Here is a 536,442-nt window from a genome sequence, read left to right on the forward strand (position 1 = left end):
AAATTTGAGCTACCTGCAGAATTTCTCTCTGAGCAAAAGGATCTCTTCATTAAATATTTTGTTTCTGATCGAATCCTCGATTGAAATCGAGGATTACCTACTGGCGGAAACTTCTGAGCTGCTTGAAATATCTAGCACAGTTTCTTTCAGCTGCGCCACTAGAAGATTGAAAGTGATCAATAAAACGAAATCTATCAATATTTGAGCTATAAACATAATCATCAAATATCAATTTGAAGATGGCTGATTTGAGTGAAACTATAAAGATATATCCACAGGAAATGCGATTCAATATTTTATGCGATGCTTTATGGTAGGGTGGTGAAATAAAAATAATAGAACAGCATCTTGAGGCGAAAAACTAGGAAGCCAGCCTCATTTCAGTCTCAAAAAAATAGCATAAAATATGAATAGTTGCAATAAAAGTTAAGGGGTGGTTTCTGATAAATTTTTTTTGAGTCTTTTCTGCTTAGATACTACTCCCCAAAGGTGTTATCTGAAAAACAGTTTTCAATATTTTCCTTAGAAAATTGACAGGAACGTAACTGAGTAGACTCTATGGAAGCCGAAAGCAATAAAATGAAATTTTGTCGCGTTCCTCTATGATGTCTGCATCATATCCATCAAAATGGAAGGAGATTAATTTTTTTGCTCTAGATTATTTAAAAAAAAAGCATTGCCACAAACAGAGGCAACCAGTGGATATGGAAACCCATACTATTGTCTGGCCAGCAAGATTACCAGATCTCAATCGTTTGGATTTTTGCGTATGGGGATATGTTAAAAAGAATACGAGCATCTTCTTTGGTTCTAAAAGCCACCAACCGAACCGATCCCTCCATTTTTGCATGATGAAACACAAAACCTATAATAATTATTTAGTTGGAAAAGCCGCGTAACCTAAATGCTTCTAACGGAAAATTCTCCGATCGAATATAGGTAAACGAGGAGCAGGTTAAAAATTCAATCAGGATAATGTGATAGGTGCGGCTTCACTGTATCGAAATTCACAGTAAAGACTGAACCTGTTGCACCGTGTATCGATTACGTAAATCGAATGTGGATGCCCGCTTCCATATACCTACAAGATTCGATACTGGCTAAGGGGAATCACAACCAAGATCGTCCTCCCATGAATCATGGAATTTATGGTTGTATGCAGCGTTTGGGAAGTGATGAAGAGGATTAGATGTTATGCAGGATTACCAGAATTTGAATTAATTATGGTACCCATTTCTACCATGAAGCATAAAGTTCATTTGAATATTATTACAAATATTTTGGATGTCTATCAATCTCAGCACTATTCAGAAGTAGTAGTGGACAATTTTGGTCCACCTTAATGAAATTATACTTTTGAAACACGAATATATCCTTCTTCAAACTTGAGCTTCTCGAAAACGGTTGTTTTTTGGATGATATACAGGGTGGGTCATTGAATCGTACGAATATTTTAACAGTAGATTCCTGAGGTCCAAAGAAACACTTTTTTTCCATACCATTTTTTCCGATTCAGCCCTGATAAAAAGATATAGCCACTTTAAGTGAGCTATGCCACTCCTGGGGAAACAAAATTCTCTTCAGAATAAGTACCTAAATCTATGATACTACAATCTGTGGATCTTTCAAACAGAGTAGCATTCAGCCAAAGTACCCAATTTTTGAATAGTTGGGTTCTTTGGTATTTTTATGGTACGTACCTAATGGTCATAATGAGAAAACTGGAAGACGGGGATGATATCTTGTGTTCTTAAAAGATTTATCAAATAAATGAAGAATTGTATTTCGAAATTCATTTCATTCGATAAGACAGTTTGTGAGAAAGAACTGAAAATAACATTTTTTATGCTTTTTCGGAAAAAAATCGGAAAAAATGGTATAGGAAGAAAGTGTTTCTTTTGGCCTCAAGATTCTACTGCTAAAATTTTCTTTCGAGTCAAAGACTCATTCTGTAGATCAAATTTCACTACACCAAGCACCAATTGAAGTGGGACAGCGAAAATAATCACTAAGTTTGACTACATAACTTCATCACTACTAGTTTGGTTATTCTGTCTGAACTGTTCTGACTGTTGGTGTTTATTGTCCCACTTTATTGGCAACTTAGTTTATTTCCAGTAGCTGAGATTCCTTGTGGATAAATTTCACCGAAATATTCTGAACCAATGTGAAATGAACCTATGCAAAGTGAATTATTTTCTTTCGTTATTGGGTTATATTCTTCTGTTCGAATCCTCCCAGTCAAAAGCAAGATATGGCTAATATTCATTTAAGTACTGGAGGCATTTCTTACGACAAGGGTGATCCTCCACCAAGATCAGCAGAAGATTTTTGACGCAGAGATGATATTCCTCCCAGTGCAGTTGAAGGACAAGTTATGTACCTATGATTATTTATTTTTTTCTTCAGTCATCATCAAGTCGTCGAATAAGTTTTGATGAAAGCTTTATTATTCACTTTGTTTCCTCGTTTTCTGCTCTGTTTCTTTGTTTCAGATATTATTTCGAAATGAAAAGAGGATAAAGAAATTTTTATATCAATGGAAAAGAAGCCCTTCAGTATTAAAAGCTTATTCTGTGAAAAAATTTGTCATCACTACACTACTCACGGGGAGACAGGGTTTTTTTACTGAGGTTTTTCCCTAAGCTCTTGTATCATACTCCAAATTGTATATTACCCCGTTACACAAACCTTTGCTAAAACTCATACATATGCTATATTGTTTGATAACTAAAAATGTATTGCTGACATTCGAAAGAATATTGACTAATTGCTTCAAGGAATGGAATAATACAAAACAATTTTAACATCCCTACTGTCGCTTCCTGTCTTTCAGTTGCCTTGAATGAATCCACAAAAAATTCTGTAATTTCGAAGAAAAACTCCAAATATTAATCTACGTATTAAAAAGCGATTATACTAATCCTCCTGTATTCAGTTATTAACATCGCTTAAAATCTCATTTATGATGTCAACGATATAATCTTTGGATAAAGGAGGATCCACATTTTTGCGGATTAAATTCTTATATTTGTTCCACGTAAAGTTGTAATTGGTTTAAACTGGAAAATTTAGTATATAAGAGGAAAAATTATTCAGTATAATCGGAAAACATGAAGGTGCATTGAAAAGAGAATCATCCACAGAGAGTTGAATCCATGAATCATTGCCACAGAATTTTGCATGGGATTTTAACTATTAAAATGCTCCTGAATTGATCATCAATCAATCAGAGGCTCTCCGAAAGTTTGTCGCACGAATTCTTCGCAGAAAAACGATCGAAAATTAGAACAATTTTACAGCGGGAATGAGTAATAGATTTTCATGCTAATAAACCGCGCAATGTATTCACATGATAACTCATGGGAATATTAATTGGACTGCATCCAATAATTATTATGAATGAGATACGAACCGCTATGTTTTGGTTCTGAGTCGGAATCAATTGGCCAACTCCGAAAGCGGTTTCACGAGCAGTTTTGTTTTATTCTTGCCGGGATGAAGTCAGCGTCTTGATGGATTCCAGTAAGTGATGGAAATTGATGAATTCGAGAAACAAAACAAAACCGGAATTCGAAATATTCGAACCTTCGCATCGCAAAAGAAACAATATGTCGAAACATTAAAACTCCTTCAGCCTATTTACATACAACGTAATTTTCAATTTCAGAAAATAGAACAACCAATTTTCTGGTTGCTAAGAAAAAAATTAAACATTGCTTTTCACGTGCCGTCTATCTGCCCTACCTGTTCCAAGACAAAACTACTTGAAATAGTAGAGGGCAGTGGCTAGGGGTAGGCAGGGTAAACGATTGCCTAGGTTGCCAGGTTTTGAGGGGAAATTTTTGTCAGCTTTTTCAGCCAAAACATTCGCAGGTGTAGCAATTCGATGCACATACCGAATAAGTATGCAATTCAGTAAGGAACTGGAAGATTACAGGCAGATATCAAGGGTGCAGCATTCTACTTATGACTATTCCAGTAATCCCCTGAATTCTGCCCTTTCCTCAGGTAGAAAATCTGTTGAATACTTGTAAATTTAATATTATTTCCACTCTGAATCTTTGGCGCTAGTGTCCTGAACTCTATGCTGAATATATCCTCTTGTTGTTTTCATTTCAATTTTGGAAAATATCCGTTGAATTACTAATTCATGCTTCCAAAAATTCAAATCTGACAGTTTCAGCACGCCAAAACGATAAAAATTGGCCATAAAAGTCATAAAAATCATTTTTTTCGAATTATCTCCTCCCCTGGGCTCCAAATTGTTTTCGTATTCATCATGAAAGTTGTAGAGCATAAAATGTCCTACAAATTTCGTCCGAAGCAATTCTTTCTACGTTCAAACGTTCTTGAGATATATGGCAATGAATGTACATTAGACTGGGTTTCTACATTGACCTTGGCCTTTCGAATGTGTTGCTGAACTCTTCGCCCTTATCGCCCTCTAACTCGAAAACGGTTGAGAGTAGGCAAAATTGCTTCAGACAAAAGTTGTATAGAATTTTATTGTCTACGACTTTCATAATTAATACAGAAACGATTAGAGGTACAGGAAGGGAGATATTTTTTAAAAATGCCTTTTTATCATCTTCAAACTGTCAGATTAAGAAAACCCCCCCTGATTAGTGTCAGATTGATGGGTCAACACATCTGCAACACCGAGATTAACCATCTGTATGAAAATCTGACTCGCTCGAGTATATAAAAGTAACAATTTTTTCTTGCATTTTCAAAGGATCGCTCTGACCTTCCGTCACATCCGAATTGTCAGTCCTTTGGGTCCAATTAACATATCCTTCAAAAATCTAACACGCTCGAAAAAATTTTTTTTTACCATTTCCAACTCTTCCGTACGGCCAGCCCCACAAAGCAAACTGTCAGATTAACATGAATTTATTATCAGAGACACATAAGGGCATATACAGTATCTTAATCTGACACGCTGGAGTGTGTACACCTAACGATTTTTTTTTACATCTTCGAGAAGCTACAGACGCTTTCCCCACCACTACAAGTGCATAGTTCATAGAACCTTTTTTGCTTTCTACCATCTAATCTTCAAAATCCACTAGGTCTCCACGACGCTCGAGTAAATCCCGATTTAGCATCATCGGCTCCCCAACTATAACTTTATCGGCTTGGCGTTGGGACCACAGAAAGAGTGGAAGTGTTTTGGAGGTCTGGGCTTTTTTTAAATGTCCCTATGTACTTCATTTTCTCTGCCTGAAGAAAGCTGTCATGCTGTCGCATCCACTCAAGGCGTGAAGAATTAATATTTGCCTTTTTGTGCTTTTGACAACTTGTTTTGCTTCCTTGTTTATTTTTTCTTGCTTTTTTTTTCGTTTTTCATCCATTTTGAACTAGAATCAACCATAGAATTGCCAAAGGTGAAAAAATGTTTATTCTTCGATGAAAACAGATGAAGGAAAGCCAATTTTCCTTCTTACTGAGTGGGAAAATTACCAAATTTTGGCGACCGAATGTGGCTGAATCGCTTGTATGATTCGAACGATTTTGTTGTCTTCTGAAAGGCTGTTTCCTCTTCTACAAAAAAAGTAAGAACAAATTTTTTGTCCGATGCACTCTTCACAGTGGAAATTGCAGAAAAACAAAAAAAGTGCGAAAATTCCGAGGATTTTTCCTCCTCAAAAGTTAAGCCCTTGCAGAAAATTGTCGCAAACTTCACTTTTAAAATATTTTAGATGCCCTTGAAACCGTTTGCACCTTTATAGTTATTTGTAGGAAGCACGGGTCTTTTTCGACCTAGTTTATGATAAATAAGTGACAAAAACAGCAAGATCTCAAAAACAATTCACAACCATTTAGGTTAGGTTACTAAAAATACGAGAATTCAATATGTTATTGAAAATTTCGAGAATCGCAACTCATTCCCTCAGTTATCTCCCATAGGAATCCTAATCGGAGCACATCTGATTATCTCGACAACCGAAACAATGCGCCGCAGATAAAATCTTCGAAATCAGATCAGCCAGATCTTTCTGGCCGAGCCGCAAGACGCCGGACAATTAACGCGAAAACTGAAAAACCAGTTACCACCCGCGATTTTCAGCGCGCCCACGATCTCCCCCAACGTAAACAAACCTCACCATTTTCCCCACATCTCCGTCTTATCAACCCGTCCTACTTAAGGAAAGCGACCCGCTGGACGCGCCTCAGTTACTCTGGCTAACCGGAAGGGATCCCTACCATCGGCGAGATTGTAACTCGTGCTGATCGTTCCTGCGACATGACCGAACCGGGTTCGAGGCCCAACGGCGGCGTGGACAACGCGGCTTTCGAGCTACGCGAAAAGTGCGTGGTGATAAACGAGACGGGTGATAGGGTGCCGGAACTCGCGAAAAATGCGAATTTTAACGGGTTTATCGTTGACCAGTACGTGCCCCGCAGGAAGAAGTCGCTGGTGCAGTTGACTAGGGAGGCTCTGCCGCGGTTGGAGAACTACAGGAATTCGAGGAGGGCCATCAAGAGGCCCTCGCTTGGAGAACTTCATGGTGGCGATGACTGGATTAAGACTGGGAGTGAAAAGGTATGTTGGAGGGTTGATTTTTTTCTAATTTTCAGATCCTGAACCGTTTTAATTTTTTTTTCAACTAGAAAAATAAAAATTTGTGGTAAAAACGATAACTAAAAGTGAGAAAAATTAATTCGAAAATAGTATTTTTTGAGTAACCTGGAAATTAATTAATCCATAAAGTATTATTCAATTAGGTCATGCATTTTTGAGAAGGGAATAAATCTCGATTTCAACACAAAAATCGAATTTTCAAGAGCCCAAAAATTTTTCAATGGAAGAAAAAGAAGAAACTCAAAAGAAGCGGCGAAGTCAAACTCATTGCAAAGAACAAAAAAATTAAATTTCTTTTCGTTTGTTTCAATTTTTGTGTCTTTTTTTTGTATTTTTAATAAAATTGGCTAGGATGTAATTCTTAAAAATCTACTAGTCAACCCCATATAATATTATTTGTGATATCTTTGTAAAAAAATATTTTTTTGCAATTATGTTATTTTATTTATGAATTTCTTGAGTTTATAGGCTCTGCCTCAACAGCGTATCCTAGTATAATAATAATAATAATGTTCAATTACAAATTTTAATACTGATATGATCTTAGTCCAGAGTTTATCCAAAATCCTTTTCCAAAATAGGCATTAATTAACTGATAGTTATTTGATCCCCTTAGGTGGTAAGCAAAAATTGGAGATATTTCAAATTTGAAGAAGATTGATAACATTATTTCACAAATTATTGTAAAATTGTACATATTTATCAAATACCTAATTCTCATTGAATTTTCTTTAATATAGATTAAATTTGTTGATTATATCACCTGAATTAATGAATAATACGAACAAATAAGCAAATCGCAGATAGGCAATTTTCGAAAAACTAATAATTTGAAACAGCTTTTGTAATTGAATCAATTTCATTATTAAAAATTAAAAGACTGTTGTGGTGAATAAGTATAGTTAAATTCGAACAAATTGAAGTGTTTCTCAATTATACTTCAAAAATAGTTTCATTCATCCATATAACTTTCCTTTTTCGTGAACCCAACCCAAAAAAGGGCATCAATGTCCTAAAGTTTCCTATACTTCAACAGCTTTTCACTGAATCAGATTAACTCTTTTTTACTTCTCGCTAGTCAATAAAAGCATCCAGAATTATCTTAATAAAATTTTATGGAATATATTGTAATAGTATGATCACAGCAACTAGAAATAAACGTCTAGAAGAAAATTTTAAAGAATAGATTAATTATCTGATGTTATTCGCGAAATCCACGTATTTCGAATTTTCTAATAATTAAAATTATAAACCAATATAAACAGTTACTCAAAATTTGAGAAAAACTAGAGAAATGAAAACAACCGTCTCGTGCAACATATGAATAATTGAACGATAACAGTAGAATATCCGTTGTGTGTAATACTTTTGAATCGATAATGTTGGGTTTGAAATGAACATTTTGTAGTTCTTAAAATTTTAAATAATTGAAAAACTACCCTTAAATTAACTGATGCGTTTTTCCGAATTTGCATTCCAATTATCATTATAATGGTAAGCTTTCCGTTTAACTTTGTTTAATAATATAAAATACTCATCTGTTTCACCATTTGGGTAGTGAAATTAATTAAATTAAATGATTATAAATGACCAGAGATTTCGACCGATGAACAGAAGAAAAATGTTCATTTATGCAATGATTTCATTAGAATAGTAAAGACATTCACCCTGAAAAAATTCTAAATCTGAAAACAATCATCCCCTCCAGTTGTTGAATAAAGAAAATTCTCTCATAGGATAGTAAATTATGTAAAAAGACATATACAAAAACGAAGAAATAAAAAAAGATGTCAATACTTATAGTGGAACCGAAGAAAAAATATTGAGTTTCAAACTTTCTGGTATGTTTTAAAATAAAAATTCTGACTCTCGTTTAATTTAACTATTACCTACTCATTTTGCGTTGTTTTCAGTATCTAGACTAATAGTAGACTATAGCAAAATCCATAGCTATACGTAGATATAGATGATGAATATTCATCAAAATAAATTCAGAAAAAATCGTAAATACCCAATTACTTCTATTTAATTATAGTTGGATACAACAGGAAGTTCGCTCCTCTGAAAATGACGGACCTACATGTAACAATTGCAGTTTTTATTCTCAAAGAATCAATTTACACCATCCATTATTTCAAAACTGACGCTTTGAAATTATCGATACCTACTCTTGGCCCATAATTTTTTAATATCTATATAATATAATATCTTTTACCCACTCACACGTGGGATTGACACCAGAAAGCTAATTTTATTCACCTGCCTCACAACAGATGCACTATAGTGATCAATTAGAGAATAGGTTGGTAAAATCCGGAAAAATCTGGCATATTCGCGGAAGTCAGCATCGCATTTCCATAAAATATAGATGAATAATATATCGGATCACCTTTGTGGGTCAGTGCCACCAATTTGTGTGCTAGCAGTTTTCTGTATTTTCAGTATTAGTGATAATTATGTCAATGAGCTCTCGCTCTAACCACTTTGAGTATGCGATAATCGATTATTAAATGTAATTGGTTCTTGAATGATTTCGAGATGTATTGTTCAGCCTATACATATATTTTCGTGCTGTCCCTGAAAGTGAGAATGGGGTTATTGTCTGATGATATAAAAATTATCTGCTCCTAAAATCTGTCATGTTTTCCAAATTGGCCATGTTTCATGTGAAAATTGAGAGCCCTAAATGTGCTTCTGCTGATAATCATCTAGATTATTAATTACATTTCAACGAAGCTTTAGAATCACGGAAAATTTTAAACTGGACCATCGTCATATTATAAATTACATTGAAAAAATTTCTAATCCTTTTTTCTCAAATTAGTTATTTTTTGCTCTAAGAGCTTTGTCAAGACCTATACAATTCAAAACACAATTGGAAGAAACATGGCTCAATTATCTTCTTCGAGATTTTCGTAATTTTTTCACGGAAATATATTTTCAAGAATTTTTTACCACCCCTAAGAATTTCTGGCCTATTCTCTGATTAACATATTCGTATCGTACAAACCAAATCAGTTTTTTTTTCTCTTCCGCAGGACTCCAACAGAAATTCAGAAACAATAGAAAAACAAAACCAACCCTCTCACGAAGGTATCAAGCTAGGATGGATACAGGGAGTACTTATACCATGTCTTCTCAACATTTGGGGTGTAATGTTGTTTTTGAGGGTGTCATGGGTAGTTGCCGAAGCAGGAATAGGTAAGAATACAAATCCCAGTTTAGTGGGGATTGTGAAAGAATGTTTCCCACGAGAATAAATGTTTTTGTAAAAATTACAGAAACACATAAGTTTCGATTTTATATGTTCAAAAGAAGATTCGAAAATATGATTAGTTTTAAAGAGGTTGAATTGAAAGAATAACAATTTTTTTGCGATAATTTACAGTATTCTCTAACAACATTAATACATACAACTAACATAAAAGTCAGTATTTATTTTTTACCGAATCACGTTCAAATATTTTTTTTTATAGCGAAGGATGAATTTCATCTCACAAAGGTTGAACTTGGGATATATTTCCTCATTTTTTTTAAATACCTGACAACAGGTGTTGCTCAAGTTGAAAGTTCTACTACATTTTTAAAGCCCCTCTTTTGAATAGCATTTCGAATTCTTGTCTGAAATAACAATGAATTCGAAATGGACGAGCTTACCTGCTTTTGTAATCCCTTAATCTTTCTGGATCGATGCAGTTTATCATTGTGGTATTTTCTCACGTTGTATACATAGAATAAGGTTGAATTCTGAGGAGATTTCATCCTAAGACTTCGATAACATAAGGAAGATGAAAGCATTGAAACGTCGAATTTTTTCAACAAGGACATGGATGATTTATTTCCTTAATGCCTTCATATTCAACCCAGGTTAAATTTTTTTTGAGATTTTTAGTACTCAGACATTTTATTATGTGTTTGTTGTTACATCTTCTGAAATCTTTATCCCCTATGAAATTTACAGAAGTTTAATGCATGGCTTCAAAAAGTTTTTTGTCCAACAATAAATGTATTTTTTTATTTTCTATGCATACATATTCTTGATGATACTTAATTGGGTATATAATTCCCTGAGAATATGATTTCGTATCACTTCAAGTGGTTTCGATTAAATACCTCGAGAGGTTAGACCTAGATATGATTTTTGTCAAATGAACACGACGCAACCTATTACATGAAAGAAGACCGCTGGCTATCCTTCAAAATAACTGTTTCTTAACGGTGCAGGTCTTATCTTAGATTTCTGTGATTTCGTCACCGTATATTGTAATAACTAGAATTCATTTTTGAATGAACCATAAAGCTACTGACGATTAATTATGACCCAAATTCCTAAAACGTTTCAAAAATCTTTTTATTTTATTTTCAGGTGGATCACTTATAATAATTGGCATTTCAGCGTTAGTATGCGTTGTGACAACGTTGTCATTATCAGCGATAAGCACAAACGGCGAGGTCAAAGGAGGTAAGTATCTACCATTGACCTCCTAGGATAGAAAACTGGATATAAGTGGAACTGTTGAATATATTTCAGCATATCGATTCGTAAGATTCGAATAACCTTAAAATATTCAACTTTTAGAGAATATCTTTCGTATATAAGATTCATTGAACAGCGGTCCGGGTCAATCCGCAAGTACCGCGGTTGCGGTCAACCGCAAGCAACCGCACCTTGCGATCAACTAATCATGTAATATATGGTGGTTGATTTGTTTTGCTCCTACAGTAATACTGAATAATAAACACATACACGTGTATTATACGTTCAAATGTGATATGGGACGTTGAAAAGAGGTTTTTCATTTAATATGGGAACGTGTTTTTTTGAAATCTAAATTCAACCGCACGTTGATTTTACCTATAATCAACGTACACTCAATAAGGAGTAAGAAACATTAGATCAATGTTGAATAAAAAACTATTCAAACACCCTTCACTTTAGCCACTATTTAAGAAAGCGTCAATCTAATCACAATAAGAAATGTGCCCTTATACTGCTTTTACAACTTATATTCAATAAGGAGTAAAAAACGTTAAATCTAGGTTGAACTCAAAACTATTCAACAACCAGTGACTTTGCCTTCCAATATTAAACATGTCCTTATCGTTCTCCTCAGCGTTTGAACAATAGGATGTAAGAAACGTTAGATTTCGTGTTTACCCACCACTAATGTTAATATTATTGAATTCCCAATAGATAGAGTTGTAGCGTTTATAATTCGCCTATCAAATATGTAATTTCGGGGCAAATTTGCTTGGTTATTTCCCCGTTGAATTTTCGTTACAATAAAGAGGGTAGTAGCTGCGTGTAACAAACCTAGAATCAACGTGAGGTGGAAACACTACTATGAAACTAGAATGTAACGTATTTTCAGCCTTCGTGCTTTTATAACGTATATTTAATAAGGAATAAAAAACGTTAAATCAACGTTAAATGAACGTTTAATGCAAAACTATCCAACAACCAGTGACTTTGGCCACCAATATTAAACGTGTCCTTATCGTTCTCCTCAACGTTTAACAATAGGATTTAGGAAACGTTATATACACGTTGAATGTCGTATTTATCCACCACTAATCATAACATTATTGAATTTCCAATAGATAGAGTTGAAGCGTGTATAATTCGCCTATCAAAAATGTAATTTTGGTACAAAATTGCTTGGTTATTTTTTTGTAGAATTTTCGTTACAAAGAGGGTAGAAGCTACGTATAACAAACCTAGAATCAACGTGTAGTGGTAACGTTGCTATGAAACTAGAATAGAACTTATTTTCTAACAAGGTTTAACCGTTTATTCAACAATAAATGTTTATTAGCACTGCTTAAAAAATACGTTTCTCTCACGTATCTATTTTTATTGGGTAGTTAGTGTGTTCGAGTACATTTTTTCATATTTTTCAGGTGGAATATACTACATCATATCAAGATCCCTAGGACCCGAGTTCGGAGCGTCCGTAGGCATCGTCTTCGCCTTCGCTAACGCCGTTTCGGCCTCCATAAACACCATCGGTTTCTGCAATTCGCTGAGCGAGCTGCTGAAACTCTACGACTTCACCCTTATAGATGGAGGCGTGAACGACACGAGGGTGGTGGGCATAGTCGCCATCGTGGTCATGATTTTGATCTGCGCTATCGGAATGGAATGGGAATCGAAGGCCCAGAATTTTCTTATTGCCATCATATTAGCGGCCATGGCGGACTTCATGGTAGGAACTGTGATCGGACCTACCACCGATGAGAAGAGGGCGCAAGGATTCGTTGGTTTCAATTGTGAGTTTATGGATTATTTCGTGTTTTTCAAGATTCGGTCCTTACGATTTTTTAACTAAACTCATCGGAAACTTTTCGAAGGTCAATTTTCGACAACCGTATATCTCAGAAAAACCACCAAAATCAGTTGCCAGTGCAAGACATTAATAACTGCCAAAGCCATTTAAAAGAACTGTTCCATTTTCTGCATCACTAAAATTCTTTTAATTAATTGAAATCATTAAACCATAAATTGAAATTGGGACAGCTGACTTATCCGCTCATATTATTCTAGAAATATATTGATTTTCTTATACCGGCGGTTTTCATCAGATGCTTGACTGTTTCCAATTAAGGGTTGCGACAAATTGATTTAATTAAAAAAATTCCCTTCCGGCGACTGAGGAGGTGTACGTATTGATTTTTTTTCAGCAGGGTTACGTAAACATTATGTGCAAGATTCCATCGTATGAAGAGCAGAGGAAAATTGATTCAAGTGGGTAGAAAATTGAGGAACCAAATGATAAAGTTGCTGATAAATCTCAGAACAAAATAAAGAATCAGATATCTATTTGATAATTAAACATTAGAAAAAATTAATGAAAACGTAATGGAAAATATGGCCTACAAAATTTTCAAGTGTAATTCAGCAAATGATCAACTGATATTTAGAAAACATCACTTGCAATTCAGATTCGTCAATTCGATTCCAAAAATAGTTATTTGAAATTCACATTCATTTCAAAAAGCGACAATTTCATTTTCAGAAATTACCAATACAGAAAAAAATCAATTGTAATTCAAAAACTGTTATTTTCTTGGAAAAATCTCAACTAGAACGGAAAATTTCAAGTGCAACAAGTATGTTGTAATGGCTGCCTATGTGATAAGCATGCGAATAATATTTTTATGTTCTGAATGACAAATGGCGATTTCTGAAGTAGGAAGATTATGATGAATCTGTTTTAGGAATGACGGTTTTTGAAAAAAAGTTACTAAACTGAATTTCAAATAACCTTTTTTGAATTTAAATTGACTAAATTTCAGTTGATCATTTTAGAATTAGACCAGGAAAAAGTGTAGTTGTATGATTTTTAATCAAATTATAGATTAATGGATAGAAAAATCATGATGATTATCCCTTATTTTTTCGGTAAAAAAAATTGTCTGTATAGTTTATTTCCTTTTATAATATTCTAAACTGAAATTCACGTTTCCTGCAGTTGATTTTTCATACTCCAATTTTTTTCTTTCAGTAACTGTATTTCAAGAGAATTGGGATGCAAAATACAGACCGCACGAAGGCATACCTTATGACTTTTTTCAAGTTTTTGCGGTATTTTTTCCATCAGTAACTGGAATACAAGCAGGAGCCAATATTTCTGGAGATCTGAAAGTAAGTTCAAGTTGATATTTATTCAAGAGTGAAAATAATTTTATTATATCGATAATATTTCTGCCTTATAGACTCTGGTATACTTGTATTTTCAGTTTTTTTCTTATTTCTGGAATGAAAAACTGCATAGCGTATATACGTATTTTTCCAATTAATTTTTCGGAATCTATATATGGCTCAAAAAATAAACTGTAAAATAGACAATCAATTATCTGGTCTATTTTGTAGATAACATTTTATTTAGGTAATAGGTACTGAAAACTGAATTTCCGGAAATTTTCAAGTATGTCTATTATTATTTTTGATATTGACACAATGAATCTGCTCAATTATTACTAAATGATATTATTTTAGTAATATTTTTTTAAATTTGAATTTTAAATATATCAACAGATCATATGATCCTCGGAAAATACAAAACAATGTCTAGAAAATAAGAGATCATAAATAAACCCTATTGGAGTGTGCTTTAGTTTGTCCATGCTCAATTAAAAGGTTTCATTACAGGAAATCACAACCTCCTATTTATTTATGTAATCGGTATGCAATTTCGCCATCTTCGTGTTCTATAGAAACTTATTATTTAAATATAGAAAAATCACATCTGGGTTATTCCCGAACGACAGGTTGTTCCCAGAAAATCTCCATTCAATTCTTCAAACAAGAAAATTTTCCACCTTGGGTCCATTGAAAATCACACCAGAACCAAAAGTCACGCTAGTTTCTATGCGCACACGAAGGTACTGCTACAAAAGATTACCAAACCATTGGTATATTTACGACCACATACGAACGTAAAGTAGAATCAACGGCTTACTTGACCATAAACCGGCCCTGACTATCCGGAATGATCCGGATGAAAGTGGTGAAAAGCGAGAGATACCAGAGGCTACTTGATTAATATGACCGGAGTTCAGGGAAAAATTTAGCCGCGAAAATTGATCCAGCTTCATATTTTTTTCCAAACGACCGGTTTAGGTATAGGGGTAAATCAGAATTCTTCACTTCTCTTAGATCGATGAATTTCTTATGATAGCTTCGAGGAAGGCGGAGGTTCTTCCTGTCTTTTCCCAACAATCCCAACATTTAACAGACGAAATCGAATATGAAAATGAGAATGAACATTTCAAACAAATAATAATGGGTTTCAGCAGGAAATCCTCGGACTCAAATTCGAAGATTAGTTCAAGACCCATACCATAATTCAAATGCTAATTCAATTATTCATCAAGTTCCGAATAACTTTTGTTATTATGATTCGTTCATGCGTACAGAGAGTGATGAGTTTGTAAGTCGTAACTTCCATTTGGGAATTTTCCAAACAAAACGCCAAACCTGAAATGAAATAATAGGGAAAACAACTGCGGAATCATGAACTCTCAGACAACTTTTCTTCGAGGAATTCTCAGAATTAAATATGAACAGATTTTCATTCAGGAGTAGTCCATTTTTTTCGAGTATTCATGTTTCGAACTAATTAATGAGGTTTATCCCCAACAAATAAAAATATAACGAAATTGTTGAACGAAAATCTGATTAATTTTAATCAGTTTGTTCCAATTTAAGATAACTCTCCAATTGATCTCCAATACATTTGAGTCAAGTTTTAATTACTTTATAATCGATTTAAAATTATTTTAAAATATATTTTCAGCTCATTTCTAAATTTTGAGTTCATAATGATTTCTTAATTACTTATAAATTGATTCAATATTAATTTATAATAGATTTAAATTAATGGATACTTGATTTTCAATCAATTTTTAATGATTTTAAAATATTAATTTTCATTCCATATTTTAATTCAATTTTTAATGATTTTAAATTATTAATTTTCATTTGATATTTTTATTCAATTTTTAATTGATTGAATATAATTTTAGTAGCCTCAATTTGCAGCGACATTTCGTATGATGGTCATTTTTATTAAAGGATTTTTCTTCTCCAGGATCCCGCCTCAGCGATCCCTAAAGGAACATTTCTTGCACTTGTGATATCGATGATATCATACGCTGCTTTTGTTCTTTTTGCTGGGGGAGCAGCTCTAAGGGACGCGAGTGGTAATGTGACCGACTTGGTGAGTGGAAACCTCACTGGTTGCGTGGCTGACGATTCCTGTAAATATGGACTATTCAACAGTTATCAGGTGAGTAGAACGATTCTTAAAAAAATGGCTAGCGAAAATCTTATCAACTCACATCTATGTAGGGTAGTGATAGACAGGTTTCATTCTTATTTGAGGTCGTCACTCGTCAGTACCACATAACTCAACCAAGGATGCTGACCGAATAAAACAGAAGATCTGAAAAAACCAAGTTTTTCGTTTTTTTTTAACTGTTCTCCGAAGTTTCCATCAACTCCCCGTATATCCCATATATGTAACTCTGAAGCAATAAGAAAATGAATATAGAATTTGATGGAAAAGTTTTCACTTTCATATGCAAGATGGCGATCTACTTTATCAGTTTAATCCTGTCATTTATTCACACGTTCTGGATTGCTTGATGTTAAAAGACTGTATTTTTCCCTTTCAAAAGAATATATTACCAGTGGTTTTGATTTTCAGGCCCAAATCTTGACCATAACACCCGAGAATAGCACACATAGAATAAACAATATTCTATTTACCGCGAAGTATCGTATCATTTCATTTCGGCACATAAATATTTTACCATGGATGATTTGGAGAGAAATCGAATTTGAATATTATGATGCGTGACTTTATGAAAATAAACGGATAGCAAATGCATCGCGATCGAGGCACTTATAGCTCAAAAGTTGCGGATATGTGGATGCGAAGGTATCTTTTGTGTCAATATGTTTTTACCTTGTCACTGAGGTCATCTGTTGTTGACGTTTTGGATCTTTGTGGGTCAGGAGTATGGATTTATCAGGTGTTAATACTCTCATAAAGGAGCAGAGCCGTACTGAGTATATAATTCGTGATCGAATAAATTTTTCAATTCCAAGGATGATTTTCCTTTCAATAATTTACATCTCACTCAGGTTCTAAGATATTTGAAATTTAATAACATTTTTCGTTCAGCTACAGTTTGGAAATGAATTTTAGTATTGATACTTCTCGTAGTAGTAAAGTCCCTATGTACTCAGTTCCTATGTAATGAGTTAGTAGTGAAGTAGTATTCAGGAAATTGCACCGAGCATATCTTTCATATGGACGTCTGTATACAAGGGAACGTCGATCACAATGGTAGAGGCATAATCTAGACTCATCAGTGAAGAGAACTCTTTCCCAATCGGCCTCTTCCCAATGGATATGCTCTCTCGCAAAATCCAAACGCGCCCTTCGATGGGCTGGGGTAAGAGCTGGGCCTCTTGCCGCGACACGAGGCCTTAAATCTTATTCTCTGAGGCGATTTCTTATTGTCTGAGTGCTAATTTGCACCTCATGAGTTTGCTCAAGCTGAATTTGAAGGAGGCGAGCGGTTGCAAACCGTTGTCTCAACGAAGAAACTCTCAAGTAACGTTCTTGAATCGCAGTTGTTACCCATGGTCTACCTTGTCCTGGTCTTCGGACATTCATACCTGTCTCCCTGAATCGCTGCAACATTCTGGACACACTTGTATGGGGAACTCTAAACCTTTCTGCAATTCTTGTGTATGTCCACCCTTCTTCTCGCAAAACTACCGCTGGGGCACATTCCTCTTGGGTAAAATTGCGTGTTTCGCGTTGCATAGCGATCGAGTGTAGAAAATCAAACGAAAGAAAAACTATTGATCACTAGAATTGATCGAGAACAACTGATTTTAGAATGGAGCCAATACATTCAAAATCTGATAATATCATCTTTTTTTATTCCTGCTGGGAAAAAACATCTGTATTGAAGAAAACCGTTGAAAGTGGATAACATATGCATGCATAATTCTGATAAAAATAATTATCATTGAGAACACCTTCAGTTGTAGAATAAATTTGAGATTTCCATAATGTGCGTTCAATTTTTTTGCGCAGTGTAGTTATATCGTACAAGATTTGTCGCCCCGCATTCGCCATTTTGCAACTAGTTTTGTTTGCTTTACATAACTTCTTTCTTAATACTTGATTAACTCGATTTTCATCATGCTTTATTAGTAATAAATCTCATCTATGAATGAAGCTACCTGGAACTTAATATCAATGGATGGAGACCACTTTTCAGAGTTCTTCCCTGTTTACGTTCTGTTTACGTGTCGTAGAAGTTTACAGAGCAGAAGTGACACACCCCGTCTATGTTGCCAATTATTTTTGATGGAGGAAAATACATCGCAGGTTTTGCATAGAGTTTATCGATTCAATATTTTGCGTAGTAGCACGTGGCGCTTGGGAAAAGATGCTTGAATAGAATATTCATCAGAAAAAATCATCTATATAAATATCGTAATTTGGGAAAGAGGAAGGGAAATGAATTTTTCAGAAATTACCTTTCAGGGTGCAGCTAAAGATTGCTTCATTACTTCATATCGTTTTGAAACGGCTTATTAGCATACGACCTGTGAAATTTAACCAGGATTGGCTATTTGTTTTTTAATGTTTGATTTTCCAAAGTATTTTTCGTCCGAAGACACTTTTTGTCCTCACACTCTTTTCGTCCGCTGTCGTCACTATGATACTGTGCTTCTTTTCAGATGATGACCATCATGTCTTCTTGGGACCTCCTGATTTACGCTGGTTGTTTTGCCGCAACACTAAGTACAGCCCTTACCAATCTCCTCTCTGTACCTCGTCTTATACAAGCCTTGGGCATCGACAGAATATATCCAGGGCTTATTTTCTTTTCCAAAGGCTACGGAAAATCTGGAGAGCCTTATCGAGGCTACATACTCACCTTCATAGTATCTGGTGCTTTTCTTTTGATAGGTAAGTACCGTATTATATTTAATCTATTTTGAGGTACCTTTTGAGTCCTAGTTGGAAGGTGAATATTGATGAGTAGTTTCAAAATTAGTCTTAATAACTCTAGATCAACTCACCATAAGTTCTTTCGTTGAATGGAAGCCTTGCAAGCATCGTTCTTGTCTAGAGCATCGACTAGCCGCTGTATTTGACACCACATTACCCTCTGGCAACTGCCCCGGCAGTTTATTTTTCCTGTTGAATATTTGCCATGTTATGTATTTTATATTTTATGCGAATTTCCAGCTGAAATCAACGCTATTGCTCCTCTTATATCCAACTTCTACTTGGCCTCTTACGCCTTGATCAACTTCTGCACCTTCCATGCTGCCTTCGTCAAACCTCTAGGTTGGCGACCAACATTCAAGGTAAATACTTAGCTGAAACACCCATCTTAAGATACTTCATGAATCGCTAGAACTTTTTTTTGTATTTAACTGTAGGCTTCTAATTTCAGTACTACAACATGTGGTTGAGTCTGGCTGGATTCTTCACATGCGTTGTCATCATGTTCATGATCAACTGGCAGTCGTCACTTGTGACCTTCATAGTAATCTTGAGCCTTTATCTTGTTGTGGTCTATAGGAAACCAGGTAAAAAATATCATTATATCTTTTCGGATGAATATGTCTGATCATGATTCATGTAAAGGTAGACTAGATGAACTGATTTTTTTCAGATGTAAACTGGGGATCTTCCACACAGGCTCAAACTTACAAGACAGCTCTAGGTATGGCCCTTAGGCTCAACAGCGTCGGAGAGCATGTCAAGAACTACAAACCCCAAATACTAGTTCTGTCAGGATCTCCTAAAGCAAGACCACCGTTGGTTGATTTCGCTAATTTGATAACCAGAAGTAACTCTCTTCTCATTCTTGGGGATATACAAGAGGTAAATTTGGTATATACTCAATGCTTCTCTCGACTAATAATGTTCTTCCAGAAACGTCTTCCTCATAGGAAGAGAGCTTCGCGAATGAATTCGGTGTATGCGTGGTTGAGGACTAACAAGATCAAGGGTTTCTATACCATTGTTGACAACATGAAATTCGAGGATGGTTCGAAAGCTTTGCTGCAATCTACAGGTATTGGGAAGTTGAGCCCGAATGTTTTGATGTTGGGATACAAGAATAACTGGATGACATGCAACCGGGACGAGTTACTAGCATACTTCAATGTTTTGCAGTGAGTATTACTGTTTTAATTTCAGTGTATTGAAACTGGGAAGCTAGATAAACTGGCACATTTACGCCGCCAGTAGATTAGTCTTCTATCGACCCAGTTTTTATGTTTGTATTGTATTTCTAATTCTGTATTTTAATATTTTGTTATTATGTTTTAATCAAGGCGATACAATTTTTTCCAGTGCCGCCTTTGACTATCGTCTCTCGGTGACCATCCTGAGGGTGAAAGATGGCCTGGACTATTCCAGCCTGACAGAAGATGATGAACCAGCAGGTAACGCAAATGGATCGACGGACCAAACCATTCCTCATCCTCCATCTAGCACGGATCTTAGAATTTTCACCTCCAGTAACATGATGCATGCTGATTCTAACCTATGTTTAGCCGACTTAGGTGGATCTGGCCCTAAAAAAAATTCACCGTCGTCTGCAACTGTCACCTTGTGTAAGGAATGAACCATATAGTTTTTGGTGTGTTCTGATTTCACTCAAGTTAGGTGCAGAAGTGGTCGGCATTGATCAGTATTCTCTAATATTTAAATATTTCATTATTTTTTTTTTATTTCAAACTCTTATTTGTTATAACACCCATCTGAACGTCATAATGATTTTATACTTTCCTACACCTGAATAAGAAGCCATTTTGATAGCAAAACATGTGCAATGGTAAAAACTCAGAATAATATAATTCAGTTCCTTAATTCATCATTGCATCATAAGATTTTACCGTTAATCTTATATCTCCCGTCATTAGTAAACAAAAGAATTGAGGAGATTTCACTATTTGGTGCTTTTTAAACAGTGAGAAAAATATTTTATTCCAACTAGTAGGTACATTATATTTCATCATCATGAATAACTTGAAATTTCTATAATATTGCATGGATTTCAGAGTAGTTAGCAATTCATCCACAATAAGTTATTTGGAAGCTTTACAAAAATTTTCGTTTCTCTGCACTATCTATTTTTTCCGAGTAGGTATGAAGTTATAATGCATTTTCTATGTAGTTACCTCATTTATCGAACAGTTTTTCGCTCGACAAATCTTCAATATAGATAGTCAAGCGAATCATTTCAGTCGAAAATTTTGCTATGCATCTACACTACTTCTGCATGTAACTTTCGAGTTCTGTTCCACCTGTTCAGCGATAATAGTTAATAGTGTATCATTTTCGCGTTAGATGGCTGCGATGGTGACAAACCCAACGTAGATGCGATCGAGATAAAGAAGAAGCTGAAGAAAGAAGCCCTCTCGAAATATCTCAGAAGAAACTCCGACCTGAATAAAAGCATGGGCATTGAAAAAATGATGCTGTTCAGGACGAAGCAGAACAAGGGAAATATAGACGTTTGGTGGTTGTATGACGATGGAGGACTGACAATGTTGTTGCCATATATTATTTCAAGCAGACAAGACTGGGAAAGCTGCAAGCTTAGAATATTCGCATTAGCAACGAACATGCACATTTTGGAAGAAGAAAAAGCTAAGTAAGGGTTACTTAGTATTATACTAGCAATATAATTCAACTGATATATTATATTCAACGCCACTATTCAGTGAATAATTGCCCATCACACGTGAGTAATGAATGTTTGATAAAAAATCAGTGAATAATCGAAACTTCTGAAAATCATCAGAATTTTAGCGATGCAACTTGTTCGAACGTAGCCATCTAGCATCTCAACGATTATGAATTGACTTATTTTAATTATCGTTTAATTAAAAGCTTCAACCTCCCAAACACATGTATTCGTGGTATATGAAGACTAAAGACAATACATATTCGTGAAGCAGTAGAACCATGATATATTATAATAAACGTATATAGCATATTTGCAACATAGATGTAACAAAGCTGAAAAACATCATAAACCAACCTGAGATGTAGTTTCAACATTAAGCACAGACTGGCCATCAATTAAGTCTCAGATATGTAACTCTTGCCGACGATAATATGTAAACATCATGTTTTATACCCATTTAGGTGTGCCTCAATGCCATATTATACCAATAATTTCTTCCCAATTGTTAAATGATTTAATCTCATAGTCTATCAACAATCAATTCTTTTTTCAGCATGGCGAATCTTCTTACGAAATTCAGGTTAGAATACTCAAGTTTGGAGATGGTTTCCCTGTCAGAAAAACCCCAACAGGACACGATAGAATTCTTCAACGGACTATTAAAAGACTTCAAAACAGAGGACACAGAAGGAGACGGTAGGTTCAGTTTTTACATCGTGACGAATATTGAATGATAGCAGTTATTTTCAGAGGCTAGAGTTTCGGAGCAAGAAATCATTTCATTGCAAGAGAAGACTTATAGGCAGTTGAGATTAAGAGAATTACTGCTAGAAAAATCTAAAGATACGAATTTGGTGGTGATGTGAGTGTTTCTTTTTCTACAGCTATGCTAGAGAACTGTTTCAAATAGAATTAGGTACATTCTGTTTTCAATCGTTTTGGTAAAACTGTCGCATTTGGAGCTCAAAAAATACAAGAATGATTCACTGATATTCCATTAAGACTGTTTATTTTCAGGTCATTGCCAATGCCCCGAAAAGGCAACGTATCAGCTCCATTATACATGGCTTGGTTAGAGGCTCTAACAAGGGATCTGCCGCCTTACTTGTTAGTGAGGGGCAACCAGCAGTCTGTTTTGACATTTTATTCGTAGGAAATCTGTAAATATGAGTACAAGCAACATAAATTGTTTAAGGGTAATTCAGGACGAACAGAGACTTTAAATCGCACATGTCTGAATCAATATTTTATTGTTGTGTGATGAGGATTTTTTATTTTCGAAGCTGCAACGTGTGATTCTCGAGATTTCGTATTATCCTATGAACCCAGACCAAATATAGAGTAGTACCTACAGAAAAACATATTTTTGTATTTTGTAATTTTATTTATTTATAATGTATTTAACAAACTAATAGTTTTTTAATGTTTATACAATATTATAAAGCAAAACTCAAAGAGTATTTTGTATTGTGATGTATTTTAGTATCTTAGTTTCCAAATAATGATAATAAAAATAATAATATAGAATTAGTTTCAATCTTTCAATTAAAAGCACCATTAGGAATGTCTTACATTAACTTAGTGTGAGTCGTCATTTTCAGATCTCACAATTATGAATATATACGATTTGAGTATTTTGATCAAGATTTTGAGCAAATGAAAATAAATATATGGGGAAAGGTCTCAGATATACTCAACTGCCAATGGACCTATATGAATTATGGAATTTGATGAATCAGTAAAAATAAAATCACCAAGAAATATTGATTGAAATTTGAGAAGATTTGTAAAACTCTTCTCACAATTTGATACAAATTTCCTTTTAATTCTGATAAGACTGTACAAAAAATATTTCAATAAATTGGTACTCTGAATCACTTATTTCGTTTGATCTTTCTCGAGTTTGATTGCTCGAAAATTTTCACAATGAGCTTAACAAGTTATACTTATGTACATAGAACAATGAACGTTGTCGATAAATATAAAATTTAATACGAATCCGGGCATATCTAACAAACATGATCATTAAAAATACTACACTTTCGCACAAAAGTTCAAATTCGTTTACCTCACAGGATTTTGTATAAAAAGATTCAAGATACACTCCCGAGCAAGATTTTTTTTGCACTTCACCCAGAGTTTGATGTAGTTATTGCTTATTGCACAAAACAACATTCAGATTGTGGATATTCATGTATTTTTTTAACCAGAAATATATCTTGAATTGTAAACGACTCGTATATAAACTACTTTCTATTATATGTTGGTTGGAAAACACTAGCTTGAATTTCAACAGTATTAATTGCAGAAATATCAAAAGCCTTAGGTAAATTTCAAGTTCATGACTTAGAATTCAAAGAACATTTGAAAATGTTCTAATTTTACGTTTTTATATCGTAGAACACAATATTCAAAGCCACTTAAGAGTTCTTTCCTATATCTTGGATATTTTTGAACCCCACAATATATAGTCAAATTCACAAAAGACTGCGAACCATACGAGTTAATATTCTGTAATTGTCGACATTACAATTTTACAAAAATAAAATCACCAGTGAATGGTGTTCAATTAGCCCTAAAAATGTCAATTCACTCAATTATAACCTCTGTACAAACACGATTTATTCAATTGAAAAAATCATTGGCTCATCACCGAGATTTAAAAATTAGTCTTCTTAAAATCTTTCAGAGTAAGGGATAATACCATGTGATAAAAGATTCACAAAAAGCTCAACAGAAATCCTGTCAAAATTCCAACATGACAACTTAACCCGAAATTTATTTTACTGGATGTGTGTAATTTTAAATTCAAATTTGGATCAAGAAGGAACAGTTTTTTCTTTATGATTTCAGTTCAAAATTCAAGTAACAAATCGGCATTATAACCCAAAAATCAACTCAATTCTTCTTCAATTCTGCGCAAAACAACTCTGAAGGTTAAGTTATGAGGTATAACATCTCTGAAATTTATCGTCTTTTCAAAACGCCCTACAGGTACTATATAGAAAAAAGAAAATATTCGAACAAAATATAAATACTCCCACGCAGGTCATTACACTGCAGTGGGAGTTCTTGATTGTCAGTGACGCCATTTGGATATCTGTGCGAAAATATCAGCTCGAAGATTTTGAGCGAAACAGATGCCCAATATCTGTGAAATAAGAATAAAAATTTATAAAGCAATTGGGAGCATTATCAGCATAAATGTGAAGAATTCTGCGATATTTTAAGTCAACAAAACAGTAACAGCAACAAATTGGTGATGTTAGAATAAGCAAAGCAGACATTTTCGTTAGGTTGCTAGGGATAAAAGTGCTTGAAACACAAATTTCCGAAAGCTTCTTAGCTAATTCATGCACATTCAAAGATCCCTAATCACCTATAAGAAACTTTCGAAATAAAAAAATCATATGGAACGTTAGGCGTGAGAGGAATTCATTCACTTGCCTTTCGTAAACCTCAAAAAATTTTGATTTTCTCACGCTTTTTTTTGGCACCTCCGATCTGGCGCCAGGGTCGGTAGTGTTAGCTGAATAGAGCAATTTACGACATGGTTGAAAGACTAACCAACAAAATTAAACTGAATTGTCCACGAAATAAGCCACACCAGAACTTTGAAGCCCGTACAGTCTCACCAAGTATAAAAAATTGTTATAAATACGGTAGCAATTTTGCAATTATATCACTCTGACAACAATCAATTTCGTAGTGACTCGATTCTGCTACACCATTATCACCTTAACTCAATTTTACGATGTACTATCCCCCGATTTCACAAAGCTTGATCGGGGAATCAACGTTTGATTTACGGATAAACGTCAGTTTGTTTTCGGTCGATAGTTCAGTCATGATCATTCAGAATATCATTCTAGCATCAAATTATGACCCATATGCATCCAATCAATGATTCTCTATTGCTACTTCTTCAATATATTCAGAAATGAAAACGTTTCACTGATTTCTTTTAGGAAATCGAGTTACTGAAAGTTTTGTCAAACCGGGGTTAAGTTTAAAAAAAGATTGCAGGCAGTAAGAGGAACTGCTTGAAATCAGAATAAATTACATTCAATTCCAATGACAAAACGAATTTGATTAATGATTGAAATATAACTATTTATATCACCAATCTTCCGAATCAACTTCAAAAATCACGCAAACAGGACTCAATTATAAGCAATGGTTGAGAATTGCATGTTTAACCATAACTTACAGCCCTATGTAAAAGAGAAGAAGAGAAATATAGACAGAGAATAATACCCAATCTTGGTCAGTCCACCAGCACGTGATAGATAAAAAAGAAAAACGCGAGGTATATGTCCAACTATTTAGCTAGACAACTGTGAAGTTATTCCCCTCTTGTTAAAAATAGTGAAATAGATACGAAAGTCGCTTAATACTTCTAATGATTTGTTTGCAACGAGGCCTGCTGGTCGAGGGTTAGTCAGTCGGCGTCTACAGGCCTCTGGTGGCCGATGTAGAATATTCGTCTCATTGAATATTATAATTAATATATTCGCGTCGACATAATCAAGAATTTACTGTGGCTGTATTCATTGTTGTGTTGTGATCGTATTACATCAGTTTCACATTTCATTCTAATCCCACAACCCTTAAGAGTCTCATCCCTAACCATTGCACTACTTATAGTACCTAGTCCATATGAAAAGTCATCGCGCATTTTGTATGTTATGTTGGTCGACTGCCTAAGGGTACCTCTCACACCAACTCATTGCCTCTAATGCGAATTGTAAGAAGATAACTCCCAGAGTAGATAATTAGTAAGAAAAAACTGATGATTAGTTTGATTGAATGTCTCATATCACATCACTTACATGGAAAAAGAAGTAAACAAAAATATATGTAGCTATTGGTATCATATTCCTCTCCATCCACTCTTCAATTGCTTCCAAACAACCCCTCTCATTTATAATGAGAGAAGCATTGAGATTCTGGAATGCAATTGCAAAAATAAAAAAGTGAGTTGTCAGCAATGTAGGTATGCCTTGTGAAATAAACACACACAAAAATCAACAAACTGAAAAATAAAATTCTCATCAAGATGCTCAGAACCTGTTTGCAATCTGATTCACTAAACATGCTCTAAATTTTGTTGTGATACCTGGAGTACCATTACTGCAACATTAACAGCAGCTACAGGCACTAAATTGGTCTCTATCCATTCTTCACCTGCCCTAAGGCAGCCTCTTTCGAATATATTCCTATCTCCTGTCTGCATTGAAATGAGAGAAAGCTTGAAATTTCAGAAAATCTTTATTCTAAACATCCGATTTTTGGCTCTATTCTAAAGATAAATATTTTTTCAAAGGAATAATGGTAGCAGAAAATGATCAAAAACTGGGTAATTTTTTCAAAGTTGTAATACAAAAATCCCGAGAATGATACGCAACAATCTCTATATATGCTGCAAAAATGGATAACCTGCAAAAACTGATCAATCCACTACATACTTTGATCTTTTGAATACATGTGAAAGAGCCAAGACACATGCAGAAAGAAATTAATGAAAACTGATTCTATGAGCCCATCTAGGAACCTATTTGTTTTCTGATTTGTCTCATTTACTAATTCTTTTTATATGAATTAAATTTGACCACTTACAAATCCTGGTTTCCTCACGTCATATCCGCACTGTTTGTTTTTGATTGCTTCCTGGAATGAAGAATTATTATATGGCCTGTTGTATCTTATTCAAACAGTACGAGACATTTTATCCATTTCAATTACTTACATTGGGTTTACGTTTACAACATGAAAAGGGCACTCCACAAGCTTCCCTACTCCCAACTTCACTTGAGGAACAGTTGAAATATTGGTTATAGTCCCAATCTTTAGGACCTTCTACTCCACAACAGTGAAGCTAGGTAATGAATAAATAAATAGAAAGAGATCTTCGTGTAATCAGGTACTATTTAAACTTACCCATTCTTCCTGTATCCAATCTATTAAATTTTGTTGGTCAGGATCATCTCTGTAGTGCACAATGAAGGTCTGGAAGCCCGTTGATGCTTGTGATTTTATCTGAAATATCATAAAGCACAAAAGGGTTCATTTCAGGATTAAGGATATCACTAATTGGCGACCTCTAGAGGACGATTGTCAAACTAAACTAAATTAGAGTCTGTAAGAGGTTAGGTTGGTGATAATGACTTAGGCATTAATCTCTAAGGCTCTTCGTTATATACAGGGTGTTTCAAAAGGTGAGTATTTTCTTCAATAGAAGGTCGAACTGGTCTACATAAAGAAATCACCCATCCAAAGCTCTCAAAATGACGAAGTTGGAAAAATCATTGATAAAATAGACCTCGAATCGTTAATGATCTGATTTAAAACACCATTCATGCGTAAAGTGATCATGATCTCTTGTGATTAATGATCCATTATTCACTCATTTTTTATTAAACTTTCATTAATCACTGGTCTACCAAACTTCATATTCAGAATCATAGACAGGAGCCTCTGGACATAGAGATATTGGTATACAATATGGAAATTACCATATAGTGAGTATGATGAATGAGATGAATACAGATATTGAAAAATAGGTGAGATATTTTAGAAATAAACTTTTCAGAATGGTGGAAAATTAGAATATTCTACTCTTATATTCTGTATTTTTTATTCACGTGAATGATTTACCAAATTCCACTTGTCTCATCAACCGCGTAAATAATAGCCATTCTAAAATGCTCATTGCAACTTGTACGATCTTTTATGGACTGGTTCATTTCGATACGCCCTACTCACTGATAAAAAAGGAACCAAGGCAGCAGTGTGAAAATTCAAGAACTAACCAGTGAAATCAGTCTAAAGTAATTTACAATTTTTTTAAGTTTGGCACCTCCGTTTTCCTCTTGTTCAAAGTTATACGCGCAATTCTACCCGACGTGAAAATTGTGAAAAAATACGGTGCCATGAATAATATCACTTTGTCAATGAACATTGTCACAAGCACAATCAATACAATGTCTTAATTTTTCTACACTGTTTTCACCTTACCTTGCAAGTTACACCAATTTTTTTGAATGACACTAAGTAATTAATAAGATAGTCAATAATGTACCAAAAAATTGTAAACAATGGCGGTTCAGTCATCTGTTTTAGTTTTTCGCGGCCAGCGCCCGCTTACACAGTCCCGTACTCGAAATTAAACTGAATCGCATTGAACTTGAGGGGATCATAACTCCGCCATCTTGAATATCTCATATAGGTGAAAAACAGACTCACTCTGTATTGATCTATACAAGTGTCAATAGTGCAGTATTCTATGATAAGGAAACATTACTCACCCAATCTTTGAAAATGAATCCTAGAATGCCAGCACTCATTTCAAATAGAAGGAGTATGGATAGAATGAGGGCGTACTGAAATGATGAATAAAAGAATTTTTCATCACATAAATGGGTGGTTCTTACCATTCCTAACAGACATGTGTTCTCTCTTAGAGCCCCAACACAGCCAGTGAAACCTATTAGAAAAGTCAGTGCACCAATACATATCAGTACAAAAGCAGGGTCTAGATATATATTGGCTACTTTTCCTAAATTATTGAAAGTGTCTTTTTCAGTCCAAGCCCATAACCCAACAGCAAGAACCAGTAGGCCAAAGAACTGCAAATGAATGTCATTCACAACATAGGTGACATTGAAAAATAATGAGTTCAATAAATAAATAATAATAATAATATTTAATGACATTGATCATGTCATGCCAATGAAAATAAGAAATTTACCACACTCCATATGAAATTTTTTATTTCAGAGTGAAAATAGGAAAACAAAACTCTAACCAATAAAGAGCCAAAACTGAGTAGGTGTATAGAGAGGTGAACCATTCACTCACCCACAAAATAACATTGAATGTGAAAATCATATATTTCAAACAACTGCTGACTTCACTCGTATGCCTTCTGCGTTTTCTCTTATGGTGATGAGACTGGGTTGTTCTAAAAGTTTGAGTTTTATTTTGGTGTTGAACAGTTGTGGTGGTCGTAGTTGCGACAGCCATGGTCCAATAAGAACTCTAACTCAATAACTAAATGCAAATTATCACAGACTTCTTCATATTTTCATCAGTTGTTTCCCCTAGGTTTCCTCTGTACTTTTATATAGACTCTTCCATTTCCCAGTATTGAGCGATTTCGTGGAAAAGCCTAGTCTGCTTCACTTTCGGGAAACCACCACAAAGGAAATGCACATGTCAATAATAACAACCAATGACGTTTGGGAAAATGAAATTAACCTACGTTTCATATGGTTGTCAAAATTGAGAAGTGGACATTGCATTGGCACTAAAAAGGAGCTTTCGTTTAAACTACAATACTTTACATCTACGGAACAGTCGAGCTATTGGCGGTTAACTACAAAGCGGAAGAGGAAGAACAGGGAAATGAAGTAAGGAAACCAACCATACGAGGTTGAAGAATTATGTGTTTCATTAGTTGCCTACCGATACTTATTGTCGACAATCTGCATCTTTGCTGGTAATGATTCGCATCAGATAGGCAACTCACAATGAGGAAGAGGTGTATACAAAGTTGCCTGCAGTTACTGGCGACAGTTCAAGCAATGCATCAGAGTTTTTTTTCAATCAGGACAGCGATTATCGACATCTAATTAAAGGTGCATCAATTCATTCAATTTTCATCGAGGTGTTAGTGGGGTTGCTCTGACGAGGTCAAATAAGACCGAAACCATGGTCAGCATATCAACTGTTCCTCAATGAAATGGACTTACTTCCGTTATTACTCCGTGTGATGGTGGGTAGTTAATACGATTTAGATCGAAACATTTGTTGATATGTATATTGTATGTTATATATCACCTGAATTAACTTCGATAGAAATTAATTTTCTTTGATCCCCGAGTATTGTCGGCGCATTTGGAAAACAACAAATTTTGAGAATGAAGTACGTAGTATTTATAAAACGATAAATGAATAACTGAAATATAGCTAGTTGGCGATAAATATTGAATATTCTTCTGTTGATTCTCTTGATTTGTATTTAATTTTCGATAATTATAACGAATTCAGTTTGCAACCACCCATATTAGCACTGCCTTGATTTCCAATCTTTAATCATTTATTATCGTTATTTATTTCATTTTATAGTAAAGTTACCAGATTCAAACATTAAACATTCAATTTCATATCATCTCTGACCGTTCTTCTTCTTTGCCAGGTTAACTATCATAGAACACTATAGTTCATTGGCGCACCCAGGGGGGGGGGAAGGCACGGGGGAAAGTGCCCCCCCCAAGCGTCGAAAAGCTAACTGATTTTGCTATGGTAAAACCGTAAAAAACTACTTTCATCAAGCTTGCAGCTAGGCGTGCCCCCCCAGAACCTTTGTGTGCCCCCCCCCATAATATCATTCTGGGTGCGCCACTGCTAAAATTACCACAAAATTCCTTTCAAACTTAATCTATGATAGAACACATCTGCAGTAAGCACAGTTGCATTAGGCCAAAGTACCCAATTTTTCGAATTTCGCTGATATTTTTCAATTTTCTAAATCGAATTACACGAAAACGGCCTATTATCTATACGAGAAAATATAAAGAATACTGTTATTTTCCAAAATACTTGAATATTCATTAGTGGCCGTTGACGTGCTTTTAGGAAATGAATTCTTTAAATTTGTGGTATTTATATGGTATGTAATGGTCATAATGAAGACACTGAAAGATGTGGGTGAATTTCATAGGTTTGCGGAGAAGATTAATCACATCAATGAAAAACTTTCATCCGAAAACCATTTAATTAGGGTGAGATATAACTGAAAACGTTATTTTTTCATGGATTTTCAACAGCATGTATCTTTTCAAACGAGCTGTATTGGGAAAAATGTTGAAGGCAAAAAGTGTTTCTTTAGAACTCAGGAATCTTCTGAGTCGAAGACTCACCCTGTATTTGGTTCTCAAAACTCTGAAATATCTCGTTTTCAGGCAAAAAAGTCGTAAATAAAGGGATATCCTTCCTGCTGAGGGCACTAGACCTGCTGGAGGCAAGCTAGAGCAACAGCGCTTGCGTTTTCCGAGGCGCAAAGTTGGCGTTGAAAGTTTTGGCGCCATGCGGCTGGCTTCAGTGTCCTATACCGAAATCATAGCCTGCTGCGTCCCTCTGCAGAGAAATAAGACGCGCTTCTACCGTGCGATAAAATATTAAAAAAAAATAGGTTTATTTGGATGAGTGAGATGACATTCTTCGGATTCACGAAATGTCGGCCATGTCGTTCGACCAAAATCGAAGAGAATTTCTGTCGTTTCCTTAAGAAGTGTTGAGTGACCATTTTTCTAGTTTGTGCCTTTGTGCCCTCTGCGGTTTCCGTCTTACAAATATGTTTGTAAGTGGCGATTTCTCCTCCAATTATTGATAAACGTTATATTGGGTCACTTCATCGAGAGCTTGTCTTTTATATCGATAATTTTTTATGAAGATTTTCTCACATTGAGACGCGACATGATGATCAGGTGGTTGCGGTCACCTTTGCATATATCCTTTGTAAAAATGTAAGACGTTCTTGTCTTTCATTTATGACAAGCTCGGCGTAACTTTGTCAAAAGTTCTGTTTAACTCATATATTCGCCCAATTAGACTACGTTCATTAGAGAATATTAGAAGAGAAAACAGAAATAAAATTTTCATTCATTCGAGAAAAATCACCTTTAGTGATTAAGGTGGGCTTTTCACTACTATTTTAGATTTTATGTTCTCACAAAAGCAGTCTTATCTACGTATATGCAGAAGATTCAATTGAGCGCTTCAGGAACTCAACTGAATCTGCTGTACCTGAAACGAAATAACCATTTGTCAGGAATCCGAAAAAATTGTTTTTAAATTCTTTTTCAATACTGTTATATTATGCTTTTTCACTATTTCTCTGTATCATTCAATATCCATGTTCAATAAAACGATGTGCATATTAATAATGATAGATGTGATGGTGTATTATTTTCGGAATTTTCTGCGTTTTATCCATTTCAATACGAATCAATATCAACTTGCGTAATAGCTTTTCAATATCCATTAATGAATAATGGTACAAATTGCACGAAACGCCTGTTGCTGAAACGATATAAAATAATGTTCATAGAATCCACCAGAAAATGGCCGAATAATGGTAATTGAAAAATGATTTAGATAGATTTCCTATACCTTTATCATTTTGGGCATTAAATAGTCATCATCATGTATAAGAGGAAAAAAAGACAAATTTAATTCACCAAACAGTTTCACAAGGTTACAAGCCCAAAAAAAATATTTGAAGACTTCTGAGCAGTTTCAGTATGAACGTAATGCTCAGTTTGTATAACTAAATATAGAGTGGAACAATTAGTGCTTATTCAAATCCATAATTCTATGAAAAAACCACACAATTTTTGGGCAAGAAATCCCCCTTAAATTTTTTCGCAACTATTCATTTACACTCTGTACTTATAATTCATGTTCCTATATATATTATTTATATATACATCAGGGTTTATTTGAAGGTGAGGCTTTTTTGTCAACAGAAGGTAGAACTTGTCAAAATGAAGCGTTTCACCAAAAATCACCTATACAAAACTTTCAAAATGACATAGGTATTATTAATTATTATTATTAATAATTATCGCAAAGGGGATCATAGCACTTTTCAACATAACATAGGCACTTGCTAGAAACTGCCTTGATTTTCCACATTTTTTTTTCACCCTAAATTGCAATTATGATTCTCTCAAAAGTGACCTGATGCATCTAATCCAATGAACTTGGTACTGAATCATTCATTGTCCACCCGTATGTTCATTTTTTGTTTCGTTTTTGCGATACCGGAGTCACCTTCCACAGTCCCGTACTTGAAATTCAATGAAATTTTGTTGAACTTCTAGGGGTTGTATCTGAGGCATCTTGGATATTTTATATAGACAATTTTTGGTGAAACGACACATTTTGATGAGTTCTACCTTCTGTCAAAAAAAAGCCTCACCTTGAAAACACCCTGTATATTTCATGATATAGGAACATAAATTATAAGTACAGTGCGTAAATGAATAGTTTTTTTTCAATAACCGCTATTTTCTGCGAAAAATTACAGGAGACCTAGAGAGACCTTATTTGATCAGAATGAATCCAACTATCAAATATTGATTTTTCAATGGTGTAATATGAATAAGGAAAAAAAATTCTTGCGAAACAAATTTTAGGGGTGACTTTTCCCAAAAAATATTTTTTTGATTGCCTTCTCGCTCTCATGTAAAGTCTGCTCAATTTTATTTCTGGTTATTCCTGGTTTCTAAAAAAATTTTTTTATGTGGTATATTTAGGGGATGTATCTGAACAGGGGGTGGTAACAAAGAATACATGACATACTATTCATTTACACCCTGTATAATTACTACAGAAACTTTCACTTCCAGCTTCCACATACTTCATATCATAAAATACGAAGTATAATATACTGATATACCTAAAAGCTGATTTAACTTCCCTTAATTATTCCCGATTTTAATTAAATATCCCAACAGCTTCTCTCCAGCATCTTAATTCGATAGAATGATATATATGCCTTCACCTTAGCCCATGGCAGACTTGTTATGCTCATGTTTTAACACCTTCGGTGCTAGAAGGGTGCAGATGAACTTTCGTCGCATAGTTTGGCAAACTTAAAGGCCTTTGATGGTTGGAATTATAAACCAGTAGTGTGTAAGGGGTTCAATGCTAGAAGTTCGTGATTTCTAGTATGTACGGCCTTATGAAATGCCAACTCTATGAATTGAGATATAACTTTGATAGAAAATACAATAAGAAGAAGATTTGCTATTTGATTTGAAACTGGAGTCTTCCATTTCGGAAACAGGAAACACAATAGTGCAAAGATTTCCAATTTTAATGGTCTTCACTTGATAGAAATTCAAAATTGAGTCCACGAATGTTTTCCAGAAAATGGATGGGTAGCCACTGCCGATTCAAAGTATTTAACAATACCAAAGTGGCCACGGAATATGTTTCTGAAAAATTATAGCAAGAATTGTTTATATTATCATCTACTATTACTTTCTCGAATATGTAGGAGACAAAATGATGACAATTTGATTAATATATGTGTGACTTTTTATATTTTATTGTAAACATTAATCTATTGTTATTATTTTTTTCTGCTCCATTATATGATAATTCAATGTCAATCATTTTATTTTTGCGGTGTTACCAAAATCTTCTGACCAATTACGAGAAATACTTCAGTTACGATTTCGTTCTTTGCCTAACTTGCAATATCTATCTATATATCCCTCCATATGGATTTATTTTCTCCGGGAGTAACACCCCAGTTATAAGAATTCGGGATATCAAGAAGGAGGCACTGCAGAATATAACATGATCAAAATTTCTGTCAGACCCACTCTCATCCAAAGAATATGTTTTGAGGAGGAGAGGCGGGAAGGAGGGGTATCTGAAGACGTGAAATATTCCGAAGATGAAAGAAGATTCCTAGTTTTTTGGCAAACGAAATGTGTTAACTGAAGCGGCAATAATGGGAATTTATTCAAAGCCAAACTTCCGAACTTATTGAATTCAATTGGGGTGGATGGTAACATTATATATACAGGGTTTTTGATCTTCGACGATAGCCGATGTAAACATTCCAATTGAGAATATACAGCGTGTATTTAAAGGTGAGGCTTTTTTCAAGTGAAGGTCAAAATGAAGCGTTTCACCAAAAATCACCTATACAAAACTTTCTAAATGACAAAGTTGGAACAAAAATTGAAAATGATCACTGAATTCGATCCTTATACGACCCTAGATCATTTGTTATCTGAATAATTATCACAAAGTAATGGAAAAAATTTGTCCCGTGATGACTGAGTTAACCATAAATGGTTTCTTTTAGGATATTGTCTCGTTAAATTTTTACTTGGGAATGAGAGTGAAAACTTAGGATAGCCGAATTTCCTCATTATTTTTTAGTAACTCACACGATTTTATGAAATGGCTCATTTCAATACCAACTGACAGAAGAGACTTAGGAAAAAAAGTTTGAAAAAAAACAAAATTACTTCAAAATCTCACCAATAAATTCTAAATCTAAATCGTTTAAATTAATCACGAATCTTTTCACAATGGGCATCACAATATTCTTGTTCGAACATTCCAACAATCGTCGTTGAAATGGAATGAAATGGGGATCATAGCACTTTTTAAACATAACTAACATAAGCACACCAAGAAACTACCTTGATTTTCTACCTAAATTGCAAGATACGACAATTATGAGTCTCTCAAAAGTGACCTGATGCATCTAATTCGATGAACATGGTACTGAACGATTCATTGTCCACTGTCTAGGCACATGTTCATGTTTTGTTTAGTTTTTGCGATGCCGGAGTCACCTTCCACAGTCACGTACTTGAAATTCAATGACATTTTGTGAATTTTAATGAAGAATGATCACGCCTCAACAGGGAAACAACGAATACAACGATAAGAATTAATTCAGATGCATACCACCCTCCGATATGAATATCAACAAATGTTACGTAAATTGAACTAGCCAATTTGCCATCGTCAGGACAATTAAATAGAGAACGTTCCAGCGAACAAGAGCAGAAGCTGACCTTGGTTTCGGTCTTATTCGACCTCATCAGAGCCACACAGAAACGGAGAAGGAGTTGTGTTGCTCCGACGCGGCCAAATGAGACCGAAACCATAGTCAGCATCTGCTCTTCTTTGGTGGAATGTTCTCCATTTGGTTGTCCTGACGATGGCAAATTGGCTAGTTCAATTCAGATCGTAAAACTTCTTGATATTCATATCTGCGGGTGGTATTCATCTCCCTCATAATTTTTGTTACATTTGAGTCCAGGTATGATTTGAATCTTCCTTCCTACTGAATTAGGAGAAATATGGGTCTTGGAGGAAATTAGTACAGGCGTTATCTCTTTCTTATTATAAGGTTTTGAAAAAACTAATTATGCAACAAAACTTTCACTAACAGCGGGTTTCATAAAACTTCGATTGTCCGATCAACCATTTGACATTCCCTCGATTTCTCAAACGAAATCACTGAAACCTTTTCATTTCTGAAAATATTGAAGAAAGAGCAATTCAGGATAATTGAATGGACATATGAACATCATAATTTGATGCGAGAATGTCTAGAGTCTAGAGTTAAGATTCGCCGATCAAGCTTTATGAAACCCTGGGTAAGTTTTCCACATGACCACAAACAATTCGTGATTGCCACAGACATCATTCCACAAATTCATGAAAGTCATGTCAACAACCCACAAGTCCTGTTCACTATTCTACTTGATTTGCAATGGGTTTTATAAAACTTTGATTGTGCGATCAACGATTTGACTGTAACACGATTTTCAAATCGAAATCGCTGAAACTTTTTCATCTCTGAATGTAATGAAGAAGTAGCAATTCAGGATAATTGAATGGGCGTATAAATATCATAATTTGATGCAAAAATTATTGAAAACAAATTGAGGTCTATTCGTCAATCAAGCGTTGATTCCCTGATCAAGCTTTATGAAATTCGGGGTTCGTGTACTAAACTGATGATTTTCTAAAAAGTCTTTTATTGAAAATTATGGTTTATTTTTGTTGCCTAATTTGAAATTAAGGTTTGATTTTTGACTGTTTCTATACAATTGTAATATTGTCAGTGAGGAAATGAAGTATTATTATTTATGTATTTTTAGGCGGAATTGGAATAAAGGGACTAATATATCAGCCATATTGAACATTTTGATTGGTAGATTTTTGGTGAAATGGTTCACTTTGATGAGTTCCACATTGTGTAAGCAAGAGAACTACATTTTTTGTAACCTCGCACAAAATCATCCCCTTTTAATTTTCGAGGAACTCCACCAATTCGAAAATTACCGTGATAATTTCGCACACCTACGCAGCGTTAACGTAACTTGTTACGATAGCTTCCAACTGACAAATTAGCCGGGCAAAAAACCCTTCCCTTTCGGAGCGGCAACTCCTCCGACAGGATCTTTATTAATTAGTTTCGGCTCCGATTTCCGCTTCGCCAAGTGGGTGTCGAAAATTCCTCGTAATTATCCGTCCTAATTTCCAAAGAACAAACGACACAACGCGTCGCGACGGCGAGGGCGCAGCGACGATGGTCGCCGCACACTTGGATTCCCATGCGGACCGAAGATCGGTGTATAGGTGAGCGTCGAATTTCATCAGCGACGATTCTTCATAATTACCGAATACACGATTAAATCGGAAAAGTACAATGGATCGAATTATGCGAAATGTAGGAGTGGGAGGGGAGTGAGGAGTGCATGCGATGTATGGGGAGTTCGGGAGAGTTGAACCCCTTTTTCCTCTGAAGCCACTTGAGTTGTATCTGTAAATGGTAGCAACTCATTTTTTTGCGTGAAGATATCATGCCCAAATGGATAACGATATATTATAGTGGAGTGATGGTGATATGAACATTTTGAGTACAGCAATTCTTTTTTTAGCAACCAAAAATTGGCTCATGCCTCTCTAACCCATGAGAAATTTGAACAGGGGGCGAGAGAGACTTGACCATAAGTTTGTTTATTAGGAAAAACATTGAAAGAAAACAATTTCCAATGACCAACGATTGTCTATGTCAAAGGTTTCATCATCTGATGTATCAGCGTATGAAATACATATTTTCTATTTCAGAGTCACTCTACCTTATTTCCGAGATAATTTTTACTTTTTTGAACCTTTGTGTGTGCTTTTAAATTTATTTCTATTATTCAATTTTTTGTTTTGAAGCAAATTATTATCAAAGCTCAGTGCGGGAAGCTCGGACCACTGATTATGTCTCTTGACCAAAGCAAGTCAAGCCACCAGGACTCCCTTTCAGCCTATTCAACAGATGTTTTCCTGAAAATTGTACAACTAGTATTAAAAAGGCTCATCGTTTGTAGAACAATGTTAATCAATGAAAGCAATAAAACAAAATAACACCACACACCTATTAAACTTTTCAGCCGGCACTAATTGTGCTTTGTTACGAATATGTCGCAAGCTATTTACGATACCGGTAACGCGGAATTTGAATTGAAATATTTGAGGTGGTTCAAGTCTTCTACCTGAGAAAGTCTCCCGGACTCCTCCTATCGTTCAGATAAGTTCAGGATTTACAGGAGTTTGTTTTTCTCTAGTTGTTTCCCCGCAGGAATAATCATGACTGAATTAATTATACTGTGTTGGACGAAAGTAACCTCCCCATAACTATTGTTGTATTGTCAGGAGGTCCACTTTGTAGGTAGATCCACCTTTATGGTGCAATTTCGCCAAAAAAAAAAAAAAATTAAATTAAATTTTCAAAAACCGAGGCCAAAAGCAGTATTCTATGATTTCGATCCAGGTAAACACCTCGAACTGTGATCGGTGCCAACCTGAATTTCGTCATTCCTACGTTAACCTATATAAATCTATCTGGCATCTACTCCATTCACTTTTATAAAAGCAGTCGCCTAACCTAACCTAACCTAAACTAATCTTATCTAACTTATGTAACTCAATCTGTGATATACTTCATCCACTCTTATAAAAGCAGTAGCCAAATCTAACCTAACCTAACCTAAACCAACCTTACCTAACCTCTATATCCCAATCTGTCATCTACTCCATTCACTTTTATAAGAGCAGTCGCCTGGCCATGGAAATTCGACACATTCCACTCTGTATCTGTCGAAAATATGGGGGTTATGACGCTTGTCGAAACATTTTTGTGTGTTATATCAGCGCTTTGTTGTCCGATCTACATGAAAGTCTTAGTAATTGTAATTACTTATTTCTCATAACGTGAATTTACTCCAGAAAGTAAATGAAAATATGGAATCAATAAAATCAACGTTTTTGCAAACTGATTGAAGGGATTCCTTGTATAATTATTTGCATAGAACGTACAAGAGATCAATGTTTAAATATACAGGGTGAGTCTTTCACTCGTACTTACTTACTTAAGAGTAAATTCTTGAGGTCTGAAGAAACAACACTTTTTTGCCTTACCATTTTATCCGCATCGGCTCGATTTGAAAGATACAGGCTGTTGAGAAGCCATAAAAAAATGTTATTTTCAGTTCTATCTCACAAACGGTTTTATCGAATAGAATGAATTTCGGAATAAAGTTTTTCATTTATTTGTTGAATCTTTTTCGAACATAAGATGTCACTCATTCTTCCAGTGTTCTCATTATGTCTACTACGTACATAAAAATACCAAATATTCAAAGAACCCAACTCTTGAAACTAAGTTGGGCTGATGAATATTTGAACGTTTTGTAAAATAAAAGTATTCTTTATATTTTCGGGTATAATGCGCCGTTTTAGAGAAATTAAAAAGTGCATAAAGTGAATACACATCAATATATAAAACATGAAGATCTGCAATATACATATAATAATTCAGATAAACTCACAACAAACCAGACATCCAATTTTAATCTTGCAATCAAATTATTTCAATTACAAATTATCATATTCCCTACTGGTCTTGTAAATTCATTTGTATGCATTCTGTGGTGAGGAAATGGAAATTCAGCCTACGAGAAACGAACAAAGGAGATCACGAACTCGGAGATATTTCCCATTTCTTATTCTCATTAGTAGTCATGAGAACTCTCACTTAGAGGGCAACAATTCAATTACATAATGACAAAGTGTCAAGACTTGTATGGGTATATCCTCAATATATTTCAATAAAGAACAGAGTACACCAACGAGAGAAGACGTAAAATTGTCACAGAATTAGTCTACTTCCTCATCACGACACCGTAATTTCTAGCACAGAAAGGAACGATGGAACTTAGGGATATAATGAAATAAAATTGATTTTACAGATAGACAAACGGTCTTTCAAAGGTCACAACTAGATATCAGTGGTGAAAAATATCTGCAAATTACAATATGCATTTTGAAATGTAATTTCACTTAGAAATTTTGTCATTATTTGGATTGTTTATTTTCAATAATATACCTCCGTATTTCTACCAATATTGGTAGCATAAGTTAGAATGAAAAGTAACGCACAACATGGTAGAAAATGTCTGAACAAGTCAATTTAAATTTTAAATTTCGCCACAGTTCATAAATAAATGGGGAGTTCATCCTACACCCTTCACGAGAGATGAGCTTTTTTAAAAGCAACCCTAATATTTTACGCCAGAATTAGATAGAGCTCTCTTGTTCTTGAGTATGATTTGGTCATTGATGAGGTTATTGTAATAGGCTCTTTTTCATTATAGAAATGGAATAGTTGACCTTATTGAATTACTTTTATATATTTTGAGGTCAATGACATAAACTTTGGAAGTGATTGATGGTTCTGAAATTCTATCAAGAACACCTATTTTTCTATGAAAGTTCCCTTTTTTATTTCAATACATATCTTTTTATCATTCTTAGGAATAATTTATAAAAATATAGAATAAAAAAATTTAATTTTTTTTAGGTTTTTCGAAACATACCATACATAAAAAAAGGTTTTTTTAAAAATTGATATTGAATCATTGGATTTTGTTACGAAACATTTTCCTACAGAGCGACGCAGTCAACCTGATGCCGTAATTTTTTGTTATCTTCCCAAGATTTTGAAAAATGCCTTTATTTATGAGGACAATTTTCGTTCAGAATTTTCCTTCAGTTTTTCATCGGTATCGAAAATCCGAACTCAACCGAATGTGTTGAAAATAATACTGACTGAATTCATTATACTGGCTGGTCGAAAGTGTCCTTCCCACCTCGTATTCTGATGACTATTCTATTAGTTCATTAGTCAATAAAATAGTAAAGAATAATTGACATCCAAGTAGGCCTTGAAAGTCCAGACGCAGCTTAATATCTGGTCACAAAGGATCTTCAATAATTTCTGTAGTTTCAATTACAGAACTGCTATATACAGGGTGTCTGTAAACAAATGCTAAGGACTTGGGGGAATGATTCCTCGATGAAAATGAGCAATGGTAGTTCCTATAAATTTTTTTCGAAATCAAGCTCCCTTCCAAGATATATCTTTTGGAAGTCAATGACGAGTTGACAGTTTTGAATTTTTTTTACGGGTTCTAAAAAACACTGAGTCATAAAATTATACACAATATGAAGCACTAAGTAGATGTCACTCACACAATTTTTTAGATTTTGTAACTTTATATTAGGGGTTAAAAATTACAACCCCTTATGATTTTTCTTCAAAAATTGTTTTCGTGGGGTAGATTTTCGAAGAATGAAATACTTTTATGGTTTTCCATTCAATTCTGGAGAAAAAAAGTCTCTTGCATGTTTTCCTGAAAAAATTACGATACAGTCGATATTTTTCTCGGAATGAATGAAATCTTACCATAAGTTCTGATCACTGATCATTTGATCGTATAAGTTTTCCCGCTAAAATACATGCATCAACTCTCTGCCTCATAGACCTTCGTATACTGCTTGTAGGTTTTTATTTATTCCGAGAAAAGTATCGACTGTATCAAAATTTTACAAGAGACTTTTTTTCTCCAGAATTGAAAAGGAAACCATAAGAGAATTTTATTTTTCGAAAATCTAACCCACGAAAACAATTTTTGAAGGAAAATCATAAGGGGTTGTTATTTTCAACCCCTAATAATGAAGTTATGAGATAAAAAAAAATTGTATGAGTAATATCTACTTAGTGCTTCATATTGTGTATAGTTTCATGACTCAGTGCTTTTTAGAACCCGTAAAAAAAATTTAAAACTGTCAACTCCTAATCGCCTTCCAAAGCCTGTACCTTGGAATGGAGGTCGATTTCGAAAAAAAATTATAGGAACTACCCCTGCATATTTTTATCGAGGAATCATCTCCCCAAGTCTTTCGCATTTGTTTACCCTGTATAAATGAAACCTAATAAAGATGCCTCTATTCATAAAGAAAACGGTCAGAATTTCCCTTCAATTTTCCATAAAAAATACCAAAATCTCTACTTTCTTCAAACCAAATGTGTTGATTCACAGATATACCCAGCTAATATTCGATTAAAAAAAAAACATAAACATGCCTCTCTAACCTCCACGATTTTCAACCCCCTTGGCCGTAATGAAATCCTCCACGAACAGCCCTAAACTCCTTCCGCGCCGAAAAAAAACAAGAAATTGGACAGTCAATGAGTGCTATTGCCCTTTGTACGTACCGTTTTCACCGATGTTAATTCCGGAATCTCCGAACGACGCCCTTCTCGAGTATAAACAAGGATTTTCCGCAGTTTTCTCCCTCAAGAGACAGAGGTCCTCGGGTTTTATTGCAACAAGAAAGTGTTTGGTGAACAAACTTGTTATGCCGAAGGGATTTGCGGGAAACCCCCTCGCAGAGCATTTATTCTGGACGCTGAGGAGAGAATGGCTTCGGTGAAAATATAAACATAAATAAGCAGCCGTGTCGGAGCAAAGGCTGGAAATGAGTTGTAGGATTACGATTCGTGAAATATGAGACAACTTTTTGAGAGCGGCGAATCGATTGATGGAAAAATATTCGATGTCGGAAATTTTTCTCGATATGCAGACTTGAATATTGTATAGTATTGAACAAACAGGGTTTCCCAGAATAAATTGAAATTTGAAACACCCCATAGTAAAGACATCAGGATCTCTAAATGAAATTATTTCACTTGGAAATTTTTTTTTCAAGATAATACCACACACCACACTGCGTTGTGTTTCTGTTTACCACGATTACATTAAGCTGTTTTTGATCGTAAAATATTCTTCAAGGAATATAGAAATAGTCATATCCTTCATGGAATATAGAAATAGTCATATTCTCCATGGAATATCCGTCAAATTTTTTTAAAAAATATTCCACCTTTTTCATTTGTGGCAGTTTAAACGTGTACGGGATGTTAATAAAATATATGACTATACAGGGTGAGTCGTTGACTCGTACAAGTATTTTAACAGTAGATTCTTGGGGTCAAAAGAATAACTTTTTTCCTTAAAAATTTTTTTCCTATTCGGCCCAGATAAAAAGATATAGCCATTTTAAGTAATGAGCTGTGCCACCACTGGAAAAACGAAATTACCTTCAGAATAACCAGTTAAATCTGTGACATTACACATCTGTGGATCTTTTAAACAGAGTTTCATTCGGCCAAAGAATCCAATTTTTCAAATTTCACAGATACTTTTCAATTTTTGAACATAAAATTACTCAAAAACGGCACATTATACGAGATACTCATATGAGAGGAAAACTTTTCATTTTACAAAACGTTCAAATATTTATTAGATAGCGTCCAACTTAATCTCAAGAGTTGGGTTTTTTGAATTTTTGGTATTTTTATGGTACCTAATGGTCATAAAGGGAAAACGTAGGTTATATCTTGTATTCGAAGAAAACTCATCAAATAAATGAAAAACTATATTCCGAAATGGGAAATTCACCTCAATTTGGGTTATCACTGTATATGCAAGTTTAAACTGAATAAATATGAGTTTAATTCATGATTTTTTCAAATTCACTGCGGAAACTATTCAAAATCATCCTTCAAATATGGGGTTTTAAAATTTAAATCGCTTCGTGCGGAGTTTAAGATTTGGCAAAAGCGCATACAAGACAATGGAAAGAACAATGTGCGATCAGCTTGTTTATAAAATAATAGCTGTTGATCTACAGGCGCGTACTTACTGGCGAGCTTCAACTGCAACCGGCCATAAAAATCCCATAAAATTTTACGACCTTCCTCGTTCGTCGCAGACTTCATAGACAGCCATCTTTGTCTATCTCATGAAGATAATGCATTTGTTGTTCTTTATTATCAGGAATATTTCAGTCGATGTTGCCAGCTTGTGCAATTCTCACAAAACGCTTTAAACTTTAAATACCCATTTTTATTTTTCATTTTTGAGTGCTTAAGATAATTTTTTTTGGGAAACGGTTGCAATAGTTATTTCAAAATGTGATGTTTCAAAGATATTTCATAAAAAATACATCATTTTCGTCAGAAGGAGTATTCCCTATTCATTTCATTCGTTAAAACTGTTTGTCAGATAGAATTAAAAATAAAAATGTTTACGGATTCTCGACAACCTGTATATTTTAACCGAGCCGATTCGGAAAAAATGGTAAAGGAAGAAGGTGTTTCTTTTGACCTCAAGAATCTACTGTTAAAATATTTGTACGAGTCAAAGACTCACCCTGTATAACAAAATATTGTTTGGCCTAATGATGTGGCCTTCATAAAAATAAAGACTGATAAAATTTATTCCCCATTTTCTTTACCACTGAAATTTTCACAGAATGAAATTATAACCACAAATATTAGGAAAATTTATTCTATATTTTTTATACTATAGGTATACAATATATTTTTTCCCAAGAAATTGAAGCAGATATTAAAATTTTTTGGATATATATCAGTATATTCAAGTTATTTTTCAGTATTTCAGTTAATCAATTGAAATTTGTTCAGAAACCCTGCTCTTTAAGATTGACCTGTCTCGGCATGATTCAGAAAAACATGTCGATACTTGTTTTGTTGGGCGATAGGTGGGACTCCCGGTATATCGCAACTGCACCCTTTCATGTCAAATGAAATTCGTACGTTCATTCATTAATTAACTTGTTTGCAACGAATGTTCTGTACAGTCATAACGAAAAAAGGCCCAATCAAAATTTCCACAGATTGGGTACAACTTTTAATGAGAGTCTTTTGGGGTATTGAACGTTTGACTAAAATTTTCATCGTAAATCCGTACCTAGCTGCAATATTCACAACACCGACCGCTTCAAAATTAGAAATATAGGTGTGGCGCATCGCCATTTAGAAATATGAAATGGCATGTTATGTGGATGGAATGGGAATGTCAACGAAGTGCGGAGGCTGTACGAATTGATTCGGAGTTTCAGTACGAAATCAGGGAAATTGGGGGCAATTTATTTAGAAGCTCTTAGGGGAATTTCGTAGTTGCGCGTAGTAAATGTTTGGATTTTCAGATGTGCCTTCATATTATTGAGGTACATGTTAGGTAAACAATCAGATTGATCATGATAAAACACCCGATGGAAGAATGATTTATAAGTTTTTTCTCCGTTGTTTCGCTAGGTGAAGTGGAATAAAACCCTCGCTTTGTATTCATATCTGTAATTTCAATCTTGTCGATCTGTGTTTCCAGGACTTTTTTTGGGATTAATTTTTATGGTTCTCTTGGTGGACAGATGTAAAAATTGGCTAACATTGGATAAACAATCTATACCATAAATAATATTTTCTAGCAGTTTGTTGCTCAGAAAATGCACGGAAAAACTGCTTTTTGCATACCTTATGAACGTTGCCTGACACAATGAGAAAAAAGGGTAGTCAAACATGGATCTACGATGCACGGACCATTCTGAACTTTTGGTTTTGAAATTCCCATTTGGGGGTGCTAGCTTCACAGAGCTCCTTGAGCTTCTTTCTAGTTTAGCAATTGGAAATCAAAAATAACACAGCATTTTACGAGGGATGAAGAAATTCGAAAAAGATGTTGTCGTAATTTCTTACTCGAAGTTATTGGTGTTGTTTTTTAAAATATAAAAACCATGAATAAGAATTGTATTGGGGCGAAGGAAGATATTTTAATTTCTTTCTGTTAATATATACTTGTACATGGGCGCCCGCAGAAATTTTTCTCAGGGGGGGCAAAATATCATCTACGATTAGTTTTACTGAAAGAAAAATTTCTCTAACGGTGTCTATCAGAATCTCAGGGGGGGCCATGGCACCCCCTGCCCCCCCCCTGCGGGCGTCCATGTACTTGTAGCATAAACTCTTTAAATTTCAGGGAAGTTATTTGTCTTTTCTAGGTCAAAGCGATTGATACGTACATAATTATTATTCACGATTCCAAGAGGATAAAGAGGCTATCTAATTATTCATTTTTGGAGAAACTCTCTCATGACATTGATGCCCGTTTCCAGGAATGATCTACTCCTGGAAGATTACTCCCTTTTGGTTTCTTCCTACTCCAGAAACTCTGGTGCATTTTCCTATACCACAGAAAGGCTCTGGCCCAGTGAGTGGCGTTTGTGTTCCCTTTCTGGAGAGTGTATTTCTGTTTGAAAAAAGCTCGAGCACGAGCCTAAAGGTGCCTACAGATTACTTTGACGTGACGTGGGTCCACGTCATGATGCGCATGATTCAAAAGGCAAACACAAATTGTTCTGACGTGCCAAATCAACACAGAACAATTTGAACGCTTCCGCGCAAAACCCTGTGTTAGATTTTTGAATCATGCGTATTATGATGTCGTCTCACGTCACGTCAGAGTAATCTGTAGACACCTTCAAGCACTTGGTGCTTGCCATTATATTGCAGCACCAGCCCCTGTCGTGGTTTTTGAACCATCTGTACATTTAATGGTATAGTATTAACTTTGAAATGTTGGATTGTGTATTCTTTTTCCCATTCATTGTACACAGTGTAAATTTTTCTCATGCAGCACTTACTCTCTTACATTTTTTGCCACTATATCTCACAAATATTCAATGGGATGAAGGTCAAATCAACAAATAGGTTTCATCTGCAAGGGGATTGCTTGAGTTTCTTCAATTTCGGTGCTCCATATACAAAGCTCATAGAGAGATATTTCGTGTTCGATTAGCTAGCTACACTTGACTGTTTCTATGAACCTCAAAGGGGCACATATCAGCCAGGCCACGCTGAGGTCCCTGGAATCACACTGCCACAGATCTCTGCTGACATGGGATTGCCGCAATACCATGAAGCAACTGGCCAGAGACAACAAAGTGACTCTACTATGGGTACCAGGGGATTGCGGTGTTGAAGCTAATGAAAAAGCCGATGAAATTGCAAAAAGGGCATCAAGGTTAACACCTGCTGGATCTGAACCTTTCTGTGGGCTTGGAAAATACCACCCCCGTGAGCGATGCGGTCATCCATGCATCGCTAAGAGAGGGTGGCCTGGGAGTATTTTGCATGCGGGACAAGATCCCCATTATAATCTCCCGTAGGATGCAGCGACTAAGAGGAATCACGCCAATTCTGGACTGCTTCGTAGAGAATTCCTCAATCTGGATGAACAGGGTGACCAAGATGATAAGACCGCCAAACGCCACCACTGCCATGAAGGACAATAATAGGGCCAGTGAACTCCACCAATCTTTCTATGGCAAGGGACTGAATGCACTTAAAAACCATAAGATGTGCAACACGTACATTGATAACCCTCCCAGATACTGGTCAGGTGAGGACTATGTACGGGCAATACAGCTGCGGTCAAACTGCTTACCAACAGCAGGCCTGCCGTACAACCAAGGACCAGAAGCCGTTTGCCGTGCGGGATGTATGCAGCGTGAGTCACTCTCGCATGTCCTGCAAAGGTGTAGTCTTATGCACTGGGAGAGGATAACCAGGCACAACTACGTTGCTTATCGCCTCGAAAACATAGCGATAAGGAACGGCTGGCAGGTGACGAGGGAGCCCAGAATTAGGGACAGGGAAGGAAAACTTTTAAAACCCGACCTTCTTCTAACTAAAGATCAGCACGTCATAATATCTGACGTTTCAGTTAGCTGGGAGTGCCCAGAGCCTTTGAGCATGGCTTACGCAGTGAAAAAAGCCATATACTCCACTCCCACCTTCCTAGAGAAGGTTGAAGAACAATACCCCGATAAAATTATCGAAGTACTTCCGCTCATTGTGGGTGCTAGGGGAGGATGGTGCCCTGAGAACCTGAACATAATCAAGATGGTTGGCGCTACGGATGCGGATATTGGAGACATAATCCATACCGCTCTGAGGGGTGGCTGCATCATACACAAGCAGTTCAACCGCGTGGTGTGGAGCAGTTCTCGTAGGGTTCGTGTAGTTCGTCCCACTGCAAGATCTCAGTGGTAAAGCTTCAGCTGGTCTCGCGAGTGCGGGAACCGGTTGTGTGTTCGGGCTACTGGTGCGGCTATGGATGCTGTTCGAGAGAGTTTGTTCGTGCGATAGTGTTCGTGAACTTCGTTCTATAAGTGATGTACTGACCTGTTCTCTCTCTGTTGTTTGTCAAAGATGTGATGTACTGGTCTATTGTTTTTGTTTTTTTAACTTTTGAACCTGACATTGAGTCATCTCTGAGGTCATATGACCCATTAGCTTAAGATTTTGATCTGCTTGTACTGCCTGTAGTCTGAATACCGAATAAAGCCTTATAACAGCGGTCCAACAATGGGAGTTGAACAACCCTCTGGAGAAACACTCCTGGACTTACTCAGTCAAAGAAATACGTGATGATTTCACCGACCTACACCAGAAAACCGCTAAAGCTGCCACCAGCTGAGCTTCTGGTGATGGAGGGACTGCTGACAGGGCACTGTCGGTACAGCAGATGAAATTTGTAGGCTCTGTGGATCAGAAACAGAAACAGCTGAACACATGGTATGCAAGTGTCCAGAGGTGGAGGATTTGAATTGAACCACTCATATGGGGAAACCAGTCCTGGATACTCACGAGGTAACGGCTAAGGCTCTTAAAGATTTGTTGGTTTTATCAACACCATTGACAACCTCCTTGAGTTCCAATGAATGAGTAGGTTAGAGAACAGTTCCTGAAAGTCTAATAGAGCCACACCGACCCCGGTTCAAATAATAATATGCTTCAGACGGATTTTTCGAACGAATCTTCTAATCCCCCCAATTTCCGCTAACCTGATTCGAAGTCTAACCCGATCCAGCAGGATCCACTGGGCCAGATCCGACCCGTCCCATCCCTCGCTCATCCATGGCGCGTTCTATTCTGGTTCTGGATCTCTCACGCCGCTGGCGGAAAAGTTCAAACGTAAGTCTGCCGGAATAGATTCAAAATCGATTATACTGTCCTATAGGAGGATAATAATAGGGGCAATTGACACGCGCCCGGCTTAATATTATATGGTCCTATTCACACATTCATCAGGTCTGAAGGGTCCATTTGTATATTAACGTCCCACGTGTTACACCTGCTGCTCATCTCATTCAATCCGCGATTTCACTCTTTGCTGCGACCTTATATTGAATTGTCTTTACAATATCCAGATTACGATAGTATAGACATTCGAACTTCTAGGATCTACGAGGATGTATTGATATCTAGTTAGCCTAGACCAGTTCCACGCATAAAAAAAATATTGCGTTACCATAGCAATGGACAATAACTCATTAGAAGTGTCAGAGTGAAGTAAGAGGTCAAAAAAGTAAACCAGAGATACGCAATAAATTAAAAGAAAGAAGATGTACACCGAAAGTGTGAAAATCGAAAAATTGGAGTAACGAGCCATCATCAAGTACCTGTATTTAACAGGGTTAAGAGGTAAGCAGTTTTACGAAGATATGCTTAATATCCTTGATGATCAATGTACTTCGTATGCGACCGTGAAAATTGGGATTGCAGCTTCAAAAGAGGTAAATTTTCCATTGGAGATGATGACTGATCGGGAAGGCCAGTTTCTGTGTCAGTCCCCGAAAATATCGATGCAGTTCATGACATGATTTTATCAGACCGTCGAACTGGGCTAACACGGATATCTGAAGCACTGAATTTTTTATCATATGGTTCACGTCACTTTGGACATGAGAAAAATTGCTGCAAAATGGATCCCCAAATTTTTGAATGTTGACCAAAAGCGTGCAAGGTTAGAAGCATCGCGTTTGATCTGTGCTCAGATCAGACTTCTTAAACCGAATTGTTACTATGGATGAGAAAATCTGCTCTAAAAGTTCCTGCCTCAGTTTTTTGGGATTGCCATGGAGTAATCATGATTGATTTTTTGGATAAAAATAGAACAATAACCGGAGATTACTATTCGACATTACTGATCACTCTCCGGGAGAAAATTAAAGAGAAAAGACCCGGAAAGCTATCCAAAGGTGTTTTGTTTTTGCAGGACAACGCCCTTGCACACAAATCTCATGTTGCCATGCAAAAAATTCGTGATTTAGTATTTGAATTACTAAAACAGCTCCCTTGTTCACCAGCTTTTGCTCCATCCGACTATCATCTTTTTCCTCAACTAAGAAAAAGTGGTGGTATTTTTTTTCCAACGAGGAGTTAATAAAAGCTGTGGAGGTCTGGTTTGCAGAGCAAGAGGAAACATTTTTTTGAAAGGTCTAGAGGCGTCGCAGGTTCGCTGTCATAAATGTATCCAATTAAGAGGAGGATACGTTGAGTAATAAAATTTTGACATTGAAATTTTGTTTGGTTCTATAGTGGGCTAAAAATTTTTCGAAGTATCCTCGTATTTCTGAGGAAAAATGTTCCTCACAAGGACGATTCCAACGGATATTTTGAGAAATATGACAGGTTAGAAAAGTACGAATTTAGACAAGAAACGTGACAGCTACTTCTAGGCGAGGTTATAAAAGGGACTAGATAATTTTGATTTGCTGATTATTAATAATAATTTCTTTTCAATTTCATTTTTCATAGTGAGGTTTGTTGATTTGTGATTGTGATTTTCTGCTCGATTCCTTTCTCGAATTATTCTATTTTATCTTGACAAGCTTTTTCTAAAGCCGCAGGTTTATGGTGGTATTCTGCTTTCATCTATAAGTCAATCTGTAACTTTTCATAAACTCCTGGACGTTTTTAGTGATCTGTAGCTTACAGGAATCCGTAAGTTTTTACGAAAAGTAGTTCAAAAGTAACACTGTGATGAAGACAGTTACAGGAACATTTATTTCCAGAATTGCATTATTTACGAATCTGTCAGGCCGATCGTTCGTACGCTACAGATTTGTAACTTACAGATGAAAAGCAGAATACAACCATTAATCTAGTTGATTATATGAGAGTTGCTTATATGAGAGTTGCTTATATAATACTTTGCCTCCTTCAATAGCTCAAATAGGAAGATCGACGCTCAGAAATATTCCTGCACTAATAAATTCGAACAAATGCGCGAAAAGTGTTTAATGGCGCCACCTAATCGGCAAACCGCGTATGGCGTGGTCCTTCTATCAGTATTTCGAACGTAATTTTCCACATCCACCGAAATATTTTCGGTAACTGACAGACGTGAATTTTGGTCTTCGCCGACACGACCCAGTAACAGTATTCCATCGTTCCATATTCAGACGTGACAATGCGGTGAAATAGAACTAATTTCCCGATGAAACCGTCATATCTTCGTAGCGAATTCATAATTTCCTCGTCATCATAATCGAATGTTCATTCTGAGAGCGATGAAGTTATGGTTTCGTTGATAAATTGGCTTATTACGAACTGACAATCGGGGGATGTAGTTCAGAGTTTAGAGCTTCACGTTGAAAGTTGGAGAATGAATTGGAAATGGCATTGACAAATGCCACATGTTGAGTTCAGGAGGATATTGAATTGAACGACAGTAAATAATGTACCTACTACAGCCTTCCAAGGTAAAATCCTCAACAGTGGTCTTTTCATAACTGGTATCAGCATTAAAAATAAGCATTCTTACAGATTAGTAAGCTGCATGCATGCCAGCAGACATGAGGAATTACTACAGCACTGCTGAAGAACCCAGCCACCATTAGTTTCGAAGAGCTGATACCACAAACAACTCTTATGGACTTGACTGATTTCAAAAGAGTAAAGGATTCCCCACTTATTGGTCCCAATCAGTCGTGTCATTCCGAATAGAAGGTCTATTAAGGCTAACAAGCAAGCTCTAAGAGTTTAATTATATAGTCTCTAGTATCCGAGAAGGAAGATTATGCCGAGGGATGAATATATCTTTTGAGCTCCTCTAAGTCAGCTTGAGAGCACAAAAATATCAACCCCCCTTCCAAAGCTAGAGCTTTTGGTATTTAGTGACTGAGCCAGGTATCCAAATGAGTTACAGTATATGGCCCTGTCAGATCATTTGTCACCTTATTAGAATATTAGACCTGATATATGGGCAGTCCATGAATGAAACAATGTTCCAGATATAAATACTTAGGAGATTTTAATTAATACTTAACATGTTTCGAGCTCACCATCAGAAGTTAATCACATAAGTGGAGCTGAAAACGAGAAAATCATGGAGAAAATACAAAAACACTCAACTCACCTGTTACCTGTTATATCTGATAGCACCTTGGCTGTCCTTAATGATTTCTGTTGACTCCAGTACCTTTCGGAAATGAAATGTTTCTGATTCATCGGAGGATGGTGAAAATGTCATTTTACAACTCATTCTGGAAGAACCATACCGTTGACTTTTGTATGATTTCGGGGCCATAACAATGAATCGACGATTTGAGCGAAAATCATAAAAAACTTCTCACTAGGCTGCCAGGATATTGCTATATCAAACGACGTGAAATAGCTGGAAGCATTGAGGTTAACATGAGTAAGATTAAAACCATTCTGTGGACATGGGCGCCCGCAGAAACCCGCAGAAATTTTTCTCAGGGGAGGCAAAATATCATCTACGATTAGTTTTACTGAAAGAAAAATTTCTCTAACGGTGTCTATCAGAATCTCAGGGGGGGCCGTGGCCCCCCCTGGCCCCCCCCTGCGGGCGCCCATGTCTGTGGACAAAGAAAGAACACTAAGGAAAAACCAAAAACAATAGAAGATGCAAGTGTCCAGTACAGGCTACCATAAGACATGCACAATCTAAAGAAGCCAGTTATCAATCCACAAGATAAGACACGCAGAGTTTCTGCAGACGTTGTCAGATTTGACGACCAATAAAACAGAGGAAATCATATTGAAAGCCAACATTGGCTTTGAAGTGCTAAATACAAGGACTGTAACGAGACGGTGGCGACAATTGTGGTCTCATTTGTCATCGTTTGTGCAAGAATATGGCGGATTTGGTCACGTGACGTTACGTGAGCCAATCCGCATTCCGAATTAGAGGTCATAGCATTGAAATCTGTGCTTCTAAGCCGCCATATTCTTGCAAAATTTCCAATTGTCGCCACTGTCTCGTTAGAGTCACTGTAGTGCTAAACAAATGGATGGGACATCTTGCGTCCAACCATCCAACCTTTCTCCTCATGGTAACTCAAAAATTAGACCCCTGCATACCATATACACTTTTCTGGAAATTAATTGAGCACGATATCCGAACGAAAGATCTGTATGCATCCAAGCCAAGCTCAATAAATTTGTATGACCAAGATAACATTTTCAATTTACTGTAACGCAACTTACGATTTCATGACCATATATTTACAGTTCAATTAGTCTATGAATATGACAACTATTGAACTGTCAGATAAATGTCAAAATGACAAATGACACACTTGAATATCGCACATATAATCAACGGTGTTGCCAATTCTCCGTAGCAATCTCAGTATATCGAAATTTAACGTTGCCTAGAAGTTCTTTGTGAGGCGGAACGACCACATCTCATTCAAAATCTACTCGTATATACATACAATCTACCTTATTGAAGGATTTCAGTGAATAAGCTTGTTCATTCCGGTAAAGAAATATCAGCCAGTCTGCTCTGAGCCGGTATCCGCTTCCTCCTTGGGTTACCCTATAACGAACCAAATATGAGCCGTATTTCCAGATCCCCAACCGGCTTTCAATTTACATACTTCTCGCATAAATTAACAGCCTTACATCCAATCAACGACCTCATTCAGGGGATCATATTCGATATATTTTCGAGCTCGAAAGCAGCATGAGTATTTGCCCCGCGAGGAATTCAAACGAATATCAGCCTACTGATGTTTTTCCATGATTGGCGAATTCGGCCTTATATTCAGTGTCAAAAATCAATTTCGACGTCTCCAATTATCATTTCACGGCAGGTGAAGAAGGGATGAATAAAGGGGAACTTGTTCACGGTTGATTTGGAGGGGAATTGTTAAGGGAATTTATCGCGCGTTGTAGACGATTGATTCGGCTGTGGAAGACAAAGGGTTTGTGTGCTGAACGAAAAGAGACGATATGAAAAAAGGGGGAGCATTTCATATTGCACTTTTTGATGTTTGAGCCGATACGCTTCAAGCGACAAATGAGAGGGTTCAATGATTCCATTGGAATTTCGAGCTTTTGTCCGAAGTTTTATATCATTTTCAAAAAGATATGCAAATACTGTCGGGTAGATGACGTTTCCGGTGTTTTGAAACATAAAAATCGTTAAAACTGAAATCTGAATTACATGATTTTCACTAACATGAGTTGTTTCATCATTACACGTTTTTCGCTAGCTCGGTAGCATCTTCAGGTGGATTAGGGCAAACTCAATTACTTGGTAGAGCAGTTAAAAGTTACAAATTCGAGGCTCGGTTGTTAAATAGAGAAAAGAAGACTTTACATTTATACTTCGATAGCATCGGAAACTTTCATCTTCCCTTAGACTTTAAAGAAGTGTTCTAAGTTCATAAACAGGAAATACTAGCTCTCCACGACGCTAGAGTAAATCCCTACTCCACCTGATAATTCTTGTTTAACCCTTATCTATAGTTGGGAGCCCAATTCGGGATTTACTCGAGCGTGTCAGATTAATATAAGGGAAGGTACCTGTAGAGTACCTCAACCAAATTAGGCCTGTATATAAAGGGAATTGTCTAGGACATCCTGCTAATGATTCAAGAATAACGAAAAAAAATATAATCTGACAGTTTCAACAAGCCCAAACAATAAAATTGGCCATAAAGGTCATAAAAATCAGTTTTTTTTTATTATCTCCTCTCCTGGACTTCAAATTATTTTCGCATTCGTTATAAAAGTTGTAGAGCATAACATTTTCTACAAATTTTGTCCGAAGCAATTTTTTCTACATTCGAAGGTTTTTGAGATATATGGCTATGAATGTACATTAGACTGGTTTCTACATTGACCTTGGCCTTTCGCATGTGTGGCTAAGCTCCTCACACTTATCACCCTCTAGCTCGAAAACGGTTAAGGGTATAAAAAACTGCTTCAGACAAAAGTTGTTTAAAATTTTATTACCTTCAACTTTCAAAATGTTTACAGAAACGATTAGAGATACAGGAAGAGGGATATTTAAAAAAAAAGCCTTGTTATTATCTTCCAACTGTCAGATTGAGAAAACCCACCCTGATTAGTGTCAGATTAATGTGCCAACACTTCTGGAACACCGAGATTAACCATCTGTTTGAAAATCTGACACACTCGACCTCGAGTTACGATTTTTTTCCTATTTTCAAAAGACCGCTGTGACCTTGAGAAGTAGCTTCCTTTCGGTCCAATTAACATATCATTAAAAAATGTTGTTGTTACCATTTTCAACTCTTCCGTACGACCAGCCCCACCACGCAGACTGTCAGATCAACATGAATTTATTATCAGAGACACGTAGGGCATATACAGTATCTTGATCTGACACGCACGAGTATGTACACCTGATGATTTTTATCATCTGCAGACGCTTTCCCCACCGCTGAAAGTGCATACATCATAGATCCTTTTTTCTTTTTATCATCTAATCTTTGAAATCCACTAGGTCTCCATGACGCTCGAGTAAATCCAGATTTAGCATCGTCAGCTCCCAACTATTATACTTACAACATAATTGGTCAGTAGATAGGACTCGTGACTCATGAAAAATAAATGAATTAATGATATATTTCAAAACTTAAAATATCCGAAGGCTACATTGATAACTATTACTAGTTGTTTGGTGCGTAATGAACCAAAATTTCATTTCAAATATACTTACCCCTATATTATATTCATAGAAAACGGTCTGAAGGACTGAACGTCAACCCTTTGATTCATAAATTTTCCGGTTTTCGCACCAAGAAATGTAAATGGAAAGCCGTATCCCAACAGTATACAACCAACCGAAATATTTATTACTTCTGCCACGCGGGCTTGCAAATTATTAATGACGTGAGCCACATGAAACGAAAACGTCTAGTTGATTGAAGTATTCAGATTCGGTGAATGAAAATAGCCACGCTTTTGATATGAATTTCCATACGATGATCTCACACGAGAGCTAAATAGATGGCGTTGTTTGACACGCTTTGCCTGTTAGAATCAAGCCGTTGAAAGTGACAAGGTAAATTGCTGCTACTCTTGATGAATGGGTGATTTTCGAATCCACGGCTATGTTGAATTTTCATCGGTTTAATATTCCAATAGGGGAATAGTTATTCGTATGAAAATCTTCTTTTAGTTTCACTCAATGTGGAAGAAGCTCGCGACACATTCACTCTCACAATTTCAATGTATTATCCTTGAAATAAGAGCTGTTTCCTCACCGTGAATCTTTATTAGAATATCACTTATTCGGTAAATCTTCAAGGGTTCTTAATTTATTTTGCCATGATATGACATCAACCATTCTCTCATTCCTCGACATCGTTATTTGTTCGAAAACTCTATTCCAAAAACCTTCATTGATATAACACAATATGTAGATATGTAGAATAGGTTTGTTTGTATGTTTATTGCCATTCATTCCATAACAACTAAACGAAGCACAGAATTTACGTAATTTTCTGCACGGCTAATGAGGGAAGCAGGACAAAGAGTTAAGCGGCTTTTCAACTTCATGGAACATCAAGGGAGCGATGCAAAGTGCATTATTTGAACCTCTGGAATCCTCTGAAATAAGAGAAGGTATATTTGATAAATGCAGATCAGAGTGTTTATCACAACTAACGATCCTGTTTGGCGCGCATCATCATCGCTGCGATCACTCTGGAAAGGTCACTTTAATTATCGAGTTGATTCTGAAGCGGTGTTCAATGAGTTATTCATGAAGAAAACACGAGTTACTCTGGATTGGCAACCTGTTGATCTACGTTCATATATCCTATTTTGATGCCGATATTTTATGTATTATTAGTTCTGTCCGTAGTGTAGTTCAGAACAGTTTCCAAGGGTATCGAGCAAGCGCAGATACATGTTACCGACCCATGTAGTGAATTATTGCGCTTGCTCTGTATTGGAAGGAACAGTTCCCAACTATACCATGAACAGAGCTATTAGAAGTAGGCTGCCAGATAGGGCTTGTGTACCAGTACAGAATCCCTCTTTCAATGCTTGATGAATATGTTACACCAAACATACCAGAGCACAATGAGTTATTGCTAGCAACTCACGACTTACGTTCGTTGGTTTACGCTTTTCATAACTACCGGTAGATTCGGTTGACTTGGGACAATCCTGTTACTTGGGACAATTACCCCCCTTGCAGAATTCTTTGTTTCTTACCATTTATGAGTGAAGGGACAAACTTATAAGATTGTGTAGTGTCTTTTCGGTTAGTTTAACCATTAATTCCTGTTGAGTTTGCCCTGACTAGGGCGTTTGAATTGACAGGAAAACTTAACGAATTCAGGAGAGTAAAAGCGCGTTTTTTATGGCCCTTATACTTTCTAGTGACCTGTACATGTGTTTCACTTTGTGCATGTGTAATTTTTTTCTGGATACGTGGGATATTGGGATATTAGATATGTCATGAAACAAGGTTGTTTACAAATCAAACGGCAACACGGATCTCTTTAATTTATTTTGTTGTTTCAAAGGGACAATGCCGAATAGATACAAGCTGCGCATTGCCAGCAGGAAATATGCCGATTTTACGCAGGATATTATTATTTATGTTATTTCCACAAAAAAATCACCAAAGAATGAAGGAAATCAAAGTTTTTTTGTTTTGTTTAGTCCTTTTACATTTGAGTAGCAATATATTTACTTTCGCTGTAATAGAAGTTCATCATTTAATTTCCTTACCGAATTTCAACTATTTAATCACAAATTCTAATTCTTCAAAATTATACACCGTCCCAAGTCACCTATTTCATTTGAGAGTTGAGAAATAAATGGATTTTAACTTGTGTCCCAAGCCTCCCAACTCGGTGGGTGACTTGGGACAAGTATATTATTTTTTTTTTAATTTATATCCGAATTCTGAAGCAAGGTATACAACCTAATTACCTACTAGTCTGTGTCATTTAGCATATTCAAACCTCTTCCTCACAAGAAAAAAGGTCACCGTTTTTGAAATATGACAAGTTGAATTTCAAAATCGTCCCAAGTCAGCCGAATCTAAGGCACTCCATTTGTTCTGGAAGCTGCAGGAAAGTTATGCAGGATTTTCCCTGAAAAATGTGGCGCCCTTAAGGAAAAATGAGAAATATACCTCAAGGTTAGAATGAATACCATTTCGCAGCACTGAGAGGGGCTTTTGGATACGCTTCCAAGGTCATAAGATTTTCGGTGTTCAGTTTGTGTTTTTAATTAATCTCGATCCATTCCTACTTACGACCTACACAAAGCTCCAGAGAAAAAAATTCATTCAATCATGACTCATGATAATGATGTCGCCTCCATTGTCAGAGCGGACGAAAATCAATCTGTAAGCCGCTGAATCGCTGGCAGTTTTTCCGTTCCAAAGAATCGAACACCACAGGTGGAGCTCATTTCCTATCCCGACAGCAGCCGATGACGAATGCCTGCTAGATGTGAGAGCATTCTGTGGTTGCTCAGTACATAAAAGCCCGGGCTCAACGGAGTGGAAAGTGTCATCATGCTTGAACCACAAAGCCCGTTTGTGATCAACTGTATGTCTAATTTCATGCATACTACGTCCAACCCCCAGCTATGGGGGAGGAGATCGATGATCGCCTCAGAAATGAAATACGTGTCCACAAACCGCAAGTGGATCGAGTGTATAAATGTGTGTTGTTTCCCTATACAGGGTGTCTCTTTGAAAATTCAATTTGTTTAAGAAAAGTTGAAAAATAAGAAAGGAAATAGTCATGACGATGGTTAATAGTGAAAATAAATGAGACAACTAAGCTTTATTTGAGAAATAGATGCTCGAGAAATGTCCTATTGCCTAAAACTGTCTTATTTCTTTGAGAATACGGATGAAAACGTTATAGAAAAAGTCACACTCGAATTAAACTATCCAAACCAGAAGTACAGAAAAATGATTCACTAAAACTACAGAACATCTAGAAATATTGAAAAACTATAACTAACTATCTCAAGTTACCATATTACAGGGTAGCTATAAAGCAGAAATGTCAAATTCTTGTTTTGTCACATTAATATCACATTAAAAGCACAAATAAAGAGCTGCCGCTCCATGTCCATCTAAAAGATGGAAAACATAATTTTTGGAGGAAATATTACTAATTCAAAGATGAATCATGCAAATATTTGTTTCTTTTGAGCTATAACACTGACGTAAAACAGATTTGTTTCATGGGATAGACAAAAACATGAGAAATGTCAAATACATCTGTTCTTACTGTACCCTGTATCTTTGATTACATCCATTTCTTTGTCAGAATTACTCAAAATGCTCTCATTTCTGTACGGACATCGATCTTCTGCAAACCTTTCATTTCACGAAAGCCACAACAATGGGATTCGATGCTGTAAGCCGATCTGTATGACGAGCATCTGAAAATACATTTCCTTGCTTTTTCTTCTCCAAATCGTAATGAAAAAAAAGGTAATCTCCTTTCATCAACGGAGCTAAATGTAATTCGAACAATGCGGTGCGCTAATTGCGTTACCATCTAGTTGATATATTGTTATAATTTCTGTTTCCAGACTGGTATAATTATGTGCCATTGTTGTAGGATAGGCTTTTGATTTAGGACTGGGTATATGAGAGAGGGAGCAGTTTTTTCTAATGGCATAATATGTATTTTATGCAGATATTCATATTATATTATCACTTAGGAGTTTTATTGCAATTTTTTTGGAAGGGAAGCCCTTGTTTTGACGGAAAAGTTAGGTTAAGTTCCACTTAGAAGTTAGCTCATATATATTCATATTATCCTGATTCTCCATACGTACCGAAGTACCCCTTAGAAACTGCGTAAAGCTTGTACGAGTTCGGAGAATCAGTTGTGTTCTGTGGAGGCTTTGTTACTGTGTCCTTACGCCACAGCACTGTTTATTTGAAACCAACACTGAATGGTTGCACGCACCCGTATGTACTGAGCCGACGCTTCTAACCACCAAGCTACGGACGCTGGTTAGTTAGTGAATACTTGAAAGTAATTCTGGAGGATAGTTGTTACCTATCTGGTCAAAACAGTAATCTGTTTTTTACAAAATCTGAAAAATCATTTGAAATTTGAACCTTCACTTTTCAGCAAAAGCTTCTAATATTGGCCTGTTTTCGTGTAAAATTAAAACAAATAATAAGCATGGAGTTTGAAGCTCGTATTGTTATTGTACAATCGAGGTAACGAGTACAAATTACTGCGATTAAAAGGAAATAAAAGGTCAAGATACTATATGATTGGAAAAAGGTTTTATCAGATAGCTTTATGGCTTTTATTAACAAGGTAATGAAAAAGGCTCATATAGCTTGGTCCTGATGAAATGCTACAATTGCTTAAGTCATTGAGTTAGTAGACTCTGACTGGAGTTTGCTTTTTCTGTTGTGAGATGATATTTTTCTTGATATTCAGCTTTATTACCATATATTAACCTCCATATGTTTCAGACATGAATATCAACTCTGGATACTCACAGAGCTATGAATATCTCTGAACAGTCCGTCCAATACATCTGGGAGTTCCCTAACCTCACATTCTTGGATTTCAACTACACCAACACCACAGATCCCGCCAGAGATGCTTGGGAGCACTGGAGCTCCCTCATGCAAGACAGGGCCATTGTTGTCTCCCTACTACTCCTCTTCTCCTTGACCACCGTTTTCGGCAACATGCTGGTGATTCTTGCTGTAGTGAGGGAGAGATACCTGCACACCCCTACAAATTACTTCATAACCTCACTGGCGGTAGCGGACTGCTTGGTGGGCCTGGTGGTGATGCCTTTCAGCGCTCTGTATGAAGTGCTAGAGCACACGTGGTTTTTCGGTACGGATTGGTGCGACATCTGGCGTTCGTTGGACGTACTTTTTAGCACAGCTTCCATTTTGAACCTATGCGTTATCTCCTTGGACCGATACTGGGCGATAACGGATCCGATAACGTATCCTATGCGTATGACCAGGGTACGTTCGGTGCTCCTGATCGCAGGGGTGTGGGTGTGTTCCAGTGCTATATCTTTTCCGGCGATAGTATGGTGGCGAGCCGTGAGAACTGAACCCGTTCCCCCGTTCAAGTGTCCGTTCACGGAACATTTAGGTTATTTAATATTTTCCTCGACAATTTCGTTCTACCTCCCCTTGTTCGTGATGGTGTTCACTTACTACCGTATATACAGGGCGGCCGCCGCGCAAACGAGATCTCTGCGACTCGGAACCAAACAAATACTGTTGGGCTCGGGCGAACTGGAACTGACACTTAGAATACACCGTGGCGGAACTTGTAAGATACCGGAGACCAGACAGTTCTCCGGACAGGAAGACGAACCCTTGACTGCTCTGGCGAATAACGGACTGACGCGACTCGCATCTAGCCGCGGAGTGAATAGCAAGAACTTCTCGTTGTCCAGGAAGTTGGCGAAGTTTGCCAAGGAGAAGAAAGCTGCTAAGACGTTGGGTATTGTTATGGGCGTGTTCATAGTGTGCTGGTTGCCGTTTTTCGTTGTGAACTTGTTGTCCGGATTTTGTTCGGATTGTATCTGGCAAGAGGAGACTGTGCTGGCGGTGGTGACATGGCTGGGATGGGTGAACTCCAGCATGAATCCAGTGATATACGCGTGTTGGAGCAGAGACTTCAGAAGGTGAGTTTCTTGATATGTTTGTCAATAATGTTACATATATTGCATCTGAGGTTGTATTCATGACGGATGGTGTAAAAGTGTGGTCATCAACTTAAGGTAGTAGTAGTAATAAACTTAATCAAAATTATGTTTCAAAGGTCTAACTACCTAGGTCTTCCTGCCAATCAACTTAAGATGTTAAAACGTAGAGTAATGTCAGCAAAGGCTGCATTCGCATTTAAGTGGCCACGGAAGTTGAAGTTGGCTGGGAGTCGAATGATACAATACTCTAGAATACACTTTTTGTCTTTCTCGGTCTAATCACCACGTGTCTAACGCTACCACAAAAGAGGTTATCAAAGGCAACAAATAACTAATGAATTGAAGGAAAAATGAGATGGTCTTATCAAATATCCATTCAAGCAAACTCTTGAAAACAAAGAAGCTAGATGAGTATAAGTTACGCGAATAAAAGCAAAAAAGGAAGCCTGACTAGTAGACATCTACTTACCCATGCACGAGAAGGTTAGTTAGAAATTCAATTGAAGTGGCAAAGTCATAAAAGTAAATATCTACTGATGAGTAATTCACCAGATTACAAACTCCGAACAATGACAGCAATTTTTATTTGTGCAACTATAATATAGAGATAATAGTACTAGCAATGAGATGTTTAGGAATCAGAGAACTTGGTCATCTCTGATCGAATATATCCCATCAGCTTCTAGTGACAAGATAATTGAGAAAACTAGCATCGGAAAACCTTCACTACCGTGTTAAGTAGAAAAGAAGACTGGGAGAGGGAGCCCACAATCTCAGCTCTCAGAAAGAATACTATCAAATGGTACACAGATGTTTTTGAAACCCCCAAGGGGTCTGGCACAAAGTACTTACTACCGTTTGGCCTCTTTTCAAGGGTCTTTCAGGTAGAAATGCTCGCAATCTAAAGATGTGTGTAAATAAATCTAGAAAGAAACTATCAAAAATGAGATATAACAATATATTCTGACAGTCATGCTGTGACTGCTGCACTGAGCTCTCATACCATCGATTCTAAGATGATATGCGAGTGCCGAAGAAAACTCAATGAATTAGGCAATAATAACAAGCTCTGCTTGGTCTGGGCTCCTGATCACTCGAGAAGCAAAGAAATGAAGAGGCCAATACACTTGCCAGGAAACTCCTTTTATCGAACCATTACCTTTCTGTGACATAGATAGATCTACCAGCAGAAAAGGGTTTCAGGAGAAGGGAAATACCAGAAGATAAACACTCTGGCAGAACCATTCCAAAAACTTTCTTCGGAAGATGGAAAAACGTCTGAAATTGATGAATTCTTATTGCATACTGGCAGACGCTAATCGGTTTTATCGAGTAGTACTCAAGTGCCACCCAGTATGAAACGAGATCCGATTCAATCCCCTCCAATCGAAATCCAGACGAAGACAATGGCATATGTCCCATATTTCCTCAGTACTACAGCTTGCTTATTACAAGCAACATGCGTGTAATGAATGAAGAAGTTGGACACGTTCAGTTCACGTCAGATATGATGCCAGCGGTAAAATAATGAAGAAGGATCACGCCTAAACGGGGAGGCAATTAATACATAATGAGAATTAGTTCGGATGCATACCACTCGCTGATATGAATATCAACAAGTGTTACGATCTAAATTGAACTAGCCAATTTGCCATCGTCAAGGCCACTGAATGAAGAACGTTCCACCGAAGAAGAGCAGATGCTGACCATGGTTTCGGTCTTATTTGAACTCGTCAGAGCAACACAGCTTCTTCTTCGATGGAAAAACGTTTGGAATTGATGGACCCTTATTGCATACTGGCAGATGCTACTGGGTGTTATCGAGTACCGTTACAATCCCCTCCAAATCGAAACCAAGACGAAAAAAATGGCTTATGTCTCTTATTTTCTCCAATTATCTGAATAAATTCTTATTATTGTATTCACGGCCTCGCTGCTAAGTTCACAGATTAAATTCGCCTTGCACAAACTGGCAGATTGGTCAGGTCAGCAGTATCGCAGGAATCACAGTTTCGGAGTTCTCATTGAGACAAATGAACCAAAGACAAGCTTTGAATGATACGATGATGGTTAAGATCGATAAATGGTCGGTTATTTTGTCAAAATTGACGATTTAGAGTTCGGAACCTTGTCATGTCAATGCTTCAATTCTCACACATGGTCGTTATATACAGGGTGGTCCAGATCGTAACCAAGAAATTTTAACCATGTATTGTACATCAAAAATAAGCCCTAGTTTGTCATATAAACATATGTCGAGAACTGTTTCCTCTCCGAGATACGGGGTGTTAAAGAAAAAAAAATGTTTTTTATTAATAACTTTCACCCTGCTTGAAATATTTTTATGAAATTTGAGACATAGGTTTTGAGTGTCAAGTAGCACTTTTTGCATAATTTCATTTCTTTTCTATTCTACCAGTGGCGTCCGTACTGCAGCGAGACTGAATATTTTCAGATAAAAAAATTATACGCCATTGGTTTTTCCGACAATGAAAATTACTATTTGAATCCTTATTTAATTTGATATATCAAATTTTGGCGATTTCTTCATGCATGAGAATGTGTTTTATTTTTTTGACCGGAAACGGTACCTCGTACATCAAAAAGTCATGAGACCGAATTTGCTCCAAATTAAATAAAGATTCAAATAGTAATTTTGTTTAACGGAAAAACCAGTTTCGTATCATTTTTTCATCTGAAAATATTCAGTCTCGCTGCAGTACGGACGCCACTGGTAGAATAGAAAAAAAATTATATTATGCAAAAAGTGCTCCTTGACGCTAAAAAACCTATGTCTCAAATTTCATAAAAATATTTCAAGCAGTGCGAAAGTTATTAATAAAAACCATTTGTTTTTCTATAATTTTAACACCCCGTATCTCGGAGAGGAAACATTTCTCGACAAATGTTTATAAGACAAACTAGGGCTTATTTTTGATGTAGAATACGTGGTTAAAATTTCTTGGTTACGATCTGGACCACCCATAAGGACATATTTTTTCTATATTTTTCAGTGACTTTTTCTTTCGAATTAACCGGCTTATCCCAAATTCCCCATAAATTATTCATGATGCTCTTCCGCCAATCACTTCCCCGGGCATCGCATTGAAAAGCCGGCATAATGGAAAGTATATGAAGAGATATCCCCCAATATCACCCCCCATCAAATCCAGCTCAAATCTGCAGAAATATAGGTCAGACCCCCATTCAGCGCCGTCCGCCCCTTCATACACCCGGAAAAGTATCTCTTCCGCGATCGCAACTAGACCGGAGCCTCCGGTCTCTCGATTTTCCGGAGATCCCATTCCTTTGCTAATGGCTCTTGAACACATAGCCCACGGCGGGTCTTAAGTAATGATTGTTCGGCAACTTTTTCAGCCTCCGACGACCGCCAAATTGGACCGTTCGCAGGTCCGGCGATGCCCCGGAGCGGCTCCGGTAAAGTTCATTACTTATCGGCCCGTTGTAGTGACGGCTCCCGTCAGATCCTGAGGGGATTTGTCAACTTTTTACTGGTGGCGTTTCGACACGAATGGATGTTGCAGCCCTAGGAGACGGAACGGTGATCGAACATAAATAACTGGGGGATTTCGCGGACAGTTGGTCCCCCTCGCCCCCCCATCAACCCGCGCCTTCGCATACGACGAATAATGCTATCAATCTTTTCTGTAGCGGCGCGTTCAACTCCTAGTAATTGGAGCCTTATAGTTCCCGCTATCAATCATGTGCATTCTAGGGAGACTTCAGTATGAATCATATTTCCATCTGATATAGCAATAAAACCTTCCTGACACTTATATCATCTATTTTGTACCGAGTATTCAGAGGTATTATACCCTTTTTGCCATTTATGGCATCTATTTCATTGCCATCATTCACGAGTGTTATAAAGTACAAGAAATAGGTGGCAAAAAAGCAATATTCTGGCATTGTGTGACTCGATATAACACTCCTTCGCTTACATGTAAGAAAATTCAGTCTGCTTGAAGCAATTACATTAGCTTTGTTTTGGTTCACACTCAGAAGTCTTCGGAAAGTATAGTTGAACAGCAGTGGTATGGGAAGTTACCATAAAAACATAAAATATTCTAATGGATCAAAATCAGACAAAGTTATAAACATTAAGGTATGTGCACCAAAATTAGGGATCTCTATGTCTCTGTAAAATAATAGGAGCTGTAATCTCATAAGCAGGAATGCTGCAACATCATCAAGTAACTGGCTGGAGGTGATAAGGTGACTCTACAGTCTACAGTGTCACCCATTGTGGTGTAGAAGGAGATAAAAAAGCAGATGGACCTTGAGTTTAACACCTCTTGGAACTGAACTCTTTTGCGAGCTTGGAAATTGCCAAAATAAGTCAGAAGTCGAAAAATGGTTGGTAAGAAATGTAACAAAACTATAGGGAACACCAGAAAACTGCTGAAGGTACCACTTCGTGTATCAGAAGATGACACGTGAAGGTTGTAAGTATGATGGAAGAAACATCTCAACACATAGTATGCAAGTGTAAAGAGCTGGCTTGCCAAGGAACCAAATATATCTAATATATGAGGTGACAATACTGATGAATCCTCATTAGGTACCATCGAAACTCTTTTGCTATCTATGACATTTACCATTCTTGTGACTATTGATTGAACTGAGGGAGCCCGGAAACCAGGAGGTCAGTATAAGCGGTTTAAGGATATACTACATCAATTCCTATAATCAGTTAATGCCAATCATAACTGGGAACAAATAGTGTTAGACAGGTCACAGTGGAGGTCTTTAGTCCATAGCTATAATGGAGACTCGAGAAGAATACAGCGGCGGCCAGATCTGGTTGGTGACTATCCATGCCTGGAGTGTGGAAGGATCTGTAGGTCACGGTTGGGTTTCTTCAGTCACAGGAGAGCACACAGTCGCAATTAGCCCTAAGAAAAAGTCTGTTCGCACTTTTTTTTAATCTTTTTGTGGATTTATTCCCGGTAACGGATTACAGCAATGAATGAACGAATGAGTGATATCATTTTGTCAAAAATGGTGTCCTTATTACTTATTACTCATAGTTATGGCCGTATGCATCGTTTTATAAATCAACTAAATCATATTTAGATATGCACAGAATGTCCATGAAATTAAGACGGTTTCAGAATTGAATCTTTGTTCAATGAAGCGGTACATAGTGCTATAAGTATTCGTCAAGAGTATTATAATGTGCGATCTTTTTGCAATGCCTAGCACCTTGGGAACTGACTATTTATTCACGAATAAGTTGAGTTGGTGTTGTTTATTGGCATCCATAATTTCACTGAAGGAGATGAGGAGGCTTATGTAGATTATCAAACAAATATTTCATTGAAAATCTATTTATTGAGCATAGAAGGAAATTAAATTATACCTAATATGAAGGAGACCGTAGATACACTTGGTATGAAGTTATTTACTGAACTGATCAAATTTTCTCTTTGCAAATCATAAACGGAGGCATATTACATTCACAAATCAAAGGAACTTCTGTTCCATACGGTTTAATCTTGGTTTCGAAGCCATAACCTACAGGCACTTTCCTCTTCCCGAAGTTACATGAGTATCCTACGAAAGAAGGGATGTAAAATATGGATTAGCAGGGTTATGAAGTAAAAACTCACCATCTTCAGAAACAGTGTCTTTGCTCATTTTCGATATAGATTGGCCTTCGTCTGGAAAAAATGAATGTCATTTTCAGGAAATAATTATATAGGTATACAAGAAGATTAATGTCAGAAGATACTAATATGCAGAGTTAAATACCCTAATAAGGTAAAAAATTCCATTTGTGATAAATAAAGTAAACCCTTTCTGGTCGTTATTAGTTTCATCACATTCTCTTTAATTAATGAACAAAGTCAATTGATAACTTCGACCCCCTTTATGATATAATGGTAATATCCGGAGACTGAATGTCAAAGAAAGAAGAGTACTGAACCTATGCTCAGTGCACTCTATGCTCCAATGCACTCTTCCCTTTCTCTATGGCTCTAATGTAACGTATTTGTACTTTGTCGTCGCATAGGTCTGGGACACCATTCCTTGTGATTCCTTGCCTAAGCCTAACCGACGAGCGTGGTACACATTTTACCCGATCCTCTGTTAGAGCATCGCCACGTGCTAGAAAACCTTAAGCCATCTTATTTTTGTGAATAAAGAGTTTCATCCAAGAACGAAGCTGCGTTTTTATTTCTTACATACATGAATTACGAGTAGATTATCCCCAACCTTTTTTCAAAAGCCAAACATGGTTGAAAATAAATTAAAACGATAAAGCATCCGACCAAATTGTCAGTAAAAATCCTGCATTCTGTTTTTCATGAATGTCCTATGCGTAGACTGAACTCACCTGACACCCAAGTATTTGGACAACAGTTCTCGTCTTTGAAGAAGGCTGGTGCGCCATTATTCTCGAACATTTCCGGGAATGTAGCTTGATCGTAACATTTCCTCGGCTGACAGAAAGGGGCCTTCATTTCGAAACCTACATCGCATACGCAAACTTCACATTTGTTTTTCAAAAACACGGTGTTGCCCTCCTGGTACGAAGCCCCCTCTATTTCGCATTTCGCAATCGGTCCTGCAAAGCGGGAAATGCGGAAATTTGCATGAATGAATTACTTTCACGCTTACCACACACGGAGTCAACTGGACAGCAACTGTCCAGGCTGTACTTGAAATGCGAACATCCTGATTTCAATCTTTCGAAACAGTCGTATTGTGCGCAGATAATACTCCCGCTGGAAAAATAATGGATTAAAAACGTTTGTTTCATATCACGATACCACAAGATAGAGTTGTGTCCTATGAAATATGTGAAAATAAGTTTGATTACAAATAAAGGTCTTGCTAATATAAGGAACTGAGGGGAAATTGAGGATATAAACCGAGATTAGACTGGCATTAAGGAAACTAAACTAAACTCGCCAATTTATGTCGGTCTTATCTTAACTGTAGTTAAAATGGAGTATCTCTATGTTTTGTGGATTCTTTACCCTCCTCATTTCTCTTCACAGACAAAGCAGATGTCAATTTTAGGAACAGTTTGTTTGAATTTTAATCTGAGTTTGAGTTAAGCGGAGTTGATCACAGTTTGGTAAAATTGGTCCTAAGTTTCATAGAGAAAGTGCGGACGTTTGGTTTTTTTTCCATAAGCTAGTTTATTATTTTATTAGAGCTTAAATCGAATTTCCACTACTACCTATACTGCATTCACATTTATTTCAGTATTCGGTTGGCCATGAAATAATTTTCTCAAGTTTTTGTAACTAGAACGGAGTAAGGTTGGCACTCATGAAATGTCGTTAATGTCATAACGCCGTTGACACAACTCATATCTATTGATATTACGGAAATGCCGAAAGTTATTGAAAAAAGAGACAGGGTTACAGGAAGTGCTATTTAGAATTCAGGTCCTCTCATTCAAATTGTTATACCCTGATATTCTAAAATCCACAATACGTCAGACGGTAGCGAACATTATCAATGTGAAAGAATTTATATAATGTTTCATCTGAATCTAAACGACTTGTATTTCAGCTGAATATTCCCATAATCAGAAAGATTGTGGCTGAAGAGGATGACAAAGAATTTCCTTCTATTGGGAGACCCAAAAAAGTGGTGGCGTTTGAGAATTTTATGTTTGACTGAATTAATGCGATAAGTTTACTACAGACGAATGTCATCGTAGAATATGTTCCCGGAAATTGATTTTTCTATTTTTCATTTGACTTGTCCTATACATTGTAAATGTCTTAAGGTACCAATAAGTACCGGTTATTCATTATATCAATATTATCTGCATTAAGATGAACAGCCACAAATACGCGACAGTTATCCTGCTAATTGTTTATTCATGTGAAATTTTTGTTCGAAGGTGAAGTTCATCTTGATTGAAACTTCCTTTAATTCCTTTTACTTATATTGATGCAAGATAATTTTTGTTGAAGAATTTAACATTCTTGTAATTATCTGTTAATTCCTTCGGAAGATACCCATTCCCAACCACTGCAACATATGCATTTCATCTTCGGGTTAATATTTTTGAAATCTACAACTGATGTAACGTATTCAAACGTTAAGAGAAAAGAAGAGAGAAAGAAGATGACGAACATCAACTCTCCTCAAGCTAGTGCATATTATGATATTATACTGATCGCTTGTATTTTCCATGCAAATAAGTGGATTTGGTATGCATTCAATCAGTTTGTATAAACTTCAATCATGTTCGTCACATATTTTCCGAAGAAATTCGACATTGTGATAAAATACGTAATAACAGAAACTTTTACGTAGAACGGGCAACATAGCGTTGATTCAAAACCCAAAAATGTTTTGACAAGCGTCATAATCCCACATTTTCGTACTATACAGAGTGAAATGTGTCAAATTTTCATGGCCATCCGACTGCTAAAATAAAAGTGAATGGGGTATAGTTGAACAGACTGAATGAAAAGTAGAGCACAAAATAAGTAAATTCGGTATTTACTAGATTGTCATGTTCATTTCAAATTATTCAACCTATTATGCACCTCTAGGTACATATTAGGGAAAGGATAGCTTTTCTTAATAGCAACCTTACTTTTTGTGAACAGAGCAACTCTAACGATACCTACAGTGGACTTACACATAAGAAGGTAAATGATTTCCTGTATCACCAGTTATTTCATCGAATCTTGTTTCAATAAAATGGTGATTTCTTTTTATACAGGGTGTATTGGAAGGTGAGGCTTTTTATTCAACAGAAGGTAGAACTGGTCAAAAGTGTTTTACCAAAAATCACCTATACAAAACTTTCAAAATGACAAAGTTGAAAAAAAAAATTGAAAATGATTACTGAAATTGATCCTAATATGACCCTAGACCGTTTGTTAGCTGAAATATCGCAAATCAATGGAAAAAACTTATCGATTAGACTGTGTTATTTCGTTCAGGATATTGCCTCGTTCGATATTTACGTGGTAATGAAAATGGAAACTTAGGATTGCCGAATTGTTCTCATTATTTTTTAATAATTTACACGGTTTTATGAAATGGCTCATTTCGATACCAACTGACAGTAGAGACTTAGGACACAAGTGTAAAAAATAGAATAATAGGTAAGTACTTCAAAATCTAACCAATAAAATTCGTCTGAAATATTCACGAATTTTTTCACAATAGGCATCAGAATCTTCTTGTTCGAACATTCTAATAATCGTCGTAAAATTGGATGAAATGGCGAAACATCATAGCACTTTTTCAACATTACTAACATTAGCACTTTCCAGAAACTACCTCGATTTCCTAAATTTTTTTTCACCCTAAATTGCTCGATACAACAATTATGATTCTCTCAAAAGTGACCTGATGCATCTAATCCGATGAACTTGGTACTGAACCATTCATTGTCCAGCAATAAGTTTATGTTTTTTTTCGTTTTTGCGATGCCGGAGTCACCTTCCACAGTCCCGTACTTGAAATTCTATGAAATTTTGTCGAATTTCTAGGGGTTGTATCTCAGCCATCTTTGATATTTTATATAGACAATTTTTGGTTGAACGACTTATTTTGATGAGTTCTTCCTTCTGTCAAAAGAAAGCCTCACCCTTGAAAACACCACGTATATTATGAAGCTGAGTTCGGTATGTACCTTTTTGAAGAGAGGTCATGATGAATTTATTCCAATAGAGCTCAGTGTCTGGAAATTAGGCTGGGAGTATTAGAAATTAGAAATATCTCAGATACCGGAACAAACTCAAGTTTTACCTCTAATTACGACTGTAATTTCATCACAAACAAATATAGTTTCTGACACAAATGGACTTGCTCAAATTTCAGAGTCAAGATACCTACTTGAACTCAGAACATGAATCAGATATGGCCTCCTAAAAACCCCAATGAACTAACTTCTCAACATTCATTTCTGCCCCCAATCTAAACCTCGAAAACTTCCAACGAATTCAACAAATTGGCTCAATTCTAAGGCGGCAAAACCTCCACATCTAAGAAACATTTATGAATAATTTAAGCATGTTAGTTTGCTCCCGCTTCAAATTGAAATACAAAATTACATTTGATGGGTATTTGGGGGATTATCTCTGGCCCTAATTACGAGTGCACGACTGCATGAAAGCGTATTCCAGAGACGAGAGTCACGTTTTATGGTTTTATTCTATCGAATGGAGAGGAAGGGACAAGATCGTGGATTGAAGTTGCAGTATCGTTTACGACTACTAATGATTCAGTTTCTGAGGAAGGCAGTAGAATTTTGTGGACAAATTTGATAGGAAGTTTAAATTATTCCACGACCTACTGGAGGAAGACATAATTTGCCAGTTCGTTAGAGGAATGATTTGTGAAAAATAGTAGTTTTCGGATTTATCAGCTGATAGATGCAATCATTTTTAGGAATTCTGGCTGTAGCTAAATTATCTGACAAAAGTTGCCCCTAACTTAGTACCTATTAATGTGAATGTATCGATACAATGTACTGATATTGAAGGAAGCCCTCTACCGTAGATTCGGGTGACTTGGGACTTAGAGGTCACCCACCGATTTGGGAGGCTTGGGACACAAGTTAAAATCTACCTATTTATTTCTCAACTCTCAAATGATATAGGTGAATTGGGACGATGTATAGTTTTGAATAATTAGAATTTGTGATTATATACACTGCGCAAAAAAATTAACGCACATTATGGAAATCTCAAATTTATTCTACAACTGAAGGTGTTCTCAATGATAATTATTTTTATCAGAATTATGCATGCATATGTTATCCACTTTCACGGTTTTCTTCAATACAGATGTTTTTTTACCAGCAGGAATAAAAAAAGATGATATTATCAGATTTTGAATGTATTGGCTCCATTCTGAAATCATTTGTTCTCGATCAATTCTAGTGATCAATAGTTTTTCTTCCGTTTGATTTTTCTATACTCGATCGCTATGCAACGCGAAACACGCAATTTGACCCAAGAGGAATGTGCCCAAGCGGTAGTTTTGCGAGAAGAACGGTGGACATACACAAGAATTGCAGAAAGGTTTGGAGTTTCCCATACAAGTGTGTCCAGAATGTTGCAGGTAACAACTGCCATTCAAGAACGTTAATTGAGAGTTTCTTCGTTGAGACAACGGTTTGCAACCTCTCGTCTCCTTCAAATTCAGCTTGAGCAAACTCATGAGGTGCAAATTAGCACTCAGACAATAAGAAATCGCCTCAGAGAATATGATTTAAGGCCTCGTGTCGCGGCAAGAGGCCCAGCTCTTACCCCAGTCCATCGAAGGGCGCGTTTGGATTTTGCGAGATAGCATATCCATTGGGAAGAGGCCGATTGGGAAAGAGTTCTCTTCACTGATGAGTCTAGATTATGCCTCTACCATTGTAGACGTTCCCTTGTATACACGTCCATATGAAAGATATGCTCAGTGCAATTACCTGAATACTACTGGTTTCGGGGGAGGATCGATTATGGTATGGGGTGGAATATCTTTGACTGCTCGCACAGACCTAGTGGTCGTTGATGATGGAGCTATGAATGCTGATAAGTATATAAGGAACATTCTTGAAGAGCATGTAGTGCCATTTGCCCCATACATTGGTGAAAATTTCATTTTTATGGACGATAATGCCAGACCCCATCGTGCGCGCATCGTTCAGGAGTACCTTGAAGAGGTTGAAGTCTCTCGAATGGAATGGCCAGCAAGAAGTCCAGATGTCAATCCGATTGAGCAGGTTTGGGACAACCTCAATAGAAGGCTGAGAATTCAGAAAATCATCCAGCTACTCTTAATGACTTAGGAATCCAACTCGGAGAAATCTGGGAAGGATTAGATCAGAACATTTTAAGATCACTCATTTTGAGTATGAACCGTCGTTGCCGAGCTGTAATTAACGCAAGGGGTGGAAATACCAAGTATTAAATCACCTATCAGCATTTCAGTATTTTGAAAATTGTTCATTTCTCTTCTTTCACATACGATTCCGTGTAATCCTGAATTTTTCTTCCATTTAATGTGTCTTGTTTCGTTCAAAACCTTTCCGAGAGAACATAAAAAATAAGTTATAAAGTCAATGTAGAGTTTACTTTCATTAAAATTGAGATTTTCAGAATGTGCTTTAATTTTTTTGCGCAGTGTAGTTGAAATTCGGTAAGGAAATTAAATGATAAACCGCTATTACAGCGAAAGTAAATATATTGCAACTCAAATGTAAAAAAACTAAACAAAACAAGGGAACTTTGATTTCTTTCATTCTTTGGTGGTTTCTTTGTGGAAATAACGTGAATAATAATATCCTGCGAAAAATTGGCATATCTCCTGCTGCCAATGCGCCGCTTGTATCTATTCTGCATTGTCCCAATTCACCCTATGAATGAAAATAAATGAATGAGATCCGTGTTGGCGTTTGATTTGTGAACAACCTTGTTTCATGACATATCTTATATCCCAATGTCCCACGTATAATTACACATGCACAAAATGAAACTCATGTACAGGACACTAGGAAGTATAAGGGTCATAAAAAAACGCGCTTTTAGTCTCCCAAATTTCTTAATTTTGCCTGTAAATTCAAACGCTCCGGTCACGGCAAACTCAACAGGAATTAATTGTTAAACTAACCAAAAAAAACACTACACAATCTTATAAGTTTGTCCCTTCACTGATGAATGGTAAGAAATAAAGAAATCTGCAAGGAGGGTAATTGTCCCAAGTTAAAGGACTGTCCCAAATCATCCGAATCTACCGGTACTAGTCTACACTCACCTGTTCTTTTCTTTGTGTGATCTCTTATGAGGGTTAAGAATATCCTGAGTTTTTATCAAGCAACAAAAAACTTACTCAGAAACACATCGGCAATCAGCGTGGCAACTGCCCTTCAATAGTTCGCGGTCTATATTATCGCCAACATTAATCAAACTCTTCTTGAAGATGCAACTTCCATTTTTGGGAAGGAAATCTGGACAATCATAGCGGACTATGTTGGAGTCGCTATTTTCCGTACATCCCAGTTCCTTATATAAGTACGATCCTAAAGGTTCAACAGCACTACCACCTAAAAAAATTCAGAAAATATAGAAGGGTAGAATTTCAAAATTATGATTCATTAATTCATCATCCTGTCTTTTTTGAATAGATTAATCAGTAAGATAATTGGAAGGGTCCAAGGAACGTTTCAGTGAAATTTATAGTTGGAAACAAGCAGAGTGTCCAGAAAGGAAAACGAATTGATAAGAATTGTATGAAAATTGCATGTGATATAAGAAACAAAATTTTAATCAGGTGGAGGAGACTTCCTAACGCACAGTATATCATTACTCATATTTTATTTCTTATATTTCTTTGATGTCATGCCCTAAGTTTAACTTCTAACTTCGACTTCAAAACATTCTCACTTTCTCGAGCAGAAAAATAAAAAAGTCTCAGACAAGTTGGCTTCTCAGTTTATTCACTTTGATGAATAGATCCTGACTGAATGAGACAAATATTCCGCTTTGACATATTCCCGAGAAAAAATTGTCTGGTGAACGGCGGCAAGAAATGAAGAGGTCATATCAGATAAGAAACTCAACGTCACGGGACTAAGGCATATTTTTTTATGTTCCTATTGATTACTTTTACGAACAACTAGAAATATACTAAACGGTTCTCAGCGTGCACAGATTCGGAAATTTAATGGACCATTTTATTTCAGTTTTATTATTTCCAATGAAGATAACATTGCTTTTTCGGAATATGTACCATTTTCAGCTCTAGGTTAAAAATTGACCTTCGAAAAATACCGGAAAAGATGGGGTCACCTGAAAATTCGTCAAGACCAAACGGTTGAGCTGAGGTCCATGAAATTTCGGAATTTATTACTAGAAGAGTGGCTCTTTCAGAATATCGCTTATAGCTTCAAGATGCCGTTTCTGTATAAGTTACACAATAACATAAAAAAAAACATAAAAACTCCCTTCTGATGATATAAATTTCTACTTTCGTGGTAGTGAAATTTGGAATATTTAGGAAACTTTTACAACGTTTTTCAAAACGAAATGTAATTCGTAATTCAGTGAGACTATTAGGAAGGTGTGACGAGTAACGTACCTCTGATGATAGTGTAGATCAAACACAACCCCAACAAAACACTCTTCATGGTTCAATATCGAATAGTCAACAACGAATATGGAATCTTCTTACTTGTCGTAGTTGCTTATTTACCAACCTGACGAGAATCTTGATCAGGTATTTCAAGTACAAGTGACACCCACACTATATTATTCTTGACATTGAATCTGAGCTACCTCAGATTGAGTAACTTAAAGACGAGAAGTGAAAAATCTGTATTCACCTACATCGGGCAACCGAAATTTAATGTGCGCATGAGGAAATTTGTTATAGGAATGCATAAAATAATTATCCCAACGTACTGAGTGAGCAGAAAGCAATGCACATAATAATAAATGAATCGCGCCTTCAGTTAGATGAATAAAGTGAAGCATTAAATTTATCTCTTCGGTATCAACTATTTTGTTTAAGAATACTCGACTCGGTCAATTTATTTTTTGAATAACGCAAGTCTTATGTAAATTGCCATTACAATTTCTGGCACAGAAGTTAAGGTCACCGTTAAAAAAACTAACATGACACACTCCTCTATTTTACACGAGAAAATGTGTAATTCAAAATAAATATCGATCTGTTCGAGCAGAAGATATGAATTTTGTTTTACTCACTCTATATATTATGTTATTATACGAAAGATATAAAGTGACAGAGATAAAGCACCCTAATTGATTCATTTTCATTTATATCAGTAATTAAAAATGGCATCGGCAGTCATTCTGCAGTAAGTAATCTCTTCATACGCATACGTTTATACACTGCGCAAAAAAATTAACGCACATTCTGAAAATCTCAATTTTAATGAAAGTTAACTCTACATTGACTTTATAACTTAATTTTTATGTTCTCTCGGAAAGGTTTTGAACGAAACAAGACACATTAAATGGAAGAAAAATTCAGGATTCCACCGAATCTTATGTGAAAGAAGAGAAATGAACAATTTTCAAAATACTGAAATGCTGATAAGTGATTTAATACTTGGTATTTCCACCCCTTGCGTTAATTTCAGCTCGGCAACGACGGTTCATACTCAAAATGAGTGATCTTAAAATGTTCTGATCTAATCCTTCCCAGATTTCTCCGAGTTGGATTCCTAAGTCATTAAGAGTAGCTGGATGATTTTCTGAACTTCTCAGCCTTCTATTGAGGTTGTCCCAAACCTGCTCAATCGGATTGAGATCTGGACTTCTTGCTGGTCATTCCATTCGAGAGACTTCAACCTCTTCAAGGTAATCCTGAACGATGCGCGCACGATGGGGTCTGGCATTATCGTCCATGAAAATGAAATTTTCACCAATGTATGGGGCAAATGGCACTACATGCTCTTCAAGAATGTTCCCTATATACTTATCAACATTCATAGCTCCATTATCAACGACCACAAGGTCTGTGCGAGCAGTCAAAGATATTCCACCCCATACCATAATCAATCCTCCCCCGAAACCAGTAGTATTCAGGAAATTGCACTGAACATATCTTTCATGTGGACGTCTGTATACAAGGGAACGTCGATCACAATGGTAGAGGCAGAATCTAGACTCATCTGTGAAGAGAACTCTTTCCCAATCGGCCTCTTCCCAAGGGATATGCTCTCTTGCAAAATCCAAACGCGCCCTTTGATGGGGTGGGGTAAGAGCTGGGCCTCTTTCCGCGATACGAGGCCTTAAATCATATTCTCTGAGGCGATTTCTTATTGTCTGAGTGCTAATTTGCACCTCATGAGTTTGCTCAAGCTGAATTTGAAGGAGTCGAGCGGTTGCAAACCGTTGTCTCAACGAAGAAACTCTTAAGTAACGTTCTTGAATGGCAGTTGTTACCCGTGGTGTACCCACTGTACCCTGTCCTGCTCTTCGGACATTGATCGAGAACAACTGACATTCAAAATCTGATAATATCTTTTTTTTTATTCCTGCTGGGAAAAAAAATCTGTATTGAAGAAAACCGTTGAAAGTGGATAACATATGCATGCATAATTCTGATGAAAATAATTATCATTGAGAACACCTTCAGTTGTAGAATAAATTTGCGTTAATTTTTTACCGCAGTGTATATATTTGAGGGTTTTTTCTACCAAATCTGGTGCAGAAGGAATAAAAATTGTTGTTTGCAGAAATTGATCATTGTTCAACATAGCTTGCCAGCTGCAATTTTGGGGCATGGAAAAATTTCAAGGTAATGTCTATGACAGACTTCTACATCGGACAATATCTCGGAAATATGAATATAAATTGTCTGGCTTCTCATTGAGATTATTCTTATGGTCATAATTGACATTTTTAAAAATCTCAGAGAGACAGTTTCACGTCACATAAACTTCTTGAGTTGTATTTTTTTGTAGCAAATTTCATTGAATGAAATACTTATTTTAGTCGAGCCTGCAAATGGCTTTTTGTTGTGACCACAACGGACTAAAAGTGTTTACGGACGAAAAGTGTCTTCGGACAAGAAATATTTGTCTTCAAGAAAAGTCGAATTTTCATTCGGGAATCAATACGTAAAATGCCTTTTTTTGTGGAAGTAGACCAAGAAATAACGCTGTTCAGTAGGAATATACGATATACTATAAGATTTCCATTACCTATGTAGGTGGGATGCTAAAACTTGGAAAGCCATTGAGGTCATTAAAATAACCAAAATTTATTCGATATATATATGATTCTACTTTAAAAAACAGTCCTCGTATTCTTACCAGGTTTTGTTCTAAATGAAACAAAAAGGTTACCTTCAACAACTAAGATTCAATAGTAAGGGAGTAAAACCTCTAGGTCAAAACCCATTAAATCAACTAATGGTGCTAATCGATGTCATACCCACCTCAACAATTGAGCACGATACTGTCAGTCCAAAAGACCATCCAACAGTCGTAGGTAGTTGTAGATACATGAAATAAAACTTCGCTTCAGCAGTCCAAAAGTTAATTCCCAAAATACGAAGGGAAAAACCTTGACCTAGAAAGAATATGTGGGCGAGCTGGACGTCCCATACTTCTATTTATCATTCTTTATGTATCGGAAAAGCAATCAATAGTTAGGAAAACTTTGGGGATACCGATCGGGAAAGATGTATCTGCACCAAAGTACACAGCGGTGTAGAAAAGTCGTAATGATATTTATGAAATTGAGAATTAATGTGTTTTTTGTTTGGGCACCCAGATTTATGCATTTCATTTGTTGTACACATTCCGATTTCGTGATAGTGAACATAAATCTTGTTCAAACATCCTATTTCTTGCTTCATAAAAATGGTGCGCCTTTTGATGTGAAATTTCTTAATAACGTGAAGAAATAATCAAGGTTGTCACAGCCAATCTGATACACTGTGTATATCAGCGAATCTGAGACTTTTTTGGGTGCCTATACCGTAAGAATTTCACAACTGAAACTGTGCAATAAAAGAATGAGTTTTTTTCGAAATTTCGTCATTGGATATTATGATTTTTAATCTCCTAGCTCTCAAGAGACTAATCTCTTGGTATTTTTCGTATAATAACGTGTTTCGTTTGAGATTCTAGCGATACTTTTCGATAAAGATATTTTCAATCTGATCTTAGTATACAAAATTAATCATCAGGGAACATCATGAAAGAATTTCATTTAAGTTTTCCATGCCTGTGTATGTACAACAAAACATGGTGCTTCTCACACTATGGATAATTTCGAAGTGAAGGCTTTCCCCTTTTGCCATCTTGAAATCTCCATCAGAACCAGAAAACGAAGTTGATTAATTTCTTGAACTTTCCCATGAACTTTGGTGTTTGATTAGGCGACAAACGACAAAATCTATTTTTATATCGGCATTGTTTCATATCTTTCGGCAACCTAAATCTTGTCATATATGAGGGCTTCGATAGACCTTCAGTATCGATCGTGATATTTTACAACCTTCTATAAAACACGATATGACCTTCATTTTGGGAATCTGTCGCATCAATAAAATATGAAATTTTTTCATTGTTCATAATTCTCTGAACGCGTCATGGTTTAAAAAACTCATTTTGTGAAAAACGTGTAATCTGTTTCAACTTCAATTATGGATTTTCATCAAGTATCGGCCATATCAATTTAATACTTATTCCCAAGCATGAAATGGTATATTTATGGCCGTATACACAGTTTGATTAAACTTCGTTTAAGCTCTAAAGCGACGTTGAAGCATAGAATCTCCATGGAAAAAAATGCGTTTAAGGAATTTATCTCGTTTAATGAAACGGTTCATATGACGATTAATGCTTGGAAAAACTTGTCAGGTGTCAGGTTTCCAGCTCATTATGAAAATTTAAAATGACCATACTCCATTCACATTTATTTTAGCAGTCGGTTGGCCATGAAATAATTTTCTCAAGTTTTTGTAACTAGAACGGAGTAAGGTTGGCACTCATGAAATGTCGTTAATGTCATAACGCCGTTGCCACAACTAATATCAGTTTTTATTACGAAAATGCCGAAAGTGATTGAAAAAAGAGACAGGGTTTCAGGAAGTACTATTTAGAATTCAGGTCCGCTCATTCAAGTAGTTATACCCTGATATTCTAAAATCCACAATACGTCAGAAGGTAGCGAAAATATTCAATGTAAAAGAATTTATATAATGTTTCATCTGAATCCAAACGACTTATATTTAAGCTGAATATTTCCACAATCAGAAAGATTGTGAATGAAGGGGATGACAAAGAATCTCCTTCTATTGGGGGACACAAAAAAGTGGTGCCATTTGAGAATTTTCTGTTTGAGTGAATAAATGCGAAAAGTTTACTACAGGATTTTTGATGAATGTCATCGTAGAATAAGTTCCCGAAAATTGATTTTTCTATTTTTTATTTGACTTGTCCTATACATTGTAATTGTCTTAAGGTACCAATAAATAACTAATTATTTTTATTATATCAATGTATTGAGATGAACAGCCAGAAATACGCGCCAGTTGTCTTGTTAATTGTTATTCATGTAAAATTTTCGTTCAAAGATAAAGTTCATCTTGACTTGAAACTTCCGTCAATTCCTTTTACTTGTATTGATGCAAGATGATTTTTGTTGAAGAATTTAACATTCCTGAATTTATCTGTTAATTCCTTCAGGCGATACTCATTTCCAACCACTGCATCATATGCATTTCATCTTCAGGTTAATATTTTTGAAATCTACAACTGATGTAACGTATTCAAACTTTAGCCAAAGAAGATAACGAACTTTGACTCTCCTCAAGCTAGTGCATATTATGATACTATACTGATCTCTTGTATTTTCCATGCAAATAACTGGATTTGGCATGCCTTCAATCAGTTTGTATAATCCTCAAATATGTTCGTCACATATTTTCTGAAGAGATTCGATATTGTGATAAAATACGTAATAACAGAAACTTTTACGTAGAACGGGCAATATAGCGTTGATTTAAAACCCAAAAATGTTTTGACAAGCTTTATAACCCCACATTTTCGTACTATACAGAGTGGAATGTGTCAAATTTCCATGGCCAACCGAGTGCTAAAATAAAAGTGAATGGAGAATATATCCTTTTATCTAAGTAAAATAGGAAAAAAGTCATGATAAAAGTGTTCCTTCTGACCTCGAGAATCTTCTGTTAAACTTCATTTCCCTCAATGAAAGAGAAAAAACAATGATATTTTTCAGGTTTGTGAATAAGGGATAACTGGTATCTGAAAGAGAAAGTACGAATCGTTTAACAGCCAGAAGTAACTCGAAGAAAATTCCTAGCCTTGGGATATCAGGCACATCATCTTTTTATTAAATTTCTTCCTCGACTAGGGAGAAGACGAAAACTTTCTAATATCTTCCAGTGTAGACCCGATCTTGTTAATAAAGTAATTAAAACTCCTGTTAGCGGTTGAATCATATTGAATGAACTTCTTCTTCGAGATAATTCATTGATCAACTTCCTGCTAGAACGTTCGATATTTTGCGAAATTAAATATGAAAGAGGCTTCAAATCCAGGGCGATTTTCACTACAAAGTTCATGTTTCTTGAGTTCGTTGCAAATATCGGGGCATTATTGTTTCATGACGGTTCGAAAACTGAAACTTTTCTACATTAATTTTCTATATATGTTTGTAGAGATGGATATAGGTAGTATATTTCACGTATTTTCAACTGGAGCTTGAAAGATTGAAAAGTTCACTATCAGAATATATACAAATTGAATATTGGAACAACTATCGACAGATCTGGGGGGGTTAATTAGATTGTTCACCAGATGGCGCTAATTAATAATACCTACCCAGAAGCTCCTAGTGATATATAACTAGGGCCCGTCAATTCAAAGCGTTTTCTATCCAAGTGGGAGTTTTGTTGCTCTGAAGAGGTCAAATGAAATCATGTTCCATTTCAGCATCTACTCTTCTTCGATGGGATTTTTTTCCTTTGTGGTCCAAATGATAGTAAGTTGACTAGTTCCATCCACACACTTATTGATTTTTCATAGCAGAGGGTGCAAGGCAACTGAATTATTTCTTACTATGGTATTGATAGCGCTGATGACAGTCACAGAGCACTATCATGAATATACCAATTTACCCTCGAGAAAGAAAATAGGATCCCTTGCAACTCCAGTAGCGAACACGCTTTTCGGTGTATCGTCGATGATTAATTTTTTGATAAAAATAGGGTGCCATAAAACAAAAATGATCAACCTGGCATCCGACACACTGTCATAAATCCTTCAGGAAAATCAACACATAAACTTCTATTAAACGCTAAATCCAGACTAATCTTCGCATGGAAACGCCAACTTTCTTCAAAATTTATGTTTCAATTTGCACGGCGGAAACTTTATCGACATCTGCCCAACTTTTCGATTTTATATTCTCCTGTAAAATCGGAAGATAAAACTTCGAATTTAGCATGACTCGCTAGGGGATGGAGGCAATCAATGCAAACAGACGCGATTTCATGGCGGATAAAATTGCTCACAACCCAGCATAAACATAACGTAAATGAAAATATTAGCGGTTTCGACACTGGACATTTCATAACTTAATGATGATTTAAAACGTATTGAAAGCACTCATGAATTAGCGAATTCACATTATCAAGGTTTGCTATGCAACTATTGATGTGACTACTTCAATGCTGATGGAACTCATTTTTCTGGAAACAAATACATCAACTTTTCGGAAATACTGAAAATCCTGAGTTGGCTACCATCCCCATGGTAACCCTTCATAAATTGTGATAACTAAAGATTATAGAGAAGAAAGAATGGAAAAAGAAGCGACGATGTGTGCGCCATCTCGTGTTTCGAATGTGTTACTAATACTGGTTGGAATATTGATTTGAGGACCATTGAAAAGATTTCATTGTTTTCGTTTTGGGAAACGATTGACAGTCAAATCGTTCATCGGGCAATCTAAGTTTCGTGAGACTTGGTGTGAGTCTTCATCAATCAATTTGTGTATTGTGTTATAAATGAATGTTAAAAAAGGCATAACAAAACTACCTCGATTCCGTCTTGTATATCTCTGTAAGGATTTTTTTATTGTGGTTCTGAATATTCTGTAACTAATACGTAAAGAACTCAAATGTGTATGGTATGACGGTATATTGGTCTCAACAAAGTCTATATTGGAATCCAACAAGAAACTGTATTGACAGTGCTTTCTCAGCGCCATCTCATTGTCGAATGTGGAAAACACAGACCAAAATATATTCTGTTTTGAATGCTAGAGATATGAGGTTAGTTTAGTTTCTTCGTTGAAAATCTATGATCATTCGAGACAGATTTCATATTATCCTTGTGAAGAATGTTTCAGTCTTTACTTTTTTTAAGGTTCAAAATCAATGTTCAATTCAGAAACAGATTACTGTTTTTTTTTGTAATTATAATTTAGAAACAGGTTTTCCGTTGTCAATCATCCGAGGTAATCAAAACAAAGAAAAAGCGTCATCGAACTTACGGCATGCCAAAAAACAGCAGTTTTCACCCGTTATGGAGTGGAATCTTTTCAGAGACCATTACTTCTTATCGAGTAAAGAGCTTTAGTTTACTTGGAAGGCTATCTTTGATTTTCTCCAAGGAATCACCATCTGCAAAATTCTGCAATTATTGGTTAACACTCCTACATCGATCAACCTGTTGAAAGCTCGAATTCAGACTTCTGTTACAATTAGTTTAAGTTCTTTCATACCTCTTATCATTACGGAGACGAAAACATTTCGAAACCCACAAATAGCAAAAATCGAAGTATGAGAAACGTTTTCATTTGACCAACTGCATAAGATTCTCTGTTCGCAATACACCATACGGACATGAAACGACAACCTTGACAGAAGCTGTCGTAAGATCATAAAAGCGTCAAAATTCAACCAAAATTCTCCAAATACCGAATAATGGGCGATGAAACCAGCCAAGAAAAAGACGAATCAGAGGAAGAATCCAAGACCATAAACGTAACTGTCAAGACGCAAAAAGACACCCAGAGCCTTGAAGTCGCCGAAGATACCCTTATCTCCACTTTTAAAGAAATGATCGCGCCTAAATTCGACGCCATTCCTGAGCACCTTCTTCTGATCTTCGCTGGAAAGGTGATGAAAGATCAGATGACCTTGAAACAGCACAACGTTCAGAACGGTTTCACTATACATCTGGTGATCAAGGCAGTTCCCCCGCCAAATGCGACGAACGAATCTCAAGGCTTGCCAAGGGCTTCTAGTAGCTTCGCCAACATTGACCAGAGTCCCCTCATTGGTCTGGCCGGTATCGGCGGGTCGAACAGCCCATTTCTAGGTCCAATCCTGTTGGATGAGAATACTGTAAGAGCAATTTTGAGTAAGTTCATTTGTGTGATTCAATTTATCGATTTTCGACATCCTGTTGCAGAACTGAATGATTCCGACACAGTTTTTATTCCGAACTTCGGTCGAATTCAACAAAATTTGTTACCGTTTCTCTATAATCCTCCCTCATGAAATTTAATTATTTCGGCAAACTGCAGTTTCATACTCAGCATGTTATATTCTCAACACAACTTTGTGATTATTTCTAACGAAGCCACTCGGCGATATTTTCACGGTATCCGGATTTGGCATCCACGGTGCCGGAAAGATTAAATACGAATCTACCCTGCTAACTTCTGATGACAGCGAAGCGAAAAATAATATTCAGATCACAGGTTTCAGGCCGTCAGAACCGTTGGAGATAAATCTATGTTGAAATGGTTTCAGACACGTTAGAACGCCTAGTTTGATTAGAGCTCGTCTGCTCTTTTCGGTATTAGGTCATGCTGAATGTCGGGAAGTGAAACCTGTTATTATACTGCTCAACAATTGATAGGAATAACGCAGCTTTGGTTAACTCATCTGAAACATCTGTTATACATTGCGTTCTATCAGGCAAATCAACGATATTTAAAATTGTTTTTATTATATTTTGTTCTACTTTATTGAGTTTAAATACCTTGTCGCATTTGTTGCTTAACCAGTTTTTTCTCGTATGAATCTGAATTTAGATTTGGGTTGGTCAACACCTATGGACACACCCTTGTATGGCGCTTCTGAGCAGTACTTCAGGACTTAGGGAGAATCAGGACAATACAATAAAATACAATACAATACAATACAATATAATACAAAACAATTCAATACAATGGACACTAGGTCTGCCTATAGGAACAGCGGCTTTGAAAGAAAGATGACAAAATTAGAAAAATTTTTGATGAGAATAAGAGAATTGAATAGGTATTCATCGGCAATCAAATTCACCGGAAATTAAATTTTTTACCATCCCGTACTTTATATACTGATTCAACGCATATTTCGAAATACATCATTACAGCACAAATACCCCAGATCCAAGCTCTGGTCGAAGCCAATCCAGAATTCAGCCAGATCATCAACAACCCAGAACTGATCCGTCAGACTATAAACATGGCCACAAACCCATCGCTGATGCAAGAAGTAATGCGACAGCAGGACAGAGCTCTGAGTAACATCGAAAGCCTGCCTGGAGGTAAAACAAGCTGACAGTGTACATATACTGAGTTTTATAGCCACAAGGAATAATTTCTTCAACTTGATTTTTTGGCAATATGACACTTCAAAATTAGGTATCATTGAAATCAAATTAACATAAAGGTCCATTACCAAAGATTATAGAGTTAGGAAGATAGGAAACCAAGCGTATACACTTGCTGTAGCGCCACCTGGTGGTTCAATTGTTGTACTAAGATGCCAAGAATGGTTAAAATATTTATTCGACGGCCATTTGGAGAAACATAATTTGACTTTTGTAAGATTTGAAGAAACATGGCCGTTTTGTTTTGGTTCTCTTTCCGCTCGTCGTTTATTTAGTTCATTTTAGTCGTTTATTATTAGAGTTTTTTGTGTATTTACTTAGTGAAAACTTCAAAATCAAAGAAAAATATCTTTGCTCAAAATGTCTTATGGAAACTATTGTATGGTGAGGAACTGTGGAAACTGTAGTACGAAAGATTCTCCGAATATAAGTTTTTTGAATTTACCATAAATATCTGAACGTAAGTATTGAAACTCGTACAATGTGACTCTGATATTGATTGATTTTTATTTTCAGTACTCTGAAGTGAATAGGATTTTCAGTATGTCCAGACATTAACTTGGTGAACTGCAGTAAAAAAGTTTCTCCTGGAATACGTAGAGTCATTATAAATTCTTTGAGGTTGCATCTCCTAAATACTGAGCAGAAAAAAGAAATTTGTTCTCTGATGTACGATGAAATTAGTCTATGTGAAGAGTTGCACTTTGGCAATCACCACGTTGTCTATGAGTAAGTGGTGAGACAAGCTGAGGATGGTATAAAAGAGTAAGTCCAAAACTTCAAGTGAAAAAAACAGAGCAATACAAAGTACTAGAGAAACCAACAGGTCGAATTTGGGAATAATTTTTAAGTTTAAATCTGATTTTCTCAAAACCAAATAAAATGCACTTGTACTCCTAGGCTCTTACACTACAATTTTATACATTAGAATAGATACACGTATTTCAATTTATCACTGATTTTTATCATTTATAGCTGGATATATGTATTATTAGGTTGATATGCAATTCATGTTATTAGTGAAGTTATTTGCATTTTGGAGTTGACTTGTTATTCTTACATATCTTTACCGATATACAGGTTACACCTATGTAAATTTGTTTTTAATTGTGGCTCTGAAAATTCTGTAACTAATATGTAAAAGAATTCTTGAGATGTGTTGTATCGAATATTTGTTCATATTAATTTCTGATAAAAATTTTACAAATTCAACTGATTCTATTAATTGGAAAAAAAATGTATTGTGTAGAAATTACACCTTTGATATATAACATTTCACCATGTTCTGTTGTGTCCTATATTCAGAGCTCAATTATTTGTGTACAAGATGTTTTCAAAGGTGAATGATTTTCACCAATTGTACCTTCCGTTAAAAAAAAGCCTGACCTTTGAATACACCATGTACAATCTTCAATTTTGTCAAATTTTTCTATATATTTCAAATAAAAAGTATAGCAAATCTAACACAGTATTTCATTAATATTAATTGATTCACAACAATGTTTAGATGAAAAAAACATCTTGATCATAAAACAAAGGCCTATTTTTGTTTTGTCGCTCAGGATGTTTTTTCTGGTTTCGACCAAGTCTACTCGAATTCAATAAAAGGAATAGAATTCGAATTTCGCGCCCTTTTATCGAGGAACAGAATTCGAATTTCGCGCCCTTCAATTATGAAATAGAAAACTGTCATTCAACAGTTTGAGAGCACGATTCCAGCGCCACCTGATTGTCAATTGTGTGCAACACAGGCCAAAACGTATACGCTTTTTAGTACTAGCGATATGAGGCGGTTTCCTATCTTCCTAACTCTATAATCTTTGGTCCATTACTGGATGGAGAAAACGAACAGTTTGGTAAACAGCAACTCTACCCTTATTATTTGACTACCCCCAACATGAGTAGACGTAGGCATATATATGCGATATCTGTACCAGTCAACCAGTCATACATCGATTTATTCACACAAAAAACCTGAAAAATATAGTTTTCGCGGAAATTCCTGTTGCCAAGGAAACAAGTTTTTTATTCCTTATTGGTGCAACACTTCTATCATCACTGAGCATTTTTCTTATGCAGCACTTACTCTCTTATACTTCTTGCCACTTTATCTCACAAATATTCAATATGATGAAGGTCACATCAACAAACAGGCTTCATCTGCAAGGGGATTTCTTGAGTTTCATCAGTTTCGGTGCTCCATACACCAAGCTCACATAGAGACATATATCGGGTCCGATTAGTTATCTACACTTAACTGATTCTATGAATCTCAAAGAGGCACATATCTATATCACCACGGACAGCCAGGCCCTGCTAAAGTCCCTGGAATCACACTGCCAGTGATGTCTACTGACATGGGAGTGCCGTAATACCATAAAGCAACTGGCCAGAGGCAATAAAGTGACTCTACTATGGGTACCAGGGCATTGTGGTGTTGAAGGAAATGAGAAAGCCGAGGAATTTGCACAAAGGGCATCAAAGTTAACACCTGCTGGACCTGAGCCTTTCTGTGGGCAAGGAAAACTACAATATAAGGCAGCGGTCTATCAGTATGAGTTGAACATCAGAATAACCTTCTGGAGAAACACTCCTGGACTTACCCAGTCAAAGAAATTCGTGATGATTTCACCTACCTACACCAGAAAACTGCTGAAGCTGTCACGAGTTAAGCTTCTGGTGATGGCGAATCTGCTGACAGGGTAGTTGGGAGAGTGAGCAGATGAGGTTTGTAGGCTCTATGGATCAGAAAAAGAAACAGCTGAACTCATGGTATGCAAGTGTCCAGAGCTAGAGGACTCAAGAACCACTCATATGGGAAAACTGGTAATGGATACTCACGAGTATGAAAGTCCAGGTTTTTGTTCTCTTACTCACAAACACCTTTCATACATTTCTTGGTGTAGCTATACCGATACACTCACCCTTACAGTATTCCTAGAAAAAATATCCACAAGCTGCTCTTGAATTTCATGGGTCATCATGACTCAGAGTAACCCGAGCAAGACTGCTTTCTGCATTCGTCTTCTAAAAGCAAAGGATCATTTTTCCAAGTCCTGGCAATACAACCCCGTGGAGTATACATATGATTTTCCTAAATTCCTAATCAATTGATATGAAGACATTTTGTGCCACTCCAAGGCTTTCCTTGCAGGCCTTAATGGGAAAGCTTCTTGACTGCTGATTTCCTCCGGATGTTCACTTCTCTATATCCTTAGTGCCATTCCTAACGTTTGTTGATGGGGTTGGTATTTCAAAGATTACTCAGAACCACAATCAATTGAATTTTTCAGAGAATGCCTCTCTAATTATCGTGTAATTCCATGTGGTTGTGGTTTTGTGTGAACCCGTTGTCCACATATTTCCCGTCATTTCCGCAAATGTGACCCAGTCATCCCCTAACCTATCCATAACTCCCTGTGACAGGTACACAGATACTGGAACAGATGTTCAGAAACGTGCAGGAGCCGATGATGGATGCAGTCGACGAGAGTCTCCGTCCCAACCCTTACGCGTCCAACGACGGCAACGCGACGGGGGTCCAGCAGCAGGGCGCAGAGAACAGGGATGCGCTTCCCAACCCCTGGACGTCAGAAAGAAACGCCGAAAACGCCCCCGTTTCGAATACGACCGCGGCGAGGCCGTCGGCGCCCACCAACTTGACTAATTTGATTCAGCAAATTATGCTCAATACCGAATACGATCAAAGTAGGTAAATAGTTTCTGATGGCGGAGGTAACTTGATTCTAGGTTTTAAACGTATGACGCAGGCGTGTCTGCGGAGTGTTCACCTTCCATCGGGTATGGTAACTATCGGGGACTGGTCCGGTTTCTCGTGGCATTAAATTACCTTGCAACTTCGACAATTAATGTCCGGTGAATGTGGTGGGAAACCATTCCGATTTTTTTGGCCATTTGTATGGTACGTAGGTGGGACGAAAAGCCGCAACGTTGGGAAGCCACAATGTTAGGAAGGGATGTCGGAATGAGGGGCAACGCGGCAGCGAATGGGCTTTGCACGAATGAAGTACTCTATAAAGAAAAAGACGCCTTCTTGAGTTGGGGGAATTGAAGGAAAAATCATCGAGCTTATCTTATATTATTCCTACCCTCTATAGTTGGGGAGCCCAAGAGGTAAATTCGGATTTAATCGAGCGTGTCAGATTAATATAAAGGGAGATACCTTAGACCCTGTAGAGTACAGTTGTTAGAACTGTATATAGGGGGAATTGTCTAGGACACCCTGTCTGAATAGTAAAAAAACGATCATTTTACATACTCGAGCGTGTCAGATTCAGTCACATGTGGTTAATTACATATGTTGAAAAGTATACATTCTCTTAATCTGACAATTTCAGCGTGACGAAAATGTCTGGGAGGGCGTTAAACTTACAACAAAAAACGTCACGTGTACATTCTCTAGCGCAGTGGTTTCTTTTCTTATGTTGAAGCTAATGACTCAAGAATAACGGAAAAATCTGACAGTTCCAGCAAGCCGAAACAATAAAAATTGTCCATAAAGGTCACAAAAATCAGTTTTTCTTCTCTCCTGGGCTTCGAATTGTTTTGGCATTTATTATAGAAGTTGAAGAGCATAATAATTTCTACAAATTTTGTTCGAAGCAATTTTTTTTAGTTTGAACGTTTTTGAGATAAATGACTATTAATGTACATCAGACTGGGTTTCTACATTGACCTTGGTCTTTCGCATGTGTGGCTAAGCTCTTCGCCCTTATCACTCTCTAGCTCGAAAACGGTTAAGGGTTTGAAAACTTGCTGCACTCAAAAGTTAAGAGTCAGACTGTCAGATTAAGAAAAGCCCCCTTGATTAGTGTCAGATTAATGACGTTCAACACGTCTGCAGCACCGAGATTAACCATCTGACTATCTCACACGCTCGGGTATGTACAAGTAACGATTTTTTTTTGCATTTTCAAAGGACCGCTGTGGCCTTGCGTCTCTTTGCCAGTCTCTTGAAAAGTAGCTTCCTTTGGGTCCAATTAACATATCCTCTAAAAATCTGACTCGAACCATTTTCAACTCTTCCGTATGGCCAGCCCCACCACGCAAACTGTCAGATTAACATGAATATATTATCAGAGACACGTAGAGCATAAACAGTATCGTAATCTGACACGCTCGGGTATGCATATATGACGATTTTTTTTACATCTTTGAAAACCAGCAGGCGCTTTCCCCACCACTGAAAGTGCAAACATCATAAAACCTTTTTTCTTTCTACCATCTAATCTTCAAAATCCACGACGCTCGAGTAAAACCCTATTTAGCATCGTCGGCTCCCCAACTACTACACACATCTGTCGAATAAATGTCACTATGGTAATGTTGGATTCGGTATGGACGGTGTTGGAAATCCATCCGAACGCCTTTCAATGGTTCGATGGAGTTGGCCTGCGTTCGGTCTAGACGTAGTGCATCAAAGAATGTTTCAACAATAGGGAATACTCCTTCTCAAGAAAATTATGTATTTTTAATGAAATATCTTTGAAACGTCACATTTGAAATAACCATTTCAACCGTTTCCAAAAAAAAATTATTTTAAACACTTAAAAATGAAAAATAAAAATGGATATTTAAAGTTTAACACTCCAGTACTCGCGTGGGGTACTACAATACCCCAGGCTTCACGTATTGTTTATGTATCTATCGGACGCGCGAGTACTGGAGTGTTAAAGCACTTTATGAGAATTGCACAAGCTGGCAACATCGACTGAAATATGCCTTGATAATAAAGGACAGCAAATGCATTATCTTGATGAGATAGACAAAGATGGCTGTCTATGAAGTCTGCAACGAACGAGGAAGGTCGTAAAATTTTATGGGATTCTTATGGCCGGTTGCAGTTGAAGCTCTCCAGTGAGTTTGCGCCTGTAGATCAACAGCTGTTATTTTATAAACAAGCTGATTGTACATTGTCTTGTATGCACTGTTGCCAAATCGTAAACTCCCCACAAAGCGATTTAAATTTCAAAACCCCATATTTGAAGGACGATTTTGAATAGTTTCCGTGAATTTGAAAAAATCATGAATGAAACTCATAATTATTCAGTTTATACTTGCATATGCAGTGATAACCCAAATTGAGGAGAATTCCCCACTATTTCATTGTCTGGTAGCCATTTCCTACTGTCAAAAGTGTTACCAAACCTCATCCCCCGGTTTCCAATTCGAAACTGAACCCTTATCGCTTCATATCCTAACGAAAACCAACACTTATTGGAGTTCAAGCTAAACACGGCATAAGACTCGCAGAGGAACTTTTACATAAGACTCTGGAGCATCGTTAGATATTCTTATCCTAGTGAAGAATAAAGGTACACGTGATATACGATGAGGTGAAGGAACAAGCAGGTGTGTTGAAAAGAAGCCTTATTCAGCCTTATTCAATGAATACGTGGTGTGGAACGTGTCACATTTCTACAGCCAACCGACTGCTTTTATAATAGTGAACGCATTATACATCGCGAAGGATGCGCTAATAAGCTACAAGACGCCGTGAATCTTGAAGGTTGTCGTGAATTGTATGTCAATACCAGCACCAAGCACTCCTTGAGCTTGTGTGTGTCGGTTTCTTTCTCAACCGCCTCAATCACCAACTTCTACCGCCTTTGAAAGGCGAGAGCTCATGAATCTGCACGTTCTCCATTTCCACCAGCTGTTCGTCGAATCCACGCCGCATCGAAAGATGTAAATGCGGTTTCGGCAGATGAAAATATACGCGAACAGATACGGAACTATTAAAATAAAACGAAGCTCTACGGGTATCGCGAAATTCCGAAGGCGGACACGTGAAATCTCGTGCGACGTTTGCTTGCTGTATGGCGGCGCTATTCTTCAATAAAAACCGTATAAACCGTTCGTGCGGTAGCTAGCACGATTATTGCCTCCCAGAAGAGCGGGGTGAACGTGGAACCGATCGACGATCGCGTGGCGATAAGTGGGAAACACTCGGCGTGGAAAAACGGGCTCGAGTTAGCGGGAAAGTTCACAGTTTCAATCACGGCGGCTAAAATGTGTTCGTTATGGTCCGATGGAGGGTCGCGATAAACCGGCGGCACTTTATGGTAATTCGGGGAAAAACAGTTTTGAGAGATTTCCGCTGAAAAAGGTCGGCTGGAATGTTGGATTCATCTCGTTTTATCTCATCTAATTTGGACATTCGTTTCCGTTGGATTACTGAAAGGAAGTGGCTCTGGTAATTCATCTTGTAGGCACTCGAATTAAATACTCGACGTTTAAGTGCTTCTAGTTCATTATTTAGAGTAATGATCTGGGAAGAAAAAAATCGCAATCACCATGAAGGGAAATTATTGATGAAGTTATTGTAGGATTCATTCGGCTGTTTCCATCAACAGCACTGGGCTTAATGCTTACTTCGCTTAAATTAAAATTTGTGTCACGAAATACTCGCATGTATTAAAAAATACGATATACAAAATATTTTAGAATGAAAAATCTAAAACAAATAGGTTTTAGGTTTTCCCACAATCAATTGTCAACCTAAAAAGATCATTATAATTGATCATGAATGGATTTGCCCCTCTGAAAAGTGAATACTGAACAAAATTTATTGAAACAGAGGTGGAACAGGGACATAATGGGGAAAAGGCCTAGCAGTTCACCCCCCTGAGTGCTTCCCCTCCCCCCGGGTTTGCACACCAGCAGAAAATCATATAGTAGCTGTGGAACACGAACAGGATGGGAAAAGACACAGTAGTTAACCACTGATGGCTTTCTGATCTTCCCGGGTTTTCACACCAGTAAAAAGTCGTACTAACAGCCGAGGTGGAACACGAACAGGATGAATGGCACATCGGTTTACCCCTGAGTAGAGGTGGGCGTCGATGCGTCGACTTTTATTGTTGACCTCGATGCGTCGACTTTTATTGTTGACCTCGATGCGTCGACAATACGTCGACTATGAAGCAAGTGTCGGCAATGTCAACAATGTCGTACGTCTCAAGTTTGAGGTTAGATCTATGAATTGTTTCTTCTTTCAATATGTTTGTATCCGTTTTTGTCTATCCTGTTGAAATCGTAAGCAGTATATATTCACATAAGGGAGAAATCAGTTTGAGTACCAGTCAAATTATTGTTAGGGCAAAGATCCATAATCTATCGTCAACCATCAGCGGTTCTTCTTCAGGATGATCCCACAGGATTAATGTTCAAATAAACAAGGGAAGTATCGAAAAAGCCTCTAACTCATGAAGACATCCATACTTAACCCTTAATAACCTGAGTTTCTACGAGTATTCTAATTGAATAAAAACCCTTTATTGGAGTCTACAAGACAAAAATAACTCAATTTTTGTTTGAAAAATGTATGGTTTTTGAGAAAAATGATGTTACATATATGTAACGCTAATAGCTACAGTTACTGAGAAATACAATAGAGTTGCCAGTGAAATTTGCGTTACATATGTGTAACACTAGGTTATTATGGGTTAATAATAATAATATCGTTCAATTTCAAATGCAGCTTTTGTTTTTGTGCTGTCTACTTTGTTGACATTGTCGACGTCACTTAGAAAGTCGACCTCGTCACCGTCAACAATTAATTGTTGACATCACATTCTCGACGTCGCCCATCCCTGCCCCTGAGTGCTTTGTGCTCCCCCTGGGTTTTCACACCATCAAAGAATTGTCCTAACAGAAGAGGTGGAACACGAAGAGGATGGGGAAAGGTCGAAGCTGAGTGTTGTCTTAAGGGTTATGTCAGATCGAGATGACAGTACAAACTTCCACCTGCTGTCAAAAAATGGTTTCCCTGTTTATACATTTGCCCAAGAATCGCAGGAATCGCTAGGGTGTATTCCTGCACCATACGAGATACTGACATCTAATTCGTCTGGATTTGAGTTGTGTTTCTCTGACGAGGTTAAATGAGATCGAATTCATGGTCACCATCTAATCGTTTATTATAGCTAATTATAAACATGGCAACAATATTTCCTCATCACTTTGAACCTAAAACTTTTCTCAGACGGCATTCGATCTATGATTTTGCAGACATCTTGCCAGGGATGAACAATAACGTCACCCCCGAAACGAACTACGCAGCACAGACAGACAGACTGATGGATTTGCTCTCTAGGATGCGCGAGAGCAGCCAGCCGAACAGTGCCGCCTACGAGGAACGGTACAGGAGCGAACTGGACCAGCTCGCCTCGATGGGTTTCGACAATCGCGAGGCTAACCTGAGAGCCCTAATTTTGAGTTTTGGCGACGTCACAGCTGCCGTCGACAAGCTGTTGAGCCAGAATCTTGGCGGCTTGCAGTGATGATGAATTATGTCGGTTTTATGATTACGTTCAGATGTTTTTATGGTGATTGTATCGAAAATAGATTTTATTCAGTTTTGAGATCTATGTTCAATGTTTATGTTCGATTGCTTTTTTAAGTTAGGTTAGGTTAGGTTAGTTAGGTTAGCCAATAAGTGTTGAGCGATACCGTGAATTTTAAAGTTTTTGTGAATTACTATTTCACTCATCCCATTTTCAGTGAGCAAGTTTCCATAGCGACTCCCGTTTCACATTGATAAACATTGCAAGACACTGCAGGTAGTAGTTAAATTCGGGAGCTATGAATTGGTGGAGTCTGCAGAGAAAGTGAGAATTTCTCAAAACCCCGATTTCTTTTAAGACTCCCATCTTCTGTTGGAAACATTCAACGCTGCACTGTACTGACGAGGGACGTTGAGTCCGAAACCAGTCTATAGTTGCGTAATTTTGATATTTCTCGACTTGCCCAGTTTGCACTTGGAATGCTGTAACAGTGCTCCTTATTTTCATTGATATTTGAAATTAGATGGTTGTTTTTCACATCGAGAGTATAAATAGTCGATGTAATTCAATTTGAATCCGGAAAAGCTGCTAGTATCACCCCATTTAACTGTAAATGAAATAATTCAGGCTGTATTTCTTACCAAACAAAAAAATTAAATAGAAATAGGTAAGGAGAGTGAAGGAAACGCTGACGCGACTACCTAGTCAACAGCAGACTGTTAAAAGGGCTCCTAATATATAATAAACAATAAACCACTTTTATTTCTATTGACTATCTGTATACAAAGGATAGATACTGTTAAATATTAATAATTATGTTGATACTTTATGCTATCTGGCCAAATCAGCATAATAACAATGTGCCAAAATGACACACATTCGTTCTGTGTCATTTTGACACACATTCGTTCTGTGTCATTTTGACACACATTCGTTCTGTGTCATTTTGACACACATTCGTTCTGTGTCATTTTGACACACATTCGTTCTGTGTCATTTTGATTATAATGAACAGAAGAATATTCAGTTTCGTAATTTTTTATCAAGATCATTTCAAGATTATCTCATGCAAGCAGCAGCAAATTAATTGATTAAAGCATCAATAACTAACTGAGTTATGGATTTTTAATGTCAGTCAGGCATCGAAAACTATAATTCCTATTCGATGTCCAGCAATATAATATCAATCTTGCTGACGGACGGAATGAAAATGGAGCTAGTTGAATTATTGACATTTATAGTGATTGCCGAGTGACGAAATAAATAATGAATGATTATTTGCGCCCTCGTTTTGGGCCTCTTATCGAGCGAATGGTAAAACAACATTTTTCGTTGCAACTATTAGTGAACACAGACAATGGCTTCATTAAATATTGATAGAAGTAATTCGAGCAGTTATGGTAGCTAATAGAATATAAGCGGCTTTGGTTTGGATTGGCAGAAAAGTTCTACAACTTCCCACTCTCAAGTTTACGTTTTGGGATACATATGTAAAAACAAAAACGAGTGTTAGAATGATTCGCTTCCACTTTTATTCATCTCCATTTAAGGAAATAATTTCCCCTGAAATTTTTTTGTAAAAACTCACCTTTTCTTCGAAAAATATTGTGATAGTTTTAAAAATGCCTCGCCATAAAAATTTCATATGCCCCCGAAAGTAACGAAAGGCGGTTTTGAAACAATGTAGCGTCCGCTATGTCTACAAGTCCTCTTTGTGACAAAGACAAACGGAAAAATAAATTTCCATTCTCCCGGAAACGGATGAGTATAATTCACTCCTCTCAAGGGTTTTCCTAGATCCTTGGAGATTTGCCGCTTACACGAGAAGTATGTATATTCCTATTTCGAGAACGGAATTTAATTTGATTGAAACGGAAGCTATACTTAATCATCAAATGTGTATGAATAAATCTATAATCTCCAGGATAGTTTTTCTTTAATTTTCATGTTGTGGATTTACTTTGACTGACAGGATTCTGTCAATACTGAATTCGGGAATGGAATAATGGAAGATTTAAAAGTCTGTTCGTTCAAAAGCAATTTTCAGTCTAATAATGAAATTCATTCATCTGGTGAATGATTGATGTTGGGCAGTCTGATCCCATTGAACTATTTACAGATAGATTATATAGAGGAAAAAAGCATTGATCAAAAATTTCATTTATTGGCACTGATATGCAGATATTATTATGGTATGCTTTTGTTCAACTGCCATTTGAATGAATGAACAATTTCATAAAGCATAAAATATTTTACTCTGGAGTACACACTGGCAATATTCAACTTCCTGGCTTTGATAACCAAAAAATTCAACAATGAATATTATTTATCATTTTTCATGAAATTTTTCATGCAGATATTGCTTAGAAATTAGAATTTTCAGATGAAACGAGCGGCTCATAAAAGTGGAATCTGTACATTCGCGAACATTTAAGTTATATCGAAGAAAAGCAGATGCAGACCATGGTTTCGGTCTTATTTGACCTAGTCAGAGCAACACAGCTTTTTCTCCGACGGAAAAGTGTTAGATTAACCTCTGAATTGAACTAGCCAATTTGTCATTGTCAGTACAACTGAATGGAGAATGTTATACCGAAGAAAAGCAGATGTTGACCATGGTTTCGGTCTAACTGACCACGTCAGAGCAACACAGCTTCTTCCCCGATGGAAAAATGTTTTTTTTTCTTGGTGTAGCAGGGGGCAAATCTGCAAATCAGACGAACCACCCTCTCCTGAGGGGAAACAAGTGTGGGGATTCTCACTCTCCTGAGCTCGAGACCCACTAAAAACCCTTAACTGCTTCTTGAATATTGGTTCCAGGAATTTGCCTATAAACCGTTCATCTCTTAGTCGGTTTTCTTCTCGCACACTATCGTGCTGGGATTTATGTGTTTATCCTCTAATGGATAGCACTTTATTAGATTTTTCAATAATTTTATGTTCTTATTTTAATCCCTTCTTAATTGATCTCTTGGTCTCCTTCGGTAATTTCGCATCCTCCTTTTGTCTTCCTCTGGGTCGTAGTCCACTAGTCTCCTGAGTTCTTGATTCGGATCGTTTTTCGCTGTTTCAAATAATTTTTCTGCTTTTCTGTTCATGAATTCCGTTATGGTTTCCCATTTTAGGTCCCTATAAAACTGTCTATTCCTGACAAACCAAGGTGCATCTATTGCACATCGTAGCAGCTTGTTTTCAGTGGCCTGAATTCTTTTGATGTGGCTCTTTGCCGCGAAACCCCAGGCAACTGATCCACAAGGCAGTTGAGGCCTAGCAACGGCTTTGATTATCTTCAATTTTGTCTCTTTCGACACTTGGCTTCTTCTTCCTATTAGAGGGTAGAGACTATTCATCGCAGCTTTTGGAAAAATGTTTGGAATTGATGGACCCTCATTAAATACTGGCAGGAGTTACTGAGTATTATCGAGAAGTACTTGAGAGCCACCCAGTATAAAACGAAATACGATTCAATCCCCTCGAGCATCTGCTTCTCTTCGGTGGTACATTTTCCATTTAGTTGTCCTGACGATGGCAAATTGGCTAATTCAATTCAGATCGTAACTCTTGTTGATATTCATGTCAGAGGGTGGTATGCATCTGAATTTAAATCTTATGGTTGGTAATCTTTCAGAATGTTAGTATGGCCAACCAAAACTATCACGTTATGACCATTAAACCAATTATCGTTCCGTTTTCGGGAGCTATTGATGAAAATTTCATTTTAATTGACAATAATGCCCGTCTCCACCGTTGTCGCCTGGTGAATGAAGCGTTGGAAGCTCTTGATATTAAAAGGATGCACTGGCAAGCTGGCTTTCCAGACATAAATTGCATCGAGCACATATGGGTAGAGATTTCTAGGCAACTGTCCTACCTACAACAACCGATTCAACAATCTTTGCTCTTTGCTCAAAACAAAAAGCAAAATTATACGATTTTCACTAACATGAATTGTTTGACCACGACACTTGTTTCGCTTTCATAGTAGCATCTTCAGGTGGGTGAAGATGAACTGGGGACCGCTCTGTTTTTAAATTCAAAACGGCAGAAATAATCTGTGGACTCACGTCAATGTTTTTCTCATTTCATATGCTCTAATCTCTGTAACCATTTCTCGTAATAACGTTCATGCATTCTATGTATAATTATTATCATTTCCTATTGTTCTATTGCACTCGTGAAATTAACGAGAGTACAGCACTCGCTTTTCATATTCAAATGTCATACACAGCATTCGCAAATGAATCCAATTAAATAAATCACAATGCCTGCTGTTCAGTTTCTTGCTTCTTGTAGGTGTACTCTACGGATACATTGCTGCATATTAGAATTTCCATTTCCCATCAAGGATGAAACGTCTGAGTACAACGAATCCCGTGAGGTGATCAAATAACGGGATAATTAGTGGGACATTCTGAATTAATTTGTACTTTGGAATGCATTACCAGAATTTGGCCTAATTCAACGGTTGCAGGACATTTTGGACGTAATACCGCATGCATTTAGAGTTGTGGCAATGTTGGCGGCGGTTTCTAACGATATGGGGATCTCGTGAACTGGAATAAGAGTAAATAGTCTCAAAAAGGACACTAAAATTTTTGCAGCCACCTAGATGTAGAATGTGGAAGCTTTTCAATCAGTTTTGTTTTCCTGTTTTGTCGATTATCATTGAAGTCAAAATTCTCCTACTGAATATCGATTCTGGACTTGACGGAGTCCAACAATTATATCTTGATATCTAGGATATGTACGTAGATACGCCAAAGTTTTGGCCATCCGCCATGAATTCGAGATCGATGCCAAAGGTCGCGAAATGTGGGGTAGACAGGAAACGGGGGGAAAATTTTGTTTATGTCAGAAGCGTATTCGATAAAACTGACCTCCTTTCATGGATTTATATTTCAGAGCGGACAAAAGAGATTTTGCCGTTGAAATATCCGCCATAGTGCCAGTTTTTTCGATTCTGTAATGTTCATACTACTTCCCAGAGGAAATTTCTACCACCGTGTGTTACCACGCAAGGTCAAAGCGGTCCTTTGATTTTTATACGGATGGTTGATCTCGGTGTTACAGATACATCGATTCATTAATCTGATCCTAATCAGTTTTCTTAATCTTACAGTTTGAAGATGATAACAAGGTATTTTTTTTTAATATTTCCTTTTCTGTACCCCTAATAGTTTTTGTATTCATTATGAGAATTGTCGATAATAAAATTGTAAACAGCTTTTGTCTGAAGTAATTTTAAATACTCTCAACCGTTCTCGAGCTAGAGGGTGATGAGGTTGTGGAGCTTAGCCATACATGCGAAAGGTCAAGGTCAATGTACATTCATCGCCATATATGTACATATCTCAAAAACGGTTGAACGTAGAATAAATTGCTTCGGACGAAATTTGCAGAAAATGTAGGGCTCTACAACTTTTATAATGAATGCGAAAACGATTTGAAACTCAGAAGAGGGGATAATAAAAAAAATATATTTTTCTGATTTTTTTGGGCAATATTTATGGTTTCCGCCTGACTGTCAGATTATATTTTTTCCGTTATTCCTGCATCATCAGCATAAAAAAAAACCACAGCATTTGAGAATGTACACGTGACTTTTTTTTGCAAGTTTGGTGCCTTATCACACAGTTAGAGAGAATGTATACTTTTCGAAAGGTAATTAACCACATATATCTCAATCTGAGCCCCTCGAGTACCTACAATGACCCTTCTTTTACTATTCTGACAGGCTGTCCTAGGCAAGTTCCCATATAAGAATGTTTTCAGAGGTGAAACTTTCTTTCGTCAGAAGGTAGAACTCATCAAAACAAGTCATTTAACCAGAAATTGTCTATATAAAATATCCAAAATGGCTGAGATACAACCCCTAGAGGTTGGACAAAATTTCATTGAATTTCAAGTACGGTACAGTGGAAGGTGACTCCGGCATCGCAAAAACGAAACAAAACATAAACATATGGCTGGAAAATTAATGGTTCAGTACCAAGTTCATCGTATTAGATGCATCAGGTCACTTTTGAGATAATCATAATTGTTGTAAAGCGCAATTTAGGGTGAAAAAAATGTAGAAAATCGAGGCAGTTTCTTGAAAGTGCTTATGTCAGTTATGTTGAAAAAGTGCTATGATGTTTCCATAAGGTCACTTTTGAGAGAATCATAATTGTTGTATAGTGCAATTTAGGGTGAAAAAAAATGTAGAAAATCGAGGCAGTTTCTTGGAAGTGCTTATGTCAGTTATGTTGAAAAAGTGCTATGATGTTTCCACATTTCATCCCATTTTTACGACGATTGTTTGAATGTTCGAATAAGAAGATTGTGATGCCCATTGTGAAAATATTCGTTAATAATTTAGATAAATTTTATTGGATAGGTTTTGAAGTATCATGACAGAAGTCTCTTCTGTTAGTTGGTATCGAAATGAGCCATTTCATAAAATCGTATAAGTTACTATAAAATAATGAGAGTTTCCATTTTCATTACCATGTAAATATCGAACGATCCAATATCCTGAACGAAACCACATGGTCGAATTAGGAGATAAGTTTTTTCCCACTGCTTTGCGACAGTTCAGCTAACAAATGGTCTAGGGCTCGGTCTAGGGTCGTATTAGGATCTATTTCAGTAATATTTTTAAATTTTTTTTCAACTTTGTCATTTTGAAAGTTTTTTATAGATGATTTTTGGTGAAACGCTTCATTTTCACCAGTTCTACCTTCAGTTGAAAAAAAAAAAGCCTCACCTTCAAGTACACTATAGGTGCGTTCGGCCATTAGACTCTATCAGCACTTTTTGTTCCGAGTCGTTCGGGCACGCAGTTTCAGAACAAAAAGTGTCAATAGTTGTCGTTCGTTCTAGACGGAGTAGAGTTTTCGGAATCAACTCTATGAGCCCCAGCTCCCAAGGTGGGGTGCGAAAGGAGTTTGTGTAGAAGTAGGGTTATGAAACGAGACAAACCATAAAAAAACAATTTATAAACAAAGTATTCATAAAACTGTAGAATTTCCGTTTAATCCACACTAAGAATTATCTATTCATATATACATTTTCGAATAAATTTCATTCAAATTCAAATTTTCACCATGATTTTTGTGGTTGACATTTGTCATTCGTTCATTCAAAAATTGCCAATTTGTACAGGCTCCATTAGCCCTAGCTGATCTGTGATAAAACTCTAGTTCTACTCGCTCTGTACCCGTGTTCACTGGCCGAACGTAGTCCTTGTATACAGGTCAAATTTTTGGTAGCAGTACTTTACAGGCTCCAGGGTATCTACCCTTATATCAATCTGACACGCCCGAGTAAATCTCCCTTCTTGGGCTCCCCAACAACTACAACATTTTGACAGTTTTCACTTAAAATGATTTCAAATAACTTCTGTAGTAGTTGAGGTAGTTGAGATGAAGATTTTTGACCGAAATAAATAAAAAACAGGTTCATCTGGAAGTAAGACGTCACTATATGCAAGTTTCTGCTAGCATTCTAGTCTCAGTTAAGTCAGAAGGGGGCAGAACCCATTTCATCGAACAAATCTCCGGTCTCCGAACAGTCCACAAACTGATTTAAGAGAAAACACTCCGCTAATAAGAGCATTCAGAAGCCGGGGCCATAACTCAGGCAAATGGTCTTTCCTGGATTCTTCCGGGTGCATAACTCCAACCTCCGTTCCTCTCTTTTGCGAAAGTTCACGGCTGCATGAGCAGAATGGAAAATTATTACTAGACCGAAAAGAATCTCCTCTGATCCTGATACGGACGTGGCAGTATATGGGGTTCATGGTAAATTCTGACGTAAATGGTTTTCCGTTCATTTCTTGTCGGAATACTGAATGAAACGGGACCGGCTTAAGAAAGTACCAATTATGGCTTACGTCCGTAATCCCTAGCTGTCACCGAAACATTTTTGGGTGGAATATTTGTTGTGGAAAAATTGTGGGAGTTTTATGTAGCTTCCCTCTCGGCCAGTTATCAGAAAATAATTATAATTATAACCATAAATAATTTAAATTTTTGTATACTTTTATTTGATCTTGAAGGGTTTACAAAAAACATGTGGGACAAACACAACAGAAGTTAAAGGACAGACTGAAGGGATATAAGTACTCAAAGGCGCCGACAGCCCTATACAAACACACCATCGAAAACCAGCATTCTTTTGACTTCGGGAAAACAGAAATATTGGACACAGAAAAGAATCTAAAACCAAGGGAATTCCTCGAAATGATTCATATTAAACAAGATGTCAATTCCATCAATGACAGAACGGACTTGAGAAACCTGAGTTCTATATACTCTATCATTGACAACGCCAAAAAGAAGAGAAGAACTTGAGTCCAACATAAGAAGAAGAAAAGATTGGAACATAACCTCAGCTACTCGTTCAATGAATCATAAATCTATTATTTGTTCTTGTTTTTGTCATGTAATTTTATAATTTGAAAAAGGGCACAGCCCGAACCGTAATTATGTGAACGATTTGATTGTTTTTTGTAAACCCTTCAAGATCAAATAAAAGTATACAAAGTAAACAAAAAAGGGTAAATACATCCAATTGATGAAAATAATTTAAATTTTACCGATGATGCGTATTGAAAATAATATTCATTATAATGATGATACGAGGATATATTAAAAAATTCCGAGACTACTATAGAACCAAACAACCTTCAATGTCAAAATATTTCATTACTCAACATATTCTCCTCTTAATTGGATACATTTATTACAGCGAACCTGCAACGTCCCTAGACCTTTCAAAAAAAATGTTTCTTCCTGCTCTGCAAACCAGACCTTCACAGCTTTTATTACCTCCTCGTTGGAAAAAAATTCACGACCTTTTAACCTTTTTTGCAGTTGAGGAAAGAGATGATATTCGGATGGAACCAAATCTGGTGAATAAGGGGGGTGTTCTAGTAATTCAAACCCTAAATCACGAATTTTTTGCATGCCAACATGGGACTTGTGTGTAGGGGCGTTGTCCTGCAAAAACAAAACACCTTTGGATAGCTTTCCGCGTCTTTTCTCTTTAATTTTTTCCCGTAGAGTGGTCAAAAATGTCGAATAGTAATCTCCGGTTATTATTCTACCCTTATCCAAAAAATCAATCACGATTACTCCATGGCAATCCCAAAAAACTGAAGGAAGAACTTTTCCAGCAGATTTTTGGACACGAAACTTCTTAGGTTTTTGAGAACCAGAGTGTCGCCAGTCCATCGATTGTTGCTTGGTTTCTGGAACGTATAAATGTACCCAAGTCTCATCCATAGTATCAATCCAGTTTAAGCCTACATCGTTTTCAAATCGAGCACAGATCGAACGCGATGCTTCTACCCTTGCACGCTTTTGGTCAACATTCAAACATTTGGGAATCCATTTTGCAGAAATTTTTCTCATGTCCAAATTGACGTGAACTATATGATGAACGCGTTCATATGAAATATTCAGTGCTTCAGATATACGTTTTAGCCCAATTCGACGGTCTGATAACTTCTTAGAACATAATTACATGGAATGGACATTGACGTGCTATGAATGTATTTGTTATGGTACAAACATTCGATGCTTCTCTGTCTAGTGCGACACTGAGGCAGTGGCGTAAAATAAATAAATTTATATAGCTCCTACCTTTTTGTACGGAAAATTGACGTGACAATGATGTCAGATTCAACTATCTCAATTGTGATTGGAGACACTGCGCAACTATCTCACTCCAGCCTTTGGACGACAACAAATGTCTATTTTCCATTCCTTGTATCTATGTTCCAAGGATAAAATGTCGCATACGAAGGACATTGATCATCAAGGGTATTAACCCTTAATAACCTGAGTTTCTATGATTATTCTAATTGAGTAAAAACCCTTTATTGGAGTTTACAAGACAAAAACAACTCAATTTTTGTTTGAAAAATGTACGGTTTTTGAGAAAATTTGTGTTACATATATGTAACGCTAATAATATGGAGCTAATAGCTACAGTTACTGAGAAATAGAATAGAGTTGCGTTACAGATGTGTAACACTAGGTTATTATGGGTTAAGCATATCTTCGTAAATCTGCTTACCTCTTAACCCTTTTAAATACAGGTACTTGATGATGGCTCCAATTTTTCTATTTTCACAATTTCGGTGGACATCTTCTTTCTTTTAATTTATTACGTAACTATGGTTTACTCAAACTCCACATTGACACTTTTAATGAGTTATTGTTCGTTGCTATGGTAACGCAATATTTTTATGCATGGAACTGGTCTAGGCTAACTAGATATCAATACATCCTTGTATTACATCTATTCGTGACATGGTAAGAAATTGTTTGCTGCCTCAAATCTACGTGGGATATCCTTTCGAAACTAATCTCGTCCTCATCTGGAGATTGAGAGACTCTTTCCCCAGAGAAAGATGCAATTTTCTGTGGGTAAATAGGGCGACAACTTAATTGATGAAATGCGGTGCTGCTGTCACAACAAAATGTCCTAATTAATTATGTTGTCCTTCAGGAACTGAATGAACTTCATTGAAGCGGCTAATTGATGCACTCAGTATGGTTTTGAAGTATGAGAGTACGGAGAGATTCTTTTTAGACGTTTTTGTCGGATTTGTTTTCTTTATACTCCTTTGATCTCGGTGATTGCCTCGTTCGCCTCGACTATCTCTTAATGTTGTGCATCTTCAGAAGATTGCTGCGGAATTTCGCAGAATTGATTGAGTGCTTCTATGGTGTAAATAGCGGATCTCAGCACTTGAAAAATAACTCTGGTCTATTTTGAGAAGCTGGTTTCCAAGAAGTGTTCATTTCCTGCGCTCAAAACTCAGTTACTGCTAACACATTTACATTAGATTGGGTAGGGCAAATCGTAGGCTATATCAATTATAAACAACAACAACTTTCTTATCATCAAACCCAAAATTTACATACCCCTAAGAAAGAGAAGTTTATAGGAAGGTGCATTCTGAGGATCTACTTTTACTTCATCATGAAACCTAGCCCCAAGGTACTATACTATACATATAGAGTGTTTTCAAACGTGGAACTATCTTGTAAGAAGATATAAGGATAAATTACCTCTATAGAACAAACAAGATGGCGGAGGGAATTCACAACTACAGCGACGTAGCTGAGGCCAGCAAACTCGTGAATACCTATTTACTCTCATAAATTATGAAGAAGTTGAAATAAAAATGTTATGTGCACCTGACCAAAAGCTGTCTGTTGTAACGCCAGCAATGGGCATCATAACTATTTGACGTGTCTTCACGCATGATAAAATCTTTTTTAATTGAATAAAATGTGAAGTTTAAGGCGTAAATATGCTGAATATAAGGCTGAGAAATATGTGAAGGGACGTTCAAGGTTTCTTAGTTCATTGCCTGGAAAGGAGGTCGATTTAGAAAAAAAATTATACGAACTACCCCTGCTTATTTTCCTCGAGGAATCATCTCCCTAAGTCCTTCGCATTCGTTTACAGACACCCTGTATATGGTCCCAATTTAATTATGTGTCCTTTTTCTCAGCGAAGAAACAACTGCTTCTGGATTTCAAGAGCACTTATAAAATTCAATCTATTTTATCGGGATATAATCTGAAAATAGAATCTTGAAGCCTCCTGTCCACTCGATGAAATCTATCAATTTTCCAAGACCGTTAACTTTTTCATAGCCTCTGACCACTACTTATCCTGGAAATACCGATACAGCAACAGGGAAGCTTCGAACGCTCATAATACAGAAGCGTAATCTCCTTTAAGTTGTTGAAGAATACAATGTTGTTGGAAGTTCCTCGCTAAATGTTTGCCCAACGGATTACAGAGCCCACTGTTGGAAAGTTTCATGTGACTTTTTGAAGTCTGTTATTCCGGATTAAGGTACTCGCGAAGTCGGTGAAATATAGGGACTGGTTGACAGAAAACTCGCCCATTGAGTTAGTCCGCGATGCTTGAAAGAATAGAATATGAATTGTGGGGAAGCAGAAATTTGATTTTGCGATGGTTACGCAGAAGAGAAAACAAGTCGGTATTGTTTTCTCTTGAGTTTCGTTTCCTCTGGATTTCGAACTTCTGGTTCTCCCATTGAAAATAATAAAGAACGAGCGTTGCCAGACGGAGATGCAGACACCGATCTATATTTTCAATTCCTGGGATTCTTTATTATGAAGAGACAACTGCGGGATATTTTAGATTGGAAGGAAAATGTTTACTTGTTATGACAAAATATGATATTCAAAGCAAAGCAACAAATACCGACCTCAGAATTCTGAATAATTCATGTTGTTATGGTAAAGGATTACCATTTTTTTCTTAAAAACCTACTCGCAACCATAGTTAAATCAAAAAAGTTAAAATTAAATTTCTGAAATTTTAACTTTTCATTACGAATGAGGGTTCTGACGATCCTAAGGAACCGGATCCAGAGCTGTTGAATGCCGTTTCATATTTTATCAATCCAATTTTGCTTCATTGAATAATGGAACATTCTTCAATGAATTAATCTGATGATGAATGTAACCCTTATCTTCATTCATTCATTGCTGTATCCCGCTACCGAGAATAAACCTACAAACAGAATTAAAAAAAAATCGGTGCTATCAAACACTAACTTCCTAGGTCTACTTATGACTGTGTGCCCTCCTGTGACTGAAGAGACCCAGCCGCGATCTACAGATCCTTCCACACTCCGGGCATGGATAGTCACCAACCAGATCTGGCCGCCGCTGTTTCTATTCGAGTCTCCGTTATAACTGTGGACCAAAGACCTCCACTGTGATCTATCTAACGCTAGTTGTTCCTAGTTATGATTGGCATCAACTGATTTTAGTTATACTGGCCTCCTGGTTTCCGAGCTCCCTCTGTGAATTCGCCATACAGAGCTATTTTGGGGAGTCTTGTGTCTTACATCCTCAGAATGTGGCCGCTCCATCTGTGGGGCCCGCGTTACTTAAGTCTCAATTGTTATACAACTCGCGCGCTGCGAGACTTCTGCATTTGAAACTTTGTGAAACCATCTGATGTGCATTATTTGTCTTAGATGACGTTGTTGCGTTTGTTCAAGCTGTTTAATATGTCTCCTGTAGGGTGTCCAGTTTTCGCTTCCGTAAAGAAGCGTTAGGAGGACCACTGCTTTGTTAACAGATGTCTTGGTCTTCAGATTGAGGTCGTGATTTTTAAATACTCTGTCCTTTAACCCTTATCTTCGGCATTTATTTCAAAAATTGATTTTTACAACTTACAGTTCTAAAGGATATTTCGCAAGATTTGACTGATTAAAGAAATACGAATTCAGGCAAGAAACGTGACAGCTACTTCGACGTGAGTCTTTGACTCGTGCAAATATTTGAAGAGTATAGGTCAAAACAAACACTTTTTCCTTCACCATTATTTCCGAATCGGCTCAGTTAAAGATATACAGTTGGAGAACCATAAAAAAAAATTATTTTCAGTTCTATCTCACAAACAGTTTTATCGAATGAAATGAATTTCGAAATATAGTTTTTCATTATTTGATGAATCTTTTTCTAACACAAGATATTTCCCACGTCTTTCAGTTTTCTCATTATGACCATTACGTACCATTAAAATACAAAAAATTCAAAGAACCAAACTCTTGAAACTGAGTTGGACGCTATTTGATGATTATATGAACTTTTTGTAAAATGAAAGTATTCTTCATATTTTCTCATATAATGCGCCATTTTAGAACAATTTGATGTTCAAAAATTAAAAAGTATGTGTGAAATTTGAAAAATTTGGTACTTTGGCTGAACACAACTCTGAAAAAATGGTATAGGAAAAAAGTGTTTCTTTTAACCTCAAGAATCTACTGTTCAAATATTTGTAAGAGTCAAAGACTCACCCTGTATATAGAAGGGGAACTGTCATTTCGATTTTGAAGAGGATCATAATAGGAGATAACGTCGTAGGCCTTATAGGGAATTGTAGACCTTTTTTTTTCAGAAAGGTTGAGGGAATATTTTGGTCATCGGAGTGTGTTTTTAGTTTTTTTCATCGCAAGGGTTTTCGTTACATGCTCATTAATTTTCTCTGTAGATAACTTATTATTATATCTTTACGATTTAGTTTTTTATAGTGAGATTTGTTGATTCTTGTCTTATTTTCTTTCTTTAATGTTTCTAATTAAGTATATCTCAACCAACAACCAACATTTTACAATGAAATTGTATTGCTCAAGCGAAACCGCGGGTTTAAGCTAGAAATACAATAAATGAGTTACCGCAATTCCGTTGGCGATAAGTCAAAAATATTTCTCACTCTGTATAGCAAAAATACGATGCAAAATGAAGATATGGATAAAAATATTGAAAACCTCAGTGGGCAGATCTAGTAGGGTTAGTTCAAATTTTTTTTCAGACCATCCTGGGATACAGAAATGAAGAGCACAGATTTCAGAGAGCTCGATCTGCTAAACTCTTAACAGTTCATTTTTATGGACAGATAGATTGATGTCTGAAATCTGCGGCACCCTTAAAAGCGAAAAACGGCCATACCGTTTTATCGGCCATTCGATATCAATCAAATCCGACAAAATGAACACATATGTAACGAACTTCAACAGGGCATCATTAATCTTCCACATCATACTACCGTTACAGCCCGAATCCGCGAATTTCGTGCTCGGAATCTAATAAGATCTCTTATTTCCGGTCCAGCGCGATAAATCCGAAAAAAATTAATTTACCAGATCATTGGTCAGCATTTTCATCCAACGACCCCGTTGATTCATGGCGTTACAGTTTCGCCAGATACTTATTGTCTTCGTTTATGGCCGAGCCATTATGAAAGCGCGAACAATCGGAACTAATGGAAGCCGAATAGTCGATAATTTGCACCGAAAAAGTTCGTGATTTATTGGTCTGTATATTTCAGTGGGAGGTAGTTGGAAACTGCCAGCAGGACATTAAATTTTGCGATTATATCTCCTATATTTGTTTTAAGGAAAACGAAATATTTTTATACCCGAAATCCATCATACTTAGGATCCCACGTACGACTTTTAAAGCATTTAGACGCCCCCTGGTGAATAAATCGTAAAGCTAGTTTGTGAGTAGAGATAAGTCGTATTGTGTTATCTTCCAATGACTTCAACGGGATTTGAAATTGGAATTTGACCACAATAAGAGCAAAACAATGGCTATTTTTCTTTAATGATAGTATATTTTCCACCTTGATCTTGATGGTCCAATTCACATTGAGGTCAAAAGACACCTTTTTTCCCATACCATTTTTTCCGATTCGGCCTTGATAAAAAGATATAGCCTTTTTAAGTTTTTATAATGAGCTGTGCCATCCCTGTAGAAACAAAATTACCTTCAGAATAACTAGCTAAATCTGTGACACTACATATCTGTGGATCTTTTAAACAGAGCTGTAATCAGCCAAATTATCTCGAGAACAGCGCATTTTATGAGAAAATATACTTTAATTTTAAAAAACGATCAAATATTCTTATATACTGAGTCCAACTTTCTTTCAAGAGTTGGTTTCTTTGAATTTTTGGTATTTTTCTGAAACGTAATAGAAAAACTGGAAAACGTGGGTGATATCTTGTGTTCGAATGATATACATCAAAGAAAGGGAAAACTATATACCGAAATCCATTCCTTTCGCTATAATCGTTTGTGAGATAGAACTAAAAATAACATTTTTTTATGTTTTTTCAACAGCCCGTATCTTTTGAAACGAGCCGATTCGGAAAAAAAGGTAAGAAGGTTTCTTCGGGCCTCAAGAATCTAATCTGTCTCGATAATTGCCGACATGAGTATGCCTGTAAGAGGTGTTGGATTAAGGTTCAGATTAAATGAAGACCTGTTTAGCTTGCAGAGTTTCAGAGAAAGAATCCTTACAGTTTATCACGGAACTACAATATGCAGACGATTGTGCACTTATCGCTAACAGCTCAGAGGATCTACAGATAATGTTGTACACCTATAAGAAAATATACGAAGCTTTAGGCCTTAGACTCAATATTGACAAAACCCAATCCTGGTAAATCCGCCAGAAAGCTTTCAAACAGATATCAGCCTGGAGGATGAAACTCTAGAACAGGTCTATCTGTTCAAATACTTGGGAAGCCTCATAAATACTAGGGCTAACCTGGACACGGGAATACACAACCGTATCAATTCAGCATCACGGGCATTCTGGAAGCTAAAGGACAGAGTGTTTCAAAATCGCGACCTCAATCTGAAGACCAAGACAACTGTTTACGCAGCAGTGGTCCTCCCAACGCTTCTTTACGGAAGCGAAAGCTTGACGCCCTACAAGCGACATATTAATCAGCTTGAACAAACGCAACGTCATCTAAGACAAATAATGCACTTCAGATGGATCCACAATGTTTCAAATGCGGAAGTCTTGCAGCGCGCGAGTTGAGACTCAAGTAACGAGGTCCTGACTCAGTTGGAGCGGCCATATTCTGAGGATGCAAGACACAAGACTCCCCTAAATAGCTCTGTTTGGCGAATTCATAGAGGGAACACGGAAACCAGGAGGCCAGTATAAGCGGTTTAAGGATACTGCATCAATCCCTAAAACCAGTTAATGCCAATCATAACTGGGAACAACTAGCGTTAGACAGACCACAGTGGAGGTCTTTGGTCTACAGTTATAATGGAGACTCGAGATGAATACAGCGGCGGCCAGATCTGGTTGGTGACTATCCATGCTCGGAGTGTGGAAGGATCTGTAGGTCACGGTTGGGTCTCTTCAGTAACAGGAGGGCACTAAGTTTCAAATAGCCCTAAGAAATTATAAGTTTGATTGCACCGATAGTTTTATTTTTGAGTCTTCTTGTAGATTTATTCTCGGTAACGGAAACAGCATTGAATGAATAAATGAATGAATTACGAGTCAAAGACTCACCCTGTATAAACCCTGGCCATTCTTACAAGAAGTCACATGCTCAAACTTTCTGAATCAAACCTCCACTACCCCAACTCATACAGCGAAGCCATAATGTCGCCCCAACAAAAAAACTGTTGATGTACAAAGCGCCCTTTCTTCCCAAATCACGTTCCGAATGATCGAAAGTTTTTCGGAAGGTCTGAAACGAAAAGGGAGCGGACAATATCGATGGCGCAACGGCTTTATCTGAATTTGATTGGCCCCTTTTTCCGGCCCGAGAAAAAGTTCTCAATATTGTTGTTAGGTCAAGAGAATGAATGTCATGCAGATGAAGCTAGGATGAAAGGTTGCCGCCATCTGTCCTGGACGTCGCCGTATGGCGGGAAACGACGGATTCTGTTTTGAATTCAACGTCGGGTATCTGACACGATAAACGGAGATGGTCCCTTCGCAGATTGCGGTCGATGGAAAACAGGATCTGACGTTGTAAACTTGTGTCGAGTTATGGGATCGGGAAAATTGAGATGTTGCAGGGTGACGTTTTTCATTTGAATATTAAGGAGTTGAGGATAAATTCGTTTTACTCAAGATAAAATACGAATTTGATCGTTCCCAATTCTTTCTCTTCCTTCAGATTATCAATTCAATGCCTGTTAACATGAGTCAACTTATACTGCTTCAACAGAGAACGTATGAAAGCGCCCCCAATTGTTTTTCATGATTCAGCTTTTATAAACTCAACTAATCATTATCATCATCAAACAGCCCTTTGCGTCCAATGCTCAACATAGACCTCAGACCTGTCTTCGATCTTCTGCCCCTGCAATCCAGTTTGGTGGTATCTTCTTTGATTCGTATGTCTTGTCCATCATGTTGGTGATCTTGCTCTAATTCTCCTCTCAACTTCAGGTCTCTAATATCTTTTCTGTCCATCCTCCATCCCGTATTGAGAGACTTGACTTTCCATATCAGATTATTGAAGCACTCAGTAACATCATATAACCGTGTTTTTCTTCTCAGATCTTCCTTTCTCACTCGAGTTTAGGAGTTAAACCAAGCATAGATCTTCCCATTTCTCTTTAGGCCACTTCCAGTTTGTCTACTCGTACTTTGGTCATGGTCAGGGTCTCTGCATCGTAGGTCATGACCAGGAGGATGCACTGATTGAAATATCTTCTTTCAGGGCTAGTGGAATACTTTATTTTGCCAAATGCTGCCAGCCTAGGGTAATTTTCTCTATAATTCGAAAGTCTGATCATCTCTGCCGATGGAAATGTCATAGCATAGATATACAGTAATGTCCTTTACTCGGAAAAGAAATCTCTCAGCTATGAAATCCATCACCTTGAATGGAGACATCGTGAAATTGGAGTCTGAAGTCAAATATCTAAGAATAACCTCAGACAGCAAGCTTCTGTGGAAAAATCACGTTAAAGCTTCAATGTCGTCCAGAAATAATCGGTAAGACTTGGGTCTGTAACTCTAAAATTCTGCAATTGATGTACGTTATTATCGTGAGACCAATAGAAACATATTGGACAATAGTCTGGTTTGCCAGGTTTGCTGAAGCAGAACAGACGAGTACGAGGAAAATACTCTACAGGGTACAAAGCCTTATCTATGAGTGATTCACTCGAGCTATGAGAACGTACAAAACTAGAGGAGTTGAGGTCATCAAAGATCAAACTACTCTACATCTAGTGGTAGATAGAGAGTTATACTTGCTAAAGCTGTCTCGAGCTGAGCCTCGGGTGATAGTGGGACTACTGATAGGGCACTTTCGGTACAAATATCGCTTGTACCGTATGAAAAAGTCAGCAGATGAGATTTGTAGGCTCTGTGGATCAGAAGCAGAAACAGCTGAGCACATGGTATGCAAGTGTCCAGAGCTGGCAGACCTAAGAACCAATCATATGGGGAAACCGGTCATGGATACTCACTAGATAACGGCCAAGGCCCCTAAGGATTTTGTCAGTTTCATCAACACCATTGACGACCTCCTCTGGTTCCTAGGAATGAGTAGGATAGAGAAGGAAAGAATGGTAACATAATACACTCCCAAACTTCCAAAGTTGATAACATAAAAGGGTATACAGATTGTTCAACAACCACGGCAGAAGATGGCGCTGGAATTATACGGTGCAAGCAACGAGTGTTGACTATCCTAAGGCTCCTGCTAGACTGTTTTTCAAGCAGAAATACTCACAATCGCAAAATCTGTAGACATAAACCTGGAAAGAAACTATCAAGAATATCACATAGTGATCCATTCTGGTATTGAAGTATTGAATTCCTATGTCATCGAATCAAAGCTGTTATAAAAGTGACTAAGAAAACACAACGAAATAAGCAGGAAAACCAAGGTTCCTTTAGTCTGGGTTCCTGCTCAGGCTGGAATGGAATTAAAGAAAATGAAAAGTCCAACACACTCTCCAGAAAGGAAGCACAAACTGACCAAGAACCTTTCTGTGGTATCTGAAAATGCACCTTCAAGAAAAAGTTAAGGAATAAGTATGAAACCAAAATAGAAACACAGATGAATCTTCCAGGAATGGATTCTTCGGAGTTTTGAATCTGTAGAAAAAAAATCATAGTACGCCACTGGATTGCTATCAAAAAAGTGTCCGTATTGTGTCTTCATTTCAACATCCTAGCATAAACAGAAACGGAGATAATGACCAAAGTTGAAATCGCCCCAATTTAAATTTTGGCCTATAACTCAAAAACAAAAGAAGATAAAGGAATGCAGTTGATAGCATTATTAGTTGATCGAAAAAAGGCGACATGAATGGTACATTCATTCTTCTCTATCTCGTTAAAAAGTTGTAGTTCAGGTATCACCAATTTTGCCCACCCTGTACAGGTATATTGAGGTACATGAATTTTCGTGGGAAGGGGTGCTCATCTCACAAGCATAACCTTACCTCAATCAACGTCTAGTGTTGAAAACTTATTTTCATAATTAACGACCTCTCCTTCATTGCCTTGAACTTGCAAGTCCACTTCAAAACTAATATAGACGTCGAAACAAAGAACACACACTCCCTACAGAACTTGATATGAACTCAAGCAACTAAACAATAACAATAAACACAGCTAGCGTGGGAGTCTACTCAGTCTAGCCTTCGATATACCCTTCAAGTGAAATGCCCACGCCAAAGATCCCCATAATGGCAAATGCAGTACAACGCCGACAATTTCGACATCAGTGTCAACAATTTATACTTTCAATTACGACCTAGGTTCACCCAGAGCCTCGTCACGTCAAGTTCAGACTTGATTATTCAGGTCACATGGGAACTTTAGAACGGGGATGTAGGAGGCGATTTCGGAAACGGTTTGGGATAACCGGCATAATCAGGGATTTCTTGATCGCTATGACGACGGTCGGTATGATCTCCTCCAATTAAATTAGCAATATAAGTAGCCCTTTGCAACTGCAAACAGCCAGGCAAGCGGTTTTCGAGAGATCAACATCATCGTCAAGAACGTAGCTGCTATCTCAAATTCAATGGGTTCTAACTGACTCGAGTTTTCTTCGGAATAGATATCAGGAGGTCGATGAAAAACTACGATATTGAAGACAGGCCAAAATCATTAATTTCATGAATTCATTGACTGGAAAATTGTTCAAGCCATGAAATTAGGCAAAGGGTTGAAATAGGAAAAAATACACTTATATCGGGTCATTATTTGACTCGTACAAATATCTTAATAGTAGATTGGCGAGGTCAAACGGAACACCTTTTTCCTATACCATTCTTGCCAATACGGCCCTGATAAAAAGATATAGCCATGTCGAATAGTAATATCCTGTTATTGTTCTACCCTTATCCAAAAAATCAATCATGATTACTGCATGGCAATCCCAAAAAACTGAAGCAAGAACTTTTCCAGCAGATTTTTGGACACGCAACTTCTTAGGCCTTGGAGAACCACAGTGTCGCCATTCCATCGATTGTTGCTTTGTTTCTGGATCATAGAAATATACCCAAGTCTCATCCATAGTAAAAATTCGGTTTAAGAAGTCTACATCGTCTAGATCGAACGCGATGCTTCTACCCCTGCACGCTTTTGGTCAACATTCAACATTTATGGATCCATTTTGCAGCAATTTTTCTCATGTCCAAATTGACGTGAACTATATGATGAATGCGTTCGTATGAAATATTCAGTTCTTCAGATATCCATTCTAGCCCAATTCGACGGTCTGATAAAATCATGCCATGAACTGCATCATCTTCAATGGAAAATTTACCTCTTTTGAAGCTGCAGTCCAATTTTTCACGGTCGCATACGAAGGACATTGATCACCAAGGGTATTAAGCATATCTTCGTAAATCTGCTTAACTCTTAACCCTTTTAAATACAGGTACTTGATGATGGCTCGATACTCCAATTTTTCGATTTTCACAATTTCGGTGGACATCTTCTTTCTTTTAATTTATTGCGTAACTCTGGTTTACTTTTTAACCTCAAACTTCACACTGTCTATTATAATGCTATGGTAATGCAAAATTTTTTGTTCGTATGAAACTAGTCTAGGCTTACAAGATATCAATACATCCTCGTAAATGAAAAACTATATTCCGAAAATTATTTCATTCTCTAAAATTGTTTGTGAGATAGAAATAAAATTATATTATAATTTTTTAATGGTTTTTCAACAGCCACGTTCATTCCGAACAAATGATAAAGGAAAAAAGTGTTTTCTTCTACCTCAAGTACCTACTGTTGAAATATTCGTTCGAGTTAGAGACTCATATATAGACGTTTTCGCATATTAACATCCACATCCCCTTTGATTTTCTTTAATTTCGGGAAGAAAAAATGGGAACTGCGAGATGCTATACCAGAAAGTAACGATTAATTTCAAAAAATCTTATCAGAACATTTGATGATATACATAATGATCCGTAAATATTCGAAAAAAGTTTGGCAACAAATGTTTCTGTTGCATTTCAGTTTGATAAAGAACTATCAAGTAATTCTCAGCTACATTTGCGATTCATGAGCATATAAAAGAAATGCTCGACCGAATATGCAGAAAGGCCTGTTGAACAGAATGGCAACTAACCGCCAGCGCTTCACGTTTTAGTTTTCAGAATTGTTTTTCCCTCATAAAACCGTCGGTTCGTTTCGGGAAAGGTATGCCCAGACCCGAGGCAGCTATAACCGAAAATATAAATCGACGAAACTGCCGTTAAAACTATCCCGCACGGCGTTTTGTATTGTTACCAAGCTGTGTAGTCATTTCATTCGGTACACATTCCTTTTAATGGTGTTCGCCCCAAAGAATTAGGAGGAAAGGCGGAGTAGACCGGTAATAGACGTAAACATTTCGATTTCGGGATATGAAATTGGGGATACCGGTGAAATCCCGAATTTTCGTAATACAAGAAGCAATTAGGGATTCATAAGTATCAGGTATACCGCAATATCTATTTCATCGAGGTTGATGAAGGAAGTGCCGGGGAATAAAATGAGATACACGGAAAATTGTTTCGAAGTTATCATCAGTTTGATGTCCGCTGAATCTTCTCCAGCGTAGAAACGGAGCTCAATTTCACAAGCACTTTTCATACCACCTCGTACTCCTTCACTGCTCAACACCCTTACATCCATTCTCCCCTTAGACAAAGTATATCCAATGACCTCTAACATGTTATTGAGATATTTTCGAACATCTATAAGCAGCTCCATCCAGTATCGAGAAAATGGTTTACTCCATTCGCTGTTTAAGACCGTTTGCAACGAGAATTCTCTAGAAAATTTACTCGAGATTTCATGCGCCGTGAATTATGTACCCTTACATACGCACTTTCAGTAGAATTCTCTGTTCAGTTGCATACAAAATAATATCTGCCGTTTTCTTACCAAAATTTGGTAGAGAATTCTCCAGATAATTCTCGGCTGTTACAAACGGGCTTAAAATTTGACTTCGAGAATAGGATGCACATTGAATAAGTAAGAGCGTTAAATAGCCAGTCGATCACAGCAAGATAAAACGAATATGTTATAAATATACAGGGTGTATTTGAAGGTGAGGCTTATTTTTCATTAGAAGGTAAAACTGGTCTAAAGAAGCGTTTCACCAAAAATCACCTATACAAAACTTTCAAAATGAAAAAGTTGAAACAAAAATTGAAAATGATTATTGATCCTAATACGACCCTAGACAGTATGATAGCTGAATTATCGCAAAGCAGTGGCAAAAAACTTATCTCCTGATTCGACCATGTGGTTTCGTTTAGGATGTTGGCTCGTTCGATATTTACGTGGTAATGAAAATGGAAACTTAGGATTGCCGAATTGTTCTCATCATTTTTCAGTATCTTACAGGATTTTATGAAATGACTCATTTCGATACCAACTGACAGAAGAGACTTAGGACACAAGTGTGAGAAAAAAGAATATTACTTCAAAATTTCACCAATAAAATTGGTCCAAATTATTCACGAATATTTTCACAATCTTCTTGTTCGAACATTCCAACAATCGTCGTGAAAATGGGTGAAATAGGGAAACATCACAACACTTTTTCAACATAACTAACATAAGCACTTTCAAGAAACTACCTCGCTTTTCTACATTTTTTTCACCCTAAAACAATTTTGATTCTCTCAAAAGTGATCTGATGCATCTTATCCGATGAACTTGGTAATGAACCATTAATTGTCTAGCCAAAAACTACTCGAACGGTGACTATCGAAAAATTTCCAAAAAGATGGAACCACTTAAATACAGTGACAGATATTCGGAATTTTGCTATGGAAATATAGGTTTTCGAACACGCTGAATCTATTGCGAGCAGTAATTGTTAGGTACTTGTATCTGATTCCGCGGAAAAACCTTGTAAAATAGACTGTTTCTCTTCAACCTATTATATCGAACTTTTCAGTATATCTACGGATTTTGTAGAGTGCCTTTTGTGTTTCCTTTTACGAGTCGACAAATAAAATTTGTATACGCTGATTTTGGCTTTCACTTGTTGTCGCTAAGATCCCAGACACCACGGTACCTTGTCTTCGGCTCGTAGCTACCAGGGTAGGTTTGCTAATTTCCCTTTAAAAATAGCTGGCGCTCGAGAATCCCGAGCAAAAAGACGTTACAATATGTAAATGTTTTGTTTCGTTTTTCAGAAGCGAAGGAGTGACCTTTCACAGTTCAGTACTTGAAATTCAATGAAATTTCATTGAATTTCGAAATTATAAGGGTTGTAGCTCAGCCATCTTGAATATTTTGATGACCTCACCTTTGAAAACACCCTGTATACACGCAAAAACGCTTTCTACCTTAACGACGCGACGTCTTAGATTTTTTCGTAAAAGCCAATTCATTTTCAAGACAATAACATGTTGGACATAAAAAATCTGCATTTGAACAACACAAGATAAGCAGTCCGTCTGGATGCTGGGGGTCCATCACCCCAACACTTTGACCGTCTAGCCGCATTACAGATCCAGAAAAAGACGAAACAGGCGAACAAACATCCGGGCAAGACCCGGAGCTTAGTCTCCGGCGAACGTCTCACTCCGTCCCCCGAAATCTATTTAAGGCCCATTTGTTCCTGCCTAATCAGCTCAAATTAATCAGGCCCGTTTATGTGTTCCGGTTCGGCGAGCCGTAGCACCGAGCCCCGACGTTGGCGTCTTTTCAGTGGTGGCGAAGAACCCCCGATTCGTATTCTTTTCGGGGAATGAGGACGCTTCATGTGATAACGCGGCTTGCGGACCTGAAGGGGATATTTCTGGATCGGTGTATTGAAAATGACCGGCTTGCAGAATTTCGTTCTCCGGCTATTCGCGCTTCGTGGAATTGGGAGATGAATTATGTTCTGGAGAAATTTTTGCTCCGGAGAGATCCTGGATAATCCGAGCAGATGCGTGGAAATCGATTTCGTCCTCTGAGGATGCGGATAGTTGTCGATATTTCTCGACAACAACATCGAACTCCGCAAATCTATGAGATTTTAACTATAATTTCATATGTGATGTCCCCTGAAGAAGAACAAGTCTTCATGGATATCCTATGGTTTTTAAAATTCACAAAGGATTCACAAAATTCATTTAAGGATTGAAAGGTGTCCATAAAAATGAAGGATATCCAACAGTGGAAAAAGATTTGGAAATGACATTTTGAAGGACATTTTAGGAATATTCCAGTATCTTTCGGGCCAACTGAAGAGTGATTCTAAAAACTTCAGGAGGCCTGAAAAATCTTCAATAAAAAAATCATACACTTATCTCAAATGGTTTTCCAGATATGACAGATAAGATCTATTGTGCAACCCACACAACTTTGCCATCTACAGCTTGACGTTCAGCTCCAGAATTCCAACGAACTCCAGTATCTGAGAGGGCTTCAAACAGGCTGAGGCATTCTTTCACCAGTTGAACAGGAGTTTTCTTCTCTTCCCCACAGAATCTACATTCGTCAGTTTCTGATAAGCCCTTTCACATCATATCCTTCCTAAGGCGTCAGTTTCCTGTGAAAAAGCCAGTGAGGAGGTGTAACTCAATCTTATACTTATTTTATCCTGCATTTGCTGAGCTATAACATAAAGATGTTTTTTTATGGAAACTGTAGTTTAAAATGACCTCAGTCTTTCTAAGTCATTTTAAACTTCTGTTTTCATAAGTAAAAACACATCTTCATGTTATAACTCAGTAAATATACCTGTTGGACAAAAATCATAGTACTCCACTGGATTGTTATCAAAAAAGTGTGTGTATAAACATCACCAATTTTGCCCATCCTGTACAACCTAAATTTTAACATAATTAATGACCAAATTTTTTTTACTACTACAAATTTCTCTCAACTCTCAAAACTTTTTATTATACACGGTGAGTCTTTGACTCGTACAAATACTATATCAGTAGATTTCTTGAGGTCAAAAGAAACACTTTTTTCCCATATCATGTTCTGTGATTCGGCTCTAATAAAAAGATATAGCCATTTTAAGTTTTCATAATGTGCTGTGCCACCCCTGGAAAAACAAAATGACCTTCAGAATAACTAGCTAAATCTGTGACACTACATATCTGTGGATCTTTTAAAGAGAGTTGCAGTCAGACAAAGTACCCAATTGTTCGAATTCCACAAATATTTTTCATTGAACATCAAATGCGCATTATACTAGAAAATATGAAGAATACTTTTATTTTACAAAACATTCAGATATTCATCAGATAGCGTTCAACTTAGTTTCAAGAGTTCTTTGATATTTTGATATTTTTATGGTACGTTATGGTCATAATGAGAGAACTGGAAGACGTGGGTAATATCTTGTGTTCGAAAAAGATTGATCAAATTAATGAAGAACTATATTCCGAAATTCATTTCATTTGATAAAACCGTTTGTGAGAATTAAAAATATTTTTTTATGATTTTCAACAGCCTGTATATTTTGAACCGAGATGATTCGGAAAAAATGGTAAGGAAAAAATTTTGTTTTAACCTCAAGAATCAACTGTTAAAATATTTGTACCAGTCAAAGACCCACCTTGTATATCATTATCCAATGAATTCAAAAACTCAGTGTCACTAGGATTAGGATGATTTGTAGAATCTTTCTCATTTGTTGCCTCATCGAGTCAACTTTCTTGGTAGCTTCTTAGTATGAAATTAAATAAGATTATTCAAAAATTGTGATTCTAATTTCTAATACAGACTCACTATTTTTTAGTGGATTTATCATCTTGATATTGAAGTGATATCTATTATCTTGTTTTCACTACAATGAAAATCATTAAATGAACGGTATGTTGTATTTAAATTCAAGGTCAAGCTGACCTTCAGTCATAAGTGGTGCTAATAACAAAAAGGGAACTATTATATATTGAGAAGAAAGAGGATAACAGAAGAAATTTCCTTCAGAACTTTTTTTCCAAACTTTTCTGCATGCTGTATTCTGAGATTTTAATTTTACCTGGATTCAGATGGTACCTACTAGAATGAAAATATTGGGAATTGTGTAACCAACCTAAGAATGTCAAATACAGTACCATTACTGCAAAACCATAGTTCCACCTAGTGACATTACTGAAGAGTGGTAAAGTTATTTTCTTGATCAAACGTTCATGAAGCTTTTCATAATGAGCAGGCCGCAGACAAATATAAGAAATCAAATTTTATATAAAACAATCCAACCTACCTTGAGGTATGAAAGGTACCTATAACTAAGAAAGTGGCGACTTCCTTCTATATCATATCAGGATTATATTCCATACAGCTACAAGAATTTCAATTTTTAGGTTGCTTCAAATCATGATGAGGATAATCCATCCAACTACCTAATGAAAAACTTCACCTTCCATGTTAAGAGTTGATATATTTTTCCCCAAACACCAAATCAAGTTCTCCTTACTTTGTGTTGCACTGGATCATTAACCTAATTCGATGATTTTCCAATTCCTAGTACCAAATATCGAACAAATTTTGCATAACCACAGAGTTTATACATTTTCTTCTAGCATATTTCATGCTCTCTCAAATTTCACAATAATACTCACGGATGATTTCCTCCGATGAATGCGCAATATATGCGTGCCATATTTGCTAACAGAATTAACTTTTATTAGCTTTCCAACGATCGCCGCCACTCCAGAAAATTCGACGCAAATAATCTGTCAACTGGGATACGGACAGAATAAAATTCAAACCGCTGAGAGGCGGCTTTGCCAGCCTCTCCAATGGGACGACAGAAATCCACCCGAAGTTGGTCATTCCTCAAATATCTCAGGAAAGTTCCGTCTCCAAGTCTCCACCCGGGCAGAGATATCTGACCAGATTTGAATTTAGATAACGCTCGCAATGAAATTAAGTTATTTTTCGAGCTGAAAGGAAACACAGAACGACAGCGGGGGCTGAAATGGTTTTTGGGAGGTAGCTGAGATCCGTGTTTTTGTTATCGCTTTTGCGTTTCCAACCACCCCCGTCTGAGTTCGAAAATTTATCGAATTATCTCAGGGGATTGCTTCTTTATTGTGGTTGGAATATATACATACAATTATCAGATTGCAACTCAGCCCTTTAGTTTTATCACATTTTCAAGGTTACTTTATATGGATGACTGTAGAACCATATAAATTATTACTAAAATTCTTGGGCAGAGTTTCATGAAACGATATACATATACTGTGAAAGATATTCAATGGAAACTTCAGTACAAGTTCTTGATAAATGATTGCTACATCCCACTGGGCGTCAAACGTTGGGCGCCCAACGCGGGGCAAAAATTGACACATTGGGTGCCATTACCTAGAGTCATTCTTTTATATTCTGAAATCAATACTGTACCTATTATAAATGTTTTCGTGATTCTGTGTTTTATTGATTTTGACTCTTCACAAATAGTGGATTTTAACTAAATTGAAAAACACCAACTGATACGAAACGAACTCTAACAAACAAGTCTGTAAATCAATGATCATACAAATTATCTTACCATATTACAATCAAGCAATTCAATAAGCTATAAGTGAAGAAAAATGATGACAAATTTTAGTTAAAACTGTCTTCATCAATAAAATGAAAATAGAGAATTTTGGAACTTCGACTACGATATACATACATGTCACAGAGTATAAAATTGGAAATTTTTGTCCCACGTTGGGCGCCAATTGTCAGGTTTTGATCTCGACGATATCCATTATAACGGTGGACCAAAGACCTACACTTTGATCTGTTTAACGCTAGTTGTTCCCAGTTATGATTGGCATTAACTGATTTTAGGGATTGATGCAGTAGGTATATCCCTTAACCGCTTATACTGGCCTCCTGGTTTCCAAGCTCCCTCTGTGAGTTAGCCATACAGAGCTATTTTGGGGAGTCTTGTTGCATCCTCAGAATGGCCGCTCCATCTGAGTCGGGACCTCGTTACTTGAGTCTCAATTGTTATACAACTCGCGCGTGGCAAGACTTCTGCATTTGAAACTTTGTAGAACCATCTGATGTGCATTATTCGCCTTAGATTACGTTGTTGCATTTGTTAAAGCTGTTCAAAATGCGTTGGGAGGACCACTGCTTTGTAAACAGCTGTCTTGGTCTTCAGATTGAGGTCGTGATTTTGAAACACTCTGTCCTTTAGCTTCCAGAATGCAGTTGATGATGAATTGATACGGTTGTGTATTTCCGTGTCTAGGTTAGCCCTAGTATTTATGAATCTTCCCAAGTATTTGAACTTCTAGATCTGTTCTAGAGTTTCATCCTCTAGGCTGATATCTGTTTGAAGGCTTTCTGGCGGACTTACCTGGATTTTGGTTTTGTCAATATTGAATCGAAGGCCTAAAGCTTCGTATTTTGTTTATAGGTATCCAACATTATCTGAAGATCCTCTGAGCTGCTAGCGATAAGTGAGCAGTCGTCTGCATATTGAAGTACCGTGATGAACTTTGTAAAGTTTGCTGTTAAACAGGCCTCCATTGAATCTGAATCTCAATCCAACACCTCTTACAGGCATACTCATGTCAGCAATTATCGAGATAGCTATGGCGAAAATATTGAACAGTAAAGATGCTAACACGCAGCCTTGTTTTTTTCTAGAGTTGGTTAAGAAATGGTCGGTTGTAGAGCCATTATAATGCATTCTAGCGGTGTTGTTGGTATGAAGGCTTTTATATATCTACTGCTAAGAATTTATAGGGTACTCCAAGTTGTCCCATGATTTTCCATAGCGCTCTCAGATTCACCGATTCGAAAGCCTTACTCAAATCGATATAGGCTGTATAGATCTTTGAGTGTTGTTCACGGGCCTTATCTTGCAGCTGTCGCAGTGTAAAATTTAGGTCCACCGTACCTGGATTGGGTCGAAAGCCGCACTGGGATTCAGATAATAGCTTTTCTAAGAGTGGAATCAGATGATTAGCCATAATCTTCGAGAAAATTTTACCGGCCACACTAAGCAACGATAAAGAAATTATCCTCATAGATTACAATCAGCTCGACAAAATGGTCTAGACCTTAAGGATCTCCTCAATTTATGATACGGTATTCACTGAGTTTTTAAATGATAATTCAACTAATAATACTCATAGAGTATGTATATTCCGTTGAGCTCTACCTTCTAGGAATAATGAAGAATTAAGATTTCTCTCAATTCTGATATATTTTCCCTTATTGCATTACATTGTTCCTGCATCAAGAAAGGTTTCTATGTTCATTCTCAGAATAATTATTACCTCACTTCAACCCTCGATCCATTTCAGAATTTTTCATTCAGTTTCACGAAAAATACTGGCTCTAATCGGGGCTCCATCACTCTCGGTCATTACTGGGGGGAGAATTACAAAATTTCCATTATTTCAACGAGATTTTTCTACGCACAGCATCCCCCTTCGCGGCATATAAGACGGCGGCTCTACTGTTCGAAAGCCTAGGGTGCCGTTACGTTAAACAAATTTTCCCCACGAAGAACCTTTAGATTTAACACTAATGCCCCGACGAATTGAACAACGACCCCAAGGGCGGCAGTGATACCAGGCTAAATCCCGGGGTGAAGAAAAATCAGATATTCTTTTCAGAAAAAAACATCAATTTTAATTGAGTTGGGGACTGCTCGGAGGGAATATGAGTGTTATATCCCTGGTGAATTACATTTCCTCTGCAGGACGGGCTTACGGTGGGAAATTCACGATACAGATGTACTATTAAATCAGTCTTTCGTTTTTCCGATTTTCTCCAATTTTTTGACAAGCTGATTTATTCATTGGTTCGGAATTGAAATTCCTTCCGTAATCAAGGAGTTTCTTTCACAAATCGAAGTTTTTCAGGGGCATTTCCCAGAGGATTCGGTCGACTGACCTTTATAAGAAAAATACTTCTCCACATTCTCAACTCTTTATTTTATCTCTCTACGGGCTATGCGCTCCTATTTTGAATTAAAAACTGAATAACATCACTTTCTATATACTCACCTTCTTATTTATACTTAATTTTTATCTCTCTTTTAACTTCCAATTACTGAGATTGAGTTCATATAGCAATACTAAGAACTAATACCTAAGAAAGGGACCGTGATAATGAATCTAATTATATTGGTCAATGTCCTGCTCACTCTGGCAGAATAACGTTTGTCGGGTCAGCTTGTCCCCAATAAACACATACACATGTATGATACGTTTGTATTGCATTTGTTAAGGGACGCTGATTTTGATTGGAGGTTATTGGTTGAATATTCTTACGTCAATTACAATATACATATGTTGATTTCACCTAATGAGGTTACTTGAGGTTATGTATGTCTTTTTTTCTTATTTCGAGGTTATCTTACTTATTTCAGCAGTCAGAATAATAACTGGAAATCAGTTTTGAGTTGAGAAAAGAGTAATTGATTAATAATAATAATAATAATATTTATTCACCATAAATTATTTACAATTTAAATGAAAATAGAGCAAAATGCATGAACAAATAGATGATATCACAGAAGCTCCGGCTCAGGAAGTCTCCGCTTGTACGTGATGTTGTAGAAAATTCGCCCCTGATGATGAGTGAATAAATGGTTCACGCAATTTATCCAAAAAACACTCATACTACTATTATATTTGAACTGAATATCGTATTTTTTTTTCGTTTATTGATGTAATCGTTTTGTATATATTTTTTTTAATGTTTTTCCGTATATATAACTTTTTTGTTCTTTTTAATCCACACCCCCACCTGTGGTTGTGATTCCAAACCACTTACACCTCTTACAACAGATACCTCTGATTTCAGTTACATTCTTCAAAGAAAGATCATAACTTACTATTTTCCTTTGTTGAGAAACGTCAAAAATCTTTCTTAAACTTTTTTCTCTTACTCTTGACCTGGTGCCAGGGACGAGATTGATTCTTAGCGCCACATGTTTGTTTTTTCCCTTCTTTTCAACATTCTATGGTCCCATTCTCTCTATGTAAGTACTGAAAACGCCAAAAATATACAATTGTATTTCAATTGCATAATATTTTAATGACAAGTTATTCAAATACGATACAACCCTGCCTCAAGTAGACTAAGGTCAAGATTCAGGAACTTCCATTAAGATTTAATGCCCCATTAAAATTGAGAAAGGATTAAAATGTAAATGGAGCATTAAATTTAAACGGTTTTTTGCAACTGGGTAATGATGTTGTCGTGTAAAAGTCGTGCATCAATAAAAATATTATTTGCAGACTGAAGAAGTCGACCTAAGTTCGCTGAAACCTTGCGGAAGAAAGTGAAACAAAGAACGAATGCAAATTCGAAAAAACTGATCTTTGGTTTGCCACCTACTTGGTGTTTCTCAACATGGTAAACGTTCGCTTAACACTGATCTGAACCAACGCGATCATCCGAATAAAAAAACGCAATACCCCAAACCATCCCACTTTACGATCTTCCTACACGCATATACTCCGGAAATCTTACTCCATCAGCTTTCCGAAACACGAAGCGCCATTTTTCATGTGGGCCATAAAAGACGCCCGGAATTAAAACACCACATCCCTGCCGGTGCCTTATAAATCAGGGAAGCCTCGCATTTGGCCCTCGGACATTTTTCTAGGCCGCACTGGGCGACGGGTCGCGCGTCTCGTGTTTAATTTGTCTCCGGGCCATGAGGGGGATGATCGCAAAAAAGACCGACGTGAAGCTCTTCAAGATGAATGTTTTGAATATCGCACCCTGCGAGATTGAAACAAAGGACAAGCGGGCGCAATCTGCGTTAAAGCCTTGCCGTCGGGCGCGTTAGCGATCCTTCGGAAGCAGTGGCGTTCGTCGTATTACTTTTCGGAAATCATGGTGTTCGGTAGATGCTCTAAATGTTTCAATGAGTAACTCTTATAGATGTCCTCAACACTGCTGATAGATGACTGAATAAAAAGTAACTCACAAAATTCATATTTTGGGTATTTTATATTTTGTAGAGAAATGTAGTATTGATTGATGGAAACCCCGTCAAAGATCAAATACTCCACACATTTCTGACACAAAAAGTTGTGGTTGCCATTTGAAAACCTAAATCATTTTCCACCCCTCATAGAGGGTATAAGAGAAACTTCTCTGAGGGGTTGCGTAACTTGAAATTGAAATCAATCTGTGCAAGCATTTTTCTACAGATTAGTAAATCGCAAGGACAATAAGTAAGTCGCCCTAGAATGGGTGAAGCACTCGGTGATGCATTAATCTCAAATTCCTTGCTTTTCCCGCGGCCAATTGTATGTAGCCTGTCCCTGTGTTCAGTGTGTTGACATAACCATAAACTTTATTTGTTTATGCAACAGACAATAGATCTATCTGTTGATAAATTCTTTTTTTTTTGAAGATTAATTAATTAACCACCTCATAAATTCAAATTGCAATTTTTTCGAAGGAGGGGGATGTAACGATACTTTGTTTTTGTTTTTGCAATAAAATTCAAGTCTCGTTTTAGATATCCGTTTCCTCGAATTTTTCAGATGGAACAATGCAACCACGTCTCATGGAGATTCAGTTTTAATTTAGATATTCCGTAGAATATCAGTTCATTTTAGATATTTTTTCCAGAATTCTTGAAAAATTGAAATTTCCATCAGTAATTGGCCGTTATACTTCAAAACAAAGAAAAAGTGTCTTTCTACATTCGGCGTTGTTTTTCCGTCCACAATAACACCCTTAGATTGATGAATTCAGCATAAAACAACCTGGATCGCAGATAACGACCGTTTCTTTGTATCGATAAGAGATAACACACCTGAAATTAAACTCTTGGAACTAAACTAGTTTCAAGAGGCTCAGCAATGTCACTTTTCATACTATTCTAATTGAATTTAATTTCTCATTTCACTTCCAATTACTAAATATACCCTCGCTGTAGCAGGACAACTTTTCCTGGGTCAGCTAGTACATAACAGATATGAATTTTCCGTGTTAGTCTGACAGAACACCCACACCGCAGTCATTATCATAACTTCAGAAGTGCCACAGTTGAAACTTCAGTGAAAGCGAAACTTTCTTACGATTCCTTCCCTCATTGTATTCCACCCCTAAGCCACGCCATTGCCTCTAGCCAACGGAACCAATGACTTTTATCGGATCTCTTGGCGCTTCACCCGACCAAGCTATAACTGGATAATCTAGGATTACTAGATTACGCTTCATGTTCTTCGGTTGAACCCCAGTTCGAGTTGCTTTAGATAGTCAGTCTAAAGAAAGTGACCCCGTTAGTCGATTCGCGAGCAATTGGGATTCCCACGCATATTCGTCCAATTCTAAGGAATTGGCCCCTTCTTTCTAATGGAACTCCTTTACACTTTTTGTGTTATAATTAGGTATTTGATATTTAGCACTTTCAGCAACTCTTCTTATTATAGCATATTTTAGATTGGTAGGAATTCAATTTAATTGAAAGTTTCTATATTTCTAAGTTGTTTTGTTGCAAGTTCAGCTTATTTATTTCTAATTGAATTTGTTGTATGGCATATAGATATTCGACTCTTTTAGTACTCATATGTTGTAATTGTGATTGTTTATATATTCGAGAAATCAATGCTGACTGCACAAAATCCAAAAACTGTAAATTATTCTTTATTATGTGAAATGTTAGACTGTCAGATTTCAGATTGTGATTGTACTATCTTCTGTTTTATTGTTGTCACTCTAAAGTTGTTTTACTGATTGTTAGGTTGACCATAAGCTGAAGCGGCTTTCTGTCTTTTTACCATTTCCCATACAAACCATTCCAACGGAATCAAATAACGTCATTATGACCTATGCTTACTAGTGTTCCTGTGAAAATCAACAAGTCCATCGAAAAAATCTCAAATCTTTGGCATAATTTTACAGAATAAAAAAAAAACTGACCATCTCCCTTCTTTCTTTTCTCTCGATAAAATCTGATATCCGTAAAAGGTCAAATATTATTTTCTTTGACTGACGCATTTCAAGAGTTGTTTGTTTCGAAATGAATTAAAAACCTCGAAAATTGTTTCACCATACTCTTCATATCCTTAAAACTATTAGTAATTATTATTATTATTAAAAATACAAATCTCATACAAAATGAAAAGAAATGATACTTCAGAAGATAACATAGAAAAAGAGAAAAAAAATCAAACATTTCAAAAATAGTAATGTGAAAGTCCATATGTTTGTTTGTTTGTCTTCACATAACTCCCGATTTTGATGCATATTTTACATCATTGTAGAGCATATATTCGAGGAAGTTTTTATGTGAATTTCATATTCACATAATGAGGATCTAAAAAAAAAATATTCATTTTTCTGAACAAGTATTAGATGAACCTATTTCTCTCAGTCTTCCTGCAGTTGCTGAGTATATTATAAGATGCATAGAAAAAGAATTAACCACAATTTTGTAGAGCTGTATCTTCAAATTGAAAAAATAAAATAAACGTAACTGAGACTGTTTCTTCGAGTTTCTCATTATCGAAATATGCATTGTTCTAAACCTTCCCCACTTCCGTGATCACCCTAAATGCACCGCCACAAATCGTATCGTGCCGAACGAATCGCTGAACTTTAATTAGAAACTAATTTGAAAGTAAAAACGAGAAGGATAATCTGAGCCGTGAAAGACATTCAAACCGCTGCGGATCGGCTTCCTTCATTAAAATGACACAAAAATCGTTGGGGATAAAGGAGGTGGGAGTTTTAATCAAAACTGTCTGTTTTTTTTCCAGTTGCGGAGTGCAGCCACGTTCATTGAAAGGAAGCTCACTTGAGTTTCTAGATTAGAACTTTTCCTCATTGTCTGGAATATTTCGTGGATTTTTTTCGTTTCGTTATTTCGAATAATGAACTCTTGTGATCGTTCAGGGAAAAGTATTGAGAATATGAGCAATAAATCATTTGGAATTAACAGCATTCCATTAGGGATTGGGAATGTTGGCTTTTGCATTTGTCAGAATTGATTTTAATATTGTTAGGACTGTAATCTATGTATATTCACAACCTCACATCTTCAGAAAGACGAGCCTCACTCTCGTGAGTTCGTGCTTGCTGTTACAGAGTGAGGTAAACCTAACTTGCTTGTTCTTGGTCTCCAGGCATGTGGTCCCTCCTCAATGGATCTATCGGTATTCTTCTGTAACTAATCATTCTTTCTCTGTCTTCTCTCGGGTAGGAGTTCGCTAGTCTTCTTAGATTTTGATTCGGATGCTCCTTCGCTGTTTCGAATGGCTTCTTTGTTGTCCTTAATGCAAATCTCGATAAATCTATCTGTTTCTGATAAACCAAGGTCGTATCGTAGGTGAGTTGTGGCCTAGCAAAGGCTCTTATTATGTACAATATTTTCCATCACTGCCATGGGGTTGTCAATGGCTTGCTTGATATGGCTTTTTCCAGTCAGTGCCTTGTCTAGGGTAATACCTAAATATTTAGCTCCATTTCTCCCCCTAAACCTGTAGATTAATAATTGTGGTTCGCGTAGTTTACGGAATTTCAGACTCTTCCACTTTCGAACATCATAAGTTTGTCCAGGGCAAATTGAACGCGCTATAAACAATAGGGCCCTGCTACCAGTTATACTTACCGGCTTCTACTAATAAACCAGTGATCGAATGTTCACTTTATTCGTGGGGATGAAATTGTCCCAAACAACATCTGGGGGATATCACGGGGTAGGTAAACATATTCCGAGGCTCATTGAGGACAAGAGAATCTGGAAGGTTCGGTTCGTTAGGCACTGCACGGTCGAATGATTCCTTCAAATAATTAATCAATTTGCCGATAATGAATACCCTTCAGTCAGACTCAGGTTGTTTGAACGCAAAATATGTTGCAAGCGGGTCAGGAAATGAACGCCACCTCGGATCGGGTTCAATACAGTGTGTTTTCAAAGGTAAGGTTCGTTTTTGACAGAAAATTCATCAGAATAACTAATTCTACCAAAAATTGTAAACATGAAGTATACAAGATGGCTGCAACCCCTAGGAATTCGACAAAATTTCATCAAATTCCAAGTACGAGGCTGTGGACAATTAATGGTTCAGTACATCCGAGTCTATCTGATTAGTTGCATCGCGTCACTTGAGAAAATTGTGCGATTTGGGGTGAAAATAGTTTATTGAAAATGCTTATGTTGACAAAGTGCTGTTATTGTTACCTTAATTCATCCAATTTTCATGACGATTGTTGGAGGGTTCGAAAAAGAACAAGAAGATTGTGATGAGCATTGTTATGAAAAAATTTGTGAATAGGTAATATGGAAGAATTTTATTGGTGAGATTTTGAACTTTTATTTTTAACACTTGTGTCCTGAGTCTTTTTCTATCAGTTGGTGTCGAAATAAACCATTTCATAAATCGATAGGTAGTAATAAAACAATCTTTTTTAAGTTTACTCTTCGGCTATCGATTTCGGTTTCTATTCTAAACCATCATCAGGCCAGCTGAAAAGTACTATTTTTAAGTTCAGGTTAAAAAGTTGAAAATGTTAAAACGTGTGAATTGAGGTTAGGTAACAGAGATAGTTGTCGACATTATCATCTTTATTGAAGAGGATCACTACTTCGGAGTAGTGCCACTTATTGGGTAGGTATTTTTCCTCCGTATAAACACCTGTTGAAAAGCACCTGCAAGGCTTTTTCCAAAATGTTACTTACCTACATGCTATGAAATATCCGATGTAACGCAGCCTTCACTAGCGACATTATACCAATTTTGCTGGTTTTCATAATAAATAATCATAAACTGTTTCGGACTTCCTAAACCTCATCAGCGTGAGACGGTCATCGAATGATGACACTCACGGACTGTTTATGAAAATTGCCGAACATTTCATCAGCAATTAACGAATTGATAATAAAAAACTGCAATGTTGATTATTTTCAACAGAAGTTGAGTAATATAATTCAATCTGATACATGTTCTGCCTCATGAACTTAATAGAATGCTGTACGACAACCTCTTCATGCTGTTGTAACGCTAAAGCTTACGTCTTATCCTTAACCTTTTCTCTCAAATACATTTTCTATAATTTTTTGATGAAAATTGTGATGTGATGTGAATCTATTGTGACTTTGTGCAGTAGTTTTATCGCTACTATACTTCTAAGCGTTGTCACTGATTTTATTTAACTCATCACATGAAGTACATAGATGAAGTATTTAAATCTATCTCGACATTATCAGATATTCCTGATGTCTTATGGTTGTGAAAATGAAAAGATAGTGGACACATCACTGGATTTCCTCCTACACTATATAACAGGGACTACTTCTTTTTAGTCCGCTAGTAACAAAAAATCTGAATGATTATAAAGTCGTAGTCACTCCATAAAAGCCTCGACCTACTGCTACGCTTGTTTAAAAGTAACATAAATACGATAAGATTTCCTAACAAACTTATTGTCCTAAGTGAGAAAATAATTATTAGTGCGAAAAGCTTTAAACCTTTTTCTGATATAGTTGTACGATTATTGGGTGTCTCTACATCTCGTTGGGTTAAACGTTTCGGTCTTCAAGTGTCGTGTCGTCTTCAGGGAGGTGACGGAGACCACTTTCAATACAATACAATAATCACCCAGTATATGCGAACAAATCGAGGTAAGATTGATCTTGGAATAAGGCCCGGTACTTTCACTTTCGAATAAATTTTATTCAACCAATAATGACGTACCGACATTCGATCTATGACAAATAAACTCTTTTAATTAAGTTTCAATGATTTATTTGCATTTTTACTAATCTTACGAATAAGACTTAATAAATGCGAATAAATTTATTTATTCGCACGTGAAAGTACCGGGCCTAAATAGAACAGAATAAGAATGAAGTAGTGCTAGTTAGCGTAAAAGAAAACTACAAATTCAACAATAATATTATACGAGTCAGCCAATAAAGAACGTTAGGTGTTAGATATTCTGTTCAAAGGCCAAAAATTCCCTTCACTACTTCAACTAGTTGAGTAAATTCCCATTATTATAAGATCAATAGATATTCGGAGGTTTGTGAGTCCACCAGCTGAAATATTTCGACGCCATTTCAAATTTCCAAAAAAAAAAACTGGTGTACTATATTATTTCAAACAGTTAATCATTGAGAAAGCGAGTTCGACATAGGAAATCCATTGATCAAATACCGGATTAAGCTCACAGCTTATGAATCGATACCATAAATAGAGTTAAATCTCTTGTTCAAACGGCGATAGGATGGTCTCATTACGCCACTTATGTTTGCCTTCGACCTATTGCTGTGATTCCGCAGTTTGCCTAACTGCCTGGAATCAGCAAGCGGTACTTCATAGCATACAAAGGAAGATGTGATATAGCAATTACTTGGGATATATAACAGCGTCCGTAAATTATGCATAATTGAGCAATTCGGTATGCGGGACCATTGTCGGTGATAGCGGTGGTGAACTGATATCAACATCCCGAATAAATAACTGTTTCTCCACAGATAAAATCACTGTTTGCGAACACAGAAGAACGAAGAAGAATCCAAAGATATGAATTTAGCAATTCTATGCACATAAATGTCCCTTCGAATTTTATATTAGGTCAACTCGGTCAAATAAAAACGAATGAAAATATAATAAATGGTGTCCCTGAAATAGTTGAACCGTGATCGCATTTCAGAGGAACAATAAGATGAGTCCATTCCATATTTTTTTTATCAAATTTATGTAGAAATTGGAGAAAGTGGATTGTGTCGAGTTTGTTATCCTTAACAAAATCCAAATATTCTTTCTATGAGGTATTGAGAAGATTTCTAGGTTGAAACTGAATAAATAGGCTTGTTCGAAGAGTGTGTGTGGAAACTTTTTTGGAAAAGGTCAAAATATGCGGTTCAACCCACTGCACACCAGTAAAACATTGACCTAACGTTGTTATTTCATGTACCCAATGTTGCTGTTTTCAGTGTTCACGTAAATATGACTGAAAACAACAGAATATTCCACTGAATATTCAATTAATTCCTGTATTATCTGTCTGGAAATCCCATACAATACTCAGAATGTCTATATGGCTAAATCTTTCTATTTAATCCGATAGGGAAAAAATGGTAAAGAAGAAAAATTTATCATTTCATCTCAATAGTCTTTTTTTGATATATGTACAAGAGTTAGACTCTTGTCTTGTATTTCAGCATGTATTCAACAACAAAAATAGCTTGACAAAACTTTCAATATCTCTGATACCTTCTTTCAATGTTCAAACCAGATTAATATTGAGACCTATACAGGCTTTTTTTCGACAGAACGTAGAACTCATCAAAATAAGTCGTTTAACCAAAAATCGTCTATATAAAATATCCAAGATGGCTGAGATAAAACCCCTAGAAGTTTGACAAAATTTCATTGAATTTCAAGTACGGGACTGTGGAAGGTGACTCCGGCATCGCAATAACGAAACAAAACATAAATATATGGCTGGACAATGAATAGTTCGGTATCAAGTTTATCGGATTAGATGCATCAGGTCTCTTTTGAGAGAATTATAATTGTTGTATCGTGCAATTTAGGGTGAAAAAAATATAGAAAATCGAGGCAGTTTCTTGAAAGTGCTTATGTTAGTTATGTTGAAAAAGTGCTATGATATTTCCTCATTTCATCCCATTTTTACGACGATTGTTGGAATGTTCGTGAATAATTCAGATGAATTTTTTGGTGAGATTTTGAAGTATTATTCTATTTTTTACACTCGTGTCCTAAGTCTCTTCTGTAAGTTGGTATCGAAATGAGCCATTTCATAAAATCGTCTAAGATACTATTATAAAAAATAATGAGAACAATGCGACAATCCTAAGTTACCATTTTCATCACCACGTAAATATCGAACGAGCCAATATCCTAAACGGAACCACATGGTCGAATCAGGAGATAAGTTTTTTCCCACTGCTTTGTGATAATTCAGCTAACAAACAGTCTAGGGTCGTATTAGGATCTATTTCAGTAATCATTTTCAATTTTTTTTTCAACTTTGTCATTTTGAAAGTTTTGTTTAGGTGATTTTTGTTGAAACGCTTCATTTTGATCAGTTCTACCTTCTGTTGAATTAAAAGCCTCATCTTCAAATACACCCTGTATACTCATACTCCTACCCCCCGAGAACTCTGCCAAGGATTGCCATCATTCAGTGACAAGTTTTCCTCAAATTATCAGGAGACCGACCACACTGCCCCTTGGCTAATCCAGATTCAATTTCAGAGCTCGCCTAATGTCCCCAAAGCTAGAACAAATTAACGTAGATTTGAAGGCCACAGCGGTCTGATCCTCCCTCACTTCGACTATTTCAATAATTAGCATATAAAGATACCCGGGGTTAGTCTGCTTACTTCGCTAAATTCGAGGAAATCTTTGCGGAACTCGGAAGGAAACTGCTCGACCCTGCGAAGTTCAAATTATTTGTAGAATAGTCGGAAGTGAACTCATGGTTTGTCTGCCAGTTCAAGGAGCAGCGTTGCTTGAGGGATTCAACCTGGAGTAGGGTCCAAAGAAACATGTAGTGGACTTACTGAGGGTTTCACAGGGGAACAATATACAGGGTGACAATTTGAAAACTTGCCAGTCCAATTATGTCACGACAAGGATGATTTCAGAGAAAATGCAGGAACAGGTCTATTTCTATTCGTAGGGGGACATATTTTGAGCAGAATTTCAAGCCAAAATCTCCTCAACCCTAGGTTTAGGAGCTTTCATCCCTAAATTCTCAATAGGAAATAGGGAGTGAGCTATACCTCAATTGAAGGATCACTTGACCCTCTACATGGATACTATGGTTAGCAAATTTTCATTGAGTCCTTGAAGTAGTTACAGGGGCTGACAATTTGAGAACTTGCCAGGCAGAGAGAAAATGTCGGAACAGGTCAATTTTTATTCGGAGGGGGACATGTTTCTAGCAGAATTGTAAGCAAAAATCTCCTCAATCTTAGGTAGGGAATAGAGGGTGAGCTATATCTCAATTCGAAGACAATAGTATTATGTAGAGGGACATATTGTCTTCCAATTGAGGTTTAGCTCACCCTCTATTCCCTATGAAGAATTGATAGAAGTGATATCTCGTACACCTAGGTTTGAGGAGATTTCCGCTTAGAATTTCGCAGTGAATATGTCCCGGCATCACGGGCATTCTGGAAGCTAAAGGAAAGAGTGTTTCGAAATCACGACCTCAATCTGAAGACCAAGACAGCTGTTTACAAAGCAGTGGTCCTCCCAACGCTTCTTTACGGAAGCGAAAGCTGGACGCCCTACAGGCGACATATTAAACAGCTTGAACAAACGCAGCAACGTCATCTAAGACAGATAATGCACATCAGATGGTTCCACAAAGTTTCGAATGCAGAAGTCTTGCAACGGGCGAGTTGTACAACGATTGAGACTCAAGTAACGAGGGCCCGACTCAGATGGAGCGGCCACATTCTGAGGATGCAAGACACAAGACTCCCCAAAATAGCTCTATATGGCGAATTCACTGAGGGAGCCCGGAAACCAGGAGGCCAGTATAAGCGGTTTAAGGATACACTACATCAATCCCTAAAATTAGTTAATGCCAATCATAACTGGGAACAACTAGCGTCAGACATCCATGCCCTAATTGTGGAAGGATCTGCAGGTCACGGTTGGGTCTCTTCAGTCACAGGAGGGCACACAGTCGTAACTAGCCCTAAGAAATTACAAGTCTGTTTGCAATTTTTTTTTCTTCTTTTTGTAGATTTATTTTCGGTAACGGGATACAGCAATGAATGAATGAATGAATGAATGAATGAATGAATGAATGAATGAATATGTCCCCTACCCTTTAAAAATTGATCTGTTCCTACTTTTTCTTTGAAAACATCCTTGTCAAGACATAATTGGCCTGGCAAGTTTTCAAATTGTCACCTCCTGTAACTACTTCAACGTTCATTCAGTATTCATGTAGAGGGACAAGTGATCTTTCAATTGAGGCAAATCTCACCCCCTATTCCCTATTAAGAATTTAGTGACTCCTACACCTAGGGTTGAGGAGATTTCGGCTTACAATTCTGCTCAAAATATGTCCCCCTCCGAATAAAAATTGACCTATTCCGGCATTTCCTCTGAAAACATCCTTGTCGCGATCAAATGGCGTGACAAGTGTTTAAATTGTCACCGTGGATCTTAAGGTCGCAGTGCAAAGCCACATCCTTTAGGATCTAGAATCTAGAGGGTGCTACAAACCTCAGAAACAGTCCTTGGTAGTCGGTTCTTACTGGATAACTCAAAAACAGTCGATTTATGGATTTATCTTTTCTGGAGCAAAATCGTATTTTCTAAAAAAAAAATAATAACAAAAAATTTGTTCACAAAAGATATGCCAACTTGTGAAAGCCTCTCTAGTGAATCAAAGTAGCAAATGCAGACTATAAATCTTGTAACCCTCAAACCATACACAGAATTCGAATTTATAAGGGTAAGTTGAGGAGGAACTAAAAATAAATTGAAAAAAATAAATCCTTTTATTTTTCCAATCGAAATTGAAGGAAAAACTTTACCAATGAAGACTCCAAGATCAATCGAAGCCTAAGAAGTTTCTTGTACTAAAATCTGCCTTAACCTGAAGGATTTTTGAGGCAAATGGTTTGGAAGTTTGTGTACACCTCCAATGATAGCTCCATTTTACCCAAAGGAATTGGTGAATTCCCTCGAAATATCATTAACTTACATTGTTCCTTCGCTCCGAACAATTCTCCAGGGAAAAGAATTCACATTTCAAATACGATACGTATCAACAAACGGAAAAGCTCCTCATCCATCATCCCCTACGTTCTATATACTTTGCCATCTGCTATTCAAGGATAAAGCAAGGAATATGGAAGACACTCAATAATGTTTTCTTATCAGATATGTCTGAAAAATAAATCAACTTTCTTTTCGGAATGGCATGAAGAATAATCAGTGAAGGCAACGCCGAACTTATTGCCAGATGTACTTGCCCCCTAAGGAAGCTAAAAATACAATACCTACTCAAAAATTGAAGCGGAAACTTTTCATCTCAATGCTTCATCAATCCAACTAACAATCAAATTCAAAGCGTTTCACCCTAATGGAAAAACTTCCTCAATAGTAGCTGCGACTGAAAGCATTTCATCCAATTCTCATCTTGCATTTCTTTTTATGCTGTAATGCCCAAATGACCCCTATAAATTGTCCGCAAACCCACAGAGCTCCGATTTATGGTCCAATAAGTGCACTGGCTGTGACGTCATGAGTTCAATTCCACCAGTTCAGTTCCATTTGGCGAGTCCCTCGTGATAGTTCATGTTTTTGTTAAGTACCCCTAGATTGCAGCATCCGTGTAGTAATCAAACTGTGGTAATTAGATTATATGCATACCAGGCGTTTTCGAATGGGAAGGGTAATGATAAGTTTGATTCAACTGGAACTTCTTCTTAGTCACAGAAGAGATGATACCGAACTTTACTTTTATAATATTTGATGGTGCTTGTCTTTGTAGGGTTTTTTGACATTGCCGATCCTAACAATTACAACGTTATGGAATATAACACAAAAAATTACTAAAAAAGATCAAAAAACCAGAAAATTTGTTTTGCGGGTACATTTGCTTCCGAGGTTCATTTTGATTTTATGCCTGAAGCTACATTGACATTTAAGGTTGATCCGCCTATTCAGTAGATAGACCTTCTTTGGTAGACTCTCCAATGAGGTAGATTCCTAGAATTATATTCGTTCATTAGGTAATTTTTTCTCTAGGTAGATTCACCCTAAGATAGAAACACATTAAAGGAAGTTCGAATGAAGATAGATTTGTCTCATAGTGGATTCATGTTCAGAAGGATTGGCCTTAAGCTAGCTGCAGTTTTCTGGTAGACGTACCTTTAAGTAGATTTGAATTTCAATTGTATTTTTGCCTGTAAATTAAGTAGATCTGCCTAAGAGCCTATGGGTCAAACTAGAATGTTAAGTAGACTCGCTTATAAGGTATAACCGTTCATCAGATAGATGTACCTATTATTTACATCCATTTTGCAGCAATTTTTTTCATGTCCAAATTGACGTGAACTATATGATGAACGCGTTCGTATGAAATATTCAGTGCTTCAGATATCCGTTTTAGCTCAATTCGATAGTCTGATCAAATCATGTCACGAACTACATCGATATTTTCGGGGACTGACACAGAAACTGGCCTTCCCGATCGGTCATCATCGTCAATGGAAAATTTACCTCTTTTGAAGCTTGCAGTACAATTTTTCATCGTCTTATGCGAAGGACATTGATCACCAAGGGTATTAAGCATATCTTCGTAAATCTGCTTACCTCTCAACCCTTTTAAATACAGGTACTTGATGATGGCTAGATACTCCAATTTTTCGATAGACATCTTTTTTTAATTCATTGCATAACTCTGGTTTACTTTTTTGATATGAAACTTCACACTGACAATTCTAATGAGTAATTGTTCGTTGCTATGGTAACGCAATTTTTTTTTATGCATGGAACTGGTCTAGGCTAACTATATATCAATACATTCTCGTAGTTGGATTCGCTCTTAGACAGAAACTCCTTTTAGATGAATCGTATCAAGACACTATATTCATCTCTAGATGAGTTAGCCTTGAATTTGATTCAGCTTTAATGGTTGTATTCTGCTTTTCATCTGTTAGTTACAAATCTGTAGCGTGCGATCGATCTGACAGTGTCCGATTGAAAGATTCGTAAATAATGCAATTCTGGAAATGTTCCTGTAACTATCTTCTTTACAGTGTTACTTTTGAACTACTCATCGTAAATAGTTACGGATTCCTGTGAGCTAGAGATCACTAAAAACGTCCATGAGTTTATGAAAAGTTACAGATTGGTTACAGATGAAAGCGAAGCTGCCTTCAAGGCAGATCTGCCTGTCAAGTAGATTTGACTTTCAGGTAGATTCTTTCCAGGGGTTTTTGCCTAGATCGAAGTCTAAATACCAATAGTCTTTATTCAACAACGATTGGGTAGAAGTATCATCGGATAAATGTGAAATAAGAATGGATAATCATTTGATTCGTAGGTTTCCTACTGCATTCCATTAGATTAATAAAAAAATTCGTAGAAGAAATGCCTTCTAAGTAGAAAATTCCCTTCTTGTTAGCTTTGGCAGGGGTTGGATTACTCCCTGTTGTCGAGATGTTTGTTTGTCCTTGCTCGAAATTGGCGTGTTAATTGTACTACAATGACTGTAATTCGTGTGGGGCGTGTGTAGACATAAGAAGATGGAGATACAAGAGGAAGGCCAGTTGGTCAAACGAGGTGTCAAGATCGACGCTTCAGACTGATGTCTTGTCTATCCACACAAGACAAACGCACTGTCATTATTGCAGCAAAGTAGGGGGAAGTAGAGAAAAAAGTGAACCATTGAGTCGTATGCATAAATAAGAGTATTTGCTTTTACTATAATACTATCTTTGTCAGTTGCTTATAAAATGTATGATTTCCTTTCAATAAACTGAAGTGAAAGCATTTACTACTTCTTTATGCATATGGCCCATTATCTCAATATGCAAAAGTTCTACCTCTGTCAAATACTTACCAGTAGCATAACCATACCTAATTGATAAGTCATGAATAAATCACTCATAACCCCTGATTTTCCTTATATTTCAAAGGCGATGTGAAATAATTGGAGGAAAAGGTTCTTCCTGCTGCGATCATATTTTTCGAACTAATTTATCTAAGATAAATTATTCATGTACCTAGATCGGGTAGGTCGGAAGGTCAGGTACTTTTTCCCCGGTGGAGAATCAACAAACTGATTAAATATTCATCAGCCAATAAACCATTCCTGATTTTCGAGTGGAAAGTGAAGGATTTCCCCATCTCAAAGGGGTTTTCTTCAACCGGATTTGATTCCACATCGGGCAATTCCAAATATCACTTCTCTCTGGAGGATATTTCTCATTTAAATTGGGCGTCTCACAGGAAACAGTGAATTTTATAGCTAGGTTAGTATTCACTGCTATCTGGTCTAATCGAGACAAAAATTTTTCACTGAAATTGAAGCAGTGTAGGTGTTTTTTCTGGCTACCCATGAGGAATTTTCGCAAATCGAGTACAAATAAATTACAAGGTCAATCAAGAGACGCCTGGCATCAGTTTCAGAAATTGTCAAAAATTCCACAGCATTGAGACACCTCTATAGTCGAGAAAAATACCTGATGATGGATTTTAACTTCAAGAAAATAAAAACTGAATAGACTAATTTCCATACAGATGATTTAACACCACACTTGTTTCGCTATAAGATAGCTTCAGGAATGTGAAGGTAAGCCATAAGTTCACGCTATTTTATAGTTAAATCACGTGTAGTAGTTAAATAACTCATTCTTGTGCAAATCAGGTAATTAAATTCTTAATGTAATGTGAAGTTAAAGGACATCATTGGATCTTGTTTTGTTTTTTCCATCAAGTAAAATATATTCGGTAATGGAAAAGAAGAAATTTTCGTGTCTGCTCCAAATTTTTTATTTAAAATTGCGACATATGTTTCGACCCTTACAAAATTAGGGCCATCTTCAGGCATCTGCAGACAAATACAAAGATGGAACCCAGTCATTTCTGTGTTTTTCTGTGGTTTTTGCGCTTCTTTCTGCTCGATCTGTTTACCTTTGTTGATTCCTGATAATGTGACATATTTGCTTTCATCTTTTCTTGACAGATAGTTTCGGTTATAATTCTAAACATGTAAGTTATTTTTCCTTAAGTTCTTTTCACAGTTCGACTCTCAATATATTATGTTGATTTACTGTTTTGTCTTTGTACTGTTGTTTTCTCTTTCCATGTATTTTTCTCTTGCTATCTTTTATTTTATTACTGTTTTCTACATCTTTGTATTTGTCTGCAGATGCCTGAAGATGGCCCTAATTTTGTAAGGGTCGAAACATATGTCGCAATTTTAGATAAAGAATTTGGAGCAGACACGAAAATTTCTTCTCTTCCATTATCAATCAAACTCCAATGAACAGGATGGATAACAGAATTGATAAAATATTTTCCACTCAAGTGCTTTGACTTCATGATTGTTTTTCGAAATCTTACCATAATATTTCAGTAAAATTTTTAACGCAGAGTCATCGGCGATTCAATACTCATTTCGTAATTGAAGCTGTTGGTAGAACGAAGGTAGGTATTACTTCCCCTTTATAATAAAATGTTGCTGATGAGAAGAAGAGCTGATTCACTGGATTCCCTCTTCATTTCCATTCTCTGTTAACGTAGGTAATGGTTGTATGTCGCATTCCGAGAGATAATTCATTCGTTGTAATGCATTACAACGTAATTGTTCACGTGATTCAACACAATGAACGAAACTGGAATTTCCGTATATTCAACCAGCGCTATTCATTTGAGAACAAAGGAAGTTAATGTGCTGGACATCTAGCTCAGAGGAATCGTTGCAGAGTCGTCTAATATGTAGGCCAGGACACGAATTGTTCTGTCGCTGGGAATTTGAAGAAGAAATTATTTGATGATGTGCCAATTCATGGGATCAGTAAGATCAATATTTCTTCAATAAAAATTTATTCAGATGCATACCACGCGCTGATATGAATATCTACAACTGTTACGATCTGAATTGAACTAGCCAATTTGCCATCGTCAGGACAACTAAATAGAAGGCGTTCCATCGAAGAAGAGCAGATGCTGACCATGATTGCGATCGAGTACCTACTACTCGAGAATACTCAGAAACTACTACCCGTATTTAATCCGTCAATTCCAAGCATTTTACATCAGATCCAGAACAGTTCGGATTCAGAAGAGAGCATTCAACAGAGCAACAATTACAGCTTACAGAATACAGTACAGAGGGATTTCAAAATAAACAAGCTACAGGTATTGTTTCACTAGACGTCGCCAGAGCATTCGACAGAGTATGGCATGAAGGATTAATATATAAGATGAGGATATTCGATCAAAATATGCAAGTTGATCCGGAATTATCTCAAAAATAGAATATTTTACGTGAAAGTGGAGGGAGAATGCTCCACAACAAGAGATATAGAGGCTGGAGTACCCCAAGGGTCAGTACTTGGGCCACTTCTATACAACATATACATTCACGATATTCTGAAGAATCCAAGAACCATGCTAACGACACAGGCATAGCAACTCGACACCGCCAGTAGTAATAGAACGAGTTCTACAAGAAACAGAAGACTGGTGCATAAAGTGGAAAATCAAGCTCAATGGACAAAAGAGCCAAGCAATATTACTACAGAAGAGAAGACTGCGACCCACAACGAATCTAGAAGTTGACCGCGAAGAAATCGACTGGAAAAATGAAACCAAATATTTAGGAATAACGCTTGACAAAGGACTTACTTGAAGAAGTCATATCAAACAAGCAATCGACAAAACGAAAGCAGCGATGAATAGACTCTACCCTCTAATAGGAAGAAGAAGCCACATGTCGAAAGAGACAAAATTGAAGATAATCAAAGCCGTTGCTAGGCCTCAACTGACTTATGGTTCAGTTGCCTGGGGTTTCGCGGCAAAGAGCCACATCAAAAGAATTCAGGCCACTGAAAACAAGCTGCTACGATGTGCAATAGATGCACCTTGGTTTGTCAGGAATAGACAGTTTTATAGGGACCTTAAATGGGAAACCATAACGGAATTCATGAACAGAAAAGCAGAGAAATTATTCGAAACAGCGAAAAACCTTTCGAATCAAGAACTCAGGAGACTAGTGGACTACGACCCAGAGGAAGACAAAAGGAGAATGCGAATTTACCGAAGGAGACCAAGAGATCAATTAAAAAGAGATTAAAATAAGACCAGAAACTTCTTGAAAAATCCAATAGGGTGTTATCCAATAGAGGATGAACACATAAATCCCAGCACGATAGTGTGCTAGAAGAAAACCGACTAAGAGATTAACAGTTTATAGGCAAATGCCCGGAACCAATATTAAAGAAGCAGTTAAGGGTTTTTAGTGGGTCTCGAGCTCAGGAGAGTGAGAATCCCCACACTTGTTCTCCCTCAGGAGAGGGTGGTTCGTCTGACTTGCAGATTTTCCCCCTGCTACACACAAAAAAAAAAAACGTTTTACATCGGAAAAGGAGTTGTGTTGCCCGGAAGAGATCAAATGAGTCCGAGAGTCCGAAGCCATGGTCAGCATCTGATCTTCTTCGGTGGAACGTTTTCCCTTTAGTTGTCCTGACGATGGCAAATTGGCTAGTTCAATTCAGATCGTAACACTTGTTAATATTCATATCAGCGGGTGGTATACATTTGAATTAACATTTATTAATATATTCACTGCTTCCCTGTTAAGGTTTTATCATTAATTCATTTCTTTATATATTTTTTTTATCTCAAATTATTGTAACTTCTTACTGTACAATACTGGACGTTTTCATGCGAACAGAGTTATTTTAAACATTGTCATATTGCATGAAGAACACCAAGCGCTCAAGAGGACGTCGTTATTGCTGAAATGAAAAAATCATCCTCTCTCGCCGAGGAATGTTTAATGCTAATACGAATTTAAAGAGTGAGCAATCTCACCTAATTTATGACCTTCATAAATAAACCTCCGAGATGGCAAAGGCAATGGGAGCAACGGGGATGACTTTGAAAAGTTGTATTACTGTTTCAAGGTTAATGGAATGTAACAGTGAACAAGCTGAATTATTTCGCTTTATTTTGGATGGGGTGATTCTGCGGTTACAGTTTGTGGAAAGTTTAGTCTTCATCTATCTGTGGATGACCATGATTAACATGTATCATGGTCTCATGGTTTATGAGAGACATCCGAATTTTCCTCATTGAGCTGATACTTAAAGCTAAGTTTCATTGTAGTCATGTATAAGTTTTTCACTCAGTGAGAGTTAATCGAATTCATTTCTCGATTCAGTTGGTAGTTCACATCTTTTTAAATATTGAGGACAAGGTAAACAGACATGTTCAACAAAATAACATATTTTCAAATCCTCAACTTTCTGGAAGGCATTCGAATGAGGTGGAAGATGGTAACATACCTTTAGTCACCAAGGAGATGTTTTGCTCGTTATATAACTTTCAACTTTCGTGGGATCTCAGCAAATCAAGTCTGCAAAAGTTTTTTTTATAATAACGGATATCCTGATTTCCATAATGGTTTTACAAGTCGAATCAGTTTTCCAATGTGGATGTGAATTCTTTCGATAACTAGGAGTCAACCTTGGAATATAAAACATAAATGAAAAACCGGCAAAAATCATTGAAACTTCATTTGCTGGAATCCCTGAAAATATGCAAGTTATACAACAATGAGAAAGAATATGACATACATGACAGATTGATGACAGGCATAATCAATAACCTTCGCCTTTTCTATAAGAAAAATTTAACAATGCTCTAGACCTAATCATGATTGATGAAGATTGATTAACCTATAGAATCCGACCAGATAATAACTATAATATTTAGTAAATTAAAGATTTTGATAACTCAAACTTTTATTTATTCAAATCTCTCAACAATCAACAACATTACGTCTTATATTTCATGACAAATGACGAAAGGAGGTTTATTGCATTCGCATTTGAGTTTGGACTCAACACCAAATCGGCTAATATTTCTGTAGAAACCTTGTCCATAGCCAACATCTCTTTTTCCAAATTTACAAGCTGCGAACAAAATCAGAGTTAAAATACATTCACAATATTAGAACGCCTTCAGTGGGACTCATAAAAAAATCGTCTTTTTTTAATTTAAAAATCAAGAGCATAGACTCAACATTACGATCAACCTACCTAGATTCTCCACATCTGAGATGAAAGTTACGATTTCGTCTTCGCCCTCATCTGAAAAGATATTCTTGATTACTCATCTAAACAGAAATTGAAAGAGAGTAAAACTTTGTAGGATTCGACAAATTTTTCCGAACGAAAACATTTTTCGGTGAAATGTATGAGAATGGTTGATGAATCTGACCGAAACATTGGTTGAAATAATACAAAATTTACTTTCATTAGGTATACACCGCAAGCCTTTTTGCAACAAGAAGCTTTCATCTGCCTACCTTTGATCCAAGTGGAAGGACAACAGTTTTCCCCTTTTAGATAAACAGGAGCATCATGATCAGCTAACTCATGCGAACGAAGTATTTCTAGGTTACATCTCACAGGTCTACAGAAAGGAGCCTCTTTTTTGAAACCTTTATCGCACAAGCAAACATCGCAGCTTTCTTTCAGATGAAACTTCTCACCTTCTTTGTACGTTTTTCCTTCTATCTCACATTTAGCTACATCATCTGTGAAGAGAAATATCATAATAAAGAATTTTTCAATCCTCAGAATTCAGCTCAAGGAACTTTGATGATCATTATCGGAACCTTCTCTTTCTAATTAAAGATATTCATAAATATCTATGTATACCTACATATCACCTATTTTTATTACATTTTTAATAATAATTCTTCTCTGAAAAAACGTCATTTATGATCTACAACCACCACAAAGTATTTTGTTGGACTAAGTGGAGGCAAACATTTCTGAAAATTTCATGAAAAAACCATGCGAAATTTCAGTTTCATTGGACATACCTCCACATACGAGCTCATTTGTAGGACAACAGGAATCAAGAGAGTTCCTTGAATAGCATCCTTCCTTATACAATAACCCACAATCTGTCCCTGGAAATATGAAGGAACCGCTGAAAATAAATCATAATTCAATTTTTAGGTCTCTTGAAGGGTTAAAAATGAAAAACAATTCATCAGCATTCCAATTAAGAAAGATCATTTTGAGACCTAAATCTGATATCACCAAAACTTTCCAAAGTAACTCTTGAAACATTGGACGTATGTGTAGAATTGCAAACGAAGTTGCTAGCAGTTGGAGATGACATGGGGTATCAGAAAATACCTATTTTATAAAGGGTGCATGATAGCCAATTGATGAGTTTCAAATGGCTATAAAAATGATAAAACTTGAAGTGATTCAATAAAGGGGGCAAAATATGAAAATGTCCTTATGACAGCCAAGACAACACTTCTACTTTTATTGAAACACACTTTATATTCAATTATTTGAAATTTCTGGGCTTTCAATATTTTTTTCAAGAATGGAAAAACATTCAAGAATGGGTTTATTGATATAAGGGGAAACCTCCTTCTCCTATGGTCAATCTACTATATGGGCATTTGCATTTCATATAGTCAACTTGGAAGCGCAATATTTTTAAGATACCTACTAGTCGTTGATAATGCTCTTCCTGAAGGATAGACTATTCTTCACCATAAACGCCTATTCTGAGTCATACAAATGATTTTTAATTGAACTAATCAAATTTTCTTACTCATCATTGCACTGTGCTTCAGGTATGCAACTTCCTTTCAGAAGTTCTTGGTCGACCTTCACTCCTGATGGAAAATACTGGTTCATAAAACGACAAGAACCATTTTTAGATGGAAAATCTGGACAGTTGAAAGCATTAGCAGCTGTTTTCTCATTCTTCACACATCCCAATTCTTTGTAAAAATAGTTGTATGTGTCGTAGTGTTCATCATCGCTTTTGACACCTGTGAAAATATCGGTTGAGTTTATTTGTTCGTAAATATTGAAGCAATCAAAACAAAAATTTAAATAGATGGATTTTAAACTATTAATAATATTTTTCATGAAAATATAAGCCCTTTTCCTTGCGTTAAGTTATCTGCAATAATTTTGCGAGAATATCCAAGTACAACTTTACTATTCACTTTTTTTTGACATCTTCAACTCTTGGCACAATGTACAATGCTCATAAAAACAACTGCCTCTGGTAGCTCAGGTCCACGAAAATGAAGAGAGATTTAAATACCAACGGTGTTCACACTAACGAAAATTTATTAGAGCGACAAGTTTTTTTTACAACTAGGAAAAGATTTTATAGTTACATCATCAAAAGCAATTTTCACTTTACCTGAATAGACCACACATAACAAGGAAAACTTCAAGAACCACACACCACCCATGTTTGAAACTGAGTACACTCGGAAAAACGAATCAAATCTGAATATCAATAATGTATTTATACGCGTAATTACTTCACCTGCAGCGTGGCAGGTTCTCCATAGTTAAGACTTAATAATATACACAACAACATCGGTCGCTAGCATGGCATTGAAAAGAGAATATAATTAGGCATTCGGAAATTTCGTAATCCAGACTCTTCTCAGAATCAATTTATGGATGGGAAACCCCAGAAGAGAATTGTTATCACTTCATCCTCAATTCTTGTCATTTTGAAAATTTTGTATTTGTGATTTTGTCCAGTTCTGTCCACTGCTGAAGGAAAAACCCACCTTTAAATACACCCTGCATATTTATGGATATTCCCTTGAGAAACTAGAATGACTAGTTTTGTCATTGATAAGATCCACATCCTGTCACATTTTTTGTGGGCTTACAGAACGCTTAATTCCTTTCGAAGAACATATTTATCCAAAATAGAACTGCCAATACTAGGAAAGGTTGGAGATCTAATATCCTAACAGAGGCTTCAGCAAAGCTTTGTATTAATGAATATAAAACCATATGAAAGAGGCAGCCTGCTGGTATATTACATCATGATATGTTCATAACCAATTCTTGTTTTTTTATGTTCTATTTGCTCCTTTTCGAATGTCACTAAGTATATGAAGAATAATTAATTAAATTACACCGTTTTTTCACTTGCCTAGAAATGGGGAGAAAAGAAACAGAGTCTGTTCATTAAGATCAGTTCGTGAAATTCAAAAATACCCCAATTTGGAACTTTCGAGAAAATGGAAGCAGTCACATTTATAACTTTTAATCAATTCGGAAAATATGGCAAACAATAACGAACCCAGAAACTTCCAGACAATCATCCGCTTAGAAGAACGAATCTCTTTTTGCAGGATATCAAGTTTGTCAATTCAATCAAACGAAAGATAAGACCCTGAGCTTAAGTTTCATCGAACCAACATATATGTCGAGGACCCAAGTCATTACTGGAATTTAAAATATGAGATTCGAATAGTGGGATAGATTATTCCGAGAGACGCTTGCAACAGGGATAACAGTCTATTTCCGTTTTCAGTTTCAGGTCCTGTATCCATTTCAGCGTGTAAGAAAACTTCTATATGGCGTTTCCGTTGAATAAATCAATTTCTAAAGGAAGTCGTCTCATTTTCTCGGAAACTTCTAGAACTACTTTAAAAATTCTTCAACTAATGAAAGTCTAGATGCACTCAAAGCAGGCAGCTGAGAACCCCATCGATTTTTAAATGGAGCATAATCTTCAAACGCCTACGGTATTACAATGAGCTGAAATGAACACCCATGATGCAGCGAGGAGAATGAATGACTCTTAATGATCTTTCTATCTGGATGTCAAGTTTACAAACAGCTCTGTACATCAGCAAATTGTGCCAATCGTCAAATAATAGTTTTAATATGCAGCATATTTATGGACTGCAATATTTCTAATTACAAACTTAAAAAGCTCAGTTCCATTATCAAGGTGTCATAATTTATATTGAAACAAATAGCGATTTTACTATTATTAACAAGTGCGCGAACTTGTACTAATTTGCCATCCTCAGGACAACTAAATGGAGAACGTTCCACCGAATAAGAGCAGATACTGGTCTCGGTTCGTTCTCATTTGACCTCGTCGGAGCAGCACGTTTGGAATTGATAGACCCTTACTGAATACTGGCAGACGCTTCTGAGTATTATCGTGTAGTACTCGAGCGCCACCCAGTATGAAACGAGATCCGATTAAATCCCCTCCAGATCGAAACCCAGACGAAGACAATGGCATATGTCCCATATTTACTCTAATTCATTACGCTGTTCTGCCTGATACCACAGACAACACCAGTGATTTACTTTATGATGATGCAGACAACGTGCGTGTAAGAATTGAGAAGGTGGGAACACGTTCAGTTCACGGCAGAATTGACGCCTATAATGAAGTGATAACGCCTTAAGGCAATGAATAAAATAATAAGAATCATATTCAGGTGCATATGCATAGTCGTATGCATCTGAATTTACTTATTGTTATTGTATACTTTGTATGTAGGTCTTGGAGAACCAGAGTGTCGCCATTCCACGATTGTTGCTTTGTTTCTGGATCGTAGAAATGTACCCAAGTCTCATCCATAGTAACAATTCGGTTTAAGAAGTCTACATCGTTTTCATATCGAGCACAGATCAAACACGACGCTTCTACCCTTGCACGCTTTTGGTCAACATTCAAACATTTGGGGATCCATTTTGCAGCAATTTTTCTCATGTCCAAATTGACGTGAACTATATGATGAACGCGTTCGTATGAAATATTCAGTGCTTCAGATATCCGTTTTAGCCCAATACGACGGTTTGATAAAATGATGTCATGAACTGCATCGATATTTTCGGGGACTGACACAGAAACTGGCCTTCCCGATCGGTCATCATCTTCAATGGAAAATTTATCTCTTATGAAGCTTGCAGTCCAATTTTTCACGGTCGCATACCAAGGACCTTGATCACCAAGGGTATTAAGCATATCTTCGTAAATCTGCTTACCTCTTAACCCTTTCAAATACAGGTACTTGATGATGACTCGATACTCCAATTTTTCGATTTTCACAATTTCGGTGGACATCTTTTTTCTTTTAATTTATTGCGTAACTCTGGTTTACCTTTTTGACCTGAAACTTCACACTGACACTTCTCATGAGTTATTGTTCGTTGCTATGGTAACGCAATATTCTTTTATGCATGGAACTGGCCTAGGCTAACTAGATATCAATACATTCTCGTACTAGTTGACGCGGAAAGTTAAGTTCTTGAATTCAAGTGAATTATTTTGGTTGATTCAGAACTTGTACCTTCCAGAGCTCTAGGTTTAACCCCTGTTTATTCATGTTGAACCATCTTTTGTTCAATTTCATCCTCTTCCGCGGTGGATGTGTCGGTGGGTGTATTTGATAATCCCACCATTTTCATGTTCATAGTGGAGTTCCCCATAGTGTTTGTTAGAGGGAAACTTAATATGACTTCTGCGGTTGGAGGATGGCGATATTATACCGAATAAACTGGATTATTCCGCTCTTGTTTATATGAAAGGGATGATTCGATTCATGTTAATTAATTGAATGAACGGCTTTCGGAATACCGTTCCTCTGTTGCGGCTGTCAACGTTGAGTTCTATTCATCCACTATGATGACAATATTAAGACATTTTCTTCGTCGATTTGAAAGGGTATGAAGACGCATTCACGTTTGGCAAACAACGGTGTATTCTAAAACATGTCGCCTTGATAATGCAATGATTAAATCAAACAAATACGGAGGAATGCGAATGTTATTTAATCTAAAGATCAGCTCACTTAGATGGTTCTGGACACAAGCCTGGAATTTTGGAGGATTTCTTAGGTTCTTCTTCTCTGAGAAGGGAGAGAGTATTGTTCTCTGCTCATATGCATCGAAAAAATCTGTTTTTGAATCATAAAACTGGTACAGACCAAACAACAGTTGCTCTAATTTCCAGAAATGGTTGAAAGCCAACTTTTTTCATTTCAGATGGTTCAGGTAGTTGCAAGAAGGAAAACCTCCTCCTTGCCTTCTGAGGCAAAAATCAGGCTCAAAACAATTTTGCTATAATCCTTCATTGCCTAAAAAAATTTTTTCAATATGAGAAATGAATATAGTAGCTAAAGATGTGATTAAAAAAATTGAGTATCTAGAATGGGTTCCTGGTGTTTTTCTCGCAAGGATTGAACAAAGGCTCATAACAGTCAAGGTGAAAATTCAATTAATCCTGATTACAGTTCTCCATTAACAATTTACACCGTGATGATATCACATTTATTGGTCCAGTGCCAGACGCGTTAAATCGATATAGAAATATGCATATTATGCATGCAGATATGCAATAATTGAATAGCGACGCTATGAATTCATAATATCTTCCATGAACACGAATTCAATTACTTTCGGAATATTTCAGAACGACCATAAGGCAGCTACAGTGACCGTTCTCAGATTATCTGATGGGTTATAGCCATTATTTTTCGCTGAATGGTTTAAAAAGAGCCCGAGAAATTGGTTGATATTTGATTCCATTACAATAATTAATTGGCGTTCGCTTACTTAGGACTGATATTTACATAGCTCATTGGGCTCTGAACCAGCAACATCCAATTGCAATTTAATCTAACAGGATATGTTGGTGCACGATTTTGGGAACACTATAAAACAGAAAATTTTCATTAGATTTGAACACATATTTTCAATTTCACAATTTTTTTATATATGTGTCATTTTTTATCGACCCTTCAACTTGTCATTCATATCTATTTGACAAAGATTTACAGCAACACCCAATAAACCCAGATACGTGGAATAAACGTTGAATTTTAACGTTTCAGTTACTAAAATGCTGTTTCATAGTAACGTTACCTCGTTTTCGTGGCAAAAGTATTAGGGAAATATAACGTTGTGATTTCGTTAACAAATAACGTTGCTGAGATACGAATTCTAAACGTTGAAATTGAATCTAAAATAATACCGTAATTACATAATATTTTGGGTTTGAGCAATATAAACTTATAGTTCATAAGTGGTATGAAAATACGTGTATTCAACGGTCACACAAAGTTTTTTACATCATATCGGATAAACGTTGAGGTAATCCTTTTATATTGGTTGGACAAAAGTCATCCACGTGGTTTACTGATGGATCAAAATCAGAAAGGGGCACCGGCATTGGCGTATATGGACCTAAACTGAGGATCTCTAAAGCCCCTGGAAGTGAACAGACCGAGACACTGGCGTTTTACGTATGCGCTTAAAACGAACCTCAAAGGTGCGCATATCTATATCACCACGTACATCCAGGCCACGCTGAGGTCCCTGGAATCAAACTGCCAGAGATCTCTGCTGACATGGGAGAGCCGTAATATCAAAAAGCAACTGGCCAGAGACAACCAAGTAACTCTACTATGGGTACCAGGGCATCCTGGTGTTGGAGGAAACGAGAAAGCCGATGAACTTGCAAAAAGAGCATCAAGGTCCAACAATGGGAGTTGAACAACAGAATAACCCTCTGGAGAAACACTGGACTTACTCAGTCAAAGAAATTCGTGATGATTTTACCGACCTACACCAGAAAACTGCTAAAGCTGTCACGAGCTGAGCTTTGGGTGATGATGAGACTGCTGACAGGGCACTGTCGGTACAAATATCATTTGCACCATATGGGTAAGTCAACAGATGAGATTTAAAGGCTCTGTGGATCAGAAGCAGAAACAGCTGAACACATGATATGCAAGTGTCCAGAACTGGCGGACCTAAGAACCACTTATTTGGGGAAACCGGTCCTGGATACTCACAAGGTAACGGCTAAGACCCCTAAGGATGTTGTCAGTTTTATCAACACCATTGACGACTTCCTTGGGTTCCTTTGAATGAGTAGGGTAGAGAACAAAAGATCTGCATGGTCGCAGTTCCTGAAATGCTAATAGAGCCACAACGACTCCGGTTCAAATAATAATATATATTGGTAGTGGGAATAACGCGTTGTTGAATAGTTTCGTATTGAATATTGATCCAATGTTTCTTGAGCCTTATTGAGTACACGATATGGAAACGTTTTATATTGGTTGAAGAGTAACATTGAATATACGTTTAGCAATAATGATATAGCAACGTTTCGTATTGTTGGCTATTGTGACGAGTTGAACAGTATTGTGTTGATTACATGTGGAATCAACATGTGGCACATGGTTGATTTTAGGTTTCCAAACACATACACGTCACAATAAGAGTTTTGTAACGGGTTTGGTTCGGAAAAGGGTTTAATCTGGAGCGCCAGCTATTCTTTCAATAGGGAGAAATAGCAAACCCACCCAGGTACCTACTAGTCGGAGACAGAGTTCGGGTTTATCTAAGGTGGTAGCGATAACAAGTACTTTAAAACCGAATTTATTACAACAATCTAAATTACAGTGAACCGTACAGTTATTTCCAAGTCAAGAAATATATACCTACAGCTGATGACCAAGTTCAAAAATGAGGAAAACAGAAATGCAATAACTTGTCACGGTGATCAGAAAGTGAAATCAATGAATCAAAGAATATTCAAATCAATTATATTCAGTCAAACTATCAGGTATTAAAGAAAGCAAACAATTAATAGCAGTTACTTTGATTCTTTCTGAGGCAATGACGGATGTACGGGGTTTATACAAAATTTACAGCAACCGGGTGTCTCAGAAAGATCCAAGTCTCTGTAATCGGTTAATTTAGCAATGGGTTTGATCCCGAGCACTTTCAGTGATTTTCAGTGTACAGGCCAATCAGAATTGAAACCATTTAATAAACGGGACGGGGTTGATGCAGATGAAACACAATGCAACAATTCACAGGATAACGGGGTAGTTTATCGTGGTCTCTCCGTGGCAACCTTGGGTGTACACGCCAAGCATTACCAGCAGAAAAACTTCGAGACTTCTGCCGATTGGTTTCTGTCACCAGATAGCCAGGCGAGAGAAGTCTGCGGTAAACGGGAAATCTACACGGAACACAACAGGGGTAGTACGGTAAAAGTTACTGTGGTCTTTCTGTGGCAACCTTGGGTGTCACACGCCAAGCATTACCAGTAGATAAACTTCGAGACCTCTGCCGATTGGTTTCCGTCACCAGATAGCCAGGCGACAGAAGTCTGCGTTAAACGGGAAGTCTAAACGGAACACAAATGGGGTAGGACGGGGTAGGTTACTGTGGTCTTTCTGTGGCAACCTTGGGTGTCACACGCCAAGCATTACCAGTAGAAAAACTTCGAGATTTCCGTCGACTGGTCTTGGTTCACCAGAGAACCAGACAGACGTCTGCGTTAAACAGGGGGATTAACAACAAGGATTAACACAATTAAACAAATAAAAGAATGCAACTTTGAATCACGAAGTATGCGGTATCAAGAAAAGACTTACAGTTTGTTCCGGTACGGTCACACCACCACTTAGCAAAAAAAAAAAAAAAATGAAGAAAAGCAAAAGAAAACTCTAATACGAAGAAAGACTTAATTAAAGCGGAAATGAATTAAAGAACAACGAAGGAATCAAGAAAAGAATCAATTACAGAATCACTACCGAATCAAGACTGAAAAATGGATCTAGAATACAGAATCGCAGAATGACTACCGAATGAATAATAATGAATTCTCTTCGTCTGGTGGTGCGGCCCTATTTATCAACTCTCCAACATGTGGACGGTCACGTGATTAAAATTGCACTCAAAATTCGGAATTCTCGAATATTCTCGAATATTCTCCCCAGAAGAAATATTCTCGGTGGCGGTTATCTCTTTATCGGTAAAAGAAACTGTCGTTATCTGCAATCCACGATGTTTTATACTGAATTCGGTGTGTTTTTGTGGACGGAAAAACAACGCCGAATGCAGAAAGACACTTTTTCTTTATTTTGGATTCTTACGGCGGATTAATGATGGAAATTTCAATTATACGGAGTTTGAATCTATTAATCAGGATTCTGAAAAATATTTCCAAAATGAAACGGAATAACTATATTGAAACTGAAATCTCCATCAGACGGTGTTGCATTGTTTCAACTGGAAAATTCAGGGAAACGGATATTTAAAACGAGGCTTGATTTTTTATTAAAAACAATCAAGTATCGTTACAGTTTATTGGATCAATATCAAAATCGTAATGTTTCGGAGCTCATATCAAACTTATTCATCGAACAAAAATTTCAAATCCTCAGAAGTAGCCTATTGAACTCATCTATATTTTATTTTTAGGTGAAGTCGGGATTCAAGATTTTGATTGGACCTTTCCTAATGATGCATAGTAAAAATGCCAATTTTTCAAGTGGATTTCCCTCGGATACCTTTGAAAAAATCTGTTTTCTTCAAAAATTATTTTTGCAAAGCTATGGAGAGTCAGTGAATGGGATGAATTTATATATTGAAAGGCAACCAAGTGTTATCTGTATTTCACTTTGTTTTCATTTCCGTTGCCACGCTTCGCCGGTGAATATCCAATCCCTATTTATGGTTTCCTTCGATCGGAAACTGTCCCCATACTTCCCACTTCATCCAGTGCTTCGTTTCCTGTGCACATTTTATACGTTGTCCTGTTAGCGCTAGCAGTCGAAATCAATCCCGTCGGCGGCAGGGTTCGTATCGTTTCTTCTTGCTCTCGTTTCGGCGTTTCTTCGTCCATTTTCGAACGCTTTTCGACCGTTCTCACCCCAAACGTCGCGTGACTGACGATCTGGAAATGAACGAGAGAATTACAATGAAAAATAGCCCACCCTCAACTGGGAGTTTTTCGCGTTTGGTGCCATTAGGTTTAACCAATTTAAGTCGGTGAATGTTGGCGGGAAAACATTCCTCTCGCGCCAAATTAGGGACCCAAACGAACGGATTTTCCCCGAGTTTGGTAGTTAGTTTCAATCAGAAGTTGAAAACTGTCTCGAAGATTCTAATTGGACGAAAATTAAAATCAACAGACTTTACTATCAGAATCTGAAATACCATTCTGAGAGACTAGATGCTGACCATGCTAAAGGAATACACCCTAGCGCCATCTGACAGGAAACGAAATCCAACTTAATTCAGCTTCCACACTTTCAGAGTGAAGATGGCAGCATATATCAATTTGCTCATATAGAGAGGGCGTAGAAACGCTTCAAAATTGATGATGTTGGTTAATTGTTTTCTCATATGAAAGCTCTTTTATCTGACATACGAATTTCTTTAATGTAAACAACAGAATATTTAAGATAATAAGGATATAACGCTTTTTGAAAATCATCATAAAAAATCATCATTATCAACAAAGTGACCCAACTAGAGCAGTGGTTCCCAATTAGTGGTCTGCAGAAGCCAAAATATGGTCCTCGAACTTAGAACAAGGAATTTAATTCGAATTGCGCGAATGATTTACAGTGTTTTATTTAAGATTTAACCGCTGCTCTCCAACCAAATAATAGATGGCTTTAGTGAATAGAATCAGTAGTACAGTCAATACAGACTTGCTGAAAAATTTGAGAACTTCGCAAATATTTTTGAAGATAACCTTCGAGCTTATATTTGTAAACATCAATTGTGATTATAGGTAAAAATTTCCAAAAAGATGGAATCAATTGAATAATCGTCAAGACCGAACGGTTGCATCAAGCTCCATAAAATTTTCAGATTCATTACTAGAAGAGTTGACCATTCAGAATTTGTATCACATTTCCATCTACGGTTATATTGTTATTGAGATATAATCCATTCGAAATGTGACTATCCAAAAATTTCCAAAAAGATGGAATCAATTAAATAATCATCAAGACCGAACAGTTGCATCGAGCTCCATCAAACATCCAAACGCAACCGTAGACCGGTTTCGGAATCAATGTCCCTCGTCAGCACAGTGTAGCGCTGATTATTCCAAACGAAGGATGGACTCTTAAACGAAATCTCATCACGATTCACCCCCTGCCCCTCAAAAAGTGAACCAAAACCTCACTTTTTCTGCAGACTCCTACACCAATTTATGACTCCTGAATTCAACTACTACTTGTAAAACAATTCGTCAAGCGACTGCAGGCGAGTCAAGAGGGTTCGATCGCCAGACAGTATTCGGTCGGGAAATACCATTTTCACTGCATTTCCCGACCCAATGTTGTATGGCGATCGAACCCTCTTGACTCGCATGCAGTCGCTTGAGGGATTGTTGTACATTCGATGACTGCAGGTAGTAGTTAAATTTGGGAGACATGATTTGGTGTAGGAGTCTGCAGACAAAGTGAAGTTTTGGTTCAGTCTTTGCGAGACAGGTGGCGTATCGTGATGAGTATTTCTCAAAACTTCGCCATGATTTCCATCCTCCGTTTGGAATATTCACACTACACTGTACGGACGAGGGACAATGATCCCGAAACCTGTCTACAGTTGAGTTTGAATGTTGAGACTTCTCTAGGATTTCCTACGCCGGTCATGACTAACTCGCATATACTGAATGAAAATTCTCACACAGCCTGCAATATTTTCGATTTTTTTTCCATGGATAATACATTTAAACCCCACAGGATTTGTCCCTTACGTTATTAGTCACCCTGTATATCTAACTGAAAACTCTGGTGATTTGGCTAGCTGGATTTCCGCTAGTTGAGATAGATGTCTCGATCATCCAACGAAATTTCTCACCCGTCACGGGGATGGCCTCGTCTTACCAAAGTCAAAGGTTCAACACTGACATCCCTGATAATCGAAACAACCCCGATCCATCTCCGGAGCTCCAGCGTCTCGCATCCGAGTAGATTTCAATCAAGACGCAGTTTCGGAGTAAGGGTTTGAAAAAAAGGTTCGGAAGCCCAGATGTGTGCCTTCCAAATCCGCGAATTATTACCCACTGATTTACGTTGAAGGTTATTGCAGCTGGAAAACGGTCCTTTCCTGATATATAAGGATTTTTTTACGTCTCGCAGAGTGTTATTTTCGAATTTGTGAGCACTCAGAGCCTTACTTCCTATTTGAATTGGTCGTGGGTGAAAGAAGTGGGTATTCTGCATAGGAATCAGAAGGTACTGACGCAGTATAATGTATAGTGTGTTCGTAGTAACTACATGGGACCATTTCAACTCTTTTGAAGTAGTAGATGTCAGTTTATCTGTTTTTTTTTTAATAATCTTCATGACTTAGAACGTGAGTTTTAAAGAATTGCTGCTAATGAAAGGTTATTACCTATTTTATGTGACATTTCTTTGTAGTCCTGAATATTGAGCGAATATGTATAATTTATATGTTTCGTTCTGCAATATTGGATTTCCTTATAATGTCAATTGGTAAATGGGCGAAAGCTAAGGATAGATAGAGTATAAGGAGGTGAGTAAGAAAAACTCAGACTGTCCTCTCTGTATACCCTTAGCTTTCGCCAATTTACCATTGAATCACCTTGTATTTTCCGATTCAACTGTATTTCATGAAGTTTTCCCGGACTAGCAAATGGATACACACTGCCATCTTCACTCTGCGAGTCGAGAAAGTGAATTGAGTTGGTCCTCATTTCTTGTTAGATGGCGCTAATGTTTATTTCTTCATCATACTCCTACGACTACTGACATCCAATGAAGAGGCCATCAATTCCTTCATTTTCGTCGGTGAACGAGTTGTGTTCAAATGAGCTCAAATGAGACCGAAACCATCTACCCTTCCGTTAATACGTTCAGTGATGGTGGTCAGTTTATTCGATTCAGATCGCAATGTTTGTTGTTTTTTACCACAGGATGTTATAGGTCCGATTTCGTTCAATAATAACAATATTGTTCTTTTTATTCTCCAAACAAATACTACCTCAATCTGAATAGAATTCAATTGAGTCATGGTGGGTTATTCTTTACTAGGAAAATCCCATTTTTATATGATATACAACCCACTTCTTTGTATTTTTCAGTAGAATGTTCAGAATAACACTGAAGTGACTCTCATATAAAATTGCCAAATGGTCTCTTACCCTTAATATACCGAAAGTAGATCGGACCTTAGACTGCATCAAACAAAAGATGTATCGCCCCCAAAACCAAAACATATAAATCTGTCAAGATGTAATAGATTGTAACGAACATAAAAATTGGCGTACTCGTAAAAGACATGGCTCGCAGTGGAACTTCCATTTGTCGAGATCTATCTATAAATTTCCCGGATTTATGGCCAAAGGAATGAACCTCTCTCATGATTTCCAACGGAGTTCATTTCCTCGGTAATTTTGTGACGCGCAACCCGACCTGCATCAGACCGAGGGGAATGTAGTGAAATACCTGGAAATCTGGATCACTGGGTTTACGAATCCCTTTGAGGTTGATTCGGACAGATTACTGGGGAATAACTATCAATAAATAATTCGACCTCGATTCTGATTTGGGTTACCTGTGGATTCGTTACTCATTTTGATGTGTAAATCAGAAGGAGGCAAGCGTCTTTTTGGTGGATTTTCATATACAGGCAGATTCAGTTGTAGCAACAGATCTACCTTACCGTGAATTCATCGCTGAAAATCTAATAATTTCTTCCTATTGGAAAAACGAGTTCTGCACTATACAGACACACAGACAGCGTTTTCTATAGGTGAATTTATTGCAGTGCTATTATATTCCGTTGTCACTATAATTGGTTGGGGAGCTGACAATGCTAAATCGGGATTTATTCGAGCGTCGTGGAGACCTAGTGGATTTTAAAGATTATATGGTAGAAAAAAAGGTTCTTTAAAGTATTCACTTTCAGCAGTGGGGAAAGCGTCTCCAAGTTCTCAAAGATGTAAAAAAAAATCGTCAGGTGTACATACTCGAGCGTGTCAGATTAAGATACTGTGTATATGCCCCATGTGTCTTTGATAATAAATTCATGTGTTAATCTGACAGTTTGCATGGTAGGGCTGGCCATACGGAAGAGTTGGGCATGATGAAAAAAAAAACATTTTTTTCGGGCGTGTCAGATATTTAGAGGAAATGTTAATTGGGCCCAAAGGAAGCTACTTTTCAAGGGGATGACATGACGCAAGATCACAGCGTTACTTGTACATACTAGAGTGTGTCAGATTTTTATACAGATGGTTAATGTCGATGTTGCAGACGTGTGTCCCATTAATCTAACAATAATTTGGGGGGAGGGGTTCTTAATCTGACAGTTTGAAAATGATAACAAGGCCTTTTTTGAAAAAATCTCCCTTTCTATACCTCTAATACTTTCTGTATTCATTATGAGGGTTGTAGATAATAAAATTCTGTACAACTTTTGTCTGAAGCAATTTTACATACTCTCAAGCGTTTTCGAGTTAGACGGCGATAAGGACGAGGACCTTAGCCACACATACGAAAGGCCAAGGTCAATGTAGAAACCCAGATTGATGTACATTTATCGCCATATATCTCGGAAATGTTCGATCGTAGAAAAAATTGCTTCGAACAAAATTTGTAGAAAATGTTATGCCCTACAACTTTTATTATGAATGCGGAAACAATTTGAAGCCCAGGAGAGGAGATAATTAAAAAAAAGATTTTTGTGACCTTTATGGCCAATTTTTATTTTTAGGGCTTGCTGAAACTGTCAGACTATATCTTTTCCGTTAATCTTGAATCATTCGCGTTCACGTGACAATTTTTTTTTAAGTTTGGCGCCCTCCCACATATTTTCGTCACGCTTAAATTGTCAGATTTAGAGAATATATACTTTCCAACATGTAATTAACCACATATTATATCTTAATCTGACTCTTTCGAGTATATACAATTATCGATACTATTCTGAAAGGCTATCTCCATATATACAGGTCTAATTTTTGGTAGAGGTACCAGATAGGGTCCAAGGTATCTCCCCTTATATTAATCTGACACGCTTGAGTGAATCCGGAATTTCCCTCTTGGGCTCCCCAACTATATGATTCCAGAAGATCTGAAGCTAGTTCTACTGAAATAGAATTCGGTGTGATAGAATATTTCCATCATGCAGCTGTCCTTCCTTTGTGAAATCATCCGGTTGCATTACATTTTGTCATCAATCTATTACATTCATCATACTGTTTCCTGCAGTAACAAATCAACCGAATAATTGTGTTGTATCATTTTCGTAGAAGTTTGATCAACCGACCGTGCCATTTTGATTAAGTTATAATAATTGTTATATGCTCGGTACTTTCTCTGCAAGTTGAATCATTGTTCATCACCTTATTGTTCTCATTGTATTATTGGTTTCGAGAGTCAATTTTATTCGTTTTCTTGAATCCATATCGTAAGCAAAACTTGACTAACCATTGTGAATATATTTCTGTGAACTGGATAAATCAGTCAGTTTCTTATTGTGTGGTTCAACTGTAATTAAATAAATGGAAACTTGGTTTCAATAAATCCATCATCATGATGATGATGATGACTTGAATGGGTCCTTTGACTGAGCCCTTTGTGGAAAACAGATCTTGTTGATTTCAATACTCTAAAACTATTGATTTCAATGCAGTGTTGTCAACTTTTTAAAATGCATAGTTTGTCATTTTTCTTCCAAATGTAACACCCTATACATAGAATCATCAGAAAGATTTTTGAATGTCGAATTCGCTAGGCCTTTATCATCAAAAGATGGATGAAATAAGCTGATATGGATTTGGCTGCGAAGACCCATCAAAGACAAACTAGTAAACAAAATGAATTACCTTGCCACTGCATAAACCTGACTCGGTCAGGGGTCTTAATTAAGAGTTCGATCCCGAAAATCCCATAAATTTCACCTATCTCTCCTAATAATCCCTTAACGACCAGGTGACCAATTGAAATCCACACCACATCTCCCAAATTCCGCCACTAAATTACCGTATAAGAAAAACGGTCGTGACTCTACCTAAAGTCGGCCTAAAATGAATAACAGCTGTCGGGATAGAAGGAAATAATTGAACGTTTTTCCTCTGGATTTTACGGGGTATACGTAGAATGATTCAGTAGGTAGTTAATTAAAGTTGAGTGAAAAATGCATGAACAAGGACCGTGGTGGATAGAGGTAATGAGGAGGAAAGCAATTCACTGTCCAATCTCGATGTGAAAAATGGAATTTGAATATTTCATTCGTTCAGTAATTTCAGTCAGACATGGGCGAATAATTCGCAGTTTTCCGTCAACTTGAAAATTACTAATGGAAATCATTTTTCATTAGTTATACACCACGTGACAAATTCAACATAAAATTCAATCAGAAAGAAATAGATCTTTTGAAACTTAGTAAACAAAACTTTGATTGCGCGATCTAAGAATTAATAGTAATCAGATTTCCAAAATGAAACCTCTGAAACATTTCTGAATATATTGAAGAAGTCGCATTTTAGAATCATTGAATGGATGTACAGGATGGTCTTTCTACGAAGAGGTGGGTAGTTTATTTTGTTCAAATGCAACCATAACTTTTTTTCCAGAAGAAGATAAGATTTTGTTACTGCAACGGGATGTCGGCAGACATTGTGTGATTTCCTCTTGTTAGAACTCTTAAACCGATGAAGAGCTACTTGCGTCACTTGTCACCTGCGGCTTTCCTTTGTCTTCTGATCTGTGCACATAGATTGCCACTTTTTGATTGCTCATGACAATACGAGAATATATTAACAAATTCTTAGCCTACTATAGAACCAAACAAAATTTCAATGTCGAAATATTTTATTACCCAAAATATTCTCCTCTCCATTAGATGCATTTATCAGAGCGAAGCAACGTCTCTAGAACTGTCAAAAATATGTTTCTTCTTGCTCTGCAAACCAGACATCCACAGCTCTTATAGCCTCCTCGTTGGAAGAAAATTTATGACCTTTTAAACATTTTTTCAAAACATCTTTGGATAGCTTTCCGCGTCTTTTCTCTTTAATTTTTTCCCGTAGAGTGATTAGTAATGTCGAATAGTAATTTCCGGTTGTTGTTCTACCCTTATCCAAAAAATCAATGATTATTACTCCATGACAATCCCAAAAAACTGAAGCAAGAACTTTTCCAGCAGATCTTTGCACACGAAACTTCTTAGGTCTTGGAGAACCAGAGTGTCGCCATTCCATCATCGATTGTTGCTTTGTTTCTGGATTCGTAGATCCATAGTAACAATTCGGTTTAAGAAGTCTACATCGTTTTCAAACCGAGCACAGATCGAACGCGATGCTTCTAGCCTTGCACGGTTTTGGCCTACATTCAAACATTTGGGGATCCATTTTGCAGCAATTTTTCTCATGTCCAAATTGACGTGAACTATATGATGAACGCATTCGTATGAAATATTCAGTGCTTCAGATATCCGTTTTAGCCCAATTCGACGGTCTGATAAAATCATGTCATGAACTGCATCGATATTTTCGGGGACTGACACAGAAACTGGCCTTCCCCATCGGTCATCATCTTCAATGGAAAATTTACCCCTTTTGAAGCTTTCAGTCCAATTTTTCACGGTCGCATACGAAGGACATTGATCACCAAAGGTATTAAGCCTATCTTCGTAAATCTGCTCACCTCTTAACCCTTTTTAATATAGGTACTTGATGATGGCTACATACTCCAATTTTTCGATTTCCACAATTTCGGTGGACATCTTTTTTCTTTCAATTTATTGCGTAACTCTGGTTTACTTTTTTGGCCACAAACTTCACACTGACACTTCTAATGAGTTATTGTTCGTTGCTATGGTAACGCAATTTTTTTTTATACATGGAACTGGTCTAGGCTAACTAGATATCAATACATCCTCGTATCTTTTGAAAGTCCTGATACTGATACCTATCAAACAAATGGAAAACGTAGAATAAAATGTTACACGCGCAAAATCCGGACGGCTCTATTGAAGCACGTTCCTCATGCAGAAGTTAATTTTCCTCCAAACTGCCACAATAAAGCCAGTTACATTCAACGTCATTACCCCCACATATCCGCGTGAGTATTTCTCTAACGATCCTTACCGGAATCTTCATCCTGTCGACAGCGTTTTCCTCAAATATTTGACTACACTTCCTTTGTTTCCCGCGTGCGTTACACCATATCTCGAAGGAGGCGAAGAATGAATTGGTCGCTTCTCGGAAACTCCAAAGTCTAGATTTTCTCAGGGCGGACCTCTTGAAGATGGAAAGGGCACGGAAATACCGACATAACATTTGTATTCTGTTAGACTTCAGAACATCAGAGGGGGCGAGATTGGATTTTGTTTAGTGTCTGAGGATCGTTTCATGTGAGTCGGGGATGATTCCTCCCCGAAGGGAGATGTCAAGCAAAAAACGGTACGCGCGCTGTACAATCTGAATTATAATTATGCTGGATTCTGTTACGAGCACACCCCGCTTCTGCTCCACGCAAGGAAAGGTAATTATCGTATGTTTGTTTTGTTCGAGCTCATCATTTGCGATCGGTTGTTTATTTTGGTTTATTATTTTCTTCGGAAATAAATAATCTTGCATGAAAGGGTTGAGGGCAATCAATGATTATAATGACTGCTGAAAATTTGAATTGGAATAAAATCAACAAAATTAGCCGGAACAGTAAAAATTTAATCTAAACACATTTACTTTGGCTTTGGTTATTAAAGATAGCTAACAAGCTGGAAATGGTTCCAAACAAAAAATTTGCTTCAGTTTTTTAGGATTGCCATAAAGTAATCATGATTGATTTTTTTTATTTTTTGAGTAAGGGTAGAACAATAACGGGAGATTACTATTCTTCCTTATTGACCACTCTACGGGAAAAAATTAAAGAGAAAAGACGCGGAAAGCTATCCAGAGGTGTTTTGTTTTTGCAGAACAACGCCCCTGCACACAAATCTCATGTTGCCATGCAATTAATTCGTGATTTGGGGTTTGAATTACTATAACACCCCCCTTATTCACCAGATTTGGCTCCATCCGACCATCATCTCTTGGCTCAACTGAAAAAAAGGTTAAAGGGTCGTAAATTTTCTTCCAACGAGGTGGTAATAAAAGCTGTGGAGGTCTGGTTTGCAGAGCAAGAAGAAACATTTATTTTGAAAGGTCTAGAGACGTTGCAGCTTCGCTGTAATAAATGTAACTAATTGAGAGGAGAACATGTTGAGTAATAAAATATGGCACCTGAGTACACAGCAACAGCATTATGCGCCTTAGTATCTTTCTCAACTTTGGTGTTGGGGCCCATGAAAACAGAAAGAGTGTTCTCGAGGTCTAGGGCCTAGGCTTTTTTCGAATGTCTTTATGTACCTCAGTTTTCCCTGCCTGAAAAGTGATAAAAGCTGACATGCTGTTGCACCCACTGAAGGCCTGAACAAACAATATTCATTTTCTCAGGCTCTTGACGACTCAAAGTCCCTCAGAGATGTATTCTGCTCTTCTTTTCTTGTCCTATTTTTCTTCAATTTTTGCTATACATTTTGTACTAGAATCGGCTTATGAATTATTGTTGATCAAGACTCACAAACATCACCTAAAAGGTGATAGGGAGAAAACAACTTTCGCAATACCAAAAGACAGAGACATTTTTAACCGTAGGTGTCAGCTAATAGAGAGACTTCAAGATCATTTCCTCGACAAGACTATTTCATTGTTCATCAGACATGGCATGCGTCTTACATGAAGGACTCTAACAATATAAACTTTACAACGCAATTTTCAAATATAACGTCATTCCAATACTGTTTATTTCGGTAATTTTACGAGATATTCAATAATTTCAAAAGCAGTTCATCCGAAGGTGCGACATTTTCATGCACAAATCAACAAATGGAAAATCAATAAAATATGGCATAGTATGCTGGCATCTCTCTTATAGGGATGGAGGCCAGAAAAATCTACCTAATCACTTCATCGAATCAATGTCGGTTTTCAAAATTACGATAACGAATGAGGAACGGTAATTGCATATTCGTCAGAGTGATTGATCGTGCTAATTTGTCAATTACTTGAAAACTCGTGGTTCTAGGCGTGCCCAAGAGATTATTTATCTGACGGAAATTGGTTATAGGCCATCCTTCTTTTCTCACTGATTTGTTTCTTTACAGCGGTCGACATAAGATAGTTACCAATTTAAATTAGATGTAGTATCATGGAAGTACAAGCCACAACTAATCAATTTTTAAACCAACAAAAAGAAAATCGATAATTTTCCTTTCAAATATCGCTTGGGTAGTGAAAACTTATATTCACATATTGTGGACTAATTGAATCAAGCCTTATGACAATTGAGGATTGGTGAAACATTTTTGCCTCGATGCAAATTGACGCAACTGAAGAATTCAAATCGGCAAAATTTGCTGGAGCTGAAACATCTCGCCTGAGATACGAGAAGGTTATTCTCGTAGAAACACAGACTCGCTTTCCTCTTGCGGGGAATTTACAGCATCTCAAATCCTGTTACGAGGTGGAAATTGAGTTCGGCCCGAGCTATTATCGGAAAAAATTGTTTTCGAGCGATTCGGTCATTTGTGGTGAATATTCGGTGGTGTTTTTCTTGCGAGTCGTCACGAAACGGTTGTTTTATATGGAAATCTAGTAATAATTTTTTGTACAGTTTTATAACTCAACTCTATTCGAATGGGAAATATAAATTTTTCTCAGCTCGAATAGAATATATACTGAAGCTATATTTTCTTCAAGTGAGGAAATATTATTTCTTTTTAAAAGTTTAGGTATAAGTAAATTCGAGTGCTTTGGATGAAACTTAGATATTCTTGGTGGTCTTCTTTCTACTTTCTTCTAGAATGGCGTTATGCTGTAAAGCGGAGAACGCACTGAAAGAAGCGATGAGTTGAGTGAAAATATTTATAAAGTAAAAATTTTCCTGCGAGATCCAAAAATTTCCATATCTAACTAACGATGACGATAACTTGATGATGTTCTCTGGCAATTGTGTTGGTCAATCTTTTAGCTTGTGTGTGGCTTTCTTTGTTCAAATTGAATATTTTTGACCCATATGAAATCTCAGAGAACTTTTGCTATCTATGTAAAGGAGAACAATTCTTGAGTTATGTTTTCTTTTCTCTGGCTATTATTATCGAGGTATTATTAGTATTATTATTATGTAATACTTAGAGGTAGATTTATTATATCGGAGAATAATTTCTTTTTAATCTGTTCTATTGGGTGTTCGAATCAATGCATTGCAATATTTATTCACTCAGTAGATATATACTTCAAAATAGTGGCTAGAGTGGTCTTTAGCTTGTGACTCCCATTCAGTTCAATCTGCCACTCAAGTGTGATATACAACTTAATATAGGACTTCTGAATTCTACATTCGTTTATCTTGAAACATCCTGAACAAGGTGGGTAAAATTTGTTGTTTACTGAGGGGATCTCGAGAACTATAAAAGCTAGAAAAAAATGACATATTTCCTAGTTAAGAAGAAGAATGGTGAAAACCGTAGCCTCCTATGATTCTTCGTTTTTGATTTATTAGCAAAAATTGAGATTTTGACGATTTCGAAAAGTTCTCATAACTTTTTGTATTTGAAGTTACAGATCTGAAACTTGAAACTCCTCAGGCTCTTTTATTCGTAGAATATACTGACAAAAGATTTTTTCCAATTCAAAATAACAAATTCAATAAAAAAAACAGAGTTCGCCTGATGATTCGAATGAAAAAATATTCTGAACTCGTCAGTGGATTCTACCTTTGAGTATATCAAGGGTTATTGAATTTTGAGACTCAATGATTCTACATTGAAAAGTGCCTGCAGATGGTTCAAGTTTTCGATCTGTAAATTCAAAGACAAAAAAGTTATGGGAACTTTTCGAAATCGTCAAAATCTCATTTTTTGCTAATAAATCAAAAACGAAGAATCTTAGAAGGCTACGGTTTTCACCATTCTTTGTTTCTCTGAAAAAGAGTTCGAAAATGTGTCATTCGTTTTCTTCTAGCATTCATAGTTCTCGAGATCCCCTCAGTAGACAACGAATTTTGCCCACCCTGTACATATAATTTAAAATATGAAATATCTCTGCATTACGAACTCATACTGGGAGAATTTGTCGATAATATTCCATTTGTAACTGACTCATACCCACTATGAATGAATATCATTAATTTAAACATTCATGTTCATGTTTTGTGCTGATAAAAAGGAAGCAGAACGAAACGAAAAATATTCAGATGAAGTTATACGGTCGATTTGGACTACATCCATCGTTTCAATAATTTAATTTCTCACGACACGGAAACTTCAATATCCCTCCATCGAACAGTGACCAATTTTCCAATTTGTTATCCGCATAATTCCAATAGCGTATTTTGCATGTTCGATATTTCTTTTGAAAGCTGTTTCACCGTCTCTCTGACCTTTGTCAGAGTTATGAAGGAAATCGAGGATTCACCAGAACAGCTCGTGAGATTAGACAAAGGAGGCTAACCTCCGTCATGAATTTTGATTGCTTTGAAGAATTTGTCAATGAATCTTCATGTAACATTCTATTTCATTTAGAATAAACTGCTCTCTTAGTTAGACATAGTAGGCTTATCTTTTCGAAGCTCCTTAGTGAGCTCTAGTAACGATTGAGATTGAACTGCCTCAACCCTTCGCTTACTAAAATGGAAATGAATATATATCTACATATAGTCATCGATTTTATATGGACAAGTCTTTATGTGTCTTATAATATACAGCTTTAAATCTAACTGTGGAACTTTCTTCCTTTCAGGGCATTCCTAAGGATTTTATGTGTCTGTTGTCCAAGGAGAGTTAGACGTAAATACCATCCGGCCTTCAGAAGCAAGCCAAGTCAGGTAGGCAAAAAATGTTTATTTTGAAATTCGAACAAAAACCAATCCAGTGAGAAATATCAGTATTGTTTTCATTATGTACATTCAACCAGTTTCGATATACCATCTTTTAATATTTCTTCAACTAATTCGGCAAAATTGGGAGATTTTATCCCAATAGAAGAAAAAAAAATATTATTTTGATATACCTAATGCTAATAGTTATAAAATTAAGTTGGAGTTTTCTTGAACTCCTCATATGACTTTAAAGAGTATAAACTAATATTTAAATATGTATTTTCGGAATTGTTGTTTCCATTAATTTATAATGTGTAAATCTTCTAACGCTTTGTAAATGTAGAGCTTCATCGCTCGTCCTACCGTCATCACCAGCTCTAAACGAAATTAAAATTAATCTTCATTACAGAAACACGAACAAGGACATCGTCCGGAGTATAATTTCAGCTGAATCCTAATCATGCGAGGATTTGGTGGTCCATATACCTAATCATTGTTGCGGCCTGGTATAATTTCATAAATTCTCCAGAGACCGTGAATCCAGCTTGTTGAAAAATAGCCACTAGGAGGATGATAACTATAGCAAAAGTTTCGGCCTAGTTTTTATAATGTATATAATATATAACTACAACATTAACCCCATTCAGGAGATTTCCCCCCCTCAATTGAAAAGGCGAGAGATATTATGTTGAAATTTCAGATGTCTTAATAGCTTCTCATTAGTCTGAACAAAATAATGTCTCCCAAATATTACAAAAATGTTCACAAACGTTTCAGTTCTTCTTACTTGTTCAGATCGTTTATCTTTTCTTCTTAACACTCCATATTCAATACTTTCTTATGACTGTTTCTGTTTTCATTCATTTGACCGGATACTCAAAATATTGGAATAGAGAGTTAATTTATGGTCAAAAATTCCATTGACAAGAAAATCAAACAGAACCAAATTTTCACCCTATTTCTCGAATTTCGTCAGAACCAAAAGCAAGGGACAAAAAACATATACCCTTGGCGAATGTTCTGATAACGAAACTTCTCAAGTAGTATTCCTCCTCTTCACCAATAAAAATTTTAATTCAAAAATTTACGGCTTGGAGACGCCACAGTAGGCGATAGACAAGGAATTGCAAATTTATAGTAAGACTACAGTTTACTCGCGGTAATAAAACGGTACCTAAACTGTCTAATTGACTAACCTGAATAATTTCCGTTTTTACTGTTAATAAAGATCCGTCTTATTTACTGTCCGCTCCCATCCATTTAGAAATTGTGATTTTTATCGCGGTTATATACAGACATTTATATGTATATGGAGTTTATCGTTCCGTTCATTTTGAGATTATGATAATGGTATTGGGACGCGAGATCTTTATGGGAAATGTGCAAATAGCAGGAATAAGTGGTTATATTGTTTTTGTGATTATTATTTAGCCAGACTCGCCCAGATTACAGTGAGAACTCATATTCCGAAAATTATTTCTTCTCTATTTGAGAAAATGGAGTACACAGTACTTACTGTAGACCGGCTTTGGGATCTTTGTCTCTCGTCTGTACAGTGTAGAGCTGAATATTCCATAAGGAGGATGGAGTTTTAAACGAAATCATATACCTATCCCGCAAAATCTCACTTTCTCTGCAGACTCTTGCACCAATTCATGGCTCCCAAATTCAACTACTACCTGCATTATTCAGCGCTACACTTTACTAACGAGGGGCAATAATCTCGGAACCAGTGTACAGTTGCGTTTGGATGTTTCGAATTCTCTGGGATTTCCTACTCCTGTTCATGAATAGTTCGCATTATTGGATTTACAATTCTTTAAAAATGTTGCTTACAGATTGATATTTTCTATAATTGACTGAAAATTCAACATTTGAATGCAAGTATATCTCGTCTCAAACCAGAAACATTCTGGGAATGCCAGAAATTGTTTTTTCATTGACACTCTTCTGGTCTTTTGAAATGTGATTTGAGCCAGCTGTAGGTCCTGCATCCGGCCAGCTGTAGGTATACTAGAGAGAGAGAGAGAGAGAGAGAGAGAGAGAAAGATTTATTGGTGATTGTCACAAACATTACATTGTTTTCACACGTCAAAGAAACTGCAACACCCAGAAGGAGCTGTTTAAATTTCTAATTTTTTTTGGTAAAACTACTATACAGATAGTATAGCAGGGAGTAAATGAATAAAATTTGGAGAAAAAAAAAGAAGGAATTACAATTTTTTTATCAAGTTTGTTAATATGTTTGTCCTCCGCGGTTATCTATACACTCCCCAACACGTCTTGGCATTGATGCAAAAAGATGGTCTATTTCTTCTTAAGGGATACTATCCCAAGCTACCTGTACTTCATGTCTCAGAGCCGCCAAAGTACGTGGGGGCTGGGGTAAATTTCCAAGCCGTCTACCCATGATGTCCCAAACATGCTCTATGGGCGAAAGATCGGGGGATCTGGGCGGCCATGGCAAAAGATTCAAATGGGTAGCTTCAAAAAAGTTCAAACTAACTCTAGCAACATGAGGTCGAGCATTATGTTGCTGAAATATTGGATTCTCGAGCCGGTTTAGGTAAGGGAGAACATATGGCTCCACTATTTCTTGAAAGTAACGCAGCGCTGTCATGTTACCTCAAATGGAGACAAAGGTGACCTACTTGCATTTGCAATAGCACCCCATACCATAACGCCTTCTGTCCGGTACATGACGCTCAACATCAAAATGAGGTTCACGTCTTTCTCCATGACGAATGTTGTCGTTCTCTGCATCACTGTGATCGTTGCCGGCGATGCTCAACCATAAGAGGTAACACAAGAACCTGCTGCAGTCCAAAAGACCTTATACGGCGGTAAAAGTTTCGAACAGTTACAGGATGGCCTTGTTTTCCTAAACACTCATCAGCCAAAGATCGAGTTGTCGTAAATCGGTCTCTAATGGCCATAAGTCTTAGACGCCGATCTTGAAGTTCATTTGTGCCCCTTCGCCGGTGCCTACTCTTCTTCGATTTTGAGCATTATGAAACCAAGCTTGACAACATCTCATAACAGTAATTGGATTTCTGTTCGTACTGTTAGCGATTTCTCGAAATGATAACCCCGTCTCCGGCAGCTAAACATCGATTTGGATCTCCTCGAACAGCTGGTTTGTTGTGACATTTAAAAAATTTGCAATATTCAAGTAACAAAAAATGTTCACATGAAAAAACCTTCACGATTTTTCCTCCAAATTTTAATCATTTACTCCTTGCTATACTTTCTACAGGGTGCGGCACGGAGGATGGATGGTTTTAAAAACATAATAAAAGCGTTAATTTTTACTCAAAAACACATTTATTGACGAAATCAGATTCTCAAGGAAATAGCATTTGAGACAGTCAAGTGTGAAAAATCACATCAGGCATGTGGTGGCCGAAATCGGTGATGCAGTGCTGGAGGCGCTCTTGGAAGTTCGCGTACTCTCTCCAACATCGCTCTCTCAACTTGGACAACTTCCACGCGAATAGCCCTTTTCAATTCGTCCAGAGTTCGGGGCTTGGTCTCGTATACTCTAGCCTTGAGGTGTCCCGATAAGAAAAAATCGCATATGGATAAATCTGGGGACCGGGGAGGCCAATGAACATCGCCAAACCTGGAAATAAGGCGACCAGGGAAGAGAGGGCGAATAACGTCCATTGATGCTCTGGCTGTGTGGGCGGTCGCCCCATCCTGTTGGAACCACACACGTCGGATTGGAACACGTTGCCGTCGTAATTCGGGGATAAAGAAGTTATTGATCATTTCGACGTACCGCTCTGAGTTCACGGTAACAGCACGACCATTAACGTCTTCGAAGAAGTAAGGGCCAATGATGCGAGTTTGCGATACAGCGCACCAAACCGTAACTTTTGGGCTGTGCAGCGGTCTTTCGTGTAAGTGTTGTGGATTTTCATTAGCCCAATAACGGCAATTCTGCCGGTTAACCATGCCGTTGAGGTGAAAGTGGGCTTCGTCACTCATGAACAAAATGAGGTTCTCATTTTGATCGATCAGTATAAATTATAATATAATAATAAATGCTAGGAACACACGAGTCTAACGGCACCTTCCCCACTTCTCTCGTCCTCAGTGGGGGAAAGTTATGCCCATCTGAAAAACGTCCGCCCTCCGTGCCGCACCTTGTATGTTTTAAGAAAAAAATTTAAAATTTAAACAGCTCCTTCTGGGTGTTGCAGTTTCTTTGTCAGTTAGTATATAAATAATGATGAGATGCCACTGGTTTTGGAAGGTATCCTACACTTTAAGTGAACATCTTCGACAATAAAATATGGGGATGGTACATTCAGTTTTTACTTTATAGTACGTAATGAAAACTGTACTGATATCACTGTGGTTTTCATCTATGAATATGATTAACTGTACTGATATTTCTCCACACTTATTGCAACATTCTGAAGCCTTATTCTCAAGAAAACATGGATATGTAAATTTTGTGGTTGACAAAAATTTAACTTGTCATTTCTTAAATTTTACAGAGATTCTCATCGCAACGCTACTACAGTTCATACAGCCTGAGACACAACTCCTGCGAGCAGACATACATTTAGCACGCAGCCCCGCCTCGGCCTGTTCAGATTGCCTCCAGTCTACCCTTCACCAGATCCACATCCCTCTTTTATTTTTGAAATCCCCATTTCCCAAAACGTGCTTCGAGAAATCAGAACGGCGACAAACGCAAATGTTACACGAAATTTGTGGGAAATGTTGAGAGCGCAATTTTTGTCGCGTACCAATAGACGTAATTTTTGAAGCCTTATGGACATAACATTTTTTTTTTTTTTGGGGAAATCTTTTCCACAAATCTTTGTATCACTACTCACTGATTAACTGATTTTTAAAACCCGATACTTTTTTGAATATTGAAAAGATACTTTTAGATGTCGATAACGTCAAGACCATCGGTTGGATTTTGACGGACTCAACGCACCGAACCCAAGTTCGAATCTGACCAAGAATTCCTCAAAAATGAATTGTCAAAAGAGGTTGAGGGAATTTTTTGTTTCAAAAATATTTTCTCTTCTCAGAACTCTGGATATCAACTAATCACCGATTCAAATGGATTCAGATTGAATTTGAGAACTTGTTCATCATTTACATAGGGTGTCCCAGATGAGAAGGGAAACATTTCAATGTGAGATAGAGAACACCTAAAGAAGAGCGCCCACCAAAGTAGCGTAGTACGGGCATTATTTATTATTATTTATTCAGCAATAGTAACAGTACTACAAGTTAAATTCCAACTTTCCTTTCAAATACCTTTTGACCTTTTGCGACATCTGAAAATTATGAATCGCCTTTGTCATGTATGTGCCATGTCAGTGCTACGCTACTTTGGTGGGCGCTCCCACTAAAGTAAAAAAAACCCATATGTAGTATCTAGCCGTTCTTCAAAATTTGAATGGAAATCAAAACTACTCTATCTCCACAACGGAATCACTGATTTATCCGAAATTTGGAATGAAGATATAGCCTTCATGTTTCCCTTCTTATCTGAGACATCCTGCATATACTGGAATGAACATCAGATAGCGAGTGCTTTGCTTAAATAGTCTAAAGAAAAACTGCCAGTGATTTTTTGCTGGAAAATACGGAAAACAGTAGAAAATTGAAATGATACTCACATAGAGTACAAATAAATTCAATTATAATGTTGAGAGTGGTAAAAGATGCCATATTTCTTATGGTTTTCATTTAGTTGAAGTAGTTCAAAATTTATCTAATAGTTGTTGTGTTCAACTCACTGCGCTCTCAATATGATCTCAATAAATCAGGGTACGTTTTACGAAATCAATTTTTATTTTTATTTACCCTCCATGACCAATTGATCCATATCCCTTACTTTTAATAGATTGGGCTGTCGTGCTTGAGGTATGTTGAGAAAGAAACTTTTACACATCAGTGTTCCCTCTATATACCTTTTTGTGTACCCTTCACCTCTACTTTTTCTCTTCATCTATTTCCCTACCTTTGAACATACAGTATATTGGACACTGACAACTCAAATCGATCTAGTCAAAATATCTCACGAGGAGAATAGTTATCAACGATAACTAACAACTCAACGGAGAAAAAAATTGTCACGAGTACGAGGAATTAGAAGATCAAGGAAACCTGCAGCAGGGATGGCAAATGTCAAGTTTTTTTATAGAATACAATTTATCGGACACAAGTAGTAAAATTAGAGAAAATATATGATAGAAATCGTTGTGGAAATTAAGACAATACTGAATTCAGAAATATACGGCCTCTTCAAATCGATCAGCAGCAAAGGCTCTTTTTGTCCCCACCTGGGACGTCTATGCTCAATTTTATGTGCCTACATTCTTTCCCCTTCTTCTTCAATATTGATCCTTCTGTTCATTACTTTTCAGTCGAGTTTACGGATAAAAAAAGGCGACATTCATCTTTGAGCAACGTCAATTAAGTATCATGAAGGGATAAGTATGGAAGTGGCAGATTGGGAAACATAATTCTTCCTCTTGATCCTACTCCATTCATCTGGGTTCCAAGGAGTCTTGTCGATAAGAAAAGAACCACAAATCATTGTCCTTCCGCCAGAATTCTGAAATTTATTGTGTGACCGGATAAGAATCGTGCGGTTTAAGAGATTCGGTTTATCATCGAATATTAACATAACTTTAGATTGATTACTAGTCGTTCTGAAAATACACAAGTTTATGTCAGTTCCAATATATCTACTATTAAGATATGAATTTGACGTTTAAAAACCTAATATGCACAAGTTCTTCTTACACATAACGCTTCCAATTCCACACTACCACTTTTGTGTTATACTCTACCAACTTTATTCATGTATATTTTGCACTCTGCACTTCGACTTATATCCGTTTATACGGATAGTTTTCAGATTTTGATTGCAGCAAGTTTGACTTTCACAAAATCCCATGTGTACCTATGTAGGTACATACATATAAGGTGTTGAATTGATGTGTGTACTGAGTACAATCATGATAAAAATCTATAATTGAATCAATACTATTTCAAGCATGATCGGTCAATGTAAAATCTCAGTCTAATGTACATTTATCGCCATATATCTCAAAAACCTTTGAAAGTATAAGAAATGTTGCTGGAAAATGGATCCCCAAATGTTTGAATGTTGACCAAAAGCCAAAAGCGTGTAAGGGTAGGAGCATCGCGTTCGATCTGTGCTTGATTTGAAAACGATGTAGACTTCTTAAACCGAATTGTTACTATGGATGAGACTTGGGTACATTTCTACGATCCAGAAACAAAGCAACAATCGATGGAATGGCGACACTCTGGTTCTCTAAGACCTAAGTAGTTTCGTGTCCAAAAATCTGCTGGAAAAGTTCTTGCTTCAGTTTTATGGGATTGCCATGGAGTAATCATGATTGATTTTTTGGATAAGGGTAGAACAATAACCGGAGATTACTATTCGACATTACTGACCACTCTACGGAAAAATTGAAGAGAAAAGACGCGGAAAGCTATCCAAAGGTGTTTTGTTTTTGCAGGACAACGCCCCTGCACACAAATCTAATGTTGCCATGCAAAAATTTCGTGATTTAGGGTTTGAATTACTAGAACACCCCCCTTGTTCACCAGATTTGGCTCTATCCGACTATCATCTCTTTCCTCAACTGAAAAAAAGGTTAAAGGGTCGTAAATTTTCTTCCAACGAGGAGATAATAAAAGCTGTGGAGGTCTGGTTTGCAGAACAAGAAGAAACATTTTTTTGAAAGGTCGTTGCAGGTTCGCTGTAATGAATGTGTCCAATTAAGAGGACGACATGTTGAGTAATCAAATATTTTGACATTGAAATTTTGTTTTGTTTTACAGTAGACTAAGAATTTTTTTGTAAATCCTCGTCTAATTCAGCATTATAACTTATAGATAGGTACATATATGTGAAAATTTGTGTTTGTTCGTTTCAACACAATTCTAACGATTAAGTCTAGCACTATATATAGCCTCTGTTTCGTCCTCAGCAGAAATAGAAAAATTACCGAGCAGGATTGGATTTCGTCCGGCCATTTGGGAAAGGTCATCAAGTAGGATATCTTAATTAAGCAGTGGGATCTTCCAGCAAATCAGATTTGAAGATCATCCCGTTCCTCTGATGAACTTACACGATCCCAATTCCAGGATAATGTCTCCCTAATGTGGACGTAACGGTTTCCTCAACTATATCGATTAAATGATCGGACTAGAGAGTGTGCAATTTAGAAATCCATCTCTGATCCCCCGCAACCTGAGGTGACGCTGGCGACGTTGCGGTGGGTGATTAGGCGGGGAGCAACATCTTCGAATGCGTATATTCACCCCGTCTAGATGAGGTCGCGATTATATTTCTAATCGAATCCGGACTGAGACGTCGGGGCCGAAGAATATGATTGGTAAATTGGCGAACTGTCAAACGCATCCCGACAAAACGGTCCGAAATATTCGTTCTTTCCTGAGAAGAACATGTTTACCCGTTTGAATCGACTGAATGGAGTCGACTTTTTGCCCCAGCGCTGGGGTCTTGGGAAATTATTTTTTTCCACATCTGGTATGATTTATAGGCGCTCATTCAAGATGATTCTTGCAATTCAATATACCTACTTGCTCGGCGATAGCCAACATCAAATGCAACGTTGGGATAAAGTATGCAGCTATGGGAGACTAGCTTTGCCCTGTAGCCTCTCAGGATAAATAACTCTCTTCATTCATCTTTTCTTTTCTTATTTAACTTTTCACTTTACTTTATTCCACTTCTTTCTCTAGTCTTCTCTACCTTCCTTATTTATTCCACTCCACCCACAACTTCCAACTCCACTTCACTGGGATAAGGTATGGAGAAGTCTCCACTCTTTATTTATTTTTGAACATGAGCATTGCTCAGTACATTAAACGGTACAACCCTTTTGAAAATAAAAATTGAACAATAATAAAATAAGCATATATCTGTAAATCACAAACAAAACAATGAACTTTACAAAAATGGCAACAATATTCTAGCTTAGCGAGTAACACCTCACATCTAAACAGTCAAGTGAGGTCCCAAACAAGTTCAAAACAGAAGACATAATATTTAAACGCTTTCATCTATTTTATACCTCTTTTTGTCACAAAAATTGGTTGCCTTTCATCCCAGTTCAGAGCTAGCAATGTAATTTGGCAAAATTTTCGTTTATTCTGAAATACATTCTTCATTGAAGATGATCGACTCATTCCGTGATAACACTCACTATATCCAGAGGAGAAATCTTCATTTCAAAAGAAACCATGATTGTTATGACAGAATGCTTTCCATCAAAATAAGTTATAAATCAATCATTTGCGCCAATGAAGAAAACTAAACAGAAAATCAAATTATTCGATGTCGTCTTGAAATAATGAGATATTTTGTCTTGATAACACATGTACTTAACCCTATATGTCTCTGCAACATTACGAACAACATGGCAACAGGCCCAACAGAGTGTGATTTTCAACTTTAGTTGGGGCAAAAACCGTGGTGTTTTTCCAAGAAAACGCTTCTGATTTTATTGGCTGCAAGGTTGACATGCTGTGTGGTTTATCACAGCATGAAATTGGTACCAAGACAATACCAAGCGTTAGTTGGAAATCCAATCAGCGACTGAGTGGATAGCATTATCAGCAATGTGTAAAAATTACTGGTTTGCGCCTGCTGACTCATTACTTCTTTTACCTCCATTTCTTTTATATCGCTTCATATCTTCCTGAGCAAAGTTCAGCACAAGTAGTTTAGTTGATTTATCCAATAATATTTATTGTGATATCTTCTACCCAGTTTTGTATACCTACCTACTCTATATGTGTGTCTCTGTAAATCATCGATCTTTTATAACATTATTATCTCAATCTATTCACCAGATGAATTTTTTTCAGTACTACCATAATTCTCACAACGTTCTCAGTGAGAGTACTCCCAGCGTTACTTACTCAACCGTTGGACAACATGAACTGCACCTCTTGTGACGTCACGCCAGAAACCAACTTCCATCTCCTGTTTCAACTCAGGCTATGGTTCTTCCTGGTTCTCCAACACATCGTGTTTTACACTCTTGTTCACCCTCACCAAGCTCGCTCAGAATTTCTTAAAATATTGTATATATTTTATTGTACATACTAGGTAATGTCAGTCGTGGAAATTTTGTTAGGCAATCATGAGCTCTCTGTAGTATATAGTTTTTCCAATCCGAATATGATGTTGAGTAATTGTTGAATCATCCGTAATGTAATCATTGTTTTAGTATTTATATACACGGAGTGAATGAGTCCTATTAACTTCTCTGTGTTTTCAAACAATCAAATTGATATTAAAATTCCGTGTTTGAGTGGAGGGACACATAAAATTAAATACCTAATAATAATAAATATCCATTATGTTCAGCACTCTATACTGATTTTCGCCAAGTTCTCATCAGGAACTGTTGATTGTTGAACAAACATGTCTAGATATAGTAGGTAATTTTTTGTTCATATTTGACTGTGATATCGTTATTTAGTTAATTTAAGATATGAGTCTAGAAAATGGCGCATGTATATGAGAATCCTCCTATATTATTGACTAAAAAGAATTAGTTTGTTTCAAACAATTCATGTAAATAAATATAATATTAAATCAAGACAAACCTGATTTCCTCCGTAAAGAAAATAAGGAGTTGTTTCAATCAAAAATTCTTCTAACTGAGTTATCAAGAATTATGGCAGCCCGCAGAAAAATTTTGGGGGAGTTAACAGAAAAATACATTTTAGAGGTCCTATAATTGTTCAATTAAATCTTGGTCCATTATCAATAGGATATTTTAATTACATATCGAAATGTATCCATATGTAAGTATATGGCGATTATTTTAGGTTATCTGTGTATTTTTACTTCTGTTTATTTGTGTTCGTAATTTCTCTACTGAGTCGATTATATTCTACTTCATACTTCAATGGTCGAATGGTTTAAATATGTTCATTTGTCCCTTAGTTTGTGTGTTCTTGAAGAACTATTTCTCAAGCGACTTATGATCACAAAAGACGATAAAATGTTTATTTTCTTGTTTATCGTCCCTCAGGGGAATACAAACGGTCATTTGTTGTTGTAAGCGGTTGCGACCGACAATTCTGATAATAGGTCCTCTAAAACGATACTGATTTCTGCAGGCGACCATGAAATGAATAAGGAATTATTCATTATTATTTCTAACACACAAAACCATATTTCAACTGAAGAAGTGAACGTTTTTATGGTCAATCATCTTTCGCTATAAGTAAAATTCCTGTATTTTTATAATTACCCAGTCGTTTTGTACATAATCCAAACAATACATATTTAATGTTCAGTCATCAACTACCTGCTATGAAGCTATCTGAACGTGCAAAACATCATTACTCTAGAAATGATAAGTAGAGGTTTCTTTCCAATTGAAATTGGCGAGTTGTACAGTCGAAAAAATTAAACGTTATATAAAATTTAGATTCCTATTTTTCTCAGTAGTAGATGAATACTGTTCGAATTGATGTAAAATTGAGTTTTATCATCATAATATGCAAGTTTTTTGTAAACATTTTTTTTCTCATGAACATCTTGTTGTTTCGAATAAAATGATCGAAAAAGATTGATTTTTTATTCGCGTGTTTCGTATCCTCGTTTGTTGTCGTTTGTTTTTGTGAATAAAGGTGTTCCAATTACTATTTATATTATAAAATAAGTTTCAGACTAAGTAATTTCTTCTTTCTTTGCTGGAAATTATTCCGACCCTACTAGTTTTTTCCAAAACAAATATTTCAAGTGGACGAAAGAATCAATATGTAAATTCATAATTTCAGTTGATACTTACTTGATTTAGATTTAATCACTTATCAGCATAAGATAAATATAAGGGAATGCCTAAAGCAGTTCTATCTTCTTCATGCGTCAAATCCCTCTGTTTAAGGGCAGTTTTATCTTATGAATGGAGAGAACTTGAGATTTCAGGCGCTGTTGCCAATTTGTGAACACGAAACAAATCTTCATAAAAAAATACAAAACACTATATGTATTTGAGAAAGCAACCTGTGTAGTTTTTGTCGAATCTGAAAAAATAAGAGATGATACACAAAATCATTGACATTCAACTCACATTTTCAGTAATAACCCAAGTTGAGAAAAATTCCACATTGTCATTAGGTTTCTTCATCCAACTGTTAATTTTATTCATACGAACAGAAAATAGATCAAATTGATAAGTGTTCTTGAAGATTTATAAAAAGGACCAATTTTTTATAGATGAGATATTGAAATTCGGTTCGTGAAGGAAACACTACAGATTTACTAATCCAGTATTTATTAGGCTGGAAATGTTCAACCACAACATAGCAGGCCAAACAGTAAATAATTAATAAGTAATATTTACAGAAATAGACAATTTCAGCTGACGCACTCGCTTCTATCAAGTGACCAACAGCTTTAACACTGGATTATAATGAGATATTGTATTGGTAGAGCCATAATTTTCCACAAAAAAGCTCTAATAATACAATATACAAAGTTATACTAATACTACTATCCATATCTGTAACACAGAACAGGTACCTATCAAAATATATACAATAAAAAAGTAATTCATCAGTGTATATATATCATAATATGAAAGACGATTTATTCCATGTATGTAAGATTCCTTGGAAACTAAGAAGGAAATATTCATCAGAAAATGGATACACTCTGGCAGCGGCTATGCTTTCTGCTGCTGCCATTTGGATTTACCAAAATTATAACTTTGATGTGGTATTCACAAATATTTTTGGTTAAAAACTGGAGTTTTTGAAGTAAGTATTGGAAAATTAAAAAAGCTCCTGTTCAAAGTGAAATTTCTTTAATTTTCCAATCAGAACACTTGTTTCCTTTCGAGATAGGTATGCTTTATTCTTCTGAGTGAGATGAACATTTCCTACTGAAAATAATAGATTGATAGAGATCCTGTGATGTTTCACTGAATATTGTGACAAAAATCATCTCGAAATTCCAGAAGCTATGAAACATTGTATTTGAAGTTTCATGAAACTGACATGAATTCTGGATGAACTGAATTACTTAGTGCTTTGTCAAGTTCCACAGAAATCTGATAATAAATAAGCAATATATCTATCGAAACTGAAGAATTTATAAACAATAAATACATATACAAAAATATAATATACATTCTTCATTGGAAATACTAACTATTATAAGCATAATTTGATTATTAATATACTTAAAATTCTAGAACAGAGTCTATGCGAATAAAACTATACAACTCAATATTCCTTATCTAAAACACTCAAAATATATCCATACCTATATTACAAAACTAGATTAATTTGAAACTGATTATTCGAGTTACCATAAAATAAATGGCAAGTAGATAAACGATAATAAGAATAAAATTGCTGTACAAGATATAAAAACAATATACAATAAATATAAAACTTTTTATTTTTGACTTGATTATCTTGAACTAACCATCGTCCTTTGTACAATTGCAAAATGCAGGGTGAAACTCAACTTTGTTGACATACATCTTCGATAAAAACTGAAAACTAATCTATCAGATATACTTATTGAACCTATATATTTCGTATAACACGATGAATGAAGTCCTCCAAAGTGAAAAAAGAAATATCACGACTGTTTTATCGAAATGCTTTGGGTACTGAAAGGGATTCGATTTGCCATCATGAAGATGGTACAGTATGCTTATCACAGTACCTAACATAATGTGTTGGTGAAAAACCGTGAGTTTATTGTCGTTCAATCTGTCTTTCCAAATCATTGACTAGAACATAAAGAATCACAATCTATTTATGAAGACATGCGTAGTTCAGAAAGGGGTAATTGTTAGCGATTAAAAACTTGATTTTTTCATCAATTAATTTTCTTCATTACTAATTACGTAAGTATGATATAAGTTATCCGGTCTCTGTTTGAATTGCAAGTAATTGCGATATGCAGAACTGGAACCTTAGTTTTATGTCATTTCATAAAAAGAATTTCGTAAAACTACCTTGCTGAAGGTAGATGACAAAAATACATTTTTTTAACGAACCAGCTGAAAATATTTAGATAATCTTCATTAAGGTAAAATATAATAGGAATACTGACTACTTTTATGTACAATGCGTTTGTACATAAATAGATTGGATAAACGAATATTGGCGTTTATTTTTAATAAAGCCTTAAGACCTACACTTGAAAAAGGCATTTGAAAAATATCTCCAATATAAATGTGACGATTATATATTTCTTTAGGAATCAATACCTTGTAGATACAGGTCTACCCATTACATATAATTCTATGTAAGAAGCATCATTAAAAAAATGTTGTCCATCTAGACCAATATTTGATTCTGAATCATCACCTTTTACCATTTCGATTGGTCCATGATTCTGACACCGCATAAAACCATCGGAGACTCACTTTTGGCTACTCCTTAACCTACCAATGAAGTTTTTCCTTGATGTTTCCTTTTTTGGATAAGTTGGTTTCAATGAGCCGGTGGAGGAATTCTTTTCTTTCGCCAATTCTTTATCCAGCTCTGACATGGCTTCTTGGATCGCATTCTCAAGTTGAGAATTCAGTTTGCGGCTTCTAGGGGGAGAAAACATTCATTTAAATATATAAATATTTCAACACAATTTTTTCGATTCTTGTGGAATGGCGGTTATTGCTGATAATAGTATTGGTAAAATGTATTATTGCAATATTCATTTCGTTATTCCTTCGATCAATCCATCTTGTACCTAATATGTTTAGAATATCAAGCAACTTGTTAATTTTCATACAGTTCAACTGAATTGATGAAATAAAACGAAACTCTACTACATAGAATTTTTTCGGATATAGAGTTACCTTTGCTGAAATGATGATCTAAGATTGCATGAAAAATCATTTTCGAATGTTACAATAGGAGACGAAAACTTTTTTTAAGGTGGCAAAACAGAAGAGGAGTTGTTTCAGTTAGGCCAAAATTTCTCCGTGAAAATTTTGTGTATGATAAAGAGATAAAGTTCATATGAATCTACGCAAAAGTGATATATGATTGCATATATAGACTTGTGCAGTTTTCATACAAATATATCATTGTTAGGATCTGCATTAATGATGGCCTTTTAGGGTTTTCATCAGCATTGTTTTCTTGCATTATTGTATATTTATTGCATATTGTCTTAAATCATACCATTTCACCTGTTCAAAATCTATCGAAAGTATTGAAGAAAATAAACTATATTTTTTATTGGAAGTAACACAAGTAAAAAAGTAAAAAATTCAATATAGACAATTACCATTTTAATTTCAAGAAGCAATTTGCAGAAGTCAATGCATATCAAAACCACGCAAATATTTTTTATTGAAATAAGTTTATTTTTACGGCATTAAATAAAAGTTGAGAAACATCTATGTAAATATAAAACTACTTCAAGACACAAAATACAGGTATTTATGCTATTTAGCACCTAGAATACCATCTAAATTAATCCATAAAAGGGCACAGTACAAAAAACATCTAATCTATCTAGCAGAAAATAATAGAATGAATAACATTAGTAATTAAAATTTGGGCAGTGTTATGATGTGGCTGAAATTTTTGGTTTTTATAAACTCACGTTCTCAAATTTTTTCGAGCTCGGTGATGCGCCTCTAATCCTTCAGAAAGCGACTGGAGAGAAGATTTTTGTACAATGGTAGTTGATTTTTCATTACCAAACCATTTAACTGTAGCTCGGTCATCTTCAAAGCTGATAATTTTCCCGGGCCAAGAGGGGTTATTCTTAGATGGGCCCCACACTAAATCTCCTATCATAAAATTGGTTTCCCTTTCTTTTTCAACTTTCTGATCAGACTCTGAGAATGAAAACAATTTCGCTTTACAATTGTGACGACAGTTAGGACAAAAGGTAGCGCCTGTTCAGAAGGAAATGAGATGATGGAGATGTTGGAAAAAGCCTCTAACGGAAAAAAGTTCACCCTCCTCTGTCCGTGTTTTTTATGTACAAGTATCGTTGTTTTAGTAAGCCACACCGTTCTTTTTTCGTCGATAATTTCATATGGTTCAGCCGAAAGTTATGCCCTTGATAGACATCTACATAGTTCAATAACTACAGAAAATACTAACACCAAAATTGTTACAAAAATAAGCTACAAAAAACAACACTTCACAATAAGTACCAAAACCCAAACTAATTGTATACTGTTATAAGCAAACTATGAAAGAAACACGTAAATTTCAATATAGGAGAAAGTTATGTAAGCAAGATTTACTTATTAACATTTCCACATACATTCTCGATTATTGAAGCACAACAAAGCATGCAGGATGATCGGGTTATCTAACGTATTACAGAAGAAAATGATGCGTGAAACAGAAAATGAATAGATGAGTCAAGTAGCGATAAATATGAAGTCAACCTGACTCACCTTCTTCTTCAAAATGCAGCTGCCTTGTCTCCATGACTAGTAAGGTATCACTGCTCTTGCGCTTCTCAGAATGCCTCGAACTAACAACTGATTCGTCTGCTTTCATCTGGTCTGCCACAAAATGTACCCCTGCCACCATTGTTGAGGATTCAGCGTATGCAAAATGGGTCGGGTTATTCTTCTTCGTCAGGTAATGAATCTGGTCATTGGTTACTTCCGCGTAGTCATGCTTTTGACCTGTCATCACCTGGGTTCTGAAGCATTCGTTGTCTGAGCTTTGTGGGTTGAAATCTGCTGAATCTGGTTCGCTGCTGGATATACAGTGAACCATTGCCTGTGGAAAATAGCTTTGCATTAGCGGATAGTCTTTTTTTCGACTCCATTTCTTTTTGATGTTAAGGAGGAGGAAATTGATTATAAATTGAGTTGAAAGAGGAAACTACTGTGAGAATCAACGGTACTTACCATAGATTGGTGTCTTCCTTGGATGGTAACATCGTTGAAACTAGCAGAGCAATTGGAAGGTGCAGGGGAAAGGCCGTCATCAGTACTGCCAGAATGAGTGGTGGTATCTACAGTAGGTGGACTCTGTCCCCCTAAAGCTAGAGGGCTATGAGTCGTCGTATCTGGCGGGCTTCCAGCAGAAACTGTTGAGGTTTGACAGAATGTGTTGGTAGTTACAGCTTGAGACTGATTTGTAGCAGTTTGGGTAGACACAGAATTCCTTAGACCACTCTGAGGGCATTCTTTAATCAAAACGGGATGCATCTGTTGCTTATTATCGTTTGAGCTTATCAGAAAGTTATGATCTACGTTCAAAGTTGTGGTTCTCTGCATATTCTGCTGGTTTTGTTGGGGCTGATTATTAGAAACCATGGTTGTTTGTTGCTGTACTATCGTGGTATTTTGCTGAACATACGTGGTGTTCTGATTGGAATTCGAACCGGATATGTTACCTCCAGGGTTACACGGTACCATAAGAGTCTGACCCATCTGATTACACTGGATGTATTCTTGTTGAGGAGCTTGTTGAGAACGCATCTGTTGTGCTGGACTGCTGAATGTGACCTGCTGCGAAGGACTAACACTAGCAACAAGGGGACTCAACTGGCCACTGAACTGTGCACCGTTCACCACGAATTGTCCACCATTCGGCGACAAAAATTGCGCACCAGGACTATGCTGCTGCTGAATGATCTTTCCTTGCGTTGGATTCGGAGTCCGGATCACCATACCCGCAGGACCAGCTGCTATGATATTTTGCGATCCATTGAACACACCGCTGTTCTGCACAGGTGTAAGGATATTCTGCCCGTTGACGTTCTGTAGCTGCAGCTGCATACCGATGTTGGAAGTATCTTGCAATAAAGTAGCTGTACCATCTGGATTCATCACCATACCACCAAGATTCGGAACAATGAATTGCTGTATTGTTGGGAAATTCTGCATAACCCCGGTACCACCGTTTATTAGATTGACTGGCTGCAAAAGATTGATTTGTTGCGTAGGTTGTGAATTGGTTATGAGCTGCTGCGTGCCTATATTAGCTTGCCCATTCATAACAATCTGCGCAGGACCTCCGTTCTTGCTGGGAACGATAGTTAAGGCTTGCATAACAGGGCCTGTTATGCTTTGAGGACTATGGGCCATCTGAATCTGCTGCGGAAAACTCTGTTGCTGCATCACCATACCTGAATTTTGCTGAGCGGCAATTTGCAGCATTCCAGCCACAGTTTGAGGTGGTAGTTTCCTCTTTTTGCCCTTCTTCTTACTTTCAGGAGACAACATACCTTGTCCGCGCCTAGCATCGTTCGTCTCTATTTGAACCTGTTGTTGTAAAACATTTCCGGTAACAATTTGTGGTATCTGCATATTTTGACCGACAGTCACTCCATCCATCGTCATGGTAACTCCAGGCTGAAGAACAAAGGGTGTTGGAAGCGCGTTCACGAGTACAGTTTGTTGTCCTAACATCTGTTGCGCAACTGCTGGTATCATTTGAGTTACCGCCGCAGTCACATTGGTAATCATTGGTGAGGCCGATATTGGAGGCATTGGTGAATGATTCGCTACTAGTTTCGGAGGTGGTGGAGGCATAACATTCGTCTGACAATTTCCTGTATTAGCCATGATGAGTTGTCCACCGGAAGAAACCAAAATGTGACCAGGAGGAAGCGTTGGTTTGACTATTGTAGGCGAAACCTGCGCATTTGAATGACTCATGGATGATGTATGCTGAGTTTGGGGAACCTGAATGCTACTAACTACACTTTGTACCATTTCTAAAGGTGATTTGGATACGTTCACTGTAACTGGTTGGTTCTGAATCACGTTTTGGCCTTGGATGGAAGAAGGTGGTGATGGATTATTGACACTTTGGGGACTATTGATGGATACTGTAGCTGTGTTAGCCCGGCCTGCCAGCACCGACGTGATTGTATTGCTTCCTACAGTCCTTCCACTAGCCATGGTGGTCACTATCCCTGATATGAATGGTCCTCTAGACGTCTGCATATCTTGCTGGTGAACACTGGTATTCACATAATATTCGGGTCTTGGTGGGGGGCCTGTGCTATACCCTTGTCCGTCCTTGATAGGATTCATCTGTATTTGTTGCATATTTGTATTGCCACTTGAAGAATACACAATGTAGTTCTGACCAGTTTGGGAATCCGAGATCCTTTGGACCATATAGGGCTGAGAATTTGGATTCTGTTGAGGGTGGTTCTGAGGATGATTCGGCTGTTGATGATGTTGATTTTGCATTTGTTGCTGATGGATATTGGGAACTTGAAACTGATTTTGAATCTGCTGGGTGGGAGTCGGGGGAGTTGGTGTGACAGGATGCTGATTTGGTGTGTAAGGACTGGGAGTATGAGGATTTGGAGTGTTAGGCGTGTTCGGATTAGGAGTCATGGAAGATGGTGTATGTGAATTAGGAGTAGGAGGCCCAGAATGAAGACCATCAATTGGAGAAACATTGCTGGTACTGACGGTTCCACCCTGAATAGGTCTACTATCCGGCGAGTTCTGGACGCTTTGTTTGTCCGAGAAGGTTGATGATGTTACATCTTCTATTCCTCCTGAAGAACTCGGGGTTCCAGGTTGGCTATTTGGTCTGGAATACTGTAGTATTTTCTGACCCTGATTATTAATTTGTTCCCTTATGATATACTGTTGACTGGCATTCATGCTATCTGCTATACATCCTTGGCACTGTACATATTGCTGTTGCTGCTGCTTCTGTTCATTCACATTCGCAACAGCACTACTGTCAGGTACACCCTGAGTAACGGTCTGGCCGAATTGTTGTTGCATAATATTCTGCATTTGTTGCGACTGTTGTTGACTTTTGATCGCATCTACATTCTGGTGAGGGGTTGGTTTTTGAGACATACTTTGATTTTGCTTCATCTGCATCATCACATTACTTGGTAAAGGCACCTCATTGTTTTGACTACTTGTAATTGATATTATGTTAGTGTTATGTGTTGGATGTACAGAAGAAGTTGGACTGTTGCAAGCATATCCTGCACAAGGATTGGCACCTGAAAATAAAATGAATGAATATCTATTTCTAAGTTTCAAGAAAAGTTTATCATTACCTGTCTGCCTGTTGATGGTGTTGTTCAGTAAAGCAGTTTGTTGCGCCAAGTACCCGCTGGGATCTTCCATGAAAGAAGGAACAGGATTACTCTGACTGGCTGGAGGTAGTTGATTCAAAATGACGCCTCTATCATTTTCACCAGGAATTTGCCTGATATCCACATTGGGACAAGGGGATTGTGTTGTTTGGCATTCCATGACGAAAGCACGATTTTTCGAAATCTTGCTGAGTTTCATTTTTTTCTTCTTCACTTCTTCCTGCCACATCATTGAGGATCCAGGGTGTTGGTGCAGAGGAGGCACTCTCTCGTAAACATTCGATAGCGGCATCTGTTGTTGCTGTTGTTGGTTCGACTGGCTGACTGGAGTAGGAATTCTATTTTGCCACTGCATTTTTTGATGGTTAGGATTCATCATCATTTGTTGTTGCATCATTTGACCTTGGTGGTTGAGAACCTGGGGTCTGAATCCATTCATCGCTGGATTATTTGGAGGTATGATAGGCCGCACAGATTTAGATGGATCGTACTGAGGCATTTGTGGATACATGGAGGGCTGGTTGTTGTAGAACTGTTGATGTCCGATTCTCTGCTGAACGTCCATTGGCCTTTGCTGGCTGTCCATTCCTACTGGCATAACCTGCATTGGTCGCCCAGGACCGCTCGGTTCATTCGGTTGACTATTTACATAAACCCTCTGCTGAGTTTGCGGATGGTTGTGTGCCATGAACTGGGCGGGTTTTTGACCTTGAAACACGCCCATATTGTTCTGACTGTGAATGACAGCATGTTGCTGGGGTGGAATTGATTTCTGCATGTTTATAATCTGACCATTCGGAGTCATCACATGCTGGTGATGCACATGAATATTGGGATTATCACTGGAAGGCTGCCGATGCTGGTTAGGAACTTGATCAGTTTGTTGTGATATGTTTGGAGGCATGGGTTGATGGGTTGAAGCGCTACTCTCTCCGTTATGTGGTCCATCGTTTGAATCTTGACCCGGATATCTGGGCAGATGCATGTTGTTTGGATATGCTTGAAGCCTGTTGTTCAGCTGCATCTGTTGTTGCTGATGCTGTTGTTGTTGATGTGATGCCCAAACCTGGAGAATAATATTTTTTAGAATTAGAGGTTGCAAAAAGTGAGTCTTGAATTTTCAACTTATGAAAGACAACATATGCTCACCTGTTGATTGACTTGTTGGTTCGTTGCGCCATCTTTGACGAAATTCTGTTGACCCATGCCGAGTTTCTCCCGCTGGGCCAATATTTGGGACACTGAAATTCCTCCACAATATGGCATGTCGATTCTTCTCTTTTTTCTCTTGACATTGTAATCTGAAATTGATAAAAATAATTAAAGACACAAATAATGTTATGTTAGCTCTCACACACTTTTTATGATGGAAATTTGATGTTTTCAGTGAGCAATAATAACGGTATAATCTGAAGAATAATCTTTTAAGACACTGTCATAAGAAGATGTAACCATGAAATATGTTGCTTTGTGAAAATTGTTGATGTGATACAACAAAGTTTCAATAATGAAAAATTGAAATAATACATGATTTAGCAAATACATCATCCCGTTTGATCAAAGGATATCATTGCAGGACTGAATGTCAGAGCTCCACCAGTTCTATTATTTTTTTCTTTGCCTAATATTGCAGGATTCAGCTGAATTGTTCGTCGCTGAAGAGTATAACGAACAGAGGAATAATATAGGATGCAGAATCTGGATAACATTCACAGACGTAAAATGCAGACAATCCAATTTTAAAACAAATTGAATTACCTCGTTCTCGACGTTATATGGTCGGTACGCTGAAAATGTTCCCGCTGCATATATGGATTAATAAATTTCATTCCATTCTACATAGTTACACGTGAGGGCTCTTTCATTCGCGACGTTAGAGGGATTTTTATTTTATCCAGCTCTGTTATTACGAATGGCTTCTTCGGAATGACGATGGAAATAAAATTCAGCTCTGATGCAATTTGAGTATTACGTAGTTGGCTTCAGTTCACGTAATTGATGAGACAACCATGATATTTGGGTAAAGCAAGGCATATATTAATGTTCTTTTATCTTTTGAACGTCGTGTTCGAATTATATAAAATGTTCTCTTTTCTGTCTTTGAAGCGAATGAAATTTACAGAATACCTATACCAGAAGAAGTAGATTCAACACAGGTCGATTCACTAAGCCTTCTTCAACCTTTTCACCAAGATATACCTAATTAGTTTTTTACAGTAATAGTTCACTAATCGGTAGTTCCAATCATTCGTTGTTCCAGAGACAGTTAGCTCAAATGACCCATGGTTCCAATAACTATAGCAGTTTTCAAGAGAGTGATTTAAAAAATTAATTAACCGTAAGATATATCGAGAAAAAATGTTCAATAGACATTATTTATAAATTGTTATTCACCAGGAATACTACGAAACTGCATTGACATGCGAGAACTACCCGACAGACGTATTGAGATGCATCAGATATTACCGTATAGGATAATCAAGAACTGAGGGAAACCATAAAAAGCTGTTTCCATCGCCGTCTATATTGAGTATGATTATTATTATGGAGCATCTGCTACCTAAGGTAATGACGTTCAATTTGCACCATTAACCGAATGGTATATCCAAGGGACAGATCTGCCATTCGTCATCAAGTTCGATAATGATGCAAATTGCTCCATCAGCGAGTTTTTTGCTGTCTGTTGGGTGTCTGATGATCCAGTCGAAGAACTGATGATTGTGGAGATAGAAAGTTTTGACACAAAGCTAGGCATGATTTGAAGAAATCTTGTAACAACTCAAGATGGAATTGATCCTTTGGCAAGATGCACCAATATTAATACTAACTGCAAGAGTTAAAGCACCAGGTTCTGGCTCTCATGGGTGGTCACTGTTGGATAACGGCAATAAAATTGGTGATACGGTACAGTACGGCCCATATCTTGGGGAGTATGAAAAATTTGCTGCTTGTGATTGAGTTCCGGGGTCTTACGAAGAAAAAACCCTGTGCATGCCTATTCGTGGCTCGTAAAGTTTCATTGGATACTGCGTTTATGAATAATACATCGAATGTTCAAGGAGAAGTATACCGTCTACTTCTTCTGGTGATGAAGTTATTATTTATCACTTATTGGATGTCGAATGAGAGGTGTTGGGTGATTGAAAACTACAGAAATCATCTTGTGAAAGATATTTTCTCAAACCTCTTCTAGGGTACAAAAAATATCACGATGAGCAACACCATGAGTAGCAGATCGCTTCACATATTCGACCCATAATATCCGCTGACCGTCCACATAAACGTTTTCACTTTAAGGCTCATAAACAATACCAGAAATGAAATGTAGCCGCACGAAGTTATTATACCACGACCATCTAAGGGAACGTAGCCATCGTATCGATATATCGATTTTATTGGGCATTTATTGTGGAAAATACGGTTTGCTCCGTGTCTGCGAACATGTGAAGCAGCCAGAGAATAACGGTAGGAGTTTCAGCAGTACTTCGAGAAAATCGAAGTCGCTCTAGCGTTTCGAATTAAACGACCTTTTGTGTGAGCACGTGGGATGTGTTAAACATGACAGTAACCTCAGGAATGTGACGGTTCTCTGCCACTATAAATAATAATGATAGATAACTACATAGATATTCCGATGGGTTTTCCATATAGTTAGATAGGCGGATGTTATGACCATTCAGAATTGTGTAATATTGAATTAATTGTATTTCCAGGAAAGTTTATTCGAATTTTTCGAAGTGACATTGTCTGTCGCCACACGGGCAGATATAAGTGTCACCAAGAAATAACAAAGAAATGCGCAGAACACAACAAACCGATGATTCATAACTGAAAGGATGTCGCAAATACCCTAGAAGAAGATTTCGACTATTAGGATTAAATTCCGCAGTTTTGCAACGTTGTGTGAGAGCCTAGAAACGTTCCAGTTGATCATTCACAATCCTTCATACGACGAGTGAACAATTCGAAGAAATTGCGTTCATCTCCAAGAACAAGGCAAGAACCCTATCTAAACCGATTCCCAACTATTACATTACATAATTTGACCCGTAAAAAAGAAACCATAATAACACAGCTCGAGGCGAACGAGGCAACTCTAAAAATAAACATCCATCCACGTCAAATTTGAGTTGTATATATACCAGTCGTCTCTGTCTATTCTCATCGTTTTCTTGTTTGATTTATGGTAAACTTAGCCGGTCGTTGTTGCGAAAGTTTAATTTATGATAGAGAAGTGGAACACGCATTTTTTTCTCTTTTCTCATTGTGAAATTATTTTCGTCGGTTCTTTGTAATCGGAACCTATTGGGTTTTTTATGGAAGGGAAGGGAAATTGAGACGTTTTTCACGATGATTTAGAGGCTCCCAGTTGACATTTGTGGCGCGCAATGAGCTACGAACGTATCATAACTTCCCACGAATTGAGACAATGTATGCATGGCGGGCTATCGATTTTAGGGACTTAAAATAAGAACGCGGAGAAACTCTCACACTCATCGATTTTTAATTCGATGGTGTAACAACTTTATCACTGACCCCTGATTCGAATGTGGTTGGTGAGCTGCGGTAATCAAATGACAGCTGAAATAGTGAAGGAGTCAATGTGGAATTTACCACACAATTTTAATGAGACTTGGTGAAAACGTGAAGCTTGTGGAAGAAACGTAAAACAAAAGACCATGTGGTGGCAGGTCATTGTAACCCGTACCTACTGAATTTGAACCTCATGATGCGTCAGTAGGTTGATAGGGTTCTAGTAGATAGTAGATTTTAAAAGGTGTTGCGTTTGTACTGCGACCTCAAGATCTACTTTGCCCCAATAGAGCTGTTTTCGCTTTAGCTTGGCATCCATCAAGGAGGTTATTTCCTTGCTCATAAATGTTTTTCGCCCAAAGCACTTACTGTGTTAGCGAGCAGTGGCAGGGAATCCTGTCACCAGGTGATCTAGGGTTTCATCGTGCTCCCCACAGAATCTGCACTCGTCAGTTTTTGTTAGACCCATTCTGATGAAGTGCCCCCTAAGATGACAATGCCCTGTGAAGAATCATGTAAGAAGGTGAGGCATATTATTGTTAAGATCCAGATACTTCATAGATCTCGCAGTTCTCAAGGAACTTTCTGGAATGTTCCAGTTCTGGTCAGCTTTTCGGGAACTGCGACCATGTAGATCTTTCGTTCTCTACCTACTACTTCATAGGAAACAAGGAGTTCGTCAATGGTGTTGATAAAACCGACAACATCCTTAGGGGCTTTGGACGTTACCTCGTGAGTATCCAGGACTGGTTTCCCCAGATGAATGATTCTTAGGCCAGCTAGCTCTGGACAGTTGCATACCATGTGTTCAGCTGTTTCTGCTTCTGATCCACAGAGCCTGCAAATCTCATCTGCTGACTCACCCATACAGTGTGCACTGTTAGTACAAATATCATTTGTACCGACGGTGCCCTGTCAGCAGTCCCACCATCACCCAAAGCTCAGCTCGCGACAGGCAAGCTGTTTTATGGTGTAGGTCGGTGAAATCATGACGAATTTCTTTGACTGAGTAAGTCCAGGAGTGTTTCTCCAGAGGGTTAGTCTGTTGTTCAACTCCCATTGTTGGACCGCTGTTATAAGGCTTTATTCGGTATTCAGACTACAGGCAGTACAAGCAGATCAAAATCGTAAGCTAATGGGTCACATGACCTTAGAGATGACTCAATGTCAGGTTCAAAAGTTAAAAAAATAAAAACAATAGACCAGTACATCACATCCTTGACAAACAACAGAGAGAGAACAAGTCAGTACACCACTTATAGAACGAAGTTCACGAACACTATCGCACGAACAAACTCTCTCGAACAGCATCCATAGCCGCACCAGTAGCCCGAACACACAACCGGTACCCGCATTCGCGAGACCAGCTGAAGCTTTACCACTGAGATCTTGCAGTGGGACGAACTACACGAACCCTACGAGAACTGCGCCACACCACGCGGTTGAACTGCTTGTGTATGATGCAGCCACCCCTCAGAGCGGTATGGATTATGTCTCCAATATCCGCATTCGTAGCGCCAACCATCTTGATGATGTTCAGGTTTTCAGGGCACCATCCTCCCCTAGCACCCACAATGAGCGGAAGTACTTCGATAATTTTATCGGGGTATTGTTCTTCAACCTTCTCTAGGAAGGTGGGAGTGGAGTATATGGCTTTTTTAACTGCGTAAGCCATGCTCAAAGGCTCTGGGCACTCCCAGCTAACTGAAACGTCAGATATTATGACGTGCTGATCTTTAGTTAGAAGAAGGTCGGGTTTCAAAAGTTTTCCTTCCCTGTCCCTAATCATGGGCTCCCTCGTCACCTGCCAGCCGTTCCTCATCGCTATGTTTTCGAGGCGATAAGCAACGTAGTTGTGCCTGGTTATCCTCTCCCAGTGCATAAGACTACATATTGTTACTTTCCAAGCCCACAGAAATGCTCAGGTCCAGCAGGTATTAACCTTGATGCTCTTTTCACAAGTTCATCGGCTTTCTCGTTTCCTTCAACACCACAGTGCCCTGGTACCCATAGTAGAGTCACTTTGTTGTCTCTGGCCAGTTGCTTTATGGTATTACGGCACTTCCATGTCAGCAGAGATCTCTGGCAGTGTGATACCAGGGACCTCAGCGTGGTCTGGCCTTGTGTCTCTTTACAAAACTCATCTGCCGACTTTCCCATACGGTACAAATGAATTTGTACCGACAGTGCCCTGTCAGCAGTCTCACCATCAACCAAAGCTCAGCTTTAGCAGTTTTCTGGTGTAGGTCGATGAAATCATCACGAATTTCTTTGACTGAGTAAGTCCAGCAGTGTTTCTCCACAGGGTTAATCTGTTGTTCAACTCCCATTCTTGGACCGGTGCCTTATATTGGTATTTTTCAAGCTTACAGAAAGGCTCAGGTCCAGCAGATAATCACCTTGATGCTCTTTTTGCAAGTTCATCGGCTTTCTCATTTCCTTCAACACCACAAATCCCTGGTACTCATAGTAGAGTTACTTTATTTCTTCTGGTCAGTAGGTTTATGGTTAAACGGCACTGCCATGTCAGCAGAGATCTCTGGCAGTGTGATTCCAGGGACCTAAACGTGGCCTGGCTATCCGTAGTGATATAGATGAGCGTCCCTTTGACGTTCATTTTGAAAAACTCCTGAGCGCATACGTTAAACAGTCAGTGTCTCGGTCTGCAATAGAAAGTTCACTTCCCAGGACTTTAGAGATTCTCAGTTTAGGTGCATATACGCCAATGCCGGTACCCCTTTCTGATTTTGATCCATCAGTAAACCACATGAATGACCCTTCGTGCAAACGAAGCTATGACCGTTTCAAACGGCATTTAGAAATCGAAGATGCTTGGCATAACATCCAATGGTTTTGCCAAGAAGTTTGAGTTCAGTTAAGGCTCTCAACTCAACTCAACGTTAACTAAGGGATATTCTTATTATGTAGCAGGTAGTCTACTTGTCGATAGGTGGCGCACATATTTGAATATATCTCGATGGGGCCCCTCCATTGTAGATAGGAACTGCTAGAGTCAGTCTCACTGATGATCCTCTCAGCAATTTTCAAAATGGGTCGACCTCACCCAGGGACAAAGATCAGAAGAACGATTGTAATAGAAGAGGCTTCTCGCCACTTTCCCAAATTGATTTGAAACTCCAGAATTTCATCGTCATCCACAATACACGCCTCTCGGAGAACTTCGTACAAATATAACAAGCCACCATATAAGCGCAACAAGCCTATTGCCCCATCCAGCCAGTTCGATGCGTATCTTTATGGATTTAGGTTGATTTTTTGCGTTGTTCCCATCACTCCCCCCTCCGCGACATAGCGCGGCTCGGTCGAGATAACGCCCGGAATGAAATGCTTTATATTCCATTGCCAGACATAAAGCTGTCATAATAAAGATCTGCGACTATCCTAATGGTTCTTACGCCTTCGTGGTCGCGATTCGATTCCTCATCTCTTCCCCGTTTTTGCCCCGTAAATATATCACATTTTAATGGCCCCCGGCTCTGGTCGGTATCTCGATGAAAATATCGAATGAAATTTCAAGTCACGAAATCTGAGAGGCGATACGCGACGGCGGAATACTACGTCGTAAAATCTTCCAGATCAATTGAAGACTTATTATTACATGTTCATCTCGCGGAAAAAAGCCGGGGACTGGCGAAAATGTCCGTAATAAGAATTTCTGCCGATCCTGTCATGATAATCGGCCGGTCGTAAAAAGATAATGGGACCTATAGAAGGCTGGTTTCGCGGACGAAACAGTCGCGAACACTTTGTATGTATTCGACGGGACTGATTTAAGAGGCGATGTCATCCATAATTCAGGAAATTGCCGCACGGATTTCTATGGGGTGGAGTCGACAGGCAGACGAAGATTCATAAGTGAAATTCGGCGTTTTTTCTCCAGTTCTTGCGGAGATCCATGGACCAGCCTTCCATACGGACTGAATGGAATTATTCCGGAATATGAATCGCTCGCTGCACCAGAGGCAGCATAAGTGTGATTGGAAGAGATAAACTATGAGGCTGTGAGGTATTGTTTCATCTCACCCAACCTAACCTACTAAAAATCCAAGATAGAACCGCAAGGATTTGTCATCGAAGCCGCAAAATAGCAGAAAAAAATTGCAGACTCTCTGTTCTGGTGTTTATAGCTGTTGAACAGGGTTATTCAGGAGGTGTGCCTTGGAAGCACATCCTCCTGCCTTGCGACAGGTGGCGCACCGATCTGTATATCTCTGGGGGGAAATTAATCGCTTGATTTCTAGAGATGCTACCCAAACTACACAAATACGCCTCTTTTAGCTTGAATTAAGAACCAAAGTCAGTTGAAATGTAGAAATCATAACGCTGGAGATTTGAATCTGAGCTGGAATCAAATTTAATTTCAAGATTTTGTGCAGGGTATCCCATTTAGAGAACTTTGGAGGTACTGTTATCTTAAGAGATGGAATTTGCGATTTTCGTATGCTACTTTTTTATTAAAGTAAAATGACGCTTCTCCTGTGGCGTTTCCAGGAATTATTATGGAGGGGAGCATAATTTTATATTTGAAGTATTTGTGGATATAAAATAGGTTTATCTTTATCATTGTAGTATAAGCTATATGTTTAATAGAAAACTACTTTGAAACTTATTCTAATTTGAAGGGAGAAATAAAATCATTTCTCTTCATTTGAGAATTTCATCCATCTCGGCGCAACCGTTCGGTCTTGACGAACTTTTGACTGAACCAATCTTTTTCAGTATTTTTCGATGGTCAGCTTTCGAGTCATTTATATCTCAATAAAAGTTACCGCAGATGGAAATGTGATACATATTCTGAAAGAGTTGCTCTTCTAGTAATAAATCTGAGAATTTCATCCATCTCGGCGCAACCGTTCGGTCTTGACGAACTTTTGACTGAACCAATCTTTTTCAGTATTTTTCGATGGTCAGCTTTCGAGTCATTTATCTCTCAATAAAAGTTACCGCAGATGGAAATGTGATACATATTCTGAAAGAGTTGCTCTTCTAGTAATAAATCTGAGAATTTCATCCATCTCGGCGCAACCGTTCGGTCTTGACGAATTTTTAACTGAACCCATATTTTTTAGGATTTTTCGATGGTCAGCTTTCGAGTCGTTTATCTCTCAATAAAAGTACCCGTAGATGGAAATGTGATACATATTCTGAAAGAGCAACTCTTCTTGTAATAAATCTGAGAATTTCATCCATCTCGGCGCAACCGTTCGATCTTGACGAATTTTTAACTGAACCCATGTTTTTCAGGATTTTTCTAAGTTCAACTTTCGAGCCGTTTATCTCTCAATAAAAGTAACCGTGAATGGAACTGTGATACATATTCTGAAAGAGCAACTCTTCTAGTGATAAATCTGAGAGTTTCATCCATCTCGGCGCAACCGTTCGATCTTGACGAATTTTTAACTGAACCCATGTTTTTCAGGATTTTTCTAAGTTCAACTTTCGAGCCGTTTATCTCTCAATAAAAGTAACCGTGAATGGAACTGTGATACATATTCTGAAAGAGCAACTCTTCTAGTGATAAATCTGAGAGTTTCATCCATCTCGGCGCAACCGTTCGATCTTGACGAATTTTTAACTGAACCCATCTTTTTCAGGATTTTTCTAAGTTCAACTTTCGAGCCGTTTATCTCTCAATAAAAGTAACCGTGAATGGAAATGTGATACATATTCTGAAGGAGCAACTCTTCTAGTAATAAATCTGAGAATTTCATCCATCTCGGCGCTGCCGTTCGATCTTGACGACTTATGAGTGATCAAAAGGTAGATTGTAAATATTTCTGTTCCCTAGACAGGAACAAAAGTTCTTGTTCGTTTAGGAGTGAAATTAACTTTTTTGGAACTAAGGAATGCAGGTTTTATTGATGACAATTTTGTATGGAATACCTCCAGTTTGACCAATGCCTTCACCATTATCGAAAGGCATAGTATCTTTCCGTTATCGAGCGACTCTTTCATACCACTTTTAGTTAAGTTCACATTATACAGTGAGCTCTCTTTATCGTCATAGAATTGAAAAGAAAAACGTCTCAGTTGTGTCTCCTCATTCAATTGCTCCACCATCGTCTGGTAACTGTAGCCGTTGCAATTCTCCCACCTCGCCCAGTCCTCAGCACAATACAAGCAATTTAGGGTCTCTCAACATCTACAACAAGACCAAACCGTCTAGTGCGCCGCGATACAAAGTACACACTATATCTGGAGCAATTTCCGCAACATCGCTATCTTCTTCCGGGTTTGTCTCGTTCCGAAATAGGACGGGACTCCATTTCGGACGAATTTAATTTCGCTTTGTTGGCGTGCACGGCTGAAGCGTTTCCCCAATTTAAGTGTATATCGTATTGTGTCGCTATAATTGGGGACTGGTGAGAATTAAACTTTTCGTCGGGACAACGACGCCGAGTTGGGGATTGAAGGGAGTTATTTCGCATTAGTCAGGGGTAGTATCAATTTAAAGTTGATTGTCGCAGAGAAAAAAAATCATTATAAACTTCTAAGTGGATAACTGAAGACCACAACTCTCAAAAGGAACAATAAATAATAAATATCAATATACTGGCTGAATAGAATCACTCCGGAACCTGGAGAGAGTGTAATATCGAGTACACTGGCTTCTCTATGTATTTGAAGAGATTTAAGTAGGGTCCACTTTTCATATCTTAGAATATACAGGGTGAGTCTTTGACTCATAAGAATATTCTAACAGTAGATTCTTGAGGTCGAAAGAAACATTTTTTTCCTATACCAATTTTTTCGAATCGGCTCGGTTTAATTTAAGATACAGGCTGTTGAAAAACCATAAAAATGTTATTTTTAGTTCTAACTCACAAACGGTTTTATCGAATGAAATAAATTTCGGAATATAGTTGTTCATTCATTTGATGAATCTTTTTCGAACACAAGATATCACCCATGTCTTCCAGTTTTTTCATTATGACCATTACGTACCATAAAAATACCAAAAATCCGAAGAACCCAATTCTTGAAACTAAGTTCAACGCCATCTAATGAATATTTGAACGTTTTGCAAAATAAAAGTATTCCTCATATTTTCTCGTATAATGCGCCGTTTTCGAATAATTTGTTCAAAAATTAAAAACATCTGTGAAATTCAGAAAATTGGGTACTTTGACCGAATGCAACTCTTTTCAAAAGATCCACAGATACGTATTGTCACAGATTTAGATACTTAAAATGGCTATATCTTTTATCAGGGCCGAATCGGAAAAAATGGTACAAGAAAAAAGTGTTTTTTTTGACCTCATGAATTAACTGTTGTTACCTAGGTGGTTAGCCCTTTGAAACATTGTTTCAATAAAGATTACTACTACTACTACTACTACTAATTTGTGTACTTGTAATTGTAATATATAAAGGAGAATAGAAAAACGATTTTGTATGTGTACTGATTTATTAAGAGGCAAGATGGCAAGAGTAAGCAGGACTGCTTTAAAGCGACAACATAGTAGGGAAATTAACAAAATCAAGATTCTTATTGTTGGAATAGACGGATTTAAAAAAGGTTTCCTGCTACAAACTCCTCGGAAACAAGATCTAGCTTTTCACAGTACTCTTACTATAATTGACATTGGCATTGCGTCAATGAGGTTATCAATGAAAGTTTCGAGGAATAATAAGAATTAAACATGCATACCACCCGCCGATATGAATATCAACAACTGTTACGATCTGAATTGAACTAACCAATGTGTCATCGTCAGAACAACTAAATGGAGAGGGTTCCACAGAAGAAGAGCAGATGCTGACCATGGTTTCGGTCCCATTTGACCTCGTCAGAGCAACACAGCTCCTTCTATGATGGAAAAACGATTGGAACTGCTTCCTAGTATTATCGAGGAATACTCGAGCGCCACCAGTATGAAACGAGATCCGGTTCAATCCCCCTCAGATCGAACCCAGACGAAGACAATGACATATGTCCCACATTTCTTCTAATTCATTGTTTTGAGGAATGTTATGCCAAATGTCCGTCAAAAGATTGGCGACTTGTTGTTATATCTGCGGTGGGTTAGACAAATGGCGTAACTGCTGTGACATTGCAGCCCAGACATTTTCAATACAGTTTTGGTCTGAAGAAGCAACCTATTTCGGATTGCGAAGGTAGTAGCTTTGCTCTTCTACTTTCGTTCAACCAACACAGTAATTGTTCAAGTTGAAAGGCTTCTTAACGCATGTTCAACTAGATGAACACCTACAAAAATGTTTCTTGTAATTCTTTCAAATTGGCCATTAAGTTTCATGAGGACCATATTTTGTGTTTGTGTAATACGACAACAAATGCCTGTCCACATGGTTCCCGATAAAGCCGAGCCTCTGACAGATGTCAGAAGTTGTTCACCCAGCTCCATAACTCCAACAAATGTCACCATCACGCATGTGATTGGTGCCAAATTTCCTTCCATCGTAGTGACTTTACACAGACATAATGGATTCCTTAACCTCTCCTGACAGCCACTGTCAGTGGATCATATGGCGGTAGCCATGTTGGTCATGCGCATTCTGTGTTCTGAGGTGTTGCCAAAGTTATCGGAAGTCGTCTTTGTAGCGCCCTTTTCGTAAATGCCTTTTGGTTTCGAAGAAAGTTTCATGAACCACAAAACGTTGAAACTGAACATGTTAAAGACCATCGAAAATTCCTCGAATGCGACCCTGTTAACTGTTCGATCAAATCGAGGACGTCCTCCTGAAACGAAAGTCGTTTCTAAATAAAGTGGGTCAAACCGAGGAGCCACTTCCAAACAAGCTATAGAGACTCCGTGCCGAAGACCTACCAACAAACCGATCCCAGATCCAACAGCCCAAAGCCCTCCGCTAAGACATCATAAATAATTATTATGAAACCTGTTCAATTCACGCAAGGACCAAAGTTTAATAAGTTCAAAATTGGATTTAGTCGGGCGGTCTCTTGTCCCCATCAAACTTGAAATCCCAAATTGAAACGGGGAAAAGTAATTATTTTGGTATGGTGTACGGTAAAAGTCTTTCTCGCTGCTCTAAATCTCATTTTGTTCCCGTTTTTCCCAGAGTTGTCGCGTCGAAAACTCGCAATTACCGTGCTGCCTTTCGGGTTTATTATCCATTGTCTCCCACGTCCTCTTTCGTAGTTCGAACTTCAGCGTTCTTCAATTTAATAACCCTAATTTCATGGCTTTTTGAACCATCAAATTTAATGCATCTCCATGGGGGCTGAGAGGATTACCTCGAGAATATGGAAAAGAGTGATATTTTGATCATTCCAGTTAAAATTTAATATTTGTCGAATCGAAGTACAGGGTGGGCCAAATTCGATGGGATTGAATGGCAGCTCTGTAACCGTAAGAGCTAAGAAAAAATGGATGGCACGTTTCCAACCTCGATCTTCAAAAGATTGTTAATGGCCAAAACAGCTCTATCTTCTTTTGTTTTCAAGTTATAAGTGAAAAGTGATTTTGAGGCTCTTCGTACTGGTGCCTCTATTCCGTTAAGTATTAGTGATATCGAAAAACAAATGTTACATTCTATGTAAGTGTACGTCAATGGGAATTAGGAAGGTGAAAAAAAAATCAGCAAATCTTAGCTAATTCCAACGTTTCGCAACATATATTGTCGCTTCTTCAGGGCTGAAAAATACAGAATATCGTGAATAAAAACGAAAAACGACAACACACACAGAAGAACACAAATCAACATGAGTATAATAAAATAGACAATTGCAGAGTCACGATCCGCACTAAGACACCCTACCAAAGCCAAATTATGCTTTCAAAAAATAGATGGTACAAGAAGAGACTTCTATTTTTTGAAAGCATAATTTAGCTTTGGTAGGTGTTCCTCAGTGCGGATCCTTACTCTGCAATTGTCTATTTTATTATATTCATGTTGATTTGTGTTCTTCTGTGTGTGTTGTTGTATTCGTTTTTATTCACGATATTCTGTATTTTTTGGCCCTGAAGAAGCGACAATATATGTTGCGAAACGTTGGCATTAGCTAGGAATTGCTGATTTTTTTTCACCTTCTTAATTCCCATTAATGTACACTTACATGATGTTAAGAGGAAGTGAGCTTTTAGGTTTTGGTTACATTCTATAGACACTTTTTCATGTAGAATTCAGTGGCGTAGTCAAAGATTTTTTTCAATCCGCACTTAAGTGATAACTTTTATTTTTTTAAATATAAACCCCGTGTTAATTATTTTTACATATTTCAGTCCCATATTTATTTCTGATCAGAATATATAACATACGTCGTGTCTCTGATTGTTCTTCCAATAAAAAAACTAAAAATCTAGTTCGGTCTAGTTGGCAGTTCATTTTCATTGATAATATGATATTGAACTTTATGCTCCTAAATTCTGTCAGGTTATTAAATGACACATGCTTTGCTCTTTAGTGAATTTCCTTAGGTTTAACACACAACCTTGTAGACTTCAAAGAATAAACCTCATTATTATTACTAATATAGAGAGACTTTTAAGATCACTTTCATTCCGGATATTTGAAAGGATGAAAAATTCTCCAATATGGAATTAATTACTTTCAGGAAATTTTAAAAACCTGGATTCAACTGAATAATATGTTCCGAAACCTCTACAACTAGTAGATAATCTAAATACCAGTACCACAGCCTTTTCAAACACCTTCACAAATAAGGCTGTGCCACTCCTAGTAGAGGTTAATTGGTAAATATGAAGTTATTTCCAAAATCTCTCATAAGTTGACACAACATAAGAGCATAAAGTTCATTATCATATTATCAATGAAATGACCTGTCAACTTGACCGAACTAGTTTTTGAGTTTTTTTATTGGAAGAAGAATTAGAGATACCACTCATAATATATATTCTATTCGTATTAAAAAAAATATAGGACTGAAATATATAAAAATAACATAGAGTGTATATTAAAAAAAAAGAATGTTACCACTGTAAAAAATCTTCGACTACGCCACTGCATTCTACATGAAAAAATGTCTATAGAATGTAACATATATTTTTCGATATCTGCATGATACTTCACGAAATAGAAGCACCTGTACGAAGAGCGAAAAAAAGCAGTTTTAACAATTTATGAAAATCGATGTCGAAAAACTTGCCATCAATTTTCCCTATCTCTTACGGTTACAGAGCTGCCACTCAATCCCATTGAATTTTGCCCACCCTGTACATTGTTTAGAATTTGAATAACAAACCTCTAGAGGTCTAGAAGCTCACTTGATCCATCTCCCCATTAAATTGCTACATAAAAAAGACTCGAGCAAACAATGACATCATTAATGAACACATACATGATGATACAGCAGCACAAAGTTCACAAGCAAAACTCGAAAAAATAGGGAAATTGCCATTGAAGAACTGACGCTTTCGGGTATGGAATACCCACTCGAAGAAGACTGGGTATCGCTTTTGAAAAATAAACGAACTGAAAACAAGTCTGAGAAGGCACCTAACATTTAAACAAACAAATTTTGACGCGATTGCTATATGCTTCTTCATCCATTAACACGCCACTCGAATCTTCGGTAGGCAAGAATCCTGTCCCGGTGTTAAATGAGTAAATATGAGTTTAAAATAAACATTAAACGTTTATTTACATAGCCGTATGAAGAGGACGACTCTGTTGGTTGTAAACAAGGAGTATGTTAGCTGTTAACGGCCTTAAACGAAACATAACTGAGATTATATAAGTGTAAGTTGGAGAGACAAGATTGCTGCAATCATAATGAGATGAAAAAAAAATAAGAGATCAGATTCTTGGTAGTGTCAACAAAAAAAATACGCTTTGTTCATAGAACTTCAATTGCTCAGTAACAAATTATTAGACAATTTTAAATTTTTATGTTACTTTACTTTGTCTATGCGAATGACAATGAATTGTGGACTGACCTACATATCTTTGTCTAAAATCAGAACATTAAATGAGGAATGACGCTACTTCCGTAATATCTCAATTTTGTCCAGGCAAACATATTAGTGTGTCGTTAAAAGGAATTATCTTCTAGGTGAGATGTTATCCAGAAAAATTGACGACGGTGTTCTAATTAGTTGGCCTGCGTGTAAAATGACAAAAACCTTTACGGCTTCTGTTCAGCGTAAAACATGGCAGGTGTAAAATTTTTATTGCTTTCGAATATCCGAAGAGAAATTAACTAACTGTTTCCTATTTACGGGTGGTTCAGGATCGTATCAGTATTTTTGTTGTGTAATGTACCTTTCGAAATTCCTACGTGTGAAATATGTAGGTATCTACTACGAATCAACAAGGATATTTCATCAAAATCAAAAGGCTTCTTCTATGATGTATTCGAATAATTGTACCAAATTTTAACCTTCAGCTTGTCCATAAAAGTTTTACATGAAGATATATGTTCACTCTTTTTTTAATGGTTCTATAAATCCTCCCCATTTCTCGTAGATTTGGTAACATTTACATTCTTAGAAAAAATTCAAAAGAATTCCCTCATATGATATTTCAATTTATTTTCTGTTCCAAATATCTCTTCTTATATAATAATTTCTCTGGCATCTTTATCGAATCAATAAAGGTAGGTAAAATATGGAAGTATTCTTTATACCAATTATGAGACTATAACCTCAAGTTCAGTTCAGATCCTTGGACAATTTAATACGGATGATATAACACGAAGAATTCCACTTGTTTTATTCTCTCACTTAAACATCGATACTTGACTCTTTTATGGCGTTTAAACTTGAAACCAATACACGTTTAAAAAGTTTGAGCGCGGGATCACCGACCAGCCTAGAATTTCCATGGATGTTCTTGCGGTTTTGCGTTTTGCTCATTCGGTTCTATAAGAAAGGAGAGAATTCTTGAGCAGGCAGCACGAGAGCCAGAAGTTTTTTGCTTGAAGGATTCAATTTAAGTAGGAAGCAAAAAAAAATTTCAGATAAAAGATATGGAAAGAAGAAATTTTTGATAATGCTGATAAACAGAAATATCTTTGAGTAGTGAAACGCCAATAAATTCCTTAGTATTTCTGATGCAGGTTATGCGTCTCTAGCTTGAAAGTATCACATTGTCCTAATCGAGAAAGAACAAGCTAGTGTACGTTGCTATCTTCAAATTTTCTGAGATCGTGACTCGACTTATTCGTTGTCTATTCTTGAGACACCGACATAAATGAGGTTCATTTATGAAACAGCTATAAATAAGTAACGAATACATCGTAAAACTGATGTTGAATTAAATAATAATGAGGGACTGACTAATGAAGTTAAAGCGCCTATAATTTGCGATAAAACAAATTAGTTTTGCTCGTAAACTTGCTGCGAAAGTTACGACGACGTAGTGAAAGAAATGAGAAGGATAAGGTAACGAAGTTTATTCAATCATTAAATCTTATTGAAGTGATAAACTTTTCCAATTGAGAAATCGTTATTGAATTATTGAAGACCGGATGAATTATTCCATACCGATTGTACGACTTCATGAAGATTCAACCGCCTATTGATGGCTGGGCATACAATATAATGGTTAATATGATATCTATTCATCATGATTTCTCCTGCAAGAATTTATAGAACAGATAACGAAAGAACTCACCACTGAAAACTGAAAACCTTGGGTTTTTCTCACCTGAAACAAAGATTATTATTATTAGTCGTATTGTTAGTCTCCTTTTATTGAATGAGAACCAATAGGGAATACTCCTTCTGACGAAAATGATGCATTTTTTATGAAATGTCTTCGAAACGTCACATTTTGAAATAACCATTCCAACTGTTTCCCAAAAAAATTATTTTAAGTACTTAAAAATGAAAAATAAAATGGGTATTTAAAATTTAAAGCGTTTCGTTTCTATTGCACAAGTTGGCAACATCGACTGAAATATTCGTTGATAATAAAGGACAACAAATGCACTATCTTGATGAGATAGACAAAGATAGCTGTTTATGAAGTCTGCGACGAACGAGGAAGGTCATAAAATTTTATGGGATTTTTATGGCCGGTTGCTGTTGAGGCTCGCCAGTGAGTACGCGCCTTATGATGGCTGTGAATCAACAGCTCTTATTTTATAAAAAAGCCATTGTTCTTTTCATTTTCTAGTAGGCGCTGTTGCCAAATCGTGAACTAGAAACGAAGCGATTTAATTTTGAAACCTCATATTTGAAGAATGATTTGAACTTGCATAAGCTGTGATAACCCAAATTGAGGAGAATTCCCCATTGTTTACATTCAGTTCTTTACTGAAGAGAATGTCAACTGGTATTTTCTGGAACTATATGCAATTAGGTGACATACTTTTTTTATATGATAAGACATCCACAGAATTGAATTTACATTTTTTGCCAACTTTCAGAGAGTCATTTTCAGTAGTTTCCAAAATGAAAATATAGATAAGGACCGGAAGTTTGTATAAGGTTTAAAAAGTATTAAAAATTAAATAAGGGATATTAATAGCTACCCTGCTGATCAATCACCAACTTCGTAACATTTGGAAGATAATGAAAACCAAAACAAACCGTCGTGGAGAAAAAAATTGAAACAATACAAAATGATTGACGTCAATCATGAAGTCATATACATAAACTCTACAAATCACTTCATCAAAGATAAATATCATCCCACCAGACACGACCAAATTGAACCTCTTCCTGGCAGGTAAAACAATAAGCATTCCGCAGTCGTCTATTTTTTTTTGTAACAGTGAATTATTATTTCATTACGGGGCCTCTTTATTCAGAATTGATTGCTTCTATCTCGGTCATTAATCAGAACTCCGCATATAAGCAAGAACACGTCTGTTAAAAAGGATCTATTGTGAGCCGATGGTACTCGGTACAAATAGCTTTGCTCGACATTGACATTGAGAAATCTCGAGAAAGAGGAAATGTTATCTATTCACAGAGTGGGCGTGGGGATTATTAGAATGAAGCACTCAGGGCCGGCCTGATTGATACGCGAATTGAAGTCAGATACGGAATAGGTACTTGATGTAGTCGCAAAAAATTTCTTAATTATTCTACAAATATAAATGTTGCATTTTACTCAAATGATTTTTTCACTTCACTTCTCCACTGCTCGTAGAAGTACATATGAACCTGGAGGGCTTTCGCATAGCCAGCCATCCTGTACAATTCAGACAGATTTCAAAAAGGAAATGGTTGTATACTGATAGAGAGAAACATTTATTTTCGGTGGCTATTTTAGATTTAGCAACGTGACTTGAAGCACGGATGATCTATCGACGTTCATAAGTTAAATCTTGCATCAAAATACATACACTGCTCATACATCGATTATGTTGACTATTACGTAGGTCCAATATAAATACATTGAAGATTTCAGGGAAAGACTATTATAACTTATTTTTCTCTACGGTTTCGAATATGTACCAATTTTATCCTTTGCTCACGAATGTGGCTGCCTGTACTTCTCAAAAGTTGTGAAACAAAAATAAATGAATATCAGATAAAAACAGCTACAGGAGCAGGTGCAGGAAGTCCGGAAGTCTAAATATAATAAATACCAAAAATGGAAAAATGTTTTGAGTAGGTGAAGTTATGAATCGCATCTGCAAAATATAGATCAAAAATGGCCATATGAGTATGCCTGTCCTGTGTCCAGTAGATGATCTCGAAATAATTTCCCAATTTTATTTACCAAATGACTTATACAGGGTGTTTCCTAATTGAATGTCAATATTTATGAGGATGATTTTTGGACCAATTTTAAGAAAAAAACTTCATATGAACATATGTCCTAAACGTCTTACATTTTGAGATACAGGGTGGTATTATTTAGACAGTCATTGGCACGCCACTGACTGTATTCAACTATGAGCAGATCTCTTAATTTTTTTTAGTCCGACACACGGGTTTCATTTGAAAAAATTAAACCTACGTATGTCTCTACATGGTGATATTGTCATATGTATGTATTAAGGATATAACGTTATGATCATGCAGAGAAACGGTTTTTATTTTTTTAAGCGGAAACCGTGAATCGGATTGAAAAAGTCAAGTGATCAATTTTTGTAAGAAATGATTGGAAATTTCAAAAATAATTTTTATTTCAGGAAAAGTCTGTAGCGTACCATCAATGTCGGCCAAAATAGGTAGGTCAAATTACGTACGAACGCCACTGGTGGAAATTAAGAAAAAAGTGATACATAAAAAAATGCCTCTAGATTCATAGTGTACATGTATGACAAGTTTCATTAAAATATTCGAGGTGCTATTGTAGATATTGATAATAAATAATTTATTTTGGAAAACTTTACTACCCTGTATCTCAAAAGGTAAGACGTTTAGGACATATTTTCATATAAAGTTTTTTTCTTAAAATGGGCCCAAAACTCACCCCCATAAGTAATATAAGACAATCTGAAACATTGTGGCGCTCAGACCAAAGATTCACGTGGTGCTGCACGTTGCCCTGCATGGTCCATCGCAGTCCCTTTGGAGCGTTTGTGGAAGAGAAACTCAATCTAGAAACCGCGTTGAAAATCGTCCGGAACCCATCCTGAAGTGCACGACTGGCTGCGTGACCTTCCAACTTGGCGAAAAAACTAGAAACACTCCATCCAGTTCGGACTTATTGCTCGCCATACGTTTCAAGCTCTTCACAGACGCTTTATTATATTGGCCGCTGTACAAACAGCGATCCCGACCGTCGATTTATGGGCGATTTGAATAGGAAATGTTTGGTTTTGCCGGAGATACCACGATGGTGATTGAGCACACTTCGTCCGTGAATGCGGTGAATCGAGAATTGATGCGTATAATCTACGTCGTTTTATGGGCGATATGTTTTTTTTTCGTTGCCGAGGTTTTGCTGATCCTATTCGAAGCGATTGGATGGAGGAGATTTGCATATCCTGGAGGGAAGTAAGATGTTTTGTTAGGAACAGAATCAATCCCATTTGATGAGATTCCATTCAAGCCATGTTTAAGTTGGATATGAAGTTGAAAAGACAGATAGATACCTTGTAGAACGCCTAAAAATTAATCTATTATTACTATTATAAAAATAACAAGAGTTGAGGTACAAAACCCATAAATTCAAAATGGAAAATACAATGAAAGTACGCATTCACTATCGATGAAGAAATGAGATAAATCAAAGAGTGTGTATGGAAAGAGGAGAAAAAAACACACAAGAACAGTAACAGTGTAGAAGAATTGATACATGGCATTGTGAAATCGTTCGTGATAAATGTGCTACGAGGATATATTCAAAAATTCTTATTCTATAGAACCAAACAAAATTTCCATGTCAAAATATTTTATTACTCAACATCTTCTTCTCTTAATTGGATACATTCAGTACAGCAAACCTGCAATGTCTCTAGACCTTTCAAAAAAGATGTTTCTTCTTGTTCTGCAAACCAGACCTCCACAGCTTTCATTACCTTCTCGATGGAAGAAAATTTACGACCTTTCAAACTTTTTTTCAAATGGGGAAAAGATGAGTCGAATGGGGCCAAATCTGGTGAATAAGGGGGGTGTTCTAGTAATTCAAACACTAAATCACGAATTTTTTTCATGGCAACATAGGATTTGTGTGCAGGAGCGTTGTCCTACAAAAACAAAACACCTTCGGAGAGCTTTCCGCGTCTTTTCTCTTTAATTTTTTCCCGTAAAGTGGTCAGTAATGTCGAATAATAATCTCCGGTTATTTTTCTACCATAATCCAAAAAATCAATCATGATTACTCCATGGCAATCCTAAATAACTGAAGCAAGAACTTTTCCAGCAGATTTTTGGACACGAAACTTCTTAGGTCTTGGAGAACCAGAGTGTCGCCATTCCATAGATTGTTGCTTTGTTTCTGGATCGTAGAAATGTACCTAAGTCTTATCCATAGCAATAATTCGGTTTATGAAGTCTACATCGTTTTCAAATCTAGCACAGATCCAACGCGATGCTTCTACCCTTGCACGCTTTTGGTCAACATTCAAACATTTGGGGATCCATTTTGCAGCAATTTTTCTCATGTCCAAATTGACGTGAACTATACGATGAACGCGTTCGTATGAAATATTCAGTGCTTCAGATATCCGTCTTAGCCCAATTCGACGGTCTGATAAAATCATGTCATGAACTGCATCGATATTTTCGGGGACTGACACAGAAACTGGCCTTCCCGATCGGTCATCATCTTCAATGGAAAATTTACCTCTTTTGAAACTTGCAGTGCATCCATACATATAAATACATCCTCGTATTATCGCTACCTCAATTTTTACTCCATTTTCACGCCGAGTAAGACTGTACGGACATAAAACGGATAGTTACAACTTCAAAATAATCTTTGCGAATAATTCAGACCAACTCTAATAGCGAGTTTTTGAATTTTCCTCAGTTTCTCTCAAACAAGTGTCTTTTTCCGTTTTCTCGTCAAAAACGGGTTATTTATATGATATCTGGCTTCTCTAGATTTCAAGTTTTCCCTCTGGCACCACACAGGATTTAGGATAATATGAGGATCTATTTTGCGACCATTATTTTCAACTGCTTCATTCTGGAAGGTGGAAAATTTTAATAGGGAATTCTTGGAGATACAGGTCATTTTGAGCAGTTCTACGTTCTGCTAAAAAATATTAACCTTGTGAAACGCCCTCTAGATAAATTTTTATGATTCTGTATTGCTTAATGAAATACAACGAATAACACTGAACAAAAAGATCCTTATTTCCCCAATTACTGCCTGCTACTATCTATTCTTACTCAGATCCAAATACTTCTTGGATCTTGCAGTTTTAAAATTCCAGAGGAACGATTGATCCATTCCTGGAAGATTCATCCACAGTATTTTTTTCTCTTCTGGTTTCTTATTTCCCATAAATTCCTTCTTAAAGTTGGATTTGCCATACCACAGAAAGGCTCTGGATCAGTAAGTGGCCTCTGATTCCAGAGTGACCAGGAACACAGTATAAAGAGACCTTGTTGTTCTTGGCTTTTTCATTGAATTTCCTTTGACACTTCCGTATCAGCTTTGAGTCGATGACATAGGAGTTCAGTGCTTTGATGGTGACTTGGCTATCAGAATGTCACATCCCTGGTAGTTTCTTTCGATGTTTGTCTACGCATCTTTCGATTGCAAATATTTCTGTGTACACTTGGTGCTTGCCTTCCATTGCAAGCCCCTATCGTGGTTTTTGAACCATCTGTAAACCATTCAATGGTATTAACCTTGAAATTTCGGGTAGTGTATTCATTTTCCCATTCTTCCCTTCCACATAGCATCGTGTTAAAGTTCCTCTCAATGCTTACATACTTACTCAATTACTTACAACTTACAATGCTAGCTGAGTCCAAGATGTATCAAGAGAGGACAGCTTCATTATCACCAAACAACAGCAACTCCCTCCATATATCGCATAATAAAACTCATAGATGGATATTTCTTCGGCGAAGACGTGCAGATAACACCTTGGATGCGACCAATAAAACTGCAACGCCACGTCTTTTATTCCCAACAAGCAGCCATTGTCTTCCCACGATATCAGACCATAGTGCAGGCACTCCGTCGTCTATAATATGCGGTGAAACTGGTATTGCTCCCATATAAATTCTAAAATGCCGATTTACTCTCGCACGGCTGCACTAGGTGCTGTACGCGCGTAAACGTAAATAACGTAAAAGGCCAAGTTCAAAATACGTAAGGATATATGAAAAACGCGTAATAATTGTCTGGAGGCCAGGCACGACGACGATGAGGCCTCCCCGTATAAGGAGGAGACCATGTAGAAATTGAATTAACCGAGTGCCGGTGGGTGTTGAGACGGTCACGACTCATTTCACGAAGCGAAGATCTGGTTGACTGGTGGCGGATGGAGGTACTTGGTCGATTCGGATCGTTGTCTGCCTAATCAGGCTCATCGGCTTTGATATAATAGGGACATTTTAACATGCCCTCTTCAGGGCATGCAGATAGGAAGCGGAAAGTAGTATTCTTCAGTCCACAAACGTGTAAAGATGAAGAGTCTTTGATGGGAGTCTTTTCCACAATTTGCCAGACGAAGGATTCACGTGTGAGGAGTTCTTGGCATTTTTTTTAACATGATTCAAATTCTTCACAAATTATTTGGATATCCCCAATGTCTTGCCAAGCGTTGAAATAAGGAAATATCGAGGAAAATATGAAAATCTTTCAAGCCATTATGTGAGCTGGTAGTGAACAAAATACGCAGGATGAGTCTTTGACTGTAGATTCTTGAGGTCAAAAGAACCATACTATAAGAAAAGACTAAACTTTCATCTATGTATGTCCTTAAAGTGAGTAATTCCTTTTTTATAGCAGAACATCTTTCAAGCTGACTCATCAGTCGCAATTGTATTCAGAGAGCTCAAATGTTCTCATCTGAAAGAACCTCGTTATGCCATCCTTCGTAACATTAGCGATCTTTTAACTAACCTAATCTTTAACCGAGTTTCTTCTGAACATAAGTAATACCTACCACACTTCCTTCCAATCAAAGTGTGATGAGTACACCTCTTTCAACCAGCCAGCTAGCCAGTTGACTCCTCTACTTCGTTCCATAATTAACAAGCACTATTTCTTCATTATCCACCGTGTACCAAAGTGACTTTCATATTTAGTACTCCGTCCTGCCATCTATATTGTGTTATAATTACCGAGACAGCCTTTTTCTCGCATTCGTACGCAAGACCGTAAAGATTGAAATGTCAGATGTTCCCGAGGAATCTACCCGTATGGTATCACGCAATCTGTACACCTCCAGCGTCGGTTCTGTATGAGTAACGATACCTTAAACAAAGCGCTGCAGGCGCTGCGTCTCCAGGGATGTCAATGATTCATCGGTAGATAGGAAACACCGATACTTGAAGTAAGAGGTTCACACATCCCCTGACAGACGTCCGGTGGGGTTAAAACACAGACATGACGTGGTTGGTTGTCCGCTACTTTTCGTCTCCCCAGGGGCTTGCACACCACCACTATTTCCGGAGTCGTGATAACTCGGATAGGACGGGGTTGGTACTTCTTCCGGGGCTTTTGCGCCGCCAGTCAAACTACATCCGATAGGATGAGTACTCGGAAAGGACGGTTTTGGCTTAATGTGAGGTTCAAATCTGTATTGTCTCCCATAAGTTGAAAATGGTAGAAAAAGTGGTTATCTCCCAATTCGTGACGTTTTCACACGGTGCTACATCGTAATTAGAAATAAAGAAAAGGTTCCTACAATTTCGGAATCTTGCATGGGAATCGAAATAATCCCGGAAATGAAATGAAGATGGATTTAACACAAAAACCAAACTTCATCATATAGAATCGACAGATCTGTTATTATAGAAAATAAATTTCACTCATTACAATTACGATACAATATAAAAAAATGAGAATATCTAACTACAAACTGAAGATATCGACAAAGCAGAATGAACCAGCCTGTATATCGTAACCGAGCGCTGTCAATTAGACTTATTTATGCGATAGGTTTCAGAAACGAGCATAGTAATAACCTCCTGCTTTCACGTCAAATTTTATTCCCCGTTGTCTTGGGTTGGGAAAGCTTTATTTCGTAAAACGCGGTACCTGGTGACATTTCCTCTATCTCTCGCTAATCTTGTCTGCGCTGTCGGATTGCGATATTCAGATTGGCTTGGATGTCACGACTTTCCGATGTGGGTGATTAACTTCGACGAGGAGGCACAAATCTAACTTTATAGCATATTTTGTGCAATGCAAATGTCGAATATAATAATTTAAATGAGTCGGGGAACAAGATGATTGAATAAAGCGGCTGTAAAATAAGACTTTCAACTCATAAGAGAAAAATAAACTTCGAAATAGAGGTGAAGCAAAGATTGGGATCCTATTTGGGTAAAGTTTTCAGTTCAGTAGTTTGTAGAAGCATGACCCAGAAGCCATGATGCTTCTTATGCAGACGGGCGCGCCACCTATCGTCGGATAGGCGATCGTACTACCTAGAACACCCTTGCTGTCTCTAGATTCCTGTCAAATACTAGTACATTGAGGATCACGATGGAAATGAAAATCAACAGAAAATAAAGGCAGAAAATGATTTCATCAATGATACCTTTCGAAGATAAGGCTTCATTACACAAATACAACTCAACATCTATAATTCAAACTATTATCAAGTCGAAAAGCATCTCAATTGAGTCGAACAATAACAAACCTATTCGACGCTCAAATTAAGGCTGCAGATTAAACTTCCAATTATTACATGTTAATCACATGACTGTGGAATCCTAATGGCAGGTAGTACGTCAGAGCCACCTTGGATATCTTCGCCGAGGCGCACGCACACTCTGAATATACGACGACGTAAATTATTCATCGGCTTTATTATGGTCGTCAAATACGCCCTAAGCTCGCCCATTTTGCAGGCTGGTTATGAGGCTCGATAGGTAGGCCATAATGTGATCTAGAGCCTGTGCATAGATTAATTTGTCTAATATAATTAATTCGGCGGTTTACTTGGAGTTTCAGCCGTAACGACAAAGTTCCGTGGGGTTCTGTATGATGATTTGAACGTCGTGGGAGGATGGTAATTTGATTAATTGCTGTTTGTTACATTGTGAGGGAAGATTACTGTGCTATCATGTTGAAAGATGGGGAGTTCTGTTGTTTTTTGAGGAAAAGGTTGATAGCGAGTTTGGTTCACTCTGTGAACTCTCTGACTTGACCCATGCTATGGTCAGGAGACATAATCAGTGGTCCAAGTTTCCAGCACTAAGTTTAGATAATAGTTCGCTTCAAAAAAAGAAAATTGAATAATAGGAATAAATATAAAAAAATCTACAAAGGTTCAAAAAAATTAAAAACATCAAGGAAATGAGGGAGAGTAACTCCCCATACATACAACGATTAACGAAATGTATGACAAATAAGGTTATTATTTATAATATAAAAACAATATCCTTTATGTTGAATGGAATGTTTTTAGTGGAAAATATTTCCATTGAATGACAGTTGATAACAGTTTTAGTTGTTCGCAAATCACAAGTTGCTTCAAACTATGGACTCGTGAAATATTTACATCACCATCCAAAACGTTGATTGAAAATATGGGGGATCATTAAGCCCGGTTTTCAATTGTCATTTTTCATCGCCAAAATAAAATCCTAAAATCCCATTCGCACGGCTCCAATCAAACATGAAAGCGCGAAAATATTACGCTGAATTTTTAATATAAACCGATTCAGTCCGCCATCGTTTCCATTTCGAGGAAAAATCCATCGATAAAATGATATATGGACAACAATCGGCACGGGGAACAATGAAAACGGGAAAATGCAACAAATTACTTCCGTTTCCATGGGAGCTTTTGTTGGATCCATTCATGGATACGGCCGTTTTCAATCATGAAATTGTTTCCGAGGCATTGAAAACTGAAACCGACATGAAAATAACATTTTTTATGTTATCGTTTCCTATATTTGAATAAAACAAATAACGTGTGTTTCGACTGATATCCCCCTGCGGCTTCAAATATCCGAATGGGTTCGGAAAATTAATCCGGGAAATTATTTTCACGGAGAAAATACGCGGTTGAATTGGCTTATGGATAAAATGAACTCATAGTTGTTCATACGATTGTGAATTTATCAGCGGTATACAAATGAAATTCTGTATTTTTCTATAGAAATTGAGAAAGAATTCATTATTATTTTATTATTATTATTTCAGAATGATGAGAGTAAGTGGGAGCGCCCACCAAAGTAGCGTAGCACAGACCTGGCACATACATGACAAAGGCGATTCATAAATTTCAGATATCGTATATCTGAGTGAAATTTCAATTATTATTTTGCATCGCCTCTGTCATGTATGTGCCATGTCAGTGTTACGCTACGTGGAGGATGCAAATGCATCTCCGTGGAAAAGGGTTATAGTTCCTGATGTCTATAATCTTCAGTTTACACCAAACAAGTTTCTTATCTGAAGGCCCCACTTGGTTCACCACTGGCTCTCTGCTGTCCACATGGAATAATCAATCAATGTTGTTGGCTAGACCAAGACCAAGGAGTTCTTGAAAGAATTTAACGATTGTGATGACACCAAACAGGGCCAGCATACTCGAATAGGACGCACGTAGGTCTTATAAGGTCCTGCTTGTGGCTGTATCTCAACCAGATAAATTTTGAAACAGTCGACAGGTAAATTGTCTAGCCCTAGATAAAGCAATCAAGATCTGGGTGGACCATCTCAAGTTATCAGTGACGGTAATACCAAGGTAGGAAATCTTAAAGTTCCATCTGCCGAAACGAAGAACACAACACTTCCAAATATTGAGGGATAATAACCCCTCCTCACAGTACTTAAAGAGCTCATTGAGGTTCTCTTGAAGTTACCCTTTATTGACTGATTTCATCCACGAAAAAGAAAAATACGAAGGAGGTTAAAAGTAAACAGTAAAGATAAAAAAGAATCCAATACCGAACCTCCAAGTGGAAAAGAAGAGATGATTGTATCCAAGAGAGCAGTGGACCTCTCACCCCAAAGAACATAAAGTTGCCAAATCATATCCAAAGAAGGCCTCGGCAGAGTAAAGGTATGGTTTCGTTAGTGCGTTGGATGCATGCAGTTGCTGTAGAATTTGACTACTCATAAGCATAAGCAACTATCAAGCTGCAATCACATTCTGCAGCACTGCAACACTGCAGCAGTGCTGCATTGCTACATAATGTGACTGCTTCTTGGTAGTTGCTTATGAGTAGTCAAATTCTACAGCAACTGCATGCACCCAACGCACTAGAGAAACCATACCTTTACTCAAGCATTCGATTATTCGAGTAATCAACGAGTCAAGCCAATCTATAATTACAGGCATTTGGGTAAAATGACGACACTTTCGTTCTTATGTGCAAGTGCGTTTGTTTCAATTCATTTCCAGAACTATCACTCATCCATATGTTGAACGTGTCCAACACTTGACTCTCATATAAACAATCATCATAACGTGAAATATGTTTGTTGCGGAATTATCGAGTGAGCAACATCGGAATTTTAACGGTTTTAACATTTTCAATCACCTATTTCAACCTCCTGTTTCTCCGGCGAATTGAAATTGTCTTACATTCACTTCGACAGCGAGCGAAATATCAGAAATTTCGAAATCAACAACCGTTTTATAAAAATGGTAAATCACCATCATTTCGTGATACTGTGTATAATTCCAACGATCTGTAGAGAAATATTTCATTCCTCCAGCAGTCGTATGACATTGAATTTAATTGCACGCCATTGTTAATTGCTGATATTAACACCAACACTTCTGTAACCATCGCACTGGGAAACCGACATTTTTCAACTAGAGTCGGAGATAATTACGTTGTGTACACGTGATATTATTCAATTTAAATGTCAACAATGGCATAGGAATGCCTAGCGGAGACATTTGGAGGCGAAAAACAATGAGATGTAATTATATATCCTCACACACCTTGTTGGTCTGCAGAGAAGTTGTACTACCTTAATCGTTGTTTTTGTTTACGATGCGGATATGAGCATAATGAAGTTTAACGGTGTTTGTCGCTTTTTCGTCACTTAGTTTCCATTCATTTGTCATTACGTTGGAAAAATATCGTGAACACAAAGGTCATTTAGATCTTCAGATGTACTGTAGTGATAATTACACACCTAATGGACACATCTGACAACTCAAGAAAGATCCGAGGAAAGATTTGAGCGTCCACATTCAGTAAACCATTATAGTCGCAGAGTCAGGAACGCATGCGTTGGCTTCTTGTATACACGAACAATTTAGCGAATGTACGCATGCCTGATTCGCTACTTTAAGTCTACTCTATATATTGGGAAATGCAGCTATAAGAAAGGGTTTCAAATGGAGGAAAAATCAGTACAAAAGCAATAGGTTTAACAGAAATGTCCTGCGAAATACTGACTCCAACAAAACGTAAGGAGTTCCTATGCTCTAGTGCCTTTTCATGCTATTGGCAACAAACTAGTGTTAAATTTCATGAATAAACAGCACATCTTCGATTGATTGAATCAGAAAGACTGTTGGTGTTAGGGTCGAACACTGGGACACATAAGTATTCGTTCTGTTTGTATCAGAATAGTGTCCATCGACAGCTGTGAGTTTCGTCGAGAAATGAAGTTTGAGAACAGTTTATCGAGGAGAACACCATGTTAAATCTGGTCGAAGGCATTGGCGTCATGTAGGGGCAGAAAATAAGCATGTATTGCGCTATTCACTGATATATAACATATGTGGGTACAGTGTTGAACGGTGGCCCTAAAACAATCGGAATTTAATGTAGGTACTATGTACCATCTTGCTTTGGGACACAAATGGTAAGGATGCTCAGTTCCTGAGTCATTTTCAATGTTGGAAAGAACGAAAGAAGACCATCCTCCACCCTCCTATCAGATTGAACAAGAGTTGAGTGACTTCTTTACCGAGGAAAAACGTCTGCAAACTGAACCTCATTGTAATTCCGAATCGTCTTCGTGCTTTTCAATTTTCCAGACGAGTCAGAAAGGATTATCTTGTTATTAAGTAAAGAACAAACTCTTAAGGCGGGGGTTCATCCCCGGGCGATGCTGGCATTGCAACTCCTCAAACCCGGATGCGATTTAGTTAATGGGTCTTAAGAACGGTGCCGTGGAAGATGAGACTTGGAGATATTGCAGCTCTTCGTTCCTTATTTATCTTTCGTAACGTCGTTACCAGTTCGGAGTGGATTATTGAAAATGGGGCGATGCTGGAATTGGGTAAATAAGTGCAGGTATTCTTTCCGAGGCTAATGGATTTTTCCATGTTGGCGTGGAGGGAAATATTTCATCTGGTAGTAAAGAGCGAGGGGTTGCGAATAATGATTATACAAGGATATTGAGAAATTCTGAGCTTACTATAGAACCAAGCCAAACTTGGTTCCAATGTCAAAAAATTTTATTACTCAACATCTTCTTCTCTTAATTGGATACATTCAGCAAACCTGCAATGTCTCTAGACCTTTCAAAAAAAAATGTTTCTTCTTGTTCTGCAAACCAGACCTCCACAGCTTTCATTACCTCCTTGTTGGTAGAAAATTTACGACCTTTTAAACTTTTTTCAAATGGGGAAAAGATGAGTCGAATGGGGCCAAATCTGGTGAATAAGGGGGGTGTTCTAGTAATTCAAACACTAAATCACGAATTTTTTTCATGGCAACATAGGGTTTGTGTGCAGGAGCGTTGTCCTACAAAAACAAAACACCTTCGGAGAGCTTTCCGCGTCTTTTCTCTTTAATTTTTTCTGGTAAAGTGGTCATTAATGTCGAACAGCAATCTCCGGTTATTGTTCTACCGTTATCCAAAAAATCAATCATGATTACTCCTTGGCTTGCCCAAAAAACTGAAGCATGAACTTTTCTAGCAGATTTTTGGACACGAAACGTCTTAGGTCTTGGAGAACCAGAGTGTCGCCATTCCATCGATTGATGCTTTGTTTCTGGATCGTAGGAATGTACCCAAGTCTCATCCATAGTAACAATTCGGTTTAAGAAGTCTACATGGTTTTCAAATGGAGCACAGATGGAACGCGATGCTTTTACCCTTGCACGCTCTTGGTCAACTTTCAAACATTTGGAGATCCATTTCGCAGCAATTTTTCCAAATTGACATGAACTATATGATGAACGCGTTCGTATGAAATATTCAGTGCTTCAGATATCCGTTTTAGACCAATTTGACGGTCTAATAAAATCATGTCATGAACGGCATCGATATTTTCGGGGACTGACACAGAAACTAGCCTTTCCGATTGATCATCATCTTCAATGGAAAATTTACCTCTTTTGAAGCTTGCAGTCCAATTTTTCACAGTCGCATACGAAGGACATTGATCACCAAGGGTATTGAGCATATCTTCGTAAATCTGCTTACCTCTTAACCCTTTCAAATACGGGTACTTCGATAGCTCGAAACTCCAATTTTTCGATTTTCACAATTTCGGTGGATCTTCTTTCTTTCAATTTATCGTGTAACTCTGGTTTACTTTTTTGACCTTGAACTACACACTGACACTTCTAATGAGTTATTGTTCGTTGCTATGTTAACGCAATATTTTTTTATGCATGGAGCTGGTCTAAGCTAACTAGATATCAATATATCTCGCACTTCGAAAAGGAAATACGTAAAAATCTGGACTTGGTGGAAAATTACGAAAAAAAAGGACCCACAATCAATCGAAAACGAGTTTGAGGAACCAAAAGACAACATCCCATAACCTAAGATATGGAGTTCTTCTACAATATTGAAACATATCATCTTGACCCAGAAATGAGTCGAAATCGAAGGTCTTAGCAATATAGATTTTTTATGCAAATTAACCGATTTCCTGATCTACTGAAAATCCAAATCTCCTCTCTTGATAATATTGGGAACATGATGTCTCTGATGCCGCACAACAACAAGAATAACAAAAAAGAAAAATTGAGATCAAAGCTCGGAATGCCCAATAAACAAGGTTTACATCTAGTCGTCCGTATTCGAACGAAACAGCCAATCTTTTGTTTTTTCAACGACCCACCGAACCCTATAGTTCTTTTTTCCCCCTTTTTCAATATCACATGTGACCGTGCATATTTGTTGTTTTCAGATCACGAATCCCTCTACCCTATCGGCGACAATCCATTTTCCTTCTACGCTTGTTTTGTTTGGACGTGCCTCGAGTGGCGTTCGATCATTGGACAAACAGCTCTCGAAACACCGAATTTCATGAATAATTGATGGTCGGATTATCGACACGTGATATCGGCCTGGAGTGAATTCCAGAATTTTCAACCCTTCGACAGAATATATCAAAACAAACCTCCATTCTCTTGAATACCCTCATCTAAGCCGCTTCAACTACCGTTTTACGAGGATGTATTGATATCTTGTTAGTCTAGACCAGTTCCACGCATAAAAAAAAATATTGCGTTACCATAGCAGCGAACAATAACTCATTAGAAGTGTCAGTGTGAAGTTAGAGGTCAAAAAAGTAAACCAGAGTTACGCAATAAATTGAAAGAAAGAAGATGTCCATCGAAATTGTGAAAATCAAAATATTGGAGTATCGAGCCATCATCAAGCACCTGTATTTAAAAGGGTTAAGCAGACTTACGAAGATATGTTTAATACCCTTGGTGATCAATGTCCTTCGTATGCGACCGTGAAAAATTGGACTGCAAGCTTTCAAGCGGGAAGGCCAGTTTCTGTGTCAGTCTCCGAAAATATCGATGCAGTTCATGTCATGATTTTATCAGACCGTCGAATTGGGCTAAAACGGATATCTGAAGCACTGAATATTTCATAAGAACGCGTTCATCATATAGTTCACGTCAATTTGGACATGAGAAAAATTGCTGCAAAATGGATCCCCAAATGTTTGAATGTTGACCAAAAGCGTGCAAGTGTAGAAGCATCGCGTTCGATCTGTGCTCGATTTGAAAGCGATGTAGACTTCTTAAACCGAATTGTTAGTATGGATGAGACTTGGGTTCATTTCTACGATCCAGAAACAAAGCAACAATCGATGGAACGGCGACACTCTGGTTCTCCAAGACCTAAGAAGTTTCGTGTCTAAAAATCTGCTGGAAAAATTCTCGCTTCAGTTTTTTGGGGATTGCCATGGAATAATCATGATTGATTTTTCGGAAAAGGGTACAACAATACCCGGAGATTACTATTCGACATTACTGACCACTCCACGGGAAAAAATTAAAGAGAAAAGACGCGGAAAGCTATTCAAAGGTGTTTTGTTTTTGCAGGACAACGCCCCTGCAGACAAATCTTATGTTGTCATGCAAAAAATTTGTGATTTAGGGTATGAATTACTAGAACACCCCCCTTATTCACCAGATTTGGCTCCATTCGACCATCATCTTTTTCCTCAAGTTTAAAAGGTCGTAAATTTTCTTCCAACGAGGAGGTGAAAAAAGTTTTGGAGGTCTGGTTTGTAGAGCATGAAGAAACATTTTTTTTGAAAGGTCTAGAGGCGTTGCAGGTTCGCTGTAATAAATGTATTCAATTAAGAGGAGAATATGTTGACTAATGAAATATTTCGACATTGAAATTTTGTTTGGTTCTATAGTAGGCTAACAATTTTTCAATATATCCTCGTATTACACCGACTTCCAATCGTGGAAAGGGGAATACAATCGAGAATTTTTCACTTTCACCTTGGGATGTTGGATGCCTCTTCCTATGCTCTCTCGAGATGCTGGGTCGTTAACCCATTCGGGAGAAGTGCATAAGAGGCGAGATGGCGATCTCAATGGTCGGATTGGACTTGGACGCTGCTCTCGTAATACGTCCCGAAAAGTTACATAACAAAACCAGTTTTCTGGTCATCCGAAAGAGATAATATATGAGCTGTTCCGAAGATCGTCGGGCCAGGTTATTGAATATTCGAAATTAATTGATTTCATCGGGTCATTCGAATGTTAGCCCTTCAACAATTCAGTTTTCGATGAAATTCGGTGGAAATCGAGAATGTTTGAAAATTTTAGCGAGTGTTCCCTGATCTTTTCTTGAATCTTTTCTAGCAGAAATCGTTTCGTATGAATTACAACAAAAATTTCACTGAACAATAAGAAGAAGTACAGTGAATTTTATTTGTTTTTGGAACCTCTTCCACAAGAAATTCAGTTTTCAATTAATCATAACCAAACTATACAGTAAAATGGAAATTAAAGACAATATTACATTCCTGCATGAGTTCTTGATTATTTACACTGAAGAGTGTCTACTCTAATGAGTGTATCGCTCGATTACACTGAAGAAAATTTAAAATTTCCTTAGGGATTTTTTCCACGAGAACTGTTTCATTTAAAATTCCAATTCAATATAAATCCAATAATTGAAACTCAACAGGGCCCTTTCAACTCATATAAGCCATGCCAAATCTTGAAGACGTTCCAATAACGTCCACATCTGCCATAAAAAATAATTAAATCTCTCCCCATTTACTTGAATCACACTCTGAACCGTGACTGAACGCTGAGTATGAATCGCAAATTTTCCTCCCTCGTGGGGGAACTTTTTCCCTTTGAAATCGCCCATAACAGCATTCAGAGTATTGGGGGGAACACAGAAATTAGAAGTGGATAACAGCGTACAATTGAAACTCAGCGTTCTTGTTAATGGGTAAAGCTGGGGCATTAACGGGAATTCCGTATAAAATGCCGTCATTTGTATTTGCAGGGTGATTCAGAGGAGTACTTTTTCGAGCATTACTTTTCACAGATAAGGGACAAACTGTGTCTGGCAGTTGATGCTTTATAATAAATGGGAATGGTGTGAATAGTGCTGAAGAATTAAGGCACTATTTTGAAAGTGCTTGTGAAATTGTTGGTGGTCAGAGTGCTATTATTACTACCTTATTTTTTTACCCCATTTTATGCAGACATAAAACTATTTTGGTGAATAATTTGAAACAATTTGTACTCTGATCTCCAGCGTACGTTGAACTTATAGAAATGTACCATTTCATGAAGAACCATTGTATAGCAATTATACATACTCTGGTTAATAGCTTGGCTTCTGATATCACTTAAGAATAGTTGCGTTAGATTTATCTTCTGCAATTTTACTGATTTCAAATTCGAGTGTAGGAATCAACAGGTTTTTGAGTAGAGTCATTCGGGGTAACTGAGCGCAGTGGGTAAGTGTGCGCAGTGCGTATATCTCGACTATGCAATGTATGAAAGAGGGGTTCATTTGGGCGAAGCAAGGGCGCAGAATCGCCATATTAGTTTTTCATAGGAGTGCGCCGTGCCACGTTTCTTTAACTTTTTATTTGCAATCAATCAAATTCACTAGTTTTCTTTTTAATTTTCAGCATCTCTGCACATTCTGCCAGGTCCAAGTTCCGAGTCCCTCAGTGTTAAACAATATTTTATTCGATCATGGGCATATTAATCTAAATATATAATAAAAATTTTTAGGTTCTCTTAGCTGCTCAACTCTATAAGAACGTCAATTCAAATTTTGGCTTACTGGGGAAAGTGTGCGCGGGTAAGTGTGCGCATAGATTCATTATATGGGCATTAGTTCAGTGAGGAATAAATAATGACATTGTTGATTTTCTTGGTTAAGACTAGTTCAATATTGTCCTATTTGTTCAGAAAAATATGAAGAGCCACCAACAGGGGAATGTATCAAGTGTTGTGTTCACCAAGAATTGTGGCACGAACAATAATGCACTGCTTGCAAAAAGGCGCTTCTGTATTGACAATAAACAGCATTTCTCTAATATTGTAACATTTTGATGACATTATTTTGTAATTTGTTTTGATTGTGTGGTTCGCTAAGCACTGCGTTCACTTACCCCGTGAGGGTGCGCACACTTACCCGCAATACGGGGCATGTGAACGCACTCCGACTTTCTCTATTAAATTCTTTTTTGCGGAAAGAAAACGTTTTTGTTTGTTTGCTTTTTGATGTTTTCTATAGATTAGAAAATTCTCTATCTTATGAATATGTTTTAATTTTCCTAGCATCAAGATTTGAAACAGGGTATGGTTTGAAAGGCAAAAGTGCGCACAGTTGCCCCGAATGACTCTAGGGACCAAAGATTGTAAAACTCTTCTTCGAGGGAATTTCGACACAGCCTTCTGAAGTTCGGCTTTAGACGTATGGCTTTAGACGTACGGCTTTAGACGTATGGCTTCAGACGTACGGCTCTGGACGTATGGCTTTAAACGAACGGCTATATACGTCTATAGACGGCTGTGATTTCGACTACAGTAATTGCCAATATCTCGAGCGAAACTCCCGAGAATCAAGCGAGTAAAACGAAGAGAACACGCGCGACCTCTACAAGCTCGATCCGTCAATTTACCCCAACGCCAAACTCCATGTTTTCATCACATTCCATTTGGAGGATTCGATGCGAGAGTAGAAGGTGGAATGCAGCGAAGAAAGGGGGCAATCTCCAGAACGGAACGAATGAAAATGGATATAAATTTCGAACTCGTTTGAGGCTTTTTATTCCAGCCGATCGCGTCGCATGATATCGCACAGCGCTGGCGGGAGGGGCGAGGGGGGACGGGGGGAGCGTCAATTTGGCGTTCGAATTACGAGCGAAAGAGAACAAATAAAAACCTGACAGAAAGAAGACCATTTCTATTCGGCGGAATGGTGCGTTGAATTTCTTTCTGAAATCGTGAATTTATGAACGTTCTCGACGTGTATTTCTTCCCGTCTAACGCCGACCAGTGGCGTAGATCATTTTCTGTACGAATCAATAAGGAACGTCAGTCGTGAAATGATTTCAAATCCTTTACAGCTGCAACTTTCATGAGGATTAGAATTTCAAGATCTTCTATACTTATTTAGAATCGTAAAATTATTGTAGCACCTTTCTATAGTGGCACCCCTGTCCCATTTAATAGTCCGTCTACCCGGCGATAGGGGGCGCACCCGTCTGTATATCACTCAATGAAGCCTCTCCATTCGCTTCAGTAGATATGTATGAGTAGAGAGGGACAGGAACTGGCTGAGCCAATCTCATTGTTGATTTCTTTGAAATTTTGGAAGAATACCCAAAACGACGTCATTTTAAAAATGTCGCGAACTCACCAAGCCTAGATAAAGCAATAGTCATTTGGAGTTTTTGTAATGAGCCAAGCCCCCCCCTGTAAACCTGACATTGAAATTTTTTAAGCGTCAGGGATCGTTTAAACAAAGTTGTATTCAGTCAAATTACCCAATTTCTCGAATTCCACACGTTCTTTTCATTTTTGAATAACAAATTACTCGAAAACTACGAAATGGTCCTAAATTCATTCGTCAGCGTTGGGTTCTTTGAATTTCTGGTATTTTTATGGTATATAGTGAATAAAGAAACTGAGAGATGTGAGTAGAACCTTGTTTTCTGTATTCCAAATGTCATTCCACTCAATGAAATCGATTGTGAGACATAACTGCAAATTTCTTTTTTTTTATTTTCAACCTTTATCTTTTCAACTGACCGAATCGAAGAAATGGTTGAGGGAAAATTTATTTATTTTGACCTCAATCACTATAAAAACATGAATTACCTTCTTCAAGCGGCGCCACTGCATCACAGCCTTGTAATGGCCCTTTTTACCAGAGTCTAAATATTATTCGACACGATGTGATTGCATTCTTCCTTGCCCCATTCTGATTCGCGTCACGTCGAAATAATGGGATTCCCCCCTGAATACCGACTGTCCAGGAATTGGGATATCGCTTAATCCCTGAGGAATTTTTCCCCAGTCCCTTTAGCGCTTTCCGCGGATAGATTTCACAAGTAACAGACATAGTCGGAAGCCCATAACTCTCATATTGCATCCAGGAAACGTCCAAAGAAATGAACCATCCGGCTCAAAGTACCAAATTTGCGTCCCTTCGAAAGATTAGACCATCCTGGTGGTTCGAGGTGGTTCGAGGAAATAACAAACTCATCCGGCTCGCAGGACCATTTTTACTCAACCATAACAGACGACTATTACGGACGCTTGAAGGACTAATATTCACTTATCCATATAATATATTCGACTATTGTGAATGTAAAGAAAACCTTACCAATCTATTATAAACTCATCATCATATACGAACCGTGGAATCGGCCCTGTTTGAACCTAATAAATTTGAATACACATCAAAACATTTGCCGCGTGGTGTGACCGACAGACGACCATCGGGACATACAAATATTGGGCCGGAAAGAGGGTGGTTGGACAAGGTGGGTAAGCGGTGGCCGACCTTCTGGGACTTGGGGGAAAGGGCACCAAAGCGTGACATGCGAGCCATTGTTTCAGGCATTATTTCCATTATGCCATGCTTTCAATTTGTACGTTGCGCCCCTAGTTGAACAGTACGTCGGGTATCGTGGCCAGATGGTGATAGGACCAGGCGAAAATGAATGAATTAGCGTGTTATATCTGGGTGCAAGAAGGCGATACCTGCAGGCAAGGTCGTTTTGCATAGCCGTCGACCTGAAACTTCCACAACTGCCATGCAACGTAAAAATATTTTCTACCTATCTTGTCAGGTGCTAAAATATCAGATGAAAAATGATTTCCTGTAAAAGGCACTTGAAACTTTCCCTGAAAAATTGTTGTCCTAGCAAAAAAGATACCTTCTATTGACATTTCAACCATAAAATCTCGAGAAGTTTGTTGAATTAGGTCAAATACACTGCGCAAAAAAATTAACGCACATTCTGAAAATCTTAATTTTAATGAAAGTTAACTCTACTTTGACTGTATAACTTATTTTTTATGTTCTCTCCGGAAGGTTTAGAACGAAACAAGACACATTAAATGGAAGAAAAATTAAGGATTTCACCGAATCTTATGTGAAAGAAGAGAAATGAACAATTTTCAAAATACTGAAATGCTGATAAGTGATTAAATACTTGGTACTTCCACCCCTTGCGTTAATTACAGCTCGGCAACGACGGTTCCTACTCAAAATGAGTGATCTTAAAATATTCTGATCTAATCCTTCCCAGATTTCTCCGAGTTGGATTCCTAAGTCATTAAGAGTAGCTGGATGATTTTCTGAACTTCTCAGCCTTCTATTGAGGTTGTCCCAAACCTGCTCAATCGGATTGAGATCTGGACTTCTTGCTGGTCATTCCATTCGAGAGACTTCAACCTCTTCAAGGTACTCCTGAACTATGCGCGCACGATGGGGTCTGGCTTTATCGTTCATAAAAATGAAATTTTCACCAATGTATGGGGCAAATGGCACTACATGCTCTTCAAGAATGTTCCTTATATCCTAATCAGCATTCATAGCTCCATTATCAACGACCACTATGTCTGTGCGAGCAGTCAAAGATATTCCACCCCATACCATAATCGATCCTCCCTCGAAACTAGTAGTATTCAGGAAATTGCACTGAGCATATCTTTCATGTGGACGTCTGTATACAAGGGAACGTCGATCACAATGGTAGAGGCAGAATCTAGACTCATCTGCGAAGAGAACTCTTTCCCAATCTGTCTCTTCCCAATGGATATGCTCTCTCGCAAAATCCAAACGCGCCCTACGATGGGCTGGGGTAAGAGCTGGACTTCTTGCCGCGACACGAGGCCTTAAATCATATTCTCTGAGGCGATTTCTTATTGTCTGAGTGCTAATTTGCACCTCATGAGTTTGCTCAAGCTGAATTTGAAGGAGGCGAGCGGTTGCAAACCGTTGTCTCAACGAAGAAACTCTCAAGTAACGTTCTTGAATGGCAGTTGTTACCCGTGGTCTACCCTGTCCTGGTCTCCGGACATTCATACCTGTCTCCCTGAATCTCTGCAACATTCTGGACACACTTGTATGGGAAACTCCAAACCTTTCTGCAATTCTTGTGTATGTCCACCCTTCTTCTCGCAACACTACCGCTTGGCACATTCCTCTTGGGTCAAATTGCGTGTTTCGCGTTGCATAGCGATCGAGTGTAGAAAATCAAACGAAAGAAAAACTATTGATCACTAGAATTGATCGAGAACAGCTGATTTTAGAATGGAGCCAATACATTCAAAATCTGATAATATCATCTTTTTTTATTCCTGCTGGGGAAAAAACATCTGTGAAGAAAACCGTTGAAAGTGGATAACATATGCATGCATAATTCTGATAAAAATAATTAACATTGGGAACACCTTCAGTTGTAGAATAAATTTGAGATTTACATAATGTGCGTTAATTTTTTTGCGCAGTGTATATGAAGTTTTATTCAGTATAATATGATACAGTCGATAAAGATGACGAATGACTGCTTGACATTCAATTCGACATACGTCGCTGGATGAAATGGCTGTGTAGATAATCGACATGCAGTTTCCTGCGCCAAAAATGAAACTTCAAGAACAGGCCATAGGGGGTGTAATCGCATTTCACGATCCGCCGACTTCGATCTTTGTTCGACGCGTGTTATTCGCCTAATACATCTATCGCTTACTGGAGTCCGGAATCAGACGATTCCCCACTATTATCCCGAGCATCCTGCAGGAGCTGAAGCGTTCCAGGAAAGCGAGATCAATAATTCGTCTCTCGGGGTAGAAACGACATCGCTATACTCGTCACATAATATGAGGTTGATAAGGGTTAAAATCGCGACAGGGGTGATCAGAACTCGTCGACGGTTTTCGTACATTTTTGAAGCGCTAGCAGTAATTTTCCCTGATGTGATTCCATAAGAAAGTCGTTTATTCTACGCCTCAAAGTTTTTTTCACCCATTCGTTGATAATTATTTATTTTATATCTCAGGTCATCGATATTTTTTTTTGTATCCATTCAACTAGTGAGTCGACTTGAGTGTTATCTTGAGCAAGCGATAGGATGTCATAGCTGTCTCGATAATTCCTGACATAAGTATGCCTATAAGAGGCGTTGGAATAAGATTCAGATTTGATGGACGCCTGTTTAACGTGAAGCGCCTCAGAGCAAAAACCCGTACAGAGTTTATCAAGTAACTTCAATATGCAGACTACTGCGCACTTAACGCTAGCAGCTCAGAAGATCTACAGATAATGTACCTATAAACATATACACAAAGCTTTAGGCCTTAAACTCAATATTGACAAAACCAAAACCCTGGTAAGTCCGCCAGAAAGCCTTCAAACAAATATCAGCCTGGAGGATGAAACTCTAGAACAGGAGTAGTTCAAATACTTGGTAATCTTCATAAATACTAGGGCTAACCTGGACACGGAAATAAACAACCGTATCAATTCGGCATCACGGGCATTCTGGAAGATAAAGGACAGAGTGTTTAAAAATCACGACCTCAATCCAAAGACCAGGACAGCTGTTTACAAAGCAATGGTCCTCCCAACGCTTTTTTACAAAAGCGAAAGCTGGACGCCCTACAGGCGACATATTAAACAGCTTGAACAAACGCAACAACGTCATCTAAGACAGATAATGCACATCAGATGGTTCCACAAAGTTTCAAATGCAGAAGTCTTGCAGCGCGCTAGTTGTATAACAATTGAGACTCAAGTAACGAGGGCCCGACTCAGATGGAGCGGCCACATTCTGAGGATGCAAGACACAAGACTCCCCAAAATAGCTCTGCATGGCAAATTTACAGAGCGAGCTCGGAAACCAGGAGGCCAGTATAAGCGGTAAGGATATACTGCATCAATCCTTAAAACCAGTTAATGCCAATCATAACTGGGAACAACTAGCGTTAGACAGATCACAGTAGAGCTCTTTGGACCACAGTTATAATGGAGACTCGAGAAGAATACAGCGGCGACCTGATCTCGTTGGTGACTATACATGCCCGGAGTGTGGAAGGATCTGTAGGTCACGGTTGGGTCCCTTCAGTCAGAGGAAGGCACACAGTTGCAAGTAGCCCTAAGCAATTATAAGTTTAATAGCACCGGTAGTTTTGTATTTCTAGTTTTATGTAGATTTATTCTCGGTAAAGGGATACAGCAATGATTATGACGATTATAAAGAAGTTTTGAAAACTATATCGCTAAGATGGCGGTGGTCAGCAGCGATACACTGATGAAGTCGATTTCGTTTTACGTTTTACGGCATAAAGGATAACTGAATACTATCATTGAAAGCAGAGATCGAAAAAAAAAACGACAAAAAAATGTTTTCTCCATTCTCCATTTCGATAATATGCTGAACTCCCAGACATCTTGAACGACTTTTTCCTTGCAGCTATCCTCCAACGACAGTCGTCGCTTTTGAACATCCCTACAGCAGCCGTTTATCGCCGCACGATGTCTTTTTCATCTTGGCGTGCCTTCAGCTCGCAGCTGATGTGCCACGATCATCGCCTGGCTCGGATCCTGATGATACTTCAAGTAAAAAAGGGCGTATTATGTTGGAGGTTCAATGAATCGCAAAATATATCGAGATTTCAGCCGTTCCGGAGTTACCTGGGGAGGCTTTGTTCAACGCTCTCGAGGATATAATGGATAGGGAGGTTCTGAAGTTGATTCTTCGTTATCCGAGGAGATTTCGTGCATTGGATCGGAGTAATGGGATGGATTGAGCCTCTCTTTATTCGGGAGATTTAAGAAATGAGATATGAATTGAGTATCGGTCTGGTATAAGTTGGGGAGTTTGCTGCACAAAGGGTTGTATGGTTCTCTTTCTTCGGTAATCTGGAATTCTACGTCTAAGTGAAAGCATGATTCTCTCAGATTAGATTGAACCCTTTACTTCAATGGAAATTTCGGATTGTGAATATCTACTAAGGGACTCATTGCGTATCGAAAAAACCTAGCCAATGCTGAAGTTTTTTAGACAGGAAGAGTTAAAATATCAACAGCTGATCGTTGACTTCACTCTTCCTTCAAAGAGGAATGTACTCAAATTGTTACCCTGTGAGCTGGGTAGTTGAATTTATAGTAGAGTAAGAAGGTTACATTTTACTGGAACGTTAAGGTCTATTGTGGCTCCTATTTTCCAGAGGCTCCAATGAACTCCAGCCTCTAAGAGGACTTCAGGAAGTCTGAGTCCTCATTCCTCGTATAATTTTTTCGTCCAAGACAGGGTGAGTCTTTCTGTACCCAGGTGAACAGGAGTTTTCTCATTTTCCACACAGAATCTACACTCCTCATTGTCTGATAAGCCCATTCTCATAATATGCCCCTAAGGCAACAAATGTCTAGTTAGGAAGCCAGTGAGGAGGCGTATTCAACTTATTTCGAGTTATATCCATATACCAACCGACTGAAGGAGGACAGAGGACCTTTTGTTGGGAGCCAGTGGCAGCATTTAAGTAATTGATAAATCGATGCGACATCTAGCGTTCAACGACCTAAGCTTCCTCAAACATGGCTACTCAAAAGTGGATATCTGCGTACATTTCTTTTTTCTTTATTGTTCTGGTAGCGCCAAAGCTACTTCACTTCGTTCTCCAACCCTATATGTACTCTTATACGAATGAAGTAAGTTTTCAGGACATTAATACTTGTGTAATGATTAAATCCAACGACATGAATCAGCACAATTCCTCTTTCCCAATATCGTCCTAATTAATTTCCCAACGCCCGAGTTAAATTGGACGAAATCGGGTATCCATCCGCCCGGGCGTCACGCACTCGCGCTCGGGCGCCCTCTCGGAAATTAATTACAGTAATTCACATGTTAGAAATTAATTGACCCACCCGTACTCACGCGTGGCGTGTCCGGAGCGCCATCTATCCAATTTGCGCCAGCAACGACAATGACTGATGGAAGTGTATAAGGCCGAAAATCGTCCACTGAAAACTGCATCGATTTCAGCGCGTCCCCGTTCATCATCGACGTCGTACCGGGGGAATGTAACACCCGCAAATAAATCTGGCCGTGTGGCAGGCGACAGGAAAACAATTTGGCGAAAATTCGCTGAATTTGCTCGGCGTTATCGATGTCGGACTGGAAATGGAGTCTCTCGATGACCGTTCTTTTCACCGGAACGAGTTTCCCGATCGCGTCGCATAAATCTGGCCGTTCGATTGCTTTGCGGCGTTTGGCAACGTCGGAAACAGCGGATGAATGGTCGGAGTGGAAAATGAATCGATCACTCTTGAGTGAAAAGAGTCTTGGAAACGTTCTATTCACCCTCGCCGAACATATCAGGAGAACTTTCCGCAGATATGTGGCATGATGTCCACGAACATGGTTGTCACATCTACTGTAAATTCCCTAAGTATAAGGATAAGCACTCACCTTTTCTTAATTTTATATTTGGATCCATTTGTTTGCACTCTAAAGCAGCCATGCTCATTATTTTTCTTTTGTGGTTGCACAATTTCAGGTCCCCTATGTTTGTATCTGGCGGAAAGCTCCAAGGTTTACTTGACACCTGAAATGAAATACTCGGTTAAAAAGAAGAAAAAGATATTAGGTCAAAATGTTATAAACAAGTAGAGCCGACGATGCTAAATCTGGATTTACTCGAGCGTCGTGAAGACCTAGTGGATTTTGAAGATTATATGGTAGAAAGAAAAAAGGTTCTATGATGTATGCACTTTCAGCGGTGGAGAAAGCGTCTGCAGGTTTTCAAAGATGTGAAAAAAAATCGTCAGGTGTACATACTCGTGTCAGATTAAGATACTGTAGGTGCCCTATATGTCTCTGATAATAAATTCATGTTAATCTGAAAGTTTGCGTAGTGGGGCTGGCCATAAGGAAAAGTTGAAAATCTAGAGTGCCAGATTTTTAGAGGCTATGTCCAGAAGCGAGGAAATAACCCCTTTGAAGCCATTCCAGATACTTGAGTTCATCAGAACTCTGGAACTGGGTTGGCAGCTGTAGACAATAAAGCGGCGAAAACAGCTATGATCGGGGTCACAATAGATCTTAAGGTCGCAACACACAACCCTCCTTAAAATCTCGTTAACAACGCACGTATAAGCTACGATTCGCTGCGCCAATTACTTCTTTCAGCGACCTCAATTTTTCCATTCTCCTCCATCGCTGCGGAATTTCCTGCAGCGCAAGATAAGAATTGCTGAAAATTCCCCAGAAGTTCATAATTCACAAACCGTAGAACGTAATATCCTGAATTTATCGCAGCTCCGTGTCGAAAATTATTCTCCTCAGAATTTGAATAGGTAAATTATGTTTACATTTGTTGAGAAATATCATCTTCCTTAAGTTCCGGCTATCCGCGAAAATTTCCATTGTTTTACGTGCATTCCGGAGCGGAACGAAAAAGGAAAACCTTTGAGCAATTTCCCAGCGTAGCCGTGGAATGAATATATTATAAACTTCGCTTTAGGTGTGACTTTTTGATTAATGAGGTTACCCGAAATTCTTGCAAAGTACGAAGAACAAAAAGGGCGCCATTAAGGTTTTGTTTCGCCCCTTAGACGTAATCAATTTAAGCGCCGAGTTTATAATGGGTGTGCAGACTCGGGACTTTATTTATTTTTGATCGCAGCGACTTTGTACGTTTTCTTCAGAAAGAAGGAACTTCATAAAGGTTAATTTACGAAGTTATTCGCTTTGCTTCTCGCTCAGAACCGGATGGAATCGAGATACTAAATATGTTCTCGAGGAAAAGTAATGTAATAGTCTACCTTCACCCAATCTGTTTTTAGTTTGAAAAGTAGAAAATGATGAGTTCAAAACTTATCTGAATGTGAAATTAATCTCCTTCAGTCATTCATAATTATAGATAGGTGGACCTACTCGAGCACTCAACACCCAACGTGTTTGCACGCCAGCCAGAAAATCTTACTCCCAGCAGTGGTAGGAAGGATAGGGGCGTTTATGTTTTTCACGTTTCTACATCGTTTTCAGAAATGTTCACGGTTTCGATCGATGTCGAAATCCTAAATTGAATTGAATAAATTATCGAATCACTCTAAAAAGAAGGCGAATTTTTCTTAAAAACAGAAAACATTAAACTTCATTACAAAGTATTTGTGACATTCGAAAAATCGGGTACTTAATAGAGCATAGGAGAAACAAAAAGGACATGGGACTGAAAGAGATGTTGAAGAGAGATTCAGTATTTATCAGCATCCTTTATTGAAACTGAAACATTTTATTTCTCCGCCAGTATATCCAACATTCGAACAAAAAGACACAAAAGGAAGGCGATGACTGCGATTTATGCGACGAACCGAACTGTTCCCGCCAAGAATCGAGAAAAACCATAAAAATAGCGTTATTATCTCCAATTCTGCGGGCATAAATCAAAAATTCATTTCTCTCGTATCTCGTAATGGCGATAATCCATCACCGAGGCGGGGGAATCGGGCATATCGTTCGAGTTCTTCGCAAAAATAACATTTCATAAATTTGAGAGATTGCCAAGACCAAGACGAAAATAATAATCCACCGCGAACAAGATGTAAATGCCCCACAGCTTTTGCGGTCGCTCTGTTTTCAATCTAGCGCTCGGATAGTGCGCCATTGTTTGGTTCTCTGACGAGAATTGGCTTTCCACATTTTCACGGTTTTCCATCCTGACTGGCGTAGTATGCCAGAATATGACGATAATCATAGCAGAATACATATTATACAATACAGCTCTGTTTATATAGTTAATTTCTAGTAAGCCTATAGATTTGCCTCTTCGGGCTGATATGCCTCGGCAGTGGCTCGGGCCTGAGGCCCTCGCGGTTTACCTCGGACGTGGCTCGGGCCTGCGGCCCCCTTACACAGCAGCTTTATTTACGTAGTAAATTATTACCAGCTAGAAATAAATTTGTATATAAAGCATAGCACTATACGTGAGCTACTGCTAGGTACTGAAATATGTACAGGCTTAGTCAGTGCCGAATGACCAGTTTCAAGCAGCTTTAAAAAATGTGGCGGATTTTGGAAAAAACACGCATTTGCGTGCGTTGCGTGCTTTGAAACCTGACGCAGATTTGCTTACATTTGCGTTTGGTAAACATCTCAATTTTTTCAAGCTTTTCTAGTCGTTCTACATGTGTTTCCAGGCAAGACGCAACGGTTTGTATAAACATTTTTCCGAACCCTCTAGATCCGCTCGTCTGTCGCTTTTGCCTCTTCCACTAGGTTCCTACGAAATTAGAATAAGTTTACCGGCATAGAAACAAGAAGTAACGATGAAGAACCACCTCAAATCGCAGTATCATTCTAGAAAAAGCAAAAGAGCAAACAGGATTTCCACGCTGCCGGTTGGAATTTTCTCCAGGCACTTGAGTCATTTAGATTCGAAGTCTACGGAATATAAAACTTCCATAATTTATTCTTCTCTCCGTCGAAGTATGCGGCAACTTCGGATGCCTCAAACGAAGCGAAATTCACTCGGTTAATGTGTTTTTTGATCGTGCACGGAAAAGGCATGAGAGAGATTAGAAGTAGGTATAGTAAATGGCAGTCTGTATGGAATACGAGGAAAAGAATATTGAGCTTGAAGACCCTGAAATTTGGGATGAGCTAAAAACTATTGATTCTGCTTTGAACGCTGGAGAGGTCAGAGGGTTATTCAAGTCCACATTTGATTGTCCCAAAAAACATATTCCAGGAAATTTTTTGATACTGCAGGAAGGGCACCTGAACCTGAACTCACAATCCGCTGTTTTGTTTTCAAGCTGAGCTTAAACTCAAGGCATCATGGTGAATATTATGATGGATTAGAGGTAGTAGATTCAGAGGAACCATTCAATTATTCCCTAGGCCAAACAAGGACTGATGCCACAAAGAATCCACCCATCCAGAGAAGCAAATGATGTTCTTGTTGGTTCACTATGTTCTCTCTACCAAGTAGATAACAAAGGAGGTGTCATTCTGTTCAAAGGGTGATGACCTAGATGTACTAAAACGCTATATCTGCTTGCTCTCTACTCATTTTCGAAGGCGTTTACTTGGCAAAGCTTGTGATAAGTTCAATTTCTTCTATTACACATGTAATGAGCTGTCCAAGATGAAAAATTGACAACTTATATCATACAATACGAGACCAACCATTGAAACTGAAGTCTCCTGGAATTCCTGTCTATTGTTCAATAAACTTCCATATAACATTAAATTATCTCGAGAATGGTGAAATTACATTATCTTGTGATTCGAATCGATAATTACATAATATATGGTCAAACAATAATCTACGTACGCCTTTGCGGTCTCGAAATAAATTGACTGTCGGAACAAAGCTTGAAATACTCAGCCATTATTTATTGGATATTAATGGACTCCAAAACCAATAGCTGCAGGTTTCAGAATATCGCTGACCAGTCCATGGAATAATTGAAATAATGATCATATACGCAGTTCACTTCATTGTTATAATATGGCGTAGTATTCAATACGCGGCGCACAAATATTCTTAGAAATTGAAATCTACCGAATAAATATTTGATTTGTATTTGCCTTTGTATTGTTTATTCATTGTAGTTTTATAGTGGATAGTCGAATAACGTTCTTTTGGTCAATATTTTGCTCCTTTGCGCACTGTAACGTTTTAAAGTTGCCAAAGATACTATGAAATATGGTCCTTTCTGCTGTTTTGCGCTATTTTTCTGAGGAGTGGAACTTGGTGAATTTTGAGTCAAAAATATTCAGATCGATATTGGCAATAAACCTAGTAATAAACACAAGCATTTTAGTTCTGTTATCGAAACTATAAAAAGTATTGTGACCAGATAGATGGGTCTGGACGTCTATAATACAGATAGTTGAATAACTGAAATGCTACGAACATATATTAGTCCAAACTGTCTGACATCCACCGTAAACGAGTTAAGAACTTTCCAATCGATTAATCTTCCTCCGCAGAACAACCCGAGTGAGACGTTATCCCGAAAAACAAAAATTAGTCTGAGGAATTAATCACAACGAGCCCAAACAGCCCACTCTAGACCGCCATCAATCAACCTTCGCTATACGCGGATAAAAGCTATTTGATTTTCTCGTCATCAACACTTCTTCGGGATCATTTGTTAAAACCGTTCGACGGTAGCCGTCCGAGGAAACGGATGCATTTTATCCGCTTCCCCCTCCCCGATTCGCGATTCTTTTGTTCGAAATCGTCGGAGGGTGAACAGAACGAGTCGTAGGGAAGACGCCTGTCTTCGTTATTATCGGTTTCGTTTTAATATCCAGCAAAGGGAGGTTGCTTTCTGCCCACGCGATCTACTCACATCAGATCGTCGTCTGGGAGGCTGACCCACATTTTATTCTTGATAGATAGGAGCGAGGGTTATGGGAGTTATTATTCAGCATCATCGCAATATCCATACTCAATAAACGCTTAGGAAATGGAAAGAATCCTTCGAAACCCTAGCTGGCACACGTTAGGATCGATAACTGGTTCACCAACTTGTACGTTTCTGAAGTTGGTAATTTCTTGACACAGTTGTACTGTCCTCTTCTTCACATAGTCTTCAGATTTCATCTGCTGGCAGGCCTATGCAATACAGATGGTATTTCCATCAACAATGTCTGGTCAGCAGTCTTGAATGATCCGAAGCTCGTTGGTGTAATATGTAAACCCACAGAGGGGTTTGGTTCTAGCAGTTGTTCTCCCTGATGTTTTGTCCATGTAACATTTTGTGCCCATATACGAGGATATATTGAAAAATTCTTAGCCTACTATAGAACCGAACAAAATTTCAATATCAAAATATTTTATTATTCAACATTTTCTCCTCTTGATTGGATACATTTATTACAGTGAACCTGCAACGTCTCTAGACCTTTCAAAAAAAAAATGTTTCTTCTTGCTCTGCAAACCAGACCTCCACAGCTTTTATTACCTCCTACGACCTAAACTTTTTTTCAGTTGAGGAATGAGATGATAGTCGGATGGAGCCAAATCTGGTGAATAAGGAAATAAGGTGATATTTGTGTGCAGGGGCGTTGTCCTGCAAAAAAAAAAACATATTCGGTTAGCTTTCCGCGTCTTTTCTCTTCAATTTTTTCCTGTAGAGTGGTCAGTAATGTCGAATAGTAATCTCCCGTTATTGTTCTACCCTTATCCAAAAAATCAATCATGATTTCTCCATGGCAATCCCAAAAAACTGAAGGAAGAACTTTTCCAGCAGCTTTTTGAACACGAAACTTCTTAGGTCTTGGAGAACCAGAGTGTCGCCATTCCATCGATTGTTGCTTTGTTTCTGGATCGTAGAAATGTACCCAAGTCTCATCCATAGTAACAATTCGGTTTAAGAAGTCTACATCGTTTTCAAATCGAGCACAGATCGCACGCGATGCTTCTACCCTTTTGCACGCTTTTGGTCAACATTCAAACATTTGGGAATCCATTTTGGAGCAATTTTTCTCATGTCCAAATTGACGAAAACGATATGATGAACTGCATCGATATTTTCGGAGACTGACACAGAAAGTGGCCTTCCCGGTCATCATCTTCAATGGAAAATTTACCTCTTTTGAAGCTTGCAGTCCAATTTTTCACGGTCGCATACGAAGGACATTGATCCCCAAGGGTATTAAGCATATCTCAACCCTTTCGAATACAGGTAATTGATGATGGCTAGATACTCCAATTTTTCGATTTCCACAATTTCGGTGGACATCTTTGATTTATTGCGTAACTCCGGTTTATTTTCTGACCTCAAACTTCACTCTGACACTTCTTATGAGTTATTGTTCGTTGCTATGGTAACGCAATATTTTTTTAAGGCATGGAGCTGGTCTAGGCTAACTAGATATCAATACATTCTCGTACCTCTTCTTTTTTTCTGCTTTCTATCCATATCAGAGTAAGAAACATTAGTATGAGTGATGCCAAAGGAATGAAACTCAATAGGAAAATATACCTCAAAAGCAAAAGATGCTTTTAATTCCTGCACTAAGAACTTTAAATGAGCTATCTAGGTATTAATAAGAATTTAATTTGCGTAAGAGTTTGAGATCTTTCTCTATCCCCATTTACAACCTTAATGGCATAAACATACATTCAGTGTCATCAATAATTCCCTTTGCATTTCCGAATCGTCTAAAATCCCACAAGGTTTTTCTCGGCAAGTCTTTACTAATTCTATCTTTGAGGATTAGAGTATTTAAGGACTGCCAAATATTTCCCCTGCATTATTAGGGGGTTATAATGACTAACAGCATATTTCATGACACACAGACTTCTCATGTTACCAGCGAAACAGGCACTCTCTCCTATACATTAATTCCAATCAAGATATGCTAATTCCGTAATTATCCCATACGGTTTTCTTATGATTCATAGATATGGGGCAGGAAATATGGGTTAATCTAGATGCACATGCATGAGGAGGAAATGCGTGTCAGTTTTTCCCCGGACTTTCTCCCCAAGACTGCGATCTTGGTAGTGATAATGCGCTAGAATGAAAGGGCTGCGAGTTGGATTTGAAAGCACGACGGCGTTTCTGTATAATTTTTCCAATGGAAGGTACTCTTTGACTCTAATTCAACCAATAAACTATAACTACACTAACTGGTAGAAAGGGCTTGAAATCATTGATAGATCGAAGCCGATATGACTTTCGGAACACATCAGATGTCGAAGAAGTCAAACAGCTCGACGCACCTTGCAAAAACGCCGCAAATTTTACTTATTTTAAAATATCCAGCTCCACAACAGTTCACACAGTTCAGATATTTTGAGACTATTCCAAAGGTTCTATTTTTTTCACCAGTTTTTTAAATATGTGAGATCTGAATGTTTACTCTCTTACTAACTCTTTCTTTTGCTCATAAGTTTCACAGTTTCAGTTGAAAATTCACTCTTGTTATTGTAGTAAAAAATCAGTCCACTTAAAATATTCCAAAAATGAAGGTCAGTAAAGAGTATGGCATCCTCAAACATCAACCACAGCCTGACAACGTCTCTGTATACTTTCGATCAGATTGTTCAAGTAGCCTTAAGCAATTTCTCATCACAGTTGCAGTAAAAGCCGTCTGAGTTTTTAAAGTGGACATGGTTGATGAGAAACCAAAGCTCTTTGTAGCTGCGCATTCATAGTAGCATCAAGCACCAACAATTCTGTAAGTCCAAAAACAGTAACTGTATCACCTCTGAACTTCCTGAACCGTTCTGAGATTTCTGAGCTCCAGAGAATTCATTCATATTATACGAAAACCGTTCTATCTGTGAACAGACCTCAATTCTAGTCAAAGGCTCACTCTTTGGGAGTGAGGACGAACTGTTTCAATCGAAACCAAAACACCACAAGCTTTCAAAAGGTTCTGTTACATGATTCGACAAGTACTGAAAGGCTCTCTACGGGTAGACACAATCAGAAACCGATCTTGTGCAGTAGTGGTAGATCTTTGGCGTCCACTTCTCTGTCTTTCGTTCATGCTTACAGTTTCTCGGTATGGATGGACTGTGAAACTAAGCTTTCACTAACTCTAAGGAAATTCGCAACATCTCTCTGATCAATCCAGCAGCCCTATTGGCTTCACATGCACTCAGTTAACGTCTAGCCTTCATTGCAAAACAAATTTTCAGTTTCGAATCAAAGTTGATTGTAAGAACGTTAAATATTCACTAAACCAAAATTCTTCGACACGCAAACGACAATAAGAACTGAAAAAGCAATCAAATGAGCAAAAATTCAGATATAAAAGAGTGAACATTTCATATCCATAAATGAACATTTGTTGGACAAGAGTTTCTGAACTTCCTCCACTTTTGTGGAGCAGTATATTTTATTTGTTTTCGTATCAAACCTGTCAAATCCGATTTTCAACGGGAATTTTAATCTCGTTTGACTAGTCTCGCTTCATTTTCACTCCATCATTGTGTCATTTCGTACCGTTTGATTTTCTATCAGATGACAGTTGGGTTGATTCCCTGGAATCAGAACGCTTCGACAGTTTATAATTAGTTTATTAGCGAATTAGAATTATTCGATCATCGCCAATCCTTTTAATCGCTCCTGTTAAATTCTATCCGTTATTCGAATTAAATTTGATGGAACTGCAGACATGTAAAATGAGTTGGTTGACATCCAAAAATTGAAGGATGGATTTGACGTAATCAGATTCACTTCTGGTGCGGATTTAACCTGAGTTGAATCAAAAACGATTTGAAATAAGAGGAAAAAATTATTTTTCCATTGCTAATCGGCTTATGAATCTATGGCTTTGTTCCACCGTTGCCCAAATAACACCGGACCAGCTAATATCTTGGAGGGGCGATCCAAAAATGGATTAAAACGTTCATTACTCATAATCCCGTCAAGGAAATGATGGATTAGACGTAATCTTTCCCCGCTTTCGATGGAAAACCAGAGGCCGTTGTAGTAACAAGCTGGGGTTGCCTGAGCCAGTTTGATTGTATTGTCGTAGCAAAGAAGAAAGTTTTCTTCGATCAGCGTCGGGACTGGGAGCTTTCGTAAATGTAATTTGTCATTTCCGTCGCTTTCATTGTATTGATTCGATTGTTCGAGTGATTTATGAAAATTTAGGAAGTGGAGGGAGAGAACGAAATTCTGAAACTGATTAATAACTTCCGATTTAACGAGTTGGTCCCAGCTGTCAACTGTCAGATTCGAATCTCTTCGGATAGGAATATAATGAAGTGCATTATTGTGATTTTGTTGTTATTATCAGTCGAAATATTAATACAGATTTTTCTGTATTAGGCGCCAGAAAATGTTTTACCTATTCTATAGCAATACGATGATGTATTGATATCTAGTTAGCCTAGACCTGTTCCATACATTAAAAAAAATTGCGTTACCATAGCAACGAACAATAACTCATTAGAAGTGTCAGTGTGAAGTTTGAGGTCAAAAAAGTAAACCAGAGTTACGCAATAAATTAAAAGAAAGAAGATGTCCACCGAAATTGTGAAAATCGAAAAATTGGAGTATCGAGCCATCATCAAGTACCTGTATTTAAATGGATAAGAGGTGAGCAGATTTACGAAGATTTGCTCAATATCCTTGGTAATCAATGTCCTTCGTATACGACCGTGAAAAATTGGACTGCAAGCTTCAAAAGAAATTTTCCATTGAAGATGATGACCGATAGGGAAGGCCAGTTTCTGTATCAGTCTCCAAAAATATCGATGCAGTTCATGACATGATTTTATCAGACCGTCGAATTGGGCTGAAACGGATATCTGAAGCACTGAATATTTCATACGAACGCGTTCATCATATAGTTCACGTCAATTTGGGCATGAGAAAAATTGCTGCAAAATGGATCCCCAAATGTTTGAATGTTGACCAAAAGCGTGCAAGGGTAGAAGCATCGCCTTGGATCTGTTCTCGATTTGAAAATGATGTAGACTTCTTAAACCGAATTGTTACTACGGATGAGACATTTCTACGATCCAGAATCAAAGCAACAATCGATGGAATGGCGACACTCTGGTTCTCCAAGACCTAAGAAGTTCCGTGTCCAAAAATCTGCTGGAAAAGTTCTTGCTACAGTTTTTTGGGATTGCCATAGAGTAATCATGATTGTTTTTTTGGATAAGGGTAGAACAATAACCGGAGATTACTATTCGACATAACTGACCACTCTACGGAAAAAAATTAAACAGAAAAGACGCGGAAAGCTATCCAAAGGTGTTTTGTTTTTGCAGGACAACGCCCCTGCACCCAAATCTCATGTTGCCATAATAAAAAATTCGTGACTCAGAGTTTGAATTACTAGAACAGCCCCCTTATTCACCAGATTTGGCTCCATTCGACTATCATCTCTTTCCTCAACTGAAAAAAAGTTTAAAAGTTCGTAAATTTTCTTTCAACGAGGAGGTAATGAAAGCTGTGGAGGTCTGGTTTGCAGAGCAAGAGGAAACATTCTTTTTGAAAGGTCTAGAGACGTTGCAGGTTCGCTGTGATAAATGTATCCAATTAAGAGGAGAATATGTTGAGTTATAAAATATTGTGACATTGAAATTTTTTTTGGTTCTATAGTAGACTAAGAAATAACGAGGCATTCTGTCACTAGATGATCTGGAGTTGCATCCTGCTCCACACAGAATTTGCACTGGTTAGTTTCTACGAGGCCTATTCTCATCAGGTGCTTCCTAAGACAATGCTTCGTAAGGAATCCAGTATCTGAAGAGGGTGTACCAAAATCTTGCTGAAATCCAGATACTTTTCAGTAGTGTTTAAGTTCCCGGGGAACTTTTTGAAGTCACAGATGCTTCCTCCAACTTACTTCTCTTACGGTTTTTCTCTCCTTTTGATATTCTTGCTCGTTGGTACATTTTTCTATACCACAGAAAGATCCGAGTCAATTGGAAGGAGTATTGGTCTCTCCATTTCCTACGGAACCTTGTCTAATTCACTGAGTTTCTTTCGACACTCCTGGAGAATTCACCGTGCTTGCCAACTTGGGAAATTATCGTTTGCACTAGATTGTTCTAGTCTTAAAACCAATCTATACAAAAACAAATGCTACTCAACATGTTGGAGCACAACACCAAAGATTACCATCGAGACCACTCCACCAACAATGAGGTTCTCGAATCCATTATCGTCCATTCATTGAACCGCAAAGATGCGGAAGAAAAACAGTCAGATACCGATCAAGATAAATAACATTCATTTGTGACCTTTAAGTCTCTCCCCTCCTTCAAAGTTGAAGAACGTGACGCTGGCAGTGACAACCAGTTTGGAGCAATCAGCAGTTCACGCCATCCAGGCTCGATTTTATATGGTACCATATTACGGATGAGTTTGTCTAACCTTTCGACCGTGGAAAAGCATCTTCGACTCAAATCGAATTAACCGTTTTGCGGGATCACGATCTTCCCAACATACCCCAGGCGGCGAATGCGATGATGGTTAGAGATAAGATTCGTTCTAGATTCGAATTGTTATAAATGAAAGGAAGGATCGTTCAAGAGGGAATCATCTGCGTTATCCGATTATGTTCCTACTGTTCCCTTAGACGAAAGTAGCTTTCTAATTGCCAGAATTCAATATAATCTCAGATGACGTCCTTACTTACCAGACTATGTTGAATAATCTTCCCGATTCTTATGGTGCAGGTACCCCAACGATCATTCTCTTCGAAATATCTCCTTAACAGTGTAATTAACTCAAGCCTAGCATAATCTAAGGTTCCGGTGTGGAATTTGTCATTGGATACTTGATGGAAGATCCATCGAATAATAATCTGTAGCGTCTCTACGTATAAACAAGTCCATCTGGCACCCATACGATAACATTGTGCACGTTAAACTCAACCCGGCTAAGTTACATTCGAACATTCAGGAAGCCAAGGTCGTCATCATCACCGTCTTCATCGCAGCATTTTTTACGTTCAGTTACGTAAGAAGTGGTTGATTTATTATTGGATACCGTTCACAATTCGTATGTTAGAATAGAGGCCGGATTGGAATGAATAGTGTGCCTTCAACCAGCCATAAATCACCAAATATAACAGATTATATCATAGCTTATTTACGAAAAATATTTTAATATATTATTATCAAGCCTATTGGCACCATAGCTACAAGGGCGGGCAGTTTTTTAGACCAAGCCTAGTCCAAGCATCTGGACCAATTACATGCCAAACGTTGCTTTCCAAATTATTCATCAGGACACACACGATATTTTGGGCGATATCCTCCAGAAACAAGTATGATATAATTCAGCAACTTGATCACAGGAGTGGGAAAAAATCAGGAGTGTTAATGAATCTGCGGAAAGTAATAATATGGTTCAATCAAAATTCAAAGAAGGCACATGAGCACTCGCTGTTATATAGATCCTATTCATTATGGAATATACAATATGTGCCACTCGATCTAAACGTCATTACCACTAAAATGCATTTCAGCTACCAGACTATCGTCAATTAGAATATAATCGAAACTAAATGATCTACTAGATGTTAAAATTTGTTTATCGATAGGTGGATTTGAACCTCTGCCTTAACTTAGAGCGAGTCTATGCAAAAAGCGATTTCTCCCAAAGGATAGATCAAATTCACATAAATAGTGGTGTATCTGAAAGACTAAATCTATCTAATACAAGGAAATTTATCTGATTGAAATTGACAATTTTATCATGCATTCATTTCATTGCTGTATTCCGTTACCGAGAATAAATCTACAAAAAGACAAAACTATCCGTGTGATCAAACCTATAATTTCTTAGGGCTACTTGCGACTGTATGCCCTCCTATGACTGAAGAGACCCAACCATGACCTACAGATCAGGGCATGGATAGTCAACAACCAGATCTGACCTCCACTGTGATCTGTCTAACGCTAGTTGTTCCCAGTTATGATTGGCCATTAATTTCTTCTAGGAATTGATGCAGTATATCCTTAAACCACTTATACTGGCCTCCTGGTCTTGCATCCTCAGAATGTGTCCGCTCCATCTCAGTCGGGCCCTCGCTTCTTGAGTCTCAGTTGTTATACAACTCGCGCGCTGCAAGACTTCTGCATTTGAAACTTTATGGAACCATTTGATGTGCATTATTTGTCTTAGATGACGTAGTTGCGTTTGTTTAAGCTGTTTGATATGACGCCTGTAGGGCGTCCAGCTTTCGCTTCCGTAAAGAAACGCTGCTTTGTAAACAGCTGTCTTGGTCTTCAGATTGAGGCAGTGATTTTAAAACACTCTAACCTTCAGCTTCCAGAATGTCCGTGATGTCGAATTGATACGGTTGTGTATTTACACGTCCAGGTTAGCCCTAGTATTTATGGCGGACTTACCAGGATTTTGGTTTTGTCAATATTAAGTCTAAGGCCTAAAGTTTCGTATATATGACAATTTTATCAAAAACAATATCGCTGCAGCAAGTACGCTTCGCTTCAGTAGCAGCTAAGAAGCTCCGTTGCACAAGGATAATGGGAATTTTGTATGGTAGTAATGGTCAAGCCGTTCTAACTGACCACCGTTTCATCGTTCTTGATAAAGACATTTAAAAACCATCAGAGCTGATACGCCGTGCCAAACACGTCTTATAAATAAATTACATCGATTCTGTAACGTTAAAGGAAGTAAATTTAACAAAGATAAGCCTTAACTCTACACAGACATTAATCCACTTATAATAACCCGATTACCGATAGCAACTTGGTAGTCAGGTCAACACCTGTCAGCATTTATACGATTAAATTTTCAACGTGCTAACACTACCGTCAAACTCATAATGAATTCGAATAGCATTCGCCCTTCGATAACACGCGACGTAAATATCGAAAACGCACGTGTATAGGGACTCTTGTGGGATTCACTTCCATTTAATATTTCAGAACGGTAACCAGCAAGGATGTCTAGAGTTTGAACGAGGGAAAATGGAGCTCTTAAATGAGTCATGTACTCAAGCCGCATCGATAGGTCATAAATATCGATGGTGTAGATGTTGAACTATAATAAATGGAGCTCCACAAAGCCACTCTTCAGTTGACTCGAATCCAATTTTGGTAATGCCACGACATCAATGGGATGAGGCTTTCATAACCTAATCTGACGTTTCGAATGATACATACTTGGAATCGAAAAGGAAAGATAGATACCATCTCTCAAATCGAGTTAATACCATCATTTATTTGGGTCGCATCTGTTTCCTCTTTACTCATCTACCTATTCAGATTTTTATAGAGCGAAGACGAGACTGCGACCATGTAGATCTTTTGTTCTTTACTTTACTCATTCATAGGAACCCAAGGAGGTCGTCAATGGTGTTGATTAAACTGACAACATCCTTAGGGGCCTTAGCCGTTACCTCGTGAGTATCCAGGATCGGTTTTCCCATATGAGTGGTTCTTAGGTCCGATAGCTCTAGGCACTTGCATACCATGAGTTCAGCTGTTTCTGCTTCTGATCCACAGAGCCTACAAATCTCATCTGCTGACTTACCCATACGGTGTAAATGATATTTGTACCGACAGTGCCCTGTCAGCAGTCACACCATCACCCGAACTTCAGCTCGTGATAGCTTTAGCAGTTTTCTGGTGTAGGTCGGTGAAATCATCACGAATTTCTTCGACTGAGTAAGTCCAGGAGTGTTTCTCCAGAGGCTTTCTCGTTTCCTTCAACACCACAGTGCCCTGGTACCCATAGTAGAGTCACTTTGTTGTCTCTGGCCCGTTGCTTTATGGTATTACGGCACTCCCATGTCAGCAGAGATCTCTGGCCTCTGGCAGTGTGATACCAGGGACCTCAGCGTGGCTGTCCGTGGTGATATAGATATGCTTACCTTTGAGGTTCCCTTTAAGACACTGCTGAGCGCATACGTAAACAGCCAGTGTCTAGGTCTGTAAAATAGAGGGTTCACCTCCAAGGGCTTTGGAGATCCTCAATTTAGGTCCATATACGCCAATGCCAGTGCCCCTTTCTGATTTTGATCCATCAGTAAACGACGTGGATGACTTTTTGTCCAAACGATTTACGAAACTTATTGCACTAGGACGGTCAGCCATGACCATTTCAAAGGGCGTTCCGAAATCGAAAAAGACTGGCATAACATCCGATGGTTTTGCCTAGAGGTTTGAGTCCAGTTGATTCAACCAATAATCTAAAACGCGTTTCTGTTTTCTTCGAAGCAATAACACTTTTTCCCAAAGCCCCTCGACCGATAAATAAATATAACAACAACTGCATCCTGAGCACCTGAAACGCAGGAATCCATCGTATTAATTATAATCAACAGCCACGTGATGGGAAAAAGCGCAAAAAACGAATCCAATTACTCTCTACCCAGATACCCGATTGCTTCGAGTCGAACAGGCGATCTATGGAGTTATTTCCACACAGATCGTGAACAATTTGAGTTATTAATGGGTTAATATGCTATGGATGTCGCGAATTGATTAAGATTATTGCGCAATTATGGCTATTTCTAGCGAATAACCGATTCCTTGAGCCGATTAAGCTGTAAGTGGTCACTCGTCCGTTGAAGGAAGAGTCTCTTTAGCAATCATTATCGACATGATACTTCAATGAGCTAGGCTAGATACTTGGTATAAATTGGTGCCGGATTGAAATTATCAACAAACTGTATTGAGCTAGAGAGTTGTAGATGCATTTCTAGAACTTTGATTCTTTCCTCTATTGAGTAAAACAATAAATTGGAGATTACAAATGTGAAAAGTGGGGCTACACCAAGACTTTTTGAGGCACTTTGACTTGAGCTTCTTCCTAGGAACGAGAGCTCCATAACGTTTCCCGAATATCTGTAGTTTTACGATTAAAAACTGAGGAGAGGATTGAATGAAATTGAAAATAACTATGAGTGAAAACTACGTAGGCGATACTGCATCCATTTTACATACACATAGCGAGAGAATGTAGTCGAAATTTACGAGAAATATACGATCATTTTTTCTACGAATCGTGTAGTCTTTATTTTTAGATGTCAGATATTAATAGAGACCTTTCGAATCGTGAAGTTTCCCAGAAAAACTCAGAAGTTATATCGGAATGAAGGAATACGTTGTGTGCTCTGGCATATTCTGAATCTTCGACAGAAGACGAAATACAGAGCGAGTGAAAGTAACGCACAAAAATCTTGACTTGGTTTTCCTATTTTGTAACGACGTTTCCTCGGTTATCTTTAGAGCCAGCTATTCTTTAAAGGGAAAAATAGCAAACCTATCCTGTTGTCACTCGCAAGTTAGGAAAAATGGAAAGGCGTTCGGCTCCCCCTGGGTTTTCACACCAGCAAATCGTACTAATAGTAGAGGTAGAATACAAATTGTGGTGAAGGTAGAGGCTGGGGCTTGGGAGTTTTTTCTCACCTCTGGAGATTATCTTAACATGAAGAACTACCTATTCTGACCCTATATTTGCACTAAAACCTACTCCTTTCATCGAGTTCTTCGACCTATTCCGTTCTGAGGAACACTCAAGAGGCGTCTGCGACGAATTGCAACAAATTGATGTTTAACATGGAGCTGAACACAATACCCATAGAACGTCTCTCAAAAAAAGGTAAACTATCGCATTTCCGCAGATATTTTCCCCTTGGAGAGCGACACAAGCAGGCTTCAGCGAGAGAAGAGGCTCCAAACGGTCTCTTATCATGAAACACTCGAAAACCGCCAATTCAATTCCGTTTCACCTTTCCAACGCCAAATGGAATTGTTCGTATCTGATCGACGAGAGCTTTTTATGCGGGTTATTCAATTATAGACATGCGAAGTTATAGAAATTAATACGAATGGCGGATAAGCCGAGCGTCGACAGGTCATTAACGTGAACGAAATCGAGGTAAAATGTCGCGATAACGAGTCGGGCTTCCCGACGTCCACAGGGGCGTCGAAATGTGATTAAATTCGGCGTCATTCGATAATGGAGGATTTTTGCATATTTCATTCGATAACGTGTCGCCAGAGGGCGCTCCCTCTTTCTATCCGAATAAATTAATCATTCTGTACATTGGGCATGAATATTTGAATGTTCAATTGATCATGCGTAATCTGTACTGTCGGAAATACACGTGGAATATATTAAATCCAGAAAAACTCTTTATCCCATGATGATGTGATCATGGTGAGTCTTCTCGTACAAATATTTCATCAGTAGACTCTTGAGGTCGAAAGAAAACAAAAATTACCTTCAGAATAACTAATTTCATTTGATAAAACCGTTTGTAACAACAAAAAATTTTTTTTATGATTTTTCAACAGTCTGTATCTTTTGAAACGAGCCGATTAGGAAAAAATTATAAAGGAAAAAAGTGTTTCTTTTGAATTCAAGAATCTACTGTTGAAATATTTGTACAAGACAAAGACTCATCCTGTATATTGCTGAAACGTAGTCTCTCGATCGATTAGTAGCTTATAAACGAATAATCCAGAAAGTAACTCGTTTCTGTCGTTCAATCATAAACATTACTCAGAATTAATTACTGTACGTCCATCATCAAGGTCGGCTAGCCTCGAAACGAGCCCGACCTTGTCGCCACCTACAAACAACCCAAATAATAATGAGAGAACAATGGAAAGCGAGATTGTATCGGTCGAAGAATGAAAAAACCAGCCATGAAGAATTGCTTGTACAACCATAAAATTTACATTAGGCAAATAATAAATAACAATGAGTTGAGGCATTAGAGAAGATACGATCTGAGGGAACGGGACGGCAAAAAAAACCGCGCTCATTAATTGAAATTCAAGTTGGACAGTCGTCCTGAATATTGAATTGAATACGAAACGACTGCTAGGGTCTAAATTCCCACTCTCGAGTCCTGAAATTATGCGAAATGACACCATAAATTCGGTTTGGAAGGTTGTTTTATGAATTATTTGTTTGGATCTATTTGCCAGGTGAATTAATTAATTTTTCGAATTGAGAGACTGCTGAACGTGACTGCTGTGTTCGAAGCGTTCTGAATTTGACTGTATTTAACGGGAAAGTACTCAATAAGTATGTTGTGAATGTCCATTCACTTACTCATTATTAACACTTGTAATTTTCAAGTAGAGATTTGTTTTTTTTTTCAAAATGAAAATGGGGGATGTCTCGATGCCAGTACGACTTGTTTTTCTCAATCAAATTGTTTTTTCAACTAAGAATAATATGTTGAAGACGGTTTTTCATCATGTTTCGACAAAACATTAAGTTGTTTCCCCTTATTTTGAAAGTCTTTTTATCAAAATGGACACTACAGTTTCTATTCATAAACATTTTCTTTTCACCAACCACTTCGAAAGTCGAAATCACACCTTAGAGGTTCAAAGGTGACTAGGATTGCTCAGTCGCTGAAGAATCTTCGATCAGATCAAAGGCAGAAGTGAAAACTGACATGCGATGCCTTCAACAACCGGAAGTTCGAGCATCTATAGTGGCGTGACTAATGAAGACGAACAAGAACTAATTTAATTTCAGTCTTGACTCCATCGTCAAAGTTCCAGCTGACTGTTCGGATTGCGAGTTGGGTTACTGGAAGATTATTAGAGGATTCACAAGGAATTACAGTATTGATCCTTCAGCAGTAGAGGTGAAGAGTTATTCATTGGATAGTAAGGAAGGTGAGGATGAAGTGTGCTTCCCAATTGTGTTCAATCTCCAGCTTCGAAAATTTAAAAAAAAGGAAATTTTAAAGACTTTCAACTGTTACCTACCACCCCTCTTGACTGAACACAGTTATTCACTTGTATTTCTTTACAAAACTCATCTGCCGACATTCCCATACGTTACAAATGATATTTGTACCGACAATGCCTTGTCAGCAGTCTCACCATCAACCAAAGCTCAGCTTTAGGAGTTTCCTGGTATGAGTGGATGAAATCATCACGATTTCTTTGACTGAGTAAGTTCAGGAGTGTTTCTCCAGAAGGTGATTCTGTTGTTCAACTCCCATTGTTGCCATTGTTGGACCGCTGCCTTAAATTGGTATTTTCCAAGCACACAGAAAGGCTGAGGTCCAGCAGGTGTTAACCTTGATGCTCTTTTTGCAAGTTCATCGGCTTTTACATTTCCTTCAACACCACAACGCCCTGGTACCCACACTAGAGTCACTTTATTGCCTATGGCTAGTTAGTCTACAGTATTACGGACCCCCCATGTCAGCAGAGATTCCATGCAGTGTGATTCCAGGGACCACAACGTGGCCTGTCTGTTCGTGGTGATATAGATATGCGTCCCTTTGAGGTTCATTTTAAGACACTCCTGAGCGCATACGCAAACAGCCAGTGTGTCGGTCTGTAAAATAGAGGCTTCCGTTCCCAATGCTTGAGAGTTCCTCAGTTTAGGTCCCTATGCGCCAATGCCGGTACCCCTTTCTGATTTTGATCCATCAGTAAACCACGTCGATGACTGTCACATCCTAAATTTCCAGCTGTTGTTTTTTTGGTTTCTCGATGAAAACAAATGAGGTTTTTGTATTCTCTATTTCACTATATTTATTTGTTGTTTACTCATTCAATTGATTTGTTTTGTATTTATTGTTTATTTTTGATTTTGTCATCTTCAGATCAGATAAATTTTTACAGCCTTGATATAGACACGTGACCTTGATAGTCTACTTGTCTGCCAATTGTTCTTATTTTTTTCAATGTGAATGTTGTTGTGCTTATACGATGTGGGTGAATGTGTGGTGAACCTTGAACCCACAAATCCTCCGCAAGCCGACAGGATGTTTTCCCCGATAATGCAAGATAATGGAGAACTTAATACGGTTACTAAAAATCGCAGACAGGTCAAAAACGCACAAAACAACAATCCGGAATTCTCCAGACATTGTAATTCGCGCAAATTCCTCTCTTTATCGTCCCTAATTACGGCCTTCATTAAAGAAGAATCTTCTTACTTGGGCGACTAGCACCGTCATAAAATTCACTCCAACTCCAATAACTCCGGGACGTAATTTAAAAATATTTTCTCTCAATAATTTTTCGGCTTTTTAATTCGGGCCGTAGTCCTCATCTTCATTTTCTTTTCATTAAGGTATCATCTCGTCCCTTTATTAAAGCGACGACTACGACTGAGTGGGATATAATTCGAGGATGGAAAATTGAAATTTATTCTCCGATTAGATGTCTCGTTTTGGCGTTTTAATGTAATAATGGAAGCGAGCAGGGGAGAGAGCTCAGAACGAAACTTCTCGCTTAGAGAGTGAATAGAACACACAGAGTCGGTATAATGTTGGTTTTACAAAGGGGGAAATTGGTGGTTACTTCTCTTTTAGGGATGAACGTAATAACTCCAGTAATGGCTTAGTTTGTTCTCTTGGCCTAGACTGTTTCCGAATGTCGTCCTGTAGTGGGAAATTAACTTGTGGAACGATATCATCTAATGCTTGAGAACATGCATGCGGTAGACAAAATAAAATGTAACTTAGGAGTTGGAAACAAGAAAAATAAGGAAATAGGGGTGGTTTATTCTTTAATTTGGCAAGCCCGCCTCCTGATAACCCTCTGAATTGTTCACCCAGGCAAAGACAAACCATCGTCATCAACACTCGTCAAAAAGTGTGGTTGTGTATATTGTGTAACAATATACAGGGTGAGACTTTGACTCGTATAAATTTTTAGCAGTAGATTGTTGTAGTTAAAAGAAACACGTTTATCCTTTACCATTTTTTCCGAATCGGTTCGGTTTAAAAGATACAGGCTGTTAAAAAAACCATGAAAAATATTATTTTAATTTTATCTCTCAAACGGTTTTATCGAATGAAATGTATTTTGGCTGAATACAACAGCTCTGTTTAAAACATCCACGGACGTGTAGTGTCACTGATTTAGCTAGTTATTCTGAAGGTAATTTTCTTTTTCCAGAGGTGGCACAGCTCATTAAGAATACTTAAAAATGGATATATCTTTTCATCAGGGCCAAATCAGAAGAAAAGGTTTAGAAAAGAAGTGTTTCTTTTGACCAGAAGAATCTACTGTTGAAATATTTGTACAAGTCAAAGACTCGCCCTTTATATATAGAAAGAAATCTTCTATTGGAAGCACCTTGAATTCGGGTAGGGCCTCCTGAAGGTTTTCGTAGTACTCTCACTCTCTTCAGTCTATTCGGTATCAATTGAAGTTCGAAGAATATTTTGCTAAATGTCCCTCAGAGCATTGGCGAGCTGTTGTAATTGTTGCGGTGGGTCAGATAAGCGGAAATGGCAAGACCAAGAAGTCATCAGAATATCGGCAACTTATAACTCTTGGTGTTTAGACTCCAGCATCTAAGACATAGACGAAAAGCCCCTAGATTTCTCGTAGAAATTGACAGCATCATGTTGGTTGATACAAATCAATCCACTGTTGACCCTGGCTGAAAGTTTGGATCTTCAAGTAGCAATAAGAAATGCCACGTTGAACACCATCCCGAAACCCTACCACGCCGCTGCCTCCTACCGACCATTATTTATCATTCCTGGCGTGAAAGAAGCAACTCGTTAAGGAAGATTTCTGGAAGGGTCTTCGTGAATAGACCCAGTCTGGCGGATGTCACCTAGCGACCCCAAGTTTCTTTTGTTCTTGTTTCGCGCAGTGTAATTTGCCTCCTTTGTGTAATTCGTTTTCATCTCGAGGAATCCTGGAATGGAGGCTGTGTCGCGATATGATCCTATTCATAGCCCAAGCCTCGAGACAGTTGTTTTCTGGTATTTTTTTTCTGTCGGATTAAACATGATCTCCTACAGATTTCATCATTCAAGTTACAAAACAGACGCAGATTCGCTCCAGAAGAAATATGGAGCATCTCATTTTCGTCACTTGAGTAATAAATTCGATGGATGAGGAGATACAGCACATGACAAGTTTATTATTCATGTGATTTCATTCATATCCACAGATTTTTCTTCTGGTTTTTCCTTCTGATAGGGCTTTGTTTCGATGAACCAATATGAACAATTTAAACATCACATTGAATATGCGATATTCTGCATTATAGAGTAGAAAGATGTGAAACGAAGCGACTTGAGTGACGTGAGCGCCATCTGTGTTTCAAATGTGTTACTAAGACCCTAAGACTGGTTAAAATATCAATTCAAGGGGCTATTTGCAGAAATATATGAAATTTTGTAAGATTTCAGATGGTCACTTCTATCAGAGTACCCACCGCCTTTTGTATATCTAGTTTCTTCTAGTTTCTGATAATTAGCACGTAAATTGTTGTATGCAGGAAGCATCCCTTGCATGAAGGGCCCATTTAGGGGAAATTATGACCTTTATAAGTCCATTCAATGATTCTCAATTGCTACTCCTTCAATATATTCAGAAATGCAAAGGTTTTATAGATTTCGTTTTGGGAATCGTGTTGATTATCACAAAATAAAACCATACGGGTCTCAACAAAGTCGATTATGAAATTCGATACAAGTAAAGAATTCAAATTTCGCGCCCTTCAATTATAAAACAGAAAACTGTTATTATACAGTTTTCTGTATAGACAGTACGTTTTCAGTGCCATCTCTTTGTCGAATGTGGCAAACAGGCCAAAATGTAGTCGGGTTTAAGTACTAGAGATAGATATACCACTTGGCGAATCAATCAGGCGAGTTTCCACGATGCCCGGAGCAAAAGACCGGAAATCCTATCTAGCAAGACATTCTCAACGCGAACCGAATTGGATTCCGTTCTTCCCAGCAGGACTTCTGGGAAAAAGAGGGGGGATTAACTCGTCATAAACCGGCACCAATTTCCAGATGTCCTTCCGGAAAAGGCCCCGAGGCTCGGATCCATCCGGGGGGAAAATTCCGGATTCACGGACGGCGAAACCGGAAAAGAAATGTCTTTGCGGAAAATTCGGAGGTGGAAAATCGCCGGTGAGCTGAGGCGGAAGCGAGAGTTTATTTTCGAAATACCGGGAAAGGAGAGGATTCTTCCGCGTCCATTTTCCGGGGAAATTCGTGGAAATCTGAAGGTTTTCCTCCGGGTTGGATCAGAAGATCGGTAGATTTAATGCACTTGCTTCGACTCGACGGATTTATAAGAGCCAGAAGTACGGCGCTTCATAAGTTCGTGAAAATTCTTATTGAAACATTTTCGTCTCTCGATGTAAACAAACAACTGAGTACTGAGTTACCAAAAGTGAAAACAGATGGCGCAATGTAGAGTTATAATCTACAGTGACTTTAACGAGACAGTGGCGACAATTGTGGTCTCGTTTTCCATCGTTTTAGCAAGAATATGGCGGATTTGGTCACGTGACGTGACGTGAGCCAATTCGCATTCCGAATTAGAGATCATAGCATTGAAATGTGTGCTTCTAAGCCGCCATATTCTTGCTAAATTTCCAATTGTCGCCACTGTGTTTGAAAGAGTCACTGTATTATAATCTGAATAAAAGAATTGAGGGCTGTAGTATGCCCACAATAATTTATTCCAAAAATTCGAATAACTGAGCTGCCATGTCATCGACTCAAAGTCGATGTAGGAATGCTGAACAAAACCCAATTAAAAAGACAAGTAACTATAACAAAGTCCTGTTGGTTCTGGTTCCTGATCTTTCGGGAATTCAGGAAAAGATTCAACGGGTATCTGGATCTCACTATCGGCTAAGGAAGCATGAAGCAAGAAGAATGAGTTTATCAAAAACTGACTAGTGTAGATTCTGTGGGGAGGAAGATAAATCCACAAAGATCCTTCGAAACTAGTGCGGGATCTGAAAATTATCCGTATCTTTGTGAAAAAAATGCTGCACTGTCTTACTGACTACCTATGTAAGAAGAACAAGGTATATTTAGTCTGGGTTCCAGGTCACTCTGGACTCGAAGCAAAAAGAAACCAACACACTTGCCAGAAAAAAAGCACAAACGCCACTTGGCCACTGGTCCAGAGCCTTTCTGTATATGAAAGAGGTAAGTGGAGAAGGAAGAAACCAGAAGAGAAACATTTTGGAGGAATCTTCGAGGAAGAAGGAGAAACTCCTGTTTACCTGGTTACAGAATGCCTCTTCATTGCAAGCCTGCGTGAGGAATGTCTTGTGGGAGAAAATTATAGGAGGAGTGAGGACTTGAAGCCCTCTCAGTCACTGAAGTTTATTGGAACTCTGAAACTTTAGGGCGAGCTGCAGAGGGCGCAGTTGTGAGAACAGCTCTGATGGGGGGTCACAATAGACCTTAAGGTTGCAGTGATAGTAACCCCCTTATCAAACTATGAACTGAACCACTGACTACCTTAAAGGGTACTGCTTCCTCAAGAAACACCTAAAATAGGTTTGGCAGAAATGGACGAGTGTAGCTTCTGTGGGTATGATGAGGAAACTCCTATTACCTTGCATGCCAATGGAAGAATGCTTTGGACTTGAAACTTGTAGGATTGAGGAAGTAAACTACTTGACATCTCCCCAGATACTACAAGCAGTAGAACCAAAGAGTATCAACTCTTGATACTTGATACTCTTTGGTTCTACTGCTTGTAGTATCTGGGGAGATGTCAAGTAGTTTACTTCCTCAATCCTACAAGTTTCAAGTCCAAAGCATTCTTCCATTGGCATGCAAGGTAATAGGAGTTTCCTCATCATACCCACAGAAGCTACACTCGTCCATTTCTGCCACTCTGGAACTGGAAAGCCAGATGTAGATGGTACAGAGGTGGAAAAAGCTCTTATAAGAAAGGGAACAATAGATCTGAAGTTCCCGGTGCACTCTCTACCCTTCTGTAAATATCTTCTATCAATTACAAACTCCAACACCTTCAGTTCAACAAAGATCCTTGTTTCATCGAATTTATTTCTTGAAGCTTTGTGTTGGAAGAGTTGGGTAGGTACCTTAATGGGATGCTTTAAAGCAGTAGTCCTGGAGAATAATGAAGACACTAAGTATCTCTGTTCACCTTCTACAAATTAACCACCACTCATTGGATCTGAATAATTTCAAATTCTTCTGAGATGAACGAAACATGGCGAGCCACCAATGTAAGAATAAGAAAACCCCGAGCAATTTCAGCAAGAAAAGGAGGAAACCAGAGTTTTATTCATGAATCTACGCTATTTCCGGGTCAACATTCCCCACACAAAGAAGGAAATCGAGGGAGAAACGGTGATAAATAGGTCGTAGCCGCCGTCTAATTCCGGAAAAAACCGAACAATGCAGCCGGATCGGATGAATTTCCAGCAGGAGTCTTTCTCTAAGGGGTGGATTATAGTGATTTATTGACCCGGAGAGCTCCCTTCGGATTAGGACCAGTGTTTGCGGCTTTAATACGAAATCAATTGGCTGACGTCAATCTCCAGCGTTCGAGAGGATTCCAGGTAGACGGGAGTATCAATTATGGCCCCGGATTCGCCATCATAATCCCCCGATATGGGCGTAATGAATGACGCAGTTCGTAATGAAGAGGACCTTTAATTCGTATCTATTTCGTAGACGAGAAGCATTGATCGTCTATATTCCGCAAGGACCTCCATCGTCTGAAATGTAGTTTTGGTGCAGACGGAAATAGGGAAATGATGTATTTTTTATGAAATATCTTAGAAACATCACATTTTGAAATAACCATTTCAACCGTTTCCCAAAAAAGATTATTTTAAGCAATTAAAAATGAACAATAAAAATGGGTATTCAAAGTTTAAAGCGTTTTATGAGAATTGCACAAGCTGGCAACATCGACTGAAATTTGCCTTGATAATAAAGGACAATAAATGCATTATCTTGATGAGATAGACAAAGATGGCCGTCTATGAAGTCTGCGACGGACGAGGAAGGTCGTAAAATTTTATGGGATTTTTATGGCCGGTTGCAGTTGAAGCTCGCCAGTAAGTACGCGCCTCTAGATCAACAGCTGTTATTTTATAAACAAGCTGATCGGACATTGTTCTTTTCATTGTCTTGTAGACGCTGTTGCCAAATCGTAAACTCCGCACAATGCGATTTAAATTTTAAAACCCCATATTTGAAGGATGATTTTGAATAGTTTCCGCGGTGAATTTGAAAAAATCATGAATGAAACTCATGATTATTCAGTTTAAACTTGCATATGCAGTGATAACCCAAATTGAGGAGAATTCCCCATTGAAGTATATCGATCGCTGCTCTGATTGTCCAAGGGGACTACGCAGCTTCACATCATCTGGAAACATCTTCAGTGGAAGTGCACTGCTTAATAATTGATAGGGATCACAGAAATATTCGCCTCAAGATGCTCATTTCGAACAAATACTCCATTCAGTTTTATAAAACTCGGTTGGCCATGGAATAATTTTGTAACGGTGTGAGGTACTTGGATTGTCATAAATGTCAAACGATGTTGCCACAACCAATTATCCACTCCTATTTTTTCATGCTTGTCAAAAGCAAAGAAAAAAGTATCAGGAAGTGCAGTTTTGAATTGAAGTCTGCTCATTCGACAGGTTGAGTCTTTGACTCATACAATATTTCAACAGTAGATGGTTGAAAAACCATCAAAAAAATGATATTTTTACTTCTATCTGCGAACAGTTTTATCGAATGATGTTTTATCAAGATATCACCCATGTCTTCCAGTTTTCTCATTATGACCATCACGTACCATAAAAATACCAAAAATTTGAAGAACCCAACTGTTGTAACTGAGTTGGACGCTATGCAATGCAATATTTGAAAAATAAAAGTATTCCTCATGTTTTCTCGTATAATGCGACGTTTTCGAGTCATTTGATGTTAAAAAATTGAAAGATATCTGTGAGATTTGAAAAATTGGCTACTTTAGCTGAATGCAACTTTGTGTAATGTCACAGATTCAGCTAGAATTCTGAAAGTAATTTTGTTTTTTCAGGTGTGGCACAGCACATTATGAAAACTTAAAATGACTATATCTTTTTATCAGAGCCGAATCGGAAAAAATATTATGAAAAAAAGTGTTTTTTTTTACTTCAATAATCCACTGTTAAAATATTTGTACGAGACAAAGACCCTGTATAATCTGTCTAAAAGTGGGAATGATATGATGAAATCGACAGTATATCATGCTGTATCGAACATATTCGATGTAAGTAGATTAATATAATGTTTCATATGAATCTGAACGATTTATATTTTAGCTGCATATTTCTACAATCAGGAAGATAGTGAGTAGAGGGGGTGACAAAAAATTTCCTTCTATTGGGAAACCCAAAAATATGGTAGCAGTTGAGGAAAATTTGAAACTTTGAAAATGAAGACAACCATCAAAAATGGACAATTTGGAATATAAAGTGGGACAGACATCACTTTCCGAAATTCTAAAATCAATGGATTATACGAATGCAAAAGAAACGTATGTACTATCGCAAGAGTAAAAACACGAGTTTTTTCTCGGAAAATGTTGTGATGGCATACTTCCTAGACCTTTGTTCAAAGATGAAATCTTCAACATTGTGGGCCAAGTATTCAATATTGAAGTCAACCCTAGCACAATGCAGATATATCTACATATTCAAAACTTCGTTCTTTATCGAAACAAGCTCAAGGTTATAGGGCACAGAAATCAAGATTTTAAAGGGTATTCTGCAAAGCATCGAGATTCTCAAAACATAAATTAATTCCTTATAGACACTTGTTTCAATCATTTATGTAGAACACTAACTGTAAGGAAATATCATCTCCTTACAATAAGGAAATGAATATTTCCCAACAGTTAGGAAATGTTGACTTTTTCTTTGAGAAATTTTGTCTGGAATGTCGAAATTCAGCAGCGATTCGCGAAAAAACTCATTGTTGAGTGAGCTTCACTCCAGTTGACACACAAATATCATCACAGTCCCCATTAATGAATATGGGATTGAATTTCAAGAGTCAGAAGCGGCGAAAATTAATGTAAAACATTTCAACACCATCCCATTCCGTTTCAACGATCCTACGTACTCTTTCCTCGAATTCCACGTCGCATGTACCACACAAAAAAGACAATTAACAGAATAGCTAATGATTAATTGGACGTAAAAAGCGGTTGGCGGCAAGTAAAAAAGTCCCAAGTCCCTGGAAAGGCGTGTGATTGTCTGCGGTCTAGTCGTTTAAGCGAGATATGGCTAGAGCGAAAAAACGGGGATAAAAATAGAGTACAAAACGACGTATTTATAACGAAGGAAGTAACTATTAGTATCTCATTATCTTAATAGAGTCGCAGACGGATTCACTTGGCGGAAGCAGTCTGAAATTTGTTTAGACGATGATGGACACCTGACTGTGTCCGTTTGGCAGTAGTAGAAATTACTTCGTGATGTTCATGAGGCAATTCTGTGAAGATTTGATCAGTATACTACTTATGACCGAAACTGAATTGAAGATTTTTGTATTCTTTATGGAGTGATTTGATTTCCACAATTGAATTCTTCACTGAGTGGTTCAGTTGCACGTTATTTTTTGTTTTTGTTTATTTCTTTCTAAATTGTGTTTTTTTTTTCAAATTCACATTGTACTCCTAATTATTATAGGCGAATAATAAAAAGAAAGTATGTGAATAGGAATATGCTACCATAAACTTCAAAGTTAATGCCTTATTGAAGAAATAAATAAATAAAAAATACAATAAAAACACGATAAACTATAACTTTTATAGGCGAGATGAAAACATCGCTCAATTAGGATCAGCACCCATAAAACGAAATAGGTATGTACATCAAATTTCATTTCATTTCATTTGACTCCAACTTTATGAGATATTCAATGGCGATCAACAGGATGTAAAGTCTTCGCCAACCCAAAATGATTAGTCTACTTCTCATAAGCATAAATTCACCATAAGTTGTCTAAAATCAAGTCACACAAGTTCCCCACAGACAGACTACGTCCACATCATCCATCATATTTTTTCAGGAGGCGAAATATCGGAATTCAGTTCCTCGTGGAATTCTTATCGATCGTCATTTGTCAACCGCAATAAATATTATGGAAAAACTCCGATAATTTATACAATTTGTAACAGCCGCTACGAGGGCAAATTACTCCCGTTCGCAGGTTGTTTCTTTTGCCAACACGCTAAGCTTGCATAGTTTTATTCCGCGGTTTCCGAGACCTTTTTTTTAGGGTAGTCAGTTATCAAGATGTTATCGGGAGCGTGCAGATCCGTACTCAACTCGAAGTGAAGTTTCTGGGAGAATTTTGTATGGGAAACTAATAATAAGTACCTACACGATACACGGCTGGAATTTATTCTTCCTACTCAAATATATATTGAAAGGAGTAATTTATACTCCATTCACTTTTATTGTAGCCTTCAGTTGGCCATGAAATAATTTTCTCAAGTTTTTGAAACTAGAACGAAGTAAGGTTGGCACTCATGAAATATCATCAATGTCATAACACTGTTGCCACAACTAATATCAATAATTAATGTTCAAAAAAACTGAAAGTGATTGAAAAAACAAAGGTACAGACAAAAAGAGAAGTCAGGGTATCGGGAAGTGCTATTTAGAATCCAGGTCTGCTCATTCAAATAGTAGGTAACCCTAATATTAGAATATATATATATCATAGCTCCAAAATATCGGATCAAATGGGGAATTCTCCTCAATTTGGGTTATCACTGCATATGCAAGTTTAAACTGAATAATCATGAGTTTCATTCATGATTTTTTCAAATTCACCGCGGAAACTATTCAAAAGCATCCTTCGAATATGGGGTTTTAAAATTTAAATTGCTTTGTGCGGAGTTTACGATTTGGCAACAGCGCATACAAGACAATGAAAAGAACAATGTCCGATCAGCTTGTTTATAAAATAACAACTGTTGATCTACAGGCGCGTACTTACTGGCGAGCTTCAACTGCAACCGGCCATAAAAATCCCATAAAATTTTACGACCTTCCTCGTTCGTCGCAGACTTCATAGATAGCCATCTTTGTCTATCTCATCAAGATAATGCATTTGTTGTCCTTTATTATCAAGGCATATTTCAGTCGAAGTTGCCAGCTTGTACAATTCTCACAAAACGCTTTAAGCTTTAAATACCCATTTTTTTTTACATTTTTAAGTGCTTAAAATAATTTTTTTTGGGAAACGGTTGAAATGGTTATTTCAAAATGTGACGTTTCAAAGATATTACATAAAAAATACATTATTTTCGTCAGAAGGAGTAATCCCTATTGCCGCCGAATGAGTGTGACTCTGTACACCAGGACGGGCTGACCCAGGACACATTTCTACCGCAATCAGCTATTTCGCTAGTATTTCTATCGAAACGGTCGCAAACGCGAGTACGAACGAACCAGATAAGGAATACATTTTATGCCCACTATTAAAATACCGCGCGAACCTCCAGCGTATCGTAAATAATGCATCCAATGTGAACCGATAACGATAAATACTGGAACGCTGATGAATTAATATGTTTATTAACACGTTCTGGCGGACATTAACGTCGTCTGAATAAGATCCGCGGCATCTAGTTATGCAAAATAGCGTCAGGTCAGTTTTGCTAATCGGTCCGCATCAAAGATCGGCCTTCTTAATTCAGACGGTAATAAGGATGGTGGCGTGTTATTAGCTTGTGTGTGCATGATCTTGCGTGTAATAATTTGCCGCTTTGACGCTTCGGAGATCGTTCTCATTTGTTTTTGCCGTAATCCGCTTTCACTCTTCAATTCAGTTCTCATTGCGAACTTCCTTAGTTTTACTACATTGTTTTTCATACAGCTGTGAGACTTTCATCTATGGTAAATTATCAACTATGGGTTAACGAATTTCAAAAATTTTTCTCGGCGCATTTTGTCTCTATTGGTTCTTTATTATCAGTGTTACTACTTCCTTTACTTCATTTTCGGAAATTTCAGACAATCCATATATATTTTTCGATATAATGAAATTTTTGAGAGTTTGTAAAATTTTCTATCAACTTGTTGTGCAGAAGTTGAAAATTTCGGAATTTCCAGAATGAACCTACGATAGTTTAGATTGTGGTAGGAGTGAGGGTGGAAGAAATCTCGTAGTCATCGTAGTTACTGGTTGAAGACTTTAGACCCTACTTACTTCTTGCAATGGACACGGGGCTTACCTGAAATAAAAAAAATTGAATATATTATCAATTCCAAAGTATGCAAAAATATTAAATCCAACAAAGTAGCAAAAATCGTAGATTCCTGTCTGCATGCCGCTAAAATCTTCATTTCATAATATTTCAGACACTAAACTATCATCACATATAAATAATAATGTCTGTTGACGATGTAAGTTAGTGAATTTTCATTTGCAGAATTTCCGTTATTTACTATTTTCTAGAAAAATTATCAAACACGTCAATCCTTATTTCAAAATACGCAGCTTCTCTTGTATCTTCATCCCTATAATAGGGAAAGATTGATGAAAAACCCATCAATGTTGACACTTCAGCTCGGAAGAGGATTGAAATAACGCTGATGAAATATCAATCTAAAAGGTATTTATAGAGTACAATGGCAATATCTCTTAAGTTCATCTCTTGGTTTTCATTTATACATCTGCGACAGTACGTATGGAAAGTAGATTAAACCCAAGCTAGTATTGAAAACTGCTTTAGAAAAGTTGGTTTTGTGACACATAACTTTTGCGACTACGAAGGTGAGCTACCTCTATCAGACATATGGGAATAATCATCAATTAATATCAGCTGGTAGCTTGAAATTTACAAGAATCCATTCGTAGCTGCATGGAAGTTGAATGCATTCATGTTAAAGTTTCTTTGAAAATTTTTAGAAGACAGATCTGAATATAAAGGCGATAGATAAGGTTGTGACGCTGATGTTTCAACAGGAATTTAAACAGCCGTTTTGCGTGTTCAATTAATGAGACTACGGATTTATCCTCAAATATTAAAAAATCAAAAAATAAACTTAATCCAATGAAAAAAATTCAGTAAACTTCAATATCTGGTTATTTTTGCAAGTTTTTACTTTCATATTTTAAGTATACAGGTTGAGACTTTTCCTCGTATAAATATGAATAGTAGATTCTTGAGGTTTCAAGAGTTGGGTTCTTTGAACTTTTTGTGTTTTTATGGTGCGTAATGGTCATAATGGGAAAACTGAAAGACGTGGGTGATAACTTGTGTTCAAAAAAGATTCAACATATGAAAGAAAAACTATATTCCGAAATTCATTTCATTCGATAAAACCGTTTGTGAGATAGAACTAAAAATAACATTTTTTATGGTTTTCCAACAGCCTGTATCTTTCAAACCTAGCCGATTCGCAGAAAATGGTAAATGAAAAAAGTGTTTCTTTTGACCTCAAGAATCTACTGATGAAATATTTATACGAATCAAAGACTCACGCTGTATAGATTGAACGATTAAGTAAGTTACCAAGTATTTGAGTTTCTTTGAGTTGTTCTTGTTATGTATGTTGTACTCAAGTTGTGATAAAATGTTTTTCTCAAGAATGTAGTAGATATTTTTTCAATTCGAACTTTTTTAGCCGCCTTTTCAAGTTCGAGTTTGATATAACTAAGATATATTGTTAGAAACGGGCTTATAATTGAGAAAACTCTATTATTCTTGTTATCATGCTATGACAAGTACACAGGCGTGAACACAGAAGCTATTATTCCATATAATCCAATTCGGAACAAACAAAAAAACAATGGGAGCTTCAACAACCCCCATCCCCTCGCTGGAGGACTATCCGCGCCACCTCGGACCCCCGTTCCACTCCATCATTAGGGAGAGACATATTTTCAGTCGCTAATTAAAGTCCCAGGTTATCCCCGACAAAGCGATTTAATTGCTTCACAGGACGAGGGATTTACGGGCCGGCAAAAAACGAGATACGGAGAGAGAGCTGGAATCGGCTTGTACAAACACGCCGGGGAGGGGTAATAACGCGGCGTCCCTGCGAAAATGAAACGTTTTTAGGCGCGGAAAAACGTACAGTAGCAGCGGGCGTAATCACGGAACCATTCGCTGAAAGTTTAAGGGTCGCTTGGTCGCCACTGGTTCGTAGGAATTAATTCGGACCGCGTAGGAAGCAGGTTGATTTACGATGTTCTGCATTCGTTTCTATGAGGTTTTTTTTTTGTTTATGGGGGTTTCGCCGGAATTGGAGTTGATGAAGCGGTTGCAGTTCATATTGTGGTTTTCCATTCACGTATGCTGCACGAGATGGCGTCCCTCTTCTTCCTTTTGGACGTGGCATCGAATAAGCCTAATTCCAAGGACGTTGACCTCCGGCTTCAACATAAACCTTCTCTCCGGAGGTCCATCTGGTTATCTGGAGATTTTCACCATTCGATAGTTAGACACACTGCCTAACACACCACGCAGCCGGTTGCAAAAATTGCAACAGCTTGCCTGAATTGGTGTTACGAGAGCTACCACAGTAGAGCTTGGGGTCCTATTTGATTTGCCTCCTTCACACTTACACGTGAATGATGAACCATGAAATATACCTTAGCGTGAAGCTCCTGAGTGGGACATACAAGGATACTGAATCAACTAGATTCAAACCTCCTGGCAAAACATTCAGATGTAATGCAAACATTGCCTGTGTGATGAACTTCGTGACAAAACGCCCATATGATATACATATGAATCAAAATCAGCAAGAGGTACAGTTATTGGAAAATGTGCACAAAAGAGAAGGATCTCTGGGTCTCTGGGATATGAGGCATCTATCCTACAGGAAAAGACTCTAGCTTGTGCTCAAGAGGAACCAAAAGAAAAGCTCCAAGGCGCACAACGAACATGTACGCCAAGCTGTGGGTCCTTATTTAGCATATTCACGATCCTTTGCTGACATAGGAATGCCCTGATACCATCAAAAAGCCTATAAAACTCCGAAAAAAGCATCAAGATTTACTCCTTTTGGACAAATATAGTTCAGCGGTTCAACAATCGTCTGCAGGAATGCTCCTGGGCTTGCACAAGCCAAAAGATGTTGAAACCAGTCCTGAAGAATCACGTGGTGATAAACAAGACTGCTAAAAAGTCATCGGATTTGTCAATACCATTGAAGGTCCCTAAGGATTTAATAAGAAGGGTAGCAGAGCAACATATCCAAGTGGTCGTAGTGAAATAATCATAATTCTACCTACTTCTATAGGCTCTAACCCACCTTTCTAAATCTTTCACCATGCACTCTTATCTTATATTGTCATTTTTCTTGGCCATGTAGATAAAAACTTCTTTTATCGTGGAAGTAAGCTGTTAAGTTCTTCAGGTACACTTTGAGAATCAGGCAGAACTTCAAGCTCCCAACTACAAACCTACGCCTGCTTACAAAAATGAGATTGACAAACTCATTTTCTACAGGTGTTCATTGAACAAATGACTATAGAAAGGTACGGATATCAGTCAACTGAGACGTCATGCCCACAAATTTAGACGAAGAGCTCTTTTGTGTCGTTGCTTACAGTTTTTTTTTCACAAAGCAGAATGCTGCGAAATCCTTGAAGTGTTTTATCTGTGTTAAACATGTCAGTTCTCCATTTAGCTACACCAATACACCCCTGTACTGTACAATTTATCTTCACACATAGTTTTTTCACTGTCAACTTTCTTAAAAATTTGGTCTTAGCGGTCCATCATTCTGTAATCTTTCAAACCTTCTGGTGTAAGCAATGACTAACAATTACCTGCCTTACACTCCTTCATAGATACATTCGTTTTCACTTCGTGCTGTTTGTCGAAGAAACGATCCATACAACAAACGTTTCACCTTCTGAATTTCAACCTGTCACCAACAAACGAGCAATGTGTTGTGAAGAGGGTAGGAAGCAGACATGCGAGACAGTTGAACAACATTTTATACTGTAACGGATCATATTCAGTTTGGGTGGTCACAATGTTTATGTGTAACTTTCCAAGCTCTTTACAAATATGTGTATGTTTCGTGCTCAAACTCTGTATCTGTATGTCGATATTAAAACAGTATTTCATCCTTGAAAACTAAGACTCATTGATTTTTTGAATTTTGTCGGGAAATCAACGAAGAAACTCTGCTGATAGGATTTGGTGTGTTTATAAACAACGGCTATTGAAAAGGCATATGGTCTAATTATGCACATCAGACTTTTCTAATGCTTCTTCCTGAACACAATGAAGCACCATATGATGGTTGTTTGTTATATGATACTACAGTAGCTGCTTCAGGAGTAATACCTTGTGAATCTGTATTCAAATACTGAACATGCTTATTCATGATTTCCCTCTTAATTTCATCATATTGCTAAAGAATTCCTGAAGCAGCAACATCTGCTTTCCCCTGTAGTTTAGTCAAGAAAAAATGCAGGATCATTCGAGCTTCCTTCAACGCATTCAATAATAATAAATCGTACAGCACTTTTACGTTTTGACTTCTGAGCCATGAGTAATGAAAATTTCAATAAAACTTAATAAAAAATTCCTGCGATCTCCCCTACTGGAAATTTTCAATTTCCCCGTAGAATACGACCCTGCCCAAAGAATCAAGGCGCTATAAAGATTTCATGCGGTTATGATACGAACTTCAACAATCCCCATCTTTCGAATTGATTGTTCCTCTTGAACAATAGAACATTATTCAACTGATAGGGCACTTATGCAATATCTCATTTATCAGATGTGGTGTTACGGCCTTAAGGTCGTTACTCATTTATTACGCGGTTAGTTGAGATTCAGGAACACGATGAAGGATAGAGCGCAAACCACCTGCTGTTAGACAGGGTGTTTCAGGAGACGTGCATTCGTTGAAGGTCAAACGTGGGTTCGCTGAGGCGTCAGCATGCTGTTGCGATCATCGGGAAGACGATTCGTTGAATGTTGTCGAAGAGCCCTTGAAACCAACAATGTTCTACTCGATAGCATAAGGAAATACTCGAACATATCTCAGCCCATATAAACACGATTTCCACAACTTTCTCTCCTCACGTTCATAAGAACAAATATCATTGTACCAACATTAATGTCACACATGACATACAGACCTGCCTTATTTGTCTCACACATTACCCGAGAAACTGAAATTCTCACGACATGTCTTGCTTTGATTTCTATTTGTCCCCAGAGCGTACTGCGAAAATATCGATGGCGAAACAAAAAGATTGAACATTTATAAACCAGGTTGAGCTGGCTGTCTTTCGCTGTGGGAAGTAATCCGTCAATGGGTTTGTGGAGTCGGGGAACCCATGAAACGCGGTGCGGCCGTAGGGGAAATTGTCCGGGAGGTGACTGTCGTTCTCACATGGCCATATTCGAACCAGCTTCTTTCCATTTCTTTATTATGACCATAACATACCATAAAAATACCTACCAGAATATCAAAGAACTGCACTCTTAAAAGTAAGTTGAAAGTTCACTAATGAATAATACAATACAGATCTGTAGTATCATAGATGGAGCTCGTTATGAACTGTGTTTATGAAGCGGTCAAAGAAGCAGAGCGTTTAAACTGTCAGAGATGATACGAAATGAAGGTTTGAATCCGGTAAATTTTGTACGAAATTAAAAACAAACAATAATAATAAATGATTACATAGTGAAGATGAATGAGCTTATTCCAGAGAAAAAAGTATTTCATTCGGGATCGAACTCAGTACCTTGCAGTATACTAAGCCGACACTTTAACCACCAAGTCACAGACGCTATAAGAATCAAGTGGTAATTTAAGTGTCAGTAGCACGAAATGGTTTCTCGAAAGGCCTTCGGATCACTTAAGTGGCAGGAAGGTTTTATGACCATTCTGGTGGGAATCAGATTGAAGCGTCACTAAGTAGAACACTGATTACACAGTCACTTCAGTGGCAATCCGCTTACGTACATTCGAGTGGCACTAGTGTTAGATGGCTATTTTCGTGAGTAATCAGAGTACCACTCAAAATATGGTCTCTCGAATGGCACTCGGATTACAGGGTCACTCGATGGGCACTAAGATTATAAAATCACTCGCGTGGAGCTAAGTTTATGTGGTCACTTGTGTTGGAATAAGATTGGAGTCGCTAGATTTATACTCAAAAAGAAGAATGATTATAAGACCATTCAAACGATACAAAAATAACACAAAGCCCTAGAACCCCTAGAATAGGATTATGAAGTAACTAGAGTAGTACTCGGATTAAGCAATCACTTAAATAGCACTAAGACTTCAGTATGGATAGTTGAATCAAGAGAACCCGTAGTGTGGTGATTGGGTTCAAGCATCACTTAAGTGGCACTCTGATTTTAGAGTAACTCGAATAAAGTCACTCAAGTGACACCAACAGCAGATAACACTCGAGTTAATCGAGAATCCTAGTGAAAATTCACTTGACGTTATATGTATATGTGATATTTTAGCAATTTGACGGGCCTGGAATACGCGGAAGCACCAATAGTCTCGGAGACGAAGAGTTCAACGTTGCAATCTCTTCAATTTTCAGAAAATTTCAGATCTTTTTCAGATGTGTTTGAACCAAATAAATTCTGCATTGTTCGATTTATCTCGAAATGTTTTATTCCATTGAAAGTCCAATGAAATGGTCATCTCCTCCCGAACAAACGTCGTTGAACTGCGAGAACTCTTAAAAGATAGCTGATACAAGGCGTGGTCAGGAATTCACGATACTGTCAATGATTTTATACAGACGGCGACGTTCCCGCAGTAACGTTTGGACATTGATGGATATTTATTGCAGCCGATTCTGAAAACATATTCGCCCGAGCCTCTGAATTATTACGCGTGTATAACTGATTCGCCATTATTAAGTTCTGCGAGTAATTAATTATATGGGCGACGTTAAAATGGTGAACATTCGCGGATAGAACGTTCATATGGACGATGATCGATTGCAGCGTGGATGCGAAATTCGAATACCCAATATAATACTCAACATCCACCACTGCAATATTCAGTCAGAGCAAAAGTACTAATTCAGAATGAAGATCATTATGAAAGCGAAAATTTTTTTTTATTTCGAAAATAGAAAATAAATCGAAAATATTGATAATATTTCAAAAATCTCAAAAATATCTCAGAAATCTCGAAAATATCTCATGAATCTCGAAAATATCTCGAGAATCTCGAAAATATCTCAAGAATCTCGAAAATATTTCAAGAATCTCGAAAATATCTCAAGAATCTCGAAAATATCTTGGAGATCTCGAAAATGTCTCAGAAATTTCGAAGATATTCAAAAAACAGCAGAAATATCCCAAATATATCGAAGATATATGGGAATTATAGAAAATATTTCAGAAATATCAAAAATACCTGAGAAATATACAAAATCTTTGAGAAACATCAGAAAATGGGAAAATATATTCATTTTCGAGAAATATCAAAAATCCATTGGAAATATAAGAAATATTGAAAAATTGTTAGTGAAAGTTCGTAAATATTTCAAAAATATCAGACATACTAGAAACTTTCAGAAATATCTCGGAAAACGGTGTACAAAATTTCACTGAAAAGCCCCTACACTGAGAAAATTTGAAAGATATCCCTAGAATCTCGAAAATATCTCAAGAATCTCAAAAATATCGTAATAATCTCGAAAATATTTCAAAAATCTCTAAAATATCTCGCAGATCTTGAAAACGTCTCTGAAATATTGATGATATTCAAGAAATAGCAACTATCCTGAAAATATCAAAAACATTTGAGAATTTTCGAAATTATTTCAGAAATATCAGATATACTAAATACTTCCAGAAATATCTCGAAAAACGTTGCAAAAAATGTAACTACTAAAAAGCCCCTAGCCTAGAACAATTTGAAAGATTTTCGAGATTAAGTTCTCAGGAAAGTGGGAGCCGAGGGTTTAATGTTTTTTTCACCAAAAACACAAATAATAAGTTGAACAAATAATATGTCACAGTTCTGTAGCAGCCTTCAAAGATGGTTTTTCCCATTTTATGGTCTCTATCGCGAGCAATATTTGGAATCCGGTTGAAGAGCATATTAGTGTTGAGAAGTTTATCCCGAAAGTATTTCAACTCCATCCTCATTTTCCCGAAACCAGTACAGAAACTAATTAATACACTCTTCCAGAAACATCCACAAATCATCCAACTTTTCGCTAACTAATGCCAGAAGAAGACGTCATACCCTGACATCAAATATAACATAACATGTAGCTAATTGCCTCTAGTTGGGTGTCCATAGCACAGCAGTAAATAGGTTCTGAACATCTTCGCAACTCCGCACAAATTAGAATTTCAGTCTTGCTCTTGACGAGACAACTATGTGTACAAGTCGAGCGGCGGAGGAATATGTGCCACAAGGCGAGCGGCATCGTTGGAAGTCTTGCAGTGCTAATTAGAATGTCGTTGAGGGTGAGCGTATTGAAAAGGTTGACTCGAGTACGAGAGGGGGACCGTAGGGTGATTGTTTTGCATAGTTAGGGAGTAATGGAGGAACGTGTGAGGGTTCGAATAACTTTACAGTAATTTGAGATGATGATCTTCGTGTTCTCCGATATTGATCGTTCGTTGAAAGCTTGACTTGCACAAGATTGTTTTACTCATCGTCGGAGTTCGAACGTACATACAAGCGTAGTCGGATACGTTGGATTCGGCGTGGACGGCATTGTCAAACACATCCGAAAACTTCCCAACGGTTCCTTTGGTCCAAGAGCAATGCATCGAAAGTATGTTTGAGATTGGGATGATTATAGATATGATATAGATAATAATTTCTTTGTGCAAATGTATTCATTCAACTTGAAACTGGATTCATAGTGAAGGATAACTTTGATTTGCTTCAAAACTTATACATGATGTTCTCAAAGGTGAGGCTTTTTTTTGGACAGAAAGTAGAACTCATCAAAATAAGTCGTTTAACCAAAAATTTTCTATATAAAATATCCAAGATGGCTGAGATACAACCCCTAGAAGTTCGACAAAATTTCATTGAATTCCAAGTACGGTACTGTGGAAGGTGACTTCGGCATCGCAAAAACGAAACAAAACAAACATATGGCTCGACAATGAATGGTTCAGTACCAAGTTCATCGGATTAGATGCATCAGATCACATTTGAGAGAATTATAATTGTTGTATCGTGAAATTCAGGGTGAAAAAAAAATCGAGGCAGGTTCTTGAAAGTGCTTATGTTAGTTATGTTGGAAAAGTGCTATGATGTTTCCCCATTTCGTCCCATTTTCAGGACGATTGTTGGAATGTTCGAACAAGAAGATTGTGATGCCCATTGTAAAAAAATTCGTGAATAATTTAGACGAATTTTATTGGTGAGATTTTGAAGTATTATTCTATTTTTTACAGTTGTGTCCTAAGTCTCTTCTGTCAGTTGGTATCGAAATGAGCCATTGCATAAAATCGTGTAGTTACTAAAAAATAATGAGAACAATTCGGCCATCCTAAGTTCCCATTTTCATTACCACGTAAATATCGAACGAGCCAATATCCTAAACGAAACTACATGGTCGAAACAGGAGATAAGTTTTTTCCCACTGCTTTGCGATAATTTAGCTAAAAAACGGTCTAGGGTCGTATTAGGATCTATTTGAGTAATCATTTTCAATTTTTTTTTGATGAAACGCTTCATTTTGACCAATTCTACCTTCTGTTGAAAAAAAAAGCCTCACCTTCAAATACACCCTGTGGAATCCCAAAGCTAACTGACACATTGGATAGAGTTTGAGTTCGTTGACGTTTGATGCTTGGTCTGGCAGCGGTTTTAATTCAATCAAATGCACGATAAAAATCATTATTGGATTCATTCTATTCTTAACATTGGAACCATTTGGAAATGGTTCGCGAAGATACTGAGGAATGAAAATTAGTCTTCCAGAAATGTACCAACAAATAATGAAGATACGTCAACAGGACAATCGCACTTCAAATGGTTTTAAATTGTTGACCAAATTGAATTTAATCGAAAACGCGAAAGAGTTGTCTATACAATGGAGTTACCGAGCTCATTGAAACCAACAAGCATTATCAGAATGTGGAGTGATGGACATAATTCAATTATCGACAGTTGGCTACCATGGCATCGTGCGAAATCACCTGTTTCGTCCGACAGGGGGCCAAATAGATGAGTTTGGCGTTTCGGGCTAATTAATGGTTATTAGTATTCCGATATCGCGGAGATCAATCAAACGCGAAGCCACGTCGACAAGCACCGACGTCGGTAAAAACGATAGCAGGGATGTACAGTCGGCGCATGGGTATATTATCGTCAAATATTTCGATGGTTGATTGTAGATTGTTTCCAAGATGTAGCAGTACACTGTTGTTACCCCATTAGAACTGTTCTCACCGCTACACCATCTACGCCAGCCCTCAAGTCCCGGAGTTTTTATGAACTGCAGTAGTAAATGATGCGACTTAAAAAGGTTTCTCGCCCAGAGCATTTTTGCGTTGGATGTTTCTTCCCCCTCTACATAGAATTTGAACTCTTCAGTTTCTGCAAAACCTATTGTCTTGTCGGTTGAAAAGTCGTCAAGACCGAATGGTTGCATCAAGCTTGATGAAATTTCGGGATTAGGTTTTTTCTAGAGAGCAGGTGTGACATACTCATATTGCTTCAGAGTTTGTCTGCTTCTTTTTCCTATTGCACAAAAAAAGTTCGCGGCTAATAAGGGGGATAATGGGGAATTCTCCTCAATTTGGGTTATCACAGCATATGCAAGTTTAAACTGAACAATTATGAGTTTCATTCATGAATTTTTCAAATGCACAGCGAAACCTATTCAAAATTATTCTTTGAATATGAGGTTTTAAAATTTGAATCGCTGGTTTACGATTTGGCAACAGCGCCTACTGGAAAATGAAAAGAATAATGGCCTGTGTGTGCAAGCAACCATAAAAATCTCATAAAATTTTACGACCTTCGCAGACTTCCTAGACAGTCATCTTTGTCTATCTCAACAAGATAGTGTATTTGTTGTCCTTTATTATCAACGCATATTTCAGTCGATGTTGTCAACTTTTGCAATAGAAACAAAACGCTTTAAATTTCAAATACCCGTTTTTATTTTTCATTTTTAAGTACTTGAAATGATTTTTTTGGGAAACGGTTGAAATGGTTATTTCAAAATGTGACTTTTCAAGATAATTCATAAAAAAATACATCATTTTCTTCAGAAGGAGTATTCCCTATTGCTTCTTTTCTGGAATGCGTATGATATTGTCAACTTTGGTTTCCTTTGAATTTCGAGTGATCGAAGATCCAGGCTGAAATGTCCATGGTATTTTTGCTTAGAGTTAATAGTAATGGATTTATTGTCTGTCTCTTAGCTCCTGATCAAAGAGTATCAATAAATATATTTACTACAATTTCCAAATAACCAATATCAGCAGATGAAGGAGCCATTTTCTGCTCGTCTTCTCCAGAGACTGCTGTCGCGATCTAATACTTCTAATCAAGAAATCTGAATATCGACTAGTAGCAGGGTAGAATCGCAGGTGTGCACTAGAATTTGGGGTTCATGATACCGGTGACCCTAGTTGGAGGGACCATCGCATGCATTGGTTGGGGCACCTGTTTAATGAGTCCCCTTGGGCGCATACCAGCAGGACCGGTGGACGTCCGAAATTAATATATTTTGGCCGGGGTATTCAATTAATCCGTCATTTCTTGCCGATGTGCAGGAAGCACTACTCAACATGTCTGAGGAGCCGAACGAGAAACTGGTAATTTCAACAAGATAAATTCGATCAAAATTGTCCGGGCGGCACTTGTATGATGCAGATTATTTTTTGTACGGATATTTGAGGATTTCTTCGAGTTCGGTTTCATCGGCTCGCGTTAATATCGAAAATAGCCAATATACTTTCATGGGAAAACGAATGCAGTTCTATTCACTTTAGAAAAAACTTTCCTCTGGAATCTAACCTAACTTTGACGCAGTTTTTTTTTATAAACTAGCTGATTTCTACTAGTACGAGGATATAGTGAACAATTCTTAGCTTACTATAGAACCAAACAAAATTTCAATGTCAAAATATTTTATTACTCAACATATTCTCCACTTAATTGGATACATTTATTACAGCGAACCTGCAACGTCTCTAGATCTCCCAAAAAAAATGTTTCTTCTTGCTCTGCAAACCAGACATCCAAAGCTTTTATTACCCTTTCGTTGGAAGAAAATTTACGACCTTTTAAACTTTTTTTCGGTTGAGGAGAGAGATGATAGTCAGATGGAGCCTAATCTGGTGAATAAGGGGGTGTTCTAGTAATTCAAACCCTAAATCACGATTTTTTTGCATGGCAACATTAGATTTGTGTGCAGGGGCGTTGTCCTGCAAAAACAAAACACCTTTGGATAGCTTTCCGCGTCTTTTCTCTTCAATTTTTTCCCGTATAGTGGTCAGTAATGTCGAATAGTAATCTCCGGTTATTGTTCTACCCTTATCCAAAAAATCAATAATAGTACTTCATGGCAATCCCAAAAAGCTGAATCAAGAACTTTTCCAGCAGATTTTTGGACACGAAACTTCTTAGGTCTTGGTGAACCAGAGTGTCGCCATTCCATCGATTGTTGCTTTGTTTCTGGATCGTAGAAATGTACCCAAGTGTCATCCATAGTAACAATTCAGTTTTAGAAGTCTACATCGTTTTCAAATCCAGCACAAATCGAACGTGATGCATCTACCCTTGCACTTTTTTGGTCAACATTCAAACATTTGGGGATCCATTTTGCAGCAATTTTTCTCATGTCCAAATTGACGTGAACGTTATAAGGAACGCGTTCGTATGAAATATTCAGTGCTTCAGATATCCGTTGTAGCCCAATCAGACGGTCTGATAAAATCATGTCATGAACTGCATCGATATTTTCGGGGACTGACACAGAAACTGGCCTACACGATCGGTCATTATCTTCAATTGAAAATTCACCTCTTTTAAAGCTTGCAGTCCAATTTTTCACGGTCGCATACGAAGGACATTGATCACCAAGGGTATTAAGCATATCTTCGTAAATCTGCTTACCTCTTAACCATTTTAAATACAGGTACTTGATGATGGCTCGGTACTCCAATTTTTCGATTTTCACAATTTCGGTGGACATCTTCTTTCTTTTAATTCATTGCGTAACTGTGGTTTACTTTTTTGACCTCAAACTTCACACTGACACTTTTAATGAGTTATTGTTCGTTGCTATGGTAACGCAATATTTTTTTACGCATGGAACTGGTCTAAGCTAACTAGATATCAATACATCCTCGTATGCAAGTAACTCATCGAAATACCGCAGATCGTCAGTTAAAGTAACATTGACAGCGGGTTTCATAAAACTCTTACTGCCCGATCAACGATTTGACAGTCACTGGATTTCAAAAACGAACTCTCTAAAACTTTTTCATTCCTACATATATTGAACAAGAAGCAATTTAGAATCATTGAATAGATGTATATAGATCATAATTTGATTCGAGAATTGAATTCCGAATTCTTATGGCTGAATTATTGATTGAAAACAAATTGACGTTTATCTGTCAATCAAGCGTTGATTCCCCGATCGAGCTTTATGAAACCGGGGGTTATTGTTATATGTACGTTGTTATATCTCAACATAAAACATACTCGAAGAAAAAACATAAAACATACTCGAAGAAAATCAGATAACCTCAGCAACCTCCAAACAACCGTTCCCTAGATTCTATAGAACAATGAAGAGGTCACTGTACCACCATTTCACCCCCGTCGCTTCCAAACTCGCGTCCCCTAACCCCATCGAAAAGCCATTTTGAGCGTTTCCTTCCTGCCTTACCCCCGCGAAGAGGTTTTGGCTCGTTCCCCCCAATGATGTCTTATAGTGGCACAAGCCCAGATTTCATTTGCCTTTATAGTTTTTGCAGACGAGTTTCCTCCGTTTTATACCCGGGGATATTTACATTTAATTATCATTTATGTCGGGGATTACCGGGGGGTGGATGGAGAAGCAAAGTTTGCGTTTTACGTTTTTGTTTACGGTCGAAGGAAAAAGTTGGCTCGCCTTGAGGGCGGATGTAGGAAGCCAGCTGCATTACGGAACCTAAGTTTATTTACCTATCATATACAGGGTGAGACTTTGACATCTTCTCCTTCAAGAAAATATTTTCATAAGTAGCTTTGCCACCCCTGACCACCTCACACTGAATTTTATCCAAGCAGTAATTATATTGTTTTAACCTTGAAAATAAGCTTCTATATAAGATGAACAAGCAGAAACTCACTTGCGTCAGTTCTTAGCTGAAAATTTTCTTCACGCCTGGTTTGGATGTGGCCACCCAGATCACCCGATCTGGCTCCACTGGACTTTTTTCAATAGGGTCATCTGAGATCGAAGATTTGCGCTACCCAGCCTGAGTCACTGGATGATTTGCGAACTCGGATCATTGATGAATGCCGTCAAAGTACACCAGAAATCTACATCTTTCAGCAAAACTTATTTTACTGCATGGTGAAAGTGAAGGCTGCCCATTTCTAGCATTTAATAAGCTAATCTCAAAAGTCAGTGCTCTTTCATTATTTCACCTGTCATTTCGTTATCGATGGAAATTTTGAAGCGAAATTTCAGGACCAGAGAGTACTCGAAAAGATCTTCAACATGAGGTATCGCAACACCCCTCATCCCTATTCAAAATCAAGGGGTTGTTGCCACCCCTGTTAGGGGGTTGCAGTTACGGAGATGAAAAGAGCGGAAAAGTTGTTCCCCCTCAAATCAGAAATTGAAGGGTCCAAGCGATTTTCCATATTTTTCAATCAAAGCCGGAAAATTGAGGTGTTAAGTTTTCATTGGACCACACTGTATATTGAAAAGTGAAGATTCAATTCAATAAGTTAAAATTGATGAAAAAATAGCAAAATTCTATCGGTTTCGGGCACAAACCCTCCATTATTTATCTTCGTGTTGGTATAGGTTAGAACATTATAGGTTTCCACAAAGATCTATTTGTGTCCATTCGCTGTCCACATGAAGCATGGAATTCTGAAGAAAACTAATATATCACACAGAAGAATGAAAGCCGCAAATTACGAAGTGATTCACTCTTCCATCTACACAATACGAGGGATGATCTTATAAGACGAATTTTCCATGAGTCAGCCGCATGATTCAGGCTTCGGCCAACGACAATAATTCAGAGACAAACAATCCCATTAATTTCCCGGAAATTTCGGGGCCTCATGGACGGTTCTGTGGAATCAATAACAACATTCGGATGAACATAGCCGCGCCTAGAGATTTATGTACATATTTAACCGAAATATCTCCTGATGAGATGTGTAACAGAAACTGATAAGTGCAGATTCAATGGGTAAGAGGAAAAAAAAAGGATCCCCTGCTGAAGGAAGACCATTGCAAGCCAACGCAAAAATGCTTTGTAGGAGGAAGTAACCGTCTTGAAATCAAAAACATTTCACCTAGCGATGTTATGCTTAAAACGTAAGCATTGAGAAGTAACACGATGCTTTGTGAAAGCGAAGAATGGGAAAAGGAATTGACTACCTAAAAAGTCAAATGTGATACCATTAAATGGTACACAGATTATTCAAAAACCGCTATAGGGGCTGACGCTAGAATGTACAGAACAAGCACCAAGTGTACACTATCGTTAGGCTGCTTGAGTGTTTTACATGCAGAAACACTTGCAATCTAAAGATGCGTGAAGACATAAACCTGGAAAGAAACTATCAAGGATGTGGTATGGTGATCCATTCTGATAGTCAAGCTGCTATCAAAGCACTGAACTTATATGTCATAGATTCAAAGCTGATATGGGAGTGCTGAAGGAATCTTGATGAAATAGGCAAGAACAACAAGGTTCCTTTATTCTGGGTTCCTGGTCATTTTGGACCAGCCAACACAATTACCAGAACCAACGCCTTTTACTGGCCCAGAGCCTTTCTGTCTCTAAGAAAGATATTCTCGAGAAAGAAGAAACCAAAACAGAACACTGGAGGAATTTTTCAGGAATGGTTGCGATCAAAGTATGCATAGATATAAACCTGAAAAGAAACTATAAAGGATGTGACAGTGATCCATTCTGATAATCAAGCAGCTATCAAAGCACTGAACTCATTTCGTATGTCATCGACTCAAAGCTGATGAATGAAATAGGTCAAAAACAACAAGATTCCTTAATTCTTTGTTCCTGGTCACGCTTGATTCGAAGGAAGGGAAGAGGCCAACACACTCACCAGAACCAATGCCACTTACTGGCCCAGAGCCTTTCTGTGTTATGGGAAAACGTACCTATAAGAAACAGTTTGTGGAGTAAGAAGAAACCAAAAGAGAACACTGGAGGAATCTTTCAGTAATGGATCATTCCAAACAGTTTCTGCGGGATTTCGATGACACACTACTAAGATCCAAGAAGTATAAGTAAGTAAGAATAAATTACGCCTCTTCACTGGCTTCCTTACAGCTGCACTGGAAGCACATGAGTAGAATGGGTTCATTAGAAACTGACAGGTGTAGATTCTGTGCGTTTACCTGGTCACAGAATGCCTCGCCATTGCAAGCCTGCGCAAGGAATATCTTGGATGAGAAAATTATAGAAGAAATGAGGACTTAACTACTGAAGCCCCCTCAGATACTGGAGTTCATTGGACTCTGGAGCTGGAGGGCACAATAGACCTTAACGTCGCAGTTACTATGCTTTAACCTTCTTAATGTCTTTAATGCCACATTTCAATGCAACTCCTTCAAAATCTTCATCTACTGAAATACCTTTGTCGTGCCATCCCTGTACATCAGCTATGGAGCTGGAGCTTCACAGAGGCTTAGGAAATAGCAACATTCTACGATATGATTTTCGAAATTTGATATCATTAAACCATATAGTCGTCTGCTTCTCATAATTGAACAAATGCAAAACTGGCGACATAGCAGGGACATTGCACCTGCCGGATCTATGGAAGATTTCTAAACTTCTACTTGGACAAGTTCCAATTGTTTGAGAGGCATTCAGTCCAGATCGAAAAATCGATTTTCCTTTGGATGTTCGGAAGAAAATAACATTGGAATCACTCGGGATCGGTGAATAACTTGGTAGGCAAAAAACAGGCTGGGAGCGACGGACTCCCCAGTCCAAGGATCGCATAAGACCAGTCGATAGGATCATATCTATCTACTCCTATCGTCCCCAATGATGTGTACAAACATCCGGAAGGCCAATGGGATTGCGGAAAGCTCTCCGGCGAAATTGAATATTCTTGCGCTGACTGTTTTCGTCGTAATTTCGGGTTATTATACCGATATGGAGTTCCAATCGCCCTCCATCGCCCAATCGGCCCCTAACCCCCATCCTCCCGGCAGGATTGTTCCGATATTTTATCGACCGATATCGTGTTCCAACAGCAATTCAATTTGGGTTCAGCCAGAAGGACGGCGCTTCGGCCACTCGATGTAAGAAACTGTTTTCCAAGTCGGATAATTTCATTAAATTGAAAAGTTGGCTGAGGGAATCGGATTGAAACGCCCGCGTATAAACTGGAGCTGTTCGGCTCCGAGATGGGGGTGGCGGAAAGCAACCAATATTGGTAATGAAATTCGGAAGTTCGGAGTCAGGAATTGAGATGTTTCGGACGGGATACACACAACTTCAAATTGCCGAGTTTCACCAAGTGCACCACGGGATTTATCAGCCGTATGTTTCCTTTATCCAATTGCGAAAAGGATGCTCGAATTGATACGAATGGATGAGGTGATGGAGGTCGGTGGCCCTCAGGGGCGCACGGACTCTTACAATCCTAATTTTCACAGAATTTTTCTCGAGTTGAAACCCTTTTTCACAGAATATAGGACTAGACAAAAGAAACTCATCCACCTTAAAAAAATTGAATGTTAAACAAGTGATTCACTCACGCCACAAAGCGACTGTCACTCGTTGAGCGACTGAAGCGTTCATTCACACATGATATATTTTTTTACAGGTCAGTTTAGGGTCAATTTTACAGGATTAGTCTTTGGCTTGTAGATATATTTTAACAGAAGATTCTTGAGATAAAAAAAAACACTCTGTTCCCTCATCATTCTCTCAGATTAGGCATGGATGACATGATACAGCCATTTAGAGTTTTCATGAGGTATGCCACGCTTGTAACAATGTAATTTCCTCCAGAGTGACAAGCTATGAAACTATACAACTGTAGATTCCTAACAGGGTTGCATTCAGTCCAATTTTTTTAAATTTAAGTTATTTTTTTATTTTTGAATATCAAATTACGCGAAAACGGCGCATTATACGAAAAAATAAAGAGTCGGTTTCTTTGAATTCCTAGTATTTTTATGGAATGTAATGGTCATAATGAAGAAACTGGAAGATGTGTGTAGGATCCTGTATTCGGAGTCAAAGTCAAAGACTCACACTGTGCAATATATGAAATCCTAAGATTTGTGCTGCTCTGACGAGGTCGAATAAGACCGAAACCATGATCACCATCTATTCTTCCTCGACGCAATGGACGCTTTTTGTTTATTTCAGTACCAATTCATCTAAATTGTCCTGAATCTACCTGCCTAATGGTAGTTTGCACCGTTTTTCTAAACAATTATTGAATCTTCAAACCAAGTTCATTTATAGAATTTCTATGGACTAAACAACAGATAACGGACGTTGCAATAGTGTGCGTTTCAGATTGAATTCAGTTAAAAGAATTCTGTGGTGATTCTTCGAGTCGTGGAAATATTTTAACAGTAGATTCTTGATGTCAAAAGAAACACTTTTTTTACCATTTTTTCCAAATCAGCTCGGTTTGAAAGATACAGGCTCTTGAAAAACCATAAAGAAACGTTGTTTTCAGTCCCATTTCACAAAAGGTTTTATCGAATGAAATGAATTTCGAAATATAGTTTTTCATACATTTGATAAATCTTTTTCGGTATCACCAAAGTCCCCATAATAACCATTACGTTACAAAAATCACCAAAGTCTTGAAACCAAGTTGGACGCTATCTTATGAATATTTCAACGTTCCGTAAAATAGAAGCATTCTTCATATTTTCGAGTGATTTGATGTCAGAAATAAAAAAGTATCTGTGAAATTTGGAAAATTGGATACTTTGGACGAATACAACTCTGTTTAAAGAATACACAGATGTGTAGTGTCAGAGATTTAGCTAGTTATTCTGATGGTAATTTTGTTTTTCACAGCACAATATGAAAACTTAAAATGACTATATCTTTTTATCAGGGCCGAATTGGAAAAATGGTATAGGAAACCTCAAGAATATACTGTTAAAATATTTGTACGAGTCAAAGACTCATTCTGTATATAATCTGTTTCCGAATCATTTTTTGTTCTCGACAGAAGAATCAATTTTTACAGGGCGAGATGCCCTGAATATCTTATATTTCAGCTCATTTTGTGAACAGTTTCATTTCTTACAATCCACTACATTCACGGGGATTATTTCTCCCATGCATTCCAACAACTTCACGTAGATTTTTTCTACGTGAGATCCAGCTGGATTTAAAATTATTTTAAGATAATTAATTTTCCATATCTTCATCAAATGTTATCCACCTGTGACTATCTCCACATCTACCATCTTCAATTCAGGCTGCACCAGCAGCTGTCACAACAAATAACCATTACTTAAAGGCAGAATCAACTTTATTCACAGCAGCTTAATTAAAACATTAAAAACCATGTCATCTGTCGCACGGTAACATATTCAACAATTCGACAGTGGACTCACGTTCGACACAAATTGGAATTGAACATCAGATGCAAAGAGGCAATAAAGGAAGCGGAAAATGGGTATTTAATGGGGATAATATTAAACCATCAAGTTGGCGACACTGCACGTTCGGATTCGACTGATTGTCGGTTAGGCCAAGAAAAAATATCGTATTGCGTGGTTTGGATTATCGCTCATTATTCAAATTAACCACTTCCAATCGTCCACTTCGTGATGATACTCCAGTTGAATTGTCCTCACTCAATTCGTTCTGTCATTGCAATGATAGAAGCAGTTTCAGTGTAATTTTTCGTGATTATGGTGGAGTATGTTTCTGTTTGGCATGAAGGTTACTTGTGTGGATAATATTTTCATTACTTAATCGGTAAACTGGTAGTTTTACACAATCATATAGTTGGGGAGCCGAAAATGCTAAATCTTTGACTCGATTTACTCGAGCGTCGTGGAGACCTAGTGGATTTTGAAGATTAGATGGTAGAAAGAAAAAAAGGTTTTATGATGTATGCACTTTCAGCGGTGGGGAAAGCGTCTGAAGGTTTTCAAAGATGTAAAAAAAAGTCAGGTGTACATACGTGTCTCTGATAATAAATTCATGTTAATCTGACAGTTTGCGTGGTGGGGCTGGCCGTACAGAAGAGTTTAAAATGGTAAAAAATAACAAAAAATTTCGTGTGAGTAAGATTTTTAGAGGATATGTTAATTGAACACAAAGGAAGCTACTTTTCAAGAAACTCACAATTCGGATGTGATGCAAGGTTAAGGCGGTCATTTGAAATTTCACACAAAAACGTTACTTGTACATACTCGAGCGTGTCAGATTTTTATACTGATGGTTAATCTCGGTGTTGCAGACGTGTTGACTCATTAATTTGTCACTAATCAGGAGGGGTTTCCTTAATCAGTTTGAAGATGTTAACATGGCTTTTTTTTAATATCTCCCTTCCTGTACCTCTGATAGTTTTTGTACTCATTATGAAAGTTATAGATAATAATATCCAAGACAACTTTTGTCTGAAACAATTTTGCATACTCTTAACCGTTTTCGAGTTAGAGGGCGATAAAGGCGCAGAGCCACACATGCGAAAGGCCAAGGTCAATGTGAAAACCCAGTCTAATGTACATTCATCGCGATATATCTCAAAAACGTCCAAACTTAGAAAAAATTGCTTCGGCCAAAATTTGTAAAAAATGTTATGCTCTACAACTTGTATAATGAATGCGAAGACAATTTGAAACTCAGGAGAGAAGATAATTCAAAAAACCTGATTTTTGTGATCTTTATGGCCAAATTTTATTGTTTCGGCTTGCTGAAACTGTCAGATTACATTTTTTCCGTTATTCTTTAATCATTATAGCTTCAAAATAAGGAAAAAAAAGTCATGTGTACATTGACTTTTTTTGCATGTTTCGTCACGCTCAAATTGTTATATTAAGAGAATATACAATACAAAATAGAAAAGAAGAAAGCTGGAGATTTCTCCATAATGAAAAATATATTCTTCCATGACATGAAAAACTATCATCTTCCTTCAGATTTTAACGATAGGTCCCGAAACACTGTATATGTTCCATATAATGTTGCTGTTCAGTTTGACCTGTTAGTGTAAACTTTATATTGTTTCTACTTGTGTTTTTTTATACGTATTTTTGTTCGTTGCTAAGTGAATAATAATATATATCATTATTGTCTTCCTAGACCTCAATATTTGAATTCCTCTCATAAGGCATATTCAACGTTTGGACTATATTTTTTATCTACCATTCATTGACACATGACCAACTGAATATTGAACTTGTGTTGTTTCCAAGTCCCCCAATCATACGAACGTTCTTTTGAACAATTTCATTTCCGAATTATACAAACTGCATCAGCTCTACATTCACTGCACACTCGATTTTCCAGCAAAATAACCAGGGTTTGTTTTTTCGTGTTTTTTTTTTGCCGAATGCACCCGGTGATCGTTCGGCGTGGAATCGAACAAAGAACGCCCGTAAATCCAAAACTACGGGCGAATTAATTAAAACGAGAAGTTGGCTGTGGTAAATCTCCGCTTCTGAAGCCCCATATGGACGCGTTTCATCGGTTATGACTCGCTTTACAATGCAGATTCGCCGGTAGAGTCGATAGATCGGCATTTTAAATTCGGCAGGAACGCATCGAACGTTGTTTGTCGTTCCGTGTTTGATTACACGGTTTTAACCCGACCCCCCAAACCCCCCGCCGTAGTACACGGTCTGGTAATGTTTGCAGGGGATAGGACTCTTCGTGAGGGGTCTCAGGCTTGGATTAATGCATGGAAAAAACGATATACAAGGGGATTTATTAGCGTGTGAGTGCAGCTATGATTTCTGTCTACTCAATCGGGGATTATTGAGAAAGTGCATTCAATTTTGCGTGTACAGGGTCTCTATAAATGATTGTAACATCGTAGTGGGCAAGAATTTTTAAATTCTATGATATCTAGTTCAAAACGCCCCAGCAATGAGCAGTACAAAGTAATTGAAAACCAACAGCTGTAACAATAATTTTTAATTACCCCGTGGAGTCATACGAATAATAATTGTTAACTACTGAAAAAATTTCGCATACTTCTAGCTCACTGTAGAGCCATAACTTCAAACCAATGAACCCAAGTGGCCAATCACCTTGAAATTAACGCATAAATTATTTCCATTCCTAATTAACGTCATGATAAAAATAATCTGTAAATTTCCAAACCGCGAATCCGAAATATGTTTAGGCACAATATTCAGTGAATCGATAAACTTAATTGCATTTCTCGGGTTTTGTCACGCATTGACAACACATTCTGCTGTTAACACAGTTGATAATTTGAAGACCATCGAAATAATGTACACAATTTAATTTTTTAAGTGATTAATTCCAAGTTTTAAGTGGGCGAAGCTAATTAATTAATGATGATATGAATAGAGATATAGAAAGTTACAACTGGAAAAATTTTTAGGGGCTCGATAACATTTAGAATCTGACGTCAGCGAGCCAGAAGATCTAAATAATGAATATTTGTGTAATATTCGCTCACGGATCCTTGTAGCTCATAGCGATCAGTTCGCATTTCAGACATCCATTTATAGTCAGTATCACAAGTGCAGTTTTCCATCCCCTTTGTGACACAGACAGCAAAGTAGCGTTTAGCGCTCGTCTTGCCATGTTTTCTCCTTCTGGATGCCGACGACCGGTAAACAACCCCTTCATTGTCACCAGTTCTGTCGTGGAGGAGATTCGTAATCTTCAAACATTTCTCGTTTCTCATCTAGACGAAGGATAGGGCCATTCATCTTGACCAAAATCGATTTGTCTGTCGCAGGTCAACGATCGAGGATAGACAAGCTGTCTCCACGATTGAGGTTAGGTCGTCGCTTCAATTGTTCAGAGTGATGGATGTCGAGCTCCACATTTTAAGGTTATCAGAAGAAAAATGTACCAAATGGTTTTTTGATTTTCACGTTTTGAGTATCAACTCGTTATAGGTAGCTTAGAAAAGAAGAGTAGGAACGAAAATGAAACGCCTTATTTATTAGGAATATTGACCTCATGGTCTCTGGGGAAAAACATCATTACGTTGGTGATGACTTAGAGAAATACTTCACATTAAATCTATCATTAGATGTCCACCTTAAATGATAATAACAAAAGAGAATTGACGGAGGAGTTCACTCAAAGATTAAGAAGTATAATGAAAACTAGTCTAAATAGCAAGAATCTGATCAAAGCGATTAATACCTACGATTGTTAAGCACTGAGCTATTTCTTCGGTATCATCTCTTGGACAACCATAGACTTAGCAGCCCTACAGAGAAAAATGCTGTCGAAACATCATAAACATCAACCCAAAAGCACAATAGAACGAACAAATCTGCCACGACATCTAGGCGTTTGAGGAATAGTTGATTTATCCAAGCGTATGTCTCAGGATACTGAAGAAACTGGAGAATCGTTTCTTAAAGAGGCTGTATCATCAAAACATCATCAAGTAGTTTGTGTACAAGATGGGCACACATATTGAGATCTCGAGGAACAAACCAGGAGACAAGGAAAATTTAAAGATATCAAGACCAGCCATATCGTCATTTCATCTACAGGACTGATACCGAAGAAACTACCAAAAAAATTGAAGAAACTTCAAACGCTCCTGCAGAAAGCAAACAACACCAGAAAAAAAAAACACTACTTCGACAAGAAGTGTGAGAAGCAGCCCGAACCCAACCAACATCTTTCAAATATCTGAGATATCTGGGATAAGTGAATACTCCAAAAAACCACCTCGAAATTGAATGGAAGAAAGTAAAAATGTGGACCACAAAAATTCGCGTTTTCTCTACAACTCCGACAAGAAAATAAATGGGTTTACACCGTTAAGAAGCAACATCTGAATCGGAAGGAAACAAAGGACCCCATTTCACCGTCGTAATCGAATAAAAAGAAATCCCATGGCAGAGCGTAGTTCGACAAATGTTTCGCACCCCAAACCAACGGGGTTTCCACTCTGGGGGCAAAGGTGATCACTTCATCGATTTTCCGGTTTTCAGAATACGTGCAGTGCATTCAAAAATTATCCACTAGGTTTCGGTGGAAGGCAACAAGGGACTACTCGATCTGTCATCGACGTTTACGACAATTTTATATCCCTCTTCAAGCTACAAATGAAAATTATTACAAAAAGTATGTTCTAGACGTAAGAACACTACAAATTGAGCCCTGAATTGGTGCTGAAATAATCGGAAATGACACTGTTTTATGACTAAATATATACAGGGTGAATCTTTGACTACTACATATATCTTAAAAGTAGATTCTTGACCTCAAATTAAACACTTAATTAAAAAATTTTTTTCGATACGGCCCTGATAAAAAGATATAGCCACTTCAAGTTTTCATAGTGAGCTATGCGTGGAAAAACAAAATTTCCTTCAGAATAACAAGCTAAATCACACTACACATCTGTGGATCTTTTAAACAGAGTTGCATTCAGCCAAATTACCCAATTTTCCGAATATCACAGATATTTTTGAACATCAAATTACTCGAAAACGGTGCATTATACGAGAAAATATGAGGAATACTTTTATTTTACCAAACGTTCAAATATTCATTAGATAGCGTCCAACTTGGATTCAAAAGTTGGGTTCTTTGAATTTTTGGTATATTTATGATACCTACGTATTGGTCATAATGAGAAAACTGGTAGACGTGGGTGATATCTTGTGTTCGAAAAAGATTCATCGAATAAATGAAAAACAATATTCCGAAATTCATTTCAATCGATAAAACCGTTTACGAGATGTATACTTCATTCAAATTTATTTTAGCAGTCGGTTGGCCATGAAATAATTTTCTCAAGTTTTTGTAACTAGAACGAAGTTAGGTTGGCACTCATGAAATGTCGTTAATGTCATAACGCCGTTGCCACAACTAATATCAATTTTTATTACGAAAATTCGAAAATGCCGAAAGTGATTGAAAAAAGAGACAGGGTTTCAGGAAGTGCTATTTAGAATTCAGGTCCGCTCATTCAAATAGTTATACCCTGATATTCTAAAATCCACAATACGTCAGACGATAGCGAACATATTCAATGTAAGAGAATTTATATAATGTTTCATTTGAATCTAAAAGACTTATATTTCAGCTGAATATTTCCACAATCAGAAAGATTGTGAATGAAGAGTATGACAAAGAATTTCCTTCTATTGGGAGACCCAAAAAAGTGGTGGCATTTGGGAATTTTATGTTTGAGTGAATTAATGCGAAAAGTTTACTACAGGATTTTCGATAAATGCCATCGGAGAATAAGTTCCCTAAAATGGATTTTTCTATTTTTCATTTGACTTGTCCTATACAATGTAAATGTCTTAAGGTACTAATAAATACCTAATTATTATAATTACATCAATGTATTAAGATGAATAGCCACAAATACGCGCAAGTTGCCCTGTTACTTGTTTATTCATGTGAAATTTTTGTTCAACGGTGAAGTTGCATCTTAACTTGAAACTTCCTTCAACTCCTTTCACTTATATTGATGCAAGATGATTTTTGTTGAAGAATTTAACATTCTTGTAATTATCTGTTAATTCCTTCGGGAGATACCCATTCCCAACCACTGCATCATATGCATTTCATCTTCGGGTTAATATTTTTGAAATCTACAAATGATGTAAGCCAAAGAAGATAACGAACATTAACTCTCCTCAAGCTAGTGCATATTATGATATTATACTGATCTCTTGTATTTTCCATGCAAATAACTGGATTTGGTATGCCTTCAATCAGTTTGTATAAACTTCAATTATGTTCGTCACATATTTTCCGAAGAGATTCGACATTGTGATAAAATACGTAATAACAGAAACTTTTACGTAAAACGGGCAACATAGCGTTGATTTAAAACCCAAAAATGTTTTGACAAGCTTCATAACCCCACATTTTCGTACTATACAGAGTGAAATGTGTCAAATTTCCATGGCCAACCGACTGCTAAAATAAAGTTGAATGAAGTATAGGTAACTTAAAAATAAGTTTTTTTTTTGGTTTTTCAAGAGCCTGTATCTTTTAAACCGGGCCGATTCAGAAAAAATGGTAAAGGCAAAAAGCGTTTCTTTTGATCCCAAGAGTCTACTCTAAAAAAATTTGTACGAGACTCATCCTGTATAGTATTCTACAATACTTTTGATATGAATCCTCGTATCCTATATCGATTTATCGAACCAATTTTCAAATTTCACTGAACCAGTAACAGTGGCTACCCTTTCCTAAGAAGTTTCCCTTGAAAAAAACCTCATTCGAACGTCATTCAACTGAATCGCTGATATGGGTTACTGTGGGAAACCTCGGAACGAAAAAACCTTACAACACTAAACTAGATCGGATGCTCATCCCCAGTAGCCCCAAATCACACCACCAAATATGCCCCCGAAGTATCAATAACAGCCCCCGTAAACCTGACACCCTCACCGACTCCCGTCGTTCATCCCTAAACCAATTTCATCGCGCGACGATACAATAATGAGCGTAAACATTGAACAAGAGAAGCCCCGACAATCAATCTTTCACTGGACCATGACGATAAGCCGATTAGTCGGTAATTCGAAACCTCCAGCAGCAGAAGCAGCAGGCACCCGACATCGACGACAATAACAGGTAGACGGTTCAAGAGTCTCGGATGTGGGACCACAAATATCAGGGAAATCGATAATGAGGCTAGGGCGTTGATGCTGCTTTTCTAGCTTGTTCAATTGCCTGCGGTACTGTAGCCTTCGATGTGGGACTAGGGCCTGAGGTGTTTACACCAGAGAGGGTTATGGGGACTATCTTTGATCTGGAGTGGCTGCTTAGATGAAAGGTAACCGGCACGTGCCAAGTTGAGTCATAGAGGGGTTCACGATCTTCAAGAAACATGGTCTACCTGCTAGGGGAGACTAGTCACTAATGGTGTTTCGAGCGGCAAGAACAAAGGGAACGAATGTAGGGAAAAGATCTAACATTTGAGATTAAGTCACTTGCATGTCATTTACAGACATTAGGCTTGTCGTTAATCTCATAAAGTGGAGATTTTTCGAGAAAAAATATGCGTACACTTCTGTAGTTTCAACAGCTTACACTTCTGTAGTAGATTGCCTAATGCCATTGAAGTAAGAACAACATTTGATACCGACTGAATTCTAACAAAAATAGCCACCACAACTAGACAAGTATTGATTCGTCAAAATCATTTTAGGGTTACAGAAAAGAGATAAAGTATATGCGTGGTTGAGAGCAGGAGAATTTGGTTTTTATCATGAGAAGATGTGCTTCTGAACAATGGCGGTTCCAGAAAAGATTTGAGGGGAGCATAATTTTATATTTGAAATTCTTTAGGGTGTTTGTTGAAAAAAAATAAATAGGTATATCTATAATATAAGCTGCATACGAGGATATATTGAAAAATTTTAAGCCTACTATAGAACCAAACAAAGTTTCATTGTCCAAATATTTTATTACTCAACATATTCTCCTCTTAATTGGATACATTTATTACAGCGAAGCTGCAACGTCTCTAGAGCTTTCAAAAAAAAATGTTTCTTCTAGCTCTGCAAACCAGACCTCCACAGCTTTTATAACCTTCTCGTGGATAGAAAATTCGCGAACTTTCAGTTGAGGAAAGAGATGATAGTCGGATGGAGCCAAATCTGGTGAATGAGGGGGATGTTCTAGTAATTCGAACCCTAATTTTTTGCATGACAACAAGAGATTTGTGTGCAGGGGCGTTGTCCTGCTGAAACAAAATATCGTTGAATAGCTTTCCGCGTCTTTTCTCTTCAATTTTTTCCCGTAGAGTGGCCAGTAATGTCGAATAGTAATTCTCCGGTTATTATTCTACCCTTATCCACAAAATCAATCATGATTACTCCATGGCAATCCCAGAAACCTGAAGCAACAACTTTTCCAGCAGATTTTTGGACACGAAACTTCTCAGGTCTTGGAGTACCAGTGTGTCGCCATTCCATCGATCGTTGCTTTGTTTTTGGATCGTAGAAGTGTCATCCATGGTAACAATTCGGTTTGAGAAGTCTACATCGTTTTCAAATCGAGCACAGATCGAACGCGATGATTCTACCCTTGCACGCTTTCGGTCAACATTCAAACATTTGGGGATGCATTTTGCAGCAATTTTTCTCATGTCCAAATTGGCGTGAAGTATATGATGAAAGCGTTCTTATGAAACATTCAGTGCTTCAGATATCCGTTTTAGCCCAATTCGACGGTCTGATAAATAATGTCATGAACAGCAGCGATATTTTCGGGGAATGACACAGAAACTGGCCTTCCCGATCGGTCATCATCTTCAATGGAAAAATTTACCTCTTTTGAAGCTTGCAGTTCAATTTTTAACGGTCGCATAGGAAGGACATTGATCACCAAGGGTATTGAGCATCTTCGTTAATCTGTTTACCTCTTAACCCTTTTAAATACAAATACAGGTACTTGATGATGGCTCGATACTTCAATTTTTCGATTTTCCACAATTTCGGTGGACATCTTCTTTCTTTTGATTCATTGCGTTACTCTAGTTTACTCTTTTGACCTCAAACTTCAAACTGACACTTCTAATGAGTTATTGTTCGTTGCTATGGTAACGCAATATTTTTTTTGGCATGGAACTGGTCCAGGCTAACTAGATATCAATACATCCTCGTATTTCCTATTATATATCTTGACCAGTTGTAGACCTAAAGGGACTATATCACTTGCAACAAATCTAGTCATCATATCAAAAAGACAAATGAGTGTGGAATAAAAAGACGAAAGAAGGTCAAACTCCCTGTGGTTTGTGGGTCGAACCCTAAGTTAGAAATTGAGGATAATCCGAAAAAATCATTTAAAAAGATTGAATAGGGTCCTCTTCTGGTTGAGAATTCGTTATTATCTCAGTATTTTTTCCAGGGGATGAATGGCCCCCGGGTAGAAAGAATCGATCGCCATCTCCCTATTTTTTCATCCCAGCGAATTTATATTCAACCGGAAACGGAGAAGTCGAAGACGCCGTAACACAAACAAATGATAGCAATCAATTTCCCTCCATGAATATCGCATAAATCTGAGATGGAGGATCCGAAAGGTATTCCTATCTCCAGGGAGCACCCCTCATCAAAGAATTTGTCGGTAAATCATGCCATTGCCCTCTGGAGTGCCCCGTGAAATTGCCGATATCAAGGGTTCATCCATGCTTATTGATAGCTGAAACGGAAGAAAAGGTTCAATAGGGGAGAGGCTATTTGGGATGAAAAAAGTTTCAGTGATGTATGGCCAAGCGGTAAAATAAATCGAACATCTATTTGTTCGGGAATTCTTCGACTGACTCGAGTCAATGGAGATCAAGGAATGTCTGAAAATAAATCCAAAATGCCCTTTTCCGTTGAAATCTTATTCAATATTATACGATATTTTTTTATCGAATCTGCATCATATCTTCATGTAATGATTATCAGATCAGGTCGAGCAGTTCGAATACTTGGGAAGCTTCATAAATACTAGGGCTAACCTGGTTTCAAAATCACGACCTCAATCTGAAGACCAAGACAGCTGTTCACAAAGCAGTGGTCCTCCCAACGCTTCTTCACGAAAGTGAAAGTTGGATGCCCTACAGGCGACACATTAAACAACTTGAACAAACGCAACAACGTCATCTTAGACAAATAATGCACATCAGATGGTTCCACAAAGTTTCAAATGCAGAAGTCTTGCAGCGCGAGTTGTATAACAATTGAGACTCAAGTAACGAGGGCCGGACTCAGATGGAGCGGCCACATTCTGAGGATGCAAGACACAAGACTCCCAAAAATAGCTCTGTATGGCGAATTCACCAACCAGGCAACCAGGAGGCCAATATAAGAGGATATACTGCATCAATCCCTAAAATCAATTAATGCCAATCATAACTGGAAACAACTAGCGTTAGAGAGATCACAGTGGAGGTCTTTGGTCCACAGTTATAATGGAGACTCGAGAAGAATACAGCGGCGGCCAGATCTGGTTGGTGACTATCCATGCCCGGAGAGTGGAAGGATCTGTAGGTCACGGTTGAGTCTCTTCAGTCAAGGAGGGCACACAGTCGCAAATAGCCCTAAGAAATTAAAAGTTTGATCGCACCGATAGTCTGGTTTTTGAGTCTTTTTGTAGATCTATTCACGATAACGGGATACACCTATGATTGAATGAATGAATCAGATCAGGATGTTCCTTCCATTTAAATACAGCTAATCAGGTATACAATGGACCCCTGATGTCACGTCTTTGACAGTGTATACTGAAAATATTCACTTCAATTCTTTCGTCGGGGCCGAAAATAACTCATCTACAGCCTCTATCTTTCAGAACAAGCCGAATTGGAAGAAATGGTGAAAGAAAAAAGTATTCTTTAGAGTCACCCTGTATAGGTTTCTTTTGACTACATATATTCGAGCATGAAAATAGCCTCTAATTTAACTCTATCGAACCTGTGGTTCAATAATAAAATGAGCAATGGAATTAAGTTTCAGATTGAGCCAGTCAAAAACGATCTCTATTATAAAAGAAATAAAGAAATAAAAAGTGCAATAAAAACTGCACAATGACAATTTTTCACCCGGTGTCCCCGGCGTCATTTTAGGCCGTGGAAGCGTAACATATTCCCGGCGATGTTGCAATTCTTAGACGGAATTTATTGCCCATACGTTATTATTCGGTCGTAAAAATGTTTTACGTTTCATATCTGAAATAGAAATCTAGATCATAAAACGGAATAAATCGTGCACGGGGATGAAGATGAATGAATATGTGGCTCGTGTATACCTCCGGTGTCCTTTGGAGAGGAAGAATGTGTCTGGGATTTTTATGTCGTCCATCACGCCATAAAATGAGAACGGCAAAAATTCACTCCCTTTTTGTTGCCCAAAGAAGGGCGAGGTTGAGGTTGTTGAAAATTCAGAGTAATATTCGTATTCTCTTACCTTTGGATCGAAATTGAAGACGTTGTCGTACTTAAAATGACACTCCAGTCCACACTTGCAAGTTCCAGAACTCAATAAATATTCCTTTATTTGCTCTGGACTGCTCAACGCCGTATTACTTGGACTGAAAAGAAAAAAATATTAGAGATGGAAGGCAGCACACTACTGGTGTTCATTCTAAATTGTTATCTGCGTTGTATATCTGAGGTGGTGTGGGCAGTTTGTGATGAAATATTTTTTCAAGTAATAGAGCCTCCTGATTGTATACTGCATTCACATTTATTTTAGCAGTCGGTTGGCCATGAAATAATTTTCTCAAGTTTTTGTAACTAGAACGGAGTAAGGTTGGCACTCATGAAATGTCGTTAATGTCATAACGCCGTTGCCAGAACTAATATCAATTTTTATTACGAAAATGCCGAAACTGATTGAAAAAAGAGACAAGGTTTCAGAAAGTTCTATTTAGAATTCAGGTCCGCTCATTCAAATAGTTATACCCTGATATTCTAAAATCCACAATACGTCAGACGGTAGCAAACATATTCAATGTTATATAATGTTTCATCCGAATCTAAACGACTTATATTTCAGCTGAATATTTCCACAATCAAAAAGATTGTGAATGAAGAGGACGACAAAGAATTTCCTTCTATTGGGAGGCCCAAAAAAGTGGTGGCATTTGAGAATTTTATGTTTGAGTGAATTAATGCGAAAAGTTTACTACAGGATTTTCGATGCATGTCATCGTAGAATAAGTTCCCGAAAATTGATTTTTCTATTTTTCATTTGACTTGTCCTATACGTTGTAAATGTCTTAAGGTACCAATAAACACCTAATTATTATTATAATATCAATGCATTAAGATGAACAGCCACAAATACGCGTCAGTTGTCCTGCTAATTGTTTATACAAATGTGAAATTTTTGTTCAAAGGTGAAGTTAATCTTGATTGAAACTTCCTTTAATTCTTTTTAATTATATTGATGCAAGATATGATTGTTGTTGAAGAATTCAACATTCTTGTAATTATCTGTTAATTCCTTCGGGAGATACCCATTCCCAACCACTGCAAAATATGCATTTCATCTTCGGGTTAATATTTTTGAAATCTACTACTGATGTAACATGTTCAAACTTTAGCCAAAGAAGATAACGAACATTAACTCTTCCCAAGCTAGTGCATATTATGATATTGTACTGATCTCTTGTATTTTCCATGCAAATAACTGAATTTGGTATGCCTTCAATCAGTTTGTATAAACTTCAATTATGCTCGTCACATATTTTTCGAAGAGATTCGACATTGTAATAAAATACGTAATAACAGAAACTGTTACGTAGAACGGGCAACATGGCGTTGATTTAAAACCCGAAAATGTTTTGACAATCGTCATAACCCTACATTTTCGTACTATACAGAGTGAAATGTGTCAAATTTCCATGGCCAACCGACTGCTGAAAAAAAAAGTGAATGGAGTATACTCACAAAATGACTTGCCTTCGAATTTTATTGTCGATTATAAAATTGATAAGAAAAGTCAGGCCAGATAGTTCAGACATTAAACTAATGTTGACAAATCCTAGCCAAAATAGTTTATAATAATTAGAGTTTGGGGTGAGATGAGAGGTAAAAATGAACATTTGTAGTGGTAGTTTGAAACAGCCTGTATCTTTTAAACCGAGTCGATTCGGAAAAAATGGTAGAGGAAAAAAGTGTTTCTTGCGACATCAAGAATCTACTGTTGAAATATTCGTACGAGTCAAAGTCCCACCCTGTATATCCAGTTGAAATATTCATCTACAATGTGACTGTACAGTTGTCGTCTCCTTGTTTCGAAACGATCACATCACCTTTACATAAGCAGAAAGCGTAGCGCGCTACATCTCAACACACGGGGTACAAAATCGAATTTCCTACTCCAATCCCCGAGATCGGAACAACCCCTGTGGCCCTGGTGGCTGATCCATCATTCCGTTCCCGCAAGATACGCATACGTACATGAATAAATGATAATTCAGGGAAGATTGTCGTTTCCCCGTATTTCTGTACGCCGACGAAGTGCCGTTTTGCATAATTTCCTTGTAGAACCTCCCAGTCGCCCTTCCTCTGTTTCCCCGTTTGAATTTAGTGTTCCGTTTTCGCTGACATCGCTTTTGACAGCCGGAGGTTCATTGAATTAAGTCCGGTTAAGGGACTATGCTGAAAGTTCCGGATACAACGGGAGCACGTCACTTCACGTAGACTGTACAGTGTACAGGGTATCCCAAATTGCTTGCTCCTCTACGAGGATATATTCAAAAATTCTTAGCCTACGTAGAACCAAACACATTTTCACCTTTGGATAGTTTTCCGCGTCTTTTCTCTAATTTTTTTTTCGTAGAGTGGTCAGTAATGTCGTATAGTAATCCCCGGTTATTGTTCTACCCTTATCGAGAAAATCAATCATGATTACTCTATGACAATCCCAAAAAACTGAAGCAAGAACTTTCCCAATGGATTTTTGGACACGAAACTTTTTAGATCTTGGAGAAACAGAGTGTCGCCATTCCATCGATTGTTGCTTTGTATCTGGATCGTAGAAATGTACCCAAGTCTCATCCATAGTAACAATTCGGTTTAAGAAGTCTACATCATTTTCAAATCGAGCACAGATCGAACGCGATGCGTGAACTATGATGAACGCGTTCGTATGAAATATTCATTGCTTCAGATATCCGTTTTAGCCCAATTCGACGGTCTGACAAAATTATGTCATGAACTGCATCGATATTTTCAAGGTCTGACACAGAAACTGGCCTTCCCGATCAGTCATCATCTTCAATGGAAAATTTACCTCTTTTGAAGCTTGCACTCCAATTTTTCACGGTCGTATACGAAGGGCATTGATCACCAAGGGTATTAAGCATATCTTCGTGAATCTGCTTACTTCTTAACCCTTTTAAATACAGGTACTTGATGATGGCTCGATACTGCAATTTTTCGATTTTCACAATGTCGGTGAACATCTTCTTTCTTTTAATTTATTGCGTAACTCTGCTTCACTTTTTTGACTTCAAACTTCACACTGACACTTCTAATGATTTAATGTTCGTTGCTATGGTAACGCATGGCATGGAACTGGTCTAGGCTGACTAGAGCAGTTCCAGAATTGCATCTCGGAGGAAAGTGAGCGAGCAGATTTTCAGGTTACTTTGCTCTAATCGTAATAAAGGAACGGTATTGACGTATAACAGATTGAAAAGATGCGATTCTGGAACGAACCATAGATATCAATACATCCTCGTATATTTCTTAGAATTTCTTACCTATTTCCGGAGTAAAATGCCCACGGCATTTACGTAGAATTAGTCATATTGTTACCACTACTTTCGAGATTTTTCTCAGATTTTCCCATATTTCTAAGATAACTTCTGATTTCCCAAATATAAACAGTATTTTTGAGATATTTCCTAGAATATGTACACCTATTTGGAAATTTAAAAACATCCATCTCGAAATACGTCCTCTTCTCACTGCTCATAACAATGTCATAATTTATCTGCAAAATTATATCTTATCCGCATCTCCGACATTTTCTATGTATGTATAGCAATTCTTCGGTATTCCCAGGTCTGAATACCTCTACATCCTAATAGAGATCGTTCAAACTAAGTGTGCCTCGACGTCTATTGATCCGATCCTTCTCGAAATTCCCTCTTCAGAAACAATGGCAAAGGATTAGTTTTACCACGAATATCGTTCTCGATGTCTAATAGGATAGAACGCGATCCGCTAGATGGCGCCTCGGAATTACTCCACCAATTATTCCGTATGTAATTAGGGGAAATTCTTCGGGTTGTTCTTCATTATTGAGCCATCAATTAAGACGAAGTAGTTGAGAGAGCTTCAGAATTTTCGTATTATCATCTTGCTTTCGGAATCTCGAGGGGGATAGTCTTTGAGAGTTGAGAATTCTAGATATTTCTAACTAGTGGGAACATTTGGGTGTATTATCGGGTTAATTGAATTTCGGATGCATATCCCATCCGAAGGAGTTTATATAATAGTCGGAAGATGTTCTCTAAGGGTGGTTTGAAGGCACCGAGACGAGATTCCAGCTTCCAAACGTCTGCGGCAGGGGTAGTCGAGTGAGTAATAGTTTGCAGGTCCCTAGCTATAAAAGTTTCCTTGCCCAGTCAGAGCTAGGAAGGAAGAAGGACTGGCAAGTTGGAATTCTGAGATACGAGTCAGAATTCTGAGATGCAAGACAGTAGTAGGGCTAGAATTGGTCAAATGCTTTGTTGCATTCGATTTTTGCCGAATCATGTGAGCAAAATGCTCTCTGTAGAGCAGATTTGTCTCATTTAAGGCATGTATAAGCACATTTGGACCCTTAACCTACGCCTACCCTATCTCTTTTCTTTCAAAAGTTTTAACGGACTTTATTGCTTCTGACAAGCTCACAGAGCTTCTGAGGGGTTCGTCGTTACCTACGGGTAATCAGGATAATATGATAATATATATCTGTAGTATCCATATATGCTAGTAGGGTGACAATAAGTCGATCGCTTCTTCGTGTTTTGACACGATTTCTCGCGAGCACTATACAGGGATTACTAAGGACTAACGGCCAGTTTCATAATCAAACTGAAAGCCCTTTCAATTTTAAAGCTTTTCTTTGCCCCTACCGAAACTGACGCTAAACGAAACTTCAAGTGACTTTGAACTCGATTATGAAACTGGATGTAGGAATTTCGATAAAGTGCTCGAATCACTTAGCACTCAGAAAGGTTTTGAAAAGTTCCCAGGAGCATAATTCTCGGGAGTACAAAAATACTCTTTCACAAGCACTGAGCACGAAGCTTTGGGACAGCTCAGGTGCAACCGAAGAGTAAAATAGAATATCATTCCATTCATCCAAAATTCCTCCAAGAAGCCAAAAACACATTCACGGACCAAATGCAAAAAAACAAAAGTCATGAGACCTATTTTAGCCCTCCTCCTGCCTTGCATCTCAGAATTCGGACTTGTACTTCAGATTTCCGACTTGTATCTCAGAATTCCGACTTGGATCTCAGAATTCCGACTTGTACCTCAGAATTCCGACTTGTATCTCAGAATTCCGACTTGTATCTCAGAATTCCGACTTGTACCTCAGAATTCCGACTTGTATCTCAGAATTCCGACTTGTACCTCAGAATTCCGACTTGTATCTCAGAATTCCGACTTGTATCTCAGAATTCTGACTTGTACTTCAGATTTCCGACTTGTATCTCAGAATTCCGACTTGTATCTCAGAATTTCGACTTGTACCTCAGAATTCCGACTTGTACCTCAGAATTCCGACTTGTATCTCAGAATTCCGACTTGTACCTCAGAATTCCGACTTGTATCTCAGAATTACGACTTGTATCTCAGAATTACGACTTGTATCTCAGAATTCCGACTTGTATCTCAGAATTCCGACTTGTATCTCAGAATTCCGACTTGTACCTCAAATTTCCGACTTGTATCTCAGAATTCCGACTTGTACCTCAGAATTCCGACTTGTATCTTAGAATTCCGACTTGTATCTCAGAATTCCGACTTGTATCTCAGAATTCCGACTTGTATCTCAGAATTCCGACTTGCAAGTCGGCATTATAAATTTAGAATTTATTTTTTTTTTTGGTGGTCTGATCATTAGAGAAACCTGCAAATAAGAAAAATAACTCATCGCTTCAACTATAAACACTGAGCACATCTTCAGTTACGATGGATTGGACTCAAAGTTAGTGACTGTTCTCGGCGTCTATTCATTTCTCGAATCAGAATCTTCCGAATGAAGTTTGACGTCGGCAGAATCGAAATAATTTGTTGCCTGGCAATTCCCCGCGATCGACCCTTCGACCCTAATAGAAAATTAATAATTCAACCTTCGATTATTAAACGCTGAATAGCCCCAGCTCCAATTCATCAAAAGACATTTCGATCGCAACGCAAATAACGCAGAGGATGAAGAAAACGCGTAATGGAAGAATCGAATTTCAAGGCGAACCCTTTTAGGGGCGTAGCGAGCGGGAATTACGTAAAGTTTTCCACGTATTAAGTGAATCAATAACTCCGGTCGTCGCGAAGTTATCTCCCTACCTTATTTTCCACAGCTCGGATTTTACGTCGTATTACCGACGCTCGCGGAAAATGATATTTGACTTTTATCATACGGAATAGGAGGAATAAAAATGCTTTGCATAATCCCCGAGGAAGCCCTTTTATCTGGGGGTTGACTCGCTTCCAAAGCCCGGTATTTGTTCGTCGATGAATTGATTGAATTCTTGTTGTATTCTGCCGGTAGCATGAGCAAGTAAGGGCGCGTGTTCGGTTCTCTCCTGGTCCCTAAGTTTATTCGATATTATAAGGTGCTAGAGGAATATTACGATCGAAGATTCTGACGATGAATTCTAGAGTTCAAAATATGAAGAAAACTTCATATCAACTTAGGTTCTTAGCCTCTCCAACATGACCTACAAAATACAATTAATTTGCGATACTTTTGTCAAAATTGAGCAAAAAAACTTCGATCCATTTCTGGTACAAAAGTTGAGGTTACCATTCAAAAAAATTGAGTGACTTCCACTCCTCAATGAGAGTGCATGACTAACTCCTCAATAGAAAATACTTCTTCTGACGAAAATGATGTATTTTTTATGGAATATCTTTGAAACGTCACACTTTGAAATAACCATTTCAACCGTTTCCCTAAAAAAATATTCTAAGTACTCAAAAATGAATAAATTTAAAATTTAAATCGTTTCGTTTCAATTGCACAAGTTGGCAACATCGACTGAAATATGCGTTGATAATAAAGGACAACAAATATACTATCTTGATGAGATAGACGAAGATGGCTGTCTATGAAGTCTGCGACGAACGAGGAAGGTCGTAAAATTTTATGGGATTTTTATGGCCGGTTGCTGTTGAGGCTCGCCAGTGAGTACTTGCCTAATGATGGCTGTGAATCAACAGCTGTTATTTTATAAACGAACCATTGTTCTTTTCTTTTTCTAGTAGGCGCTGTTGCCAAATCGTAAACTAGAAACGAAGCGATTTAAATTTTAAGACCTCATATTTGAAGAATGATTTCGAACAGTTTCCGCGTTGCATTTGAAAAATTCATGAATGAAACTCATAATTATTCAGTCTAAACTTGCATATGCGGTGATAACCCAAATTGAGGAGAATTCCTCATTCGAAATTTCTGGTACAAAACTTAAGTAACTTCCACTCCTCAATGACGGTGCATGACTAACTCCTCAATTGCAGATGAAAAGTATTTTTCTACAAAGTAGCAATAATCGAAGACATTAATTTTGTGCGTTAAGTTTTACTCAGTCTGGCCAAACCTAGGTGTGAATCCCCCAGTGCTTAATAAGCTAATCAGTCCTATTTAAGAACGAACAAACTGCCTCAACCTTAATGAGAACTTGCATCGTTATCAATCTATTAAGGATTATGCCCTCTTATTTCCCCACTGTCCGCTAATGTATTTGTCCCATTAAACTCCTGATATACACATTAATACCAAGAAAGCCCTAGGATGACTGGGACAAAACGAAATACGAGAACTGAAGACGATACCATTATCTGGTAATGGCAACGACGTTCATTTCTCCTGAACGACGTCGACAAATTAACCGACGCCGTGTCTAGATTCTTGATGACTACTCGGTCTGATTCTTGGTACGGAGCAAATCGACGTCTTTGGTTTGGACGTACAATTTAACGTGAGTTTCCTTCTCCCATGTCTCGAACGTAGTGGACTTTCGGGCCATTTGAGTGCGTCTGGAGAATATGGCCGAGGATTGCCATGCCATAAAGGCGAATGGATGCTTTGAAGCTTTGATCGGTATTCAAACCGAGACACAAACAGATTTCTAACAGAATTAACCGATTAGTTTGGTACACCAAAACGAGGATGGCGATGAAATATTCTATACTTGCACTGTTTGTTTGTCTGTGTATAACTCTCAAATCAGATGTCAGATTTCGATGGGGATTTCACTATAGGGTAGAGAATCCATTCGAGAAAGTTTTAGTGGGACATTTATCTCCACGTAATGTAGAAATCGACAAATCGATATTTGGTGAGCAACTAGTTTTATACAAATAAATACATGAAAACGATTCCACCAGCTTAGGTTAGCAAAAGAATGAATAATCCATTTCCAAAATGAATTCGACAGTTTGTTCAGTAGATCGACCAAAAAAATGGATGGTCAGATTATGCCGGATAGTACGACATCGCAATATGCAGATAGCACTCTAAACCCACGTAGCACTCTAAACCCAGATAGCACTCTGAACCCAGGTAGCACTCTAAACCCAAGTGGCACTCTAAACCCAGGTAGCACTCTGAACCCAGGTAGCACTCTGAACCCAGGTAGCACTCTGAACCCAGGTAGCACTCTAAACCCAGGTAGCACTCTAAACCCATGTAGCACTCTAAACCCAGGTAGCACTCTGAACCCGGGTAGCACACTAAACCCAGGGGCCAGACCTCAAGAGATAAAATAGCACGAGAAAATTGAGATTTTTGACGTTTAGTGAACGCAAATGTAAAACAATCCCCATCAGTTTTACAATGATGACACTCTTAGTGAATGAATGAAATCAATTTCATTGCGCTTTTTAAGGAACATCGACCCGAAAAAATGGATCTCCTGGCCTACTAGTATGTGAATAATTACATAGTATAAATAATATGAAAAATACACAGACACTTCGTGGAAATAATCATTGAGGAACGACCATGACACTCGAAAAACTAATTAAAATATGAAATACAGTACATGTGCAGTGTTGAAAAGTTTTAAAATTGATCTATTCGGGAAAAAGCGGTTGCCATTTCGCTAACGGAAGCTCTTTTCTGGAGAATTTACCCACCGAGGGGATAACTAAATATATTTTGAATCCATAATTATTTGGAATACTAACAACAAAATACCCCAGCGTCAGGAATTAGAAATTCCAATTCCAAACTACATTTTTGAGCAGTAACTGAATCACAACTACTAAACATGTATTTATGGGTGGGTAATGAAAATATTCATTACAATATTCGTGAAAATCGTCTACGAACAATTAAAAATTCTCTGAAAAATAAACCGAATTGAAAATATTGAAACCTACTTTCCAGGTTCAAAATAAAGTAATCGCAAACAAATACAAAAGATACAACAATAGTTACATCAATAAATGAAGGAGGAAACACAAAAGTGAAAGCAGTTAACTGAACAAAAATACCTGAAAATTTACCGCAGTAAATTAGAACGAGAACTACCGTGATAATTTTAAACTACAACTGAATCGATGACATTCAAAAGGAGGATCTATTCGAGAACAAGTTTCAATTCCCAACCCCTTTCGACACAATGCAACCACTCAAAAGAAGCAATATCGAAAAGACTCTACCCTTACCGCCAACCAGTTTTGCACAGATGATCTTTCGCACGTAGGTATACCGACCACGATCGTCTCAGGTCACGGGCATTTAACGATGGGAATAAAAGCGAGCAAGGGCAACACGATGCCCCCAAAACAAACACATGCAGACGTAGTGTGCCATTCATTTATTCAAATCTGGAGCAGATGGGCACCCAAGGAGTCTTTCTTGGCATTAACAATAGAATACGACACAGATCGCGCAGGATTGGTGGATGGTCTCGTGGAACTTCTTCGGCTCCACTGACCTTCAAGCTGTAAGAAGACATTGCATGTTTTAAAACCATCCTTTTCCTGGAGAAAATGGAGGAAGAAGTTAGCCCCCAAAAAATGTGCCATACATGTGTGCCGCAGTAAGTTTCACGAAACACCTGATAACTTCACGAAAACTAACGATTTCGGAAAAGGTTGCAGCACTTTCGTTTTTCTTTGTGCTGACCTGACAAATTTCATTCCAGATCCCAGAGAATCTGAAGAAGTGGATGATATTAAAGCGTTTTATTCGCATAAAATCTTATTCAGACATCTAAATGAGAGTAAAGAGGCACTCTTTATATTACACAGATGATAATTCGCTTCGGGTTAGCGTCCATTGTGTTTTCATAATACGACAACCGGTATGTTCGAGCTTGTAACCCACCGAGTCCTGTTGGATTTCCTCCTGGCGAACCAATAAAGTTTCATTCCGTCCCGGACCCGTTGTTCTTTGTTCCGTTTCTTTTAATAAAACTTCATCAGATATAAATGAGCGAGGAACTATACGTTTCGTTTGTTCTTTTTTTTCCGGTTGCTATCCAGGACGTGAAAATAATGGAACGGAGTTTTTCCTACGTCGAAAACAAGAAATATTTCCTCGTTCAAATTCCCTTCTTTGTTGGTTTTGGATTATTTTCCCTTGTTTGTCGGATAGATTGAAAAAATCCTTTGTGTATGTAGCGGAGATGGCTTTGCCGGTTTTTATTACCTGCAGAGACGCCGAAGAATGCCGGGATACTTTGGTGATATTACTTTTTCCGGCTTAGGTACATCGTTCAGAAAAAAAAAATAAAATATCCACAAAGGACAAACTTTTATCTTCCCAATATTAAATTATTCATTTCTACATTTCCAAGTTGCCAAAACAAGGTAGAAGCTTCAGATGAAGGTCCTTCGGAATTATGTTCACTCACCTCGGGTTTCATAATGCCTTGATCAGAGAATCAACGCTTGATTGACCAATAGACGTCAATTTGTTTTCAATCGATAATTCAGTCATGATCATCAGAATATCATTCTCGAATCAAATTATGACATTTAGGCCCGGTACTTTCACGTGCGAATAACTAAATTTATTCGATAGATGAGTCTTATTCTTAGGATAAGTAAAAATGCTGTCTTTTCACTTTCAGATAGTGTGATTCATAGAATAAATCTGTCACTGAAACTTAATAATAAGAGTTTATTTGTCATAGATCGAAGGTCGGTACGTCATTATTGGTTGAATTTTTAAGATTCTTGATCTATGGTTAGTCTTTGTGTGATTTTCACGAGATATTTGCTTTCCAATTTCTACAATGCGGTGTCTTATTTTACATTAGTCAGTGAAAAGTAGTATACCGTGTTTTCATAGAATTGTTATTCGTCAAATAATTTCATCTGAAAGCACCGAAATAAGGTATCCTTCAGATAGGAAATTATTTGACAGATACTTATTCACATTTAATAAAATTTATTCGAAAGTGAAAGTCCATTAAATTATTTTCAACTGCTACTTCTTCAATATATTCAGCAACGAAAATGGGTCAGTGATTTCGTTTTAGAAATCAAGTGACTGTCAAATCGTTGATCGCACAATCAAAGTTTTATGAAACCCGCTCTGAATCCACTAAAAATTTCGAGCGATAGAGGGATGAAGTTGTGGTAATGGAATTATTACTCAAAAAAATCTGGATGGCGTGCTTCACTTGGGACAACTGGTACATATGCAAACGGTGAAAAAACTGATTATCATTAATAATTGCCGCCGAGCACTACGAGATGACTGTGTGTTTCAGAAAATAAAAAACGATGTAAACCTGAATCCACGTCCATCTTTGAACGGACATGGATTCATTCTGCGAGTTTTTCGATGTCCATCCTCACGTATAAATAATTATAATTATATGTTCAGATGCATATCGGATGCTTCTACCTATAATATAGTTGAGCTACATTAACGTCCACTTTTCAGTGCTTAGGACAGGTAGGAAAAAAAAAGCGAAAAAAGCAGCCTATAATTTAACAGTAGTATTTCATCCATCTCTCTCTATCCCGGAGAGAGCGGTGGACTTGTTAAAATACTAATTACGTTTTGCATGGAAATCAAACAAAACGGGCCGGGCCTTAAAAGGAAGAGACCTTTTAATTAGAGTTTGAAAAGCCAACTTTTTCACAACTAGACACAGAATACGAGGGATGGGTCGTTAAACCGGAGTCGAGCTGGATATTTCATCCGGCTCTGGAATTTTAACGCCGAAATTGCATATTTTCAGGGTATGGGGGTAAGCCCTTCATTAGCGGGGAGTTGTGGATAGGTTCGGAATTGGGTTGACTGGAAATTAGGATAACGGATAAGATGATAAGGAGCTGGTTCTTTCAGATCGGTTTTCGTCCTCTCGTAGCGGAAGATTGCACCAGATTTGTTGGTGGTTATGGCTATTTGATTGTCAACCCTTCAACGTCCAATAAATTAAAATCATTGATTCTCCAAGCCTAAGCTCTTCTTCAATAAATTCTCTCGGGTAAGAGTCCTGCAATTGCAAGATAATTATACTGACAAATGTAACCTACAGAGGTCTTGTTTCTCTGAGTCTGTCAGACGTGTTGTCATCAAGCTTGCAATGTTTTGTTAAGACTATGGAGAGTAGAGAGAAGGAGAACGATCGCTGCTTTGAGACCACAGATTTTTTGTCCCCTAAAATATGTACCAATAGTAGTAGTTCATGTTTTTGCCAACAGTCGCGCTGGCCATCACGAGAGTGCGAAATTTTGTTTACACAAATCAAATTGTAGTTGGCTCGTTGGCTGAGTGAACTGTTTCCCTGGTGACAGATGATAGGAATATTATTATTGTCGATTTTTGATAAGAGAACAACATATGACCATGGTGAAATGTTGAAGCGTGCGCTAGTATAAGAGTGTTTTGGCATCGGAAAGAAAAGGAGAAGAGATAAAATTTCCGAGAGCATTTTTGAGAGAAAATTGGAAAAAACCTTATCTCAAGAATCAACTCCCAATCAATTTGTGTGTCAAGAGCACTTTTGCGATGAAGATATCAAAAAGATGATGGATTCATTATAAACGAAATCGAAATTGTCATCCCTCGTGAGAAGTTGACTCTTCTGAATAAGAATATTTAACCAATAAAACTACATGGTTCAGAAGTAAATATTCTTGAAGAATTTTGTTGGCATAACATAATATATGGTTTATATCGGTTCTCAGCTGAGTATTGGCAAAAGAATCTACTCTAATACCTAAGTGATAAATCTGAGACTGCTACCTTTTGTTGTCGTGATGTGTACTGCTCCTCACTACGGATTTATATAATTTTGAAGATTAGTAAACCAACTAACATAGCTGCTTTCAATAAACAATGATAAACAAAAGTAGGTACAATTTTTTTGATCAGTGATTTCTTTTGAATTTCATTGATTTCGACTTGCATTTTATTGCATATAATTCAGAGAACTCATATTCAATATAGATTTGAAGAAAGGTATTTGAAAAATCATCAGAAAAACCACGATGACACATAACCTTAAATAAAATGAAGGCTGTTCATTTCAAATTGACGCTTGAATCCCCACTCCTTATCGATACCCGCTGTAATCGCAGCGACACCTATTTTCCCCGTTTTTGGAGACACATTTTTAGTACGGCGATCGTTCTCCTTCTCTCTACTCTCCATAGTTAAGACGCTGTTTTGATAAACCACAAAACTAGTGATCTTTTGAGATGCGTCATTAAACTAGCCACAACCGACAAAACGATTTGTCTTTATTTATGGTCTGCAGGTTTGCCAACCAACAAATCGTGCCTTACAGCGTGCCACTCATAGAATTCTCCAGTATTATGATGCTTGATTCGTCAAACCACGATGAACCAATACAATATAACATCTTAGAAATTTTACCGAAACTTCACCAACCTGTCAAATGTCACACAATGTGTGGTCTGTACCAATTTCGCCAACCCTTTAGCAAGCCAATTAATGTTTTCTTTCTCGTTGATAAAATGAGCGCTGTTCGATGGGTTCTCATTTGAAGGCACTGCACCGCACTTGCTCCTAGCCACCTAAGAGGACACATTATTACCCTTCTGTCAACGCTGGGAAGCACTTTCTCTTTTAGATTGCGTACACAAGAATCGGCTGTCCTAGTGTATACGCGGCTTTATTCGTTCGTAATTTTCAACTTTTTAATTTTTCCAAGTCAATGGCACATAACTCAGTCTGCTGTTGAAGTGGACTAAAGGTGGGAAGCCCATGACCTGACCATATTTCATTAGAATGGCCTTGGTTAGCTGATTCAACAGCAGCCTGGTACTATTCTCAAAGAAGGGAATCATTCATTAGCGTGTGGAGCTCCTTGCATAATGTATATATTGGTCCCCTTTGTCCCTATTCATCAACAAACACGTTTCCTGATTTTTTTCGAAACCCCAATCGATGTCAACCCCAATTCTACGCATTCCATCAATTTTCGAGCAGGCATTAATGGAATCGCGTCTACACAATCAACATTCAATCGAATCGATACAAACCACCCTCCGATAAATACATAATTCTTGATAATTTCGTAATGAAGTCGTACAATGGCATTGTAATTGGAATTTGGGAAACAACGAATGCATTTATGTATGCGGTGGCATAACTGCGGACATTGTAGGTTGTTGGACTCGTGCCAATATTATTATTGTCGGTATTTGGGAAACAGCTAGGGGATCAACAATGGAAACTGATTGTGCCTTTCCATGTAGCTCGAGGACTCGAGAATTTCATGGAATTGATTATTTCGGTTATATACGTACTTAGATCAAGGTGAACTTTCCTTGAAGGTAAACGAAGATGATTATTGTGCAAAGATACTCGACTTCAAGTAATAAGATGGTTCACAAATAACTATTACTGCTAATAAATACAATATATCGTTTAAGATGAGTCCTTTTCTTTCCACGAATATTTTAAAGTCGAACAATTAGTTTGATATCCGAATGGGCTAGGTTTAAAAAATACAGGCTGTTGAAAAAACCATGAAAAAAATTATTTTTAGATCTATCTCACAAACGGTTTTATCGAATGAAAGGAATTTCGAAATATAGTTTTTTATTTATTTGTTGGGGCTTTTTAGCACACAAGATATCACCCACGTCTTCAAATTTTCTCATTAGGATCATAAAAATACCAAAAATTCAAAGAACCCAACTCTTGAAAGAAAGATCTTTTTATCAGGGCAGAATCGGAAAGAGGGTATAGGAAAACAGCTTTTCTTTTGACTTCAATAACCTACTGCTATGCGAAATAGCATTTTGTGATTTGTATGTCGATTAAAGCGTATGTATTTTGCCCAAGTTTGTCGATCCACTTTTTGAGGCCCCAATTCAAACATATTATTCCAATTCCTAACAACATGGAGTTCCAGAAGAACGGCATCTACCGTAAAAATTGACGTTGCTCCTCAAAAATTGATATTCATAGGCATTCAGAATAAAAGGCAGCACTTTGCGAATACACGCATTCTCGGCACGTTCAATCCATACACGACAGCTTCTCGGACAGTTCCAGACATCTCTCGCTCTCTAGAATACGTACTGAAAAGTGAGTTTCCCCCTGGGAGCCCCATATAAACCAATATTTATACTCCAAAGATTGATTTGCATGTTTTACATTCGGCTCTTGCAAATGGTACGCAGGAATATCCGAACTCCGCTCTCGAACGGGGATGACATGGGGAGCAGAAGAAGTTCCGGAAGATTTATTGATATTATGTTGACATTTCACGATTCGAGGGGAACTTGATGAATATTATGGTAATGGACTTTTCGTTTTCCCCGGAATATTTCGACTTCCTGTGCCCTATTTCTAGCGAGAGTCGTTCGTATTCGTATATTCTGAATGGTAATATCCACGTCCTTTTGTTCCATAAAAAATTCATATGGAATTCAGATTCTTCATCTCAAGGGATGTCACGATATTGCATGTTATAAGACCTCAGGATAAGGGCGGTGAAATTGCTTGTTTATGCTGGTAAACTACAGCTTTTGCAGAAATGTACACCTGTACAACTTTTTGTCTGTAGGCTACTATATCTCCTTATAATAATAAAAATTAATAAATCCAAAGTTACTGCTCATTATATGGATATAGTATAGTTGGTTCAATACACAGGGACGGCAGAATCTCGTTTGCCGTACTTAGTACTTCCTATCAAAAGATCATCATCATGTCTCAATTCGCATAGTTGACTCCATTCTACAACCAGAAACCTTCGATTTCCTCGTCCTTTCTGTAATATGTTTTCACCAGAGAGTTTCGTTTGAAAAGGAACCTTGGGGAAGTCTTTCATTGTAGTTCAGAAACTGCATAAACAATCTGCCGGTCCATGACGTATATTCACAAGCCACCACTGGCTGCTTTTACCCACGGGGCAGTGAGATTCATGTGCTTCGCCCCATACATTTTAAAACTCTAATAAAAGCACGATACAGTCATTATTAAATCAACACAATCGCCTGCTGTATGAACATGTCCATCCTTTGTATTTCAGTACGTGGCATCCTCATAGAATTATCTATTCCTCGTGTTAACTATAGCGACAACCAGACGAATCGATATCAATCAGGGGTTGATAATTCCATCGCATGGTGTGCCTCTAATCAGATGACATGACGTAGCTCGATTACAAACATGTCCTAATCAAGGGTAGCATTGTAGCTTCTAGACGAATCATTTAGTTAAGGTGATTGACCTGAGAAGTCAGATGCAACAAAACAACGACGTACGGGGAAATACCAATAAGGGTGTTGAAAATTTCTTCTAATGAGATAAAATAATTACTACTAATAAACGAAGGAAGAAGGAAAAACTGACAGCTGAACTACGAGCGTTTAATATTTCTCTTGCAATTCTTGAAACCTTCATGAACAATGGATTTGTTCAAGTGCTAATCCAGGATATTTTTGTTGAAGTTGAACCATTCTTCCAACTTCAGTTCACATCGAAATGTTCCAAACTTTTACAGTCAGATGCAACAAAACAACGACGTACGAGGAAGTACCAACAAGGGTGTTGAAAATTTCTTCTAATGAGATAAAATAATTACTACTAATAAACGAAGGAATAAGGAAAAACTGGCAGCTGAACTAAGAGCGTTTAATATTTCTCTTGCAATTCTTGAAACCTTCATGAACAATGGATTTGTTCAAGTGGTAATCCAGGATATTTTTGTTGGAGTTAAACCATTCTTCTAACTTCAGTTCACATCGAAATGTTCCAAACTTTTACAGTCAGATGCAACAAAACAACGACATACGAGGAAGTACCAACAAGGGTGTTGAAAATTTCTTCTAATGAGATAAAATAATTACTTCTAATAAACAAAGGAAGAAGGAACAACTGGCAGCTGAACTACGAGCGTTTAATATTTCTCTTGCAATTCTTGAAACTCCCATGAACAATGGATTTGTTCAAGTGCTAATGCTGGATATTTTTGTTGAAGTTAAACCATTCTTTTAACTTCAGTTCACATCGAAATGTTCCAAACTTTTACAGTCAGATGCAACAAAACAACGACGTACGAGGAAGTACCAACAAGGGTGTTGAAAATTTCTTCTAATGAGATAAAATAATTACTACTAATAAACGAAGGAAGAAGGAAAAACTTGCAGCTGAACTACGAGCGTTTAATATTTCTCTTGCAATTCTTGAAACCTTCATGAACAATGGATTTGTTCAAGTGCTAATTCTGGATATTTTTGTTGAAGTTGAACCTTTCTTCTGACTTCAGTTCACATTGAAATGTTCCAAACTTTAACATCAAATAACTTAAACTGAATGGAACGTATCATTTGAGCATTGTAAAATGTGCTTTTTTCAGCTTGCTCTTCGTGAACACGAAGAAAAGGAAGATTTATTGAGTCTATGTATATTTTAAAACCTAGTAAATTCTAAGGTTGTGCTCCTACAATGCGTTTAACTAGCAGTTATCACTGGATATAAATCTTTTCGAGAAGTACATAACCTCGAAGCATTTGGCATCTAGCACTAGCTCGCTAATTTCCGAACCACTCAAATAAACTAGTATCTTGCAGAAATAACAGAGGTATATTACAACGTTTATCATACCTTCAGGAAACATAACAGCTTCTGCCCTTGGTGGCGCTGTCTCATTGAAAACTGCAGCCGGCTTCGTGAAAAATTCTCACCAGCTCTTGGACTGTCTCGTTTCGAATTCAAAAGCGAGCATACCAAACAAGTTATGTCCCGGAAAAAAGTAACAAACAAGCGAGAGAGACCTGTCTGAAGACGAGTTCATCAAGTCGACATTCACGATGAAAAAACAAACATCGAATATACGTTTCAACACTTCCACAGAGCCACCAAGCCAGAGCAATAAAGACAAAAACGAGGCACTCGGCAGAAGTTATTTGCAATTGCAATAATTAACATTTGCTCGTTTCTGCAGTGCCCGAGCATCGTTCCAGCAAATAAAAATATCGAATTGCCCCGGCCTTGAGTGGACGTTGTCGTCAACCGTCACAGTTAGACGGGAATCAATAAAAATTAATAAAACTTCCAGGTGGCAAAACTGGCATGATTGAATTCTGGTTTTTCACCGTCGAGAATCTATAAGTCGTACTTGAATTAACCATCGCCCACTTTGACAAATCCGTTTGTATATAAGCGATAATTATTGCAATGGATGTAAGATCTGCAGCACTTATACGGCGTGTTTTCTAATGGCGTACGAAGCAAAGAGTTCTCGTTTGTGCGTTGAATATTGATCGAATTGATTGGACGTGACTGCACGATGAATATTCAACGAAATAATTCATTTCGTGTTTCGAAAAAAAGTGAAGAGACTAACGAGTTGTCTCGTCCATATAATTGAACCTTGCTTTGATTAATGCACGACGTATCTTCATTTCGAAAGTGATTTTCATTTGAATCCGGCAAATGTTCAGTCTCTGTCATTTGAATATACTGTTTTATGAGAGCCGATTTCTTCGTATACACCATCAACCGTGGCAATAAGTTCATCTGTTCCCTCCCAAATTTCCAAAACGTACAGACATGCTTGATGCCATTCATGTCTGGACAACTAGATGGTCAGTCTATCCTTTTAATAATATAAGCTTCCAGCACCTATTAACCAGCCAACATAATCGTCAATTGAAACGAAATATTCACCAATATCTGCAGAAACCGAAACGATTATTGTCTGGTCAAACCAGCTGACGGTTCGAACCAATGTCACCCTATGGTATATTGTAGAACCTCCAAAAGTAGTTGCGGGAACCATATCGTCGATCTCTTTGGCTCCAAACAAGAGTGCGCCCATCAGAGTTGACCGACGAAACGAAACCTGGACTCAACACTAAATAAGCACAGACTTCTTCAACTCTCTTGCTGCGATGATCCTCGGCCCACTGTCGTCTGCGTACTTTGCGCTTCCTATTCAACAATCTGGGATGGTGTGCTCGCCAACGTAACCTCAAACCATGAACGTGCAGTCGTCGACTGTTTGATTAGAAATCAGAACTTCTGTTCTCGCTGGGATAACCCTTTCTGTATACACCGTATGATTTGGTCAATAACGAAAAAAGAGTTTAAAAACAAATACCACTTGACTTTTTGAGCCACCATATGCAGCCTTCTACAATCAATTGATTTCAGAGGGCAAAATTTAACAGAAGCTAAGAATATATGTAGAGAAATTTAGATGTTATTCAAATCAATTATTGTTGAGCAGTGTGTTCTAAATGATGATAGAGATCATACAATTTCTGAAGGGAAACAATTTATTACTACTGAGTGAATACTAATTCGCTAAGGTTTGATGTCTGGTTCACTTCATTACTGTTCCCTTGAAACTAACGCAAATGCCTGGCATGTATGATTCTAAGTCACAAACAACGCGCTTTCCCCATAAACCGAGGGTGTATTAGTAGGTTATAAACTACTACGGCATTAGCATATCTACTGATGAGCGCAAACAGGATATGTGGAATGAGGAGAATGATGGCGGGAGAGGTCCTGGAGGACCTAATTGGATGAATGTGGTTTTCAGCGCTATGAATGGTTCAGCGTCCAATGCCCACACAGTTAATTGATTCCAGGATTAATATACGAGAAAGGGATGAGGATGTGGTGGCCAAAATGATTTATGTCGAGATAATATTAGTTAGACAAGGTTAATCCCAGTGTAGGTTCTTGAAAACAGGGCAAATAGGTACACGGTGAGTCTTGTCAAGTACATATATCCACTTACCAAATAAAACACCATTTTCATTTCATTATTCGCTCAGATTTGGCTGTATGTATTTTAGTTATTGGTATTTTCAGTATCTAACCTTTATTTTCAAACCTTTTTCTGTAACGAAGAATACCTTCGTGTTTTTATCCAAACATAGAATTAGCGAATGTCTTTTAGTGTATCAATTCAAACTTCCAATTCTTCTCGGAAACCAGAAGAGATAGTCCTGAATTTCAATTTCCAACAGTTCGCAAGAGCATGAGGAATGTGAACTCGATGAAACAATAAGTTAAGAAACCAGTTTGAGGCACTTTTCCTGGTGCACTTTATTGTCTAAGCTATGCAAATCCATTGTGGTGGCCAGATACCTTTTTATTGTGCGGATTATAAGCGAGCTTTGTCAGTTAAACGACCAGATAGCATAAACATGATTTACATTGAAACCATTAGAGTTAAACGACGTGGGTTGCTGAGACCACGGTTGACTGGCGACCTTGACTCCTGCTTCTTTAAATATGTGTTCCTTCATGTTTTCTAATTATACAATTTATACTTGGAACGAATCCCCTTGTTAGCCGTAGTGAAGAACAATGCTCCCAGTGTTTATCTATAAACAAAGCACTGGAATGTTTGGTGCAAGAAGACGCAGATATTTATGGTGCTTTGTTATTCAGATGTAGGTACCTATTCGTCGGGCAGAGCTCATGACATGATGATATATTGCTCGAGATTTTTCAGCATCCAATAAAGAAATATAATTCAATATTATGTTCGTTATTTCCAATTATGAACTATAACCTCCTCAGAAGATTAACATGTACACAGCCTGTAAAGTTTGAGAGACATTAGGGCAGTATCAAATCTATCCCTAACATCAAGGATGTAAGCATTAAAACGACAAGGTTATTCTCCCAGAGGAGATTTTCATCTGTAGCGCTGAATAATCTGGAAACCCCATTCATTGTTCACCCTTACGCTGCATTAACAACTAATGAATAAATAATTTTCTCAATCAGGGTGTGGGAAAGCCGACTGACGTGTTTTGGAGGGTCGTTGCTAGGGCTGTGGTGGAGGCAGGTAAGTACGGAAGGGTTCTTCGTGTTCCTTAGGGTTCTGTATTTTTTAATCGGCCGGAATGCATCAAGGCTTTGCCCCTTGTACTTTTTACGAGAATAACAGTTCTGTGATTGTGGTTCGGCAGGTTTTTGGGCTACATTTCGACATTCCTGTTGACGTTTCTGACCCCTCTGCAAATACAGTCAAAGCGTGGACTCTCCAACTTGAAGAAACAGGAAGTACACCACCAGGACGAAGACATGGATAGTCGAGAATGGTAATAAATCCTAAAATGTGCAGTTCCAGTAGCAGTTGAGCAGTCAACAAGACGCTCTTCGCGAAGGGATGCGATAGCTTAGGCGAAAACTTGCTGATGAAGTCGTTCTGGATAACTTGTGGTTCCAGCAGGGTGGGGCTGCAGTCCACATAGCTCGAATTTCATCAGCTGTTCTGAGACTGATGTTCCCGTAGGATGGTCAGCGCGCTCACCTGATCATTTGCGACTTTCTTTCTTGGGGTCTACCTTGATGATAAGGTCTTTAAACATTGTCCACACACCCTGCCACAACAAAAGCAGCGAATAACCAGAGAAATCTGCCCGCTTTATGCCCAAAAGCGGTCAAAAACTCCGACTACATCAGTGTATGACTGCTGAAGGTCGCCGTGTTGGCGATATCGTTTACAAAACTATATTTCCTACTGATTTGAATGAATTGAACCTTTTTTCTCCAACATCTACCATACCAGAGATCGGGAATGTGTGTCATCCATTTTCTTCTAGCTCTTATAGATCTCGAGATATCCTCAGTAGACTAAGAATTTTGCCCACACTGTACACAGTAAAGGGATAAATGCAAACCGACACGTAAACACATTCTCACTCTTTAATTAATTCCCTGGTGAAACGATCAATTAATGAAAACTTTTCAACAAAAACTGACGTAAAATTTGGCAACGTCGGAACGGAGATTGTGGAGCCGCATCCAGATAAACCGCCGTAAAGCCTGCATCGGGGCCCATCAATTTGGCGTAACGATACGTGTACGACGCATCGGAAAGCCTGGAAATCCGCGCTGAATCCATAATTCACGGGGACCAATCGACATGGACTAGTTAGCCTCATTGTTGCCAATGAACCGCAATGGACCGACCGGTCATTGCGGAATTAAATCGCAATCTGTCCCTGAAGTTTCGCCGGTTGAGCCGACAAGGCCTCGGCCGACAGCTCAGCATCCGCCGATTTGTCAATCGATATCTGCTCATTACCGGGATCTGGCACGAAGATTAGTGCTGCTATTTATCGTGGGTAACTTTTTCAGCACAGATTTTCTCGCAGATCGGGATAGCGTGCGGTTTCGGGCGATCTTTAGATCGTCGCATAAAAAACGGTGAACGCACAACCGGCTTTAACGTGCTAAAATTTGTACTCGCTGAGAAAACGGATTCGGCTACTAGGAAAAACGCTTGCGTTGGGTGTCTAAACTCGAAAGATCCACATTGATACAATTTGGGCTTCTATCTCAGAATTATAACTCACAAGCCGGAATTCTGACTTCCATCTCAGAACACCGATTTGATACTCAGAATTATGATTTGTGTCTCAAAATTCCGACTTGTATCTCAGAATTCCTACTTATATCTCAGAATACCGATTTGTAACTCAGAATTAGGATTTGTATCACAGACTTGTTACTGAGAATTCCGACCTGGAACTCAGAATTTGGACTTTTATCTCAGAATTCCAACTCACGAGCCGGAATTGTGACTTATATCTCAAAACACCGATTTGTAACGCAGAATTATGATTTCTGTCTCAAAATTCCGACTTGTATCTCATAATTTCTACTTATATCTCAGAATACCGATTTGTAACTCAGAATTATAATTTGTATCACAAAATCCCGATTTGTTACTGAGAATTCTGACTTATATCTCAGAATTCCGACCTGCCACTCATAATTTGGACTTTTATCTCAGAATTCCAAATCATGCACCGGAATTCTGGCTTATGCATCAGAATACCGATTTGTAACTCAGAATTATGATTTGTATCTCACAATTCCGAGTTGTATCCCATAATTCTGACTTATATCTCAGAATTCTGACTTATATCTCATAATTCTGACTTATATCTCATAATTCTGACTTATATCTCATAATTTCGACTTATATCTCAGAATTGTGACTTATATCTCAGAATTCCTACCTGCAACTCAGAATTTGGACTTTTATATCAGAATTCCAACTCAAAAGCTGGAATTCTGACCTATATCTCAGAGTATCGATTTATAACTCAGAATTATGATTTGTATATCAGAATTCCGACTTGTGTCTCAGAATTCCGACTTATATCTCAAAACAACGATTCGTTACTCAGAATTATGATTTGTATCTCAGAATTTCGACTTGTATCTCAGAATTATGACTTGTATCTCAGAATTCCGACTTGCAAATCAGAATTCTAACTGTATATCAGAATTCCGAATTACAAGTCGGAATTGTACGTTTAGAAGAAAATATTTTTGTGTTGATCTAGAGCGCTTTTGTAGAATTGTACTCGTCTGTACCCAGAATAAGCTACAGAGCGTCCAATGAAACGAGCCTATTTTGAAATAGTTTCGTTTAACTGCTGAGTTAAAGCCTTCGATTCGAATTCTAAGCCCATTCGACAAAGATATCACATCGTAATCGAGAACGCATGAAGTCTATACCAAACAATAACATTGAAAAGCCGTGTTGAAACCGGCAGTCAACAAAACGATACGTGATCCGCCTATCTGCCCAAAATCTGTTAGAGTCCGATTGGGACTAATGGAATAATTCGACGAGTATCGACCGTTTGGAAATGGCGAACCGCTCTGTCATTCGAGTTTTAATCTGATCTGATTGTCTTTTAATCTGACGCTAGAGAGGATCCAGCTCTCTCATTAATGGTCCGAGTGATTATTGTACTTTGCAATTCAAATCATTTACTGAGCCAGTCTTCAACAGAAATGTTCTTCAATATTTAAGTAATCTAGTCTAACAGCATACCGAGCAACATACTATTATTGCCATTACATGAATTACAACAGAATTTTGTAACATACACATAGTACAAATTGTTTTCTGATTTGTGAGTTGCAAAACTAAACAAAACAATTGTAGAATTGGAAATATTAAAATATCTATCGAAAGGAAAGGCACTTTTTTCAATTTTCAGTTCGCTTTGCTAACAAAGTTTTTTGATTTCTTTTTTCAAGTTATGTATATTTCAAGCTTTTTCATGCAAATTTGTATGCATATTCTAAATAAACTTTTAAACTGCTTATGTTCTGTTCTTTGATCATAAGGTTGAGGAATAGTTCGTTATAATAACAGGAAATCGCTTGACGATGACAATTGAACATCCTGCGATTACGAAGACGTCTTCTTACAATTTTAGTCTTATTTATCCCTCGTTTCAGATCCGCCGAGCACCTGTCTCCGAATTCCCCCTTTGTCACGACCGAAAAACCGAACATTTCTCCTTCAAATTCCAGAAGTCACACCTTTTCCTGAATAATGCGGCCGCTTTAGCGCTAATTAACCGGTACTTAAGACGAACGCAACGTCCGTCTCAGCGGAACCCGACCGTCCCGACCTAAGGGTGCGTCGCGGACTTAAGTTATGACCGAAAATTACACCTTTTAAATTTAATTACGCAGAGAGCCTTTGACAAGGTCAGAAAGCGGACAAGTCTTCAAGAACACGCATGCCGAATGTAATTGCCCCGGTACTTGCGACGCGTTGGACGCGAAGTAAATTTCAGACATCTGAAAAAAAAATCTGCTGTTACAATGCGTATCTCGGATACGGGGTTCGTCCCAAAAGTCCAGCTTTCACAGCAATGGGAAGGTAGTGTAGTTTAATTAGTTCAGTTTGTACTTTAGTTAGTTTTCTTTTTTTTAACACTCAAATGTGTTTTTTGTTTGTGAGTTTATAGACTTTGCCTCAACTCTTGTCAATGGAGTAATAATAATAATAATTCTTAATGGATTTCTGGCTGAATAAGATGTCTAACCTTCGAACCAAAGGCTAACCCTGCCGTTCTATCTTTATAAATAAAAATGAAGGCCTGTTTTGTGCTGTCATGGCTTGACGTAATAACGGCTGAGCCGTTTTAGTTCATTTTTCTTTCCAACCTTCCTCATACATTGTAGAATGTTTTAATGGAAGAAAAATTGGAAAGGTTGCCTAGGAAACTGGGAAAATCAGAAAAACCACACGAAAGTTAAATTCCGCGCACAAGTGTGAGTTGGGTGGTCTACCTACGACAGCCACGTGATCGACACTTGACAGTTGACGAATTAACTAATTGAACAGAACGATCTCAATATTGATTTGAAGTTCAGCATTTTGGATATCAGTTAATTGATCGTTGTGCCTCTGAGCGATTGATTAATGATCATAATATTAATTTTAAGTACTATATCATCGCGATTGTCCTTTGCCTTTTTCTATTCACTTCAAATTTCGGCTATACGTTAAATTTTGACAGTGATTTTTTTGTGCTTCCAAAAATCGGCATCATTGAAGTAAAATATGGAATCCATGGAAGACGTGGTCAACTACTACGATGAAATCGATCACTTCGACAAGAATGTGATGTGACATGTCCGTTCGTTCGATTTCGAAAAATCTATTTCGTTACACCCCACCCACCTCGATGAAAAAATATCGCGCAAAAATAAAAATACTAATTTCTCTTTTCGTTTTGTAATCTCAAGTGTACCTCAAGACCATTACTCAAGACATTCATAAGTTGAGTTTCAAGACTCGCTTCTTGAGATGGTATCAAACTGATAACGACTTAATATGAGTTTATTGATGAGCTGTCATCTTGAGATGCTGTTACTATCTTCAGAAGGTATCAACTGAGATAGGTCTTGAGACCCGTTTTGAGATCTGACTATTAATACGGACACAAAAGTCTCAGGCTTCAAAACCCATTATATCAGCTGCAAGGCTCAAAAGACTACAGGGTGACATCAGTATATACGAAATTGAAATGGATTTATCGGATATTTACACTAAATATACAGAATATTTGTTCCAGACACTAAACTTCTATCTCTTTTATAAAGAAGTAAACGAAGAAGAGTTTCCTTGAGACCAACCGGCGAAACTCAATCTACAAAAACCATAAAAGGTTAAGAGTGATTAATGATATTTCTCTACGATCTACTACACCTATCGCATAGAAGAAATTAATAACGAATTAATTCAACCAGGCAAAGTGGTGCTGAACCGACAATTTAAACCCATTTACGCGTACTTTCATAGCGAAATAATTCCGCTGCTAATAACGCTTATCGTGACGCTTAAACATTCGACGAACACATTTTCCTCCAGATGAACGCGGAGATTACGTTAAAGCGAAAACTATACGCGGTTAACGACTGCTTTTCGGGCGCACCCCGTACCCGCATCAGGCAATCGTGCGCTACGCCTCGGCGGAATGCAAAAAGAAACGAGAAAAACACTAAACGGTCATTAGGTAATTCTTCGCGATTTCGTGAGGCAAAAACAAACTGCGGGAATTGTCGTTAATATCGCTGCGATTATCGCTTCGCCTCGTCGGGCTCGAATTTTTATTTTTAAGGGGACCGGTTTCGCGGGCTCATTACGAATATTTCGTTGCGGTGAAATAATTGGAAAAATCGAGGTGATACGCTCCTTACCTTCGGCGTGTCCTCCACCCACGCTGTATGCAATAAACGTGAATAACTTCCCGAAATCTTCATACAGATTGTTGAGTCTATGACTTGTACATAAATTTTAACAGAAGATGATGTCAAAAGAAACACTTTTTCTCTTAACATTTTTTCCCAATTCGGCCCGGTTGAATATTCAATATTCATCGCCAACGAAATTTCGGTAACTCATTCATTGGGGTGGAAATATCTCTCGTTGACCAATGGAATAGAAAAAGTGAGTTTATGCTTCTTTTTTTAAAATATAGTTACTTATTTCGGAGGTAAAATGATATACATGCTGACATAGCTCATTATGAAACCTTAAAATGGCCATATCTTTCAATCTAGGCCGAATCTGGAGAAATGGTGAAGGAAAAAAGTATTTCTTTTGAGCTCAAGAATCTACTGTTAAAATATATATAATCAGACTCACTTAATAGATATTTTTAACACCTGTCATCTGTCATTTAGTCTCAAGGACAATCGAATAACGATTGATGAAGAAACTATTGAAATATGTACATATTTTCCAGTAGTTTACTGGCTAACTTGACGTCTGATATCGAACGAATTATTCGAGTAACTATGGGCGAACCTTGAAACTTAGATACATTGAATGGAAAATAAACAGTTGTTGTTGTCCAAACACTGGGGTGAGATGGTTGCTTAGTGTCGCCAATCCAAATTAAGACAGTTGACTCGGAAATAGCTGTCACATCAATTTTCAATGCGAAAAAAAAGAAAAGTGTATAAATGTATCCATGAGACGCCACTGCCCTCAGTGTCGTGCTAGATAGAGAAGTATCGAATGTGTGGACGACAAGGAAAGCGTTCGTAACACTGCAATGGACATTTCATGTCACTTTGTTTCCAAGGGGGTTAACAGTGTCGCAAGACTTATACTTTAACTCTGCGGTTAGTGATCCTTTACACAACAGTTTAGAAGTATATATGAGGTAGCATCATGCTTATGAGGGCCATACGAAAAAGTAGTTGAGTTTAACTTCCGTTTTGAAGATAATGCGCACCCAAGCAGCATAACGTTGACGACCCGTATGTTGTCAAAAAGAAGCATGCAAATCATCCTAACTACGACATTCTAACCACGAGAAAATCCATTCTCAGACAAGTCTCAAATAAGCCAATGGTCTTAAATCAAACAGTATAAACACTCGATATACCAGACAAAATATTTGTTTTTTCTGGAAAAATTCCGCTCATTACAACTGCGGAATATAAGGTGAATCGATTATGTAACACGTAAAAAAAATCCGTGGAAAAAACAACGTCAACGAAAGTGATTGATTATATCTAAGAATCTCTGCCGTTAAGCTCGAGCGGTCGCAACGAAAATCACAGAAAAAAACAATCATTTTAATGATGTTTGAATACCAAATTAATCATATTAAGTGTAATTAACATCAATCAAAAACTGGCGTTACAAATAAACGATTTCCATCGCGTACACCATGGGATACTGACACTCGAAATTCGTGACCTTGGTATCTGGTCCCACTCGCCCAGTCAAGGATAATTATGTAACATTTACGTTCTTCGGGATAATAAACTCGTATTAAATCATCAGTCCAACCTACGCCGCAGCGGCCGGGACGTTAATGTGGAATTCATAATATTTCGAATTGATATCGACAAGCTCCGGAATCAATTATTGACTAATCGAGAATGGTTAACGATGTATTGATCTGATGAAATCGCGGTGTGTAAAACGAAACGTGTTCAGGTTTTCTTGACCTTCTGCTTTATCTGCATGAAGAATGTTTCGATGGATCGGCGAGCAATGGAATCGAATGCGATTATACGGAAGGAATTTCGGTTCAACATTGTCGAAAATAAGCATGAAAAAATGGGGCATTCAATTATTATATCCACAAACACCTTACAGAATTTCAAATGTAAAATTATGAGCCCTCCACAAAATCACTCCTGGGACCGCCACTTGCAAGGTATTGCCTTTTCCGTTGAAAAGCGGAGCAAAATCAATTTTGAGTTTCTCGGGATCATACATATCTTTATGGCTTACATCATAAATGGGTCCATATCGCTTCCTACTTCTGTATACTCCTAGAAATTGCATCGATAAAAGCCGGAATATACACAGGTTAAACGACCGATCACGCGTTATTAACATTCTGCGTGTTCCAGTTCCTGTAGCGATTTATGGTAATAAAATTCCACCCACAATTTACCATCGAACGATTGCGTCCGCATAATGAGAACGAAACAATCGGCAAATTACAATATGAATATTGTATTGCGTCTTCTATTTATAAGGTTAATTGCACCAATAACTGCGGTCATTAAATATTTATGCAGCCATTTGGTTGTTGTTCCGCGTTCAAAAATGATGCTTTTATAGGAGAAACGGCGGAGTATGGAATAATAAAACTTATTCAAATCGCGAATGCTGCAGGTTTACTGCGTACCGTAAAATGGCGGTTCTAGATATTTCCACGGGTTTTTATTATAAACAATGATGTCGTTCAGCGATTTAATTAGTTTAACGTATTTGTAAGCGCAGTTGGTCGTTAAATTTCTCGGAGTTTTAGGTCAGAATACATTATTGAAGCGTAGCTTTCCTCCTCCACTCCATCTGAAACGTATTTTGGGCGGAATTTTTTCTCTTGAAATAAGTTTGAAGGTATTTGCCCACTTTGTTAACTATAAATAATCAACGTTCCTACTCTTAGTTATGTCAAATAGTCTTTTTTGTAGTTAGTGAATATTCTCATTATTTTACATTATGATTGTGGTTTAATTGTGGCAATTAACATTTTATATATCATTATTTAACAGCTTCTCTTCCCAAAATAATCTCTGATTTGTCTAGCAACAAAGAATAGTTCTCTGTATTATTAAGTTGAAACATAACTTCTTTCTTTTGTTTTTTGAGATGAGTTCTTCTTGAATATATTATTCATAATATTAATTGTATCAAACTTTGACAAGATTGGCTTAAACATATTCATAATATTGTTGGTGCACGATTCCTGCAGAAAAACTTCACATACAGGCATTAAGGATCTCGATTTTTCGATTCAAATATGTCCAAAGGATCTGAATTTTTTGGTTTTATCTTGCAGAGTTGTTCTTTGAGCAATGTCTCGGCCACCTTAATTTAATAATTGTAATCATAATGTGCCAATATCCAAGTTCCTTTCTTTCCAAAAGCTCCAGTATGGAATATAACATTGTTCGTGGGAAATCCTTTCTTGAAGTGATCCTGTCGAAAAAAATTATATCTGCCTCATGATCTTCTGAGATATGCTTAATCTTCTTATTTTCGGTATTTCCATTGTTTTCGTAGATGTTTTTTGCCACTTGTATGTGTACTGTTTGGTACATTTCCTTGCTATTGAGATGTTAACTATCAAAAGGTTTTTTTGTAGTATTCATTTACTTCCTTCTACAATGTGCAACTTTCTTTCATAATGTATGTATTATTTTTCATTTTTGACTGAGTTCTTCTGAATTCTGGAAGAATCTCATGTTCTAGAATCGTGAATGAACGTTATGTATTTTATGAAATTCATTCATTGTGTGATCCGAGAATCAAGCGCATAATTATTGTTGAAATCATATCGATTTGTTGTCAATTGATAATTCATTCTGAGCATTCGATACTCCACGATTAACATTCATTATTGATTCTCAATTGCTCTCCTTTCAGTTCATCCAGAACTGAAAAAGTTTCGTTGATTTCAATTTTGTTAAATTGCTGACAAAACTATATCTCTTAAATATTTGGTTCCTACTAATTCTTCCAAACTAAAAATTCCACACAAACACATGTTCTTGCTTTCATTTTAACACACACTTTTTTCCTCGACCGTTAGAATCATTTATACATGATATATCCGCGCTGTAATATAGAAAGTCAATAGGTTAACTAATATCTTTATTATTGTGAATAGGTTGGGAACATATGTGGAATTGTTGTGTTGGGAATTGTTTCTTGAATCTCTCTCTGGAGTCCATCAGAGATGTAGGAAGGTAAAGGATTTCTTGAGGGATTTGTCAGTAGGAAACTTCCATGTTAGTACTCAACATTTTAGCCATCTTGAACTAACTAAATGATCTGAAAAATAGAAAAAGGGAGTGAGAAAAGATCTTTAGAAAATTTTGATTTGTGATCCCTGAGAATTTGAATTCTTACCCACACCAAACATGTAGTGATGCTGCAAATCGACTGTTACCTGCAACAAGAGAAAAATCTTCATTAGTTCATAGTTAATAATTAATTTATCATTGTTGATGGGGAATAGAAAAAAAATGCTCATCAGAAAGAGGTACTAAAGATAAAGATTTCAATTTCCTGATGGATTCTACTAAACCCAACACCTACAATAAGAGATTTTATATCTCTTCCATTGTGTCGTCTCGTCTGTCAAAAATGTTCCTCAAGAAAGATAAATAATGAATTTGATAAAAAAATATTGTCCTATCCGTCAAAAACAAACGATTTTAAGGGCTGTAAATAACAGAATACAATTTATACCACATCTAGACAAGGTGCAAGAAATTCCGAGTGCAGGATATAATATATCAACGCATGCGATTTGAAATTGCAACCTACAGCATCCCTTGTTTGTCAACAACCATATTCTGGATATAAACGTTTAAATTTTTCAACCGACGCACGCCACTGGCCGCCATTTCCCGGCAATTTCATCGAATCGCCGTTGCGATTAAAAACGCGCAGTTTATTAATGAAGTCGACAAGAATCCAGTCGTGTCAATCCGATGCGTCTACGACGTGGCTGTCACCAGACAATTCGGAGCGAAATCTGGTTTTTGCGCGGCCTTGAAATTGCCTCAATGCTGCCCACAAATCATTTAAAATATCAAATGAGATGATGGAGCAGCCCGGGGCTATGCCGCGATCACGAAGGGGGGTGGATCTGTCCTACAGAACTCTCTAAAACAGGTCGTGACCGGCTGGTGAAACACTTCGAGGCGTTTCGCTGGGGAAAAGCTGCTTGAAAGTTTTGTTCCTCGAGAGTTTACGCCAGTCTACTTTCCCATGGAAAAATATTCAAGAGGTAATAGATCTCTAATTCAACGTAGAGCCCACCCAAGCATACCCATCTAGACTTCTAGTGAAAGTTGTGCAAAACTTCTTAAATTAAGCTACTTCCCTTAACTCATCAACCTTGGAGAAGATTGAATAATTGATCTATCAAAACCATCTTTCGCAACATCCTGTTTTCGCTGAACACGAGGTGCACAAAAGCATACATTCCAGATGTATGTACATTATTCGATAAAAACGAACCCGTTTCAACCAGGAGAGCGTTCGACGTGCAATAAGTCTTCGTCGTAGATGATGAGGGCTATCTACCAATTTACCGTCGCCTTCTAGGTACAAAATAGCGCTTGCTCTCTGGAATAAATCTGCGAGTACGTCACCGTAAAAGGTCGTAATAAGATTTCAATACGATTGAGGATATTAACTGTTCTATTCAAGTGTCTGTCAAGCACGTTGCGAGGCTAACGTTAATATGACTGATGTGTCCTCGATGAATAAGTGATCCTGAAATCGACAAGAAGACGGAAATGATCACGAGTTTCCAATTATAACAGTCCAAATGATCTGAAAGTTTTGAATAATAATATTAGCGACTAGTATGTCAACTAGAGTCTCATCCTGGCTATTCCCCTTTTTGAGACAAGACTTTTTCATTCGTCAGAAAACATGAACAAAAAAAAATTATTAGAGGCTACATTCAACTACATTCAACTCTATCTCAACTGTTAACGATGGAGTCATAAACTAGATTATGTACCATGGTACATTATAAAGATATTTTCTGCAGAAAGATTATGAACGGCAGTACTATCAGAATTTCAGGAGACTCTCACCTGATACTCAACAAAAGATGAGACTCTATCCTACTACTACTACTAACGACGAGACCGAATCCTATTAGACGAGACTTAATTCTACTAGACGAGACTACAGCCTATTAGACGAGACTAAAGCCTATTAGACGAGACTAAAGCCTATTAGACTAGACTAAAACCTATTAGACGAGACTAAAGCCTATTAGACGAGACTAACGCCTATTAGACGTGACTTCAGCCTATTAGACGGGACAAGGGCCTATTAGACGAGATAAGGACCTATTAGACGAGACAAGGGCCTATTAAACAAGACGTGGGACTATTAAATGAGACGCAGCCTGGTCAGTAATGAAGCATGTTCTTGAAAGTGAGTCCTGTCACTGTCATTTAAACTATCCATTCTATATTGGTAAGATGGTGCTACGAATTCCACACCCAAATGAACTGCAGAAAAACACATAAATGGATCACAAACCCCCTTTAAAAATGAAAACTGCGAACCGTAACGAAGCAAGCTTATAATGGCGGCCAATAAGTCCAATCGATTCCCTCCGAACCGAATAATGATTCGGAGTCATGAAATACGGGCTAGTTAGCTAAATTAAGTCGTTAATTACCTCCTACTCGGTTTTGGGTATCGCGAAATTTATGACGTTAATCAATTATCGTTCGAACGTCGAATTAATGGATCTGTAATTTTCTGTTTTCGGACGGGCCGCCACTGTACTTCCCGAAAATATGAATTGAATTTCGAATTATGTAAGTTCAAGGAATCCATCTTGTTAAAACAGAATCGCGAATGTGATTATGAATAAGTTATTTGAAATATGAAATATGTAACCGGTTCTGTCCGAGATCGAGAGGGAACAAATTGCTTTGTATAAAACATACCTATATGAAGTTAGCACTGAATGAGATTGAAGGTATATCTCGAGTGAATGAGCATAATAATCTGCGTCACAATGAAAAGTAACATTGCATATGACCAGTGTATTACAATGCATATGTAAAATTCTATAGCGAAAGCATAGAACAACTATTATGTATTTCTGAAACCTAACCTAACCTAACTAATGGTTACTTATGTTTATCTGAAAGTTCTAAGACGATGGCTCAACATAAGGAGATGCATCTCATTCAATAAACATCTCCATACATTATTTTATTGGACAGAGTCATAATTGAGCAATTGAGCTACAGGTAGGTCGTTAAAACTACGAGTCGTCAGAACTACGATTCGTTGTGTCTACTGATATCATAACTACCGGCTGTAAAAACTACCGTTAGGTAGTTTGCCTATCAAGACAAGGATTCAAATAGGACTGAATGCAAATATTGTCTCCCATGGATACGCAGAGTGCTCTTCTAGTACCTGGCAGAATCAATGTTAAGCACTCTGCAGACTAAAGTGATTTCTAATTCGGAATGAAGGATCTTCGATCAACATTCATCAGTGACTATGCGAATCCAACGTCATTTTCGCCTCGCTCGACGTTTAAAATTCATTACCATTCCCCTAATACGACTCCAGATAGCAATGTTTATGCAGTACGGTAAGTAACGCAGCAGCCAATCCGTTCAATTTCAATTATGCGCTCTATTTGCATAATCATGTAGGTGCAGATGTAGGTGTTGTGTTCTCGCATTATTCAAAGCGGTTGATCGCATGATGAATTATTCCGAGATGGCTGTTCGATATCGTGTTCCATTAGTATCTTGTCGGTCTAACGAAGGTTAGGTCAGACCAGGAATGTTCAATCAAATGGGATGCCAATTCCGGATAGTTCTATGAGACTAGAGCTTCAATAGTCAACATTTCTCCTTGATTGAAAGACTTCACCTTTCTCCATCAAAGAGACTGCAAGGCAACTCCTAAATTTGACAAGAAAAGTTTCGTTGTTTAAAATGATCATTTTTCTACAAAGCTATAAATATTTCCTCGTTACTTCTTAATAACCCTGTATATGCAATTGACCCAACCAGTTGGACTCTGGAAACAGTGTCCAGACCTATCAAGAGGTCCGGCTGACCTACGAGATAGATCCACATCCTTCAAGCCGAGATGATGACAGATAAAGACAAGGAAAAACAAGATCCCAACATGACATATACAACTCTCAACGGCGCAACACGATTCAAGAACCATCCAGCGTCCAAGAATCGCGGACTGAGAAATCATCCATCGTCCAAACAAGGAGAGTTAAAACGAAACGACTTGTTCCACCGTGTATCTTCCCACGTTCACACACAAGTTCACACTGGTCGAATAGTGCTACCTAGCCGGCTAATCCTCCAGATATCGCATCGATATCGATCACTGACTTCCTACGTGGGACAGGCTTAGACTGCTGCGTCGAATATGTCAAAAACGGAATACGAGATGACTTCATGAAACGGCACATTGTAATATGGACGCCAACACGGGATTTTCGATATGACGTGGGCTTCAGAAACGGACTGTCAGGATAATTTGCTGCCAGGAACGCCCACCGCGTAAGTATCATTTGATTAGAGATAACCATCGGATTTAATACCTTGCCAGAGACGTCCTAGGACGTTTTGATGACATTGTACTCGCGGAAACTCCTATTGATTGGGTTTCACGAAGCTTGATCAGGGAATCAACGCTTGCTTGACACATCCACATCGATTTATTCAGTTAAGACCATTTAATTTGACGTTTTTGCGTCGAATTATGATATATATACGACTATTTAATGGTACTCAATTGATACTTCTTGGATTTTTCACAGAAAATAGAGCATTTCAATATAAATCATTTCTCAAGTAATCGGCACTGCAAAATATTCAAGATGTAGGAGCATTTCCGATGTGATTTCATGAAATTTCAAGAACGGATCTGGAAAGCAACAGTAAAACGCCGACTTCGTTGAAACACATAAACCGTAGTTAAAAAAAAGGCTTGCTGAGATGTTACGTTATAAAAAGTATTTGGTGTTAAAAACGGTAAAGACTCTCCCTGAATATCAATGGGAATCTGTGTGTATTTTCTATATATTATGTAACGCCCTTTTCTCGGGGTACTAGAGCGCCAGCTATTCTTTAAGGGAAAATAGCAAACCTACCCTACGTGCCGAAGACAAGGTTCCTTGGTGTCTGGGGTGTTAGCGACAACCAGTACAAATCGAAATTAATGTAAACAAACTATATTTGTCGACTCGTACAAGGAAACACAAAATTTGTACAGTGAAAGACTCGAGATCAGTGAATGTACAAGCAAAACGGACGGAATGAAACAGGATTCGATCTCAAACGTGATACGGGGTTTACGGACGTGTTCGCCAGCCAAAACCTTCTTCACCCCCTGAGTATCCACGCCAGCGGGGTTCTTCGATAACAGCAGCGGTGAGCGTCGGACAAACGAGAGAGGAAAGAGGGTTAGCCATTCCAAAGTAGGAGTGGAACTTAAACCGGGGTAGTAAGGGATGAAGAAAGTTTTTGGCACTCCAAAGTGCCTTCGGCACCCCATGAGAATAAAATTACTTAAAAAACGAAAACTAAAAGATACTGAAATGAGGGTGCATTTTGTCAGAAAAATATACGATCATTACAATTACATTCTGCAAAAATTCTAGTTTTCATGGTCTTATTATGGAACGTATGACAAATGTGAACTTTCGACGTCCTTGGCGGTTCCTGAAACCAGTGGAGGTCCAGCGTCGAATAAGTGTAACGTCAATGAAAATAACCCGCTCAACCTCGGCTCGAAAATCACAACCGACGAGAATGCCAAGGCTCGAATCGAAGATCAAGATCCGACTATACGGTTACAATGCCATAGCCGTCGGCGAGATTCAGCAGCTGATCTTGTCCATTCGATACTCTCTTGCGAAACGCCCCATTATTCATTTCCACCTCGCAACTGGGCAAAAAGACGATGAAGCGAAATACCCTCGGCTGGAGCAACGGTTGGTACCAGCGCAACAGCGAATCGAGAATTAGTGGAATTTCAGCCGACTAGAAGTCCTTATTGTTCTCGGTGAAGTGGTGAAAAGGCTACGGAAAACAATAATTCACTCTGTATTCTTCTACACTGTTAACCACCCTTTCACGATACACCCAATGATCCCAATATATTATTCAGAAAGCCATAAACATTTCGTTGATAATGATGACCTTCATCCAACATTATGAAGGCTATTAATTCAATTGAATTGAACTTAACCGGTAATACGAAGATATATTGAACAATTCTTAGCCTACTATAGAACCAAACCAAATTTCAATGCCAAATATTTTATTACTCAACATATTCTCCTCTTAAATGGATGCATTTATTACAGCGAACCTGCAACGTCTCTAGACCTTTAAAAAAAAATGTTTCTTCTTGCTCTGCAAACCAGACCTCCACAACTTTTATCACCTCTTCGTTGGAAGAGAATGTACGACTTTTTAAACTTTTTTTCAGTTGAGGAAAGAGGTGATAGTCGGATGGAGCCAAATCTGGTGAAAAGGGGGGGTGTTCTAGTAATTCAAACCCTAAATCACGAATTTTTGGCATGGAAACATGAGATTTGTGTGCAGGGGCGTTGTCCTGCAGAAACAAAACATCTTTGGAAAGCTTTCCGCGTCTTTTCTCTTTAATTTTTTCCCGCAGAGTGGTCAGTTTTGTCGAATAGTAATCTCCGGTTATTGTTCTACCCTTATCCAAAAATTCAATCATGATTACTCCATGGCAATCCGAAAAAACTGAAGCAAGAACTTTCCCAGTAGATTTTTGGACACGCAACTTCTTAGGTCTTGGAGAACCAGAGTGTTGCCATTCCATCGATTGTTGCTTCGTTTCCGGATCGTAGAAATATACGCAAGTCTCATCCATAGTAACAATTCGGTTTAAGAAGTCTACATCGTTTTCAAATCGAGCACAGATCGAACGCAATGCTTCTACCCTTGCACGTTTTCGTCTCCCCCAGGGCTTTCGCACCAGCAAGCACTAGGGTGAGAACTCGGACAGGACACCGAAGGTAAACGGCAAGAAAAATCTGCGTTGATCAAGAATGAGCTCATCATCAATAATATAATCCTATTGGACTTGAAGAGCCAATAAAGCAGTCTAATTTTTTTTTTTATATGCGGCTTTTGGCATTTTTTACGACTTCTGCTGTCTATGATAATTTTTGAAGTGATCTCTACAAATGTGATGGGATACCTTGTGGTCACAAACAATAGATTGCTTATGGAGCATAGAAAAAACAGCTCATACACAATTGACGTCATTAATTGTAATCTTAACTAGGTAATGGTGGTTAAAAAGTACTCCATGAAAAGGACCTAATAAGCGTGCGCGAATTTGGGGCTTCGCGTACTATCATAGAAGAAAACATTCCAAGAAAAAGGGCAATTTGTCCATTTGGTATCAATATTCAAAGACGCTCAGCAATTTTCCACAGGAATGGCTTGTATCGGCAAGAAAAGTTGATGCTATATATGCAATCTCCAGCGAGAACGGCATGTTACGTTTACCAAGTCTGGCAATGACGTCTCATTATCTATCATCGGGCATGGCTGTAAATCTGCTAGCGAGCCAGGGCACCTGTTGTCCCGTCATTTAGCCCGGGCATTAACACTTCGAAAACTGACAAACAATAGGAAAAAACCCACGGGACTCTAGCCCGTCTCTCATCTGTTATTTCAGCGTGGGGAAAACATCTGGTTGACATGTACGTAGCGCTCTGTCGGGTAGACTGCAGTGTAGGTATGTTACGCTCCAATAAAAAAAGCGTTGCTGCTCTTAAGCTCATTAAACGTCAGTTCGGACGTAAACTGCGGACGTTTCGCAAATTGCTACGATAAAAACGTAATCGTTGGCCGACCGGGGCGGTCGGATTTTCTTCTTCTTTTCGATATAACGCACAACAACATCGAGGATCGACCGTTTTCATACCGGATTCTGTGTAACGCGTATAATAACGAGGCTGTGGTGCTTTCGGGGAAGCGGTTTGTGGAATCGTCTACGATTAACGTTCGTCCGGAGTCGACTTCTGCCATTGAAAAAAAAAGTGTTGTTGGGGACAGTTCAATATTATCATTTCTCGTTAATTTATAAAAAATTTCTGGGGAAGCAGTTCAGGCCTGATGACTTCTTCATTAACCATATTCCTCCGAATAGTAATATAATTTTCGAGCGAGTTTCTTAGTAGTCTACTAACTATTTAAAGGGAGAAAACATAGAACAAATCGTCTGACATTGAGTTATGTACTAGAGCGACGTTAAGGTATGTATTTTCAAAGAAGGCGTGACTGGAAACACCATGGTATGCCACCTGTGCATGGACCTTGACATTACCCTACCAGACTAATTGGAAATAATTTTCACTTAGGAAATGGATGTTGAAATTATTAAAAGATTTGATAAATATCAAAAATAATCAAGAAATAACAGAAACATTCAAGATATCGAACTGGAAACAACAATCCTGAATTATTGTCGTTCCTGTAATTTCAAAATATATATTCTCATCACATATTTATAAGAACTTCTTCCATTTCACAGAGTTTTAATGCTTTGGAAACACAAGAAGTAGGTAAACTTGTGAACAGTATAAAAATACGAAGTATGGGAGAGTTGAACCACTTTGAAGCCACTTAAGTTGTATCTGTAAATGGTAGCAACTTATTTTTTGGCGTGAACATATCATGACCGAATAGGTAACGATAGGTAATAGTAGAGTGATGGTGGGATGAACATTTTGACTACATCAATTCTTTTTTTAGGAACCGAAAATTGGCTTATGTCTCCCTAACCCATGGGAGAGTTAAACAAGGGGCGAGAGAGACTTGACCATAAGTTTGTTTATCAAGAAAAACGTTGAAAGAAAACAATTTCCAATGACCAGCGATTGTCTACGTCAAGGTTTTCATCATCAGATGTATCAGCGTATGAAATACATATTTTCTGTTCCAGAGTCACTCTCACGTATTTCCGAGATGTTTTTTACTTTTTTGAACCTTTGTATATTTTTTCTATTTATCTCTATTATTCAATTTTATTCTTATAACTTGGACCACTGATTATGTCTCCCAACCATAGCATGGTTCAAGTCTCCCGCACTCCCTTTCAGTCTATTCAACAGATGTTTTCTTGCAACTTTTAAACTGTTATTGAAAAGGCTCATCGTTTGTGAAAGAATATTAATCAATGAAAGCAATAAAACTAAATAACACCACGCACCTATTAAACATTTCAGACAGTGTTGCGAACAAAAATTATTCAATTTCTTACTTCCTAATAACAAAATCACGTTCAACCCTCTCACTCTCGAACTGTTCTGATGGCGGCCAAAATGGAGGCGCCATTATTTTTGCCCTGTTACGAGTATGTCGCTAAGCTAGTTACGATACCGGTAGCGCGAAATTTCAATTGAAATATTTGAGGTGGTTCAAGTCTTGTACCTGTACCCCTACTTATCATTTAGACCTTCGATGATGATGAAAGGGGATGCAAATAAACTGTGTTCTCGTGGCGACTCGTGACGCCACTGTTCCGCGACCGTTTTCATGCCTTTGTTCCAGAATAAACGGCCATAATGGGCATACGCTAAGCATCATCCACTCCGAATTCAGGCTCGCGAAGCTGAAAAGCGATAGCGAATACGCGGACAATCTGCCGACATATTCATTCATCATCTGCTCCGAAACAATGAACTCAACAGGTCCCGCGAAAATAAAAACCTTTACAGTTTCCATACGAACCCGGTAGAGGTTCGTGGTACTCTGCATTCAGCTCCGGGTCCGGATGGATCTTCAATTAGGCGGAATGCTGGGGATTTTCTTTCAGTTCGACTAGATCTGAGACTAGAACAGATCATCCGCAGATCTAACATCTGTCGGGTAGCAGGCGAAGAACCATCACAGATCCTAGACATTGACATTGGTCTGTGCTCAGAGAAAACCGAGGAGAAAACAGTTCAAGCTCTTACACCTACTTGATGTCGATGTCTAATGATGTAGGTTTATTGTAATAAAGTTAATAAATTACATGTCAGCTTTTCCCAGTTTCCGACTGCTATATTGGAATATACTAATTCCGTAAGCAGCGAGTGGGAGAGTCAAGATGGGAAAACCTTTATCTTTTAGCGAAAAATGCCAAACGAAAGACGAATAACCGGAGCATAAGCAGCGAATACTCTCGGCCTAGTGCCAGAGAGGAAAACCTAAAAAAAGCCATAGAAAATTTGTGATTTTTGACGTTTACCTAACGCAGATGTAAACAAATCCACGTCAGTTAACATGACTGATAGAAGTGAGGTTAGCACCGATCACAAACAGGGGTGGGTACAACCGTAGATAGAGGAAGGGGAAGATAACGTAAACAACAGGAAAAGTGTGTCCAACATCTCTATGTTTTTGTTGACATTTACTGTGCTTCTACTCCATGTTTGTTTACGTTTACCCCAATATTTGAATGTTTATTATCGTATTTGTGTTCGATGTAATAGTGTTTCGTGCGTTTTAACACTTGAGTATCAAGAATTTCGGTGTTGACATGCCTGGAAATTGTGTAATTTGTGGAAAATATGCCGAAAAAGATAGATTCGGATTGGGGTAAACGTAAACAAAAACAAGTTGATGTTGGACACAGAGAGCTCTCCTTCGTAGCTGCGCAATGCGGTATCTTCTCTTTCCTCTATCTACGGGTACAACCGATTCAACCCATCGATAGCAGAGAATAGTGTTCTTGGCCTCGGTATTCATGAAATTCATTTCATTATGGTTTTTCAAGGCAAAACTCATATATTATATTACACATACAGGATGTTTTCAAAGGTGAGGCCTTTTTTGAACAGAAGGTTGAACTCATAAAAATGAGCCGTTCAACCAAAAATTGTCTATATAAAATATCCAAGATGGCTGAGATAAAAACCCCTAGCAGTTCGACAAAATTTCATTGAATTTCAAGTACGGGACTGTGGAAGGTGACTCCGGCATCGCAAAAACGAAACAACATATAAACATATGGCTGGACAATGAATGGTTCGGTACCAAGTTCATCGGATTAGATGCATCAGGTCACTTTGAGAGAATCATAATTGATATATCATGCAATTTAGGGTGAAAAAGAAATGTATAAAATCGAAGGAGTTTTTTGAAAGTGCTTATTTTATGTTGAAAAAGTGCTATGATGTTTACCCATTTCACCCATTTTTAAGACGATTGTTGGAATGTTCGAACAAGAAGATTGTGTCCTAAGTCACTTCTGTCAGTGGGTATCGAAATGAGCCATTTCATAAAATCGTGTACGTTACTGAAAAATAATGAGAACAATTCGGCAATCCTAAGTTTCCATTTTCATTACCACGTAAATATCGAACGAGCCATAATCCTAAACGCAACCACATGGTCGCATCAGGAGATAAGTTTTTTTTCTACTGATTGGCGATAATTCAGCTAACAAACGGTCTAGGGTCATATTAGGATCTATTTCAGTAATCATTTTCAATTTTTTTTTTCAACTTTGTCATTTTGAAAGTTTTGTATAGGTGATTTTAGGTGACACGCTTCATTTTGACCTGTTCTATCTTATTGTTAAATCAGGAAGTACCGGATTAAGCCCAGTTGACACTTCATCACTATAAAACCCTCTTGGCCCATTAAATTGGACAAGGACAATAAAATAACAATACATAGAATACAAAAATTTAAGATTGTAGTAAGCAATATAGCAGATTTTTCTTCTGAAAAGCAGAAAATTCTGCAGTGTAGGGTAGGTATTTCACAAGTACAATCTGCAGATCCGCTCCAGTACATTGCAATTTCGGTCCCTCAGAAAAACTGCTGCTACTCTGATTGAATAATAACATTCCTCTTCTGGAACAAAGCGATGGCGTTCATTAAACGAAGGTCCAATAATATAAAACGATATGATGACTTTAATAACGCATTCACATGAGCGTCGTTTAGGCCGCAACCAACGTGGTAACCATTCGAATCAGAGTAACCTTGAGGCGGCGTAATGGAATCTACTCCCCGTAAAAAAGTGGCGGGTAAAAGTGTACGCCAGTCGGCAAGAAAGAGAAAATCCACATACATACTTGCACCCGAACACGGACCAACGGTCCGTATAGCCGACCAGTTTTCTTGGGCGATGAGAGACCATGAAGGAATCCTCGACTGAACCACCCGAGCGGTCCAGATCCGTATCGGAGCCTGTACGAATGCACCTGTTCGATGGTTTACGCAATTTTCGATTGGAAACCAGGGAGAAGATATCTGGAGAGATTTATACAACTCCACTCGGTCTTATAACAAATATTCACTGAAAAAATTGAATATGTACAGTGGAACTCCTCGAACTCGAACTTCACCAGCTGGAAGAACTCAAGTCCAATATTCTTCACAAGAAAGGAGCTCTTTACAACATCACTTTTGAAGAAGCCATCTTGTATTTTGCAATTCTGATAGAAGAATCATAATCCCGGACCCCAAAAACCCCTAAATACCAATTTTAAATGGACTCCAACCAACAAAAAACTCGTCCGCCATATTGGCGCCGCCATCTTGAGTTTTGCAATTCTGACAGTCCATCTGCAATGATCGGAGATCGTCAATAACACCAAATCAACTTCCAAAAACGTACCACAGACCCTTAACATGGACTACAAAGCTCTGCTCTTCATCGGGTCATACCACTTTTTATACAGAAGTAAGAACAACATAAAATAATGCAGAAATGTTCGCCAGCTGAACAAAAATCTTTTCCTTCCTCTCAGATATGAAGTCGATATCGTCAAGCGTGAAATACGGAGCTGTAACGCAGTCTTCCCTTGTTCGTCTAGGTCTAAACGATCTATAAATAAGAATCGCTCGCTACGGCCGGTTCTGGAGTTTTTTCAATATACTTTTTGTTCCTCCATCACCACCCTATCGTCTACAACCCGGTCTCCTCGAGTACCAGATACCTCGCGAACGATCTTATGCGATACGCAATTAATTCAGCGTAATCAATGTTACGCTCCTTTTTCATAGATGCGTTCAGAACGATCACAAGCAAATGGGCAGACGACTAGATTGTCTATTAGTTAGTGGCACCAAACTCCAAGGCTCACCCGTACAAGTACTAGATAAAGAAAAATAATAAAATTCTCATCAATTAACCATAACCATTCAATATAAGTTAGCTACCCTTCCAGTTGTGGGCCTCGAGCTGTCAACATAAGCGAATCTGTCAGCATAGTCTTATCAGTGAGCATAGGCTTATCTGTGAGCATAGGCTTATCTGTGAGCATAGGCTTATCTGTGAGCATAGGATTATCTGCGAGCATAGGCTTATCTGTCAGCATAGGCGTATCTGTCAGCATAGGCCTATCTGCCGACATAGCCGTGTATCTGCCAACATAGGCGTATCTGTCTTGTTGCGTACTATTAATTTTGTTAGCACCGAGTGGGAGAGACAAGAAGGTAAAATTAGCCGATTTAGGGGTTTGGGAAATCTCTGGAAGACGAACAACCGGATCCAGATCGGAAAAGCCTAAGAAAAAGCCCTAAAAAACTCTGCGATTTTTGACGTTTATCAAGGTCAAATGTGAACAGATACACGTCAGTTGACATGACTGACAGAAGTAATGTTACTTCCGATCACAGACAGGGGTGGGTAAGACCAATTCAACTCATCGATAGCGGAGTGTTTTTGGCCTCGGTATTTATTAAATTCATTTTATTATGGTTTTTTAGGGAAAATTGGCCCGAAAAGGTGGATCCTCCTGGCCTGCTAGTAGAAGTTTTATTTCAGTAATCAGTTAAGAGGAGTTTATACCACGGGACTTTCTCGCCATCCGTATAAGGCGTAAAGGAGGAAAGACTACCAGAATGCTGAGTGTTGTCAGAACACTCGAACGATAAGTAGAAGTTACGAATATTACAGTAGTTTCCACTTTCGTCGAAAAGTTCTCACCAGGATACGAATTGTAGCCAAAGGCGAGACTTCTCGAGAAATTTTTCCATGTGGAAATTCGTAGAAGAGGTAATTTCACCTCGGAAAGTTAATAACATGAATGAATCTTTGTTTTTCAATGAAAAAATTTTTAAATTTTTTTTCCGTTTGACGACAAAAAAAATTCCTGACTTTCCGAGATTACGAACTGGTTGAATGGAATTAAAATGAAAACCCCATATAAATTAGTGCTTTCTGACGTAAGATATTCATTTTCTCTTATCGAACTGACTAGTACAACGGTGTAGAGCTACAGGAACAATATAGTGAGTTCAATCGGACCAGAAGCATCCCATAAAGATCTCGCCCAGGGACTCTACGGCATCTGCCGCGCATGCAAATGCGACCAGCAGCCCGCGAACAGACGTTGGAACGCAAAGCTAAAGGGATCGGACCAATAAAACAAAACCAGATCCCTCGCGAAGAGCCACAAGGCGAATTAGGAATGTTTTGTTATACGAGAAATTGTCCGGCACACACAAGAATCGGATTTATGAGGTGTCCGAAACGCGTGCTCGAGATTCCACAAGCTTGTTCGGGCGACTGTGGGCATTCGGACTATGGAAGGGAAAAAAATGGCCGTTGACCACCCGTCCTAGATTGAAATCGAACGTAGAAATTCGATTCGGAGAGAGAGGTGGTTGTGTGGATATTGAATATTTAATGTCCCCGATTGAATTCCTACGGAATCCCATAAAAACAAATTGGATAGTTTCATTTCAATGACAGCATTGAGTTGCACACGGCAATGGTTGTTTTGAAGTACTACCAATAGTCTTATCATAGGCAGGCATTCTACAAAAATTAGTGAGTTACTCTTTGGTAGAAGTCACCAAAGTAGGTCATTCCACCGAAAATTATCTATTTGAAATATTCAAGATGGCTGAGCTACAACCCCAGAAATTCCACGAAATTTCGTTAAATTTCAAGTGCCTACGGGACTGTGGAAGATGACTCCGGCATCGAAAAAACGAAACAAAACATAAACATACAGCTAGACAATAAATGGTTCAGCACATCAGAGTCTATCTGATTAGCTGCATCAGGTCACATTTTGAAATAACCATTTTCAACCGTTTCCCAAAAAAAAAGAATTTCAAGTACTTAAAGATAAAAAATAAAAATGGATATTTAAAATTTAAAGCGTTTCGTTTCTATTGCACAAGTTGGCAATATCGACTGAAATATGCGTTGATAATAAAGGACAACAAATACCATCTTGATGAGATAGACAAAGATAGCTGTCTATGAACCCTGCGACGAACGAGGAAAGTAGTAAAATTTTATGGGTTTTTTATGGCCGGTTGCTGTTGAGGCTCGCCAGTGAGTGGCTGTAAATCAACAGAGCTATTATTTTATAAACAAGCCATTGTTTTTTTTTATTCTCTAGTAGGCGCTGTTGCCGAATCGTAAACTAGAAGCGAAGCGATTTAAATTTTAAAACCTCATATTTGAAGAATGATTTTGAATAGTTTCCGCGGTGCATTTGAAAAATTCATGAATGAAACTCATAATTATTCAGTTTAAACTTGAATATACTGTGATAACCCAAATTGAGGAGAATTCCCCATTTCAATCAGATCGATGCTCAATGGTCGACAACGCGCAAGTAGACAGATGTCATAGCCGACTTTCAAGCACACAAACCGTTCATCCGGCAAGATTGCATCCAATAGAAAGGGGCCGACTGTAGTCGAGTCAATCTGTGGTTTAAATCATGCCTCGCGTGACAATCACAGAAATCCGAGCCGAACTAATGGCCTCAGTCTCCTCAACTGAAACGATTCCAGCCTAAACCCTTGCGTCGCACGGTAGTAGATCGATGTTTCACTCGGATACAGCGGCGGATATCGAGTCAAGAGGCACAAATCATATCTAATAGCTGCTCTTGCGCCTGCAAAATCGGCCAGGAAACGCTCGCCGTTCTCTTTATTGACGATAGCGTAAGTCGTGCATAATTAACGGTCATTAGCCTACTATTATTTTACCTTCGCTTACGTACTTAATGCCATGCAGATCCAGTTGGCAGGAAACAGAAGACGATTATTATGTAGCTTGAGAATATCGAGCAGCCTTTCGATATATCTATTTACCCGTGCGTTTTCCTTTTTTTGTAGATGGCGCTGATCAACAGCGTCGGGTGATGTGGAAAACATAACCTCACAAAAATTGAAACAACCACTGTTATCATTCCTGATGTTCTGATAAAATCTTAAATGATTCCATGTGATATTTTTGCTTCTCGTTCATCATAGCCGCCTAGAATCGATTGAAATACGGAGTATGAATACTTATTTGCGATAAGACAACATCTCATTTTTATACGCCGCCAACGATGAACGGATCGCGGTTACGCCACAAGGGGCGGTTAATTCGTATGCGCGAATTGAAAAAATAATAAAATTTAACGACCGCTATAACGTAACGTGATTATGCCTTGCGAAAGGAACGCATATAAAGACTGTTAAGTCGGCTTATGAAGAGGAGGAGATTTACCGCTGTTTGATTCTTCATTAAACGCTATGACGAAACATTGCAAGTGTCATTGAAATTGGGCGCCTTTGGATTTGGAAGAAATTCAATGGATTTTACAGACTCTCGTCGAAAATGTGTAATTTTTAACTTAGTATTTTATTTTCATTCCAATTTAATACTTTCGCAACTCAATTTCGATTGTTTTTTATCAATTACACATGAAATGTTTACCCTAGAATCCATTGTTCCAAATACTTGACTTGCCCCTTGAAGAACAGCAGCATTCATTTTTCAAAATAGAAATGGAGTCCTGTTTCGCCTTGTCATCGCATCACGTAAAAACGGCTGAACCGATTATCTTAATTTTTTCTTTAAAACTTTCCTCGAAATTTGTAGAATGTTTTAACAGAAAAAAAATGGGAAAGGTTGTCTAGGAAAACTAAGAAACTCAAGAAAACCAATATAAATTTAGTAAGTTGGGTTGTCTACCCTCCACGAAGTGAAAGAAAGATTCTGACAGAATTACATGAGCGTTCAGGTTATGATAAATACCACATTTTGAAATGTTCCAGTTAACAATAATAGAAATGATCACGCCTAAACGGCGAGGCAATGAATACAATAATAAGGATAAATTCAGATGCATTGGGGAAAATATGGGAGATATGCTATTGTCTTCGTCTTGGTTTCTATCTGGAGGGGATTGAATCGGACACCGTTTCATACTGGGTGGCGCTCTGGGTAACTGTATAGGTGTATAGTACTCAGTAGTCGCTGTGGTACTGAATATTACTCAATAGCGCTTGCCAGTATTGAATAAGGGTCCATCAATTCCAAACGTTCTCCATCGGAGAAAAAAGCTATGTTGCTCTGATTAGGTCAAATGAGACCGAAACCATGGTCAGCATCTGCTTTTCTTCGATGGGGCGTACTCCATTTGGGGCCTTGACGATGGCAAATTGGCTAGTTAAATTCAGCTCGTAGCACTTGTTGATATTCATATCAGCGGCTGGTATGCATCTGAATTTATCCTTATTATTGTTCCAATTAACGTAAAGGCCAATTTTTCACATATTTAAGCATCATACAGTGTGTATTTGAAGGTTAGAACTGGTCAAAATGTAGCGTTTCACCAAAAATCACCTATACAAAACTTTCAGAATGACAAAGTTGAGAAAAAATTGAAAATTATTACTGAAATAAATCCTAATACGACCCTAGACCGTTTGTTAGCTGAATTATAGCAAAGTAGTGAAAAAAAACTCATCTCCTGATTCGACCATGTGGTTTCGTTTAGGATATTGGCTCGTTCGATATTTACGTGGTAATGAAAATGGAAACTTAGGATTTCCGAATTGTTTATTTTTTAGTAACTTACACGATTTTATGAAATGACTCATTTCGATACCAACTGACTGAAGAGACTTAGGACACAAGTGTAAAAAATAGAATAATACTTCAAAATAATCAACAATAAAATTCTAAAAAGTCTAAATTATTCGCGATTTTTTCCACAATGGGTATCACAATCTTCTTGTTCGAACATTCCAACAATCGTCGTAAAAATGGGGAAACATCGTAACACATTTTCAACAAAACTAACATAAGCACTTTCGAGAAACTGCTTCGATTTTCTACTTTTTCTTTCACCCTGAATTGCACGATACAACAATTATGATTCTCTCAAAAGTGACCTGATGCATCTAATCCGATGAACTTGGTACTGAACCATTCATTCTCCTGCCATATGTTTTGTTTCGTTTTTGCGATGCCGGAGTCACCTTCCACAGTCGCGTACTTGAAATTCAATGAAATTTTGTCGAACTTCTAGGGGTTGTATCTCAGCCATCTTGAATATTTTAAATAGACAATTTTTGGTTAAACGACTTATTTTGATGAGTTCTACCGTCTGTCAAAAAAAGCCTGTATAATGAACAATTTTTAAAAGTCTTGTTGCTAACTGATTGAAGTAAATATGTACAAGGAGCCAAGCTTTGCCATTTTCATTTCAAGCAATTACAAACATACTGCTAGTATGTGCCGGGTCACAATCGCTCTACGGGTCTTCGAATCATTCCTACGGTGGATTACGGAAACGCACAGCTAATTGACATCGATATTCGGTCGATAAATCGTACGTTTTTCCAGAATAAGACATCTGGTTAGAAATTCTTCCTTGAAGCCTCTCGTGATACGTACGGGACGTACGACGTAGTGGACGAAGAATGTCCCCGAATAGGCGATCTAATTACGTCAAACAAGATCAACGTACGGACAGCTCATTTCACCAGCATTACGACAAGATTTACGGCCTCTAGATCGGATGGTACACGTGAGCCCCCTTAACGAGACTAGTGGAACGCAGTTCATCGGTGCTGAGCGAAAGTGTTGTCTACAAACTGCTCCTCTCTGGTTATGAATAAAAGATAGGGTATAATATAATACGACCACATAATTACGGACTGAACCGCTGCTAACAGCTCTTGGGAGTGAAATACAATTACTATGATATATAGTTAGCCTGTGCTACGACAAAAATGACTTCAATATGTTGATGAATATAGAAATTGTGCAATGGGGAACTCTCCTCAATTTGGGTTATCACTGCATATGCAAGTTTAAACTGAATAATTATGAGTTTCATTCATGATTTTTTCAAATTCACCGCGGAAACTATTCAAAATCATCCTTCAAATATGGGGTTTTAAAATTTAAATCGCTTTGTGCGGAGTTTACGATTTGGCAACAGCGCATACAAGACAATGAAAAGAACAATGTCCGATCAGCTTGTTGATCTACAGGCGCGTACTTACTGGCGAGCTTCAACTGCAACCGGCCATAAAAATCCCATCAAATTTTACGACCTTACTCGTTCGTCGCAGACTTCATAGACAGCCATCTTTGTCTATCTCATAAAGATAATGCATTTGTTGTCCTTTATTATCAAGGCATATTTCAGTCGATGTTGCCAGCTTGTGCAATTCTCACAAAACGCTTTAACTCATTTTTAAGTGCTTAAAATAATTTTTTTGAGAAACGGTTGAAATGGTTATTTCAAAATGTGATGTTTCAAAGATATTTCATAAAAAATACATCATTTTCGTCCGAAGGAGTATTCCCTATTTCTTCACATTTGAGTTTGGTGAAAGAAGAAATTGAGAGGCGAAACATTTTTCGTAGGATAAAAATTGTAGCTAGAAAAATCCCTCAAATTTCAAGGCGGCTTCAATAGTTTACGGGGTGAATATCAACCCTGGTCATTTAGGCTTACTCATAACCTCCCCGTGCCCTTAAAAACGAACGGTTTTCGCGAATTTCAAGCAAACATCCGTAATCGCAACAAAAACAACGCGACGCAATAAATATCCCTGTTCATTATTAATTATCCTTATCAAATAACACGGAGTCCTAGGCGACCCTATCATTTCGTTCCGTATGCTAATGAACGCCACCCGTATTCACGGCTCACTCGGGCAGAACAGTTTACCTGCCATTCCGTATAAATTCGCCGGCACCCCCTTGACATACGGGGGTACCCCACCCCCTTTTACGATGCATTAATTTCCAGTTTTACAAATATCGCATGTCCAACCGCCGATGAATCACCGCCGTCACCGAGGGAGAAATCCAAGGTTGCCAAGTGGGTTGTTTACGTCTCTGCGATCAGCCCTTCAAGTTTTCTGCATTTTGAAACTGATGCCATTCTCAATTTCATCGGTGAATTTCTTTCCCATTTTCAGTGATGATTGCGAAAATCTGGCAACCTACGTATTATTCAGGATAAACCGCGGGGTAAAATCCTGTTGTGATGTGAGCTTCTCTTCTGATTTATAAGTATCATGGAATTTCAAAGGTGAGGCTTTTTTTGACAGAAGGTAGAACTCATTAAAAGAAGTCGTTCAACCAAGAATTGTCTATATAAAATATCCAAGATGGCTGAGCTACAGAAGTTCGACAAAATTTCATTGAATTTCAAGTTCGGGACTGTGAAGGATGACTCAAGCATCACAAAAACGAAACCAAACATGAATATATGGCTAGACAATGAATGGTTCAGTACCAAGTTCATCGGATTAGATGCATCTGGTCACCTTTAAGAGAATCATAATTGTTGTATCGTGCAATTTAGGGTGAAAAAAAATTTAGAAAATCGAGGCAGTTTCTTAAAAGTGCTTATGTTAGTTATGTTGAAAAAGTGCTATATGATGTTCTCCCATTTCATTCCTTTTTACGATTGTTGGGATGTTCGAACAAGAAGATTGTGTACCCATTGTGAAAAAATTCGTGACTGATTTAGACGAATTTTATTGGTGAGATGTTGAAGTATTATCTATTTTTTACACTTACTCTTCTGTCAGTTGGTATCGAAATGAGCCATTTCATAAAATCGTGTAAGTTACTAAAAAATATTGACAACAATTCGGCAATTTCCATTTTAATTACCACGTAAAAATATCGAACGAGCCAACCTCAACAAAACCACATGGCAGAACCAGAAGATAAGTTTTTTCCCCCTGCTTTGCGATAATTCAGCTAACAAACGGTCTAGGGTCGTATCAGGATCTATTTCAGTAATCAGAAAAATAAGATCTTGTTAAATTCGCCATAGAACCGCAGCTGATTTATCCTGAGGTGGTGATGAAATCTGGCAACGCTGGATGGACCCCTTTACCGGTCCGCCGATAAGAGCGGAACCGACAAGGTAGAGCGGACGACGACGCCGGTAATAAGTTGTTTTATTGGCCGTCTAGCGGCGATAAGGAACGGCGACGCCGCGGTCTACATGTTTTTCAGCGGAATGCATTCATTAATAGGGGTTGTAACAGAGGGGCGAATTCGTGACCTGTCCGGCTGCGAATCACACACGCATCTTACTAGACACGAACGCCGGTCGGGGGTGAGGGGGATCGATCTTGAGTTTGAGACTTCGTAAAAAACTACCCAAGTCCGATGTTGCCAGATGAGGTGAAATTTTCCTTAGTTCTGGTGGTTCGAGAGTAATTTTCAGTAGTTATCGAGAAAAAGCCATATTCGAGGCGAACCGCGAGGGCCGAAGGCCCGAGCTATGTTCGAGACAAACCGCGAGGGCCAAAGGCCCGAACCATATTCGAGGCGAACCGCGAGGGCCGAAGGCACGAAGCTACGACCGAGGCCTATCAGCCCGAAAAGATAAATCTACCAATAAAGGTAGATCTACGGGCTTGCTAGTCCAACTAGGCGAACAGCGAGAGCAGAAGGCCCGAGCAATGTTCGAGGCAAACCTCGAGGGCCAAAGTCCCGAGCCATGTTCGAAGCAAACCGCGAGAGCCCAAGGCCCGAGCCATATTCGAGGCGGACCGCGAGGGCCGAAGGCCCGAGCAATATTCGAGACAAACAGCGAGGGCCAAAGGCCCGTACCATGTTCGAGGCAAACCGCGAGAGACCAAGGCCCGAGCCATATTCGAGGCGGACCGCGAGGGCCGAAGGACGGAGCAATATTCGAAACAAACCGCGAGGGCCAAAGACCCGTACCATGTTCGAGGCGAATCGCGAGGGCCGAAGGCACGAAGCTACGACCGAGGCCAATCAGCCCGAAAAGGTAAATCTACCAATAAAGGTAGATCTACGGGCTTGCTAGTCCAACTAGGCGAACAGCGAGGGCAGAAGGCCCGAGCAATGTTCGAGGCAAACCTCGAGGGCCAAAGTCCTGAGCCATGTTCGAGACAAACCGCGAGAGCCCAAGGCCCGAGCCATATTCGAGGCGGACCGTGAGGGCCGAAGGCCCGAGCAATATTCGAGACAAACCGCGAGGGCCAAAGGCCCGTACCATGTTCGAGGCAAACCGCGAGAGCCCAAAGCCCGAGAGCCCAAAGCCCGAGCCATATTCGAGGCGGACCGCGAGGGCCGAAGGCCCGAGCAATATTCGAGACAAACCGCGGGGGCCAAAGGCCCGTACATGGTATTCGAGGCGAATCGCGAGGGCCGAAGGCACGAAGCTACGACCGAGGCCTATCAGCCCAAAAAGGTAAATCTACCACTAAAGGTAGATCTACGGGCTTGCTAGTCCAACTAGGCGAACAGCGAGGGCAGAAGGCCCGAGCAATGTTCGAGGCAAACCTCGAGGGCCAAAGTCCCGAGCCATGTTCGAGACAAACCGCGAGAGCCGAAGGCCCGAGCCATATTCGAGGCAAACCGCGAGGGCCGAAAGTAAATCTACCAATAAGGTAGATCTACGGGGTTAATAGTCCAACTAGGCAAACCGCGAGAGCCGAAAGCCCGAGCCATGTTCGAGACGAACCGTTAAGGCCGAAGGCCCTAGTCATTTCCGAGAAAAACCGCGAGGGCCAAAGTCCCGAGCTATTTTCGAAGGGAAACGCGAGGGCCGAAGGCTCGAGCTATATTAGAGACGAACGGCGAGGGCCGAAGGTCGGAGCCACGGCGTAGCGTATTAGCCCGGAAAACTAAATCTACCAATAAAGGTAGATCTACGGGCTCACTAGTAGTGTTTATTATAGCTTTGTTTTGATTCGCACTCAGAACTCTGCAGAATCGGTTCAAAGTAGTTCAACAGCGATAGGAAGCTACACTCGACTTTTGCTCCCTTCTGGAAGTTTATCATTCAAAATAATGAATTAGTTAAAATTTTCCATATTCTATTATTCTAATATTTCAAACTCAAAGCAGCTGACTTTGACAGGATGGTTGAGAGGCGCACAAGTATTGGTTAGTTTCATATTTAAATGTTTTTCTGATTTAGGGTAATTTTTATAAATCCTTATCAAATTTCCAAGAAAATGTCCTTCAGTGAATATTATTTATCCCTCAGAGGTGATATGAAAGTCCGGTAAGCTAGAAAACTGACTATTATCTATAATATTGACAGGTACAATTCAAAGTTTTATGATTATAAATGTCAAACGTCAAGTGAAGTCAATCTGAAATGCCTAATGTTTATAGCTCTATGATCATACCTAACTCAACCTTATCTAACCTAACCTTTCTGCTTTCTGGCTATACTAACCTAGATATACTAACCCAAGTTAAGTCAGTTATAATTTCTATGTTTCTGGCCTAATATGATGTAACTTAATGTGAAAATGTCGAATTTTTTGGGGAGGGATCCATAATTTTCTCGTACCTTCTTGCCAAGGCTCACCATCGGGTTCATCATTCAATCTAATGAAATGAAGAGGAAAAACTTCCAACACGATTCGGAATATTCCTGATCGTTACACACTCGTCTTGAATTCTTTAAATTTCAAAGAATATACCATCATCATCAGCTGCTCATTGTCCTTCAATGTATTTTAAAGATCGAAAGGTGAACGTTGTGGAAATGCGAAAGCAGTCGAAATGTCAAAAACGCCATAAATTCGTCAAATAACCGTAGCGAGGGTATTCAAGAAAAAGGTATCATGTCAAATGGTATCTATTGACTCCTACCAATTGTATGGTACCATCGGTGTCGGTAATTATGAGACGACCGCCGTACAGAAAGGCTCCTATTGTGGGTAAGCTGTAGATAAGAATTGCTATTACCTCACTTGAATTGTGACCGGCAATTTGAAAAAGGTTTGAAGGCTATAAATTCTAGATTGTGACATGGAGATTTCTGTCCAGTTGAATAGGGTTTAGAGAGGGTAAAAAATAAGTAAAAAACATGTCTAAAAGCCCATTCTAGACAACTACTTTTCTGAAAAACTCGTTCGAAAATAAAGTTTTAGGTAACATAAAATCTCCAGTTCTTTCTTACTGTTCAATATGTAATTCCGGGTCGAGTTCCGGGTGTATTTCTTATACCTGAAAAGCTATCCATATTTTCCAGTTATTTCATTTTCTAGCACAATGATTTTTTATGGAACTGTCATTCATCTTCATGCATCCTTACAATTAAAAACAGACTCATAAAAAATAATGCCATCAACAGATTCATATAAAATATTTCCATCAATGGTGAATAAATGTACATATACTTATTCGATATGGAAGCAACTTATGAATTAGTATTTCAGATAAGCTTTAAAACAGATTAACTCTTTATTGAAAAAAGCATTGAAATATACCACAATAGTGCAGGCATAAAATGAGTAAACATTCCAATTAAACAAGCATTACTTAATACACACTGAAACATTCATCTAATAAAAAGAAATGAAGAGATTATTCAAAATACTTCTCACTTTATTGTATTAAAAACAAAGAATATTACAATAGCTAAGAAGAGAACATGCCATGCATATAGAATATAGCACTACAGCGAATGGAAACAGGACAAACCGAAGCCTACCTTATATAGATGATATTTCCATTATTTAAAAGTCTCTTCCATCCAAAAGGAACCGTTACAAAAGTACTCTGGTGATTATGAAAGGATGTACCAACTAAAGGACTAGCAGTTTGTTGTTGAACTGACGAAGGTCCCACTGCAAGCACTACACCACCAGGTCTAACACTGACACTCGAATCATAAACAACCATCTCTGGGGCAGGATTTTGCACCATAACAATTCCCTCATCGGTGGAACTCGAACTACAACTAGATTCCGCAGCATCAGACCGTACTGAATCACACCGAACACTTTGAGAAGGGCATTCACCCCCTATTACAGTAATATAACTAGAATCCACATAAGGAGCTTCTCTATCACACTCTGGCCTTCCGGGGCCAGTTTGTCGATCACCTGACAACACATCACTACTTCCAGAATTATAGTTTTTTACTTGGTTGATAATAGCATTATTTGCATAATTCACATTATTGATGATAGGCTGTGAAAAACCATTTTGCGATAAAACTTCTGTGTAATAACCCTGTTGTTGGTGCTCAGATCCATTTATAACTTGACCGGTAGCATAATCAGGTGGCTTCAATGTGTTTGGTTTACCCGTTTGACTACAGCACTTTGTAGGTCCAACCACGGGGGCCATGGAATGTGGTGGGTTTGGATAAATTCCATTCTGGATGGAAGGATGATTTCCTTGGGGCACATTCTGTTGACCGACAGCATAAGCCTGAGCAAAATTATCATTCGATACATATACTACAACATTTTGTACACCAGCTGATGCTGATAGCTCAGGCTTTCCTGCCATCGTGACAGCATATCACCGGCTGTCCTAGTGAGCCCGCTCTTAGCTCCCAATAATCCTATAACAAACAAACACGCATTTAAATACCTCCAATAAATCACTGAAAGCAATAGCATGATCATAGTTGTGGTGAAACACAAAATGAAAGCTAATATTAAAGGTGAAAGTAAAAGGATACTTTACAACAGTCATAAAATTTGGACCAGACGTTTCTATGACAGCTGTAAATAATATTCAACATTATTATATACACAATTATTACCTGCATGTCGTTTCGTTATTTTCGAGGAATAGGCGATAATTAAAAATTATCATCACAATATCTTCCTAATTTAATGTAAAAAAGTAATTGTTTTGAAACTGAGGTAGCTTAGTTAACCAAACTCTAACACCTGCTCAACTCAATAAGAATTCAAGTTGTAGTCATTGTAAACTTATATTTTTCCGGCATATTTCACTATCATCCACGGAAAATTGCAATGTAAACAGTCTAAATCACTAAAACACTTAATAAATTATCATACAACTCTCATACGTTATGATCAACAGCGCGCAAAACATACACTAAAATATGGAAACCATCAAACTAACACTCCCAGAAATCATTGCAGTAGGATCCATGATGCATTACAGATTACGCAAAACTGAGTGAGTTTCGAACGTGGCGGTCTCTGCAGGCGGAAATAAAAAGTTAGTTGGTGACTTTCCAGGAATCTATACCATATGGCATATAATGGTGGTCTATCGATAATGATGGGTGATGAAAAATGTAAATGTAATGAAAAATTCTATGAATTCATGAAAACAAATTTTTGTGTAATGAAAATTACACAATTTGTCTATGAATTAAATTTCTATGTAATCATTGTGTAACATCGTGTAATGAATGATACTGGGTGCATGTCCAATGGACGAGCCCAAGGTTTCCCAACGTGACAGCTTGGGAAACAAAGAAGAAGAAGAAGATCGTGTAATGAAAATCTCTCTGTATTTTCATGGAAATGAAGAGATTTTCGAGTGATTAGACCTGATTGGCAATTATATTAGAGGAAAAAAAAGATTATCCGAATTTTTAGTCATAACGTATCTACCAAAATTCTTCAAGAAATTGTATAGGTACATTAACAACAGTGAAGGGTACAAAATATTCTGAAGTGAAAATGTTTATATATATCCATTGTAATGAAAGTAGTTTATATTTACTCAAAGCCATATGTAATTATGTTACAGGTTAGATCACTATTCACACAGATTTTTTTCAAAATGGAATATGGTAAAATTAATTCAAAGCTTTCTTTCACCAATTTGGATTTATTTAATGATATAAAACAAAGTATGTACATGTTTATGTTTCTCTCAATAGGTTTTCCACTTGGAAAGTCTCTTTCAATCTTGAATGTATCCTCTACAAAGTCAAAATTTCAACACATGCATTTCATAACCATCATGCAGCTGCAGATACATTTGTAATGCTTTCAAACTTCAGTATCCATCAATGCTAACAATAACAGGTGCATCTTCTTCATCCTCAGAATCTAAATGTTCAAAATTCCAAGAGAACTTTTCTGTTAGAAACTCCTTGAACCTATTTGCCCTACTCTTCAACTCTCCATCTGCATTAGAATTGCCAATATTTCTGAATAATTCTCTCATTTCGAGATAAAAGAAATTGTTATTTGACACAATGTCAGCAAGAAACTCTTCAGGAATTTCTGATATGTGCAGTTTCAAAACATTCAATAGCATATGATATATTCTTCTATATTTTGTTATAGCGGATTCGCAAGAACAGAATAGATGTATCAATTTTCTCCATTGTTCAAAAGCTTCCAAGCTATGGCCAACTAAGAAACATATGAAACAGAATTCTAACTCTCCAACTATATCACTGGGCCTGAAAGAAAAATAAAATTCTTTAAATAACAGTTACTAGACGATTTAAGCATTCAATTCTAATAGTCTTTTATTATACATGCAAGGTATGTATAAAATAATAATAATTCCATTGTCAATGGACTTATTGACAAAAGCTCCCAATAGAACTTAATTCGCTTATATAAATAAAAAGACCATACATTTGAATTTTTTTTGAAGGTGGGTTGACTTTAAGTAATGCATTCAGGATGCCTCTTTCTTTCAATTTGTTTCATGGTATAAATATTGTACTATATTGATGATTTTGTATTCACTTACGGTTCATATTTACATATCATACACTCTAAAATATAGGAAGAATCTAAGGAATGCTGTGTTATATCTGATGGTGTAGATCCTTCAGGATAATGTTTTTCAGGAAAATCTGTGAATCTCAACTCTGTACCACCCTTGATTTTCATTTTAGGCAATAAAGAATCTTCTGTATCATCCACACAACTCGTGGATGATCTTTTTCTCTTCTTCACTTCAACAGGACTTGTATTTTCTTGTCTGGGTCTATCAGCATCTGAACATCCTTGCAATTCAAGGGCTGATCTCACAATTCCAGATAAAGGTATAAGTTTAGTAATTTGTTTGTCTGGAATTCAGATATATGATATGAAAACTTTCACTGCACTTCCTTATTATATATATATATATATATTATATAACTACCTGAGATATTTTCTGTGAGTGAAACCCATTTTGCGTAAATGTCAAAGGGATAACATGCAAGGAAATTATCCATGGTTCTGATATTACGCCTAAAACTTGCTATTTCTTCTTCTGTTGCTTTGTAGTCACTCAAATCTTCTTCCTTTGCATCCCATTTTCTAACTACCACTTCTCCTTTACGAAAGTTGTAGAAGAAACCAGATCTCGGAGCTACATCTCCTGTACGACTTACAGAGCTGTAAAATATGTAGTGTAAACCAGGGGGGATCATTTTAATACCCCTAAAATTTTCATTTGTATTCCACAATTGGAAATCTATTCCAAATTCTGTTTCTTTAGGTACGTCAAGAAAAATGAAAACACCTCCTTCTTCGAATAGAGTTTTTGCCAATTCTTGATCGATTTCCATTGTTAGCTCTAGATAGAATTTCGTTTGGAATTTATCAGGAACTTGAGGAGTGAGGTTATGAGATTTTTTGACAATTATCTAACCTTAAATTAAATGTCACAAATTGTCACTGTCATATGTCATATCAAAGAGTTAATCTTGGTTTTATGTCTTGGTCATATGGACCTACCATAGCTATCATACAGAAATAATGTATTTACATATAAAAATATATAATGTATAATAAGTCTATTCTACATACAATGGAATCTACAATCGAGGCATCGGACAACGTCGTCGCACGTTTTTAAACCGATGAATATATATAATAAGTCTATGCTGTCTATATTTTTTGGTTTTTTAAGATATATACTTGAGCAAATACATAATTTATGTGAAAACTCTAAATTTAACTGCATGAAAATAAAAGCGAAGGCAAAATCTGAAAAAAGTATCATATCACAGCAGAAAATTTTTTCTTGAAAAGAAGGAGAAGAGAAGCATTTTTTTGTCATGCGTCAACATTCACAACCTAAACAAGCACGCACTCCATTTCTTTCTTATAAAAAACCCATAGTTTTTGTCTATGAAAAAACCTGTAAATATGTATGTATTATAAAATTTCATTGTATTCAATAGACTGAACTGATTCCCCTACAACAAGAAGCATTTGTGATACTCGTCTAATAAGTAAGCTTTCCAGAAAACTTTTCTTTATTTATCATTGTATAAGTTTCATTTTAGATTTACAATAACAATGGATAGAAAAATATTAAGTCTGCGATTCAATCAAGATCATGGCCTCTTTTCGTGCAGCATGGAACATGGCGTTAGGATATACAATGTCGAACCTCTTTGTGAAAAAGATAATATAGACAAGTCACAAATTGGAAGCATTTCAATGTGTGAAATGGCTTATAGGGGTAACTTCTTGTGTATGGTTGCTGGGGGACATTACACTAAATTTCCGGACAGTCATCTCATGGTATACGACGCTAAAACACATAAATTCGTCTTGAGGATAAAATTTGCTTCGTCAATCCGAGCTGTTCGTATGAAACGTAATAAAATTGCAGTATCGCTGTCCAAGCAACTGTTTGTATATTCATTTCCTGAGATGAAGACATTAGTAACTATGGACTTGAGGGACAACTCAAGAGGTCTCTTAGAAATTACACCGTCAGCAAGGGGTGGTGAAAGAGAAATTATAGTATTTCCTGGATGTAGAATTGGAGCTTTGCAAATTGTCGACATAACAAATACTGAATTAGCTCAGTCTTCAACTCCAGCGTCTATAGAATGTCATACAAATGAACTATCTTGCATATGCCTGAATCAAGAGGGAACAAAAGTTGCAACTACATCTGATCAGGGTACCATAATTAGAATATGGGACACTACTACCACTCAACAGCTCTTAGAATTGAGAAGAGGATGTGAAGCAGCCCAAATCTACTCTTTATGTTTCGATCACGCTTCTGAATTTCTCTGCTGCTCGAGTGATAAAGGAACTGTACATATATTTGCCATAAATGACGTAAAACTGAATAAACAAATGCTATTTGGTACGTTTCTTGGCAAGTTTGGTGGTCCATTGAAATCTTTTGCAACATTTCAACTTCCACCAGAATGCCCCTGTGTTTGCGCATTTGGTTCCAACAATTCCGTTGTGGCTATTGGAATGGATGGAAGTTTCAATAAGTATACATTCACTATAGAAGGGCATTGTGCTCGTGTAGGTTATGATGTATTTATAGATCTAGTCGGTGACTTTTTAGGCTGATTTTAAGGATATCTGATGTTTCCTCTTATTTTTTTACATAAAGGCCCTGGTGCTAATTTTACGATATTTCTTTGATTTTTAGGCATAAGTAGATCTGTACAGTTTCTCAAATTTTCTATTATTATATAATAAAATTATACAATTTATGTCCGGAAGTGTTTTCTTCCTACAAGAATAATGAATTGTCTCAACTCAAAAGAAATTTTATATATAAATTTCTCTTTTTATTATATTGTGGAGATGGAATCAACTTCATAAAAAGTTCAACACTAGATGAGATATCGTTATTATATAACTTGATAAATTCTCATCTAATCGTAACGAGTTACTTCATGTGAAATGACTTAACCTACTTATATTTGGATTACTGTTTTGGTGTTTTATAAATAATATATAATAATTCTGAAGAATTATTAGAATACCTCTTTTCTTTTCCTATTTAAGTGAATGACCTAAATTATTCACCTTGTCCAAAGTTTTTTGTTTGGTACCTAACTTCATCCGTATCAGGAACACCATGAAATTATCTTTTATTCCAGAACTCTAGATCGAATGTTTTTCACAGCACGTAATAAATTCATCTAACTCAGTCTTTCTCTTTTTCACACGTTTTGTTCGAATGTTTTATTTCAGTCCACCCCATCAGTTTCCCAATAAAAGTGGGGATTAGCGATCAGCGGAAACGAACTTTCCAGAAATTTCTGCTAGGCTATATTCGTTTGTATTGCAATCGCTTCCTTGAATTTCTAGAAAGCCTTTGATCGTGTGATTTACGAGTGAATCGAGAACCTCGTTTTAGTTTTGTGCATACCTTCATCGGAACGATCGAAGTTGTGTCTGATTTTGACAAGGAATTATACAAATATTGATTGAAAATCTCAAGGGTGAGTTTTAATTCGCTTTCGTTTGACTTGTGATCGAATTTCTTTGTCATATTTTCAGACCGTTCATAATGGTAAAGGAGACAAAATTTTATGATATCCTCGGCGTGAAACCTGGCTGTAGTCAGGACGATTTAAAGAAGGCTTATCGCAAGCTTGCTTTGAAATATCATCCAGACAAGAACCCAAACGAGGGTGAACGTTTCAAACAAATATCGCAAGCCTACGAAGTACTATCAGATCCCGAGAAAAAACGTATATATGATCAAGGAGGTGAACAAGCTCTCAAAGAGGGAGGTGGTGGTGGAGGGTTCTCAAGCCCCATGGACTTGTTCGACATGTTCTTTGGAGGTGGTGGTGGCAGAGGCCGAAGGAGAGAGCGGAGAGGAAAGGATGTTGTACATCAGCTTAGTGTTACCCTTGAGGAACTTTACAAAGGTGCTGTTAGGAAATTAGCTTTACAGAAGAATGTTATTTGTGATAAATGTGAAGGCAGAGGAGGTAAAAGGGGATCTGTTGAACAGTGCCCAACTTGCCAAGGTCAGGGCATGCAGATCCAAATCCAGCAGCTTCGTCCAGGTAAATTAACATTTGAATTTCTTAAGAAAAATTTGAATTGGGGTGATTAATTCCAAAATTTTTTTGCTTAGGCATGATTCAACAGATCCAAACAGTCTGTTCTGAATGTCGTGGACAGGGCGAAAGAATTAACCCTAAGGACCGCTGTAAACAATGTCAAGGCAAGAAAGTGGTCAGAGATAGGAAAATTCTGGAAGTAAATATCGATAAAGGTATGGTGGATGGTCAGAAGATAGTTTTTAATGGGGAAGGAGATCAGGAACCCGAGTTAGAACCCGGAGATATTATTATTGTTTTGGATGAGAGGGAACACCCTGTATTCAAGAGATCTGGCAGTGATCTGATTTTAAGGCTAGAAATTCTGCTTGTTGAAGCCTTGTGCGGGTTCCAAAAGGTAAGTTTTGATAGATACTTTGATGGTTACTTGAGAAATTAACTTTGTCTTTTCTGTCGTTTAGGTTATCAAAACATTGGATGATCGTGACCTAGTGATAACGTCATTGCCTGGTGAGGTGATCAAGCATGGAGACGTCAAATGCATCATGAACGAGGGTATGCCCCAATATAAAAATCCATTTGAAGCCGGCCGTCTCATTGTGCAATTTTGGGTCAATTTCCCTGATTCCTTACCACCAGAAATCATTCCCACCCTCGAGCAGGCCCTTCCTCCTAGGCCTGAAATAATGATACCAGATCAAGCTGAAGAAGTGACACTCTTACCCTTCGATCCTGAGCAGGAAGCAAGGCGTAGGTCACAAAAGAATGCTTATGATGATGACGACGAAATGGGAGGCCCAGGTCAAAGGGTTCAATGTGCTACTAGCTAAATATGCGCAATCGTGCATCGTGAATGTTGAGAGTATTAGAATTACTTCTTCATACGTTCCATTTCTACTATTACATACACCTCGTAGATGTACATGGAGTCGAGGCTGAGATTTTCTTTCTACTATTGCGCTATTCCGATGTAGCTGTGTTTCTCCTATTTATTTCTTGTAATAGTGGTACCATTTGTAATTTATTAACTATCATTTACAATAAAGATGATGTATATAATTTTTTCTTACTTGAAATATTGAGAAAAATCTAGGTTGAATAGTGAATACAAGTTTTTATGTAATAAATACTGAGACTATTGAAAAATGGTCCTTTTTTCTTCATTATGACAATTACATACCAGAAATTCGAAAAATCCTAGTCTCGAAAGTAAGTTCGACCCTCCTCACTAATATTTGATCAATTTAAAAATAATAGTATGCCTCGAATTTTCTTGCGTCTTTTTTTTGTAGTTACGTACTTAAAAATGGAAAATATTTCTGAAAGATATAACATCTTTCAGATGTGTAGTATCCCATGTTTATTGCCAACGAAATTGCGGTAACTCATTTATTGTTTTATAAATACTACTTCGATCACCAAATGGCGAGATGATGCTTATTTTTCTAATGTACAGGCTGTATTTAAAGGTGAGGAATTTTTCAACAGAAGGTTAAACTAGTCAAAATTGCACGTTTCACCCAAAATCGCCTATAAAAAACTTACAAAATGACGGTAAAAAAAAAAAAAATTAGTAACTTATAAGATTTTATGAAATGGCTCATTTCGATACCAACTGACAGAAAAATACTTAGGACAAAGTGACACCACAGTCAGAGACAAACAGTTGTCTCTGCCACAGTCTTCTTATTCGAACCCTCCAATAACCGCACTTTATTAACATAAACACTTCAATAAACTGTCCCAATTTTTTACACCTTTTCCCCCTAAGTCGTACTATACAACAAATTTTTCAACTGACCTGTTGCGACTGATCAGATAGACTCGGAAGTACTGAACCATTCATATATATTGTCCAGCTATATGTTTCATCAAACTTCTGGGGGTTGCAGCTCAGCCGTCTTGAATATTTTATATAGAAAATTTCTGGTGAAATGACTTATTTTGATGACTTCTCTACCTTATTCTTTAGCTCAAAATACACCCTGTATACAGGATGAGTCTCTGACTCGTAAAAATATTTTAAGAGTAGATTCTTGAGGTTAAAAGAAACGCCTTTTTTATATAAATTTTTCTGATTCCGCCCTGATAAAAAGATATATCAGACATGTTAAGTTTTCATAATGAGCTAATGCCACCCCTGGAGAAACAAAATTCCCTTCAGAATAAAACTAGCTAAATCTGTTACTCATGCACTACCACAGCAGTCTATAGTCCTTTAGAAGGCTGTGACACTACACATCTCTGGATCTTTTAAACAGAGGTGCATTCTGCCAAATTACCCAATTCTCCGAATATCACAGATATTTTTTATTTTCGAACATCGAATTACTCGAAAACGGCGCATTATAATGATGCGCCGTTGAAAAAATATGAAGAAGGTAACATATATATTGTGTGACAACGAAATTTACCCAAACTCTTTGATTGATATTTTTTATTTGATTCATAATATACAACTTTGATAATATATTTACATATAATATAATAACATAATATGATCATCTATATAAGATTTACATTTTGTAATTCTTGTTTTCAAAAAAATTTTAATCATTTTAAGAATTTGCTTAGATAAATGAAAGGCAAGTTGAAATGTTTCGAAGAATTTTCTATCGAGGTATGTTTCCCCTACAAGTTTTCAATGTAGGATCTAGTGGGATATCGTGTCATGACAATTATTAATTTATATTGTATTGGTATTATTGGACTGCCTACAATTACTCAAGAGTTCTGTTTCCAGACTATGAATATTATCAATATAAACTGAACAATAGTTTCATGGTTTTATATATGCTTGTGATTGAAATGAAATGATTTTATATACATTCTGAAGCATTCAATTTTCCTATTTTGATAACTGATTATACTTCCCGGAATCCGAATTGCATCATTAATAAATTAGCTTACAATTACAATCACGTTTCGTTGATTAAAGTGAGCTTCAGTAATGTATAAACTTATTATTTCATTTATGACGATTGTTCATTTTATAGATACCCATCTTCGAATTGTATTTTAAATTGTATTTATGTATATTTATACTATATTTATTTACGTATCAGCATAAAATATTTTGATTTCAGTTCTTTATTCATTTCCTTCCTATTGCGTAGGGCAAATTATGTAGTAACATCTTTTGGTCCTTAATCTGAGAATCGACGTCTTGCTCAATGTTCTTTCCCTTCTGAAAATCCAAATGGGTTGCCCTGGGCAACTCGTTCCTCTCTTCCAATGGAAATTCGAGTAACTGCCTCAGAACCTGCTGACCCGCGATTTGGTCATTGTTCTGTAACATCTCTCGTCTCATGTTGAGTAATTCTGGATGTTCGTTGAAGGTATCGGACAAAGCAGCAATGAGAACATCTGAAAAATAGGCGAAGATGAACAAACCTCGAATGAAACAGATCGATAACTTCATATAGCACTTATGTGTGAAAAATAATCCTGAAAATATCTGCTGCTTAAGTCATATAACCAAAGATGCAAGTTTTATAATGAGGCTAAACATCCTTTTGATCCCTCTGAGGAACCATCAGTGTAAATAATTCCTCTTTCCAAAGCTGCAGCTTCCACGAAACGAACTCTTCAGGTCCAGCAATGACAAAAGCTCGAAATAACGAATTAAACTCTTCACTGTCCAGATCCGTGACAAAACCCATCAATTGATGCTCTTCATTGTGCACGTTTCGTTATTATACTGGAAAAAAGTCCATACGGTTGGACCTTCGTAACAATTCTAATCCCCATGCTGCGGTCCTCTGTCCCTTTTGTGTCATAGTTGTATGTTGGAAACAAGTGGACTGTATTTTTGTAATTCTCCCGTTGATTACCCTGCTCGTGCTATCCAGGGTGACTATAGTTCTCTGGTTACAATGAGAACGTAAGGTAAAAGGAAAATATATTGTTTTATAAGGGTTGAAGCTGTCAAGAACATGAGGAAATCATTAATGAATTGACATCCTCATATCTAGTCATACTCATACCCAAATGCATCTTAATTAATCTGATTATGATCTATTGAAGATATAATTTTGTATATTTCTTTTACCTAAAACTTTCTTCTCCAATGCCCTGGATATCCTAGCTTCTTCGGCTTCCTTTTCTAGGAAGTTGATGAATTTCGTCAATGCATTTTGAGCATCGGCACTGCCAGCGGTGAGACTTTGAGTGAAAATCACTTTAGCGAGTTGGTATATCACCTCTTCCAAAGAGTATTCTGTGTATAAAAAATCAGCCAGCCTTAGCCTCTCCATGAGTTCTTGATATTCTTCGTTGTTGGAACTTTCCAAGTCCGTCCCTGAAACAAGAAGAAATGATATGAGAAGATATAGGTTATTTTGTCATATAAACCGGCTGTCTTAAGAAATCGGCAGTCATGCGAGACTTCAGGATACATATGTTATGTTCATTTTTCACTTCTTATAAAGTTCATTAAAGCTCTCGATATATACCTGATACGATTTGACCTTGGAGAAAACGCTCGCATTCATCGATTTTCGTTTACTTTCTTCATTCTTGTATAATGTGGAATTATACTCTAGATTCATCGTATAATTCACTAGTCGAATCAATTGCTGCATTATTTGAAATCTACACGTACTGTCACTTATTATTGCCGAACGTAGGTTCTATAATAGTTGATTTTCTAAATAGTGCCAACACTTTTTTCAAAATTTGTTCTTCGTTTTCGCTTTCTACTTGATGATAGTAGCTTGGCGACCTTGGCATATCTATAGGCAATAATTCATTTGGATGAGTCCTATATACTACCAGAAAAACTAATCTTTGAAATCTTGTGTATAAAGGTGGACTTAAATCCAGTTTATTGCCCCAAATGAAAAGGATTTCTTCACTTCCTAGTAAATTTTGTTTTGCGAGGTTTAGTGCTTTTGAAATTAATTTTTATTTTCGCTTTCCGCGAGTGCTTTGAAGTAAAGGAGGTAGGTCCCCGTCTATACCGTTCAGTTTGTTTATTAGACCTATACCGGTTATTTCTTTGACACTGCTGTTCTGTATCGCTTTCTCTTTAGCTATCTTTCACCGTACTTTACCCTGTTTCGCGAGTCTGACTTTTCCTTCGCTATCAGTCATGGAGCGTAAGCCCTTGGGGTAGTGAAGAGGAAGTCCCGTCAACCCCCTGTTCGCGTTCCCGCATCATAAGTGTTGAAATAGAAATCTCTTCTTTTCTATCAGTCATGGAGCGTAAGCCCTTGGTGTAGAGAATAAGAGATACCGCTCGTCGTCAGTGAAATCCCGTAGTTGCGCTCAAAATAGACCTTTTCTTCGCTATCAGTCATGGAGCGTAAGCCCTTGGGGTAGTGAATAAAAGTCTCGAGTAGATCCGCCCTGGTTGTTGTATAAAGTGCTCGTGATCGGATCGAATTTCCAGAATGTATGTTTGCTGATCGATTCGCTCATATTTCATACCTACACATATTTCTATTGTTTATATAATCATTTTCCGAAGGTGTGAATAAACTGTTACATAATTTAATTTTGACTACTTCGTTATCGCTACCACCCTAGATAACAGCGAACTCTGTCTCCGACTAGCAGCTACTCTGGTAGGTTTGCTATTCTTCCTAGTGAAAAGAATGACTGGGAGATAAGTTTCTCCGAGGAAACCACGTTACAAAATTGTGTCCTATATACTAACAGAAAAACTAATCTTTGAAATCTTGTGTATAGAGGTGGACTTAAATCCAGTTTATTGCCCCAAATAAGAAGGATTTCTTCACTTCCTAGCTCCTTATGGCGCATCCACGTCATTAGGTATCCTGACGTTAATATGACGTGACTCAGGATATTAGTACATCTTCACAGGGCAGCACGTACGAAAGTAATTACTCCCTGAAATTGGATTCCTTCCAGGTTCTGAAAACCCGTATTCCACGCTCCGAATTTTCATGAGAATCTCATTATTTCAACTTTGCAAACATAAATCAGGAAAAGTCGGAAACTGGGACTGAATGAGAGTTCGTATAAACAGTATGTCATCCTGATTTTAGGGACTGTTCCTGTGTCAAGATTATGTATTTCGACTGACATAATAATATATTAGGAACGTAGCGTTTTACATTATATGTACGTCGAAAATATCCAATGTACATGAATTAAAAGACTTACACAAAGTCATATCAACACTGATATGAAAAGTATTACGCTTACGCTGCTGCATTGTCTAGATTACACTAGAATTCTTTTTAATGGGAATCAAAATTAATGGCAACTTAGGATGCCTGTATTTTTGTGATTATCCAAAGAATAATTTTCAAAGTTACCACCATTAGTTGGATGTCCGCATAGTTCCACTCGACATGAATAAAGGGTAGGTAAAATAGGAAAACATCGAAGCACAACCTTCGACAATCGCTTTTACTGTTTGATTCAGTGTACTGAGCTATGGTATACTCCATAATTCATCTGTTTACACACCGCCAACATATTTTACATTGGCAATTTTTCGTGAAATGATTTACTCTGATTAGGGTAAACCAACTTTTGTATAGCTTTGTTCTCAATATTGACTGAAACTCGCTGGAAGGGCGAAAAGAATCGAATCATCTCCCTTATCCCAAATCACCCTTTCCAACAACTGAACAGAGGAGGCCCCCCAACCCCAAAACCAATCAATCCACCATCGGAAGCTTACCATAAATAATGGAATTGTTTGTAAAGGGTTGGGAGGAAGGCCACATTCTGTCCATCATTCTGATAGCGTGGAATCACGAGTCCATCTAGAAAAACGGCATGAAAGCGCAACGATTTTTAATTAGAGCTGTGCGAAAAATAGCAAGGGCTCGCTTCAATCCCATTTGGGCTTAATCGAATTAAGTGGTTAATGCGTTTGTGCCTCGCTTTGCGATATAAATAAATAGGCAAAGAGAGCTGAATTACTCCGTGGTGCTGTACGGATATATTTCGAAAAATAATTGGTCTATTGGCTGGTTTATTATTTTCAGGTTGGCATGATTCTTCTGAAAGTGAGCAATTTTTTAACATCATTTAGGTAAAAACCTATAGAGAGAACTGTTCTTTATTGTCATAGACAAGAGCTATCGACAGTCGACAAATACCTATAAGTTTCAGCATAGAGTTACCATATAATTCGGCTTATAATACAAGAGCTCAGGGGAAAAGCCTCTGTGAAAAAACCCTGATTCCCTTGAGTACACCGATTTGCTACAAATAAAACTGTATTCGATATATTGAAAGGCATCTCGCTGTGCAAAATTGATTGTTTTTTTCCGTCTAAGAAAACCGCCTAGACCAGTTTCATGCATAAAAAAATATATTGCGTTACCATAGCAACGAACAATAACTCATTAGAAGTGTCAGTGTGAAGTTTGAGGTCAAAAAAGTAAACCAGAGTTACGCAATAAATTTAAAGAAAGAAGATATCTACCGAAATTGTGAAAATCGTAAAATTGGAGTATCATCATCATTAAATACCTGTATTTAAAAGGGTTAAGAGGACTGCAAGCTTCAAAAGAGGTAAAATTTCCATTGAAGATGATGATCGATCGGTAAGGCCAGTTTCTGTGTCAGTCGATGCAGTTCATGACATGATTTTATCAGACCGACTAATTCGGCTGAAGCGGCTATCTGAAGCACCGAATATTTCATACGAACGCTTTCATCATACTATAGTTCACGTCAATTTGGACATTGCTGCAAAGTGGATCCCCAAATGTATGAATGTTGAACAGAATCGTGCAAGGGTAGAAGCATCGCGTTCTATCTGTGCTCGATTTGAAAACAATGAAGACTTCTTAAACCGAATTGTTACTATGGATGAGACTTGGGTACATTTCTACGATCCAGAAACAAAGCAACAATCGATGGAATGGCGACACTCTGGTTCTCCAAGACCTAAGAAGTTTCGTGTCCAAAAATCTGCTGCAAAAAATCTTGCTTCAGTTTTTTGGGATTGCCATGGAGTAATCATGATTGATTTTGTGGATAAGGGTAGAACAATAACCGGAGATTACTATTCGACATCACTGACCACTCTACGAGAAAAAATTGAAGAGAAAAGACGCGGGAAGCTATCCAAAGGTATTTTGTTTTTGCAGGACAACGCCTCTGCACACAAATCGCATGTTGCCATGCAAAAAATTCGTGATTTAGGGTTTGAATTACTAGAACACCCCCCTTATTCACTAGATTTGGCTCTATCCGACTATCATCTCTTTCCTCAACTGAAAAAAAGTTTAAAAGGTCGTAAATTTTCTTCCGACGAAGAGGTAATAAAAGGTGTGGAGGTCTGGTTTGCAGAGCAATAAGAAACATTGTTTTTGTGAGGTCTAAAGACGTTGCAGGTTCGCTGAAATAAATGTATCCAATTAAGAGGAGAATATGTTGAGTAATAAAATATTTTGACATTGAAATTTTGTTCGGTTTTATAGTAGGCTAAGAAATTTTCAATATATCCTCGTAGACTACTAACTCAATAAATCTATACTTATACAAAATCGTTTTTTCATTTCCTCTTTTTATATATTGTTACCTACATGAACGCAAATTATTCGCTTAAATTTTTGAGGAGTGTGAAAAATTCTTTTCAGGATCATCCACTGTCAATGAAAATAAATTAATTTCTCTTCAACCCCTGGGAATCTACTAATCCAACTTTAGAGCTCGAAAGCCGCTCTCAAAATGCACGAAATGAGGAAATAATGCCACCGCATTATGGGCTTCACCGGTCCCATTCACTACCCGACGCTTTCATCCGAGTCAAGATTTTCCAGCAACCTGAAAGGAAGTGAATCGAAACACCTAATGGACCTCTCCAGTCCCAACAATTAATGGACAATAACTTACTCACCCGAGTTTTTCCCCTGATTGGATCCGCCGTAGTACAAAGTGGTCGTCTTCCTATCAGCGTTCCTCTTTTTGTACACTTCCTGCAGCTGTCTCAGCTGATTCAACTCGGCTCTGATCCGATCGCTGGCTGTCCTTTTTTGCTGGGATTCTGGTTTGCCCGTTTGATAGCCTTCCGGTTGGTTCCTTTCCTGAAATATTATTCAGGATATGAAAGTCATGTTCTTCATTTTCTGACCGATTGAACACCGCAATTTTCACTGTACAGGATTCTTCATATATATTGATGAAGACCTTCACGGTCCAATAGGTACTTGAGTATAAGAAATTTCATAGCATTTTGACCGTAGTTACTCAAATAGATGAACTGTCCTAGGAGTATGGACGCAACTTAATATTTTCAGGAACAGAACTTATTTTAATGGTGAAATGTAAACACCCGGGGTAGTTGGGGAGCCGACGATGCTAAATCGGGATCTACTCGAGCGTCTTGAAGACCCAGTGGATTTTGAAGATTAGATGGTAGAAAGAAAAAAAGGTTCTATGAGTATGCACTTTCAGACGTGGGGAAAGCGTCTGCAGGTTCTCAAAAATGTAAAAAAAATCGTCAAAAAAAATTTGAGGATATGTTAATTGGAACCAAAGGAAGCTAGTTTTCAAGCAAGGTATGACAATTCGGACGTGACACAAGGTCACAGCGGACCTTTGAAAATGCAAAAAAATCGTTTCTTGTACATACTCAAGCGTCAGGTTTTCATACAGATGGTTAATCTCGGTGTTGCAGACGTGTTGACCCATTAATCTGACACTAATCAAGGGGGATTTTCTTAATCTGACAGTTTGAAGATGACAACAATGCATTTTTTTTTATATCTCCCTTCCTGTACCTCTAATCGTTTCTGTATTCATTATGAAAGTTGTAGATAATGAAATTCTATTGTCTATTTTCTATTTGTCTGAAGCAATTGTACATACTCTCAACCGCTTTCGAGTTAGACGGCGATAAGGGCGAGGAGCTAAGCCACAAATGCGAAAAGCCAAGGTCAATGTAGAAACTCAGTCTAATGTACATTCATCGCCTTATATCTCAAAAACGTTCAAACGTAGAAAAAATTGCTTCCGACAAAATTTTTTCAAGATGTTATTGTCTACAAGTTTTATAATGAATGCGAAAACAATTTGAGGCCCAAGAGAGGAGGTAATTCAAAAAAACTGATTTTTGTGACCTTTATGCCCAATTTTTATTGCTTCGGCAACCTGAAACTGTCAGATTAAATTTTTTCCGTTATTCTTGAATCATTAGTTTCAAAATAAGAAAAAAGCCACCGCGCTAGAGAATGTAGGTGACACGTGACCTTTTTTTTGCAAGTTTGGCGCCCTCCCACACATTTTTGTCAGGCTTAAATCATCAGCTTAAGAGAAAGAGAATATATACTTTTCAACATGTAATTAAGCACATATACTCTAAACACGCTCGAGTTTGTACAATGATCGTTTTTGTTTACTACTCTGACAGGCTGTCCTAGACAATTCCCCCTATATACAGATCTAATTTCCGGTAGAGGTACTCTACAAGGTCCAAGATGTCTCCCCTTATATTAATCTGACACGCTCGAGTAAATTCCGAATTTTCCTCTTCTAAGGATACCTAGTCGAAATTTACACATGAAAATAAGAAGGAAATGAACTTTCGTGGAACAAAGCACTTGGCTACCAGTCATTGAAAAAATGAATGGGAATCCAATGCAAAGTGTAGAGCTATGAAACCGTTCTATATTCTATATCTGAGTGTGGAGTGTTTATTACAACAAAATTAGGCAAAATTTGAAAACTATGGCTGAATAAAAATTAAAAGGACCATTAATTCAGCTCACTTTATGACCATGTTTCTGGTAAATTGAGAACAACCAATCAATGTTTAGGGACCGAAAAAAGTTTTTGAAGGGTGCTTGAATTACATGCAAAAGTGTACGAATCTTGATGGCGAATGTTTTGAAAAGATAAAATTTTCGTTCTTTCTATTCTCAATACATAAATAGAAAACCTTTTATTATCTATTTAATGCAGTATTCGGCGTAGAATGTTGAATTTGCAAGAAATGTTCATTCCTTAGTCCGATGGTTTTCAATCCTGTATAATTAAAATGCAAAAACAATCAAGCGGTTTCTTCATTTCAGCAGAAATGCACACCAACACTGCAGATATATCAGGTATCCGGTCTGTTGAACCTACGACTCCGAGGGGGAAAAACTGTCTCGATTACTGTACCCCGAGTAAGGGAGAAAATAATTAAAACTTGCGGAAGTAAATTAATTTCCTCCTTGAATCTCATCCTTACAACGGAGGTAATTAAACTCTTAATTTTCTGTTTCCTTTTTCAATTTTCCCGCTCTATCCAACGAGTGTAGCAAATTCATCAAGATATTGAAATTCAGAAAAAAGAAGTTTTTTAATCAAGACACAAGATTTCTTCCGGGAGATCCTTCTCGGGGATATGACTCTATCGGAGTCAAACACAGGAAAATATTCGGTTATGATGGTTATGCCTCTGATAAGAAAACGAATAATTTCGTTCGTGAGGAGATTTTGTTGATGAAAAATTCTTTGATGTATAAAAAAACTCCTGTTTCTCAATTATGCGATATTGTTTTTAAGTGTTTCAAATTGAATTTTCAATTTTTTTCCATATAGCTTCAAGATAGAAAGCATTCACAAAACGATAAGTCCTCATATTAAATAACGCCAATTTATAGGTAAGGACTATTATCAGAAATCATTTTTATATTGACACGAAAAAGTAAATGCGGATAAAAGTTACCCAGGTGACCATATCTCATAACAGTTATGAAGCAGAAATGTATCCCGCGCTCCTTGTTTTATAACAGATATATCACACTAAGAGTACAAATACAGAACGCTTATGTAGCAGCTATGCTCCTATGTCCGCCTCAAACAAGGAACACATCTCCTTTCTGAAAGGAGCATAACTAGTTCAAACATGGATCATGCAAATATTTGTTTCATGGTAGATCTATATATATTACCTTCATGTGTTATGTTTATTATGTTTCATTTGTTATTAAAAACGCTTTCAACAAAAAGATGAAAAATTATGAAAATTAATATGAACTATTGCAATAATAATAAACTCGAATTTTGATTTTTCAAATTTTATCAATCATTCTTAAAAATAAAACTCAAAAACATCTCACATCAGTTCGGTGATGTATGTGAACGAATGAACTAATGCTCAAAAACAATATATTCTCATAAATTTCAGATTACCAAATTAGTGCACACGTTAATAGAACTAGAAAGAATAATTTACATCATGCAAACTGCTGGGTTCATGATTATTGTTCTCTAAGAAAAATTAGGACATGTTTTTCTGGTCTTTGCACTTTCTTGCATTCCATAAAAAGAATAATCAACAGTTCGTTAATCTTTTGGCTTAGGTCAAAAAGTTTTTAGAAGAATTTTGTCCATGTTATGCGATATGAAAATGATAAAAATACTATATGCATTTTCATATCTTTCTAAAGAAAAAAATTTCAATATAGTTATGTGATTTATTCATTTATTTCTACAAATGAGGTACATGCAACAAGTGAGAAAATAACCTACATCGAAATTTACATCAAACAGGACATTATTTATTCAAATATAATTTTTATATGCTGGATATAATAAAACCATAGCCTATTATGTTTTATAGGACTGCTATGAAAATACGAGAAATGATTTATTGACCTACAGTTCGATATTCATAGCACTCTCTTTTCAGTAATTCACCATTTCACTGGAAAATCACTATGACACACAAATAACTTATCAAACGTTCAATATCTGCACTTCACTTTCAGTAATCCACTATTCAACTGACAAAACGTCTAAATGATAATAAATAAATATCGAAACGACAGCAGAGTATCAATAGCATTTCTCACAATCCTCCATATTTGTTTACGTTTTACAGCGCCCTCGACGGTAGTTAAAACGCTTATGGTGTCATGCTCTGTCGATGATCTCAAAATGATACATGGCAAATAAAGAACAATGTTACAAATATGTTACGTGGATATCTTGGAGCGGGTACATGAAATTTACAAAATGTGGATATACTTTAAATACAGCACAGGTACATCCCAAATATCGTATCAGACACGTAATGGTTACAGAAAAATAACACATAACAAAGTTCCCCATTCGATCTCCCGAGAAAACATAACAGATATGTTACTGGTCACCTGGGTAAATGAGCGCAAATCTAAAACATAATAATCATAGAAACTCAAATCAAAAACATCGCCTACTGAAGATAGGAATTACAATACCCTCGTCAGATACCTACTTCGTAGATTGAGAAATATTTCATATGATACGCTTTTATGAAATCCCATTAAGCCATTAGTTGGTAATATAACTCCCGTTCTAACTTCTCTTCGCATATCCATGTGAAGAGCTTTCTGATTATGTTACATCAGTATTGTGATAACAAGAATCCCATTCATTATATATGAATAAGAACTGTTGAATTGGACGTAACCGTACAGAGTTGAAAGCAGAGATTCAGCAGTTCTGCACATTAACGTGAGGGTCCATTGGGAGTGCAACATTGCTTAATAACCTGGTAACGCTTGTGATGGTGAATATGAGCGATAATTATTCATGACCATCAGCTTGTTATAGACTGAATACATCTATAATTTAACCCCAGGAAATAGCAGTGTGTTCGAGACTGTGGAAAATTACTTGATTTCAGGAATGCTCTGTGGTTGATGTTAGGGTTTCCAAATACAACTCTCAGAAACTCACAGAAAAAAACCTACATTTTTCAAGATGATGCCGAAAGTGATCTATGGCGAATTCAAGATCAAGTTCAGAAATTCAAATAGTTATGATGGTCACAAGTCGTCTCGATATATGCTGACATGAGTATATATGCCTGCAAGAGGTGTTGGAATAAGATTCAGATTTGATGGAGGCCTCTTTAAACTGAAGCGCCTCAGAGCAAAAAGCCCTACAAAGTTTATCAGGGAACATCAATATGCAGACGATTGCGCACTTATCGCTAGTAGCCCAGAGGATCTACAGATAATGTTGGACACCTATAAACATATAATACGAAGCTTTAGGCCTTAGACTCAATATTGACCAAACCAAAATCCTGGTAAGTCCGTCAGAAAGCCTTCAAACAGATATCAGCTTGGAGAATGAAACTCTAGAACAGGTCGGGCAGTTCAAATACTTGGGAAGCTTCATAAATACTAGGGCTAACCTGGACAAGGAAATACACAACCGTATCAATTCGGCATCACGGGCATTCTGGAAGACAGAGTGTTTCAAAATCACGACCTCAATCTGAAGACTAAGAGAGCTGTTTACAAAGCAGTGGTCCTCCCAACGCTTCTTCACGGAAGCGAAAGCTGGACGCCCTACAGGCGACACATTAATCAGCTTGAACAAAGACAACAACGACATCTTAGAGAAATAATGCACATCAGATGGTTCCACAAAGTTTCAAATGCAGAAGTCTTGCAGCGCGCGAGTTGTGTAACAATTGAGACTCGAGTAACGAAGGCCCGACTCGTAACTTGTTCTTACTGAGATCCAAACACTTCTTGGATCCTTCAGTTATAAGGAATTTTTTGGAGTGAATCATAACGCCAAAGGTTCGGGAAAGTAAATATCTTCTGTGCTTCCTTCTGGAAAGTGTGTTGGCCTCTTCATTTTCATTTATTTCCCAGTGACCGAGAACCCAGACTAAAGCTACCTTGTTGTCTTCCGTATTTCGTTGAGTTTTCTTCAGCACTCCCATGTCAGCCTTGAGTCGATGTCATAGGAGTTCAAGGCTTTGATAGCAGCTTGAATATCAGAGAATGGATCACCTCCTTTATAGTCTCCTTAGAGGTTTATGTCAACACATCTTTCGATTGCAGATCAGCTAGCACGAGAAGGCGGTAGGTTTTCTGGCAGATTTTGAAAGTTCAAAGACATACTCCAAGTTAATCCTTTCCTATTCGATTTGCTGGGGCAGAAAGGTTCTCTCTCCCAGTACATTAGGACAGAGGAGAATGGGAGTCCTACTCATGGGACACTGTCCTGTATGGTGGTGTCATATGAATTGTAAATTTGATGTGAAACAACCCCATAACACTCTTCTATATGGTTCGACGATCTCACTTTGACGAATGTTACAAAAAAAAAACGAATTTTGCAGAACCTCTGGCCAGCTCCACGAAAATCCCTGCCAGCGTAACCTCCAGCATCATTATTTGTCCGTTCTCCAACGGAATCTCCGCGTTGTTGGGCAAACATTCCGAAACCCTTCGAGGTACTGGCGCCATCTGCCCGGAATGCCCGTCGTTCCCAATCCCATTCGATCGTTCGTGGAATTGTTACAAATCTCTCCCTATTTTTAGCCTAGGATGATCCCGCTTTTAAAGCTCTCCCGCTGGAACGCGCATAAAAACGGGAGGGCTATTCAGCGGGAAATTCCACTCACTTATCGCTAAAGGACACCCACGCTGGCCTTTTGTGACAGGCAGCGAAACGAGCTGTCGACACACCAGGGGATGTTTATTCTTTTGGTCGATACGGAAAATAATACTTCACAGGGGATAAAGTGACCACAGGAATCATGAAATATATCCTTCAAGTTGCAGTGTTTCTTTTACATAATTTCTCATTATGTCCAGTTGCTTTGTGGTATTTTCTTTCATTTTCGTGGATTCCTAATCAATTTCAATAACTCCATGATTTCATATTGATCATTATCAAGAAGTTGTGGTGTTACTAATCTTATCGATGACTAACTACATGACACCGAGATGAACAGAGAACTAGTATAACTTCCATTGGCTGAAACGTGGTGCATTTCGCTTATATGCAACTCGACCTGGTTTCGATCCTAATTCACTTACTCTGATATACGCTTAGTTCTAGAACTCGCTGCAATAATGGGACAACTTCTTGCAAAGTACTGTCTGAAACAGTTAGTTGACTATTAAACTCAATAAAACTTAAACTCGATTTCTGGTTTGTCCAGATTCCCCGAGTTATTCTGATCCTTTTAAAGGACGACCCACTTTTTGTATACTCCATTCACTTTCATTTTAGCACTCAGTTGACTGTGAAAAAATTTTCTCGAGTTTTTGTAACTAGAACGGAGTAAGGTTGGCACTCATGAAATGTTGTTATGGCCATAACACCGTTGCCACAATTAATATCAATAATATTATAAAAATGCCGAAAATGATTGAAAAAGAGAGAAGACAGGGTTTCAGGTACTTATATGTATTTTTGAAATATAATCGTCGTATAATATCTGTATCAAGTAATTCAACGAACGTTCACTCTGCTAGGGATTCAAGATTCATGATGGGATTATAGTTCCTTAAGAACTAAGATCTCAGCAAGGAACTAATCTAATTGGCAGATGGCGATCACCATTTGTAGGGTGAACGTTGCGAAACAACTAAGCCTTGACCGAAACAGACTGTGACTGTCTCCTAAGATAGATTCTCCACCTCCATAACCCTCAACATATAGTGAGACATATTCAAACCATCCATAACTGTCCAATTGACGTTTCCGTGAAAAGGGAGCTCGCTGAAACATCCCTCGAGGAGATTCATATTCGCAGACATACATGCAGCAGAAAATTGAAAATGGAAGCTCTCGACCTCTTCGCGCATAATGAGGGCTTCCGTGCCGGTCATATAAATAGCACCCTCTCGGAATCTCGCCCACATACGTCCACTGGCGAGTATTATTTCCTGTTGAAAAGCGGCGGAATATATTTATGGTACATCTCCACGAAATAACGGTTTATTTGGAGAATGCTCGGGTCAGTCTGAATGTTTCAGATATTCAAGGAAGAAGAAACATCTTTGTTCACGATATATATTTTGTGTGTAAGAAAATTCCACTTTTCCTTTGTGAGTAGAGCCACCTGGAAAAGTTCAGCTCTTTGAAAGCCATAAATGGCGAGCTCATTCTCTTTCTGAAGAATTAATCGCTCGAAACACCTTATGGTAGAGGAACGAAGAACTAGCTAAGTTTTCATGACTCTTCTCAGCTGCTCCAAAGCATCTCCCACGAAGATATCTGTAGAATCAATGTAAATCTGTTACCTTCTTTGATGCTCTAATGACCCTTTTGGAGAAAGACATTATTTACTCGTCAAAGATGTTGTTGGATAGCATTTCCAGTAGATTTTCAGAATTTTCTATTTCTCACGCCGAGTTTTCCACTCAGTCAACAATAATAACGAATCCATTACTAACCACGACTATATCTATATTTCATCAAATCTTCCGATAATACTGATACTGTCGAAATAGCCAAAAATCGTTCTAATACATGGGACGAGGGCGACAGGCCCGAGCCACGGCCTCGGCAAACAGCAAAGATGTTATCTTCTAGTTTCAGACCCTCTAAATCTCTGCAATCAAGTGGTTGGTGCTCATCAACTGATATAATTCTCTTCGAATCTCCTGGCCGCCCAAATTCCATTCAAAACTCAACTTTAAGTGACCCTCTACACTTGAAATAATAATTCCCGTCACAAACTTTTCCCAGTAGCGGGACCGCATGAAAACCTTATTTTCCTCCACTCTCAATTGCGGCAGAATTAAAACTCCTTCCTCGATAAACACAGATCCTTAATGGGAAGGCCGAGGAGCGGGCCGAAAATCAAAAAGTAACTGACCAGGCGACCCAAGACCTCGCTAATGGTTACCCTCCGTCAGACTTCCTTAATCACGACATGAAAACCTCGTTAAGCCGGGTTTTGCCGCACGAAGAGGCCCATGTTTGCCGTTAGTGGGACCCGGAGTGGCGGTTATGATATTTTAAAGGATCTCGTTACATTCCACGTAATGCCGGACCGCGTGGAGTTACCGACGATAAATGGAATTACGAGAATATTGCTCCCCGTTGTCTGCTTGAAAATAAGCGGTTGGAAGTGTGGAATTGCAATCCAAGGGGGACAGAGGACAAAAGGGGTTCATTCTGAGCATGTAATGTTTTCTGCGATTGTGGATAGATGCATTCAGAACTACGATCATTTTCCAGAGAGATACACTTGTCGAAATCCGACCCCCCTACTGAAACCGCCCTTGCATATGATACAAGTTTAAACTGAATTATTATGAGTTTCATTCATGAATTTTTCAAATGCACCGCTGAAACTATTCAAAATCATTCTTCAAAATTTAAATCGCTTCGTTTCTAGTTTACGATTTGACAACAGCGCCTACTAGAAAACAAAAAGAACAATGGCTTGTTTATAAAATAACAGCTGTTGATTTACAGCCATCATAAGGCGCGTACTCACTGGCCAGCCTTAACAGCAACCGGCCATAAAAATCCCATAAAATTTTACGAACTTCCTCGTTCGTCGCAGACTTCATAGACAGCCATCTTTGTCTATCTCATCAAGATACCGTATTTGTTGTCCTTCATTATCAACGCATATTTCAGTAGATGTTGCCAACTTGTGCAATAGAAACGAAACGCTCAAAGTTATTTGAAAATGTGACGTTTCAATGTTATTTCATAAAAAATACATCAATTTCGTCAGAAGGAGGGAAAACTTCGTTTATAAATCATAATGTGGGTACCAAATGGTGTGTTCAAACTCTCGAGTCGCCAATGAAAAGTTCCTCATTACTTTTCCATAAAATAAAGTTTTATATCTAATTCCCTAGATCCAATAAAACGAGTCCTAAAATTCTCATTACTCCTACAACCGCATAACATCACATAAAGTTGCAATGAAAAAGATATTACCGGCGTATTTAGTGCCGATCATTATAACTCCTTTAGTGTTGTTGAAACCTCCACTTTCCAATTTCGCTCGATATTAACCTGCGACGACACTCCAAGTGTAGGCAAACTTTGGCGCCCTCGCTGCATTTCATTCCGGATTGCACTTTGAAATTAGAAACGTTGTTCAAATGTTCGCGAGATTATAAACTTGAATGGTATTACGTAACTTTGCACACACTCTAGGCGTAACTAATTCACTTACCTTCAAACTGCTCTGATTCTGTTCTTTGAAGTTGGGATCATAACGGGAATAATGGTTTTTCAGATAGTCCAAATCGTGTTTTATCTCTTGCAAGAATAATATGGCCTCCTCTCGGTTCATCTGAAATAAATATCAAAATTTTCAGATAATGCTATGGAGAGAAATTTAATTTTCATTCCGTATCAATAGCGAAAGAAACAAATATTTGAAATTATGAAAAAAGATCAAAAAATTTAAGAAACAAACACACTTCAAATCATTGAACTAAAGTTAGTTCAATGCTTCAAATATACAAGATACAAGATTTGAAATTTGTATTTCTCAATTACCACAGATGATTGACGAAGAATTCCTTGAAAGTTTCGTAAGAACTAGGTTCATTTTGAAACCCTTTATCTTCATTTAATTCACCGAGAAATACACTCGAATAGTAAAACATAAGACCTTATGGTTTACTTCACAGCCGTAAAGTCACTGTAATGGTACATTTAAACCTTAATCTCACAGGATTTGGGTGCAGCAGAATTTGCATCTGAATCATAGATTGTAATTCCGAATGCTGTGAGTTTATTACCGGTATAAGTTCCCCCGGAATAAAATAGGGTTAAATTTGCTTAAAATTCGCATAAAGAGTAATAATTAATCAACTTGAACTTGTGAAAGCCGCGGACTTCAGGCCAAGTTAGTCGAGGAGACGTAGCTGGGTTACTGGAAAAGTTTCATTGAGTTGGGCAGGTGTTCTGGAGACGTGAAATAAATCAAGCTTTTATGTAACTGATTTATTGCTAAGTTCAACTTTTTCGGGAAGATTGAAAAATGCCATGATAGATATAGATGAAGTAATTGTATTGGGACGTTCCAGATATTCTAATCTTATATCATTCCCTTCAAAATAACAGTTTTGAATTTTGATGGGGCATTAAATCTTAATGGACATTCCTGTAACTGGACCGCAGTAGAAAGAATTACCATACTTGAGAAGACACCCCTTGTTCAGTGGAAAGCCTCTCTTCCATTGATCAAAGATTCGGGTTGCATTATTACACCGGTGACAGCGGTGGGATTTTATCTGATTTTTCTGGGGTAGAATACTAAATTCCTTTATTTGAGAAGTTTGATTTTGAAATATTTTAAGATGGTTTCCTGAAGATGTATTAGATAAGAACAAGAAGATGCATTGATTCTTCAGTGAGAGCTCTTTGTTGTGAAACACCAAGTGTCTGGAGTTGAGGTGGGGACATTTGAAATTTGAAGACGAGTAATTTAGTTATCATATGGGTTTTTTCTGATACGGTATTGGTTCCTATGGCAACCTCAAGTGTCTGGTCACCTTATATGGACTCTCTCAATAGGATGAGGAATGCGTAGTTCCCACTGAATCATTATTTTATACCGTAATTATTCAGGAAACTAATCAGAACCTGACGTCGAGCTCCAGATCGAATACAGCCACAAACAGGATTATAAAATCGAACGCCAACCCCGGAATATTGAATGAACCTTGTACACCTCGAGTTCAATAACACCTGCTGCATACTCACCACTCCTTCCTGAAGGAACTCCTCTATAGCTAGACTTACGCTCTTCTCGTCACCGGTCCAGAACACGTACTCGGCCATGTCGAGTGGAGTGTATTGCTGGGTTCCATCAGGTGAATTGTCAGATCTTTCCACCTGCAATTGATATAGGGCAGTTTTTCTCTAGATTCAATTTTTCAGGGAACATATATCCAGAATTATCTTTCGAATAAAAGGTTTTCGTTCTTCTTCAGACTGTATGATATATAAAAATAATACGATTGTATCAGTTATACTAATTGATTGTTTCATTCCAAAAAAATGAATCCGTGGGTACTCCATAAATAACATAAAATTAACTATGTATTGAAACAAATCTTGTAACGAAGTCTTTCAGTGGGCTAACAACGGATTTGCACGTTTTTGGATATGGCAAAGAACTGTTTAGGATACTCATGATTTCTTCTCAATTCCATGGGTTCACACGCTATGAAGGACTGGCCGAATCCACATTGTTCCCTTTTAGAGGGCTTTCAACTTTTGTCTTTTAACATCAAATAAAAATAATCAGCCCTTGTCCAGTGGAAAACCGCTCTTCCATTGATCAAATATTTGGATTGCATTATTACACTGGTGACAGCGGTGGGATTTCATTTGATTTTTTTGGGGTAAAATACTAAATTATTTTATTTGAGAAGTTTGATTTTGATATTCGCGAGAACTTCATTGTTGAATCTTTAGACTTCAATAATCCTTAATGGATATTAGTTTTTAGGGCGTGATTCATGAATTCAAATAGATATCATAACAGATACCATAATGATATCCAGATGCATAACACCCAATGATATAAATTACCCACAGATGTATTTAGCTAGTTCGATCTGAATTGAATTGCTGTGGTTGCCAAAAGAGGATGGTCTTATAGAGAAATAGTGGATGCTAACCGAGGTTTCGACCTTATTTGATCTCGTCAGAGCAACACAACACCCACCTGGATGAGAACAGATACGGAACCTGACTATATTGAATACTGTTTTACTGTAAGTTTTACAGAATATGCAAATAATCTAGCGTCACTCAGCAGCCAACAAGCCAATATTGAAATTTGATTCTTTTCTTTTTGGAAATATGTATAATAGTTCATCAGTGAATCCATTCCAACTGAAATAAATTTGAGGAATTTGCTGAAATATCTGAAAACCGGCGAGACACCCATGAGAAATGCACAAAAAGTGTTCAGTTGCTGGATCCATGGATTGATTGTGATTCGAAATTCCCGACTAGCCTCAGAGTTTTCAATAACTGAAGTCAACATTTTCGCGTTTGTAAAAGGATCCCTTCTCTTTGCGAATGAATCGCTGCAGCATCATCTGAATTCGCAAAGCGCCATGGTCCTGATATATAAAGCTGCTTTCATCCTGTCAGGACTTTTACAAATATTCCAGTTCATGGCCCCGTCCCCGCAGGGTGCCATGGTGGGATCCTCATGTATTTTTCACTATACGGTCCGCTGTCCTTTTGGGGAAGTAAGGAATTCATGGGACGACAGAAAGCGCAGAGGGCGTGCATTGTAGCTGCGTGAATTATTCTCACTTCAGAGAAGGAGTTCGAACAAAGAGAATTTTGTTTTTTACGATATCATGAAGATAATAAAATATAGTTTTCTCTATAGAAAATAGAATAGATTGTGCCTATGCACAATCATATTCAATTGTAGATTTTTTCCGAATGAATTATATTCAGCAAAGTTAATTGAATACAGGCTTTCAATCTTCATAAAAAATTCTAGGCAAACACTTCTCAGATTCTTGTTATTTTCATCATACTTCGAAATCTATTAAACAAGAATGACATCCAGATCGTTACCTACAAGAGTTAATCATGACACTCTAATATGGTCTCATAACACGATAGTTATGTTCAAATTCTCCCGCTCCCTGCGACAGAGAACCAATCATACAATGCCCAACGGAGGCAATTTACAGAAATTAATATGAATGTCCCATGAGGGAGCCGCAGCGTTTCACAAGTCGTTCCATCATGCTGTCTAGTCGACATTTCGCCATACCCTCATCCGCAGTAGTTCTTTTAGCTCGCAATTCCATACGGACAGAGCTGAAACTTTTCCTTTCTAACGACAACATAATGTCCAGCGGACGTAATGAAAATGGGGATGAAATTCAGATTGGGACCTGCATTATGCAGTACTCTTTGAAAATTGCTAATTGAAGATGTGAAATGTGACGAGCTTCCTGATGGTTTTTCCTCTGCATCAGCTGTATCTCTGAATTTTGCATACTGGATTAAAATTCAAGGGATGGAAAGTATTTTGAATAAAAAGTAGCTTTCATGGTTACATTATTTTTTATCAATTTCAGGCTCATCGTTTAAGATGATCTTCGGGTAAGTACGTGCCTGGGTTTCATGTTTCAATGTACATAAATAAAGAGCATCATAGGGGCCCTCCTAAGAAAGCACCCTGGTGTTCATCATACTGTGACCAGCCCTGCTCTGTTCCTTCTAAAAAGTGCGAGATGCCGCAAGAAAGTTGGCAACGCCAATATAAGCCCAGTTAAGGAGCAGGACAGTAGAGTTTATAGTGCAAGCGGCAAGTGGAAATAAATAAAGTAGTGACATAGTTAGTAATTAGTGTTAAGTGTCCCTTAAAATGAACCCTTAACTTAAATTACGTTGCACCAAAGTAAAGTGACATTTGAATGGCTAAAGCTAGCCTTAAATTTAAGCGCTCCTGTAATGACCTCTTAGGTATTTAAGGGCGGGATTCTAACCTAAAATAATTTGTTGAACTCATAAATTGGCTGTAGAATTGCTGTGGTTTTTCTAATAACGTCAAGTACCTTCTATTTGAGAATCCATCTCATTATCAATAATAATGCTAATTCAGCAACAAAAGTTGTCATTCTTTGATAATAATATAATAGTTTACTTGACACTGACTAACAGGACAATAAAGTTAGGTTAATGAAATGACGACGATCATCGGCAACCGGCCAACCAATGAAAAGGCTTTATTAGTCTAGAATGAAGTTGCACCAAAATAAAAAACTGAAATATCACTAGATATGAAAACTTCTGGGGCCCTTACTTAAAATTCTGTTAAGCCGCAGTCATGCAACTGACAATAAAATTAAGCGTCCATTAACTTTAAACTACGCTTAGTTAAGTACTCATTTTAAGGGGGATAGGTGCAAACGGGCATTAGTGTAATAAATAGTCGGTAGTTTTAATCAAGTGAAGAAAACGTTACAATATATTCCTTTTTCCGAAAACTCCTTGTGATGGTCATTATGAGCTCTTGATCTCCTCCAAATACTTGTCGTTTTTCGAAAACGAATCGCATCGGAGGACCTAGAAATCTCGATCAATTGAGGAAAAAAGAGAAATATACCCCGTACGTGACGTCATAAGGATAATTACGTTATTTTGGGTCTCCCTCGCCTGGTCCTGATTCGAAGATTGCCTCTTTCTCTCCGAAAGTTTGGGGCGATTTTCCGGCAGTTGCTGCTCCGCTACGTGATGCAAACCTTTCGAAGGAACCTCCAACTCTATCCTGACCCTAGCTCTCGGCTGGCCGCCTTTATCTGGTGCTTCAGGATCTGTGTCCATTCGTTGGAACAGTTTCGCTACCAGCTGCCCGTTCTGTTTGACTGTAACAAGAGAATTTTTGAATTAGTAGAAATACATTTAGTTCATTATATATTATTTCGTCTCGCAGGCCAAAAGCTTTAACATAAAACACCCCTTGTCCAGTGGAAAGCCGCTCTTTCATTGATCAAAGATTCGGGTTGCACTATTACACTGGTGACAGCGGTGGGATTTTATTTCTGGGGTAGAATACTAAATTCTTTTATTTGAGAAGTTTGATTTTTATATTCTCGAGAATTTTATTGTTGAATCTATAGACTTTATAAGGCAAATAATCTCTTATCTTTACAATATAATGCAGAGAGGAAACATTTTCATAACTTGAAAAGGCCCAAACCAAATGAAGAGCTCCTACGTACAACCTTGAAAAGAAAAGTCTTCCAATATACCTGCTCATTCAGAAGAGATATTCACTACGGCATGCGATATTCCTTTGATCAGTCTCGAATTGCAAATTGGGATCGTTCATTCCCCCAACATATAAAGGCGCTCAACGGTTATTAGGCCATCCCGTTTGAGAAGATCCGAATGCTGAGGAATTGGAAAATTCGATATTATGTTTAACTTGCATGTTATTGAAATTGGATGCTCGGGCCGTATCGTAAGTATGAGTTTTATTCACTGCTTCTGGGATGTTTCCCAATGGGCATACAATTTTTTATGTTCTACATTACAGGTATGGCATATACATAATGGATATTATTCTGTTCGCTGAACGTATTTCATCGACAAATACATTACAAGGTAAAGTGGAGAATTTCTGGCATGGGAAAAATAAACAAAAGCCTCTTTCACCACTGTGACACTGAAATAAAGTTTTTATAGTTATTTAGCATTATAGGTATCTACCTATAAAATCATACACAGCGGCGGTTCAAGAAGTTTAAGTTGTTTGTTGATATAAAATAGATTTATCTTTATAATTGTTGTATATATAAACTATATGTTTGCTTCTTTGAAACTAATTCTTATTTGCAGAGGAAAATGAAATCATTTTTGGAATAAGGAATGAAAAGACTATCAGTTCATTTGCAAAAGCAATGAATATTTCTCAATTTTCTTGTACGAAGGAGAATTGGAACTTTCTGCAAAAACTGTTTCTTTCCACTGTTGTAGAAGTCCTCAAACTCTTGAATTCCTAACAGATTCTTCGAGCGAAGCGCTCATCGAGTTAATAAAACTCCATTATGTCATTTTCGAACAGTTCCACCATAAATTCACTGTATTTCGAGGTCTTTCAACAGCTATATAATTGAAAAAGGGACGTTTTTCGTTTCGTAGTTACAGAAATGAGTTCTTTTCTTCCCGCTGAGCATGAGAATTTATTATACTTTTGACCGCTTTTCTCAACTTATTTCTTCTGTACTGTATAAAGTTCGGTTAGAAGGGAATAATTTAGAGTACAATTACAATTTGATGATGAAGGTCTGAGTGCATAGCGAAATAAGTTTTGCACTGAAACTATGTGTTGTTTTCGTACCATTTGGACAGGGAGGATAGGCGGTTGACTAGGACGCCAAGGTTTTAGTCAACAAAAAATTTCAGGTCAAAGTACGTACCGAATACTTCGAAAAATACAATTCAGTCAGAACAAGAAGCGCTTTTTCCTGGATTAGCGTTGTCTCTGATTGATAATCGCCAATTCAATTAATCTCGGTATCCGTGCATCGACTAGGAAACCCACGCATCCTAAACAAGGCGCGAAATGAAAAGATCACTCTCAGAATGAAGCTCTCACAGCACACCATTCAATTACTCCCGTATTTCCTCAACAAAACACTCCTCTATAGGTGGGCCGATGAGATTTTTCATCCGCAAACACGGGCCCACAAACTCCATCTTGATAGGTATCATCTATTTGGGTGGATCAATCACGGACGCCATACAGTAGCGTCGGGATTTCCTGTTCATTTCACCCGAATGGAACGTCCGTGGAACGACATGGGAAAAACAGGAGCCGAGGGGTTTTCTCAGATTTGTTACAGGGACTGGGTTCGGATTTCTTTGTATACAAATCTTCTGGGTAATTTATTATGAACTGAGATGTCTGATTTGGAACATTTCATATTCTCTTTGTTGTATAGAATTCGTTGACCGGTGTTGTTTAAAAACTTAGCTAAGAATATATTTGATGTTTTCACTTAATTCCTCTTCACACAATTATTGAACCAAAACAAGGTATATTGCAAAATATCAGGCAGAGGGGATGGTAGTGATAACCACGATAGACTCGTTTTTGATAGTTGCGTCTTTTCTCTTCAAGTAGAGACTTGAAGTTTCCTCGACGTATGTTATGGCCTAAATGGTTATAAGTTTATTCTCTACTTGTAGGAAACAGTTTATAGCATGAGCGAGTTTAGGACTGAACTTGACAAAAAACAATCTTTTTAGATAGCAAAAGTTTATTATGGCATACTTGGTATCCTTGGCCAAATAGTTATGAATCACTATGTGTAATGGTATTTTAAAAGACTCACTCGACACATTGGTGTCAATTCCTTGAATTTATCACTAAACCCCAATTTATACAAGCAGTTCAAAACATTTTTTGATTTTGAATTAACTTAGTGGAATTATGAGTGATACGGTTTATAAAGACTAATTTGCTTTCAACCGGAAATAGTCGAATACTGTCAAGACCAGCCGAAAAGAAAGTTCTATAGACGATGATATTCGTAGCAGTTCTAATTCTTTTGATACGCTATTATTATTATGACTTTAGCCTTGCGGCTTTCACACTCCTCTCCAGAGGAAAATTCACTTATCCCAGATATCTCAGATATCAAAAGGATTAAGCTCTGTTGGAGCCCTTTCCAGGTTTTCGGGCTCGTGGTGGTGGTCGGGTTCGGGTCGCTCCTCGGCTCCCTGCTGTAGGTTGGATTCCTGCTCCACCCGCACTTCCTGTCGGAGCAGACGGTGTTCCTCTGCATTCCCCATGTACTTGCGTACAGTTCTCGCCGTTCCGAGCAGTACCGCCTTCTGCATGACTTTATAAATATTTTCGTCCAACTGAAGTTTTCTCAAGTTCTCTAGTAGTTTCTTCGGTATCAGGCCTGTAGATGAAATGACAATAGGGATGGTCTTTATATCTTTCAGCTTCCACTGTCTTCTGGTTTGTTCCTCGAGATCTCTGTATTTTGAAATTTTTTCAGTGTGTCTATCTAGAAGATTGTTATTATTTGGAATTGCCACGTCGATGAATAGTGCTGTGTCCTCATCCTTATTGAGCAATATGAGGTCTGGTCTATTGTGGGTTATTTTCCGGTCTGTGAGAACAGTGCGATCCCAGTAGAGCTTGTGATGTTCGTTTTCCAGCACAGCATCTGGATGGTAATTGTAATAAGGAACCCTTTTCGAAGTTAGAAGTTGGTGTTTTAGTGCCAATTCTTGGTGAAGAATCTTGGCAACAGCATCATGTCTATTATTATGACTTTAGCCTTGCGGCTTTCACACTCCTCTCCAGAGGAAAATTCACTTATCCCAGATATCTCAGATATCAAAAGGATTAAGCTCTGTTGGAGCCCTTTCCAGGTTTTCGGGCTCGTGGTGGTGGTCGGGTCCGGGTCGCTCCTCGCCTCCCTGCTGTAGGTTGGATTCCTGCTCCACCCGCACTTCCTGTCGGAGCAGACGGTGTTCCTCTGCATTCCCCATGTACTCGCGTACAGTCCTCGCCGTTCCGAGCAGCACCGCCTTCTGCACGACTCTATAGATATTTTCGTCCAACTGAAGTTTCCTCAAGTTCTCCAGTAGTTTCTTCGGTATCATATTATTATTATTATTATTATTATTATTATTATCTGAACCGGGATCGTTGGGTAGATCTTTTGTACTCTACCCTACTTATTCATAAGAACCCAAGGAGGTCGTCAATAGTATTGATAAAACCGACAACATCCTTAGGAGCCTTGGCTGTTATCTCATGATTATCCAAGAACGGTTTCCCCAAATGAATGGTTCTTAGGCCAGCCAGCTCTAGACACTCGCATACCATGTGTTCAGCTGTTTTTGCTTCTGATCCACAGTGCCTACAGATCTCATCATCTGACTCTCCCATATTTGTACCGACAGTGCCCTCTGTCAGCAGTCCCACATCACCCGAAGCTCAGCTCGTGACAGTTTCAACACTATTCTGGTGTGGATCGGTGAAATCATCACGAATTTTTTTGACTGAGTAAGTCTAGTGTTTCTCTAGAGGGTTTTTCTGTTGTTCAACTCCCATTGTTGGACCGCTGCCTCATATCCCTCCAAGCCCCAAGAAAGGCTCAGGTCCAGCAGTTGTTAACCTTGATGCTCTGTTTGCAAGTTCATCGGTTTTCTCATTTCCTTCAACACCACAACGCCCTGGTACCCATAGTAGAGCCACCTTATTGCCTCTGGCCAGTTGCTTTATGGTATTACGGCACTCCCATGCCAGCAGAGATCTCTGGCAGTGTTATTCCAGGGACCTCAGCGTGGCCTGGCTGTGCGTGGTGATATAGATATGCGCCCTTTTGAGGTTCCTTCTAAGACACCCTTGAGCGCATACGTAAGCAGCCAGTGTCTCGGTCTGTAAAATAGAGGTTTCACTTCCAAGGGCTTTGGAGATCCTCAGTTTAGGTCCATATACGCCAAAGCCGTTGCCCTTTTCTGATTTTGATCCATCACTAAACCACGTGGATGACTTTTTGTCCAAACGATTTAAGAAACTTATTACCAACCCAGTTGGTACCGCTAAGGAATATTCTTATTGATTCCAGCAGGCTACATTTCCTGTTGATACGCTAGGTCATGATATTCTTCCTGCCATTATGTGGTACACCGATTTATCATATTTTCCAGGAGGACACAACAGATATAGTGCTAAAAATTTGTGACCTATGGAAGGTGTACCCCAGGGATCGTGTTTGGGACCACTGCTGTTTCCACTTTATTAATCATTATTCACAAAGAAGGCACTATTGGATGTATCTTCATTTTTATGCTGTTGAAACACAATGATATTTTCACAGTTTCATCAGTTAGACTATTCTTTATATATATATTTATATATATTTACAAATTGTCAATACGGGCTGAAGGACTTCGGTCGATGGCCATTTGTGAAAATAAAGCACAGTATTGTTGTTGTTGTTGACTATTCGTTTTCTACCTCACATAACATCTATCGCAATCAACAAATTTACAGTGAATGATAAGTGGTGGTATAAACAACAAGTTTTCGTGAACCCTCCAACGTAAACGAGACACTTCCGCTATTAATTTCCTGGATACAACCCCTATTTCAGTGTTATTAATCTTCGTCTGGTTTCTCACTTTCTTGCAACGCCCCTCCTTCCTCCATTTTTGGGGATCAATGAACGCCGTTCCTTAATGATTCGAGTATGGTTTGAAATGAAGGCCAGGCGGAGGCAATGAAAATTGTTTATTTTAAATCTCAGTTTCCATATGGGTGTTTCCGGCAAATTAAACTTCTGAGGGTGGAGAAATTAGCTTGACTCATTCACCCAATCAATTAACTCACATTTAAATATCAAATACTCAGTGGCTCTCTGGTCTCTTGTAGTCTTTTTTAAGGAAAATAACGATAAAAAGGATTTTATCCGAATTTCTTGCATATACCGAATTCATTTACGAATGATTATTGCAAATTTGCTTCATGTAATATGGCATTCCTTGTCATAGTTTTTACTTCGTTAACATCCTATTCATTTATCATATTCATCAGATTTGGTGCAGTTCATTTCTCGAGATAACCATCGACTAACTCAATAAAATCTAAAAGCCTCTTCGGGTTTACATCCGAAACAACCCTTCCCCACTAGTTTACAGTTTCTCAACAGCATACATAGCGACAATTTCACGATAGGGATTCGCCACAATCTCATATTGAATATTCAACGGTTATGTTTTCTCTGAAGTCCGCCTTTGAGCACTTCCAACGGTTAAGAGCTATTTTCCATGAGCCTCTCACCGACCTCTTACCAACATTACAGTGGCCATAACACTAAATGGCTTTTGACACCCCTCAACAGGAACCATTTATTCAATTCAGGGAGCAGTTATCAAAACTGACAAACGCCGAATGTCACCGACGTACGTGGTTTTCTCGATGGCTTTGAACCGGTTGCCATCAACATCAAATTAAATCAGAAGTGTTCAACATGACCCTAGAGAGAGCTCTAGAAAGTTCGCGTTTCAGTAGAGTATGGATTTCGGAGTGATGAGGTTTTGTGTTCGGATGTAAAGATCACCTTGTACAAGTGCATTGTAACCATACTGAACTTTTCGATTCAATTAGTGCGTCAGCGACAAATACACTGTTTTTAAAAGATGGTCCTATCACAATAAAAAATTTCTAGACTAATTACAAATCTTGAGAGTAAAACCCAAACAGGGACATATGAAAATATGAATCCTTCCTCCTATTTGTTCTTTCACAAGAAAGAACGATTGAGGATTCGTCTCTCTCACATCTAGACAGCCATGACGAAATCCTCACAGCATCTTTGATAGATATCACCTAGAAGAATTTCCAACATTGAAGCCGGTATCTTCCTCCAACACGTACACAACGTTTTCCCTGAAAATCTGTGTTATCTGTTCGGTCTCATCTCGGTAGTAAAACAGAGATTTATTTAGCGTCTGTGAAGAATGTGGGCGATGGAAATATTCCTTGAGCGTATACATCATCCACTCGAAAATCGCATGCTGCTGACAAGGTACAGATTGGAGAAAAATCGGTACCATTTATCACATTTCGAATTCAGATTATGGCAGTGAATATACGAGGATTTATTGAAAAATTCTTAGCCTACTATAGAACAAAACAAACTTTCAATGTCAAAATATTACATTACTCAACATATTGTCCTCTTAAATCAATTCATTTATTAGAGCGAACCTGCAACGTATCTAGACCTTTCAAAAAAAATATTTCTTCTTGCTCTGCAAACCAAACCATCACAGCTTTTATTACCTCCTCGTTGGTAGAAAATTTACGACCTTTTAAACTTTTTTTCAGTTGAGGAGAGAGATGATGATCGGATGGAGCCAAATTAGGTGAATAAGGGGGGTGTTTTAGTGATTCAAACCCCAAATCACGAATTTTTTGCATGGAAACATGAGATCTGTGTGTTGTCCTGCAAAAACAAAACACCTTAGGATAGCTTTCCGCGTCTTTTCCAAAAAATCAATAATGATAACTCCATGGCAATCCCAAAAAAACTGGAGCAAGAACTTTTCCAGCAGATATTTGGACACGAAACTTCTTAGGTCTTGGAGAACCAGAGTGCCGCCATTCCATCGATTGTTGCTTTGTTTCTGGATCGTAGAAATGTACCTAAGTCTCATCCATAGTAACAATTCGGTTTAAGAAGTCTACATCGTTTTCAAATCGAGCACAATCCATTTCGCAGCAATTTTTCTCATGTCCAAATTGACATGAACTATATGAAAAACGCGTTCGTATGACATAGTCAGTGCTTCAGATATCCGTTTTAGCCCAATTCGACGGTCTGATAAAATCATGTCATGAACTACATCGATATTTTCGGGGACTGACACAGAAAATGGCATTCCTGATCGGTCATCATCTTCAATTGAAAATTTACCTCTTTTGAAGCTTGCAGTCCAATTTTTCACTGTCGCATACGAAGGACATTGATCACCAATCTGCTTACCTCTTAACTTTTTGAAAGGTTACTTGATAATGGCTAAATACTCCAATTTTTCAATTTACATAATTTCGGTGGACATCTTCTTTCTTTCAATTTATTGAATAACTCTGGTTCACCTTTTTGACCTCAAACTTGACACTGACACTTCTAATGAGTTATTGTTCGTTGTTATGGTAACGCAATATTATTTCTATGCATGGAACTGGTCTGGGCTAGCTATGTAGATCCTCGTTATGTGCAAAACAGAGAGATCTCAACATCGATGTTTTTTGAAATTCGAATTATTTTCCACATGATCTTCTCAAAGGAGGCAAATCTGAATTTATCTCAATGAATGGTAAAGTAGCTCTACATGTTAAGGAAATTTTTTAATTTTATTTAACTCATTCTTTGTGAACATGGTATGAAATTTTCACCTCACCTTCTTCAGTATCCATAGAATGGGCTTCCTTCTTCCCATTCAGGTCCCTGTACAGGTCAGTCTGCGTTCTCATCATCGATAAAGTTCCGCCTGCAACGAAAAGAAAAAACTCAGTATGTTATCTTGACCGAACAGCCTGTAATCAATCGGAAGGGATTAATTGGTCCACAACCCACGCCTCAAACACAAATTAATTTATATATTCATTATTCAGATGCTTTTGAGCAATTAATAGTATTTGTAAACAAACAACGTGAGTTATAATAACTCACTACTATAACTCACTATAATAAATCAGAAAGCAAGCCGGTTGGCCGAAAGGGAACAGTCCATTATTGATATTGAGGGGAGGAATGTCACTTGAATAATTTTGACGTTTTCAAATTAAGTTGATAACTAATTATTGTGAATATTTTGCTCGAAAGAATTAATTCAGATAAGGAAGATGAAGTATTATGTACACCTCCAGAAGTAAGACGAGCTGCTAATATTACCATACAGAATTTATCGCCCGAAAATTTAAACTAAAATTTTTATAGTACTGTTGTAGGTCACTATTGAGACTTGTCAATAAAGTTCTTTCTCTGTACTTGTATCTTAGTATTTATTGTTAAAGTCGTAGATAAAGTATAGTATTCAACTTGCGGTAATGGTCATAACTCACTTGATGAATTACAGCACTCGCCTACGGCTCGCGCTGCAAACTTCATCTGCGTGAGTTATGACCTACATTACCGCTCGTTAAATAATATACTATTTCTCACCGCTTCGAGCGAAATCGAATATGATCCATTTTCTTCGTTCGCCACGTGGCGAAAACAACGCATTCAATTTACAATTTGGCTAATTGGTTCGTTATTCGTTTTATGCTGATTTGCAGCATGACAAAAAAAAATCGATTGATCAAACATGTGGACGGTGGTCGAATTGATTGTGATGAGAGCCAAGAGGGTCAACAGTCAATGTAGATAAGTGTTTTACTTCTCGTACCTCCATTTGCTTATCTATCTCATTACAGTTGCTGATTATTAATTTTTTCTGTCTAATTTCTTGGTGAAAACCTCCTAATCACACTCGAAAATAATCAAATGGGGAAGAACTGTGGATCAAATAAAATGGATTTTCCGAAATTAAGTTTTTTACTTCATTAAGAAAGATGGAAATGTAGGTATTCATTGATTTTTATTTTCAGTGCTCCGAAGTGGATAAAATTTTCAGGGCATAAAGCCAATGACATGAGCAAACCCTGAATACGCCATGTGCAGCGCAAGTCAATTGAGGACTGTTCATACCATAGACATATCAAATGATGTATGCATTGTCCATGAAAATAAAGTATATTATTATTATTATTAAATAATATGGGTAATAAGTCTATGGTTCATACACGTGAATTGTTGTATGCAGGAGGTATCCCTCCTATGTTTAATTTAATTTTTAATTTTTCAATAAATTGGAAAACTTATATCACAAAACAAAACCATACTTGTGTTTTGTCGCTAAGGATGTTTGTTTTCTAGTCTCAACAAAGTCGATATTGAAATTCAAAACAAGGAACAGAATTCAAATTTAGCGCCCTTATTATAAAAGAGAAAACTGTTATCAAACAGTTTTTCTGTATTGACACTACGTTTTCAGCGCCATCTGATTGTCAAATGTGGCAAACACAGGTCAACATGTTGTATACAACCTTTGTTCGAAATTTCCTACAATTAACACAGAACAAGTTCATTCCTCACTTGTGTTGTTTTATTTTTGACCATTCCGAAACCTCCAGACTAATTTTCACCCTCTCGGTGCGTTGGTGTGAATCAAGAAAAAATTGCCTTCGAAATGAAAATTACCTACATCCCAAATAATACATTTTCACTGAGGAAACTTGTACCTATAAGGACACACGTGGATGAATTCTTTTATTATACATTCGAGCCATTCTTTGTGAACGAATAAAAGAAAATTCGCCCCATGAGTTAATTTATAAGCATTGGCCTCAACTCCACATAATAGAATGACTCAAGGAACTGATCGCACAACAATACACCCATTTTCACGGCTGTCAATGGTTTATTGCGGAAATAAAATATTGGTCTTACCTAAAGAATGCTTCAAATTCTGCAGTTCTCGCACACTTTCCTCGTCCTGAAAAATATTTTCTGATCAATATTTGAGAAATTCTGGCTCAGTGTTGCGGACGTACTCTAGTTCCAGCCTTTGCCGATGGAAATACCGCTTCGATTTCCGCCACCAGTGAAGATGTGGAAATGAGTAGGATTATAAGTTACGGAGTTATTAGACCCTATGTCGAGGCGAACAGATAACCGAGAGCATCACTGCTTCTTCGGAGAAGTAAGCGTGGTTTTGAGGGGTGAAACCCTTAAAAACACCCCAAAACATACAAATAACTTTGTTTTTTGCTTTGAGTATCGAGACTGTTTACATCTTGATATTTAATTGCAATTTTTACACCCAGTATCTCAGAAAAGGTGCATATTTGATTTCATGTTTCTTCACGAAATAGTAATGCATATTTTGACACAAAAAACCACCTCCTACATTTTTGTCGTATCTTCAGTGATCACCCTGTATACTAAGTGATATAGAAATGGGAAAATCCTGTGATAGTTCAAATAATAAAATGATTTTCGATATTGATATTTCTTTCAAAGATGATAATATGATAATAACTTTATTTCCAATCTTAGTGACTTATACTCAAGTACCTACTTAAGTATGTCAAGCAGAGAAAGTGAAAAGATCATACGTACCACGACTTGAAGTGCTATGTTTGAATTTGTTTCAATCTCAATAATATTTCCACTACCTCATAGTTTCAGATGTAAATTATACCAAATCAAACTAAGCATCTAAGCATTCCAAGCAATAAACATTGAGTACTACTATTTTCACATTTCTTTTTGATCGTTTTTCAATTTTTGTTTTAATTCGATTCTTTGGTTTATTTTCAACGTTTTTTCTCAACCCCAGAGACCTATATTCTCATTGTATTCATCGCAATCATCAGATAAAGAAAATGTTTAATAAAATGTCCCCAAAAATTGTTCTAACTACTGAAATTATAGCGGTGTCTGCTTATTATATTAATCCCAATCCTCAGATACATAATGTATAATGCTATCTATCTAAGAACGCTTATGATGGTACCAAAATTTTTTTATTGTGCTTTATTCAATGTAGATACTTGTTGTTGATTTAAATTTTGGTTTATTTATGTATATATTTTCTTGAAAATTCAACACTTTTACCCCAGAAACAGAAAACTTATAAGATCAAGGACCAAGTATGTTGGACCGAATCCTAGGTTTCTTTTTCTGTTTTTCTAGTGATGCGGGTGGAATATCAACCAAATGAAGAAAAACTTCAATGTTGCTCAGTGTTGTTTCGTCAGTTATTCAAAAGTTCACGAATAGTAGAAAAAGAAGACGGGGAAAAACGATTCATCCTATTGTGATAGGTAATAAAGACAAATGACGATCAGGGATAACCAACAGGAGCAATCCAAATCGAAAAGTCGTTACAGAGGACTCATATGATGAGGAACGCCTGAATGAAATTCTCATTTCAATTTAATTTCAACCCGAAGCTGATTCTGTGGAGATACATTTCACGTAGACATTTTTAGAAAAACAATCAGAATGATAATAGTCAATCAAGTTGTTCTCTATGTTTTCATGTGGATCCCGTTGATTGAAAAATAATGGACAACTTCCATTCACAAGAATCGAATATGAATTGTTGTATTACCTATATACACAGACATCTCTACTACCACTTTTAGAATTGACTATTGGAACAATCTAGGCCATTCCATTTCTGCTTTATGTAGCATAATCATTATTCCTCAATGATCATACATGAACTTTACGTTGTTGCTAGAATTTTACCCCTAAAACTTTGGTGATCATTCGATTATTTAACAAACTTTTTGGTTTGCATATGTCAGATGAGCACTGCTTGAACTGGTTTTTTTTATTCCTTCCAACATTCCAACGATTCTTTAGGACACATACATATGGAATTATCTATTGAATCACTCTCTCTGCTTAAATTGGTTACTTCAGAAAGAGATTTTATCTTCCCGATTCGAAATTTCAACCTTTTTAATTCTGAGACCTACTCGTATAGTATGAAACAAATCTTTCTCTATGAAATGCCAACCAAAACACCCTATTTTCATTTCAAAATGTTTTGACGAATCTTCCATTCTATAAACAACGCAAGCACTTCATTTCATTCGGAAAAATTCCTTTCCTGTGAGGGTGATCTTCGATAGGTGAAAAACATGAACTTTTATTACAAGGTGAATACATCATTCCTAACATCAGCAAAAAACACATTTTTTGCAAGAATTCAGACGCAGCGAAGGCTGGAACCTCAAAACCGTACTTCGGCGAAAATGATTGATCGAACTCACCTTCATTTCGGTATTCTTTTTGTCAGTGTCTGGAACAGAAGAAGAAGAAATTAGATTAGGTCAGAAAAACCACTCGAACTTATAGGTTTGGGGAGGATGGAACGAAGTTATTTGTGAACTATATGAAGGATGATGCTGCGCGGAAATGATTTGTTGTTCGAGGGATATCAGAAAAGTTTTTCGAACCGATTCGAACTTCCTGTATTCCTGTCGTTTTCCTTCTTTCTTAGTGAATCTGTACGTCGCGAAGAATGATGAGGTCTTAGCTATAAAACTAGTATAACGTTTTCTCACAATTAAACTCTTCCACACTTCTCCTTATCGTACTCCACAATATTCCAAAACCTGACTACACACGATAACTACTACACGATGTAATCTTAATATACCGTACGTCTCCTCATTCAAAATTTTATCAGTTGGACTGATGGTATCAGATTTTCAAACTGTCATCTGCAAATGCCTTCTTTTAATAAGGCAAATGTCAATTTAAAATGTCACTCTGAAGATCAAACAAAGGCCTACTTGATTATTTCAAATAGAACACCCTATATTTTAGTTCGTATTCAGATGTGCTTTGTGAATCTACGTTCATTTTGTGTACTTTCCTATAGTTATCTTGAGTATTAAGTTCTCCAGTTGTTTTCTTCCACTTCTAATTGTTCAGGCTTGAAAACATTATGTGCCTGATTTCTCACCACCTTTCTTCGAACAAAAACTAGTGTTCCAAACTGTTGAGAGCTATTTTCTACCGAATAAATTCGAACAAATCTCTTCCACTCTGGCATTTCATTTGGGGTCCTTTCTATTCGTAGCTCAGACCGCGTTTTTCGTATTTAGTCCGAAGGCATTGAAACAACTTCGTAACCCCCAACATTATAAACTTTGAGATCTGAAAAAACTGCTTTGTTCTCTGGCTGACCGTAGGCCAATAAAACTTCGGGATTGTAATGAATAGCAGCAGTATTTATGATCAGGAATTCTCAAAGCAAGTCCTTTTTATCATGCAGTTGTAGAAAGCGACTGCCTACTAGTTTTTGCATATCAGCCTCAGAATAGTTTGGCTGGAAAATGTACCCACCTACTGAGTTTTAAATAAAATTCAATCTATATACGTTTCTGAATAACACTAAAAAAGGGGTGATCCTGTGGTGAAAATTATGGTGGGTATTTGGTAGATCAACAAAAAAATGTTTTTCATATTTATTTTCCCTGTATATTGAGGTACAGACGAGAAACTTGGTGAATATCATTTTTCAATGAAATCATGTTGGAATTTTTTCAACCCTGAAGTATGTTGAGAAGAGATTAGAAAAATAGAGAAGACATCGATAAGTACAAAAAAACCTAAGGTGTGTTGGGAGTTGGGAACCTAGTCCGGTCCTTCTAGATTCTAGAGGACCCAGTTAGAAGAATTCCGACCTTCCATGGCCCACGAAAGATCGCTTTCATTCCACGGATGACAATAAAAGAAAATCAATTCAGTGAATGGGGATCGGAAAAGAAATACCAATGGATGGTTCTCGCTTTGCCCTGACCCTATTTCAAATTGAAAGAGAATGTTCCGTTGGTAACCGAAGTTTTGGTGATGATGAGCACATTGGGATTCTAACTTTTCCTTCACGAGGAGATAATGGAGTTAATAGATTTAATGGTTAATAGAGGGATGAGGATTTTGAATGGGAACTCAGCACTGGCATCGGAGTTAATTGTTTTGAATCTTCTTCAGAATAGTCTTAAATCGTTTCAACTGATGCTAATAATTATTCGATTATCCCACTAATTGATTAAAACTTTTTGTTCGTCAGCAAGAAATCGGTGAATGGACTCAAATTGAAGATGAGTTGATTTCTGAAGGTGGGTACAACTCAATTTCATTTCATCCTGTTTTTGGGGAGTTTTCTCATAGTCCTGCATAATGAACAAAATTGGTGCCGTGACTAGGACTTGCTGAAATGGGCTTCATTACCTCTAAATTTAAGAAGCCTTCTGAATTCGCAATTTTCAGTTCTTAGCTCCAAAATCAGGACTATAAATCATTCTTTAGATGAAACTTGTAAACATGTAAAAGCATATATCACTCAATAATATATAAAGTTCGATAAAAATCTCCCCAAACTTACAAAAATCTCAATTATCCCTTGATTTTATGAATTGTTTCCTAATCGTCCTTTAGATACAATCCCATCTTTTTTGTTGTACGACAGGAGTGATGATACTCTGAAGCACAGAGACACTCAGACAGTCCCAAAGGATGAAATCACCAGAGAAAACTCTCTAATCCTTTAATTCAACGAAACCAGAGCTGTATTTTTCTTGTTTATCGAAAAATGCAGTTTTCCAAGAGTTTCTTTTACAACCTGACGCAACTGACAACTGTGGCGACGTGACTAGGACTTCACAAATTGGATTTCTCGATGTAAAAATGGCGAAATATTAATTTTTGAATACTGGAATACATTCTGCTGCTCGAAGAAATGCAGAAAAACAACTTGTATCATAGTAAGATCTTGGCATCAGATGAATTTATACATGAATCGTCTACGTCAATCCATAAATTGTTCGCGGTCAACAATCAGTAGCAATAATCGCGAGTTTTTACCGGTTTACACCATGGCAACACTGATAATTCTACAATTATTCTCCGAGGCATCGAAACACCAACAAATCAACCCCGCAACTGCAGAATTTCCGGCGAAAACACCTAAATCCATTGCTATTCAACGATAGCGGCGCTGTTTCTCCCTTGTACTGTCAGATGAGCGGTCAAACAATTTGTTACACACAATAGAGGATGGATAAAGAATGACTATGACCCGGGAAACTAATGACAAACATCTAATAATAAATTATCGGATAATTTCTCTCCTGGGTGATAACCCCGTTTTATGGAAGAGAATCAGTGGAAATAATGATTGTGGATCTGCAGAATGTTTAATATCATTTATCTTTATCAAAATTTACGGTAGGGCTATGGCACGTTGAACTTGGTCGTTGCGATAATTGATTTTAGAAAATATGGAGGGATTATTTATGAGGCAAGCTCGAAAGTTATCGTTGTTTCCAGGTGCTTCTTACACTGTAGTGTTTCGATGAAGAAATTTATATTTTACAACCGCTTTAATTATTCTTCTTCTTAAAAGTCAATTTAAACCTCTTCTTGACCAATGCATAAGGAAAAGAGCTTTTTTCGATTACAATTTATCGTGTTTAATTCCTCTCAAGAAAAAAAACGTCCTTGCAGAATAAACAATATTGGCGACGTGACTAGGATTCTAGACATCTCTCACCTGGGCTTCTCAGCCCAGTAGGAGTCACAATACCTGCCACTTGATTCTGTTGTTCAGAGAAATATAACTACACTGCGCAAAAAAATTAACGCACATTCTGAAAATCTCAATTTTAATGAAAGTTAACTCTATATTGACTTTATAACTTATTTTTTATGTTCTCTCGGGAAGGTTTTGAACGAAACAAGACACATTAAATGGAAGAAAAATTCAGGATTTCACCGAATCTCATGTGAAAGAAGAGAAATGAACAATTTTCAAAATACTGAAATGCGGATAAGTGATTTAATACTTGGTATTTCCACCCCTTGCGTTAATTACAGCTCGGCAACGACGGTTCATACTCAAAATGAGTGATCTTAAAATGTTCTGATCTAATCCTTCCCAGATTTCTCCGAGTTGGATTCCTAAGTCATTAAGAGTAGCCTTCTATCGAGGTTGTCCCAAACCTGCTCAATCGGATTGAGATCTGGACTTCTTGCTGGCAATTCCATTCGAGAGACTTCAACCTCTTCAAGGTACTCCTGAACTATGCGCGCACGATGGGGTCTGGCATTATCGTCCATAAAAATGAAATTTTCACCAATGTATGGGGCAAATGGCACTACATGCTCTTCAAGAATGTTCCTTATATACTTATCAGCATTCATAGCTCCATTATCAACGACCACTAGGTCTGTGCGAGCAGTCAAAGATATTCCACCCCATACCATAATCGATCCTCCCCCGAAACCAGTAGTATTCAGGAAATTGCACTAAGCATATCTTTCATGTGGACGTCTGTATACAAGGGAACGTCGATCACAATGGTAGATGCAGAATCTAGACTCATCTGTGTAGAGAACTCTTTCCCAATCGGCCTCTTCCCAATGGATATGCTCTCTCGCAAAATCCAAACGCGCCCTTCGATGGGCTGGGGTAAGAGCTGGGCCTCTTGCCGCGACACGAGGCCTTAAAGCATATTCTCTGAGGCGATTTCTTATTGTCTGAGTGCTAATTTGCACCTCATGTGTTTGCTCAAGCTGAATTTGAAGGAGGCGAGCGGTTGTAAACCGTTGTCCCAACGAAGAAACTCTCAAGTAACGTTCTTGAATGGCAGTTGTTACCCTTGGTCTACCCTGTCCTGGTCTTCTGACATTCATACCTGTCTCCCTGAATCGCTGCAACATTCTGGACACACTTGTATGGGAAACTCCAAACCTTTCTGCAATTCTTGTGTATGTCCACCCTTCTTCTCGCAAAACTACCGCTTGGGCACATTCCTCTTGGGTCAAATTGCGTGTTTCGCGTTGCATAGCGATCGAGTGTAGAAAATCAAACGAAAGAAAAACTATTGATCACTAGAATTGATCGAGAACAACTGATTTCAGAATGGAGCCAATACATTCAAAATCTGATAATATCATTATCATTTCTATTCCTGCTGGGAAAAAACATCTGTATTGAAGAAAACCGTATAGTGTATAACTATAAATATGTAATTTGAATTCCATAAAACTCAAGATCTCCAAAACTCATGAAAAAGATTTTTCTCGAAAATAAAAGCAATCTTATGTGATATATTTGACATTATGATATTTCTGACTTTTTCATGTCTCATACACCTTCGAAAAAATTAATTTAACTTCTTCCATAGCCGGCCTTATGGATCACGTACATCAGGACCGTGACCTTTGGAAGCGAGGAAAACCATAAAAAAAAACAAGAAAAAAGCCACGTAGACCCGTCCCGACTTCTTTACGCTTGTCGCTTCTCGTTGTTTCAGACAGTTTGGCAGGATATTGTAATATTTAAATTGGATGGTAGGTATATCACATATTCTACCGAAAAAAAACGAGCCTGACCTTCTGATGTGCGGTTCCTAAAATGTCAGTCTATTTCTTCTTCTTGCCTCGTACAACGCAACTCCGAGGATGACACTGAAATGTAAAGAATCTTTGTCGTACTTAGGGAGTGCTGTCTTTCGTCTCGTTTCAAAGGTATACCGAGTAGAAAGCAATATCCTTCTCGTTTGTTACGGGATGCAGGAACGTTCAAGAATTTCCACGTAGAACGGAGGGAGATAATTGGAAAGGAAGAATTATTGAAACTATAACTGGAGGAAATTGTTCCCTGGTGATCCTTCCAGTTTTATTTTTATTGTAGGCGATGGGTATGGGAATTATTTGTATAGGTTGGTGCACGTAAAAATGCCTAACCGAAATATTTGAAGAATTTGGAGATAAAAAAAAATATTTTAGTTTGTTTCCACACTACTACAATAAATTAACCCATTTACTCGTTGAATAAAACTCCACGGATTACTCAGTCAGAAAACCCCACTTCAAACATTGCGCATTAACAATTCATCCCTTTCCGGAAACCCCTCATGAAATAAGTATGAGTTAAATACATTATTTCTACTCCCACGCCTCTGAAGTAATTCAATACCTCAAACCCTCCATCCGAAGCAAGCAATTTGATATTCCATAATACTCTGACATTTGTGGGTGGTCATGAATAATAATAATTTAATCGAATTAGGTGGGCGTTGATTCGGTTGATTGAATAGAAGAAGAAATCGTCAAATAGGAATACATGGCATCATCATAAACAGTAATTTCCTGGAATATTACTAGATAATAGCCTAAACGGCTAAGAAATATAGTCCAAAGAAAATTAGAATAGCAAAGTTCTACTTATGTTAAGAATAAACCGCAGCAAGTTGTATATGCTTTCACTCCGAATATGTATATCTACACCATTTTCTTCATATCATCAGCGCGTGGATATGAAAACCTTGACTGACTCCACTCCATTCCTAATAGGAAAAGCAAACACTTTTGTAGTTAGCTGGATATCATTATAAAAGTCTTATGCGATAACATGTCATATCATTAAAAGTTTATGTTATGAGTTTTCCATTATGTGACTTCGTATAACACCCAACGCTATAAAAAGAAGCGTGGAGTCAATATCTTTCTGCATCATAGAATTTTCTCACATTCCCTTTAGGCACAGTAGGTTGCATGCGTGCTTATCCAAGAATATTTGGATATATTGGCAGTAATGTAGAAGATTCAGATTTACCAGTTTTCAACAGAAAAATGTCGCAATTTATCAGTCGTTACTGTATAAGTGGGAGCTCCCACCAAAGTAGCGTAGCAATGACATGGCACATACATGACAAAGGCGATTCATAATATTCAGATATCGCACATCTGAGTGAAGTTTCGGTTATTATTTTGCATCGCCTTTGACATGTATGTGCCATGTCAGTGTTACGCTACTTTGGTGGGCGCTCTCCCTTATACACATAGGACATTTTATATTTCCAGCCGAGAGCAGTGAAATCTACAAAAAATCAAAAATAGGAATAAATATCAATGAAAATTTTACTTGTTCAATACATTTTATATCTTCGAAAATGATCAGGAAGATTATTCGGGTTCTCTTTGCAAATCCCTGAGTTATACGCCATGAGGGAGTGCAATGGTTGCAGCCATGTGCTTTTACATCTAGCTAGACAAAAACAGATTGTTTTTGGAAGGGATTAGAAAGGATATCGTTCAGGGGTTGAAGACAAAAGTAAGGTTATTACAGGCAGAGAACAAAATTTCACAAATCACTGATATTAGTTAGCTTCTTGACGATGATCTTTGGTGCAACTGAATCATAATCATATTCCGGCAGTTCCTCAAGAATGATCGCGAAATAGTAGCATCATCAATTATCCTTATCCCAACGCAAATCTACCCCTGAGCCAATACATAAGGGGAATTAATCAATCTGAACTCGCTGCTCTGCCTGATAAAGTAAAAGAATGTTTCCCACCAAAGTGCACTTTATTACCAGCCAAGCGAAAAAATACGACCGCTGTACAAGAATGTTCAGCGATCGGCAATATCCATAAATCCGGCAAAACGACCATACTTTCACGTGTTAGGAATGCACATAATGGCTTCTCAGATAATGTGAAAGTACGTCATTTATTCCGCGGCAGAACCCTCGAAAGACACTCGAGATTTTGCAACTGGAAAAAGCGACTTCATCCCCTTTTTACGAAAGCACGATGTTGTCAAGTATACTTTTCCTTTTTTCAAAATTCTTTATAATGCCTTTCCTCCAATTATTGTTTCTTTTTCAATAACAATAACTTCTCCACCCAGCACCCTCATATTTACCTTTATGTCATTATAAAAACTTTTTTCATTATATATTTCTTATCGAAGATTATTAAGAGAATTCTAAGGTTAGATCTGTTTCCACAAATAATGCAAGTTCAAGGCATTCTTCAACAAATCTGAGACAAATATTTTGACAAGAAACTATTAGGAAGGGAAGAAAAGTCACAAACAAACAAACATTCATTTAGTCTTTTGATACAGGACTGAAGATTTTATTTCATTAGCCATCTTTTCAATTTTTTTCAATAATCAAACCGATGCTTCCCACAGAATTCTTGAGCTTACTTATACCTGTTTGTAATTGCATTCCAGTCTTATCCGCTTTTTCGTGAAACTTCGTGGAGTTCACGTCCCAAACTTTCCCCAAATACTCTTGATTACCTGACCTCGAATTCAACGTAAAGCGAACGACGATAAACGACCCTGAGTTACGCGAAATTACCCCTCTAACTTAAAAAAAACTTCTCACGGTTCTTATGGTTTCAGATACAAGAAGCTATAACTCTTCTCGTTTAAACTCCGATTATTTCATTTCACATGAACTTCTTTCTCTTTGGAAATGCTTATTTTATTCACAATCACCGAATGCGAACAATGTCCTAAATACACTGCTCAAGAATTGATGGGGATCACTGATGTTCCATCAATTTATCTTACTAATATTCTCTTTTATTTTTATAAAATTAATGTTTTGTTGATATCCTTATTCTTTTTAGAAACGGATGAATGATTGAAGATCTTCTGTCAACTGGTATCTCAAAGTTTTTATCATTCTGCTCATCTCACTCGGTTAGCTTTGGAATGATCTACGCATTGTAATTTGTACTCTCATTGATACATTCTCACGTTCATTCATATTGCTCGATATACATGTTAGTTTTCAGCCTCCTGCACTTCTCGAAACCAACGATTAGTGGTTTCTTCCATTAGTACTCTCGATTTGTACCTCTCATTATTTATCAATTGTATCTTCTGTTTTTCTGATGGAAGTTCTAATCGTGCTTACTTGTAAGCAGTCTGTCTCTGTATATGTTGTATTCATTGATAAATTTTTGAATTTTTCAAGACCAACGTAATGATTATTAATTATACTATTCTTGCTCTACTCAGATTAATTATGATTGTTCTTCTTGAATCATAATTATTGGTCAACTTACATTTAATGTATTGATCTCTTATTGATGATCAGACTTAGACAATGTAGTTTCACCTCTTGGCCTATTTCACTGTTACAACTCAGTTTTCTCATTAAAATTCATTATTCTAACCTTCTCATTTTCTGATGGAATAAAAAGGCTCTCGCAATCAATTTCCATTGATTACTCTGTCACTGTAAACGCTGTGTTAATTTTGGATTTATTGAACTTCTCAAAGTCTGACCTCAACGGACTTCCCATTTGAACTTCTCTGGATTATCTCTGCTTTTAGTTGAATAATGTCTCTCTCTGTCTATAGATGTTGTTAATATTTGTTTTTTATTACTGTATTAGCTTCATGCAGGTGACTTATTTATTTTATGATTGTGAACGATATGCAATAAATGTTTTTATACCATCTCCAACTCAATTATCTTGTCATACAGTCCACTTTTTTCACAAAATCATAACACACCCGATTTTGAACACTGATGTTACTACCTGTACCTATATAGTGTGAGCTTGACTTGGTAGTGAAGTTTGTAAAAGGTTAATGTATTGAGTTTTTTGCTCATCCACAAAGTGTGGATCCACCAATTCAACATCTCAAACATCGTTAAAAAAATTTTCTAGTCAAACAGCTGCTTCAGCAATAACTAGAAAACTGAATCCTGCCTTCCGATTAAAATTCAGCTACCAGTTTTCAATCGTCCGTTATTTTGCATCCGCCCCAGTTCACTTTGACATGAAATAAATTTAATTCTCAGCGACCTGTTTCGGATGAAATTCAAATTGAAGTTGCATCGGGTTGAGCATTAATCTCTGTGCTCCCGGTCGTCAACCTGTGTCACTTGGATGGAAATTTAATAATTTCCGCCACCTTACGACATAAATTTCGACTGGTTGATGTTCATCCAGGTTGAATAAGAACGATTATTAACCGGTGTTTGGCCTAAGGCTGCATCTCCCTATTAATTGGATAAATTGTGTATTTCTGGAATGTAATGTATAGCCTCAAGCGAACGTCCGATGGTTATGAATTAGAGAGCTCCTCTAGGAAGAGGGTTGATAGTTGAATTAACGTTTCATATTGAGAAGGGAGATTGAAGCCAGTCATTTCCCAGTTCATAATTTCCTTTCGTGCAACCCCAACTTTGGTGAATTTTCAATTAACAGTTGATAGATGAGAAACTAAATTATCATCTAGCTTTCTTGATGTACTCAGCATATTGATAAAAAATTTGCTTTCTGAAACTAAACATAAGTGCCTTCGATAATTTCCAGTTTTCAAATTAATTCTTTACGTAACCACTCCCTTAGACCTGAGAGAATTGACATGTAAGGCGACATAGCCGAGGACAGCAAACTTACATTCATGAAGGTGTGAAGAGGTTGACGAAAAAATGTGATATGCATCTCAGTAAAATACTGTCTATGTCTTGTCGACTATATTTTGTTCATCCTTATTTAACATTACTATTCAGTATTTTAAACGAAAATGTTCTTCTTCTCTCTTCTCCACTTGACATTAAATTGAGGTTATTCTGTGAAACCCTCCTTCCAGCAAGTTGGAAATCTTCGCACGATCCAAGAGACCTAACATCCTCGTTTCACCCGATTCAAACACGAAATAGGAAAAACGTCCAAGATGGTCTGCTTCAATTTGTTTGCCATTGAAGTTTCAAAATTGGTTACACGTGTTGTGAACCTCTATCGATTGACGCTGAGGGTCTCGGTCCCACAAGTGACGTCGTTTAGGAAGTTCGCGAACTTCCATTATAAGATGCTGCGAATTCCAAAGTATAATACGGGTCGAGCCACAAGCTAACGCCATTATCCCATGGCATATCTTCAGCGGTTTATGATTGCGGCGAGTCGGAATGAAATTTTCAATGTTATGTTGTCACGATTAATTTAGTTATTGCAATATCGGCTGTGGAGGGAATTCAATTGCCATTCGAGCTCAGTGAATATTGATGATGGTTATGCGGATGAATAATTTACTGCACTCTTTTGAACCTCAATTGATTCAGCAATATAATAAGAGTTCGAAAAATTCCTCTTCAAATAGGGTGTGGAATTCGGAACATTGAAATTCTGAGGTTGGGGGTGTTCAGGGTGGACAAAATTACTTACTGTGAAGTATCTCTTCTAATGACGTAGCCATTAGATGAACGCAAAAATGGAAGTTATTTTAAATTACCTTTTTTATAACTCTACCCATTGTCTATGCTACGCCACTGCTAACGGACTGAATTCTACAATGAGGAATTCTCCCCAATTTGGGTTATCACTGCATTTGCAAGTTTAAACTGAATAATTATGAGTTTCATTCGTGATTTTTTCAAATTCACCGCGGAAACTATTCAAAATCATCCTTCAAATATGGGGTGTTAAAATTTAAATCGCTTGGTGCGGAGTTTGCGATTTGGCAACAGCGCTTACAAGACAATGAAAAGAACAATGTCCCATCATCTTGTTTCTAGAATAACAACTGTTGATCTACAGGCGCCTACTTACTGGTGAGCTTCAACTGCAACCGGCCATAAAAAAACCCATAAAATTTTACGACCTTCCTCGTTCGTCGCAGACTTCATAGACAGCCATCTTTGTCTATCTCGTCAAGATAATACATTTGTTGTCCTTTATTATCAAGGCATATTTCAGTCGATGTTGCCGGCTTGAGCAATTCTCATAAAACGCTTTAAACTTTAAATACCCATTTTTATTTTTCATTTTTAAGTGCTTAAAAATAATTTTTTTTGAGAAACGGTTGAAATGGTTATTTCAAAATGTGATGTTTCAAAGATATTTCATAAAAAATACATTTTATCATTTTCGTCAGAAGGAGTATTCCCTATTGAGCTTGACCTTGCCACCTTTTACGTCATCAACCGTCCCATCAGCTTTGAATTGCTTCCTTGGAACATAGATACATGGAAAGGAAAATAAACATTTGTTGTTGTCCAAAGGTTTGAGTGAGATAGTTGCTAAGTATCGCCAGTCAGAATTGAGGTTGTTGACTCGGACATTGCTGTCACATTGCGAAAAGATACGAAAGTAGATAAATCTATCCATGTAACGCCACTGCCTTAGTGTCTCGCTAGATAGAGAAGTATCGACCATAAAGAAAGTCTCTGGTATCGACTGTGTGGACGACAACAAAAGCGTTCGTAGCAGTTTTTTTGTTTTTATGTTCTAAGTCTGGGTGTGCTTTCCGAATCCTGACAGATATCTATGAATATGTCGATGATCAGAGAAAATTACAGGATATAGTACATAGACATAGAGACATGGACGAAGCATTCCCTCTCCATCTGTGTATGAAATACTGTCAAAAAAAATGACAGGGAGAAATTGAACATCAGGTCAGCTAGTTGTCTCTTCTAGAATTTTGATTGGTCCACACTTACGTCTAGGTCAACAGAAAAGAGACAGGTATTGGCCTGACGATCATTTCTCTCTTTCTATAAAAAAGCCAATTTCATGCTGGTATTGCTCACACAACTGTTGGTCTCTGTATTCAGTCTCTGTATTCATCTCATAATTCTTATTTTATTATTTTATGGTGAATCGGCCCAGAAAAGTGGATCTACTGAAAAGATGGCCTACTAGTATCTTATTATACTAATATACATATACATATACTATTAATAGTACTACTTTCATTTTACCCGAGAAATGAAAATCTCGTCAGCTGCGTTAAATTTCGAGTACCACGAAGCCACTAATCTATCCTCTTGCTATTCACAATAGTGGCGTGTAAGAAAGGAATCGCAAAGAAAAATCTCACGGAAAACAACACTTTCCTCCGTGATATACCCTCATTAAACGCTAATTTCTCACCATTTGCGAAGCATAAAAGAATAATTAACTGAGAGTTGTTCAACTCGACGGGCACAGCAGAATCTTTTCCAGTTTTTTCACAGACCGAACAAAAAGTTCGCAAATCTAATATTCGCGTCCCTCTGCCTTGTTTTACTTCAGACTTGATTTTTATATCGCAATAATACTCTTCCTGAAGGATTATAGTGAAGCATCTTCCAGATTATGGTCTTCCATGAAGTGAGGTTGAGAGCGAAGCGAAATTGGATAGTCTGTATTGCATTTTTCAATCATAGGCACACTCGCTTCTTTGATTGAAATAGAGGTCAGCGAAATGATGTTCAAGAAAACTTTCTTTGACACGGCAAAGGCTAGCTCTTGTAGAACTTTAAGCCTCCTACTACCTATCAGTGCCGACTGGTTAGGATTGGGCATAAGGATCCTTGTCAGTGTGTAGATTGTGAATTATTTTGAGGGACAACATTTTATTTCTGCCTTCAGATCAATCATAATTGATGTACGTCATCTACAGCTTGGCTCAATTTCCAGAATTTCTTTTTCAACATTTTGGCGTTGACTATAGCAATCACGAGTCATATTCTTTAACTGGGTTAACATGGTTTCTCTCCCCCCTACAGACTTTGCATTCGTCAATTTCTCCTAGCCTTATCCTCTAAGATAACTGTGTCCTCTAAGGAAGTCAGTCAGAAAGTATAGAGTAGGTATTCTTATTCAGACCCAGATTCTTTTTAGATCTGACACTATTGAAATTCCAAAGGAACTTTTAAGAGTGATCCTGTCCTGGAAGATTCCTTTTCTTGAATGTATTTTTGTAGAATCTTCATTTTAATGATGAAATGTTTGAACCTTATTGTAAGGTGGAGTAGTTGAAATGGAAATGAGAAGATAACAAGTTTCATACTTTGCCCACCTGTAGAATATAACCTAATGGTCGTATAGGGTCTTGTGAACAGAATGTTAAGTAGGCCCTGACTAATCAAATGGGTTAACCCTTTGTTAATCTCTTCTTTAGTTTGGGTATTACTGGTTGGCCAGGGAATAATTTTACATATTTGGTTAAGTTTGTTATTATATGCAGAATTGGTACAATACATCTCAGAACTAGCTCAGTTTTTCTGAGTCACTACGTAAAAACTAAGGAATCAATAACTTTCAGGTTGAAATCCAGATTTTGTCTTCTTAATTCATTTCAATCTATGCACATGAAAGATAGTTTATTATTACTCTCTCCCTCAAAAATATTCTATTTGAAAAGTTCTGCTAATGCCTCAATTTTCATCAATTCATCGCAAATAAAGGAGTTTGAGTAATTTCTGCAGTCAATGTCGTAGATTCCTTTTTCGTGGAGTTATTACAGAAGTTGTAAGGGTCGAGATCCATCAGGGTTGATAATCTAGACCCCTTCATTATACAGTTGTTGATAATTCTACCTAAAGACTCGATTTAGTAATGAACCTTAAATAAACAAGCTGCTCAGTTACGATAGTTCCTTCTCCATTATTCCTCCATGTCTTCCAGTATTTACCGGAAGATTTCCTCTGGCGTTTCGAATGAATATAATTCCCTACATGCCTACAGTTCGGCAAGTTTCAAGATGAACAAAGCTCCAATTGCTCCCGGTTAAAACCCAGAATCGCGTAAATACAACGGCAATTCGCTAGCAGCTATATGACGAATTCCACAACTAGAGGTCCCAAGTAAGAAAATATTTGTATTCCATGGAATTACCAGTGACATCAACTGAGGCTGTTTGCTGTGTGCTGCTTGCAAATTAACCTCGGCGGGATTAGAATGAGACTTGTATGGAATCTGCGACACTATTTCCTGGATTTGTATAAATATAACCTGCGAGGAAACGTCGGTCGTTGTTTGTGCCTTGAATAGCTCGATTTCCTAAAATTAGGATTCCAGCTTCTGGGTCACCATAAACACAGACAATTTGTCGAATAGTTCGATGATTGCCAGAGTTTCAACGAAATTAGTCTATAAGATCGAGAGCTGGGAGCTTGGTTTGTTTTTTCAAAAATGATCATATGATGTTTTTATCATCTACCTTCAATTCTAGAAAACTACTCATTGAAAAACGGCAAACTTAGAAAATAACGATCATCCCTCATGATCATATATTTTGATGCTAAACTCATGAACCATACACAGGGTAAGTCTTTGACTTCAATAGTACATTCTTGAGTCTAGTAAGTCCGCCAGAAAGCCTTCAAACACATATCAGCCTGGAGAATGAAACTCTGGAACAGGTCGAGCAGTTCAAATACTTGGGTAGCTCCATAAATACTAGGGCTAATCTAGACACGGAAATACACAACCGTATAAATTCGGCATCACGGGCATTCTGGAAGCTAAAGGTGAAAGTGTTTCAAAATCACGACCTCAATCTGACGACCAAGACAGCTGTTTACAAGGCAGTCGTCCTCCCAACGCTTCTTTACGGAAGCGAAAGCTGGACGCCCTACAGGCGACATATTAAACAGCTTGGACAAACGCAACAACGTCATATAAGACGGATAATGCACATCAGATGGTTCCACAAAGTTTCAAATGCAGAAGTCTTGCAACGCGCGAGTTGTACAACAATTGAGGCTCAAGTAGCGAGGGCCCGACTCAGATGGAGCGGCCACATTCTGAGGATGCAAGACAAAAGACTCCCCAAAATAGCTCTGTATGATGAATTGACTGAGGGAGCCCGAAAACCAGGAGGCTCGTATAAGCGGTTCAAGTATACACTACATCAATCCCTAAAATCAGTTAATGCCAATCATAACTGGGAGTAACTAGTGTTAGACAGGTCACAGTGGAGGTCTATGGTGCACAGTTATAATGAAGACTCGAGAAGAATACAGCGGCGGCCAGATTTGGTTGGTGACTATCCATGCCCGGAGTGTGGAAGGATCTGTAGGTCAAGGTTGGGTCTCCTCAGTCACAGGAGGGCACACAGTCACAATTAACCCTAAGAAATTATAAGTATGTTTCTTTTTTTCATGTCTTTTTTAGATTTATATACAGGGATACAGCAATGAAATGAAACATTCTTTAGGTTGAAAGAAACACTTTTCTCCTTTATCTTTTTTCTGATTCTGCCTTGGTAGAAAGATATAGCGAATTCTGGAAAGCTAACACTAAAAATATCCTAAGAATTAAATATACTATTTTAACTTTGTAACTAAGCTACTGTATCAAAAAAACAGCATCCTTTCCAGTTGGTGAACGAAATAGTATTTATAATATGTGGAATAAATGTGTTACCGAAATTTCGTTGGCAAGAGTTACTAGATTAATACATAACCCATTCAATCTTCCATTTCCGTATAAATAAATAAATGATATTTTCTCTGAACGTTTAAAAGTTGCATTTCTCTACAAAATAGTGATATCGAAGATATAAATTTTGGGCATTAGTTTTTACTCTTGCTGTATGTGTACTTAATGAAGTTACTTGTTGAATGATAATTTGTAATTCAACTTATTTTATTATTTTCATTATTAATAAATTGAACTCGAGATAGTTATCTGTACAGATAAACACTTGCGGTGATTTGTGGTTTGTAAAATCTAATGACTGTAAAAATAATGCAGTCTTTGTCTTTTCAGTTCAATTGAGTATCCAAGGAATATCCCAAAAGTTCCCAAAAATAGCGCATCAGGAAGGGGATCCTAAATACGGATATTGTTAACTCATCCCAATTTTAATTTGGGACGAAGCTGAATCTAAGGCTAAAGAATAGCTAATTAAATCCATAAGTTTGAAGCAGCGAACAAAATTCATTTCCCTCAGCGCAAGTTCATTCAAGCGAAGACAAGAGATTGAGCGCTACCGTGAAAAAGTTATGAAAAGGATATGATGCCGTTCACGAGTTTCCTTGGAAATTAGATTCTATTGTTTGAGGGACGTGGGACCTAATTGGAATCCACAAGGGTTTTCGTGGGACGGGATAGGATCTCGTGAAGATATTTAGGATTCTAACTTTATGCTGATCGAGATTAGCGTTATAAAAAACAGTTTAAATGAGAAACTTTATATACAGGATGTTTTCGAAAGTGAGGATTTTTTCTTGACATAATAGGTCATTTCTTGTCTCTTGTCTATATAGGAGTGAAGTAAATAGAAGAAAGATCTACCGCGGGTTTCATAAAACATTCATTGTTCGATCAACTACATGACAGTGACTCGATTTCCAAAACAAAATCTCCTAGAACTTTGCATTTCTGAATATTTCGAAGGAGAATCAATTGAGAATCATTGAATATACGTATATAGATCATAATTTGATGCGATAATGATATTCTGAATGCTCATGAATGGATTATAGATTGAAAACAAATTGACGTTCATCCGTCGATCAAGCGTTGATTCCCCGATCAATCTGAAACCGGGGGTTAGTTATTTGCATAGAATTCTTAACACTCCAGTACTCGCGCATAAACAATACGTGGAGCCTGGGGTATTGTAGTACCCCGCGCGAGTACTGGAGTGTTAAAAGTCTTCAAGGTAATGAAGGGGAACCATACAACTTTCCTCCATTCTTCAGGGATGTTTGAATATTTCTGCTATTATTTTTCTTACTGAATAATCATCAAGACAAGTTCCACCATACCATCAATATCAAAATATTCCATTTCCATCAATATGGCATCGATTCGACAAATAGAGGCCATTATTGAATTAATATTGAAGCTGATGAGAATCATCACAACTGAAACGCTCTCTGAAGTTTCCTTTCAGGTTGAGTCGGGTCTGAATATACTCATTCAATCTCTTCACTTCCTATGTATACAAATATTATCATTTCCTGAGTGGAGAAGGATATCATATAATATGCAGCATAGAAGGGAACAAGCTTTGCACAACCGATAAAGTCAGCATCCATCATTTTAGTGCCACGTGGAAAAATACCGGCACGAATAATAAAATTTCCGTTGATGTCTGGCCTATATTGAAGTGAAAAGGGAAGAGGAGTAATTTAGACGACTAGAATGTACATTTTTTCAGAGAAATTTTTGCAGCATGACGAAGTCTAAATTATCATTTGAAAAAGTTCAACATTTGAATGAATATATGTAAATTTTCAACGAATTCAAGTCGTTGAAATTGGTGTAATGATTTTTCTGATCTCACTAATTGCACAGCTTTTACTCTATTGAAATAGGTATAGAGAATCCAGAAAACTCATGTTGTACGTTTTACTCACCTGAAATTGGTACAGTACTGACGAAGCTTCTTTGGGAAACACCCAATAATATTCCAAGTACAAAAATAGATCTAATCATTTTGACCTGAAACAAAAAACTCGATTCAGTATAATAAAAGGAATTGAAGAAATTCCAACGTATAAGGAATTTAAATTTTCCTTATCCTAGAAAAATCCAGTAGAAGCTTCAGGCTCATTGCGCTAAAACCTTTTAACTATTTGTCGTGGATATGAAAAGCTTCGGCTTTCCGCTCTGCATTTCACCTCACGTAACAAAAATGAAAAACAAAATAACCCTCAAGAGAGTAACCTTCTTTTCACATCGAGTAGAGTTCATTTTGGATATTTCATCAGGTAACGAACTGCATACAAATCACCAGAAAGTGGACGGTCGCCAGTTTGAACTATACGAATTTTTCACCGATAGAACCCCAGTCCACCGTCGGAAAAATTCTGCATGGAAATATGAAAATCTGTATGCGAATGTAGAAAATATCTTGGATATCATTGGATATTAATGTCACGGAATGAATAACTGAATTTGGATTCATTACATTGACTCAATTTTTTTCTTCATACTTTCAATTAAATTGAGCTGACGAGTAGAGTTTAAATTTACCTATTACCTACTATTATCTATCGATACGCCACTGCTAACATCATTTGAACTTGACTTTGTCATCTTCTACATCATCACCATTCCAAGCGGCTTCGAACTGAATTGCACCTTCTTTCTATACCTACTCTTGATAATCACAAAGTGCTAGTCTTATTCTACAATTTTACCATAAGTGATATTGACTCTTCAGTGAACAGAACGTCTGCTAAGCCATTTGGCTCCGATTCTGACTCAGAATATTTACTAACAGCAAAAGAAAGAAACGTTAATTTTAGTAAAAATATGAAATAATCAGTGAAACCAAAGCAACTTGGCCTAATGTGAGTGAAAATGATAAATTTGAATCCGTAAAATGAAAAAACAGCAGTATTCACCAATGCAAGATAGTGTAGGTACTAGTGTCAATAATGACAATAAGATATTCTATTATTCGTTCGAAATTCAGGTGAAACTCTTCATTCTTCTGTGAAAAAATCGATAATATCAACTGAATATACTCTGATATCTGATCATAATAATCATCTTGAAGGGATATTGCTGAAATAAATTGATGGAAGGTCAGTGGACCCTATCATTTATTGAGCAGGGTAGGTTTGCTGAAATATAGGGAAATATAGGCATGATACGTCACCAAAGCTTCATCGATAGATGAGAGGGGAATCTGGATGAAATTTTAAATGAGTAATTTTCCCTGTTTCAGTTATAGGTACTAGGCTATACGAGATTAGATTACATTTCGTAAAAAAATTGAGTACTCGTGAGATAGCACTATTCTGTTAATGTCCATTATGGAGACATACATGTTGAAGATTTTGTGGATCGCTTTGGCTCAAGCGGCTTATAGGCACCCATTAATGGACGTAGATTTCCGCTTTTCGGGAACAAACAATGATGCAACACCTCTACTGTTTAGTTGCAAAATGGCGAATGCATCTGGTGTGGCTTCAACCATTTTTGCAGTGCACAAATTTGAATCAGAATATAATGTTGATCTGACTTTTATCAAGCAATACAAAGTCGAATTTAAAAAATTATATGCGTTGAGTATTATGTTGGATAGGTACTCAAAGATGAACATCGTAATATACAAATAGAATATTATATGCTTTGTGCACAAAGGTTAAGAGCGCTGAAATTTTTTATAGTAAAAATAAATGACAGTATGTGTTTTTGAGTGAAACGATATTGAGTTCATTCAAATAGTCTATTTCATATTCCAATTAGCATACTTTTCGAGTAGATTTATAATGGAAGGAAAATATCATACAAACAAATTCGGTCCATTGATGTGCTCGTTAATTAAATGCCGCATAATTTAGTGTATAATGAAATACGCTCAGGCATTTAAACGGTGCTTCTGTACATTTAATAGCGGAGGGTACTGAAATAATTTGATTAGCTCATTAACCAAAATGGCTTCGGCATATATGTCTCTAGTATTTGCGTATACCGGGCTTGAATTAATCAAAGCGAATGAGAATTTCAGTTTATGGTTTGATATTTGAAGTAATTCCAAATGAAAATTATCCATATTTACAGACATTTTCGCCAGCACATTCTGCCAGTCACCTGAATACTTTATGAAAATAACCTCCTTTTTTTCATTAATTCAACTTTTAACACTATCAAAGATTAATAGGTACTTTGATGAAACTTTTTTAAATTACGGAACAAGAACGTATTATATCGATTCATTGATTCCTTCCATGAGGACGTTACATAATTTGACTCTGTTAAAAATTGAGCGAAGTCAACCTCCGATCTTGCTCTTGTCTACACTACTGAAACTCAAGTTCAACTTTATGGTGCCTCTCAGACAACGTTACTTGACAGATGATCTCCTCATTATAATTTGTATTCTCATTGATATATTCTCATATTCATTCATCTTGCTCGATGTACAGATCAGTTCTCGAAACCAACGATTAGTGGTTTTCCTCATTAGTACTCTCATTTTGTACCTCTCAAAATCTTCTATTTTTCTAATGGACTTTCTTATCGTGCTTACTTGTAAGCAGTCCGTCTCTGTGAATGTTGATTTCTTTGCTGAATTTCGCATTATTTATATCAATTATAATAATAATATTCTTGCTTTTCCTATATATAAATTATAATTTCCACAAGGTAATGTTATCATTTGGATGGTAAACTGGAGTTAAACTTTTCTGTAGAAATTCAAAAATGGTTTCCATCAATTCGAACCCCAAAATTAAATGGATGTCCCAAGGATGAAATATTTACGCTTTGGTCCAATGTCGAACAGATATCGATAAAGCAAGCCCTCGAAATTACTCAATTTCGAAAACTCCCCACGCCCCCAGTATAGCATCGGAATTTATTGGGGTCTATCAGATGAAATTTTGCCTTCCATTTCCCACCCTCGTGACAAAAAAGAGGGGCCCTTGCAACCCCAGTCGGTATCGCATAAACCGCGATAGACTTGTACGGAATGCGCCTGAAATTTTCACTGTCTTAGATTTTTCTCCAGACCCTTTGCGATCCTTTCATTCAATTTGGTTTATTTATAGTTGATCCTGGTGCCTCTCAAGGATTTCTTAGGGGAATCGCAACCGGGATTTGTTCCGCTCCCGAACAGAAAACGAGTAAGAATACTTGTAGAATTGAATGTGTTCGTTGGGACCATTCTAGAATATTCTATCGTTGTGTTTGAAGTGGCACGGTACTTCGAATGACACCTTTATTCTCCGCGAATCGAGTGACTCAAGTATAACTCAAGAGTAATCATTTCAAGGCACAGTAAATCAAGTAAATTGACTAATTATTTCAAATAAAGTTAATTCAAGAGGCACGGTAATTCAAGTTACTGAGAAACTCAAGTGGATTAATAACAATTGGTCGGTAACTCGATTAAAGAAGCGCAGACGTGTTAAATTCTCGGTAATTTAAGTAACTCGGTAATTACCGTGTCACTTGATATAGTTTGGCCTTGAAAAAATTTGTCACTTATATATACGATTCATTTGAATGATAAAATCACTTTAATTACCGAATCACTTGAAACAACGAGTCACTTGAATTACTTAAGTCACTTAATTACCGAGTCATTGAAATTACCGAGTCACTAGAATTTCCGAGTTACTTGAATTAACGAGACACTCGAATTACCGAGGCCCTGGAATTACCGACTCACTCGAATTACTTAATCACTTGAATTACCAGATCACTTGAATTACCGAGTCACTTCAAATACTGAGTTGCTTGAATTACCAAGGCACTGGAATTACCGAGTCACTTCAATTAATGAGTCAAGTGACAATTAATTGAAGTGACTCGGTAACTCCAGTGCCTCGATGATTCGAGTGACTTATTAATTCAACTGACTCGATATATCCAGTGACTTGGTAATGCAAGTGACTCGGTAATTCAAGCGACTCAGTAATTGATGTGACTCGGTAATGGTAATTCAAGTGACTCGGTAATTCAAGTGGTCCGGTAATTGCAGTGACTCGGTAATTCCAGTGGCTCGGTAATTCGAATGACTCATTAATTGAAGTGACTCGGTAATTCCAGTGCCTTGGTAATTCAAGAAACTCAGTAATTGAAGTGATTAGGTAAATCAAGTGACTCTTTAATTGAAGTGACTCGGTAATTCAAGTGATCTGGTGATTCAAGTGACTAAGTAATTCGAGTGAGTCGGTAATTCCAAGGCCTCGGTAATTCGAGTGTCTCGTTAATTCAAGTAACTCGGAAATTCTAGTGACTCGGTAATTTCAATGACTCGGTAATTAAGTGACTTAGGTAATTCAAGTGACTCGGTGTTTCAAGTGATTTGGTAATTAAAGTGATTTTATCATTCAAATGATTCGTATATATAAGTGACTAATTATTTCAAGGCCAAACTATCTCAAGTGACACGGTAATTCGAAAGTCTTTCGGTAATACTGACACTCCAGAGTAATATCTGGGAACTAGATAATTCAGCAAGTAGCATGGTAATTTAAGGGACACACTCACTCAAGTGATTGGGTAATTAAGTGACTCGCTAACCCAATTGACATGATAATAATTCAAGTGGCTTTTTATTTGTTGAAATGGTAATTCAAGGGACACACTCACTCAAGTGATTGGTAATTCAGTGACTCGCTAACCCAAGTGACATGATAATTCAAGTGGCTTATTGTTTGAAGTGACAAGGTTTTTCTAGTGGCTGAGTTATTCAAGAAGTTACTCTGTAATTCAAATGACTCGACAACTTATTTAACTGTATCAGAAGTGACCATGAAAAGTGACAAAAGTGGACGGATCTCATTGGCGTCGTAACACCAGTTGTCGATTAGGTGATAAATCCCTGTATAGTGAGTTATCCGCTCTATTATTAAGTGCATGCAAAAGCCATCGATTAAAAACCCTCTCTGCACACAGTCGTATTCGTGAAATCCTACGGAATAAAAACACGAACACCAATTACACCACCTCCGTGCGGAATTTACGATTCGCAAAAGCTGCAATATGAACCGCTAACGATTCTATGTAAATTACGTCTAATGACGGATCGTGTGTATACTTCATTTCAACCACTGCGCCGCCATTATCTCAGATTATTGGGGGATATAGTAATTATCAAGTTCATTTGAATGAGACAATGTAGTCGTCAAACTGTCCGAACTAATGGTTGCGAAGGATTAAATCTGAATATAGTGTCTTGGAGTGTTGGCGAAATTCAATTTCGTTAAATCCAGCTGTTATGAGGAAGTTGTTATATATAGATACGGGGTAGATTTTGGACCGTTCGGTAGAGAGATAATTATGGAGAGAGCAAGCGAGTTTAGTGAGGTTTGGATCGATATTCCTTCCCCAGTTATTTGGAATTAATAGTGGGTTTAATTTCCACAGAGCGCAACATTTAATAAACGCAGAAAAGGAAGTAAAAATAAAAAAAATAAAAAATCTACATTCGAGAAACTATTCGATGATAGTAAGGCTGTGAATGAAGTTTATGTTATCATCTTCTTCGAAAAATCTTATTCAAAAAAATTTTTGCAGCTTGAAAAACCTATCTTGCGTTCCCTTTCATACTTAAAATGAATGTATGGAAAAGCTGTGTACTCGTACGTGTGAAGTTAAAAGCACATATTTAACGAAGAATCAACAGCACGAGCCCAATATGTTAACAGTGTGAGTGAAAGCCCTTCAATATGAAAAGCTCTCAACACCTTCGTTTAATTTGAGAACACTCAGAAACTCACTGACATGGACATTTATTTACGTACACTTCGCTTCACAATGCTTTTGATCTCGCCGTAACATTGCCTGTTCGTTTGAGTTCCTTCTTTGAGTTGATTGCAACATTGTTCATAATCGCCTCCCATAGAGGCTGTAGAGGAAAGAGAATCAACAGGTCGGTTAACGAAAAATAGGTCTAAAAATATTGATCTTTCACCAAACTCACATCTATCCAGATCTAGATTATTAAGTGGCTCGATGCAGGGTAAACATGTAGATGTTTCAAGTTTCGATATGTGAACTATGTTGTCATTTCCTCGGTATGTTCAGGAGAATAACTGTGAAAACTATAGTCACTCCTCAAAAATTGGTAGTGGCCACATAAAAATTCCTCCTTATTCGTAGCTTTTGTTGATTTATCTGTTATAAATGTGTTTTATGTAAAACTGGGATATTTTAAGTTCTTTTTTACTCTGAAAGCTCTTGCTTTCTGAAAATCGATTAATAGCAATAGGGTGTATTAGGGTTTCGCTCAAGGCTCCATCCTCCGGTTGAAATATTTAAACACTACACTATACTGATGAGTGGACAATGATCCCGGAACCGGTCTACAGTTGTGTTAAGATGTTTTATCCTCTGGGGTTTGCAGTTCGATGGGCTATATATGGTGGCATAAAAAACATATGGTATTTGTTGCTAAACCTGTTTTTTCTCTTTTGAACACATTTTTGTGAGTCTGGTTCTTAAAAGTGTTAAACTTGTTAGAGTTGAAATTACCCACCACTTTCTTAGTTGATTTCATCCTTCGGCAACTTAATCCCACGGAAAAATTCGCAATTAATCCAACGGAAACAGAATAATTGGGGAAAATTCGGACAATAGGAAGATTCCTTTGTTCCGAATCGATTGTATGTTTAGTCCTTTGTGAATGTTTTGGTCGTTATTGGAAATTTCAATGCTACCGCCTCGTGCCTCGTCTTTGTTGCATTTCGCAAGGCGGAAAGTTAATCAAAGTGGCACTTCAATTTATGAGGAAAGAGAGGCTGCAGTACGACAGAAGAAATAACTTTAATTGAAACAAGTCGATTGGACTAATTTAATGAGCGGAAGAAAGGCTTAGGCAGATGGAACAGGTAGCTTTACTGTATTCAAAAGAGATGCTTCATCGAATTCAGGAACTTGTTCTGTAGAATAGCAGAAATATCGGTCATATGCGCATTACCTTCCTTTCATGGATTTGCTATTTCATGTTACTGCCGCGATAGGCTTTATCTAATTTCTTGCCTAAATTTGCGATTCTTCAACGTGTCATTTGTGAAATTGTTCTTGATCAAAGGGATATTCATACTATCGTATTTTTAACCCTGGTTTCACAATGCTTGATCGGGAATCAACGCTTGATTTACGGATAAACGTCAATTTGATTTCAATCGATAATTCAGTCTTGAGCATTAGGAATATCATTGTATCATCAAATTATGATCTGAGTACATCTATTCAATGATTCTCTATTGCTACTTCTTCGATATATTCAGAAATGAAAAGGTTTCAGTGATTTAATTCTACAAATCGACTGACTGTCAAATCGTTGATCTCGCAATCAAAGTTTTCGTGAAACCCGCTGTTAACCTATTTTACGCCGGGTAAAACTGTGCAAACAACATCACTAATGATGATAACTTTGAACGGTTTTTGTACCTTGTACCTTTTGTACCAGTAATTTATACCTGTTGGTGAGTTTTTGAACTTCGATAGACGTAGACGATTCCTCTTGTTCCTCTTGACTTTTCTGTAATGCATGTCACTAGTTATTTTCGGAGTAACGTTTTCTTTTGAAGTGTCATAAAGAGAGCACTTCGAGCAACGCATTTCTAGGTGATATTTATGATTGCATAGGTAAATCCGAGTTCAAGTAGGCGCCGAAGAGACGAATGAGGGAGATGTGCGAAATCCGTTATATCAGATTTTGTGTTGACAGACGATGTCGTGCGCTCATTCGTATTCGAAAGGGATGAAATGGAACCATTCGAATATCGGAGTGTTGGAAGTTGTGTGAGATCTTCCTTTCATACGCCATATAGGGGCATGGAAATGGGATAAATATCAGGAATATTCGACAGGCGGTCTCCTCAAATATTAACTTTTCGCTGTCGGTGGGAATTCCGACAGCGTTTTTCCGAGTCAGTTGGCGCAATTCCAGCAATAATGCATCTTTGGGTTTTATTATAGCCCCAAGAAGATAAATTAGCCTATTGCCGGAACGCGAAATTTGTCTTTTATCTTTCAATAGCTCGGTGAAACCGTTCGGTCTTTTGGGAATTTTTTGAATTTCAATTTTTGACACGCGTATCCTCCAAGTAGATCGTAAGTGTTAAGAATATATTCAAAGAGCAACTCTTCTAGTAATGATCTCGAAATTTCATCCACCTCGGTGCAACCGTTCGGTCTTTATGAATTTTTAACTGGCTCCATGATTTTGGCAAAGTCAACCTTCGACATGCGCATCTCCTTGAAAAATCATCGTAGATCTAAATCTAAATCTAAATGTGATACATATTCACATAATTCTATTACCTGAATCCAAGTGCGGCTTTCGACCAAATCGAGGTACGGTGAACCTAATTTTTATACTGCGACAGCTGCAAGAGAAGGCCCGTGAACAACAATCAAGGATCTATACAGCCTACATCGATTTAAGTAAGGCCTTCGACTCGGTGAATCGCAGAGTGCTATGGAAAATCATGGGACGCCTTGAAAAATTCTTAGCAGTGTAATAGCCTTCATACCAACAACACCGCTAGAATACAGCATAATGGCTCTACAACCGCCATAGCTGTCTCGATAATTGCTGACATGAGTATGAGTAAGAGGTGTTGGAATAAGATTCAGATTTGATGGAGGCCTGTTTAACCTGAAGCGCCTCAGAGCAAAAACCCGTACAATGTTTATCACGGAACTTCAATATGCAGACGACTGCGCACTTATCGCTAGCAGGCTATAAGCACCTATAAACATATATACGAAGCTTTTCTTCTTGTTTCTCAAAGGTTTTTGAGTTGCCCTTCCTTATAAGGCTAACTGATTTTTTGGAGAGGAAGAATGTAATTAATGCTAGCCAACATGGCTTCTGTTCAGGCCGGTCAACTGCTAGTGCTATTGGTTCATTTGTGGATAGGGTTGTGAGCTTCATTGAGGCAGGCGAGTGTCCTGCTGGAATCTCATGTGACTTGAGCAGGGCATTCGACTGTGTCAACCACGAGATTTTGTTGTCGAAATTGGTTTCTTGTGATGTCCGTGGGAAGGCCCATGACTGGATTGCCTCATTTTTGTCGGGTCGGAGTCAGTACGTGACGGTTCGTCACTCTGATGGCGCAGTTCTTGAAAACTATTCTTCTCAAAAAAGAGAGGTAAATATCGGGGTTCCCCAAGGTTCAATGTTGGGGCCTATTCTATTTGTCATCTACGTTAATGATCTAGATCAATTGCCACTTTTGGGAGCTGACCCAATGGGGATCTCTATGGTAAAGTATGCAGATGATGTTTCTTTTGTTGTCAGTGACGGGAGTGATGGCGGACTCAGTGATGTTTGTTCGGAAATAATGAAACACACATTGAATTGGTGTATAAAAAATAAATTGTGTCTCAATCCTAGAAAGACTCAAATTGTGCGATTTCACAATAGACAGAAACAAGTTCAACCGCTTGAGGTAAAATTAAATGATCATTATGAGCCGTTGCCTCAGACTGCTTCTCTTAAGTTTTTGGGAATGATTTTGGATGACACCCTTTGCTTTAGAGATCATTGTGAGTCTCTTTTAACGAAATTAAGCTCGCAGTGTTTTCTGTTTCGTAATTTAAAAACTGTGTTGGCTCCAGATCAGCTTGCATTAATGTACTATGCGCAGGTGTCCTTGGCTCCGAGTCTGTTTATCGCGCAGAAGAGGATACTGCGAGTGATTGCTGGTGTCTCCCAATTCGTTTCCTGTAGACCACTTTTTGCAAGATATAGAATTCTACCTCTTGCATGTTTGTATATTTTTGAGATGTCTGTTTATGTTTTCAAGAATCGAGCTCAGTTTTCGACCAATGATCTTATGCGTGAAAGATCCACAAGGCAGGATAAATACCTCCATATTCCCTTCTGTAAATATAATGTAACCCTCAATACGCCGAATTATATGGGAAAAAAAATTTTCAATTCACTACCTGATGACATTAAAAGTATCCGTAGCGAAGTAATTTTCAAAAGAAGTCTTAAGAGCTATCTCCTTGTCAACTGTTTTTATAAATTGAATGATTTTTTGAAATTAGTGTAGTAGGGTGCACTGTTGCTTGTTTGTCTTTTCTATGTACTGTATTAGTATAGTATTCATTGCTGTATACCCCAGCTGATTGTTTTACTGACAATTTTCTACACAATACATGTATGCATTGTCCATGAAAATAAAGTATATTATTATTATTGAGCTTTAGGCCTTAGACTCAATATCGACAAAACAAAATCCTGGTAAGTCCGCCAGAAAACCTTCAAACAGATATCAGCCTGGAGAATGAAACTCTAGAACAGGTCGAGCAGTTCAAATACTTGGGAAGCTTCATAAATACTAAGGCTAACCTAGACACGGAAATACACAACCGTATCAATTCGGCATCAAGGGCATTCTGGAAGCTAAAGAACAGAGTGTTTCAAAATCACGACCTCAATCTGAACACCTGTTTACAAAGCAGTGGTCCTCTCAACGCTTCTTTATGGAAGCGGAAGCTGGACGCTCTACAGGCGACATATTGAACAGCTTGAACAAACGCAACAACGTCATATAAGACAGATAATGCAAATCAGATGGTCTGATGGTTCCACAAAGTTTCGAATGCAGAAGTCTTGCAACGTGCGAGTTGTACAACAATTGAGACTAAAGTAACGAGGTCCCGACTCAGATGGAGCGGCCACATTCTGAGGATGCAAGACAAAAGACTCCCCAAAATAGCTCTGTATGATGAATCGACAGAGGGAGCCCGGAAACCAGGAGGCCAGTATAAGCGGTTTAAGGATATACTGCATCAATCCCTAAAATCAGTTAATACCATTCATAACTGGGAACAACTAGCATTAGACAGATCACAGTGAAGGTCCTTGGTCCACAGCTATAATGGAGACTCGAGAAGAATACAGCGGCGGCCAGATCTGGTTGGTGACTATCCATGCCCTGATTGTGGAAGGATCTGTAGGTCACGGTTGGGTCTTTTCAGTCACAGGAGGGCACACAGTCGCAATTAGCCCTAAGAAATTATAAGTCTGTTCTTTTTTTATGTCTTTTTGTAGATTTATTCCCGGTAACGGGATACAGCAATGAATGAATGAATGATACATATTCTAAAAGTGCAGCTCTTCTATAGCAATCATGGAAACTTGAAATTTCATTGAGCTTGGGGCAGTGGCGCGGCGGTTTCAGGAGTGATTCAAGTGTGGGGGCATAATTTTTGCGTTTGAATTCCTGTAAGTTGTTTGTTGATATGAAATAAATGAGTGTATCTTTGTAATTATTGTAATATAAGCTATATGCTCGAAAGAAAATCACTCCCACCAAAGTGAAAAGAACCTAACGCTACAGCGTTACATCTAGCCCTAATACTGTGCAATTCTTACACCAGACCTCCGGAGGTGCGAAAGCATTCCAATTCCTAATCCCAGGCCACATGAATATACGACTTGCAGGAAACGGTCTCGGATTAGTTTATTCGAGCTGGGTCGCTGGTAAAAACATGGAAACGTCGCTGGGGCGGAAAAAACGTATACGGTTTCCAGATTAAAGTGATTCTGAATCCAGCAGCCCGGATCGGCCTGATCAAACCGAAGATTGGGGGCGTCCAATTCGTTTTATTTCGGTTGTATCATGCAGGGGTATCGGAGTGAAGCATGCCATCACGATAAAATCGGTTTCATTAGGTAAAGTTTGCGTTCTCAACGCCCTCGAGTTTGAAGTACGCCGGGGAACGGAGCGATGGGACCAAATTACTTCCGAAGGGAACTTGGAACTTTCAATAGCTCTAAGAGTGAGTTATCCAATATACTGAATTGTTCACTTGCTATAGGAAATGGATGTCTTTAAATAGGTCCCCTTTATTTCTGTCGATTTGTTATCTACTCAGCTTAATTTCACTAAATAAGTGTTTGAAGTATTATTTAGGTTTGGGGATTAAGGAAAATTTGGCAATTGTTCATGCTTCATCTACGCTAGACAGAGAAGCATTCGTAGTTCTTCAATGGCCATTTCGTGTATTTATGATCCAAGGTATACCATATGTATGTGAGGGGAGTCCGGGAGAGTTGAACCCTTTTCACTCTCTCCACTCAAGTTATATCTGTAAATGGTATCAACTTTTTTTTTTGCGTGAAGATATCATGCCCAAATATGGCCCACCCCAGTCCAGCTCATTTTGAGGCAGTAAATGAAGATATTTTGAAAATCTTTTCTTGTGGTTTGTGTAGGATGTCCCAAAGCACAATCTAAAATTATTGTCATATATACAGGGTGTTCGAAAACAAAGATATAGACCAAAGTTGCACTTTTTTAAATATAACACCCTATATTTGACCTCAAAAATGGAATGGCAAGCTCAAGTTATGATGAGTTTCTTCAGATTACTTTGAAGCCCAGAAGCACCGTTTAAGAGATAATGGCGAAAAATCGAAAATATGGAGTTTTTTTAAATAGCAATCAATGAAGAACTAGTCACGCCAGCGATGCAGTCAGAGTCCTACATATAAAAGAAAATTTCAACTCTGGAATATACAGAGTGATCATAATTAATTCTCAAACATCAACTGCAAATAATCGTCGAAAACTTTCTTATTTCAAATGGCACACCCTGTATTTCTTTACCTCGTTGAACGTAAAAATTAATTTCGAAACTATCTCCATAAAATTTTCCTACATCTAAACCTGATAGTTTCTGAGCAATTTCGATTTTTAATTCAAAACTAGTAAACCATTTTCGCCATTATCTCGTGAATGGTCCTTCTAAGGTATAAAATGATCTGAAGAAAATCATTATAATTTGAGCTTGCCATTCCAATTTTGAGGTCAAATACAGAGTGTTACATTCAAAAAAGTGTCACTTTGGTCGATATTTTGACCCTGTTCAATAATTTTAAATTGTGCTTTTGAACACCCTACACACACCACAAGAAAAGATTTTCAAAATATCTTTATTTACTCCCTCAAAATGAGCGCCGCGTCTGGGGTGGGCCACCCGGTATAATAGTAGAGTGATGGTGAGACGAACATTTTGAGTACAGCAATTGTTTTCTTTAGGAACCGAAAATTGGCTCATGTCTCCTTAACCCATGGGAGACTTGAACAGGGGGCGACAGAGACTTGACCATAAGTTTGTTCATCAGGAAAAACATTGAAAGAAAACATTTTCCAATGACCAACGATTGTCTACGTCAAGGTTTTCATCATCAGAGGTATCAGCGTATGAAATACATATTTTCTATTTAATAGTCACTCTCACTTATTTCCGAGATGTTTTTTACTTTTTTGAACCTTTATATATTTTTTATATTCGTTCCTATCATTCAATTTTCTTTTTTTGAAGCAAACTATATCAAAGCTCAGTGCGGGACTTGGACCATAGCATGGGTCAAGTCTCCCGCACCCTCTTTTAGTCTATTCAACAAATGTTTTCTTGAAACTTTCACAACTATTATCAAAAAGGCTCATCGTTTGTAAAACAATATTAATCAATGAAAGCAATAAAACTAAATAACACCACGCACGTTTTAAACATTTCAGACAGTGTAACAAACAAAATTTATTCAATTTCTTACTTCCTAACAACAAAATCACGTACAAACCTCTCACTCCCGAACTGTTCTGATGGCGGCCAAAATGGAGCCGCCACTAGTTGTGCCTTGTTATTAGTATGTCGCAAGCTATTTACGATACCGGTAGCGCGAAACTTGAATTGAAATATTTGAGGCGGTTCAAGTCTCCTACCTGAACAAGTCTCCCGGACTCCCCCTACTTATTCCTCCTCCAGGAAATCAGTTTTTCGAAACATTATGATCGATGAATAAATATTCACTCAAAAATAGCACACCGTAGATTTCTACAATGCAGGATAAATGAACATCCAACGGTTATAACAAAGCAATCGGGATTAAACTCATATCTCCGGTCTGGACCTTTCATACTCTTGTGATTTTCACCCCAATGTAATCCGCATTAAGTTGGCGCACAAAGTTTATCAACCCCCTATATGCTGCACACGGCCCCAACGCAAACTTTCATCCAACTGTTATTCCATGTACAAGAGCTTATCTCAGAATGCCCATATTGCACATTTCACAGTCCATTTCCACCTGACATACTAACGCTATAATCTATGACAAACAGAGCGAAGTTTCCAAAAGGCTGATCACAGGGGAGCACTGATAGTGTTTTCGAATTAACGATAATTTGCCATTCGGATGCATCAACTAGCACGAAAGTGTTGAATACACACCAAATATTAATCAACACTTGAATGGGGCATAAATAAGGACTTTTCGTCGACACAGTGGAGATATAAAAGAGGAAAGGGACAATCGCCTGATTTTCCCCATGATATAACTAGGGAAAAAAGTACGATTTCCAGACAGAAACGAAAAGATAGTCCGACAGTGGAGATAAAGTCCCTGTGACAGTATATTCAGATTTTTATTCTAACAACAAAATATGTAATATTCTTTATTTGTGCTAAATGACAGTAGGATATATCTTGATATATTTTAACTTCCATTCTCTCGTGGCTTGTTCCTATCTAGTAGGTTGCTTTAATTTGGAATCGCAACAACGATGAGTATAGTATAGAAGTCTTGCAGCGTGCGAGTTGTATAACAATTGAGACTCATGTAGCGAGGGTCCGACTCAGATGGAGCGGCTACATGCTGAAGATGCAAGACACAAGACTCCCCAAATTAGCTCTGTATGGCGAATTCACAGAGGGATCACGGAAACCAGGAGGCCAGTATAAGCGGTTTAAAGATATATTGCATCAATCCCTAAAATTAGGTTATGCCAATCATAACTGGGAACAACTAGCGTTAGACAGATCTCAATGGAGGTCTTTGGTCCACAGTTATAATGGAGTCTCGAGAAGAATACAGCGACGGCCAGACCTGGTTGGTGACTGTCCATGCCCGGAGTATGGAAGGATCCGTAGGTCACAGATGGGTCCCTTCAGTCACAGGAGGGCACACAGTCGCAAGTAGCCCTAAGAAATTCTAAGTTTGATGGCACCGATAGTTTTGTTTTTGAGTCTTTTTGAATTGATGCACATTCTGAAAGAGCAACTCTTCTAGTAATAAATCTGAGAATTTCATCTATCTAGGTGCAACCGTTCGGTCTTGACGAATTTTCAACTGACCCCAGAAGCTTCAGGATTTTTCGAAGGTCAGCTTTCGAGTCATTTATATCTCAGTAAAAGTAACCGTAAATGGAAATGTGATACATATTCTGAAAAAGCAACTCTTCTTGTAATAAATCAGAAAATTTCATCCATCTAGGCGCAACCGTTCGGTCTTGACGAATTTTTAACTAAGCCCAGCAGTTTCAGGATTTTTCGAAGGTCAGATTTCGAGTCGTTTATCTCTCAATAAAAGTAACCATAGATGGAAGTGTGGTACATATTCTGAAAGAGCAACTCTTCTAGTAATGAATCTGAGAATTTCATCCATGTAGGTGCAACCGTTCGGTCTTGACGAATTTCTGCTCAGAAAATGCACCGAAAACTTATATTTCCATATCTCTCAAACGGTGCTTGCAAAAAAAAAAGCTGGACAAACATGGACCTACGATGGACAAACGATCCTGAAATTTAGGTTTGAAAATTTTCATTTAGGGTGCCAACTTCACACTTTCCAAAATTTGCATAGATTGCATGGATTTCTATGGTTCTGTGGATGGACAAATGAAAAAATTGGGTGGGCACAAGTGGATTTAGGTTGAACAAACGATCTATACCATCCAAAATAAGTTTTGGTTCTGTGGATGGACAAATGAAAAAATTGGGTGGACACAAGTGGATTTAGGTTGGATAAACGATCTATACCATCCAAAATAAGTTTTTGCGATTCTTGATATTTAGACTATAGTTGTCATTATCATTCTCAATCTTCGAGTGAACTCCTCCGTCAATACTCTCTTCATCTGACTCTAACTGATTGGTCTAGCTTGTTTGAGCTCTAGATACTTGAACGTATGTCTTTCCTTTAATGCTTCGATTTCTGTACCTTCCTTTCTTAGCGTCTTCTTCAGAAATTCTTGGTCAATGAGTCTAGCTCAAACGTTCGCAAACTACAAACATTTAAAGAAGATAATGTTGCTCTAATTTCTAGGAACAAGTGCGCAAAATGGCAACTTTTACACAAAAGCAATATCTAATTTCCGAAAGGCGAGCAGCTTGGAGTAAATTCAATTCAGAGACCAACTTTTCCCTTCCAATCTTGTGCTTCCAGACTCGTAAGAACGTTGTCCCGATAGATTTATCTTGAATACATCACATCCAGGTCAAATTAAATTCCCGAGCTGATTACAGGTTTCGTACCGCCTGCATTCAAGTCGTTTCTGAAGAACTCAGAAGTGGGACAACGAATCAAGATGGCACATCCGGTTATGACAGCTCGAAGACAGGCTCCCAAGTTCGTAATGATGCTTCTAGGACCCCGTAATTCGTATAGTTTAAGTATTGTGCCCTGGATAGGCGAGGGGATGGGAATAATTCCGAGTTTAAACACGTCGACAATAAACTCGTATATCCCTAATTAATTATTCAAGTGGTTTTGGCTCACCGCATTAGACAGTGGAACAATGGTCACATTTGCAGTCAAATTGCCAGGGAATGGAGCCGAACTGCTTCATATATATCCTTGTTTATACTACAAAGAGGCAGTTTGGTTGCCTCCCAAAATATTGAAATGCTGCGAAGATTTATCACAGAATATTCCCAAAAAAAAAGTTAATAATAGTTTCTGTGAGTCTTCACTTGATATAAACTCATCTTGAGTATCAGTAGGTAGATTTTTTGAATGTCCTCATCAAAATGTAACTACTTCAATCAATCAAATCATTTGAATACTTATTTAGCAGTAATAAATTAGTATTCAATTAGTGACCATCAATTCCAAGCGTTTTTCTATCGCAGAAGGAGCTGTGTTGCTCTGACGAGGTCAAATGACATCGAAACCGTGGTCAGCATCTGCTCTTCTTCGATGGAACGTTCTCCATTTAGTTGTCCTGAACATGGCAAATTGGCTATTTCAATTCAGATCGTTACACTTGTGGGTGGTATGCATCTTACTTTATTCTTATTATATTGCAATAAAAGCTACAGGGTCATACTAAATTAGTCAATCGTGACAGAAGTAATTCTCAACAATTTGTCCGTCAAAAGGATGTGTTTTTCATGTCAGTTTACAAAACTGAATATGAAATGTGTTTCTTTGATATAAATTTAATAAAAATGAATAAACGGAGATGGGCTTACCCACTTCGAAAATTTCATCGCATGAGTATTTTAGGAACAATTGTACAATTTGATTATAGTGATGATCAGAAATAACACAGGAGAATTTCTGCAAAGGACTCAATACAAAAAATTGATTTGGGCAAGCAGTGTTCATAAATTGATAATAATCATAATGACATTGAAACAAATTTGTTTAGGTGTATTTTCTGTTGTAATATAATCTATCCCATGCATACAGGGTGAGTCTTTGACTCGTACAAATATTTTAACAGTAGATTCTTGAGGTCAGAAGAAACACTTTTTTCCTATACCATTTTTTCCGATTCGGCCCTGATAAAAGATACGGCCATTTTGAGTTTTCATATTGAGCTGTGCCACCCCTATAAAAACAAAATAACGTTCGGAATAACAAGCTAAATCTGTGACACTACATATCTGTGGATCTTTTAAACAGAGTTGTATTCAGCGAAGTACCCAATTTTTCAAATTTCACAGATACTTTTTAATTTTTGAACATCAAATTACTCGTAAACGGCGCATATTAAGAGAAAATATGAGGAATACTTTTAATTCATCAAATAAATGAAACTATATTCCGAAATTCATTTCATTCGATAAAACCGTTTGTGAGATAGAACTGAAAATAACAATTTTCATGGTTTTCCAGCAGCCTGTATCTTTTAAAGCAAGTCGATTCAGAAAAAATTGTAAAGGGAAAAAGTGTTTCTCTTGACCTCAAAAATCTACTGTTAAAATATTTTTACGAGTCAAATACTAACCCTGTATAATTTCTAATAGATTGAAGACCTACATTATCGTAGGTACATAATTATTATTGCTTATACTTCAGCATACAACACTATATAGTTCATGGATACTTTTCTCAATGCGATGAAAATGAACACATGAGCAAACTATTACAATACGCAAGAATGAAAAATATTTATTCATTTCCTACAATGTCAACAGTCACTCCATCGAACTGAAATATTAATTCCGATTACAAACATCTATCATAAAGAGAACAAACAACATTATCTCCTTCAGAATTGGAAATCGATTTTTCGTACCCTAAATTTCTATGCTTCATTTCAATATCATCATTATCATGAATTATTAACACAGGATTTGTGGTAATATTATGTGCAGGTGACTCTCCAATATGACTTCAGCTAAAAGTGATTGCGATTGCAACTCAGAAAAATGTCAAATGTTCTCATTTATAGTTGAGAATTGAGGATATGGAATTGTTGAAATCCTACGATTCTATCGATGGATTTTCAGTCAATTCTCTGTCATTGCGCATCAAAAATAGGTTAATCATAATCTAATCTATCCCATTGCCGTATGGCAGACACTTGTCAATTCATATCCAAACACAATATGGCGATGTAGATAATACGATATTGATGTATGGTAAGGTAAATAGAAGACTTGATAGAGAGTAATACTCTCGAAGATAAATCACAAGGACGGTCTATATTTCGACGTAGACACACGTCAAGTTGGAACAGGTTGTTAATCATTGAATCGGAATTAATGTCAGGGGGAAACCCAATTAAAATTTGCAACGAAGGGGTCAAATGTGCCGTCTAGGCTTACCTTTGGGGATTGTCACATTTTACATCCAATGCATAGACATAGAGACATGGACTGAGTAATGTCAGCATGAAAATGTATTTTTTATAGAAAGAGAGAAATAATCGTCGGGCATTTACCTGTCTCTTTTTTGTTCACATAGAGGTCAGTGTGGACCAATCGAAATTCTAGAAAAAGACAACTGCATGCCCGACTTGCGTTTCTCTCTGTCACTTTTTTTGACCGTATTTCATGCATAGATATAAAGGGAAGGCACAGTCCATGTCTATATGTCTCTGATACAATGTAAACTTTTCTATGATCTAGTGCGCTCAATTCTGTAGTGAATTGAACTTTACAAAAAATTTTGTGGGTATTATTTTTCGCCCTCTTTAGCATAATATAGTAAAATGAAACAACTAAGTAGGCAGCAAAACAAATAAATACGAAAAAAACAGCAATCTAAATTATCTAGAAATCATTGATAATAACACAGGCGAAATTTCGCATCATTTTACATTTCCGGTAGTTTCGCACTCGTGGAAACATACATTCATGTACGAAACAGGAAGTTGTACATTCAGCGCGGCAAATTTCCGGTTCATATGCCTCGTTTCCGGAAAAAGTCCGGATGTGGAAAAAACTTTTCATGTCAGCCGGGTAATTTTCAGTCAAGCTCATTTTTTATGCAACATATAAAAATCAGAGTGGATGTAGTAATACTCGTATTCCTTCCGGTAATGGTATTTATGCTACTTTCCAACCAGTTTTATACAGGGTCGTTCAAAACGAAATGCAAATTCACAATCCGATAATTATATGACAATTGAGTTTGACTTGTCCATACAAATGTTGAATATTGCAATGTACGCATCGTAAGTTTGGCCTAGATGTTTTTTATCTCTTTTAATGAAGACGGCTAAGTAATTTTGTGTAAAATAACTATCACACTGTGTATATCGTTAACAGAAACATTTGTATGATGCGAGTCAAGCTCTTATAATCTTATAGTCTTATAATCACGAGTTTTTCATCCAGTTTCTCTGAAATCCTCTCTGAGAAGTCAACTTTGCTGTCCCAACAGGAATCATTTGGTCCCCCGGTAGTTTAGGTTCATCTTTCTTCTACTGTGTGGACATAAAACGAAGATAAAGTCTCGCGACTCTGTTAATTTCATCGCCATTAATCTTCTTCGCTCTTGTTTCCGCCGTATCATCACACTGGGTCCGATAAATCTAGCAGCGAATTTCAATAGACGTCAGAATTGTTCTAGTTTCAACTTCTGCCATTTGCAGCAAGCGGCTGTCGATGTTCGAGCAAAGGGCGTTCTCATAGCTTGTCAAAAATTCCCCCCTGAAACTACCATTGGAAAATATTCATCCGATTACTGTTGAGAGGACTGAAATTCTGTTTGAGTTTGTTCATTACAGTGGTTGACAATGATTGAAAGAAACCCTAAATGCTAATACACTGCTCAACAAATGATAGGGATCACAGACCTTCAGAATATTTATTTTGGTCAGATACTAGAGTATGTTTAGTTGATATCCATGTTTTTTTTTAATGTTAGAATGAAGAGTTTCATAAAAAAAATTTAATTGAAAATGTTCATCATATACGGCAAAAATAACCATAAAACGTGCTCAAAATACCAGTGTGTGAAGAAAAAAAAATTCCATACGTCCCGCAATGAATTACCATCAAGTAAACACTCACCCTGCGCATTTGATGCTCGATGTAAACAATTTCATGAATTTTCCATGAACGAAATCTAATTTGCAGTAAAATTCGAAGTTCAAATAACAAACTAGAATGCTCATCGAAATAAAAACTAATTTAACGTTGCGATAAATGGTGGATGATACATACAGCCTCGCCACCGAGGGTTCCAGCGTCAGAACGAAATTAAATAGACGTCCATCCGCCCTCAGTACAGTGGGGTCCGTACGTGTCATAAATTTGGGGAATTTGCGCCATTTGAATTTTCAGAAATACATACCGTAATTGTGTACTTGCGTACCTATGGGTTCGAATCGATTTACCTGATTCGAAGTATACAAGGTGAGTCTTTGACTCGTACAAATATTTCAACAGTAGATTCATGAGGTCAAAAGAAACCCTTTTTTCCTATAACATTTGTTCCGGTTCGGCCCAGATAAAAATATACAACCATTTTAAGTTTTCATAATGAGCTGTGCCACCCCTGAAAAAACAAAATTACCTTCAGAATAACCAACTAAATCTCTGACGCCTACACATCTGTGGATCTTTTAAACAGAGTTGTATTCAGCCAAAGTACCCAATTTTTCAAATTTCACAGATACTTTTCGATTTTTTAACATCAAATTACTCGAAAACGGCGCATTATACGAGAAAATATGAAGAATACTTTTATTTTACAAAACGTTCAAATATTCATTAGATAGTGTCTAACTCAGTTTCAATAGTTGGGTTGTTTGGATTTTTGGTATTTTTATGGTCCGTAATGATCATAATGAGAAAACTGGAAGACGTGAGTGAGATCTGGTGATCGAAAAAGATTAATCAAATAAATGAATAACTATTTTCCGAAATTCATTTCATTCGATTAAACCGTTTATGAGATCTTAAAATAAGATTTTTTATGTTTTTTCAACAGCCTGTATCTTTTAAACCGAGCCGATTCGGAAAAAATGGTGAAGGAAAAGTGTTTCTTTTGACCTACACAGGGTTAGAACTATTTAGAGGCTGACTATAGGAGTATTGAAAACAGTTAAAAATAAAGGGTGGCTTAAATTACAAAAAAGTAGTACACCAGTATAATCGCTATATAGAATTATAACTATACTCCATTCACTTTTATTTTAGCAGTCGGTTGGCCATGGAAATTTGACACATTTCAGTCTGTATAGTACGAAAATGTGGGGATATGACGCTTGTCAAAACATTTTTGGGTTTTAAATCAACGCTATGTTGTTCGTTCTACGTAAAAGTTTCTGTTATTACGTATTTCATCACAATGTCGAAACTCTTCGGAAAATATGTGACGAACATAATTGAAGTTCATACAAACTGATGGAAGGCATACAAAATCCAGTTATTTGCGTGGAAAATACAAGAGATCAGTATGATATCATAATATGCACTAGCTTGAGGAGAGTTAATGTTCGTTATCTTCTTTGGCTAAAGTTTGAATACATTACATCAGTTGTAGATTTCAAAAATATTAACCCGAAGATGAAATGCATATGTTGCAGTGGTTGGGAATGGGTATCTCCCGAAAGAATTAACAGGTAATTTCAAGAATGTTGAATTCTTCAACTAAAAGCATCTTGCATCAATATAAGTAGAAGGAATTAAAGGAAGTTTCAATCAAGATGAACTTCACCTTTGAACAAGAATTTCACATGAATAAACAATTAGCATGCAACTGACACGTATTTGTGGCTGTTCATCTTAATGCATTGATAATAATTAACAATAATTAGGTATTTATTGGTACCTTAAGGCATTTACAATATATAGGACAAGTCAAATGAAAAATAGAAAAATCATTTTTCGGGAACTTATTCTACGATGACATTCATCGAAAATCCTGTAGTAAACTTTTCGCATTAATTCACTCAAACATAAAATTCTCAAATGCCACCACTTTTTTGGGTCTCCCAATAGAAGGAAATTATTTGTCATCCTCTTCATTCACAATATCTTTCTGAACGTGGAAATATTCAACTGAAATATAAGTCGTTTAGATTTAGATGAAACATTATATAAATTCTCTTACATTGAATATGTTCGCTACCGTCTGACGAAGTGTGAATTTTATAATATCAGGGTATAACTATTCGAATGAGCGGACCTGAATTCTAAATAGCACTTCCTGAAACCCTGTCTCTTTTTTCAATCACTTTCGGCATTTTCGTAATAAAAATTGATATTAGTTGTGGCAACGGTGTTATGACATTAACGACATTTCATGAGTGCCAACCTTACTCCGTTCTAGTTACAAAAACTTGAGAAAATTATTTCATGGCCAACCTACTGCTAAAATAAATGTGAATGCAGTATACACACCGAATTTCGTGTAGTTATCTCCAAAAACAAATGAGTTATGAAGAAAAAATGATAATCTTGATTTTCAGTTTTTCCAGATATCTTAGGAACCATCAGAGATATTCAGGAACTGTTTACACCCACCCACTCATCCTTGAATAACGCAACTTTTTCGTAATTTAAGCTACCCTGTATTTCTAACGGTTTTCAATACCCCTGTAGTCCCTCTCCAAATAGTTCTAACCCTGTATACTGATATAATATTATATATCGAAATGTTTGTTTAACATTTCTTGCCAAACAAAAAACTTGGCTGCAGACACAGCCATCAAATGTGATGAGAAAAAGCGCGGAAACGTTCGACTGGTAGCGTTCCAGAAGCATCTGTTCTCCTCGAGCTGGGAGTCGTGTTGCTCTGGAGAGATCAAATAAAATCGAAACCATGGTCATCATTTCTGCCTTGATGAGAAAGTATTTCATTCGGCACCCTCACAAATGGTGTATAGATATTTCGATTCCGATCGTAACATTTGTGGATATTTTTATACATATGTAAGCGTCTAAATATCATTACTTTATGTTATGTGTTTAAAGCACTTCTTATTCGATTCATTGAGAGTTGTCTGGCTACCATTTCCTATTTCGTTTTATTTTCATTTTAATCATTTACTGCTCAGTTGTTCCCATATTTTATCTTCATGTCAATGTCATTGAGTTTATGGTGGTTTGAACGTCCCCAACTAAACTCAGTCGACTGGGTTTTGAGTTGTATCAACCGAATTAACTTGTTCAAACTCAAAATTGAAATTCTCTGGATAGTTGTAGCGTGTATATAGTTCAACATTTCGCCTCTCAACTTGCCATATAAATTAATATCGATTTCGAACGTTGGTCAGCAGCTGCGATCGCCGTTTGGTAGTAACAAATTGAAATTTCATCATGTATTTTCCCGGATGAGCACGAGTGGCTGAAAGCCGTAGATTCGTACGTAAGTTCTCGCTGGATGAACCGACGCCAATTTGCAAACGAACAGGAACAAGTTGGCATAGCTTATGCAGATTTCACAGCTCCGGTCTAGACGTTTAGGATGAGTATTTTTTATTGAGGCCCGGAGGCGGGAGGACGTTTTTCCTTCGAGTTTATGAATAATTTTATAGATCATGAATAAAATCAAGCAGGAATTTCATCTTCTGGGGGAGACTCTGCCCGTGAGTGATGAGCACATTTATAAGTGGGCTAGCTGTTGAATATATAAATGAGGTAAACTTCATATACCACCAATATACCATAAAAAATTGGTGTTTTATTCAGGACTAAGAAAATTAGAACTTTCTTCTCTTCAATTACGTAATATGAATAACATTGATTGGGTTAGTGTTCAACATTTTCAGCTGCACATAATGGACGAGTTCAGGAACGTTTGACAACCTTGTAAATAAAAAAAGAAAAGAAAAAGCTCTTTCAACGCAAACGTATTTTTTCATAATTATATTTATGCCTTTCGGTTGCTTTCATCATTTTACAATCCTTGTAATGTCCTCGGCTACAAGTCCAAGTGATATGAAAGAAAATTTATATTGTATTTCCAAGGAAAGTTTTGACATTATTCAGGCGTTTTTTCGTTTTTCGTTATATTTATGGTTTCATACATAGACAAGGATTTATTTATTATTAAAATATGGTTTCATCACAGAACACATTTTTAGTTCAGGCGTTCTGTGATTAAACCATAGTCTAATAATGCGAAAATTTTCAGTCTATGGATGAAACCATAAATAAAATGAACGAAACACGAAAAAAACGCCTGAATAATGTCAAAACTCACCTTGAAAATATGTGCAATATAAATTTTATTTTAATCACTTGGATTTGAGAGCCGGGTACATTCCAAGGATTATAAAATGATGAAAGCAACCGAAAGGCACAAATATAATTAAAAAAAAATACATTTCCATTGAAAGAATTTTTTCTATTATTTACAAGTTTGGCAAACGTTCCTTAACTCGTCCATTGAATTCTGATTCTCATAATTCTCGGATTATTTCTAAAGAAAAGTATGACACCAATTCTGGGAAATTTGAAGAAATAATAGTTTTTCACAATATTTTTCAAACCATTTTATTTCACTTCAATTTTTCAAAGTCAAGTTTTTTTCGCATCGAATTATGAAATTGAGACTTAGAAAGTAGTCACATAAGGACAAGCAACTTATTTCTCAGATCCAAATCCACCTACCAAGCTAAAAAATAAGTCGGAATACAGGACGAGTTTTTGACTAGTACAGATATTTAACAGTAGGTTCTTGAGGTTATAAGAACCTACCATTTTTTCCGATTCGGCCCTGTCAGAAAGATATAGCCAATTTAAGTTCTCCTAACACGCTGTGCCACCCCTGGAAAAGCAAAATTATCTTCAGAATAATTAGCTAAATCTGTGACACTACACATCTGTGGATCTTTTAAACAGAGTTGTATTCAGCCAAAGTAACCAATTTTCCGAATATCACAGATACTTTTTGATTTTTGAACATCGAATTACTCAAAAACGGCGCATTATACGGGAAAATATGAAGAATATTTTTATTTAACAAAATGTTCAAATATTCATTAACTAGCGTCCAACTTGGTTCCAATAGTTGGGTTCTTTTAATTTTTGGTATTTTTATGGTACGGAATGGTCATAATGAGAAAACTAGAAGAAATGGGTGATATTAATCAGATATTAATTAGATTAATGAAATAAATGAAAAATTTTTAGACCGAAATTCATTTCATTCAATAAAACCGTTTTAGAGAACTATAAATAACTTTTTCATGATTATTCAACAGCCTGTATCTTTTAAACCGAGCCGATTAAGTAAAAATGGTAAAGGAAAAAAGTGTTTCTTTTTACCTCAAGAATCTACTGTTGAAATATTTGTACGAGTCTAAGACTCACCCTGTATCAGATATAAATATTTTCAATACACTTAAGTATTGGCAATTCATATGAAGAACGCAATATTACCCTCCAACAAAAATATAAAATGTTTTGAAATTTTCCACCAGTGATTGGAAAGCCAATTCAATTTTTAACTCTATTTTTTGTTATTCAAATATCGACACACGATATAAGGACCTGTTAAAAGAAAGTGAACAAATGAATAATGTTCAGAATTGATAAAGAATTCATACAAAAAAGAAGAAATTATAATGGTTCTGCTTCTGAAATTTAAACAATATGGGGCACAGGGCAGATATATTATAATACCCAACAATTTTTAATTCAAATTTAGCAACTTTTACTCCATAATTGAAGAGTTTTTCATACTGCCTCTCCGAGGAGTGGAAAATATAGAAAATTCCTTTTAAATGGTAACCTCAACTTTTCGAAGCAAAAATTAATAGAAATTTCGTTGATGAAGGTGATTCAGTCATTGACGGTTTTTTCTTATTAATGGTTTAGAATCCACAAGTATCAAAACCTAATTGCTTGTATTTTGCCTATATCAATGGAAATAATTTTTTCGAAAATTTCAAAAGTTGATTGTATCAAATTTCGTTGAGAAGCAACAGTTCTCATAGCTCTCGGCTTCGATAGACTCAGTTATGAGGGATAAAAATGAAAAATAAATATTGAATGAAATAATATATTGAAAGCTTCGACAAAAAGCATATCAACAGCTGATACTTTTATGACATCTCATTACGTTTACATTTTAAAAAACGTGACGCTCAAAGCTTCGAACAGTTCTTGCACTAAAATTAGCTCAAAGCTTCAACGATTTGAAGTGTTTTACACCGGAATATATGCTCAACAAATGCACCTTCTTGAATTTTCATTTTAATATATATTCACGACTCAAAAACATGAAATTATTTCCGTTTAGTTGATTGAAATTCCGCTGACCAAGAATTCAACAACAAAGCTCACCACTCTTCCGATGAAACGTCGTTCCAAACCACGCGTTTGGCACACTGAGTTCCCGGTTTCCTCACGCAGCAGTTACTAGCGTCGCGACGCGCACTTCAGTAATGACGAGGAATATTGTCCAACCGGCCGGCCTCTGTGGTGACGACGCCGACGTCGAAAATGGGGGTGGTGATGCCGTAGTCACCCCATCTAGTGGAATCGCGACACTAGCCACGAAGAGTCGTGATCGTTTGTTATTGTGCACCCCTGGGGTAAGAAAATGCATTTCGTGTAGCAAAGAGGACGCGAGGGGGTCGCGTAAAAGGGAAATATATGGGAAAATTCGCTGGGTACTTCGAGAAACAGAGGGGTACCCTAGCGGGGAGCGACGTTGGGGGTAATGATCTGGGAATTTTCCGGTTAATGTACGATCGTTGTGAGTCCATTTTGAACACGACATTTTTTAATGTTGAACATCGTTTACCGATGAGTTTCCGCAGGCAGAAAACTGAGAATGTATAATGGGGATGAAGTGATTTTATTGCTAAATAAAATCGTTCTCTCGATCAAGTCAAGATCAATGGTTACAACCTAAAGGATTAACAAGCGTCAGAAGTACAGATCCTGTCTTTACTTTATCTGATTTTTCTCTAACTCTCATAGTTCTCGAGAAGCACATAGAATTTTGTGACATTCTGCACACTCACCACAGCCTGAAATTGAAATGAGACCTCTGAATTACAAATTTCTAAAATTTTTTGCTCAAAAAGAAGGCTTTTTTTCGTCATAGAAAACTCCCTCTGAATATCTACGTAATAAATCGGAGTATAATACCAGAATTGTAAAAAGTCCTTAATTTGGTCACAGATTCTCAAAAAATTCATCCAGTAGTTACAGCGCCCTGAATTTCATCCTAATAAGGAATTCATGGAGATTCAGATCTTCAGTTCAGCCTATAGATCAGCCAGAGAAACTTTTAATTCCTTTTCCTATTCACAATTCATTTTGAAAGGATGACAGTGACATCTTATATAGATGGGAGTTGCAGAATGGCGAAGGCGTTGGATACAAAGTTGAATTTCTTATACAGGTGGTCATAAGTCTGGAATAAAATCAATCTGGCAATGACATTTCGTGTTTTACTTTAAACCTAACTGGAATCTGACCAGAATGTTTGTTTTTTTAAATTTTGTGGTCACCAGAAGAACACAAATCTCTTGAAAAAAATAACACTAATAGTTTATCCACCAATAACTTGAAATTGAGGCGCTGAAACACGTAAATTGAGTTCCGATTGATCTTATTTTTTCTTAATGAAATTGAATACCTATTTCTAACCCCTAGGACGCAACCCCATCCAACTTTTGTTTTTCAAATAGGTACAAACATGTATCTTTCATGTGAGGGCACTTTAGAAGATTGGTTGGTTGGTAGAGGAAATATTAATATTTTTTTTACTTCAAGAGAATTTTGTGTTTCTACTGATAACCACAATACTGAAAAAACACAAGATTATGGAAAAATTGTATGGAGTTGCAGCTGATAGGTTGAAGAAAATCAATTAACGGGTTTCATTTCGAGTTATTGGTTGAAGAAATATTAATTTCATTTTAGGCACATGCCAAAAAGTTTGTTAATTTTGAAGAAACTACCTCGATGTTTTGAGATGTTTTTCGCATCAGATAGTAGTGAAACTGCAACATTCACAAAGGTTGATTTTATTATGAAAAAATTCCAAAGGATTCAAACTCGAATTAAACAACTATTGATGTATAGTTATACCATATTGAAATGTAGGTAAATGATATAATGAATAATGGATGTTAAAAAATGTTCTTATAATGGCAATGTACATATGCAATGACTGGTGGAAGTATGATTATTTGGACACTGATGAATGTCTTCACTGGTTGACCTGGGATACCAGCTCTGACCAAAATGTGGAATACTCCTTCAGCACAGTACCCCTAAAAAATAAAGGTTATAAAGTACAAACATACTCTAATTATCGAGTCATGAAAATCTGCCAAAAAGGCACTTGAAGGTGGTGAATTTCAATGAACATCAGAAAGGGTATGCAGGGTGTTTAAAAAAAAAGAAGCAGTACACAGTACACGAAAACTTTCAAAAAAAGGTTAGAACCTCTCCACGAGTGGGACTAATCAGTATAAGCGAAACAATGTATAAATCATAAAAAACAGATCCAGTTAAATTCCACGTCATATTAATAAATGAAAAACAGTGCTGATGGGAGCTCCATTTCGAGCAGGGCCGTAATTATGTATGCCCTTTAGGATCCGCAGCGCCAAAATTTCCTTTATTCGACGGGGATTGATGAACCGAACGTCATTTATAATTCCTGAGGACGGTTACTCAACGAGATAATGAAAGGACATCCGGAGGAGCTGGGTTAGAGCCAATTTGGGTAACTCAATTCCCAATACAACCACGGCACACATTTCACCGTAACTCAAATATCCCTTGATTGATTTTGCATAATTAATCTTCCAGAAGTTAAGACGCGGAAAATTTGTTGGGGTCGATGCGTAAACTGATCAGCGATTCAAGACTTTTTTTCTGAATATTAGCCTAGTGGTATCTTGTTGTGATAAGAAATTTCGATAGAAATGTTCAGATAAGATGCCTATCTGTTTGAGTGAAATTGGGTTTTCGAATTTAGTCGAATTTTCATATTTTTTTAATTTTCGGATAGATTGGTCCTTAATTTTTCATTTTATTTAGATATTATTATTGGTATCTCATTTGGAAAAAAGTAATGAGAAAACATAAAACTTTTTAAAATCGAAATGTATCAAATTAGGTTTCAAAACGAAAAATACTCTTAGGTAAATACATCAAGAATGTAATAATAAAAAGCAAACGAATAGGGTAGATAAATGTGGACTTTTTCTTTGTGATTGATGTTGTATTAGGTTTGCTGAGCATCTGTAGTGATATTTTTCAATTTAGTTACTAAAATACAACAAACAAATTTAAAAAAGCCGTCAAATAAACTCTTAAAATCACATGTGAAATAATGAACGAAATTATGACATCTTCGAGAAGATGCGAAACATAAGTTCAACAAGAAAGATTAGTAGGAAAAGTAGGACAATTGACGTCTTTATAATTTCTACTAAATAGGTACTTTTATCGTGTGTATGATGATTCTATTGAACAAGATTGAAATCAATTTTGAATCAATTAACGTAATCATCCCCAGAGGAGCAGCTACAACACAAATTTCATTAATTTTATTGAAAAAGCGACCCCTATTGTGTATGCATCTGCGATAAATGACATGCTTCGAAAATATTTCATTTACTCGAGCGTGTGAAATTAATATAAGGAGAGATACCCTGGTTCCTGTAGAGTACCTCTACCAAAAAATAGACCTGTATATAGGGGTAATGGTCTAGGACAGCCTGTAAGAATAGTAAAAAAAAAAGATCATTGTACATACTCGAGCGTGTCAGATAAAGATATATGTACGTGGTTAATTACATGTTGAAAAGTATACATTATCTTAATCTGACAATGTAAGCGTGACGAAAATGTTTGGAGGGCACCAAACTTGCAAAAAAATGCACGTGTACATTCTCGAACGCGGTGGTTTTTTTCCTATTTTGAGGCTAATCATTCAGCAATAACGGAAGAAATATAATCTGACAGTTTCAGCAAGCCGAAACAATAAAAATTGTCCATAAAGGTCACAAAAATCGTTTTTTTTTTTAATTATCTCTTCTCCTGGGCTTCAAATTTTTGTCGCATTCATTATAAAAGTTGTAGGGCATAACATTTTCTACAAATTTTGACCGAAGCAATTTTTTCTACGTTTGAACGTTTTTGAGATATATGGCGATAAATGTACATTAGATTGGGTTTCCACATCGACCTTGGCCTTTCGCATGTGTGGCTAAGCTCCTCGCTCTTATCGCCCTCAAACTCGAAAATGGATAAGAGTATGTAAAATAGCTTCAGACAAAAATTGTATAGAATTTTATCATCTACAACTTTCATAATGAACACAGAAACGATTAGAGGTTGAGGAAGGGAGATATTAAAAAAAAAACAGCTTTGTTATCATCTTCAAACTGTCAGATTAAGAAAACCCCCTCTGATTAGTGTCAAGTTAATGGGTCAACACGTCTGCAACACCGAGATTAACCATCTGTATGAAAATCTGACACACTCCAGTATGTACGGTTTTTTTTTGCATTTTCCAAGGACGGCTGTGACCTTGCGTCAAGGCCGAATTGTCAGTCTCTTGGGAAGTAGCTTCCTTTGGGTCCAATTAACATATCCTCTAAAAATCTGAGAAACTCGAAAAAAAACTTTGTTTTGTCATTTTCAACTCTTCCCTACAGTCGGCCCCACTACGCAAACTGTCGGATAAACATGAATTTATCATCAGAGACACGTAGGGCATATACAGTATCTTAATCTGACACACTCGAGTATGTATGTACAACTGACGACTTTTTTTACATCTTTGAAAACCTGCAGACGCTTTCCCCACCGCTGAAAGTGCATACATCATAGAACCTTTTTTTATTTCTACCAGCTAATCTTGGAAATCGTATCAACTTGAACTTACGTGAAATAAACCTGTCCTCCTCTAGAATTAGCAGGAGCCTGCCATAACAATGTAGCCTGGGCTTTCGGTTTTGGGTCGGCATGTGTGATAGCACTGCACTCGGGGTGGATTTTAGTGTTGGGGGTTTCTATCCATCCCCCAATCCAGTTATTGGTGGCTGCATCTCTAGCCTGTATCAGGAAGCCCTTGAACGTGTCAGCACCCTGGATAGTGACTACAAAAACGATATTGAATATTCCCATTTACAGGAAGACCAAAAATTGACGAGTTATGGAGAAATTCATTCGGGTCTGAGTGATAAGAATCCAAACCACTTTATATATTTTCTAAGTTCAAGCAGTTGAAGGAGTAACTATTTTGTGTTTTTGGAATTTCAACTTGCAAATGTTTTCTTTCTCATTATATTCTTTTGAGAATTAATGAATTATTTATCCTATGTAATATGAAATATAACTTGAAAAAACAGTCAAATTTCCAAATTGCGTCCAATATCTGTTTTACTCATATTTTTGGCATGAAAAATCATAAAAACTTCATATTCAAAAGTTCCATTTCACTACTTGTCAGTTTTCCATTGTCAAAGGATAATTTCAAGCTCCTGTATATTTTTGTTCAGTTGAAAATGAAAAAAGAGTAAACTAGGACACATGTGTAAACAGTTTTGAACAAAATAATCAAGATTATCTGTAAAAATTAAAGAGAATGAGTGAATTGTATCGTTCTCTGGTATAAAATAACTAAAGAATTCCGAAAAAGCCATAACAGACATAAACAAATACAAAAGTGACCATGAGACCGTTTGAAGACCCCATCACAGAAAGCAATAAATAGCACATTTTCATGAGAACCAGATTTATGCTAATAATTCAACAACAGGAATTTCCAGAATGAGAATTCACAACATGAACCCTGACAGTTTACTTCCTCGTCCATATCCATACATCCTACTGATTTCGAGGGAAAATTAAAATTTTTGTTGAAATCATACCAGTTACACTTGTTAATGAAGAATAACCACTACCCAAATATTAACTTCCCGTAATGTTTTTTCACTCAACTTGAAATAATAATAATTTATCGTTCGTATTGTAAATATGTTCTTCAATATTATAGTATATTTCTTATATTAAAAAAAAAATTCAATATGTAATACTGTACTAGAAAAACCCACCCTTAAAAAATATGAGAACTAAAATTATTGGCCAATATCTCATTCCAACTAATTTTCTACAGTCTTCAAACATATTATTGTCAAACTCCACTCGGTTAGACATGCTTCAAAGAATATAGCCATGAATGAACTTCAAAACCGTCGAAGCATGATAAATATGTATTCTTCAGAAGAATATTGCCATGAATGAGCTTATCCATTCGACTGTACCAAAACATTCAAATTGACCACTAACCTGTTATTTGGGATCCAGGCCCATAGGTACCACTGGACTGTAGGATCTGATAGGGGCTTGTATGGACAGGTTGGGATCGTGCCTGACCATGGTACGGCTGATTTGGTCTGGGTTTAACGCAAGCATCCACTGGGGCACCATCTGGAAACGCACTAGCTATCACTAGGAAAAAATTTAAGACGATCAGAAGAGTGAGACTCGACATCATAGATGGAATTTGGCGATCTTTCTTTAAGATTGGCGATTTGCTGAATGAATGGGTTTCGCTCAAAAGAGTTAAGATATGTTTTGGGACGAAGAAGTAATGTAGGTTGGATCCAGGTGCGTACTGGTTCATTTTAGTGCAGTTCTAATTTTCCAAAAAGACTCGTATCTAAATTTTTTGTATTTCTATTTAACATCATTGAATTGTTGGAATTGGATATGTTGTAAACGCTTTTTGAAATATGATTTTTTCGAATTGTTGATTGAATACTGTCTCGAGGACAAATTTAGGTATTCCTCTGACTTCATGTACCAGAAGGAATTTTGGTCGCGCCTTATTGAAGTTTACACTATTCAAAAATCGAGATATAGGAAAATTTTGTGTATTGAATTAAAGGAGAAGGTCAAAAGATTAAAAATTCAATCAACACTGCCAGAATTTCAGCCAAATTCATTAGAACAATATTTCCAAAGACAATACCCAATATTCAGTAGAGCGCATCAAATCAAGAAGCTGTCTATAATCATCCATGATAATTTATTTCCAAATCATTCTGGTTTTTGATGGATATGAAATCAAAGTTCAACCTAATAACTATCTAACAATCTTCTTCATGGGACAAAAAACTTTTATGCATTATTAATGATTCCAAGCATTCAAATTATAAAACTTCTTTTCAATCAGTGGATGAGAACGCACAAAAAAGTCCATATTTCAATGTCAAATCGGTGGTGGTAACGTACCTTCTGCAAATTGGAACTAAACCAGACTTGACTGGTAAGATTAATTAACGAAGACCATGAGAGTTTGGCTACAATCGTTCAAATAAAAGGATAAATACACTGTGGTGTTCATGGAAGTATGGAGGCAAGGTTAATTTTTCTATAGTTGGATGGCAAGCCAGAAAATCTGAAAAAAAACATACTGTGGAAATATGTTGAAGCAAATGTTGGATACGGCTCTGGACCCATTCAATGAATTGCAATGTACTTTCACTTATACATACGTATTTGCCCCCTGCAACATTGCGTTAACTTTATGATATAATAACTGGTTTTGCCTCCAAATATCTCATTGATTGATGTGGAATCGATCTCAAATCATCAATTGTTGCTTCATGATGATGGAACAGTTCTATTCGATTGTAATACATTATAGCATTATGGGACATGAGGCTTTTGAAGATAAACAAACTTAAATCTTGAATATTCTCATTCCCTCACAATCTTTCTTTGGATAATTTCAGTTCAATATAAGAATTCATTTATATTCCAACCCTTTTTCATAAACCACTATACTTAGCTAAAAGAGATTCGACACAAAACTTGGCCTTCCATTTATGATCCTTGAGTAATGAATGAATGAGGTCTGAAGGATATACAGTGTGACTGAAATTATCCAAGGAGTTATAGCAGATTCCACGCCAGTAAAAATTGAACTAAATACAGCTTCGAATCAACTGGCTACTGATTCCATAATATTTTGTACAATGAATGGAATCGGAGTGTAAAAATTATCCTCCTAACCTAGTTACTAGTTTGAGGAAAATATTCTGTCTCTGGATTAAGATCGAAAACTGCCTTCTTCTATAGATAAAAAAACCATCACATATATTTTCATATATCATTCAAGCACACTGATGATGTAATCTCGGCATAGATGCTTCACACTATTTACCTACATACTTCAAAATCAGGATAAAAAATCCATATCCTTATTTGAACCAACACTACAAGCATCAATATATCGTCAGAGATTTCCTCTCGATACCAGATAATTATTTTTTAGGCTTCACTAGGGGAATATAAATCAGGAGGATCCATTTAAATGAAGGATTTTAATTATCCACTCATTCTAAAATAACACGTTTCAAGAGATTCCTCTCAAAAAGCTAATGAGAAGTGAATCACAGACGGGGAAGGCAGATTCTTTAGCATTTTACCTGAAACTTATCAATAAGGTTAGCTGAAGGTGAACTGCTCCTATCGAAAAAGAGGTTTATAATATTGTAAACCAAGAGTTTACTCGGTATATTTTTGTCTGCTCTCTAGAGGATGTACAAGGTTTGCAAGAAATTCGCTTCGCTGCATGATGGAGCCCAACAAATGGATATTTTTTCATCTTTCATTGGCGCTAAGAAGTCAGTGAAGAATCTCCTTACTGAATATTCTCTTCTAATAAAGATTACAATCACTTTTCAGCCCATTAGAATGCGGAATGTCGTGACAAAATAAGAATAATCAATGGACTATGAGATTTCATTGTTTTCAAGCGAAAGGAAGTTGTCAGTCCACAACATGATCAAAGGTGATGCACGCTGCTTGTGATACAATGATTAATAAAAAATTAGATCCTTTCTAGGATCTAGGTGTGAATTCAGCAGCTTTATATCGCAGGAGAAAAATATTTTTCCATTTTCTGAAAATACAGATCAGATCGAAATGAAAACTAGTATAGTAGTAGTAGTATCTCCTATCTTTCATGACTTTAAAATGAGACTGTTTTGAAATGTCTCGAAACTAGCAGTTATTAACAACTTTTTTTTTTCCTTGTTCATTCAAGAATAATAATTATGTTCCCTATTTTGAATAAATAAATAGTAGAGCTTTTCCAACAGTACCTACATGTCTATCATCATTCCCCATCATGTTTTTGATCCTGAACGAAGTTTATATTTAATTGAAAAATACTCATAAGAATAAATTACTGACACAGTATGAAATCATTCGCGGAAATTCAAATATTAATTAATTTTTCGCATTTAGGAAGTCACGAAGGAAAAAAAGCTCGAGTTACTGCACCCAAAACAATATCCGTCGAAATGCTGAACCCGAAGAGACCCATCAAGGTCCACTGGTTAACACACGTGAATGATTGTTCTTAGAATTTATGTATTATGCTGTCACAATGGGTCTATGGAAAAATTATGATGTACGATGATCAAATAAAAAAAGTTCATATCATGGTTGAGAGTTCTTCTTCGGCTGGTACCAAAAGTCTGTCAAAAACTTGGCTCGTCTCAGATTGGAGAATTCTTTTAAACCTGAAAAGGGTTTCTTTCCATATTATTCGTCTTCATGAGTGGGCAGTTTCAGACACTAGAATACCCAATGAAATATCGAAAATTCATCATAATTCGTTGTCAAGAAGGCTGAGAAATTTTGACATGATGTACTTTTTTTGTTTTTCGTTGATTAAAAAAAATTTCTGTTATTTTTATTGGCAGATTTCAGTTATTCCAAATAGTCATTCTTTCTTTTGTATTTTCATTGAATGATTCTTTTATTCATTTATCCAGCAATTTATTTCTTCAATTATTTATTCATTCAAAAACGTTAAAATTTTTTCGCAACTCTTCATATAAATATGGAAGGACACCATATAAAGGGTGTCCTTGGATTAATAGGAATAAATTCGGATATAGGAGGTTCAGTACATCAAAATTCGACGAAAATTTCTTTTGAAGTCATGAGCTAAGACGTTCCCAGTTGAAAAATTACGTTGGTTCCAAGATGAGGACTTGATTATGGATTAATTCAATTCTTTCAGAGGAACAGAGGTAAACAAATGGAATTTTGCAGTGGGATTTTTCAAAAAGAGATGCGCCTAGAACTCAATTTTTCCCCGATTCTCTATAGCCACAAAGGGGTGGAATCCGCAACCCTTTTTTATTTTAAACTTTATTTTTAAACTTTCCCCTCATTCAGGCTCATCAAAAACTTCATTGCCTTTTAACAGTGTCAGATCCTTTGGTCTGTTTTTGAACATCACGATCTTGAGCAACGAGAGAAGATCATGGCAGCTTTTGGTTTGTTTTTCAAAAACAGAGCAAAGGACACTCTCAGTTGTACGATAAAAACTAAAGAAAGAATAAACTTTTCAAATGAAATAGTCTTTCCAATGCATAAAATTTAATGATATTTCACCCCTATCTAGCTATGAGGGATGAATGAGAAAATTTGTTTCAGATGCATCTCTATGAGAAAAATACCCCTTCAGAATTTCATTTGTTCATTTTGATCCTGTTTTCGAAGAATTGAATAAATCCATAATCAAGTCATCTCTGAATCAACTTAACGCTTCAATTTTTCGTTTTATTTTGAGGTTCTAAACCTATAAATCCAAATTTATTCCCATTAATCCTGGGACACTCTGTATATCAAACTGTTTTCCTTCCCTCACCTGAAGATGCTACTATGAAAACACGAAACGTGTGTCGGGGTTGAACAACTCATGTTAGTGAAAATCATGGGTACAGTTTTCAGTTAAATCACTACAATATATGTGTTTCATTGAAGAGAATAGCTGCAATCTCATATGATTTCCATTCGTGAAGTAAAAAATAATTCTTGTCTGCGATAACTCAGATCTCCCTGCCTACCAATTAATAAGTAGTGAGTACCTGAAAGTTTCAGGAAGTACGATAAATATCGGAATTTTTGTCCTCGATTTCCGGAGTATCTGCAATCCAGCAATTTTATTTATTACCAAGGTATAAAAATTCAATACGTAAATAACAGCTTCTTAATCAACTGATGACTATAAAGGACACGTGCACTTGGTGATTAAAAATATAATGTAAAGGTTGAAAATGTAATGAATTTTATGACTCATTTTCTCTCATTTTTTGTATTCCTCTTACAAGATTTTGGCAGCACGGTTGAATGTTTCCCTTGACTTATGACTTCTTTATTGATAAATCACAGTTCTTGTAGAACTGAAAATCCAAACTGAAACGTTGCAGAGCAATAGAAAGAACATTTCGCTTAATGATGTATATTTTCCTGATTATTGAAATTCATAATATAAATTTATCCTATAAATTTATTGGTTCGTTTTTCTCTGATTATATGAAAAAACTATAATACTAAGGCCCTAATAAATACGCATATAAAAATTTGAAATGAAACTATTTTTTTGTTGAAGAAATAGAGTACCTATATGTATTGTACTTAGTAAAATTTAATTTTAAGTCTAGCCCCAAACATTCGTACAGCATGATATCAGATTTTTGCAGAGTTCTGAGTCCTTGATTTCTCTAGTACCTTCAAAGGGCTTATCGGCCCAGAAGAAATTCTCCATCAGGTTTCATTCGATGATTGACGAATACTCTTGTTACTGTACCTTAACCTGGTGTGGTTAGCTAGATAGGTTCATCCAAAAAGTAGATCAATCTTTTGGCACATTCAAACATTCGGTAAATTCAGATGAATTTCTTCAGCTAGTAGGTTATTGTAAGTCATAATAAAAATTATGTTCTGTAAACTGAAAGTTATAAGTTATACTAGCTAATCGTTCGTATGCAATGTAGTTATTTTGTCCATCAGTCTAAATATTGGGTAGTTCAAATAGCCTATTAATCCTCGAATATGATGTGGATATGAGCGAAATATAAATAATTTGGGATAAAAATTTTGAACTTCAAATAAGAAAGAACTCAATGATTAGGAACTCAAAACAGATCATACGATTTTCAAAAAATGAGTTTTTGAACCACTACACGTGTTTCGCTATCACAATAGCATCTTCATGTGGGTGAAGGTAAACTATTTAAAAACTCATTTTGGGAAAATCGTTTGATCTGTTTTAGGTTCAGTTATAGATTTTCATCAAGTAACAGCCACATCAATCCAATATTTGAATAATTGAATAAATCAATAAATCCATAAAAAATTTAAATTGAAATAAATATTTTCCTTTCATTTTAGATTCATTTCCATATGTTTTTTACAACGTATTTTAAATATTTGGAAAAATTTTTGATTGATATCGGCTGTTAGTAATAATCAAGAAAAAACTATTAGTGAGAGAATATACAACAAATAAATACATATCTTCAAAATTCAATATACATATGAATTCAAATTCCACATACTCATTTTAAATTTTTTTTGTACGCTAATGACTTGCTTAGATGATAATTTCGAATATAAGATTTCATATAAGATAATGAAATATAAAAATTTTTCTTCAAAAGTCTGAGTGGTATAAAAAATCTAAATCCAGCTGATTGAAAAAACTCGGAAATTTTTCGTATGATTTTCAAAATTATAATTTCCTGGAAATTTATTTTTTTCTGACATAGAAAAAGAAAAAAAATTGAATTATGAAATTTCCCGTAAAATAATAATATTTGATGAAAATTCGCTATTTCACATCTGATTTTTTCAATTCTGATGTTTATCTTCGTAGTTCCTTCTATCAACCGCAGTATCAACCGCCGTCACCTCCACCTCCCACTCATGTGCCGCCTATGATCCGGAAAAAACCGTCGGAATCAACCGTAAAATTCAAATCCTCAAAGATCTTGAAAGATCTGAGGCTTGAGGATATAAAGAGCAGGTAAATTTTAATGAATCAGTTCACCGGTCAGCCACACTGTGTAAAAATGGCACCTCTGGCGATTCAATTGTTTTGTTTGGTTTTGGTGTTGGTGACAGCCCAAGGAGCTCATTTGCGTGAGTATATATGTGAATTTTTCATTTCGAAAAAATTTAAATTTCAACCCCAATCTCAAAAAACAAATATTCCACTTTCAACCACAAGGAATGAAAAAAATTTCATAAAAAAAACTACTCCTGCCCTTGTCAAACTTTTTCAAAAATACGAAATGCGAGCGCAATATTATTTTCCTTTTTAACTGGTGACAAGTTAATCGAAAAAATAACTGAAGAAAAGAATAATAAATTGATATAATTTTATTTGTGAAAAAAATTATCAAAAAAATCTCTTTGATTTCGGTAGTTGCAGAGAAGAAATTCAGAAATTTTTCCTTACTTTATTTCGGATTTATATCCTAAATATTCCATGTGTTTAGGACATACATAAAATTACATATTCAGAAAACAACCTAGGGGTTGGGTTATAAAAAAAATCTTGAACCCCTTAATAATTGTAGTTATAACCATGCTGGAGTCGAAAAATATATTATTTTTTTTAGCAACAAACTTTTGGACTGGAATTTGAAGAAAAATTATAATCCATACAAATTTTCGTAATATCTGATGTCACTGTCATATCCTAACTGACCTGTTATAATTTGTAATAAGAACAAAACAGTATCACAATACGAAGCAATGTATGTTATAAATCAAGGGTGGAAAAACTTCAATAATTTTTTGGGAATGCTTATTCTGTAAAATATAATCTGCTTGTGACTATGCAATGAATATGGGCCCAAACTTCTAGGATTTTCCAAATTTATTAAGCTTTTTCAATAAAAAATTAACAATAATTTCAACTCAAAAATTCTATTGCAGAGAAAACAAATCATTTCATTTTATGTGTCACAATAAGTTCCATTGTTTTAAAAAATTATACATCATACATATAAAAAAGGAAAATTCAAACTAAACACGGAATAACAGATGGATTATAATAAGGGGTTGTCATTTCACACCCTGTCAAATGATTTTTCGCCATTTAGTTTTATTGCCATTAACCGTGAATTCAGAAAAGTTTGTCTTCAAGTAGGCTATGGAGTTTTAAAGATTGATATTCTTTGCATGAACTTCTATAATATTTTTGTTCGTGTTTCAAATTCAATGAAACTATCAAGTTAACTTTCGGATTATTCAAGAGTATCTAGGAATTCTTCTTGAAATATTTTCATATCGAAAATTATTAATTTGAAAATAGATATATTAACATATTTTCACTCTGCGTATAATGTGGTGGTACCTAAAGGCTGAGCGCTATGTTTATATTAAGCACAAAACACCAACACACAAATATATACACAAATTCACAATGGGGTTCATAAATGTTCTAATCCAAGCCTTTCGCTGAATCTACAAGAAAAACTGTTTATTTTTACTATGATATTGTAACTACCACATATCTTTTTCACTATATATTTTTATTTCGTTGATCAATTTTTTTTGTTCGTTTCAATTTCAAGATCTATATCAGTCGATTCAAGGCATTTTTAAAAGGAAAGGTAGTGGCTAGATTCTCAATTCTTCTAAATCAAGAATTCCCTTATTAGGTATATAGAAAACAATAACAGAAAGGCATATTTTACATTCTGCAGAAAATACGTTAATTATTATCCGAACTGCTGATTCATCAATAAATCTTCTTGCCAACTCAGTCGTGATGAGTTGAAAGAATTGACTAGACGAACATTTATTAGTTCAAAAAAAATAGTTCAAGTAACAATATAAACCAGATTTATCCGCTGTGTGTTTCCTAGAAAAATGTATTCACTCATATAGAGCAAGTTTGCTCCAAACTTCGCACCAAAGCAGGAACTGGTTTGACAACAGGTACCATTTTGAATATGTATAAAGCCGGATTCTCTTCCTTTACTGATTTTTCCCTGTGAATAAATTCAAATTTTCAGATAATTATCGAACATTGAAGTTTGCAAAAAGTTAACATTCTTTATTCTCATTATGAGATTGCTGAAAAATAATTTACCAAGATTCTTCGGAATTATTCGTCCGTAATCGATTGAATTCATTATTTATATGAATATGAACAAGCGACAAGGAAATAGATGTATATTAATTCCGAATATTTCATTCATTCTTCATTCTCATCAACCCTGTGGGAATATGTGGAACAATTCTTTTGAGTCCTCCAGCTGAACATAAACATCAAATTTTTTTACAGCTACTTACATTTCACCATGCAAAGTTCGATCGCCAGATTTCAGTGCTTGTGCTGTCAAAAGTGGAAATGAAGCGATTCCTAATTTGGCGAATGGTAAGGTATCAATTATATTGGAATACATCATAAAATAGGCAAAAAATTTTATAATTAAAAAACGGAAAACACATTGAACAATTATGAAATAGAGACTAACAATGAAAAAGCTTTATCATAATATCGAATAATACTTTTATCTTATGTAGGTATAACCATTTCCCAATTGAAGATTTAGCTTTGCACGCGCTAAATTAGTTGCACTGTTGTACTCTTTACTTATCAACACGTTAGGTAGATCTCCAACTGTCATCCAACAGATATACGAGGATGTATTGATATCTAGTTATCCTAGACCAGTTCCATGCATAAAAAAACCAGAGTCACGCAATAAATTAAAAGAAAGAAGATGTTCACCGGAATTTTGAAAATCGAAAAATTGGAGTAGCGAGCCATCATCAAGTACCATTATTCAAAAGGGTTAGGAGGTAAACAGATTTACGAAGATATGCTTAATACCCTTGGTGATCAAAGTCCTTCGTATGCGACCGTGAAAAGTTGGACTGCAAGCTTCAAAAGTGGTAAATTTTCCATTGAAGATGATGATCGATCATGAAGGCCAGTTTCTGATATCAGACCGTCGAATTAGGCTAAAACGTATATCTGAAGCACTGAATATTTCATAGTTCACGTCAATTTGGACATGAGAAAAATTGCTGCAAAATAGATCCGCAAATGTTTGAATATTGACCAAATGCGTGCTCGATTTGAAAACGAGCAACCGAATTGTTACTATGGACTTTGAGTATTCACCCCCAAGTTAATACTCAAGGCCATGGATGAGACTTGGGTACATTTCTACCATCCAGAAACAAAGCATCAATTGATGGAATGGCGACGCTCTGGTTCTCCAAGACCTAAGAAGTTTAGTGTCCACAAATGTGCTGGAAAAGTTCTTGCTTCAGTTTTTTGGGATTCCAATCAATCATTATTGAAATTTTGGATAAAAATAACCGGAGATTACTACTCGACATTACTGACCACTCTAGGGAAGAAAATTGAAGTAAAAAGACGCGGAAAGCTATCCAAAGGTGTTTTGTTTTCTCAGGACAACGCCCCTGCACACAAATCTCATGTTGCCATACAAAAAATTCGTGATTTAGGGTTTGAATTACTATAACATCCGCCTTACTCACCAGATTTGGCTCCATCCGACTGTCATCTCTTTCCTCAACTGAAAAAAAATTTAAAAAGTCGTAAATTTTCTTCGAACGCGGGGCGCGGGGCTAATAAAAGCTGTGGAGGTCTGGTTTGCAGACAAACAATATTTTGAGTAAAAGTAAATTTTGACATTGACATTTTGTTTGGTTTTATAGTAGGCTAAGAATTTTTTTCAATATATCCTCGTATACTTCAAGACTGGCTCACATAAAATAAAATAAAAATCAAACTATGATTCAATATAGGCATTCAAAAACTCATATTTTTTTACTTTCTCAGGTGACAAGAAGCTTGGTATACCAACCTTAAATCCATTAATAGTGCCCTTTATCGAACTTTCCTCCGGAGAATTGAGGCTTAATGGAACTGACACCGTGGTCAATGGACTTTTAACTATGAAACTGGAAGACATGAAGTGAGTTGACTGGATGTTTTTTGTTTAAGTAATTGATTATCATCGCTATATGATTATGGTCACTATATAAAGTCTCCTACTGAAACAATGCGATTACAGATTAATTTCAAATTGATAGACAGACACATTTTTGTCCTGGTCAATGTTTAATAAACCTTGACTTGAATTTGTTGAGAGGAAGTATTAACTTGGGAATCTCAGTTCAAAAACTACATTAACTTATTGCATATACGAATGTGCTGTTGCAAAGATGCACAGAAATAATTCAGAATATAAATTCAGGGTGGACTTATCTACGAAATCGGTAATTCTGACAGTCCGCAGCACAGAGATGATCTCTTTGGACCTCAACTATAATATAGGAGGAAAAGTCGTAGCCCTACCTATTGAAGGAAAAGGAAAAGGAAATATAAAATTCTGTAAGTAACAACAACTTCTTCTCTATATTTATTTTCATTTTTATTTTTTGTCAAACAGGTAGAACATTCTGTACCAATAACATTTCGTTAATCAGAACAACAATTTTAGACAACTGCAACAGTTGGTCTGTTACAAAATGGCAAACGTATGAAATTAAAAAAATAATCTTCTACGCGTGTTTCGAGATGCATTAAAAACTTCAAAATTCAGATGAAATTCTGACGGAAATTCTGAAAAATATTCTTGTTGTTGTTCCATGTACACAGGGTGTGGCGTAATGAATAGATAATATGATACGTGCGGGTAGAGGACGTTAGGTTAGGGAGTTCAGAAATATATGTTTTATGTTCTGTGAAAGTTCCTCGGTATTCTACAATTCCGAAAATTAAAAAAATTATACCAAAGAAGGAATGTAATTTATGATTTTCAAGGCGCATACATAGTATTTTTTCGAAAGAAACTTCCTCTACCTCTAGGCACCGTATAATAGATTCATTACTATACGCCACAACCTGTAGAATTAGCATTGCCAAGGCTTCCACCCTAGCACAAAAACTCGATTTCGAAAATCTTGATTTTTTGGGTCAAAAATGAGCAAGGGCTTAAACCCCCTAAAATGCCCTATTTGCTACACTGTCTGAAAATCAGGATGTTCTATTTCTTTCCTAGAATATGGATAGCCGTTGATGATTCAATACAGAATTGCAAGCAAGAGAGCTCTTTGAAGTCAACTCGAAAATGAAAAGTGGAAAAACAAAAAAAAATATTTTCTCCTAAACAGTGTCAGATATTGAAAAGTTTGGTATGGAAATATAGGTTTTCGAAGACGCTGAATCTATTGCGAGCAATTTCGAAAGCCTATCTCTCTTAGTTTAGATTTTGATCTCGGATATGGCATTTTTCGAAAATTGCAATTTTCAATCTGCGATATCTCCGGTTATATTCGTCGGATCAAATTGGTATAATAATAATAATAATAATAATAATAAAATGAAATGCGATTCTTATGTTCCAGATAACATGAAGGCCGTATATAGTTTCGTTTTTGAAGAAACTGAGAGAAAGGGTAATATTTATGCCGAAATCAAGAATGATCATCTAGATATTTTCCCTGAAAAAATGACAATTCAGCTCGATAATTTATTCAACGGAAATAAACAATTAGGTAAGCATGGGATGTGACTCATAAATTTAATGCAAAATTAGGGCGTATAAAAATAATTTATTGCATACAACGATATATCGTTATTTATACATACCTATGACTTCAGATTAAATCCATCCAACAATGAACTTTATATAGATTTCTTTACATAAATGTATAATGAATAAAAAAAATTTCAGGTGATACCACAAATCAATTTCTGAATGAAAACTGGCAAGAAGTTTTGAAAGAATTTGGTCCTGCCATCGCTGAAGTCATCAATTCTGTAATTCGGAGTATACTTGTACCACTCTCCAAAAAAGTGCCGTTGAACGAGATTTTCACAGACTACTAACTATCATTGTTAAATAGGAAAAAAAGTAGAAAGAAATATATCAGTAAAATGTGATTTTTTGGATATTGGGCAATTGGACTAGAAATTATTCCATTATTTTTTCTGTTGATACAGTTGAATCCTCTTGGATTTGAACGAAACAAATCATGTTTCCATACCTACCAATTATGCAGACATTACATCACTGTCTGATTTGTTTGTGCGGAAGAATGAGAATTTTTGTGTGAAAAATCATTGTAGAAATTCATGGTGCTCTGAAATCATACCGTTGTGTTTGTTGAAATATAAAATTAAATTACACTCAAATCAATGAATCTTTTTTATTGATCCACCATTTATATAGCATATATAATTTTGCTTCTTCACATTAGAAGGAATGAATCACTATCTATGATATTCCAAAGGTGTTTTTTCTATTCAGTCTACAACAATAGGATTTTATTTTTGAGTGCAATATCCATCGGTTTTTTATCATTACTAATTGATATTGAAAAAGTATCAGTTTCTCTTTTTCAACATAAATCAAAGTCCATCAAAGTTATTAATTGTACAATGTAAAGGAGATAAAAAATTTTGAATGTCGATATGTATATTACTGTCAACTCGTCATTGCCTTCCGAAGGCTGTATCTTAGAAGGGAGGTCGATTTCAAAAAAAAATCATAGGAACTACCCCTGCTTATTTTCATCGAGGAATCATCTCCCCTAGTCCTCCGCATTTGTATACAGGCACCCTGTTTAATTTGATGACTTCTACTTGCTTAAAAAATTCAAATTCGATGTCAATTGAAGAAACTTCGCTAATCCTGTGGGCAATCGCCAAAAATGAACATCGCTTTTTGGATATTGGTAGAATATCACAATATCTGCCATCTGCCAACTGTAAAATGAGTTCATTTCAAATCAAGTGAAACACCAAATAGAAAACCGTGCAATTCCTTTGTTAATGCAAAAATGCACTAAAGTTACCCGCCCCTGCTAGGGAAGGATAACTGTACCCATGAAATGCTGGTTTTTCATTTACTTCATGTCATTTTACTTCACTGAAAAGATATAGGTAAACGTAAAAAGTTACAGAAAAGATTCATGCATGCAGCGCATTTATCGTATAAATATCATCCTTCATGTCACCCCCATTACGATCCTGTACATCTCTGCATCATATTATTACTATATCGGCGTCATCATTAAATATTCTTCCATGTGAATCATAGTTTATTCCGATAAAAACGTAAGTTCCAGTTTTTCAGTGCTTCCAGAGTGAACTACTACAAACTCTAGAAAGAAAATAGAACTCAATGAAATCTATTGTGGTTTTATTTTTAACCCTAACTTTTTTATTTGACTATGCCAGCTTTATTTCAGTACGTAAGTAATCAAACATTTCTGTGTTCACACATTCACACTGACACGTTGAAACAGAAAACCTGAGGTGTTTTATGCAATTTTTCCTCAAGTTGCTAGATCAGCATCCCAATTCCCTATTGAATTTCCAACTTCGATTTCAGAAAATTGCTCATCTAACATTCATTCACGATGTGTATGGTGTGTTGACTGATATTCTAAAAGCGTTTTCGTAATCGTTGTACAACTCGGAAACGAAGCAACCTTTCGTTTGAATTTGATTGTTGAATTAATTTCATCAATTTATCCTATAAATTCATTGGTTCTTTTTCTCTGATTATATAAAAAAACTATAAGACTAAGGCCCAGGATAATGCATATAAAAATTGGAAATGGAACTATTTTCGTTGTTGAAGAAATAGAGTACCTATGTATTGTACTGAGCAAAATTTAATTTTATGTCGAGCACCAAACATTAGTAGAGCTTGATATTTAGATTTTTACAGAGTTCTGAGTCCTTGATTCCTCTAGTACCTTCAAAGGGTTAGTGCTTATCGGCCCAGAGGAAATTCTCCATCAGGTTTCATTCGATGATTAACGGAAACTCTTGTTACTGTAGCTTAACCTGGTGCATGTGGTTAGCTAGATAGGTTCATCCAAAAAGTAGATCAATCTTTTGGCACATTCAAACATTCGGTAGATTCAGATGAATTTCTTCAGCTGGTGGGTTAATGGAAGTATAATAAAAATTAGTTGAAAGATACGATAGTTCTGTAAACTAATAATTATGTATAAGTTATAATAGCTAATCGTTCGTATGCATTGTAGTTATTCTGCCACCAGTCTAAATATTGGGTAGTTCAAATAGCCGATTAATCCTAGAATATGATGAGGATATAAGCTTAATATCAATAATTGGCATACAAATTTAAAACTTCAAATAAGAAAAAACTCAATGATTTTAAACTCAAAATAGATTACATGATTTTCACAAAATGAGTTTTTGAATCACTACACGTGTTTCGCTATCACAAAAGCATTTTCATGTGGGTAAAGGTAAACTGCCATGTTTCGCTATTACAAGAGCATCTTCAGGTGGCTGAAGGTAAACTATTTAAAAACTCATTTTGTGAAAATATATATATATATATATATATATATATAGATCAAGTAACGGCCACATCAATCCAATATTTGAATAATTCAATAAATCAATAAATGCATAAAAAATTGAAATTAAAATAAATATTTTTCTTTCATTTTAGATTCATTTCCATATGTTCGTATTTTAAATATTTGGAAAAATTTGATTGATATCTGCTGTTAGTAATAACCAAGAAAAAAACTATTAGTGAGAGAATATACAACAAATAAATACATAACTTCAAAATTCAATATACATATGAATTCAAATACCACATAGTCATTCTGATTTTTTTTGTACGCCAATGACTTGCTTAGATGATAATTTCGAATATAAGATTTTATATAAGATAATGAAATATAAAAATTTTTCTTTGAAAGTCTGGGTGGTATGAAAAAATCTAAATCCAGCAGATTGAAAAAAACTCGGAAATTTTTTGTATGATTTTCAAAATTCTAATTTCTTGGAATTTTTTTTCTGGCAGAGCAAAAGAAAAAAAATAATAACATTTGATGAAAATTCGCTATTTCACATCTGATTTTTTTCAATTCTGATGTTTATCTTCGTAGTTCCTTCTTCTGGCTACTTCTATCAACCGCAGCATCAACCGCCGTCACCTCCACCTCCCACTCATGTGCCGCCTATGATCCGGAAGAAACCGTCGGAATCAACCGTAAAATTCAAATCCTCAAAGATCTTGAAAGATCTGCGGCTTGAGGATATAAAGAGAAGGTAAATTTTAATGAATCAGTTCACCGGTCAGCCACACTGTGTAAAAATGACACCTCTGGCGATTCAATTGTTTTGTTTGGTTTTGGTGTTGGTGACAGCCCAAGGAGCTCATTTGCGTGAGTATATATGTGAATTTTTCATTTTGAAAAATTTAAATTTCAACCCCAATCTCAAAAAACAAATATTCCACAAGGAATGAAGAAAATTTCATAAAAAAAATACTCCTGCCCTTGTCAAACTTTTTCAAAAATACGAAATGCGAGCGCAATATTATTTTCCTTTTTAACTGGTGACAAGTAAATCAAAAAAATAACTGAAGAAAAGAATAATAAATTGATATAATTTTATTTGTGAAAAAAATTATCCAAAAATTCTCTTTGAATTCGGTAGTTGCAGAGAAGAAATTCAGAAATTTTTCCTTACTTTATTTCGGATTTATATCCTGAATATTCCATGTGTTTAGGATATAAATAAAATTACTTATTCAGAAAACAACCTAGGGGTTGGGTTATACAAAAAATCTTGAACCCCTTAATAATTGTAGTTACAACCTTGCTGGAGTTGAAAAATTTATTATTTTTTTTTTAGCAACAAACTTTTGGACTGGAATTTGAAGAAAAATTATAATCCATACAAATTTTCGTAATATCTGATGTCACTGTCATATCCTAACTGACCTGTTATAATTTGTAATAAGAACAAAACAGTATCACAATACGAAACAATGTATGTTATAAATCAAGGGTGGAAAAACTTCAATAATTTTTTGGGAATGCTTATTCTGTAAAATATAATCTGCTTGTGACTATGCAATGAATATGGGCCCAAACTTCTAGGATTTTCCAAATTTATTAAGCTTTTTCAATAAAAAATTAACAATAATTTCAACTCAAAAATTCAATTGCACCGAAAACAAATCATTTCATTTTATATGTCACAATAAGTTCCATTGTTTAAAAATAAAACATCATATAAAAAGTAAAACTCAAGGTAAAATTCAAACTAAACACGGAATAACAGATGGATTATAATAAGTGGTTGTCATTTCACATCCTGTCAAATGATTTTTGGCCATTAAGTTTTATTGCCATTAACCGTGAATTCAGAAAAGTTTGTCTTCAAGTAGGCTATGGAGTTTTAAAGATTAATATTCTGTGCATAAACTTCTATAATATTTTTTGTTCGTGTTTCAAATTCAATGAAACTATCAAGTAAACTTTCGGATTATGCAAGAGCAGCTAAATATTTTCATATCGAAAATTATTAATTCGAAAATAGAATTATTGACATATTTTCACTTTGCGAATAATGTAGTGGCTGAGCGCTATGTTTATATTAGGCACAAAACATCAACACACAAAATGCAGATTTATCAAGTAAATACACACACAAATTCACAATGGCATTCATAAATTTTCTAATGCAAGCCTTTCGCTGAATCTACAAGAAAAACTGTATATTTTTACTATGATATTGTAACTACCATATAACAAATTGATTGATAGAAATTTTTTTGTTCACCATATATTTTTATTTCGTCGATCAATTTTTTTTATTCATTTCAAAAATTTCAGAATCTATATCAGTCGATTCAAGACATTTTTAAAAGGAAAGGTAGTGGCTAGATTCTCAATTTTTCTAAATCAAGAATTCCGTTATTAGGTATAAAGAAAACAATAACAGAAAGGCATATTTTACATTCTGCAGAAAATACGTTAATTATTATCCGAACTGCTTATTCATCAATAAATCTTCTTGCCAACTCAGTCGTGTTGAGTTGAAAGAATTGACTAGACGAACATTTATTAGTTCAAAAAAAATAGTTCAAGTTACAATATGAACCAGATTTATCCGCTGTGTGTTTCCTAGAAAAATGTATTCACTCATATAGAGCAACTCTTCATAAACTTTTTAGGGTTTTCTCTCCCAATCTCTGAAACAAAATCAATTAAAAATGAAATCAACGATTTGCTCCTGCGTAAATTCTTGCAAGTTTGCTCCAAACTTCGCACCAAATCAGGAACTGGTTTGACAACAAGTACCATTTTGAATATGTATAAAGCCGGATTCTCTTCCTTTACTGATTTTTCCCTGTGAATAAATTCAAATTTTCAGATAATTATCGAACATTGAAGTTTGCAAAAAGTTGACATTCTTCATTCTCATTATGAGATTGCTGAAACATAATTTACCAAGATTCTTTGGAATTATTCGTCCGTAATTGATTGAAATTCATTATTTATATGAATATGAACAAGCGACAAGGAAATAGATGTATATTAATTCCGAATATTTCATTCATTCTTCATTCTCATCAACCCTGTGGGAATATGTGGAACAATTCTTTTGAGTCCTCCAGCTGAAAGTAAACATCAAATTTTTTTACAGCTCCTTACATTTCACCATGCAAAGTTCGATCGCCAGATTTCAGTGCTTGTGCTGTCAAAAGTGGAAATGAAGCGATTCCTCATTTGGCGAATGGTAAGGTATCAATTATATTGGAATACATCATAGAATAAGCAAAAAATTTTATAATTAAAAAACAGAAAACACATTGAACAATTATGAAATAGAGACTAACAATGAAAAAGCTTTATTATAATATCGAATAATACTTTTATCTTATGTAGGTATAACCATTTCCCAATTGAAGATTTAGCTTTGCACGCGCTAAATTAGTTGTACTGTTGTACTCTTTACTTATCAACACGTTAGGTAGATCTCCAACTGTCATCCAACAGATATACGAGGATGTATTGATATCTAGTTATCCTAGACCAGTTCCATGCATAAAAAACCAGAGTCACGCAATAAACTAAAAGAAAGAAGATGTTCACCGGAATTTTGAAAATCGAAAAATTGGAGTAGCGAGCCATCATCAAGTACCATTATTCAAAAGGGTTAGGAGGTAAGCAGATTTACGAAGATATGCTTAATACCCTTGGTGATCAATGTCCTTCGTATGCGACCGTGAAAAGTTGGACTGCAAGCTTCAAAAGTGGTAAATTTTCCATTGAACATGATGACCGATCGTGAAGGCCAGTTTCTGTGTCAGTCCCCGAAAATATCAATGCAGTTCATGAAATGATTTTATCAGACCGTCGAATTGGGCTAAAACGTATATCTGAAGCACTGAATATTTCATAGTTCACGTCAATTTAGACATGAGAAAAATTGCTGCAAAGTGGATCCGCAAATGTTTGAATATTGACCAAATGCGTGCTCGATTTTAAAACGATGACTTCTTAAACCGAATTGTTAGTATGGACTTTGAGTATTCAACCCCTAAGTTAATACTCAAGGCCATGGATTAGACTTGGGTACATTTCTACCATCCAGAAACAAAGCATCAATTGATGGAATGGCGACGCTCTGGTTCTCCAAGACCTAAGAAGTTTAGTGTCCAAAAATGTGCTGGAAAAATTCTTGCTTCAGTTTTTGGGATTGCCATCAATCATGATTGAAATTTTGGATAAAAATAACCGGAGATTACTACTCGACATTACTGAGCACTCTACGGAAAAAAAATTGAAGTGAAAAGACGCGGAAAGCTATCCAAAGGTGTTTTGTTTTCTCAGGACAACGCCCCTGCACACAAATCTCATGGTTGCCATACAAAAAATTCGTGATTTAGGGTTTGAATTACTATAACATCCCCCTTACTCACCAGATTTGGCTCCATCCGACTGTCATCTCTTTCCTCAACTGAAAAAAAATTTAAAAAGTCGTAAATTTTCTTCGAACGCGGGGCGCGGGGCTAATAAAAGCTGTGGAGGTCTGGTTTGCAGACAAACAATATTTTGAGTGAAAGTATATTTTGACATTGACATTTTGTTTGGTTTTATAGTAGGCTAAGAATTTTTGTCAATATATCCTCGTATACTTCAAGACTGGCTCACATAAAATAAAATAAAAGTCAAACTATGATTCAATATAGGCATTCAAAAACTCCTATTTTTTGACTTTCTCAGGTGAAAAGAAGCTTGGTATACCAACCTTGAATCCATTAATAGTGCCCTTTATCGAACTTTCTGCCGGAGATTTGAGGCTTAATGGAACTGACACCGTGGTCAATGGACTTTTAACTATGAAACTGGAAGACATGAAGTGAGTTGACTGGATGTTTTTTGTTTAAGTAATTGATTATCATCGCTATATGATTATGGTCACTATATAAAGTCTCCTACTGAAACAATGCGATTACAGATTAATTTCAAATTGATAGACAGACAAATTTTTGTCCTGGTCAATGTTCAATAAACCTTGACTTGAATTTGTTGAGAGGAAGTATTAACTTGGGAATCTCAGTTCAAAAACTACATTAACTTATTGCATATACGAATGTGCTGTTGCAAAGATGCACAGAAATAATTCAGAATATAAATACAGGGTGGACTTAGCTACGAAATCGGTAATTCTGACAGTCCGCAGCACAGAGATCTCTTTGGACCTCAACTATAACATGGGAGGAAAAATCGTAGCCCTACCTATTGAAGGAAAAGGAAAAGGAAATATAAAATTCTGTAAGTAACAACAACTTCTTCTCTATATTTATTTTTATTTTTTTTTTGTCAATCAGGTAGAACTTTCTGTACCAATAACATTTCGTTAATCAGAACAACAATTTTAGACAACTGCAACAGTTGGTCTGTTACAAAATGGCAAACGTATGAAATTTAAAAAAAAATCTTCTACGCTTGTTTCGAGATGCATTAAAAACTTCGAAATTCAGATGAAATTCTGACGGAAATTCTGAAAAATATTCTTGTTGTTGTTCCATGTACACAGGGTGTGGCGTAATGAATAGATAATATGATACGTGCGGGTAGAGGACGTTAGGTTAGGGAGTTCAGAAATATATGTTTTATGTCCTGTGAAAGTTCCTCGGTATTCTCCAATGTCGAAAATTAAAAAAAATACACCCTTTGCCACTCTTTTAGGTGACTCCAAAGAAGGAATGTAATTTATGATTTTCAAGGCGCATGCATAGTCTTTTTTCAAAAGAAACTTCCTCCACCACTAGGCACCATATAATAGATTCATTACTATACGCCACAACCTGTAGAATTAGCATTGCCAAGGCTTCCACCCTAGCACAAAAACTCGATTTCGAAAATCTTGATTTTTTGGGTCAAAAATGAGCAAGGGCTTAAACCCCTAAAATGCCCTATTTGCTACACTGTCTGAAAATCAGGATGTTCTATTTCTTTCCTAGAATATGGATTGACGTTGATGATTCAATACAGAATTGCAAGCCAGAGAGCTCTTCGAAGTCAACTCGAAAATGAAAAGTGGAAAAACAAAAAAAAATTATTTTCTCCTAAACAGTGTCAGATATTGGAAAGTTTGGTATGAAAATATAGGTTTTCGAACGCTGAATCTATTGCAAGCAATTTCGAAAGCCTATCTCCCTTCGTTTAGAATTTCATCATGGAAATGGCATTTTTCAAAAATTGCAATTTTCAATCTTCGATATCTCCGGTTATATTCGTCGGATCCAATTGGTATAATAATGATAATAATAATAAAATGAAATGCTATTCTTATGTTCCAGATAACATGAAGGCCGTATTTAGTTTCGATTTTGAAGAAACTGGGAGAAAGGGTAATATTTATGCCGAAATCAAGAATGATCATCTAGATATTTTCCCTGAAAAAATGACAATTCAGCTCGATAATTTATTCAACGGAAATAAACAATTAGGTAAGCATGGGATGTGACTCATAAATTTAATGCAAAATTAGGACGTATAAAAATAATTTATTGCATACAACGATATATCGTTATTTATAATGACATACCTATGACTTCAGATTAAATCCATCCAACAATGAACTATATATAGATTTCTTTACATAAATGTATAATGAATAAAAAAAATTTCAGGTGATACCACAAATCAATTTCTGAATGAAAACTGGCAAGAAGTTTTGAAAGAATTTGGTCCTGCCATCGCTGAAATCATCAGTTCCGTAACTCGGAGTATACTTGTACCACTATGCAGAAAAGTGCCGTTGAACGAGATTTTCACAGACTACTAACTATCATTGTTAAATAGGAAAAAAAGTAGAAAGAAATATATCAGTAAAATGTGATTTTTCTCGATATTGGGCAATTGGACTAGAAATTATTACATTATTTTTTCTGTTGATACTGTTGAATCCTCTTGGATTTGAACGAAACAAATCATGTTTCCATACCTACCAATTATGCAGGCATTACATCAGTCTGATTTGTTTGTGCGGAAGAATGAGAATTTTTGTGTGAAAAATCATTGTAGAAATTCATGGCGCTCTGAAATCATACCGTTGTGTTTGTTGAAATATAAAATTAAATTACACTCAAATCAATGAATCTTTTTATTGATCCACCATTTATATAGCTTATATAAATATAAATTTGCTTCTTCACAGTACAAGGAACGAACCACTATCTATGATATTCCAAGGGTGTTTTTTCTATTCAGTCTACAACAATAGGATTTTATTTTTGAGTGCAATATCCATCGGTTTTTTATCATTACTAATTGATATTGAAAAAGTATCAGTTTGTCTTTTTCAACATAAATCAAAGTCCATCAAAGTTATTAATTGTACAATGTAAAGGAGATAAAAAATTTTAATGTCGATATGTATATTACTAGTTCATTTTCTATTTATAATCACTTTTTTCAACCGCAATTATTGGTTGTGTCGTTCATTAAATCGTGCAGATTTAGAAAGGACAGTACCGTATCGAAATTGAAGAGCTCATATTATTGAAAATTCTGATTTGTCCTTATGTGCATACGGAAAATATTTCAAATAAATAGTGGTTATTAAGGTAAAAATTGAACGAAAATGTTGCTAAATTCATGAGAAATCGAACATGAAAAGTTCAATCACGACACATTTTTCGCTATCACAGTAGCATCTTCAGGTGGGTGCATGAAGGTAAAAGTGAACTGAAGTTTACCTTCACTATCCTGAAGATGGTACTCTAATAGCGAAACACGTATCGTGGTTGAACCGCTCATGTTAGTGAAAATCATATAATTCTGTTTTGAGTTCAATTAGATATGGATTTTCATCATAAGTATCGGGCACATCATTACAATAATTGAAGAAAGCAGAAACCAGCTTCAATTCTCTTATATAAAAGCTTCATCTCAGGTAAACAAATGCGAAGGACTTAGGGAGATGATTCCTCAATGAAACTAAGCGGGGGTAGTTCCTATAATTTTTTTTCGAAATCGTCCTCTCTTCCAAGATACAACTCTTGGAAGGCGATGGTGTGTTGACACTTTTTAATTTTTTTATGGGTTCTAAAAAACACTGAGTCATAAAACTAAATAAATGTTACTGACACAATTTTTTTTGATCTCATATAACTTCATTATTAGGGGTTGAAAATAACAACATGTATTTAAGCGGGAGGAATACGATGTAATGGAATGAACAGTGCTCAGAACTACTTATAAATTTTTATTTATTCTAAGAAAAGTATCAACTGTACCGATATTTTGAAAGAGACTTTTTTTCTCCAGAATTGAATGTTAAACCGTAAGGGAATTTTATTTTTCGAAATTCTATCCCACGAAAACAATTTTTGAAGGAAAATCATGAGGGGTTGTTATTTTCAACACCTAATAATATAGTTACGAGGTCTAAAAAAATTGTGTGAGTAAAACATCTACTAAGAGCTTCATATGATGTAAAGTTTTATGACTCAGTGATTTTTGGAACCCGTAAAAAAATCAAGAACTGTCAACTAGCCATCGGCTTCCAAAGGCTTTATTTTGGAAGGGAAGTCGATTTCGAAAAAAATTTATAGGAACTACCCCTACTTATTTTCATCGAGAAATCATCTCCCCTAGTCCTTCGCATTTGTTTATAGACACTGTATAATTTGATGGCTTTTACCTGCTTAAAAATTCAAATTCGATGTCTTGAAAAAGATGTTACGATAATTATGTCAATTGAAGAAACTTCGCTAATCCTGTACAAAATCGCCAAAAATGAACATCGCTTTTTGGATATTGGTAGAACATCACAATCTGCCAACTGTAAAATGAGTCCATTTCAAATCAAGTGAAACACCAAATAGAAAACAGTGCAATTCCTTTGTTAATGCAAAAATGCACAAAAATTACGCACGCCTGCTAGGGAAGGATAACTGTACCCATGAAATGCTGGTTTTTCTTTTACTTCATGTCATTTTACTTCACTGAAAAGATATAGGTAAACGTAAAGAGTTACAGAAAAAGATTCATGCATGCAGCGCATTTATTGTATGAATATCATCCTTCATGTCACCCCCATTACGATCCTGTACATCTCTCCATCATATTATTACTATATCGGCATCATCATTAAATATTCTCACAAATGAATCACAGTTTATTCCGATAAAAACGTAAGTTCCAGTTTTTCAGTGCTTCCAGAGTGAACTACTACAAACTCTAGAAAGAAAATAGAACTCAATGAAATCTATTGTGGTTTTATTTTTAACCCTAACTGTTTTATTTGACTATGCCAGCTTTATTTCAGTACGTAAGTAATCAAACATTTCTGTGTTCACACATTCACACTGACACGTTGAAACAGAAAACCTGAGGTGTTTTATGCAATTTTTCCTCAAGTTGCTAGATCAGCATCCCAATTCCCTATTGAATTTCCAACTTCGATTTCAGAAAATTGCTCATCTAACATTCATTCACGATGTGTATGGTGTGTTGACTGATATTCTAAAAGTGTTTTTGTAATCGTTGTACAACTTGGAAACGAAGCAACCTTTCGTTTGAATTTTTAAAATAACCAAAATAACAGTCGAGAAGTCGCTGAGTACCTATCAATATTTTCGGACAATCTGGTACATAATCAGATATCATCCTCCTCAGTCTCCTTGAATGTATTTAGAATACTTTCAGTAAGATATTATCCCTGATTTCAACCCTATAGACACGTTGAAACTTAAATGAAAAAAATTCCGTTTTTCTATCAATAGCGCAAAAAAAAACAGACATCCTACATACTGCTTCTTCAGGACATAAATTTGATATTTGCTAAATTCCAATTTGAAAAGAGTGGAAGAGGTTAAAATAAAAAAATAGATTAGATATGCAACTCTTGAAACTATCGGAGTAATGTATAGTTTCACCAGTAATGTATGTATATAGTTTCACCAAAGTCAAGATCTGACATATTTCATGAAAAAATTCGAAACACGCATTCAATAATGTACTTCCAACGGCATATTAAAAAATATACGAGGTCCACCCAAATTTTTTGTAGTATGTAGTTCGAGTTTTGAGTACAATACAGGTTTGCATTGAAAAATATCTCATATTTATACGTAGGTACTCTAATAAATGCTTCAAGGATATCCGTTCAAGAAATTTCTTCAAATGAATAGTGGAAATAAATATTCAACAGCTACCGCAACAAGGTTTTTAACGTTTTTTTTTATTGCTGAAGAATATCCAAAACAATATTGAAGGTTAATGCCGAACTGGGTGTGCAGTTAAGAACTGGGTTCAATGAAATTTTTTTCATTCTACCTGGTCGACCGTTCGTGTTTTCACGGAACCAAAATCAGTTAGGTATCCATATTATCTCAAAGATTGCAGCAGGCTCTTTCAGAAATGTGGGCGGCATCATTTTTCGTGTTCGTGTTTTTTTTTATTGCCTGCATCAATGGAGCACATCCACGTGAGTTGAGATTAATTTGGTTATATTTTAAGATTCTGGAACAAAATCTTATGATCACATGATGAAAAAATAAGACATCTATAAAAATGAATTTTCTTATTGGGAATTGCTGAATTTTTGCATTGCAATTTAAGATGATAATTTTTTTCAGCTAATTACATAAAAACATGTCGGGTAGATTCTCCAGATTTCAAGAAATGTGCTATTCAAAGTGGAAATGAGGCCATTCCCCATCTTGTAAAAGGTAACAGAAAATTTCTACTACCAACATACATAATTAGCTAGTTTTTTTTGTTGAAAATCAATAAGTCAGTGATTTCATAAACTTGTCCATAGGTGTGATTAAATTAACGGTTAATAACCTTACCTGACAAGACCAAGTATGGTCCAAAATTGGTACCTCAACAACGTTATTTCTAAACGAATTAGCAACGTTATTTTTCCATAAATTTTTGATTACAAAGAGGATGGTTGCCACGTGTAAAAAACGGTAACGTTGCTAAGAAACCTATTTCCTAATGACATTTTGCCGTTAATTGAACGATAAATAATAGTAGCATTGGGTACTTGAAAAATGCAAAGTTTTTTTCACGTATCTGTTGGGTTTCGAGTTCAACTGTTCTTCGAGCAAAAATGTGTAGTAGAGTTTTTTTCTTTGTTCGTTCTGAAATTGAGTTTAATAATTTCTTTTTTTCAGGGGACAAATCATTAGGTCTTCCATCATTCATGCCATTCAAGATAAGTTTCTTATCGATATCGTCCCGCGGATTTGAAATGAACTTGACTGACGCCAGTTTTTCTGGGGTAGAGGATCTGGATTTGATAGATTACACGTAAGATCTGGGAGAAATGAATTATCATGATTTTACTGATACCATTCATCAGAATAGTTCATTTAGCTTCTTCGCTCATAATTTTTTCTTCTTATTTCTATACACAGCAAAAGCCTTCTCCTCTCGAATATCCTTAAAGGTTGCCATGTCCTTCAGTTTCAATAACAACATACTTTGTTTTCTTGCTTCAAAAAAAATCAATATCAGGAAAATGAGTCAATGAAAGTATGTATATTCAAGATTCATACAGAATTCTTTCGTTTGTATATTTAAAATTGACATATAAATAAAGGAATTCTCAAGAATAGTCTAATAAAGAAATTTTTCAATATTACGATTTCATTCTTTGGTTGAAATCGACAAACAATAGAATAAGTCTGATTTTTTTCGAAAGAGTGCCTAACTACCTAAGTAGATCATTCTTTCCCTTCAGTAAGAGATTTTTCTAAAACTCATTTTATTTATTGACTACACTGACTATATTGATAAATTTGGTTGAACTCGATCAACCATGGTCTACGTAATATCGCAGAAACTTCCAGAATTGGACAGTTAGAAGCACCACGCAGTAACTCGAAGCAGTCGAAGCCACTAAAGATGTAATAATCATTTATAAAGACCCTGTGTAATGAAATGGATACTCCAATGGATCTTTCATCAAACCGGAATATTTTTTCCTTGCACCTTTCTTTTATTCATCTCAAATGGCTCGGCTTACCTTACCTAATTTTTTTTCAGATTTGATCCTGTCAAAAAATTCTGCTCCATGACTCTGACAGGTCCATTATTAACTTTCGAATTCGATTATTCTACGGGTGGAAAAATTGCATCTTTGCCGATAGAAGGAAATGGACATGGATGGGCCAAATTTTGTAAGGAATGAAAAATAACTTCAACTATAAGTCACATCGCATTTTCATCTGCTACTAACCACATGAAAAAACATACTTAAATCATGAAGATTATATTGAATCTAATTGCTGGATATTCAATGCCAATTCTCGATAAAATGAAACACTTAGATAGTTCTCACCATAATTAAATTTAATTAAATATAAGTATATGCACGTGGTTTGTCGCTATTACAATTTTTTTCTCAGTCAGAAATGATAGTGTAGTGAAGGCGAAACACATATGTGGATATTCTTCATGAAATTTCATTTTGTCAGGTAAATAAAAGTTCACTACTCTCTAATTTGGTAACCAAAAAAAAAAGTCCCTAATCGTTTATTTTAGAACAATGAAGAAATCCACAAAAATAATGTGATGCGGACTCAATTCGTAGAAACTAATTCTTTTGTCCATCATTATTGAACTGTTCAAATCTGTTCCAAATTTTTGTTATCACCCACACACAAACCGAGGGTGAGCTGTTTACCTTACCTGCACCCACCTGAAGATGCTACTGTAATAGCGAAACACGAGTAGTGGTTATAGAACACATTTAAGTGAAAAAAATCAATGTATGTATTTCAGTCTTTTATTTTGATTATACATTTTCAAGTATCGAGCTTAACAAGAGTTCATCCCAGAACGTCATGTCAAAAAACTCGAAATATAATTAGTAGACCAACCTTTACCAACAAATTGTTTCTTCAGATAATGGAAATTATTCATATTCCTATAATTTTGACACAACGACCAGAAAAGGCAAACACTATATGAACATTGGTAAGGACAAAGTTACAATCGAACCAGAGAAGATGCAAAGCGAGCTTGGGAACCTTTTCAATGGAAATAAGCAATTGGGTGAGTACTGATGTTTGTCAGATTTAAGGGAGACTTCATTGCACTCCGATCTTAAGGTCTATTGTGTCCTTCATCGGAACTGTTCACGCCATGATGTAGCTTACAGCTCGCCCCTCTAGTTCCAGAATTCTTAAATTTCTAAATGAACTCCAGTATTTGGCATGTCTTCAAGGAGGTTACTTCCACACTTCTTTTTTAGTCCAAAGAAGAGACAACTCTGGTCCAAAGCACTTTTTTCCCACAGAACTTGCACTTGTCGTTTTCTGAAAGACCAATTATTTTAGGTGCTTCTCAATTCAATGCTCTGTAAGAAATTCAGTGAGGAGATATTGCATATTCTTTATACCTAATCTTCTACTATCCAGCTAATTCTTGAAGTACTGTTTAGTCACCAAAAAAATATGCATGCTATGACAGAAAAGCTTCTTTCCTGTCCATCAAACATGAGCACAGCAGAACAAAACAATCGTAGTTCAATTCACGAACACTTTGAGTGAATCAACTCTTGCTCTGTTCATTTCTGGAGTAAACTGTGAACAAAGCAAAAATTTTTTGCCTTCTATAGCATGTTAGACCAAAATAAAAAGTAATCACTGCAGCATACCTTATTTCATGAAATTTTCGTTCCATGTTTTAGGAGATAACTTGAACAATTTCCTAAATGAGAACTGGAGAGATCTGTTGAAAGAGTTCGATCCTGTCATAACTGAAGTTTATGGTTCGATAGCGAAAGGGATTTTGAAGAAGATCTATGGCAGAATTCCATTGGAGGAATTATTTCCTGGCGTAGTTTTTTGAAGAACTTTGATTATATTCCATGATGTAGGCACTGACAATGTAATTATAATGTAAAATAAAAAATTAGTTGTATTGCTTTACATTTTTGATCTCACTTTCTCCTATCCACCCAGCTCTGAAATTGATAGGAGTCACTGACCTTCCAACAATTCATTATTTCAGTTTATATTCTTATTTTTCTTCAGATGAGAATGAAAAAATGAAGAGTTTTTAGTTGAAAATATGAAAAATTCTAGTTTTGAATAACAGGGAAAAAATAAATTGTAGAGAAAAAAGTCCCGGTACACCTTGTACCTTGTACTTGGTTGGTACGACACGAGAGTCTCAAGCTTTCTACACTTCGAGGCAGACTTTCGATGAGACAATTCATGATATTTTGGGAAAAATTGATCCGAATATCCACCATAGATCTCTGCACAGATGTGTTCGATGCAATCATGTCTGGAGAGTGAGCTAGCCAGTCCATCCTTTCACTAGCATGTGCTCCCAGCGCTTCATTAACTAGGTTAACTATACTAGGCGAGGGTGGACATATTATCATCGATTTCAACGAAATATTATTATATCATGACATTCTGGCTGGTCATGCTAGCGTTCTGCAGAACAACCAACTTTGTGCGACGTTTCAAACAAATGCCATCCCATACACATTTGAAACCTCATCCAAAAACTGTTGGTGGAAACATACATTTTTCGGAACATTTTAGACCTCTTTATCTCCAAACAAGAGTGCGTCTATCGGAGTTTACAAACGAAATCTTTCCAACTGCGGTGATCCTCGGCCCACTACCGTGTTGGCATAATTTGCTCCCTATTCAATATGGGATGCTGTTCCTACCTACATGCTTTCAAACTGATCTTACTGTCCGATTAGAAATAAGAACTCCTCTTGTAGCCCTGTGTTATAATTAATTATTTATTAGTAGTTCAGTGATCGATTCAGACGGGATAAGCATAAGCTACCGAGTTGTGTACAACACTGCGAAGCATTCAAACCTTTTTTCAATAATTGTCAATTCAAATCGAGCTTATGCGTTAAAACGAGAAAAAAAACAGGTTGAGTTACAAATTAATTAATTAATCGATTTCAGAGAGGATAAACGATAAACTAAAAAAGAGAATATAATAAATACAACTCAAAATATCCCAGTTTTACCCTGAAAGAACACATTGAGCAATGTACTTATTTCAGTTACATGAAAAAATATATTTCGAGAACCCATGGCAATCTAGGATTCGAACCTGGAAATGAATACTTTTTCGCCTATTTGAGAGAATGTTTTGTCGTTTCTGATAGGCGATGGGCAATCATCCAGAAGAAAACAACAACTCAGTTTGATCATTCATATATATAGTGTTCGAAATTCCTCATTCAAAATTCGTATAAACATGAAGTGCCAAATATTTTAATCAATTTTTTGCAAAAATATCAACCTTAGCTGTCCGTCAATGTTTTTCAGTGATTGCATAATTAATGCTTCCGACCAGAGCAGATTCAGTACAAATTGAGGCTTTCGGAATGCCTTTAATAAAAAAGCAAATTTGCGTCCACCAAAACAGGTTCTGTTGGAATCCTCACTTCCCATGCAAAAAAAAAGTCCGTAATATAAGAACTAGGTAATTGAATACAAAATTTATTAGTATATTGTTTGTCACTCGCAATGATGAAAGCGTTTTTGATTTGTGTATTTTTTGTTGGTGTTAGTGTACATGGATTGAGTTTGCGTGAGTAGAAAACCTAATTGAGATTTTCAAACATGCGGTTCACTTTTTTTGGTATTATGTTGTGCACTTTTGCTTTTTAGAAATGATATAAATTCTGTTAACTGATAGATATTTGCACTGTTACAAAATCAGGGTTCTAAATAAAGTAATATATACCATTGAGTTGATGCTCAATTATAATACACTACATTTCAATGCTTCTTTCTTTTTTCTCATTTTATTTTTCTTTATTTATTCATTCGTAATTTTTCTTAACTGACATTTAACTTAAAAATGATTTAAATATGCTGATCATGAGTAGTATCTTCAGTTTCAGCCCATGAAAATATAACAATATAGGAAAACATAGAAGGATATATTTTTATCCTTAAGTGTTTTATCCTTCAAGTGTTCAAAATTTGTTGACATCTGAACACGATAACAAAAAGAGGGAATTGTTTGAATAAATAGATAGAATAGTGCTGGGTTAAAGATTAAATCAATTCTTTCCTTCGGGCTATACAGGCTGGTGACAAATTCGATGCTCACCACACTACTATCTTCCAATCAATTATAGCAGATAGTAATTATGTTATCGCCATTTAATGAAATTATACTATTTTTATTGAAATCGGTCTCCCACATTCCAAGATAGAACTTTCAACTTTTTTTTATGGCAGCCATATTGAAGTCCCCATCGAAAAATGAATAATAATGTTTGTGTTCAACATCAGTTTGCACGAATTTGAGTCGGAAAGGGAAATATTTTGACGATATTCTTGAAAATATTTGCACTCATACTAAGAAAACCATGATGTTAATTTTTCCTCAAAGAAACATATATAACCTTCTCCAGACATGTTCGAATGAATAATATCCAGATAAAAATGTAAAGAATTAAAAAGAAATCGGTGTTTGAATACTAATATATTATATCTAGAAACATTAGCATATAATTTCATTTAACCCTCTTTTACAGCAAAATATATCAAAACATGTTCACTCAACTCCCCAGATTTCAAGGAATGTGCTATTAAACATGGAAATGAAGCAATATCTCATCTTGTGGAAGGTAAATGAAATTGATATTGTCCATTATGTCCCATCACTTTAACACTTCACATCTGCTCTAGTACATTTTAATCCCATTTAATCCCAGTAAAAAATAAAATAATAAATTAACAATACTGTCAAAAACAATATACATAACTGAATATTGAATATAATTAAATAACAAATGGAAAATAAGATGCAGACTAACAAAATACATAATCAACAATGATATAATCATTGATATGAGAAAGCTATGGAACTGCCTCAATTTCAAAGAGATGGTATGTATACAATTTCATCTTCATTTGATTCTATAATTTTGGCTCTTCAAAATCACTTTTCTCTGAAGCTTTGAATTTCCCAAGGGTTTTATAAACATATACCTATGTAGTTAAATAAAGCTTTCTACTCGAATTATGTATAGAATCAAGTGGTTTATTTCAGATTCCATAAAATCACCAGCAATGATCTAACCTTGCTGTATAATTTCAAGATGATAAATTTTCATTTAGACATCATTCTCATAAAGTTACCTTCTTTTAGGTGACAGATCCTATGGAATACCATCGTTCAAGCCGTTTAAAATACCCCATCTAATGATTTCCTCCAATGGACTGGAGATGAATTTAACAGACGCGTCTTTTTCTGGAGCAGACAAATTCAAGATACAAGACTATATGTGAGAATACTTTTTACACAATATATTTCCTTGTGTGAACGAACATATTGCTTACTAACCGTTTCACTAAAAAATTTGTTGGTATGAGCTTGACATTCCAAGAAACTACACGGTTTTAGTGTGAATTTAAAATTTTCAATTTTGTAATTCTTTTACGTAAACTTTACTAAGTATTGTTGACAACTGGAGGAAATTGCGTTCACAAGAAAAAATTAGTTGGAATTGAAGTTTTCACCAAACGGCCATAGGTCATATTTTAGGATTAAGCTATATGCATGCATGTTAATTTTGAAACTAATTAGCATATCCATTCTTCATAAAATTACACTTTTCGCTGATATTTCATGGATATTTCTCGAAAACATCTTTCGTCATTATTTACATGAGCTAATTTCAGATTCGATCCTGTAAAAAAATTTAGTTCTACAACCTTGAAAGGTCCGGTAATAACTTTTGAATTCGACTTTTCTACTAAAGGACGAATAGGACCTCTAGCAATAGAAGGAAACGGACATGGCTGGGCTAAATTCTGTAAGACAAACATTTATAATCAACATCCTATTATCAACGTAATGTAAACATAATATATCTCTATAGTATTTTTTCACATCTTCACGAAAAATCAACATTATTCAATATAAAATTACAACTAAAAAATGAAAATATTGTTCAATCCATACATCATTTTGCAGAATTGGCTAACCACATATAATTTTATTTGATCGAAAAAGTTACATCTACTTTCGGGCAGCAATGGGAAACTATGCAAAGAATATTTCACGAATATAATTCTCTCATATTTTTGGTAAAACTCTATTGAAATTCTAGAACTGATTTATTGAATATTCTCCACAGTCAACACAAATTACACTTACGCACATGAATTTGATCTGAAGACAAAAAATGGTAAACATTATATGAACATTGTTAAAAATGAAATCATTATTGAACCTGAGCGAGTTGAATGTGAATTAGGCAACCTCTTCAACGGAAATAAACAATTGGGTGAGTAGATAAGTAGATATACACGAATCATCAAGATTAGCTTAAATTTTTTTCGGAAATTTGAGAGGAGTTTTGAACATTGCATTATTTCAGTCAGAACTTAAGGTATTTTTGTTTCAGGAGATAATTTGAACAAGTTTCTGAACGAAAACTGGAGGGATTTGCTAAAGGAGTTCGGTCCTGTTATCACTGAAATAAATGGGGCTATCATCCAACAGTTGTTAGGGAAATTTTATGATAAGATACCGTTAGAAGACGTATACCCTGGCATTGTTCTGTAACGTTTATTTAGTGTGAAAAAAATTGATGCAATAAAAAATTTGACAAATATAAGGATATATTTCATTGATGAGTCAGAAATGGCTTTTCCAGTATATCTTTCACAGGTCAAATGTAAAATTAGTTGCATAATAGTTCTGCTCATTGTTGGTCACAACAACTTACATTTCTTGAATACCTAAGTTGGTTCAAAATCTACTTGTCCGAAGTCCTGGCCTCGGCGCCAATTCGATCAACATATTTCGAAACTTTTTAATACGTCAGAATTCAAACGATTTCGCAACTTTTGTAAGATGGCTAGTGTACTCTTTTAATCAATATTATGTATCACATACAATACACATACATCATACAGATATGTAATACAATAGCCATCAATCAGTATATGAGATCACCTCCAGTAATGTACAAGAATGAGAATGTGAGGCGAAATGATACATTATAGCATTTTGTGGAATTTGAAGGCACTCAGACATCATCAACAATAATTCAGAGAAGTATAAGTGAAATACATGAGGATATCAGAGGAAAATTTCAACATAATATTTGGTAAGAAACTATACTTTCGAAGATTGTTGGAATTCGATTTGAACTTGAAAATTTGATGTAATTTAAGTGTTTATTGCATATTTTTTCTTCCTCAAAAAGAAGATTTCTAAATAATTCCGATAAATCAAAATTCATCTTCGAATGGAATATTCAAAAACAAATGCACAGATTAAAAAAAAAACTTAGGTACAGGTTGATATTTAAACAAAGCGAAACATAAAAATCTGCCATCAAGGTTCATTGAATTTCTTCTTTTCTTTTTCTTTCATATCAGTTTAATTTTAATCACGAGTTCACATTATTTCTGCCTGTAGATATAGTCTCCAGTAACATTTTCTGAACCCTCTGTTGTAAGAATCGCAAAAAAAATCCTCTATTACCTACAGCTTATTATTTGCGTCAGTTCTAGGTGTTCATTTAGTTGTTCCTGATTGTGTTATGTTACTTCTCTAATCAACAATATTTTTGTTTTTGGTTAAGTGTAGGTAACTGGAATGCTCTGCACAGAAATCATTTATTATGCGGAAGATACTCTAATATCATTAAAAAAAAAATCACATCCACTTTTGTCGTTTAATGTCAGGTTATCAAAGAAAAGGGAAAAGATTGAAAAGAAACACATTTTACCTTCGTGAAAAATCATCAGTATTATTCACGTAATAGATCATGATCGCTTACGGAAATGAGCTTCCAATAATTCAAAATATATTGCACTCATCTGATGAGGCTATATTAATCTTCGAAGATATATGAATATGTAGTAAGGTAAGGTAAGTACTCCATTATATAGCCATCAGTTTATGAAAAATTCTGAACTACTGGGATGTGGAATCAAATGATGAGATAGCCAAGTATATAGATGTAGATCGAAATCTATATGAATTAGAAAAAAATTTCCAAGGTGCCATTAAAACCTTATAACTAGAATGTCTTCGTATTCCTTGATGATATTTGATAATGACCGATTTCAAAGTATAAAACATTCGTCGGTTGAGTTATTCACAGTTGGCGAAGTACTTTGAATCGCGCAAAACAAAAAAATGGAGTTTTTCAATTTACTATTCATATCGACCTGTTTTGTCATTGCTGCAGAGGGTCTAAAAATGCGTAAGTGAAATTTGTTATTCCTTCAACTAGTTTCACGAGTGAAATTTAAAATATTCTCGTTTACAGTCATCTGACTTGGTACACCCCATATTTCATATCATATTCCATGTTCTGCACAATAACTAATTTAATGGGAAATAAAGAGCTGGAAGAATCTTTACGCTTGCTACCATGATTTTTCGACAAATTTCATCTCCAGTAGACAAAAATCAACAAGGTTGATGGCAAATTTTTCAATTGATTTAATTTTCAGCACGCTATATGAAGGCATGCAGAGCAAATGATCCTGAGCTCAATAAATGTGCATTGAGGAATGGAAACGCAGCAATTCCTCATATTGTTAAAGGTGAGAATCCACACTACGATTCATGCAAGTGGATATATATTTTCGAAATTGCTTGCCATCTTCTTTCCATTGTCGCATACTATATTGAGTAATAATTGATTTATTCAGGTGATCGGAAATATAGAATACCAAGAATGACTCCGCTAGAAATCCCTAGTGTAACCGTCAGCGGAGGAAAAAATTTGAATGTCAAGATGGACAATCTGAAAATATATGGTCTTGAGAAAGCGAAACTGGTTGATATCGAGTAAGTATAGAACGCTACTATTATTTATCATTGAATAAATGGCAAATGTAAGAAAATAACAACAAAACGGATCTGATTAATTCTCCCCTAACTTCAAATTCATTACTTTAGAACAAATTTCCCTGTATAAATGTATTATAGTATGTAATATTCAATGTTTAATTTATTTTTCAAAGTTTAAATCTACCGAGAAAAACCATCAAACTTGTACTGAAGGCAGAAACCATCACAGTTATTGGTAACTATGACATTGACGCTAAAATCCTCATACTTCCAATCAAAGGAAAGGGTCCAGCCAATATAACCCTTTGTGAGTACATCTTTCACCTTATACATCTTTATTGTCCGAAAATATTGCCCCTTGCCCAAATCGAAAAAAGAATAATTCAAAATAGGTAGCATAATTTTGCCATGCATATAATCATTGCCATGAAACCCAAAAGTAAAGGAATTCTGAGTATAATCTGTTTGCCTTAAAGCACTCAGACAAGACCATTTGGTCCACATAATAGGAAAATAACATAATTGAAAAAGATCCAACACAACTTTCAGCCATTTAAGAGAAATCTAAGGGAGAGCGCCCACCAAAGTAGCGTGTAACACTGACATGGCACATACATGACAAAGGCGATGCAAAATAATAACTGAAACTTCACTCAGATGTGCGATATCTGAAAATTATGAATCGCCTTTGTCATGTATGTGCCATGTCAGTGCTACGCTACTTTAGTGGGCACTCTCCCTAATACTGAAATAATCTGGAAATAATCTAAGCAACTGCGGCGTTTAACTAGAGAAATATGCCATTTTCAGCTATATAGCTTAAATTATATGACCTGAGTCAACTAAGACGTAGAAATATTGTCATGCGCTTGGTTTGAAATTGATTGGATTGAATATTTTTTAACAATTCTTTATTTACAGTCTTATTTTCATACAGAAAATTAACTCGCCAAATATGAGGAAAAACCGTAAAACAAATTATGAGGCCAAGTTTTAAAGACACAAATAAAATTCAACATATTTTTATTGATTGAAAAAACATCAATTAAAATGAGTAGGTAAACATGCAAGAAGCAGTGACTTCTATAAAAAAAATTATAGCTTAACATGAAAAATTACCAGAATACCTCATCTATCATGAATTAGAGTTTGAGTGCTGATTCACAAATATTACTTCCCCTTTTAATGACGAATTGAACCAACATATTTCAGATAACCCAGTGATGACTTATGCCCAAGAATTTGAACTGGAAGTACGAAGAGGTGACTATTATGGGTATATAAAAAATTCTGAACTGCATTACGACATTGATAGAGTGTTCTATCATTTTGGAAATCTATTTGATGGTAACGAACAATTGGGTGAGTTTTCTTCCTCAAAATATATCTAGATATTTGAAGTTATTTATTTACCGTATCGTAATATGGAATTATCGGGTTGTTTTATTGTCATTACGGATATTTAAAAATAACACCCGATTTTTTAACAATATGACAAATTCATTCTGATATTTCCCATTCTCAATTAAACATTTTCACCATTTTTGGATAGACCAAACTCACTTTTATCAACTGTTCGAAAAATATATCACAAATTTTTACATTTTTTTAGGCCTGGAAACCAATAGACTGTTGAATGAAAACTGGCCAATTGTTCACAATGATTTATCAAGACCAGTAGGAGAGACAATACTCGAAGTGATAAATAGTATTATAGAAAATGTGTATGACTTGATTCCTTATAGAAGTATGATTTTGTTTGATTGACTTTTGTTGTTTTTTTTTTTTTTATCAAACACCTCGAACCAGTTCGTCCATGACTACAATATCAAAAAAAGGGAGGGATATATTAGGTAGTTTTACGTCTCAGGCGAGTATGAATATTCGTCATTTGATAAAATGACTAGTCAGTTTCACAATCGGTCTGAAATTTTTAAGAAGTTCGTCTAAATTGCTCTGGCCAGGGGCCCGGCCCTCCCGATTGCCAATTTTCTAACGCATTTTCGAGGTACTTCCGATAATTTTCGGAGAATTTGATATAGAACATCAAGAGGGAAATTTCTTCTATTTTATAGACCGTACGGTATATTGACCTTACATTAGAAAGCCCTGAACATGATGCCCTACTATGGTTTCGGGAGGGTTACCTTCCGGGCCAAAGAAAAGGGCATGGGTGCCGACAAAGAGTCGGACACCCAAACAAAGAAAGAGGAAGGAGGGGCCAATCCCTCCACCTCCGTTGGCACCTCCAAAGGTGAGCTCGCTGAGGGAAAGAGGTCCAACTCTGCTCCCTCGACGAGCAAAGCGCCGCAGGCGTCCCTTCCCACCGGGGCTCTTCCCAAGGCTGGTAAAACGGCCAGGAAGGGGCCGGCGGTGGGAAGAAAGAAGTAAGCCGCAACATCTAGTGATGGCGCGGCTCTTCAAATGCCTGCAGGCTAATGTGCAACATTCCAAGGCTGGATCCTACCTCCTTGGAAAACGAATCCTGGACGAGAGGATAGATATCGCCCTCATCCAGGAACCTTGGGTTACTTCCCGAGGTCGAATCAACGGCCTCAGTAACCTTCCTGGCAAGGTAATATCACTTGGATCTGGGGAATCACCCAGGTCCTGTATCTTTGTCAGGAACACTATTGACATTTTTGTACTTACAGGATTCTGTTCCAGAGATGTAACATCCATCCTGGTAAAACTTCCCATGGAAACGGGCACTAAAGAACTGGTCATCTGTTCTGCCTACTTCCCTGGTGATACCATGTTCCCCCCGCCAAATGAAGTGCGAAAATTAGTTGCCTTCTGCAGGGGGAAAAACCTTCAACTCCTCGTTGCTTGCGATGCCAACTCCCATCACACTACGTGGGGTAGCACGGACATCAACGAAAGAGGTGAGCACTTATTTGACTTCATTCTAGAAGAAGCGCTTTTTGTATTGAATCGGGGCTCTGTTCCAACCTTTGTTACGAAAAATCGGGCTGAGGTATTGGACATCACGCTCTGCTCGCAATACCTGAGCACTAAAATCACTGACTGGAGGGTTTCTGACACGCCCTCTGGCTCAGACCATAGAAATATTCAATTTAACATTGAATTAGGCGGTAAACCCATTCAGGAATATCGCAATCCCAGATTAACCGACTGGGATGGTTATAAACTATCCCTGCAACGGAATCTGAGATCCATCAACGTTAACGTTAACAATCATGAAGACCTAGAGAGGCTGGCCAACTCAATTGGCCAAGCTATAGTCTCGGCATATCATGAAAACTGTCCACTAAGAAAGAAATCCGAAAATAGGAAAGTATCTTGGTGGAACTCTAAATTAGAGAAACTTCGTAAAGAGGTTCGGAAAAAATTTAACCGAGCAAAATCAGCAGGTGAGTGGGAAGTGTATCGTCAAATCCTCACCTTGTACAACAAGGAAGTAGGGAAGGCCAAAAGGGAGTCTTGGGAAAACTTCTGCAGCAGCATCGAAGATGCTGCAAGCGGGACAAGGCTCCATAAAATTCTCTCCAGAGAGCCGTCTCTGACGCTGGGATCTGTTAAAAGATCAGATGGCACCTATACGGCCTCTGGGGCGGAGACCCTTAAGATCATGGCTGACACACACTTTCCGGATCACGTGCTGATTGATTCCGCATCTGCGGAAGAAGGTAACTTCACCAGTCGCCTCAAGCGACCCAGCAAGGAATGCTGGAAATTTGTAAACAAACTTGTCACTGCGAGCGCGGTGAGAAGGGCAGTTTTATCCTTTCTCCCATACAAAGCGCCAGGTGCATGACGATGAAATATTTCCAGCTCTACTTCAGCACGGACTGGAATTCTTAATGTCTTACCTCATTAGGCTCTTCAGATCCAGCTTGGCATGGAATTTTATACCATCCAACTGGAGGAAGGTCAAAGTCGTTTATATTCCCAAGGCGGGAAAAACAGACTCACAGCCTAAATCATTCCGACCGATCAGTTTAATTTCGTTCGTGATGAAAACTCTCGAAAAGATACTAGACGAGCACGTCAGAGAGGTGATTCTACGGAATCATCCCCTGAGTGCTCATCAGTATGCCTACCAGAAAGGCAAATCCACAGATCTTGCCCTCAATAATCTTGTCGGCAGGATCAATGAATCTCTCAACTCCAGGGAGATTGCAGTGGCTGCCTTTCTGGACATTGAGGGAGCCTTTAATGCTGCCCTTACTGAATCTCTAGTGAGGGCTGCCAAGGTTAGAGGTGTCCCTCCTACCATATCGAATTGGATCAGCACAATGCTGAGCTCCAGAAACATCATAACCACGCTTTGTGGCGAAGCACTTAGATTCAAAGCAGGCAGAGGTTGTCCGCAAGGAGGTGTACTATCACCTCTTCTCTGGTCACTTCTGGTTGATGATCTAATTGCAATTATCAGCTCGCTTGACGTATATGTTCAGGCTTACGCTGACGACATAGTTGTTTTACTGGAGGGCAATGACGATGCAGCCATCTCAGATGCTCTTCAGGAAACACTAACAGTAATTCAGGGTTGGTGTGATGGGGAACAGTTAGGGGTGAACCCCTCCAAGACCCTGATTGTCCCCTTTACCAGGAGAAGGAAATTTCAAATCTTTCCTCCAACTCTCTACGGTAAGACCATTCCACTCGTAGAGGAAGCCAAATATCTAGGAATTACCCTGGATAGGAAGCTTCTATGGAACTCCCATGTGGAAAAAGTCGTCCACAAAGCCAGGCACTCCCTATGGGCCTGCCAAAGGATCTGTGGAAGGACATGGGGGATAGCGCCGAAGCAGCTCCGCTGGCTATACGTCACGGTGATCAGACCATTGGTCACCTATGGCTGTGTCGCCTGGTGGTCCTGCACTGAACGCGTTCTAACCCAAAACAAACTTACCAAACTCCAAAGAACGGCCTGCCTCATGATTTCGGGGGCATTCCGCTCTACTCCAACTTCGTCCATGGAGATGCTATTAGACCTCCCTCCCCTTCACATTTTTGTCCAGGGAGAGGCAAGACTAGCAACCCACAGGCTCCACCACCTCACCGTGAACGAGCCTGACAAACTCACTTTCGTGCCCAGTCGTCTGTCGGCCCAACTGGAGGCTGACGAGGTGATGGGCATGAGAACTGATCAAATAATCACAAGAACCAGCACCGAGGGAACATTCGTTTCTCTGATTCCAAGCAGAGACGAATGGCTCCATCACAAGGATTTCTATTTACAAGGACCTTGCTGGTTTACTGATGGCTCCAGAACCAGTCAGGGATCTGGAGCCGGAGTCTACAGCCGTAGACCGCTGACCAAACTCAGTGCTAGTCTGGGAAAGTCGGCGACAGCTTTTCAGGCAGAAATCTTCGCCATTGATCTGTGCGCAGGCCATTTACTTGACAGTGGCTGGGCGGGCAGATCGATAAAAATCCTTACGGATAGTCAAGCTGCGATCAAATCTCTCGCGGCTGACAAATGCTCGGCACAGGTATTTGAATGCAGATCTAAACTCACCAAATTGGGAAGTTTAAACAGACTGCAACTGATTTGGATACCTGGACACTCTGGCTTCAGTGGCAACGATGTATCGGATGCTCTGGCCAGAGAAGGCGCGACATCAACGCTTATTGGCCCGGAACCCAGTATAGGAATTCCCAATTCCTTAATCAGGGACCGAAACAACAGCTGGATAAGGCAAAAGGTCCTGGAGCACTGGCGCAACCGTCCTGGATTGCGTCACTCGCATAGGGCTATTTCAGTGCCTCCCAGTCCATACACCAGTCGCTGGCTAGAATTTTCTAGAACTAATCTGAGATCGATAATAGCGGTTTTTACAGGACACTGCAGACTCAGAGCCCACCTCAAAAAACTCAAGATCGTCAACGACCCACTCTGCAGACTCTGCTTAGAGGAAGTCGAAACAATTGAGCATATCCTCTGTGACTGCCCGGCGGCAGACAGGGTCAGACTCGGAGTTTTCGGCTCTCCGAAGATGATCCTAGAGGAACTCAAGAATCACTCCCCCTCCGACATCATCTCCTTTTTGGGTAGAATGGGACTAGAGGGAGAGATTTAGCTCTTTGAGCATGCTTGTGTGCTACAATAGACCGTTGGTCGCGGTGGCAGGTTTGGGTTAGTCCGTCCAACACACCCAGCAATCAGTAAATCAGTAATCAGTTACATTAGAAATAATGAAGGATAAAGGAAAAAAAGTTTTCATATTTTTATTATAATATAAATAATTCAACAAAAGTTATAATATCCTTTTAGCATGACCAACATACAATTAATTTTATTTCTCTGGTTTAGCGTTTTCTTCCATTCCTTTTTGGGACTTTAAATTGATTTGCACTTCTTATCCCTAATTGTGTAGCTCTTGATGTGACATCTCTCATTACAAAAGGCGAGTACCCTGAAAAAAAAGTTTTTTAATTAAGGCCTTAGTAGTTGTGCAGATGCAAAAAGAGAAGAATGAATTCCCTTATTTGTCAAACATTCTATCATTATTGAAAGTGGACTTCAATATCCTCCATTAGCTTTAAAAATCTCAACGATCTCTCAGAATAATTTGACTAGAAATTCAACCTTTGGCACAGCCAAATTAAGGATTTCTCCTTCGTTACATTTTTCTTACCTGCAATGTAATCGTCATCTAAAGGATTATTTTTCTTCAATGCTGCTTTTGTAGGTCTATTATGTGGTATTCTTTGATCTTCCACTATGATAGGATTATTTGGATGTTTGCCACCTTTAATCGCAGGTAGACTGAACCTTTTTCCTTTTCCTGATATCTTTTTTCTTGCATTAATATGGATAACCATTTTTCCTTCTTCGTCAACGGAAACTGCAACTTTTTTCAAAGTCTGATTGCCACATTTTGGACAAAACACTTTTGTCATAACACTTGTTGTTTTGAAACAAGCATAACATCTTAGTATGAAGGTACGAACTTGTTTGATTACTCTTCCATTAAGAGCGGCAACATTCAAATTCATTTGCTTCAAAACATTCTGCATTGCAAAATCAGTTGTCATACATGCTACTTTAACTTCCTTATCCTCAGTTTGCCCTGCTGCTTCATACATTAATTGTTGCGCTCTCCGACAATTTGACGGGGTAATCCATCCTTCTTCACCAATTTCTTCAAATCCATCTTCTACCTTAACTAAAATTTCATCCGCTGATATTGCAGGATCCCCATTTATGTTAGAATCAACGTTTTCAAATTTTTGTTTTAATGCTTGCAAGTCATCAGTTTGTTCACCTCCATTTTCCTCTTCATCTGCTTTCAGATCATTTTTTTCATTGCAATTCAAGGACTCAAAATGTTCAGACAAGGATTTCACTTCGATTGGATTTGCATCACTCTCATTGGTTTCAAGTTTCTCATGGCATTCATTTTCAGATTCCTCTTCAGATTCATCACTTGAAGTTTCCTTTTCAGAGTCTTCATCATCATCGGCTTCGGATTCTTCATCGCTTTTAGGGTGATACCATCCAGGAAGGTTGCAACGGATATCTGTAGGTTTTTTCTTACTCATCTCAAAATTAACACTTTTTGAAAATAAGGGAGCTGTTCTTATATGGTCAGTTCCCACTTTTTCTTTTTCCAATTGGTAAGTTAGGGCCATGACTTTTAAGTCGGTAAGAGATAGACTTGCATAGTCACCAGTTTTTTTTGAAAACTCCATAACAGCATCCAGATTTTCAGTGAAGACTGTTTTGACTTTGAGATCATAAGGTAGAACTAACAGACGGTGACGTTGCCTCTTATTTGTAACTTCATCAACAACCTCTTGACAAGTATAAATATTATCTGCATAGTGCTGCAAAAATAAAAAAAATGAATAAAAGATATTTCAAATGTCTAAGAATGACCTACATGAAGAGGGGTATTCTGCAGGAAAGCAGTGGTGTCCACCACCAAATATTCAATTTTTTTCTTGGTATTATCCATGTTGTTCTGATTTATTGATAGTAAAACCTACACTATGCGATTGTAACCTAGAGTCAGCCACAGAAAACACTTGATTTACTTTAAAGAGTCAGAAACTTTTTATCCAATTTAACCTCAACAAAAGAAAGAGGTTAATTTTTGTTAACTTTTGGCTCAACCAGAGAGGAGTTAATCTTTGGCTCAACTTACGATTTCTTCTTCTTTCATATGTCTACGGCTGCTGTCAGTGTAAATTTTTTTAAATATGCGAAGATAGTTTCATTAATAGAGAATTTCAAAGGAGAGAAGCAAAAAGGGTAATAAAAGAACGTTCCACTCGATCTTTCAATTCCAGTTTCACCTTTCGAAACTTTCTGACAGTCTCTGTTTCTGACTCATTGTCATTGTCATTGTCTATGTTCTGACTTTTGATTTTTTCTCTATGCTGACAGTCACCAAAGAGAATCCTCTTTCCTCTTTGCAGTCACTCACGACACTTACCACCAGAGACAACCACGTGGTGTTTGGTGAATGCATAGAGAAAAGTGAAAAGAGACAGTCTCTGTTTAACAGTGAAGTCAGGTAAGAGTTGATGTGAATTACTATTAATTGTGTTGTGTGATTACTATCAAAACCACTTATTTCTACTTCAAGGTCAATACTTTTTTTCTATTTTGATTATTTTCACTGGTTCCTCTCTTAAGAAGCCTACCCACCATTAAATTCAGAAATTCACTCACTTTGTAACACGTGGTGAAACACGTGTAGTGGTTTACGAAAGTAGTCTAATTCTGTCTTATATGCATTTCGATGTTATTTAATGATGCCTGACCATGTCAGTTCTGCTACTGATTATAATTGAGGAAAATTTACCACTCTGATTCCACATTATTATATCAATTTTATAATTTTTAGTGTCCATTGTTATTTTTCACGTACTTTTTTTTAGGTCCTCTGGCATCTTTTCTACAAACATGGCAAAGATTTGTTTAGTTGTCCAGATTTCAGTGATACCAGCCAGAATTATATATGATGCCATTTATCATCATTGAATGAGGTGAATTTTTTTATTGTTACCCTGTATTTGGATATATCTCATTCTTTTTATGAAATGATTTGAATATTTTCCTAACAAAATTCATCTCCGAAATTTTTATATTTTATTTAATATATGTATAACATTTCATTTTGCGCTAGTAACTTACAACTTATCAAAATGATGCCTGACGATGTCAGTTCTGCTACTGATTATAATTGAGGAAAATTTACCACTCTGATTGCACATTATAAAATTTTTTTTTTATTATTTTCAGTGGCCAATATTGTTTAGATATTTTTCTTTCAGATTCTTTGGCATCCTCTCTACAAACATGGGTTAGTTTGCTCAAGTTTTGGTGATACCAGCCTTAGATATTCATACTGCCTTTATTCATCATAATATATTGATTAAGGTGAGTTTACTTTTCACACTTTTTATTTTGATATATCCACCATATTCCTCTAGTTATAAAATGGTTCGAGTTTCTTGCAAAAGTAGTTGATGACATTTTTTTCATTTGAAGCCCGTTTGCAACAGCCGAGAATTGTCTGGAGAATTCTCTACAAAATTCTCGCAAGAAAACGGCAGAGATTATTTAGTACGCAACTCAACAGAGAATTCTACCGAAAGTGCGTATGTAACGGTACATAATTCACGGCGCATGAAATCTCGAGTAAATTTTCTAGAGAATTCTTGGCTGTTGCAAACGGGCTTTAAGTATAATATTTCATTTTACACTTGCAAGTATCCAAGTCATTATTTATCAACATGATGCCTGACAATGTCAGTTCTGCTACTGACTACAATTGAGGACAATTACCACACTGATTCTATATAAATTAAACTTGTTATTGAATCATCTTAATTCTTCTTTGTAGCTCATTTTTTTTTTAGGTCTTCATAGGCAGGAGCTCCCAACACAGAGACATCGATTAGCAAAAAAGGTACAGGTTTTAAGTACATTATTTTTTATTCATATGTTCTGCCATCATTTTTATATACATGATGCATGACAATGTCAGTTCTGCTACTGATTATAATTGAGGACACTCACTGCACTGATTGATCATTAAAATACTTCTTCAATCGTGTTTTTTTTTTCTTTTTTCTAAAAATGTTTATGTTTCAGGTTTTCAAGTGGCATTCATGAAGCAAGAGACACCGTTATAGATATTCCCAATAGCTGAGGTGAATAAAAATAATATTGTATGCCCTAGTTGTTAGATCAGTTGAAGCCATTGATGCCAAACAATTTCTGTTCCGGCTACTGATTATGGCTGAGGATACCCACCAATCTGATGCATTGTTCATTTAAACCTATTATTGAATCATAATTATCATTCAGTGTGGTTGAAATATTTTTTTTTAGGTTCTCATGAAGGTGATATTCCAGAGACAGGTTGTAAGAATTTTATATATATATGTAATATAATTATTGATCATATTGAAAAGTTCATAGAATTAAATGAAATAAAAAAAGTTTAAACCGTCTCAATTATTTATTAAAAAAATTGTATTCATTAATGAATTAGACCTTGAATGGGTTCTTTATCAAGAATAAGTAACAAATTAGGAAAAGTACTTTATTATGAAATGAACACAAACGTCGACAACATCCACATAAATGTCATCAAGTCATATAGTAATAATAATACATTAAAAATCTTAATCTGTGAAAAAAATCTTATTTCAAGGCACATTAAAACAAATTTATTCTATTCATCGTGAAATGAAAACTTTAGTAATCAAAATTCAGACCAACTATAATTCTTAACACATTTACAATTGATTATGTGCCCAACAATATTAAAACACATCATTGGCGCACTTGCCAAATGTCTATAGTTTTAATTATGAGAACAACTTTAAACACTTAAGCCGGTTGAGAGTGTGCTCCTTTCTTGCCGATCAAAGATTTGTGGATATGAGGGATTACACCACCACCGGCTATGGTTGCTTTGATTAAACTGTCGAGTTCTTCATCTCCTCTGATGGCTAGCTGCAAATGTCTAGGGGTGATCCTCTTCACTTTCAAATCCTTACTAGCATTTCCTGCTAATTCCAATACCTAAAAGGAATGAATTTTGGAATGACTTCAAGTTGACATCACTATGCATCATATAATAAAAATCAACTCGAACTGTTGCTTAATTCATATACTAGAATATCATTTGTATACCACTTGAATCACAAAAAATACGAATTTAGAAGCAGCACACATTAAAAGTACATAAACACTATAAATCACTAATCAGGAAAAACAAAAGCAAAAAAATCAAAACAAACAATTACATCACCTTACGAAATCAGTGATAACTTTCCCGCCTAAACTGTAACGTCTACGTACTAATCAGAAACAGTCATAGGAATTTTCCAATCAAGGAAATTATCGCTTTTCAACTTACCTCGGCAGTTAGATATTCCAAAATTGCTGCAGAGTAAACAGCAGCGGTGGCCCCTACACGTCCATGACTCGTAGTACGATTTTTCAAATGTCTGTGAATTCTTCCGACAGGAAACTACAAGAGCAAAGACCATAAGATAAACTAACCTAATTTCAACCTTGATTATACGAGCTCTCTTAAAAATATTTGAGTAGTTTTATAAATACCTGTAATCCAGCACGAGCAGAACGTGAAACAGCTTTCGCCTTAGCTTTTCCGGAATCCTTTCCTGCTTTACCTCCAGCCTATAAAAGTACAGCCATTCAAGTTTGAGGCATTGCCAATTTCATTCATCATCATTGACGAATCAAATTCTTCTGATAATTATTTTTGATGCAAGCTACTCAATACTCACCATTTTTTATAATGAATCAACACAAAATTCAAATATTTTAGCCTCTTCTTGGCAACACACACAAATCTAACAAAACCAACGCTAACCGCTTGGGTTCACTTTTCACTTCACTATTCTGTCCTCTTCCAACATGAAGGCGCCAAATGATAAATAAGGACCAGTAAAAATCATTGTCGCGGTCACGTGGACTAAAGGGACCAATAGCAATTCTCGATTCGGTGTTGCGCCTTATCGATTGGCTGTAATGTTGAGCGTGGCCAGTATTTTCAATTCATATATTAAAAATTGGAGGGAAAATTTTTCTCCCTATTACCACCCTTCTGATTTTATCGTTAATTAGTTACAATAGAATTATATCATTCAAAAATATTCAATGCAACAACTGAAAATAATCTAGAATTGTACAACATCATGATGAAATGTAATGTATTCAGCAAGGATTGGATCTAATTCCGTATTTATAATATATGAAATAGAGGGTGGAATTGTAAGATATTGTGAAATATATTGACTTTTTTGGCTTAATAATTGCTCATTCAAACTTGAAAGTGATCTTTCTAGTGACTTTCAGAAATAGTCATTGTGTCATTGTGTGAATTTTCACAGGATACTAGAAATAAGATGATTCGAACTCAATAAAGTGTTCCAATGGATCTGTTCTAAAATGTTTTAGACATCTTAATCCGTGCTAACCTCACTTCGGACAATATTGTCAAAGTGACGTTTATATTTTTGCACATATGCGTTTGGTAAACGTCGAAAATCACAATTCCCTCGGGTTTTTCCGATCTGACTCCAGGATCTGGAGTATATGCTGGGCACGCTTCGGTTATTCGTATTTGATGTGGCGTTTTGGCGGCCCTCAATATGCAGCGGTTCGCTCCCAGGTTGCGATTTCCCTAGCTAATCAGCTGATTTCCCCCTCTAATATCTATCTACCTATACCACTCGGTGCTCACAAGAAATACGAAATAAAAGGTAAGGTATTTTAATTTGTTAGAATGAATAATATGGACTCGCACTTGAAATTCATTCCTTTCTTGGTTTTATTGGTAAAAGAAAAACAATGATAGTATGTAAAATATATATTGATCAATTCTATGTAGGTAAGTATTCAAGACACTCTATATAATACATTTATACAAAATTATAATGAACTACTTATTATTCATTGAAATGAGTAGATATAATCAATTCTTAGATGGAAAAGGCAGTGTTATCTTACAATTTTAGGCATAATATTGAATATTGTCTAAGTTTATTACATGGCAAAAGTAAATTCTGCAGAAATAAGGAAAAAAACAACAAAAATAAGTAACTAGCCTCTTGATGGGAGAAGTTATTCATCAGTTATCTGTTCACATCTGTCCTCAATCTCATCCTGGAAAGAATAAAATAATTGAATTAAGAGAAAAACGTTGATCTGAATTTCGTTTTGAAGATAACTCACCTCATCCAATTCCAAACATTTAGCCCACTCTTTCAAGGTGATCCTGTGATTGTCGTCGGTGTCGCAAGCTTTCAAGAAAGGTGCTATGCAATGTTCAAGAGCCATAAGCGGTGCTCGAATAGGAAACAGCTCGTGGAGCGAAACAGATCTAAAAAAAAACAGATTAACATATACAGAGTGTGTTTAATTTCAAAGGTGGACCTTTATTTTGACAGAAGGCTGTTTCGCTTTTATGTATATCAGCAGAAAAATAAATTGCAACAATGAAAAATCGCTTTTTTTATTGGTGAAGGGACAAGATAAGACTCACCTATCTGGTGGGTTACCATCTAATTCGCAGAATTTCCATATTGCCGCGTTTGTCCATCTTCTAGTCATGTTGGATTCTGCTTCACGTTCCATCTTGAGATAATGGGAGGTAAGTTCATCGCGATCAGCCAAATCCCTCATGATGTTGAAGAGCCAATCACGCATACGACGAGGAAAATCTACCATCTCTTCTTTGGTGCATTCCTTTAGGAAAAATGGATGAATAAATCGATAAATGGTTGGTATAGAAATATCGTTCATCTCTGGTCAAATGTTACAAACGAATTTAATATCTCATACTTGTACAGAAGGCTCTTAACTCGTTACTATAATTGCAACTGGGGATTTTTGCGACAACGAAGATGAAAATGATCAGCAAGAATCCTTACAGGCATATTCCTACATTCTCCGTAGTATTCAATGTGGACGTGCTTGTAATTTGGTCCTTTGCACTCAGCTTTACCAGTCTGGCATAGACATCTTTGCTGGTAAACTGCGCAGTCGGAGGACCAAGTTTCATTGTGGTTGGAACAAACTTTTCTTCTAGCATCGCTCTCTTCTGGACAAGTTGGTATGCAGACGCATTGTGGTTCACCACCATCGTCTAACTGGCATATTCTTCCAGCACCACAGTGTACTTTCAAGCATGGATCTGCAATCATCGTTTTTTATGAGAAGAATCAAAGCAAAGATGTAGATTGCGAAGAGCAATATGTTGAGGTCCCTAAAGTCTAGCGACATTTGTAAATATTTACAAAAATATCGAATGAATGACATAAAGCATAAAAAACAAAATTACGGAAATTAATATACTGGGTGCAAATAATAGCGAAAAAATTCAAGGGGTGATTTCTTATCAGAAAATTGTATGGCTCTTTCAATTTTTTTTCCTTATTCATGTTATAGGGTAATCTCTTTTGCTAAAATTAACGGTCTATGAGAAAACAAAAAATTATCAGCTTATGACAAGCAGCAAGAAGTTTCTCAATGGAATACAATGTCGAGTTAGAATTTGTCACATATTGATCATATATAACGCCGTTAAAATTAATCAAATAAATGAACACAACTGGCCCAAGTTAATTGATAAGGTTACAAAAATAAAATCGACCCAATCTCATTCATTGAATCGATATGAATTTTATCTAGTGACCCCTTTCTTAATTCGTTCAAGTAGATCTGAAGAATTAGTGAAATTGAATCGGTAGAAAAAATCATTGACTGCATATTCGCTGATTTAAATACATATATAGTTTCAATTTAAAGCTATATAGGTTTTAGGTAACAAAAAATACAACAAGATGAAAATATGGTCTATCACTGAACTAAAAGTTGTCTCAAAATTTATGCAAAAACACTGAACATCTATCTACAAATTTCGAGAGTTTGTGCTTACCCATTATAGGCATATTATTTTCAACTTCTGGTGGTAATTCCACATCCTCTGGTTTCTCAGTTTTTTTCTCGATAGAGTTTGATGAAATTTCGGTGTCTTGTTTGGGTTTTGATAATGTTGCAGGATCGGCATGAGGTTTCCTGATTCTTTTATGTCTCCTCTACAAAAAAAACGAGCAATTCGAATTCAAAAAAGGAAAATATTTTCATGAAGCTAATACAGATTTCACTCCACTCCTATGCTATGTAACGTGGTTAAAATTCAGTCAGAAACTAAAAACTGTGTAAAATATTAATGAGGTATTTAATTAATGAAAAAGAATTCGAAAAAATTCCATGTCGAGAAGGGAGAAAATTTTTCTTAGTAGAATATATAGGGATTATAGGCATTTTTCCAAAATGTCTCCCTCCATCCAAAAAGGCATTATGCATATAATATATTTTCATGGGAAATTTATCTGAACCTCATACAAAAACTTACAGTTTTTTCAGCAGATATGTCCTTGGCTATACAAACCACTAGGAATATCAGCGTTATCCAATACAGCTTCATTTTGACTAGTTTTAAAAACCTAAAAATAAAAAAAGTATACTTAATTTTTGTCTATATATTTTAATTTTTGTCTATATATTTTAATTTTCTTTACTGTTTTACGCGTAAAGTTGGTGTGTGATTTATGAACGAATGTTTATTTTTTAATTTGAATACCTATTATAAGAAAATATTGAGGATAGAAATTCTATTGTGACTCCTGAAACTTTTTTTTAAAATAAAATGCCCTTGAAAATCGATAACATATAACGTGAGTAGGTAGGTAGGTACTATTTGAGCACTAAAAGCAGAACTGCAGCGATTTTTGTAAAACTGAGTACAAAGGTATATAGGTACCTACTAATTATTTTGATGAGCCCCAACAACAAATAATTAATGTGAGTACATTCCAGGTACTACTTATGGTTTTACGATGGTACCATGCATATTCGCTGACGAATAAAAATTAAAAATAATTCCTGTACGTGTTACAATTTTTCAACCGATTTCAAATGCATCAAATTATGAATTCAGCACACAGATAACAGAGATTCAGCATTATGAACCTGTATGCCGCATTTACATTCCTGAAATTCAGTACCATTGATCTGGGAAATGAATCAGAGAGCCTTTGCGTAGGTTGAAGTTGAGAAATGATGTAATGCGCTGTTTATATTGTTTTAACTTGAACATATGGTTTTAAAATATCTGAAAATAGATTAATTGCCGACAGCTACTTGCAAGTTCGAACAGAAGTAACTTCTGACTGGTATAAAGTCATCTTTTATTCACATACTGCCCTAGATATTTATTCAAATAAATCTACAAGAGTATTTGACAAGATAGAAGTGATTATTTCTGCATATGGTTCAAGATTTGAGCTCTCATCCCTATTGACTATTGCAAGGGAATAACCTGATTTAATACCTACTTCTCTGACATTTTTTATATCTATGCAGATTGTTCAATTTGGCCCTCATTTTGATAAAATGGTTCTATCGACAAGAAAGCTCCTGAAATTGCTACAATATTACAACAAAATAAACGTTAATTGACGAAAATTAAGGTTTTTCTTGGATTTTCACATTATTCTATTGGTTAAGGAGAAAACCTTCTTTTTAGTTAATCTGCAATTATTTTTAAAAGCTAATTTTCAGTTGATTTTCTTTCAAGTGCGCTTATTGTTCATTCAAATGCTTTCAGTGGACATGAGAGTTACACTTTCGAAATGTTTTGTAAATAGAAATAATTTTTTTTGTTCGAATGAAATAATCGAAAGGTGAAGCCTCTGATAGTATCATTCACAAGCTTCAATTTCTCTCCTTGAGTTAAGCGATTCCCAATTGAAAATAATCAATGAAACATGAAACTTAAGGGTCCTCAGAATTGTGTTTTATTGCTGGTTCAGTTAAATGGTTCAAATTCGCATATTATTTGTGTCACTATATACAGCAATTGAATGTTGAATGCTATTTCAATAGTTGATTCTTCTTGTTTGCTCATCTCAAAACTGGGTGATGATTAAACTTGTTAGTTTTATCGCAAAGTACGTTTCCGTTCTAGAGAGATAGTAAACAGCGATCTTCATATTTGAAGATAAACTCTTTTTTTATTCGCAAATGACATAAAATATATTGAAGGCAGTGAAGGCACATACACGAAGCTAAAAATCTAAGGTATTATATGGTACCTCATATTCTAATTTTTGATCAATAGAAAAGTACCTACATATTTGGTAAATTATTAATTCAGCAGACTATAGTTTAAATTAAGGTAAATGAGAAACCACACATTCTCCAATATTTTTGTCTCCACAGATATTAATAATAATAAGTAATAATTAATCTATTGCCTGGGAAAAAAACAAATGGAGAAATTTGGTTTAATGCGGAAGAAAGGTAATTGCGAATTGAAAACTGTCACTTAAAGTTAGGTATTTGAAGATGCCCTTCCAATGCTCATGCAATTTTCTCATCACACATTTCTCAGGGGAAAATCGAAAATCCATAATATAAAAATAGTAGATATTAATCTCTATACCTGATGCTGTGTACCGTCATGATTTGAATACGAGAATTTTACTGAAATAGGCGAATTTTGCTAGTTGAATTCTTAAATGGCGTAAAAGGCGTTTGTGCAAAAACACACACTTTTCTTATTGTTCGCATGTCGTGTTCATGATAGGTAATGTTTCCTACAGTTTCAATTTCAATGACTAAAAAAACAATACCTCCAATAAGATTTCGATCCAATGAGATATCGGTGAAAAAATGAACATTTTTGTAATTTTCAATGATATTAGTATTTATTTTTTTTTAGAAAGTAGTACCTATATTTATAGTAGTGTAGGTTCTCTAGCCTCTATTAGAGTGTGCATGGAAATAGTATGAATTTTTCTTCAGTAGGCCTGTTTGTGGAGAATTCCCACTAAAGTAAATAAATAAAACTTATTCCGATTGTTACATATTTAACTCTTCAATTAAAATCATGAATAAGCGAATAGTTTTTGGATAATCTTATATCAGGTATATTGAAGAATCATTTCAATATTTCAAGGAATTTTCCTCGCTCGATGCAGTTTTTTAACGTTTATAGTCGAAATTTAAGTTGAAATCTATCTGAATAAAATTTTAATTTTCTTATATCTTTTCGATCACAAGATTCCACTCAAAGTAGTAAAATGCAGGGGAGAACAAGAGCCGAAACGTAAACATTCATCCTATATTCCTATTTGACGACTTACCAGCAAAACCACTTTCCCTCACGCACCAAACTTCTATATCAAGAAGTCAAACCTCTACTAGTGAGATGAGAAGTTAAATGACCGACTGCACGAGAAGCTGTAGCAGCACACTTTATCCTCATATCCTGGTACACTGCCGTCACCGCCACTCCAATTCTTCACAAACGTATGTGCCAAGGCGGCGTTATCAATAGTGCATCAATGTCAACCCATCAGCATTTCCGCTGAAAGCAATGGACGATTTGCTGAATGGGTACCTGAGAAAAAATTGCCAACACCTTACTGAGGTGCCAACACAAATTATTTTCACTATATAATGGAAAGCTTGTTATATTTGAAAGAGGATTTTTTTAGGATTTCGGTCTTCTAGCGTTTAAAACATTCCTCTCAAGCTTTTGAATAGTCAGTGTGGATCGAAAGCTAAGGCAGGTCATATCGTGAAGATCTTGATTGGAAACAAGAGAAGTGTACTAATAAAAGAAATAAAATATATGCGCTCCATAAGGTAAAAGCTTCACCTATCAGACAAATGTAGATACAGGATGTCCCAGAATGAAGGGATAATCCTGAAACACCTCCTGGAAGAGCCATTCAGTAGCTACTCTGAAGGAAATATAAAAAAAACACTATGCCTGTGGATTTTTTTTTTCAAAATGACGATTTTCTCGTCACGTACGTTTCTGGTAACAAATAAATGAAATATATCAGTTTTCTCGTGATAAAATAGCTGTTGTTTTCCAAAAAAAAAATCGCAACTCAAAATTTCATCCTTCGTTATGAAAAAAAATATGCATGAAAGCCTGAGTGGCCAGCTGATTCAAAAATATGCGCCACACACATCTATGCAGATTTCAAAATTTTACTAATCTTTAGTAAATACGAAGTTATTGCTATTAGAATAGAGAAGTAAATCTACTACATAACAGAATATTCAGAATTCAATGGTTTCTTCTTTAAATCTGTACCTGCGTCTCATTGAAAATATGATTAAACGCAATCGCAACATTTGTTCGTCCTAAATTGGTCATCAGCTGCTGCTCGATTAAAATAAATGTACAATCAGTCTTTAGTTTTTAACGTGAATGAACCTATCCCACAACACATAGAGTAACAACTCTAAATATTTCTACAAAACTTACCGTCTTACGAAAACTTAATGTGAAAAAAAGTGCAAAGCACCATTTCGATGCACCCCTATAGTTCTAAATAATTAATGTAATGATCACAATAATTATTGAGAATGTTAATAATCAATATTGAGATTGATTGGCGTGTTCTTCGTTAATCAACTCTGTAGATAAATAATCTTTGGAGGGTATACTACTCACCATACACTTGAGAGCAAAAGTTTTTTAAATTTCTTGATTTTCTCAGGCAACCTTTTCAAATTTTTCTTCTGTTAGAACCTTCTATTTGGAATGAGGAACGTTTTAAAAAACAAATGAATGTAATCGGTTCACCTGTTTTTACGTGATGCGATGATATAGTGAAAAAGGGGTCATTTTTATTCAAATCCACTACAAAACAAAGCAGAGCATGTTGAGAAAATTCCCATGCCTGACGAGCGAAGAATTCCCAAGTAGGAATCCGAAATTCCAGTAAATTTCATAACACTCGAAAACGGATGATTCGATTCTGACCAAAATCAATAGGTTTGTTCCATCAAGCTTCAGATGAGCACCAACAATATTTCATATCAAGATATATTTTTTCTTTTAAATTCTTCGAATCCGCAGTGTAATAGAGCTTGATAATCGAAAGAAGACAAACAACTAATGCGTTGAGCAATTAATTTCAATGTAGTTTTTTGTCCTTGAAAACGTGGCTTGTTTGTCCTTAGAATGTGAAGCTATCCAAAGAAATGACCTTTCTTTTTTAAATAAATTTTATTTTAAGGTTTGTACAAAACAAAATAATAGTTTTAGGTTATCAGGCAGATTTCACTGAAAGAATCAATAAAAACAAAGGATGGATAAAAAACAATGTCAGTCAACAAGAAAAAATACAATTTAATTTTTATCAAGATCAGGCATCAACTTTCAGAGACTCTCAGAATTCTTTTTTCGACTTGCGCGGATACTCTAAGATATTTCAATTTGCTATGTTAATCATGTTAAAGCTATGTATCGATTTTCATCGATCTGTACATTTTCTTCAGGTATTCGATCGAAAAGCTGAAAAGTTGAGTCCCGATCGGTTTGTTTATTGACTAAATTTTTCATTATAAATTACATTGTATTCTTTACAATAAAAATAATTTAAGTTCGAATCTGGATAAAATTAAGATGAAAAAACAATTGACTGAAAACTAAGAATTTTTAATATTGCATGATATAATCGCGAATAACTTTTTAAAAACTATTCCTCAATATTATTAATTGAAGGGAAAATGCACTTTACAATATGAATTTGGCGTACAATAATATACATAGTACATTAAGATAATTGATTCCAATCAATTCAGATTCATAAAAAACATTAGCTTCCAAAGTGTATTACCTATTAAGGTTTCTTCACTGAAATTTCCCTGATGATCGATAAAAACAAAAAGTCCACTCGGAAATCAATAAAAAATTGCTTTCACTATATATATGAACAACAATACTAGATCAATTCATCAAATCTGTAAAATGGATTTTTGCTATAGTGAAATCACTCAACTCGCGAAATGAATATTATACTAAAAAAAATTATCACACATCAGAAATCAATCCTTTCGCTTGAGAGATTCCACGATGTAAAACGGTTTTAGGGAGGGGGGGAAAATGCTTCAGCTATGGTCCTCTATTGGCACTACCTTTTCACTTTTCAGACTTGGAAAACACTGTACAATTTACGTACACTAGATTTTGTCCACACAAAATGTTGTTTATTCTGTTGCGATAATAAGGATAGTAACGGAACATACATCCGTTGTTGTTAAATCTTAAGATATTATTAAGTCTTTAATTGCCAATAAGCTAATGGCTCACAAATGAAAATTTTTTTTGTTTTAGTTGAAACCGCCGATAAGCCGCCGGCCGCCTCAACGTTTGCTCTCCTAGCGGCGGTTGTTATATGTGGTGTTGTTATTGTTGTTGCCGTTGTTCGGACCGCGGTTGGTCGGGCCGTTCCTGTTGTTGTAGGCGGGTCTGTTCTGCTGCGTGCCTGGATTTCCGTTTCCGTTGGTGCCGTTACGATTTGGACCGCTAGGACCCCTTCGCGGCGCGTTGTTGTCCCTGTCGCGGTTCCTGTTGTCGTTGTTGGGCCTTCCGCCGTACGACGGACGGTCCTTCGTCTTTTTCTCCTCGACGTTTAAGGGCGTGGCGCCTTCCTTACCTTTCGGGAAGTAGATGGGCTGTAAGCAGAAAAAGCTTAAATAAGTCCTGATCTTGCTACTTTTGGTAGGTTATCCATGTAAATTTGCAAATTTCATGTGTGTGAAGTTGGCACAGCACTTTTCGATTTTCGAAAAAAAAAAAAAAATTTGTGCTGAATTGTGCTAGGTTTGAGCCGTTGAATTTTTTTTTTCTACACGGTTCTCACAATATTTCACAAAATGTATAGAATGGGCCAGCCCAGCACTTATTGAAAAAAATGAGTTTTGGCGACTGAAACAGGTTGTGACAAATTCAATAGTTTGCACTTGGAAAGTTCACATGATTTAAAAGAAAAAAAATATTTTGAGCTCATCAGTGGATTCTACGTAAAAAAGTGCCTGCAGAAGGTTCAAGTTTCAGATTTGTAACTTCAAAGACAAAAAAGTTATAAGAACTTTAGAAAATTGTCAAACTCAAAAACGAAGTATCGTAGGAGGCTGCGGTTTTCATCATTCTTTGTTTTTCCGAAAAAGAGCTCGGAAATGTGTCATCCGTTTTCTTCTAGCTGCTATAGTTCTCGAGATCCTCTCAGTAGACAACGAATTTTGCCCATCCTGTACAGTGTTGTACCGTTCGAATTTTTGAAGTCCCTCTTATCTCCCGGAAAATCGAAAATGAAGAAAAAAGTTAGCCCAGCACTTTTGTTTATTCTTCTCAAAAATTAGTTGAAAAATTTGTACTGACTTGTGCTGTTAATATATTTTCTCGAACATTCGTTGGATTTTCCGGGAAATGTGCTACATTTATTCCGTTGAGATTTTTCAGAAAAAACTTCAAACTTTTCCTTTAAATGATGGATATCAGCAAAATTGTCTGAAAATTAGTATATATAGCAACAGGCCTACCGTTGAGGTTGGCAACCCTACATGCACAACTCACGACTATCAGTTATTATTATTATTATATTAGGCCTGTTGCCATATAAACCGATTTTCAGACAATCTAGATCTTGTTGAATCCACCATTTGAAGGAAAAATTGAAAGTTTTTCTGAAAATCTCAAAGGCACAAATCAGCACAAATGTAGCACAACTATATAAAAAAAATTCAACTGCAAAAACACGAAAGTGCTGGGCTAACTTTTTTCCAAAATCTCAGTTTTTCTAAAAACTAGAATGATTTTCGTGAAAATTTCAAAGGCACAAGTTAGCACACTTGTAGCACAATTGTTCACGAATGTTTTCAAGTGCTGGGCTAACTTTTTTTTTAATTTCAAGATTTCCCAGAAAATCCGACGAATGTTTGAGAAAATATTTACGGCACAAGCCAGCACAAATTTTTCCACTAATTTTTGAGAAGAAAAAATAAAAGTGCTGGGCTAACTTTCCGAGAGATGAGAGGGAACTTGCAAAAATTCAAACGGCACAATATTTTATATGCATAGCACAACCTGTTTCAGTGTTTCAATAAGTGCTGGGCTGCCCATTCTAAACTTTTTGTGAAATATTCTGAGAACCGTGTAGAATTAAAAAAAAAATTTCAACGGCACAAAGCAGCACAAACCTAGCACAATTCAGCACAAAATTTTTTTTCGAAAATCGCCAACTTCGCACATGCAAATTTCCGTATCTCCTGAAAAAAATCACTCACCCTTGCCGCGAGACAATTCTGCACCCCCTGGATGGTTTCGAAGGTGATGAAACCGTAATTCGGCGGTATTCTGCCACCGGCCATGCCGTTCTTGTTGGGACCCCTGCCGTGCACCCTAAGATCGACGATGATGCCGAAATCGGTAAACACCTCCCTAAGTTCGTCCTCTGTAGCGTTGTGCGGCAGATTTCCGAGGAAAAGCTGGTTGCTGTCGGAGTAACTGCCGGACTGGCTCTTCCTCCTGTCGTCTGCAAAAAAAAGAACGTTAATTTTACTCCCACGATGGGGCGACGGTTATCCAATGGGGGTAAAACTCCCAGGACAAAGTTCTCACCTCCACCCTCGTCGTTTCTGCCGCCGGACATCCTGTTCGAATCCTGTCGCGGCATGCGGGCGTTCTGCGGTCCGTTGCGGTTGTTCCTGTTCATGTTCCTACCGGGCTGGTTGAAAGTGGGCGAAACCGGTTTGGGCTGGTACGATTGGTTAGGGGTTACGGGAGCCTGGGGAGGTTGCTGCTGCTGCTGCAATATCTGTTGTTGCTGCGGCTGCTGCTGTTGCGCGGGTTGGGGTTGCGGGGGAGAGGTCTGGACGGTGGCGGCGGGCGGGTAAGTGGTCGATTTGAGTAGGTTAGCGTAGGTCTTGGGTTCGTTAGAGGGGGAAGCCTGGTCGACGGAAAAGTCCTGCTGTTCCGGCTCAGGCTCGACGGCCTCGACGAACGCCGGCCTCGGTTCCTCGACCTGCTCGACGAGGGCCTCTTCCATAACGGCCGGTGGGCTGCTGCTCGGAACAACGATGTTCGAATGCATCACCGGGATCTGGGCGGGCGGTATGTTTTGCGGGGCGCTCATCACCGGGCTCGGAATTTGCGCTTGTGCTGAAATTAAGAGAAGAACTGTAACGAATCGTGTTTTCCCACTCGGTCGTCCGGTTTTGACGGATCGTCATTTTTAACGATTCGCCATGTGTTGAACAGGTTACTCACCGGAAATTATGTTGATTTCCTCGGGATGAAGGGCGCCGTTTACTTGGGCAACAGGTTGCGGCGGCATTACATGCTGAGGGGGCTGGGCGGGGATGTGAGGAACGGGTTGCATCCCTGGTTGCAGTGGAGCGTTAGCGTTGAAGAAGGGTATGACCTGAGGCGGTTGCTGTTGGGGAACCTCGGAGATGACGGGGCACTCCTGATTGGCCTCTTCCTCAGGTTCAGAGCACGTCTCGGCTTCGCACTCCTGACATAACGAAAAAAAAATGTTGAAATTCAACACCAATCAAAGCATGACGTTGAACATTTGGAGTTATAACAAACTTAGTTTTACTTCTAATTTCGACGTTTAATGAAATTCAGTTTCTACAACCTCCTCAATCGAATGATTTAGATGACCGTGATAAATATGTTGAGATGACTTAACAAATTTGTTCTGAAATATGAAAATTTCTATATAATAACTGTAGTACTGCTTGTTAGTATGATTGGCCCAAACGATACTTCGACCTGTTTCGGCTTAATAAAACCTCCGAATAGAGCTAAATTTCCACCAAGATTTTCCAGCTCTATAGCGCCATATAAATCAGGTAAGACAAACAGACAATTTGTTGTCCTGCCATAGGTTTGGAACCATGGTACCCATAATCTAAGTTAGTCAAGTGCTAGACGAAGTTTCTAATCCTAACTGGGGTATATACGTCTGATCAATTAGTACTGCAACATCATTTACCGATTCGGTCTCATCGTCGAAGACCTCTGAAATTTCCGGTTCAGTCGCATCGTATCCTTCTTCATTGACTGATTTGATCCGACTGTCAATGTTCCCCTCGTAGGTACACTCGTCTTGAACCCACTCAGACCACGTTCTAATCTCACTATAGTAGGGGCTGTAGATTTTATGCTCTCTTATTTGAATGAATTTCGAACTCCGGCATGTTTTCTTCAATACCTGACATGAATAATGAAAAAAAAAAAAAAAGAAAACTAAGCTTTGATTCACGTAAACTTCAATTCAACCAGGACGAATCACATTTTCCCCCAAGACGATCAATTCTAACACTGAGACAGGTCTATATACAGGATGTTTTCAAAGGAGAGTATTTTTTTACATAAGGTTGAACTCAACGAACCCACAAAAATCACTTATATATAATATTCAAGATGCCGGAGTAATCTTCCCTTGAATTACGATGCGATTGAATTGAATTTTGAGTGAGATATTTGAAAACAGTGTAGAGAAATCTCAGTGTATCGATAGTGCTTACGACATTACACGTTGACAAAGTGCTATTACTGCTGTCGTATTTTTATGTCAATCGTGACTGTGCAGACACAAAACTAGAGGTAACAACTTTGAACAAGAAAAAGACTGTGGTGACTCGACTGTGGTTTCGACCTTCTGTTAAAAAAGACTCACCTTCAAAAACCCTACATAAGATTAACATTTTGGACTGAAAGAAATCAATGTGATAACCTTGAGATTAAAATGAAAGGTAGAAAATATAAAAAGGAAAATATTGCGATAACTGAGGGGTTCAGAGCCGAAGTGAACCAAGTCCATTCAGCCTAGTTTCGAGATGAATGGCTTAGAAGTTGTTTATCACCAATTAATTCAAAAGTGACTTCTTTAGATTTTAAAAGGTTAGAATGTAAGCATAAGCTTACATAAGAATAATAATAAATAAAGAAGTCACTCTTGAATTAATTGGTGATAAACAACTTCTAAGCCATTCATCTCAAAATTAGGCTGAATGGACTTGGTTCACTTCAGCTCTGAACCCCTCAACTATGATATTATCTTCATGTTAATAAAGTTACTATTTTACGTACGTTATTTTTATGTTATGTGTTGTTATTTGTTATTCATTTTAATGTTTAGTTTATTCGTTTACTTTTATCGTAGTATTTACTTAGAATTAGTATAACTTTTCTAGATTTAATGAAACCGACAGAAAGTATATTGTAACAAACTTTTCAGAACTCCAAATGTCAACTAGACGGTTTTAATGAATCATACCATTTTTAAGTGTGTTACCTGGAATATGATTCTTCCAAACCTACAGTTTCATCAATTTTAGAAATGCTGAAAAATACGAAAAACATAAATATAAAAGGCACTCACCTCATCGGATATTATCTCGTCCTGGTAGCGGAAGATGTCGTTGTGCACATAATACTTCTTGGGGGCCTGGGCGGCCAGGACGAACGTCTGGGTGAAACGTCGCATCGGCTGTCCGGCGTTGGACAGCTCCCCAGTCACCTGCACCACGACGCCGCCGCCCAAGGTGGCCTGAGAGTCGACCTGGGTGATCTTGGCATGGCAGTCCCTGAAGTTCAATTGCTGAATCTTCAGGTGGATGGCCTTCTGACCGATCACCGGGGTTGGTTCGCGATTTGAAGGATCAAGACCCCCGTGCACGAAGGAGGATTGGTTGTTGTAAAACCTGAAACGAATCGACGACACGGATGAGCAAGGCTTGAAGGTTTCTTTTTTAATTGGGAACTATGAAAATCGAGATAAGTCACAATGTAGATTTGAAAGGTACGTTACAAAGAGGACACCATACGCATACAACGATATAGAAAACACTAGTTTCTTGTTTCATTGATATTTTCAAAATTTTTCGCAATTTTTAAACGGTATGCCACAAATGCTGAAGGAAAAAAGCCTTGCTCTCATTAAATCCAAAGCCTTTTGAACAATCTTTAGCCAATTTCACTTCTTTGACTGGAAATCAGAAAATGAATTACCCGAGACGATACACTTTCGTCTACCTACCTAGAGAAAAGTCTAGGTAGGTCTAGGAATCTAAACAACATCGAATATGTTCTAACTTCAATTGAGCTTATTCGGAATTTCAAGAGAGCACTGAGAGCAGCTTCAATACTTCACTCAACTGTATAAATTGACTGACTGTAGCCACAAGCTGGAAGAATCGTTGGCAGTCAACCTTTGTATCAAATTTTGTCGACTTATCTCCACTACTTTAAGCGAAAGACGTCTTGAGGTGACACTACTCGTTGTTCGCCCTCCAAATATATCAAATCGTAAACCGAGAAAATTTATTGATTTTTTTTTCATTATACTCAGAATTTTCTCAATTAATAAAAATCGCAGATTTTCGCATGCCCTAAAAACTCAAACGGTAATAATTCTAGAGGAGGTTCATAACTATCGAAATTGTAGACATTATATTTCAGTATTTCTTTACTGACCTCATATTGCAATTATGCTTAGATCTGAATTTGAATACTTTCAAGAAATCTTTGCGAACAATAGCAAATGGCGTATTATCAATTAACAAAACGTAATTCAAAGAATGAAAAATATTTACCATCGAAGTAACAACAAAATATTTATAAACTTCTTTCCATTCCTCTTTTGTACCATTCGAAAACAACATAAAAATGCTCGTAATTTGAGATTGACATTGATAGCCCCAAAAACATAATGATCCATAAAATGCATATATTTATTCGAGGATTTTTAATTCATTTCATATTCGAAAATACCGTACTTTAAATTAAGAAGGACAACTGTGTCCTTGGCTAGGAAAGAAACGCTTAAATCCAAAAAAATTAAATTACATCATTCTCATTACGAGTTTTACGAACCAATACAGGTGTTTCTCCATCAAAGTAGCACCTTCAGGTTGATAAAGGTAAGATTTTAGTGTAGTGAGCAATAATTCACAAAAGTCTTCTACAAAAACCATAATTGAATTTATGCAAAATACATTTAAGTGCAGTTGTATCCATTGAAAACATTTTCATTGGTAATTTTAATAAAGAACTTGGAATCATCTCTTCTATACGAGAAATGAGGACGATGATGTTACTCTTAAAACACTGCAATCATAATTTGTAATTCAGTGTTCTCTTTTATTTCATTTTCTGATCAAAATTCAAGAAGTGAATAAATTATGGGGATTATTATAATTATAGACGAGATGAATGAATTATCAAAGCGAATTAAAAATGAAAATAGGAAAAAATCAGTTGACTGAAGATTCAGAAGCTACCAAAATAAGGTTTTCTTCAGGCTTCTTGTAACATCACCAAACGTAGACTTTTTATAGCGACGGATAATTACCGTGCAACTGATTAATTTAATTGGATACCACAAATGGGCATCACATGAATTATTCACGTTACGATGTAAAAGGGGTTATATTCAGTTATAGACTCTCAAGCTACTAAAATAATTTACTTAAGTAACAAAGAAATAATTATATAGAAATACGAGAAGTGATTTGAAAAAAAATGGAAAAGATATACCTATAAATTTATTCAATTTTTAATGGAGAATTCGATCTTTCAGTGTGTTTTCCAAAAATATTACCCCAAATCCAAAAAATAAGCTACGAACAATTGTTTTAGGGACGCGATCTACTGCGCAAGCGCAGTTTAGTAGCTGTACCACGCGGTTCCGTAGGAATTTACCGGTAAAAATAAAATTACATAATATTACAGACTTGTACTGAAATAGGAATATTTCAAAAAGGGGAAAAATTTACTAGTCCTTAATATAATCTATAATTCTAAGAAAAACAAGTTGTTAATCAAGTTTGAATATGCAATCAATGAGTGATATAAACCATCGCAATTTTTAATTCAATAATTGCCATATGCAGCCCTCACTGATCCAATATATTAAGATTAAGAACATTTATTCTTCCTGTTTTACAATTAGAAAATAGAAAGCCATTACTCACACCTTCCTTAATGGATATAGATACCTAACATAATTTTGGAAGAATGGTTTTCGCTCTTAAAAAGTAGCTACAAAAAGGATCCAGTATAAAATAATAATTATTGCATGTACCTCTTTGTAGCAGAGGTATGAATCACCTTTGTATCGATAAGCAATCAGAAACTTATTCTATCATTGTGAATTGAATAACTCTTTGATAATGCATCATTTTAAAGAGAAAAAATAGAAATACTCACCGATGGAGATGGTTGGGGGCTTGATGCATAAGAGTATAGTACTGTCGTACAAATTCCCTGCCAACACTTTGTGGGGAAGGTGGTGCTTCCATGACCATAGTTTGCAATATTTTGTCGAACTATAAACAAAAACACGTGTCATAAGGCACAAAGTAAATAACGTCAATTGAATAATTAGCAAACGACGTCCAAAATTCAAGAATATATAACAAAGACTTCATCTACCAGAGACACATGTACTAAAATTTGCAAAAATACTAGAAAATATCGAAGAAATACCATTTCGTGAGACTGTTTGAGAATAATCGAATTAAAAATTCCAAATATTAGACGAGTGCTGAAAGAAAAAGGTTAGTACAGAAGTGTGCAAAATGCGCGATGCTGAATTTAGCATACACGGTTTCAGTCAAAACCGGCTTCCTTATCAGTCAAATTTATAAAAAGGGCACGTGAAAAAACATAAACAAAAACTCACCTTTAAAAATATCCAAAATGGCGAAACACCAGTGATAGCTGTTTATCAAATATTTTGAAAGAAAAAATTCACAATGATTACAAATCTACACGGGTGTAAACTTCACTGCAGTTGAAGATAATGAATTTGGTGGCGCTTTCAAGGTTAAAGAAGTCTCGAACGAGTCATAGGTACATTGACGCGCCTGCGCTAAATGTGTTTCCGGTTCGAGATTAAACGTTTTCTTTGAATATTCCGCCTCAGTTTAATGAAAATTATAAATAAATTTTTGAAGATTGCATTTTTTTCATCCTGTTCGTTGGTTAAGAACTCATAAAATGTGATAACTTCAGTTATTACTGATTGAAGTATATAAGTTAGTTAAATAGTTTTACATGAAGATACTTGAATTGTTTTTCATATTCGAAATTCTGTGCAGATTAGAACACGCTGCGCAATGCGCATGAAAGATGAAAACAAAACAAACCTAACCCTAAAAATTCAAAACTAAACAATGGATTTTTGGTATTATTTTCAGCTGCAAAAAGAGAAGTTGAAAAATGTTCCTAGTTCAAAAATAACTGAACTAATCGACGATGAAGGAAGAATTGTTTCAGATTGTGAATTCTTCGAGTCTTTTCGAGAACATTTACCGTTCACGCCAGAAGAATTTTGGCAATCAGCTGTTCATAGTATTAAGGAATGTAGGAAAGATGAAAACATCCAAATAAATGATTCAATGAAACAATATATTTTAATCCTAATAAGCTTTTATACTGACAAAAATTTCAAATTAGATAATTCAGAAAGCGCATCTCTATTAGCTGGTGAATTTTATTTTCACCTCTTGAACTTGATTGGATCGAAATGTTTTGAAGGCTATATATACCAAAATGTGCTTATTTGTCTCTCTACAGAATTTGAGCATAATCGTCGAAATATCCAATGTCACTTAGTCTTAAAAGCCATGAGGCAGTTTTTCAAAAATGAAATATTGCCAAATACGCATTTGCAAACAACATTATTCCAGCTATGTCATATGATAGAAAATAAAAGTGATAAGGTATATTCAGAATATTCAAAAGGTTAGATGGAAGTTATATTTTATCTAGTTATGTATTACTGAGGACTTGGGTAGAATTATTAGAGATGTTTTTTTAGATGATAGTGTTGATGCAACTCATGAGGCTTTCTATTGTATTAAAACTTTGTCAACTATAAACTGGCCATCTAAATCACAATTCATGGTGAATTATGCTCTTCTTCATGGGATGATATCTGATCATCATTCTGAACAACTGAAGAAAAACTTCAGAAATTTAATTATGGATCTCAAATCCACCCTCAGGAGAGAAAATTTCAGCAATTTCCAAAACGTTTTTTTATATATTGTAGTAAAATCCAAAATATTTGATGCATTGGTGAGTTTGTATCTTACCAACCTTGAAATATTTGTAGCATACATTTAAATTTCAGGAAGCTAACAAGATAATGCTCATATTGGGTGAACAGTTTTTCAAAGAAACAATTTTCAAATTGACAACGATGGGAGTATCAAAAAACGTAACAAATAAAAACAATATTTTGAGGCTTTTCGCTGTACTTCTTGAACATTTGCCAACAAGTTATTATGAACAGTCCAAATTGGAGGTCTTCATACAAACAGTATTCAATATTTTGGTAATGAATTGTATCAACAACGATGAAGCAATTTCCTTGGTTTCTAAAATTTGTCTTGTCAACAAGCCATTCATCAAAAAACAATTTGAGGTTTGTAGAATTGTTTCACTATCATATGTTGCACAACTCGTTTGAATTCAAAAACCGAATGCAAACTTTTCACGTCAATTAAACATATGAAAATTTAAATGCCGCATATTAATTACAGGTCTTACTCAGCAGTCCAACTGAATATGTTTACGTAGAAAATAGCCTACCAACTTTCTGTATGAAGTTCAACATACACTGGGTGAACAGAGTGAGAAATAGAAATATAGTACTCATAATTTTGAGAATATTGAGTATTACTTATAGCAACAACTCCGATAAGGATTACGCAGGTGTGAGTATTTAGTACCCTCAAAAATCCTCTGCATTTTATTTCTCTACATGCATTCTCGCAGCATTTTGTTGAACCAACGAAAAATACAATAAAAAGCTATCGGGAATTGTTGAGAATTAGTGGTTAGGAAAAATATACTTGAAATGAATTAGAGAGAAATATTAGAGATTTCTCGAGATTCAATTGTCTTCTTGAAGCATAATGTTGGTTGTTTGAATTTTTTCCCTAAATAAGAAATTGACTGCGAAACAATTATACAGGTTGTTTTTAAAAGTGAATTTTTCATAAGGTAGAACTACAGAAACAAGCCGACAATAGGCTGTGTTAGATGCACAGACATAATTCTCATTTATTTGAATTCTGAATCTACGTCCTCCGCAACGGTTTTCGTGATAATTTTTTCAGAATTTTTTTTTTCTAAATACGAAGGGGCGTATAACAAGCGCCTTTAAGCTCCGAAGGAGCTGAAGCTTGCAAACACAAGCATGGATGCAGTGAATAAATTTTTATCAACCGTTTTTATCTCAAATCGCACGATACAGCAATTTTTTTTAATTATTTAGTATGTACTGAACCATTGTAAACTATGACGGTTCAGTCATCTGTTTCATTTTCCTGAGGCCAGCGTCGTCATCCACAGTGCCGTACTTGAAATTCAATGAAATCCCATCGAAAATTTAGGGGTTGATAACTCCGCCATCTTGAATATTTTATGTAGGCGATTTTTTATGGAATTTTTTATTTTGATGAGTTCTATCTTATGTCAGAAAGAAGACTCACCAGTGAAAATACCCTGTATAGTTGCATTCATTCCAAAGTAGGCGGTTAACTATGCTGGCCTTAAAGTGAGAATAAGACCTAATTTGAGTCAAATGTAGATACTTGCAATGCTGGCCAACGAAGCGGATCCTAGCGATATGAAAATGTCTATTCCAATTTTGCTTAATTTATATACAAAGTCAAAAAGTGAAATGTCTAAACATGTTAGCGACAAGGTCATAGAAATCATGTACAATATGGCAATTCACAATTCGTCTGGCTCAAGTGATTTTGTAAAGGTGAGTTAGCCTGTTTGATGAAGTTTTTTTTTATGACACATTTTATCACGCAGACTCTTTTTCAACTCGCTGTAGAGCCAACAGAAGAAATTCTTCCGTTTAAGACTGAGTATATAAGTAGTCTTACCACACATATTCTAAATGATAACAAGATATTCATCACCAAAGCCTATGAATTGAAGTTATTAGAGTAAGTTTTCTTATTTTACTGTTTACTGGGCTGTTTTTTTAACTTTGTAACCATGCATATGCTTCTTAATTAAGATATGTATAAAAAAAGAATCTCTTTTGTAGATCCAATAACATAAAAAGACTGATAAATGAAATAATTAGGGGGGATTACGATTGCCTAAAGTTAACTTGTGCAGTCTTGGAGAAATCTCAGAATCCACAGGGGGAACAGCTCATTTACCATATAATGGCTAAATCTTCTTTGGCAAGTGACTTTTTTTCCTCATTCTAATTCTACAAATATTGTTTCATTATTTGTATTTTTAAGTTTTTTCTCATTTCTCAATTGGCTGTCGATTTATTCTTATTTCATTTCCGTAAAAGGAAATTAATTTCAGTAGAAAATTAACTTGTTTTTGCTATCCTTGATTTAATTCACTATCAAATAAAACGAAAACTATCACGAATTGAAGTTCATATTTCAGCTGTCTGAAGCGAAATATACCGGTGATTTACTATTCATCGTCAATTGTGGCCTTAAGTATTTCATCACATACAAAAGGAACATAAATTTGACGACTACTCAACACACCAATCTTAAGGAGTTCAAAAAACTGCTTTGGGATCGTATTCAAAAATTCACTCTTCCTTACAATTCTGTTGGTGTGGGATTCGACGTGTTAAGATCTTTATCGGAGTTGTTGAAGGAAAGCCTTGATTTTCAAGTGTTTTTTCAGGTAATTATGAGGTATCTTTTATTCGGAAAGATCACATTTCCATTGCTATGAAAAATGTGCTAAATGTGATCCAATTGTATTCTATCTACGTTAAATTCCTTACAGTCTGTCAATTCGGAGTTGAAAGCTGCTCTACTGAAACTACCCGAGGAATGTAATGTGGTACCTATAATGTATTCCGTTGAATTGATTTCCGATAAAAATTATATAATTCCTGAAGATACAATTGACGTTTTGCAAACAGCAATAGAGAAAATATCCGAAGCATCTAAAAGTCAAGGTATGTCAGAGAAATCGTGTGATTTGTTAGTCGAACAGATTTTCCACAAATGGTTATTTAATTTGGCAAGTAATTACTACTTCTTGTTGAAAGAAAACTTTAAATTTTTCTAATATCTCATTAATAATCTTGAAATTTTTTGTAATATCGCAGGAATTGCTAGTTTTAAATCTGCAATTCGAAAAATAATGACCAGTAACTTGAAATTACAAAGCAGTAAACAGTTTGAGTAAAAATAAAATAGATAATAATTCAGCCGACTCGAGGTAATGGTGAATTCGAAGTAAAATTCAACTTGCAAATGACATGCAATAACTTTTCGGGGAATTCCATTCAGTACTAGTAATCTTTTGTTGAAATATCTTTCAAAGTCTAGAGGTATACAGGTATACAACCTTTTATGACAAAGATTCTTTCAGAGAATTCTGCAAATACTAAACATAAGGTTTATTATTATTGCTGCCTTACGTTTATGGTTAGGATGGCTATGAGTCACTCGAAAATGGGTAATAAAGTAATGGGCCTTTTAAAGTCTTCTCTGGATTCAGAAGACTGGGACTTTAAAATGAACGTCATGGATTTGATGTATGACTTGTGTACTTAGTGAGTATCTTACTGAGAAAAATATTACAGGAACTTATGACTGTATAATTGTTATGTTATTTATGATTATGATAATGCAAAAAAGCTCCTCTTTATGTTGAATAATAATTGAATGTTATAATACTCATTTTGTAATAGTACTAATCACATTACATTTTTTCAGTGTTGTTCATAACTTCGAAGAGTTTTTACAATATTCATTTCAAGATCTCAAATCTCTGAATCCCGCTGTCAAAAAACAGGCAGCGGTACATATTGAGCATTTTGTACGATTAGATTACTTGAAATTGACCATACAACAGTATTGCAAATTCATAAGTCTGCTTGGCGATCCCGTCATTGAGAAGGGCCTACAAAACCTTCTTTTGAATTTCGTCCTAATCAATCAGACAGTCGTGGAGAAATATTTTTTGCCACTTATAATGCACGTCAATTTTTATTCAGTAAGTATTGAATATGATTTTTTCTTTCAAAGTAAACAACACTTAAAACTACAACTTATTATTCAAGATTTCAATGATTTCAATAAGTTACTTGGCAACTTCCCAATTGAAAATCAAGAACATGTTTTTAGGTTCATCCTGTATGTCCAATGAGTCCTCAGTATATGCAGGACATGAATTGCTTGATAAGTGCTAACTTTAACAAATGGAAAGTTTTCTCTACCTTGTTCAGGTCTTTACCTCAACGATCCCAATTTCTTATTCTAACAGAGATCTGCAACACGTTTTTTGGTGAGTGGCAATTTGTTTGTGCCTACTTATAAGGAGAAATAATTCTCAATTGATTCAGGGTTCTTCTCACCTTATTAGCGATCTAAATAGTGAATTATGTAAAGATTACACCTTAACCTTAGAGTAAAGCCATCTTATTAGTAGACGGCGACCACGTGAACGCGATCTGCCAACGAAATTGTTCCTTTTTTACGTTTAAAGAACTTCGCGTGAATCCACTATTACTTTAAATATATTTAATTTTCAGATCAAAGTAATGAAATTAATTTTTCTTATTTTTAGACCAATTTATTCAAGGCGAAATGAAAATTGAAGATGGTATTTGGAATGTCTTGAGAGACGCAATATCTTTGTTCAAAATCATGGCATACAGTTCTCTTGATAATGTGAAATATGAGGTATTTTACGATAAAAGAATTAGCGAAATCAAGAAATATTTGATTGAAAAGAAAAATCTTCCATCAGATACCTCATCAAAATACCCAGTAAGTCTTATAGACATAATGTCGAGTTCATAATAGTTGAAAGTTTTAATTTTTCATTTAAGGAGGCGAAAGATACGGTTGAGAAAATAACTTATAAGCTTTTACACCTTTTGTTCTACACAGAAAATGAGCAGATTCTGAAAAATTATAAATTGAAATTATTCGAAGCCATTATGTTTTGGACCTATGATCTACTTCCTGACGTGAGTTTATTTCTAAAAATATGATTGTTTGTTGAAGAAACTGTGAAATATATGCTTATCGCTTTTTATTTTTACAGATTGCTGGAATCTGCAATTTGAGAAAGGATAATGTTTCAGAAAAAATATCGAATTATTACATGAAATTGGTATCGTTCTACAAAAATCACAAGCAGTGTTTGAATATATACGAGTATATCTCAGAATATAACGAAGCGAATCACCATTCAGGGTGATTCAATATAGGCAAAAAACCTTTGTACATAAGTTGAAATTGAAGTTTTATATTTCCGACTGAATAAAATCTAAAGCACCTAAATTTTATTGTTTTATTTCTCCAGGTGTGTCTGGGTATGGCAATTTCCGATATTCATTTTACTATTGAAACGTAATATAGTAATGTCAGGTTTTATTGTATATTAATCCAGCTCTTGTTTAAATGATCGTCAAGACCGAACGGCTGCAACGAGTTCCATAAAATTTTCAGCTTTATTACTAGAATAGTTGCTCTTTCAGAATATGTGTCATATTTCCATCTACGTTTATTCTTATTGAGAGATAATCGACTCCAAAGATGACTATCGAAAAATTTCCAAAAATATGGAATCAATTAAATGATCGTCAAGACCGAGTCAATATCATAGATATTACACATAATATCTTTGGTTAATATCGATCTGGATACAGCAGATTCAAAATTCGAATCTGTCTGACTCACATTACCGACAGAGGTGTTTAACGAATACCATCATCATCATCATTGCTGTATCCCGTTGCCGGGAATGAATCTACAAAAAACCCCAAAAAAAAAAGTGCGAACAGACTTATAATTTTTCAGGGCTAATTGCGACTGTGTGCTCTCCTATGACTGTAGAGACCCAATTGTGACCTACAGATCCTACCACATTCCGGGCATGGATGATAGTCACCAACCAGATCTGGCCGCCGCTGGTATCCTTCTCGAGTCTCCATTATAACTGTGTACCAAAGACCTTCACTGTGACCTGTCTAACGCTAGTTGTTCCCAGTTATGATTGGCATTAACTGATTTTAGAGATTGATGTAGTGTATCCTTAAACCGCTTATACTGGCCTCCTGGTTTCCGGCCTCCCTCAGTGAATTCGCCATATAGAGCTATTTCGGGGAGTCTTGTGTTTTGCATCCTCAGAATGTGGCCGCTCCATCTGAGTCGGGCCCTCGTTACTTCTCAATTGTTGTACAACTCGCGCGTTGCAAGACTTCTGCCTTCGAAACTTTGTGGAACCATCTGATGTGCATTATCTGTCTTAGATGACGTTGTTGCGTTTGTTCAAGCTGTTTAATATGTCGCCTGTAGGGCGTCCAGCTTTCGCTTCTGTAAAGAAGCGTTGGGAGGACCACTGCTTTGTAAACAGCTGTCTTGGTCTTCAGATTGAGGTCGTGATTTTGAAACACTCTGTCCTTCAGCTTCCAGAATGCCCGTGATGCTGAATTGATACGGTTTTGTATTTCCGTGTAGTATTTATGAAGCTTCCCAAGTATTTGAACTGCTCGACCTGTTCTAGAGTTTCATTCTCCAGGCTGATATCTGTTTGAAGGCTTTCTGGCGGACTTACCAGGATTTTGGTTTTGTCGATATTGCAACGAATACCAATCAATTTTTGGTGGCTTTTATTTCAACTTATGATAAATTATGATTATTTATGCGTTATTCTTGGCTGAATATCATCCGGTACCTACTTTCCATGTTGCTTAATATATTGAAGGATGTACCTAATGGAATATTTTATTATAACACTGATGAATTTCCCTCCTTCTTTGATAACTTAATAAGTTTTTTGAGTTCCTGATGTCCATTATATTGATATTGTACAATTGGTTCAATACCCAGGTACGGCAGATTGTCGTTTGCCGTACTTGGGGATTCCCACCGAACGACCATCGGCATCTCTCGATTCGCATAGCCGTATTCTAACGACCTGAAGGTATACTAAGAATCCAGTTAGTTGCCAACTCACTTTTCGCTCCCCGAATCACCCTTCCTGATCACCGTCCCTAAAGTGCCCTCCGTTCCATTTTCATCCCCGACTAAATCGACAGTGTCTATCCGATATATGCGAGGGGGTCCCACGGGACGCGGCTTTTCTGGATCGCGCGGCGCTCTCCTCCTGGATTCGCTCCTTCCGTCCCGCAAACGCATCAGTCGTTCCCGTGCCAGACGCGCCTCAACAAGTGATCGCAGGCCGGGAAATTCGAAGTTTTTCGTTACGGGTCTCGTTCGCTGTCCATCAGCGCCCGGATGTTCGGCGGACTTCCGGGTACGTAGAACTGGGGAGATTTGGAGGTATTAAACGCGAGCCCGAACGTAAGTCACGTCCGTAATTTTCGGTTTTTTCCCCTTTTCTTCCTTGTTGTCTACTCTTGCAGGGGATTTGTGCGGTGCGGAAGTGTTGAATGGGGGGCAGATGGGATGTTGCTTATCGCCATCAATCACCGCAAAACATTGTGGTCTTTTTGAAGGATGTATCGTTTCGTTTCTCCGGGAGACAATAACGCGGAATTTTTTTTTCATGTCATCCTTGCTTTTTACGAAACGGCCGGACTCTGAGCTAGGGATTTCGGTTCAAAAGGATATTTATTTTTGAATTAACGACCTATTCGGTAGTTTTGAATTACTTTTGATTATACCAAGCGAAAATTCTTCGCTCAGTCAAAAAATCTTGCTGCTTTGTTACAGCAACATTTTTGCGTTTGTAATAAAAAGCATTTTGTATTGCTAGGGAGATCTGTTTAAGGCTAAATACTATTTATTCTCCTCTACATTTGGTTTAAGCTAGTTTTCTGCATTTATCGGTAATGATAGGGATCATGTTTATCTTCTTTTATGCAACTCTGACATTGAAAAATTAATTTTTGATAGCTCCATTGATTTTGAACAAATAGGGTTTTGTACTTTTTTATAGTGAGAGGAAAAACAATTTATCAACTGGTACATAGCTTGAGCCGTATCTTAAATATACCTTGTAGGCGGACATCATGCTGACATTTTATTCACCAAGATCTTTTATTGCCTTTTAGTGGTTTGAAAGAAAAAAATTTAATATTGCTTTCCAGGTGGCATTTTAAGATTCTTAAGGAGGCTGCATCCAAGCAGGAGCTGCTCAAAAAAAATTTTATTCGGTATTTCTGAGGTATATTTTTAAATTATTTCTGAATTTTTCAAATATCTTCAATATTTATTTATGACATATTCTGAAATCTGCGATGTAAAATAATAATAACCGTATATACATATGCCCCAAAAACAAGAGTGCCTTTAAATATCGTCCTTATTGAACCCACGCCATGCTATTGGGAATTCAAATGTAGATTGCAGCGACATGGTGATGACATGTCGAAGTAAAAAGTTAATGCAGTTATTTATCATTTTTAAAGGGGATTTTGAGATTTTCGTCAAATAAATCCTTTTTTCTTAGTTTATAGCTGTATTTCTCAATTTTGAAGTTTGTTTGTCGAAACTGGATTCAAGTGTGTTGATAAGTACTATCAATTTTAGGTCAACTAGTATAGCCAGGAGATCCACCTTGTAGGTAGATTCACCTTTACTGGCAGATTCGCCTTTCGTCCGTAGCTCGGGCCTACGGCCCTCGCGATACGCCTTTCGTCCGTAGCTCGGGCCTACGGCCCTCGCGATACGCCTTTTGTTCGTAGCTCGGGCCTTCGGCCCTCGCTCGATTCCCCTTTTATAAATATCTAGGCCAAAAACGTTTTTTAAAAGCCCGATCGATTTAAGGCACCTCGTTCTGTGATCGCTGCCAAGCCGTCAAAACTGACGTTAACCTTTAAATCACACTCTGACATCGATTGTCAAAGTGCACTTTCACTTAATTTTCTCTGATAATCAATAGAAAATAATTTAATTTTGTGGAATGTCACTCGATTTTTAATAGACGTCAAAAATTTTCAAAATTCTTACGCTTTTTTAGGTAATATCGTTCGGGCTCCGGGAAAAAAAACAGGCCTATTTTAATTTCGGGTTCTTCGAGCTTAGTTCGACACCCATCCCGGCTCTCGAGCTACCGCGGATCTCTCAAGCTAATCAAATCAAATTGGTACCTTTTCGCGAAAATCGTGAATTTCGCGATTTTCTCACGCAATTTTCGGACACTTCTAGACGGGGTAAAAATACGATCTAGGCATTTTCGGAAAGCTCGATTCTTACTCTTGCGTTCCATATACCGCTCTACCCGGCCACGCGCCTTCGGCGCTCGCCATTTCAAATTTCCCATACCCTCCACCGACACTTCAACGTGGCAAAAAATTTGATACGATTCAGTGATCATTTTTTATCAACGTTATAGTATTAATAAATGTCATGAAGTATTTGTATTTATGAAAAAAATTTCGACTATGTTTTGAATCAGCTGATAAAAGGCAGCGATATTTTTTGAATCCGAACTTCTTGGCTCTTTACACGATCATAATAGAAAATAGAACGATATTATATAGGGAGCCAGTAGAGCCATTCTTCCCCATTATATAAAATGGCTAAATTGTAACATTGATGCTGAAAAAACTTGTCCAAGTTGAAATGGAAATCAGAAATGATTTGCTAAATTAATTTTGTGTGAATGTTATCGAAATATGTATATCAATTTTCAATTTACCAGGTGGAAAAAGTCCTCTCGGGGGGAAACAGATTTGTTTTTTGTGTAAATCCAGTAATTTTGAGGTGATATATCCAGGTTAGTTACCCGATTTACCTTCTAAGGTAATTCTACTTATTCTTCGTAACCAATATGAAATGTACAAAAACTTTACCATGCTATAAGGACGAGATATAGGTATATGTTCTCAAACATTAACTAAACGTTTATTTCATCGTGGAAAATAGTAAAAATTGACATCTTCACAAGAAAGTCGTAATCGACGATTTGCTCAAAGGATGCAAATAATGAAAACTTCACTAAGCTTACCCCATTGTCACGAAGTAGATTAAGATATTTTCAACAGATTAAGATATATTTTTCATGAAAACTCTTATTGAAATACCAAAATATTCTCCGTTTCTCGATGAAAACAATCAAAAGTGCATTAACTTTTTATTTACAAAAATTGACACCAGGGGACGTATCGCTTGTTCGGAATTCCCAATTCTTTCGTTGGAAGAAAATAATAAGCTCAACGATTTTTGGTTGAGTGTCTACTTCAGCGATACAATTTCCAGATATTTTTTTTCGGTAAAATTCAAGTAATCATTAAGACTCCGTAACAAACAGTCACAAAAAAATACTACAAATTCAGAACAGCAAATTTCCAACGCGATGAATCTTTTGTGCTGGCAAAAAGTTGGGAGTTTTCCCAAAAAGGAAGGACGCGAGTTATTCCGTCCTCTTTCATTAGAAAATTCAGCATGAAAGAAAATTGGACCCAATTCCCGCCGGGTACAAGGACGCGCTTTTCTTATTTCATGTAAATAAACTCGACGTAGAATATTTACTTCTTTCCTGAATTTTCATCTTCTTGTAAAGTTGCGGATAAATCTCCGGGAGAGGTCACGAACTTTGGACATCTGAATAGACGTTCTCAGGTAGGAAAACACTCGAAGAAAATTGCAGGGGCTACCATGGAAATCCTGGAGATGTGTCTGACATTGGATGCTTTCTTTTTCGGATTTGACTGTCGACTATATGTTGAATACTCTACCCTAAGAATCATAAATCCACAAACGGATATATTTAGGTTTGAATTTTTGTGAATCTAGAAAACTAGTTAATTTCGTATACTATCGTTGTTCTGTAAAGCAAATAGATAGTTCAAACTTCGAAGGTATAACATCGAAATAGTTGACCCATGATTGACCGTCAAGGGGCAAGATCAAACGTGGTAGGAATCCATTCAACATAATCAACCTCAAACGGCAAACTTATTAGCTCGTTTGTGATAATATCAGAGGAGCATGTTTGATCCTAGTTAAGTCAATGTGTTGGGAGCCTTTCCACTCATAGAAGCTCAAAAAAGTGGTGAAATAAATGAGCTTTTCGTGAAGTTTATAATTTGAGTAGGTATCTTCCTGGGAAAATTTGCTGAGCTAAGGCGAGGATGTTTTGCTATACATACAAAATAGAAAGTCTGGAATAATCTATTTCTGTTTTCTTTAATTAATATTCAACCTACGTCTACGACTTCCGCGATTAATGGATTTTTTATCAAAGTAGAATTCTCTATCTCTAAATGATGATTCATTCTAAGAAGTCATAACGTAAAATTTCCACCAACGCATTTTTCCATTTTCTCTTGATTCGAATTACATAGGATGTTGATTCTAAATTCAATTTTCCGTCGTTTTATTGAATCTGAGATCTGAGTGAAAAAGCCACGAGGCTGAAATTTGGGGGAAAGCATCTCTGGAGTCTTATAGGCTCATAGAGGATGAGGATTTAGTTGTCATTTTTGTGTCGTCTTTTTTATACCCGAAGAATGTATTTCTGATTGAGTGAGTTTCAATTAAGGATTTCTTTGTGTATAGAAGCATTTAAATAGAATCAGTATTTCATTTTAACATGCGGTTGCAGATTGTTATTATAGTGAATGGATCACTCATTCAGGTGGTCTTGACAGATTTTCTTTTGGAAAGGAGATAAAAGATGAAAAAAAGTGGTAGTCCCAACAAAATAATGTGGTCTTCATTTATAGCAACTTACAACCCACGCGCTGAGGTGAAGTAGAGCTGAGCTTCTTCTACATGTCCAATCCAAGGGATATTGAGACGACAAAAAACGATATAACACAAAAAGCTCGTAAATGCAAGGTCAAAAAATTACAAGTAAGCACGATTAGAACGTCCATCAGAAAAACAGAAGATACAATTGATAAATTATGAGAGGTGCAAATCGAGAGTACCAAGAGGGAAACCACTAATCGTTGGTTTGGAGAAGTGCAGAAGGCTGCTAACTAACATGTACATCGATCAAGATGAATGACCGTGAGAATATATCAATGATAGTACAAGTTAAAATGGGTACCTACGTATAGTCAATGAATGTCTGTAATTCATCCTCCAGTTTTCAATCAGCATAATTGACAATGAAATAAGGCGATGTCCAGGATTTCTCAGCTTATAAATGAGTGGAATTCAATCAATCGGTCCATTTGCTTTATACATTTCGATTCGTAGAACCGATGAGATTAGCGAAATTCGATCGGTTTATGGCAATCATAAATTTTCATCCGGCAACTTCCAGCGATTCCTCACATTTTCAATCTGTCAAATCAGGGACTGATTGCTTTCATCCATCGGCTTTCGCCAGTCTGACCTGTTCCAGTCGGTTCGCCATCAAAATGACAAATTCATAAAAGGAAAAATCTGACAACTAGAACGGATAATTGAAACGGGATTGAAATTTTATCTGAATCGAAATGGTATTCGAAAAAAGTGCATTCATTCGACTTCCTAGCTACCAGAATGATTACTTATAAATTACCTACTCATATGAATCATGTATAGAACCATGTGAGGAAAAGTTCAAACCGAATTATATGGCAAAAGCTATCAACTAAATTGAAAATTCCTTGAAGCGTTCTTATTTGAGTAAACTATAGATGTATATACGAAGAAGTGAAAGAATTTCCCTCACTTCGCCTTTGAAGTCACAGTTTATTATTTTTCCCTTGCATGCATACGAAAGCTTCACATTAAAAGTTTGGGGGTGGCCTGTTTATCAAGAACAGCGCTTTTAAACGTTCGAATTATGAAACTGGGTCAGATGTAACCATATTATAGCCATTCGAATTCCCTCGATCGTGCTGAACAATCAATGAAGTCATCTATATGCAAAGCAAAATTCTCACACCGATTCGACAAAATCTCAATACAACATCTGATCCAGTTGAGATGGCAGGAAACTGAACTTCGGAAAACCGTGACTATTGGAAATGATTTACTACGGGCTGATGTCTTCTGCTTCAGGTGGAATGAATATCGATTGAATGTTTAAGACTGCCTCGAAAATACATCTAAAGTGGTTGTATGGGGGATTTCGCCCATTAGCGAGCAGAAACAGCGCATTTGGACCCTTAACGTACCCTGAAGATTTCAATACTCTAGCTCCTCCTTATATAAGTGTTTATTTACAGTTGGCGCGACGAACGTAATTGAATTTTTCTGACAAATCTGTATGAATCTGTCTACTCTATCGTTTGAGATCATTTCCGACTAAAAATTCCTCGATAGGAAGAATTCCGCTAGAAAAGGAAATGTTGCTTGTGATGGTAATTCTCTTGGATGGGAATTGGAGCTGAAACTGCTACTGTGCTTATTCACAATTGTTGTACGTCCTATCTTCACCTTCGCGTATTTATCATGGTGTACTGTTCAAAATCGGGGGTGTTATGATTTTCTAAAAAAAGAGTAGTGGACTGTATGACAAGATGATTGAGTTGGAGATGGCATGAAAAAATTTCTAGTAAAAATGAATGAGTCACCTGCATGAAGTTAATACAGTGATAAAGGAACAAATACTAACACCATCTATATAGAATCAGAGAGACATTATTCAACTAAAAGCAGATATAATCCAGAGCAGTTCAAATGAAAAGTCACTTGAGGTTAGACTTAGACTTTGAGAAGTTCAATAAATTCAAAATTAACACAGCGTTTACAGTGACAGAGCAATCAATGAAAATTTAATGCGAGAGCCTTTTTATTTCATCAGAAGATACAATTGATAAATTATGAGAGGTGCAAATCGAGAGTACTAAGAGGTAAACCACTAATCGTTGGTTTCGAGAAGTGCAGCTTCTTATCCGATGGCATTACACCGCAGAATCGGGGTACTATACGTGGCCAACGGATCTGGTCAGGAGCGTCGAGAGTTATTATAACTCTATAATCTTTGGCGTCGACTAGAGAAAGGTCGGAAGTAGGTTTCGCTCAATTCAGACTGAAGAAGCCATCACACACAGCCAGTTGAAAAAATTGCAACGGTTTCGGCCCTATTGGAGTTATTGGAACTAGTAATACAACTCAAATGGCAGCGCTTTAGGTCACACTGCCTCTTCCACACCAAAGGTAAAGAAATGTAGTCTAGTAGAAGCAATAAAAATATGTATCTGTCTTCGGAAAACTCCTACTTGGAAATTGGGTGGGTAATATAAGGATATGGATCAACTCTTTTCAAACATTTAGGCCAAACCTTCGCCCTTTGAGCCTATTCTCTACTTCAGCCTTGTAAAATGAACTTTTTAAATCAATTAGAGAAAAGAGTACGGTATACTGATAAATCAGAAACAGGTGTAGGCATTGAGACCAAAATTTAGGATGTCTAAGCACCTGATACATATGGACCCTCCATCGTATTGATAAAGAAACTAGCTGCCTACACTTGTACTCAAGAGAGCTCATATGGACCTGGAGCTTTCCCTGACCTACATAAAGCTCCTGATGCAATAATAGTTATCTATAATATGCTTCGTGGAAGTTGCTTCAGGACGAGCATTGATATTTCGTAGAATCGAACACTAAATCTCCAAGAAAAATCTCGTTATTCTTTAGTCAGCGCTGCCAACCCACCCACAACTTTATCAAAGTTAACAAACATCGATTTAATCCTTAACAATGAGAGAGGTGAGCTCACTACGTAGGAGAAATGTCTTAATTGGAGCACGGTGGATTCAGTTTTTGTTGAACTACCGGGACAGAGCAAGAATTCTCAGCTCATCCAACAGTTTCACGAGAAAATATGGTTCTAATTATCGCACACCGCTGAAAGTTAGAATTTCCCAAATTCTATCAGATGAAATAACTTCGCGCGCGAGCTATTCAACTTCCACTGCACGATTGGAAGTTTCGTTCTCGGTCTAAACAAAGAGTTTGGAAATTTGGTCGGATGCCGATGAACCACCACGCTGAGTTCTGCGGAACAAAAGACTGTGCGATTGCAGTATAAATGGTATGCAGCTGGATCGAACGAGAAGTGAGATTGATTTTATTGGCAGGTATCCAGGATACACTGATTGCAACGGCAGGTTCGTTATGGCGTGAGTTGATATTGTTACGAGTGACCCTAAGTACGCCCCTGTCCTCTTTTGTTGGGGGGAAGGTTATTGAAGCTTATAAATATATTTATTTGGCATTGTATAATATAAAGGCCTTATACAAGAGTGTAAATAAAGTACTACATTATGTGTGCAATGAATTGAACCATTCAATTATCGAAAAACGTTACAATTTGCAATGGTGAAATAGGAATTGAAATGAACATTTTATTTGAGATAGAATTAGACTGGCACTGTTCTACAGTCTAGGTTAGGGGTAAATCAGAGTGAACGTGTCGTTATCGAAGGAGAAGATTAGCGATAGAATAGTTTATCTTCCATTTTAGCTCATCAGTACCGCATAACTCAACCAACGGTGATGCAGTGGCGGTTCCAGCACAGATTTTGGGGAGTGGGACCATAATTTTATATTTGAAATTGTGCAAGGTGTTTGTTGATATGAAATAGGTATATATTTTTGATTGCAATATGAGCTATATGCTTGAAAGAAAACTGCTTCGAAACTCATACTTATTTGAAGGGGCAAATAAATTCATTTTTCGATATTCGAAAAAGATCTCTCAAGTTTCACCAAGTACATGTGGAAAATGTTTCCTATATAATTTCAGGAAAGTTCTCTAGAATTAAGGGGCCACAGTTTCAATTCACCTATATTGAGACATTTTTGATTGTTGCAGAAGCTTAACAACGAATCTTTCTCACATAATAATCATCCCACCGAATAAGAATGTATATGTTTATGTAAACATTGTGAGCTATCCCCTTTCCTATTGAGTTTCAAGCAACTTTGCGGTGCAAACGATCGAATTTCAAGGAAACCCCAGCCCCAATTAGAGACCTCAAATTCAACCAACACAAATTGGAATAGGAGCAGATGTTAATTATGCAAAAATTCCGATCCATAAAAACAATTTAAAGGAGTGTAATCCGGGGAGAGGATAGCCAAACAAGAGGCTGAAATTTTGCCGGACTTGTGAGGGTGAATTTCTTGTTAATAAGATTAGTGTAAAGCTTTCTTGTTAAATACAAGCTCACACTAACGGACGGGGCTCTGCGTATTTGGAGATTTAATCGGGGTGGAAGTGAAATGTTTAATTCATCAGACATGAGCTTTCCACTTTCCCGAGTTATTACTTAGAAGAAGAAAATTTCCCGCCGCTAACTCCGTGCTCTAAAAGGTATCTCATAACGTGACATGTTAATTTGGCCTCAACATGAAAGCATGCGCTTAAGGGAGTTTGTGTTGTTATAGCGATGTTAAATTTTTTGCGAATGATTTCTCGACAGCTTCACTATTCGTTTTCTCGTTCCTCAAACAGTTATTTCTCGAAAAGATTCAATCCTTTTTGTGTTCTGTTATGGGAGTTGATTTATCTTTTATTTGTGTTGAGTCTTTTGTTATTTCTTCAACAAAGTTGTAGTTATTTTAATTTATTTATTTAACAGATAACCCTTTGGTATCAAGTTATTTGTAAGCCTTGTTTCTGGAGAAAAAATAATATAAATATAACGAAACCCTGTTTGTACTTTTTTAAAAGAGATATTGTTTCAGCTTTTTCGTTTAGTTATAACGTTATCTAAAAAATGTCGAAATAATACATTTATTACAAATAAAAGCTCGAAGAAAATATTGTTTCTTGTTCAATCTCACAATGCGAAAATATATCAGATTTTTTCATCATTCACTAAACGATTTCTTGTGTAATTAATTGAATAGCTGTAGGAAGATCAAGCAGAACTGAAATATGAATCCACCAAATGTGAAATCCAAGTAGTTTGTTGTTACAATTACCTCTAGAAATAGCGTGGTGAATGTTGGAAAATAAATATTTCATTTTATGCTGAGTGCTGAAAGAGTTAGACGGTATGAAGAATACCAGCATGAATTTTGGGGCATTTGATCATCGTTCTGATATTCTCAATCAAAGCAATATCGGATTCGAGCTTGAAAGATTTGCAGCTCGGCATCAAGCTTTACTCTACCTTACTCAATCACGATATCGAATTCCACCGAGAGGAATTCCTAAAATTGAAATTGAATCTTTTGCAGAGGTGAAACGTTAGATGATGAATTATTAAGAGGGTTTCGGTCCATGAACATGAAAAATTGAAATTCCCGAGGCATTGGTGTCTCGGAAACAGCCAGGTTGAATTAGGGCAATATTGCAGGGTTTAACGGTTTCGACATTTTCTCTGGATCATTTCCCGAGAAGTCTGGAGAAATTGAAATCTCATTAAAGAGTCTTAGTTTTCTGGCTTCATTCTACTTTATTCAGCAAAAAATTACCCATAAAGGACACTCCGTTTTAGTAACTTAATCCCAATATTCGAAATACTGTAAATACCTAGCTTTATGACTTTTATGATATATATTGATAAATGCGGGATTCAAAGATATTTACGATTATGCCATTTTATATGGGGTTTCCATTTGAAGAAAAAGAGAGAACGATGCATTTTAAAAATGTGGCAACACTGCTTTTGAGCTCTCAGAACTGATCTGTTTATGAAAAGAGCTCAAAGTTAGATATTCCTATTTTTTTTTTACAAAAACTGCAATTGAATGGCTAGAAAGATAACCTAGGTTATCTACTACTACTACTACTACTAGCTACTTAAAATATTTCGAATATTGGTCCATTTTTGCTGAAAATTATCAATAAATTCGAAACGGCAAACTGACACTCATAAAACTATATACAGGGCGAGTCTTTGACTCGGACATATATTTTAACAGTAGATTCTGGAGGTCAAAAGAAACACTTTTTTTCTTTGCCATTTGTCAAAATAGGCTGGGTTCAAAAGCTACAAGCTGCTTGCTGTTGAAAAACCATAAAAAAATGTTATTTTTCGCCGACCTGAACAAAAAATGACATTTTACTACTAATTTCCGAACGAAAAGTCGACAATTTTTGATTGTGAGTACTTTTCGTACTGATTCACTTTTCGTACTGCGATTTACTTTTTGTCCGGCTTTCGTCAATAAGCAATATTATTAGGGCGATTGAATCAATTTTATGAATACAGAATTTGATGAAAACAACACAACTGTGACAATATCTGTCACTACATTGATATACAATAACTGTCATTTGATGTTGTCAAAATAATTCTTTATGATATCGGCTAGATTTTACCAGTGAATTAGGTACGTAGTCTGAATGTTAGTGTTCAGTATAATCAAGAATGGATAGTGATAGCAATGTGGATAATAGTAATACTTCACCAGAGCTCAGGTAATTGTCAATTACGGAGACCTAGATGAGGCCATCAAATAGGGATGGGCAAACGTGAAAAAAATATCGATATACCTATATTGTATCGATATTTCTCAACAGTATCGATATATATCGTGAAAAAATATCGATATTTCGATATATCGATATATTAGAATATTCGGGATGAAACACAGATTTGGAAGTGTTATCAATATTTTTATTATTTGAATATATCGGTTTAACGATATATACCAAATTTGTGGTTACCCATGAGCTTTATTAAAATATTCGTAATGAAGCACAGATTTGGAAGTGTTATCAATATTTTTATTATTTAAAATACAAAACTAATATCAATTACTATTTTAAGTGCAAATTGCACGTGCACTCCTTTTCTTTTCGTTTAGAACTACTGTCACAAAGCGTTACAATGATCTACCCGTACCGTAGATTCATTGAACTCTATGGGAACCCATAGACATAAAGTAAGTCAAGGGTTGTGTTCTGTGTGGGTGTGTTCTGTGCCCATTGAGTTCAATGCGTAGATACGAAGGATTGAACTACGAAGTTAACCCAAAACACCACTCATTGTCGTGGTCGTTATACTACACACTAAACACATCAGATCAACGATGTGCGACACATGGAAAAATATCGAAATTTGATACTTCGAAATAAATATCGATAGTCGATAGTATCGGAATTCGAAATATCGACGATATTTATCGATTATTTTTTTTAAAAATATCGATATTTCGATATATCGATATTTTTCGCCCATCCCTGCCATCAAACGGGTAACTACTTTCTTTCATAAAGGTATGTGGGGTCGACCAAAAAATGGTCCTCGGATATCAATTTGCAGACTCGACTGTAATAGACAGTTTTTTGTTCTTGCTACATAAATACCAATTTAGTTCTCACCAACGTTTTTAACGAATTAAATGAATTTCGGAATGTAGTTTTTCATTTTGATTTGATTAATCATTTTTGAACACCAGATATCACCCACATCAATTTGATGTTCAAAAATCAAAAAGAATCTGTGAAATTCGAAAATTTGGGTACTCAGGCTGAATACAATTTGGTTTAAAAGATCCACAGATGTGTAGTGTCACAGATTCAGCTAGTTATCATGAAATTAATTCTGTTTTTCCAGGGATGGCACAGCTCATTATGAAAATTTAAAATGGCTATATCTTTTTATCAGGGCCGAATCGGAAAAAATGGTATAGGAAAAAAATGTTTCTTTTGACCTCAAGAATCTACTGTTAAAATATTTGTACGAAGCAAAGACTCACCCTGTATATATTTAATTTCATCTGCTGAATTATTGAATGAAATATAGGGTGTTCCATATGAAAAAAAAATAACTTCATGTTGCCACTCCATACACAAATGACTTAGTCTTATTGTACTAGCTAATTATTGAAGACTGATTTATGCAGAACAAGTTTTACTTGAGAATTTTTTCGGTAGCTCCTTTAGATTCGCAGATAAGGTGAAGGGTCTTTTTCTGGCAGACACCCTGTACTTGAAAATAGTAAATATCCATACCCAATCGATGATACCCCCTTGAGTTTCCAGTAGGGAACTTTCATGAAAGTTCTGAGAGGGTGAGGAAACCACCTATCGGTTAAACCACTTGACGGGTTTCAGAGAAAGCAATTCGCTTTCGGGAGGATGTTCAGTGACATCGGAGCTAGGGAGGACAAGGCGGCAATCACAAGGGGGCAGAAACTCGGAAAGTTTGATAAGGACAAAGTCAGACGGGTGCATTTACACCAGCGTGAAACATCGACATGTCCGTAAAGTTTTATCACATGTCGTACCCAGTTTATGCATGTAAGTCATGCAGTTCACGCTTCATACTGCCGGCAATTTCCTAAATCGACTTTCATTTTCATCTCCGAGGGATTTTCGTGGATTCCGAAAGGGACAGTAAATCTTTCATGAGGTCGTATTTCGTATTTGCCTCAATGCAAAATGAAGAGTACGGAATGGCAGAATGTGGTTTATTTCATATGTGCGCTTTAGTTTGGCCCTTCTTGAAAATTATGGGTCTATAAAAATTACGACTCTTGGCATTATTGTCGATAGGGATATGAAATTGCATATGCTGAATATTTATGTCTATAAATCGTAATCCTTGCCCTCGATCAATATTCCATCGGGGATGAATCTTTTATTTTATTTTGTTTTCTCTACCTATGGGACTTTCTGTCGTTTACGTTTTTACTGAGGTTATTCGAAAATTTTCATTGGACATTAAACTAAAATAATTCTTCATCACTTTTCAAAAAAAAATTTGAAATAGATATTGAAGAGAGAACTCATTCTCTTGATAAAGTAAAAAAAGGAATATGATAAAAACAACAAAAATATCCTAGTTTATTCTAAAAGAACACAGGTCTAACAGAGACGTTCCAGATAACTTAACAAAAGCTACGAGTAAAGAAGAATTGATAAGTGATCCCTATTAATTGTTAAGCAGTATATTCGAATTGGTTTAGAATTGGCGTCAATAAAAACTATCAATAATTTCCCCACACGAGAATTTATGCCAAATCAAATCGGCGTAACTGGGGATGAACATTTCCAGAAAGAAAAACTGAACCCATCCATTCATTTTCCTAATGGAGAAACGTCCGGATTAAAAATAAACAATCCACTTTATTTTCTTTCCCCATTCTTCAGGGGCAATATTTCCGAACGTTGCTACGCTACGTTTTATGACGTTTTCTGTTTATTCTCTTTCACGGTCAGTTTTCACTGCCAACCTTGATCGGAATAAATACTTTGCGGTCTTTCGTACAAATATTTTCGTATAAATACAGGATAATCGCTCATTCATTTACATTTTTGCGCCTCTCATCAATTTGCGCAAATCATTATCATCATTAAATTACTATTCTTATTATCATTATACAGGGTGTTGTCAAAGGTGAGGCTTTTTTTTGACAAAAGGTAGAACTCATCAAAATAATTCGTTTAACCAAAAATTGTCTATATAAAATATCCAAGATGGCTGAGATACAACACTTAGAAGCTCGACAAAATTTCATTGTATTTCAAGTACGGGACTGTGGAGGGTGACTCTGGCATGAATGGTTCAGTACCAAGTTCATCGGATTAGATGCATCAGGTCACTTTTGAGGGAATCATAATTGTTGTATCGTGCAATTTAATGTAGAAAATCGAGGCAGTTTCTTGAAAGTGCTTATGTAAGTTACATATGTTGAAAAAGTGCTATGATGTTTCCCCATTTCATCCCACTTTTACGACGCTTGTTGGAATGTTCGAATAAGAAGATTGTGATGCCCATGATGAGAATATTCGTGAAATATTTAGACGAATTTTATTGGTGAGATTTTGAAGGATTATTCTATTTTTACACCTGTGTCCTATGTCTCTTCTGTCAGTTGGTATCGAAATGAGCCATTTCATAAAATCATGTAAGTTACTAAAAATAATGATAACAATTCGGCAATCTAAGTTTCCATTTTCATTACCACTTGAATATCGAACGAGCCAATATCCTAAACGAAACCACATGGTCGAATCAGGAGATGAGTTTTTTCCTACTGCTTTGCGATAATTCAGCTAACAAACGGTCAAGGGTCGTATTAGGATCTATTTCAGTAATAATTTTCAATTTTTTTTTTCAACTTCGTCATTTTGAAAGTTTTGTATAGGTGATTTTTGGTGAAACGCTTCCTTTTGAACAGTTCTACCTTTTGTTGAAAAATAAGCCTCCCCTTCAAATACAGCCAGTACTATAGCAGGAAAGACGGATAACTTTCGCAAAAAGCAATAAAAACCGTGGAGAAGATTATTATTTGTCTCCCTACAAAAAGTCTGATGCACTTTGATGAAAATCAATGCCGTCCACTTTGTTAATATCAAATAAGAATGTTGTATCTATTTGTAGTACTGAATCATTCAAAACGTTTAATTAACATGAACGGAGAGAATTAACATCTTTCTCCAGATAAAAGGGCTAGTAGCATCTGCTTGGGAACTCCTTAATAACCATAGTAGAAACTGATTAATCATTAGGAGCAACCGAATGATAAAACTGCCTTGAAGTTCGCCAACTTGTTAATTCCGAAACGTCCAAGTCATCCAGACGGATGTAATGGTGCAGTCAAAACACTCTGGTGTTCATTCAAGAATGATTAGATTACTCGCAGAAGATCCGGAGTCCTTTGTTTTTGTCCATCAAGGACCCGAGAGGGGTCCCAAGAAAATAGTTGTGTAAATTCTGACGAAGCTAGCCGTAATGAA

At 37.0% G+C, this 536,442-nt stretch overlaps 21 protein-coding genes and 2 long non-coding RNA genes across 35 annotated transcripts; 11 read left to right on the forward strand and 12 right to left on the reverse strand.

The window, feature by feature from the left end:
* The first annotated feature begins 5,987 nt into the window (after positions 1–5,987).
* LOC123319446 (bumetanide-sensitive sodium-(potassium)-chloride cotransporter) lies at positions 5,988–23,365 on the forward strand. Its single transcript, XM_044906428.1, has 16 exons — positions 5,988–6,550; positions 9,628–9,790; positions 10,956–11,051; positions 12,491–12,859; positions 14,095–14,234; positions 16,183–16,380; positions 18,861–19,092; positions 19,375–19,496; positions 19,586–19,721; positions 19,808–20,019; positions 20,071–20,312; positions 20,494–20,756; positions 21,493–21,799; positions 22,389–22,531; positions 22,586–22,697; positions 22,853–23,365. Exons 1-16 carry the CDS (start codon positions 6,251–6,253, stop codon positions 22,986–22,988), a joined length of 3,171 nt encoding a protein of 1,056 aa, XP_044762363.1. The 5' UTR covers positions 5,988–6,250; the 3' UTR covers positions 22,989–23,365.
* Positions 16,213–17,346, reverse strand: LOC123319454. Its single transcript, XR_006538487.1, has 3 exons — positions 16,782–17,346; positions 16,433–16,618; positions 16,213–16,349 (listed from the first exon to the last, which is right to left on the reverse strand). It is a non-coding gene; the product is annotated as an uncharacterized LOC123319454 (long non-coding RNA).
* A 439-nt stretch (positions 23,366–23,804) lies between the features above and the next one.
* Positions 23,805–30,093, reverse strand: LOC123319450 (tetraspanin-5). Of its 6 annotated transcripts, none has more exons than XM_044906432.1 (9): positions 29,696–30,093; positions 29,269–29,463; positions 29,143–29,217; positions 27,776–27,874; positions 27,585–27,713; positions 27,455–27,505; positions 26,955–27,086; positions 26,668–26,784; positions 23,805–24,986 (listed from the first exon to the last, which is right to left on the reverse strand). In XM_044906432.1, exons 1-9 carry the CDS (start codon positions 29,858–29,860, stop codon positions 24,915–24,917), a joined length of 1,035 nt encoding a protein of 344 aa, XP_044762367.1. In that variant the 5' UTR covers positions 29,861–30,093; the 3' UTR covers positions 23,805–24,914. The 6 variants fall into 6 exon arrangements, with proteins under 6 accessions (XP_044762367.1, XP_044762368.1, XP_044762369.1 ...); XM_044906433.1 differs by having other exon boundaries at positions 26,955–27,065; positions 29,696–30,092; XM_044906434.1 differs by lacking the exon at positions 26,668–26,784.
* Positions 30,094–32,057: 1,964 nt separating this feature from the next.
* On the forward strand, positions 32,058–182,368 carry LOC123319447 (dopamine receptor 2). Of its 2 annotated transcripts, none has more exons than XM_044906429.1 (4): positions 32,058–32,198; positions 61,201–62,387; positions 170,726–170,810; positions 180,714–182,368. In XM_044906429.1, exons 2-4 carry the CDS (start codon positions 61,234–61,236, stop codon positions 180,801–180,803), a joined length of 1,329 nt encoding a protein of 442 aa, XP_044762364.1. In that variant the 5' UTR covers positions 32,058–32,198; positions 61,201–61,233; the 3' UTR covers positions 180,804–182,368. The 2 variants fall into 2 exon arrangements, with proteins under 2 accessions (XP_044762364.1, XP_044762365.1); XM_044906430.1 differs by lacking the exon at positions 180,714–182,368 and adding an exon at positions 175,310–175,482.
* LOC123319453 lies at positions 67,814–76,748 on the reverse strand. Its single transcript, XM_044906439.1, has 6 exons — positions 76,491–76,748; positions 75,243–75,456; positions 69,054–69,160; positions 68,770–69,000; positions 68,042–68,092; positions 67,814–67,985 (listed from the first exon to the last, which is right to left on the reverse strand). The coding sequence occupies exons 1-6, from the start codon at positions 76,537–76,539 to the stop codon at positions 67,846–67,848; spliced, it is 792 nt and encodes a 263-aa protein (XP_044762374.1). The 5' UTR covers positions 76,540–76,748; the 3' UTR covers positions 67,814–67,845.
* Positions 84,776–95,921, forward strand: LOC123319449 (ubiquilin-3-like). The gene is made up of 4 exons (XM_044906431.1): positions 84,776–85,290; positions 86,296–86,469; positions 89,962–90,243; positions 95,569–95,921. The coding sequence occupies exons 1-4, from the start codon at positions 84,852–84,854 to the stop codon at positions 95,838–95,840; spliced, it is 1,167 nt and encodes a 388-aa protein (XP_044762366.1). The 5' UTR covers positions 84,776–84,851; the 3' UTR covers positions 95,841–95,921.
* On the reverse strand, positions 147,051–149,678 carry LOC123319451. Its single transcript, XM_044906438.1, has 6 exons — positions 149,516–149,678; positions 148,910–149,132; positions 148,155–148,264; positions 147,633–147,863; positions 147,364–147,414; positions 147,051–147,237 (listed from the first exon to the last, which is right to left on the reverse strand). The coding sequence occupies exons 1-6, from the start codon at positions 149,565–149,567 to the stop codon at positions 147,107–147,109; spliced, it is 798 nt and encodes a 265-aa protein (XP_044762373.1). The 5' UTR covers positions 149,568–149,678; the 3' UTR covers positions 147,051–147,106.
* A 757-nt stretch (positions 182,369–183,125) lies between the features above and the next one.
* On the reverse strand, positions 183,126–354,813 carry LOC123318887 (methyl-CpG-binding domain protein 5-like). 3 transcript variants are annotated; one of them, XM_044905657.1, is made up of 10 exons: positions 354,415–354,804; positions 353,350–354,210; positions 298,070–298,193; positions 236,042–236,177; positions 192,046–192,197; positions 190,858–191,962; positions 187,718–190,800; positions 187,253–187,586; positions 186,442–186,679; positions 183,126–185,425 (listed from the first exon to the last, which is right to left on the reverse strand). In XM_044905657.1, exons 2-10 carry the CDS (start codon positions 354,153–354,155, stop codon positions 185,251–185,253), a joined length of 6,153 nt encoding a protein of 2,050 aa, XP_044761592.1. In that variant the 5' UTR covers positions 354,156–354,210; positions 354,415–354,804; the 3' UTR covers positions 183,126–185,250. The 3 variants fall into 3 exon arrangements, with proteins under 3 accessions (XP_044761592.1, XP_044761595.1, XP_044761594.1); XM_044905659.1 differs by lacking the exon at positions 186,442–186,679 and having other exon boundaries at positions 185,350–185,425; positions 354,415–354,813; XM_044905660.1 differs by lacking the exons at positions 236,042–236,177; positions 298,070–298,193; positions 353,350–354,210; positions 354,415–354,804 and adding an exon at positions 209,008–209,136.
* A 630-nt stretch (positions 354,814–355,443) lies between these two features.
* On the reverse strand, positions 355,444–357,238 carry LOC123318889 (protein AAR2 homolog). Its single transcript, XM_044905662.1, has 3 exons — positions 356,745–357,238; positions 356,346–356,667; positions 355,444–356,046 (listed from the first exon to the last, which is right to left on the reverse strand). Exons 1-3 carry the CDS (start codon positions 357,151–357,153, stop codon positions 355,635–355,637), a joined length of 1,143 nt encoding a protein of 380 aa, XP_044761597.1. The 5' UTR covers positions 357,154–357,238; the 3' UTR covers positions 355,444–355,634.
* A 407-nt stretch (positions 357,239–357,645) lies between these two features.
* Positions 357,646–359,061, forward strand: LOC123318890 (WD repeat domain phosphoinositide-interacting protein 4-like). 2 transcript variants are annotated; one of them, XM_044905664.1, is made up of 2 exons: positions 357,646–357,822; positions 357,866–359,061. In XM_044905664.1, the coding sequence occupies exon 2, from the start codon at positions 357,890–357,892 to the stop codon at positions 358,913–358,915; it is 1,026 nt and encodes a 341-aa protein (XP_044761599.1). In that variant the 5' UTR covers positions 357,646–357,822; positions 357,866–357,889; the 3' UTR covers positions 358,916–359,061. The 2 variants fall into 2 exon arrangements, with proteins under 2 accessions (XP_044761599.1, XP_044761598.1); XM_044905663.1 differs by having other exon boundaries at positions 357,648–357,822; positions 357,877–359,061.
* A 510-nt stretch (positions 359,062–359,571) lies between these two features.
* On the forward strand, positions 359,572–361,431 carry LOC123318888 (dnaJ homolog subfamily A member 1). The gene is made up of 4 exons (XM_044905661.1): positions 359,572–359,799; positions 359,858–360,375; positions 360,447–360,769; positions 360,834–361,431. Exons 2-4 carry the CDS (start codon positions 359,868–359,870, stop codon positions 361,200–361,202), a joined length of 1,200 nt encoding a protein of 399 aa, XP_044761596.1. The 5' UTR covers positions 359,572–359,799; positions 359,858–359,867; the 3' UTR covers positions 361,203–361,431.
* Positions 361,432–362,791: 1,360 nt separating this feature from the next.
* LOC123319349 lies at positions 362,792–441,551 on the reverse strand. Of its 2 annotated transcripts, XM_044906264.1 has the most exons (11): positions 441,407–441,551; positions 414,571–414,655; positions 396,929–396,957; positions 394,590–394,635; positions 392,497–392,586; positions 384,193–384,422; positions 380,776–380,907; positions 379,235–379,354; positions 369,203–369,389; positions 364,424–364,672; positions 362,792–363,738 (listed from the first exon to the last, which is right to left on the reverse strand). In XM_044906264.1, exons 2-11 carry the CDS (start codon positions 414,647–414,649, stop codon positions 363,467–363,469), a joined length of 1,434 nt encoding a protein of 477 aa, XP_044762199.1. In that variant the 5' UTR covers positions 414,650–414,655; positions 441,407–441,551; the 3' UTR covers positions 362,792–363,466. The 2 variants fall into 2 exon arrangements, with proteins under 2 accessions (XP_044762199.1, XP_044762200.1); XM_044906265.1 differs by lacking the exons at positions 394,590–394,635; positions 396,929–396,957.
* Positions 441,552–443,188: 1,637 nt separating this feature from the next.
* Positions 443,189–447,674, reverse strand: LOC123319091 (putative defense protein 3). The gene is made up of 3 exons (XM_044905941.1): positions 447,389–447,674; positions 445,983–446,196; positions 443,189–443,352 (listed from the first exon to the last, which is right to left on the reverse strand). Exons 1-3 carry the CDS (start codon positions 447,594–447,596, stop codon positions 443,289–443,291), a joined length of 486 nt encoding a protein of 161 aa, XP_044761876.1. The 5' UTR covers positions 447,597–447,674; the 3' UTR covers positions 443,189–443,288.
* A 6,222-nt stretch (positions 447,675–453,896) lies between these two features.
* LOC123318904 (protein takeout-like) lies at positions 453,897–460,107 on the forward strand. The gene is made up of 6 exons (XM_044905684.1): positions 453,897–454,051; positions 456,210–456,302; positions 457,743–457,878; positions 458,161–458,297; positions 459,314–459,463; positions 459,643–460,107. The coding sequence occupies exons 1-6, from the start codon at positions 453,946–453,948 to the stop codon at positions 459,795–459,797; spliced, it is 777 nt and encodes a 258-aa protein (XP_044761619.1). The 5' UTR covers positions 453,897–453,945; the 3' UTR covers positions 459,798–460,107.
* Positions 460,108–462,972: 2,865 nt separating this feature from the next.
* LOC123318905 (protein takeout-like) lies at positions 462,973–469,367 on the forward strand. Its single transcript, XM_044905685.1, has 6 exons — positions 462,973–463,132; positions 465,405–465,497; positions 466,988–467,123; positions 467,406–467,539; positions 468,571–468,720; positions 468,904–469,367. The coding sequence occupies exons 1-6, from the start codon at positions 463,027–463,029 to the stop codon at positions 469,056–469,058; spliced, it is 774 nt and encodes a 257-aa protein (XP_044761620.1). The 5' UTR covers positions 462,973–463,026; the 3' UTR covers positions 469,059–469,367.
* A 2,032-nt stretch (positions 469,368–471,399) lies between these two features.
* On the forward strand, positions 471,400–484,826 carry LOC123318379. Its single transcript, XM_044904987.1, has 15 exons — positions 471,400–471,548; positions 472,858–472,950; positions 473,404–473,539; positions 474,278–474,411; positions 475,139–475,288; positions 475,926–476,084; positions 477,728–477,811; positions 478,770–478,862; positions 479,387–479,522; positions 479,920–480,053; positions 482,716–482,808; positions 482,917–483,055; positions 483,232–483,365; positions 484,271–484,420; positions 484,671–484,826. Exons 1-15 carry the CDS (start codon positions 471,479–471,481, stop codon positions 484,823–484,825), a joined length of 1,860 nt encoding a protein of 619 aa, XP_044760922.1. The 5' UTR covers positions 471,400–471,478; the 3' UTR covers position 484,826.
* Positions 484,827–485,167: 341 nt separating this feature from the next.
* On the forward strand, positions 485,168–489,307 carry LOC123318380. The gene is made up of 3 exons (XM_044904989.1): positions 485,168–485,943; positions 488,870–488,926; positions 489,303–489,307. Exons 1-3 carry the CDS (start codon positions 485,187–485,189, stop codon positions 489,305–489,307), a joined length of 819 nt encoding a protein of 272 aa, XP_044760924.1. The 5' UTR covers positions 485,168–485,186.
* On the reverse strand, positions 489,242–491,129 carry LOC123318614 (RNA-binding protein NOB1). The gene is made up of 3 exons (XM_044905279.1): positions 490,915–491,129; positions 489,667–490,858; positions 489,242–489,444 (listed from the first exon to the last, which is right to left on the reverse strand). The coding sequence occupies exons 1-3, from the start codon at positions 490,987–490,989 to the stop codon at positions 489,338–489,340; spliced, it is 1,374 nt and encodes a 457-aa protein (XP_044761214.1). The 5' UTR covers positions 490,990–491,129; the 3' UTR covers positions 489,242–489,337.
* Positions 491,130–491,442: 313 nt separating this feature from the next.
* LOC123318913 lies at positions 491,443–493,424 on the forward strand. Its single transcript, XR_006538413.1, has 5 exons — positions 491,443–491,550; positions 491,918–492,025; positions 492,314–492,419; positions 492,902–492,951; positions 493,137–493,424. It is a non-coding gene; the product is annotated as an uncharacterized LOC123318913 (long non-coding RNA).
* A 152-nt stretch (positions 493,425–493,576) lies between these two features.
* On the reverse strand, positions 493,577–494,965 carry LOC123318650 (histone H2A.V). The gene is made up of 4 exons (XM_044905331.1): positions 494,807–494,965; positions 494,619–494,696; positions 494,413–494,526; positions 493,577–494,075 (listed from the first exon to the last, which is right to left on the reverse strand). Exons 1-4 carry the CDS (start codon positions 494,807–494,809, stop codon positions 493,881–493,883), a joined length of 390 nt encoding a protein of 129 aa, XP_044761266.1. The 5' UTR covers positions 494,810–494,965; the 3' UTR covers positions 493,577–493,880.
* A 913-nt stretch (positions 494,966–495,878) lies between these two features.
* On the reverse strand, positions 495,879–501,400 carry LOC123319334 (SPARC). Of its 2 annotated transcripts, none has more exons than XM_044906246.1 (7): positions 501,236–501,400; positions 498,442–498,532; positions 497,962–498,121; positions 496,955–497,217; positions 496,567–496,769; positions 496,257–496,404; positions 495,879–496,187 (listed from the first exon to the last, which is right to left on the reverse strand). In XM_044906246.1, the coding sequence occupies exons 2-7, from the start codon at positions 498,511–498,513 to the stop codon at positions 496,146–496,148; spliced, it is 888 nt and encodes a 295-aa protein (XP_044762181.1). In that variant the 5' UTR covers positions 498,514–498,532; positions 501,236–501,400; the 3' UTR covers positions 495,879–496,145. The 2 variants fall into 2 exon arrangements, with proteins under 2 accessions (XP_044762181.1, XP_044762182.1); XM_044906247.1 differs by lacking the exon at positions 501,236–501,400 and adding an exon at positions 498,854–498,875.
* Positions 501,401–503,102: 1,702 nt separating this feature from the next.
* LOC123318746 (ras GTPase-activating protein-binding protein 2) lies at positions 503,103–512,753 on the reverse strand. Of its 2 annotated transcripts, none has more exons than XM_044905478.1 (7): positions 512,594–512,753; positions 512,119–512,237; positions 509,291–509,612; positions 507,166–507,412; positions 506,518–507,057; positions 506,184–506,431; positions 503,103–504,572 (listed from the first exon to the last, which is right to left on the reverse strand). In XM_044905478.1, the coding sequence occupies exons 2-7, from the start codon at positions 512,214–512,216 to the stop codon at positions 504,276–504,278; spliced, it is 1,752 nt and encodes a 583-aa protein (XP_044761413.1). In that variant the 5' UTR covers positions 512,217–512,237; positions 512,594–512,753; the 3' UTR covers positions 503,103–504,275. The 2 variants fall into 2 exon arrangements, with proteins under 2 accessions (XP_044761413.1, XP_044761412.1); XM_044905477.1 differs by lacking the exon at positions 512,594–512,753 and adding an exon at positions 512,398–512,558.
* Positions 512,754–513,041: 288 nt separating this feature from the next.
* On the forward strand, positions 513,042–519,211 carry LOC123319168. Its single transcript, XM_044906028.1, has 15 exons — positions 513,042–513,657; positions 513,734–513,993; positions 514,049–514,342; positions 514,461–514,634; positions 515,513–515,692; positions 515,746–515,882; positions 515,987–516,128; positions 516,349–516,600; positions 516,706–516,880; positions 517,300–517,483; positions 517,647–517,926; positions 518,058–518,217; positions 518,500–518,702; positions 518,765–518,905; positions 518,983–519,211. The coding sequence occupies exons 1-15, from the start codon at positions 513,087–513,089 to the stop codon at positions 519,136–519,138; spliced, it is 3,309 nt and encodes a 1,102-aa protein (XP_044761963.1). The 5' UTR covers positions 513,042–513,086; the 3' UTR covers positions 519,139–519,211.
* Positions 519,212–536,442: the final 17,231 nt, after the last annotated feature.

This window comes from Coccinella septempunctata, chromosome 8, assembly GCF_907165205.1.
Source record: "Coccinella septempunctata chromosome 8, icCocSept1.1, whole genome shotgun sequence".
NCBI lineage: Eukaryota > Metazoa > Arthropoda > Insecta > Coleoptera > Coccinellidae > Coccinella > Coccinella septempunctata.

What these genes read in the sequence shown, in the direction of transcription:
- LOC123319451 (XM_044906438.1), bottom strand. Translation starts at nt 149,567, where the DNA reads ATGGGTGGTGTGTGGTTCTTGAAGTTTTCCTTGTTATGTGTGGTCTAT. An exon ending in TCCTTCCACTTGGATCAAAG is followed by an intron (nt 147,415 to 147,632) that starts GTAGGCAGATGA and finishes ATATCTTTTCAG; the next exon opens with ATGAGGGCGAAGACGAAATC. An exon ending in CTCAGATGTGGAGAATCTAG is followed by an intron (nt 147,238 to 147,363) that starts GTAGGTTGATCG and finishes TTTTGTTCGCAG; the next exon opens with CTTGTAAATTTGGAAAAAGA.
- LOC123319349 (XM_044906264.1), bottom strand. Translation starts at nt 414,649, where the DNA reads ATGATTAGATCTATTTTTGTACTTGGAATATTATTGGGTGTTTCCCAA. An exon ending in AAAAGAATACCGAAATGAAG is followed by an intron (nt 394,636 to 396,928) that starts GTGAGTTCGATC and finishes AATATTTTTCAG; the next exon opens with GACGAGGAAAGTGTGCGAGA. An exon ending in TTCTATGGATACTGAAGAAG is followed by an intron (nt 384,423 to 392,496) that starts GTGAGGTGAAAA and finishes CTCTTGTTACAG; the next exon opens with TCAAACAGAACGGGCAGCTG.
- LOC123319453 (XM_044906439.1), bottom strand. Translation starts at nt 76,539, where the DNA reads ATGAAGAGTGTTTTGTTGGGGTTGTGTTTGATCTACACTATCATCAGA. An exon ending in GATTGCCGATGTGTTTCTGA is followed by an intron (nt 69,161 to 75,242) that starts GTAAGTTTTTTG and finishes TTATTTTTCCAG; the next exon opens with CGGGAGTATTATCTGCGCAC. An exon ending in AGACACTGTTTCTGAAGATG is followed by an intron (nt 67,986 to 68,041) that starts GTGAGTTTTTAC and finishes CTTCTTTCGTAG; the next exon opens with GATACTCATGTAACTTCGGG.
- LOC123318889 (XM_044905662.1), bottom strand. Translation starts at nt 357,153, where the DNA reads ATGGAAATCGATCAAGAATTGGCAAAAACTCTATTCGAAGAAGGAGGT. An exon ending in ACTCACAGAAAATATCTCAG is followed by an intron (nt 356,668 to 356,744) that starts GTAGTTATATAA and finishes TCTGAATTCCAG; the next exon opens with ACAAACAAATTACTAAACTT. An exon ending in ATGATATGTAAATATGAACC is followed by an intron (nt 356,047 to 356,345) that starts GTAAGTGAATAC and finishes TTTTTCTTTCAG; the next exon opens with GCCCAGTGATATAGTTGGAG.
- LOC123319091 (XM_044905941.1), bottom strand. Translation starts at nt 447,596, where the DNA reads ATGATGTCGAGTCTCACTCTTCTGATCGTCTTAAATTTTTTCCTAGTG. An exon ending in GCCTGGATCCCAAATAACAG is followed by an intron (nt 446,197 to 447,388) that starts GTTAGTGGTCAA and finishes TCGTTTTTGTAG; the next exon opens with TCACTATCCAGGGTGCTGAC. An exon ending in GGAGGACAGGTTTATTTCAC is followed by an intron (nt 443,353 to 445,982) that starts GTAAGTTCAAGT and finishes TTTATTTTTTAG; the next exon opens with GGGTACTGTGCTGAAGGAGT.
- LOC123318888 (XM_044905661.1), top strand. Translation starts at nt 359,868, where the DNA reads ATGGTAAAGGAGACAAAATTTTATGATATCCTCGGCGTGAAACCTGGC. An exon ending in AATCCAGCAGCTTCGTCCAG is followed by an intron (nt 360,376 to 360,446) that starts GTAAATTAACAT and finishes TTTTTTGCTTAG; the next exon opens with GCATGATTCAACAGATCCAA. An exon ending in CCTTGTGCGGGTTCCAAAAG is followed by an intron (nt 360,770 to 360,833) that starts GTAAGTTTTGAT and finishes TCTGTCGTTTAG; the next exon opens with GTTATCAAAACATTGGATGA.
- LOC123318614 (XM_044905279.1), bottom strand. Translation starts at nt 490,989, where the DNA reads ATGGATAATACCAAGAAAAAAATTGAATATTTGGTGGTGGACACCACT. An exon ending in TGCAGAATACCCCTCTTCAT is followed by an intron (nt 490,859 to 490,914) that starts GTAGGTCATTCT and finishes TTATTTTTGCAG; the next exon opens with CACTATGCAGATAATATTTA. An exon ending in AGATGACGATTACATTGCAG is followed by an intron (nt 489,445 to 489,666) that starts GTAAGAAAAATG and finishes CTTTTTTTTCAG; the next exon opens with GGTACTCGCCTTTTGTAATG.
- LOC123318887 (XM_044905657.1), bottom strand. Translation starts at nt 354,155, where the DNA reads ATGGCAGGAAAGCCTGAGCTATCAGCATCAGCTGGTGTACAAAATGTT. An exon ending in TCTTCAATTTCGATCCAAAG is followed by an intron (nt 236,178 to 298,069) that starts GTAAGAGAATAC and finishes ATTTCATTTCAG; the next exon opens with GTGTCAAGTAAACCTTGGAG. An exon ending in AAATATAAAATTAAGAAAAG is followed by an intron (nt 192,198 to 236,041) that starts GTGAGTGCTTAT and finishes TATCAATTTCAG; the next exon opens with ATTACAATGTCAAGAGAAAA.
- LOC123319450 (XM_044906432.1), bottom strand. Translation starts at nt 29,860, where the DNA reads ATGGCTGTCGCAACTACGACCACCACAACTGTTCAACACCAAAATAAA. An exon ending in CATTCAATGTTATTTTGTGG is followed by an intron (nt 29,464 to 29,695) that starts GTGAGTGAATGG and finishes ATTCATTTGCAG; the next exon opens with TTCTTTGGCCTACTGGTTCT. An exon ending in GTTGTAAACGTAAACCCAAT is followed by an intron (nt 27,506 to 27,584) that starts GTAAGTAATTGA and finishes TCTTCATTCCAG; the next exon opens with GAAGCAATCAAAAACAAACA.
- LOC123318746 (XM_044905477.1), bottom strand. An exon ending in ACGAGATAATATCCGATGAG is followed by an intron (nt 507,413 to 509,290) that starts GTGAGTGCCTTT and finishes TCGTTATGTCAG; the next exon opens with GAGTGCGAAGCCGAGACGTG. An exon ending in CAGAAACGACGAGGGTGGAG is followed by an intron (nt 506,432 to 506,517) that starts GTGAGAACTTTG and finishes TTTTTTTTGCAG; the next exon opens with ACGACAGGAGGAAGAGCCAG.
- LOC123318904 (XM_044905684.1), top strand. Translation starts at nt 453,946, where the DNA reads ATGAATCAGTTCACCGGTCAGCCACACTGTGTAAAAATGGCACCTCTG. An exon ending in AGCCCAAGGAGCTCATTTGC is followed by an intron (nt 454,052 to 456,209) that starts GTGAGTATATAT and finishes ATTTTTTTACAG; the next exon opens with CTACTTACATTTCACCATGC. An exon ending in AAAAGGAAATATAAAATTCT is followed by an intron (nt 458,298 to 459,313) that starts GTAAGTAACAAC and finishes CTTATGTTCCAG; the next exon opens with ATAACATGAAGGCCGTATAT.
- LOC123319334 (XM_044906246.1), bottom strand. Translation starts at nt 498,513, where the DNA reads ATGAAGCTGTATTGGATAACGCTGATATTCCTAGTGGTTTGTATAGCC. An exon ending in ACATATCTGCTGAAAAAACT is followed by an intron (nt 498,122 to 498,441) that starts GTAAGTTTTTGT and finishes TTTTTTTTGTAG; the next exon opens with AGGAGACATAAAAGAATCAG. An exon ending in AAATAATATGCCTATAATGG is followed by an intron (nt 497,218 to 497,961) that starts GTAAGCACAAAC and finishes CGATGATTGCAG; the next exon opens with ATCCATGCTTGAAAGTACAC.
- LOC123319447 (XM_044906429.1), top strand. Translation starts at nt 61,234, where the DNA reads ATGAATATCTCTGAACAGTCCGTCCAATACATCTGGGAGTTCCCTAAC. An exon ending in TGGAGCAGAGACTTCAGAAG is followed by an intron (nt 62,388 to 170,725) that starts GTGAGTTTCTTG and finishes TCTTCCTTTCAG; the next exon opens with GGCATTCCTAAGGATTTTAT. An exon ending in TCAGAAGCAAGCCAAGTCAG is followed by an intron (nt 170,811 to 180,713) that starts GTAGGCAAAAAA and finishes AATTTTTTTCAG; the next exon opens with TACTACCATAATTCTCACAA.
- LOC123319168 (XM_044906028.1), top strand. Translation starts at nt 513,087, where the DNA reads ATGGATTTTTGGTATTATTTTCAGCTGCAAAAAGAGAAGTTGAAAAAT. An exon ending in CCGATAAGGATTACGCAGGT is followed by an intron (nt 514,635 to 515,512) that starts GTGAGTATTTAG and finishes AGTCAAATGTAG; the next exon opens with ATACTTGCAATGCTGGCCAA. An exon ending in TATGAATTGAAGTTATTAGA is followed by an intron (nt 515,883 to 515,986) that starts GTAAGTTTTCTT and finishes TCTCTTTTGTAG; the next exon opens with ATCCAATAACATAAAAAGAC.
- LOC123318890 (XM_044905664.1), top strand. Translation starts at nt 357,890, where the DNA reads ATGGATAGAAAAATATTAAGTCTGCGATTCAATCAAGATCATGGCCTC.
- LOC123318650 (XM_044905331.1), bottom strand. An exon ending in CTGCTCGTGCTGGATTACAG is followed by an intron (nt 494,527 to 494,618) that starts GTATTTATAAAA and finishes TTGCTCTTGTAG; the next exon opens with TTTCCTGTCGGAAGAATTCA. An exon ending in TGGAATATCTAACTGCCGAG is followed by an intron (nt 494,076 to 494,412) that starts GTAAGTTGAAAA and finishes CATTCCTTTTAG; the next exon opens with GTATTGGAATTAGCAGGAAA.
- LOC123319446 (XM_044906428.1), top strand. Translation starts at nt 6,251, where the DNA reads ATGACCGAACCGGGTTCGAGGCCCAACGGCGGCGTGGACAACGCGGCT. An exon ending in AGTTGCCGAAGCAGGAATAG is followed by an intron (nt 9,791 to 10,955) that starts GTAAGAATACAA and finishes TTTTATTTTCAG; the next exon opens with GTGGATCACTTATAATAATT. An exon ending in TGTGGTCTATAGGAAACCAG is followed by an intron (nt 19,722 to 19,807) that starts GTAAAAAATATC and finishes GATTTTTTTCAG; the next exon opens with ATGTAAACTGGGGATCTTCC.
- LOC123318379 (XM_044904987.1), top strand. Translation starts at nt 471,479, where the DNA reads ATGAAATCTATTGTGGTTTTATTTTTAACCCTAACTGTTTTATTTGAC. An exon ending in CTGGATTTGATAGATTACAC is followed by an intron (nt 473,540 to 474,277) that starts GTAAGATCTGGG and finishes ATTTTTTTTCAG; the next exon opens with ATTTGATCCTGTCAAAAAAT. An exon ending in TTCAAGATACAAGACTATAT is followed by an intron (nt 479,523 to 479,919) that starts GTGAGAATACTT and finishes AGCTAATTTCAG; the next exon opens with ATTCGATCCTGTAAAAAAAT.
- LOC123319449 (XM_044906431.1), top strand. Translation starts at nt 84,852, where the DNA reads ATGGGCGATGAAACCAGCCAAGAAAAAGACGAATCAGAGGAAGAATCC. An exon ending in TACTGTAAGAGCAATTTTGA is followed by an intron (nt 85,291 to 86,295) that starts GTAAGTTCATTT and finishes ACATCATTACAG; the next exon opens with CACAAATACCCCAGATCCAA. An exon ending in CATCGAAAGCCTGCCTGGAG is followed by an intron (nt 86,470 to 89,961) that starts GTAAAACAAGCT and finishes TCCCTGTGACAG; the next exon opens with GTACACAGATACTGGAACAG.
- LOC123318380 (XM_044904989.1), top strand. Translation starts at nt 485,187, where the DNA reads ATGGTTTCGGGAGGGTTACCTTCCGGGCCAAAGAAAAGGGCATGGGTG. An exon ending in CACGGACATCAACGAAAGAG is followed by an intron (nt 485,944 to 488,869) that starts GTGAGCACTTAT and finishes CGGTTTTTACAG; the next exon opens with GACACTGCAGACTCAGAGCC.
- LOC123318905 (XM_044905685.1), top strand. Translation starts at nt 463,027, where the DNA reads ATGAATCAGTTCACCGGTCAGCCACACTGTGTAAAAATGACACCTCTG. An exon ending in GATTCCTCATTTGGCGAATG is followed by an intron (nt 465,498 to 466,987) that starts GTAAGGTATCAA and finishes TGACTTTCTCAG; the next exon opens with GTGAAAAGAAGCTTGGTATA. An exon ending in AAAAGGAAATATAAAATTCT is followed by an intron (nt 467,540 to 468,570) that starts GTAAGTAACAAC and finishes CTTATGTTCCAG; the next exon opens with ATAACATGAAGGCCGTATTT.